The 576,716-nt window shown below is 47.1% G+C and overlaps 1 protein-coding gene across 4 annotated transcripts; it reads left to right on the top strand.

Moving 5' to 3' along the window:
- Positions 1-191,721: 191,721 nt before the first annotated feature.
- TENM4 (teneurin transmembrane protein 4) lies at positions 191,722-548,250 on the top strand. Of its 4 annotated transcripts, none has more exons than XM_040963947.1 (30): positions 191,722-192,010; positions 194,344-194,613; positions 333,457-333,721; positions 341,611-341,709; positions 342,921-343,156; positions 364,325-364,495; positions 371,036-371,250; positions 372,907-373,117; positions 409,120-409,221; positions 411,016-411,210; positions 416,797-416,997; positions 434,562-434,747; positions 442,064-442,090; positions 447,473-447,619; positions 461,568-461,784; positions 479,179-479,298; positions 483,650-483,911; positions 487,072-487,339; positions 489,609-489,752; positions 492,022-492,271; positions 493,854-493,874; positions 500,558-500,790; positions 504,668-504,822; positions 509,612-510,489; positions 526,829-527,001; positions 531,441-531,676; positions 535,923-536,219; positions 537,178-538,792; positions 544,014-544,156; positions 546,756-547,792. In XM_040963947.1, the coding sequence occupies exons 1-30, from the start codon at positions 191,788-191,790 to the stop codon at positions 547,512-547,514; spliced, it is 8,319 nt and encodes a 2,772-aa protein (XP_040819881.1). In that variant the 5' UTR covers positions 191,722-191,787; the 3' UTR covers positions 547,515-547,792. The 4 variants fall into 4 exon arrangements, with proteins under 4 accessions (XP_040819881.1, XP_040819882.1, XP_040819879.1 ...); XM_040963948.1 differs by lacking the exon at positions 341,611-341,709 and adding an exon at positions 284,531-284,740 and having other exon boundaries at positions 191,740-192,010; XM_040963945.1 differs by lacking the exons at positions 442,064-442,090; positions 493,854-493,874 and adding an exon at positions 284,531-284,740 and having other exon boundaries at positions 191,788-192,010; positions 546,756-548,250.
- The last annotated feature ends 28,466 nt before the right edge of the window (positions 548,251-576,716 follow it).

Below are 576,716 nucleotides of genomic sequence, written 5' to 3'. Positions count from 1 at the left end.
TTACCTGGCATTTCTGTCTGCAAACACACACTTTCTATACCAAAGCTTTCTAGACATAGCTTAGAAATATAAATGATATTAAATATATATATATTAAAAGCTACAGTACGTTCCATTCTCTCCTATGTACTCCATGGCTATAGTTAACATGGCTTTGTATTTTTCTTTTCATCTGAACTTGATTTCTTTTCTTAGAACGCAGCAGGCACACTCCCTCCTAAGCCCCTAGGTCCATGTCTGTGGCAGGGCCTAGGTAAAGGTGGAGAAATAGTTTTACTCCAAGCTCCACCCTCTTCTGCACTGTGATTAGGGTGGGCCAAGGTTTGGAACTGGTGGCCTGAGAGCCACCCAGCACTTTCCAAGGGGCAGCTTGCATCAAGAACTGTGGGATTATATCAGTCCCACCTCTGATCTACCCTTGCTGCTGCATGTGAGTTATTTAGCCTGTGGATGTCACTTTGTTCCTTGCATACCTAGCAGGGTTAACCTACCTTCTTCAAAGGCTTGTGGGGATTCCATGTGCGCAAGTATGTCACGCGTAGGATTCAGCATCCCTTGGAGGCTGTCATCGCAACTCCGTTCCTTGCTTGCTGGAGCCTTGATGGTCAAGGTCCTTCGTTCATCTTGGACTTGGGAAGTTAACTTGATATCAAGGTGATGTTTAGTGAGGTTTCCCTTGGCAGTTGTCACACACAAACCCCTATGCCACTTCAAAAGGTAACAGGTGTCACAGAGATCACTGCTTCATTCAGCATCTGTTCTTAGAGTCCTCCCTCATGGCAGAGCCCTTACTAGGTTCCAAGTGACACAGACTCTGACAACAATTGCTCTGTTTGGCACGTGCTGCAACTGATAGAGGTCTAAGGTACAGGGTCTATGTCATGGTCACATCTGACCCTTCTGGAAAGACTCAAGGCAGGCTCCACAGGCTGATTCAGGCTCATCTTTTTTTTTAAAGATTTATTTATTTTTATTGGAAAGGCAAATATACAGAGAGGAGAAACAGAGAAGATCTTCCGTCCGATGTTTCACTCCCCAAGTGACCGAAATGGCCGATGCTGCGCTGATCTGAAGCCAGGAACCTCCTCCGGATCTTCCACGTGGGTGCAGGGTCCCAAAGTCTTGGGCCATCCTCAACTGCTTTCTGAGGCCACCAGCAGGGAGCTGGGTGGGAAGCGGGGCTTCCAAACTGGCACTCATATGGAATCCTGGCGTGTTCAAGGCGAGGACCTTAACCGCTATGCTATCGCACCGGGCCTGATTCAGGCTCATCTTAAAGGTCAAGTCTGGGTACCAGATAAAGGAGGAGATGCCCTATGTAGCAGCTTTGGGCTTGAGAGGACAGTACACTTTTAGAGAACCGTAGGTGACTTTCCCCATCTTCCATCTGAGTGTGCCTTGCAGCTAGCAGAGTTATCCAAGAGTCTGAGTCTGTGTTTCCCAGCCTCTAGAGCATGATGAGGCATGCTGGGAGCTCTGACTATTTATCTTCTCTTCCTATTTATAATTGGGAACGTGTTTCTTCATCTGTTAGAATTGCCTGCATTACACTCCCTGGAACTGTCTCTGTTTACCTTGATATGTGTGAGCACAATCCAAGGCTATTAATAAAACCAGGCAACCTCCCAGCCAATAGGGACGAGAGCATGCACATGCCCAGCTGACTCCGTTGAGGGGCCTTGGTTCTATAGGCCACCCTGCACAGCATTTTCTGACCCCCAGGGCCTGAATGGGAAAGTCTGACTTGTTTCCTTTTTTCTCCCTCTGACTGTGGGACTCCCCTTCCTGTCTATCCCCAGAGCCAGTGATGTGATGGCCTATGGCTATCGCTCACTCACACTTTCTGTTTTAAATGTCAAGTAATTTAAGACAGAAGCCAATACATTGTGCCAAAATTTAAATTTGCATTACTGTTAGAATGTCACATTTACAGAGCTGACACTGAAGCATAGTGAGTTAAAGTCTTCACCTGCAATGTCAGCATCCCCTGTGGGTATTGGGTTGAGTCCTGATTGCTCCACTTCCAATCAAGCTTCTTGCAAATGTGCGCAACAAAGCATTAGAAGATGGGTCAAGTGCTTTGGATTCTGCACCGATGTGGGAGACCTGGAAGAAACTCCTGGCTCTTGGCTCCTGGCTTCAGACTGGCCCTACTTCAGCCATTTCAGATATTTGAGTGAATCAGTGAATAGAGTGTCTCTCTGTATCTGTCTGTATCTCTTCTCCTCTCTCCAGAACTCTGCTTTTCACTAAGTAAGTCTTTCTTTCTAAGTGTACTTTGCCAGCATTAGGTTCCTCTTTCTATGGGTGCCATCCATAGCACTCAGTGCTGGCTGCCCCTTTCAGAAGGATGTGAGGCCCTAAGTTTGCTGCAGTCCCCACTCCTCTTAGTATCTCACCCTGAAAGCACTGGGTCTGCCATCCTGGGCCCTTGTATCATTTGCTTTGTCATAGAGAAGTGCATAGTAATCACTCAATTCCTGATAGAGGCAACCTTCCACATGTGATACACTGATAGGAATTTTTTTGAATTTGCAGTGGTATGAAGGAGATACATTCTGTCAAAACCAAACATGGGATTTGAATTTTGATGATTGCTCAGGCTAGTTTTATGTAGTGGAACAGTCTCAGGGTGGTTGCTGGTGCTGCTGGTTGCAGCAGTGAGCCATAACTTCCAGTCAGCTATGTGGTCCAGAAGGCGACCCCCATATTGCCAGTGTCTGCATCACCAAGCTGTGATGGATGGCAGGGCAGGTGCAGGCAGTGCTTTTTCCACTGGAGGACAACTCATGAGGTCAGGACCCCACTGTAAGTGCAAGGATGTCATCTATGAAACTATAAAACACTCTTTAAATCAGTACTGCTTCTCATGTCCATTGCCCAGTCTGTCCTCACTGCAGCCTGCAGAGGTGGAAGGGTCAGGAAGCCCAGGATCAGAGAGTCATTGGACTGACACATGTCAGAGCATCTTGGGGGTGGTGTGTAGAGCAGGAACAGAGTGGCCTGGGAGGCAGCAGGGCCTGCATAGACCTCTGGTTTTCATTCCAACCAGCCCTAAATTCTTGCCCCTTCAGGGACTCCAGTTTCCATCTGCATAAAGTCAGGTTGCTGCACTGGCACAGAGGTCCAGCACATGAGCATGTGGCTGGGGAGAAGCTGGAAGCCAGTGTCATATCCCATTGGAAAAATGGGCCACAAAACATGATAGCACAAGCTGGCTTTGGGCCTTAGTTCACAGGAGGACTCAGATATTTGTGTGTCCTGTCATTATAGTTATGGGAGACACTTAACATGGGCTACCTCGGGGTTATAACCACTAGACCACCACTATGACTTAGGACATAAAAACGGGACTGGCACACATTCCTATAATTGATTCCTTTTGTCATTGTATCAAGTTTTGTTGTAAGCATATGGAAACACTGTTTAGAGAAAAGGTCTAGGTTTTATGAGAGTGCTAAAGGAGCCCATGGAACAAAGTAACTAAGGCATTTGTCCCAGCCACCTCTGGGTTGTGGGGACCTTGAGGACTCCATGAGAGTTAGTTCCATGGTCACTCATTCAGTAGCCCAATCCAGCATCTGGTGCTGCTTCCCAACCTGCTCTACTCCCACATCTGGAGCAGAAATTCCCTAGTTCCTTGCACCCCAGCTGGTACTCAATTACGCCATACCAGTGTCTTCCAGCATGCTGGTGCCTGGATCTGTCAGCAAGGTTTAGAATGAGATGGAAGGACAGGGCCTGCCCATAGGCCCCCACTCCCCTAGAGTTCCCCTGAACTGAGAGCACTCTGCTGCTTAGATCTTGAGAACGTTAAATTCTGTTTCCATCTCCCAAACTTCAGGTCTTTTCAGAAGATCCTGGCATGGGCATCTCAGATGGGAAGGACACGAGCCATTCTTCTACAGGGAGGGAAGCTGAAGTTCAAGGAGAATGAAAGCCTGAGGTCACACAGACAGTGTTGGCTGAGGACAGGAAGATATAATAGGGAACAGGCAGAGCTTCCATCAAGGACCAGGCCATTCAGTGCGTCATGTCTGGTGTAGTAGTTGCATCTTCCATGAGCATCAGGCACAGAGAGACACATGGGAGGCTGCTGAGAAAACTCAAGTGACAAATGACGGCAGCTTAGACCTAGTGCTGTGGAACAGACGTGGTGAGAAGCAGGCAGGAGTAGGAGAGAGTAAGAACTTGCAACCAGCAGGATGCAATGATGAGTTAGTATAGAGAGGAACTTAGGTTTCTCGCGTGTGCCACTGGTGGCAAGGAGTGACATGAGACAAAAGGCTAGAGCTATTGACATGCTAAATTTTGGGGGAGCAAGGAGGTGGAGCCTTGCAACAACTGTTGCTCATTCCTGCATGCTATTTGGAGCAAACCACACCACCTCTCTGAGGCTCCCTGTCCTTAGAGGCAGACCCTCCGGTGTGGTTGTGGTGATGACTGGGCATAGCTTGGAAGTTCCTTGCATGCAGTCAGAAGTTCAGGACTCACACATCCTCAGGGGTCTTACGTGATCCTGATAAACAGAGATGCCATTTTGTACATTCTCTCTGTTGGGACACAGAATTGAGTCCATGCCAGTGGTGTGCTGGTTGTAAGTTGTCTCATTTTTGTGAACAAAGCATGCACATTTGTCTCTGCCATAGTGTGAGCCTGCCGTACAGGGTAGAGATGGCTGGCCTGGAGTTCAGCATGTTGGACACCATCTCTGCCTCTGTGGCTGTGGGCAGGCTTGAGTTTCTTCAGTTGTAAAATGGGGGCAGTTGTGAGCTCTGCTTCCTGGGATGCTTCTAGAACTCTCACAAAATGAATCCATGTGCAGTTCATGTAATACATGTTACCAGGCACCCAAGAAGTACCTGATCAAAGTCACTTCTTGGCACTATCTTATGTGACTCTTGTCCTGTGCCTTAGGGAGGAAAGTACAAAATGACAGTATGACCTCAGCATACCATTTCTACTCTGGTCCATCATCGCCTCCTCCTTTCCAGGGTGCCAGGTGCAGCAGGCAGCATAGCTTTCTCTGCCCATGTTGTCTCTCAGTATAGTGTCCTTCTCCCAGCCTCTGATTACATGGTAAGAGTCACTTCTCCCAGGAGGCTTTGTTGGTGCTGCCAGGAGAATCCAATGCCTTTTCTTTTGTCCCTGCCACTTGGCCTTGTGTTGAATACATGCCAGCACTTAGCTTTGGATTACAGCACAGCTCCTGTCTCCTTCCCCAGAAAGCTCTTGGGCCCATGACCTTGTCTGTTTCCATCTCATACTACCCTCGCATCTGAGCACAACATCCCCATACAGAAATCATTTTGCTGAATGGAATTGGATTAATTTGATGGGCACAGGCCAGGACAGCAGCTCAGTCACCCTGTGTGTGACTCCAGGCAAAGACTCTGAGATGACACAGGGACTGACAGGCCTACTGCCACTGCAGGGGACACCCTGCCCCCACTGAGCCAGAAAGGACTGGCTTGCGGATGATCCTGTAGTTGATATCAGAGAGGAGGTTTCTTGGGGCAACTTCACAAAAGCCAAGCCAGAGGCCCTGCAGCCAGGTACCTGCCAGGAGCTGAGCAGGGGTGTCCAGAAGCCTCATGAATGAAAGCAAACACCCTCTCCTTAGGCTGAATCCACTGTGATTCAATGGCTCTGTCTGCCCTGGCCTCCCCACCCCAGCTCATCCCCACTGTAGCCAGAATGATGATGTCAATTTCAGCCCTGGCCCTATGTTTTCCAGCTTTTCACCCTGGGACTGACCAGGCATAGCATTGCTATACCCTGACCCCCTGAGCCCAGCATCTGCCATGCCCTGTGCCTGGTCAAGAGTTCCTCTCCATATGCTATTGCCTGCCACAGGGCTCTTGGTTGTGCAGTAACTGTGCTCAGCTGCATTGCTGAAGCCTGTCTTGGCCGTTCCCATCCTGGCCCATTGTCACTGTAGGTCATGATCTCTTCCCTTCAAGTGTAGGGAGTGCATCTTCCTGAGTTTGCTTAGCAGTGCAATGTTCAAAGTGGGATGTGCTCCTTGGGATCCATCTGCAGCCAGGGTGCTGGAAGAGCACTATGTGTATTTCTCACTGTAGCCCTGCAGGGCTGAGGGAAGCATCTCCATGTGTAGGTCAGGACACCAAGGAGCGAGGGAGTTTTCTCAGGGACGTGTGGAACCAGGATGTGAACATGGATCAGGCCTAGCCTCTGTTCACCCACACTGGATTTAGTTCAGTCTGGATCTGACGGAGCCAGCAAGGGGGTGTTAAGAGGATGAGAGTGAGGTTGCCTATGCAGAAGCTGATCTTCCAAGACAAGCTGACTTTCCTGGTGTTTTGAAATTAAAAAGGCTCTCTCTTGTGGTTCCATGGACTTGGAGGAAAAGAAATGGTATTATCATGCAGCATCTTGGCCTGTACACTAACGTGGGTAAATAACAAGACGGTTGTCACTGCTGTACAACACAGAACTGTGTCTGCCTGAGAACAGCTTGCTGTGGGCTTCCCAGCTAGGATGCATCTGCAGATGTGGCAAAGGCAATCAGAGTGCCCAGAGGAGCATGTGCTGGCTTTCAGAAGATGAAGGGTCATTGTGGTTTCACTCTTGGCCTTGCCAACACCCAGTAAGTTGTTGGGTGCTTGAGCCCAAGACCCTGTGGCTGCAGTACAATTTACTCTTGCTCAGTTATTTTCCACCAGCCCAGTGGCACACACAAGATGGACTCTAACTCAGAGGGAGTGGGAGAAGGCAGAATATTTGACCTTGAAATATCTAGGGAAAGCACAAATGAATGTATGTTGAGGACCTAATGAGCAGTCCAAGTCCAGGAGAGAACAGCCCAGCAGCAAGCTTGATGAAGCCAGCAGTTATGGACCATGATCCTCAGGGGAAAACTACTTCTCAGATATTTGATGGCAATATGAGCAGATCACAATATTAGCTTGGATCAACAGAGTTTCCTGAAATCAGATCCACATTTGAAGAGTAGTTGCTGAGAGCCCAAGAGACATCTATGAACCCCAGATTCCTTGGAACCTCCCAAGCAAGAGAAACAGAGGCTTCTAGAGAAGGGACCCTTGCTGGTGCTCCCTCCAGCCTGACTTTGCTAAGACACCAAGAGCCCCATGGTTGCATGACCTGATGCATGTCAGTGCTGTGGAAGGCTGGCTAGAAGCATCCAGTTTTGCTAGTTGGTCATGGAAGTTCAGATGCTCCTAATTCAGTCCACAAGGTACTCAGGACTGACCATGACCATCCTGTCATCCAGCCACACCCCTACCCTGTTGGCAGACACACAGCTTTGGGCTTCTCTTGTGGTATCCTTGTTTGAGTCCCTGATTGCCACCTGGAATGACAGGCGCTTGACTGACTCCCAAATATCCTGCCAGCCTAAACCAATATGCCCATGCATCTAAGCGCCTGGTGGCTTATATGCATAGGCTAGCCACCTGTCACTCATAATAGTGGAGTGAATAGAGGAGCCAGTGCTGTGACCTAACAGGTAGAGCAACTGCCTAGGGCACCAGCATTCCAAATGGGGTCCAGTTTGAGTTCCGGGTGCTACTCCACTTCTGATCATTCTCTCTGCTAATGGACCTGGGAAAGATGTTTCTGGAAAGCAGAAGATGACCCAAGTGCTTGCCACTCTGCATCTTCGTGGGCGATCTGGAAGAAGCTCCTGGTTCCTGGCTTCAGATTGTCCCAGCTTTGGCCATTGCACCCATATAGGAAATGAATAAGCACATGGAAGATCTCTCCCTGTTTCTGCAAATCTGCCTTTCAAATACATTTAAAAAATCTGTAAAAAGTGGATAGTAATTATGAATAACTAAAATAATGGTAATGTATGATATCATTGTGGGGTTGGTTAAAATTCTGGTGGTTTAGAGCAATGACCTCTGGAGCCAAACTGCTAGGGTTAGGAATCCTGGTTCTACCAATTATCATGAGACTCTGGGCTGTTTTGTTAGCCCTTTGCTACTCTAGTTTCTGTCACTGGGATGAAGAATTTAGTGGTACCTACCTCACAGAATTGTTTGAGGGTTAAATGAATGCATATTAATTAAGTAATTAGGACAGTGTCTGGCAAGAGTATGTACTACAGAGTTAACTAAGATGATTATAGTAGTCGTTATAATAATATTTATCAACATGTGTTGGTCCTTTGCTAGGTGACAAGAACAGTGTTACTGAAACATCCCAAGGAATGGGTGCACTCACTGTCCTCAGGTTTCAGATAAAAATGCAGAGGCTTGAAGGGGTTGGTTATGCACTATACCCAAGGTTACCCCACTAGGATGTAGCAGTAGTAAGGTCAAACTCACGCTCAGATTCTAGAGCCAGCTGCCTCTTAACATTTAATAAAGATATACAGAGCACACAGTTACCCCAGTCACTCTTCCTTGCACATCCAGATGGAGAAGGGTTTTCCAGATAAAGGGATATTTAGAGAAAAGAAAAGGCATTTCAAGACAGCAACTAGAACAGTAGGCAGGGGTGAGGCTACATTAGCTCCTCATGTGCAACCAGTTATTTTATCCAAGGTGGCACTCTAGAATTCGCTTGAGAAGAGGTCAAAAGAAGCCAAGAAAATGGTGACTCCACACCCTGGCCTAGCCTGGCCTGGTCTGACCCGATGGTCTTTGCCTTCCATTTCAGAAACCCTAAAGGGAAAGATAGAGTGCTGTTTCATTACCTGCAGTATATGGAGTGCTGCATGGAGGACAAGGGAAACTTGTATCAGGTATTAGATGCAACTAGAGGAGATCTGAACCACACTGAACTGTAGTCCAAACTGTCTGTGTTAATTCAGGAAGATAACCTAAGAGGAAATATTTATAAATACAGGTATTGATCTATAGTAGGAAAAACCATCAAGTCAATAATGGCAGTGGTGCAAATTTAGTTTAAAATGCCAGACACAAGAACAGCAGTGAATTAGATATAATTACCGCAGAACTTGACATTAAATCCACTTGGGTGACATTCATTGAATGTGGGCAAAACAAAGTAGAGAGATCTGGATTACCACCAAAAAGCCCAAGGCAGGGCTTTGCCTTGAGTTAGCTCTGCGCTGTTTCCGTAGGCTTTGAACTCTATGCATGGGAAGAGATGTGACAGTCCCTCATGATTTGTTTTATTCAGAGCCTGAGCCTTGGAAGGAAGGCCTGGTTTGTCATATCTCCTTTCTGTGTAAAGACCCACATTGATTTATTATTGAAACCTAGAGTTGATTGCTTGGTATTTGGAATATATCAGTTTCTTAAAAATTTTTTTTTGTCTAATAAAATGTATCAGTGACTCTTTGCTGAGTGACTAGTAAGCATGAGGCACCATGCTGTGTTCTGAGTAGATGGTGGTAGGTAAACAAGGAACAAGCTTTTGCCCTCCTTGGAGCTTGCCATCTGAAGGTCATTAAACCAAGCAGACCAAGGGTGCTATATTGCTGTAGAGGTCTAGTCCACAAAGCCAACTCCACTAGACGGCCAGAGAAGTATACATAGGCTGGAAACCCAGGGCGTCTCTGGACACGGTTAAGCTGAGAGGCCTGTAAGATGAGTTTGGATTAGTCATGCAAAGAGGAGCACAAACCACCTTCAAGGAAGCGGGGACAGCCTTGAATTGGGAAGAAGGGTTACTCAATTGAGAATCAGATTGGAAGCCAGTGTGGCTCACGGATAAAGTTGGAGGGGGAAGTGAAAGAGCCTGCAACTCCCTAGCAGTGGAGACCCAGCTTCTAGAAGTAGCCTCACAAGGCTCCAGGACACATCGAGGACCTTGGATTTTATCTTCAGTAGAACAGGAAATAGTCAAAAGCTTTTCTGCAGGGGGAGATTTATTTTCTACAGATCCCTCGGGCTTCTGACGTTCAGAGCATCAGAGGAGAGAATGCTGGGGGTTGGGGGGGGGGGTGCGGAGGCAGGGACCAGTTAGGAATCTGTGATGATGAAGTCCAGGTGAGAGACGATAGGCAGCTGGAGAGGGAGAGGAATGAACAGACTGAAGCTGCACACAGGAGGCAGCACGGAAAGGACTTGGTGATTGATTGGCCATGTGGTACTGTGCAGAGATACATTAGGATAGAAACCCAGATTTCTGGTGGTAGCAAATAGTAGATGGTAGTGTCCAGCTAAAGACATGAGGGAAAAGACAAATGAGAAACCCTTATATATCAACGAGGAGATGAATGCCCTCCCTAGAAATGGGTAAAGGAGAGTGAACATGCAATTTCCAGAAGTGTAATGGCCAAGAAGCACATGCAAAGCAATGTAACTGTCACTCAAGAGATGCAGATTAAATAACGAGACACCATTTGCCTGCCACACTGATGAAGACAGAAAGGCACACTAATGCTGAGGGCTGGTGCCAGTAAGAGGAATTGCTTGTGCCCATGTGGTGCGGGCCAAAATGAAGAGTGAGATCTGGTGGAGGGTCAATTACAAAGCGTTTGTAAATGTTAACCAGTATAGTCTATGTACATCATGAAACTGTAATGCGAGTAATGTAGACAAATAGAGGATTTACATGGTGGAAAGTTTAGGAGAATCTGTATGTCCACCAGGAGGGGAGTGATTTTCCCATTTAGCCATTGAAGAGCACATGCAATTACTATTTCTGCTTAGCTTACAACACATTAAAAATCCATGTGTATAGGATGATGTTATTTTCTAAGGTTTCTAAATGTGCTTTATCTTTAATCTTTAAAACTTAAAATGAATGTGTGCTAATATCCATACAAAAAAAAAAAAGCTTGGGGAGAAACATCTGAACTCTTGTTAGTGACAGGTTTGATTGGTTTATAATGCAGAGGTACTTCAACAAGTTTGTGGAAACATAAAAGGTAAGTCTATTTTGGTGTAAAACAGTTTTAAAGTCCAAATGCTGTATATGTTTTGTATGACCTGGTTGAAGACCCTCTTATATGTATGAATTCACATTTTTTTGCACCAAATAAACTTACCTTTTCATTTCATTTTCCACAAGCCTTTTGAAGTATCATCATAGTTTGTGTATTTGAATAAATAGAAAAATCGGAACTTTGTAAACGAGAGAACAGGGGCTGGCATTTTGTCACATCAGGTTAAACCTCCACTTGGGACATCTACATCACATTTGAGCGTGTTTGGTTCGTGTCCCAGATATTTAGCTCTTCCTGTAATCCTGTTGCCTAAAAGGCAACAGCAGATGGCCCAAGGTTTTGAATACCTTCCACCCACATGGGAGATTCCAGGCCTGTCCTACCTTGGTTGTTGTGGGCATTTGGGGATTGAGCCAATGGCTGGAAGATTTCTCTGTCTCTCTCTTCCTCCCCTCATTCACTCTCCATTTCTCTGTAATTCTACCTTTCAACTAAATAAAGCTTTTAATTTTTGTTGTTTTTTTAAGTCAAAGTAAGGATGATAGGGAGTGGGAGGGAAGATGGGAAGGAGACAGAGAGAAAGAGACAGATTTTTCATTCTGTGTTCATTCCCCAAATAGCTAAACGGCTTCATCAACTCTGGGCCAGGCTGAAGTCAGGAACCTGAAATTCCAACCAGGTTTCCCACATGGATGCAGGGGCCCAACCACTTGGGCCAACTTTCTCTGCTCTCCCAGGTACATTAGCAGGGAGTTGGATTGGAAGTAGATTGGAAATAGAATAGACAGAACTCAGCCCCATTCCACTATGGAATGCTAGTGTGACAGGCTGCAGCTTAATTGGCTGTGCCACAACACCAATCCCCTCTCTAAATAAATCTTTAAAACTTAAAATTACCAATAGAAAGTAATATATCATTTCAACATAATGAAGACTATAATAAAAGGCAAGGGGAGGGAGCAACCTGGGTTGAAGGGGGAAGGCTTTATGCAGAAGGTGTCAGTGGGTTGGAGATGAATAATCAGGGTCCTTGATATTAGTTTTCCTTTCTCTGCATAGCTCTGCTTCCTGTTTGCTGTGCAGTACTGGAGGACCTGCAGGAAGCATGCCCGAGCCCATTCTCCAGGCTTTTTCAGCCTGCTTGCTCTCTGGTAAAAAAAAAAAAAATCATGCCAATTCATTTTAAACCACATGACAGGAAATGGAAGCTTAGAGCTCTAGGAAGACACTGCACAATGGCTTCAATCACCCTCTATAACAGTTACTTTGCCTTTTGCTCACCTGGCCTGGGATTTGGGCAGGATTTATCCTCACTGGGTGTGGGCAGTAGCTCTCCTGGGGATGGTGGCGTTATCCACTCTGCCTCCTTGACTGCTGTCTCAGTTCTCCACATGAAGAATCTCTTCCAGTTCACCCATTTCTAAACACGATTTTAGGATTTATGCAGTTTCTTACCCAGCTGCCCTTTGGGGGAACTTAAGTATGTCTGGATGGGATCTAGTCACTGTGGAATAGCTGGTGACCCATAGAGCAGAACGGTATGACCCTGCCTTGATTTGGAATTGCAAATTTGAAGTCTGGAACTAGAGGAGCAGAGCACCAGGTTGGAGGTGGACCAGTGGGGGCCCAAGTACCTGTGTCTTTGGTTACCCGCTGTGTGACCTCCAACAACTTCCTAGTGCCCACTCAACATCAAATATTGATGGTGCTGCTGCTGCAGCTTAACAAGGAGTCCAACTTAAGTGTATCTGGGGACCGTGCACCAGGCTTCCCAAAGGATAATAGACACATTCCTGGGAGGTGGATGCTATACAGATGGGCATGTTAAATTTCAGCAGTGATTTATTTTAATGAGTATTAGAAGCACATGCGGGAGCAACACCTGGAGCCTGTGACTTCCTGAGTATTGCTACACAGAATGGCTGTGATTACAAAGTTAGGTTGTTGGCACTCTGCTTGCCATTATGAAATCCATTTTAGTGGCAAGAATGGGGAGAAATAAGGAGCTGTAGAAACCAAATGGAGTCCTTTAAAATAAAGTAAAAAAACCTGAGCTGATGGGGAAGAACCAGTAGCCGTGGAGGCGACACACAGATATACAGAGATTATGAACATGAGGCCAAGGCCATGACCTTGGGCCCAGGTGCTGAGCCTCACTGAGCTGCAGTCTTCCCAGCTGAGAAAAACATCTCCCATGGTGATCTGAACCATCTTGAGATAATGTCCACAGATACTGTTGGCTCAACAGCTGCCACATAGTAGAGACTTCAGTAGATGAGTTTCCTTGCCTTGTCTTTCTAACTTAAAAGATTTGTGAATGGCTGAGCCAGTGGAGGGGAAAACCTGTGCATGGACCACCAAGTGACTTGTTTCTCATCTCCTGAGCTTGGGTGGAGATGGCACCTGCCGGACACTAAGTCATGGGCCTCAGTGTATGTCTGGAAACTGACAAAATGGGTGAGAAGGAAAGCAACTCAATATCCAGGAAAGCAGTTATCCAACACTGAGGGCAAGAAAGGGGGAGTCAGGCTTAGCTGGCTCTGTCTAGGGTGGGGTGTCAGTGTAGTCTTGCTAAAAATGCTAAACCCATCGCGTGGAAGAAACAAAACTGGGACATTTGTCCAAAGTGCTGACAGTGAGTGTGCTGAGCGCTTTTCCTTGCTTCACCTCTCCTCATGTTCTCAGTGGCCTTTTGTATATTGACAATCATGAAAATTAAGAGTATGTGCAAAAATGCTCAGAAGACCCAACTCTGTATTACAACCGTGAGACTGATGGCACACTGCTTGAAACCTAATTGCTAATCATGTGTCATTTTTCTTATTGTCTGACTTTCTTAAATACAACAGAACCCCACAAAATTCAAGAAACATGAAATTAAAAGTTAATTTTGGTGTGAAACTATGAAAGTCATGCACTTTTTAGTGTTATGCATTTTCCATGTACCTTTTAGAAATCTCTTATATGCTTGGATTTCAAAATATTTTGTACCAAAATCAACATGCCTATGGATTTTCTTTTCTGTCAACCCCCAATCATTCCCTTGCTGCCACTGACTGTGAGCAATGTCCCTAGTTACAGGGGCTCATGAAGAGTCAGAAACAATTTTATATATAAAACCAGTGATGCTCTTTACTGCAGTGGCCTCTAAGGGTGAATTAACACTGTCTTCTTGTTTTGCAGATGGCAAAGCTGAGAATCAGAGCGGGCTAGTGATTTCCAGGACACGTGGTCAGTAGGTAAGTGATGCTGTGGACAGCGACCCTGAAGTAGGAGACATGCCCATCTCCATGACTCAACCTTTGCTGGATAGACTCCTTGGTTCCCATCTTATGATTTTTCTGTTTTGTGTAGTTCCAAATCAGGATGTGAGATGCACTGGCCTGAGGCATTTGGGTGTCAGTAGCAGTTGAGGTTTCTGCTTGTACCCACTGTCACATTAGAATGTTTGTTGGGAGAACTGGTGAAGACATCCTAGGAATTGCCTGGCAGCTGTGGGCCTTACCTGCAGATGGCAGAGCTAGTTAAAAACTGATTCATACCCTTTCCCTTAAACAGACCAAACTGTTTTCTGTGTTTGGAACTAAGAGTGCAGGATCAGGGCTTAGGGCCTGAGGTCAAGTCTCATAGGACTTGCTGTGTGACCTGAGTTGCTCACTTTTGCTTGTTTCCTGAAGAGTATGTGATGCTGGCCTGTGTGTCGTGCACTGAGGCAATGAGAGAAAACATTCATGGGCTTTGCTGTCAGGTGTGTTTCAACCTCTAGTTTCCCCTTATGGTCTCAGCCTGAAAACTGCTGACATGTGCTTTGGAGTTTGCTGTCTGTAGGGCACTTTGTGATCACCCACAACTGTAAGATGGAAAGCAGTTAAGAAGGAAACTGTGGCTTGCCCATGGAAGATCTGAGCTGGTCTTGAAAGACAGATTCAAGTACCTGCATTATTTGTTTCTCATGAGATAAACTGGTGCATTGTTGGGGAGCTGGGCACCATAGAAGAACCTTCTCTGGGGGAGGGCTGCTTCTCTTTTTGCATCTCTGATGGGTGCAGAGAGCAATGCCTGCTCTTTCTGGGAGTCAGGGCAGGGGCCCTGGAATCTGATGGCCAGAGGAACACCTACCCCAAACTCAGGGCTGCCTCCTCCCAGTGGCTAGGAGGTAGCGAATCAGAATCCATCCTTCTGGTGGAGTGAACTGTTAAAGGCAGCCTCTTTGCCCCAAAGCTTAGGAACCCCTCACTCTAAAGCAAAAGCCATGGCTTTAGTTTTTGTGAAGTGATTTGGCCTCAGGCAAGGCACTGAGAGGGGCAGGGATTAGAAATGATGCTCTTTGTTTATATGGTGACAATTCCTTGAAAAGTCTGGAATTTCAAAGAGTGCATACGTAGCCTAGGGGCAGACATGTCTGCCATGCCTGAGAGGTGTCAGGTGTGTGGGGAAATTGCAGGGAAGGTCTGAGGAGTGTGGGGTTGGTGTGGAGTGTGCGTGTGTTACACTAGTGTGTGATTGAGCCCAAAGAGATTTTTATCAAAACGACACACAGGTATAACTTTCCAACAGGAACCAGCAACAGGCTTTTAAGCAGCTTCATTAAACTCGGTACAAAAGGGGGCCAATCATTCTTTCATCCTTGCTCTGATCACTCACCCTCCCTTGCTTCCTTCTCCAGGGTCATATAAAAATGCTTGCTTTTTGGATTGATCTCTTCCAAGTGTTTCAGGCCTCTTCCTGCCCTCCACAGCCCCTCTCCCACTGCCCCCCCTCCCATGTGCTTGCCCGATAGCTGCTTGGACTTCGCTGGAGTGTGTGTGTTGACAGTTGATAGCTGTGGTGCCCCTGGAGACAGTGCCCCAGGACTTACCGTGTCCCAGCAGGCAGGAAACTTTAGGGGCTTTGTTGAGGACTTGCTCTGAGAGAAATGTTAGGGCAGGGAGAGTGTCCTTCCTTTCTGGCACAGGCCCTCTCCTCTGCAGATAGGGTTCCCCACCCCACTGCCCCTCTGTCTGACTTGGAAGGAGGTGAGGCCCCGTTGAAAGGCAGGTTTTGCTGCAGATTACCAGGGTCTGCCAGGTCTCCCGAGGAGAGCGGGTTCCCAGAGCGATTATCTTTCCTGACTAGGCAGCCAGGTGCTCTGTAACAGGAAGCCAAGCAGGCTTAGCAACAGACATATCAGTCCACAATGCAAGAATGTTCTCTCGTGTCAACAGGTCTGGGGCTGTACGGTTTCGTTCCTCTGTGTGCACCAGCTCTGTTCTCAGGCTGCCGAGCTGGGGTTTGCACGGCTCCTTTTCAGAGGCTGTGCAATCCCAGGGGTGCACAGTTCTGTCTGCATCATTCATGTCCACCTCCACAGTGGCCTGCCTGTGCCCAGTGTTTTTGTCTGCAGAGGAGCTGTTGGATCCAGGCAGTGATAGCCCCCTGGGGCACTTGTGCCTTGTAGAATAGCACAGGCCTGCATTTGAGCCCTGGTTTGGCCTCTGGCTAAATTGCGTTCAAGAAGTATCCTGCTCAAAGTCAAAGGTGAGTGAAAGCTAAAACCAGCCCTCACTGCACCTGCCAACCCTGTGTGCCTGCGGGGCTGCATCTGCCCAGAGGAAGGGGCATCTGTCTCCAATCCACACCAAGGTAATAAGGGGACTAACAGTGACCTTGTCCCTTTCAGCCTCGGTTTCATCATCCTTTAGGTAATAGGTTGTAGAGGGATGGGGAGAATCCTTAAGCTATCCCTAACAGTAGGAGCCTCTTCAATGATGGCTAGTTGTCATTATAGCAATAGTAGCAATGATTTCAGTCATGAGAATGTCTTGTTTTTCTAGTACTCTCTATTTGTCAAGATTCTGCCATTATGTGGTTCTCTCAGTAATCCTGCGTTAAAGGTAGGGCTAGGGGTGGAGGGAGTGGGAGTTGTGGCGTAGCAAGTAAAACCTCTATCTGTGATGTCAGTGTGGGTACCGGTTTGTGTTCCAGCTGCCCCATTTCTGATCCAGCTCTTTGCTAATGGCCAGGAAAATCAGCACAAGATGGAACAAACATCTGGGCTTCTGTCACCCATGTGGGATATCTGCGTGAAGCTACTGGCTTTGACCTGACCCAGTGCTGGGCATTGTGTCCATCTAGGGAGTAAACCGTGGATGGAAAAGCTCCCTCTCTATAATTCCAACTTTCAAGTAAATAAATCTTAAAAGGAAGACAGAGTTAGGACTACTGTCATGATAGGACAGATTAGGAAATCTGGATAAAGAGGGTGATGGAATGCAGTTCCTGTCGGCCTCTAATGAGCTGACAGAGCAAGGGGCATCTCAGTGAAGAGTTGGGGGATGAAAGATTGGCAGAGGTGGCAGCAGCGGGGCGCGGGCGAAGGCAGGGTTGGGGTAGGTATCCTGAGGAATCCCAGAACATTGTTGCTTACTCCAACACATGAGCCTCTTTCTGCCCACACCTCCTCCCTCATTGTTGTCAGCTCCTCCATCCTAGAGAGCCTGCCCTGTTTGGAACATTCTGCTTGCTTCTTACCAACAACTCCAAACTTTGGCCTAGTGCATCCCAAGCTGGTGTAGGCATTTGAAGAGTGAACTAGTGGATACAAGATCTCTGTTTACTTCTGTTTCTGAAATTAAAATTAAATAAATAAATACTCCAAAATATATCCATTTTTAAAAAGACTTATTTATTTTTATTGGAAAGACAGATATACAAAGAGAAGGAGATACAGAAAGATCTTCTATTCACTGGTTCACACTTTAAGTGGCTGCAATGGCTGGATTTGAACCTATCCAAAGCCAGGAGCCAGGAGTTTCTTCTGGGTTTCCCATGTGGTTGTGGAGTCCTAAGGGTTTGGGGCATCCTCCATTGCTTCCCCAGGTTACAGGCAGGGAGCTGAATAGGAAGTAGAGCAATCAGGACATGAACTGGTGCCTATATGGGATCATGTTGCAACAATTAGCAGGCAGTGTGGCAAGTGCTTTATGAATTGTTTTCTTAAAAAATGGGCATCTTTACCATGACATGGTAGCCTAGTGGCTAAAGTCCTCACCCTGCATGCATGAACAAACATGTCTAGTATTGTTCCTTTTTTAAAAACCTGTATTAATTTTTTATTTGAAAGGCAGATTTACAGAGACAGAGGAAGAGAGAAGGAGACACAGAGAGAGAAAGTCTTCCATCCACTGGTTCACTCCCCAGATGGCTACAATGGCCAGAGTTGAGCTGACCTGAAGCTGGGAGCCAGGTGCCTTTTCAGGGTCTGCCATGTGGATACAGGGGCCCAAAGATGTTGGTCATCCTCTACTGCTTTCCTAGGCCATAAACAGAGAGCTGGATTGGGAGTGGAGCATCTGCAATGTGAACTGGCACCCATATGGAATGCCAGTGCCACAGTGCATAGGATTAGCCTCCGGTGCCAGCCCCAGCGTTTTTCCATTTTTACAGGTGAAGGTACAACAGAATAAGCAACCTTCTAAGTAGTGAATTTCCCAACAATAGGATGGTCTAAGAAAAAACACAGTTCTTGTCACAGTTGTTATGGAGATAGTGACTCTGGATCATTAGATTTCATGTGTTTCCACGATGTTCTTTAGTACTTAATCTAGGATGTAAACACTACCCAGATCCCAGGATCCAGCCACAGTACAAGAGGGTGGGGTGATGAGGACACACCTTGAGCTAAGTCCAATGTTTCAGGGTTCTTTAAAGATCAAGTACTGGACTCTGGGAGAAAAACAGAAGCCACTTGAGCAGTTTTTGCCAGTGCTTGGAATCTATATGATCAAGAGTCCAGAAATCCATATTCTAGTCTTAGTTCTGTGAGAGGTGCACTGTGAGATTTGAGAAACTATGTAAAGTGTTTGAACCTTTTGTTCAAAGGAAATGGTAATGACTTGAAAGTATTGCTGTGCCCATGAAATCCTGGCAGTGGGTCAGTCAGAAATGTCGTGTCAGTGAGGGTCCCCACTATACATTGTTCTTCCTTTTGGTGGCCACCTTTGTCTACAGCGATTCCCCAATGTGGGCTGTGGATGCATGCTTTCTCTTCTAGGATTATAGACAGGGAGTGAAAGGGAGAGTGAGAGGAACAGAGATTACCCTTGGCTTGTATATTAGAGAATCTTCAAATGTGCTCTCATTGACTAACACTGAGCCCGGTTGAGGAATGAATTAACACAAATGCTTAACTATCAGCAGAGCGAAGAGAGTCAAAGTTGCAGGAATGTCAACTGTGTGCTGTGTTGGGTTGTGTCTCTCCTGGATTAGGCTCTAGGACATGGCTCTAAAAGAGATTGCTGCATTATACCCTTAGAATCAAAAACTGTGAGAGAGTAAAGGAAACAAGATAGGTTGAAGGGAGAAGAGGAGCTGCAATGCAGTCACATAAGTAAAAGCACCACTGATCATATTGGGAACTCTGGAGCTGGGATGGCCCTTCAGGTAGCCACACCAAGTCCAGGAGAGTGGGCCTGGCTCCCCACTTCAGTGACGTTCCTGAAGAGGACTTCACTGCAAGCTGTCAGCAGCCATAGTCACAGTCCCTGCTGCTGCCGGAAGTCTGCTCAGTGCCAAAGGGGGGTACTAATGGCACGGCACAGTGTCCCCGTGGTGTGCAGGCTGCCATTGTTCCCATGCATCCTGTTGCTGATAACATGAGTTGAAATAGATCCCTTTACCACTGCTTTCTGATGGGGTCTCAGAAGCTTCCAAACACTATGCTTTAGATAAACATTTATCAATCATCTGGCAACTACTCTGAGAAGAAACCCAAGAAGGAACCCACTTGCTGCTTTTGCCCTCCAGCTCTGTAGAAGACGTTTATTGATGGTGTAAGCATTTCTCAGTGTTAGAATTGCTCTTTCAGGATCAAACAGTTGGCAAAACTTAGGAAATTTTTCTAACGTGTCTACTGGACAATGTGATTTTGTAACATTTTCCCTTATTATGCTGTCTGACCAAGGTCTGTTAGATCTCCGACTAGTTTTGTTTTCCTTTTGCCTACTAAATGCAGTTCCCTCATGACATATTTCTTCTCCCTCTTTTTTTTTCTGATCACACCCTCCTGTTCATCTCACCCATTCTTATTTCTACTATCAGCTCACCTGAGATATTCTTCCTTCAGCACTGCTTCCCATCATCCCTCATCAGCCATTCCTGTCTATCTGATTAGCCCTTTGAGATCTCATAACAGTTAGATGAGAGTGCTTCATAATTTCATGGCAAACAGAATTATACAATAAAATCGCGGGACCAATGTTGCAGTGCAAGATTTGAGCTGCTGCCTGCAGTGCCAGCAATCCATATTGGATCACTGATTTGAGCCTTAGTTGCTCCGCTTCAGATATAGCTACCAGCAACAGAAGATGGCTCAAGTACTTGGGCCCTGTCAACACATGGAAAACTTGAATGGAGATCCAGGCTCCTGACTTGGGGCTTGGGCCACCTGGCCATGGTGGCTATTTGGGAAGTGGGCCTGTGAATGTAAGCTTCTCTCTCTTTGCGGCAAATAACTAAATCAATCTCTCTTTTAAAAATGTTTATTTATTTATTTTTAAGGATTTATCTTATTTTTATTGGAAAGTAATATATACAGGGAGAAGGAGATACAGATAGGAAGGTCTTCAGACATTTGATTCACTCCCCAAGCAGCTGCAACAGCCAGAGCTGAGCTGATCTGAAGCCAGGAATCTCTTCCAGGTCTGCCACATGGATGCAGGGTCCCAAGGCTTTGGGCTGCCTCAGCTACTTTCCCAGGCCACAAGCAGAGAGCTGGATGGGAAGCAGAACTGCTGGGATTAGAACTGGTGCCTATATGGGATTTTGGCTCATGCAAGGCAAGGACTTTAGCTGCTAGGCTACTGCACCAGGTCCAATCTCTTTATTTTAAAATAATTTGTATGATAAACTCATTTTAGTGCAAAAACATTTGAACTCCTTATATATAAGGGACCTCTAAAAGGGGGGAAATCCATGTGTTAATTTTAAAGTGTTTTATACCCAAACACACACCTTTTAATTCCAATTTTCCACTGATTTTATTGATTTCTTGAAGTCCCTGCTTCCATTACATCCGTTTGAGCCAATGGAGGTGAAGATGAGACACCTGCTAAGAGACTGAGCTGGGATTTCCCTAGGGTTTTTGAGATCCTGAAGCCTGTGTTTTTTGCTCTGGGATGTTGGGGTTACCATGTTCTTCTTGTTGAGACTGAAAATCCTCCTGTCTTCTGTTGTGGTCACTTCCTCCCACAGCTCACTGTGAATCAGTGCAGAGCAATGAGGGCTAGCCCACCCCACAAGGTGAGCTCTAACCCCTTCTGCCTTCCCCAAACAGGGTGGGTACGGAGTGCCAGGCACAGCCTGACTCTCGTGCCTGCCAGCTGTCTGCTTTATTTAATTTTGGAGGTGTTCCAGTGGTAAGGAGCTCATGGGATGACAGACTCACTGGCAGAGCCAATGGGTTGGGGCTGATGCTGAAGCCAAGTAATGAACTGGATGTGGCTGTTGATAAATGAGACAGTGGTCAATCCAGCAGTCCAGCTCCTGGAACGCTGGAAGTCTCACTGGAGGCCCACCTGGGTCTCAGTTGACAGATGCCTGGATTGTGCACTGTCATTCTCTCTGATTCATGGAAGATACATTTGGTTAAGAATGGTCTTTTGTTCTTAGTTATAAACTGGTTGCATCAAAGCCAGAGATCAGTTAGGTCATTGTCAAGAGGATCAATTGAGGCACCTTTTTCTGTGCCAGATATTAAGCTAAGCTCTTGAGGATGCAAACAAACAAACAAAAAGCCAGCACCCACTCCTGCCTTAAGGATAGCATTGCTTTTCTGTGTTGTTTGAAAAGCACACGTAGGCCTCATAGTTCCCTAACACCACCTGACTTTTGAGCTCTTATGCTCAGGTTTTGATTCTGCCCTCTGTCCTTGAAACTTTGCTTGGTCTGCTTGGGAAAGAATTTAGAATTCTATGGTGAGTGTGAAGAGAGGCTGACTGGAGTCCTTGTTCTTTTCTCTGCTACAGATTTTTGTGTGATCTTGCATATGTCACTTAACCTCTCTGATCCTTGGCAATGAATCAGTGCTTGTATAGAAAATGAATGTTGTAAGGCCTCGAGCACTCTTCTGTTGGGGAAACAACAGGATACCCTGTAAACAAGGCCAGGTTCCCTTTCCCCACTGCCAACTCATTTCTAGAGCATCTACACTATGCCAGTGCTTCCTGAAGATCTTGTAGAATCACTAGAGAGATGTGTCCTAGATCCTAATGACCTGTTATTTGTAGGATATTCACAAAACCAAAACTACTGTCTGATTTTAGAATGTGTCATCACCCATCAGAACATCCCCACACTCCAGTCTAGGCATGGGAGATATAGAGGACATGGATATTTCCTTAAGCAATGGAGTCGGTCTTTGTTGGATAATCCAGGGCTGAGTGGACCCTAGGGTTTCTGTATGGCTTTTTTCCTTACCAAACCCAGAGGGAGAAAAGACGACATCCTCCAGATCTCGTACCAGTCATAGCTTGCTAACAACACCTGCTCATTTCTGGTCCATCATATCCCCACCAACATTCCTTCCCAGTGGGTGCAGCCAAGATTGCTCAGAAGGGGTATGGAAAAGCAGAAAGGGTGCCCTAGCACTCCATGACTTGGTCTTTTCATTTATGATATGAGGTTATGCACTTTCATTGCTGGCATTCTCTGAGAATGGCATGTGACTATACATGTAAAACATGCCATAGCAGAAAATGTGACAATATAAGGAAACAATATTATGGTCTCCATTTTCCTTCTGTACACTTTCACTTCTTGCAATGCTCCTTCATCAAAAGCTCCCAACACACATTCTGCATTTGGTCTGTGCAGATACTTATCCAACAGGCTGTTTTGTGGACATCTTCAGTATCACCCTTCTTGACGAACCTGTTGTAGTTAGCTAGATGCTGGCCTTCCTTTCTGAACTCCAAGTGTGCTTAGGAACAAGGTCAAGTCTTATAATCCCAACGGTGGCATATGCTACATAATTGTTTGAATAAATAATGAATATGAGATAAAATAAGTCCTTTGGGTACCTGCTACCTTCTGGGTGTGTAAGGCCTCAAATACTCTTCTTGGTGGTCCCTGAAGGTTGGTGTTATTTCCACTGCTGAAAAAAAAAATGAAATGGAGGCCCAGAGAAGAGAAGTCAGCTGCCTCAGAGCTAAGGTCCCCTTCCCTACTGGGCTCACATTCTCTATCTTCTTGGCTATTCACATCACCATCAACAGCAACAGGGGAAGGAAGGGAAACCACCTTCCAGCTCACCACTTCCAGTAACTCGGCTGTTTCCATTTTTCCCCCACAATCTCTATAGTTTCTCTCATGATTCTATTTTTTTTTTTTAATTTTAGTGTTATTCAAATATAATTCAAATGCCATAAAATTCATCCTTGTAAAACATGCAGTTCAGGTGCTTTGGAATATTCACAAGCATCACCACATTCTAATTTTAGAACATTCCATCACCAGCCGAAAGAAACACCACACTCACTAGCAGTCACTCCCATCCCCTGCTTCCCCCTGCCCCTGGCAATCACTAATCTACTTTCTCTCCCCATGGACATTTCTGAGCGTTTTATATAAATAGAATCATACAAGATGTTGCCTTTGTGTCTGGCTCCTTTTATTTAGTCTAATGTCTTTAAGGTTCTTCTGTCTTTAGAGCATGAATCTGTATTCCTCACACACACACACACCCCCCGCATTTTTCTATATTCACTTATTAGTGGATGACATTTGGGATTTTTTTCACTTTTTATTAGTATGAATAATACTCATCTAAACATTCAGGTATAAATTTGGGTATAAATTTATATTTTCAGTTCTTTGGAGCATAAACCTAGGAGTGATATTGCTAGGCTATATGACAACTCTGACATTTTCTTATAGCTGCCAATCTATTTTCAAAAATAGCTATACCATATTATAATCCCACTAGCAATCTATACATTGTTTTCCAAATTTCAGACCTCTGAAGGGTTTGAAGGAATAGCTCACTGCGTCTCTGTTGTGATTTTCCCCAATGGTCTGTTCAGCATCATGTGCATTCTTACTGGCGATTTGTAAACTTTCTTTGGAGAGATGCCTTTTCAGGTTCTTTTCCTACATTTTATTTAGTTGGATGATCTGTCTTTGTTGTTAAGTTATGATGGTTCTTTAAGAATAGTCTGTAAACATTTCACTTATTTATAGAGGACAGGAGATATTTTTATCCTATTTTGTGAGTTACCTTTTTACTTTCTTGACAATGTCCTCTGAAATTTAGAAATGTATAGAAGTTTATGACTTATCATTTCAAAAAATTATAAAATTTATAATTTTTCACATGTGCTTTTGGAGACTCATCTAAAAAATTGCTTAATCCAAAGTAATGAAGATTTATTCCTTTGTCTTCTTAGAGATATATAGTTTAACTCCCCTTATTTCTGTCTGTGATCCATTTTTTGCTTATATTTGTATTTTGTATGAAGTTTTGGTCCATTTTTTCATGTGGCTATCCATTTATTGTAGCATCGTTTATTGAAAATTTTTTTTCCTGCATTGAATTATCGTGGTACTCCTGTCAGAAATCAAGGGTAAATTCTGCTGCATCATTGTGAGTAGCTGTACCAGTGACCATGCCAAACTGCATCAACTACTGTAGCTTCATAAAGAATACTCTGATCATTTGAATTTTTTAAATCTCTATATATGATATTGCATAGTATCCGGTATATGTGTTAAAGTTCTTTTGCTAAATTTATTCTTTTTTAAAGATTTATTTTTATTGCAAAGTCAGATACACAGAGAGGAGGAGAGACAGAGAGGAAGATCTTTCATCTGATGATTCACTCCCCAAGTGAGCACAATAGTCAGACCAGAGCCGATCCGAAGCCAGGAGCCAGGAGCTTCTTCCAGGTCTCCCACGTGGGTACAGGGTGCTCGAGTCCTTGACTGCTTTCCCAGGCCACAAGCAGGGAGCTGGATGGAAAGTGTGGCCACTGGGATTAGAACTGGTGCCCATGTGGGATCCTGGCGCATATAAGGCGAGAACTTTAGCCACTAGACAACCACGCCGGGTCCTGTTAAATTTATTCTTAACTATTCTGTTATTTTCTGATGCTATTATAAATACAATTACTTTCTTAAATGCATTTAGGAAAGGCTCACTGCTAATCTATAAATGTACAGTTGATCTTTGTACATTGATCTTATATTTTGCAACTTTGCCAGTCTTGTTTATTAGTCACAATAGTATTTTGTGGATTCTTCATGATTCTTCTATTTCTGAGACTATTTACAAAAGTTTGTGGAGAATAGACTTAAAAGGATAAGTTTGTTTCCATATAAAACCTTTTTTAAAGCCATGCATGGAATTTTGGTAATATATATTTCCATGAACTTTTTAAAGATTCTTTATTACTGCCCTGAATAGTCTATGAATAGAAATCATTTTATTTCTTTCCCCATGAATGTTTTTATTTCTTTTTCTTGACTGTTTTTCCTTAGAATCTGTAGTGTATTTTTAACACAATATTTTATATATTATTTTTAAGATAGCATTTGTTTGTTTTATATTGTAGCCAAAGGCTTAAAGCTCCACTTAAAGAGTTCAACAAGTAAAAGGCAGAAAGACCTTAGTTCAGTAGGAATGTAGGCAAGAACTAAAAGCCATAATCAGGCCAAATGTATTGAATAGTAGTAAGAGCAGACTTCTTGCTTTGTTTCTGTTCATAAGGGATAAGCTTTCAGTCTTTCTCATTAAGTGCTGTGAATTTTTCACAAATGGTTTTTATCAAGTTGGTCTTTATCCTTCTAATCATTGTTTAGTGTGTTTTGTCTTAAAATAGTGTTGGATTTTTGCAGATACTTGTTCTTTGTTGGTATGATCATATATGTGCTTTTTGTCCTTCATTGCTATAATGTGGTGTATTAAATTATTATTTTAATACAATAATAATACAATATAATAATACAATAATAAGTTATTGTTTATTGTGTATGTTAAACCAACTTTGCATTCCTTGGTAAGTCTTGTTCATGATCTGTAAGCCTTTTTATATGTTCTTGGAGTAAATTCAAATTTTTTTAAAGATTTATTTATTTTTATTACAAAGTCAGATATACAGAGAGGAGGAGAGACAGAGGGGAAGATCTTCCATCTGATGATTCACTCCCCAAGTGACCACAACAGCTGGTGCTGTGCCGATCCAAAGCCAGGAGCCAGAAACTTCCTCCAGGTCTCCCACACGGGTGCAGGGTCCCAAAGCTTTGGGCCGTCCTCAACTGCTTTCCCAGGCCACAAGCAGGGAGCTGGATGGAAAGTGTGGCCACTGGTATTAGAACTGGTGCCCATATGGGATCCCGGGGCGTTCAAGGCGAGGACTTTAGCCGCTAGGCCACTTCACCAGGCCCCCAATTTTTTTTTAATTGAGAATTCCTTGTCTCTGCGTAGGAAGGACATTGTTCTATAATTGTCTTCTTGGGACTGATTTTGGTGATGTCAGAATAATATTGGCCTCATGGAATGAGATGGAAAGGGTCCCTTCCTCTTCTACTTCTTGCACTAATATTTCAAATATTTGTGTTATTGTTACCATTTGTCATGGCATCAAAACTTTGTCAGCTCATGGGCATGTTTCTTCATGTGCTGATGTCAAAAATATTTGTGATCATTAGAAACTTGACACCAGATGAAACATGAAAATCTCCCAATGGCAGGACAGTTCATCTCTTCCTTTTGCCAGGCCAGGTCCTCCATACTAGGGACGAGCATGGACAGAACACCTATGGCTCTTTCTCTTTTTACAATTTTTACCATTTAGTTCAAATGGCTGAATGGATACTCATTTGAAACAAGATTCCATAACAGATGACAGATTGGCCTGTTGACCACATGCTGAACAGAACCAGTGCCCGTGCCATTATCTCCCCTGGAATTCATCCGTATGTACTTAGAAAACCAAAATATCCATCAGTATTAATAGCTCAACATCCAGGAGATTCACTAAAGAGCCTAGTGTTTGCCTTTGTTGCTTTTTAACAAGTAAAAATGAGGACAGAGTATTCCTGACTGAAATTATTAGAACAGAGATGCAGCCTGTGCCCTGAAACGCCATAACTTCACTACAATAAAATAATGATGTCAGTGCCTGTAGATTTATGAAGGAAAGGGGCCTGGAATTATGGCCATTCACTCATTCACCTTGTTCCTTCATTCAGCTGTTCTGTAGGAAGCACCTTCTTGTGTCAATGTTCTACTGAAGGGCCTGATCACATGCACATTGGAATGGCCTGGTGGCTGCCCCAAAGTAACACTCAGAAAGGGGATATTGGACTCTATATCAACAGTTACTATTCAGCATAATCATGCCTGTAACGTGAGCGCAAAAGACAGCTACAGAGATGTGGAGGCCAAAAAAGATTAAGAATAGATGACATCAGAAGAAATGGGGTACACATGGAATTTATAATGCACAGGAGTTTGCCAGGAGTACCTGGGTTCCAGGGACATGCAGAATCAGGAGTTCTGGGAGAGCAGCAGTTCTCTGCACACTCAGAGGTATCCGTACAGGCTTAGAGGCTTGGGGGCACCACTGGAAAATGATTTGGAAGGACCTCAGGAAAGCAGATCTTAAAGGGTCTCTGTGTTTTGCAAAGGAGTCTGGCCTTTATTCTAGAACCCTATATGTTTTTATGATTCTGGACCAGGGTTTCTAAACAGGAGCTGGAGAGCTGAAACTGACATAAGATTCAGTAGCTGAAGCCAGATATAGACCTTGGATCAGTGTCCTTGGCTGGAATGCAGGCCCAGTGTCACCTATCCCACGGCCCTGGTCTTACCTTCTATGGTCCTACCAGGGTCATCCCAGCTAAGCAGAAGGTCAGACTCAGAAATACTGAATTCTAATCTTGATCACTATTTCCAAGCTGGGACAGATAACTGGACCTCACTTTTCTGACTGATAGAACAGAAACAGTGATACCTGATTCCAGGGCTGTTGTGATAGTGGCATGAGAAAGTGATTCTCCAAAGGTTTTCACAACTGTGTATGCCAGCTAGACTAGCGGTGGGTCCTAGTCTGTCATACAAGTAAGATCACTGTCGTTGGTAGTTACACAGCTCTGGGTTCAAATCCTAATTCACCCGCTGGCTGTTTGACACTGAGTAAGACATTTATCTCAAGGCAGGTATTTGGCCTAGCAAGTGACAAACCTCTTGCGATACCAGTATTCCATATGGGAGATCCTGGGTTTGTGTCCTGGCTCCACTTCCAGTTCTGGCTTCCTGCTAGTGCACACATTTGGGAAGCAGCAATTGATGATTCAGGTACTGGGGTCTCTACCACACAGTGGGGAGATCTGGATTAAATTCCTGGCTTCTGGCTTCAGCCTGGCCCAGTTCTACTTTTGGTAGTATTTAGGGAAATAAACCAGCAGTTGGGAGCACCCTCCCCTACTTTTTTGCTTCTGTCTTTCAAATAGGTAAATAATTTCATATCAAGTATCACTTCATTCTGCACGCCTCAATTCCTTCCTCTTTGAAACAGAAGTGATCACAGTGGGCTCCCACTAGGCATTGCTGGGGCAGGGCGTAGAATCAGGATCATGCCCCTGTGCTATCCACATGCAGGTGGAAGTGCTAAATATTTGCTTTTGAACCTAGATGTGAATCAGGAAGCTCTTTTTGCTGTCACCATTTCCACGCACAGAGCCTAGCCACCCAGTTCAGCGTGTAAAGACCGCCAGATGTTTTTGCATTTGAATTTTTTCCTAACTCTCAACCCTTGACTCATGCCAGCTTTTGTCCAGTTGCAAAGATAATTGACTGTGACCTTTCAGAAATCTAAATTGATCAATAAAGTAAAAAAAAAAAAAAGTTTTAAGTCATCTCATCAGAGATACTTATTTTGCTGAGTGTGTTGAGCAGGCGGTAATCCATTCGGGGCTTCCCTAGGGGAGCAGGCGGTGCCCACAGCTCCTGTATCCACTAACCCAGCCTGGCTGCCCCAGATTCTCCACCTGAGAGGTGAACAGTGTGTCTTGTGCGTCGGGACTTGAAAAGTTTCACCTTGGAGAGATGTAACCTGAATGACGTTTCAGACTCAGGGGCCTCCTGAAAAGAGGGCTTCTCTTCTCAGGGATGGTTAAATGGGACAGCAGGCTGCAGGAGCCAGGGGCCTAGGTCATGGATGCGGAGGGACAGTTATCACACCCTTGTTCACGTTCCCAGGTAGGCGTGATGCATGACTACCACAGCCCTAGAAGCAGGTTTATTTAGCATGATCTGTGCCCCTCAATCTCCATCGCATATATGGTCGCTTCTTTCTTCCTCTGTCCTCCACTCTTCCCCCCAATACAAGGAGCAAACAGGGGGACACATGGAGTCCAGATCTAGGCCCTGCTGTTGTGGCATCTGCCTGGCAGAGCCTGCCACCATCACTTACTGAGGGCCAAGCTGTGAGGCTGTTATTACCTGCTGGGGCTGCCCACCAGGGGGGATTTGCCCTGCCAAAAGGAGTGAGGAGGGAGCTTGGGAACCCCTCAGTGTCACAGGAAACTCTGTGGGAGGCACAGATATGGAGGGGAGGAACCTCAAAAGCTGCAGAAAAGAAGGGATACCTAAGCCTGTTGACACTACTGTGACAAAACACCTGAGATGGGTGATTGGTTTCATTTATAAACAGCAGAAATTTCTGAGTATCCTGGAGGTCATTAAGTTCAAGACAGAACTGCCACCAGCAGGTTGTGTTTGGCTTCCTGGATGGTTCCAGTGGGGACCTACACTGTGTCCTCAGATAATAGAAGCAATCGAAGGGTCATCAAAGGGCACTTTGCTAATTTCCTGCAGCCCTCTGATGAGTCACGGAATCCATGAACTAGGGCACAGCTCTCATGACCCAATCACCTCCCCCACCTACAGTGACCATAACTATTGAATTGTATATGAAGTTCCAACATGTGCCAAACCATAGCAAGGGGGAATGTGATGTGTGTCTTGCAACATGAGAGTTGCCTAGTCAGAGCAGAAAGCAAAAGTCACTCCAGACTGATAAAGAAGTTTCCATACAGCATCTTAGACCTGGTGGGCAGCCCGAGTTCTGGGGTACTGCAGAGAAGTTGAAAGCAGAAGCAGTGCGGAAGGGTTGGGACTAGGGAAAGTGTGAGGATAGGAGGTGGGAGGATAGGTTCTGGGCCGGCCAGGAAGGGCCCTGGAGGACACGCTGTAAAGAGCATAGACTTGGCTCTCTAAGTGATGAGGAGGCAAGGCATGGTTGGCTTGGTAGAGCCCTGAGCTGATCTACTGTCTAGATTGCGTTGTCTGCTATGGAGCACTGCAGGATGCTCCAGCCCTACTGAGCTCCAAGGACCCAGCAGTAAAGAAGGCAGGCTTGAACCTGAGGAAGTGTGTACTTCATCTCCCTGCCTCTCTGCTTGTCTCCTGAATGCATCCTGTGTGCCACCCCTCTCATAGGATGTGGAACTCGACAAGGGCTGTGTCACTCATCTTCTGCAGGAAACACTGGCTCCCAGGCTGTGGAGGCAGATGGTGACTCAGATACAGCTTTGAAAATGATGTTAGTGACACCTCAGGGAGTCCTGTTGAGATCATCATATTGCGGGCAACCTCCAAAGCTGATGCCCAGCAAGGGAGTCCCTCACAGGATGGACTTCTGAATTAGGAGCACCATTCCCTCTGGCCCTAATACCAGAGCCACAGGTATGTGCCTGTGTGCTTGGGATCTGGCGGCTAAGCAGGTGTCTAGGTGTGGTTGCATATGGATGTGCCTGTTTTAAGCAAACATGTGTCTGGGCTGGGATGTGCTTGTCACATGTGTCCCCTGTGCTTGTCTGGATGTGCACATTCGCATGTGCCTGTGCAATCTCCCTTCAGGCTCCATTGATTTCCAAAGGAGGGAGAAACCCTACCTCACCTTGAAGCCCATCCCATTGTTTGTGATTCCTCGATGGTGACAGTGTCACCATGCTCGCCTATGTACATATACAGACACATTCCCTGTGCCAATTGCTGCATGCTCAGAAAACTACTGAGTGAATTCTGGGGTCCACTTGAGTGGTCTGCACAAGGACCCCTCTTCTTTTTTTTTGCAGAAATGATCTGGGGAAAGTTTCTGGCAATGACATTTCAGGATCAGTTTCACTTCCATACAATGCAGCAATGATGAAGTGGCCAGGATTTGGCTACTGCATTGGTGGGAAAGCACCTCTGACATATGTAGTCTGGGAAGGAATCCTTCTGAGCCATTATCTGGGGGCTTCCAGCCTCTTGCCCACGGCAAGCCCGCCCTGGCCTTTTGTCCTGATCTGCTAATCCCAGTGCTAGTGATGAGATAGATATCTTTGAAAGGCCCTTTTCAGCAGGTACTGGAGAATCTCAAAGAGCAGGCATCAGTCATGGCGTGGCTGGGCTCCTTTTCCTGGTGGCCACAGCTTATTACCTGCTGTTTCTAGACTGGCTCAGTTGTCTTCATTGCTTCTGCTCCTTGCTTGGTGAATGACATGGCCTGCCTCTTAACATCACCTGCTCTTAAATCCTCCTGCTTTGAAATCCTTGTTGGAACAAGCTAGGAAAGAAAGTAAGCACTGGAGTGAAATCAATGCTGCAGTTTTGCCTGTGTTACTGGTCACTCACTCTGGTTTGCTTTTTTCTTTTCTCTTTTCTAAGTACATCTGAGAAGCCAGGAGGACTTCATTGGTTCCAGGATGCTGCAGGCAGAATTAGCTTTTTTGTTCTTTTGTGCTTTGTAGGGAGGCATTGCAAGACAACCAGCTGAGATCTCAGCAGGAAGGCTGCCTTGGGCCTCCTGGGCAGAACACGTTCTGTTTGCTGTCTGCTGCCTCACTCCTGGTAGGCTACGTGCCTGGACTGGGATGCTGACAACTGTCCATCAAACCAGAGAGGCTCCTCAGGAAACAAGGCAGATTGCAAGAGTGGAGGTGGAAGCGTCTTTGGGGATGTTTGACCCACACCCCAAATTTCCAGATGGAAAAAGCAAGGCTCAGACAAACTCAATCAGGTGAACTCATTCCAAGCTCACCTGGCAGCAGTAGGGGCCCTCGTGTTGCTGACTTTGCAGTCAGCATTTTGCTTCTCCCCTCTTCCTATTGCCCAGGCAGAGGTGACCCACTCGTCATGTTCCAAGGATTCTTCTATTAGTGTTGAATTAGTATTGACTCATGTGGACCTAGCAGCAGGATTCTCTGCCAGGGCTTTGGGGTTGCAAAGATCTGGGTTCCAATCCTGTCTTTGCGTTGGCTGATCATTTATCCTAGGGCAAGTGACTTCCCTGCAGTCAAGCCTCAGTGTTCCCATCTAACATGTGGGTATCATAACCAAACCCTTCTTGCAGAGCTGTTGTAAAAATTCAGTGACTTCCTTGATTATATCTTGGCCTCAGAGTAAACAGTCAACACACATTAGTGTCCCTTCCATTTGGAAGCTGACAAATTCAATTAACCGGAACTGCCAACCCCACCCCCTGCCATTCCCCAAGCCTCCCTGTTCACAGAATCATCCATCTTGCCTCTGAACAGGGGTCATATAAATCACCTAGCATAACCCCCAGTAGGTGGAGGAGAGCTATTGCTAAGATTTGACTTTATGCATTCTCTGGTCTATGCTGGCTCAGCCTGCTGTACTGTAAGTGAAATTCCCACCAGTGTATCAAAAAAAAAAAAAAAGGAATACTGCTGTCAGTGGATTTCACAAAAAGGGCTAAGATTAGCTGGGCAGGAGGCTAGGGCTGCACCTATATTTAGATTCTGTGTCTTCAGCTCTTTCCAAGGCAATTGAAAGTGGAGAGAGAGTAGGGATAGAATCAGAGGTGGTTGCCAGGAGTTAGAGGTACTGCTGGACCAGGACTCCCTTCCTAACTGTTGGGCAACTTCCTCTCTTCTTAGGAAGAGGGGAGCAGAGCAGAAGGGCCCTAGGGATGGAGGGTACTACAAAGCGTACCACCCAAAAGCAGCCAGAAGTTCAACAGTGACAGAGGCCTCCATAGACATACATCAGGATCCCAGGACCACTGCAGCAGGACAAGGGGGTAGCCAGAGGAGCATGATGTGTAACTTTGCACTCCCAAGATGCTCTGCCATTTGTCCCCATGTAGATGCCTGGCATGGAAGCCCAGGTGTCATGGGCATGAAGCTAGGAAAAAGGTCCAGAACCTGCTGATGCTGGCATGTCCCTCACCCATGCATGTCTCATCCCATGCAGAACACCTGTTCTGTGCTTCTCATATTGAAAGCCTCACCTCAGGGCCTTGCCTTCTCAGTGAACACCAATGTGTTCTGCTGTGCAAGGTTCACAGAGATCTCCTTTCCAGTAGGCACAGGCTGGAAGCAGAGCGAAACCTCCAGCACCCATTGGCTGCATCATGGGTTTCCATGTGCAGAGCATGACCTGAACAGGCACACATGGCAGCCCTGACACTCCTTCCCACCAATACTGTGTCCCTGCAAGCCAGTCTCTCACCACAATGCAGAGCCAGAAACCTGTGCCTCTCAGACCCGATGACATGGCCAGAACCCTGAGGTCCAGTTGCTGTGGTATGCAGGTTCTAAGCAGGGTGCTTTCACACCCCAGGGCTCCGTTTCTCCATCCTTTAAAGGCCAGAGTGGAACGTCAGGGAACTGTTCTCAAAGGCCCCTTTCAGCTTCACAGCCCATGTGTCTGCATTGTGAAGATACAATCAGGAAAGCATGTGGACCTTGCTATCCTCCACTTCAAACCCACATGGTCCAAGGAGAAGTAGAAATTGCCTTTGATTGATTCATCATCTGGTGGTTGTCTCAGCTGGGGACCCAGGCTGGACCAGAAGGCCTGTGTGTCCAGGATGCCAAAGATTACCCAGTTTTTCAGCCTCGGCTCCTAATTGCCCTCAGGCTGGGTCTGCAGCTGTGATGCTAGGATGGGCTGGATCTGGAAGCTTTACCCAAGGAGCCTCCGGGAATTTGAGCTTCAAACTAGCAGCCTCTTTTTGGTGCACATTTTCCTGCATTACAGAATGGTTACTGGACCACATGGTCTCTCTTCCTACTTGCATTATAGAGAGCTGTGCAGACATATAAGGTCTTCATGCAGAGAGGGACTATCCCAGGGGACAGTGTCTTCTTGGGGAGAAGGGAAAGCAAAAAGCAAGGCCTTTTGTTTTCATTTTCTAAGGTCAAGGCCATCCTTATAAATGATTCCAAAATAATACAAAGCAGGATATTATACCATAAAAACAAACCCCTAAGGTTGGCATTGTGACACAGCAGGTGAAACCATTGCTTGGGATGTTAAAATCTCATGTTGGAAGTACAGTTTAAGTCCTGTCTCTTCCACTTGCAATCCAGTTTCCAGCTAATATGCCTGGGAAGGCAGTGGAGGATGGCCCCAGTGCATACATCCCTGACACCCATGTGGGAGGCCTGGATAGGGTTTCTGGCTTCTGGTTTCAGCCTGGCCTGGTTTCATCTGTTGAACCCTGTGTGTGTGTGTGTGTGTGTGTGTGTGTGTGTGTGTCCCTCCTTCACACACTACCTCTGTCAACTTTTATCTTTCAAATAAATTTTAGTTAGGAATCAAAGGGAAAGCCTCCTCCATGCCCAGTCTTGCTTCACAGAGCAACTACATTTAGCTGCCTTTGTTTTGAGTTCTTTTCAAAGCAGCTTGCATGTTACCAAATAGCATATACTTAAGCTAAGCTGTGTATTTGTTTTGCACAAGATCAGTTGTGTCCTTTTCTAGGGGACTGCCTGCTCCCAGGATGCCCTTGCAATTTGAGGTCAATGAATGTCACATTTTTAGTTGTACTTTGGGTTGCCTTTGTAGCTCAGAGGTATGGAACTTTTTTTTTTGCCAAGGATGTATGTATGACATTATTCTTGTGATTATTCTTGTGCCCTACTCAAGGATAACCTTAGAAAGTAGACTGCTATAGACTTACTGCAGTTTGAGCCCTGCCTGCTATTGCCTTGGCAGGGTGAAACCAGATAATTTCACAGGCTACATGCAGCCCACAGGCCAGATGTTTTCCACCCCTGTGTCATACACTTAAGTGACAGTGATGTGGCAGGGCCAGTCCTTCCTAGGAATGCATCTCACCACAGCATCTTTTTCAACCACAAATTGTTATGTAACCCCCCTAAAGGTCTTGTTATTATTTTGCTTTGGGAAGCTATCACTCATTCTTCATCCTGTTTTATTCTGTGCAGGTAGTGGTGTAGGGATCAAACTTGAGTTTCCTGCCTCGCTAATGCTTAAACACCAGGGGTGACCCTTGGACCAGAACACACATGTAAAACATGGGATTGTAGCTACAAAGGTTTACTCATCTCCACACTGAAGAAACTGTAGAAAAACTCATTCCATTCTCCTAATCTACAAGAATATCAGGACCTCAGTCAGAATCTAAGAACCCTCATTTTGAAGAAGCCAAGGTATAGGGAGATTAGGCAATCAGGTTAATAAACTGCTTAGTGTTAGAGCAGGGCCTTTCAAATGTGATACTCAAGTCTCACTTTCCCATCTCTGTGAACCTGGAGCTCCAGAACTCTCTCCCTACTACAAAGGAGGCTGATCATGAAATTCAGGATACACAGAAATTGACTTTCTTCCTTAGCTTCAAGTTAACCGGAACTAGATTAATCAAGCTGAAATAGTCGTGGAAGGTTAGCAAAAGTAGCATGGCTTCATATGTTATGTGTGTCAATGAGTGCAGTGTCAAATCACTAATGCTAAGTATACCTGATATGAGAGGAATATATTGTTGTTTTTGGAAGAGAAAAAAAATTCCCTAGCTACTAGAGTATATAAAGCATGCTACTGAGTACTGAGGGGCAATTCAAGAACAGCTAATATTATCATTAGTCTGGTCATTTCAATAAACAATCGCTGCAGGCCAAGGACAGTGCAAGGCTGAGCTGGTACAGAGCCAGCTTCGTTCCTGCCTTCAAGAAGTGCACTCTTCATGAGCAGACAGATGTTTATAGATATAGACCCCACACCACGTGGGGGAAAATGAGAGTGTGGACTTGAGAATCCGGCACATGAACTCTCCCTTAGGTGCTTAGGAGCTGGGTAACCTTGGGGAGTTGTGACCTTGCCGCATGAGTCAGTTTTCTCTGCTATGTGATGTTGCCACCTGCTTCATGCAGAAATAGAAAGCATGAGCTGAAATGAAATTAAGTTGTGGTTCTCCTATTTCCTGAAATAATATAAGTCCCCAAGTCTGAGATCTGCCAAGGGAGGTACAATCCAGGGGTGGTTCTTGTCTCCACCGGAAGATCCTTGGGAGAGCTGTAACTGAACTGGACCTGAGAGTTAGGAGGGGAAGGAAGAGTCTCAGGGAATGGGGCTCTTGGCAGGCAGTGGCCACAGTGTGACTTGTCATGGGAAGTCAAGGTCTTTCACAATGAATTACGCTCCGGTTTATAAGGAATCTTGACACAAAGAGAAGGGAGCTACCTGGGGTCCAGAAAATCACCTGTTTTTAAACCTCTGCTGTAAGGGGACTCCAGAAACCCCGTGGGAAGTGGAACTAGAAACTCAGGCGACTTAGGTGCAAATAGATCTTGAAATAATAAGTGCCAAGTGGTTTCGTAATGCACACTTCCCACGAACTTTCTGAACATCTGTCACAGAGTAGAATGGGTAAGTCTGGCCAAATCTTTGCTTTCAGGCTGATTTGGGCTTGCCTTATCCCTCACTTGCCTTATCCCTTCATCGTGACACAGGTAATAAGAATGTACTACTGGATTTTTAGGCGTATTGCACATGAAACTTTCACAAAATGCCTGAAATGCCACAGGCACTCAGTAAATGCAGTTTTCCCTTTCAAAATCTTTACCTTGCCTTCTTGCCTGAAATGTGTTTCTTCCTCCTGCACTCTTATCTACTGAATAGCCTGTGACCTGGAGGGACTGGACTGTGTCCTATCTATCTGTCCTTGTGCACCCCCCACAGGCTGACATGGATAGTTGTTTCCTGGGATGTGAGTGGTGAGAAGTGAGCATGTGTGTTGGATCCTTGATGGAACACTGTTTAGTAGGGTTGGGCAAGTGGTCTGGGAGGGGTGGTGTCACAAGGATCTGAGTCTGAACAAGTCCCTGTTTTAACATCTATTCTTGAGTCTTGGTTTTGCCATCTAGAAATGGGGTCAGAAAGTTACTACTTCTTAGGTTGATACAGGAAGCAAATGAGAGCACCTGTGTGATCACTTTCTGTAGCTATGACATAGTCCCTTGTATACAGTATGTGCTCACTAGAAGAAATAAGTATGTATTTCCCTTCTCCTTTACTTGGAGGTGTGGAGTTTGGATTGTGGGACTAGAAGGTAAATTTCTTTGACTACATAGCAACCGAGGGAATGGTATCACCAGGGAGTCCTTGTGGGTGGCACATTTCTTGTGTATACATCAGGTACCGAGCACCAGTTGTACTATCAAACTGCAGCAATCCAAACCTGCCCTCTCTATTTCCAGAAACTTCTTGGGAGGAAAGAACCTTCCTAAAGTCACAGAACCACTGAAAAAGGCTCCAGCAAGGTAGCCTGGCCAGAGGGCATGCTGGGACTGACAGAGAGCAATGCTGGGGAGACCAGAGCCAGGGCGCCATGTTCATGAGCCTCTGAGTTTGGGATATGGCTGGACCTGTGCTTCTGCAAGCAGCCCAGAGGCCTGGACAGGCACCTTCTGGGGACAGAAGCAGGGCCAGGGTAGATAGGGGCCAGCAGGATGCCCACAGCCCTGCAGGCAGAGGAGAAAGCCCAGAAGCTGTTAATCCTGCTGGTCGAATTGTTTTTATAAACGACACTCTAAAATCAAATAGATGCAATAAAAACACAGTGGCCTTTTCATCAAACATGCCACACAGGCCCCTTGTTCAGCAGCTATTGTCAATCAGATTGCGGCTATTGTCTCTTTCCCCAGCCCCCTATAATTGGCATCTGTCTGGTAGAGAGCAAATAAAAAATAGGTTGGTATTTTAACTAGGGCAGCAAGGAGCTGGGCATTGCTCCATCAGGCCATACAAGGACCCCAGGGGAAGCCTGTCCTCCTCCAGGCAGGAGCTGAGCCTCAAGGTCCCAGCAGGTGCAGTTGCCTGAAGGCCCTTCTCTGGTTTTAGGCCCAAATCACTGCCCCTGAGGGCACTTCATTTCTGTTGTCTGTCTGCGAACACTCCTGGGAGATATTATGTAGCACATTTGTTTGTTTTTTGTTTTGTTTGTTTTTACTTTTTCCTTCTAGAAGTCATGGAGAAAAGGAAGTGGGCATTGGCTGACCATGGGTGCAACCACTGCCTAACAGTAATGTGGCACTCTTATTTAGTAATACAAGGAAGGTGAATGCAACAGGGTTAATGAACAAGAGCATCTCAGGTTAGGAGCTAAGTGATTGCTAAGTGGCAGTAGCATCACTGAGCTGCTGTTGACGGAGTGTGGTGACACAAACCAGGTTAGCCTCAACTCTGGGCCAAGTGTCCCTAGACAGGTGAATCTTCTCTATACAGGACATGGGAACACTACATCGTGAGTGCTGCCCTGTTTTCCTAGGGAAAGGGCAGGATAAGCCTGTCGCGAGCCTCTGGAGACAGCATGATCCTGTCTACACCATGTGTATGTCTTTCAGCATCCCTTATTTACTAAGTATTCTTCACTGATTTTGAACTCACAGGCAGCAGTTCAATAGCACATGCCCGATTGAAGCCCAAGAGCTTTCTCCCTAATCCACCTCAGAGCCTTCTCACATGTGGGAATGCCAGACAACACCTTAGCTCCAGGCTTGGTGGACATTTTAAAATGCACGTCACCAATAAAAGGCACAAAAATGTGACAGGTGTGGTTTTAAACAGACTGCAAAAGGCCACCTGCTTTTTTTGACCTCAGCTGGGGACTACAGAGTCTCACCTCCCTGCGTACGGGTACCCACAAGAATACTAAACATGGAGTTATGGACATGTGTTAGTAAATGAATTCAAAACTGCAGTATGGGGCCCAGCAAAATAACCTAGTAGCTGAAGTCCTTGCCTTGTGTGGGCCTGGTTAACATATGATTCGTGTCCCAGCTGCTCCACTTCCCTGCTCCATCCAACTCCCTGCTTATGGCCTGGGAAAGCAGTAGAAGATGGCCCAAACCTTGGGACCCCACACCCACATGGGAAATCCAGAAGATGCTCCTGGTTCCTGGCTTCAGACAGGCTTGGTTCCGGCCACTGGGGTCACTTGTAGAGTGAACCGGCGGATGAAAGATCTTTCTCTATTTATCTCATTCTCTCTGTAAATCTGCCTTTCCAATAAAAATAAATATGTCTTTGAAAAAAACGTATAGTGTGATTAGTAGGGGGTGCAGGAATCTGTAAATAATTAATTCATTTTGTTTTTCTTCGATCTCATTTATGCCAACAGCTCTATCATTTTGGTATAGGCAAATAAGGTTCAGACATGAATGGACTTGCTCAGTGTCAGCCAGCTGGAATGTGGGTCCTTGTATTACACCAGGGCTGTCAGCTGCAGCCCTCAGGCCGGCTGCCTTGTTTTCTCAATAGGATTTTATTGGAACTCAGAGACACTGTTCATGCTGTCCAGGCAGCTCTGTACAGTGGCATAGTTGGCTAGTTATAGGGAGATCAGATACTATAGCCTGCATTATTTATGGCCCAGACCTTGAAGGAAAAGATTACCAACTCCTTGATCACCCCAAATTCTCTCTTGGAGTTCAGAGAAAAGAAAACTCGCTTTGATCTCAGTACTAGGATTAGTTTCCTAAACATTTGCTTTTTGCCTCTTGAACATTGGGAATTACGTGGCTGCTTGTATTTCCTTGTTTGCATTGATGAGAGGCTCCAAGCCTGAAAAGTGAGGATTCTGACACTCAGACAGAAGCAGAAAGAATCTTCTGTCTCGGTTATATAGAAGGGGCTCAGATTATCTCAGCACAATCAAACATGCAATCAACTTATAGGTTACACAGGCATCTGAAACTTTCCAGTAATTAAGTGTTATATCTGGGGCAGAATTCAGAGTGTTCCCTGAGGAGACAAAGACCTACTTTCTGTAAGAAAACAAATCTTTCTTTTCAACAAATTATAACTTAAGCTCTTGCGAAGGAGGGTGTTTAGCACAGTGGTTACCGTGACACTGGGATGTCCACATCTCATGAATGGATACTTGGGTTCAAGTCTCATTTCTTGCAGAGGCAGACCTGGGAGGCAGCAGGTGATGGTTCAAGTGGGTGGGTGATGTTAGTATGGTGGACCCATGCTAAGCTCCCCATTCAGCCTGGCCCAGACCTGGGTGTTGCACACATTTGGGAAGTGAACCAGTGATTGGAATTTCTCTTTTATTCTTCCTATCTCCTTGTGTGTGTTTGTGTACCTTTCAAATAAGTAAATAATTTGAAACCATATTATGTGCCACATTCAAAGTTAAATGCGGTACAGATCTTTTATCGTTCTCCATGGTGCATGGGTTGAAAGGGTTTATATCATGGACACAGATATGATTACCTTTTCTTACAGATGAAGAAAGTGAGGACCAGAGATGTTAAGTCATTTGCTCTGGGTCACAAAAAAAGAAAGTGGCATATTTGAAATGGGAAGCCAGGTGTGTCTAATCCCAACTTTAATCCATGATCTGATACAGCTTACCTAGCCTCAAACCTTATCTTTCCAACTCTCAGAACTATGAGCTGAGTACCAAAGCATTTTTGATGCTCAAGTCATGCTAAGATATTTATCTTTCTAAATGTTACTTATCGGGGCCAGCATGTGGCACAACTGGTTAACTGCCATCCTATATGAGACTGGTTTGAGTCCTGGAGCTCTTTTTCTGGTCAAATTCCCTGACAATGTGTCTAGAAAAGTAGTGGAATATGATCCAAGTATTTGAACCCCTGCCACCATGAGGGAGACCTGGCTGAAGCTCCAAGCTCCTGGATTCAGCCCAACCCAGCGTTAGCTGTTACAGCCATTTAGGGAATAAAGCAGTCGATGGAAGCTCTCTCTTTTCTCCCCCACCTCGCTATGTCTCCCTACCCCTTGTGACTCTGCCTTTCAAGTAATGGAATATTGTTTTAAAAATGCATTTATTTATATGAGAGGCAGAAAGAGGTGATATAAGACAGAGAGCGCCCCTCTCCTGACCCATTACTCAAATGCCTGTACGGGCTAGAACTAAACTAGGGTGGAATCCATGAACCTGGGGATTCAGTTCATGTCTCCTACATTCATGGCAGGAGCCCAGCTGTTTAACTCATCACTGCTGCTTCCCAGGGTCTGCACTGGCAGGAACCTGGAATCAGGAGTCAGAGCTGGATGCAGCCCCTCAAATAATGGGCTGCAAGTGTCTCAATAACTACCTATTCCAGGTACATTCCCCCATAGATTTGAGTAGTATGAAGGCTCTGCATGACACCGGGATAGAAATGAGTAAGAAGGTTTTACAGTGGTCAGGCATGTGACGGTGCTGGGCTGAACTCTGATGTTAACCACCATGTAGGTGGAGATAAAAGTACAGGATGGACAGGTGAGCTTGGCAGATGGAACTGTCTTGAGTGTGCATAGTGGAAGGGCAGAGGAAGGTGACATGGATGCCTTTCAGTTTTTGGCTAAGGTGGCCAGATAGATGATGGAGTCACTCTCTGAAACTGGGGAATAAACATTTGTATAAAGAAGATGGATGGACTTGTTTCTCTATGGCTGGAGAAAGGTCTTAAGGCAGATACCAGTCCCAATTCCCACCTGGCTTTTATCGCACAGTGTATGTATGTGTCTATCTCCCCTACAAAACTGAGCCACTGAAGGGAAAAGATCCTTCTGGTTTGTCTTGTTTCTTTGCAAAGGAGAGAGAGAGAGAGAGAGAGAGAGAGAGAGAGAGAGAGAGAGAGAGAGAAGAGATCGATCAATCCATCTGCTGATACGTTCCTTAAATATCAACAGCCTAGGCTGGGCCAGGCCACTGAGAATTCAATCTGTGTCTCCCTTATGGTGGCACGGGTGCAAATACTCAAGCCTTCCACTGTGTGCAGTGGCAGGAAGCTGCACAGGAGTCAGAAGTGGAACTCAAAGCTAAGTACTCCAGTATGGGACACAGGAGTCATGATTGCTGCACCCAGTGCCTATGCTGACCCTTTTGTTTAAGGAGCCTCTGTTTAATTAATTCTGTGGCTTCAATTGTTAATAGTTACTGTTTTCAAAGTCATACCGATCTCTGCAATCACATATGTGCCTCTTAACTTGCTTTCCTTATGAAAGCAAAAGCTGTGCTTTGGTCAAGCTGGAGTCTTCTCCATCTCCATTGAGACTAATAAATGCCTGCTGTCATACTGTTATTGCACCTCCTAAACTCTTTTGTACACAACCTCAGTGGAGGGTTATAAAGACTTGGTTAAAGAAATGAGACCTGCAGGAAGATAAAGGCCCATGCCTTTCAGAAGGATGGGCTGTGGGGCACAGGAGCTCCCAAGGCCCCTCCATCCCTCCTCTCAGCAGCAACAATTGCAGGTACTCTGCCTGGGCCTAGGGTGATGCAAAGCAGCATGCATCTCCATCAGAGAAGGGGTTCCACTAGTTGCAGTATTCCCTGAGCCTCACCTGGGCTTGATATACTTGGTGCAGAACAGGTACTCAGTGAATATTTCAGGAGTTGGGTGTAACATTGGAGTTGCCGCTTGGGATATCCTGCTTCACATCAGAGTCCCTGAGATTCAGTGCCTGCTCAGCTTCAGATCACACTTATTGTTAATTTCCACCCCAGGGAATAGCAGGCGATGATTCAAGTGCTTTAGTTCTTGGCGTTCACATGGGAGACCAGAGATCTGAATTGAGTTCTGAGCCCCCTTTCTTCAGTCTGACCCAGCCATGACTGTTCTGACCATTTGGAGAATGAACAAACAGAAGGAAGAGCGTGTGTGTGTGTGTGTGTGTCTGCATGTGTATATGTTTGCTTTCATATAAATAAATATAGATTTTTCTATAAATCTTGCTTAAAAGATGAAGGAATGATTAAAAGTGATAAGAATTCCTTGGTGAGAAAGATCCATCCATCATCCACATTTACTACGTTTACTTAGATAAGTCAGATCTGGATGAATCAGACATTGGAACCATGCAGAAGGTATACCAGCCCTACATTCAAGAAATTCTAATTATTCTTAACTGACAAGATCAGTTGACTGACTATTCTGAAAGGCACTGTGGCAGAGGGAAGGAGGGAGAGAGGGAAAAAGAAAGAGAGAAATCTTCCATTCATTGGTTCACTCTCCAATTGCCCATATCTGCACAAGCGCCAAGGCTGGGCCAGACTGAAGCCAGGAGCCCAAAATTCATCTTGGTCTCCCATGTGGGTGGCAGGGACCCAAGCATTTGACCCATGATCCTCTGCCCACAAGGCACACTAGTGGGAAGCTGGAGCAAAAGTTCCAAGTAGCTGGGTCTGAAACAGGCACTCTGATGAAGCATGCAGGCATCCTGTGTACAAGTTGCATTCAGGAAGTCTGACCAGTCCAAAGGTCACAGAGCTGCCTGGGAGATGGATGCCAGAGCAGTAGGAGCTGAGCATCTCAAGAGGAAAACAGGAGCATTGCTTACTCCACACGCGGATTAAGGGCATTCCTGAAGTATACAGCTGATGTTATGGGTCCAGAAGGAGAAGGCAGGTAACTTGAATCGAGGGAGGGAGCTGAGAGAGCCACCGCGGTTGTTTAGAAGGAAGCATATCCTAGGCAGCAGGTGGAGGATGGGACTGGGTAGTATATCTTAGCTCACCTCTCAAGGTATTCTATGATCACCTACCAGAGTTGTGTAGAGGAGAGAGTATTTATGTAGAAAGGAAATGTTGGCCCAGAAGGTAGCCTGAAAGGTAGATGGGGAAGTTCAGCTGAGAAGTAAATGAAAGCAAAATGGCTCAGAGCAGCCTGTCCTAATAGAAATAGGTTATCAGAAATTTCCTGCTTGTTGCATCTTAAAATATTAAGTGAAATTAACTTTACCCATTCTGTTTTGTTTAACATGATATATTTAAACTGTTTTAGCATATAAATGATACATAGGTTTACTAGCACAGATATACATTCCTGTTTCAATGTTCAGTGCTTGAAACAAGGCGTGTATTCTTTCTACACTTACAGCAAGTGCCAGTTTGGATCAGCCTTATAGCAAGGACACAGTTCCACTTAAGGACAGTGGTTATTGTGTTGGACAATACGCCTACATTCCTAAACCCATTGTTACAAAATGACATTGAAGATTGAGGAAGCTGGGCCTGGCTTGATGGCTCAGTGTTAAATTCTTACCTTGTAATTGCTAAGATCCTGTATGGACCCCAGCTGCTCCACTTCCCATCCAGCTCCCTGCTTATGGCCTGGGAAAGTAGCCGAGGATGGCCCTAACCCTTGGGACCCTGCACCCACGTGGGAGACCCAGAAGTTCCTGGATCCTGGCTTCAGATTGGCTCAGCTCTGGCCATTGTGACCACTTGGGGAGTAAAACAGCAGATAGAAGATCTTTCTCTCTTTCCTTCTTTCCGTAGATCTTCCTTTCAAGTAAAAATAAATAAATCTTTTTTTTAAAAGGACCTCATAATTGCATAAGCATAAATAGCACTTGCTTTCTCATCATTTACAGAATTGAGGGTTCTTTGACTTACAGATTGATTAGTAATATTCTCATTCCTCCAGAGACAAACTGTAAAAGCCAAAATACAGACCCAGGGCCCCGCTGGTGTGGGGTGAGAGAACAGCTGTTCCAGCTGGGCCGGTGCCTGAGGGAGACAGTGCCCTGATCTTGTGGTCATCAAACACTGATAACTTCAGCAGCTGCAAACACCAGGGAAGTGTTCCCTGCATGTCCTGCTGGTGCACTACAGCGCCCTTTCGGCTTTGATAGGCAGGGTCTCTTCTTTGGAGGCCAATGGTGGCTACTTCTGCTTGGTTACTGCTCATCCTGGGTTAGTAGGGTGACATATAGATGGTGAAAAATGTAAAACAAAGGGCATTTGTGGCTTCCCATTGGCTGCCTACTAGCTCAGAAAGGCCAGCTGAAGGAGTGCTCAGCAAACCCTTCACATAGTAGTGGCAGCGGGCTTTTATTGAGTACGTGCTGTCTACACAAGCACCTCAGCCCTCATCTCGATAAGCTGACTGTGGAGCTCACTTCTGTAAATGGAGCAATGATTTTAGTACCCTGGGAATCCAGCAGCTCATTTTGCATTGTAGGTCCCTGTGCCAGGAGTCACGACCTCCTGCCTGCTGCCACGTCCGAGATGTCACTTTCTGGATTTCAGACTCCTCCTTGCCCTGTGAAGGGAAGCCAGCCAGGCCCAGCTGCTGCCTCTGAGTTGGCTGTAAACTCGGCTTCTGTTTCCTGAGGCTGTCAAAGCCAGAGTCCTGAGCAGGGCCCTGTGGCCACAGACAGCTTTGCGCCATCATGCACTGGCCCAGGGACAAAGGGAGATGGAAGAGCTTTGACCGTCACCTGCCTCCTTGCTGTGGGATCCTTCTAGACAGCAGATGGACACACATGGGCGTTAATGAGCTCTGTGTTCCGGCCAAGTGCTTTCCGTCTTGCTCTTACTGCTGAGCCCACTGGAAAGGAATGTGGAGCTGGGCAGCCAGTCAGGCAGTTACAAGACTGAGCCTCCTCCCTGGGTGGTGACAAGGATGCGAGAGAAGCTGCACCAATTCAGTTCAACTCAACACTCATTCAGCACGTGCAGGGTAGCAGGATTCTATAGTCTCACGCAAGTTACAATTCTAGGAAAGTCGGCCATGTTATTATCTTTACCTGCATTTTGTGGCTGAGAAAGGTAAAAGGTTCAGAAATATTGAGCAGCTTGTCCAGGATCACACAGCCAGCCTCGGACTTCGCTGAACCTCTCTTTAAAGCCAAGCTGGGTCTCCAAGCACTTCTGCCCCTTGTCGAGTTGCATGGTGAAGGTTCATATCCACAGCCTCTATTCCTGCAGATCAGAGGGAAGTGGGATTGGAAAAGGGCCAGTCTTTTTTTTTTTCTTAAGATTTATTTATTTATTCGAAAGTCTGATATACACAGAGGAGGAGAGACAGAGAGGAGGATCTTCCGTCCAATATTACACTCCCCAAGTGAGCGCAATGGCTGATGCTATGCTGATCCGAAGCCAGGATCCAGGAACTTTTTCCAGGTATCCCACACGGGTGCAGGGTCCCAAGGCTTTGGGTTGTCCTCAACTGCTTACCCAGGCCACAAGCAGGGAACTGGATGGGAAGTGGAGCTGCCGGGATTAGAACCAGTGCCCATATGGGATCCTGGTGTGTTCAAGGTGAGGACTTTAGCCGCTACGCCACGCCACCGGGCCCGGAAAAAGGCCAGTCTTTAAAAAGAGTAGGAGAAGTGGCTGGAACAAGCTACTTAGGCTTGGAAACTTTGTCTCTTATTCTCTCCAGGATTAGTGTTAGTGATTTTGTCATCAGGGTTGCTCCCTCTGTGGCACCAGATGTTTTTTGTTGAATCTGGGCATTTGCACAAAAAGATCCAGGTTGTAGGAGTCAGATCCTTGCCTGCCCTCTGTGAACTGGGCTTGCAGATGAGCGAGGCGAGTCCAACCCAGAATCATGGACTCACCTTCTTCTCCCTTGCGGCCCAGTCAGACAGACGTCATGCTCAGACCCATTTTGGGAATGAAAATATTGAGCTGCCGAGGCTTTCCAGTGTCAAGGGAGGAGCTGGGACCGGGACTCAGAAGGTGCCAGCCTGATGCCCTCTCATATGGCTGTCATTCTGCCTGTCTCACTGTCTGTTTTTTGTTTGTTTGTTTGTTTTTGGTTTTTTGCTTTGTTCTGTCTTGCGTGTCTGTCTTCAGAAAAAGTCATCTCTCTTAAAGGTGATTTGAAAAAAACTTTAAGGAAATCCTTGCAGGGCTGTGGACTCCCACTTGTTCACCAGCCCCTGTCAGGTCCCCGCAAGCCACACATGTGCCTCGTTCCCACACATCCAGAGGCTCCCAGGATCAGATGTTGGAGGAGCTTCCAAGCCTTCCCCAGTATTTGTCTGTGGGGTTCAGGGAGGAGCTGCAGAAGGCTGCCGAGGAAACAGGTGCTGGCTTTGTCAAAATCTGTGCCCTTTAGACAGTTTCATCTTCCTGCCCAGGGCACCCCAGTCTCAGAGAGAAAAAGCCCTCTAGCTATGCCAAAGACCAGCTTGTTCTGTTGTGCCCAGAGCTGTCTCTGTGCCTCTATCTGCCTCAGCCCCCACACTCAGTGTAAGGGTTCACTGGTAGGGGATTTCCAGGAACTCTAAGCACTGAGGAAGATGGGTGCTCAGAGCCAAGCAAAGCCAGCCAGTTTTAAGACATTGTCCTTACCCCATGAAGAAACACAGACCCCACCCTCCTAGTGCTTCCTGGCGTTGTAGTATGCATTGGCTTGGAGGATGCATGGGCATAGACTTAGGAAGCCAGGACCAGAGCAGATGCCTGGTTCATTCCATTCTGAAGCCTCTGTGTGTGTGTGACACCAAATTTTCTCAGCTTGCTCTGCAAAGCCAGTTCTGTGCACTCAGCCCAACTCCCCTACAGTTCATTGCCAGGTGTGGTTTGGACTTAAGACAGGCTCTGCCCAGGAGCTTCCTGACATGGCTTAGAGCAGAGATAACGCACAAGCCAGCCTCCTTGTCCACACCTGTCAGATGGAAGCCACAGAAATGCTGGCCTCCAGGGCCTCATGACAAATTGTCATTTAATTATTGTCGCTTTAAAACCCGGGTGACTGCACATTGACCGGGCTGCTTTCTTTAAGCTGCCTCATTTCTTCCCCTGTTCCCTATTCCCCACCTCCCCGCCTTGCCAGCCCTTCTGCTTCTAAGGCGAAGCAAAGTCAAGGTTTAGAAAACCTCATTTTGGTTTGTGCTTAGCTGTCCTTTTGAACAAGGAATTGCCCAAAAGAGAGAGACAGAGCGAGAGCTGAGTGCTCTCTGGGTTTGCAGCCTAAAGGATGCCTCACATCCATCTGTGTCAGGAGCAAGGATGCTGGGAGGGAGCAGGGGGCAACCTCAGTTCCTCTCATGAACAACCAGAGTTAGACTGAGGGCAAAGAAAGGGAGTCTCATCAAAGCCAAGAGTAACCCACTGAATCTACAGCCCAGTACCTGCTAGATGAGGCCCTACATCAGACACTGAAACTCCCAGAAAGAACAAGGCAGAGCTCTGCCCTTGAGGGGGGACTTCGGTCAGAAGACGGGCCGACTTGGTTGCACGATCACATGATGACTCTTTGTGGCCTTACCTAAGTCATACACCCTCCTATTCTTCAGTATGCACTCCTGTAAAATGGGGCATCTACCTGTTTGTAGGGTGAGTATTTAAGCAGAGCGAGGTAGTGTTTACCAGCCATGTTTGCACGTGTGCAAGTACAGAAGCTGTGTGCATCAAAGGGCTGCTGAGGTTACCCTGCTGGCTATGTTGAGGTACGAGAGTGAAATGTATAGGCATCCTCATAGGTTGTGTCACTATAAAGCCAATACTCAAGAGTGAGGGCCTCCTAAAATCTTCATCATTGGAGCTTCCTGAACCTTACTCTCATCAGGACTAATGTTACACAATGATTCAAAATTACCCTCCTTCCATTCCCTGATGCCCTGAAGAGAAGTTATATTTTGTTGCAACAATAGTATCTCTTTTCACTGAGAAATGATTATACTTCTATGTACTGTGTATAATACTCATACAGTCAACAAAAAATTTACAACTTTTCACATAAGGCCACTGGTCCTTCAGCCACCCACTGCCCTCCCATTGGTAATGCCCAGACTCTCACTAATTGGATTGTTAGCTGTTTCCTGTACCACAGAATTTAAATGGTAGGTTTAAACAGTGGGCATAGCAGGGTGGCTCAAGGCCCAGAGATCTTGTCTGTAAACAGTGCATAATGAACCCACCTTGGGGAAACCGCAGTGCATGGCAGTGCTTCCTTTCATTCCTGCCTAGGACTTAGTGCAGCAGTGAGTAAAGAAGGTTTTTAAGAATACTTATTGATTGAATTTGTAGATATACGTGATACAGGCATACAAAGATAGATGGGAGAGTATATGTATGGATAGATGGATGGATAGGAGAGTGGACAAGGGGATAGCTGAGAGTGAATGGATGAATGGATGGATGGATGGATGGATAGGCGAATGGGCTGATGAATTTCACTAGAATGTGAGTTCCAGAAGAGCAAGGATTTGTTGTTGTTTTTATAACATTTTATGACACAGTTTCATAGGCTCTGAGATTCCCCCAGCCCCTCCCCAAACCCTCTCCTCATATTGAATTCTTCCATATTGCTACAGCAGTACAGTTCATAACCAGTCATGATTCCTTCAGAACTGTGAACTCATTCGACACCAAGCACTTGGCTTAGTGCCCTATAGAGGTACATTTGCCTTTGTAGACCAGGAAAGGTTGATCAGCGCCATTTTCAAATGGACCTACGAAGTAAAGAAACCACCCCTGGCCACACAGCTCATAGTGGGTGGAGACAGGACTGAAGCTCATCTTTAGACTGCCCCTTGTGGACTTGTTTCTTGTGAACTTGTCAGAGGAACATGATCGTGATTTGCCTGCAGGACAAGTGGGTGGCTTGCATGAATAAATGGAAGACCCATCATTGTAGCAAGCAGTGGGGGGGTGGGGGAGTGTCTTGTGGAGGAACGCTTGCTTGATAAGAGACAAGCAGCTTTGCTGGAGCCTCGTCAGTTGAAGAAAGCTGCACCTGGCGAAGCCTCCGGCTGTGTCCACATACAAGGATTATGTGCTGTGTCCAGTCATTTATTGGTGTTTCATGGATTCGCTGTCAGTAAAGGTTTCCTGGTGCAAGTAGCTGATAGCATTCAGAAATTCGGGCAGGAAACTGCTAACATTGCGAGACTGGGGGTTTACAAGCCAAGGCCTTTTGCTTACTGTAAACCTGACTCTTCTGAAATACCACCCTATCCTGGTCTTTACTGAGGGAGAGTGAGAGGCCCTGTTAGACTTGCTGAAGGGACCAGCCTTTGGACTTTTAAGGACCTGGGTTCTAGTGGAGCCCCCCCTTGCCTCCTAGCTTGAAGAGATAAGCAAAGGGAAGGGAGTGATGCCTTCTGAGCATGCACTGTGTACCAGGCCACCTGTGCCAGCAGACATGGAAGTGCGTTCACTTCATCCTTTGGTTAGTCCTGCAGCATGCAGGTGTAGCTATCACCATGTTATACATAATGACATCAGGACTCAGAAAGCTTATGCAGCTTGTTCATGATCACGTGATCTGCAGCCAATACAAAAACCTGTTGGATTTCCAGGCTCTTTCTACCTTGGCATGTCACATGCTTTCCAGCCCCCTGCCTCCACCACATACCGCTCACTTTATCTATGCAATGGGAATGATATCAAAATTTCCATTCCACCAAGTTTGTGTCATGGCCTGGGTGGTCCTTCCCCTGCCAGGTGCTAGCAGGATGAAGGCTGGAACCCTCTCACCTGGGCAGCCTCCTACTCCACAGGCTGCTTGCGCCCACCCTGCCGAGGGGTTCTCAAATGACAAAGCCTCTTGAACACATGTCAGTATCTCAACCATTCTCATTAAAACCACATTATCCTTGAGGATGCCTGATGATAGCAGTTGTGGAATTGGGAGGCTCTCCGATCTCAAGTTCACTTTGAAACATTCCCTTCTGAACAGCTCCTGTAGTGGCCTTCATGATGGGGCAGGTAGGGATTCTGTGTAAGCCCTTGTGGTAGCTTATGGATGCTTTTACTTCCAGAAGTTTCTACTTGGGATGGGGAGATATGATCCAACCTGCCCAACAGATGGTTTTGGAGCTCATGCATCAAAAACACATGTCAGTGACTTCTAGGTCATTTCTTTTGTTGTATTAGCTGTGGGCCACTCATCCTCTACCCTTCCGAGGTGCAGATGAGAAGGAACAAGGGTCATTGTTTGTTGTCCGTTTTGCTCTCAGGCTTCAGATCAAGGGATTACCTCTGGCTGGTGTGCCCCTCTCCAGCTGAGGACCTCTGAAACAGGCAGACATGGTGAGCTGTAGGCATTAACACCAACCCTTACCTTGAAGCTGCAGGACACAGAGGAGCTGCATCCTGAGTCATGGGTCTATCAGACTTTGTGGAACTATTCGTTTCACTTCTAAGCAGTTTGTAAAATGCTCATAACTAATTCTCCTAAGGATTGGCATAGCAGGTAGTTGTAGTGCTAGGCTGGCCAGGACCCTCGGCCTCCATCTCATCATGGTGGCCTGGTTCCTCTAGTTTCTTAGCACCCTGAGCAAGGTTACCATGATTTGTGCTTAGATGCTGTCCCATTCTGCTCTTAACACTTGGACACAGATCATGCTCAGATACACAGGCCTCCTGGCCTTCTCTGTGGTTTGTTCAGGTTTACCTGTTTGCCTGGAGAGCCCCTGTCCTCACTCATTGCCCTGTGCCCCATCCTCTACTTGGCTAACTGCTGTTTCTCCTTTAGGATTCAACTCAGTGATTACTTTCTCCAGGAGGCCTTTGTCACTAATCCTGGCTATATCAGGGTCTACCCAGGATGCTCATACTACATCCTCCATAGGGTTTCCTGTCTTGCTCACTTGGGCCACTACTGAGGCCCTGGGACAGAGTGACAGTGCAGATAAGCAGGTGGATGAGCACACAGAGGGCTGGAGAGATACCAGCCTGATACCAGCCCTCTGTGTAACTGGATGTTGACTTAATCCCTAACCCATGACATCTGAACCTTGCCTTCTGGGATGTTCAGCATCCAGGAGCCCCAATTGAAGTAAGACCTTCATAAGTTTGAATCCAAGCGGCAAAGTGACTCCTGTGGCATCCAGGCAACCTGGTCATGGACAGTCTTAAAGGCCCAGTCTGTGAATCCTTTCAACCCTTTCGATCCTTTCAGTCCTTTCAAATGGTTCTTTTGCCATGGGTACCTTCTTTGCAGCTTCTTACCACTTGCTCGGGTTTCCTGCTGGAGTGACCCAGCTGTCAGATCCCCAGGCTTTAGTCCAGGGTCCTCCTGGTTTTGAATTCTGGTTGTGCCAACTCCTAGTGGTGTGAGCTAAGGCATGTCTGTTTTCCTCTTTGAAGTTCTCTGCTTCTCTGGAAAAGGAAGATACTACATGAGACAACCTATGACAAATACGGAAAACTGATGGCACCTCTTTTTTGGAGTAACTGCGAGGAGTTGAAAAGGAGTAGGCAGGGATTCAGGAAGCCAGTATGGATAGCAGAGTATTCCAGGAGTAGCAAAACAGAATCATCACTACTGCCTAGGCCTATGGGTGAAGGCAGGGGAGTGGTCACTGAGAGAGCTGCAGGTATGGGACAAGATGCTGGGTAGCCAAACTGCTACCCTACAACCTAGCAGGAAAGAACTGAGAGAAACAAATACTCTGGCCTCTGTTTTTTCCTATCCTAGGAGACTGGAGCCTCTCCTTGGCTAAACCCAGCTGAAAGTAAAATACCATTAGTACCAACTCCAAAACTCCAGCTTCCTGCTGTGAAAAAAGAACAAGAGCTGGTAGAGAAAGGAGCTGGATAGGCAGGTGTGGATGACCCTGCTTGGCACTATTCTGCCACAGGGCAGGTTCTCAGCAGGCTATTTCTTTCCTTTCCCTTATCAACACAAGGGACCAAAGTGAAGATGAAGTGACTGTGAGCACTCCTTCCTCATGGATCTTCCCAAGTGTTAGGGATGAAGCTGAAATTGTAGGAACAAAGGGTTAGGCCCAGAATGGTGGCCTAGCAGCTAAAGTCCTTGCCTTGAACACACCAGGATCCCAAATGGGCACCAGTTCTAATCCTGGCAGCCCCACTTCCCATCCAGCTTCCTGCTTGTGGCCTGGGAAAGCAGTTGAGGACAACCCAAAGCCTTGGGATCCTGTACCTGTGTGGGAGACCTGGAGGGGCTTCTGGCTCCTAGCTTCAGATTGATACAGCACTGGCCATTGCAGTCATTTGGGGAGTGAATCATCGGATGGAAAATCTTCCTCTCTATCTCTCCTCCTCTCTGTGTATCTGACTTTGCAATAAAAATAAATAAATCTTAAAAAAAAAAAAAGAACAAGGGGCTTCAGTGTTGATTATGTGTGGATTTCTCATTCATGCTCTCTCTCCCTGCCATTAGCTGGGATCTTAGAAATTGCACAGCCTTCCCAAACTATGGCCTTTGCACGTGCCAAGTGCCAGTCCATGATATTTGTGTCAGAGCCTGAATGCCACAGAATTTGGTTAATTCTATATGTACATTTGCTCTCACAGAGTCAGGTAAACCTTTGTGGTGCAGTTAGCTCTGACCTGGTGAAGTAAGTGAGCCTTTGGACTTCCACGCTTGCGTAAGTAACTGCTGTAGCCAACTCTAGGCTCCCAGGGATACCTGGTGGCAGTCAAACAGGGGCCTGTGTCAGCTGAAAGCAAGATGACAGGAGCAGAGAGAAGAGACTGAGCAGATGGGGTCAGCCTGGTTCTCCAAGTAGGCCCTGTCTGTGTGTACTAGGCCCTTCACTGGGGGGTCAGGAAGTGAAAGAGATATGGGTCACTTGTGCTCTGCCACTTGCAATCCCACGGGAGGAGGAACTTGAACATTTGAGATGCCAGAAAGAGCAGGCACCTTGCTTTTCCATCTTTAGTTTGCTTGATTATGAGGGCGTTGACACCACAATCCTCTCCTCCCTTCCCCTGCCCATGGTAGCTTCCAGAACTTTCCTGTCTATCATGGGGGATGCTGTTCATGCTCCTCCCACCCAGCAAGAGTCCTGTCTCTGGACTCCTTGGGCAACCTCCCTGGCATCCTGCTATTTCCTGTCACCTGGCAGATTCACAAGACCCTTCTGGCACCAGGAGGACTTGGTCTCTGTGCCCCTCACAGCCTGTATATAGGGTGCTTAACACACTAGAGTGAATGTAGTTTCATAGTATAGGAAGTTGCCATAATTGTTAGATTTTTTTAACGCATGTCAGTGCAAAGGAAGCAAAAAAAAAAAGTAGCCTTTAATTTCACTGTCTAACTAACTAACTCTCTCTCTCTCTCTCTCTCTCTCTCTCTCTCTCTCTCTCTCACACACACACACACACACACACACACACACGGGCATGGTCAAGCAGTGCCAAGAGGATAGAAAGATACAACCCATCCTGGCTCCCTACCTCTCTGTGAAGGTGAATCCTAGTTATTTGTGAAGGAAAAAAATGAAGGCCATGTTTTCTTTACCCCAAAGTGGCCATTTCCTCTGCACCTGTTGTCTTGCCCTCAGTAGCATCCCTAGGAGATATTTCCCTACCCAGTGCCGGTAAACTAACTCATGTTGCTTGGCGATTGCCTGTTGTTCCATGGTTTCACTGCTCCATAGATTATCAGCCTCCTTCTGGGCTCACAATTTATCATTTTGCTCTTACAGATAACTCTTGAGTGATCTCTGTCTTGGCACATTTGGGGAGGTAGGTCCAATACAGTTGTACTTTCCCAAAAACAAAAAGGAAGAGCCAAAAAGCTGCCAAGTTGTCCTGCAAAAATCTTCCCCTAGGTTGTGTGCCCGATTAGCAATGCACAACAGTGCCCCTTTCCTTCTAGGCAAACCCTGGAAATGATCAAGCTTTTCCATTTTCACCAATGTGATAGGAAAAAAAAATCCTGGTGTTTCTTGGTTGTTTTGATCTGTGCTTGTTTAATTATCTATGAGGCCAAACATCTTTTCATGTGTTTATTAGCTGCTTGTGTTTGTTCTTCCCTGAATAGAGTGTTCTTATCCTTGGTCTGATTTTTTTTTCCCCCTTACTGGATTGGAAATTGGTTTTGAAATGTTTTTATAAATCCAAAGTCTCAGGGATTTAAATTCTGTGATGGATTTGATTTTGGTTGCTTTTTGAGCTGTCAGGTTGGGGGGTGGCAGTGGGAAAGGGAGGGGCCTAGATGTCTTCATTCTCGGCTGTGTGAACAGGGAGCCTCTGTGGCCTCTCAGAACAGTCTGTCGTTCCCACCCCAAGTAGAACAAGGCAATCAATTCTTTAGGCTCCCATTGGTCCAGAGGGGAAGCCGTGCCAATCCAAGCCTGTGCTCCAGCAGCTGCTAAGCACCAGGCACTGAAGACCCGATCAGCTGTGGGACTGTGTGCCTTCCATCTCGATGAGGGCAAGCCGGCTGCCTCTTAGGCGCCTCTGTGGTCACAGCGTTGACACCGTCTGCTGGACCGTGAAGGTCAGCAGCATGCCAAGGAGTCTGACAGGCGGGGATTATTTCCCGCTCCAGTGCAGTGGCTTTTCCCCACCCCGTTATGAAGGGGATTCATTTTGTGGGTAAGCCCTTTGTGCAGCAGATCCCATAAAAGGAAAATGAGGTTCTTCAGGGACATTGATGAGTTGACCCAGGCCTTATGGTGGTCAGACCCTGAGCGTGGGTCAGGGTGAGTGCAGTGGCTGGCTTGGGCCCCAGGGGCTGGGCTGTTATTCATTTGTCCAATGATGCAGCATGCACTGACAGAGAAGCAGTGTGAGCCTTAAAAGTTTAGGCTTTGGAGGTACCCTTAGCCACCATTCTTGACACTGTTGTAATGCTGTGCAAGGAGCATTCATTACGTCTTGGCACCTTTGGGTTTCTTTTAAATGTGAATGTTCCGCTTACACTGTATCACCAAGTCACTGGGAAGTGCAGTGCCTAAAACCATCATTTATTTCCTGTTGAGTGTCTGGGAGCCAGCTGATCTAAATTGGGCTCACCTTAGTTTGTCTCCAATCTGCAAGTTGGATCCAGTTCTCCTCGGCAAGCCTGTCATCCTCCAAGGAGGCAATAGGGGACATATCCTCAGCATGGCAGTGGCACAGGAACAGAGGGTATGTGCCATCGCAAAACCTGGTGTGGGCATTTCTTCACACCACATCTGCTGATGTCCCATAGGCTTGTTCAAAGCCAATGTGAACAGGGTCATAAACTGACTGCAGCGTCAACAGGAAGTAGTGGCCACTCCAGAGCAGAAGGTAGGAGGTAAAGAGTGAAGGACTGGGAGCAAGAATGCCATCACCCGGTAAGGACACTTGATGATCCCTAGTGATTTCTGCAATTTTCTGGTTGTTACACCAGGGAGTAGAACTGCATGATAGTGCCTTCTTCCCAGATGCCTGCTGAGTCTGTTTCTCAGTCTGTAACTGTTCTTTGCGCCTCAATTCTTTAGCTCCCTGAAGATTGATCATCTTTATAAAAAAATGAGAAAAAAACAAAACCTTCAGAAGAGTTACAATTTTGTCATTGCCTTTATTACCGCATAGTTTTATGCCATTTGTGTGCTTTGGAACATGCCCAGGTATTGCGTCTTTCCATATTTCTTCTCCCTTGAACTCTCCTTTTGAAATTTCCCCTCATGGTAAGCTGGGTCTTCAGAGTCTCCCTCCTTTCATTTAGCAAATCTGTCATATTTTCCATCTACTCCCCATGCTGTCTCATGGAAAATGTCTTCAAATCTATTTTGGAGATCCCTAAATCTCCCTATAGCTGTGGTCTATCTGTTGTTTCATTCAATCTCTAAATTTTAATTTTTATAGCTGTGGTTTTTTAAATTTTTCAAGTTTTATTTACTTTTTGAAACATGCCTTTATTTTTCCATAGTTGGAACATAGGCTTGTTCTTTTAATGTGTTTATTCCTTCATTTATCTTAATCATTTAACTACATTTATAATCTGTCATATTATTTTAGTATTTCAGGGATGTTAAGTCTCTTTGTTGTGCCTGCTGCTGAAGTGTTTTCATGAGTGATGTGTGTTTTCTTGGGGGGGGGGGGGCGAGGTCATTTCATTTCCAGGCGATATGTGTTGATTGCTTTGTCTTTTCTTTTTCCAATGGACTTTCTGTGCCTTCGTGGTTGTGGAAGTGTCTTTCAGGATCCAGCTATATTGGACCTGATTTGACCAAACATCCAGAGGTTCCACTGGTCTTGAGCCCATTTTTATATCAATGTGTTACCTTAGGATTTCAGTAACCCATAAGTCATATCAATTCAGGCTTGATGTTTGTATAGTCTTTTTAAAAATATCCTGGGCTAATTTTTCTTTTTCTAGAAGAAACAAATGTTCTTGAGTAGAAGCAAATGTCTTGCTGCCTCTGGAGCAGAATGGCCAGAGATCTCATATATGGAGGAATAAGATATGCCCAAGCTTCAGAGCCTACAGGAGTCTCAGAACACACTTGTCTACTTGCGTCCCATGCCTTGGGCCTGTGTCTTCATTTTCCTGCATAGATGTTAAAATCTTAGCCTCTAACTTCTGAAATATGTGCCTGTACCTCATACACTTCTTGGCCACCACAGCTCCAGCTCTTTACTTAAATCTGTGCTTAAATATTCTTTATTTAGCTACTTTTCCCTATTTTATTTTCTCCCACACTTCTGCAGTAGTTTTGGTAGGCAGGAAAATCCATAAATTCAGTCTCCATCATTGCCAGAACCAGAAATCTAATACGCAGCTACTCAAAACAAAACAAAACACTACAGATTCTTTTTATTTTAAATTTCTTTTCAAGTTATAGCCCTAAGAAATGCATGTCCATACATTAAATAATTGAATAGCCAGACACCTATTGGATTTAAAAAGCAACTGAGGATTTAAGCTTTGCCTCGGAAGTTGCAGTCTAGTGTTGCCTTCTATTGACGACTATAATGACTAGAATTTCAATTATTCATTTTCAATTAGGAGACATGGCATAATGATCATAAATGTCATTAAGAAATTGAATTGTGTCTAATGTGGGATTCATAAAAGGCAGTGTTTCCTATGTTCACTCCTCGCTCTAATGCCTGGAATACAGGCATCCTCTGTTAGAGGACTGAAGGTTGCAGCAGAACTTTAAGTGGCTAACAGGAGTATAGGGTGGCGGGGCTGGCCTCCGATGACCCAAGAATATGTGGCTGTATTCTCCACCGGGGATGAATGCCTACCATCTGCTGGTTCCTGGGTGAAGGGTTGGCAGTCCCAAGAACTGCATTCACATTCTTAACACCCACTACTTCTCTACATAGTTTCCTTGACAGGTAACAGACCAAACCAAACAGCGGCCCTGGAGCAAGAGAAAGGTCTCCAACAGGCAGAATCCATATCATTTGTGGACCTGTCCTGCACCAGACCCCTGGCTTAGCTCCAAGTTTGAATTTTCTCATTGAGTCTCATAAACCACTTTCTGGGCATCATCTCAGTGGAAACTCAGTGCAAAGCACAGTGTGCTGGGAACCACCAGGGCCATGAGTGTTTATGAAGGTAATGAGTGAATCATGTTGCAGCTAGTTCTGGTCGCTCAGGTCTTGCTAGGTATCTGTCACCACGTAGTCACCTGCATTTTCTGATTTAACCCTCCAAACCACCTCCGGAGATTACTTTTAGTTTTAAATACAGGGAAACCAGCGAAGAGGAGTTGGGTGAATTCCCCCAGGGCCACATAGCTAGGAAGAAACTAATCTGGAATCGAAACCCAGATGTCTTGGTTTTAAATGGCCGGCTCATTAACATTGTGTACAGAGAAAGGAAAGAAGTTGGTTTGTATTTCTGAGGCAAACAAAGCATGTGAAGGTTATGTGTGGTTTGGGTGGCTCAGAGGCTTTAGGCATAATTCCTGTTTGTCAGAAGTGTTTCAGATGGCTGAGGCTGCTGCCTACAATGATGTGACATGGGAATCAACACTGTGCCTGGCACGGAGCAGAGATTTCATAAATATTTAGCCACTCAATCTATTCATTAATGATTTGGTTATTAGATGAAGGTTTGTAACAACTTTCCTTCAAAGGTTTGACTAGAGTTATGCTAGACAAATGCATGGGCTAGGTTTGGGGATGTATTCAAATCTTAGTTATTATGCTTTCTGGCTGTGTTCCTGCGAGCAGCTAGATTCTAGCTAAAAAAAAAAAAAAAAAAAAAAAAAGCTGTCAGTTCCTCAATTTTCCTGTCTGTAAAATGGTACACTTAGAGTAGTTCCTGCAGACGGTGCCTGGTAAATAGAAGCCCTTGTATTTGCTGTAAGGCCTGAAGCAAATGGGACTAAGGATAAAGAGTTGCTACCCATCAGCCTTACAAGGGTTCTGTTAGTGATGCTGAATTAAGTATCTATTGAGAATAAAATCATTTTGTGTAAAATTAGCAAAGTACATCTGAATTTCACAGGTAGCTCTAGCAGGTTGAAATTCACAGAAGATTCTTCCTCCTCTTCATGGCTTCCTTGTCCCCAGATTTCTGAAAATCTGTGTCTGCTGACGCAGGGGCTCCTGGTAGAAGTAACACATCCCATGGAATGGGATGGGGGAGGAGGCCTTGTTGTCCCCTGAAATAAATGAAAACAACCCATTATTCAACATCTCTGCTTAAAAGGGGTGGGGAAGGGGAATAGCTGCAGAAAAACTTGACCATCCTCAGCAGAAGATGCTGCAGTTTCCATGGCAATTAATGGTGTTAAGTGCACTTCACAATACAAGGGTCTCCAGTGAAGACGCATGAGTAGAGAGAAGGAAGGTGTATGTGGTTTAGTAAAAATAGTATTTGAAGTTTTGTGCTTTTTCCTTCTCTCTCTGAAAATCCTTTTACTGCCTCTATTGGGCAAGAATTTTATTTTTGAATCTTCGGGAAGATGTGCGAGATGACTTGAGGGATGGAATTATAGCTACAATTGCCATGCCCGAAATAGGCTCTGCCCAAGGCACTGAGGACAATGCTGAAAGAATTTCCATACATTTACTCTGTGCTGCCTGCGAAAGTACCCTTCCCTGGCCCTCCTAGGCCTCCTCTAACCCCAGAGGCCCTGGCCAGCACAGGGAAGCTTCCCTTGTTCTGATGCCCAAAGTGGAGTGAGCACTCGGAGAGCCGGGGCCGGCAGGACCCCTGCTGTAACCACTGAATCCCATAGGCTGTCTGAGCAGCTGGGACTTTGTAAATAAATGACCACTGCACAGCGCAGGTATCACACCTGATTCTGAAGGTGATAGTGTTAGCTCCATGTTAGAGGGCACCGAGCTGCAGGAGAGTATCATAAAGCCCTACAAAGCCACTCAGAAATTGTAGCCCCGTAGGGCAGGCCACCACACACTTCAGGTCATCTTGAGCTTGTCTGTCTGCAACCAGTTAGAATGTTCCACCCTGTGCCTTTCTAAGGGGTCAGAGTCAGGATGAATGGAATTTCAAGCTCTCCTGTGAAGACCCAGCCAAAAGTGTACGCCACTTGGCAGCTGAGCACCCTTTATCCGCTTACCTGCCACAAAGAGGAAGCAGGAACCTGGAGCCTTATAGCCATGTTCCAGTGCTTGGTATGGCATGGTACTGCAGGACGCTCCTGCATCTTAGCAGAACCTGAGGCTAATGGAGGAAGAGTCTGTGACGTGTGATGGAAATGGCCCCCAGACTTCAGCCTGGGACAGACGTGAGTTATCTCCTGGCTTGTTTGCTTCCTGCCTAGGAGTTGAAGAGCATGGGCATGTGTTTCAGCACCATTGTGGTGCTATTGGAAGGATGAAGAGTGATGAATGAATGCACCCACCTTGGGATCTGAACCTGGGGGTCTTCAGGGAGCCAAGGCTGTGGGGATATCACTTTCGGCTGGTGGGGAAGAGACACAGGCCCAGACCATCCCTAACCCTGTAGAGCCTGCTTTCTCCTCCTCCTCATGGGCTGAGCTCTGTTCTGTTCTTTAAGTCTCAGTGTCAAATGTGGGAATATTCTGAGATACCCCCTAAAAGAGAGGCATTGTCTTTTGGTTTGGTTTGGGAATTCTTGACTATCTGTATAGTATCATATCTGCCAAGAAAAGGATCTTGAGCGTGTATTGCCTGCAACAAATTATCACTGAGGGAGCACCACATCACCACCATTGTTGACAGAATCACACCACCACGTTCTCCCTGTCCATCACGTTTTTATCCTTCCATTCACCCAAGCTTGCAGGAACAGCACTGTCTTTTAAAATATTGCATCTCTACCAAAACTGTGCAGACTATTTCTTGTTTCATCCCCTAAACAAAGTAGTACAACAGCTATTAATGCAACATTTCTATCGCATTAGATGCCATGAGAAAATGCAAATGTTACACCATTGTATGTGAGGGTCTTGAACATCTGTGGATCTTGGTATTCAAAAAGGATCTGGAACCAATCCTCAACGATCTTGAGGAATGATCATATTCACAAAGCTTTTTGGGTCCTCTGCTGCCTTGCCCCCATCCACAGACAACCACCTACACTAAGAACCTCAGCTTTCCTTCTCTGTTGTTGTTTTCGCATCTAAGTTCATGTACCGAAGCGTAGGGCTTGGGCACACCTATTGGGGTTGTCACATGAGTGAAATCATGATACACAATTCTTTGAATCTGGACAACATTGCTCAAGGCCACAGTCATACGATTTCACACAAGTCGAGTAAGGTTTAAGTTGGTTCTTTTGTGGTATTCCATTGCACACGTATCCAGAAATGTTGCATCCTACTGTTGAGCAGGCTTTGGATGACTTCCAGTGTTTGTCCCAAAAGGTGGTGCTGTGCTCATTTTTGTCTCTTTCTTTGGGCTGTGCTTCTCAGGGGGGATATCCCTAGAGGTAGAATTGCTGCTTGCTATGCCTAGCATCCTCAGCTTCACTAGACAATGCCAAATTATTTTCTGAAGGTGGCTGATTTTTTGATCATTCAGTTGTATGAGATAGCTTTGCCCATCTTGGACAGGTAGGTCTCAGTTCTCTCTGCTATAAAATCTTAGAAGTGAAAGTCATCTTACTAGGTTGTTAAGGTAGAATCAAGTAGCATTGCATAGCTGCTGTTGAGTAGGGTCTTGGTGATGACTAGCATTGTCTAGACACTCTGTAAAGGCAGTCCATGCATCTGGCCTCCCAGTTACCCGTCCCATTCATGTATCTGTTGATCTGGGCCTGGAATCACACAAGGAACCAACCCTGCATTGTGAACTCTCTTCATCTCCCTTGGGTATAGGATCTCCTTTCTCTGCTTATTACTTGATCTTTTTTTTTTTATTCCTTCATTAAGAGTTATGGGGTTATATGCTTTCCATGTGGCATCTGATTTAATGTCAGCTTCATTATTATCCCTGATCTTCAAGGAAGGAAACTGAGGTGTTGGGCCCTCATTGTGGTGCAGCAGGTTTTAGCAGGTTTAGCTCTCATTTGCAATGCCAGTATCCCATGTTTGGGTGCCAACTTGAATCCTGGCTGCTCCACTTCTGACGCGCCTTAGAAGCCAGGGGGAAATGTCTCAAGTATTTCGGCCCCTGCCACCCTTAGGGAGAGCAGAATGGAAGGATGTATGTATGTATGGATGGATGGATGGATGGAAGGAAAGAAGGAATGGACATGCAGAGATAGCAGTGACAGGTGCCATGGCCCCCAGTTAGTGGTGGGGCTTACCTTCAACTGTCAGGGAGGGGACTCAGCTAGGACTCTGCAAGACTCATTGCATGTAGATGCCAGGTAATGCCTGATGCAGTGGTGGCAGGCTTCTGCCACCCTGCAGGGACATCAGCATGCAGGAGGAAGGCTCTGGAGATGTGTTCAGACAGGCCAGAAGGCACCAGCAGAGTAGTCATGGGTGGCATGTAAGGAGATGGGTTTCTCTACTGAGGGAAGATGAAGAGCCCTCTGAAGAAATCAAGGAAGGCTTCTGGGGGAGGTGACCTCCAGGACTTCTTTTTTGGTGTCTTTTGCTGGTAGGGAGTGCATCCATCATCGAAGAAGCCTTTTTTTCTCCATACAACCTCTCTGGACTCTGCCTTCCAACAGCATGGAGTGCACTGATTGTTGAAGACAGGCTCTGGGCAAAGATTCCTCCCCTTGCCCGACTCTCCTTGTCTGTCCTCCCTCCCCATTGTCCCCACTACTAGTCTGCTGTGGATACAGGCTTCTGAAAGAGATGACTGTTGTTTTATAACAGGAGCACAGCATGATTCATTTCACATTCCCCAAGGACTGCTGTAAAGTTTGAACTGCGTCATAATATATTTTTTTATTAAACTCCAAAACCCAAGCAGCAGGAAGCTGTGTCGGACAACATCCCATAACTGATGGCTGCACAGTGGCATTTTTTTTATGCCCGAGTCCTCTCACATCACTGCCTGGGTCAGGGGAAGATGCACAGGGCTTCAGGGACTTGTCACAACACCCCTGTCCTCACACACACACACACACACACACAGAGTGCATGCTTGCCAATACCACAGCTGAAACCTGGCAGCTTCACGACATGAACGATCTTATCTTCCAGCAGCCCTAAGAACAGGGCGCAGGCAGATACCAAGAGCAAGCAGCCTTTGAGCAGGCTGAGGCAGCACCCGGCCTGCCCTCAGAGCTGGAATGAGGGCCTGCGATTGTCCCTGATCTGTGCTGGTCCCTGATCTGCAGCAGCCACACCATTATGGATGTCCAGAAAAAGCCGTTTCTCGGGCCCCAGTTAGGATCTGCAGGGCCACAAGCCTCAAACACTGGGGATGGGGGTTGTGACTTAAGGAGCTCTCTGGATGTTCGTGATATTTGCTTGAGTTGGAGAACCTGCAGCCTAGAGGCCTTGCTTCTCCAGGTAAGGGCCTGGGCCGATGCAGGAGCCTCCCCTGAGAGCCCAAGGGACTTGCTGACTCAGAACCCCACCCCTAGGCTGCCAGATGGGATCTCAGTGTGCATTTCAACGAGAGGCCCAGTGGAGTGTGGCCCAGGATGAAATTCACATGGGAATTCTGGAAATCCTGCCCCAGGCACCCTGGGTGGGGAACCCAGCTGTCCCTGTACTGAATTCTCACTCTGCCTCTCGGTGCTGAGTGGCCGTCACCTGGCCCAGGACCCTGAAAAGCATTGGGTCATGCAGGAAAGCTGCTGTCCTGGTAGTCCAAAAGCATTGAGAGAATCTCCTCCCCGACAGGGCTACTGCTTACTTCCCCCCTTTTTCTGCCTGCTGCCTGCTGTGACAGGAACCCTGGTTGGTGACAGGCACTCAGTCCAGGCAATAAAATGCCCAGCGGCTTTCCTGTTAGTCCTCCCTTTCTGCTTGTGGGAGGGCTTCCAGGGCGTCTCCTTTGAAGTGCTGGGTTTTTGTTTCAGTCTCCCATTGCCCTCTGATCAGGGGCAGGTCCAGTGACCTCAGAGTGCAAAGGAGAAAGAGTTCCCTCCTGCCACCCAGAAGGGACCTGCAATCTACTATGGGGGGCTGTGTTTGATCACAAACCCCCAGGCGTGCCCACAGTGACCTTCCCACGCACTCTGCCCTCTGGCAGGGGAGAAATTACTGGAGAGTACTAGCAATGACCTCAGATTCCCAGATGTTGCTGCCACCCGCCTTCTCCTGTTTCCCGGCTCTGGGATGGGACAAGGAGCCCACAGAGTACCCTCAGTGCCCCTAGATGAAAGGCAGCAAAGCCAGAAAAAAAAGGGGAGCACCAGACAAGGGGGTATGGTGCTGAAAATGAGCATATAGTTCCTGGAGCCACCGAAGGGGAAGGAGATGCAGACATGAAGACCTCCTAGTGCCAGACCAGCTGTGACTTCCCTGCCCCACGTGCAGGCCTGTGTGGTGCAGAGAGGCCCCTCAAGGTCAGCATAAGGGGCACCTGCCTGGGTACTGGCCAGAAAAGCAGTTTGGTGAAAAGATTCAAGAGCCCCGGAACATGCTGCCTCCTCTGCCTCAGCCTTTCCTGCCACTAGGAATCTGGGCTAGGAAAATAATCTGAAATGCAGACATGAATGTATCCACCTGGGTGTTTAGAGAAGCTGAATTTAGGGGAGCGAGAAATTGGAAACCACTACTTAGTCCACTTTAGGGAATCAGTGAAGCAAACTTAGGGCTCGTCTGTAGAATGGAATATTTTGTGGCCATGAAAAATGATGTTTACGGGGCTTTCAGTGGCAGGGGGAGATACACAGTATATTGTGAGTACAAAAGCAGAATATAAAATCACACACATGAATGATACCAGCCATGTAAAATAATTTTAGAAACATTACAAGGAAGGAAAACACACACAAAAACTAGAAACAGTGGTTGTGTCTGGGAAGCAGGGCTGTGACTGTCCTTTCCCCCTTACTTTTTACCTGTCTGAGGTTTTCTACATTTGGGAACTTGCCATCCATATTAGCGGTTTATTTAAGCTTTCCAAGGGAGGAGAGAAAAAGTTTAGGCCTGGTGAGGGATGTAACAGCCGCCTTCCCCTCCTGAACAGCTATTGCTTTTTAAATCAGAGGGGGGGGGAAAAAATCAAACATTGTTTACCAAATTAAAATTAAATCTGAATAAATCAACAAGGCCTCTGAGGCCCCTGTAGAGGAAAGCCTCCTGTCCCCGAAAGAAGCAGTGGCCTGTTTCCTGCTTATCATATTTTAGGGATCTGGAAAAACCAGCCACTGTGAAATTGTCTTCTAACTGATCTTAATTGAGATGAGGCGCAAATGTAAGAATCAGAAAGGACGTTTGGGTCAGCCGTCCCTTGGCTGGGCTGTTGCTGGGGACCTGCACAATCCCAGGGGAGAGCAGAGTTGGCTGGGGGCACAGTGCAGTTCCTGGTACCCACTACGCCCCTTGCCCTCACCAACACTCCTTCAAGAATGACTGCAAGGTCCTCAGTAGTGGCTGATTGGAGACATCACGCCTGCTTGTGATTGAGCGTTCACTCTTAACTGTCATAGTACCCCCATTCATGCTCACACCCTCACTCACAAGCACATACCCCCACATTCATGCACATACCCCACACTGTCATTCACATGCACCCCCCCGTATCCATGCTCACACCCACTCCCATGCACGCACCCCTACACTCATTCATGCACCTCCACACTCATGCACACACTCTGACATTCATGTACACACCCTCATTCACATGCACATACCCCCACACTCATTCACACACCCAGACACTTAGGTTTACACTCACACCTATTCATGCACTCCCACACTCATGCACACCTTCATGCACATACCCCCACACTCATTCACACATCCAGACACTTAGGTACACACTCTCACACTTATTCTTATGCACTCCCACACTCATGCAGACACCCTTACACTCATGCACATACCCTCACACACATACTGTCACACTCATGCACACCCGACACTCAAGCACATAACTTCATTAACATACACACACCAACACTCATGCTCACACCCCCAAACTCATGCACATACCCTCATATTTATTCACACAGCCGTACTCATACAAGCACACACTCTCAGTCACATTCGTACACACACTGATGCTTTTGTACCACCACACATATGTCTAAATCCTTTGCTGTTTGTTTGTAGCCTCCAGCATGCACAGCCATGTTTAATTCCAAAATGTGCCCCGCTCCCCCAGATTAAGTATTCTCAGGCTTCACTGTAATAGGGAACAGACTCCATTAGACATTCTTTCTTCAACCTGCTGGTGTTGCTCCTGTGGCTTCGGGGGTGAACCGGGTTCCTTCCCTGGGATCTCCAACTCCGGAGTGACTGATTCCCTCTCATGTTAAAAGCCGGAAGTGTGGAGACAGGCCCACAGGCTGGCCTCCAGGTGCCTATGGTGCTCCCCCGTCTCCCTGAGTGTCTTTGGCCAGCTGTTCTGTGCTTGCCACCTCCGATCCTACCTTTTTTTCCTGCGATCTTTAGGTCCCCCAGAAAACCATTCCTGCAGCAGTCTGCTGTGACCTGCCCTACTGTCTCAGATAGAACAATGCATCCCTGCTGTGGCCAATCCCCGCTTCCTCCCTTCCCTTCCCAGGCCTCCCCTTTCCCAGCCACACAGTCTCATTGTGGCGTGCTTTTGCTCTCAAAGCTACAGGCTGATTTCTTGTCAAGTCAGTCAACATCACTGTGGCCAGCATGCTAAGATAATTTTAGATGAGTGTGCCTCTTGTGCTGTTTTGTGCTGTGCTGGAAAGTATCTAACATTAAAATGAGGAAAGAAATATAACTTACGTGATTTAGCATCATATCAGTATGATATGCTACTATGTTCTACACATTTGAAAATCCCTATAAGGGCCCGGCGCGGTGGCGCAAGTGGTTAAAGGTCCTCGCCTTGCACGCCCAGGATCCCACGTGGGCGCCGGTTCTAATCCCGGCAGCCCCGCTTCCCTTCCAGCTCCCTGCCTGTGGCCTGGGAGAGCAGTCGGGGACGGCCCAAGGCTTTGGGAACCTGCACCCGCGTGGGAGACCCGGAAGAGGCTCCTGGCTTCGGATTGGCATAGTATCGGCCCGTTGCGCTCACTTGGGGAGTGAATCATCGGACGGAGGATCTTCCTCTCTGTCTCTCCTCCTCTCTGTATATCCGCCTTTCCAATGAAAAAATAATAAAAATAAAAATCTTTAAAAAAAAAAAAAAGAAAAAGAAAATCCCTATAAGATAGGTGAATTTCTGGGGCACTGAGTATTACTCAAACTGACTTGACTTATAAGAAAAAAGATTATACGAAAAGCATATTAGGAGAGGACTGAATGAAATTATTTTTTTAAAGACCCTAGATTAAGATTATTTAATGCTAACATTTTTTAGGTATTGAGCTACAAAAGATTCCACTGTTGCTTGCATAGCAGATCAGGTTTACCAGCCAAGCCTGAATCGTGGCTTGCCATTTACTTGCTGAATGATCTTTGATGTGTTATTCCATCAAAGTGAGTCTCAGTTTCTCTGGGAATTTGGCCAAGGAAACAGTCCAGGTAAGACAGCATGGTGATGGGGGGTTTTCTGGGAGAAGTGGCCTGTGCTGGGTTTGATCTTACCACCTTTTACCCAGGAGCCGTCTGCTTGCCTGCTGGGACTCATTGCAGTTAAGGGATGGAGGATGAATGTGTAAGATATCTGACCAAAGTTAAAGAGTGTGTCTTGGAGGTGCTGAGGACCCCACAGCCCTGTGACGAATCCTCAGCTGTTGACACTCATATTCTGATCCACCTGCAGTCATCATTTAGTCCTCACAGCCCCCTGTGAGGTCGTGCTGTCGTTGCTCTGTTTTAAAGATGAGAAAGCCACAGCAAAGATCATCACACAGGAAGCCTCCTCCAACGTCACACAACCCTTACTAACAGAGGCAGGCTTTCACGCATTTGGCCACCAGAGCCGTCTGTTTCCTGGCCTTTGGTAATTGACACAGGATGTCTAAGACATCTGTCGATCTGATCCCTACAGGAATCATGTCTTCTCACCTTCACACAGGAGGACGCTGGAGAGCTCTGACGTAGTCCCTTGGCTCTGCGCTTGGCCCTTGCCAGCTTTATGCCTGAGTGCCCAGAGCCACAGATTTCTCTTCCCCAGGATGACGATCATGATGCCTGGTCAAAGGCTGGAGTGCCTACCATGACAAGTCCTGAGCAGATGTCCCCAAGCTGGCTAGAATGCTCACTGCATCATTGTGCTTATTATTTTTAAATCACTGTTGCTTCCCTTTCACCTTCTCAAGCAGAGGGACACATATGTTCCATCGCTCTGTGACTCATGGTTCCTGTTTGTGCACCACCATCCCTAATGGTGTGGGTGGAATGGACATAGCATGGCCCCTGTGTTCTCTGTGTCCAGGTCTCTTCCTAAGCTGGTCCCACACCCTGTGATGAACTGCCTTGAGCCTCAGTTTTTTCATCTGTAAAATGAGGGTGATAGCATCTGTCTCAGCAAATACTTAGGAAGATTGAAGCAAGCAGACAGATTCTGGAAGTGTCTGATTCAGGATAATGAGCAGAAGCAAATATGACTTCCTTTCCTTTTGTTGTTTGTGTTTCTCCTGGGACAGAGTCATGGTTGTGATCAAAAGCAGGCATGCTGCAGGCTTTCTGCTCTGCTCTTTCAGTGGAACTTTTCAAGGCTGGCCTGATGAGAAAGTGTTTATGGGAGCACTTTTATGAGCACAGGGCTGAGTGGGGAATCAGGGGCAGCAGAAAATAAGATCTCACCTGGGGGTACAGAGGGTGTTTTACCAATGGCTGGGAGATCAGATCCTGGTGTGTGCAAAGCTTCCTCTGCAGAGAGAACTTGCCTGACAGCACCTTATATCTGCGGCCTGAATCAGTAGGGTACTGCAGACAAACAGAACGAATAGGAGCTGGTTGGATTGATGGATGGACGAGCAGACAGCTAGGTGGGTAGATTGATGTGTAAGTGGATGGATAGATAGATAGATACATAGAAAGAGAGTATGTGAGATATAGATTGGTAGAGAATGGTTGTGAGGAACTGGCACCACAAATTATGAAGGCTGAGGTATCTTATAACGTGCTAGTTGCCAGGGAGCCCACGAAAGCCGAGAAGTGTCCCATCCAACTCTAAGGCCAGAGGAGCCAGTGGTTCTAAGTCCCATACCAAATGTGTTAGCTCAGGAGCATGTGTGTCTGAGGTCAGGAGGAGGTGTATTGCCCCAACTCCAGCTGGGAGCAGATTTGTTTCTCCCCAGCTGTGGTGATCTATTTAGTCCCACAGGATATCAGAAAGTGTCCACACTCACTCAGTCTTACAAGCTCAATACTATTCCCTTCCAGAAAAACCCTCACTGACATGCCCAGAAAGAATGTATTACTGGCTCTTAGGACATCCCTTAATCTATTCAAGTTGATATAAAATTAACTGTCACAGGTCCATCCCAACACTATGAGTCCCCAAGTCAGACTGCTTTCAAAGAAATGTTCCTTTTTGGTGGAGGCAGCAATATAGTCCCGACATTACTCCCCAACTGTTAGCTGCATATTAATCTGCAGGGACTAATATCATAACATAATTAGTATAGTGGTGCTCCCAGCGTAATTGAAATTGCTGCATAGGAGGGGTGGTTAATGAGAAGTATATGATCTGATGCTTTGGAGCTGTTGAGATTCTGTAGTTTGGTTGTGTAGCAAGGAAGTGTTGGATTTTTTTTCCTTTTATGATTTTCTTGGCACATCTGGACAGGAAGGGGACCGAATGCAGTTACTAGCTCTATGTATGGTTAGAGAACTTTGATTATCTGGAAGTCGCTCTGCTATTTGGAATTCGGCAGAGAGCCAACCCAGCAAGAATTAGAAGGGGCCACAGAACCTGCAATACACATCTCGATTTGTCTGGGCAGCAGTCTTTTTCCATTTCTGACAAGAAATACTCTCAGCTCACATTCACAGCCTAGTTGTTGATGCTTACTTTTATAGCATATTGCAGTAAGTCAGGTGATCTGATTTATGGGACATGAGCAGAACAGCAGGTGGCACAGGCGGCAGTGTTGGGTGGGGCTGTGGAACTGGTCTGGCCACACCCTAATTAGCTTAGGCATTTCCCTGCTCCCCTCACCAGGAGGACTCTGGGAGGTACAGTGTCTGTTTTGGGTACCTGGGAGATAAAAGCATGGCAGAATCCCTGCTTTTAAGGGGCTTAGCATTTCTGGGCAGGCAGATACCGTCTCGGGCAAGGATCTTGGTTTCAGACGAGAGAATCTATCCTGGCTGGTTTGAACAAAAAAAAAAAAAAAAAAAAAAAAGATTTAACAAAGGATATTAGGTGGCTTGAGGCTTTTCAGGACCCAATCTTAGAAGCCAGAGGACCAGGAAAATAGCCCGTGTGGCCTAGGACTGCTTCCCTGGAATCATCTTTGAGCCCACTTCATGAGACCCCAGACTTTGTCCCAGGTTCCCAGCTTCTGTCTGGCCCAGCCAGCTGTTCCAGGGATTGACACAACAGATGGGAGATCTCTCTCCCCACATCTCCTTCCCATTCTCCTACCTTGTCTGACTCAAATTTTTCAGAACATGTTTTTAAAAGTTCATGGAAACTTGTCTTATGAAAATATTGTGCATGGACTTCAACAACTTTGCACCACAAAACACTGAACTTTGAATTTCAGTTTGCCATGAACTTTTTGAAGTCACCTATGTTACAGGGACTGGCAACATAGCCTGTTTCCCCCATTCTCCTTTCCCTTTTTCTAGCCTTCCAGAACTGTCCCACTCTGAGTCCCAATTGATCAGTCATTGCCAAGTCTTGCTTCAGCCTCAATTCTTGTCCTTGGTGATATCGTCAAAGCCCCTGATTCCTGGCCCTGGTGTGTGCAGGCCACAGAGCCGAGGAGGAAAGCAACAAGGAACTTCCTGGGGCTGGGTCTCCACCTGATATCTGTCACTTTGACGTTTATGGCCTGGCCTTGTGAATTGGATCAGAATGCTTGTCAGAGAGATCTTGGTGCTGTGACAAGTCCCAGTTGTATCTCTGAGCAAAATGACTGGTATTAGATCTCTGAACATCTTAGTGCTTCAGCACCATTTCCTTCTTGCCTTGCCAGTCCCCCCCGGGCTAAGGAGAAGGCCCACTGAGTTCTCCCTGGACGGAGGACCAGGCAGAAAGCTCCCTATGTGTCCTCCTCCTCCTTTTCCTATGGGAAGCACAGCTTTAGGAAAGAAACCAGCCCCCAGGGCCACGAGGTGATTATGTGAGCCATTACATTTCCAGCAGGTGTCACAGAAGATGATGAAACCCACAAAGCATTCAGATGAGGAAGCAGAAAAGAATGTCTGAGATCACCTGGGAAAAGTCTTCTCTGCAGTCTCAAGGGACCTAGCCCATCTGCCCACCCCTCATGCTGTCCCTCAGCCTCCTGAAACTGGCAAGAAACAGCCCAGTGCTGCATGCTAGTGGCCTGGGGCCTCTTCGCCAGGGTGTCTCACAGGCCTTGGCCACACCTATGCAAGGGAAGGGCTGCATTTGTAGTCCAGATAGGCAGCCCCTCCCTTGGATGATTCTCTGGCTGGCAGCATACTCAGCACTACACAAATTCAAAGGACTTAGCTTGCTCATAGCAACTTTCTCTCCCTGCTCAAAGAGTGAGTCAAAAGTGTTCAAAAGAAGTAAAGAACAAAGGGACCAAGTTTGCAGCAATTGAGAAGCTTATTTAAGTTGACACACTTGAAAGTGGCCACTGACACCCTCATTTCACGGAGGGAGACAGATTCTTAGGGAGATGAAGAAGAGGATGGGCATCCAGGGGCTTCTTGGCTGATGTATGGCAGATGCACCACCTGAACCCAGGTCTGCCTGACCCCAGAAGCTGCCCCTTTCACTGCCTTGAGCAGTTCACATGGAGCCACAGCTCTGTTGGAGATGAGTGCAAAGATGTCAGGCCCTTCCGTGGGGCCATATGGAAAGAGGCTCTTCCTTCCTGTTCACTAGAAGGCTCCAGGCATTTTTCGAGTCAGAGAAACCCTGTGTTTGGGGCAGTTTAGCCTATGATTGTCTGCTAAAGACCCTGCAAAGAAGGGGGCTGAGAACACAGATGGGAGCCCTGCCAGCTGCCAGCCCTGCTTGCTTGCCAGCCCTGCCCTACTCTCACCTGTGTGCCTCTGTTGCCTGACTGTGTAATACCCCATGGTGCCTGGAGACAGGGCATCAACCACCCACCTGCAGTCTTTCCTGCCTAAGGGCCCAGGAAGTCCCCCTGAAGAACATGGCTCAAATCCCCTGTCAGCTCCTCTGTCATTTTCTTTGCCATCCTCTAAACCAGGGCTGGGGAAAGTTTTGTCTTGCAAGGGCCATTTGGATATTTATTACATTATTCATGGGCCATGCAAAAAGATCAACTTAAAAATTCACCCCCTATAAACGGATTGGATTTTGAGTCCCAACTGCAGTTGCCTTGGCAGGGTCATACCAAATGATTTTTACAGGTTTTCTGCAGACTCTAGGCTAGATGTTCACAACCTCTGTTCTAGACCCTTTCATTTGCCCCTCCCCAGTCATCGTCACAAACTCCTGCCTGTCCCCATCTTCCCTACACTTACGGGGAAGTGAGTGTTGTAAAGCATTCATTTTGTCCCTTCAATCAGCTGCCTTGCTTTCCATCCATCAATACAATTAAGTCCTCATCAAGTATGAGGATTTGCTGTGTCAGTGGGCACATTAGCCTTGGGATACAAACCAAGTGAGAATGCCCAATCTATGGTGCTGAAGAAAGGTAGATAACCAGTGCAGGCGAGGACAGCCCGGTACTTGGTGTTGGGATCAGGCTTCTGGAGGAGCTGGCATGGGACCAGGATCCCTGGGCCCATAACCAAGGCCTGGCCTGCATTACACATCTAGGAACTAGAAAGACCTGGCAGGGTTTGAGGGAAGGGTGTTTGCTTGGGGAGGGGTGGGAGGGGGACAGGGATTGTAAGCATGGAAGGAAAGAGAGACCAAATCACCAGTGCCTTGTTCATGGGGCTGGAATTGCATGGTGTTGGCAGCGGGGTGCCATTGACAGGTTAATCAAGCCAGAGCCACAGGCAGAGGGCTCTCAGCCACTCAGCTCTCAGTGCTCTGGTGCTCCGGCTTCCTGGGGATAATTCATCCAGGCTCTGACTGCAGCAGCTCAGTGCTGAGGCTCTGTTTCTGGCCTGCCACCCCAGATCCCACCTGAACAATGCTTTTATTCTCCAACCACCTGAAGCATGTCCAGAGGCATTTCCCTATGCCTGATCCATGTGTGGAGAGCAGGTGGTCTGAGGATGCATGGAGTGACTTCTGCTCTCCTCCTCTGCCTATCCCTCCAGACTGCCTGCCGGAGGCAGATAATGAACGGACCAGCTTCTGCCTCCTTTTTAGGACTTTTCTAACCATCAAGCATAGAAAAGAAACCTTCACCTGCTGGCACCGCTGATGCTGATGATCCTGGAAATGCCCCCTCCAGGTCTCTCTTAGAGTGCTTTACGTAATCCTGCTTCTGCAGGGAAGCATGGCAGAAGCCCCAAGACCTGGGTCAGAGTCCTTGTTCCTCAAGCCTGGGAAGGAGCGTCACCTCTCTGAGTTTTCCTTCCCATCTTGAATAGTGTGCGGGTTTCATGCTCCCTGCCTTGTGTACGTCTCAGAGCTGAGTGAAGCAAATGTGTTAGCAGATGGGAAGGAGCCTGCTGTCACAGGTGCCCTGGGGGTAGATATCGGGATTCCTGTTTTGCAGATAAGCTGAGAGTTGATAAATAACTTTCCCAGGATCACACAGCTGCGAAGTGGGTGGCCTGCAGGTAGACCACCTGAAGTTCAAGATCATGTTTGTACATATATCCAGTAGGCATGACATTGTGTCTATACAATAGGAGCTAAATAAGTACAGTGGGCCCTCTGCATTCTTGAATCTCAGATCCTCAGACTCAAGAAACCATAGACAAAAAGCATTTGAGAAACAAGTGCCTTGGTGGTAAAAGTCTATAGACTTCTTTCTTTCTTATCATTCCCTGAACTGTATAGTATAATAACTATTAACAGAGTATCTACATTGTATTGGGTATTATTACTAATCTAGAATCAATTTAAGTATGGAAGAAGCTCTTATTGATCATATGCTAGCATCACACCAGTTTCTAGGAGGGATTTTCATATCCAAAAGAGATCCTAGAACTCTAACCCCACAGATATCGAGTGAAGCTTGCACCCTTCAGGGACTGTCCTCAAAGCATCAGGACCTTCCATCTGCATCTCTGGACATTTAAATACTTAGTGCAGAAGTTAAGACACTGCTTGGAGCACCCACATGCCACCTCAGAGTGCCTGGGCACAAGCCCCTGCTACACTCCTGACCCAGCTTCCTGCCAAGGCACACCTTGGGAAATAGTAGCGGATGGCTCAAGATGTTGGGTCTCTGCCACCCATGTGGAAAACCTGGGTTTAGTTCTAGTATCCTGGCCCAGGCAGGATCTGGAGAGTGAAGGATCTGGAGGATCTGGAGAGTGAACTATGAGATAGGAGATTTCTCTTTTCCCCTTCCAAATTAAATGAATATATTAAAATAATTTGAAAAACAAAAAAGGTTACTACCTTAGGTATAATGGTATTTATAATTGTATTTCTTTGATTAGTAGAGAAACTGAACATTTTTCCAGGTGTACATTTACTAGATGCATTCTCAACATAGCTAATACATATCTATTCTCCATTTATCTGTTGGGATCCTGCTGCTTTTTTCATCAGTTTCACCAGCTCTTTATAGAATGGCTATCCCTCTCCTACCTTTGACGTTACAATTTGTTTTCTCCAGTTTGAATTCTCTTTTTCTGTATTTTCTTATGTTACATGAAACCATAAAAACAAAATTACTTTCCATTCAAATTAGGTTGCTTAATTAGCAAACCAAAACTCTAGCCAAAGTTTGAGAGTGATTTCTTCCAAGCCACACATACCTGTTCCCCACCCTGGCCAGTCAGATGTTTTTTTTTTTAAAGCATCCAAAACAGGCTTAAAGGTGAAAGCAGGCCCAGGATTGTGGCCCTAAGCCCACGGGCTTTTACGAGATAGCCAAAGACACATCTGTGCAGTGAATGTGTAATCGGCCTATGTGTACGTGTGTTACTGTGCCCCATCCCAGTCACAGGGACCCTGTGATGTGTGCTTAAAGCTCTTCCTGGTAGCAATCTTTTCCACACAGTGCTAATGTCCTCATGGGGCAATTGCCACAGGGTCAGAAGGCAGGAGGCCCTGGTGAGTCACTGTTGCTGGCAGCTAAATTGCCTTTGGGTGGGCGTTTTTTTTTCTCAAAAGTTTTGCTGTCTGTTTTTCAGGCAGTCCTTGCAGTAATGGTAGCAGCCCTGCAGGCAGTAGCATTATTCCCATCACCTGGAGAGGGAGTGGAGACTCCAAGCAGGTCTCCTCCAGTTTCCCCACATGAGTAACAGGCAGAGCCTAGGGCCTCTCATTGGATATCAGGGTTGTAGGGTAGAAGCCTACAAGCTGAAAGTTCCCTACAGATAGCTGACAAATCCCTGGGAACAGTTCTGGGACTGTCTTGACCATCGGATAATGGAGCATTAGTGATGTGCAGAGACCATAATCCATGTCCAGATAGCAGGGGGAGCTCATTGCTTGGGCTGTGTTTCTAGAGAAGACCTTGCGTAATACAATGTGCATGCTTTCCAGACACCCAGAGATGGTTGTGCAGAGAGGCTGGGATCCTGACAGTAGGTGCCATGGCTAGTGCTGAGTAGTATGTCCTGATGTGGTCCTGGGGCCTGGCTTACTTGCTAACTTCACTGCTAAGCCTTCTCCCAGTAGACAGGACTTGATTCCGCCCCCCCCCCCCAAATTTTGTAGTCTACCTGAAGAAGCAGAAGACATAGCCAAATAGCTATAACCAGTGTGTGAATGGTTCCTAGCTTCCCTTTCATTCATTCATTCATTTCGCAAATACTGAGTACCTTACTGTATGCCAGCACTATCTCATGGAAACCATACACGTAATAGACCAACATCATGAGGCTTCCATCGTGGCAGGCAGGACAAGCAGTAATCTAGGGAAGAACCACATAACTGCAGCTGCTCTTAGATCTAAGGGTGGCTGGGAATGTTCAGGAAGATACAGTACTCTTAGGGAAAGCATTTTGCTTCAAGTGTTTCCTCAGAGAAGGCTCCCTGCAGGAAGGTTTTATGCACCCAGTACCCCCACCTCTAATTGGGACTTGCAGGGAGATAAAGGGATATTGAAGCAAAGGGTCAGTGCATAAGGATAAAGACACTGAAGGTATGACCAGGCTTGGGAAAGTGCAAACAAGTCTGGTACAGCCAGAGAACCGGAAAGGAAGGTACAAGAACTGATACTGGAGAGATTGGTTGTAGCCAGAATGCCTAGGCTCTGTGGTGTCCCAGCGGAGTAGCATCCCAGCACCTGTAACAATTCTTTGGTCACTCCAGAATGTGTCCTCCACAGCTTTTTGCCTGTGTCATTGGCCCAAGCCCAGTAGGGATATAGTCATTGTTGTGATAACTGACAAATGGCAGAAAACAAAGATTCTTCCTCTCAGCAGTCTGTAACTCTATTTTATCATAGTCCCAGTGAAAAAACCATCAGACAAATTCTAACAGCAAAGCATGCTACATAACCTTCCAGTCATGCCCCCAAATTGACAGGGTTTCCAAAAGCAAGGACAGTCTGAGAAATTGCTGCACCCAAGAGGAAGCACACACTCACATGACAGCCATACATAATGAGGTGACCTGCACAGGTCCTAGAATTTACAAAGGCATTAGTAAAAATCCCAGGAGACTTGAGTAGTCCTTGATGTAGCAAATAGTCACATGTCAGTGTTGGTTCACTAACTGTAACAAATGAACTGTCCTAGTACCAGGTATTGGGGAAAATGGGTGCAAGATATAGGGGGAATCTGGATTGTCTGTTCTCATAGTTTTTTTTTAGAAATATGTACATGCTCTAAAAACTTGTTTCAAGTTTTATTTGAGAGAGAGGGAGAGAGAGCAACGAGAAAAAAAAGCAAGTTCTCCTGTCTGCTAGTTCTCTCCCCAAATGCTCACACAGCCAGGGCTGGGCTGGATGAAAGGTAGGAATGGGGAGCCAGGAGCGCCATGCCAGTCCCTCATATGGGTGACAGCACCCCAACTACTTGAGCCATCACTGCTGTTTTTTAGGGGCCACGTTAGCAGAAAGCGTGGAGTCAGGAGCACAGCCATGGATCCCACCCAGCTACCTTGACACAGAACCCAGGCATCTTAACTGATAGTTAAGACGGTAGGCCAAACACACCTGCCACTATTCTAAATATTTTATTATGAAAGTATGAGAGTTATAGCAAAAACAGGCGGGGGCAAATTTGTTGGGAAACATTTACAGCCCCCAGATTTCCTTGGTTTTCCCATCTCTGGAAAGAACTTACTTTCCCATCCCTGTTTGTCTCCCAGCACATATTTTCTGCCTCACTGAGATGGAAGCAGCATGTGGAACCATGTGGGTGGCCATGTGCGGACTTTGGGGCTGCGTGGGATGCTGAGGCTGACACTAGAATCTGGTTTCCTCTCTTGAGAACAGGGACAGGTTTCCAAGGAGGTGAGGCTTGTGGCAGTTCATTAACAGCCCTATTCCACGACTGGTGGTCCTTTCAGTTCCTATGGGGCACATTTATTGGGGACACTTGGGCCAGTCAATAAAAGGCCACCTGTAACAAGGGCCTGAGCAGAACAGAAAGCAAATTTGCATGACATCCAGATGCCCTGCCCTGACTGTGGGAAGTTGACCTCTGCTGTTGAACTTGCTCTCCCTCCCCCTAGGGGCTTCTCAAGTGGAGAGCTTACAAGTCTTTGTCCTTTCACCTCTGTTGGGCTTTTTGATTGCTTTGTCTCTGTCTCAGCCCCAGCTTGCATCCATCCGTTTGTAGAGCCTATTTTTCACCTCCAAGTTTTTCTTTGCCAACAAAGGAAGCCCTGTCTCTCAGCACTCACTACAATGTTCTCCCATGGTATTCCTGCTCCCAGCCTCTTTCGATGAAGGATGACTTTCTCTACTCCCATCCAAATTTGAAAGGTTCAGTGCTAGCCTTTTATAGCTGTGGATGTCACATATGCAAGCAATGTCACATAAGCAAGCAAGCCACATTCCACAGACACGTAGTCTCTTCCAGATCTGCTGAGAGATGCCCTTGTGGCCTGTCTTGCTTTGCTTCAACTCTGGGCTCCCTTGTAGTCCAGACACTGTAACATACCCAAGGATCCCCAAGTTTCACTACTAAACTGGACAGCATTCATTGCATTCATGACTGGCCTTTCTCATATCGGTTTAACAAATGACACCAAGCAAATCACATCCAAACTGAAGAGACTCACATACAACAAAGCCAACATGCTGCCTATGTGTCTCCACCCTGTTCCCTCCAAGGCTGCCACCTCACCCTCCTGGGTGCCTCCTTGGATGTCCCATCTGCCTCTTATTCCCTCTTGGCCTCGACTGCAGTGGTCAATGCTGAGTGGCTTCAGTTTCCTCACCCAAATACAGAATGCTTTTATGTATCACACCTGCCAATTCCTTCTCAGCACCTTTATCATCTAGAGTCCAAGCAGGCAAAATAAATCACTCCAGGTCTTTTCACAGGATTTCTTATAGAGAACTGACTGCACAGCTGTGGAAGCAGCTAAGAAGCTACACATCTAGTTGCGGCAGCCTAGAGATAAGCAGCAACTGGGAGCCACCATCATTCAGAGGCTGGAGGGATAGCAATGGCAGGCGATGGCTCTGATCCAGAAACTGAGCCAACCCAGCAGAAGCTAGAACCATCATATAAGCGGTCTCTCAGAGCCTAAGGCATAGAGTATGTGTGTCCACTGCAAGAGCTAATGTCTGTTTTCTTCTCACTTCCAGTCTTCAACTGGAGTTTTTCATTAGCCAGAGCTGCCCAGAAGCCAAAAAGCAAGACAGCCTAAGAAGTGTAGTCCCCTGAGAAAAGAGAACAAAGCAAGGCAGTGTGGGGAATGGATCTAGGAGCAGATAGACAAATGACAGACACTGTATCCTGTCTTCCCACTGCAGCCCTCCCCTTTGGTACAAGGGTAGGTTGGCCTCTACCCATGCCAGAAAATGCATGCTCTTTTCTAATCCCCTGGTCCAGATAGCTGGCAGCTTGATAAAGGATCTTGTGCTGTACCATCTCCTGATAGAACAGATGAGGCGAACCCAGGGTCATCTATTACTCTGAGTGAAGGCAGTGGACTCTTGTTATACCAGTAGTCACCGCACCTTGCCCATGGGATAATTGCTATCCATTGTCCTTCAGAGAGGAACTCTATTTTATAGAGTCTTCACACTGCAATGGTTCTGCTGCTCATTAAAACAGTGGCAGCACCCCAGACTCAAATCTAGCTGGAATAATTATTTTCTTCTGCACAAAACCATGCCCATCTCCCACACCCTATCCCCGACCATTCCAGCCAAGACCTTCAGGAGTCATTCCAGAGGAGTGGCAGATCTCCTCAGTGGCCTTCAGCTCTGCCTCAGATGGTTTGTCTGTCGGAATCTGCCTTTCTTGGAGCTTGCCTTCCGTCTCCTGGGCTTGCTGCAAGTCATCGCTGCCTGTGTGGGAGCTTGGGACAGAAGTGGATGTGGAATGGAAAAGTCCAGGGAACAGAGCAAGAGAAGCAAAGGCCCCTAAGTTTGTACAGCCAAGACAATAACATACAGCGTGATGAGGGATTGGGGCGGGACTTTCTGGTTTTGTTTTGGAGCATTTCAAAGGGGCCAAGTCTGCAGTTGTGCTTGGATCAGGAAGAAAGGCAAAGGAAAAACTTTTCAAAGTCTATTGGCTGCTACTGGATTAAAGACAACACCAGCAGGATTCTACTCTATACAAAGAAAGGCTGAGCGAGCCAGGCAGGAGGGGCCCTTGCCCTTCCCAGGACATGTTTAGACAGCTTTGGCAGCTGGCTGGGCCATCAGTTCTCAGTCTGGGACACTCAGCATTGCTTGGAGCCCTCGTTAATCTCAATGGCAAGGATAGTAATCACATATTCTTAGTTGTGTTTGTTAGGATTGTTGGTTCAAAGTGCCAGAAACCCCGCAACCCAAAGAAGCACTTGCTGCTGTCTCATAGAACCCAAGAAGCAGTCGAACATGCAGCCAGTCAGAGCCAAGGTGGATGTGTGTGGAACTTGAAGGGGGTCTCAGCTGTATTGTCATCTTGCCACTTGTTGGAACTCAGTCTGCACCTCTGGACTGCTTGCTGGTCTCTCACTGCCTGCAGAACAGCAGGGCCGTGCCCCTCTTAGGCACAGAAGGATCACTCTAGGTCCCTTGTCCTGCCTCCATGTGAGCCTACGAGCCTTCACATAATATTTTCCACTCGTGCATTCTGCTTGTCTTCAGGTTTCCCCTACCCTGGTGACCCTGGAGGAAGCAATGGAAGAACCGAGAAGCATGGCACATGAGAGTGGTGGCTGTATCTCCTGGGGTGTTTGTGGTAGAGTCCGCACATGGGGTTCATAGCTGTTGGCACATGGGAGTGTTGGTTGTGCTGGGACAGTAGATGTGGCTTCGTTAACATGACAGTTTCTGTGCTAACTCCTGAGGGTGGCTGGGAGAGAGTCTAGTGGCCACAGAAAGAGGGTAGGCCCTACAGGCTGAGGACATAGTCATGCAATGGCCCAGAGCCTGAAACGGCTCTGACAGTAGGCAAGAAGGGTAGGGGTTTCCCGCACTTTTACCTTGCAGAATTGTTGATGGTGTTCAAAGGGCTTAATTAAAAAAAATGAAAAGATTTATTTATTTGAAAGTCAGAGAGAGAGAGAGAAAGAGAAAATCTTCCAGCTGCTGGCTCACATCCCAGATAGCCATAATGGCAGGGCCTGGGTTAGACTGAAGACTTCATCTGAGCCTCCCATGTGAGTGCAAGGGTTCAAGGACAGTTTTCATCTTCCACTGATTTCTAAGACACAACAGCAGGGAACTTGATTGGAAGTTCAACCAAGACTTGAACAAGCACCCATACGGGTGGACATTGCTTAGCTAAAAGTGATTAAAAAGCTTCAGAGGCATCAGGGGCATTATCAGGTTGCTTTTGTGTCCTAGGGGCTACTGGAGGATGAGTTCTTCCCTGACAGAGCTTCCTGTAAGGCTATTCCTGTGGGCAGCATCCACACACATTTCATAAACACACACCCTTCTGGTGAGAGCCCGTGATCTTCCCTCTGGCTCTCAGGCAGTTGTACCCTGTTGTACCCACCCAACCTTCTTATAGAATGGATTCCTGGCCATTACCAAGGCAAAGGTACACATGGTTCACATCTCAGCAGCATACCTACCATGGACTCGAGTATCATAGCTGGCTGTGGCTGACACTGAAAGTCACGCGTGTGTCTTGTCCACAGAAAAGACTCTTAGGAGAGACACACAAGCGTCAAACCAGAAGATGCAAATGTGCTCTGGTCAGGCTTCCCTGCCCAGGAGAAATGGGTACATCCTCACCACGACATGTCACAGCAGGCTGCCTCTACCCTACCAAAAAGCTGCGAAAATAATAATAAAAAGCCTTCTATGCCTTCATGAATGGGGACTGCCTGTTGAAAATCCAGAACGGGTTGCACAAAACCATCTGCTGCCTTTTAATTTCCCATTGTGTGCCTTAACAATGCGCACGGCATTCTGCAGTGCACTGTGGGGTTCAGGAGCTGCTTTTGCACACCAAGGGAGAGAGAAGGTGAACCAGGAGAAGCAGGCTAGGTTAGGGCTCTGTCTCAAGAAATCTGGGCATCGTTGCTTTGTGGCGGGGGCTTTGTGAAGGAGGTGCCGATCTGTGTGTGAAGTTGAGGCTCCTGGTGAGTTTGTGTGGCTGTGTATGTGTGTGTGGTTTTCTCTCTAATCTGAAAATTGGTCTTTGAGTCCACCAGCAGCAGCTGCAGCTGCCATAATTAAAATGAAATAACCTGCTTCCTCCAGTCCTCAGGGAAAAAAGCTTACAAAATCCATATTGCAAATGAACTCGGGAATGTGGTGAATCTTCTCTGCCTGTTCACTGGCCATGAGTTGCCTGGTTGGGCTTTTCTCTGTTGTCAGGGGAAAGCAAGGGAGTTAACCTTTACCAAGCATTTATTCTCACCCCAGGTACTGGTCTGGGTTCTCCCAGCTACACCAGAGCTGGTTTGAGTCCAGCTTTGACACTTCATTTCTGTGCCTCCATCACACCCAACCATGAGATCCTGTTGGATCTCCAATCTCTCAACCTGGGTAGGTTCAGTCCTCAGACCTTAGAGGATTGGCCATTATTAAGATGTTATCGAATATGCTGGCACCTATAATTGGCTTGGATTAGAAAGCAAAGCACTTAGCACAGTAACAAGGTAAAGTGTTTTGTGCTAAGGATTTACATGATAATGAGATGGTTTTCTGAGGATTGAGTATTCTCCAAAGGCTTTGCTTAAAGTCACTCTTCAAACCAAGCTGGGCACACAAAATCCTCAAAAAACTGTGGAGGCAGCAGGCTGTTTGGGTTTCAAAATATGGCTGGGAAGCAATGCTGACGGTTCAAGATTCATATCTCCAAGGGGTCCCCTGATTGGTTGTAGACAAAGTCATGAGGACAAGCAATTCTCCAATGCAGGTCATCAGGGCTAGGTCATAGGTATGAATGACTTGCTAGCGTTTGAGTATTTTGCCCTTTTGTGTAATTGGTTACTGTGAGGAGGAGAGAAACTCCCCTATCCTGCCTCCCAAGAAAGCAAGGCCCAGAATGTTGACCAAAGAGGAGCCTGTCCTGCATGATGATGTGTATGCTTGGTGCCTGACTTGGGGTCCTGTCCACCGCGTCCATTCCATTCTAAGAATAAGGAAACAAGCTCAGTGGTTTTCAGAAGGCCACAGAGCTGGTGACTCAGGCAGGTGTGATCAACACACTGCATTTGCTTCCAGACCCTCTGCGCTGGCCACTGCTTTGGGCTTCCTCAATCATCAGGCCAACAGCACAGCTGTCACTATATCCCATGTTTAGAATGAAGACATCTTTTCTTCCCCTCAAAAACACATTTTAATAGCAGGCGTCTTGGTGTGAGTGATGCAGGAGCCCCCCTCCAGGTTTGCAGGTGTTGTGCTGAGTTCTGAGTGTGGCCAAGACCTCAGGACAATCTCCTGCCCCTTCCACACTGTGAAGTCAGCTGCCAGCAGAGACATACTGTATTGATGGATTCCTGAGTGCCCAAAAACATGTCCCCTTGATTTCTGACTCCACTGCTCTTGTTCCCATGGTGGACACTGTTTGGGATCCAGCTCAAGAACTGTTCTACAGGCAGCGAGAGACTAGCAAGCAGTCCAGAGGTGCAGACTGAGTCCCTGGCTTCCTGACTTGTCCAGGATGGCTGCTTCCTGCAGTTGTCTGGCAGGTTAGGTGAGATGGAATTGCCTGACAGCCTGCCCAGTGCTGTACACACAATTAGGAGCTTCCTGCCCCAGGCACCTGCTCTTGCAGTTGATATTACACGTGGCTCGTCAACTTCATTTTTCCTATAGCACATCACCAGGGGTGGCACATCTCCGCTCAGCAGCTCTTGAGGTTTCCCTATTACTCACTGACCAGCAGCTGCCTTCTCCAGTCTGGTGTTTAGGCCCACGTTCCTTGTTTCTCTCCACTCAGGTCACACACTCCCGAAAGCTGAGCCAGGGACTCATCTTGTTCTGCCTCAGAACACCCTGCTCTGTCTCTGGACCAGCCCGTCTCACACAGCCCCAGGTGCAAGGCTGAGATCAAACAACACAAGGCGTATTGAGTCCATTCTGATTTGTCAGCTTACCCTGACCTCTCGAGAAGTTTTCTCTGATCTCTTACAAAGTGACCAGGCATCATTTTCCTTGCAAGCTTCCTGAAGGCTCACATTGCTTCTGAGTCATTCATGTGTTTTGCACAGCACCTGATGCTAAGTGTAAGAATAGATGAGTAAGGTCCCAGCGGTGTGGCCTAGCGGCTAAAGTCCTTGCCTTGAACACGCCGGGATCCCATCTGGGTGCCGGTTCTAATCCTGGCAGCTCCACTTCCCATTCAGCTCCCTGATTGTGGCCTGGGAAAGCAGTTGAGGATGGCCCAAAGCTTTGGGACCCTGCACCCATGTGGGATACCTGGAAGAACTTCCTGGATCCTGGCTTCGGATTGGCATAGCATCGGCTGTTGCGATCACTTGGGGAGTGCAATATTGGACGGAAGATCTTCCTCTCTGTCTCTCCTCCTCTCTGTAAATCTGACTTTCCAATAAATAAATAAATCTTTAAAAAAAAAAGGATAGACGAGTAAGAGAAAAATGAATGTCATAGCCCCTTCCTGACTGAATATCCCCTGAATCAAATGTGAGTTTCATACATTCTCCTAAAACCTTCTAAGCAACGCATGAGTCTTTCAGTTCCGTAACTACTTAGTGAGGTTGCTTTGGCAAAGGGGGTATTCTGGGATGAGAACTTGGAAGTTAATAAAGAGAAAAGAGTTCAGTGGTTGGCAAAATAGAAGGCCTAAGAACAGTTAACGCTAGCTCTGCCGCTTGCTGGAAGGGGCAGACTGGAAACCAAAGCCCCACTTTATCCTGGAGCCATCAGGGCTGTGTGGACTGTCATGGCTTGGCCACAGGAAGGAGTTGGAGAAATATCTGCAGTGTTTTCCTATATGCAGGAAATTTCCAAGCCATTTCATGAGGTCTTAGCAGGCAAAGCTGGCAGCTCCCAGCCCTAAAATCCATGAGATCCCTGGCTTAGACACAGGAGGAAGTGCCTCTGCCTTTGCCCATTGTCAGTGCAGAGCAGGTCAGGCCCTACTCCCTGAGACCTGGAGCATAGGCTGCAATGAACAAGACATAGTAAATAGAATTACAGGGACAACAGCCCTTATGTTGTCCCTGTTATGGCTCTTTTGAGATGCTTAAAGAGAGTGTCCTACCTGCACTGTGCTGCTTAGTTATCTCAATAAGTATAATGTGATTGCTAAGGACTTGGTTTACTGCCTGACTTTGATGAACTCTATTTTAAGCTGCCAGGCCTTCTACACTGGGGGTTCTGGGAACTTAACCAACTACATTAAGGGATGGATGGATGCTTAGCCCCTGACTCCACCCCAGCCCTGGCTCAGAAACTGTGTCTCTTCCGTAGGGTTTCTCTTTGTTAGGAATAGCTGGGTTGACCCATAGGGAAACCTAGGAAATGCAAATGAAACTAGCCAGCCCTCACACTTAGGAGAAATTTGTTTTGAATGGGAATTATCCATCTTAGAATGGACAATGAAGTCTTCTAGCTGGGTTTCTTGGTGTCCTTGGCGATTGTGTCCTCAGGGAAGTTATCAAATGATAGTCCCCTTCAGATATCGCAGATGTGTAAAGTCAACCCTTCTACACTTTCTTCTTGAGCTCATGGGTCTTTTGTAGAAGACGGCATTTGACAGGATGTAGGTGTTTGTAGCAGGACAGCACAGAGGAAAGCTCCGGAACCTTGAGACTGGGAAGGCGTCTATTCAAAGCCGAGATCATTATCTGAAAGTTTTGAGCCCCACCCTCACCCCCATACCCTTCCTTGAACAGGACAGGACTGTTTTTGTTTAAGGTTTTACTCATTTTTATTCTAAAGGCAGATTTACAGAGAGCACAGGAAGATCTTCCATCCATTGGTTCACTCTCCAAATGATCATGGCGGCCAGAGCTGAGCTGATATAAAACTAGGAGCCTCTTCTGGGTCTCCTACAGAGACACAGGAGCCCAAGGACTCAGGGCATCCTCTTCTTGTTTCTCAGGTCATAAACAGGGAGTTGCATAGGAAGTAGAGCTGTTGGGTTGCCAATGGGTATCCATATTGGATGCAGGCGCTTGCAAGTAGAGGATTAGCCTATTGAGCCACTGTGCTAACTCCAGGAGAGGACTGCTTACATTCATTGACCAACCTTTAATTATATAATTGGCTTCTAAGCCCAACACAGTAGCCTAGTGGCTAGAGTCCTCACCTTGCATACGCCAGAATTCCATATGGGCACCAGTTTGTATCCCAGCTGCTCCACTTCCTTCAAGTTCCCTGCTTGTAGCCTGGGAAAGCAGTTGATGATGGCTACCTAACCCCTACACACCTCCCCATGGGAGACCCAGAAGAAGCTCTAGGCTCCTGGCTTCAGATCAGCTCAGCTCTAGCTGTTTGCAGCCACTTGGAGAGTGAACCAGCAGATGGAAGATCTTTCTCTCTCTCCCTCTTTCTGCAAATCTAACTGTCCAATAAAAATAAATATATACATATATTTGGCTCCTTAGTTACCTGAGAGATAGAAGTGGACCTTAATCATTATTGTAGCAATTGGGAGCAGAAAAGACCTCACTGTCACCTCATTCAGAGTCTTTCTCTTGAAGACAAGGAAACTGCAGCTCAAAGAGGGAAAATCTTTGGCCTGCAGTTGCTGCAGTAGACAATAGAACCAGGTCAGAACTCTTGTTGAGAGGACCTCTGGCAGGTGATTATGTCATCCCCACAGGGTATATTACTGGAAGGACTGGCCTGTTTCCTGGGGCAGGATGCTAGGGTTTCATGAAAGAGCCTGCCTGTTTCCCTGATGGCTCCATGACATGACAGCCCCCATCTGTATCACTAAGCATGGACCTGTGCACCAGGCCCTATTCCCCTGTGTCACAGCACACATAGTCAGTGCTTCGGTCCTCACTCAAATTCTGCTCTGCTCCATGCTTCAATGCCTGAGCTGGAGAGATTTGATTCACTCAAGAAAATACCCAAGTGGACAATGATTGCAAGCCAAGGCCATTACCCCATTTGGATAGCACAGAAGTGACAGAACAGAGAGAAGGGCATCTGTGAGCCTCCTGCGCAGGCTGTATAGCAGGAATGTTGGGTGGTGCCTGCAGGGACATTAGGCCCACACCTGCCTCTCCCCCATCCCCCAATGAGGGCTGGGAATGGTTCCATGCCCCAATGGTGTGGGCCTGCAGTGACGGTTGGAGTAAGCTCTGGGAGGGTGGGTTAGAGCACCTTCCTGCTTCGCTCACTCAGGTCTGTGTTCTCTGCTCCCACAGAAAGGATCCTGCCTCATCCTTCAGGACCTGATGTCCTTGACACAAGGACTGCAAGGCCCCTGGATGCTGCGGACTCTTTGAAACTTGCTGACATGGAGCCAGGTGAGTCTCTTGTCTTGCTTGGCTTTGCAGCCCTCAGCTGCCAAACTGTGGTCTTGATGAGAAATGCCATCTTGTAACCTGAAAAGATGTATGCCTTTTGGGCAGAGGTTTTGGCTACTGGGCAGCACTGGCAGTGGGGGGCAGAGTGGAGGTGGCCTTTAACAGAGGCAGAGACTGCTGAAAACTGGCACTGAGCCAGCAACCAGTATAGCAGGAGGGCAAAGTGGACAAGGTCAGGTGTCTAGCAGGTGTGTGCTGAGGGCACTGGCAATGTACAGGTCTGGAACTGCAAGACAGACTGGTGGCCGGTAGGGGCCATTCCAAGGTCCAGGAGACCAGAATGCAGGGCCTGGAGTGTGGTGATTATATCTGGAGTTGAGTGGGAGAGAGATGAGAGACATAATTGAAAATGAAAAGTTGTCACTCCAGGATCTAGGTCCACCTGGCCAGCAGGGCTCTTGGGAAGCTTTTCTTCATATTGCTATACAGAACAGCAACGATCCAAATAGTAGGAAACTCCTGCATTGTGTGGGTCAAGTGGAACAACGTTTTGAGCTGCAGAAGGGCTATGGCACAAAGGAAATTGAGGCTGGTTAGAATACAGGAGGCTGCAGAAGTAGAGGAAGAAGCTGGGGCAGAGGGAGTGAGCCCCTTCTTGAAGACACCCTTTGAACCTTCTTGACGCAGCACAGTGTACCGCCAAGCATCATTAAAGGAGTAGTAGATGTCCTACTGAGCTCACCAGTGCTTCAGCAATAAATGCCCTCCAGAGTCTAGCAAAAGTTTCTTCCTTGCTCATCATGCTCTGCCCTACCTAGTGACTCAAGGACCAGGCTGATGAGAGTCTGACAGATTTCAAGTGTACCCTGTAGCCACCCTGCTCTGCCACAGGGGAAGCAACAGGAAGATACTGACTCTTAAAAGCCTCACTCCAGAAGCAACACTACAATTGGTCCTTCCTGATTTATAGAGCCTTAGCAAATTGTGGGAAACAATTCCATAGTAGGTGGTTATTTCCATCTTACACATCAGTAGTTGGGGCTCAGAGAACTGAATTTTCTTGGGTAAGGTCTTCCAGCTGAGAAACGCTAGAGCTTGGATCTTTTTTAACTTGTGATTCAATCATATCTTGAGTTGTCCAATGAAAACATGTTGAGTACTTACCATAGGCGTAGTATCATGTGATGCTCTGGGGGAGAAAACAAAGAACAAAGCCTAAAGCTAGCCCTTGCTGTCATCCTGCAGATCACATAGCTGCAAGCTGAGGTCAGTGCTCTGCCATGTAGACAGGTAGTACTCTGGGGAGATCCCTGAAAGATCCCTGTTCCTGAAGAGGCACAGGCAAAATGGGTCATACTGATTGAGCCATCGTGCCAAGTATTTCATGTTTGCATCTCGTTTATCTCCCATATCCCTGTGAGGCCATTCTAATGATCCACTAAAAAAATTGTACCTGTTTTTAAAATCTGTATTTATTTTAACTTTGTTTGAAAGGCAGAGAAACAGAGGGACAGCTAGAACATTAGTGAGAGCAAGAGAAAGAATGTATCCATCTGCTGGTTCACTCCCCGAATGCGTCTCAAGAGTCAGGGCTAGGCCAGGAGCCCAGAACCCAGTCCAAGTCTTCCAGGTGCATGGAAAGTCTCCACGTGGGTCTCCCACGTGGGTGGCAGGTCCACGTCCTTGGGCCTCTGCTGGCTCCCTAAGCATATTAGCAAGAAGCTGGATTGGCAGCAGAGAAGCTGAAGCTTGAATGAAGCACTCCAATATGAGATGTGGGTTCCAAGGTTGAAAATGGTCCTGGCACAAGCAGGGCTCAGTTACTGTTTGTTGACCTGAGTTGAGTGGACCAGAGAATCATCTGTATTCGCAGCTCATGTCTCCTTCAGCTGCATGCAAATGGAGGAGGGGCCCTTGTGGCCGACTCAGCCTCCTCCTGCCTTACGGCTACCTTGGAGATCAGAAAGATGTGGTAAATGGGACACTAATGGAATTCAGAGAGAAAACTAAATTGGGAGGTGTTGCAAACACTACAGAGGAGAAGACAGGAAGACGTGATCTAAAAGGCCCTCTTCAGGGTCAGGGAGAGAGTGGGTAGAGGGTATAAAGCACTCTGGAATGAGCTTCATTCTGTCCCTCTCCTGGTGTCTGCAAATGGGTAGATTTTGGAAGTCACCTTAGCTCCAGGAGCTTCACTTTCTGATCCCAAAGCCTTCTGAGCATGCTCCTCCATGAGGCTGAGAGAGAGGCTTGTCTTCCATGGAAGGTTTTCTTAGGATGCCTAGGGCGGCAGGGCAGGGGAAGTGGGGAGTGGGAACGGGAACTGCAGGGCAGGTTGGGAGGAGCCATCTGGGGTCAGCTTCTTCTGGGGCCTCCTATGCAGTAGTGACTGAGAAAGCTACCCAGGAGCCCCCGCACATTCAGTCCACTCCGCAGCCTGCCCTACGGCAGCAGTTGCCAACAACCAGCATTATCAAAGATATCAAAAGCCTTCTCTTTGTGCAGATTACAATTCTTAGTGTTTGCCACTCTAGTAATTACATTAGGGGGAAAAAAGCATGTCAAATGTTACTTATAACTAATGTAAAGTAAAAACAATCAGCTCTTCAATTAACACATACAAAACGTTCTTACAAAATATGATATTTCAAAATAGCTGCAAAAATGGAGAGAGTGCTATTGGTTTATATTTTGGCAAATCTCTTTAATATTTGGTGTAGTGGAAATGTGGCTGCTTCGTCATTTAGCCTGGAAAACTCTGATGGATACTCGGGAGGGGGGGTCAGAATGAAAAGGGATAAATAATGTCATATCATTATTACACATGGCTTTGATCTAACAGACTTCCAGCAAGGGCATCTATGACCCTCAGGGGTCCCCAGGCCTCACTTAGAAAACTGCAAGGATGAGGAATGAGGTCCTTATTATGGATTTCAGCAGGGAGTGGGGATGAAGGCAACTGTGAATCTAGTAAAAAGAGGAAGGGAAGTGAGAAGGGCCTTAGCGGAGAGAGAGCAGGAATTCTGGAATGAAGCCTCGCTGCTCTAGGGAGGCCCCAGGCCTTTGCACAACACATTTGACCTTCTCTTGGCCCAGAATACTTACCTATTGCCTCTGGAAAGCCCTCTCCACCTCCTTAACACCTGCAAGGCAGGGTTAAGCACCGCCCTCCTACAGCCAGACTACCGCTAGGAGGAGCACTTGAGCAGGAGGGTGATTGGAGATGGTTCTCGGAAGACCTTGGGGGCCTCCTGGTGGAAGGCGTGGTCTGCCAAGAAAAGGAGTTAGGACTTCAGGTGATGGTCCTTTAAGAAGCAAGAAGCCGTTGGGTGGTTTTTGTGTAGGCATCTTCTCTGTAGCAAATACATTTGAGTCTACAGGGAGCTGTGGTCATCAATAAGCAGATGAAGTTCATTCACTATTAATCCTAATTCAGATAAAGTCAGTTATCCAGAAGAAAAGGGGAGATGAGAAAAGGAGGAAGAAAGAAACCAGCATGTGCTGAAACAGCTGCTCTGTGCCAGGTGTTTCCCGTGGTCCCCCCACCCCCGTTACCCTGCTAGCAGCATCAGGCGATATTCCCCCAGTTTACAGCTAAATAACCTGAGGCTCTCCTCATCCTGCACACAACCTGCTAGCCAACAAAAGGCAAAGGTGGGCTTCAGCAACCAGACTCCAGTCAGGCTGCCTCCAGCACCTGTGACTGCTCTGCCCTCTCTCCGTCCGCGAACCCCACCTCCACCCACCTCCTCCGGCCTTGGCGCCATTCGTTTGGTCTTCCAGCATTTCCTGTGACACAGCCCTTTAAAAAACGTGTTTCTGTTGCGGGCTTTCCGACACACTTCCTGGGAAGCTGGACAAGCCTACCACTCACACTGCTCCTTTGCCCACCCAGGTGCACAGCAGCAGATCCACAATGCCCCACTCCTGTACTGCTTGCTTCTCATGGGCAGCCTGGCCGCAGTTGTGATGAAAACCTTTAGTGACTGTTCCTGTTACAGGGACTCGGAAGGAGTCAGGCTGCCACAGACCTGCAGCATGCCAAAGGGCTTGGGACACGTGTGTCCTTTCTCTCAGGGCCAGATGGGAGAAACACTCCTCAATGAAACACCCTGGTTCCTGTATAAATATGGAACAAGACCAAGAGGCCTCATGAGGCCAAGCCTGTGTTATCACAGATGGTGCCAATTACAACCATTCAGCAAGGGTAGCTCGGTATTTGTTCTCCTCTCACCAGGGGTTAGCAGCTATGCTAGGCACATTGTTTTATATGAGTCATGAAAACCTCCTCCAAGGGCTTCAACAAGTTCATGGAAAATGTGTAGTATATATTTATATAATATATTGTATATGTATATATATATACACTATACATATATATGCATATATATATAGTGTATATATATATATACTATCTATATACTATATATATAGATAGTATATAGTGTATAGATAGTATATAGATAGTATATATATAATACTAGGCATGAATTTCAATTTTTTGCATCAAAATAAACTTATATTGAATGCTATTTTGCCATGAGCTTTTTTGAAGTTCCTTCATGGTGTTTTGGTTTTAGCTCTAGAAGAGAGGCATATTCTTCATTTTTCCTGGGATCAGACCATGATAAAGAAACTTGTGTTGCTCACAGAGCCTCATAATACTTGTAAAAAATAGAATTCAAATATAAGGCAAATGTTTCATGAACTTCTTGAGCCTATTCACACAAGTGGTAGCTGGTGCAGCTGGGTTGAAGCCCAGCCTTTGTTTGTCCTTTGACCACACTGCTGTCTGGCCCCACAAGCGTGTCAGGCTCTGGCTCCGGAGGTTGGAGCAGGCCTCAGCAGTGCTGTGGTGGCCACCACAAGCTCGTGCTGCTGTCAGGCTCTTTATCCCCAGGCTGTGTCTCTCTGTCTAGGTTGCTTCATCTTCCTGGGGTTTTCTGCTTTAGACTTTGCTCTGAGCCCTCAGAATGTCCTCAATCCAAACCGTTGCAGCTTCATTTTCCAGTTCCTAGTTTAGTAAATGTTCTTGTGCCCAGTGAATGTATGATTGGTCTTAGAAAACAGGAGCAGTTAGCCTAAGATGAAATCCCATGGTGCCAGGGATTGAGCTTGAAACTCAAGAAATTGCTGTGAGAGTACCACCTCCAGTCCCAGCGTCCCATGCTTTGGGAAGCCAGAACCAGGCAACCATGGAAGTAAGTGCGGAATTCTGCCCTTTCCCAGGCCTGCTGAGCTGGGGCATAGGAGAGTGAGTCAGTTACTGCTGTGGGTGTTGCTGCCCTTCCTAGCCTGCCTGCTCAGAGTGGTGTTGGCTACAGACTTGAGCATACGTTCAGAATGATCACAGTGCCATTTGCAAGCCATATTTAGTTCCAAGTGGAAAGGTTTGTGTTCCTATTTTGTCACCAAACCTTGCTGGTCTTGGGAGTTGCTTCCTGTTGCTAACTGTATCTTCAGCTACAGACCTCAGCCAGTTCGGCAGCCAGTTCAGCCAGAGCATCCGAGTTTCCAAGGCTGTGAGCCTCTCCATCCCTCTACTGCCTGGACTTACCCACTGTGAGATGATGGGTGTATTTAGACATCTTCCACCTCCCACTGCTCATGTGAGAGCTGCCCTGGCAGAAAAGAACAACAAATTGACAAAAGGCACCGAGTCTTCTGTCGCTTTGGATTCTAACCGTAGAGGAAAAGCCAAGTGTGCAGAACACACTCCAGGGGTGAGAACAGACATTTGTTGAGTACCTATTAGATGTCAGCCACTGCGCTAGGCATTTCACAGTCCATTTAACCCTCACCACTAGCCGGTGAGGTAAGCATTCACAGATGGGGCTGTGGCTCTGCAAAGGGGGTCAATGAGTTAAAGTCACACGATGGGGTGGTGGGGAGCATGGAACTGAATCAAGGTCAATGCTGCAAAGCCCAGCTTCTCCCCAATGGTTGGAGAGTAATAATGGCACTGGCAAGAACTACCGTTTGTCTCTGCTCACTGTGTACCTGACTTACATTAGCTCACATGATGCTTCCCAACCCAGTGACAGCAGGTGCGGCTAGCACTTCCATTTGACACACCAGGAAACCAGGGCACAGGGAAGTGGTTTCAGGATGAATAATTCCCCAAAAATGGAGGCTCTGAAAGTAAGCCCCATGACTCTGTCACCGTCTGCTGTTCTGTCATAAATAGCTCCAATCTTGGGCAATGTTTACTAATATTTGGTGATTAAACATTAACTTAATGGCATTCTTTTTATAAAAAAAAGGTTTATTTACTTATCTTGAAAGAGAGAGAGAGAGAGAGAGAAATAGAGAAAGAAACCTTCTTTCTGTATCCCAGTTGCCAGATGATCATAGCAGTCAGAGTTGGGCCAGACCGAAGCCAGAAGCTTCATCTGAGTCTCCCACTTGGGGGAGCTGGGGGCCAAACACCTGGGTCCCTTTCCTCTCCTTTTCCCAGGTCATTTGCAGAGAGCTAGATCATTATTTTCTTATACCTGTATCTATAAACCATATTGAATTTGTTTAAAAAAATTAACAAAATTATAAATAAATCCAAATGCAAAATGCTTATAATTATGGATAATATGGGTAATAATAATAAAGGGCACCCAATAGGTATTATTTTATTGTGTGGTAGAATGATAATTGTCTGAATGAGATTTACAAGGGGGATCTGGTTCTTCCTTTCACTTGCAGATGAAGAAGTTGAGGCCCAAAAGACAGGTAGTAATTGATGCAACCTACACAACATTTTAAAAACAATATTTGTCTATTTCAAAGTCAAAACTACAGAGAGAGAGGAGGAGAGACAAGAAAAAGAAGCTTCCAGTTTTGCTCATTCCCCAGAGAGGGCTAGATCAGGTCATAGCCAGGAGCTTTGTCTGATTCCCCCACATGGACACAGGACCCCACACGCTGAGGCCGTCTTCTACTTCATCCCTAAGCCATTAGAAGGGAACTAGACCAGAAATAGAGCAGCCAGAACGTGAACCAGCGCTCAGTTGGGGTTCCAGCCTTGTAGGGAATGGCTTTACCTTGCATGCCACAATGTCAGCCCTTCATGTAGCATTTTAGTTTTCTAGTCTAACACCAAAGCTTGTTCTGACTCTAAAGGCCATGGTTAGGACCACAGCCTTAAGAATAGCACACATACATATCAGCTTCATTGCTGGAAGTTTTCGTTGGTTATCCTTCAATCTGTTTGGACAGTTTATTCTTTGTTTACATGCCCCCCACCTTAATGAATTTTTCTACTTGTTTCCCAGCACCTGTAGCATTTGTAGGTGTGACTTTTGTTGTTCACAGCAGCTTGTTTCCGCTTGTGTTTCTTGACTTTTTTTAAAAAATGTAGATTCAGATTGTTAAAGACCAAGAAATTGGGATTTTGTTGAGTCCTCAGCTGAGACTGTACTGCCCCAACAAGGATCTGCACTTGTTCACTTGTTTCTACCATATGCCCAGAGGAACTTCCAGTGTGGAGTCACTTTAAATTAAATGTACGAGCAAGCACTGTGCTATAGCAAGTTAAGCCTCTGCTTGGCACTTGCTTCCCACAAGGGAGTGCCACTTCGAGTCCTGACTACTCCACTTCTACCCAAGCAGCCTGCTAATGTGCCTGTGAGATGGCAGATAGTGGGTCAAGTGCTGTGGTTCCTGCTGCTTATGTGAGGGCCCCAAGTGGATCTGAGCCCCTGACTTTGGCTTGGCTCAGTCCTGGAGGTTATGAGGACATGAGGAATGAAGCAATGTAAGAAATGTAAAAATGCTCAAGTTGGCCTTTGAGTTTGGCTATCTGTAAGGAAGTATATGTTCAAGTTCTAGACTATTCTGTGGTTGGGTATTCTCAGGGGCTCCTTTTTGATTTTTCTCTATGCTTTGCCCAGGTCCAGGGCCATCTTTTCTTAAGGTCTCTGTGCAGTGGGATTTTGGTGTTTGTTAATGCATCCTTTCATTGAAGCTGTGGATTTGACCTTTCTGCATCCTAACCTAGAGGGAGGCTCTCAGTCTGACTTCCCTCCTTTTGGAAGACTTTAGCTTTTTTCCCTTGTTGACCCTTTAAGACTCAGAACTGCCAGCTCCCAAGGACTGGCAGACACTCTCACAACAGCCAGCCTGGTGGTAACCTTGGTGACTGTGGCTTCATCTGTTCTGTGGTTACTTTGACTTCTGAGGATTTTCTTCTCTTCCTTGTCAGCTCTTCAAGGGAAGTAGGTACCCCAGGCACTTGTCTTCACTTCTCTGCCAAGGGCCTACCCCTCCAGTGAGCCAGAAAAACACAAAGGAAATTTCAGGATTGTAGGCATACCCCTTCACCTCAGTGAAATCATCATTGTTCTTCTAAGATCCTACATATGCCGTCTCAGCTCCACAGGGGCCATGGCCACCAATGTTATCTATAGATGTTGCTAAGTGAAAACTTGGGTCTCGAAGACGCCCAGCTAGTAGCTCATTTGGAAGGCTTACTGTGTGCTGCTGGTAGGATCCATGTAATATCTTATGTGCATTGCCCATCAGTTCACTCTTTCCACAAATACTTACTCAGCACCTGCCTCATACTTTGGCTGTGTTAGGTGCTAGAATATTCTTGATCCTTTGTAGATAAAGGTATTCACATACATAGTGACCATGTAGCAGATCATGGCTTTGACAAAATGAAGCTGGAGGTAATAGGAGACTGTCCTATCATCTAACACAGAGAGCAAGTATGGAAACCAAAAGCTACACATCAGCAGACCCTCAAGAGAAGGCATCACCACAGAATAAGAAAATGCGCAGTCTGCCTGCCTGGCTTAGGCTTGGGCCATGGGTGTGTACCGCCTTCTTCCATGCCAGGAACCAACCTTTGAGAACCATTGCTCTAATTTCATCCAAGTGGATGAAATCCATTCTTGGAGAGTATGGAATTAAAAAAAAATTATTATTGCCCATGGTCTTCCAAAGTGCCATGGTATGCAAAGACATATCCAGGATATTGCAATATTAAAATTTCATAGGAAGCAGCAGAAAGACAGTCGATGCCCGGGGTTGGGAGATTTATAATGAAAAGAAGGGTGGGTAAATGAGCAGTGATGATGGCTCTAGACTCATCCAAGTTCAAATGCTGCCCTCCTCACTGTCAGCCTGTATAGCCTGGGGACATACCGTGTCTGTACCTCAGATCCCTTGTCATTAATGTGGTGTAATAATATCTCCCTGCACAAGCTTGTGGTGGAGCTAAATGAAATAATGCGGTAGGTGAAGCTCCTGGCACGTGGTGGTGAACAGTCAGTGTTGCTGTGTGTGAGTTCCCTCCCCGCACCAGCCCAGCATACACATACTCAGAATACCCAACTGATGAGGCTGGTCCAGGAGCCACTCCTCAGTCCCTCAGTCCATGCTGCCGGCTGTGAGTAGCAGCCACAGGAAAGTCCCCCCCTTGGGACCATTCAAGCAAACTAGGTTCCAGGAGCTCTGGGACTCATCCAAGGGAGGGCTGAGGTGATCCAGTTGAGTCATCAAAGACACTATTGCTCAGTTCTTCCTTTATAGACACACCAATGTTCAACCTGGTGTGGGAGCAATCCACACCAGCGAAGGGAGGAAGTCCAGGTGGTGCTGAAGCTTGTTAGCAGTTATCTTATAAAGAGAGGGAGGATTTAGATTGAAAGCAAAATTGGAAATTGCCTCTGAGGTCTCTGTGACAGCATCTAGGGAAGAACAAGTTGGCCCTGGCCATGGTCCAGGCCAGTATGGCGAAGAGCAGGGGCCTTGGAATGGAGCGTGGGGATGGAGAGGGTTGGCCATCCCTTCTTTGTTGCCTCGAGACACCTGTTACCCTCGCTCTCTACATTATTGTGTGCCCTGGGGAGGGTCCTGCAGTGTTTGCCATCACCTAAATAATGCTTTACATATGCTTTGTGTTCATTACGGGTGGGTAGAATGCTAACAGACTCCGTCCTCCCAGTAACTGCAGATAACATCATTAGAAAATAATGTCCTGTATGTTACTACAGTACCTCTCTGATACTTCAGAGCAGCTCCACTACGATTCTCTTCTTTATTATCATCATGCCCATGTTACAGATGTGGAAAGTGAGGTTGTTGCCCCAGGTGACTTCACTGCAGAGCCAGGGTGAGCACTTTCCCTGTCTGATTTCTACATCCACTCTGAACTTAGATCAACTCAGCCAGGGGCTGCAGGTTGGGTCTGTCCTGAATCTCAGTGCATGGCATGAAGAAGGGAGGAAGAGCCATCCTTGCCAGTCCCATTTGAACCATCATCCTAGGGGTGCTGCCCTCAATGGCTGTCTGACCTGTCTCTGTCAGTTGTGACAGGCAAGGTGCCTCCACCACATCTCAGGCACGTGGAAGATAGAGCCAAAGTCTGAGACTCAGGGAACTGAGTCACATTCCACAGAAACACAGAGGACCCTTCTTTTTGACTCCAGCCTCAGGTCCCATCAGAGGCCACATTCCTTGTCTCCCACCTTCAGCTCAAAGAAATGGGAGGAAATGGCCTTGGATAGCTGCTGGGCCCAGAGCATTGGGCAAAGCCTGGAGAGCCCTAAGAAACACAGGTTTGGAGGAATAACAGCTGTTAGACTTCTCCTCTGCTGTATGTCTCTTCATAGAGACTATGGGGCTGACTCCACCTGAGCCAGCCTCACTCAGCAGGGCAAGCAGAGTGGGGAAATGGAGCAGGGTACTGTGGAGCTCAGTGAATCTGTCATACACCAGAGGAAGTTGTTTCCTGTGCTGGCCTAGAAGCCTCACCAGGTGCCTGCAATTAAAGATGGCTGTTGCCTGATTGTCCAAAACACTCTTAATGTTGGCTCTCCAAGATGTGAGCATGCATAAGAAGGCGGAAACTCAGAAGAAAAGTCCAAAGGGACAACTCCATGGTGCTGGGCCTTCAGAAATGTTGACAACAGGATCTCACCATGGTCTCCCAAACCCTGATCCTATAACACAGATCTGCTCATGCCCTTTTGAGTTGGTGATTTCTAGTGGCTTCTCCCACACATCTCTTTTGCTATGCTGCAAAGGGCATTGACTGTTCCTATTTTTCAGAAGAACTGGCCACAATTGACATGGATTTTAGCCTCTGGATTGGAGCCCTAGATCTCCTACATGCCAGCCATGTCACCCAAAGCAAGTTAGTTAACAACCCTGTGCTTTTGCAGCTGTGAGTGTAAATTGATATGGTGATGATAATAACAAAATGATGTTATTGCTGCAGCCATTAAGTTCAAAGGATACCATGTCTGGGAAGTTCCCAGTACAGACCCTGGGCTGTGGTGAATGCTCTCAGTCAGTGCTAGTTGCGATACTATTGTTACTGTAGCAGCACGTGTGGCTGTGACAGTGGTGGTTCCTGGCCACTGAGTGGGGGCTTCTCAGACTAGGAAGCTCTGTATGCCTTGAACCTGTGAGAATCCTGCTCAACCTTGCAGGCACCCAAGTTTGTGGGCAACCTGACCCTGACCACACAGACCGATTGCCTTGCTCCTGCCTCTCTCCCTCTGTGGTATTCGCAGCACATGTCACTGCTCCCTGAACACACTGGGTGCCTGGGGCATTTCTGGATGTCCTTACTGTGGACTTCTGAGGACAAAGGGGTGTGTGAGTTCCAGGCAAGTGCCCAGTAGATGGGTATAGCATGAATCTGTCACTACCCCATGCTCTGCCCAGAGCTAAGACATTCATAATTTGTGTTTGCAGGGATTTCAGCAAAGAAGGTTAAAGCTGCATGGTGAGGGATGTGGGTGGCAGGCAGGAAGCTGGAGCTCTACCTGTCTTCTCTGCACCTGGCAGCAACAGATAGTATTAGGACCTCATTATATCCCCACTGACAACAGATATCCCAGACAGCTTCAACTTCAACTTGGGAGAAAGCCTCTAGTTCCTTCCAGCTGGCATTTCCATTTCAGCACTGCTCTGAGAGCCACCTGCCTGTGATGGCAGATCTTGCTCAAGGGCCTTCAGGAGATACCAGATCTCAGTTCTGTGTACCTTGGATATCACCCCCTTTCCTCCCACATTCATTGTGATTTTCCCATTGGGGAATAGCCCACCTACCCTCCCTTGCTGCAGACAGGCCTATGCAACTGCAGGGGAATTTCTTTAAACATTTGCCCTGCCAACAGAATGACTTGGGCAAACTTGTTCATCTGTTTAAGGCCTAGAACCATGAAGCCAGAAAGCGCACAAGTCCTTTGTCCTCTACATCAGACCTGTAAATGGTCCAGATCTTTGGTTTCTGTTGTCACTCAAGTCCTATACTCTAGGCTGTCCTCAGTTCCGCACAGTTGGTATAAGAGGCTGGCCCAGTGTGAGTGATATCTATTTCCCCTTCTTTTATTTCAATTAGGAAATATTCTTTATATTAAAATGGCAGGATGAATCATATAGTGCAAATCTGTGTATCTAACACCCAGTTCGAAGAATGAAAATATTATAGGTATGATAATAGCCCAAAACTAGAGTTAACCTGGTTGCCTCTCAGTGAGTTAATGGTGCAACCATCTGCTGGACCACTGATGCACACAATTTGTGTGACTACCCAGGGAGTGATGCTGTGTGAGAAGGTGCCAATCTGAAAACCTGGGATGCTGTATGATTCCATTGATTTTTGACATGACAAAGTTGTATAAGTGGGGAACAGTGGTTGACAGAGTTGAGGGATGGTGCTGGGAGTAGGAGGAGGCATGTGTGATTATAAAAGGGCAATGTGACAGATCTGTGCAGCAAGAAAATGTTCTGCGTCTCAGCTGTGATGATGGATACGTAAACCCAGTCAGGTGATCAAATTATCAAGACTCTAGCATGTACACATATGAATAGTAGTGAAGCTAGGGCTATTGGAATAAGATGGGTGGAGAATATAGCTTTCCAATTTCTGTTTTTTATGGTATTTTCAACTTGTATGAAATGTTGCCAATAGGGAAACTGGAGAAAATATACACAGGGTCCCTTTTTATTACTTCCTATAAGTAGATGCAAATCTGTAGTGATCCCAGTATACAAACCTCAATTTGAAAACAAAAAAGTATTATAAGATGCTCTTTGAAAGTTGGATGTAACTGAAGACCCCAGTGCACCTCCTCATCTCACAGCTCTCCTTCCCTGAGAGGCGGTCAGCATCCAGAACGCGGGATTGATCGTTCCCACATGTTGCTGGACTTTACTAAATAAGCATACAATCATTAGAGGCAGATGGTAATGTTTGGTATATCTTCCAAGTTGGAATAAATTGTATTGTTTTGTCATTTGCCCCCGTGCATGACTCATCGTGGGACTATGCCAGAGTTCGTTTCTCTTCTCTCGTTGTGGATGGGCTTAGTTGGATATTTGCAGTGTTTGTTGTGAACAGCACTGCCATACACGTTCTTGCTGATGCCTGCTTGTGCACACACAGCGGAGTGTCTCTTATCATCCTCTACGAGCTCATGAAGTGGCTCGGCACTGAGTGTGTGCATCCTCGGCTCTACTAGACTCTGCCACATGCCTTGGCAAGCTACACCTACTTACACTTCCTCAAGCAGTGTATCAGCACACCTGATACATCATCCCACCATGACGGTAATCTTGGCCTTCACGTTAGTCTGCTTTTCATTATTTTAAGTAAAACGCCTGGAAAGAGCTTCTTGGGAAAGGAGAGGTTTCTTTCAGCTTACCGTTCGGAAGTTTCCCTCCAAGATCAGGCAGTCCCAGAGACTAACATCTGTGGAAGCTGATCCTGGCTGATGTGGAAGAAGCAGTATGTGATGAAGCAGAGACAGAGCCAAGAAGAACTTGAGCTCAAAAAAGAAACTCTCCTGCCACCACTGCCCTCTGTGTGTACCCCTGTGACCTAAAATCTTTCCTACCTCCCTGCAGTCACAATCAGATCATGTCTGCACTCTTAGCCCATTAACCATTCACATCAAGCTCCGGAGCTTAAACATCTGGATGAGTTTTGAAGAGACAAGCACTACTCAACTCATAACAGACTTTTGGTTTTGTCCCACCAGCAGGTATGGAATGGTATCCACCTGTTTTAATTCCTTCCATTTTTCTACCGTGAGTCATGGGTGCCTATTTCCCATCTTACCTCTCCCAACACACCAGACCTTTCTAACAATCCCTCAAAATTCATGAAAAGCTACAGACTGTTAAAAAAAGTTACATGTAGATTTCAAAACAAAAATCTACATGAAAATGGCTATCTTGTAGCTCCGATTCCTTTGAAGTACTCTTTGAAGTACCTGCATATGTGCCTAGCACATAGCAGAGCTCTTAACATTAGTTGAATGAGTGAAAAAAGATTCTAGACACTTTGTTAGGGTAGGATTATGGTTCAGGTGGTTGTAGCATTTTATATCTCTACCAGCAGAGTGTGTAAAGATCCCAATATCTCCTCATTCTTGCCAACACTTACTATTACCTGTCTTTTTGTATCGTAGCTCCATTCTGAACTTCTGAATCAAACAACCTTGGGTAGATTCTTGATTATGCTGTTTTATGAGCTGTCACATCATAATTAGTCTCTCTATGTTATTATTCTATAAGATTAAATTAATTAGATCTACTTTGCAGGGCAGTTATAAGAATGGATCAAATGCTATAGCGACTATCGGAACCCCTGACACTGTGGAATGCAGTTCTCTCTCCTTGGAACAGAATAGCTGTTGGCATGGGGCTTGTTTCACTCAGGACCTTTTTTTTTCTAGTTGTTCTTCAAGTCTTCTAGAACTTCTATGAGCATCTCCTCTTCCTTGCCTTGGAGCTAAACTGTGTGTGATTGAAATTAACACCCAGATGAGGGTGCCAGAACAGTTCTGCCACCATCTCTCTTCCCAGAGCCTTCAAAGGTCCCCACACACTGTCCCAAACTGACAGCATCTTGCAAGGCACCTGCACACACAGGGAGCCCAGGAGGGCAGAGAACTCCAGCAAGCCCTATGTATGAGGTCTCAAATTGAGTTTGAACATGTTAAGTTTGTTGAAAGTGGGTGTTTTTGTCTCAGATCCGGCAGAAGCCCCACTTTTCGTGCCATCCTTCATCCAACAATCACAAGTATGATTTGTGCACCCAAGCATTATTTAGGAAAAAAGAGGTAATTTGCTTGCTGATTGCTGCTGCTGCTGCTGTTCATGTGGGAGATGACTCTGTGGATGGGACAGACACAGCTGCTTGTTGGAGAGGCAGAGAACAGTGGTGCTCGGTGATGCCAGGGCTAAGCCAAGGAGGATGAAGTGGTGGGGGAGTCCCTCACAGCAAGGGAGACCTGGCAGTCACAAGCAGTGGCTCAAGGGGCAAGGTGTATGTTCTTGGCAGTGGTATGCCAATTTGTGCAGGAGACAGCCAGGACCTGTGTATCCAAGACCCTCAGGCCCATCATGTGCCAACCTACTTCTTCAGCTCTCACCACCTTAGACCAGAAACTTGAGTACCATCTTTATTCTGCCTTCTTCGTCTAACACATGTGCTCAGTCAGCAAGCCTTGTGGATTCCTCCCTGGAGCCTCTCAAATATATCCAGTCTTCTCTGTTGTCTTGGTTGATGATGACTGCAGCCACGTCCTGACTCTATTGCTATCTCTTGCCTCTAGCCTTGCTCTGCCTGTTGATTCATTCTCCAGTTCACACAGCTCTTCCTATGAAGCAAGTAAGATCATATCACTTCTCCTTAAAATCCTACAAGGTTTCTCCTCAGCCTAGGAATGAAGTCAGATGACCTGATGTCACTAGCCCACCCCTTCTTCCTGCTTATGCATGACAGGCATACATGGCTTACCCTGACAGTCCATAACTACACAGACCAGATTAGTGGTTCCTTTCTGTGTCTTCACATTCACTCTAGCTTCCCAAGGTCAAGACTGCTGCCTTATTATTGCCAATGTTCTCAGCATTTTAACAGTGCCTCTGACTCATAGCAGGTGCCCATAAATGTTGGTGCCCTCTTATATTTGAATAGCTTTCATAATTTTCAGGGTTCTTGGCATCATTATTTCTCTTTTTTCATCACTTTGGAGTACACAGCATACAAGCTGTTATTCCCATTGTACAGATAAGAAATCCAAGACTCAGAATAAATCATAGTCTGCGGTTCCTCTACAGCAGGCATATGGCTGAAATGGACCAGTCATAAATCTTCCAAAGAAACTGTCACTAGAAGCCCATCAGAACAGTAATACAGGTTATTATTTCCTGTGGTTCTCAAAGTATGTTTCATGGAGCAGCAGCATCAATGTTACTGTTAAATATACAGATTTGGGATCCCACCCATAAGATGACTGAGTACCAGGTGGCCAAGCCTAAATTTCCCAGTTGCTATCTCTCAGCAAAGTTTGCGTCCTCTGTGTAGTCCAGTGACTAGCTTCTGTTGGTACTCAAACCTTTAATTCCTAATAATGGGCTCTTTCATGCCAGTTGCAACAAAAGTTCCTCTTAATGGGTGTTTAGCCTAGCAGTAAGATGCTTGCATACTTGGGTTTGATGGCCTGTTCTGGCCTCTGCTGCTGATCCCAAAATCCTGCAGTGCAGACCCTGGGATGCAGCAGTAACGGCCCAGTTAACTGGTCCACCCTATTACCTAAATTGGAGACCTGAATTGAGTTTTCAGTTCCTGATTTCATCCCTGACTAAAAGATAGGATCCTGTTCTCTCTCTCTCTCTCTCTCTCTCTCTCTCTCTCTCTCTGTCACACATAAAACACTAATTTTTAAAACCAGTCCTTCTGATCCTCTGTAGCATGGACTCTTGCTATAAGGTCAAAGAACTATATGGGGCATACTGATAATAAGAAAATAATAATGACCCTTTAAGATTCCTCCCTGCCAGAACTGATTAATGATGCCTGACAAGTGTCTCTCCTGACTGACTCTGGGTGTTGAGATGACCAGAATATGAGTCATTTGTATTGCCCAGGGTAAAAATACTTTCCAAGCAGAATAATGCCCTAGTGTGGACAGAAACTACTAGTGACAGGCAAAAAGTTCAGAGGCTGTGTTTGTGCCTGGAGCAACAGCTTTGTCCTCCTTTGCCCCCACCCTGACTTTGAATTGATCAGGCTGGAACTGAAAGGCACCCTGTGCTTGCTGAGTGAAAAAGAGGTGGAATGGAAATAGCAGTTCCTCCAGTGACTTTGATGGGTACCCACGTCCCAGAGGGACCGAAGGCATGGCCACACAGTGATGAGTGAGCGTGGTATGCATGGCCTGTACCTCTCTGCTGCTTGACCCTGGGTGGCCTTTCTCTGATGGTAAATCCCCATGGGCCGTTCTGACACTGATGTGGAACCAATGGCTTGCTTTTAGTGGAAAGGTCACTGACTGTAACATAAGCCTGAAATCTGAATTGTTTCTGAATCACTTTCTCCCAACTTCTCAGATAGGGATCAGTGGGACAAACCCTGATGATCCTGCTTCAACTACATGATCTCTTTAAAGGGCATGTCTCTAAGGACGGCCACATAGCTGGTTAATGAGATAGGGGAGTTAAAGCTTCAATACATGCTTTAGGATGGACACATTTCTACACCCATCAAGCTTATAGGTGAAGCCTGATGAATGATTGTTACTGCAGCATCAGAGCCCACCTTGGGATTATATAGCACAGCTAAAGGATCTAAGTGGGAGAGAGAGGCAGTTTGCTTTCTTAAGAAATTGGACTTGGAGGACACAGTTGCTCTGAATGAAATCAGACTGAGCCTCTGAGGTGATGCCATGTGCCCAGGCATCGGTTTAGGGTAGAGGTATGGGGCACTGTGATTATTACGATCACCTGCATTTACTGAGCAGTTTCAGGAAAGAAGTGCATTTGCTCAGCAACCATGGTACGATGGTACCTATTCCTGGCCCCTTGTTGCACATGCAGAAATAGAGGCTGAATCACTGCCGTGGCCACAGAATCCTTGAGTGACAGAGCCAGTCCTTACAGCCAGCTTTTTCTCCAACAGAGCTGATGAGCAAAACCTCCATGCCAGGCTCAGTGGAAAATCCTAAGGCACGGGGAGGATGGGTGTTGTGGGAAAAGACCTTCAGTGTGCTGCTTCGTAAAAAGCAAGACATAAACTACATGCTTCATCCAAGTTCTATAAATAAAGGTGTGCGTGTGGTGTATACAGAGGGAAGAGATGGAGATTAAACTAAAATTGGTGGTTATTTCTGAATAGAGCATCTTTTGATATTTTCCATAAAACCTCAAATTTTAAAAAAAGCTGCATTTTTTTTAAAGTGGAGTTAGAGCAAGGGATTTGGAAAGAGACAGGCGTGGGTGAGAGTCCCCATGCTGTGTTGACACCCAGCATGGGGCCAGCAGCCTGCCCCTGGGTTCTTTCCTTCCCAAGGACTCTGGGATGGGTGGGGAGGGGCATGGAGTCAGAAAGTACACCTGACAGGGTTCTACTGTGAAATAGTCCTCTGCTGGCTTCCCCAGAGACAGGGCACATCATATCCCTGAATAACCATTGTTGTTTTTTTTTGAGGGTGCAAATTGACCATACCCAGTGAGTAAGGAAGGGGAGTAACTGAGTACTTCTGGAGACCCTGCCAGTCCATGGCTGTGTCCCAGTCTCCCTCAAGGGTGCCTGCCTGGAAGCTTGCTCACCTGCCACTGCAGACTTGGTGGGTGCAGAGAGGCAGCTGCTAGCTCCTATGAGGACAGAGAAACGGGCAAGAGAGGATTACTGACAGAGAGCTAAGTGCCATCATTTCTGGAGGTGGCAGAAATTAATAGAAATTAGGAATGGACAGATCCTATGGAGCGCCCCGCACAGCACCATGCAGAAATATAGGAGGGCCAGTCCCTCTGCGAGAACCCCACCCACTTCCACACATTGGGTCCTTTGCTGGTTTGCTCCTGGAAGTCCCATACCCTCTGCCCAGCGTGCATCATACGTATTGATCAACACTGATGATGGTGTGCTTGTACTGCCCGCCTGCCACACATCAGGTGGTGCTGTCAGTCTTCTACGCATCCATTCTCACTCCATTTGCACAATAGCATTCTGAGTGCATGATTATTCCTATTGTGTGGATTAGGAGACTGAAATACACAATCATAATGATAGCAAATGTTTATAAGGGACCTGCTACATTCCCAGAACTCCTGTAAGTGGCTTACATGAATTCATTTAAGCTTCAACAACAACAACAAATCTTGTAAGTTTGCGGAGGGAAAGAAAATGTCCTCCTTCTGTGAGGTCACTCCCTAACTGCCCATAACTGTGAGGGCTCAGCCAGGCTGAAGCCAGGAGCGGAGAGCACTGCCTAGTTTTTCCACGTGACTCCCAGGGTGCTCACTGGCAGGAAGCTGGAAGTGGAACTACAGTCAGTACTCTAACCCAGGCACTCTGATTGTGGTTACCCCACACAGCATCCTGCCCACTCTCAAACTTTTCACACTTTCTACCACTACCACTACCACTACCAGCAAACTCCCCTGCCTACCCACATTCCCTTTCTTATCCTTTGATTTTATATTTGGGCTGGTCCTTCCAGCTCCCATCACCCAGCGTGAGAGTTCCTGACTGCAGGAGCACGCCGCTTCCCCATCTGCCACATGGCCACAGAGAAAATAGGTCAGCCCAGCTTCTCCCACAGGCAGAGGTATATTTGAGTTGGGCTGTTCACCAAGAGCTCCTGTGCATCCCCAGACACTCTGCAAATTGTGCCTCCTATTGCCTGGTTGCACCAGCCTGAGATGGTTCTGGGGGGTGAGTGATAGAGGGAAACAGGAGGAATCCAGCAGAAATGCTTCACTCTGGCTGAGCAGCAGGTCACTTGGGGAGCCTCAGCCAAGGTCCTGGGAGTCAGAGAGTCAGAAGTCAAACTTCTTGGAGGTGGTTGGACCTGGACATGCATCCTTGTTGCATATCTGGTTTCTGTAGTTTGATCCCCTGAGAGTGTTTTTTTTTTTTGGGGGGGGGGGTGAGTCAAGATGCCCCAGGGGAAGAAGCAGCTCTTCAGCAAAAAAGTGTTGTTTGTTGTCCCCCATTGCCCAATGGGAAGCTCCATGTGAGAGGAAGAGGACAGTGGTGGAATAGCCACCACCTCTCATCTATGGCACTGGCCAGCAATGGTAATTAGTTGCAAGGATACCCTGGCCCTTTCCTACTCCCCCCTGGGGCTATCTGGGTGTACTGCTGTGCCAAGAAGGACCTCCCCAGTGAGGGTCTTCAGGGTGGAGGGCAAAGGGCAGAGGGCAGTTTTGAACGTTGGCTTCTCCCAGCTCCAAGCCTGTGCTGTCTGGGTGAGTCACTGAGCCCGCAGGCAGCAGGTCACACTGCCCTCTCCACTGAGCAGTGTGCAAGTAGCACTTGTGGAGTCACCTCTAACCAGACTGAAGAGAAAGTGCTGATTGGAAGCCTGCTGTATACTGTGCTAGGATATAGGAGAAAGCCAGGTTTCCCCATACCAGGTCCCGCCAGCAAAACAATGCATTTTAAATGGCTTCAAAATTGCTAAGCTATTTCACTGCTTTGGAGGAGAAATAGCTGGAGGGAAGCTATTGGCCCTCTGTGCCCTGAACATCAAAACAAAATGCCAACTGGGAACATGAAATCACAGGAGGCTAGGGAAGTGGGGAGGATGGCGTGGGAAGTGCTTGCTGTCATGTCGTGGGCACGCTGTTGAACCTGGGATTCTGGGTGGATCCATGGGAGGCTCAGCAGCGTGGTGCATAGAGACCCAGGCTGAGGAGTCCGGAGGAGATTATAAGGACAAGGTCAAGTCCCAGTGGGTCTCAGGCTCCCCCACACTGACGTGGCTTTTTCATTTTCTTTTCTTTTTTTTAAAGATTATTTATTTATTTGAAAAATATCTTTGTTTGAAAAACAGAGGCAGGAGAGGAAGGAGAGAGATTTTCTGTCCTTTGGTTTATTCCCCAAATGGCCATAATAGCTGAGGCTGGGTCAGGCCAAAGCCAGAAGCTTCTTCTAAGTCTTCCACATATGTACAGGGGTCCAAGACCTTGGAGCAGCTTCTACTACTTTCCCAGGTACATTAGCAGGGAACTAGATCAGAAGTGGGACAGCTGGGACTTAAGCACACTGCACTACCTGCAATGCCGTTCTTGGGTTTGGAATTAGGAAACCTGAGGCTCAGAGACACACAGTGATTTTCCCAGCATCGTGGAGCTAAGGAGCAGCAGGCTCCGATGGGTGTTGTTTCCCCTCAGTCTGGGCCTGCCATGTACCCTGTGCCTCCCTGGGGTTCCTCGTGGACTATGCTGTTCCAGTCCCTGTACCTCCATCCATCCAGCCTTCTGACTCCCCTTTCCAGTCACTGTTTCTAGCAATAAAACCCTGGGCAGGTTGGGCATCTGCATCCTGGGCAAGCCCTCCTCTTTCAGTTCCCAAGGTCCCTGCAAGAAACTGTGACTGCCCCATGTGGTCGCTGCACTTACAGCTGCTGGCTGATCAGAGGAAAGGTAGAAGCCTGGAGAGGGCTCTACCTGCCCTGTGAGCTGCCCCCAGCTCAGAAGCCCCCGCAGCCCAAGCTCTGAGTCAGTGAAGCAAACCAGCATGTGAGTAGAATCCTGGGGTGGGGACTTGGCGGGGCCACTCCTGAAATGGGCCCGTGGCCAGGAACTGCTTGTCCCACTTTCTGTCCCTTGAAGCTTGAAGCTGCTAACTAGAAAGACTGCAAGCCACCCTAGCAGCATGGAGAAACAGCCAGCCTCCTCCAGGGCGAATCTCCCAGCCTTGTGTGCCTGAACCACTCCAATGCAGGCTCTCTACTGAATCTTTTTTTAACCGGCAATTATAATTAAAACTGTTTGCAACATGCAAAAAAAAAAAAAGCCCCCTCAAATCACACCACCTATTCATATTGATGATTTACATTTTTATGTGATTCCTTCCGCACGGATTCCACCAGAGTTCACATTTCTCTTCATAGTGGCTGTCTACGTGAGGGTCTTCTGAATGCTTCTTGCGGGGGTGGGAGGTAGTGCTACACAGGTTCTAAAAATAAAGACCAACCATCTGCCCTCAGCCAGGCCTTGAAGAGCTTCAAGATGAAGCCGATTTGATCCTACCTTCCCAAGAGGGCAGGAAGAAAAGAAAGATCTTCAGGCATAAAGCTAAGCCTCTTGCCTCCTATGAGGTGGGCACTCCCATGCCCCTTTCACATGTGAGGAAACTGAGGCTCAGGGGTGAAAGGTCAGTGTCAGGGCCATGTCACTGGCAGCTGGCATGAGGCAGGGGTTGACACTTATGCCCATCTAACTGGGCAATGTGACCATTGCCATGCTGCTGGAGAGTCCACCAGGCAAGATACATGAACGACACAGGAACCTACCTTGTGATAAAGGCAGAATGATGGAAATTTTATGTTTTGTTTTTGTTATTTTTTTTTCTGTGAAATTATAGAGCAGGGATGGATCAGTGTAGCTGAGATTGCTGTCTCGGGGCAGCGACCCTGGAGGGCGCTGTTTCATGAGAATGGACATCATTTCTCCCTAAATCCTACTTGATGTGGGAAGCACAGTGGTGGCCCAGTGGTGCCACTGTGCTGTATGACCCTAGTACCAGGAAAAGGACCATGCACCGAGGATGCCCCCGGCAAGTGTCCAAAACCAGGGAGTCTTAGAAACTTCCGTGTGCACATCCCTAGGCCTCTTTTTCCTGCCAACCAGGGAGCCAGTCAATATTAGCTTTGTTTCTTTGTCAAATCAACATCAAATCCAACTTGTAAATATTTATCCAGGCCCTACAGCATCATGCACAGGCACTACTTAGCCAGGGTATGAGAAGATGGTATTAAGAACTTATTTTGAACTTCTCAGGACTCTCACGGTCTAGGAGGGAGATGACAGCTAACTAACATCGTAAAGGCTGGTGCGCACATCCCGGGGGTGCTGGGCTCATTTGCCACTGTGGGATGAGCACCTACTGCATGCCAGCATGGTGCTGCAGCCTGAATGTCAGCAAGAAAAAAGACACAGGTCTTACTCATAGGAAATACAAGTGCTGAGTGTAGGATCAGATGTCAGGCTGTGTGATTGTGATAGGATATTGGTGTGATGGTGAAGGAGACTCCAGGGCACACACCCAGAGGGGTCTAACTACCCCCAGAGAGGGGTTAGGTAGTCGGTTAGCCCCTGTTGACTGCTGAGTTTACTGTCACATCTCCTCATTACTCTCCATGGCATTTTGTTTTTATAAAACACAGGTGTGGTGTGCACTTGAGACTAATAGAGGGAAAATTACTTAAGATTACAAAGTATGAATTCATAAAATTTGTTATTCTATTCCAGAATACATACATATTTGCATTCATAAAAACCAATGTTCTAGATGACTAGCCAAGCCCTCACTCAGGTTTCCACATTCCCTGAAACTCCACAGGAAGGACAGCCCACCAGAGGGGCTATGCCATGATGCCTACATTCAGTCTCCTTACAGTAGGGTCCTGGCCTGGATTCCACCATTCCAGGAGCAAAAGCATTCAAAAGAATAAAATTTCAGAAAGTTCCCAAAAGCAAACTTGAATTGGCTACACAGCAAGCACCACCATGAATGTGTGTAAACAACGTCCCACAATTGCTCTTCCAATTGGAGTTGGTGGGCAAATCAAAGGCCTCCTGACCATAGCCCCACTTTAGGAGTGGCCCTCCACGTTGCCACCCTAGGATTCCACTCATGCTTGCTCACATCACCAACTTGCAGCCTGGGCCTGGGAATGCTGTTGAGCTGGGGAGCAGGTCAATGGGCAGGTGGAGCAGAGGTCTCACCAAGAGGAGGGAGATAGCCTCAATCTGCCCACAGGAGACTGTGTCTCCCATCTCCTTCATGGTCTGTGTGCTGGTGCCCATAGTGGTTGTGTCTGTTCTTGACATGTGCACATTTCTGTTTCTTGTCATTATCCCCTAAGCAATGCAGAGTAACAACTGTTTACATGGCATTTGTATTGTAGTGAGTATTTCAAATAGTCTAGAAGTAGCTGAAGTATCTGGGAGGATGTGTGTAGTGTATAGTTTAGATGCAAATACTACCCTTTTCACACAAGGGACTGGAGCATCTGTGGATTTTGTTGTCCTTGGGGGTCCTAAAATCCATCCCCTGTGGATACCTATACCATAATACCTGAGAATTTCAGTCTAATAATTTCCATGAGCCTTAGGAACTCTTCGGGATTCCTCCTTCACAGTTTCAATGACATATTAAAATATTTATTTTGCATATTTACAGGTAACTATTGTTAACAGTTTTCCATATCAGTACCTGAGAATAATGACTGGCAGTCTGAGATTAAGACTTGGATTTGCACCTGCTGCATTCCATCATCTACTTTAACCCTAGCCTGGGCCAGCTATAAACACACCCTAGCTCTCGCCATCCCCTCATGCCTTCTGCTCTGCGCCTCCATTTTCTATTCCCCTCCTCTGTCCCTCCCTCTTTTTGACTGTTTTTCTTCTTTTCCATCCTCACTCCCATTCAGGTCTCCTCTGTTTCTCTTATTTGCCCCTTCTATCTTTTCTTCTTCCCTGCCTTTGCCTTCCTCTTTCATGATTCCTCTGCCGTCCTACACTGCATCCATCCTCTTTCTTTCTCTCTCTCTCTCTCTCTCTCTCCTGTATGTGTGTGTCCTCCAATATTTCATCTTTGCCAGGTCCTCATTGATGTCCTCTGCACGCAGCTTATCAGCTGGGGGCATATGAATCCCTACAGAGTCTCTCAAAGCATCCAGTTACCCTTGATATTGAATTTGGCATTGTGAATTCATGGGCATGGTTGTTAGCTGAGGAATTTCACAGCTCAGCCAGATTATCTTGGGTTCCTGGATTTGGCCTCACCTGCTTCTGTTCTTAATGCCTAATTCATCTTCCCCAACTTCTTACCACAAGAAGGTTCACAGTTTACTTGTAACTTAATCAAACACTGCTGCTATTGTTGGACACTCTGTAGGGGAAAGCTCATTGATGGGGCAGTAGGGGTCTCCCCGCAGTTGTAAGGATTTCATGAGATCTCGTGTTTGGCATGTTGGCAATGCTTTGTAATGGTTTGTGTCCCTTCATCCCAGTCTCTCTTGAAGCATCTTTGTAGCTGAGCAAAATCCTATGTAGGTTTCTAGGACCACCACCAAAGCCTAGCACAGACCTTGCAGCTCAAAGAGCAGTTATATTTCCCTCCAGTTCTGAATACTTGGGGTCCAAGATCAAGGTGTTGGTAAGATTGATTTCTCCTGAGTGCCTCCCTCCTTGGCTTGTACAGGGTCGCCATCTTCCAGCATCTTCACAGGATCTTCTGGGTGAGTCTCTGTCCTCATCCATCATATGGAGTTTGGACCCACTCATAAGACCTCATGAAGGTATAACCACCTCTCAAAAGGTTGTCTCTAAAATACATCTCCATTCTGAGGTATTGGGGTTTAGGGCTTCAACATTTGAATTGGAATGGGGACTGATGCACTCATCCCATAACAAAGGAATGGAGTCTGTCCCCTGAAATGCTCTTCACTAGTGCCCTGCTCCAGGAGGCACATGGGGGAAGGGGAAGTGGGGAGGGCCCTGCACAAAACCAATCAATGGAAAACGATTGCATTTAGAACTTGGTCTTTATTCAAACCACTATTGACAGGTTATTTAGGAAGCACTTTCTGAGGGAGCAGGCCCAGAATTAATTATTAAGGACCCATTGCTGGGCCAAGCAAGAGCTGCGGACGCCATGGTAGCAGGTAGCAGGTCTACGTGGCTGCCTTGTATTCCTGACAGACAAGAAGATGCTGCATTTCATTTAGATGGGTAGCTATTTTTAGACTTTTCCTGGACTCCTGATGGGAAAGGGGTATTGCATATCTTCTGCCTTGAACCCTCTCATGATTAAACTAACAGATAGGCTGCAGGTTTTTTCCATGATGGTAAAGATCCAGAGCATGATCACAGCATTCAAGCTGAGGTGTTAAACTTAAGTGTCCAGGGAAAAAAAATGGGAGGAAAGGCAGGTAGCAACCCTGGGACTAGCAAGTGTGTTTGAAGGGCCTCTTAGAACTATTCTACTCTCTCATGAGAGCCTGTTAACCAATCCTTCAGCTAATTTCATCTATAGTGTAAACACAGTCTGAGCAGAACCTTTCACCAAAGCTGATGGCCAGAGACTCAGACTCCAAGGGGCTGTCTGAGACACAATGAATTAGAACTGTGTGCTTAATAATATACACTGGGTGCGGGTGAATCAGTGAGCTCAATGCATTCAATTCATGGGTTGGAAATGATTTATTCCAGGAACAATAACCTGAACTATTTATTTGTGTCATTCTAACCAACTTCGGCAATTTCTTCAGAAAATTTGAGAAGGTAAAGGGACTGTCTGCCCTCTTCTTCCCACTCTGTCTCCCAATATTTAATTTCCCAAATTGCCTCATGGATGCTAACCCAATTTAGACTTTCACCACTCTCTGCTTTTCTCTGGAGTGTGGGCTCTGGGTTGCTGCCATGAGCACTGATCTATCAAGAGGCACATTGCCTGCTGTTTTGTTTTGCTATGTTATTTGCTTTTCTGAGCCATCTATAAGATGCAGATAATAGTCCTGCTTTATGGAATTGCTGGAAGGGTAAGAGACAAATCATGTAGAGCCTCCACTACAGTGTGTGGTCTAACAGTTACTTGATAAATAGATGCAATTGTTATTAAAAAGCTCCATGGAGGACTTCAAGAATGAAACAGGTACTCCCTGGATTCTAATCACCTTTTCCTGTGTATGCCAGTGCTCATGATGAGCAGGGTTCCAATGGAAAATTCCATATTGATTGTTCTTTCTGGCACCAAAAGTCAAATGGCACCAGGCCATTAGCCAGTAAGGCAATGTGAAAATTGGCTGGCCATTTAATGGGACCCATTAACCTATTAGGTTCTGCCTCAGATACAAAGCCATAAACTTTTTTGGGTCACTTTTCAAAGTCATGGACGAAGAAGTAATTAACTTTGTAAGTTTTTAATTGTGTTTCTGAACTTGGGGGTTTTATTTCAAAGAAAGCTTTAGTTGTTTTTGACTAGAATGTAAGACAATTTGTGTCTTGGTATGGGATATTTACGATAGTACTTACTTATTTAAATTTTAAAACTGTGGTAATATGCTTGCCTATCGTGGTAGTCTAGTGGCTGAAGACCTTGCTTCACGTGCTCTGGGATCTCATATGAGTGTTAGTTTGTGTCTCAGCTGCCCCACTTCCCATCCAGCTCCCTGCTGTGGCCTGGGAAAGCAGCAGAGGACTTCTCCATGCCTTAGGACCCTGCATCCTCCTGGGAGACCTGGAAGAAGCTCCTGGCTTCATATCGACTCAGCTCTGAGAGTTTTGACTTCCTGGGGGGTGAATCAGCAGATAGAAGATCTTTTTCGCTGTCTTTCCTTCTCTTTGTAAATATTTCCAGTAAAAACAAATAAAATCATTTTAAAAATTATGTGTGTACTTCCATGGTAGTAAATGTACTCATGTTGCATTTAATGCTGCTTGCCCAACTCCTTTCATAGCCTAAACTAAAATGCCACACTATTAGACAGTAACTCCCCCTTCTGCCTTTCTTCTAACCCCAGACCAGCCACATCTCACACTCTGTCTCTAGAAGATTTGCGTGCCCTAGTTCCCTTATACAAGTAGAATCCTGTAGTACTTGTCTTTTAGTGAATGACTTATTTCACTTACGGTGTCTTCCAGGTTCATTCTTGTTCTTAAATGTCAGAAGTATTTCCTTTTTAAGAATAAATAATATTCCATGTGTGTATATACTACATTTTGCTCATTTTTCCATTTGTCAGTGGACACTTGGGTCAGTAGATATTTGCTTCTCATGTGACTGTGTACATGAATAATTGTTCTATTGACATGAGTATACAGCTATATTGAAAGTCCCCGCCTCCAATTCTTTCTGCTGTATACCTAGAAGTGAGATTGTTGGGTCGTGTGATCATCTTTTTCATTTATTTGAGGAATTGTCATATTCTCCTCCACAGTGGCCATACCATTTTACATTCCCACCAGTAAGGCACCAGGGATTGAATGAGTCCATAGCCAGGCCAATACTTCTTATATTCTGTATTCTTGATAACAGCCCATCTTACTGGGCACATGATGTAATAATGAGCTGATTCATTGTTTGGATGATTTGAGTTCTCTTTTGAAAAGTCATGAACTTTTTTTTGTGGGCCAGTTTAGACTCAGAACAAAACTGAGTGGGAAGTACAGAGAACCCTAGACCCATGTGCAGGCACAACTTCACCTACTTATCAACATCCTCCATGAAGCATTGTAATAGCTGATGAACCTGTACTGACACATCATTATCATCCAAAGTCTATATTTACTGTGGGATTTTGTCTTGGGGCAATAGATACTCAAAGTTTTGGCAAATATCTATAACGGCGTATATCCATCATTGAAATATCGTGCAAGTTAGTTTCACTACTCTATACCTACTCTGTGTTCTGCCTGTTTATATCTTGGTCCTCCCAACCCCTGGCCTCCATTGATCTTTTCTGCTGTCTGCACAACTGCCTTTTCCAGAATGTCATATAGTAGAATCATACAGTATGCAGACTTTTTAGCTTGGCTTGTTTCACTTGGCAATAAGCATTTAAGCTTCTTCCATGTTTTTTGAAGACTTGATGGCTCATATCCTTTTACCTCTGAATAATACTGCATCATCTGAATATATCCATGTGTTTATCCAATTCACTTACTGAATAATGTCTTATTGCTTTTAACTTTGGGAAAGTATTAATAAAACTCCTGCAAATTATTTGTTTGAGGGTTTTTGTACAACATACTTTTTAATTTATTGGGTGTAAAGACCAAGAGGTGAAATTACTGGTCATAGTATAAGAATATTTTAATTGCATAAGAAACTATGAGTGTTTCACAGCAGTCATATTATTCTATATCTCCAGGGCACTGAAGGAAAAGTTGTTGCTCTGTACCTTTTTATTTTGTTTCTTTTTAAAAATTTATTTTACTTTCATTTGGAAGTCAGAGTTACAGAGAGAGAGAGATGGAGAGATCTTCTATCCACTGGTTCGCTCCCCAAATGGCCACAATGGCTAGGCTGGTCAGATCCAAAGCCAGGAGCTAGGACCTTCTCCTAGGTCTCTCACATGAATGCCGGGGCCCAAGAACTTGAGTAATCTTTTATGGCTTTCCCAGGTCATAAGTGGGAAGCTGGATCAAAAGTGGATTCTGCAGGACTCAAACCAGCACGCATATGGAATGCTGGCACTGCAGACAGAAGCTTAGCTTGTGATACCCTGGTGCCTGCCCCTGTCACTCCATATCTTTGCTAGCATTTGAGGTTTTCAATGATTTAGGTTTTGGCTATCCTAATGGATGTGTAGTTGTAGCACATTATTGTTTAATTTGGCATTCTCTACTGACATGTGATATTGAACATCTTTTGTTATCCTTCATTGCCATCTGATGTCTTCTTTGGTGAGGTATCTGTTAAGATGTTATGCCTGTTTTTCTTATTGCTAAATTTAAGGAGTTCTCTGTGTATTTCTTATAATAATCCTTTACCAAATAGTCCTTTATGAATGTTTTCTCCCAGGATAGGGCTTATCTTCCTTTTCTCTTGTCCTAGTTTTTGTTAAGGCTGAAGTTTTTACCTGTAGTGAAATCTAGCTTACAAAGTATCTCTCTCATGGATTATGCATTCAGTGTGATGTGTAAAACACCATTGCCATACCCAAGGTCAGCTGGATTTTCTCCTGTTTTTATCCTGTGAAGATTTTACAATTTAGCATGCCACATTACCATCTGGGGCCCATTGTGTGTTAATGATTGGGAAGGATGTGAGTTCGATGCCTGGATTCACCTTTGTCTGTTTGATGTCCACTTGTTCCAGCACTGCTTATTGAAAAGACACTTTTTGGCCCACTGTGTTGTCTGTTCATTTGTCAGAATTCAGTTGACTTTATTTATGTAGGTCTATTTCTAAACTTTTTCTTCCGTTGATTTGTCTTTTCTTCTGCCAATATCACATTGTCTTGGTTGCTGTAGATTTATAGTAAGTCTTGAATTCCAGTAGTGTCCAATTTGTTCTCATCAAAGGCAGTAGTTTACCTGCTTTGCCACAATACTGACCTTGATTTTTTTTATTTGGGGAGCAGAGAGAAGGAAGAGGAGGAGAGGAGAGAGAAAAAGAGACAACAAAGAGAAGAGAGAGAGAAAAAGAGACAGAATCAATATTTTCCCATCTACCAGTTTATATTCTGTGAGCCAGGGGTCAAAATGAGGCTCTGGAATCAGTCTAGATCTCGCAGGTGGAAATAGGATCTAGAGCAATGTGTTAAACCCAGTACCTATGATGCAGGATTCAGGCATCTAAATAGGAGACCAAAACTGGACAGAACTTACATGTTCATAGACTTGATTCTTCCTGACCATAAAAATGGAATGCCTTTTTATGTTTTAGTTCTCTGATACCATCATCAGCATTTTGTGGTTTTCTTTATGTGTATGTTATACGTACTTGCACTTTGTTAAATTTTTGCTTGAGTTGTTTTTTTTTTTTTTAATTTTGGGGTGGTGCTAATGTAAATGCTGATACTTTTAATTGCAAATCCCATGTGTTCATGGCTAGAACATAGGATATATGATACATTAACCTTGTGCCCTGCAACCTTGTTGTTATTTAGTAGCTCCAGGTTTTGTATTGCCTTTGCTGGTCTGATTCACTGGGATTTGTAGTGCATTGTTAAAAAGTAATAGTAAGATGAACATGCTTGCCTGGTTCCGGATTTTTAGTAGAAAAATCTTCAAATTATCACCCTTGAAAGTCATGTTACCTCTAGGGATTTTGTGGATGTTGTTTATCAAATTAAGGACATTCCCTTCTACTCTCAGTTTTTGGCCTACTATGACAAGATATGGAGGATCTCCAAGTGTGTGTTCTTGAAAGAAACCCAAACACTGTTTGATTCCCACCATGTGACATTCCAGAGATAGTGAAAAGAGCAGCGGTTGCTAGGATTCAGAAAGAGGAAGAGAAGACTAGGAAGGACTTCCAGAACTCTTAGGACTGTGAGACTTTCCTGGATAAACTATCTGTAACTGAATGCACAGTTCCAATGCTTCTTCCATGCTCTGCCCAGCCCACCCATTCCATTTTGTTTCTTCCTTACACAAATGCACTTTTAAAATTAAAGTGATAAAGCCACAAGAGCATAAGCAAATCCAAACATCAGTGTATTCCCTTTCCTCATCTCTCTGGTTCCTTGAAATGCCTGTACCTGGACGTGTTTATACAACACTGCACCTCTGAATCCGCCTGGCCCTTGGCAAGCTCAGTCTTTAGCCTTTGGTGGGAGTGGTAGGGGGAGACAGAGGAGAGAAGTCGAAGAGAGAAAGAGAAACAAACAGATGCTGACTCAGCTTCCAGAATTCACTGTATTTTCTCACAGTGGGGCGGGGGCCTGGAGGAGAACTTAGTTTCTTTATCTATAAAATGGAACAGGAATGTAAATACTGATCTATTTCAGGTTTGTTAAGCTAAATGAGAATATATGTGAAGCCCTCAAAGCTGTTGTTAAAATAGATTGGAGGTGCAGGAAACCCTAACATTGTTGCAAACCACTTTAATCACTGTACACCATGCTCTCTGCTGAATCACTTAGTTGGTCTTAGCTATCTCTAAGAACAAAGGGTCTTTGTTTTATTTTTACTATGCAGTCTCAGTATTTGCAACTTTGTTTATGAATTATAACTATGATTCATCCTCAGTTCATAGAGTAAACATTAGGAAAGTATCCTATTTCACTTCACAGTTTGGTAGTGCCTAAATCACTGTATTTTGGTGGCCTCTGGTTTAGCTTATCTATAGTAGGAGTTGGCAAACTTTCTGAAAAGATCTAGGTAGCAAAGGTTTTCGGTTTTACTGCGCTTGGCTTACATCTACTCAGCTCTGCTGATCCAGCTCCAAAGTAGCCATAGACAATCCACAAATGGGAGTAACTGTGTTTCAAAGAGCTTTATTTACTAAAACAAACATTCAGCAATAGTTTGTAGTCCCCTGACTGAAGACAGCTGGCTCAGCTATTTGAATCCCCATTTCCCTAAGGGGAATAATCCAAGGGGGATTATTCAGCAGCACTGGAAGGTCTTTGTGGGGTTGTTGAAAAGAAGGCATCATGATGGAATGCACAGTATGTCATATCAGTATCATCGTTGCTGTTCATAACTTGAAAACATCTTCTCATACATGGGTGAGCCCAGATGCAGATTTGCTTTCTTTGCAGGAGAATTATAGACTCTTGCAAGCAAAGGCAGTCCTCACTGATTCCTTGGAAATAAGATCTAGTCTCTCATTTGATTTCTTCTCCCACCATCTTCCAGTATTCTCACCTCAGCCAGACACATATGTGTTTGAGAGGACTGGGATCTTCTCCATGAAATTGTTGTGTCCCTAGTGGTGGGACCAGCATTGTGTCACAGTGAATTAAGCCACCACCTCCAATTCTGGTGTCCAAATGAGCTTCAGTTTGAATCCAGCATCCTGCTAATGTGCCTAGAAAAGCCACAACGATGGCTCAAGTATTATTTGGAAAGCAACCGTGTGGATGGGATATTTCTCTCTCTCTTCCTCCCTTCTTCCTTTGCTTCTTTCCTGCCTCTTTCTCTGTCCCCTTCCTCTCTCTCCTCTCAGTAACTCTGTCTGCCAAATAAATAAATAAATAAATAAATCTTTTTAAAAGGAGAAAATGGCTCATCCTCTGACAAATTCTTTTCCTGCTGTCTGTTGCGTACTCCGACATGCTAGTCACAAGGGCACAGAAGTGATTGGAAGGACCTCCAGTTAAAAGTTCTCCCTCACCACCTTCCAAGGAACCAGCTGTTGCTAAATCCAGTGTCTGTCACTCTATGACTCAAATTGTCACCGCTTTTGATGGGCTGATTTCACATTCTTTTTGGTGCTTGCATCCTGTTTGCTCGGGCACTCTGCTCGTTCCTGGTGCAGCCTTATGTCACCACCCACTCCTCCTTCTGCTTCTCTTACTAGATCCTCCTTGTCTCAAATCTCTAAGCACAGAGATACTCCACCTCTCTTTCTGTACTCCCAGGGAGGTCACATCCTTGTCATGGTTCAACTCTACCTATCTTAGGTGACTCCCAAACTTACTTCTGTAGCCCAGACCTCTGCCCTGAACTCCAGACTCATCCATCCACCCCAACAAGCAAAGGTTCTGTTCAAGTCTCCCGTGTGCTGAAATTATTCCCTGCCTTCCCTCCTCCTCCTCGCCAATCTTTTCTTTTTCTGGCAACTCTATTCCTTCTTTTGCTCAGGCTTAACAGCTTGGAGATTCCTTGTCCCCTCTCTTTCTCACAGTCCAATCCAGTCCACTAGCAAGTATTATCTATTCTGTCTTCAGACATACCGTGATTCCTTAGCCATGGTTTTGCATCCCACAGTTTCAGTTACTATGTGAATCAACATAAGGCCAAAACTGAAATGGAAAATTCCAGAAATAAAACACTCATAAACTTTAAATTACTGTTGAGGCAGCATGTGATTGTATTGTTCTATTTTGTTTTATTGCTGTTTATTTCTTCCTGTGCCTGATTTACATATTGAACCTTATTATAGGTATGTATTGATAGGACAAAATAAATCCATAAGGTTTTCCTGCCATGGTTTTGGGCATCCATGGAATATCCTGGAACAAATTCCCTGAGAGAAAGGAGAGGCTGCTGTGTATGAAGCACAGAATAGGCACATTCTTCCCTTACCCTGGCCGTTTCTCTCTAGAATTATTCGGTAACCTCCTACTCATTCTTCCTGCTTGCACTTTTCCCCTTCCAGTCTATTGACATCTCTGTTTTGCTAAAATCATTCATGTGTCTCCCCTCAGAGAAAAACCTAAAATGTCAATAACATCCCACGGAGTAGTACACGTCGCACTGGACACTACAGAGTCATCACCTTCTTCTGTCCCCAGCTGATGCCCACCCCAGCATGCCCTTACTCTTCAACCCCAGTCCTTGCACCTGCTGGGACCTTATTCCTCTGGACACTGTAAGGTCTGCTGCCCTGAGACCTCCAGGTCTGTGCTGGACACCATGCTGTCAGAGAGGCCCTTCTTTCCCTAACTCTGTGGACCACAATGCTCCCATCACTCCCTTTACTCCTTACCCTGTGCTGCTTTCCTCCAGAATGATGCTCATCCCCTAACATGTGAAGCATGCATTTGTTTTCTGGCTTCTGCCTAGACTGTAGCATGCCAGAGCAGGGACTTTGTCTGCCCAATGTTTGACCTCCTGAGCCTGGAGCTATAACTGTAGATGTTCAATGAAACTTTGAAAAGAGAGAGGAAGAAAAGAAAAATGGAAAATAGCCTAATGGAAGAACCTAGACCAAATAGTGGTATGCATAGTGAAGAGTGTGCTGGATTTACCAACTCAGGAAAGTCTGAGGGCTGTACCACCTCAACCCTGCTTTGACAAGAGTAGGTCTCTTTATGGTCCCATACAGTATTTTTTTAAAAGATTTATTTAGTTTAATTGAAACGGCAGATATACAGAGAGGAGGAGAGACAGAGAGGAAGATCTTCTGTCCGATGATTCATTCCCCAAGTGACCACAACGGCTGGTGCTACGCCGATCCGAAGCCAGGACCCAGGAACTTTCCTCCAGGTCTTCCATGCAGGTGCAGGATCCCAAGGTTTTGGGCCGTCCTCAACTGCTTTCCCAGGCCACAAGCAGGGAGCTGGATGGGAAGTGGAGCTGCTGGGATTAGAACCGGCGTCCATATGGGATCCTGGCGCGCTTAAGGCGAGGACTTTAGCTGCTAAGCCATGGCGCTGGGCCTACATTACTACTTTTTTAAAAATGTTGAAGCTGTTGGTCAAAAAAATGTTTGTTTTAGGCCATGGGGCAGTCACTTGGTGGTTTGTAGCAGGTGAATGGGATGGCTATGCCTGCATATTATACAAAGTGAGCCTAGCAAGGGTGTGGTTGTTAGCAGAAGGAGTCCAGCGGAGATCACAGATGGTTCAGGACATAGGGATGGATATGGACCTCTGAATCAAAACTCCAAAGGAACTTCCCCGAGGTGCAATTTCTTTCCCTATTCTGGTAAACTGATGCCAGCCCATGCCCCCCTTCCTGGTTGAATACAATAAATGTGATTGGATATGTATGTGCTAAGAACTATGTTGTTATTACTAAATATAGGCTTGCTAACATGTATTATTACATACTAAATACACATATGAGGAACCTGTCTTCACCTATAAATATACATACAACTTTCTGTCAGCTAATTAGCTTTACTGAGTCTTTTGGAAGCAGAGGCGAAGTAAAAAGAGTAAATAATTAGGTGTCAAATAATTAAAAGTGCTGCTGAGAAAGAATGGTTTTTAACTATTTTTTAATTGGGTTTTTAATATGACTGATTTGGAAAGTTTTCTCAGAAGGTGGTGTTGAGTGACAGCCTGTATAGTTATTAATAACATGTAGTCAATCTGCAAGGAATAAATTAAGCATTCAGGAGAGCTCATCTGAAGAGCCTGCTGAGGAATTGGACAGCAGTCTCAGTCCTGGGGACAAGTAGGTGACCATACCCAGAACTGGAGTTGATGATATCTTTAGGAAAATGTTCAGTGGACACAGCGGGCTCTGCTTGTCCCTGTCTGGAAGTGTGTTTGAGATGCCGGGGCATTTCAATGACACCTCTAGTGACAACAGAAGCCATCAGTAAAATGGCTCATCTTGTGGCAGCTTGTTCAGCAAACACTCTGCAGTCAGAGACTCCAGAACTAAAGTTCATTAGTATTTTCTTAAACCAGGCTGGGTAATTTTTTTTCTATCTCTAAAAGTCATTTCATTGTGATATCGTCTCATTAATAAGGTGACACTTATTTATTCTTTAAGAATTTGGCTTCAAAAATTCGACAGCTATAGATAAGCAAATATTCATAGAAGAAGATAATAAGTATGTATTACTCTACCACATCCAAGTAAGCACTATTGTTATTTCTGACCTGTAAGGATACACATACCGGTAAAACAAAAAACTTTAGATGAATTAAATTTAGCAGAGTTTATTTGGGCAAAGAATAATTCATGAGTTGGGCAACATTCAGACCCAAGAGTGGTTCAGAATTTTTCTTCCAGCAATGTGAGCACCAAGATTGCATAAGCCAGCCACAGAAACAGAAAAAAAAAGTCACACACATACACACACACACACTCAGCTACAGCCAGACATGTGTCTTATTTGGGCACAAAATGAGAAGCCACTTGTGTTATTTCTGTCTACTGTGATCTTTGGTTGTGTGTTATTGGCTGAAATCTGCATGTGATGGCCTGAAATGTACTTTTTTTTTCTTTACTACTAAGTTAGTATTCAATTTGTTTGCATTTAAGGCAGATGGCAGTTTGTTCAGTAGGAACTTAAGTATGTAAACAATCTCAGGCTAATGCCCTCCTGCTTGTTTAACTTAAGGATATGTTCATCTTAACTTCTACAAATAGAACCGTACTATACACTGAATTTTGTAGTTCAGTTTTTCATTTAGCAATATATGGTATATATCTTTCCATGTCATTAAACATTTATCTGTAGAATCGTTTTCTATGGCTGCCAGGTAGGCCATCATAGGGAAAGTCAAAGTTCACTGAAATTTCCCCTGCTGGGGCAGGCATTGTGGGTATCCCACATGAGAAGTTTACATCCTGGATGCTCCACTTCTGAGCCAGCTCCCTGCTAACACACATTAGCAAGCAAGTGAGGATGGTCCGAATGTTTGTGCCCCTCCATCCACATGGGAGACCTGCATGGAATTACAGGCTCTGGGCTTCAGCCTGGTCTAGCCGCAGCCAGTGCAGCCATATGTGGCACGAACCAGTAAATGCAAGTGTTCTCTCACTCGCTTTCTCTCTCTCTCCCTCCCTCTCTCTCTCCCCTTCCCCCATACTTCTGAGTTTCAAATAAGTAAATCTTTAAAAACTGAAAAAAAAAGATAAATTTCTCTTGATGGTGGACAGTTCCATTGCTATCTTTTTTTTTTTTTTTTTTTACTTTTGTACTTAACATTACAGTGACTGCCCAGCTCTGCAGTTTAGCCAATTGGCACCAACACAGCAGCCAATCTTTTTTTTTTTTTTCACTTGGACATGCCCCATAAGAGTCATTAAACACGTTTTTTTTTTTTTTTTGGTCATATGTGGCAACATCTTTATACAGATCCTTAGATTTCCTGGGATACTATTTCAAATTATTAGACTGTATGGGTACTAAGAATTGAACATTTACAAAGGGTTTTTTGCTGTTGATGAGTGGGTCCTCAGAAGATGAATACTAGTTAAGAGCAGGTCAGATAGTTCATAAAGTCTTTGTGAATTCAGAGCCTCTACAGTATCTGTTTGAGAAATTTGAGGAAAGAAAAGAATAGGGAAATCTGTCAAGTGAAAAAAAAATGGACATAAACCTAGATATTGACCCAAAGATATGTGAATCACGGTCCCATTAGGAAGCAGGAGCAATGTCAGATGGAGCAACTGAGGAGAGGGTAGCCAGGAGACCCCGCAATACCTTCTGCCAGCAACCCCCTCCCGCCCCTGGCTGGTCGCAGCAGGAGGCTGCCCCTGTGGTCTAGGGGTTCAGTGGCTCCGTGGCTGGGGTGGAGTTGGCCTGGCACATCCGAGACTGTAGCAGGCAGGGCCATCAATGTGGACGCTGACATCAAGTTTTTACATGAAAATCTGAAGACCAAGGGAAGAATAGATTGAAGAAAAGGAAATGAAAGTGAGCAAATGAAACGATCGTTCCAGCTTCTCTTTGCTCTCCACAGTGTGTCTCTGATATAGGCGTGTGTGAGTCAGTACGTCTCTCCCTTGGGAGCTTCATGAACCAAACACCACCTTTGCCAGCCCTTGCCATCTGCTCCCAGCATTGTCTTACAGGCTTTCAGTCACACCTGAGCCAAGAACAGAGGCGGGGAGAAGGGAAAGGGGAAAGGGGAATGCAAGGTGATCTTACATAACTTACCTCCTTATGAAAATTCATTTTGCTTTCATTTTAAGATGTGCTATTTACAAATTCTGGGACGGGGGCTTCAAAAGCATAAGAGATAGGTTTTTGAGGAGACGTCAATAGGAAAATCTCTTGGCTACTGCTGGAAATGGTGCTTTTGGTCTGGCTTTGGGCTTTTCAGAAAGGCCAGCTGTTCTCATCGTGCGCTCACGTGGCTTGGTAGCCACCTTTGCCTTTCTAACCCTCTGCCTCTGCACAACATTCCCTTTGTGAGTCACTCCTCGGGGCTAAAAGCGGCTGTGAAATTGGCGCTTCCATTTTCACTGCGAGTCCCGCGTGATCTCCGCTCAGCCGGCAGCTGCTCCCTTGCAGTTTTGGTTCCCCAGGAGCTCAGGCTGTGCTGCCTACCCTGGATGGGCAGTAACTCTATACACAGGCTTTATGCAACTGTGTTCTTCCATCTCTCAGGGCATATTTGAAGTCTTTAAAGGAGCCCAGCACATAACACCCATCCTTCCACTTGAGTTCTGAGCACACTGAGAAATGAAACCCAAGGCACCCAGATTTCAGGCTCCTGATTGGCTTACATAGGAACCACACAGACTGGATAATTAGACCCAGCATAGGCAGACTGACCCACCTGGTCATGGACAGTGTTGGAAGGAGCAGTGAAAAAATGTTGCCAACTGCCAAAGGGGTGAAGGCTCCATTGAACATGTTTGATTTATTCTTTGTCAGTTTGCCACTGATACAGTATATTCCATTTCCCGTGACTACAGGGGCAAAGAAAGGCGGGGGGAATACAATTGGGGTTCATTTTGTACGAAAAGTCATGCCAGGAGTGTAGATGACATTTTTTCTTAACAGTGACCTTGGTAACACAGAAGCTTTGCGGGAGCCTAGTCTATATACATCTAGTTAGCAAGTACTTGTTGGCTTTGTGTGCTCATTTAACAAATGTTTATTGACCAAAGATGAAAGTAGCAGCTGTGACCAGGAAAAAGACATTATCATATTTACATTTTAGAGAAGTTACTCTTGTCACCTTCTGAAGAATAGATTGTAGGAAGGGCAGGTGTGCAAACGGAGAGATGGGTTAAAAAATTTACTGCCACCCTGCCAAGAGGCAGTGGTGCCTAACATGAGGATGAAATCAGAGATGAGGGACACAGACAGACACATGGGGATGTAACTTGCTCGTAGAGTTGGCAGGTTTGCTAATGGGTTGGAGGGAATGTGAGGAAGGATTGTGAAGGAAAGAAAAATTGGGAGTGACCTCTATATTTATTTCAGCAACTGAATAGATTGAGACAAAGTGGGCAGGGAGGGGCAGGTTTGAGGGATTTGTCGAATTAATGGAGAAGTGAATGAATGATGGTATCTACTCTGGTTAGCCAGTCTCTTTTGGAAGCTGGAGGAGACAGATCATACATCCCTGTCTTCCTGGGAACAGCCTGGGTTTGCACCTGCTGACCCAATGTAATTATTAAGAATGCTTCCTTTCACCTCAAAAGTGACCTGCTTTGGATGACAAAATACTTGATTGCCTGAGCTTAGAAGAATTTTGAGCTTGTAGAGAATTGTTGGAAACATGCTTTGAAATGTTTTTTTTTTTTTTTAAAAATACACTAGGTAAATGGAAAGCATCAATCAGCATTAGCTATGTTAATGAAGGCCTGTCCAAAAGCTGGATCTTCTTTGCTCCTTAACTTACACAATTATTTTAAGTTATGTTCCTCTGCCATCTGATTGTTCTTATGTACCATGTGGCTCCCAATCCTACGATGCACGTTCAATTCCTATAACCACTCTCTCCTCCCCACCCCTCCTCCTCGTCATCTTCCAGGCCTCTTCCGGACATTAATGATTTCTAAGCCCCTATATTTGGGGCTTTATGGGTTCTCTGTGTGAAGAATACCATGGTGGGTCTTATTGATCAGAAGCTTTGTTCCGGTCCCAACCATGTGTGTCCTGCTCCACACCTTTCCATGCTTGGATTTCTCTCAGTACAGGCTCAGGCTTAGGGGACAACCCTCACTTGTTCTGGCTTTCAGTGTAACTCATGATAATGAAGATCCTGTTTGTGACCACCTTCCTTCTTGGGGATGCCTAAAAGTACAGTTGTGCTCATAGAGCTTTAGCATTTCATACACGTGCCCTGGCTCTGTATGATTGCTGACTGATGCTTGGTAATATTTGGGAAAAGGCATTTGTAGAGACCTGGGCTCTCCATCCTCCTGAGGGATGTCAACAAAAATGCTACCCCCACCCTCAGCCTTAGCCCTCGTCTCCTCACCTGCCCAGTAGAGGAGGATGCTGCTCTAGCCCCTGTGATTGCTTCTACCTGGACACTTATGCCATTATGTGATAGGAAAAGGTGATTCATGGTCTAGTTACTTGTGGAGTTAGGGGAACTGTGTCACAGGCCTGTAATTCTCAAGTCAAACTGAAGTAGGCCTTGAGTCTTCACAGACAGAGCAGTGGATTCTTCTTCCCCAACTTGTCTATAATCTTCAAACCTCTTGCCCAATCCATAAATAAGGTTTCTCAGATATCCCTCAGCCCCTGCCTCAAATCCTTTATTACTTAGTGTATTGCCACAAGAAAGCAGCATACGCTCCATAGCATAAGTAACAAAAATCTGTTGTCTGGGGGCTGGAAGACCAAGAGCAAGGTGTTGGCAGGATTGCTTCCTGCTGAGTGCTGTCAGGAATGACCTGTTGATCCTTCTCCCTTAGCTTGTGGGGATTTTCTAACAACCTTTAAAACCTCTTGGCTGGCGGAACCAATCTCAGTCCTCATTGTTGTGTGGCATTCTCCCTATATGCATTTCTATGCCTAGATTTCTCCTCTTTGAATTAGATGACAGTCATACTGGATGTAGGGACTGTCCTACTGTCCTACTGAAATACTTCAACTTGGGATGGAAAGAATTCAATGCATCAACACTGCCTCAATATGGAAAAACTTACTGTGCAATCCACACTGCAGGGACCACCACTTGCCTCACAGGCTATCACTGATCCGTGGTAGTTTGACCAGTGTTGGGTTCCTCCTTGCCAAATCTCCTACCCAAGCCTGCATGACATGACCACTGGAAGGGAAGAGGTCTTTCTGGTTCTATATTTGTACTCTTGAGGCTCCCTCAGAATAGACCCCCAAGTCCAGAACATTCCCTTGGCTCTAATTGCCTCTAAAACCTCGAAGGCATTCAGAGCAGAAGGGCAGCAAAGAGCTCATGGGAGCTTAACAGAGCCAGCCCACTCCTAAGGCACCAGAAACACAAGGCCCAGTCCAATTCTTCCTTACAACAGGGGGAACCCTATATTGCTTCCAAATTTACCAGCCAGAACCCTCTTCTCCTGCCTAAGATGACTAGGCAGACTTTTTCTATCAGCAATAAATTAATGAATATAGCACAAATTCCCTAATGCATTAATAAGTATCTATCCAAAATCCATAAATATGTACTAATCAGATACAATACATTGCATTAGATGCTAGTTATTTTTTAAAAAGATATTTATTTATTTGAAAGTCACAGTTACAAATAGAGGAGAAGAGATGGGGTGGGAGAGAGAGAGAGATACACAATGGCCAGAACAGATTTAAGCCTAACCCTGGAGCCAGGAGCTCCATCTGGGTCTCCCATTTGGTTACAAGGGTTTAAATACTTTCCCAGGCACAATAGCAGGTAGCTGAATTGGAAGTGAAGCAGACAGTGTCCATACAGGATGCCAACATCAAGGACTACTTGCTGTGCCACAACACCAGCACCAGATACTAGATTCTTGTCCTCAAAGAATTTGTAATTAATATGTCCAGTTCATAAGTAACTGCTTGTCACCCAGTGCAGCAGAGGAGGGCGATGGCTTGGCCAAGGTCACACCACTGATAAGTGGCAGTGTTAGACTAAGATTCCTGTTCATGCCCAGCATTTATGTGGATTTCCAACTATGCTGTATCAAGAGCCGAGGTTGTATCAGGAAGTTCTAAACACATTTGTTTTGCTGTTGGATGAGTTTCTGCCTTTGCCGTGATCTCTGTCCACAGTGGCCTTGGTGGTGGCTTGTGGTTAAGTGTTTGTTTCGTCGCTCTTCAGGAGAGGGCTCACATCACAAAGTCTGGCATTGGGTATTGTAAAGAAAAGCATCTCCCAGAGCCCACATGCGACCAGAGGCTTGTTAAATTAACAGTCTCTGGGGAAGCTTGAGCTTGACATGCTAATTGATGATATGTCTTGGTAGAAGAGGACAGACTCAGGGCTGGGTGTGCCGTCCATGCACTGGCCCCAGTGTTGCTGGGTTGGTGACTCAGTCCCCCAGAGTTTCAGTGATTTTCGTCTCCTGACTCACTCAAGACCTTCCTCCAGGAGAGGGCTCGGGCTGGTTTTCTACTTCCAAGAGCCTGCGTTTGACTCCCAAATGTGCCAGTGTATCAGCCATGGTGATATAATACACTACCCCCAATTTGGTGCTTTAAAGCAATCACCAGGTATGATTGCTTTGTTGTCTAGAGGTCAACTGGGCATTTCTGCTGATCTTGCTGAAGCTTGGCTGGGTTCAGTCACAAATTTGAACTGAATCTGTATGACCAGCAGTTTCATTTGCCTAGAACTGAAAAGCCTCCTGGGATGCTATACATTCAATTTGAAAATTAGGAAAGTGCCTTACCAAGGGATGAGCTGTTCACTCTGGGTCAGCTGATGGATCCGCTGAGGGCAGACTGCCACCTGGGAACAGGTTGCGAGGGGCATTAGGCAGTATGTCTCATGTCATGGGGCAGACCGGCCTGGAGCTCATTCACCCAATGGCTGGGCAAAGTTCCAGGAGAACAAGCAGAGGAGAGCAAGGTCTCTCAAGGACTAAACTCTGAAGATACATGGTCTCATTTTGCTTTCTCCTATTGGTCAAAGCAATTTGCAAGGTCGACTCCGGTTTTACAGGTGGGAAAACAGACTCTACTCTTGAGGAAGGAGCTACAGAGCCACTTAAAGGAATGTAGAGCCAAAGAAGGAGGGAGCTGGGTCAGTTTTGCTATTGTCTCTTACCAACACTAGAGTGTTGCTTCCTGTAGCTGTCATTAGCTCATTGGCTATGCACACTAGCTTCAGGCCCCAGGAGCCATGCAAGTGGTAGTGGTGACTCAGGCAGGTTTGGCCCTCCTAGACCCTCCCTGGAGTGCCTTACATTCCTGTACCTCCTCGTGGCCAATGTGTCCTACTATTGAATCCCACTCTCTCTCTGGCCAATTCTGCTTTTTGGCAAGGCCAAGTGGCAATCACTTCCTAAATAAGCCAGCCCTGATCTTTCAGGCATTCAACATCCTTCTATGACCTTGGGCTACCTAAGAATTCTCTGATGTCCCCTATATCCCAGCACTGATCCCTGGGCCACAGCCTCATAGAGCACCTTGACCTCAGAGATGGCCAAAATTGTTCCTGCACCCTTGCATCGCACATAGAGTATGACATATAGTAGGCTCCTAGGAGCTCTTTGAGGAAGGGCTTGAGGTCCAGTTGGCCTGCCATCCCCCACATCTCCGCTCTGTCATTTGCACTTGGGCCCAGAGCCCATGCCCAGACTCTTGCCAGCTCAGACATCAGCAGCCCCTGCTGCCATCTGCCAGGCACATGACAGTGATCTCACTATGGCCCCAGTCTTGCAAATGAGCTGGTGCTTTTTTTGGCCCTGGCACTGACTAGAGTGAGAGTCTGCACCTGAAGTGATGATTGTGATGTGGGTGTTAGACTCTGCTCACCATGGCGGTGCAGCCCTGTTGACAGAGCCCCTGCCTGTGCCCAGAACTGGGTGCCTTGCCACAGCCAATCCTACAGCCTCTGAGGACACAGGAAGAGGTTGATTCCAAGCAGGGAGAACCAAGGTCCTCCACCACCCATCCCTCACCCCCACACCAGTCTCACTCAGTGTTCTGATCCTTCTTTTCTTCTCCTGCCCACTGCTTTTTCACCTACAGCCCCGACCCTTCCTCAGACCTGTCCCCCTTACCAGGAAGCCTCCTGTGGGCTGAGTGCACTTTCTCAAATGCACATAAACATGGTGATCAACAGCAAGACTTGGGAGCCAGGCAGCCCAGTTCCTGGCAACCTGGGCTGGGCAGATGCTGGTCCTTTTCTGAATATCCCTGGGTCTCCTTGCTAGCTTCCTTTGTTGCTGGAGACACTTATAGCACCTGTATCATTAGCTGGTTTTGAGGCTTAACTGGAGGGACAGTGTGTAACGCCTGGAGTTAATGCTCAGTACATGCTAGCCATTGGTTATCTTCCCTGCCCTGCCTTAGACCCATCAACAGTCCCCTACTGACCACAAGATGAAGTTGAAGCATCCAGCACAAAGAACAGGCATTAACCATTCTTCCTGCCTTCTGGCTGTCAGAAAGATCTAATACTTGAAGGTGTGGCAACCACTTTGAAACCAGGAAGAGAAAGCAGAGGTAGAATGTCAGAAGAACCTGGGCACTTTATGCCATGAACTGCTATGCCAGTCAACATTGCTTTTCTCTAGACATTTCATTGTGTGGAACCAATAAACCCCCTGTTGGTTTAATATGAAACCTGTGCCAGGAGCCTCATTTATGAAGTCCCAATCCATCACAAACCACTCCCCAGCTTTGTGTCCTGAACCTTCCAGGGTTACCCTGTAGCTCCTTCATAGCCATCATTCATGCTTTTCTCACTTTTCCTCTTTGTGGAACCTTCTGACATCACTCTCACCTGTGTTCTTCCTGACAAACTCATATTCATTCGACAAAACCCTCCTGTAACACCCACTTCTCTATCAATATGTGAGTGACCTTCCCGCCCCCTTGTTGCTTGCCTGCAAAGTCAAACTAAAACAACTGAAGTGACTCTCACTCCTACCACCACTCACCAGGAACACCAATCTCTCTGTGCCTCAATTGTCCTCATGAATTGAACAGAGAAATGGTTTAATGAAGTTTAAATGAGATATTAAATGAAGTGAGCACCCTGTTAAGTATCGATCACTGCTACCTTCATTATCGTTGACTACAGGCATAGGGGCCCCACTCAACCATGAACCTGTCCATGCCAACACTACCCGATTGCTCTCTGGAAACAAAGTCCCTAGCACAGGGGCTCCCACAGAAAGCATCAGGAAGTTGATCAGGCAATCATTGATTAAAAAATAAATAAATAAATAAAACCTTCTTACAAAGCAGAGTTTGTGGGCGCAGCACATTGGCTCAATGACTAATCCTCTTCCTCACAAGTGCCAGGATCCCATATGGGCATTGGCTTGCATCCTGGCTGCTCTCCTTTCCAACCATTTCTCTGCTAATAACCTGGGAAATCAGTAGAAGATGGGCCAAAGCCTTGGGACCCAGCAACTGTGTGGGAGACCAGGAAAAAGCTCCTGGCTCCTGGCTTTGGACTGTCTCAGCAGCAATCATTTAGGGAGCAAACCAGTAGATGTAGGATCTTTTTCTCTCTCTCTCTTTTCCTCTGAAAATTTGGTATGCCTTTCCAATAAAAATAAATAAATCTTGAAAAAAAGAGAAAGAAATACAGACTGTGTGCCATGCCAAGAGTGTTCCTAGAAATGGAGCTGATGGGGCCCCAAGGAGGATGCAGTCCCATCAGTGGTCAGAGGAGACAGTCAGGGCCCTTCACTGCTGCTCACACTGCTGCTGCTGCCAGCAATGATTGATCACTGAAGTGCATGGTGGAGCCCAGGCTGGACCCTCCCTATTATGAAGGAAGAGGCTGAACCCTCTGCTCCTGTGATATTCAAGATGAAGTTAGGCTACTCTTTTGTGGACACTGGGGATTCTATTTTTTTTTTAAAGATTTATTTTTATTATTTTTCATTGGAAAGGCGGATATACAGAGAGGAGAGACAGAGAGGAAGATCTTCCATCCGATGATTCACTCCCCAAGTGAGCGCAACGGGCCGATACTATGCCGATCCGAAGCCAGGAGCCTCTTCCGGGTCTCCCACGCGGGTGCAGGGTCCCAAAGCTTTGGGCCGTCCTCGACTGCCTTCCCGGGCCACAGGCAGGGAGCTGGAAGGGAAGCAGGGCTGCCGGGATTAGAACCGGCGCCCATATGGGATCCCGGGCGTGCAAGGCGAGGACTTAACCACTTGCGCCACCGCGCCGGGCCCGGGATTCTATTTTTGAGGGAGAGATGGGAAGAAAGGTTACTGAGGATCAACTAACGTAAAGTACAGGAATTACCTGGCACATGCACAGGAGTCAGTAATTGTGATTTTGACTGTCTGCCAGGAAAAGTGTTGATGTTTTCATTGACAGGTGAACATGACTCCCTCATCCAGAGATGGGTTGCCACACCTCTCTCTTCTTCACCTGTCTTCCAACATCTGCAGCTTGCCAGGGTATTGTGGACCTAGACCTTGGATCCTTAAGCACTTGGCCAGGGAGGCTCTGTGAGTGTGCTGAGCTTTGCCTGCCAGGGGCATCAGGTGTCCTACAACCTGAACCTGCAGGTGTTGCATGCCGTGGCCACACTGCGTGGTTGCCTTGCCTTCCCAAATACTGGAGGAGTCTGTGGAAAGAATTTTCTGGCATTCGAGGGTGAAAGTCAAAACAGTAATTAGAAGAACATCTGCTCCTGAGTGGAAATGCGTGTCCCCTGCACACCAGGAGGCATGCCTGCATAGTGCAGCAAGCTGGATACTAGCATAGGAGAGAATGTTCTGGGAGTGAGGACTAATGGACCACACTGTGGGGGAGGCTCTGCTTCCTGGCAGGAGGCTGTGCAGGGGAACTGGGCGGAAGCAGTACAGATGACCAGTGAGAGAAGGAGGGAAGCATGAAGAGGAAGGGCTGAGCAAGTGAGTTCATGAAGATGTCCATAAGCAAAGTGTGACTCAGCGACACACTGTGTCAATGAGGAAATTCTGAGTGAATCAACGAGCCAGCTTGTGGTATTTGTTTTTTTTTTAGTCAGTGAATTAGTGAAAAATTGGGGAAAAAAGAATTTGGATGATGGATTGGGCACCTGGCCTGGTGGTTAAGACACTGTTTGGGATGTCCACACCCCGTGTAGTTGTCCCTTGCTTCCAGTTCCAGCATCTTCCTGCTAGTGTGTACCCTAGGAGCCAGCGTCTCCTGTGCGGGAGACTTAAATTGAGTTTCCAGTGCCTGGCTTCCACCTGGCCCGACCCAGGGCTAAGTGGGGGAGTGACCCATCCTGTGGGAGAACTCTTTTACTGTCTCTCCCTCTCATTGTCTTTCAAATAAGTAAGAGTTAAAAATTAAAGTTAAAAACACAGAATATGAATGAAGGAGTAAATAATTGTAAAGGAGAGAATGTGTGACTCAGTAACTAAAGAGATGACCAATAATAGGGTAAATGGCTGAGTGAATGAGTGAGTGAGCATGCAGCTGAATTATTCTTTGTGGGCAAATCTGATTGACATCAAGAATGCAAATGAGAAGCCATCTGAACTGGCAGGGTCAGCTATGTTCCAGAAGCAGGTACAGTTGGAAGAATTATATAGAGTTTACCAGAGCTCAGGTGTTAGAAGCTTCTGATCCCGACCCATTATACAGATGGGGAAACAAAGGGCAAAAAAAGTGACAGCAAGCACAGAAATAGAACATGTGAAAACAGATGCACTGTGTTATGTTGAACGATTTATTTACCCTTTAAATTTCAGGTTCCATAGCAGTGAAATACGGGGCAAAATTCAGGTTCCATAGCAGCAAAATAACTCATACATGGGGTCAGACACAACAGGATCTCATCTGCAAACCCTTTCTACCCTGGAGCTTGGATTCAGTCTGTAGTTGGAGACCAGGTGCAGTGTCCAAGGTGAACCATGATGAGATACAATGAACTCACTGGGGTTGGCATCACAGTGATCGGTTTGCTCTCTCACTGATAAGGGTCCTACAGCTCTTACCCACACCCTTGGCTCTCTGTAGTCCAGAATGCATGGTTGGTCTCAAGGTCAGCAGGGCAGGGCACGGCAATGTTAGAGGGAATGGGACATGGTCTGTGGCGCTCGCTTTGCTCCTGGATGGGAAGGGTGCATGTGCATTGCGGAGAGCAATGACTGTGGTGAGCAACAGCCATCTCTGCTACGCTAGGCTGTTAAGGACTTGTGAGCCTGAAGAGGTGGGTGAGCAGAAACTCTTCTCTCCACCTGAAGAGCCTTCTCTGTGATCTATCCCCCCTTGAGAACTCAAGGTTTAGAGTGAGAGAACTGGTAAGCCTGCAGAAACCTCCTATCTCCTGGCTGGGTGGTATTGAACAAGTTACTCAGCATCTCTGTCTTGATTGCTCTCTAAGAATAAAGGAGAATCTCATGTATCATCCACCTGCTGTCTGTGAGATCAGCTTCAGAAGTGCAAGGGTATATACCTGCACAGTTCAGTATCTCCAGGGTCTCTGGGACCCCAAAGAGGGAACGGTCAATGTTTTTTTTTAACTGGGGAGGTGGTTTGTGGGGCCATGTAAGGGAGAGAGAATCTTGGAGACAGTAGAGATGGAGCTCCAGGCAGGTGCACAGCAGTAATAGATTCATGGAGGGACAGAAGAGCAATATGCTTCAAAAACATTGCCAGCTCTACAAACAGCACAAGTAAGGAGCAGGTTGGCAGTTCCATGGAGTTCCAGAAGCAAGCCCTGAGCCTTCTTCAACTCTGTGACTGTGGCACATTGATCCCCGAGCAAGCAGAGGGGAAAGAAAGGAGGGAAGATGGAAAGCAAGAGCTCAGAGACTTACTCCTGCTGCAAGGAACTTAGTGGGGCTTGCCAGGGTGTTAGAGATCTGTACAAGGGCAGCAGGTGCAGGGAGCAGTGGTGGGAAGGTGAGTACCACAGATGCATGAATGAAGGGTTGCTCTCAGCCAGTAACTTTTCAAGCTCTGTCTTAGGACAAGGCAAGCAAGGCTGCATTGCACAGTTCCTCAGCCCTTATCTGTAACCATGGTCTTTGGGATATCTGAACTGGAATAACCATGGGTAGTGTTCTGCAATGACTCGTTGATGGGTGAGAAAGTAAGGCTCAGAGAGTGGAAACAACTTGTTGTGTTGCATAGGCAAAGGAATGAGATTCAGAATTTTTCTCCTGTGAGAGAGCCCAAGTTCTCATTCTTGCACTGACACTGACGGGAGACCCTTGCACGCACTCTTCTCTTTGACTTCGGTTTTCCTCATTGGAAATGTGATCTCTAATGTTTATTCAGGTCTTCATTCCAAATCCATATCATTTACTCAGCAAACATTCACCAATTGTTCCCACGTGCCATGTTTGGTCCTGGAGAGATCAGAAAAAGGACCCCTCTTCCCATCTGAACTCTCAACCAGATCCCACAATCACAACGTGAATCCTGTGTTTTTCACATGCTTTTGTGCCTACTCTTCCTCCAGATTCTAACTCCTGAGCGGCATATTGGATCTTCCTGCTTTCTTAAATTCTTCCAGGAATAAAGCTGAGAGTCTATGCATACATTAATTACCATATTGATTCACTTCACCTTTGTCCCTGGGTAGTGCTGGGCTTTCTCTGGAGGCATTTGTCGGCAGCAGTCCCATTGGCAGGCTGTTGCACAGAAATGGGAGTCAGACCAGCAGGAGAAGCCCAGGGCCCATGGGGGCTCCAAAGAGGGGCCTCCGGTCTGGCCTGAGGGTGAGGATGGCTTCCAGGAAGAGGTGACCTTCTACTAAGTCTTCAAGGACAACAGTGAGGCTGCAGAAGGTGAGGGTAAGTGAGACTGAGGAAACAGCCTGTGCAGAGTGCTGGAGGCCAGAGACAGCCTGGCCAAGTTGAGGATTCACAAGTAATTCCTGCAAGCGAATCCCCCGCTCTACCTCTCCCTCTGCCCCTGGGTGCCCAGTGGGGTGTGTATTGCAGACACTTAAGAATAGTTGGCAGCAGAGAGCCAGTGCCAAACTGTCCATACTAGGACCCATGAGGCTCCTACATACAGGACTTCTCTGTGAGTGATGCTGGGGTACCAACATGGGCAGGAGCTAGAATGAGCTGTGTTCTAGGGCCGACTCCAAAGTCACTTGACCAGGTGCTGTGAGTTAAACCCAATGCACCTACACTTATATATGTGCTAAACTCATATTTAAGGGGTTGTGAGTAGAACCACAGGGCAAACCCATGGTACCTTTCAGTCTAGAGTGACCACAGGACAGTGACCAGCACCAAACCTTTCCTCTGGGCACAGGAGCACCCAGAGCTTTTACTTCTACTGGAAAAGGCCTTTCATTGCAGTCTATACCACCTAGGTCACTAACACTCATCTCTGGCTAGGAAGAACAACTAAAAATGACTGTAAGAGTTTACACATGTCTGAAGTTAAATCAGTTCTGTGGTGTACAACAGGAAGGTCAGCTGGGTTGGCTAGGGATGGAGGTGGAGGAGGTGATCAATGGGAAGGAGGGAGGGACTCGGGGGACCTGTTCAGGAGACAAGTTCAGAACGCCAGGCAAGACCCAGATGCTTGTCCGTATGTTTCTATCTCAGACTTCAGGAAGAAAGCTAAGACCAAGATAGACTAGCAAGGGGAAAGAAATGGAGGGAAGTAGGGAGGGAGTAAGAGAAAAGGGAGGGAATAGGAAAGAGGGCAGGAGGGAGGGAGGGAAGGAAGAAGGAAAGAAGGAGGCAAACATGGAGGGAGGGAAGGAAACTATCAAACTCTACTTGGAAACAAGCATCAAGTCTTATTTAAGCATCAAATATTATTAAAGGAGAAAAACAGCCGTTTCCGGAGTGCTTGGGAGCCTGCCTTGATAGGCTGCCATTGCTCTGGGGTTAATATGAGGAAATAGCATTCTGAAGAGCCCATATTAACCTGTCTGTTGTTCTATGGACTGTGACAGCTGCATTTTACATCTTAGCGGCTAACCATTCATTTCATGCCAAAAACAAAATAGAAGCAAGGAATCAGGCTGGTGGCTTTGTCCCAGGGAAAGGTTATACAGCAGGAATCATATGGAGGCCTCCAGTGGGCTCCATGAGAGGACCCTCCTGTATGCCCCTCTCTGATTACCCAGAGCCTCTCTGGTCTTCCCCCTCTAGAACATATGAGCCACTGGCCTGGGAATAACAAAGTGCTGGTAGCAAATAGGGTGCTGTAAAAAGCAATGAGAACTTGGAGAGACAAGAGAAGCGGGCCAAGCTGGATCAAGATACAGGAGGGATGGGAACCAGACTGAAACATCCTCATTCAAGAAGGGTTTACTGAACAGATGCTATGAATGAGGCCTTGAACAGGGAATGGGGCAGATGAGCACCAGTGTCCATTGTGTGCTTGCCTCCTTAGTGGGTAGACAGACATTCACGAGCTCACTCGCAGCCTAGTATGTGCTGAAGGATGGGGAGTAGAGGGAATTGCCCGAGGTGAAAGCCCAGGACACCTTCCCCATGGGGTGATTCTGCATTTAAGCTGGCAGCCAAACTGTGAGGGTAATGCCCTGAGAGGTGACTAATTTGGATGGGCTCCAAGGAGGAAGGGGGATGGATGAGAGGACCCAGTGAACAGAGTAGGTGCTGAATGTTTATTTTAGAAACACGGGAAGCTGTGTAAGGACTGGAGGAGGAGGACACCTGATTGTTCAGCATTTGACATCATTTCCAAAGTTAGCATTGGAAAGCAGTCTTGCTTAAACAGGCGAGTCTGGGGTTCTGGTCTCAACCTAACAGCCGAAAACCCAGAGTTCTTCCAAGGAGTAGGATTCCCCTGTTACCACTGAACACAGGAAGAGCATGAGGTGGGCCCATTGCACCTTGGAGTGAGTAACCAGAGTCCAGTACTCCTTGACCTGACACCCAAATACCTAAGAGTTATACTTAGCTCTCTCTCTCTCCTTCAACTCCTCCGTCTGTCTCCCTTTCTTCAGTGGGCCCACTGCACAAGCATGACCCAACCTCGACCAGTCTTTTTTAATGTACAACAAAGAAGAGTCTCACCATTCAGTAGCCTGTCAGTGTGCCAGGGATCTTACTAACTTCACTATGCACCCTACTACCTAATATCCTTCCTCTGCACCAGAAGATGCACTTCCACAGCCTGAAAGAGCCTGGGAAGATGGAGCTGCAGGTGCCCACGAGAGGAAGGATGTTACCTGACTAGAGAAAAGGGTTGGCAAAATTGACATACCATTTAACAGATATCTCTGATAGAATATTCTCAGATAGAAAGAATGCAGAGACCTTGGTCCTGAGGGAGTTCAGAGTGAATCAGAAAATGAGCTATTCAGATGTAGCTGCAGTTGCTGCCTCTAGCTTGGATGGAAATAGATTATGACAAGGAGTCAGTGTAAGCATGAGCTGTGTTACACTGTTCTTGCTAGTAATTTTGAGTGGTAGATTAATCTAGTCAATGCTGCAATAAATTTGTATACCAGTAATTTTGATAACCTATGATATTAGGAATAATACAGACTCTGTAGTCTGAATGTATTTGAATGACTACCAATTTACTTTAGTTTTTTTTTATTTGACCCATAGAAAAACATTAATGAAGTTCAACTATTCCTTTGTACTACTAGCATGCTTAGTAACTCGTGGAAAAGGAATGTAAATATGTGATATTTTAGCTTGACCGTAACAATTAGGGCAGATGATTAGATATTCTGATTCTTAAATATTGAATTACACAAAGGATAATTTTGTTGTACTGCTTCAAATTATCAGTGACAGATAAATATATGTAGAGAGAAACTTATTAAAATCAACCCCTTTGGGTTATTTAAAAAAATGCCAAAAAGAGTGTGGGTGAAAGTTCAGAGCTTCTTGCCAGGGGCCAGTTGAAGAGGCAGGGAGGAGAGAAGAGGTTTCTGTGTCCTCCAAACTGTGTGAGCAACGGCACAGCATGTTGGGGGTAACTTCTCATGCTCTGGAGGGGAGCTCCTGGGTGACAGGACCCAACACTGCATCTGGCAGGCTAGAGATGACTGAAGAACAACCAGCCTCTCAGCTGGAAGAACCACTGGCCACCTTTGCTTCTATGTCAGTGAGTAATCAGGTGGACCTTGGCCTAGTTTATGGGTTGGGACACACAATGGGGCAATTGTAGGTGCCTCTCCTTACTCGACTTACCATCCCTCTTCCCTAACTCCAGAATGTTCTGCTGGGAGACCTGTGTCTGCTAAGACAGTGTTGGGAAACTCAAGACAGTGTCCTAGGCTTTCTATTGCTTCATCCCAGCCTCTACTAACAAGGTACATGTGGAGTTCAAAAAGTTCGTGGAAAGGGATTGGTACAATGCCTAGTGGGGGAAACTGCCACCTGTGGTCCTGTCATCTGCTTGGTACCAGTTCTTATCCCAGCTGTTCCACTATTGATCCAGCTCTCTGCTAATGCACCTGGGAAAGCAGTGGAAGATGGTCCAAGTGCTTGGGCCTCTACCCACATGGGAGACCTGGAAGAAGCGCCTAGCTCCTGGCTTTGCCTAGCCCAAACCCAGATGTTGCAGTCATTTTGGGGAGTGACCAGCAGGTAGAAGACCTCTTTCTCTGTCTCTACCTCTCTCTGTCACCCTGCCTTTCATATAAACAAATAAATCTTGGAAAAAAAAAAGAAGTTCCTAGGAAATGTGGAGGGAAAAATAGGGTGATTTCTTTTTTGGTGTACACAAAATATGAAATCAATAATAACATTTCCCATGGACTGTCTGAAGACTTCTCATATAATATTCCAGTCCCAAAGGTCCTCATCACAAAGAACTACTTTGGAAATTTATCCACTTTCAGAGAATCCCTAAGACTCACTTATAAAATGCTTTCCCTGCATGTTTCCTGCTGGAGCTCCATCACAGTGTTGGGAGGTGGTTACTCAAAGCCAGCATTTTAGAGTAGGGAGTTGGAGCGCTTGTTATTCATAGCACACAAAGCAAACCAAAGCCGGAACCTGGGCCTCTCTAAACCCAGGCTGGCCTCCCTTAGGTGCATGACAACACCTCCTTTGATATTTCCTGCTCAAAGGCAGCACAGCAAACATATCCCTACAGTAATGGCAATGAAGAATGCCTTTCTAGAAATGTGCTCAGAATCCACAGAGGGGAAGCAGTCCCTGTAGTTGGCCCTCAGGGCATTTCACTCTGTATCCAAGCTGAATTCCTTTGGGACATTCCCCCTGGCCACTCTAAAGGAAATATGAACCCAGGCTATACCCCAGAGCTTAGGGTTGTAGTCCCTTCTCTGTGGCATGTGTCCTGCACCTCAGTGCTAGGGATAGACACTGGGGCACTGGGAGGAGCTAGAGGAATGTGACTGACTCCCAAGCCTTAGTTTCCCAGTCCTCTGGAAGGTCATGTTCATCTGGATTTTTAAACCAAAAATAAATTATTGTAATCCTTTTGCTAATTATACCATGTAGAAGTTCTAGACACTGTAAATTGCAGCCGTGATAAGTCTAGATGTAGTTTCTGGGACTTATTTTTAGCAATGCAGAAAGCTCTCGGTTTCCTACAGCCTTTGTTTGCAAGTCTTAGACAGGACAAGAGAAATGCATCCTCACAGCCCTTTGTGTCCCAGCACTTGAGTCCTTTCCCCCTCTCTGGTCCTCTGCTGAGCAGAGATGGGGATAGCAGCTCAACTTGGATGACTTGTCTTTCTTCAAAGTTCTAGATGGCATTTGTTGAAGATGAATACTAGCATATGTCCTAATATGAGTTTTTGGTACCTGGTTCTTCCCAGAGATTGTTGAAAGCTGTCACACCAACAAGACTGTGAGCCATGGAACAGAGAAACGTTCAGGAACCTGAGCCTGGACGTAGACATTGTCCTAGTTCTCTGAGATTCAGTTTTTTGAAGGGCAGGGAGATGGAAGGATTTCATGTTTAGTTAGCACCTATTATTTGCAAGACACATCTCTTAGTAGTTGCAATTGGAGAGTGGCCTTCTCCATTTACCGTCAGCATCATCTAGTTTTAAGCATTCAGTCACTCCCAGACATCTGTGTGCCAAGCACTGGGTGTGTTTTTGAAAAGATCTAAGGTGAATTGAATGTGACTCCTAGCCCCAAGGAGGCCAGCAGGAAGCACAGAGCATGGAATGAGTATGTTGAAAAGCTTTTGGAGCTGGAGGACTAGAGCAGAGAATGACGACATACCAACAGATAACACAGATGTGGTGTTTGTGGGGTGGGGGGCAGTGCAAGAGAGGAGCTCCAAGAAAGATTTCAAGGGTGAAGAGTTATTTGAGCCAACTCGGTGTATCAACATTTTCTAGGACTTTAAGATGTGGACTTTGGATGAGGTGCATTGGTCAGACCTGGTTTAGTAACCTTGGAAACCACCGTGGGCTGATCACAGGAATGTGTATCCTTAGTCAGTCAGTCATTCGCAAATGTCAAACAGACTATGTTCCTGCCCCAAACACCATGACTTCTAGCAAGTCTTCTTGAGTTTTGACATTTTTTTTCCCAGACAATGAGCATAAAAGGTCATTTGGAGTCAATCCTTCATTTAGATGCCCCTGGTATTTAGATTTGTGGATCAACAACCTTCTACAGCACCTACATACTTCCTGCGCAGAAGATAGATGCCTGAACAGACCCACAATAGATGATGTGGTATTGTTACACAGCTGCCACAATAGGGATGTGGAAGCAGTTGGACGCCTGACCTTGTGAGGAGCTTTGTAATTGAACAACACTGCAAGCAAGTCTTGGACAAGGATTTAGATTTTTTTTTCAACACAAAGTACAGAAAAAGCAAAATAAGACAGGAGCCAAAAATGCATAGCATGGAGGCGGCATGTCGAGTCACAGAGGCCCCGCAGGGGACAAGCAGATAGGAAGAGGGACTGTGATGGCTGAGTGTATGGATTATGAGTCGGACAGATGGCAGTGGCTTGAGTGTCTGTTTTGCACATAGTTGTGAGTTCCTAGGGAAATTATATAACCCAAGCTTCTACTCCCTTGTCTGTAATATTGGAATAGTAATATTCATCATACTTACTTCAGGTGGTTATTGCAAAGATTAAGAGAAGGAAAATACCATTCAGCATGGTGATTGACAGGCACTTATTATGGACTTACTCAGTGATAGGTAATGGGTATTGTTCTGTGGAAACAATTCTAATTGTGAAAGTGCCAATGAAAGGCACAGAATTTCAGGGCGAGGCATCCTTGGAGGAAAGTCATCAGAGGCGATGAAGGTCGAGAGAGGTAGCACTGCAGATGCTGAGGCAGGAGTGTGGTCTCTATCGGCAGGTGGCCCAACAAGGTCCTCACAGACAGAGCAATGATGTAGGCAATGGGCAATGTCAGCATCTTCATGACCTGCAGCAGAGCATCTTTGGGGGGATGAAGAAAGAGATGACTTAAGAAGAGTATGGCAGTGGAGGAAATGATGAACTGGGTGACTCTTAGGAAGATCAGTCCAAGACGGGAGAAAGGATCTTGGGACGACATGGGGACAAGGCCAGGGGAAACGCAGGCACTGGAAGGAAGAGGACATGCATTCACTGAGCTGGGCATGCTTCTCCCTTTCCTCCCTCTGCCACCCCTATGAGCCCCCATGTGAAAAATGGAGCTATTACTCCTTACTCTATGGCAGAGCTCCTGACCCTCTACCACACCGCAGGCCCATTTGAGAACCACACCCGCCCAAAAGACTGTGTCACAATTATCTTCCTGTGGTTGTATTTTAAAACAACTAGAATTTGGTGTCTGTTGGAACAAAGCAGGTAAGAAATAACAGAAACATTTGAGGGAGACGGGGATCATGGGGGTAGATTCGACAGACTGAACTAGGCAGGAACGAGGAGGAGGAGGGAGACACCAAAGCAAAGTCCAGACCTGCTGACATGGAGGATGGAGTGAAGAACCGCAATGACCGGAGAGCTAATGCACATCCCCTCTCTTGGTGACTTCACCTGAATGAAAATTCCAAGTACTGCTTTCTGACCGGGTGGTTGGTTATAAATACTACTCTGGTCCCATTTACATGCCCACTTACAGATGAGAAAGTAGAGGTACAGGGAGGTTTATAAACCAACCAGGATTACCCCCAACAATCAGGCTATGGACTGATATGGAATTCACACACCCACCAACCGTAGCTTAGGCCATTTCAGAAGATCAGGATCCTGAGCACCTCATTCTCCACCACAGTGCAGTGAAGTTAGAAATCAGCAACAGGAAGATGAGTCCTTTAAAGAAGAAAGAAAACAAACCTACATTGAGAGAAATTTACAAAAGAAATGATAATAGAAATTATAAAATGCTTAGAAATGAAGAATGAAGGAAATAGTGAATATCAGAAGTTGTGGAATACAGCCAACACGGCACTTGAAGGGAAAACGTATGGCCTCCATTGTTTATCTTAGTGAAGGTCTGTGAATGCATCCAAGTATGCCCTTGCAGCACAATGATGAACCTAAGTAAACAGGTCTTCCCCGTGGGTTCTGCTGCTCCAGGATTTGGGTGGAGATACCCAGGTCCAAAGCTTGTCTCACTCTGTTACACCACCTCCTTCTCTGTGCCCTTTCCCATCACAGTCCCAGCATGTGGAAATTCTGCTTCTCCCCCAGAGGGCAGAGGCTGCAGGATAACCACCCGCCACCCCCAGCATCCCAGGTGGCCAGCAAAGCTCTCTTATCAATTCATCTGTGTTTTCACTTGTTCACCCACTATTTCCTGAGCATTCACTCTGCCAGGCACTGTGCCACCTGCTACCTTAGTTACCTCCTAACCCTAAATATCCAAAACCTAGCCTGTAGGGTGTGGCCAAGGCTGACACCTCTGTCTCTTGCTGTGGCGGCTCCCGCCCCCAGAGACACTCCCCCTCTGGCTGCCTGCATCTTCCCTGCCACTTGTCAGAATACCAGCCTTGTCAGAAATGACTGATTACTGATTTCTCTCTTGTCTCTTTCAACAGGTAGACTGAAATTACCATGTGTCCAAATTAAAATTGCAGACTTCAAGGATTATTTGAAGGACTATTCTTAGACCCTTTTAAGAAGATTTAAAGAAAAGTGAGTTGATTTTTTTTCTTTTACACTTCAGAGTGTATTCATGATTTCACTTAATGCTGTGGGTGCTTTTTTTCTCTACTTTTAAATGTGCATTAATAGAGAGATTTTTATCTCCAGTTATTTTATAATAAAGGCCTTTTTTTTTTTCCTGTAGAACAATGAGCAAGGAGCTCAGGTTTACCACTTGCCTCCCCAATAAGGTATTCCTGCCTTTTAAGGCTTGCCTGGAGGGGAAAAGGTGGCCGCTGGTCACATGGGTGTTGTGGCCAAACTCACCCATGTGAGTCCCTGACCTGGGCTGGGAAGCCTGAAGGGTTGTTGGTGCCATTTCAGATTTTGATTGCATTCTCCCAGGCTGTGGATGTGCAACATCTTCCTCCTCCCGGCCTGGCATGCCCCTCTCCTCTACCAGACAAGCCCAGCGATAGGTGAGCATTGGAGCATAGCCCTCAATGAGATGTCTCCCTGGTCCTCAGGCTTCTGTCACTCCTTGCGGGTTGCTTTCAGGAGCACTTCCTGCCCAGGGCTGCTTGTCTGCAAGCTAGTAAATACCATCTGCAAAACAGGAGGCAGGATTGTGGGGCAGTGTGTTAAGCCACCACGTGGGACACCCACATTCCGTGTTGAAGTGCTTGGCTCAGGTCTCAGCTGCTTTGGGCTTTCTGACTGGTGCTTCTGATCCAGCTCCCTGCAAATGCTCCTGAAAGGCCAACGAGGTGGCCCAAGTGCCTGAACCCCTACAGTCTATTGGGTGAACCAGGTGGCGTTCTTGGCTCCTGGATTCAGCTTAACCCAACCCTGACTATTATAAGGCATTTAGGGAGTGAATCAGAAAATGAAGATATCACACGCTCTCTTCCCCCACCCCGGCCATCACTCTGCCTTTCAAATAAAAGAAAACAACTCTTTGCATAAAAAGGCAGTAGACCATAACACAGCCAGAGCACTTCTGGAGTCTTCTGTCCCAAAAGAACATGCCCTGATAGCAGGTATGGCCTCTGTCCTGATGCTGCTCTTGCTGTGTGTTCAGAAAGTGACGCCATCACCTTCATCACTGGAGAAACACAGAGGGAGAAGACAGTTCCTGAGGCACCCCTCCATGTGGGGCAGTTGCTGGCAGGGAGCACAGGAGCTGCCATGTCTCCCTCCTGGGTACTGGAGTCCCGTGCGACCCAGGCCAGTCTCCAGCCCAGTGCTGGCCGACTGTGTGAACACTGACATGGTCACGTCTCAGTTCTGAACAACTGTCCCTGTGTTTGTGAAATAATGAGGTAAATACATGCTTGAAGGATATGTGTGAGGATGTACCGGGACAGTGTCCAAAGAGCACAGCTGAGCCGTAGGAAGCAGTCGTTGGTGGTAGTAGTATTGCAGAAAACAATGGGGCTGCTTAGCATTTAGCTAGAGGAGAAGGCAGCAGGCGATAGAGACTCTCATAAGAGGAAAATGGGACAAGCGTGTGTCCTGGTGCTTACGACGCCCACACCCAGTACTGGAATGCCAGGGTTTGAGTTCTGACCTGATTCTGGTTTCCTGCTGCTGCAGACCCTGGGAGACAGTGGAGATGGCTCAGGGATCGGGTTCCCAAGTTGGGGTACCGGGATTGCTTTCCCAACTCTCATTTCAGCTCAGCCCAGTCCTGACCATTGCTACTTCCCCAAATAAATAAATATATTTAAAGTGAAAGCAAAAGATGTGACCATGGTTGTGAAGAGTAGAGAAAGATCCACATCTCATAAACTCTTAAGCAAATGCAGGCCCAACTTGAGAAAATGCATGAGGAAAAAACTCCCTCTCTGAATCAGACAAAAAAGAACCTGTTACTATGGAAATAGCAAGTGAAGCAGGAAGCTTTGAGAGGAGGTCTGAGGAGCTGAACAAATTCTGCCAACCCCCCCGCCAGTTGCTGACACAGCCCTGCCCTGGACAGAGAAGTTGGGTGCTTAGGGGGCCTTGCCAATCACCTGACACACATGTTTAGGTACAGAAGGCTGATAGTGAGCTACAGATAAGAGACGGGCTATGAAGGGTTTGTAAGCCTGCACATCTGTGTGCTTGTAGATTATTCATATGCATGTGGTGTAGACTTTTTGGGAAACCAGAAGTGAGGGCAAGTGTCAGATACATTAAGTGTGTAAGCTGGAGGAGTTCATCCACTGACCCCTGGGGAAAACAGCAGTGTGTGTGTGTGTGTGTGTGTGTATGTGTGTGTGTGTGTCTGCATCTATGTGCACATGCACTGGTGTGAGTGTGTGTGTGACACAATGTGTCTCTGGCCCTTTGGATGTGGTAACCACTCTTTCCCTGGGGACCAACTGCCTTTAGGGACCTTATGCCATGAGGCCAGTCAACCTGCTCTAACCCAGAGAAGAGTAACACCATGCTTGCCTTCCTGGAGTTTAAGGTCTGTGTCTAGGGCTGTTCAAAAGGAGTGGGGAGGACTCTGCATGGAGTGCACACCTCACACTGAGGAAGTGTGGGGTGGCATGCAAGAGCCCCCTCTGAACAAATGAGACAGTAAGTACGTGTGACCTGTGCACATGCCCCCTTGTACAATAAGATCTGCTGCAACTTAAACACCACATAGATAGTTGTCACATCATATTGTTGATGGAGTAATGTCAAGAATTAATGTGTACAGTACAGATGGGAATTCTCTATATGTTTTCCGTGGGTTCACAGTTAAATCCGTGAATGCAGAGCCCAGACATACAGACAGCACCCTATACACTGGAGACACCTGCCTGGTTGTTCATCCTGACAACAAGTGGTCTTGACCTTCATGCTAACACAGGCCTAGAAACAGCACTTGCTCAGTAGCATATGAATTGTATGTATTACCATCCTGAGCCCAGGCCCTGGCATGTTCTTAGTCACCATGGATCCAGCTGAGCACTCGCTGCCATCAACTCCTTCTTGTCTGGTCTGAATTCCTTGTCTGTCCATTTGCCATTGGACTGTAGATACTATTCCTCCTAAATGAGGCTGCCTGCAGTTTGTCAGGCCCCACCACTACCTTGCTGGGCCACTAGGGTTTCTTTCATGCCTGTGGACAGGGCTTCCCTTCCTGGTTATTAGCACTCAGCCCTGCTGCTGGGGAAGTGTTCCCATCAGCAGCTGTTCCCATCAGTCACTTAGTTCTGTAAGTAACTGCTGCACTTTCCATGAACACTTCTGCCTGCAGGTGTTTCTTGGGCTTTGTGGGATTCTTAATGCTTCTCCCATGGCATGGTAGGGATCCTCTCCCCAGAAGAGTACCAATAGTGCTGTGATCAGTGGGCATGGCTGCCTTCAGAAAAGCACCTTGCAGCCTTTCAATTAGCTCTTCAGGCTCTGCCTTCTCTGAGCTGCAGGCCTTGAGGGCAGGACCTATATGCATCTGACTACCAGCATTCAACAAAGCAGCAGCCTCCTCCCTGTAGTGACAGACAAGGGGCCCTCTCCTTTCTTCCCTCCTTCCTGACTGCCTTTCCTCCTTTCTTCTTCCTCCTCTGCCCCCTCCGTCTCTTCCTTCTCCTCCTTCATTTTTCAGAATAAAAAAAAAATTGCCAAGTGCTTTGCTTCTGTTGATATAAACACAAATAAGAGAGAGACGATTCTAATTTTAGAGATCAGAAACTGGTCTCCAGGTAGTTAGGAAACTCATCCATAGTCACACGTCCTGTATCCAGTGAAGCCAGAATGCTTATCCTGGGTTGTTAGACTCTAAACTTTGTCCGCTGACACCTACCACGTCTCAAAGATCAGTCCCCCAACACGCTGGGTTCCTGGATAACTCTATGTGGTATGGATACAGTGGCCAGGGACAAGCTTCTGGGGCTTAATTGTAATGTTTACAGCCCCAGGCAGGGCCTTCATTCCTAGGGTTTCCTAGCCCTGTGGCTGTAAGATACTAATGAGTGAGAAATGAAGTCTGTCTAAACAGGGAAGAGCTGGACCACCGTACCAGGTGGTCTTTTTACACCTAAGAGCAAGCCACTTGAGCTGGGAGCCCAGACTCGCTGTCCCTTCAGCAGAGCCATAAGTTAGTTGTGGTGGAGGTAGTGTTATCATCATCTCCAATCATGAAACCATTCTTTTGTTTACTTAGTGTGTGTCCCACATCTTCCAGAAGTTAGTATTCTTACTCTTTCTGCTTCCATTGGTTGAGAAAATCTGAAATGACAGAAAGCTATTCAGGACTCAATAATGTTTTAACCCCATGTGTATTCAACACAGCATATGTTGTGCAAGACATCGGCTCAGTTACAGATAACACCTGGTGAGACAACATCCGAGTTCCCAAATTTTGCCAGGAAGGATGTGTCTGCCAGTTAGAACCTCGGAGAACAAGTATTACTGTTTCTTCCAGCATAGCTCATGCTCATGGTAGCCACTAAGTTAAATGTTTGAAGAAATGAAACAAACATGGCTGGCTGGGTAGATGGAATGGATAGAATGGACAGAAAAAAGGACAGATGGTTGGGAGGTTAGGTAGATAGATGGATGCATGAGGACAGATGGATGGATAGGTGCGCAGGTGGGTAGATAGATCTGTTTTACATGTGCTTGTTGGCTTAGTTTGAACAGAATACTAAGTGTATGCATGTGTTAATGTGTGTCGATGAACATTTGCAGAGAGAGCCCTAGCTATTTCTGCTGCAGGGAAGTAGATGGTCCTCGTTACATATTTTGCATATTCCCCCATCTGTTAGTCTATAAGGTCATTTTTCACTGGAGTCCTTTCAGCTGTCCAGCGCTGACAATAGATAAGCACTCCGTCTGCCTCTCCCATGCCTCCCTCCTCCAACAATGAGGGCTTTGTGCTGGGAAGATTGCTGTGGAAGCTTCTTTCCCGAGGCCCCAGAGCCTCATCTGGCTTCTGTCAAGGGTCCTGATTTGGGGGAGGGGATCCAAACCCCAGGATTCAGGGAGGAGAGTCTGTGGCGTGGGGCCAACTGCGCCTGTTGAGCTGGGGGAGATAATTTCATGTCTGCTCAGGGACGTGGGCAGCCTTGTTACCTGAGTTGACTATTCTGCTGTTGGCAGCCACCAGCCTGGAAGTCTTCAAGCTCTGGTTTCCCAGAGCTTTTGGCTACAGGCTCGGGAGAAAGTACAGATCCAGAGCAGATGACTGAGAGATGGCAGAGGGAACGGGAAGGCAGCCAGGCAAAGGGTGTGAGGACTCACTCTTCATGGCGGCCAGGGGCAGCCATGGCTCCTGCCTCTTAGGGCCTCAATTCACTAATGAGATGAAAATGCTACAACACACACTTGCTTAGGAACACATTGGCTAGAGCAGCCTAATGAGTGTTAGGAGTCTGAGAAAGGTCTGGGTAGGCGCCTGGCTGATGCCCTGTTGATTAGCATATTAAATGTGCTGCCTTTTGAGAGCCAGCAGCTGCTGGAGGAGTAAACCAATGTCCAGCTTTCCCCTGGCTCCAGATGTTTATAAGGCAGTAAGCACATCTGGAAGGGCTGGGAACACCAAGGACAACACTGTTGGTGATCACAGTGGTTGGGAGTAGCACAGAGTCTGACCCAAGGTGTGTGCCCTCCAAGTATTTCCTTCTTTCCCAGTCCTCTCACCTGCACCTTCACAGCTGAGGGCTTGGTGCCTGTGTTTCCTGTGCAGATGAGGGAAGGGCACTGATGTTTGTCAATAGCTAATTAATGATTTTCCCATTTCACCTCATTTATCCTTGGGAGGTGAAGTTTATGGGTCAAGCAATTGAAGCTTAGGACATTAAATGACTTGCCTAAGAACACATAACAAAGAAAAGTGAGGCTTGTATTGTCACATCTTTCTGAAAAGTTCATGGCTAAAGAAAGTGGCTGCTGTCCAGGGAGAATAAGCAAACAATTGTACTTGCTAGAGGACATTAAGTTCATGCAATAATGGGAAGTTTTCTGGAGGCTCTTCACTGGAGCCCTTAGGGGAAATGGAGCCAGAGAAAGTCAAGGTTGTATGTGGCCCATAAGTTACTCAGCAGGCACCCAGAGCCAGGCCCCCCAGTGACTGTTCCTATCCAAATGACTGTTAAGCAAGGCCCAGTCATGGTCACAGCATCTAAATGACACCCTGGCCTAAGTAACTGGGTGATATGACTACAGACAGGTTCCAAATAAGCCTTGAACATCACTGCCTGCCTTCTTAGACCAAGCAGGAAACACATGTACCTCTCAAGCACAGAGGAAAGCTGATTCCCCTTCATCCAGCAATTGCCTGGCTCTGAGACAGAGCTGGTAAAGGAGAAGGCTAAACAAGGCCGCCAGGACCCCATGGGCATAGTCAATGCTATGATCAATATTAGGAATTGGGTTTTATTACAAATGTATGAATTGAATGGATTAGCTAACTTGGGTAGCTAAATAAAAATGATAATGATGATATAGTAGTGGTAGCAGCAATGATACAAGCGACTTCGATAGTTCATCTAGATAGCAAATTGAATCCCTCCTCCAAATTTTTTTCCCTCCTCCAAATTTAACAATAAAATGCTACTTAACCTATTCAAGATCCATGCTAAGTACTTTTCTCTTTTTTTGTTAAGATTTATTTATTTATTGGAAAGTCAGATATACAGAGAGGAGGAGAGACAAAGATCTTCCGTCCAATGATTCACTCCCCAAGTGAGCGCAACAGCTGATGCTATGCGGATCCGAAGCCAGGATCCAGAAACCTCCTCCGGGTATCCCACATGAGTGCAGGGTCCCAAGGCTTTGGGCCGTCCTCGACTGCTTTCCCAGGCCACAGGCAGGGAGCTGGATGGGAAATGGGGTCGCCAGGATAGAACCAGCGCCCATATGGGATCCTGGCACATTCAAGGAGAGGACTTTAGCTGCTAGGCCATGCCGCCAGGCCCAGATGCTAAGTACTTTTCCTTCACAGTCCTAGGAGATGTCAGGTGACACTTTGCTCCAAGCCCACCTGCCTGGTGTTCATCCAAAACTGGACCCATGGAATCTACCAGGTCTAGTCATTTCTGGGGCCAGGTAGATTTACTATGTTTAGTAAATCAGTCAGAACTGATTACACATTTTCAGGAATAAAGTCATTTCCTTACTTTAGAGGAGCTCTTTAAAAAATGATTCCCACCAAGCATGTTTAACCTGAAACCCCAGTTCTGAGGGTTTAAGGGAGTACATACCCAAGACTGCCCTTCCCATCGGTTTGGCCACAGTGCTATTCCATAGCGCTATCATGGGTGCTGTGTCTTATTTTACCTTAACTCCAACAAAAGCTTACCACTCATTCTGTCTGTGGCAACATCTTTCTTTGGTATCTGTGACTGGTTAAACCAATGGACACTGGTGCCAGGGACCTGCATTTGACTCTCAGCTTTGCCATTAAGAGCCATGTGAGTTTGAGCAAGCTACCTAACCCTTTCTAAGTCTCAATTTCTTCTTAGATATGGACCTGGTAACGGATGTTCATTATACATGGGAATGTTGACTCCTTATCCCTGAATGTCACTGAATGGCTGATGAATGTCAGTCATAATTCACCATGTCCACCCAACACTCCCTTCTGAGGGTTGTCTGGCTTCCTGTGTAGAAAACTATGGTCAGACTCATGTGGAACATTTGGCTTCCCAGTGTCCATTTATCTGTTAACATGCCATCACATGACTCAGTCTCCTGTGAGCTTTTCAAGCGTCCTATGGTGCTACGTAATTAGCACAGGGAATGGTGTTGTATTTCAGTTTCTAGAAAAGCCAAGGTATTATCTTAACCCCAAGATGGAGGAAATTTCTGTGGGTTCTGCTTCTTCCTTCTGGCTGTTCAAGGCCTGGTCAGAGAAGCCTGGTCAGAGAAGCCTGGTACCTGAGAATCAGAGTGGACTTCGTGACTAATACATCAAGGTGCTGTAGGCAAGCAACAGACTGATGGGACACAGAGACACAAATGCTACTTTGCTCCTGAGGCCTATGGCAGCCTGGTTTCTACCTGGCCAAGCCCAGATGTTCAGGATCTTTAGGGAGTGAAATGAAGAGTAAAAATTCTCTCTCTCTCTCTCTCTCTTTCTCAACATATTTGAACTAATTCCTAGCAGTGGAAGTAGAAGTGAAGTCTGTTGATTTGAGAGTTGAGGAAGAGAGACATACTTCAAAGTTGACTGAATTCCCACTCCTGTTCTATCCCCTCCTCCATCCACCCCAGGCCAGGCAAATTGCTTCATATTTATGTTCTCACCAAGTCTGTATCATGGCAGATCTCACAGTGGCTTGTAATGGCCCGTGTAGGTGTCAACATTGCCCGTGTTCCTGTCATCCAAGTACTTATTCATTTCTGCTCGGGTCTTAAATCAGTCTGCATGCCCTGCACTTCAGCCCCCACCGCCCCCTCATCCTGTTCTGCTATTCTTCACAGCACTCCCCATCACAGATATCTGTGTAATATATGTCTTGCTTGGCTAGCACTTAAACTCAGCAGAGCCAAGACAGTCTTGAGCTCTTCACTTCATGTGTAGAGATTCCTAGGGCTTGGTCAGGTGCTTGGGATGTTCAGTCCCCACTGGCTGGGGTCTCTTCCCACACCTGGGCTGAATACCCTTCAGTCATGTGGAGTAGCCTCTGGACCCCACTGGCCACAACCATAGAGATCCTTACCCATATAGAGTTAATCCAAAGTTGTTTGCATTGTTCTGATTTCCTTAGTATAGACACTGGTGAACAGGATAAATTACATAATTGGGAGTTACAGTGCAATATAAAAATGTGCGGCCCATCATTTAAAAGTTGCTGAGAATTCCAAGAGAGGTAGACATTTCAAGTAGCAGTGAAGGCATGGCTCAGGACACCCCTATCCCATATTGGGAAAATGGGTTCTTGTCTCACCCTGCTTCCTGTTCCAATATCCAGCTAATGTGTATCCTAGGAGGCAGCAAGGGATGGCTCCAGTATTGGGTGCCTGCTTCCCATACGGGGAGACTTGAAAGACTGTAATTGAGTTTCCAGCTCTCAGCTTTGGTCTGACTCAGCCCCAGCTGCTGTGAGCAGTCATGATCCATGGCCAAGTGTTCCAGCCGGCAAGGCCACATCTGGGGCAAGCCCTATGTTTGACACAGGTCACGGACCCAAGAAGACAGCCCAGCTGAGGAGCACCATGTCTCAGTATGCTGCAAATACCAGATCCCAGCTTTACATTTGGAAAACAAGGGCGACAGAGAGCCTTTGAGCAGCTCTGACATTTAACGTTGACTTCATTGTTTCCTGACTCTCTGTCGCACTCGTTGTGGGAAGTTTGCTCAAGCACAGACAGGTGTAAGGTCCTGCTAATCTCCTCCTTCTACCCTACCAGACCTTACAGACACCAAATCCAAAAGTAACCCTAAACATTTGGTTAATTTTCTGCTGTGTTAGAGTTTCAGGTTTTTTCCTCCCCATGTGACTTGGTTAAGGCCCTATTTCAGTTCATGCCTAGTTTTCCACTCTATTCTTGCCCACATCAAAAGGGATGGCAAGAAGATGGGTTAAATGTGTGCTCTGGAGTAAGGGCTGGGGTATGAGTGGAGGGATGGAGCTGGACCCACTGTGGTTCAGCAGCCATGTTCTCCCTTCTTCAAGTCCCTCTCACTTCACGACAGCAGCTACAGGTTGCCTGTGTCTTCCAGGATCCCACAGGGAACACAAAGCCCTGGGAGTCATTTCTCCCACACACCTCTTTCACCTCCCTGCTCTGCCCAAGAGATCAGATACTCTATGCTAGTTGGCACACAGGAGCACCCCTTTCCACACACTGCCCCCACTCCTCCTGCCCCACACCGAGCAGACCTGGTGGGAATGAGATTTCTAGTAGCCGCAGCAGACACTCCAGGTTCTTGATCTTCCCATGTTGTGAATAATCCCCAGCTTCTAGGACAGTGAACATTGTCATTGGGTCCTTAATTGTGTGTTTCATGAATTTTCATGCTTCCGCTTGCGAGCTTAGTGCTGCTTTCTCAGTGAATTTTTCTGGATGTGAGCACAAGATGCTTATAATTGCAGAGTGTTGTGGGTTGCAGAAGGTGATTAAAAGGGAGCTCATAAAATCCAAAGTGCCCCTCTCACTTTCTCTCACACGCATACATACACATGGACACATGCACACCCTGGAGGCAGGGAAAGTAACTCAGAATCCCACAGAGAATGGGAAAGCCATGACTCTTCCATGTGCTGTCCTCCCTGTACCCTGGGCATGCTCTGAATCAGGCCTCCACTGCCCTCTCGCTGTCCGCACTGCCCTTCCCAGGAATCTCCCTGACCTCCAGCTGGTGCTGCCTCCCGCCAAGAGACAGGCAGAGTCCACTTGCATATGTGTTCCCAATACTTGTAGCCCAGCCCACCTGCAGATGAAGCAGGAGATGGGTGTCCCCTGAGACTGGGCTGGCACCAGCCAAGTGAGTGATGAGGACAGACCGGTGCCCAGCAGGTCTACTACAGACAGCACAGAGAAGGATATCTAGACTAGGCCTCTGAGATTATCAGGAAACATCAGGCCATGGAAGGGGTAGCAACAACACCAAGAGCTGCACAAGAATCCTTGGAAAGGCTCAGGGGAGAGTGAAATGGAAAGTTTCACTGGGGAAGGTTTCAAATTCATGGTTCGATGCCTGCACCCCATAGCAGGGTGTCTGGGTTCAAGTCCCAGCATAACATACAATTAGCTTCCTGTGAATGTGCACCCTGGGGAGCAGCAGGTGATGGCTCAACTGCAGGGACCAATCACAGTTGAGTTTCAGGTTTCTGGCTCCAGTCTGGCCCCGTCCTAGCTATGATGGACATTTCTGTCTCATTCTCTGCCTTCCTCCCTCTCCATCTGGCTGTGAAGTGAGTAGGAGGTGGGCAAGCTAGGACATCCAACCAAATTTCTTGCTCAATAGCCCTTTCTTGATAAGCACCAAGCTACTGTGGGCTGAATACCTAGTATTTGGAAAGTGTTGGGTCAGGAATTTCCCAAATGTAGACTTGCTAAACAATCTCACACACACCTTAGAAGACCCCAATGCGCATATGCCAGGCAAGGAAACAGCACAGGGGCCTTACTATCTTGCTTAACTCTTTTGGCAGGGCTGGGATTCAAACCCAGCCTGTCTGCCTGTCTGTCTGTCTGCCTGCCTGCCTGCCTGCCTGCCTGCCTGCTTGGCTCCAGAGCATTCTCTGGGCCATGGCATGGGCAGAAACAGGCTTGCAGGTTCCCTCTGCTTCTGCAGCCTTGGCTGGCTGGGGAGAAAGCCTCCTCTCTTGACACCTCCCCGGACACCTTGCAAGGGAAGGCACTGCTCCAGAGACCTGCAGAAAAGAAGCCAGTTCATTTTCAGGTTGGAGGAAACTCACTGCACATGGATGCCTCTGTCCTGGTGGCAATTAGACCCTTGTCACACCAAAGCTGCCAAAGGCACTTCATGAGTGCACAGATTTGGCCAAACTTACTGATAAGCTCTGTTGGTCCTGTTTCAAAAATCGAAAGTGAAATACATCATCAGTGGCAATATCCTGCTTCCATACATCCACCTGCAGCTCTGAAAGGTTTGCTGGCACCTTGCTTCCTTTCGCTGTCACACGTCTCTGCTCAGTGCCATCAGTGTCACCTCCCTCTGGACACAGACCACCAGCTCTGACAGGAGCCTGTAGCCACATGTGTGGTGAGTCACTGAAACTGCTGGCATCAGAACACTGAGGAGATGAAATTACCCAAGACCTGCTGAGGGGACAGAGGGAGTGTTTCCAACTGCAAGTATATGTGTCGGGGGTGGGACAGGGAATAGGGTGGGGAGGAGCCTAGGCTGGAATTCTTGGCTCCTGGCTTCAGCTTGGACCAGCTCTGGCTCTGGTGGACACTGGGGAGTGAACCAGTGAATGGAAGATCTGCTTGTTTTTGTCCTAGTCTTTCAATTTCATTGTCTCTGTCATTCTGCCTTCAAGTAGATGGAAATAAGTTAAATTAAATGCTTCTATTTTTATGGGAAAGAATCAAGGATCTTTTGAAAAGATAAAAAAAAATACAGTCAGCTATACAGTACCACATTTAGTGCAGGTGCAAGGTTCAGAGGTCCCAAGGCTGGTCTGTGGACAACTGAGGAAAAGGGATAGTTCTTTGTGTATTTTTGTGTAATGCTCTTGTCCTCCTGTTGCAAGAAGAATAGTACATAAATGATGCTGTCTCCTTCTCAGAGCAAATCTGTTGGAGACACGTGGGACTCTCATCTCTCATGGTAATGTTGATTTTGATCAGTTGGTTAACACGGCACATCAGTCAGCATTCTCCAGGGAAGTAAAATCAAGAGAATTATGTACCAGGCTACCTCAAAAGTTCATGGAAAGGGGATTAAATGGAACATGCATTTTGGTGTACAGTTTTTAAAATTTGCTCATTGCTTTCTCATCATGCACCTTTTCCATGAACTTCATTAAGACTTTTTAAGGATTGATTCATGATATTTTAGAGCTGTCAAATGAGAAATTTGCAGGGCAGGCCAGCAAGCTGGAACCAGACCAGAACTGACACTGTCTGTCTCAGGAAAGTTTATGCTCTTCAACTGATTGGTTATTGAGCCTCTTCTGCATTGCTTAAATTTTGTTATATATTTTTCTCATTTTATTTGAAAGGTATATATTCTGCTGCTTGGTTTACTCCCCAGATGAGAACAACAGCCAGCTCTCCTGTGTATGGGGGTGGGTAGCAGGCACCCAGGTACTTGAGCTATCATCTACTACCTCCCAGGATATGCCTTAATAGGAAGCTGGGTCAAAAGTGGAACCAGGACTTGTTTCAGGCACTCTGATGCAGAATGCAGACATCCCAAACAGATGTGAAACGCTCTGCCACAGCCCAGCCCTAGCGTCAGTTGAGTGTAGACATTTGCCATGTCTACACAACACTGTCACAGCAACACTTCAGTTAGTGTTTTGTTTAATAACTGAGCTTGATGGCCTTGCCACACTGACTCCAAAGTCAGCATCCCAGATGGCTTGCAGTCCTCTCATTGTAAAAAGTAAGCCTTTTGCAGGGAGACGCTTGGAGATCATGTAATTGCCCTGCTCCCCACCAAGTCACGTGAAGGGGAACCTAGGGGTGACTGTTGCTGAAAGTGAATGACTTCTTGTGCAACAATATGCCAGATCTTCTCCTTGTAAAGAGACTTTGAGGCCATAGTCACAGCTGAGAACCCAGCTGAGAACTTAGGTGACGAGCTGATAAAGGACATAGCCAGGCCTCCAGTCAAGTATTCCCCGGCCCTAAGCATCTTTTTTGCATGAGGCTGGGCTTCCATCATGTGTACTCAACTCAGGGTTGACAAAACAGGGAGTGGGTGAATGAATGAACAGACGGTGCCGTTGCTGCTGTTGTGGGGGAAATTTCTCACCTGTGCCCTCCAGGTCAGTGAGCTGTGAAGCCAGATCCAAGTCAGGATCCTGTGTTTGCGGCTCACCTCTCTGTGGCTTGGGGCTGATGATTTCACACCCTGGGTCTCAGGTTCCTGATCTATAAAAGGAAGATCAGAGTTCTGACTGCTGTGGTGACCTCAAAGAGAGCACTTGGGAACATCAGCAAAGTGACTATAATTTAGATAACTTTTTTTTTATTACTGTGACTTTGTGTTGATTGTATCAATGTGTGGTTCTCAGCTTATGAGATTTCATGGGCAAGTAAAATGTTCAAGTGAATGTGCCAACTTTGCATTTTACTAAGTGCTAAGTCTTCAGAACACAGCTTATATCTCCTAGCTCCACTGATTGGGAATCCCAAGTCGAATCTACCCAGCACTGCCCAGTTCTCATAAGCACCTGACTACACAATGGCTTGGCCTTGCGTGCTGCTGTGTAGTCCGCTCTTTATTTATATGACAGTATCTGACTCGCCAAACTGAATTTTGAGGATTGCTTTAGGGCAGTAGCTTGGGGCTGAACCAAGCCAGGGCAAGACGGAAAGAAAGAAGCACCTACCAGGCCCATTTAGCAGTCCCCTCTAGCTGTGCCCTCAGATAATGGAAAAGACTCTGAGTGTCAGGTGGCATATCTGTTAAATGGACCCACAAATCCTGCTCGGCCAGCCTTCCAAGGCTGTTACAAGGATCAGGAGCAGCAGCAGGTGCATTGTAGTCTGTACTGTGCTGTTTCCATAGGAAAGCTCAGCACCACTCCGGTGTCTGACCTCAGTGAAGGTAGTGGATGGCAGAGCTGGGAGGGGCAGGGAGAACTGGACCTTGATGGTGTCAGCCTTAGGAACTGATAATGTCCTTGTTTCCACACATTCCCTGTTCCTAGGATTCCAGATGGCAGCTTTTAACCCCATGTTGGTCTGGCTTTGTTGCAGGCACAACAGACATGATGTAAATTTCAGCTCCTCTAGAACTGCAAGGAACCAATACGGAAATGGGAGTTCCAAATGAAGCCCAATAGTATTTGTTGGCTTTACACCAGCTATTAAATATGTTGAGAGGAAGAAACTAGTGAATTCACCCTTTTGAACTGTAATTGGGGTTAGCTGGCAGCTCACACCTGTGCTATATTAAGCTGTGGGTGCAGTCAGGCATAATTACAGAATTTAATTATGAATTGCACCTTGCTGGTATATGCATGCAAATATCTATATATTATAAAATCTTCAAGATAGATTCATTTAAAAAAAATAGTTGGCTCTATCTGACGCCTCCTTGGCTGAGCTGCCAGCTCCAGGTGGCTCCTTTTCCTTCTTGTCCTCTTTCTCTCTCTCTCTCTCTCTCTCTCTCTAAGCACAGGCTAAAGCCACGAGCTTCTTATGGGTCTGCAGCATGGGTGTAAGGGCCCAAATAGTCGGGCCATTCTCTGTGTAACTCCTAGGCTATTAGCAGGGAGCTGAATTGCAAGTGTTAGAAATGGAACAACCAGAACATGGACTGCGCCCATATATGGTAACACTGACACAGGCACTATGCCCCAAGGCTGGTTCCATCCAGGAGACTGAGTGGTACTTACAGCCCTGGCCTCAATGCTAGGGTCCCATGGATCATACGAATCTCTCCACTTAGTCATTGTTGCCAACAGATGGAGATGACATATCTCCTCTCTCCTCAGCCTTTTCAGGAACTGACTGAGTCTTCTGTGTACAGAAAACCCATTCTCAACACTTAGGCCATGCCCCAGATCAGCACCATCCCTGTGACCCAATACTGAGTACTGTCCCTTGATTGGTGACAGGCTGCATGGTGCCCTGGCTGGGAACCTGACTCTGGGGCCAGATCCTGTGGCTTTGAATCCTAGCAGCACCGCCTTCTGGTATGGGCAAAGTGTGGCTTTGGTCAAGTTATATAACATCCCAGGTATCAGTTCCCGTTGGCCTAAAACGGGGAAAACATCACAGCTACATCAGAGAGTTCCCACGAGGATGCAATGAGTGAGTATGTGAAAGGCTTAGAATGGTGCAGGGTGTTTGTGCAAAGATTTTCCCTGCATCCCTGTTGGTTCTAATGGAAGGACCAGACCCACCTGTGTCCATCTGTTAGGGCAGGATCCATCTATGAGGCTTGTCCTACAGTGACCTCACATGCCTCCTCTCAAAATGGCAGTGATCAGCTGTAACAGGCATGAGAAAGACACTCACCAGAGACGTATAAACAGAAAAGTCACATCATTAATTTTTTTTAAAAAGTCACTGCATGAGCAGCTGCCAAAGCATGTGCCAAAAGTGTCTGGAAGGATAGCACTACTCCTTGAGGTGCACTGTGATGGGGTCTAAGGTGGAGACATGGCATCTGGATAGTTTCTTGATTCCTTCTTATATTTTCTGCTTTACACACATATGCATGTACACACACACACACACACGCTCCTTGACTAACTGCCCAAGTGTCTTGAAAAGCTTATGACCTTGTTAGGGAAAGACAGATAATTTGATATTTCATTCTAAATGCTGATAAGTGCTAGAAGAGAATGGGTTGGTTGATTCATCTGAGAAATGTGTACTAAGTGAGCAGGGCAGATGAGGCCAACTTCCATGGGATTGGGAAGGGAAGACCACCAGGTGGAGGTAACATTTTACTGAGACCTGACAGATAAGGAGGCACCCAAATGAAGTACAGGACCAGAATATTCTGGAAAGAATGGCCAATGCCAAGACCCTAGTAAGAGACTATGGACTACAATTTTGCACTATTTCTGTAAACAGAAAGAATTCCTTTTATTCACATATCTATTCAATCCACTTGAGAATCGATCAGGAAAAAGGGGGGGAAACAGAAAGAAATCACATGGAACATGTCTGAATCCACCTGCTATAAGACCCAGGCACGGGAGGTTTGGTCTAGGCCACAGTGTGGGCAACCTTCCCTTGGGCGCCCACTCTGGACTCTCCAGGCAGAACCCTATGCTTTGCCTTGCTTTCCCTGTTTAAACCAAGTTCTCCCTTTACATCCTGACCTTTCATAAAGCAGAAAGAGTTTTCTCAGCCAGTGTATACATTTCAAGCCAGGCTATGTCTGCTTTCTTTCCTCAAAGAGGCTATTACTGAGTCAGCAGTGCATCTTACAGCAGCTGGCATCTTGGGACCAATGAGATATAGGCATGTGTGTGAGAGGTGCCTGGAGGACCGGTCTTTGGAGGTGGGGAGAGGGGATGGCTGTGGTACAGGACAGGGCTTCCTCCCCTAGAGAGAATGCTGCAGGTCCCCAGAATGGACTGGGGCTGGCAGATCCCAGTGCTTCCCACAGCATCAGTGGGAATGTGCTTCCAACGTGGCCCTTGCTCCCTCAGGGAGCAAGCATAAAGGGAGACTGCCCCAGTATCCTATCAGGTCCAGCTCTGCTGGAATGACAGCAGGTGCAGGAAAATCTTCCAGGCAACAGGATCCTGAGATATGCTCCCTGACCCTGCCGGGATGGGAGGGTAGAGCCTGAGAAAGCCTTGCGGAACGTTAGGAGGCTGACAAGGTAGGGAGGGCACTGAAAGCGGAAGAGACAAGGCGCCAGCATTGCCACTGAGGGGCAGGGGACTGGGTCACATGGCTGCAGTACACCCGGCACCTGCACGTTGTGATGGGCTTGGGGTGCACACCCAAGGAACTGAACACCCAGAGACATTCAAAGCCAAGAAGTGACATGGCTACACTGAAGCTGTAGAACCGTGCTTCCATGACAGTAGCCAGAGGTGGCCATATTCAAGTTCATTGAATAACTAAGTAGCCCTCGGTGTGCCTGCGTTCTCTGTGCTGTCTGTCCCATCTCACGTGCTTTACAATCACACAGGGCTAGCTGGCCACACAGACAGGGCAGGCACCCTTCTGCTGGGTCTTAGAAGCCAGGGATAGGTTGAGGATCATTTTCCAAGCACAGGCCTAGTTCATTTCTGGTTTCTCCCAGAGCCAGGGGTATAGGACTTGTGGGGCAGGGATGTGTTGGGGCCTCAGCTTTGCAGGAAAAGTTCCCCCTGCACCAGCCCGTATTGGCCCAGAGGTGCTCCTAGGGAGTGCACCATGCCCCTGCTCAGGAAGCTTTCCAAGTGTAACTGGCCTCCTCATACCTGCACACTGCTGTTGGTGCCTAGTTCTCCTAGATCACAATATTTACACTGCACTAATATTAATCACTGCATATGCAGTTGACTGTACCAGGCACCATTCCAAGCCTTTCATGTACTCACTCATTGCATCCTCGTGGGAACTCTCTGCTGTAGCTGTGATGTTTCCCCCGTTTTAGGCCAACGGGAACTGATACCTGGGATGTTATGTAACTTGACCAAAGCCACACTTTGCCCACACCAGAAGGCGGTGCTGCTAGGATTCAAAGCCACAGGATCTGGCCCCAGAGTCAGGTTCCCAGCCAGGGCACCATGCAGCCTGTCACCATCAACTTTCTGCAATAAGACAGCAGCCGCTAAGTGTCTTTTCCACCTGTGTGGGCTGCAGTGGTCCAAGAACTTGATTCTGTCCCAAGAAGCCTTGACTGGAAATTAGACCCGTTCATAGCACAAGTGCCTGACATGTGGGGAACACTCTGTTGTTTTGAGAGGCCTTTCATGCCAGGAGCAGTTAGGGTAGTGGTCATGCTACAATGCACCATGTGTCCTGCTTTACCAAACATCTTCATTTGCTTGCTCTTATTACAGCCCCACACCTGCTGTGAGAGCAGTGCAAGGCAATACACATCCAGAGGAGGAAGCTCTTCCTCCATGCTGGCTTCCATTGGCTCCAGGAAAGCCAGTATAGGCACTGGAAAGCCATGAGCCCGTGTATCAGTCCCGGGGCAAGGCTCGTCCATGCAGAGCGTCCACGAGGCTGCCTTTTTCTCTGTTCCCTCTGCGTTTCCAGAGCAGCTTCCTTTCTGTCACTTTTGGAACATTTGTTATGAGAGGTTTTCCTGGAGAGTTGACCAAGCGCCTGGGGTTTACAGATCCATGACCTTCTTACAGCCCCACCAAGGATTTCCTGTGGTTGTTTCTCATCTGTCTTTCTGGTCCTGGTCTGCCTTTCAGCCATCTCCCAGAGCAGCATGGTCCCCAGCCCAGCTGCACACCTCTCCTACTGCCATGTACACTCCCTGTCTTACTCGGGGCTGACATGACCTTTTCTGTGGATGGGGAGGTGGCCAGAAGAGAGACGCAGAGAGCCCAGGACAGGGAGGAGGGAGGTCAGACATGCCCATGGTGCCCCCCTAAGAGGAGAAGTTCTGGAGTATTACCAGCTGTCACCTGGAACAAGTCCCTTCTCCACCTGGACTTCTAATCTGTAGACTTGCAGACCCTGGGGTCCCCTTGGCTTTCTCAGTTCCTCTCCATGCATTAGCTGAGTACCATGTGTCACAGGTACAGGAGACTGTGTGGTGGGAAACGCAATAGATGCCCTGGCCTCTAGCTGTTTAAGATCTAGGGCAAGTTAGGTGCCTACCCATCATTGGCTCTGAGCCTCCCTCTGTCATTATAACATGCTCACCTCCAAAAGGTGGGGTGACATTTCAGTCAGACTGCTGAGAAAGCTGAGGCACATCCTGGCTGACACCGCTGGCAAAACAAAGTGCATGGCCAAAACGAGTGGGTCCAGCCAGGGACTGGCCTTTGGGTACTCTTGCCTGTCGTCTCCAGATTCTGCCACTAGAGGTCAGTGGTGTGCAGTCAGGGACCCTAGCCAGGCCAGGAAGCACTGTTTGACATGGTTGTGAAAGGTACAAGATAAACTACTTACTGTGTGCAAGACACTGTTCTCAGTAGGTCATAGCTGCTGTGTCCTTTGAGGTTCATACAGACCCAATGATATCCACATACTTATCACCATTTCGCAGATAAGGAAACTGATGCTCAGAGAAGGGGTGGGACAAGAATGGTGAGCGCCCTCAATGGCATCTTGAGGGTACCAGATGGAGACACCTGAAAGGGCCCAGACAACCCTGGTATGCAAGAGTGTTCAGCCAGGCAACTCCTGCTGCTGCATGTGGTCCCACATTGGAGGCAGCGCTTGGCTGCCCACATGCATGAAGACCAGAAAGCTGGGCAGACATTCCAGGCCCTGTAATGTCATGTGGGGCACAGTACACCTCATGAGACAGACAGCTGCAGATTGACAAGAGCCAATCAGGGGCCTCCATACCATGAGACATGCAGGCTACTGGCAGCTTGCCTGTGACATGAGGACGATGAAAAGGTCTCCAGAGACCCAGCCTTGATGAGCCTACAGCTTCCTGAGGTCTCAGCTTAGGAAGAACTCTGGACCAGGACCTTCCTTAGCATCCCCTGAGAAGCTCTACTGGACAACTAAAGGGGTATGCAAGAGAGGGTTCAAGATCAAATTCACTTAGGGAACATCTGCATAGGCTCATTTCATTGGTCTTTTCAACTGGTAGGTCCAATAGTGTATCATCCACCTGCCTGCTTTGTTCCTGGGAGAGTAAGTGTCCCTGGAAGGGGAGTGACTGGTTCAGGGCCCCAGTGGCCAACAGGCCACCAGGTGTCTAACCCCCAATGTCCCCAGGCCTTCAATTAATGACCTAGTGGCATGTCGGGGCACAGGCCGTGGTCTATGCGGTACCATGCCCCACACTGGACTGCATGGTAAATAATGCAAAGCCACTGGGACTAGATGCCTACTGAGAAGAAATCCCAGCAGCACTCTGTCCCATGGAGCCCATGCCAGGAAGGAACCAGATGGTGCCAGAAGCAAATCAGAGACCCTCCTCACCCATCCCAGGAGTGATTGAGCGATGGGGCGGCCCACACTGGATCAGAGAAGGCTCCAAGGTCCTGATGACAGAGTGGTCCTGTGTGACAGCACCAGGAGGCCAGCCGTGGCTCAGGACCACAGGTATGTCCACCTGGACTGATGCAACTGTGTGCAAAGCCACCTTGATGTGTGCTGTCTCATTCCATGCAGTCAACCTTCTTGTCCTCACCGTTTAGATGAGAAGAGTGAAGGGCAGCAAAGGAAGGTTGTCCACTTTCCCAGGTGCTGGCACTGGGATAAGAACCCGGACCTTTTTGCTCTGAAACCATCCAGGTGTGGTGGTTGCTGAGGATGCTCATGGTGTCACTGATTTGGCATTGAGGTGGAGCCGTCAGCCCTGGATTACCAGGGGAGCATGAGTCCCCAAAGGGGATAGTCTCTTGCCCAGCATGTCTTAGCTGCTGACTGGAGAGATGGCATTGTATGCAGCCAGGAGTCTACAGAGCTAGGCCTCCTCAGGAGCAGAGGCCAGCACGTTCTGAGTACCACTGCTCCCTTCCTGGTGGGCTGAGCCCTCTCTGGGTGAGTGAGGCCTCTGCTACCCACCCAGAGTTCTTCAGGAGTGGTGGCAGCCACACACCAGCAGGTGCCTTGCTGGGAGCAAATCCCTGCTCTGTGGGGAGGAGGAGCCAGGGTTAGGGAAGATTTCAGGGGTGCAGAGCTACATGTGTGACTCCCAAGAGAAGAGACACCAAAGAGATAAGCTGAGCTGGCAAGGATGTGATCAAACAGTGCCTTTGAAATAGGACTCTCGGAGCTGAGAGATGTGGCAGGGCCAACACGAGGCAGCTGGAAGCAGGGCAGCATGCCGTCTCCAGGACAGAGGCTCTGCGTTGGGAATGGCCCGTCTGCCTTTCCCAGGATGCCCAGCTCCGCCCTGCCTCCCCAGGCTGTGGGGTACCACTTCCCTTCCTCTCCTTGGGTACCCGGTCTGTGGCCAGCTTAGCTTCTCCTACACAGCCTGACCCTGGATGGGCTGAGTTACCTGTGCATGCGCCCGTCTGTTGCTGTGAATTCCAGTCCAGGTGCTGTTTGTGGATTTGGGCATCTTGCCTGCTTCAGAGTCTGGTTTGGACAGACAAGACCAATGTGCACACAGGCCTGCTGAGGAGTGTGTGAACTCACCAAACAGCCTGGCAGCACAGTCGTATGTCTGTTGTGGTGTACCGGCCTGGAGATGCTACTGTGCAGGTTGATTTTTCTATTCTCAGCTTGTGGGGCAAAATTGCCATGTGCGGCTTTCTTTTCTTCCCCCTTAGTACCTCCCACATTGGAGAAATTTGTACAAGGAGAAGAAATTCCTTTGGCATAATTGGAAGAGGGTCCACCCTGGCTTTTACGTTTTGAAAATGTGTGGAGGGCCCGCCATGGTAGCCTAGTGGCTAAAATCCTCACCTTGCATCTGCCAGGATCCAATATGGGCACTGGCTCATATCCCAGTTGCTCCACTTCCCATCTAGCTCCCTGCTTGTAGCTTGGGAAATCAGATGAGGAAGGCCCAAGGCCCTAACACCCTGCACCTGTGTGAGAGACCCAGGAGAAGCTCCTGGCTCCTGGCTCCTGGCTTCAGATCAGCTGAAATCCAGCCATTGTGGCCACTTGGAGAGTAAATCAGCAAATGGAAGATCTCTCTCTGTGTCCCTCCCGGTAAATCTGTCTTTCCAATAAAAATAAAATAAATCTTTAAAAAAGAAAAGAAAAAAGAACAGGTGGGGAAATGAATTCTGCTGATCTCTGTGCTGTAAGAAGCCTGCCGAGGCCCTGGGCCTGGAAGGCTCCAAGCTGTATTGGAAAGCCGGAAGGGAATGGCCAACGTCCTGACCCTGCAGGGTCACAGGCTCCGGTGGTGAAAAAGACTCCCTCAAAGGTCAAGGAAAACAGCGCCTCCCACTGGAGAAACCAGCACTGTGCAAGGGAGCGACTCCTGGGCGCCTAGGCTCAGAGGTGGCTGGCCCCCCCTGCAGGCTGCCCACCTCCACTTCCTAATCTGTAGAGTGAGGAGCCCTGAACCTTCTCCTCAAGGAGTTTTAGGGATAATGAATAGTACCTTTGGGTTTTACTTATCAGGTAGGAAATAAAACGGACTGCTCCAAGTTCATGGAAAAATGAAATCAAAAGCTTCATTCATTGTGGTGGGGTTTTTTTTCCTAGTATGCATTTCCCATGAGCTGTTTCCCGTAAGATCCTTCCTATGCAGATTTCAAAATGTTTTTGCACCCTAGGAAGTCATCTTTTAATTGCATGAACTTTTTGAACTTCCCTTGTAATCGTGATGGCTGTGATTAGGCTTGAGATCTCAACAGAACATATCCAGGTTCTCCGTTAGGCATCCTGGGGCCCATGTCCCCCGAGAACGTGTACACACACGCCCACGCAGACAGCGGCCTTCCAAAAGAAAGATTTACATGTGTGAGAAAGGAGCAGATTGCTCCCTCAGAGGCTGGGATATCCTGGGAAATTCTCTAGAAGTTGCTGAGGCTGGGGCTCCTCGATGCCAGAACATTCCAGGGAACAGAGGAGGGCTGGCCCAGAGGCCCAGCTGTGGACTTTCCTGGGCCCAGCACCCGCCCCCTGTGTTTGGCTGCGTCCGTCTTTCTGCAGTAGCTGTGCTGGGGAGGGAGGGCAGTGTCCCGGGCTCAGCAGCTGCCGTGGGTCCTTCCAGGCCATGGTTTTGCCTTGCAGTAGGAATGGGGGCTTGGGGAAAGCAGAGCTCCCTAGGGGCTTGAGTTGGTGGGCCCTGCACAGAGGTCTCTCCCTCTGCCAGTGGCATCCTCCTTGTTGCATTCTTCATGGCCTGTGACTGCGGACTTTGGGTCAGGCCCAGGCCGAGCACCAGGAGAGGGGGACAGGACTGTCAGGACAGTGAGCCTTTGTGGCTTGTTTTACCACACACCAGTGTGTGATCCTTTCCACGGTGACTCCCTGGGGTGGAATGTTTTGTAGAACATGAAATGGAGACACGGAAAGCTCAAGTTACATGTGGAAAGTCACACAGCCAATAAGAACACAGCCTTTGAGTCTGGGCCCAGGCTGTGGCTCTGGTTGTTTTCACACATTCCCTCTACCATGTGTTTTGTTGTCCCCGAAGTAAGCCAGTCTCTGGGTGGAGGGACAAGGAGATGGCTTCTGTGTAGCATAGCAAAGACACGGGCTCCCCATGGGTTCACCCCACTGGCCTGCTGCTAGGGGCTAGATCCTGCAGTGGGAGGCTGGTAGGAGCAGAGAACAGTGCCAAGGCTTGCAGCTGAACGCTCAATCACCCTGAGCTTAAACAGTTCAAGTAGAAATACTGTCTTGTCCAGATTCCTGCAGGAACGGCAGAGGGGCCTGGTAGCCCCTGGGCAAGGGTCTCTCCATGGCACCTGGAGTCCATCCCTGCTGACAACTGAGAAACTGATGGCTTCAGTGTGCCCACGGGAGTAGGTACACTCCCTCCATTGGAAGGACAGGCAAGTCGACAGAGGGGCTTCACATCAGAATAGCTCACCAGGTCCCCCACAACAGGTGCAGGCCCAGGTGCTCACCTCACCTTGTAAACTTGCCAGATTTGAACAATGGCATCACCTTGCATTGCCCACTCAGCTTCTGGGAACACATGCTTCCTATTATTGGCATAGGGTCCAACTCTGTGGGGCAGGAAAGGCCTGCTCAGTGGGGCTGCTGCACAAGGAGGTAGGCAACAAGAAGCAGAGGCACAGTGGTTGGACCTGGGTTCGAATCCCACCCTGAACGTGTCATGGACCTCCTGCGCATGTTGCTTGCCCACACTGAGCTTTCACTTCCTCCTATAAACAGGGTCAAGTCCTGCTTGAGAGGTGCTCACGAGGTCTAAAATGGCTGCCCTGTGGGCTGCTTCCAAAGACAGAGCTCCCAGCTGCAGCTTAGAGACCCTCCTCCCTGTCCCACATACTTCCAAGAGTGTTCTAATTCTGTCTCTTCAGCCCCTCCCCCACCAGGTAGAACTGAAAGTTCCCAGACTGACCCAGGAGCTCAATCGGGAAAGGCTGACCGGGAAGCTCGGCCATGGGCACATCTCCCACGAAGCATGCTGACTCCCAGCATGGGAGTCCTTGCAAGGGAAAGGGAACAGACCTGGCCCTGCTGTGGCTCTCACTTCATATCTCTTGACCCAGGCCTCGGAGAAGTCACAGCATGGAGCCAGGGTTGGAGCTGATGCAGGACAGGCTGGAGCCACTGGCCTCATAAATCTGGCCCTGCCTTTGAAGCCCCTGTAGGCTCCCTGAGCAGCTGGATCTTCTTACAGCAAAGAGCCACCCCGCATCCTAGTCGGCAGTCTCCAGGGGTGACCGATGACTGATTTATGGGGGCTCCCACACCAACAGCCTGTCCTGGGATGGGAGGCCTGGGAGGCAATGAGGATGCCCTCTGACCTGCTCCCCCAGGCTGAGGAGACCCCTGCCATCCCAGGGCTGCCAACCCACCTCCCTCGAGGCTTCTGTGGGCAGTGTCTCCCCACCCCACCCCCCTTTGGGATTTGACCTGCTTCCCTCCAAAACTGAGGGAGAAAGGGATGTCCCTCCAATGCTGGCACCTAGACAAAAAACCAGAGTCCCATCTGGCTCCCTGTCCTAGGCTCATGGCCCCCAGATGCTCTCTAAAGATCCCAGAGCCTCGAGGTCTTCACCTATCACAGGGATTTCATAAATGGCCCTGGACTATGGGGACGTGTGGGTGATGGAGGACGCAGGCATGTGGGGACATTCAGGAAACACCATCTCCTTCCAGTCAGTGGCCCCAGCCCCTGTGCTGCATTGGCCATGTGCAGGCCTGTGTCCTTGGGCAGGGCTCTGAGGACCCCTCTCTGACTACCCCAAGCTTTTGGACCAGCATTGTGCCTATGAACTCACCACCATGCAGAAAGAACAGCAGGTATTCTCTGCCCAGCACACTCACCACTGAGTGCATTGGGCTGTTGATGGAAAATCAGCATAACTGAGGAATGCCATGTCTGAGTTACTGCTGATTAGAAATTGATAGGCAACCTGCTACCTGTGGCTGATGGCACAGGTCTGGACTGTGAAGATGACCTGAATCCAAGACAGGGCTCAGGAGGCTGTCCTTGGGCACACCTCAGTACCTGTCTGACCTTGCAGTTTATTCACCTGCTAGGAGGAAGGAAGCAAGCAAAGTACTGCATTCAATATTCATGTGTAGATGCACATATGCAGCCATACTCACACGTTCACGTGCATGTTCCTTGGGATTATTTAGGGCTGACCAAGAGGGAAGAAGGCTCTTGGCTCTGGGGCCAATGAGATTTACACCTGAGATTAAGAGCCTTAGTTGTACATTCTTCCCCTAACTTCAGTTTGTCCCTAGGATGTCTAGAACATTCTTTGCCTCAGGGACTTTCCACACAGAACCATAAATAGCTGTTTCCATGATCAGTGCTCACCTCCCCAACTTGGCCATCTTGGCAGATGGTATGTGGTTTGAGGCCAGAGCTGCCACCTGGAGACTAACAGGCCTGGAATGGAGCAGGTGCCATGGGAATGAGGGGTGTGGGAAGGGGAAGCTGAGCCACTCCACCATCCTTCAAGCTGATTTGTTGTCCTTATTCCTGTCATTTGGTGATCCCAAGGCAGCCACCAGAGCTTACCTGTTCCTGCCACATTGACAGCAAGAACAGAAAGGAAATGAGTGGTGCCAGCCCCAGCCTTCTCAGTCTCTCTCTGACAGTGAGATGCCCTTTTCATCCTATTGGCCAGAATCCAGTCACATGGTCTTGGGAAATTCATTGTCTGATAGAGAGGAGTCTGGGTTGTCTTGATTGTATTAATGACATCATGACTGATTGCCTGGGGTTGAGCATGCTTGTTTCCCAGACAGAATCAGGCCTTTGTTAGCTGGAGAAAGGGCTGAGAAAAGCTCTGGGGTTGACCAGCAGCAGTGCCTGTCTTAGGAGCAAGTTGGTATCGCAGTTCAGAATTCATCAGCTGCTTCTGATCCATGGTTCTGTTTGAGATGCTCCCATTTGTGGGACAATGTAGATAAGGCCCAGGAGGCTCTGAGAGAGAGACATGTTTAGTCCTGAAGCATGGCTCCAGGGTTGGGCCCTGGTACTCCTGACCCTTGAGCTGGGAGACGGACATCAGCTGAAGGCAGCAAGCAGAAGTCATTCATCTTTGTGGTCCCCAAATCTCCCCCAGTGGCCTGATGCAAAGTCAGCTTGGTAAAATGCTTGGTACACCTATTCATTCATGCATTAGTTTTAGTTTATGGACCCCTGAGTCATGCGACAGGAATGAAGGGTGCTGGCTACCTACTCTGTGGGCCTGAGTGACTTGTAAATATTTCATTTCTTGGTACTGCTGTGCACCCTGTAAGTTGGAGAAGGCAGAGGCCTGGTTAAAAAACAAGTCTCTATGGCCAGGAAGTAGAGAGTAGAGCTGGATGTATGCCTCTGTTTCATTCTCCTGAGAACACAGCTCAGAAGCTGGGGGCTGTCTCTTGGAGGACCATGAAAATGTCTGGTAATGGATACCTGAACAGAAGGAGCCCATGGCCATTCAGCCAATGACTCCAGCCTCAGCATCCTGTCCAAGTGCCATCACCCACCTGTGTGGAGAACCTGTCCTTGTACTTGGGCAGCCTCTAAATCCCATCTGACTCTTAGGGCCTGGCAGCACATGGGTTAGCTTGGTGCATAAAGGGAAAAAAAAGCACTTGCCTCCAGGACTCGTTTTTTTTTTTTTTAATAATAGTAGTAACACCTACCTAAATAACAAAACTCCAGAACCCTGAGCTCTCTAATAGATAGCAGAACCCTGGCCTAGGGAAGTGATGGGATGAAGAGGCCACAGAGCTAGGTGGCTGCTGGCAGGGAGGACGGGATCCAAGGAGCCCAGGAGGGTTTGAGTGTGACTTCTGAAGGCAGTGAATTATAGCTGGCAACCATGCGTGGAACGGTGTGTTGCTCAGAGTGTGGTGTGTGCCCGCAGGCTGGGAGTCAGGAGAGAGACAGGTGCACAGACCAGCGATGTATGGAGTGTCATGTATTTAAGGAAGGAGAGTGGAGTTGAGATGGAATAGGGAACAGTGGGTGTCAGGAGGCAATGGGCCAGGTTGGAATACTGTGGTTTATCCTTCCCAGACACCAGTCATATGTGTTACCTCGGAATCCTAGGGCAGATCCTGAATGTGTGGGTCTGAGCTGGGGCTGGAGAAGGCAGGCAGGGTGAAAGACTTTGTTTTCTATTTCTCCAACACCTAGAAGGGAGTCTATCTCGTAACAGATAATCAATAGTTATGTAAAAGGAATAAATTAGCCAGTTCAACTTCTATCCCAGGTTGGGTGAGACAGCCCTTCCACAGGACCGGAGGATGCAGGATTATGTGTTTCTGGCTCATTCCTCCATTATCCAGAACAATGCTGCTGGGGGTGGGGGCAATGAAAACCCCATGCTCAGCACAGGGACCTGGATCAGATGGGGCACCCAGGAAAGGATACTGGGCAGAGGTGGGTAGGTGAGCGAGCAGGTTCCAAGGACAGGGTCTGAGTTCCCAGGATCCTAAGGACATCACCGCTCCCCTTGCATGCAGGGGTTGGAGAGAAGGAGGGCTTCCTTGAGTTCATGAGAAATGGAGTTGAAAGATAAGTGTGGAAATAGAAAATGCATTGTTTATGGAAAGAAAAACTATGCATGGCTTTCAGAATCATTGGGGGCTCAGATCTCAGTCCCAGCATGTATTGGCTGTGCAGCTTGGGGGACATTCTGAACTGCTCTGTGCCTTCCTGCTCCTCAGCGGGAGGTCGGAGGTGGCACAACAAGACCTTGCCCATAGGGATACAATGGGGTAAATGGGGGCTGCAGGAGCCACTGGAGGCAACCAATGCTTGCTCTCTCTCTCTCTCTCTCTCTCTCTCTCTCTCTCTCTCTGTTTAGTTATTTATTTGAAAGACATAGTTACAGAGAAAAAAAGAGAAACAGAGTGACAAAGAATCTAACATCCACTGATTCACTACTGGTTCACTCCCCAAATGGCCAAAAATGGCCAGGACTGGGCCAGGTTGAAGCCAAGCTCCTAGAGCTTTTTCCAGGTCTCCCATGTGGGTGCAGGAGGCCAAGTCCTTGGGCCTTCTTCTGTTGATTTCCCAGGAACATCAGCAGGGGCTGGATTAGAACCACAACAGCCAGGACTCAGACCCACACCCACATGGGATGCCAGCATGGCTTAACTTGTTATACCACCGTGCCAGCCCAAGCAGTGCTTTCTAAGCCAGGCAGCCTTTCTTCTGCATCAAAGTCTGCATCCTGTGTGGAAGCCCACACATCTGTCATGCTGACAAATGTCGGTGCCCCCAAGTGGCATTCCTAACCACTTAGAGGTTTGGCATTTATTCTCAACGGTTCCTTGTTGTACTTTTCAAATAGCCAAGCACTTAAATATCATCAGCCAGATTGCTGCTGCACTGGGGAAATCTTCTCTTCCAGGAGGATGTGACAGACAGCTGCTGTGGCCCAGTGAGGGGACCCTGGCCATCAGAACATGGTGCTCAAGCCCCAGCTCTGTTTCTTATTAGCTGGGTGACCCTTGGCATGTCCTCTCACCTCATGGGCACAGCATCCTTAACAAGAACAGGTTTGAATGTGGAGCCACATCTACCTGGCCATGTGATACCCTCACCTCCTAGATTGGGGATGCCCTCCGTCACCTCTGTGACACAGTTGGAGAGCCAAGGCTCTGCATGGGACTTTGCAAAGTGCAGCAGCTTAGGGCCAAGCCATTGGGTGCTCCGGGCACATGAGCCACCGTCAGTGCCTGTTAGGTATGTTGTTGACATTTGTTGAGGATCACGAAACCAGGTGTTACATTGGTTCCACTAAGCCATACTGCCCACTGCCACCTCACCCCGGATACAAGACCCAGAGACACCTTACCTGCAGTGCTGTGTAAACTGTCAAGCATAAGGTCCAGGGCCAGCCCTGTGGGTCCACAGTGCAGCTGGGCCTCTCCCTCTGGGGAAGCAAATCTGATCACTGGCCAGAGGACGTGAAGTCCATGTAAGCCTGGATCTTCTCTAGATCTTCCCCCAGACCCTCTTCTTGCCTGCTTAGTTCCAGAATTCAGATGAAAATGTCCTTTTGTTGCATGAGTGGGATGGGAGGCTAAGGAAAGCCAGCACTCTCCTTCCTCCCTCCCCGCCATCTCCTTCCCTGCCTCCCCCCCACCCCCACAATCAGGCCCAAGAAGGAAGGCCAAAGCAGAATGCACGAGTTTCCCAGCCATCTGGCCTGTGTGCAGGGCCTAGCCCTCTCAAGAGCTAATCCTGTTTTGTGACGCTCCCTTGGAGCGGGCACCAAGCCTAAGCCAATTATGGTCCTGTCTTTGAAGGCAGTTCAGGTTTCCCATAGAGCACAGGCCTGCCCAGTGACCTGAGGGGATTGCTGCAGCGTGCCTCTCCTCCCCTCCCCTCCCCTCCCCTCCCCTCCCCTCTCCTCCCCTCTCCTCTCCTCTCCTCTCCTCTCCTCTCCCCTCCCCTCCCCTCCCCTCCCTTCCCTTCCCCTCTCCCCTCCCCTTCCCTCCCCTCCCCTTCCTTCCTCTTCCCTCCCTTCTCCTCCCCTGCCCTCTTTTCTCCTCCTCTCCCCTCCTCTTCCCTCCCTCTCCTCTTCCCTCCCCTCTCTCTTCTCTTCCCTCCCCTCCCTCTCCTCTTCCCTCCCTGTTGCCCTGCTGGCCTCAAAGGCAAGTGGCATTTGAAATGCAAAGTTACCTGTCCCTGCAAATTCAGTGCTGGGTGAATCTGGATTACTGCTGACTAGGAGAGGCCAGGCCCGCCCTAGGGTCTCTATCCCTCTGCTTTCAGTTCTGGAAAGAGAAGCACCCTTGTCACTCAACCCTCTCCTAACCCCTACCACATACCTCTGCTTTGCCAGCTGTAGCCTCCAACCTTGGTATAGTTAACAACTGAGATTAAAAACCTTCAAAAGCAGAATTGATGGAGTGATTGGCAGGGTTTCTTAATGAAAACAAATTAAGGGCTGTCATCAGGAGAACAAAGTTAAAGTCTATCCCCCAGAGGTCAGGCTGTCATGACCCACGTGTCACATTGCAGGGGCCAAGGGCCAGAGCTTCCCCATGGAGAGGATAGGTTCAGGGCAAAGGGGCAGCCAAGAGCCACCACCGAGGGAGACTCTGTGCTGGCCCCAGGGATTGCTGAGGTTCATGGGCAGCTGGGAGGTGAAGGACGTCCCTGCAGCTGGCTTCTGCCCAGTGCCTACTGGGAAGGTAGCAGAGCCTTCTCAGCTAAGGCAGGGGTCTCCCTGGGCATTCTGGGTATGACACCTCTGTGCCTTGAGTGGAAGGGAAAGCGGAAATCACAGATTGTGGTACATGTACTCAACGTGGCCCTGGGCATGGGGCAGACTGTCAGCATGCCCATGTGTTCTAGCTGGCTTGATTGGATGGGGGCTCCCTGTAAGGACCCTGGGGCTGAATGGCACAGGGCCACATGGGCCTCGTGCTCACTGGAATCTCTGAACCCAGGCAGTGGGGTTCACTTTAACAGAATGTTCATGCTCCAGCTGAGCCCTTGGTTTGCTCAGAATCTTCTGAAGATGGGGAGTGGCATTCCCAGAACATGTGGAATTCATCCAACCATATTCCCGTCTAACTGTGAGGTAGTTATTCATTTCCTTGTCTGGTTCACCCTTGGGATGCATGGAAAATTGGAGGGCAGACCTTTGCACTTTACATGAAAAGAGCAGAGCCTCATCTGAGCCCCAGTTCCTGCCTCGTGCTCGCTGGGTGATGTGGCATCAAGGGCATTTGCCTCTCTGAACTTCAGGGTTTTTTTTTTTTAAATCTTAGCAAAGCATCATAACACAGCTCCTAAGAGGCGTTTGTTCACATATTCCATTTTTAATTATTATTTATTAAATGCTCATTAGCTGTGAGGTTAGGAGGAGTCCATGATGAATGAGATGGGCATTTTCCAGAGCTATAGCATGTAATTAAGCAACTACTTACATGTAAATATAACTTTGATAGGCATCCAAAGAGACACAGGGTGGTAGATTGAATCACATGAAAATATGGAAGAAGGTCCCAAGCTGTAAATAATTTTGAGACATTAGGCATTATCCTTATGATCCTCATAAAATTTTCTCTTTTTAAGGTACTTTAATGATCTTTGCTACAGCTTTCTTATCTGTAATATGGGAATTACAGTAATACCTACAGCAGTAGGCCTTCACCATGTAACATACTACCCCCAAATATAATGGGTCCAAATGAATGACTCTGAGAATCAGTCATTTGAGCTGGGTGGAGGTAGGTGATTAAGTCAGTGGCCTCTCACCTCACTCACTGGCTGTAATCCACAGGAGGGGTGTTGGGCTCAGTCCTCGGTCTCTAGAATCAAGGGGGCTAACCTAGACCTCTATCCATGATGGCTGTTTTCCAAAAAGAGCAGGAGAGGGCAAGCCCAAGTGTTCATGGGCTGTTCACGCCTCTGATCCAGGTTTGCTAATGTTCCCTTGGTCCATTGGCCCAGTGCAAGTCACATGGTCGACCCCAGAGCCAACATCAGGGACTACACAAGGGTTGGGATCTGGTAAGCTGTGACTCCATTCACAACCTAACTTGCACAGTGGTCCCAAGGACTTGGCAGTAAATGTATGATGCCCTTTTCCTACCTTGTGTATGTACATGTTTCAATAGTGGTATTTGCACAGCATCAATGTGTAAGAATTGGTAGAGAACTGTGAATCTGAGCAGCTTCCTCTTTGTTGGGGAAAAAAAAAAAAAAGACATTTCCCAGGGAACAAGGAGTAGATAGCTGACTGGACAGCGTGACAGTATGCTCTGTGGTGGCTAGAATGCATGAGATGCCGGAATGGCTTCCAATTGTTTCATTGCATCAACAGCTTGATTTTCAACCCTAATGTCTTTAACAGTGGCACTGCATTAATCAACCTTTCATTACCTTAACTGAAGTGCCTGAGAGGAACTTCTTGGAAGTGACAGCTTTCTTTCAACTCACAGTTTGGAGGTTATTGCTCAGGATTGGGTAGTACCATTGTACGGCCTCCACGTGGCTGGTCATGCAGGGTGCAGAGAAACAACCACATGGTGAGCCAGGAGGGTGAGAGAACAGCTAGTCAGGCTTTCAACTCAAATCACCAGCCCTCTTGAGACCCACCTAGAAGAGCACAGCATCAGTGACCCAGAGACCTCCCAGCAGACCCAACTGTCAGCTCCCCCCAAGTCACTGCCCTTGATCCATCAATCACTGACATTAAGACATCAGACTCTAAATATTTGCCTGAGCTGTAGGGAGGCAAGATGGACTCCGCCCATAACAGACACTTACCAAAAGCAGCCATTTCAGAAAGGGCTGGAGACAAAGAGGGTAACAACTGAGTCAGGTCTGAAATATTTATCCAAGGTATTGAAACATCAACTACACCCGCTACTGACTGAGTCCTCTGTATATGCCAAGCTTGGCGGGCAGCCTTTACATGGATGGTCTCATCTCAGCCTCAGGACAACCCTGTCAGGTAGTGGACACTATCTCTGTGTCGTAGCTGAGGAAAGAAACTCAGAGTTCATCTGTTCACAGTTGTGCAAGAAGTACATAGCAGGCTCAACATTCAAATATACTCTTGCTTGACTTGGAAACTTAAAAAAAAAGTTTTAAATTGGAATCTTTTCTCATCTTATTATACTACAGCTGTAAGAAATAATACAGAAATATACTATATACCCTTTGCCTGATTTCCCCTACCAGTAACACTTTGCAGATTTCTAGAATGGAGAGTGGCTATCACAACCAAGATGCTGACATGGGTTTCATGCTTGCATGGTCTACAGATTGTGCATTCTGCTTATTTCATGTGTAGTGTAATACAAACATACTCAGTGAAGGTGGTGGACATTCCCTCAACACAACTCACTCCCATGCTGTCTGTTTATATCCTTATCTCTATCCCTTCCACCCTGTCCCATCTCTGACCACAAGCATCTACTCACTAGTCTGTCCTCCATTTCTGAAGTCTTGCCATTTCACAAATACCCCATAAGAGGAATCATATAGGATACAGCCTTCTCTCAAGGGCTTGTCCCCCATGCAGCATAATTCCCTGGAGGCTCCTTCGTAACATGGGTGTATTCCTTTTTCATTGCTGAGTCGTATTCCCTGGCGTTCACCTCTTGAAGAACATCTGGACCATTTCTGCTCCCTGGCTAAGATGAAGGCTTCTATGGACACTGTTGTGCATGTTATTGTAAGAACACAAGTCATTCTTTCTGAGGGATCAGTTCCCAATTGTAACCGTGCATTTTGCTGTCCAGAAACCCACCCTGCTGCTCTCCAGTGGACTGGCCCTTCCTGGTCCTTCCAGCAGCATCCTAGCGATCCAGTGTCTCTGTGTCCCTTGCTGTCAGAGTTGTTGCAGGTTTGCTGTTTTGCTTTGCTTTTTTTTTTTTAATGTTAGCCCTTTTGATAGGTATGTGGTGGCAGCTGATTGAGGTTTTAATTCACATTTCCCTGCTGACTAATGATGTTGCACATCTTTTCATGGGCTCATTTGCCATCTGTGTATCTTTTTTGGTAAAAAAAATATCTATTCATATCTCTTGGCCAGTTTCTAATTGGATTGTTTATTTGACTGTTGAGTTTGGCAGGGGTGGCAGGGAGGGGGGTCCTTATGGGCTCTAGATGCCAGCCTTGGTGGATAGGCTTGCCAAGCCTGTTTTCCCACTTAGTTTATCTTTTTATCTGCTTTTGCAGGACACAGGTTTTTTTTTTTTGAGTTTTGGAGAGATCCAGTTTGTTGCTTTTTCCTGCGTGGAATGTGCCTTTGCTACCCAGCCCCTCCATGCTTAGTCACTGGGCTCTAATGCTTTGGAGAGCCTGGATCTGGGGAGGAGGGAGCCCACCTGTTTGTGACTCTTACATGTATCCAGCTAGGGTCCCAGTTGTGCTGAGCTAAGGCCAAGCTCAGAGGATGCAATATGTCAGGAGGTACACTCTCAGTCACGGGAGTCCCAGCTGAGACTGGCAGGTGTCCGTGTGGACACAGAGAAGGAATCCAAGCAGATGGGGACTTGGGCAATGCTCTGTTCTCAGTTCCCACAACTCAAAGAATCATGGAGCATGGTTTTAGATTGCCTGCCACCTAAACTGCAGGTTCCAGCACATCTATCCTCCAGAGACCCTCCAGGTCCTGGGTTTAGCCAGATTCCACAGGACATGGCCAGCTGAGACCAGCGGCTTGCAGGTACCTGGCTCCAGGGACAAGGCACAGAGGCCAGACCCTCCCAAGGGCCCTGTGTCAGGGAGGGGTGTGTCCCTGGCCCCCTCCCTGCCTCCCGTCTTGAGGGCCTGCCACACAGCTGCCTGCCCCCATACCCTTTTCCAAAAGCCTCTTCTACTTTGCGACTGCCCTGGAGAATCCTTTCTTCATGGCACTTAGGAGACTTAATTACCGATGGCGAAGTCCTTTGAGGCCAGGGATGAAAGGGATGGAGCAGTGGAAGGCTTGATTAGGCGTGCAGAACTCTAGGCACAATTAGCTCCATGAGAGACGGGCCCTGTCTCAAGCTGACTCCAGTTCTGTGTGACTTACAGCAGCTAATTATTAAAATACAACTTGCCTGGCCACCCAGCTGCTGGAAAGAGGGCTCTAATATCTATTAATTCTGCCTTTAATTATTGGACATGGAGGCAGCTTCAGGCAGTTAGGGCTTTCCCATCATTACAGGTCTTTACTCCACCTCTTTGAGGTGTGGGTACCTGGACGTGCCAATGCCATGCTGCCAAAACCACCAAGTCCCTCCACGTCTTGCATGCCAATCCCAAAGAGGCAGGACCCCTTTTCTCTTTCCATAAGTAAGGGACAGAGAAGTGCTCCTCTAGCATCACATGACACCAGAGGGTCACTGCCCGGATGTGAAGCCCAGTGTGTTTCTGCTTTGCACCTGCCACCTGTTCCATGCTGGCTGCCCTGCGCAGAGGGGACCTCCTCTAATTGTCCCTATTTGGCAATCATGGGCCAAGTCCTTTGTGTGTATTATGCCACTGAAGCCTCTAACAGCTCTCCCTAGGAAGTTCACTGGGCAGCCCAGTTTCACAAATGAGGTTGGTGAGGTCTCAGACCCATGATTATTCACAGCACAGCTGGGATTTGAACCCAAGGATACTCATGCCAGGGCCACCGATTGTTACTGCTGAGCTTTCCTGGGATACAGGAAGCCTGCAGGATGAGCAGCTTTGCAGGACTCACCTGTGTAGCTCCCATCTCCCTGGCTAGGGGCCTCCTTGATAATCCTGCAGCAGAGCATCTTGTCTAGTGAGCCGGGGCCCAAACTGCCCTGGCTAGTGTGTCCACAAATACTTCCTTTCCACAGCACCAGAGCTGCCCAGGGCTCAGCCCAGGCCCTGGCCCAGTAAACACAAAAAAGGGAAGCAGTCCCTTCTTTCCACTCAAGAGCTTCATACTATGAGATCATTCAGATTAAAACAGCCCTGGACCCAGCGCAGTAGCCTAATGGCTAAAGTCCTCTCCTTGCACATGCTGGGATCCCATATGGACACCAGTTTGTATCCCGGTGGCCCCGCTTCCCGTTCAGCTCCCTGTTTGTGGCCTGGGAAAGCATCAAGGCCGACCCAAAGCCTTGGGACCCTGCACCTGAGCGGGAGACCCTGAAAAGGCTCCAGGCTTCTGGCTTCAGATCGGCGCAACACTGTTGCAGCCACTGGGGAGTGAATCATCAGACGGAAGATCTTCCTCTCTGTCTCTCCTACTCTCTATATATCTGCCTTTCCAATCAAAATAAATAAATCTTTTAAAGAATTTATTAAAAAAAAAATAAAAACATTCCTGCAGCACCACCACCCCATCCCTTTACCCCAGCAGAGGCCCATTAGGAAGCCCCAGGCAGTTATGGGTGAATACTTGAATGCCAAGTGCATCAGCCTGCTCTCCCCTGCCTCAGATCCCCTACCAGAGCAAACCTACAGGAAGTCGGTAAGAAGCAAAGTTGTCACGTTGAGTTAACACCCAATAACACATTGAGTTAGCACTGAATGGGTTTGGAGCCGGATCCTAAATGGTATTTTTTTTTTTTTCAGGGAAAAAGATGGAGGGGTCTTTCTATGGGGCTGAGCAGTCAAAGATGTGAGCACTGCCCCAGGGTGTCATTCAGGGACAAATACAGGATCCTTGCAGGTTGGCAGCTAGACCTAAGGTCCTGAGACCTGACTCCTGAGACAGGCACACAGGATAGAGCTGCCCTGGGGAAAACTGCTTCGGGTGCAAGAGGAGCTGCCATGGGGAAGTCATTGAGAGGTTCCCAGCATACCCCAGTCCTCACAATGGGAGAGGCAGCAAGCACCCAGCATACCCCTTCTCTCTGTCTCAACTCCTGCTCAAGTGCCCCCTCCTTCAGGCAGCCTCTGGAGTCCTGTCCTCTAGATTCATATACCCCTTTCCTCTCCCCAGAAAGTCTGTGCCAGTTGCTCTTAGCCATTTTGTGTGCTGTGATCACCTGCCAGACATGTTTGTCCTCCTGACTGGCCCCATCTTCTCCTTAAGCACCGAGCCCAGTCCAGCAGCTTGTCCCTACAACCTCATAAAGCCTGGTTACATGGGAAAGAGGGAGCCACATGGATGAACCTGGGAGAGGATCTCCAGGAGGGCGAAGGCTTGAAAATCACAGGAGAGCTATTGACTGTGATGAGAAGGCTCTAGGGCACACAGACTGGTGCTTCTGTTCTGCAGTTTGTAAGGACTACCACCCAGGCAAAGGTATTCTATTTCCTGGGAGCCCAAGTAGTCAAGATGAGCTGGAGGTGGCAGAATTCAGCTCAATACTAAGAAGCAGAGTCTGGCAGTCAGAGCTGTGTATGGAGGTAGTGAAGCCCCAGCATTGGAGAAGGTATGACCATGTGGTGAGGATGGGGTGGAGGGGGCCTCCACACCTCAGCAGGCATGAAGCAGCTGACCTCTGACCCTACCACATCTTCAGACTCCAAGACGCTGCCATCTGTTAAGGACACTTGTTAGCTAGCAGACACCTTTGGGAGAAGAAACACTGTAGATCAAGGTATGTGGGAAACAGAGCCTGAAGTCTCCTATTGACCGAGGGCGTGCAGAGTCCCAGGTCCTGCACATGTCAAGCCCTCTGATGGCCAGAAGCTCCAGGAAGAGCTCCAGATCAGAGCAGCGGCAGTGTGTGCCCTTTGATACTTGGCCTGCGACAAGGCTACCCACAGAGGAGCAAGATGGCTCCTGTAGGCAGCAGCACCATCTGTTACCTGCCTGGCAGCTGCTGGTGAGAGATGTCTCCACAGCCAGGCCGGGCACATGACCACACTGCACCACATTCCCTGGAAAGTCTTCCGCTCCAATCACACATATGCATTGGAAGCCATGGCCAAGCCCATGACAGAGGTCTGCAGTGTATTCATTGGATGAATGAATGCATTAACAAGCAAAACAAAGGAACAAGTAGAACACTAAATCCAGCTGGAAGAAGGGAGGGCCTGTACAGGAGCAGTGTAAGTGATGATCAAATGCTTGAGCCTGGGAGTGGAACAGACACTGGCCAGTATCCTGGCTCTGCTTTCTAGCTTGGCTGCCTGGGCAAGGTACTGAGATTTTCACATCCTCATCTGTAAAATGGGCATGGCTGGGAGTGTGATCAGGATTTCATGCATATCAACTACAGTCACTACTGTTGTCACGACCTCACTGTTTCAACAGCAAGAGTGACCAGAGTGACAGGACAACACAGAGCCCAGACCCAGAAGCAGACCTCCTGCGTTCCAGTACAGGTGTATTACATGAACTTGAGTACCACTTTGCTACCCTGGGACTCAGTTTGCAAGTCTCTGAGGTGAGGGTAAACATGCATCTTTTGCTGGTTGGCACATAGCCCAACACGGTCCCCAAGGACAACAGTGGGTACCACCATCCCTCAGCCTAGCTTACAATGAGGGTATGTCATACCAAAGGCAGACGACTTAGGAAGGTAACATTCATGATGATTTTACACGTGTCCTGATCCTACCCAGGATGCAGGCTTTGGTGGAGCATGTTTTCACTCTGAAATATTTATGGGCTCTTTTAGACACACAAAGAGCTGAAAATGTCACCCTGTGCTCCTGTGAACGAAAGCCTGTAAAACTTGGGTCCAGCAGGAATTCAGTCAATTTCCTGTTCCTGGGGTCATGAGGTAGTCGGTGGAGGAATAACAGCCGCCGCTCTTCTGCAGGCTTTGGCTGTGGTAGGGGTCCCTGGATCGGCTGCAGGCGTCTCCCAGAGAGTGCTGCTGGTCCCTGCCCTTTGGAACCAGGGCAAGGTGTCCCATGCAGAGGGCCCAGCTACTCTGCTTGAATTTCTCTACAAAGCAAAAGCTTTGTTTCCTGTTTCTCTCCTGTTCCCTGAGACCCACAGCCCCATTCTTAATCCACCCTCATGACAGCCACAGCCAAGAGGGCCCCTAGAAACCACAGTGAGACAGACTGCCTCCCAGTAAGCTCTCCCTGCCTCATGCATTTTACCTTTATTTAAGATTGTTATGGTTCTTCTACCAGGCTCCTAACTCCTCACTTCTCATCAATAGGTTTTGTTATTGTTATTGTTGTGAAAGATTTCTTTATTTGAAAGAGGGAGAAGAAAAGAGAGAGAGAGAAGAGAGATTTTCCATCCATTGATTCACTCCCTAAATAGCTGCAACAGCTAGAGCTAGGCCAGGCCGCAGGCTTGGGTCTCCCGCAGGGATGTGTCCTTGGGCCATCTTCTCAGGTGTGTGAGCAGGAAGCTGGATCAGAAGCAGAGCAGCCAGGACTTGAGCTGGGATCCTCTGCACAGCAATGCCAGCCCTCCCCCTCAGAGTTTGTCTCCAACTTCCTTCCTCCCTCAGCTCAGGTTCCAGGGAGAAACGGGCTTTAGCCTCATCCATTCATGCAGCCTGTGACCTTCAACGGTGTTTCTTCAAACTGTGGGTTGGCAATCCATTGATTACTGGATTTCAGTAAAAGAAAACAGCAGATTCCATGCCTGCAATAATCTATAATTCTGTCAATTTTTGTAAAAACAAAACAGAAAAGCAAAAAACTAAATTTATAGATGAGTATGTGCCCTGAAATGTAATATAAATATATGGGTACTTCAAAAAGTTCACAGAAAATGGAATTTAAAGAAAGATTTATTTTAATACAAAAATTAGATCCGTGTCAGAACTCTGTTCCCTAATACACATGTACTATGAAATAAAGACCCCTCATATTTTTACTATAAAGCAGACAAATTTGGAAGCCATAGGTCTGAACCTATTTCTTTAGAATCATCTGCCTTGGCTCACGTCTTTTACTCTTGGGTGGGTTTTTTGTTTGTTTGTTTGTTTGTTTGGGGGGAGTTAGGATTTATTTAATTTTATTAGAAAGGAAGATCATATTTGTGGAGAGGAAGAGAGAAAGAAAGATCTTTGTCCCTGCTGATTCACTCCCCAAATAGCCCTAACAGCTGGAACTGAGTCAATCCAAAGCCAAGAGCCAGGAGCCTCCTCTTGTTCTCCCACACAGGTGCAGGGTCCCAAGGCTTTTGGGCATTCTAAACTACTCTTCCAGGCCACAAGCAGGGAGCTGGAAGGGAAGTGGAATGGCTGGGATACGAACTGGTGTCCATATGGGATTTCAGTACATGCAAGGTGAGGATTTAGCCATTGAACCATCACACTAGACTCTGGGCTCTTTATTTAGATGTTAGTATTCTCTGTGCTCAGCACTTGTCCGCCTTTGAGTCACCTCAGCCTGGATTTGCAGACACCGTCCTGTCCTGCTGCTCTTTCTGTCTGGCTTGCCAACAGTGAAGAAGCTCCCAGGAGTCTGAAATGCATCTGTCTTGTGCTCCGATGCTTGAAATAAGATGTGACACTGCAGGGAGGAGGGAGTGCTGGGGGTAGGCAGGGAAGGGAGAGGGAAGGAAGGGAAGAAGGAGTCTCTAGTGATGTCTCCAGGAGTTCTTTTCAGTCCATAGGCCAGGAAAGGGACTTGGCAGGTGTTTACCAAAAGGGTTAGCCTGTGGTCCTAGAGAGCAGCATGTCTCTTGAGATGGCTTGAATCTGCCCTCTGACCCTGGAAGCCATGGGATCTGCAGCAAGTCACTCAGTCTCCTTGAGTTCATTATTTTGTGGATAAAATAAGACTAAATGACAGAAAATATAAACTCAGAGATGAACACCTCACTTGTGCAGCCGTTGCAGGGCTTGGGATAGGACATACATGCGGGAGAGTGATCATGATCGCCTTCAGGGGTCTCCCAGACAGCCCCACATTCAGGCACCTGTTCATACCTCCCAGATGCTTGCAAGCCCAGTTCCAGCAGCAACAGCAACAAGCAGTAAACTATGGTTTCAGAGAGTTGGCTTGGAGCGCCAGCCTCATCCTTTTCTTCTGTGCGAACTTCATTGCTCCTTGTTGTCATTTTGCCTGGTTTCTGATGGGAGGAATAACTCAGTGCCCTGCAGGGGATGTGGAAAGCCCTGAACTCCGTGCTCCACACTCTGATTATCCGTGTTCCTCCCTGGGCTTCTTTCCACTCCTGCTCTGTGACAGTTAATGGACGTGAGCTCATCTCTGAAGTCACCTGAAGAGCTTCAGAAAGTAGCTGCTGGTCCTTGCTGGCACTGTCATGTGGGGGCCCACATGCCCTTTGTCACAACTGTAGATTTTTGCTGGAGCCTCTGCAACTTAACTCAAGGTTTGTAGTGATTCAGCTGCTATATTTGTTACTCAGGAGTCTCCAAACATACTCACCAACTGAAGATAAGTCAGTGATTAAAGTAGTTGCTAATTTGTGGGTTAGAAATAACCAGCAAGTGGAGCAAGCATTTGGCATAGCATTGGCTGTACCACCAAAGCCTAGGTCCCAGTGTCCATTCTGTTCTGATGTGAGCTTCCTACTAATGGGCACCTGGGAGGCAGCAGGTCATGGCTCAAGTACTGTCAACCTGGATTGAATTTCAAGCTCCTTCTGGGTGTCTCTGCGGAGTGATCCAGCAGTCAAAGGAAGTCTCTGCCCCTCTCTTTCAGATAAATTAAGTAATTTTTAAGAAAAAAACCCACAAAGCAGTAGTAATGATGATGATATTCATCAGTTCGTAATTTTCTGATCCCATATAACTGTTACTGTGTTGCATTTTTAAAAGTGTCTAATAAATCCAGCCTCTTGAAGTGAAGGCCTTGCCAGGACCGCACAGTGAGTAGGTGGCCAGAACATGACTCACTGCTAACCAAGAGCTCATCTATCATTGTCACTGAAGAGGCTCCTAGGCAGGGATGTCTGGAGTTGGACAGGCAGCTCTTGATTCTCTTGCTGAGCTGTTTGAGGCCAGTTATCTAACTTCTACAAGTCCCAGTTTCTTTGTTAGTGAGTGGGACCAATTCACAGATCTAGGAATGGTGAGAACTGCAGATTATCCAACCAAAGCACATCACCTTTTTGCCCGTGGTAAATCCTGAGCAAGTTGGAGCATTGGTGTTATATGAGCAAGATGATAGTCCCAACAAGGAAAAGAATCCACCCCAAGTGGCTTAGATGAACCGATGTTAATGAAGAGATGGGTGTGGCCTACTCAAAGTGCCCCCTAAAATGAGTATATGTATGGGGTCTACCAGCATTAGGAGACAAGCACACCTGGGCCCAGACAAGTCCAGAAAAGCAAAGGCGTGTAGTACTAGCAGAGCCCAATTCAAGGTGGGGCTATCTGGTAGGTGACAGAATGGATCCTCTAAGGCTAGAGGATGGGCTGGGACCTCTCGCCCACCGTCCTATCTCCAGCTCCTTCTACAGCCTCCCTTAGAGGAGCACAGCAGCCATGCATGGGGAGACTGTGAAGCTGAGGCTGTGAATTTGGGAGAAGCCACCTGGGTGGAGGCTTGTTCTGCGGTGGTGAGAGAAAGCAGGCAGTGATTAGGAAGGACTGGATCCTGAGACCTGGGACCCCTTCAGCATCCCACTTGGTGGAATTGGTAGTGGGGAATCCACAGAGTAGCACATATCTCAGTATGTGTTCTGTGCTACAACAGAATGCCAAAGACCAGGGAATTTAGAAGGAGAGGAATCTGCGCACTCCTCCCATTGCCCTGCCAGGAACCCAGGTCAGCACGCTGGAGTTCCTGGTTCTCCCCACATTGTCATTCCTCCTGCTCCTAATCTCTCCTCCTTTGTCTTCCTGTTAAATGCCCATTTCATTGTGAACCATGACCAGCCTGCTGTCTGTTCAAAACATACAAGTATTTATTGAGTTACCATATTAAGCCTAAAAACACTACCAACATTTTTAAAAGAAGGAGAACAAGATCCTCCCTGCCTCTGGTTTTTGATCAGAAATCTATGAGTCTGGAGGTTGTGCTTTTAGCAGCTACTGTGTAGCCTCTGACCTGAGGCCAACGTTTGAGTCCACAGGCTTACACTCCAGCAGGAGGGAAATGACTCTCCTGTTTAACGGCCTAAGGAGCCTCAGCCTTGTGGAACTTCCCCTTCAAAGATGCGTGCTGCTTCTCCAGTCACACCTGACACCTAGCTGGAGACTTCTAAAGGATGCCTGATGACAATGATTGCTAATATCCCAGGGCACTCAATTCTTGCATCAGGGCTCGTGGGGACCAGGGATATATGTTATCATCTGTCATCCTCAGAACCATCAGAGAGCATTTACAATAGATAAGGAAACGAAGCACAGAGAGGTTTAAGCCTTGCCCAAGGTCACACAGCTGGTCAGTGCAGGATGCATCCTTCAAGCCCAGGCCACCTGTGACATTTAAAAAGAATTCACCTGGACCTAATGGAATAGCCTAGTGGATGAGGTCCTTGCCTTGCACTCGCTAGGATCCCATATGGTGTCCCAGCTGCTTCATTTCCCTTCCAGCTCCCTGCATGTTGTTACCTGAGATTCAGAAGAAGGGATGGAATCCATGCCAAGTGGTTCATTCAGAAGATATTTGGGTGCCAGTCCTGCTTCCAGAAACTGAAATGAAGAGAGAGGTAGAGAGACCACTGGGACTCATGTCTCAGAAAGTGCAATGGCTCAGGCAGTTGGGCCAGAGCTGAAAGTCTTGTTTTTAAACCAAAACACTAGCAATAATCTGCAGACTCAGCAGGGTAGCTAGTAGGGTGTAAATAGGACAGCGGCTTGGCCTGAGCCCTGCCAGTTCATCCAGCACAGCCCACAGAGGCACTAATGCCTAGCAGTTAAATCCATGTGCAAAGTTCAACACCCTAGTCACAATTCTGGCTCCACCAGTCAAGAGCTGTATAACCTTGGGCAAGATGCTTAACCTCACAACTGCTCATCTATAATTTGCAGATAATGTTTAATACCTATATTCAAAGAATTGGCCTGAGGATTAACAACATCATCCCCTATCATAATAGTAAAGGTAAGAATAAGCTGCTAATAATGATCTATTAGCTGGTGTTGTTAATACTATTATTAATACTATTAGGAGTTATGAAAATCTGGTATGAATAGCAGCTAATGTGTGAGTCCTTATTATCACCATCATGATTGTCGCTCAGGGGCTGGAAGGAAAGGGCCTGAGGGCACAGAGGTAGCAGCTGCCATAAATCCTCGTTCAAACCAGACCATAGCAGCACTGTAGTTTGAAAGCCAGTGTTGAGTCACGATATCAATTTAAAGGGTTTAGTCAGCCTCTTAAAAAATGAAAAAGAATGAACTAGGAGATAGAGTGCATTGTTCATCCTACGGTACACATGTGTCAATCTTCCCTTGCTGTTTTATACTTACAAAAACATGCATGCATCCATGGGTCTGTTGGTTCACATTGTGTGATGTATTATCGGCAAGAAAATGTTACCGGCCTTGGAGTAGAAAGTATTGTCCCAGCCTTTCTGTCATACACACTTGGGGACAGTCATCTTGCCAGCACTGTAGGTAAGCTGATTATCTAGGGACACAACCTCTCCTACCCCTGCAGTGGAGCACAGAGCCCTGGATATGGGCCTCTGTCACATGATCTGATTCCTGGATATCCAAGGTCACATTCCTTGCTCCAACATAAATCTTCAGGAATAGTTTAACAATTAGAAAACAAAATGTGTCACTGATCCAGTTTGATTGGCTCTAGGTACAGCTCCAAGACATCCTAGTCTACCTGGTGATGCCAGTTTAGGTCACTATGGGACCTTAGGTAGGGGATGTTAATCACCCTGGATCAGGTGGCTGCATCTACAAAATGGAGATGAAAACAGTTGTCTTATATGCTTCTAGTTATTAAGAAGCCCCAACAAAATCATAGGATTTGTAATCTGAAAAATAGGGAGAATCACATCAGGGCAAGGGGGAAGCATGTGCGTGGTAGGCACACAGGACCCATGCTCAGTCCCACAGAGCACAGTGGTACCAACTCTGGGCTAGGACATTCTGATCTGTCTGACTTGTTCTGGAGAGTTCTTTCCCAGGACAGAGTTGCATGTATAGTTGCTTGTATAGGAGATCTGCCCTCGAGAGGGTCATGGAATCCTTAGGAAGGAAGAAGGGATATTCAGGTAAAAGGCCTATGACCAAAAGTAGAACCTAGAAATCACCAGCCCTCAGGCCACATTTCACCCACCAGTGTCTTATTGGGGGGTCTACGTACTAGTTTGAAATAAAGTAATAGTGGTGGAAAGTATTTTTTTTAAGATTTAATTATTTTTATTGAAAAGTCAGATATACAGAAATGAGGAGAAACAGAGAGGAAGATCTTCCATCCGATGGTTCACTCCCCAAATGGCCAAACAGCTAGAGCTGAGCCAATCTGAAGCCAGGAGCCTGGAGCTTCTTCAAGTCTCCCACAGGAGTGCAGGATCCCAAGGCTTTGGACTATCCTCGACTGCTTTCCAGGCCACAGGCAGGGAGCTGGATGGGAAGCAGGGCTGCTGGGATTAGAACCGGTGCCCACATGGGAACCCGGTACCTTCAAGGTAAGGACTTTAGCTGCTAGGTTATTGTGCCTGGCCCAGTGGAAAACATCTTTAAACCACACATTTTCCATCAAAACCCAACTTTCCAACTTGTTTAAGAATTTTACAAGGCAGGGCTCTACACCATGGCTCAGTGGCTAAATCCTTACCTTGCATGCGCTGGGATCCCATATGGGCACCAGTTCATGTCCCAGCTGCCTCACTTCCCATCCAGCTCCTGGCCTGTGGCCTGGGAAAGCATTAGAGGATGGCTCAAAGCCTTGGGACAGTGCACCCACATAGGAGATCCAGAGGAAGTTCCTTGCTCCTGACTTCAGATCAACTCTGCTCTGGCCATTATGACTACCTAGGAAGTAAACCAGTGGATAGAAGATCTTTCCCTCTGTATCTCCTTCTCTTTGTAAATCTGCCTTTCCAATAATAAACAAACAAACAAACAAACAAACCAGACACCTCCTCCCACCTCCACATGGGCAGGCACTGAGTCCCTGGGACTGCTCCTGGGACAGACCCTTGATGCCCGGACCCAATATTGACTCTGCTGTTTCTCTATCAGGACAGTAAAACAGTGGATACTTTATATACTCCTGTTGCTCTGAGAAATGGAGTAAGTGAAAGGCAGAACTGAACGGATTGCACATTTCAAGATAACCAAGAGACACATGCATCTTTGCAACATACTTTCTGTCCATCTCTTTCCCGGAAGCTACAGGAAGACGGCCTACAACCCACCATGGTGCAGTCAAGGGCAAGAGTCAAGAAGGCAGGAAGATGAGAAAGAGCTTGTGTGGGCAAACTCTGGGCTCTGGTGGTGCTGGTGGAGGCTCTGTTGACATGGATATCTGCAGGAGATGGGCGAGAAGGACTCTTTTACCAGGGGAAAGAGTGGGGGCTGGGTTGGGGGCGGGGAGGCTCAGGGTTCTAGGGAAGCAATGAGAGTCGAAAAAGCTCAGGCTTCAGAACCAGGCAGGTCAGCGTCCCCCAACACTGGGGTGACCTTGAAGGAGTCTTTTAAGCTTCATTTTCTCACCTGCCAAGTGAGGCAAATTAGCTGTTTAGACAAGCAAATTGACCAGGCACCTGCTATTCAACAGACCTGGCTGTAGGTGCCCCCGGTTAGGAGAGAAAGCAGGTATAAGGTGCATGCTCAGAGGAGGCATACATGCTAGAGGGAGGAGACAGACAAGAAGTGAATCATTATATGATCATCTGGGATGACAGGTGGGGGTTGGTTGTACACACATTGGAGAATAGTATCTGGGCACATGTGATCATTTAATCAGAGAATGTGCACACAACACGTATCCCAGTGTTGGCATGGAGTTACTCATTTCCCAAGGAGCCCTCTGGAATTCTGGGTCGGGCCCTGTCTCAGCTGACCTCTGATGGGAATAAAGCAGGTGCTCACCCCAGTGTACTCTGGCCTTGGCATCACTTGTATGACAAGCTCACTGAAGCAGCAACTGAGGCATCTTCGTGGCAGTAAGAGCCCACCGTGAGGCTTAGAACTCCCCGGTTCTCCAATCTTTTACAAACCACAGGGATACTGGTGAATCCAGGAATGCCATTGCCTCGTGAGGCCAGAGCTCATATCCTTTCTTTGTTTCCCCTAACCCCTAGGCCACTGGGCCCTGAGTGCGGCAAGGCCCGTGTTGGATGTGGAGGAACGCAGGCCGGAGGCCATGGACGTGAAGGAGAGGAAGCCCTACCGTTCCCTTACCCGGCGCCGTGATGCTGAGCGTCGTTACACCAGCTCCTCCGCCGATAGCGAGGAGGGCAAAACCCCGCAAAAGTCCTACAGCTCCAGTGAGACCCTGAAGGCCTACGACCAGGAAGCCCGCCTGGCATATGGCAACCGCGTCAAGGACATGGTACCGCAGGAGGCTGAGGAATTCTGCCGTGCAGGTGAGAGTGGGTTCCGGGGCACAGGTGTGCACCTGGGCAGGCACACCCCCTTGGGCTGGAACCAAAGAGCCGAGCCCAGTGTTGAATAAGGCGGCACATTGACCCGGGTCCTAGCTGCTTGGGAAATGGGCCAGTGAGACATAATGTAAGCAGACCCTGAGGACTCTTCCCAGTTGAACTTCCCAGCACCACCAGGTCACTGGAGCTGACCCTTCTCTTGCCTCTCCCTAGTCCAGACAAGTCTCAACACCTTGATTCTGATGCCTAAGGTCTGGCTATTTAAAAGAGTACACAGGGCAGCCGTACGGAAATAGTACTGCCCAGGCTGTTGATAGCAAATCAATTTGATTCCTCACAATGTGGCAGTCATTCCATATAACAAGTGAGGGTTTCTATTAAGAGGGCCGCCCCAACAGTACATAGAGATGGGCTAGGGCCAGGGGAGCAGAACAGGAGGATGGAGTGTCAACCAGAATGGGATGTGTAGTGAGAGGGAAGAACAGTAATTTAGGATTTAGGTTCCAATTTTGAAAGTTTGTTTTAACTTGTGGATTTTATTTTGCTTTGTCCTGTTGTTTCCTTAGAAGGAAAGCAAACTATGAGGGCTTATTGGAGTATGGCAACAGGGATGGGATTGGAAATGTTTCACATCTGGTCTGGCCTAGCCCCTAGCCAATCAGAATGTCTGCCTGACTACTGAACACAACCTACATTCACCTGCTGGGCCAAACTTGCTGACATTAACCTTTTGTTTAGAAAATAGATCAAAAGGGAATTAGGGGAAGGGAGTGTAGGGAAGGTGGGAAGGTGCTGAAATAGCCAAGACAGAGCCTGGTAGGCATTGAGTGTGTAAGGAGGCACTGGGTGGCGGCAGGGGCTGACAGCAGTAACAGTACTCAGCAGCTAGTGTGCAAGTGTCCCACCTCGAATCAAGGCCGTGTCAGCATAAGCCACCCTAGGAGCAGGCTCCACTACCATTGCCTCACTCCATAGTCTGTTACATCAGTACTCTAACTGGTTTCCCTCTTCTGTTATCCATGTTGGAGAGAGATGCACTTACTGAGTATTAGCCCTGCAGCAGGAATGGCAGGTGTTGGCTATTGAGATAAGGTGTGAGGGTGGAGAAATACTGAATAGAGTGAGACTCATTTATACTAGGGTGCCATCCTTGTTATTTTTTCTTGCAACCTCCCTGGCAGTTCCTTTCCACTTCCATAGGCTTCTCGTGTTTGGTCCTGGTCTTGGTCACAGGATACCTTAAAGTATGGGCATCTGCCTCTCTCTGCTCTGTTCCCACACTCACTGTAAGCCAGTAGCCCCTCCTCCTAAGACCCCACCAGACTCCTCACCTTCTGCCTCTGTTCTCGCAGAGACCTCTCCACAGACCTCCTCACTTTGGTCTTTGCCCTCTTAGTCCTGTGTCTGTCGCCCTGGGGGCAGGCACTTTTCTGCTCATAGTGGTGTCTCAGTGTGGGCCCCAGGGCCAGCTGGAGTGGCTGTCACTGTGAACACTACCTGATGACAAGTCCATTTCCCCAGATCTTTGGTGTATTTGGGAATGACCCTTTGTGCCTTCCTATACACCCTATTAGAAATGTGTGAGCACCTGTCTCTGAATAGCCAGTGAATTAACATTCAGGAATCATTCCCCAATAAGGCAGTGTTCTCTTTGTCCCTGAAACACTAATCTTGGGGGAACTTACCTCACCCACATTTTTGCTTGCCTCATTCCCGGGCATTATAAGTGCACCCAAGAGACCTGTTCTGCTGATTGCCCACTGTAGCCCCAACAGGTGTAAGGGAGCAGCAGGCACTTTTCTCATCCACTGGCTCTCTCGGCCAGAAAGGAAGTGCTAGTCCTAGGGGTTCCGTGTAGGACTCTTCAGCAGGCTTGTATGCTGTACTGCTCAGGACTGACAGCCCTTCCTTCCTGGAAGAGGAGACCTGAAGCCCTCCATGCAACTTATTGGACATTTATTGAACTCTTTATGAATATGGAGTTTAGGTTAGGCACAGAGATTAACCAGGCCTCTGAGCCTTCCTCTACAGCATGGCCAAGGTCAGGGAGTGGAAGGAGGGTGAAAGGAAGAAGCAATGAGTTCTACGCAGGTGTAAGCACTGAGGGAGGCTCACAGAGCAGGCGTGTTTGTGCTGGGCGTTAAGGAGGTGCAGGATTGGATCAGGTGTAGAATAGGCCCTGAGTACCCTACACACTGAGGAAATGGCTTGAGCAAAGGTGAGGACACAGAACGCCACGGGAACCCCGGTTCCTCCTGGCGTAGCCCAGGACCTCTGCTGGAGACTGACATGGGTTCCTCTGTGTTTCTGCCCAGGTGCCAACTTCAGCCTACGTGAGCTGGGGCTGGGAGAGGTGACACCTCCTCATGGGACCCTGTACCGGACAGACATCGGCCTTCCTCACTGCGGCTACTCCATGGGGGCGAGCTCAGATGCCGACATGGAGGCTGACACCGTTCTGTCCCCCGAGCACCCAGTGCGGCTGTGGGGCCGAAGCACACGGTCAGGGCGCAGCTCCTGCCTGTCCAGTCGAGCCAACTCCAACCTCACACTCACCGACACAGAGCATGAGAACACAGAGACTGGTGAGTGGTCCGTCTGGCTTGTGTCGGGCACTGAGGTGGTGGGCCAGGGGTCTTGTGGCAGGCACCCTGTTGCTTCGGACCCTGGTGAAGTTGGTGAAAATTTGTTTTACTCTCAGTGGTCAAAAAATCAGAGGAAATATCCCCCTGTGGGTAACATGCCAGGATTGGCCAGGAGGTGTCTAAAGGGCCAGGTGCCTGTGTCTGGGGGAGCAGAGGGGACATGGGACCATAGAAACTGATCCCTCAAAGCTTGTCTTCCACAGAAGGGTTCTGCCTACAGCTTGTGTACTCCAGCCTCAAGATACCCGGTGTTTTGTGTTATGCAGAAGGTGGAGGCCCAACCTAAACTTCTGTTTAAGGGAGATGTTGGTCAAAAGGTCCAAAATATGTTTAGGTGGATTCAGTCTACCAGTTGCACAGCATGGTGACTGTTGTGAAAATGCTGGATTCTTCCTGGTTGCTGTAAGAGTAGACTTTGAATGTTCTCACCACAAAAAAGTGAGGTGATAATACGTTCATTGGCTTGATCGGGTTTTTTAGAACGTATACACATAGGGTGGCTGCCAGCTGATGACTACATGGTGATGCGCTGCCACATTTTTTTTCACTTTCAGTGCTGTATTCAATAAATTACAGAAAATATTCAACTTGATGGTGAAACAGGCAGTATATTAGGTGACTTTGCCTGACTGTCAGCTACTGGAAGTGCTGTGAGCATGGTCAAGGTAGAAAATGCTAAGCTGTGATGTCCAGCATGTTGGGTTATTAAATGTTTTCTTGACAAAGGAGGTTTTAGGCATAGGCTGTTTCCCGTTGACAATGGAGTTTTTGTAGATGGAAATAATCCTCCCTGGAAAGTCAAGAAGCATCTGCATGTCGGGACCACATTATACTCCATTAATCACCAAGATGACTGCTTATAAATTCAAAACCAGGTTGAAAGAATGTGACGATGGCAACACATAGCCATCTTTATATAGAAGAACCTGAGAGTTTGCTCCCATTGCCTCATGACTTCCTGAGTGCTGGCTTCAGATTCCGTACCCCGCCTATGTCCCTGTAGCTGCCCCTTTCCGGGCTGGGAGCTGGGCGGAGAAGCAGGCAACAGCTTGTCCCCATGCCACCTTTGCATGGTGCAGGGAAGGGGTCACGTTGGGGGCTTTCTTCTTTCCTCTTGGGACCCAGTCAGATGCAGCCCTGCTGGAGCGGAGCCCTGGGGAACCTTGCTTTTTAGCCATGCTGTATATGGCACCAGCTCAGGGGCAGCATGGAGGGGTGTCAGGCTAAGGTCCACCTGAGAATTCTGGGTCCCCAGCATGCCCATGACCTCCGTGGGGACTCATCTGTGCTCCTTCGTCCACCTTTCCACCAATGCTCTGGTAGAGCTGCAGCCCTCACGTCTTCCTGTCCTCACCCTGCACTGAACTGGAACATGGAACTGAAGGACAGCACAGGGGCCTGGTACTGAGAAAGAAGGGTCTGGATAATCAGGCAGGAAGCCACAGTTTTGTCCCTGGCCTGGAATGTGGCACTGGGGTAGTTGCATCCTGTTTCTAGGCTCCAACTGCCTCATCTCCAAAATAATGTAAGTGAAAACAAGGTTTCCTCTGTTCTGAGAAGGCTGATGGTTCTTAAATGAAGCAAGGAAAGTGTGGTTTGTGATCAAGTCATAGAGGAGATGCTGAGTCACACAAGTGTCTTTGCTGCAGGACTTCTCAGGACCTTGAGTTGCCAGCACACATGCTGATGGCTCCGTTACCAAAGAGGGATGTATGCAACATCCCCAGACTGGTTGGCCACAGAGCCCTTTATTCCAAGCCTCCGGTGGGCCCCATGATCTGATCAACACTTGGCTCTAGGCACTCTGCAGTTCCTCTGGGCATCCTGGGATTGTCCATGCTTTCATGTGGGAGATGAAACCGGAAATGACCATGAAGGATTCTGGCTGATCAGACCCCAACCTGTTGCCAGCTCTCTGTGACCTCACTTCTTCCTCCTATCAAACACTCAGAAGTTGGTTTCATTGCTCCCACCACCACCCAGAAGGTAGCAGGATAGCTCAGAGAATTTATGAGCCCGGCATGATCACACAGTGAGATGAAGCTGTAGCTTTACCCATTGGATTCTGAATTCTCTATTCCCCATATCCCTGGTTTGAGCATAAAGCACATGGGTTGTTGGGTCTTTGGAAGTCTTCTTGCCATGGTGACAAATGCCCATTCTCCATAAAGTCAAGACAGAGTGAGGCATCTGCTGCCCACTGTACTGTATATTCCCCCCCACAGAGCTGAGTTACAGCTGAATTAGGCCTCTGTTCAATGATAATGACATTGGATGAACCTGAAGAGCTTCAGCCTTGGATAATGAGGACAGGACTCTGCAACCCATGCCCCCCGCCATGCCATCCACTCTTTCTCGCACTGGCCACACAATTCAAGGCCTTATTGTACTCGGCAAAGGCAGTCAGCCTGGAGGGTTTGGTCTGCAGGTAGATAAATCTAACAAAAGGAACCTGGCCTCCTTGTCCCTTCCCTGTCTGGAATCCCTATATTGACACAGGTGCCTACACATCTGTCTACTTGCTCCCAACAGGGAGCCTTCAGGAACAGCTTGGCTGTTACACTTGGGTCTAGATCATAATGGTCAACATAGAAACAGCTCACCTTATTCAGCGATGAAGTTCTTAGTGTCCTCCTTCACGTGGCTCTCGCCCCAGCTCAGAGCTCAAATACCAAGGCACAGGAAGCAGAGTGTGTGCCAGAGGCAGTACCTCTCAGAGTGTCTAGGCCTGCCCTCCATACCCCTCATCCTCCCACACTCCCATCCATGCTCCTGGCCCCAGCTCTTGCTTGTTTTCTTGGAAGAAGGCGCAAAATTCACCATCCGAATGGAGATGGATCACACCTGACATGTTAGCTGACACATTACTCTGTGGCCATATTCCAGGAGTAGAAGGATGCAGCAGCCTCAAGCTACCTTTGTGAGAACTCCTTTATTCACCTGATAACACAGTGGCATTCCATTTGCCAAACTGGGAAAACTGAGACTCCAAAAAGGTCTGCTGACATGACAACCAGCAGATCAGCAAAGCATGGCTACCAGCTCTTGTCTCTCAAATCCTGTGGCTATCTATGTCCCTCAGAGTCCGTGAGCAGATGCTGCACTTTGAGTTGAACCCCCTCTCAAATGTGCCGCTGAGTTCTAGGGAGCCTTACCAGACAAATGGGAAATGCAAAGCATCCTCCCTGCCCCCCAGGAACCTGTAGCCATGGGAGCATCGACTGCATCTCCCCCAGCTTTGCATCAATCAATAGTCCTCATCAACAGTATTGATAGCAGTGAAGGCTTCTGCTGAGGTCACGGTGATGCTGCACACAGCTGCCATCAATAATAACTTTTATGGGGTCCATTAAAGCCAATTTCTACCCCTGAAGGTTATTGTCAGCAGCTTTTATGTCACTGCTTAATATCTAAAATAAATACAGAATTGACTGGGTAATGTAAACACAAATCTTCCACCTCAGGCAGAGCCAGCCCTCAGGCCTGTCCCACTGAGGGGGTTTGGCAGGCTCACAGGCTGGGAGGAGGAGCTGGCACGTCGGGCCCACCTGCAACCTTCAGCACAGGCTTTTTACAAATCAGAGATTGTGGGCTGAGCTCCATTCCCACCCCTGAGTCAGGCTGACATACTGTGTTGTGTCAACTCAACCCTGTCCTGTGCTCTTTTGCAGTGCCAAGATCCTTCAGCAGGCCAGGCATGATTCTAGAATGTAGAATCAGGATGAACCGTGGGGAGATAAAGATGGAATCGCCCTGTGGGGTGTCAGAAGCAATGTCTAGAATAGGCAGTAGGCATGAAGAACCCCAGTTTCAGAGTCCAAAGACATCTGACCTTAAACCCCAGCTGCATGACCTTGGGCGAGTCCTTTCACCTCTTCAGGCCACAGCTGGTTCGTCCTACCAACAAGAAGTCAGTGGTCACCAGGGCTTAGTGGGACAGGAGTAATGGCAGGGTTCAGTGAGCACAGGGCTTCAGTTTAGGACCAAGATAAAGGTCTAGAGATGGATAATAATGATGGCCTGACACTGTGGCCAACATGGTGAATGTCACCAGGCAAAAGAATTAAATCTGATATCATGTAGATATTTTCCCACAAGTGTTTTTAAAAACACAAAACAAGCAAAGCAAAAATGCAGTCTTCCTTCCTTGGAATGCTGCTGTGAGTGGTTCCACAGTTTTTGGGAACCATCTGGCCCACGTGGGTCTTTAACACACGTTATGTTCATACTAATTTTCTAAAGAGCTAGGAGGGGGTGATGGTTAAGAAGCCACTCATTTGGCCCTGAGGGTTCCCAGGCTCATGTGTTCATTCCACTCTGTTGTGCTTCTGAGCTTGAAGGCCTGGTAGGATTTCTCTGAGCATGAAGGGTTCAAGACTGGCATTCCCAACAGAGCCAGTTGCACGGGGCAATGCTTGGAGGCATAAAGAGGCCTAAGCAGCTGGGGTAATGGTGAGAATTTACTGTGTGTTTTAGCCTTAGAGGCAAATTGAGAAATTCCTGAAGAAAATAAACAAAGGAATAGAAGCACAGTCACCTGCCACCGCACACACCACCACTCCCACCCGCCCCACAGCAAATTGTCAAGCAACCCAGTGTCAAAAGGGAAATTATTGGTTAACCTAATTAGGCAGCCAAATTGCTTATTCAGAGCCAGTAGACGAGGTGAGCATCTCCAAGCGTGAGAAAGGAGCTCATTACCAATTTAACTCTGTAGAGTCTACTCTCACTGGGCACTTCCACCCAAGACCTGGCTTTCAATATCTCTAAGAATATGTTGTGAAGTCCCAGAGGAGTCCGAGCACCACAGCAGTCCAGCCCACTGTACAACAGGCCAGCATTGCCAAGATATGGAGCAGACCTCCACAGAGACTGTTCTGCTCCTCAAGAGCCAGCCCACACTCCCTCTCTGGAATGCACAGGTGCCAGATGTCATCATAGGAATGGAATCCCCATGTGCACCAGGGTTCTCTACAAGAACCTGTGTAAACTTTAGGCCCTCAAATTCCAAAAAAGGCCTGGAAGGTTGCAGTTGGAAATCTGTGAGTTGAAGGGACCTTACCAAGCACAAGCCCATTGAGTCTTAGCCTCTCTTTGTTTTCTAGTCTAGGGCACTGGGATTTGGAAAGGTTAAATGATTTGAAATATGTCCCACTTGCCAGGGCAGAGCTGAGGCCTGATCCAGACCTGTCCCTCTCCAGGGCCCATCAGCTTTCTTAACTACAGTATCCACAGTTGGCCTGTTGCATAGGAATCTGTTTTCATTAATTCAGTGCATAAGCAGATGAGGTGTGGAAGATGATGCTAGCTGTATCTGGAACACAGATTTCTTAATGTTAGAAACTTCTAGAAAGGAAACAAAATCTATATGCTCTGGAAGCTGATTAGGAACTTCAGATACAACCAAGTAATTCTCAAATTATGACTTGCCAGGAAAAAACACATTCGGTGTAGGGATTGTAGAGGTTTAAGAGAAAGTTCCAACCAGGAGATATCTGAAATATCATGGAAGAAGTGCCAGTCTCTGGTCGTGAAGAATTGAAAGAGGGGGAAAAGTGGACGTGTGAACAAAGGCATGGAGGTGGCAAGCAGAAAGTGCCTCCCACCCTGACAGGATACAGATGTGATATACTCTTGTCACCAGCCTTTCCATGCCATGCTTGATGTCATGGCACGTGGCTTTGTCATGAATCACATCCCTTGTCCATTCCTCACACCATGTTCCATCCTGCTGCCAATCGCTTTGGTTTTTGACCCTGCTTGTTGACTCTCACTCCAGCCTTGCCTTGGCTTCCCCATGAGACTCTTCCACATGAGACAGTGTCATCTTTTTGTTGTTGTTGTCGTCATCATGATCATCTTGGTTTCCCGTAGCCACAGTCCTAGCTTTTCCTTTCACTCAGTCATGTCTAATTATGTTAGAGAAGTTTGACCAGGCACCTCTTTTCCACAGTTCTCTCTCTTTGGGAATTGTCTCTGTAACCTGGAAGCCAATCTTTGAGAGCTATGAACCTTGTTGTCCTTGAGAGTTGTTTTTCATATATATAAAAATTTACATGTTTATGTAGAAAGCTTACAGAGAGACATAGAGATTAATTAATCTATCCCATGGTTCCCTTCCTAAATGGCCACAATAGCCAGCAATGGACCAGAACTAGGAGCTTCATCTCAGTCTCCCACTTGGGTGGCAAGCACTTAGACCATCTTCTGCTGTTTTTCCCAGGTCATTAGTCAGTAGCTGGATTGGAAGTGGAGCAATTGGGACAGCAAACTGATGGCCATAGGAGATGCTGGTGTCACCTGTGGTAGCTTTACCTATTATGCCACAATATCAACCCTGAACATTTCTTTAAAAGTACCTTGTGATGTCCTGACCCAGGTTAAATGCACCCCACAAACAGTCCCCACTGGCCAGGTCTGTTTAGCCCCTGATGGATGGCAGGTCTCAGCACCCTGCTTCCACAACAGGAAAGAAAGAGAATGGAGACAGGGAGCTTCAAAGATGTGCTAAATTAAGATAGATTGCATTCTGGGAACTCAGTTAAGACCTACTTGGTGTGCAGAGAGGTGCAGCAAACAAGGAATTTTGCTTTTAATTTGAGTCAACATGACTTTCAATTTCAGTGGAAGCAACGATGTGCACAATGACAAAATTCCTACTGAAAGATTTGTTGGAGGGGCATTTTTTCCCCATCAGTAAGCTCAACTTTATTCAAGAAGAATGGTTTGTGAGCTTGCTCGAACCAAATGCAACCCAGCATGACTTGAGGGAAAACTAATGAAAGGCAAAGAATCTCCTGCCTACAGGAGCCTGGTTCTGGTGCTGGGAGTGTGCACTTCAGAGATGAGTCTGCTTGCAACTTTAGACTGTGTCATCAATGTGACCTCGTACAAGTCACTTCTCTTTGAGCATTTGTTTCCTCACTGGTCAAATAGGGTTTTTGGAATTGCAAGCAATGAGATTACATGGAGGGAGAGTGGAGTTTGGGATTAAATTCAGAAGCCCAGTTTACCGCTTAGGGATTGGGTGATTTTGTGCAAATGGATGAATCTGGGTGTCTTCATCTGCAACATAGGAATGAACGAATGCCTAGACTAAGGTTGCTGTGAGGATTCCAAGTGCTTTTGCACATGAAAGATCATAGGGTTTTGCAAACTGCAGGAAATAAACAATTGAAAAATAAATTCAGTGGTCCCAACCCCATCACTTAAAATCATTATGCTGCATAGAAGATAGATGAAAAAGTAAGAAACCCTACATGTGGTGTCAACAGTATTATTTTGTAAATTTTGTGTTTCAATTACACTTCATATGTAATGCATGAACTAGGTTATACAAGATACATGTGTGACTATGAATGTGAAAAAACCTCAAAGACACCAACTCAGCTATAGCTGTATACCTCAAAGTTTCATTTCCTTCCTTCAGGGACCTCTCAGCTTGAAAATTCCTTGTTCTGTGTTAGAAGAGCCTTGATCAAAAACTGGTATCCTGGTGTCTTGGGAACTCTACCAGCAATGAGTGTGTATCTGGGCAGAGCTTCATAATTCAACTAGAAGAATGTGGTATTTGGGAGCAGACAGACCTGTCCAAGGTCACAAGGCAAATAAATGATAATGCTCAGTGATGCTGTACTACTTGGTTTGTGCAATGATAGGGCTTGAACCCTTGGTTTGTAGAACTTACCCTTCTTCCTCTCCTAGTCTCCTTTTGAGTGAGTGGCCAATGGGTGACTCCTGGGCCCTGAAGTGGCTATGGGCTATGAACACAACAGGAAAAATCTCCCCACAACATGCACACAAGAAGAGCTGACTCAGGAGGTGACAGGGCCAAAGCCAGGCTCATACCACTTGGCCCCAAAGCAGCTGGAGGAGACACGGGGCAGATAAACCTGAGTGCAATAAGCCATCATAGCATATGAGCTCTGGCTTCTCCCAACCCTTGGGTCCTTCCCACAGATTCAATTTTATGCTCATCAACCCAGGCAGATGGCCTAGCATACAGAATTGGCTGTCTCTCCTTTGACCTTAGCCTGGGGGGAAGCAGAGCATGGGAAGTAAAGGAGGGGGTGATATGGGCTTGATGTGTGAAATACAGTCCAAAGAGGATGGCGGTAGTGACCCACAATATCTGTGGAACTAGGCTCAGTGCAAAGCCCACTAAATACCTCTTTAAAGAGTAGTCTCAGAAAGGACCAGACCTTCCCCCCAAACTCCTCCAAAAAATCCGAGTGTGACTTCACCTTATTTCCAGAAACACTGGACCCGCAGGCACAGAACTCGGGTCTGACTGCTGCTTGACAGACTATTTAGAAAACAACAGAGGTTTGCTGTGGCTGAAGCTTGTGAATGTGAAGAAGAGATAAAGATGCAGAGAAAGCCAGAGCTCTATTGTGGCAGGGGATGGTTGTGATTTACTTTCTCCTGAAGGGAGACTAGGAGCCTCTGAAAAGTTTGCAGCAAGTAGAGGTGACAAGCACCTTCCTGGACTCAAGTGAAGACAGGCATCAGGGAGATCTTGCTCTTGAGAAGACTAGGTCAACAAGGTCTCATTGGACCTGCATTCAGAATGCAGTTGCCCTATACTATGAACCATAAACTTGACTTACCAATATCTGCAAGTCCTGAGTCTGCTAGATTTGGACTCTGAGGAGCCTTCAAAGCATATACATCTAGATATTGGTAAATGTAAACCATTTGCCTATCATTCCTGTCCTCTTAATAACTGATATAGTTTGCATTTCCTAGAAAACAGAACTTGGAGTAAGTGTAAGTGCTTTATGTGAGAGGTACAATCTGTGAGCACTGAGGAAAGAGTGAGACCCTGCCAGCCGGGGCTCCATCACGAGTGGCCAGTCCTGGTCTGTAAAGCAGACCCCAACCCCAGAAGGCTGTCAGGCATGCTGTACAGGGGCATCATGCCTTCCCAACAGTATTTGGGAAGACTGTGTGAAAAGCCTGTTGCAGTCTCTGAGCAGCAACACTCTATAGGCCCCAGAAAGATCGACTGGTTACAGTGACAGGTGCATCAGTGGGCTGAAGGTTCAGCAAATGGTAACCCCAAGAAAGTCAGAAAGGATGAGAAATCCAGGGCAAATGTCCCATTCAGTACTTCTTTCCCTCCCTGTTGCCTTTCTTTGCCCCTCCCCTTCTCACTATATCTTTTGATATAGTAATATAGATAGATATAGTGATATATATCTACATCAATAAATGTGAATGCTATCAATAATTATAAAAACAATGCTTTACTTTTTATTATATACTTACAATAAACTAGATAGTCTACACACATTTTTTGATTTTCCTGCTGCAATCAGTCTGTAAAGTAGGGTTTACTTTTTTTTAAAGATATATTTATTTTTATTGGAAAGGCAGATATACAGAGAAGAGGAGAAACAAAGATCTTGCATCTGCTGGTTCACTCCCCAAATGCCAAATGGCTTCGACAGCCAGAGCTAAGCCAGTCCAAAGCTAAGAGTCAGGAACTTCTGGGTCTCACACACAGGTGTGCAGGGTCCCAATGCTTTGGGCCATCCTCTACTGCTTCCCCAGGCCATGAGCATTGGGAGCTGGATGGGAAGTTCAGCAGCCGGGACATAATGCCCATATGGGATTTTAGTGTGTGCAAGGCAAGGGTTTCACCACTGAGCCATCACACTGGGCCCTCCCACTCTGTTTTCCTTCAAATATAATCTGTTTCTATTTTATTTGAAGAGAAAGTAAGAGAGAGACAGACAAGGCCTTTCTTCCTCTGGTTCACTCTCCAAATGGTAGTAACACCCAGGACTGGGCCAAGCCAAAGCCAGGAGCTTAGAAATCTATTGCATTCTCCCATGTGGGTTTTAAAGAACCACACCCTCAGGCCATTTTCTGCTGCCTTCCCAAATGCATTAGCAAGGAGCTGGATCTGAGGAACTCAAACAGGTGTTCATGGAATGCCAACATTGCGGACAGCAGCTTATTTTTTTTTTGCCATAATTCTGACCTTGCTGGTTCCATTTTACAGATACTGAAATTGAGGCTCAAGAGTCACTTGCCAGCCTAGAAAACAAAGCAGGTACCTAGCTAGCCCAAGCCTGTCTACATTCAGAGTTCTTGTCCCTGACAGTGCTGTCTGATGGAGATGGGCAGACAAATATATTTGTGGACTAAGAAGCTTGCAGTGCACCAGACCCACCTCTCCCTCCAGATAACAATGAATGATTCACATACACTGACTGTAGGGTCTGACTGCCTGTACTGGCTGTGCTGCTCCAGGCAACTGTCTTAGTCATTCTGTGCCTTGTTCTCCTCTGGGAATTGGAGACAATTTTAGTAACTGCTTCAAAGTGAATGTAAGGATTGAGTGAGTTAAGTGTTTAGTGCCTGGCACATAGAAAGTGCTATAAAAATGCTTACTCCTGTTGCTACTATCGCACAGTACTTCATGATGAGTAGGGGGTTTTCATATTTGTCTGACAGTCCAGACCTCATTTGAAAGTGCTCTTAGATCCCGTAGCTGGGGCCCGGCGCCGTGGCGCAAGTGGTTAAGGTCCTCGCCTTGCATGCCCTGGATCCCATATGGGCGCCGGTTCAATCTCGGCAGCCCCGCTTCCCTTCCAGCTCCCTGCCTGTGGCCCGGGAAAGCAGTCAAGGACAGCCCAAAGCTCTGGGACCCTGCACCCGCGTGGGAGACCTGGAAGAGTCTCCTGGCTTCGGATCGGCATAGCATCGGCCGTTGCGCTCACTTAGGGAGTGAATCATCGGATGGAAGATCTTCCTCTCTGTCTCTCCTCTCTGTATATCCGCCTTTCCAATAAAAAAAAATAATAAAAATAAATCTTTAAAAAAAAATAGATCCCGTAGCTGTAATGTGGCAGGATTTGACCCTAGGTCTGTGCGCCTCCATACTGATGCACAGATGTTTATAACTCTGGCAGCTGGTCTATATGACACTCCCTACCACAGAGGACTCTTGGGCACCACAGCCAAGGGTGAAAGGCTCTAGCAAACCTGATGTTCCTTTGGCTGTTTCCTCCCAGTCTGCTGTTGCTTCCCCTTTGAATAAACACCTAAACTTTGTCTGTCCCAAACCCTGGCAAGGAGCTTCCTTCCCAGCAACACTCAGCAGCCTGGCCCCTGGGTGAGTCTGCTCTCCTCTGATTTGTGGTGCCCTTCACCGCAGAGCCGTTTGCTTTTCTGAACGTGCCTCCAGGAAGGAAAGAACTACAGAGAATATACCAGACTCAAGGCATGGCAGTAAGACCAGGAAATGGTTTGCAATTCTAGCTGCTTGTGGAGATGGGAGAAGGAGGCGAGATGTTCCTGGGTATGAAATGGGATGGGAACATTCATAAGGAAGGAGTTTCCTCCAGTAGGAAGTAGAGTGAAAGCAGGCATCTGTCCCACTCTGTGGGTTTACCTGATAGCAGGAAAAGGGAAACTGTTGGGGCCCCAGGAATTCTCCCTTGCATCTGTCTGCACAGCCTTAGGTGATGTGTCCCCTCAACACCAGAGCTAGCAGTGCAATGAGATAAACTATTTTTGGAGAAAATACTGTATGCTATTCTTTTTCCTAGTCAACTTTGCAAAATTATTCAGCCCCGACTTAATGGAGTACTCATAGTAGCTCATAACCTTTTAGTATAGGATCCATTCTGACATCAGCTCTTCAGTCCACACCTGGCATGGAACTCTGATAGTGAACCTTTCACTTGGAGCCTGAGGCAGGGCATGGTCAAGATTCCATGACTTGCTGAGGACCCCCTTGCCCAGCACATAGTGGGACTCACAACTGAGATGCATATGGCACCGGGATACAGGGAAAAATCAGCAAAGGGAACAGATGTGTGGGCCCAACAGCAGAGCCAAGTCCAGCCTTCTGAGGGTCCTCTTGGAATAGAGCCATGCAAGATGGGCTTCCCGGGATGGTTCATGAGCGCACCAACTGCAAGACTAGAGCCCAAGAATTTGCCCTGGGAGTTGGTCACACAGGTTCTCTTGGCCTCACTTGCACCAAATTCCAGCATCACAGCTCTGAGATAAGCCTGAATATGTTCAGAGACAGACAGTTATGTAAAATCCCAGGCCCTGGCAGAATCAGGTGGTTGCTGGGAGCTATGCCTCAGCACCAACACACTGAGCCAGTGCCACATCCCTAGAGAGCAGGAGTAGACTTGATCTATGCTGTCTTCCTGCACAGCTGGCTAATTAGTATGAAAATGAGCTGCCCCTTATCGATTAGCTTTGTGTTCTACCACAACAACGATGTCTTCATGAAGCTCAGTCTCTGGAGCTTTTTCAAAGACTGGGTGGAAATCTCTAAAGTGAGAGCAGTGACTCGCTCTGCTGTCCCTTCGCAGCTTCATGCCATTGAATGGGAATGGCCCACTTAGTATTTCCATTGAAACCTTTGCAAAGGTCTGTGCAGATAGGTGGGACCTGGTACCTGGGATTGTGTAAATGCATACAGATTAGATGGATTGTCATTGTATCCTGATGAACCATTGCTCCCATTGTTCAGAACACTAGACTGAGGCCAGGAAGGAAGAGATACTGGAGCATAAGTTCCCCAGAGCTGCTGTTAACAGATTATCACCTGTGAGTGTCTCAAACAGCAATAGTGTGTCACTTCCAAGTTACAATTCACAGGAGAGCTTCACCTGCCTTGTTCTTGCTATTGGCGGTTAGATGGCCAACTTTGACATTCTGTGCCTTGTAGTCTTATCACTCCCTTCTTTGCCACCACTGGAACCTGGCACCCTCCCTGTGTGTCACTGTTTTCCAATAAGGACATCAGTGAAATTGAGTAGGGGCCTATAGTCTCCCAACTCAATATGACCTCATCTTGGCTAATTACATCTGTAGTGACCCATTCCAACGTTAGGTCTTCAATGCATCTTTTGGGGAGAGAAACCAGTTATTCTCATAGGAGATGCCAGTTGGTGCCAGGCACTGTATACAGTACTTTGAAACTCTCACCAGTCATAAGCCTGGCTTTTAAGTGGGTTGACAGAATCTTAGTGCCCAGGATGTGGAAGAGGAGAAGCCTTTTCTATCTTAATGACAGTTCCATAACCACATTCCCTGCTGGACTGTAGGACCCGTGGAGGCCTGGCTGCAGCTCTTTCTCCCACTCTCGCAGCTTACAACATCCCTATGGCTGAACAAACTAGATCAGGGCATCCAATCCTGGACCTTTTATAAGTTAATCAGCTCCTTTCCTGGTAGCAATGCTACAGAGATTCCCAACATCACATAGGTGACCCCAGGCTCTATGTTGTCAGTACAACAGGAGTGTGAGTGTGTATGGAGGAGGGGGAGAGCCATGTTGGAGTAGGAATGCATGTGTGTGATGGCAGGTGATAGATGTAGGTGCACTTGGCAGTGTGTGTGTATGTATGCATGTGCAACAGTGTCAGCATGACTGTTACATGTGAACAAACATGTGACAGACACTGAACACATGTGTGTGGTCTTGACCCATCTGTGAAGATGTGATGTGTGCTTCTGAGCATAAATGAAAAAGTACATGGAGACTTGAGCCAAATACCTGTTGAGTTTTATAATTGGCCAGCAAAGTAAGCAACGGTGTTATCTTTCTTCCCATTTAGGTACAGAAAAAGGGCTTTAGAGGTTATTTTTTAAAACTGTTACAGAAAAGATAGCAGCAGCAGCAGCAGCATGCAGTTAGAGGTTGTTAATTAGGGACAGATCCCAAGGAAGCCACTGCCTAGGCAGCACCAATAAATCACTCATTAACTGTCTGTAGCTGTCTGCCTCCAAGTCAGGCTGCTCTGCAGCTGGAGCTCCAGTGGCAGCCTGGCCAGGCTGATGGTCCGCCTGCCAGTAAGGGGGCAGGGTGCAGGTGTGTGTGTATACATCTCCTCCTGACAGCATGCTTAGGCCACACTCAGCAACAGCGGAAGTGCTGGACCTCCATCTGCTATTGTATGAACTTAAGTCCAAGTACCTGCATTGAGGGACTCCCTCATTAGCCCCTTCTGACCTCATTGGCCATCATCTGCCTTGATACGGTTTCAACTCTGCTTTGCACAGGCCTCAGAGAGCTGACTACACCCCCCCTCTGCCTTCCACAGCAGTGAAGAATGCTGGGGCACTTGGGAAATCAGCTCTTGCCCAAATAGTCCATGCTGACTCTCACTAAAGCCATATCCTTCAGCAGTGTGTTAAAGCCTTGATTTTGGCTAAAATCACTGTAGGCAAGGGACTATCAGAAAGGGAATAGATGCTTAGTCAGTACAGGACTTTGCTGGGGTGTTGATGATAGGAGTGTTCTAGAACTAGATAGTGGTATTGATCACACAGCATTAACAATGTCCTAAATGCCACTGGATTGCACTCTTCAAAATGGCTAAGATGGAGGCAGCATTTGGCCTACTACTTAAGATACCAGTCAAGGCCTTGCAACTGTTTCAGAGCACTTCCAAGTTCAGACTCCAGCTCCCTGCCACTGCAGACCCTGGTAGGCAATGATGATGGCTCAGGTGATTGGTTCAGATCCAGGCATCCATGTAAGAGACCTGGATTAAGATTCAAGCTCCCAATTTGGCCACACCCAAGTTTTTGTGAGCATTTAGAGAATCAGCACATCGAGGTTCATTTCTCTCTCTCTCTATGCCTTTTTGCCTCTCAAATAAATTGCTTAAGATCAGATTATTAAAATGGTGACTCTTATGTTTTGTACAAGTATTTATACTCAGAAATACTTTTAAGAACCTATCCAGAGCACCCTATTTTTCACCCTTCAACACACATGTAGGAATTACATCCATAGGATCTGGTAGTGTTGGGGATACACAAATGCAGACCAGCCTGCTGTAGATGCATACTTACAATGTTCACACAAGGACCCTGTGTACGCCTCAAACCACTGGGGGATGGCTCTGTTGGCCCTTGATTTATATCTGACAAAACTACCAATCAGAAAATGGGAGACTTGCCCAAAGTGTAGCAGTTCTAAAGGGAGTAATATGGTATAAACTTGAATCTATCTATAGATGTGCTTCCTCCTGGTTTCTGAACCAGTCCTTGCTCACTCATTTAAGCACAGCACAGCAAAGCTAGAGATGGAAGCCACTGCATGTATAGCAAAGCAGACAATGAATGGCCAATGTAGGTTCTGGGCCTCCTTGGGTAGAGGCACCTGCCAGGCCTATGACCCAGCCTCCCTGCCTGCCACTCAGCTCAACACCAACCCCTTTCATTACTGCCAGCTGCCAGCCCAGTGATCTTTCCAACCTGATTAGCTGATGCTCCCTGTGAGGCATTTTTTTTTTTCTTAGTGCCCTCATCTTCTTGCTAAGCAGTAATCTCAGGGACTTTGACTTTGAAATGATATTCTTTATGTTGGCATTTCTTTTTGTAAACATGTAGGATCAATTTGAAACTTTAGGCTAGGCTTTTGTGCTTCACTGAAGTGCCTGCTAAGACTGCAGAGATAATTGCTGAAGATTTTTGCCACATATACGAAGAGATGTGGTTTAGAGAGGCCACTCCTTAACTGTATATGCATGTATGTGTCGGAGGTTGAGGGAGAGCTATGAGAATGGAAAGCCTTTGGTTCTGGGAGCTCAGGAATCTCCATCCTTGTGACCAAGTCCAAATGTAACCCTGAAAACATGAAGTTCAGAGTCGGTGGAATTATGGGTTGTTGGAAAACTGACAAAAATATGTCATCCGTACCCTTCCTCCGCACACTGAGGCACACACCAAGGTCTGCATGTAGTTTTGGTTGGCGTCCGTACAGAGGGGCTTTATAGAGAGAGAAATCAGAAGGTTAAACCTTGCCTCTTGGGTCACATGCAGCTAAAATAGCACAGAATGGCAAAGGAAGATGCTGGAGTGATTATTTCAGGCTGTTTTCTTTTGACTCCAGACTGGTTGGGTTTTTTTTTTTTTAAGACATATTTGTTCATTCTTCTATTTCTGCATTTGTCCACTTATTCACCAGATGTTCATGGAGAATTTGATATTTCCAGGATCTGTCTTAGTGATTGCAGACTGAAACAACATTTCCTCATTAATTGATGCATGTCGATGGCTAAATGGTTAACTCCTATTACACCCACTGCAGCTAGAATGGCCTTCAAAAATATTTATCTTTCTTTAAGGTTTATTTATTTCTATTGGAAACTCAGACTTACAGAGAGAAAGGAGACACGGAGAGAAAGATCTTGCATCTGCTGGTTCACTCCCCAAATGGCTGTAATGACCGGAGCTTATCTAATCCAAAGCCAAGACCTTCTTCTGGGTCTCCCTCGCAGGTGCAGGATTGCAAAGCTTTGAGCCATTCTTTACTACTTTTCCAGACCACAAGCAAGGAGCTGGCTGGACAGTGGAGCAGCCAATACACAAACCGGAGCCCATGTAGACTCCTGGCATGTACAAGGCAAGGATTCGGCCACTAGGCCATTGCGCCAAGCCCCAGAATTGCTTTTAAAATTGTGTCTGCCTGGGGGTTTCCAAGATGAACTCATTTCTTGTTTGTTGCCTTGCTCAGCACATCTCTCCCTGGGGGACACCCCCACTACTGTCTGGGCCCCCGCAGATCCCCTGGTGGTGAACCCAGCTACAGTCCTTGCCCAGAACCTGAGCTCCCCCAGGGCTCAATCTGAGTCCTCAGCCCTGGCACCCAGGTGCTCAGAATGTTTCTTGAACAAATGAATAAATTAATGACAAACAGCTCAAAAGTGTGGAGTCCCCTGTGAGAACATAAGCAGGACTTCCATTTTCCAAATGCCTTTAATAAATTATAGCTCACCAAATTAAAATAAATATTTGTGTTAGCTTCCCCCCAGTGAGTCTCTAGAGGATTTGACACCTTTTCATCTTCAAAGCGCTTTCAACACAGAAGTTAGCTTCCCCCAGAGGCCTCTCTTTGCAAACAGATACACAGATGTGTTCCCAGGCAGGACCAAACATGCCTCCGGCCAGGTTTCAAGAGAACCTTCTCCAGTAAGGAAGAGTAAATTACTTCTACCATGTTTCTAGTGCCTTTTCTGTGCCAAGAGTTGTGTTCAGGGCTTTCTGTCTGTTCTGTTGTTGTCCCCAGGGTTCTGTGAGCTGAGTGTTGTTGTTCCTACTTCAGAGAAAGGAAATGTGACTTGCCCAAGGACAGGTAGCAGGGGAGAGACAACCAAGAACTGATCTGAAATGTTTTGAACTCTTGAATTTCTTTTTTCATTTTATTTATTTATTGAGAGGCAGAGAGAAATCTCCCATTTACTGATGTGCCTGGCAAATACCCACAATAGTCAGAACTGGACCAGCTCAAAACCTGAAGCCAGGTACTCAATTCAGGCTTGCCACTTGGAGGGCAGGGTGCAAGTACTTAAGCTATCACCTGTTGCCTCACAGAATCTTCATCACAAAGAAGCTCCAGTTTGGAGTGGAGTTGGGATCCCAACCCAGGCATTCAGATCGGGAACGTGGGCAACCCTGGCAGCACGTTAGCCAGTAGGCCAAATGCCTGCCTCTAATTGCCCTATTCCTGGCCTTTCATTTGCATCATCGTCTCTGGACATTTGGTTTGCAGATCACTCTCATGAGCCACATGCAAGGTATAAATTCCAGGACCCAAACCCCAGATTTACTGGGTGAAACTTGAGAGTAGCTTACAGTTCTGGAATTTAAATAAACATCCCAGGTGCTTCCTATGCACAGTTAGATTTGACAATCTACACTTTATGCTTTAAAAAGCCTTTTGTCCAAAAAGAGAGAAGAAACTCGGGGGAATGGCCATGCTCTGAGCCTGGCGCACTTCTGGCTGAGCTTGACTCATCTGATTGTGTGCAGACCGGGAGGCATCATCTCCCCGTCCCTGCCTCTGCAGGCTGTGCTGGCCAAGATGGAAAGCTTCCTCTGTTGCCTGGCCTTCATGGCAAGCTTAGGTTGATGTTTTCTCTCCGCTCCATATGGATTTTACAATTAACTCACTAGAAAAGTAAATCACAGGGTGCCTGGAATAATAAGTGCAGTGAGCACCAAGCCTCAGCCAAGTTGACTGGGAGTAGATCCAGAGCATGACGAAGGTCACTGGGCTGACGCAGGAGAAAGCCCCAGGGCTGGCAGCTGCTGGAGGCTGGACAAAGACTGTAGATGACGAAGAGGGAAAGGGAACCAGCAGTGAAAACTCAACCCTCTGGACCAGCATGGTAACTTACTGGCTGAAGTCCTCACCTTGTATGTGCCAGGATCTCATATGGGCGCCGATTCATGTGCTGGCAGCCCCACTTCCCATCCTGCTCCCTGCGTATGGCCTGGGAAACCAGTCAGGGATGGTCCAAAGCCTTGGGACCCTGAACCTGTGTGAGAGACCCAGAAGAGGCTTCGGGCTCCTGGCTTTAGATTGGCTCAGCTCTGGCTATTGTGGCCGTTTGAGGAATGAATCAGCTGATGGAAGATTTTCCTCTCTGTCTCTCCTCCTCTTTGTATAGCCAACTTTCCAATAAAAATAAATCAGTGTTAAAAAGAGAAAAAACGGATTGAGCCCTCTCGGACTTTGTGCAGCCTCACTCAGAGTTTCATGTGCTTCATCTTATCAATCCCAATCAGCAGCTCTTTTAGGTCTCTGTTATTGTTCCCATTTTACAGAGAAACTGATCCTCTAAGAGAGAGGATCCTAGATATTCTGGGAAGTCTTCGCTGCTCTCTCCCATTCTGCTGTGGCTTTTCCTGTCTCTTGGCCACTGGTATAGGCTGAACTGCTTACAGAGTCAGGGGATGGTGAGAGTTGGGGAATTTGGCTGCTCATCCAAGAGCTGGATGGTGGCTGCCATTGAGTGGCAGGACTTTCTTGTGTGCCTCACATGCTGCCTGGCACATCACAAGCACTTGGAACCTACTCTCCTTTATATTCACCTTGCTGGCTCTCAAAGTTTCCTGCCACCCACTGAGTGACTCTTCTTCCCAAGGTAAAACTCCTTTGGGTTACACGAGAAACAAGGGTACATCAAAGGTGGCACACAGAAGTGGATCCATGGGAGGGTTACATTTAACATGGAAAAGTGATTGGCATGGAAATCAAGAACAGTTCCCAACCCCATTAGTCCTCCTGGAGGTTCCAGACACAGGGCTGGAGGCAAGTCTTCACTGAGGACACCACTACATGTTTTATTGTCCTCTTAGTGGGTCTTTGGCTGCTTCCAATTTTAACTTCTAAGAGAAAAAATATGATTGTCTGAAGCCATTGTTCATCATCATACCATTGTGCAGGTGGGGCTTAGCAGGCCAGAGTCACATGACATAGAACTGGGATGCCTGGGTCGTGTTTCAGCAGCAGCGTGGGCCATGGTACCTGCTTCTGAGGGAACTATGGGTAGATACATACAAGGTGGTCTTTTTGTCCCAATTACACACATGTAAGCTTTTCTTTCACTGCATAAGGAAAGAGATTTGGGATGGGCATTTAATGCAGAAGTTGCTAGTTAGGATCCACACATCGAAGTACCTGGATGGAATTCCTGATTTGCTTTCTGCTAATGCAGATTCTAAAATGCAGCGGTGATGACTGCAGCTGTTGATTCCTGTCGCACGTGTGGGAAACCTGGCTGTTGTGTGCAATTTCAGAGGTGAAGCATCAGATGGGAGGATGTGTGCTCTCCATCTCTCCAAGAAGTTTTTTTGTTTGTTTTTTTCCTTTGTTGGGTTTTGTTTGTTTGTTTTTGGTAATAAAAATGCAGTCTTGTCCATGCTTTAACCCTCTCCCACCAGCTCTGCATTCAGTCTTTGGCAAAGGCCTATGGGGTGGGGAGAACAAAGACAGAAGAGAGAGGTTTTGTTTGTGCTAGGAGGCTGTGGGCTTGTTAGAGAAGCCAGGACTAAAACAGCGGGTACTTGCCTCTCCCTTTGAGGCTGTGCTGCCCACCTGCTGTTCCACAGGGCGCTTTTCTTGCCTTATACAGGTCCTAAGCAGCATCCATGTCCAAATACTTTTCGTTTACAAGCCAAAAGATGTTTTCTCTTCCTCCCTCCAGAGCCTAAAACCCAAACTGATTACTTTCTGCTTCTCACAGCTTTCTGAGCAATAGAGATGATGAAATCTGAGTAGGGCTGACAGTCATGTTGATGGATACAAAATGCAGGGCTGGGATTGGTCCTTTGTTGATGGCATTCAATCTGCTGTCACTGTGGCATCCAGGCACATGGCCATGACTCAGCAGAGCTCTAAGAACAGACCCAAGATTCAGAAATCACACAGACTGTTGCCAGGGTTGCATGGCTCTTCGTTTGTCTTACCAGAAAGTGGAGCCAAGGAAAGGACTAAAGAACTAGGCGCAGTTCTCTTGATGCTGGAGAGGTGCAGGCCTAGTTCTTCCACACTTGTGCTGTGCAATGAAACTTTCTGTAAGGATGGGCAGGGTCTCTAACTGCACTGTGCTCTACAGTAGCTGCCATTCACATATGATTATCATTACTTCACATGCAACTAGGTCCACTGAAAAAATGATGTTTTAAGTTTAATTTTTATTTATTTATTTGAAAGACAGAACAAGTCTTCCATCTTCTGCTTTCCTACCAGATGCCTGCAACAGCTAGGGTGGGAGCATGCCAAAGCTGGGAATCAGAAAGTTCAGTCAGTCTCCCATGGAGTGACACAGACCCAACTATTTGAACTATCATTTATGGACTACTCAGAATACACACTGGTAGGAAGCTGGATTAAAAGTGAAGGAAAAGTGAAATTGGGTACTCAGATAGGGGATCCAGGCATCCCAAGTAGCGTCAATACCTAGACCAAAAATGAAGTTTTAAATTTGAATGTAAACTTAAATAACTGCATGTGGTTAGTAGCTAACATTGTCTCCTGGGCAGGGTTTTTTTTTCCACCTCTATAAGGAGAGGGAACATGTCTTATGCCCCACCTCCCCAATGCCTAACACAAAGGCTTCTTGTAGGTTCAGGTGAGATGGGGACAGTGTCATAGAAGCTTAGTAAGAGTTGGCCCGACTTGTGTATATGTCCTTTCTCTGACCTTACCTCTGTGATTATGGGAACATTTCTAATGCCTGTAAACCCTTCCTGGCCATGAAATAGCCACAGTGTCTAATCGCAGAGTGATTAATACAGTGCCTGAAGAGTCCCAGTGTTGAGCAAATTGGGATGTTCTCAACAGACAGAAGCAGAAGTCTGAACAAGGCATAAGCAAAACTTAAATGACCATATGCAGGGCATAAATGTGGCCAATGTGTGGCCAGTAAAATCCACCCAACGTCTACCTCTTTGACTACCCTTCCCTATTAGAATGATTGCCTCTGCTTTACCTACTGCAAACTCTAGCCCTACTTTAATTTTCCGCAGATAGAAAAAAAAATGGTGTCATGCATTTAATTGCTCCCACCTCCACAGCGTATCCAGCCCCATGCATCCAGTACATCCAGCATTCCTTGCTCTCTTTGAAATCATCCAACACAAGCCCAAACTTGTTTAGAGGCTCCCCAGACACTTGAGGTCCCACTCAGGTGCATTCCCCCTTGCTTTAGCCAAGTAAGTGCCCTTTGCTTCTCTGAGATTATAGATGTTATGCTGGTGGTCTTTGAGTTGGATCTTGAATATATCAGGAAACTTGGCCATGAATTTCAAACCTTACTTTTCATGGTGACACCTGAAAGGAGAGTTGTCACAATAAAGTGTTTTCCTTTTGCCAACTCGTCTTCTGAGGCTGGGCTGCCTAATGTCCAAGTGCCAACCTAATGTACCTTCTCAATTAAAAGATAACTTTCTCCTGAACCAACATTTGAGTTTATGCCAGAGCTCTCAGCCTAGTCTGCTTTCCCAAAATAGTGTTCCCTTTTGTTCTACCTAGAAAGGCAACAGAGAAGGATGAGATGCAAGGGTAGCAGGACTTTTTTCTTAAGCAAAGTGCTTCTAAGAAAAATATTTGAGAGGCAGACAGGAATTCCATCTGCTGGTTCATCCCTCAAATGTCTACAGCCCCTAGAGCCAGGCTGAGGCCAAAGCTGGGAGACAGGAATTTGCTCCAGATCTTCTACATGGGCCTTCCACATTGGACCCAGCCACATGGGCCATCACCTGCTGACCCCAGGATGTACTTCACCACATCAAGAGGTGGAGGTGGGCATTGAACTGAGGTAACCCGGTGTGAGGCACAGATGTCCTAACTCCAGCATAACCAGCAGGCCAAATACTCACCCTGGAAGAAAGAGTTTCTGGCCTTCAGAGTGATGTGTTTGGTTCAGCTTCCCTTTCCAGTTTTCATCAACCCCATAGAGCACCTCAGACACTCATCAGTGATTCAATGGAAAGAATTCCAAAGAGGAAGGGTGAATGAGAAGCATTCAGGAAAGGCACTGGAAACGAGACACCAAGTATACTGTGAGTTTGTAGGTGAAAAGATGAGGCAGGGAAGTCCAGATGGTTTAAAGGTGGAGGAGAAATTCCAGGGCCCCAAAGGAACAGTTTGCAGGGCCTGGGGCTGGTGTTTGATGAGTTGAATTTTACATGTGATGAGCTAGAACCATCTGGGAGGAGTTTAAGTAGAAATAACTACAGGCACCTGGAGCTAAATATGAGCTCCTGGAGAAGCTGATGTCAAAGAGAAGGTTCTCTCATCTCATGTGTCTCATCATTCTCTTTTTCAGGGGGAACGTGTGCAGCCCTGCTCTAGACAGGCCCTCCACTTTGTGCTAGGATGTAGTGATGAACCAGACAGATGCCTCAGGCTTTGGCTTTGCAGGACCTCTGGCTGAGATGGTCTCTCCCTGAGCCCCTGATTTAATTTCCCTATAGTGTTCCACTAAAAGACATGCCATGTTGAAGCTGTCTGCCAAATACTGGATCATAAGTGTGAACACTTGGCTTTATTCTACCATGGGAGTCTCTTCTTAGTGCTGTTGTTCCCATCAGATTGAGAAAAGACAATTGCCTTTCTCATGGTTCTCCCATGGATCAAGTTCATGAAAGGTTTACCAGAAATAGAATCTTGGTCCCCTTACCCGTGACTTCTTGGCTTTGGTTATCCCTGTGAATTTGTAGGGAAGCTGTGCCAATTGGTGTCTGCTGCTTTCCTTGGGCAGGTTTCAGTGACCTGAATGAAATTTATAGAATAGTCAAGGACAAAAGTTTCTGGCAAATCAGTAAGGACAATTGGAGGTGTGGTGATCTATGAGCAAGGTATTTTTTCTAAAGTGTTCAGATTTCAACCAACTGTTGAATTGTCCAATAACAATCAACTTTAAAAGGCAAAGAAAGGACCTGGCACAATGGCTCAGTGCCTGAATCCTCACCTTACACATGCCAGGATGCCATGTGGGCACTGATTTGTGTTTTGGCTGTTATACTTCTCATACAGCTCTCTTCTTGTGGCCTGGGAAAACAGTACAGGATGGCCAAAAGCCTTGAGACTCTATATATACGGGAGATCCAGAAGCTTCTGGATCTCCCGGCTTTGGATGGGCTTTGGATGGGCTCAGCTCCCGCCATTGTGGCTTTTGGGGAAGTGAAACGGCTGATAAAAAAATCTTTCTCTATCTCTCTTTCTGTCTGCAAATCTGGCTTTCCAGTATAAATAAATAAATCTTTTTTAAAAAGCAAGCAAAATGAAACATGGTGTGCTTAGTCATGGAAACTGTGTGGACGGTATTCTGCAGGCTCCTGTTGTCTGTCACTAACTGGTCCAAAACCCCAGATCTTTGAAAGGGATGCAGAGAAATTCCATTTTGATTTATGATCAGTCTGATCATCTGATTAGCTACTTAAGTACAGTCCCTGCACATATCCAATCCTAAATGTACTGTGAGGTTCCGAGAGGCTGTGGTTTTAGACTACACTTGGTGAAACTGACCATGGTAATTCCATTACGGCAGCTGATGGCAGGGGAACCTCCTAGAGGAACCCCACTTGAGCATAGAGAAGCAGTTATCTGGATTTCCCTGCTGTACTCCCTCTTGGCCTGGGTGCACAGCCCTATCCAACATGGTCCTTGTGTCTGAGATGATGTAGGTAGAGATCACTGCCCCCTTCCCACCAGCTCCTCATCTTTGTATCCTAGGTCAAGAAGTATCTTGAGTGCCTGTTCTTTCATTACCTACCGTAATGCTCCACCCATCATCTCAACTTAGTATCAGAAACATGCCCACCCAAGTCCACTAAAGCAGGTGTCTAATCTTCGCATGTTGCATTTTTGGACTTCTTTCTGTTTTCAGGCTAAAGCCTGTTCAGTAGTACTTCCCTTGACATCTGACCAAGCACTCCAGGCCTCATCTTGGCAATGGTGCCTTCTATCCTTCTGATTGTTACTCACTTGGGCTTCTCTTTCACCTTGGAACCCCAAACCCTGGAGAACTCCATACCAGTGGTTACTCCAAATCTTGATGAAGATTTGTACGTTGAGCTTAATTCTGGCCAGTGTGGGGAAGCTTTGGATGCAGTTGTGTGGGATACATATGGACAGTGGTTAGTGTGGAGCTGAGATGGATGCCTTACATGGGCATTCCAAAGAGCACCCATGGGGCTGGGGCATAAGCTGATAAGAACTGCAGAATCCTAAGCTCACTGCAGATTTTCTGTTTCAGAGTCTACCATTGCACAAGCTCCCCAGGTGGCTCAGACACACAGTGGGGTTCAGCAGGTCATCTCTAGACCCTAAAAAGAGTTGGTTTCAGAACAGTAAGTTTGGCTTGAAGGCCAAGCACTTTGAAAAAGAGGATTCAACAGGCTTCAGAAATAAAACAATGGGTTTAGGACCACCTCTTGGAGTTTTGAAGTATGAACCTAGTTGGAACAGTTCTAAATACAATGTTGGATGACAGCTTCCTCAAATGAGTGAGGTGAGAGGGTCATGAGGGGAAGGAGGCCTTGAATTGAGGGTGAGCTTGTTACAGTGTAACGTGAATTCAATTGAGTGCATAAGTTGGAATTTGAAAATGAAACATATGCAAAATAAGTTTTGAAAGAATAATGGGAGAGTGTAGTAAATGTATGTTTAGCCAGGCAGCTATACCCGTGTTTCTCCGATGAGCTTACCTAGAAAATGAACAAATTTCTGTGTGAACAGCATGGCTCTGAGTGATGGCATCAAAGGAAATTTTCTTTTGGTTCAGTTTTCTTTTTTTCTTTAACTCGTCTGCATTTTCAAAATCAACAGTGAATGTGTATCACTTACAGAATAAGAAACAAGGACCCAAAATGTTTCAAGGAGGAAGCATCAAAGCAGGATGGGGAGACATTGGTAAACATGGGTATGGTAGAGTGACACGGAGCTGTGGAATGCAAATTGTTACCACAATGGGGAGCTGAGAATCTAAAATAAGGTAAAAACTGCAGTTGAGTATCGAGTATTGAGCCTCCTCTGTGTGCCTGCTGCATGTCTACACATAGCCTGTAAGATGAGCTCCAAGACCGGCTGGAGTATCCAGTATCCAGGGAGCAGAGCCCAAGAGAAGCCAAGGAACTTGGCCGTGGTCAAGGAGAGGCAAACTCGTGACTGGGCTCAGAGCAGTGAAGTCAGCCTTGCCGTCTGAAGATTAACACACAAGACCTTACATTGGCATGTGGTCTGGAGCAGTGCCTTTCTAACTCTCTAGGCCCTGGCTCTGCACCTTGAGGCTAGCCCTCTGGGCTCTGCAGGCTTCTCCCAGGAGCTCTGAGATGCTGCTGCAGAGCCCAGTGTGAACACCAGGTTCAGAACAAAGATCCCAAAGATCCCAGGTAAGCCTGGCTCCTTCCCACTCCCACATGTCCCCTGGTCTGTTTGACCACAAGAGACTTTTCTACATCTGCACATTAATATCTCACAGACACAGCATCCCAAATAGGGCCTCTTTAAAAAGAAAAATGTATCTATTTACAAGGTAGATAGAGATCCACCCACTTGCTGGTTTATTCTCCAGCTGCCTATGACAGGGCTGAGCCAGGCTGAAGCTTCCCATGGTGGCAGCTGAGACCCAGCCTCTTAAGACATCCCTTGCTGCCTGCCAGGAAAATGAACTCAGAGGTGTGACTTGAACCCAGGCAATCAGACTTGGGAGGTAGCCATCCCAGCTGACATCTGAACCTCTGAGCCAAATGACACTCCCCTCCTACGGAGAAAGTGTTTGAGATGCTTCCTTAGGCTTCATTAAGACCTCCCTTTTTAAAAGATTTTTTTTTTAAATTAAGCTTCCACAAAATTTTCTACTTGATGTCTTCAGATTTCTTCAGAACATTGTGGCCTTTGAAAACCAAATTCTGGAGAGCTAAAAATGTCTAATTATCCCCACTGAGAGCTGAAAGTCTTCAGGGTGTTCCATTGTAAGCTGGGGGTTAACAAGAATTCTACCTTCTTAGGGCACCAGAAGAGCAGCTGTGGGTCCAGTTACTACACTACAAATTACAGGGTCCTCTCTGCCTGACGTGCAGTGGCCAAGGAAAGACATCTGAGCTCCAACACTGACATCTGTCCGTGAGTGAGCCTACCCTGGCACACTATTCAAGGTGGTAGCTGCTCCTGTTAGGTTTGTCTATGTTCGTCGTTAAAGTTCCTTTGAAATCAAGTGCTCCAAACCAGGCGTCAGATGCCGGAACTTCAGCACAGAACGAGAGCTGCTGCCTCAGCAGCACTTTGCAGTTTACAAAAAGACTTCCCAGCCTATGGCCTCAGAACAGGCACAAGTGGTTAGCCCCATTTTACAGATGAGGAAATGCCAGGATTGTGGCCCTGCTCTGTTCTTCCCGCTTCCCACCCTATGTTGTTGTTTCTACTTGCTGAGTGGTCTGTGGGGAGTCACCATGGCAAATCCCAATTTGCTAGAGTGGACCTAATTTCAGGGGATTTTAAAATAGAAGTCATGGTATTAATTGCCTTGTTGAATATAGTCTGTATCTTCATAGGACCCTTCAAATAAGCAACTTCACAAATCAAATCTAAATTATGTGTTTATTTTTACTTGGGAAATTGACTTCTAATACTACTGACAGTGGAAAGAGCTGCTATAATTAACTTCTTGTGTTAAATATAAAAGCAGGAATGGACAGTGACTTTGCTATGACTGAGTTCTACTTTTCCAACCCCACATCATCAGAACTTTATGGAAGCAATGGAAATACATTATTTAGTGAGAAAGACACTGTTTGATGACTATGAAACCTTGTACTTTAGTGTCATATAATCCAAACTCTGAGTATTCATTTCCTTATCAGAGTACTGGGGACTATAATATAGATGGTCTCCAACTTATGGTGGCTCTGTGTACAATATTTCCACTTTATGGTAGTGAGAAAGCATACCAGTGCAACCATTCTGTTTTTCAGTTTCAGAACAGTATCCAGTAAATCACATGGGATATTCAGCACTTTGTTTATAGTAAGCTTGTGTTACATGACTTTGCCCAATTGTAGGCTAATGTTCTGAGGTTAGACTGAATTATGATATTCAGTAGTCTGGGTGCAATAAATGTATCTTTGCTCATATTTTCAAATAATGACTTTATCAGGCTGTAATCCCTCAACAGTATAGAAACATTAGTACTTTGTCAGGACGATTAACCTTCAACCCTAAATGCCTTGTGCAGGGCAGGGGACCAGGAAATGTTAACATTCTTTCTTGGGTACAGTGAAGACATGAGAGCAACATTTAATCCTCAGTGTCCAACACATGGACCCCATGCCTCCTCTGCTGTGCACCTTCTCACCTTGAGCATCACTACTCCCTCCTTCTAGAAACAGAACTTGGAAAAATCAACAAGCATTTCTTGAGCACCTGCTGAATATATATCCCCATGCCCCCCATACCGGGGGGCAAATCTCGTAATCTAGCAAGGGAGAGAGAGGAAATTCAACAAATTGATAACCTAGTCCGAAGCTGATATGGATGTATCTAAGGCCTAGAGAATCACTCAGAGGGGCGAGTTTAGTTCTTCCTTGTGTCAGGGAGTTAGGAACGGAGAAGAGCAAGTGGATGGAGAATGAAGCTGAGGAGCTGTCACTGCTCTGTGGCTTGTCAAGCGCTCGCCCTTGGCTGAGCTTTAGTTTTCACTCCAAATAAGCCCTAGTCACTGGTGTGTTTTTCCTGGGCAAGGAAAACCAGGCTTTCTTACCATCAAAATAAGTCTCTGCGGCCTAGGGAACTGTGGGAATATCAATGCCTATTTATGATGCTAATCTTGTTACTACCCAGCAAAGCCTGTTAGATGGTTGGGATGCCCCAGGAATGGCCAGGAACATCTTCAAGCGGGACTCATTCCTGTAACCCACCTGAAGGTCCCATCCAGGCTCGGTGTTTACTCCACTCATCACTTTTTCCTTTTACTGACATAGTCCTAAACCCATCACTTTGACCCTCCCACCCTCCAGCAGACTTGTGCTGCGTGCTCCTCACTTGTCTGGGTTGAGGATAGAGATGCTGAAAATGTAGTGGCTTCTTCCTGCTTTTACCAGGGGTTGCTGTACATACTTCTCTCTTACCCTCTAAATTGGCTGCCTGCACCTGGCTTCCAGGTAGCTGAACAAAGCCTCCTTCCTATTGGTTCTCCACCTGCTTCTAAAGTCCTGGGCCTAGGCCCCAGCCTGGGTTTTTCAGGTAGGGAAAAAATATTAGTCCTGGGTCCTCAGAACTCATTTCTCCTGTTGGATTTATTGTTTCTCTGTCCTAGAAATAGATCTCTTCCCCAATCTTGAAACTAATCTCTGGGTATAGATATTGCTGAACTCCACCTCAGGATGAGGGTTTGTATTCTCCGTACTCTTGCATCTTTTTAAATTGTGTTGGGAAAATACTTAGGCCTGTTCCCTCCATGTCAAGGCACTGTATGGGTGGTTAAGGGCATAAGACAGGGCAAAACAATATATGGTCCCTGCAGTAGGGGGGAAAGGTCAATTTTCCTGTATTATTCACCCTCCATCATCTTTTCTGTCTGCATTCTCTCTCTCCAATGTCCTCTCTACTCCTTTTTGCCTCTGCCTCAAGTATCTCTCCATCCTTCACCCACATCCTTATCCAGCAGGCTCCTTTGCTGTGGCCACTGAGAGAAGACTCAGGGGATGTCAGACCTCACTGAGACTCCTGTCTGACCCCCTCCCTGGAGAGAATCATTGTTGTCTTTGAGGTCTAGTAGGGCTTTTTGACAGCAGTGGACTGGACGATAGGACATAAGGCTGTGAGGCCATAGCTCACCTTCATCTTCATTGCTCCAGGTGGGGGAAGGTCCTAAAAGTAAAAAGAGATCAACAGCTCAAGAAGGACAGGCTGCCAGATACCCAGGGTGGGATCCCCCTGGCCTGAATTAAAATGACCATGGGTCTCAGTGGTAGCCTGCCTGGCAGGATGGAGTTGTTTATCTTCTTGAAAACAACACAACATCCCTGTAGAATTAGACCATGTGGCTCAGAACCTAGCATCTCAGCCATAGCCATAGGAAAGGGGAGAACTTGGAACCCCTGTCTGGGCTCTTCTTATTCTCAGGTGAACTTTAGCAGGTCTCTTCGCTTCTTTGAAGCTGAATCTCCCCTAATGTAAAATGGAATGGTATCAGAAGCTACATGATCCCAAGATAAGCCAACTAGATTGTTCTCATGGCTCAGCACAGAACTTGGTGCAAGTAGTACTCAGTCAACCTCCACTCTGGCCCCCAGGTTGTCATCACCTTCCTATTTCTTCCTCTGATTACATGCTTGATTGCTGAATGCTGAATACGCACGAATCTTGCTTTGAACCCTGAGTAGATTCTGATTATCTCCTGTTATAAGAAGCTAAGATTTGGTCTGTTCCTTTGCTTAAATTCTTCCAAGGCCCTAAACCCCCTTTTCCCTCAGTCTAATGTGTAACAGCTGTTAATTTACTCTGTTCAGCAGATCAGGTTCATTGTCAGGTGATACGATTTCTCCCTATAAAGTGTTGGGGATTTCTCATCATGAAGCTGTTGCCAAAGTGACTAGGGTTATTAATAGGGCTTCCTGGGAAAGAACCCATCTGGATAGAGCAAGCCACTTGTCAAAAATCCGGAATCATTCATGTCCCACTTGACACTGCGCTGCTCCTTTCCTTTGCCCTCTGAGGTCTCAGGTACTTCCTGACTTAAGCTTCCCACAGTGAAGGCCCCTCTGGGAATGGGCCTGAGAAAAGTTAGAGGAGTTCTAAGTCACTCACTCATTTGAGGCTTCTAGTTCCCCCTCCCCTGACCTGCCAGAGACTGTTGAGTTTCCAAAACAGGCAAATATTTACCCTGCTGTATGTGAACAAGGACAATTCTGTGATCCAGAAAGTACAGCACATGAGCAGGGGAGCAACTAAAATCATCCCCTGGTTCTCAGAAAGAAGCTGATAGAGGGGGGCAAGGTGGCAGTCTCGGGCAAAACAGACTGCTAACCCGATGAGAGCATGGGTTATCCACTCCACACCACCCCCACAAAAAAATTGCAAGGAGATGAATCCCAGAGGCAGACAGAGGAGGCCAGGGGAAGGTTATGGAGGACACCTGTATATTCACTTCAGGCTGCATTCTGAGATTCCTGAGGGCATGACTGAGCTGATATGTTTGTATGCCTAGCAGGTAGAAAAGTTACAAAGAGAGGCAGCCAGGCATTCCATGCTGGGAACAGGTGTCCATTCAACTGTCTTTGGACAGAGAGCAAAAATGCATTTTTAAAAGTATATGTTTGTTTTCATCTACTTGGAATGCAGAGAGAATGACACAATACTCAGAGCTGGCCAGGCCAAAGCTGGAAATCCAGAGCTCCATCCAGTCTCCTGGATTTCACGGGCCCACTTGAATTATTACCTGTTTCTTCCCAGGAAACATTCATCTGGCAAGGGTGGGAACATCTGGCCTGAAGACCGTAGAAAGCCCACAAAATCCTTTGGCCTGGCCCTGTCAAGGCAACCAGGCAGGGCTTGAAATTCAGTGTATCTATACCAGGCTAATTTTTAAGCTGATAATGGTGTATGGGCCACAGATGATGTTATAAATATCCAAGGCCCTCAGCAGGGAAAGAAATGTTCCCCAGCCTGCATTAACAGGAAACAGATCAGAAGCAGAGCAGCCAGGACTTGAGCCAGCACACCGCTATGGAATGCAGGCATCCTAAACAGAGGCTTAGTCTGCTGCCCCACCCACCCAAATATTTTTTGCATTAAAATACATGTGGATATAGAAGATACAAAATGGTAGCGAAAATTCCTAAAATTCAATATAAGAATTTAATGAAATGACAACTTTAAGCCAAGTTCTCAACTATTTGGAACATTGATAATGCAACTTTAGGGTGCACCTGTGGTGCCTGCTAAGCTTGGAAAATACTGTGCTCTGATTATGACTGATAATGCAGTAGTTCTCAAGTGGGACTCAGGAAACTACACGTAAACTGGTTTCCCCCAACAGCATGTATACAACTACATCACACTAGCGCTGCCTAGTGAGAGATAAAAGCCTACATGTTTGCTATTAGAGATTGAACTCAATGCCAGGGTATGCCATCTGGATGCCCCTCAAGATCAAGGCAGGCATTGCTTCAGATGCTAGGAGTGTGGTCAGCTTCCAGCTGCTGCCTTCTTCAGGGATGGTCTTCCCTTAAAAAGTGCTGCACAGCCATCCTGGCCCAAGGGCATGACACCTCCCTGGAGACAGCCTGTGTCCAGTGACTCCAACAGAGACAAGTGGGGCTGGATGTAAGGACCAGACATAGGCTCTGCCTCCTGGCCCCAATTTCAGACAACCTTGGAAGGCGAGCTCGGCTTCAGAACCCTCATTGAGATTGGCTGAGGCCTGTGCTCAATGCTGTTGCAATACATTGCAGTTCAAATTTTCCCACAGATTAGTCTTGCTTCTTTTCTTCACCCCTTACATGGGCTGCAAAGGAAGCCCTAGCCAGCAAATCTCCATCTCAGTGAACTTAACCTATGATGAGCATACTGCAGACATGTTGAAGCAGCATTAGATCTTGGAAAACCTAGTCTTCAGAACTACACAACTGGAGGTATTAGGATAAAATAATAATAGCAATACCTAGTTTACACCCCGATTTACAAACAGAAAATTTTAAGGCACAGGAAAACTAAGCAACTTGCCCAGGATCACAAAGCTGTTAAGTGGCAGAGCTGGAGTTGAAAACCATGAAGTCTGAACCTCGCAGACTTTAAACCTCTGTAACCCAAGACTTGTCACAATCAGATCAAGGTTCTTCCCTGAGCTGGAAAGGATGCTGTTGTAACCCCAATGGGTTCAGTTTCTAATCTGTTAATATGGGGCTGAACTGTGGCTCAATCAGTGCTGATCACCTAACACAAGCCAGGATCTAAGAAGGAGCAAGGTACATTAATAGTACGAATAGAACTAGTGATGGTGGAGCCTTGTCAGGTCTGTGTAAACTGTTCTCAGTGGCTGCAGGAAGCAAGTGGACTGTCCAGAGGTTCAAAGATGGTCAGAGAAAGTGGCCAAGGGAAGAAGAGGTTTGGGGACAAGAGATGACTGGGTGGAGCAAGACTGAACAAAGGGGGAACTGATTGCACCAGTGCATGAATCTGCAGTGTGACATCAATTTAGGCAACTGAGGATGGCTGCAAGTTCCAATTCCTGGGACATAATGTGGACGAGCCAGGAGCATCTGGTGGCATCTGGGCACTGCAGCCACCAAAGCTGCTTGAGTCCTCAGCCAAAAACTATGAGGCTTTAACTTAAAAAGATTTACTTGCAGTGGTTGGTTTTGTCACAGAGGAGCCATGTGACCCATGCCTGGAAGAGCCAATCTTCCCTGATCATGAACTTATTTGGAAATGCAAGTGGGCACCAGGACTTAACAGCCTCTGAGATGGTGCTAGGTCAGAATCTTGGTGACTCCACGAGTCTTAGCTTAATTTGGAGAGAATTGCTAGTGCTTTGCGGTTTGTGGAGGGAAACCACAAACCACAAACCTGCAATTAGAACCACGTCCTGCCCTAACCTCTTCCTCTGAATTTCGTAAGGTGCCTCTTAGAACTTTCATGTCTGGGAGCGGTGTTTGGCACAGTAGTTAGGCCAAATTGAACCTAGTTCAAGTCCTGGCTCCCCTGTTCCCAAACCAACTTCTTGCTAATGCATGCCCTGGGAGATAGCGGGTGATGGCTCAGCTGGCTGGGTCCCCACCTCCCACATGAGAAACCTCATTCATTTTCTAGGCTCCTGCACACCATGTGGCCACAACAGAACTTAAAGACTGAACTAGGAAGTGGAAGATCAGCTTCTCTCTTCTTTTAATGTTAAGTTTTATAAAATGAACTTCTGTGTCTTTTTCACCACAAGTTTATATCTCTTTGTTGAGCATATATTCACCTCCTCTCACTGCTTACCCCATTTTATATTTACAAGGGATCATCTTGGAGCATCTTCCAGGACAGGGGCTTAATTCTTCATCCTATTTCTGTGTCAGTTTTTCTTTTGAAAATAACACTAAGGAGGATACCTTATCATGTAGTGTATCAGAACAGCCAGAATACTGGCTTCCAGATTTTCTGCCACCTTGGATGGCTGGCTCCAGCTCACTCTGTCTCCCCTCTGTCCTGTGCATGCACGCGCACGCACACACACACACACACACACACACACACACACACACCCCTACATTATCTTTATACAGAGGCACCAGACTATATAGAGTGACCAGCTTTGCATACATCTTTTTGCATGGGTGACTCCCAAGAAATTCCATTGTCTTTGCTTTTCTCAAAGTCTTATAAGCTCTCTGCCTCTTCTTCATAGTCACCTTGCTTAATCTATTTGTCTAGGAAGTCATTCTGTGCACTCAGGATCAGCTTCTATTCATCTTAATGAGAAATCACTGAATCCCTTCTGTACTCAGCCACAATAGTAACATTTCTTTTCTTGGTTGTTGTGAAGATTAGATGAAATAATTCATGGGAATAACCCAGCAGTGCCTGACCCAAAGGCACTTTAGGACTACCTATAAAAAACCATTGGTTGGGTTTGGTATAGGTGAAATCCATTTGATCTTGGAGGATGAGGAGAAGTCCCCCTTGCCCAATTCCTTATCCTAACAGACCTTTGTGGTTGAAAACAATTCCACAGACTGTTCCCATGGTGATCTTTATTAACTATGCTTGCACCCTTGGATGGTGGTCGTTACTCCCTGCTTATTTCAGAGATGTCTGAATCTGTTTGCAAACATCTGTCCTTGCTCCTCCACAGCACCAGTTGGGATAACCTTCTTAGGTTGCTTTTGCTGTAGTTACCGTTAGATTTTTAATTCTTTCTGATCTCTCACACACAATCACACAGGGCTGGGAGAATGTTACCCAAAATAAAAGTAAAATGCACTTCTTAAAATCCATCTGAGCACCAGGACACTTGCCTTCCCGTTTGTGCCTAGTCAGGTGCTCCTCTGCATCCTGATCATTCCCACTGGGACCGCTAGCATCACTGCCTGTGTTGGAACACAGGAAACTAAAGCTTGTAGCATTCAGAACCAGTTGAGAAATAAGGCCTGAATTGGTTGATTGTGTTTTTGCCTCAGAGAAGACAAGAAAATACACACATGCACACAACACAGAGCCAGCCATGCAATGCACATGGAAACTTGTGTTTATTGTAGCAGGAAGGTCAATTTTGGAGATAAGGTTTGTATCTGGTACTCCTGTGAAATTCTCTAGCCTCCATTCAACTGAAGGAGCTGTCAGCCTGACAGCATGCCATGAAGACGTCCAACTCTAAACCTCAGGAATGTTGATCCAGCTAGGATGAGCCCCAAGTTGAAAGTGCTCAGGCAGCCAGCCAGATCAGTCTGGCTTTACATTGAGATACTCCTTGTGTGATGTTAAGCATATTACTTTCTGGGGCTTTAGTTTTTTCATCTGAAGAGAGGTGGGTGGTATCACAGTAGCCCTTGTAAAAGAGCATGCCTGCCATCGTCAAGGACCTGATTGAACAATTTCTAGCCAAGGACTAGACACAATCTCAATGTGCACAGCTACTTTATGCAGCCTTGAGCAAACCCCCCAAACTAAAATGATAGCCTGATCCTGCAGGATTGTTTTCTAAACTTCCCACAATGAGGACATGTTGATTAAAGTGGAGAATGTTTCAAGTCCTGGAGAACCCAATTGCTATTGGAAACCATCTTGATGTCCCCAACTGGTTGAATCATTCATTCATTCATTCTTTCTGGTGTTAGGCTAAATCTTCCTGGCTCTCTGTGACAAGGAAATACTTGAATTAAATCCAAAGGAGCTTTCAGGCTAGTGTGATGGCAGAGGGACATTTAACCAAACTTTAGAGGACAAAGTGGATGGGTGTCCTGTGAACAGGAGTAAGTACCAGAAGTCCTCCCCTCACTGTCCTGACCCTTTGTCCTCCAGGGACCTCAAGGGAGCCACAGCAAACTCTAAAATGCCTTCTCCAACAGATTTCTCCTAAGACTGCTTCCATCTCTAGAAGAGAAAATATCTGGTATCCTCATGTCTTCTGAGCAAGGAATGTGTGCCTTTGAAAGGGGGTGACAATAGCCCTGACCTGAAAAATAGGAAGCTGAGGACAGCCCCAGCTCCCCTGCTTCCTGGTGCGTGGTTCTTGACCAAGCAGTTTTGACTTCTCTGCATTCCAGTTTCCTTCTGTAAAATGTGAAGGTGTCTCAGTGTTGCCACACCAAGTGCAAAAGCATTTATTTCTATAGTAACTCAAGCAAGGACATCTGTCAGTCCTTCCCCTGTACAAGGCTGTCCTTGCTTCTACAGAGAAATGCACAAGAAGCAGACGATGTGGTCCCTGCCCTCAATCATTCACTCCTTGGTAGGAAGAGAAACTGACATAGGTGATGTCGGCAGGGAGTAAGAGAAGGGATAGTGCTATCTCTCCTTTTAGGGAGTAAGCCAGTTTTGTGTAGATCAAGCCTGACTTCTCCATTGAGTTAACTGTTTGCTCTGGAGATGTATTTTATTGGATGTAAATTACTTTAGAGTACCATAACTCTGAAAGCTATAGACGCTTTCTCTCTTTCTCTCTCTCTCTGTCTCTGTCTCTCAGTCTCTTTCTCTCTCAGTCATTGTTATGATCAGATGAACTACAGCACAGTTGACCAGTCTAGAACCCAGGGACCCACAAGTCCAGGGAAGCTAGAAGGGACCAGAGAAAGCCCCTGGAACAGCTGTTTCCTATTCCACCTAGAGGTCCCATTTCTATGTTTCTGTAACAAAACACCAAAGATCCTGGAGATTTTGTGGATAAGTAGAAATGGGACCGGCACAATGGCCTAGTAGCTGAAGTCCTCAACTTGGATATGCCGAGATCACATGTGGGTGCTTGTCCATATCCAAGCTGTTCCACTTACCATCCATCTCCCTGCCTGTGGCCTGGGAAAGCAGTACAAGATGGCTCAGAACCTTGGGACCCTACACCTGTGTGGGAGACCCGGAGGAAATTCCTGACCCCTGGCTTCAGATTGGCTTAGCTCTGGCCATTGCAGCCACTTGGGGAATGAATCAGTGGAGGGAAGATCCTTTTGTATCTCCTTCTCTCTGTATATCTGACTTTCAAATAAAAATAAATATTTTTTTAAAAAATAAGAAAAGAAAAATATGCTCCTCACAGCAATGGAGATAGAGAAGTCTGTGATCAAGGTGCTAGTGTCTGTAGGACAGCACTGCTCTCTGCTTCCAAGACAGCACGTTAAACATCATGTCCTCCCGTGACAGTGAACAGAATTATAAGAAAAAGCCAACTGTAGGGCTCCTTCATGTTAGCCTTGATATCCATGATGGGGGACCCTACAGAGCCTGAACACTTCCCAAGAGTCCCACCTCCCCGGATGGTTGTATTAGCAATGAAGTGTCCAACAGGTGAATTTGGAGATACACTTTCAGATCAAATGAGATCTGAAGGCCTAGAGGACAGGGTATGACAGGCAGGTGAATGGTCTAAGTTGGAGATAGAACCAGCTCTAAAAGCCTGATCTCCTATACCCACTGGGATCACCTCTAAGACCTTCATTGGTTTTGTCCTCACTAATACATAGAAGATGGAAAGGATAGCTCTAATTTATGGCAACTGTTTAGGAAAACTTGCAAACTTCATCAGCAGATACAGTCATTTTAATTCTGCCACTGAATGACCTCATCAAAGTCATTTCATGTCTCTGAACAATAAGGATGTTATGATGCTTAATGCTGGGCTGATATTGTGATGTAGCAGGCAAAGCTACACCTACTATGCTAGCATCTCTGTGTGCTAGTTTGTGTTCCGGCTGCTCCACTTCCTGTCCATCTCCTTGTTAATGTCACTAGCAGAAGAAACGGAGGGTGTCCAGAGTTCTCAGGACTCTGCTGCCCATGTGAGAGACCCAGAAGAAGCTCATGACTCCTGGTTCCAGCCTGACCAAGCCTCTGTTGTAGGAGCCATTTAGGAAGTAAACTGGTTGGGAAATCTTTTTTCTGCCTCTTCAATTCTAATTTTCAAATACAAATAATAATATCAATAGTCATTAATACTAGTTTCATAATAACTCCTGTGTAGGTTCACTACACGGCAGTGGCATTCAGTCAGTGTTAGAGGAGGAAGCCCACCCTTACACATCATGCCAGCCTGAGGTACGTCCCAGCAGTAAGCACTGCCCAAATCTCCAGCTGTCTTAGTCCTGCTGGTGTCTGCCCAGCAGTCTGAGCCCTCAATACCCCACACAGGTGGTATCACCTGTCCTGGTGCATTGGAACTGTCTAGGGCCCAGGCTTCAGTGAAAACCCAGGTGACCCCTCTCCTGGCAGCCAATTACTGAGCAGCTTTCTACTACTGCATCAATTAACAGCAAAGCAAATAATTGGCATTAGCTTAGAGGAACTGAAGAAATCATTAATAGTTCTTTTCACACTAATTGTAGGGATATTCACTGTGATAGATCTTGACTTGAATGTAATTCAACCTCATTTTCTTTACCCCAAATAAGATAGAGACCCTTTCTTGACAAATGGGGATTAGAAGACTCTAACAGCTATAGTAGGTATATCTAAGGCTAAGTAAATATTTTTTGAATAAATGAACAGATGAAGTAGATGAAGGAAGCAGTTAGTTCGGTGATGATGGACACAAATTCTAGCAGTGATCTTCATGTATCACTTTCCATCCCCAGGGTTGTGATCATGGGCAGCTTACTTCTCCAAACTTCAGTTTCTCATGTATTAAGTAAACATGCTTATCTTTATCTGACAGTTACTGTGGTGATCAGAGATGATGTACATCACATGCCTACCATAGTCCCGGCTCGCTTAAGTATTCAGGAAACAATGGTTTCTCTGCCTTTATCATCTTCCCCATTGTCTCCACTATCACCACCATTGCAATGTACTCATTGGTACCATCACCCTCTTCATCCATCATTAGTGTCGCCACCATCTTCATCTTCATAAGCCTTATGTTTTACAAAGACTTATGGGCTTGACTGAAAGCAAACTCATCTTGGTCACTGCATGGGGTTACCAACTTTAGAAGAACACAATGCCACCTTTTGTGCATCTTGGGAATGTTTCATTTTAAAATTGTTGCAGTGCTAGACAGTACTCTTTATTCTGCCACCTGTAGAGTAATTGCTGTGGCCACAGCAGCAGCAAAGTCTATCAAGGCCATGAGAATGGAAGCATATGCAAGGAGGCCTGTGCTCCCCTAGCTTCCCCGACCCCACCACACCTGGTGATCTTGCTTGCCCTTACTCACAAATCGGCACAAGCATCTTTTGTCAGGGTTCTTGGCTGGCTAGCTAAACTCAGGGCCACAGCCTCAGAGGGGATGTGGATGAACAGCTGGTTAGCAGGGAACCCTATGACCAAAGAAGGAGGAATAGGTTCACAGCCCCATCTTGATTTTGCATTTATTACTGGGCCACCCTAAGCCTGAGCTTCCTTTACAGATTTTTTTAGCACTTTTCAAGGGTTACTATGACGAGGGAGTAATATAAGTTAATGTGCATGTAGAGTACAGCATGGTGCCTGATGCAAAATAGGTGACTGGTAAAACATCAGCTGATGTGGTGGAGGCCGGCCTGGCAAGTTAGCCTCTTCACACTTCCTTCCAGGATGCTGGCTCATCCAGATCCTTCATGGACGGTCCTCATGTTTGAGTCCCTCCATCTCTCTACAGATCTTGTGTCAGACACATATTCTTACCCAATCCAAAGAACAAATGATTCTGTGCAGAGGATGGCTTGTGCTTTAAAAGGCAATGGGACATTTGGAATCAAAGTATTCTAGAATATTAATACCATAAAATCCTGATATCCTCTAGTTCTAATCTCTAGATTCATAGAACCAGCTGTGTAGGTGAGGGAAGCGACAGCCATGTCATGACATGTTCACAGTGGCTGCATTGGGTGTCACATTTGCACCACTTCATCATTATCTCAGGGCAACTAACTGTCAACTCTTCCTTTCCTGGGAATTGTGGGACTGTGGAGGCAGCTTTGCCACACAGGGGGTAGATCCGAAGTGACAGAAATGAGGCCCCTCTGAAAGCTGCCTTCCACTGATGACTGATGGCTGTCGGTATTAAATGTTCCAGTCCCTCTCTCCTGACGTGGACTAATCCTGCTCCTCCCCACTCCTTTACCAGTGTTTATGTGACTCTCGGATATTGTTGCATCTGAATCTTTTCTTGGGGTTTGCTCTTGGGGGAACCCCAATGATTGAACACTCATCTTGGAAACAACAGGGCCAGAGGATGCATGGTTCTTGCTTCAGTATAAGTTGGCTGAGGGTCCACAAGTGGGTCATAACCAATTGCAACGTTCAGACTGTTTCAGATTGTGTTCTCAGGAGAAGACTTGGGCACAGTCAAGTGGAGTGCAGGGAGGACTCTGTAGAACAGAGGATGCCACTGGGCTACTATGGGGACTGAAAGAAATAAAAATGTGCATGAAGTTCAGGTGATTCATTCACACTCAGCAGACATTTACTAAGTGTCCACTGCGTACTAGGCTGTCAGCTGACCCTGCGAGAGTGCAAAGATGGGTAAGTCACTTTCTCTATCCTGTAGAGATACATGCTGTATCTTGGAGAGTCAGGGAAAAGTCATTTGAACACCATACAGCTTGTAAGCGGAGTGCTGCTGCCAAGGGGGTATGAAAGGAGCTCCCAGGAGCAAGGAGTCTGCTCAGTGCTGGTGGTTTCTCTGTCCCCGTGGAATTACCTGTAGGGCCTTAGATCAAATTCAGGGCTCCACATAGAGTAGGCACTCAGTAATACAGGCTGAAATGAAAAGAGCAGTTTGGGGTGGGGGATGAAGGGACTCTGGCCCCATGATGTTTTATACTTTTCCCCTTAGATCATTCATCTTGAAGGAGAAATAAGACCCATGTGGTTTGAACATCATTAGTAACAGTAGAAAACAGGGCCAAAAATTACAAGATTTTTTTTTGTCTTTTTTTACATCAGGGGAAAAAGAAAGGCTTACATTTATATTCAAAGATTTAAAAGCTTTCCAGAGTGGGTGGGGAGCAGGAATCAGCGCTGCAAGCCATTGTTCATGCCTGACTGCTGTCTAATCCGTTTGTTGGATTGTAATTGAGACTGCAGCTCCAGCGACACACCACTTCGAACGACCCAGTCGAAGTCACTGAGCCTTCCCAGTTATTTATCTTAGAGTAAAGCTCACCTTTCCATTATTGAAATATAATTGCCAAATGAGAGAGTTAATATTCCAACAGAATTAGCTGCACTGGCTCAAAATTCGGAAAGTTCCTGTCATGCTTTTTTTTAATTTTTCTTTTTTTTTTTTTTCGCCTGTAGAATTAGTATTTGGTATTGGTCTCACTGTAGCTTTAGTTGATGGCCAGGGGGGCTTCTCTTGGATCCTTTGTGTCTGTAGTAGCATATGATGTTTGTGCCTGGAAGACAGGAAGCTTTGTGGGACCTTAAGTGAGGATTGTGGTTGATCTTATTTAGCGAAAAGGGCTTGAGTTGTGGGGAAGGGAGAGAGGCTGGCACTGGGGGTGAGGGGAAGGGTGTGGTGGATGAAACAATACATGAGTCATGACAGTCCCACATAGCTGAAAGGCTGGCATGGTGGACGGGTGCTGAGATGAGTCATGGCAGAATAACAGTGCACTAGTCCTGTGCATCTGTCTTTACCCTTGACCTTGGTCCCTCACCGCCAGTCGCCCCGGGTTCACTTTCAGTATATAGCTCAAATCTCGCTTCTTCTGGAACTCTGGGTTTGAGGGGTTTCCTCACTCTCCTAACTTCTAATGGGATATGTCTGCCTCTACCAGCTCCAGCCACTTTGCCAACAGCTAGGGACCTGAGGATGCTCGAAGTATTCTCCCCTTGTCCCCATGTTCCCAACTCCCAACACAGAGCCTGTACTCGGTGGGAAAAATAGCACCTGGCCGGCCGGCAGGCAGGCAGCATCCACTGAGACAACGGGAGGAAGGAATGAGAGGAATACTCTCCACAGGTCTTCTAGGAGAGGAACATTCAAACAGCAGCTTGAAAGACAGGGACAGGGCCTGGCGGCGTGGCCTAGCCGCTAAAGTCCTTGCCTTGAATGCACCGGGATCCCGTATGGGTGCCGGTTCTAATCCCAGCAGCTCCACTTCCCTTCCAGCTCCCTGCTTGTGGCCTGGGAAAGCAGTTAAGGATGGTCCAAAGGTTTGGGACCCTGCACCCGTGTGGGAGACCAGGAAGAAGTTCCTGGATCCTGGCTTTGGATCGGCATAGCTTCAGCCATTAAGCTCACTTGGGGTGAATCATCAGATGGAAGATCTTTCTCTCTGTCTCCTCCTCCTCTCTGTATATCTGACTTTCCAATAAATAAATAAATCTTAAAAAAAAAAAAAAAAGAAAGACAGGGACAGAAGCCTGCCTGTTACTTTGGAGTCAGTTGATCCAGTTACCTGTGTGGGGCTTGGGTCCCTGGACTGTTTTAGCAACACAGAATTGAGCTTTGATTAGGACAAACTCCTCTGCCAATAGCCCTTTTTCCTGCCACCGTTACTCAAAAATATGAGGGAACGAAGCTTCTGTGTGACACTTGCGGAGCCCAACTCCTTGTTGCCTACCTTTGTAGACTGCCTGCTCTAGCCGTAGTGATGGGTCTGCCCCTTCAGAAGTTCAGGCTTCTGCACAAGCAGGTGACTTGAATGGCCTTCCCTGAGACACAGGAGTGGGCAAGAGACATAAGTAGTCCTATGAGTGACACCAAGCGACTGCCAGAGGAAATCCAAGGCGTAGGAGTCCCAGGGTGTTTGCCGGGGCTCCTGGCTCTAAGACCCGGAGGAAGCCATTTCCCCCTGTGGGCCTTGGCTTTCTCTGCCCAAGGAGATTGTGGCGATTCCATCGCCAGTATTATCTTAATCATCTCCACCAGCCTCGTGATTTCAAGACTGTTCATTTGAAAGTCTGGCTGAAAAATGTCAGTGGATAACATGTGGATCAGCTTGGTTGGAGTGAATTACCTCCGTTCACCGCTCCTTGCCTGGTTCAAATCACATTTCACATATTAAAGCCATTCTGAAAACAAGGGGAGGAGGCAAGTCTCCGGGAAGCAAGTAAACCTATTCCGGGTAATCTCTCTCTGGCCCTCTTTCCTCCGGAGACAGAGATAAGCACATTGTTTCAATCAGACCCCAGTTCCATTTCCTTATCTTAAAACTATCTTCTGTCACATTATAAATAATCAGCTTACTGGTGAACTAGGCCAAGCACTCATGCATATGTGTGTGTGTGCGTGCATGTATGAGTGCCTGGGGAAAGTAAGTAGTGACCAGCACTACCATTATCAGCACAAATGAATGAAGTCTCCCTATCCCAATAGACCAGGTGGCTGACTATTGGCAAAAGAGCCCTAACTTATTGGTGTAATTGGTTGTCCACACTGGGATACTTCTCAGACTGGTTAGGATCACTAAGTAATGACACTTGGACCACAAGCAGCTGCAGACAACTGGAGAGCTGATGAGGCTGGTGTTAGGAGGCACCAGCACTTGTCAGGTAACACGATTTTATTTTAGCTGGCTGTTTCCATTGCCAGACTTCACAGCGCCTCATAGCTTCAATCAAGTCTGACCCCAGCTCACAGTCCCCAAGACTGGATGCCACTTTTCCTCTGGGCGGCATCTGCTCCATCATCTGCACCACCCAGTGCAAGATGGAAACACAGGGCTCCATGGACAAGGATAATTGATATTCCAAGAGGGAGTGGTCCAGGATATCATTAAGTCAACTGTGAATAGCTTCTGAGCCCTGAGTCCTGCACAAGCAAGGTGAACAGTGCCCATGATGTTGTCCCATCTCCTCCCCAGGTCTTGTAGGGAGTTTGAAGAATTTTGACCCTGGGTGGGCTTTCCCTCCTGCTTGTTTTCTTGCTTGTATCTTTCAGTTATTTTTTAATTGAGTGTCTTAAATGTGTAGTATGTTCACTTGATTCTAAAGTCAACAACAAAGTCAAATACTATGACATTTTACATACCACTTACCACTTCCTTGGTTTGTTCTTCCCGTATGAAAGCAGAGACCAGTCCTCCACCTCCACCTCCAGCCTCAGCTTCTTTTATCCAAATTGTTGCTACAGGCTCTCCTCGCAGAGTGTGTTGCCCGGCTGCCCTTGGTGGTCTGTGATCTCCTGGGTGTGTGAATCCTGAATAATTCCACCAGTCCACCAGGGGTGATTTGCCTAGCTCAGGGGTAGAAAGAAGTGTACCCTCCCCCATCTTTCTCATTACCTGATTTCTGCACACCAGCTTAATGATACTGACTATTTGCTTGGAAATGTCCTCTGTGCCAGGAACCACACTGTCCACCTGCAGCTAGCACATCTACCCTAGGGGCAACTGTGTAAGAGAAGCCTCATAACCACTGCTTGCCCAAGGAGGGGCCAGAAGCCCACTGACCCACAACAACTTAGGGAAGGTTGCCCAGCAAATATTGGCCTGGCCAACTCCAAACTTCAAGCTTGGCCTGGCCAACTCCAAACCATGCTCTTGATCAGTGTAGTCCCAGCTCTCCTCCTGGTCACCATGGGGGTCCTCTGGTGAACCGTTGTGGGACTGACAGCTGAATGTGATGCCCTGAAGACTCCATCAACATGGGACACTCACCGTGAAAGTCTATTCATCTAGTTTTTCTGGGCATGTTGACTCTTTCATTGTCCTGTCCTTTCACTATCCCTTCCTTGATTGTAACAGTGTTCTCGTTATTTCCAGAGCTTTAAATCTTAACCAAATTTATATCTTTGAGCCAAAATTTCCTCCAAACACCAAACTTTCATCTCCAACTATCTGTTGACGTCTTTCCTTGAGTGGGTGAATGTCACTAAAGAAGAACTTGTAATCATGACACACAGCCCCACCAATCCTGGATTTTACTACCCTTGGACACATCAAGGTTGTCTTCGCCTCTGACCTTGATGCACATATTTTCTCTTTATGAGTTCTCTTCCATCTACTGGCATTGTCATTCTCATTTATCTGGTCTTGAGAAGTCTGACAGCATTATCTGAAGTTGTGCCTTGGCATCTGCTCTCAACTTGCCCAGTTTATTTGCATGTATCCTAACCCTGACTAACGTTCCTTTTTGGACACTGTCTTTGTTTCTGTTGCATTTACTGTCATCAGACTGAAAGCTTCACAAAGACAAGGGCCAAGTCTCTCTTGTAATACCTTCCAGCAGCAGTGCAATGCCAGGTAGAAAGCATGCTCTCAAATATTGGAGAGTTCTTTCCAGGTTTTTCCTCTTTGTAGACCTCATTTGAAAGCTGTTGTGTAGTTTCTACTGCCTGTAGTTGTCACTGAATAGATTTTTTCACCATGGAAACTTGCACAATAAGTATGCCTCTTGAAATACACGTATATATACACATGCACACGCACGATAGCATTTTCCTTGTAAGATGAGCGGTCTCCATCCACTAGTGACCTATAGTATAGAAAGAAGTGGCCATTAGCATTGTGCATGTCTCAGGAGCCAGCAGTGCCATTTGGTAAGAATGGCTCCAGGTACCACACAGCACAGGGTTGACAGTGGCTCGCTGCATGCATTGGGAGCCACAAAGATTAAGTTCAAATCCTCACTCTACCTCAATTCTGCATCTCTGTTGTGGGTTGATAAAAATAGTACCTAGCTCCTATGGAGCCTCCGAGGAACTGTGTGCCTTCAGACAGTGCCTGGCAGGCAGGCAGGCAATGCTAAGTGTTAGTGTTCATTGGTGTCATTGCCGTGAGTATAAAGGTCACAGTCCATGACCAAAGCCATGGACATGATGGAGGCTTTCTTGCCTCCTTTACCTGTCCTCTTGTCTCCCAGGGCTCCATTTCTCAGAGATTGGAAGTGGGAATGCAAATGGCAAGCAGAAGACATCACCCACCCCCCCAACAGAGTATTGTTCACTCATCACCCAGGCCTTTGCACGGCTGCCTCTCTCAGCCAGAGAGCCAGGTGGCCACTGTGCAATTAGGCTGTTTGGGGCCTAATGAAGTGAAAAGGCATTTGCCTGCCCTGGACCCGGGAGTGCAACGGTTACTGGCTGCTGAAGGCAGACATTAAAGAGAACTGTTTTAATTGATTAGAATGTGCGCATATGCTGTATTGGTTTAGTTCGAGGGCATTTTGGAACAAATAGCGCTGTCATTGTGGGCCTTAATTAGATAATAAATTAATAGATAAATGGATTCTAATGTTCCGGTGGCCGCCCCCGCCGCCTGCCAGCAGCAGTACAGTCAGCTGTACAGGCTTCCTCCTGACTCGCTCATGCTCCGTGGGGAGGGCTGGGAGCTGGGTGGCTGGGCGTGGCCAGGCAGACTCTCTGGGCTCAATCAGTAAGCAGAATGCCCCTTAAGCCACAGGCAGGCAGAGGGCAGCTGGCATTCCTGTGGAAATGGCTTGGAGCCCAAGTCCCAGACTTGCTCACTCTTTGGCTGTCAAGCCTTTTATTTAGCAACTATTTGTGAGCAGCCAACTATAGGTCAAAGATTACAGTAGGCCCCCAGCGGGGGAAGAAAAAATCCTCACACTCATGCCCACATACATACCCATGTATGGTGTTTAGTGGGTGGTTTTATAAAAACTGGCAGAGAAAAATGAAAAAAAAAAACCAGAAATATTGAGCAAGCATAACAGTTGTTGTTAGGAAAGTGCCAGAGGGGTGACGGTTAGAAGAATGAAAGGCAGTGAGGAGGTGAGTCTTTTGGGAGAAGAGTGTAACCTGTACAGAGTCCCTTTGGCAGGAGATGGATGCAGGAGTCTGAGGATGAACAAAGCCAGGAACCTCAGAAGATTGTCTGGTGGACTCAGGAGCAGCCTGAGGAAGGCCATGCACGAAATGACCTGAATAGACACCAAGGCCAAACAGGCTTGGAGACCTGGACTCGGGGACTCCCCCATAAGAGCTTTGTCAGCAGAACAAATGTCACCCAATGGGACATGCTCAGTGCTGTGAGTCTAACCCAAAGAGAGGTTCAGGGGCTCAGGAGAGCAAGAGTGAGTTTGTGTCTACTGGAAGACAACAGTGAGGGCCCAGAGGGGATCTCCTTTGAGCTGCACCATGGACAGAGCCTAGGGGTTTTAAACAGAGACAATTAATTGAAGCTTGAGAAAGGTGGATCACAGGAACATACCTGACGTGGGCTGGCCATTCCACCAGGTGCTTTGTTCTCATGGACACACCCATAACTGGGCACCCAGACCTTAAGGCTGGAGAGGGAAATAGCTCACCCAAGGACCTTCCATGGCAAGTGGGTTGTGCCTGCCTCTAAAACATGCATTCTGTCTCCCAAACTACTCAGGACAGGTGCTAAAGTGGAAGTCTTTCAATAAAATTTATTATGTATGTACTTCAAAGCAGAATGATGGAGAGAGTGAGCCACAAAGAGAAAGATCGTTCACTTGCTCATTCACTCCCCAAGTGCCAACACATGTCCAGGGTGCTCCAGGCTAAAACCAGGAGCCTGGTACTCTGTCTGCATCTCCTGCATGGATGGTAAGGACTCAAGCTCCTGGGCCATTATCTGCTGCTTCCCTGGTGTGTCAGCAGGAAGCTGGGTTGGAAGCAAAGTAGCCAGGACTTGAGCAGGAACTCTGATATGGGATACAGGCATCCCAAGTGACAGCTTTTTCGTGCTGTTGTCAGCCCCTAGCATGGAATATTCTGCTGAGATCTTTATTCTGGCCATTTCTCTGGCATTGAGAAATGACCTCAGGGCAAAGTAAGCCAAATGAAGGTCTCTTTAAGGCCCACGGCCAGACAAATTTCACTGCTTATCCACCTGGGAGATGTAAAATAAGCACCCAACTCCTGGCTTACTCTGATCCTTCCACAGCCCCTTGTCCCACACTGTGAGTTCCTATGGTGAGAACTATGTTTTTAACTCTGTGCCTTGGCACTTGAAACATAAAGGCATCATGTAAAGGCCAGCAGGTGGGTCAGAAGGAGTTGGCAAAGGCCATCAGGAAGAAAGTGAGGTTCTCAACCAAAGGCCTACCCCAGGAAGCAGGAGGTTGGGGGTCCAGACCAGTACTGTCACCAACCCTCCATAAGAGCTCTAATGACTCCCGGCCCTCTCTGGGCCTCAATGTGTATACCTGAAAAATAGGGAGGAAGGAGGCTGGCGACTACAGGCCATCATGCCAGCACAGGTGTGTCCTGTGGCCTGAGAATCGAGGCTCTCAAGCCCGAGGACTAATCATAAGGCACTGCAGGTTCTCAGATCTGGACTCTTAGGTGCTGGGCCACACCCTTAACCAAGGGTGTTTATTGTCCCCTTCCTTGAGCCCTGGGCATAAATGGACTTGTTTTACTTCTTAGTAGGCTGCAAATTCCTTGAAGGGTTAGGTCTTGCCTTTCTATTTCCAGGTTCTGGATATACAGGGACAGGCTTGTGAGAACATGAGGATCCTTCAGGAAGTTCATGGAAAAATGGAATTAAAAGATGTTTATGTGAGGGCTGGCACAGTGGATCAATAGGCTAATCCTCTACCTGTGAGTTCCAGCATCCTATATGGGTACCAGTTCATGTCCAGGCTGCTCTGCTTCCTATCTAACTACCAGATTACAGCCTGGGAAAGCAGTGGAGGATGGTCCAAGTCCTTGGGACCATGTACCCACATGAAGGGTCTGAAAGTGACTCCTGGTTCCTGGCTTCAGATTGGCTCAGCTCTGGCCATTGTAGCCATTTGGGGAGTGAACTAGCAGATGGAAGATTTTTCACTGTCTGTCACTCGTTTTTGTAAATCTGCCTTTCAAATAAAAATTTAAAAAATCTTTTTAAAAAAAGATGTTTAAATTGGTCCAGAAAAAAATTTTAACCCAACATGTGAAAATTCTTCAACAAGTTCTTATGGGGTCAAGTATTTGATTCAGCAGTTAAAATGCCATTTGGGACGCCCTCATTCCATATTGCAATGCCTGGGTTCAAGTATCAGATCAAGACTCAAATACTTGAGTCTCTGCTGCCCACATAGGAGACCAGGATTAAATATCCAACTCCTGGCATTGGGCTGGATGTTGCAAGCATTGAAGGATGCAGCAGGTGGGAATATTTTCTCTCTCTCAAGTAGATAATTTTTTACAGATTTTTCAGTACATATTATTAAAAAACTACACATGGATTTCAAGAGGGGTTTTTTTCCATCAAAATAAACTTATCTATTAATTCTGTTTTTCCTCAAACAACTTGAAGTCGTGGATAAGGGGGCCTGCAGGTGAACTTGAGCCCTGCCTAGACAGCTTATATCTCTTGCCAAAGCCTTCACACCAAATTCCTACCACCCAAAGATGGCGTCTGGGACATCCTCGGAGCAATGACTGTTTAGCTAAAGCAGAAGTGAGTGGACACTCTGGTTGTCCAGCATGGGTTGAGCTTGAGACATTTTCTAGGAATAGTAACGTTGTTAAAATATTTTTGTAACAAATGTGGCAAGCAATCCTTTCTATAGTAAACAGGAAAACACTAAGACACCAATAGAAAGGGGAAAATGCAAACAGATGACACAGAAATGAACAAAACATATAACTTAGGCATTCATTTAAAAACACAAAGTAAAATGGAGAAGTGGCATTTGGTAGTTATCAAAGGAGTTGGCTATGTTGAAAGTCAAAGATCTCAGTGTTGGCCCCCAGGGGTATGGTCATACAGGCCTATTCATGTAAGGGGATGCAAGTGTAAGCTGCATGGAAGCCAAGTTGGCAGTACACAACAGAACATTCTGAGATACAGCCATCCTTTGGCCCAGTAATTTGGCTTCTAGAAATGCATTCCAAGAAGAAAGTCAAATATAAGCAAAGATTTATATTTCCAGATGTCCATGATGTCATTATTTATAGTCACACTACCACACCACCACTACTCTTAACCCCTCCCCTCCACCACAACCCTGCCTTAAAAAAAAAGGTTCAGGAACCAGTCTGTGTCCAACATGATGGAAAGTAGTACTACCACCTTCTGGTGTCTCAACCTCAGGCAGTATCACAAAGTTACTTAAAATGAGGTTTACAAAGAGATTCTCCTGAGTTTAAAATGTTTCCCATGAAATGTGAGCCAGAAGTTGTAAAACTCTATCACTGCAGTGTCCAAAATATGTGCTTAAGTATTACATAATGTTAGTCATCGCAGTGTGTGAATGATGTCATTACAGTTCGGGATTTTTTTTTTCATCTTTTTAAAAATTTTATCTTAAAATATATGTGCATTTAAGGCAAGAAAGGGTAGAGATGACTGCTGGTAAGCAGAGTGTGGTGGTGGGGAGGTAGAACCTGTTTGCAGCTGCCAGGGACCGCCTGCTGAGGAGCCCGTTAAACCCAGGGCAGCAGAGCCACAGGGCCGCAATCACTCTGTCTCTGGAGAATATTTTTTTTCTTTACTGAGGAAATTGCTTTCCATAAAACCAGCTCCCTGACACCTCGGAGTACCAGGGAACCATGCAAGCCCGCTTTCCTGGGGACATTTTCTAATAGGGAACTCCATCACGTTCCAGCTCGGTGCTTCCAACAAATCCTAGCCAGCCATAAACATTTTTAGCACCCCGTATGCAAGACTGGCTGCAGCAGCCTCATAAAACTCCCATTCACCGATCACGAGCTATGAGTCTGAAGCTCTTGGGTCCCCTGCTGTTTTAAACCCAGTGGCATGGTGTATTGCTAAGTGATGCCTGGTAGAACTCCACACAGCAGGGCACAACTGGGATCTGGGGCAGATCTAGTGCAGGGGGAAAAAAAAAAAAGGAAAAAAATTGGCCTGTGTAGGGTATATAGTCAATGATCAAAACTACCTTTTTGTTGCTCTTTTGGGCAAAGTAACTGGATTTGGCCAAACAAGTGAGAGAACTTGGGGAAGTCAGTTGTTCTGCTGTGAGGGGAGCAGAAAGAGGAGCCAGGCATGGGCCGTCCAGCCCTTGTCCTCACCATGCTTACTTGGGATGCGATATTCTTTCCTTTCCATCCCTGAATGGGGTGTAGGAGGCACAGGCTACTCAATGTGCCACCATCCTCCAGGGCAGGGGTTCCCTTACTCCCCATTCAGTCCTTCTACTAGCAGCCTTGCAACCAAGATCCCTGCACAAAACTGTTTCCCTCCCTGCTGGCTGGGCTCCAAGAGGCCTGGAACCCAGACTGTCTTTTCCCCAGCTAGGGAGGTCCCCTCCATGGTCTGTGTCCCAGTTCCAGTTTGGCATCTGTACAATGAGGATCATAAATGCCTATCTCTCATCCAACCCCTCCTCCCCCCCCCATTAACCTGATACATTAAAATATCATCAAATGTCTCAACACTTCAGCCAAGCCAACTCATTCAAAAGTCATTTGATCACAGAGGGTACAGATAGGATGTCTGAAAAGAGGCAAAGAGATTTAAGCAGTAGGCTCGTGGGATTTAGGAAGCCAGCAAGTCCCAAAAACTGCATGGTAGACTATCAAGGCTATAAGCATGGGAGCCAGGATGGGCTGAGGTCTTAGTTCAAGGCGAAAGCCATCTAGTTGCATGTAGGGAGATGGGAGGGGGCAGGTGGGCAGCAGGGAGGAGACCTGTGTTGTGGCTTTCCTGGTAAGGCATCCTGTATGGCTACTTGTTTGTGTTTGGGCTCTTCCACTTTTGGTCCAGCTCCCTGCTAATTGTCCTAGAAAAATAGCAGACAATGGCCAAGTGTTTGGGACCCTGCCATTCACTTGTGAGACCCAGGTGAAGCTTCTGGCTCCTGGCAGTAGCCTGACCTAATCCTGGCCCTTATGGCCAACTGGGGAGTGATCTTTCTGACTGATTCTTGTCCTTCCCTACCCACCCTATAACTCTGACTTTGAAAATAGAGAAATCCACCCCCCCTAAAAAAAACCACCTTTTGTAAACATCCAGGATAATGTTAATGTTTGATGAAATATCTGGCCATTGGCCACTGGTCTCAGCTTCTAAAACTTCTGAGCTCATGTTTCTTTGCTTTCAGAGTTCTCAGAATCAAGAGAGTGGAGGTTCTCTGTAACATGCTACAATGCTTGTGTCTGATGGCTAAATTCACTGGGCTCGGGTTCTAGGCCTGATACATCCTGCATTGATTTGAGTGATGTCACTTGTGTGTGTATCAGTTTTCTCACTTGTGAAGTGAAAGGGTTATGCCTATCGCCTTGAGTTTGAGTGAAGAGTCAGATAACCAATTAAAGTACCTCATGTACTACTTGACCCAAAGACTTGTCACAGGGACAAAAGACATGTTTTAACAAATCCCTGGGTCAAGTTATTACATGGCTCGACAAGTCAAATACTTGACTCAATGGTGACCCTGTCTTGCACTTGCCTGAGTCTAAGTTTGACTTCTCTGTATTGGTCAGCACACACACAAACATGTAACTCTGTGTGTATTAAAACTTCCCTGTGAGTTAAGAGAAATATAAAGGAATATTCTTCTGTGCTCACACTAACCATGAACCAACTTAAAGGCCTCGCTGCAGGTATGGTGCCACCTAGTTTATTAAGATTGCAATTACTTGTTAAGCATTTAAAGGGAGGTATTGATTAGAGAGGGAAAAGAGGAGTGGTGAGGACCACCTTCTGTCTGCCTGAACTATCTCATCAGTACACTCCTCCCAGGAGATTGACAGCCACCTGTTGTCTGGCTGCTGTGCACCTCATCGGATGAACCAGGAGAAGCCCCAAGTTTTTGTTGTAATTTCTTTTATAGATATATCTGTTTGTTTATTTGAAAAACAGAGAGGAAGAGAAATCTCCCAGGGTTGTCCAGGCCAGAGTCCAGAGCTGCTTCTGGGTCTCAGACATGGGTATAGGGTCCCAAAATAGGGTATAGGCCCCCAAGATAGTGTAGTCCATCTTCCACTGCCTTCCCAGGTTGTAAGCAGGGAACTAGATTGGAAATGGAGCAGCTGGGTCTCAAATTTAGGCCCACATGGGATGCCAGTACCACAGGTGGTAGCTTAACCCATTATGACACATTGACTCCTCCTTTTAAAAAAATAATTATTTACTTGAATGGCAGAGTTACAGAGAGAAAAGGAGGGACAGAGAAAGAGAGTGAAGAAAAATCTTGTACCCTTTGGTACATTTATAAAATGGCCACAAAGATGAGGGCTAGGTCAAGCCATAGTCAAGATCCAGGTGCTGGTTTTACATGTGGAGTGCTTGGCTCCATGGCTTTCCCAGGTATATGATTAGAGATCTGGATTACAAGCAGAGCAGTAGAGACTCGAACGAGCACCTGTTTAGGATGTCAGTGTGCCAGGCAGTAGCTTTACTCACCACACCACAGTACCAACTGCTAGTGCTTTCTGATAGAACTGTTGTGGTAACAAAATACACATTGTGTGATTTTAGTCCTTTTAGATATGTTGATGTTTGTCTTGGGCTCTGGCGTATGCTCTGTCTACAGGATGTTCTACCCTCTCTTGACATGTGTCCTGCAATGCTTGTTCTCTTGGATGTCAGTTAGGTTCAGTAGGTTGTAGCATGGGTCAGCTCTTCTACATCGTTACCACTTTTCTGTCTAGTTTTTCTGTTCATTACTAGTGAGTGAAATATTGAAATCACCAAATTATTGCTGAGTTGTTTTAACTCTGTTAGCTTAGTTTTAGTTGCTAAGTACACATTTATAGTTGTCATATTTTCCTTTACACTGGTCCTTATATTATTATGAAATTTCTCCTTTTTTGTTTCCTGGGATATTTCTTGTCCTAGGTCTGCTTTGTCTGATGTTTATTGTAGTCACTCTATCACTCTTAGAGCTACTGTTTGTATATTTCATTCTATGTTCAACTTGTCTGTGTCTTGCAATCTAATGTAAGTCTCCTGGGGACAGCATCTCAGTGGGTTTGCCTTTTTATGCAGCCTTTCAATGTTGTCCTTTTGATTGGCCCATTTCACATTTCATATCATTATTCATATGATTACATGTACGTTTGCTATCTCCCCATTTGTTTTAATGTGTCTCCTATCTTTTTTATTGCTGTGTTTCTATTATACTGCCTTTGGTGTGTTGAGGACTTATTAGCATAGCACTTTCAATCACTTGTTGATTTATTTACAACTTTTAAAGATTGCTCATGTGGTTGCTCTAGGGATTACAATATGCATCTTAATTTATCTCAGTTTACTTCAACTTAATACTAACAATTCCACTAGAAACTTTGCTCCAAGAGGGCTCTGTTCTGTTCTTTTTTATACTAATCTTTCCACCTATATATATGTATGTTCATGTTATAAACCTAACAGTTCAGTGTTTGATTAATGTTGTACTTATTCATGTATTCTTAAAAGATGTCAGGAGAAAAAAAATGGGGAAATTTCTGTTGATAGGTAATTTGTATTAACCCACATGTTTCTTCATTTATTCCTGTTGATATGAATGCCTCCCAGTATCATTTCCTTTTGGCTTAAAAGACTTGATTTAGACACATAAAGCAGGTCTCCCAGCAGTAAAATCTCTCCATTGTTGTTTATCCAAAAATGTCTTGATTTTGCCTTCACTTTTTCAGGGTAGTTTTTCTGGGCATGCAATTTATATTTTAAAGAACTGTGTATTTATTTAGAAGGCAAAATTATAGTGGGAGACACAGAGGGAGATTTTCCACCCACCCATCCATTCCCCCACATGGTCTCAGTGGCCAGGACTGGGCCAGGTGAAAGCCAGGAACCATGAGCTTCTTATGAGTCTTCCATGTGGATGCAGGGACCTGGTACCATTACAATGGCTGAACCAGAGTTCTGGCATTTTTTTCTTCTGTCTTACATAATAGAGCCTGGATGGGGCTCCATTGGGCCTTAAGCAAGGAAGCAATTAGTAACCTCAGGTAGCTATAACAAAGTATCAGGTGCTAGGGGCCCAGACAATGGACATATAAGTATATAAAAGCTACTTCAAAAAGGTCATGGAGAGTGCATATCATGAAAATACTGTGCATAGATTAAGCAATTGCTTACCTACAAGCTAAACTGATCATTTCATTCCACTTTCTTAATGAACTTTTTAAAGTACTTTTACTCCTCAGACTCCTGGAGGCTGCCAAGTCCAACTAAACAGAGAGCTGACCCAAGCTGTGGCTGCTGAAGCTCAGCCTTGCCACTAAGGGACCACTGGATAGTGGGATTTCTGTGTTTCACTTGGGGGGTAGTCCTCTGGAATATAAGCACAGCACACATTTTACCAGTATTTCAGTTGCAACAATCATTTTCCTCTCTCATCTAAGTGGTCCAGAAAAGAAAGTTATGTTTGATTTAACAGCCAGAGTCTCCTGGTTTCCGGATCAGAGGAATATTGCCTGTGCACAAGCAAGGACCTACATATGCAACCCTGGAGGTTGACTGGATTGGCCAGAGTTACTAGAGAATATTCTTGAGTTCTGCTGCCTCCAAAACAACTCCAGGGCAGCTGGCAGCACCTCTGGGAGAAAAGCTGCTGGGCTGCTCTGCAGAGAAGGGCCCCTTTCCTAATTGTCACTCATTAGATGCTTGTGTGCACATGTGAGCATAGGCCTCACCAGGATGTAGCTGCACTGATGGTGGGGAGTCAGCTGCCCTGCATCCCCACCCCAATGACATGGACACAGGCCTTCTGGAAGTCTCCAGGGACCTCACAAATGTCCCTGAAGAAGTCTGCACTAGGACCCTGACATCTGTTTTCTGGTTAAGGCTTTCTCTTCCTGAAAGCCCCTGGGAATATATAATCATCTTTAATCTAGCAATCTGGGTATTTTTTTTTAAATCCTTGCAATTTGTAGATGAAAAAACTGAAACTCAACAGAGCTTGAAGTGGTTTACTCAAGGGCATGGTTTGTTTTTTTATTATTATTATTAATAACATTGTATTATGTGACACAGTTTTATAGGTACTGGGATTCCTCCCACTCTTCCCATAACCCTCCCCCCATGGTGGATTCCTCCACCTTGTTGCATAACCACAGTTCAAGTTCAGTTGAGATTCCTTCATTGTAAGCATATAGCAAGCATAGAGTCCAGCATCTTATTGTCCAGATAAGTTCAACAGCTTCTTGGGGAGACCTTCTCTAGTCTGAAGGTAGAGCCAATAGAGTAAAATCCTGATCAATCAAAAGCCCCAACATAATATCAGCAACAATATACAATGTTATGGTACTGATTGACATAGTATTGAGTAAACAATATGTTGTTAAAAATAATGCAAGTTCTTAACCACATCCTGTGACTACTCCATTGACATTTCAACAATTGAGGTGCATAATAGTTATAGGAGGAGTGTGCAGAGAAATCTTCAATACCTTGGTGATGAGTACTTGCTCTGTGTCCTACCTAGTAAAGTATGTGTGAGTCCATGCTGACCAAGCTTTCCTTGTTGTTCTCTGCCTATTTATTCTAATTTGTGTTTGTGTGGGGGTGTGTGTGTGTGTGTGTGTGTGTGTGTGTGTGTTTGGAGGGGTAGGCTCTGGAGCAACCCTGATGGTCATTGCAGAGAGGGTGGAGGCCCAAAGTTGGAACTAAGTAAGGACCAGAGAAAGCTCCTCTGAGAAAGCTCCTCTCCCTAGTCCCAAAGGAAGTTTACTGTTCTTCTGATTCTGAGGACTGCTCTGGGTTCCTGGCTGTTGTTCCAATGATCTTTGATCCTACGAGGAAGAATTCGGGCTTCTTTCATCCCATGTGGTAGATTCAAAGAGGGGGAGATGCCCTCTGAGTTCTAGGACTCCGAAGGCGTTCCAGTTCCCCATGGTCTCTCTGGCAGTTGAGATGTAGTCCTTGGTGCCCGTACTGATAGTCCTTAGTGGGGATTCAGGCAGGAGTCTCCAGGTTTGGGATACAAGCCTCTTCCTATCCTCCTGCTCCACTCTGGGGTCTACCCCTGCTCTGTGCATATGACCTCCTGTGGTTGTTAGGATTGCTCTTGGTTCCCCCTGTATGTCTTTGTAGTTTAACTATTGTCTAATGCTGTTTTGAATCTATTACCAATAAGCTAACTGTTATTTTTCTGATAGGTTACACTACACATCTTCCTCACACATTCTAAGGAGATGGAAGATTTCTTTGCTCTCCCACCCCATTTCTGATTAGCATAACATTTTGAAAGTATAGTAGGTTTTACAATTTTTCAAAACACATGGGTTGAGACAGTATTAATTACAGGTTTATCTGAGGAAGATTTACTGTCCTTGGGAGTCTTTAGGATTAATTCACATCCCCAAAGCACTGAGGGTTCAATATGGAGCTATCTAAGCAGCATATCAGAGAATGAAAATCTCAGAGCTCCCTGGCCAGGCAGCCAGCAGACAGAGCCTAGCGCCAAATGGCGCAATGGCCGCCCGGTGGCCACTCACCATGTGGACGTAGTTGCGCCTCGTATGAAGTGGGCATGAGGCAGCCGTCTTGTCCAGCAGCCTCCGCAGCCAAGCTGGCGGAGGTTCAGCTCGCTGGACTCCCGGGTCTACCCCCTCCCAGTTCCTACCCCAGCTCAGCCAAAAAGAGCAGTAGGCGGGGCCAGACTTACCTAACAAAGCAAGGAGGCTCCCTCCTGAGAGGTTAGCTCCTGTGGCTTTGTCAGGTATGAAGGGCATGGTCTGTAAATGGCCAGGCCTGGACACAAGGGTAAGCTTAACTCCAAAGCCAGCCTCCTTTTGCCACCATCTGTGACTCAGCTCTCTTGGCTCAGGTGCCCTCACCATCACATTAACTGGAATAGAAGGTGCAGTGATGTAGGAGGGCCATTTGAACTCTGAGATGGTCTCTGTTCCCCACTTAGCACTTTCCTGAAAAAGCCCTCCTTCACCTGCAGCACTGGCCACTACTTTGTGCCTCTTGCGATGAAATCCTTAGGATTTCATTATTCAGTGTCTGTTTCCTCTTTGTAAAAATCCAAGTGGCTTTTAAGAAGAAGTCCTTCACATTCTTAATAAAAGACAATTAACTGCTAGGGCCGGTGCAATTGGATATTCCTCCACCCTGAAGTGCTGGCATCCCTTATGGATACTGGTTCATGTCCCAGCTATTTTACTTCCCATCCAGCTCCCTGCTTGTGACCTGGGAAAGCAGTTGAGGATGACCCAAAGCCTTGGGATCCTGCATACACATGGGAGACCTGGAAGAAATCCCTGGCTCCTGGCTTCAGATCAGTTCAACTCTGACCATTGTGGTCATCTGTTGAGTGCACCAGCAGATGGAAGATGTTTCTCTGTCTCCTTCTCTCTGTAATAAAAATAAAAATAAATCTTTTACAAATGATTCTAACAGGTACTCTTTTCCAGCCCCTTAAAGGTCTTCTTTCTGGATATTCAGGACTTCTCCTACCAGCTGGAAGAGGTCAAGCACAGGTTTCAGGAACTCACCATCCCAACCCTCACCCCCACTTTAAAGCTCTGCATGGCACCTGCATGGCCCTCAGGATAAAATCTAAACAGTGTGCAGAGCCCCTTCAGAGCTGGGATACTTAGAGTGTCCTTCGGATTCCTGGTGTGTCTGTGCCTTTGCTCATCTTACTGCAATAATCTGGAAGTTGTACTCCACCTCTCCCCTGTCCCACTGTGAAATACCTCCTTTTTCTTAGGAAATCAGTGCATTTATCAAGGGGGAAGTGAGGCCCACAAGCCTACCACTCACTACTTTAGGAGGAAACTTTTGACATGACTGTCTCCAACAAGCTACCTGAGACTGGAATTGTGTCTTTCTCTTCTTTATAACACCACTTCCTGCACCCACACAATCTCTTGTGCTAAGCAAAGAATGGCTGAAATCAGATCAGAACAAGTCATGAGCTCCACTGTGGCTAGTTTCCATTTGTCTTATTCATCACAAAATCCCCAGTTGTTCACAGGCACTCCATAAATATTTGCTGCTCTTGGTGAAATGAACCTGCTCATTTATTGCCTTATATTAAGTCCTATGTCTTCTTGCAACAGTGATTTTCAGTTCTCTGATTCCACAATACCCCATGTGACTGTGATGGAGAGACTAGCATTGGACTGGCCCTGCTACTAGAACAATAGTTAAAATGGACCCATGATATGAAATGGCTCATAGTGAACAAAGGCAGCATGAGAGTATGACTTACAGACACTGGAAGCAAACCGTATGAGCTGAATGCTTGTCCCAACTTTCAGGTAAGAGGAACTTAGGCAAGTCCAGGAAGGGAAGAAGGCAAGTAAAATACAGCCAACCTACTGGCTAATGGCTACTCACAGCAGTTCTGGAAATTGTGGAATAGGAACCTAAAGAGAAAGGGCTCCAACAATCTGCAAGAGATCCTTTTGAAAGTCTTTGATCAAACATTAAACTTCGCATGTATAGGAAGAGGCTCCATGTGGCTGGGCAAAAGGCTGCTAACAGGGAAAGAACAATGGCAAGGGAAGAAAACAGTGAGCAAGCAGCTGTGTGCTGGAGCTGCCACAAGTCTTTGAGAAGTCTAAGTTCCGACCACACAGAGTAGAAAGACGTTGCTGGGCACTGTTTCCAGTAGACTTCCGAAGAGCTAAGTGTTAGGTATAGGATTCCTCTAACCATAAAATATGGGCTGCTTTGAGCTTTTAGCTCTTATATGGAAGACCCCAAACATCCTAGCATCTTATTACATGCCATGGGCAATCAAACATTACCATGTAAGCAGAGGATGTTGATGGGCCTATAACAAAGAGAAAAGTCAGATAGTAGAAACAGATCCCAGAGGAGATGGAGTTATCAGAAGGGGACTAAAAAAAAATAGCTCCTGTAAATATGTTGAAGGCATTAAAATACATAAAATGAAACAAGTAGAAATTCTTGGATTAAAAAATGCAACACAGCATCTGCAATGAAAATTTCCCTGATGGATTTAATAATTGATTATACACTATGGGATAAAAGATCTATGAATTTTAATACAAAGTAATAAGAATGTCCATACTGAACTGGGGAGAGGGAAGAAGTCTGAAAAATGAACAGAGCATCTATGACCCTGGGGCAATATCAAGTGGTTTGCCATGGAATTAGAGTCCTGTAAAGGTTGCATATGCAAGTCCTTGTTTAGACAAGAAAGAGGATAATAAAAATGTTTTATTAAGTGGAAGTCCAAAAATGTTCTAACTTTAATGTAAACAAAACTCGTAGATGCAGAGGAAGTAAAAGTGCAACAGATTGTAAGAATAAATGCAAGGAAAAATCATAATTTACAAAAAGGTTGAAGGTAAATGAAAAGAGAAAATTGTAAAAAATGTAGAAAGATCCAGATTCCTGATTTTACCTTCTGTAATGCTCTCTCATCTTCTAGCTTCTTTTATTAACTGACCTTTCACTTGATTGGTTAATTGGTTGGTTGGTTGATTGATTGATTGATTGATTTGCAAGAGAGAGCTTCCATCCACTGATTCACTCCCCAAATGGCCACAATAGCCAGGGCTGGTCCAGACTGATGTTAGAAGCCAATAACTTTATCCAGATTTCTCTTGTGGATGGCATGAACCAAAGTACTTAGACCATCATGTGCCTTCCCAGGGACATTAGCAAGAAGCTAGATCAGAAGTATAACAGCCATGTTTGAACAGGGAATTTCAAAATGGACTGAAATGAAATTCCACTCCAAAATGGAATGCCAGCATTGAAAAGCGGTGGTTTAACCTGTTTAGCTCCCTTTTTCACTCTGCGTTTATCATAACTTTGTGTCTATGCCTTCGCTCTCCTATGAGATTTCAAACTGTGTTTGGTGGCTGGGAATTCGTTTTGCCTTAGGCATTCACAGAATATGGCAGCATTTTGATAATAGCTGCTCAATGAATTACATAATGAATGACGATTAAAAATAGCACAGGTCGATTATCAAAGTCTTGACTATCTAGACAAACAGTTCCTCAGAATGGAGGGAGACCCAGATCATTCCACACGAGAATAACACCTCCCTTTCCGGATAATAAAAACCACAGTTTATTGAGTGATTACTGAATGCCTGGAATTGTGATCAGTCATTTATATGCACCTAATTAAAATCTTATCATTAGAAAGCCAGGGCAAACAATAAGCAAAGCTGCTGACTCATTCAAGATTGATTTTAAAAGTTGGGCTTTTAGCTACTTTGTTCTGTCCTCAACTTTGCTCCCTCCCATACTCGGATCCCTTCCTTAACCACATATTCCCATATCTGCAGGCTTTTGCCCAGGCCATTCCTTCTCCTTGTATTGTCCATACTCTCCTCCACCTGGTGAAGTCCAGTTCTTCATTGAGACCCATACTAAACATTACCTTTGGCATGAAAAATACCAAGTTGACCATGCTGAAATGCATGAGATCCTTTTTTGTGTCCTAAAGAAACACATGGACCCATCAGAGAAGGAGACCCATGACAGATGGCAGACACTGCTGGACACTGGAGTGCTATGAAACAGCCTGGAATGGACATGGAGGGCTTCTTGGAAGAGGTCACATCTGAAATATGTCTTAAGGATGTGAAGACTGACCACAGTATAACATACTACAGGAACAAAACACTGATTGTACCTGGATGAGAAGCTGCAATGCAGAGAAGCCAGGGCTGGTGGCACAGTCGGCAAACAATCTTCCTCGGCTCTTCCAGTCTCCTCACTGTCTCTCCCTGGAGGATTTTTCTAGGTCTGGCTTCCTGTGCTTTTCCTAAAAGAAATCTTCAGTATTTCTACCTCCAGCTCACCTCATGGCACAGAAACTAAATTCTTTTTGAATGGATCTACCTTAAAAGTGAGACATTAATGGCTCCCAATTTTTCACATTTAGGGGAAATCCATAGTAGCTCCAGATTTATAGCTTAGTATTATTAGAGAACCAAACAATTTTTTTTCAAAATAGGGTTGACTTTCTCTGCCCTATCGCCTACCCTTTCCAGCTTCCTTTACAGACACTGGCAGTGGGAGGAGGAGCTGGTGCTGAGCCTGGGCCCTGGGGCCCACACTGCTCTTTTCATTCTAGACTGTGTAATTGGCCTGTGCAGACAGAGGTTAATTTCCTACCGTGCATTCCCTCCCAAAGTAGCATGGGTCCTGGGGGGAATCCAGGGAAGAAATTGCTTCCAGGTGACACCTGCGTGGCAATGAGGGAAGCCACATGGGAAGAGCACAGATCAGGGTTTGAGCTGAGCCCTTTGCAGGCCGCCCAGTACCCGAGGCCAGTGGTCCAAACCGGGAGCTTCAGCATACTCATCTGTAAAACAGAGGTATTAGCAGTCCAGTAGCTGTCAGGAGACATGTCACAGGTACAGCCCAGCCCTGACTTGAGCAAGCAGTTGACCAGGCCCTTGCCTGGTGCTGGCTGGGTGTGACCCTGCCACTTTCTTCCCCTTTGCTTCTCAGGGAATTTGTCCTTTTCTGGGGTCTAACCCAGACATTTCCTCAGTAGCCATAGGAAGCAATTAGGAATACTCTGTTTTATGTTATGCCAATCTCAGAGGGTACATGAAGTTCAAATGAAAACTCCATTTTAAAAACTCCTTTAAAGATCTTCCCAATGCTTCTTAGCAAGGACCCTCTGACATTTGGGCTGGACACTGAGAGTATCCCTGACTGCGCCGTCATGATTGCGCCGTGGTAGTTGCCTTGGCAGTTTCCTGGATTTGTTATGTCAGCCAAAAATCAGAACACGTGCCTGTGTGTCTGCACCGAATGTGTGCACTGTCAGCCCCATTTGAGAAATCCTCCCCTGGTGCCCACAGTCTCATCTCACCTTGGCAGCAGGTGTCACCTCTCTGCCCTCCATCTTGTAAGTGGTGCCATATAACAGGCACTCCTATTCAGATGCAGAGCATTGTTGTCACACTATTTGTTTTTTATATCTTTGCCCAAATTACACCTGTCATGCTTGATGTTGAAACAGTCAAACAATAGGTTAAAAAAAAAGTCCTCTGAAATAGCATTTTAAATATCTTTACCGCTTTTTATTGTAAAGGTAAGAAAATCACAAGGTTAAAAAATACAGACATTGCTGAAGTGTATAAAATGCCAAGATTTTTAGTATCAACTCCATCTTGTCATTGGCAGGGTTTTCTTTTTAAGATATATTATTTATTTATTTGAAAGGCAATGTGTCAGAGAAGGAAAGTTGGTTCATTCCCAGATAGCCCCAACAACCAGGTCTGGACCAGGCTGAAACCAGGAATTTTGTCCTATTCTCTCATATGGGTGGCAAGCGCCCAAGCACTTGGGTCATCATCTGCTCCCTTTCCAGGTACATTGGCAGGAAGCTGGATGGGAAGCAGAGCTGCCAGGAGTGGAACCAGCCCTCTGCTAAGGGGTGCTGGTGTTACAAACACTGGCTTGGCCTGGTGCGCCACAGTGCTAACCTCCTGTCATTGACAGTTTTAGCTGTTCATTTCTGGAAATTTCTACGCAGACTCTATACACATACACATCCTTTTCAAATATAAATGAAATCCTATTTTTTTCTTGTTCTGCAAGATTTTTGTTCACTGAGTACTAATTCTTGCTGATTACTCTTTACCATCATTAATAGCTCTTCCTTATTTTATTTCATGACTTAAAGACGTTTCCCATATCTTACAAACAATGCTGCTGTGGTGATTATAGTCTTGCCCTACCGTTGTCGGTGATGACAGACACCAGACATTCAGCCCAGGTGGGAGGGATCTCAGGCTGACCAGGACAGGAGGTTGGGCTCCTTGGGTTCCGAGGTGTCAAGGTTACTGGGGAATCTAGCAGTCCTCTTTGGGTTCTGGCTTCTTCAGCTATGAAATTAGGGGATAGGAACATTTATTCTTTTTTAAGATTTATTTTTAAAATTTTTATTGGAAAGGCAGATTTACAGAGAGAAGGAAAGATATGGAGAAAGATTTTTCCATCTCCTAGCTCACCGCTCAAATGGCTACAACAGCCAGATCAAAGATGATCCAAAGCCAGGTGCCTTGTCCAGGTCTCCCATGAGGGTGCAGGGCCCCAAGGCTTTGGGCCATCCTTGACTGCTTTCTCAGGCCACAAGCAGGGAGCTGGATGGAAAGCAGGGCCACTGGGTTTAGAACTGGTGCCTATATGAGATCCTAGTGCTTAAAAGGCAGAGGCTTAGCCAACTGAACCATCATGCCAAGCCTGTCATATTTGTAAGAACAAGTGCTAAGAAGTTTGTTTGGAGTAATCCTTTCTGTTCATGGAGAATAATTAAATATGGTTTTTAATTAATTAATTTTGAAAGGCAGAGTTACAGAGGAGGGAGGAAGGAAGAAAGAGAGAACTCTACCATTTTTTAGTTCACTCCCCAAATGACTGTCACGGCTGGGGCTATGTCAGGCTGAAGCCAGGAGCTCAGCAATGCCTCCAGGTCTCCCACATGGATGCAAGGGTACAAGTATTTGGGCCCTCCACTGCTTCCCAGGGGCATTCGCAGGTTGCTGAATGGGAAATGGAGCAGCCAGAACTTGAAATGGTGACCGTATGGAATGGTACACCACAACACTGCCCCACAAGGAAGCTCTTCAGTGATCCTGCAATGTAGTGAAGCAGGGGAAGTACAAAATCATCATTTTTGTACTCAATGCTGTGCCATTGTTGCACTCATTACATTATGCAGCCTCAAAGAACAGAAGCAATTGGGAGGGCCTGAGTGGGACAAAAAGAAAGGAAAAACCCCTGTGAGGTTAGTTCAGAGGAACTGAAGCTGTTTAACCTGAGGATGAGAAGACAGAACTGTGATTTAATTACTCTCCAAGAACAGACGAAGGGTTTCTCCAAAGAGACTTCTTAACACTTGTTCTTCGTGTTCCCAGAAAGGGAGTTGAAAGCCAGAGCAATGTGCGTGAGGCAGAAAGACATGTATTTGATTATTAGGATTGAACAAAAAGTAGAAAGCAGGAGTTGCCAGCAAGGGATGTCGTGTGGGTCTCTCCCTCTGGGCAAATTAGAACATCATGAAGACATCTGCCTGGGGACGTAAGGTCTGAGCCAGGGCTTCCCCACGTCCTGTCCTGTGATCACTGTCTCAATGCTAGGTTCAGACCAAAGTGTAACCTCTGCTGAGTGTCACTACAGTCAGGCCAATGCTGACCCTGATGATGAACCCTAATGCAGATAGCTCACATCCAACATATCTGGATGGCTGTTACACTGGTTCCTCAATGAGCTTATTTATTGGTAAACAAATTGCAAGTAAACAAGTTTCTTTCTTGTAAAAATTGGTATTATTCAGGCCTGTAGGGTTAAGGTTGAGAGGATGTAGCTATTTCACTGGCTGAGGTCCAGGTTTTGGTTATATGGGTACAGACCCCCCAAATAAGAATGAAGGGAATCATAAAGACCAGGAAGACTCTGTTGACCTTGGAAATGAGAAAGCAGCCACCCGAGGAACAGCAGTTACCTGCTTTGTGGTTCCCTTAAGATGAAAGCTCATCAGCAAGCATTTCTCCATCATTTCATCCAAGTAGTCCTTCCCTTGTATGTTAGTTCCCAAATGGTTGGTAATAAATTACCCCCAAAATTTATCTCTGTAAATCAGCACTGATTACGGTACAGCTTCTGAGCGTCAGGAATTCACAAGGAGCTTTGCTGGGTGGTCTGCCTCAGGATCTCAGGCAGGCATGCCACTGGGTGGAGGCTGGCCCCAGGGCTGGTGGAAGCCCTTCCCCTGGTCAGATGCCAGCTGTGGGCTAGAGGCCTCGCACTATCTGGAGCTGCTTGAGTGTCCTCACAGCATGGTGGCTGGTCTAGTCCAGGGTAGGTGAGTTGAGTAAACCCCAGAGGAATACTCCCCACTTTGTCTTCTCTGACTCAGCCTCCCTCGTCACACTCTGTATTTGCAGGACTAGAGGTCAGCTCTGCTGAGGAAGAGGGAGTTACAGAAGAGCATGAAGACTGGCAAGGGCAGATCATGGGTACTATGGCTGCACCTTACACACTGTAGGGATTGGTCCAATTCTGTGTGGATGAGTGGCCTGGGGCTAAGAACAGAGCCTGTGTCACCTTCAGTTCCTTTTTTCTAAGTAGAATAGTGCAGTGTTATGTGCACCTGTTGTGCAGCTTCTATGGCTATCAACTCGATTGTTTTTCATGTTAAAAATTTGTTTATTTTAATTATGTGAAAGCATTACATGCAAAGAGAGACAGAGACAGAGAGAAGAGAGATCTTCCATCTGCTAGTTCACTCCTTACATGGCTGCAATGGCCAGAGCTGGGCCAGTCCAAATCTAGGAACTTGTTGCTGGTCTCCCACATGGGTGCAGGAGCCCAGGCACTTGGTCCTTCTTTTGCTACTTTTCCAGATACATAATCAGGGAGCTGAATTAGATGTGGAGCAGCCAGGACTCAACTCAGTGCCTATATAGGATACCAGCACTGCAGGTGGCAGCTCTACTCACTATCACCTAATGCCAGCCTCCACCCTCAGTTTTTTAACCATCTAATAGAAACAAAGTTGTTGCAAAGATCAGACATAAAGTAGATGAAGTTCTCTAGCTGACCAGTAAAAAACTAGTCAGGATGAATACTATCCATTACCAGGAGCTTGGCTGGAAAGAGCGTGAACAGAGGTACCCTCCTCTCGTTAGCAGTTGCTGCAGCAAGCTTCAACAATGTGCCCACAGACCTTGATGATGTCAGTCTCAATTTTAAGGAGGATTCAACCTGAAAGTTCTGTATAAGTGTCATAATTTAAATAGTTTGACAGATATTAATGTCTATGATATCCATACTATTTACTTGTACTTGGCTATGAATTAGGTTTTCGAATTTTTCTAAGGACTTGCTAAAACTCAGATCTCTAGCTCTCTTTATTGGTGGTTGGAGATTGTGGTAAATTATTATCTCTCTCCCACCCAACTCTCATATTACTGTAAAATATAACCAACAATTGGTCTAGGTACCTGATGCTTATTCCATCAGTAATAATTCTGTGAACAACCGAGATAAACTATGTAACAACATTTTTTAGCAGATAATTATTTTACTTCTTAAAAATACAACAAAAAAATTTTTTTAAAGTTAATGGAAAATAAAATTAAAGATAACACAAGGGCCGGGCGTGGTGACTTATCAGCTAAAGTCCTTGCCTTGAATGCACCAGGGACCCATATGGGTGCCAACTGTAATTGCAGCGGCCCCGCTTCCCATCCAGCTCCCTGCTGATGGCCTGGGAAAGCAGTCGAGGACGGCCCAAAGCCTAGGGACCCTGAACCCATGTGTGAGTGCCAGAAGAAACTCCTGGCTTCTGATCACCTCAGCTCTGACAGATGAGGCCGCTTGAGATGTGAACCAGTGGATGGAAGATCTTCCTCTCTGTCTCACCTCCTATCTATATATCTGACTTTAATAAAAATAAATCTTAAGAAAAAAGATAACACAGAAGTGTATACCTGGTCTGGTGGTTGGCACCTGTGTCCCAGGTCACATACAGTTTTCTAGTTCTAGTCTGAGCTCCACTCCTGACTCTAGTTTCTTGCTAATGTGGTTCCTAGAAGACAGCAAGTGATGGCTCAGGTAGCTAGAGCTTTGCCCAGGCCAATGTGGGCATCTGAGGAGTGAAGCAGAAGGTTGGGAGCTCTTTCATGCTCTCTTACATGTTAAAAAAAATGATAGTACAGACCATAAGCAGGGAGCTGGATGGGAAATGAAACAGCCAGGGTAGCCATCTGGGGAGTAAACCAGCAGATTGAAGGTTGTTCTCTCCATTTCTCCTTCTCTCCTTAAATCTGATCTCCCTTCCAATAAAAATAAAACTTTTTAAAAAATGAAAAAAAAAATAGATGAAGTGCTTCACATTGTGCCTGCTGTGTGGAAAGTGGTCTACAGTAATAACCATAACTTTTATCTTTATCTGCCCTCCCATACATAGCCTTTTGAAGAATAATGTGTATTTATAATCAAGGTGTATAAAATATACTTAGGTTGGTCCAGCCTAGTGATGTTGTGCCCTATATTTGTGCCTGGAGCTATAACCCAGATCATGATAGAAAACTTTCCCAACAAAATCACAAACTTCCCCCTCATACACCTGCTGGCCCTGAGACAACACTGTTCTTACTTCTACACAGCTCTTAATTTTGCTTGCTCTTGAATTCAGCAGGAAAAGAGTCATACAATATATTCTCATATACTTGACTTCTTTCATTTAACATGAATGGATCTGGAAAATTTATCCAGTGCTCTTTTTAATTGCTCTGGAATTTTACATGGCATACATGAACTATAATTTAACAGTTCACCTGTGGATGGGCATCTGGCTTGTCCCTCAAACATTATGAATAAAGCTGCCACGAACATCAGCAGCATGCAAAGCTCCTGGGCAAAATGGCTGCGTCACTGGGAGAAGGAAATATTATGATGAGCAAGATACTATAAACAGTTGTTCCTGCTGTTTTGCTTAAAATTTATGAAACTTTTCCTGTGGGCCAGACATCAGTCTGTACACTTTCTATTCCTTTTTCTGTTGCACACTCATGGAATCCACAAGAGGAAACGTCACTGTGATCCTTCGACGGCGGAGGAACCCGAGCTCAGAGTCACTGGCTAAAGATTAAATTGACAGAATGCAGGTGTTCAGCGCAGTGAGAGAGAAACTACTTCAGATGCCTGATTTCTGTATTGCAGTGCCTGGGTTCCAGTCCTGGATCTGCTTCCACAAATGTGCAGCCTGGGAGGCAGTGGGGAATTTGGGTACCTGCCACCCATGAGGGAGACCCAGTTTGAGTTGTCAGCTCCTGGCTTATGCTGGGTTCAGCCACCCCTGGCTGTTAATGGCATGGAGAATGAACCAGTGGATGGAACATCTCTCTTAGTGTGCTCTGTGTATGCATGTTGGTGGGGGATGCAGTGGTATTTCTATGTGTCTACCATTCCAGTAAGTAATTTTAAAAGATGAAGTTAGAAGAATCCTAGAGCTCAGATAATATGTACCAGTTTGGGTCCAGTGCCTCTCACCCCTTTGCCAGAAGTCAGCAGACCTAGGCCCGCATCCCCTCTCCCACTTGCAGGATGACAGGTCCCCATGGACCCTCCATGAGCCACAGTCCATTCCTGTGAGGATGAGAATGTTCTGACCTAGAACCAGAGAGGAGTGAGACTGTTTGAGATTAAGAGGCAGAATCTCTTAACTCAGGGTCTGAAATACAGCGTGGATTTGATTAAGATCAGATTTCTTCCCTCTGAAAAATTGAAATGCTTAATGTTAGAGGTGTTTATTGAAGTCATAAAGAAATCTTGATTCACTCCTCCAGCCCACACGTGAATTCAAATTTCCTAGGAAGCTACAGATTCTCCTCCCTTTTGGGAGGAGAGAGAAGAGTTCAAGAAAGAGGAATTGACCCCTGTAAGATCCAGAAGAAGGGCACATGACTAAAGGGACTGGGCTCCTTCTGTGCTATGAAGGGGGCCCAGAGACTTGGAAAAAAAGTGAAAACTCTGACAGATGCAGAAGGCCTCCTGGGTGCACCTGGGGGAGCCTGGGGCATTGCCCCTATTTGATATGTGCCTGTCTTTCTTCCACCTTCAGACCAAGAAGAAGCCTAAGCCAATAACAGGGAACAGTTCTGGAGGCTAGCTGACCATCACTGAATCCAGAAGCCACAAAGAATAAAAACGAAAAAATACAAGTACAGGTATATATATATATATAGGGTCTGAGTGAAGTCACTGCCTGAGACATCAGCATCCCATATGGACACCAGTTTGAGTCCTGGTTCCTTCTCTTCTGATCAAGCCTCCTGCTGATGCACTTGGGAACTTAATAGAAGAAGGCCCAAACCTTTGGGCCCCTGCACTCATGTGGGACCAAAAGAAATCTGTGGTTCCTGACTTTGGACCCACCCAGCTCTGACAGGTGTGGCCATCTGGGGAGTGAACCAGCAAATGAAAAACTCTCTCTATCACCCCCTCTTTCTCTTTCTCTTTCTCTTTCTCTCTGTTTTTTCTCCTTCTCTCTCTCTCTCCTCCCTTTTTCCCTCCCTCGCTCTCAAACTCTACCTTTCAAACAAATTAAATAAATATTTTTAAAGAAAGAACAAAAACATGTGTAATATCAGGAGAACCTGGAAAAAATATTTGCAGTATGAGTCCACTAAATATAAATTTCTACAACAGATAGAAAGCTCTACAAATCAATAGAAAGCAAAGTGACCCATAAGAAGAAAATGTGCAAAGACTAGTATAGCCATTCACACATAAGTTGATCTAAATATCTGATGGAAATAGGATAATGTTCAGCCTCACTAATAGTTCATGAATTTCAAAATGCCTTTATGATCCTGTCCATCTGTCCTCCAAGCCCAGATTTAAAGGCTAAGTATGTCCAGGATTGCTCAGGCTGGGGAGTACTATTCATTGTGAGAGTATAAAGTCTGTATATTATCTTTTGGAAGATAATTCAGCATTATCTTTTTAGAATGTTAAATATTTATGTTCTTTAAGCCCAGCAGTTTATCTTTTCACTTGTAAAATATGTCTCACTCCAATGTCGACAAAAGCATGTCTGCATTTCTCTTGTTCATCAGTAGGTTAGTGCAGAGAAGGCACAGCATGGTTTTCACTAAGAGGTAAATGTTTATAAGGCCAGCCCTGCTCTTTAGGCTTTACCTGTATTAGGTCATTTCATTCTTATAAAAACCCTTTTGAGGCAGGCACCATTTTTAATCCCCATTTCACAGATGTGGAAAATGAGACACAGAGCATACCAATAACTTGAAAAAGTTGGCACATATAGCGAGCAGCAGAGCCAGAGTCCCACTTCTGACCATTAGGCCCTAGAGCAGCACCCTCTGGCACTGGATAAGCCCAGACAATGGTGCTCCATGAGCACAGACAAGCCACTAAGTGCCTTAAAGGGGGCTGGTGTGCCCAAGGAACTGACTCCCTTATCTCATTTGTTAAGATTAATTTATTAGAAAGGCAGGATTACATAGCTATATTTCCCACGCTCTAGTTCACTCCCAAAATGGCCACAAAAGTTGAGACTGGAGCCTGGCATTCCATCTGGGTCTCCCACGTGGGTGGCAGGGATCCAAACACTTGGGCCACCTTCTGCTGCCTGCCCCAGGCACGTTGGCAAGGAGCTGGATCAGAAGCAGAACAGCCTGGGATTAAAACTGCCATTCTGAAATGGGATTCAGATGTAGCAAGAGGTACTTCAACTCACTGTGCCATGACACTGCTCCTCCTTTGAATCTTATTTTAACTAGTTCAGTCCAAATTAAAAATGACTGCCATGTTGAGCAGCACAGCTCTGAAGTCTGTGTTCTGAATTGCTCTGTTGCACTGGCTGTGATTATAGCACTGGTAATGGTAGAAACAATAATAGTAGCAGCAGGAAAAACTGTGTGACAGAGCTAAATGAGGTGGGAGGAGGCCACCTCTGGAGTAGGTGGCAAATTCTTTACATGTCTGCACCAATGGGTTCCAGCATCAGATTTGGGAGCAGAAAGGGGTTGTTGACATTTAAGGTCCAGAGGCAAATGCAGTCCCCACCTTTCTTTCCCTACTGCCACCTTGTACCAGTAAGCCTTGTACGAGTACAAGAGGAACGATTGTCTCAGAGAAAGTTAAGCTGCCACTGTACCACCAGCCTCACTTACTGAAGTGCTGGCTCAGGTCCCAACTCCTCTGCTTCTGGTCCAGCTTCCTGCCAATATACCTGGGAAGGCAGCAGGGATCTGGATCAGAAGTGGAAAAGCTAGGACATGAACTGCCACTCGTATAGAAAGCTGCTGTTACAGGCAGCTCTTTGCCCACTATGTATCTCAAGTGGGAAACCGGGTTGTCAAGAATTCTCTGGAGTATCTGCCTCTGGGTGGAGGGGAAATCAGCATCTCCTGGGTAGCTACTGTAGGCCCAATACTGTACCCAGCTTCATCTATCATAATGTAAGCCTTGTACCAGTACAAGAGGGACAATTGTCCCAAAGAAAGTTAAGCTGCCACTGTACCACCAGCTTCACTCACTGAAGTACTGGCTCAGGTCCCGACTCCTCTGCTTCTGGTCCAGCTTCCTGCCAATATACCTGGGAAGGCAGCAGAAAATGACTCTAGTACTTGGACCCCTTCCACCCACATAGGAGGTTTACATGGAATTCCTTGTTCAGGACCAGCTAATACCTGGCCATTGTAGTCACTTGAGTGAGTCAGCAGATGGAAAACTTCTCTCAGTTTCTCCCTTTCTTTCTCTTTCTATCTGCTTTTTAAATTAAAAAAAAAAAAGTTGAGATGGCACTCTTTTCTTTTAAGTGACAGGAAGAGAGAGAGAGAGATCTTCATCTACTGGTTTACTCTCCCAGGTGACTGCAACAACCAGGACTTGGCCAGGCTGGAGCCAAGAGCCTAGACTTCTACCTGGGTCTCCCATGTGAGTGGCAAGGCACTGCCCACGTACTTGAGTCATCTTCTGCTGCTTCCCCAAGCACATAAGCAGGGAACTGGATCAGAAGTGGAAAAGCTAGGACATGAACTGCCAGTCGTATAGGAAGCTGGTGTTACAGGCAGCTCTTTGCCCACTATACCACAATGCAGGACCCTACATAAATTTTCCCTTAAAGGGAGAAAGGTGTTATAAACTTGCATTATGCGTTGGAGGAAACTAAGGCCCAGAGAGATTAGCTTGCAAGAGACCACAAAGAAACAGACAGAGATAGGATTTAAGCTTGCGTCAGCCTGGTCCCCTCACTTTTCAGACAAGAAACTCAGAGGGTCTGAAGTCTTTGTGCTAAACTACCTCCTCCTCCTGGTACTGGAATCTCCTGCACATGTCCCTGACAAACCGAAGCTCTCTAGAACAGTTCCTGTGGCCTTCTGTTTTATAGCTGAACAAACCAATTCCTGAATAGGGTGTTTAGATTTGCTCAAGGCCGTAGAGAAAGCAAACAGTTGAGATGTCAGGATTCCTTGTCCTGTGCTGTCCCTGTCCTGTGCTGCCACCCACTGCCCATGCCATACCCTTGGCTCCTGCCCCACCTCCTACCCAACAAACATAGGAAATGGTCCTGGAGAGATGTCCTGTGGCCTAGGTCTTAAAGCAGGGGTGGTCAACTCCAGGGGCTGTTTGCCAAGCCTTGGGACCCATGTCTTAGGTGGAACATAGTACCAAGCAAGCTGTTCCCTGCTGGCAGGTATGGTATAAGCCAGACCTGGCCTCTTTTTGACCCCCTATTCTCACTGCGGCCTACACCATGCTACACTCATCGTTTTCTCACCAGAATTCCTATTTAGACAGTGAACTCCCTGAGGGCAGAGCTGTGGCTCCTCCATCTGCATCTCCAACACCAAGGCTGAGCCTGGGGCACAATGGGACTCAGGAACATGCTGTTGAATGGATGGTGAAAGAAGAGCAGAGAGGAGGGGAAAAGGGTCCTGAGGTTGCCACAGGTTCAGTATGAAAAAATACACTCAAGGTGTTAGACTCAACAGGAGTGTTCCACTAATCTGTAGGTTCCCTGGGGACAGTGTTGCAGGCCAAGCCCCGAAGGACTAGAGGCAGGCATGTCTTTGAATCAATACTTGTTGGATGAAGGAGAGAGTGATCTGACAAATAAATATGAATAGGCTGTGAGATTTGGGGAACTTGGTATACACTAGATACTTTAAAATGCCCAGGAATGAGGCATTTAAACCAGGCCATCAAGAATGGGTATGGAAAAGGGTTGCATAGGGACAAGGAACAGCTCCACCAAAGACCAGAAGCCAAGAAGGGTTCCAAGGCTCATTTCTCAGACCACTGTGAGTATAGAGTGAGTAACTAACTGGGTGGTAGCCCTGGATACCTACACAGCAGACTGGCAAGGAACCACCCTCAGTGGCTTTGGCCAGAACACCTCTGTGAACAGCAACTTCCCACAGAGCAGGAGAGGCAGAGCTCGTATACCAGTGGACACCACAGGGTCTGCCATCTTTCAGCAAGGCATCAGGAAATCGTGGATGACGTGGAGGCCATCTGTTGCACTCCCTCAGTCCAGACCTTGGCTGGATTATTGGGCATTGCTGCGGAGGGAGAGTTGACTGTACAAACAGAAACAGTCTCTGAGGAGTGTGAATGCAGGCCGAGGCTACAGGCCCCAGTAGGGGGTGGGAGGAGGGCTAGGTGGTAGGTACCATGCAAGCTGGCCCCTGGCAACCCTGTGAGAGGAAGATACGACTTGCACTTGTTAATCACAAAAGCGGACAGGAAATGGGAACCTGAGGGGTAGAACTAGAGACTCTGAGTCCCAGCCACTGTCTTCAGTAGAGACCCTTTGTGGACTAACATAAGACAGGCATGGTTTCCTTGTTAGATAAGAAGCAGCTGAAGAGCTTGGTGGCTTGTACCAGCTGATAGATCCTCACCAGCAAGCAGCAATTAGGTTTAGTGTTGGTTGTGAGATGGCATTTCCTTGGGGAGAGACTCAAGGTACCATTCTCTCCCTGCCCCTACAACCAGTGTGCAAGTTAGGGGCCATTACCCCATGTAAGACCCCAGGAGTGGCCTCAGGATCACCATGCAACCAAGCTCATCAGGCTTCTTGCAGGTGACTTCCTTTGTGCCTATCCTCCAGGACATCCTGGTCCGGGCACAAGCACTGGACATGCAGGAGATGCTCAGGTGGGTTCCTAGGGTACCCCAGAAACGGAACTGGCTTTTACTGGCAATGGAATGAGAGCAGCAGTGTCATACTTACACAATTGGTGGCCTAGTTACTGGCCAGAGATACAGAAAGGGTGAGTGGATTGTAGGACATCTGTCTGTAGCAAGGGAGCGTATTCTGCAATGCCTTATTCAAGATCCCAAGTCAAATTAGCTTTGACAGTGTTTGTTCACTTCTTTGTTCATTGGCCATTCCAAGCATGTTCATCTAGTCCCAGGCTACAATGGCTGCAGTCCCTGACTTTGTATCTACACAGCTCAACGTCCAAGGACTCCCATTTGGCTCTACACTCTTGGTCAAGCTGAATGACTGTTGGGAATCTTTGACATGGAGTAATGGAATTCCCTGCCTGATAAGACTCTTCTGAGGGTTAAAAATGGATGTGTTCCTCTCTGGTACGATGTCTGGCAGTGAGAACATGCCCCCATCAATAATAGCTGTAATTGTCACTGTTGTTACTAACGAATCATCTTTGTGGTCCCTGCATAAAATTCCTCAAGAGACAAAGACTCAGTCGTTTATATAGAAACTGGAAGGCCTCTTCTTTCTGAAAACCTTAGGCTTACAGAATGTACTCATATAACCTTCCTGAACTTCGCTCCTCAAATCTACTACATGGAGCTGATCAGAGGACTAAGTGGAATAGCACAAACCAGTCTTCTAGATTTACTATTAGAAGTGAAGGAAAATCTGAGAGACAATCCTTGTAACCACATTAGTGTTCAGCTGAAGAACTTTGGTGACTCCTCCATGCAGGTGCTTAGTAATGCTGGGTAAGGAGTCCAGGGTCCAAATGCTACAGAAAGTTTGTATCTAGGGTCTGCCCCTGTCTCTTTCTCTCAACTCCTCTCTCTACCTTCGTACCTTCACTCCAGATGTGCTCAGCTGTTGGGATCCTCATTCTCTGCACTCTTTCTTCCCTTTGAGCACATGAAGGTTCTCTCTGCTTACAAGGTTCCCAGCAGCCCACTCCTGTTCACATGTCTACATGGCTGCAGTGCCTCCCAGACCAGGGCAACTCCTGGGTCACTATGGCACATCACTTCCTCCAGGAAAGTGCCACCGAGCCCCTGGGCTACCTTAATTAAGGACCTGCTCTTTGGACTTCCCACTCAGAGAGTGTCAGGAGGCAACTGTCTATCCTCAGGCACTAGGCTGGAAAGTTCTCAAAGGTAGGCAGGGAACCCCGCCTGGTTTTCCTCCACGACTCCTTTGCAGTAATAATGAGATTCCTGAGAATGGTATGAGCAGGATCTAGATGTCAGGACACATCAGAAGGAGCTGGCATTCCTCTCTATAACTTGCTGAAGGACCTGCAACAAATTCCATAGCATAAGCCACCCCTCCCAGCCTTGCAGACAGTTGGAATCCATGGACTTGGCATGCAAGAACATCCAAAGTGCATTTCCTACCCTGCAGGTGCCTCCCTCCCCGCATCCTCCTGAGCATGTGAGATCCAAGACAAATGTAGTCTGATTGTGTCAACAACTCAAGTCACGGGGATTGTGCTTCTCTGGAGTAGCCCAAGAAATAACCAGAAACTTCACCCATGCTCCCCTCCTTCAGTGGACAAGAAATCCTGTCCTGCTAGTGACTATTAGACTGTGCTAACCAAGGACCGGGGTTACATGTGGATGCTGGGTTTGGTGTGTGGAGTCTTATAGCCTGTGCAGGACAAATTTTCTTTGCTCCAGATGAGCCTGTTTCTGTTAGAGGAAACAAAACCAGATAAACTCTTATGTCTTTGCCAACCCAGTGCCCACATTTGTGGTGACTCGTCTCTCTTGAGGCCTTGGGAATGCATGCAGCTGTTCTATTAGCTGGTCGTGTTAATTTCTGCCTCCGTTTCTGGTGTCTGGTTCTCCCTGACACTTTCCTGCCTGTTGCACTGCCATAACTTCCCTGATGAGGCTGTAGCAAAAGCGCAAGTCAAGAGTGCCCCCCTTGGACTGGTTCTTTTCCTCTTCTCGTTCTTTTCCTCTTCTGTCTCCCACAAACTCTTTTTCTGTAGCAGTAAATGAGAATGCTAATACACAGCTCACAGAGCCATCATGAGAACCAAGTGCAATGCCATGTGTACAGTTCGTCTTATGTAAATGGCCTCTGGCTGAACAAACACTGAGCAAGACAGAGGGGTAGGACAAAGAGAATCTGGGTTCTGGAGCCAGACCTAGATTTTCAATTTACTACCTGTAGATCTTGAGTAAGTCCCTTTGCCTCTCTGTGCTGCAACTTACCCATCTGAAAAGGGGGATTATTATACTGTACTCTCCACAAGGGCAGTGTGAAGAGATGAATTGGGCACCTCCCCAACCACCCCAAAAGAGTGTTTTGAGGTCTTCATCTCTAGTACCTGAGAATGTGATTGTGTTTGGAAATCAGGTTGTTGTAGCAATATTTAGCCCAGATAATGTCATAATGACATAGAGTGGGAAACTAATGTGATACAACTGGCATCCATAGACACAGACACACAGAGAAAATACCATGTGATGACAAAGGCAGAAGTGAAGCAGCACAGCTCCCCAGGCCTTCAACCAGCAGCCAGCAACCCATCAGACATGAAAAAAAAAAAAAAAAAAGCAAGGATTTCTCTATCAAAGGCAGTGTGATCAACATCTTGGTTTTTGAACTCACAGAACAGAGATAATACATTTATTTCATTTATGAAATGTCAGTTAATGCTTGTCGAGTGGGAGAATAAGTGTGTAAAGGCTATATTGGAAAGCACAAGTCAAGTACTTAGTCCACTACCTGGCACACACAAGTCATTTGGTCAATGTCTGTTTCTTTCCTATCTCATATGGTATAGCTTAGGATAAAAAGAAGGTCTTATTTTCTTCTGACGTGGGGTTAGAGCCTCATCAGTGGTCCCTGCTTTGTGAAAACCCTGTGGGGAGGTGCCGGAGACCAGCTCCAGCTGACTGAGAGCTTGCAAAGGATGCGTGGATCGGCGAGATGATAGGAAGAGATAAGACACGGACCACTATGACTTGATGCTCATAATGGACAACTCAGAAAAGTTGCCTTCTTTATTTATACATAAATCATCACAAGTTTTTTCACAACATCCAATTGTTTCATTTTTCATTACATCATGGTTATGAAAATGCAAGAAGCAATCCTAAAAAATATTTTTCTATTTCAAAGAAAACATTCTTAACAAACCATTACTCATTGAAACCTGCAATCACCTGGCTGAAGCCAGGAACTCCACGGTTGGCAGAGCATGCAGTTACATAGTGACAAGTAGTTTACTTATACTCAAAATCAACTTTTACTAAACACAAACTAATATTGATTAAAATATTAAGAATACAGAATTAAAAGATCATAAGTAAAAGGATTTTATAAAAACATATAACATAGATTCTTTGCTAAATTTTATAATCAAATCATGCATTAATTACGGTCACCATCACCTAGTGCTGATTCAATTGTTTTTTATTCTTTTGTTAAAGGGCAGTGAAAGGGATCAAGGCAATTCAGCTAATCTACAAACAGAGGGCCTCTTACAAGAAACTTCCTTTAACTATTTTCTTCCCTAAATATAAGTGCCAATAAATAAAGATTTTATAAACTGTTTTCTTTCCCTAAATATAAGTGCCAATATAAGATTGAGATTTTAAGCCAATTTGACGGGGTTCACATTTATTTCCTTATAAGAGATGCCCCATATACTTTTGCTTTCTGTGGTAAGAAACTAAAATGCGTCATATCATGTGTTGTAACAGTTCGAGGTGCATGGTAAACAAACTCTTTGTACCTCCATGATTGCCATCTGTTGCAAGATATTATCAAGCCATTTCTTAAGGAAAACATTACTTATACTAGGGCAAACTTTAGGACAAAAGTGGGCACATAACAGGATGTTTGGAAAGATAGTGGGCTCAATTGTATTATAGTATACTTTTAACTGTGTGTCATAGCCTTACGTTACTACAGGTGTTTTTATCATAACATGATAGATCAATTTGAGGTGTCACACCAGTTACAGGAATCACTTCACATTAGCAGAAAAGCAACAACAACACCCTCAGAAGAATTCTATGAAACATCAGAGAGGTGATTGAGTTCCATACAATGGGTGAGGCAGCAATGAGGTGACCAGAGACATTCTGCCGGGCCTTGCCACGCAGCCAGAAACTCCTCGCAGCCTTGCTAACTGAGGAGCGGTGCTCATCACACACCCATGCCATCCGACCCAACTGCACAGCTCCCCACAGGGAGGCTCTCAGCTTGGGCCAGACCCACTCGCTCAGGCACTCCCCGATGCCACCTTCCCTCTTGCCCCCACCATGTTCCTTGATTCTGTTAAATTTCCTGGAGTAAGAGTAGAGGCATTTCTGGAACTTTTGGCCCTTATTGTGTTTGTGTTTTTCTCCCCCAAAAAGTTTCAAGAAGCTTTATAGACATCTAATGGGATCAAGAGGGCTTGGCACAGCAAGCAGGCTCAGGGAAAGCTGTTTTGAATCAGCCTTGACCAAGGAAAATTTGTTGGAGGGAAATGCCTCTTACTCTATGCTGACATTCACACCACATGACTTTCTGCTACTTTTTAAGGCTCCTTATTGGAATGTAACAGATATTCCAAAAACTCTATAAATGATCCATATGCAGCTCTGGATGAACGTGGAGTGGGTCATTGGTTATGCTAATCCTTGACTCACTCTCAGAGTCTTGGAACAGCAGTGAGAGTCCCTGGAAAGAATGCCAGCTATGGGCTTAGGTGCCTGGCAGGGTGTGGAGCCCAGCTCCACACTTCACCTGTGAGAGTGAGAGTCTTGACTTTGAACATCTTTGCCCCTTGCCATTCTAATGAAAGATCACAGAAGTTCCTGAAATACAACAAACTTACAATGAACACAGCTATGTTTATTGGTTGTGAAGTCAGGTTATTTAGTGGGAAGAGTATATATAGGTTTAGCACTTAACACCAACTGAGTGACCTTGAGCACACTCTCTTAGAGGCTCCAGTTCTGCCTCTGGCAGCTGGAGATATGCTGACCACTTGCAGACAGTGTGAGGGTGGATGACTTGTGAAAAGGCCCTTCCAAGGTGATGGACACATAGTAGATACCCAGTTACTAGTATCCTTCCCGTGTCGTGTCCCAGCCCGGCTCCTTTCCCTGTTCCTTGCCTTCCCACCATGTCAAACACTTTCATCTTGTCTCCTATATCTGAGTAGAAGCAGGGCTGACAATCAGATTCTTTCCCTTGGTCTTGGGGGCCTAGGACGCTGCAACTGAGTGAATTGGCAGCAGGAGTCAGGGGCAAGAAATACAGGAGGGTGGCTCATTATGTTCATGGAAAATAGGATGAAAAGATCATATCCATCCATATCCCCAGGAAGTAATAAATGACTTTAAACAGTTATTTGGAAGCACTTTCTTCATCAACTCTCAGGGCAAAAGTGCAAAGCCACAGCGTCTCCTGCCGAAGAGCGCACTCTGTGACCGCAGATCCTTGCAGGCGTGCCATAAATTTCCATGGTTAACAGGCTCGCATTTGCCAGGAAATGTTGATGGTCAGAAACAATCCAGCTTGCTTCTTGCCTTCACTTCCCCCCGCCCCATGTGTCTCTCCATCCAGCCCAGCTCAGGCCTCCAGTGCCTGGCTGGAGCATCCTAACCCTTTTGGCCGCAGTTCCTGGGAAAAGTGAAAGCATCGTACAAGAAGCCTGCACTTGCAGCTCCCACTCACAGCCCTGCTCCCTATCACTCTTCTATTCTTCTCTCTCTTTGGAATGCCATGTTTCTAGAGCCTTCCCTGTGAGCAGACTGGGTGTCCTGCCAGGGTAAGGACTAATCTTTACTGTGTATGTCTAGGACCTGCTCAGGGCCTCACACAGCTTGGTGTACAGCTGGACTTGGGAATAAAGTGGAGAAAGCAGACTGCTTCTGCTGTTGAATACCTGCTATTTGCCAAGTGCACAGTGGGTCAGATGTTCAGGCACTCACTGAGTAGTCTTCTGGGAGGCAGGCCAAATCTTGAGGCTCCTGGAGAGCCGTACAAGGTGAAGCTGCATGTCCAGAATCACCAGGATCTGTTGCAGTCTAGATCTTACCTGTGGCCTCCCTTAGTCTCCTTTTGCCGCTTTCCCATTGTACACCCTTGCATAGGTCAAGTCATCTCAGTTTTTCTATCTGTGCACTGAAGATGAAGCCCAATTGTACTGATAGACTCTCATTGAGATGTTGCCAGGATTAGACACTGTAGATGTGAAAATCTCATGTGAATACCAATACCTTCCACATGTGCATGGGATTTTTCTTAGACACTTAACAAAATAAAGATGTGATACTCAGGTGGAGTAGGTCCCCATGGCAGGTGAAATCCAGGCATGGGCTATGGGCACAGGGAGAAGGATGAGATCAAAGCATGCCTACATGGAATGGGCTGATGACAACACACAGTGGCAGTGTTTATACACCTGCAACTTGGCTCCCAGCAGAACCTCCAGGCTTACATCCTGGTACTTTCCTCTTGTCCTGCCCCTTCCTCTTTCCCCTTTTCCTTGTTAGCATCTCTGTTGTCCCTTATACAAACTCGGTCCTGTTGCAGAGGCTTTATGCTTGGCGGATCCTCTGCCTGGGAAGTTCTTTCCTTCTTCTTTGCCTATTTGAGGCCTTCCCTGGCCACCCTATGGCTCCTGGTCCCTTGCTGTGCTGAACCTTTCTTCATAGCCTTTATCATCCCTTGGTCTGGGGTTGTAAGTATGGATAGCTGCTTGCTGGTCTATTGGTTTTCTCCTCTTCCAGAATGTGGACTTCCCAGGGAGGGGCCTCTGTCCTCCTCACCTACCCTGATGCTTGGACGAGTGCCTAGTGGAACAGGCATGAAAGAAATATCAATCCTGCAACTATGTAATAAAAAGATAAATGAATACATTTTTAAATCAGACCATCTCTGTGTAGACACTTCTTCTTTCAAATGGTCAACAGGAACTTTAATGCTCATTAGCAGTCAGAGAATTGTGAAGGAAGCCACACCCACAAAGGTGCAGCTAATAGCTAGTGTTGGCAAGCAGGTAGGGAAACTGAAATCCTCACACCCACTATTTGGGTGGGTATCTAAAATGGCACAGCTGCTTTGGGGAGCAGCCTGGTTCCTGAAAAGGTTGTACTTAGACTTACCATAGATCCCCCAGCCACCCCACAAAATTAAAATCTACTCATACACACACACACACACACACACACACACACACACACACACACACACTGTGCACAGATATTTGTGGCAGTGTCATGGATAATCAAGCAGAACTGTTCAAATTTGATTGGTGGAGAGGCAGAATGGGGCCTATCCATACAATGCAGTATTATTTGGCAATGACATGCAATGAAGTCCTGGATCGTGCTTCAACATGAATGAACCTTGACAATGTTGAGTGACAGAAGCTACTCACAAGGGCACACATTGGATGATAGCATATGTATGAGATTTTTTTTTTCCAAAATTCATAGACAGAGAAGCTTAGTGACTGCCCTCCCTGGAGCATGAGAGCAACTGCTAAGGAACTTGGGGTGATGGTTGTACTGTGTGAATATACTGAAACTTACTGGGTGGTACGCTTTCTTGGTGTTACTAACTTATTTTGGAAGTCAGGGAACCAGTCCCATCTGCTGGTTCACTGCCCCGGATGCCCACGACTAAGGCTAAGGTCAGGCCAAAGTCAGAGAGCCCAGGACTCCGTGTACATCTTACACATCAGTGACAATAATCACCTGCTTCTCCCACAGGGTGTGCGGTAGCAGGAAGCTGGAATAAAGAGCAGAGACTGAACTTGAACCTGGGCATCTCAGTGTGTGATGCACACATTTCTGCAGGCACTTCAAGTGGTGTCCACCCAGAATAGCATCCTTTAAATGAGTGACTTGTATTTATGTGTATTATATCTCAATAAAACCTACCTAACAATTTAAAAAAAGGCAACAAACACCCTCATTGAAACTACCCATATTAGACAAGCACCTAGCCTTTCGTGAAGACAGAGAGATCTGAATACCTCTCGTCTCCATGGCTCGGAAAAAGGTGCACCAGGCCTCTGGTACAGGGCTCACTGATTGATTACTTCCCAGGCGGGCAGAGGACAGCAGAGCTCCATTCCCTACGAGATTTCCCAAGAGAAAAGTGTGTTTCTCAAGTCCTTGAGAAACCTGTGAGGAGACTCCGGGAAATCAAATGTCCTGAGCCTGAGAAATGGAACGCATCCTGCTTTCCAGAGAGCATTTTCCTGGCCTAAGTCACGGAGGGCCTGGAACCGGCTTCCGAGAACAAGCACTGCTGAGGAGAGCTGACTTCTAGGGGCTGTAGGGGAGTAGAACCCAGAGGACTTAACAGGCTGGACAGCAAGCTAGCATGCGCCCCTGGGGGGGTGTGATTCTGCCCCTGCTCCAGCTGTCCCTCAGGGTCCAGGGACATAAGCGACCATTGTGGCTGACTTTCCCACTGTGTGTTTTTCTCTTTAAAGTGACTTTTACCATTTGTTACAAATGTCATTTTATTTGTCACTTTGGGGGAAGAAAAGAAACCTAGAAAGCTATAAAGAAGAAAATGGATTCTTAATTCTATTATCCAGTGGTAACTACTGCAAACACCTTTGTACCAGCTACACACACACACGTGCATACCTGCTACACAAGAATCCATGCATGCACACAAGTGCTTATAGGGCTCAACATAAGTGGGATTTCTTTTTACAAAGATTTATATCATGAGCTTTTTGTGTCCTGTTTCCCAAGTCACTATTTTTAAAAAGATGGCTTGTAATGTCTGATATTATCATTTTCTTGATGTGCCCTCATTTACATAATGAGACACTTACTTGTTAACGTTAAGGAGGTTTTTCCTTTTTAACTTTTTTTTTTTTTAAGTTTGCCTTTTGCTATTACAAACTATGTTGTGATGACTATCATTGTGAGTAAATCTTTGGAAAAGCCGTGGTGGGAGGTAGGTTGCCAGAGGTGGAATTACTGAGCTTCTGATGCGAAACTGAATCTGTACTTTATTGCCCTCTAATAGGGTGGCCATGTAATTAGTCATCCAGTTCAAGGCATTTTTTACAGTAAAGGGGGCACCATGGTTAATTAGCACAGGATGCACAGGTAAATTGAGGCTGTCGCTGGGCCAGCTCACTGCCTTGAACAGTCCCTGGCCGCTGTTGGGACAACGTATTCTTGAAGGATCGAGATGAACAGAGAGCACTGGAATGAAAAGCAGAGTAGAAAAGCCCCAGCCTTTGCCTAGAACTGAGTATGATTTTACTTATTCAGCAAAGCAGCTGGATGGCCTGGCATGGCACATGAGAAGAGGAGGAATGTGTTTGAGGGAAAGGGAGTGAAGTGTTTCTAGAAAGGAGACGGAGATAAAAGGAGGAACCCATCAAGGTCATGTCCACTGAGATGCAGAGCCGGGGTAGGTCTCGGGATTTGGTTTGATTTGTGTGCTTCTGGATGTCATTTATTGAGTGATGGCTGTGCACGAGGCTAAGCATTTTGTACACAGACTTCTAAATTACAGGCTGTGGGTTAAAAGGTTATTAGGAAACACTTCCAATAATCCAGGGAATTGTCTGGGAAGGAAATGTGTTCCCTGCCGCTCACATCCAGAGTTTGTGCTTTACAGATGGGACTCACACTCTCCCAGTGTGTAAGCCCACTGCGAATTTCCCTACCACAGACAGCATGGATGGGGTTTTCACATAGATCGATATACGATTCTGTGCAGGCATTCAGATGGATTTCTTAGACTGCTGAGCAAAGTGCTAAAAAGTACCTTTTGTTAATGGCCTTTCTTTCCCTGACAGAGTAATCAGCTTGTTTGTCAGCTAGCTCTTCACACTTTCAGCCCTCTGGCGTATTTCAAAGACCACTCAGAGCCAGAGCTTGGGAAGTGTCTCCTTGGAGAACTGGCTGACTCTTAACTGCGGGCTAGACTTCAGACTACTGAGGAAAGCTACCATCTGTGCACACAACGATGTGAGCAGCGGACATGCTCCCCGCACATCTCGAGATGCTCCATCCCACATCTTATGTTTTCTCCGGTGTTGACACTGTCAGGTCACAAGTTCTAGGAGTAGTGTCACTGAGGGCTTGCAGAGCTGCTGTTGCTTCTTCCTGAAACCTCTCTGCTCTCTCTATGCCAAAGCTACACTGGAGGGATGGCAATAGTGAAGCAGCTAACAGTGCTTGAATCTCTGCCAAAAGCTCCTTGCAAACATACCATCTTCTCAGCCCGTTTTTGTAGTGAGTACTACCACTCTGTTCTCCAATGATGAAAACTGGGGCTAGAAGTTAAGGGGCTTATCCAAAGTGACACCAAAGTGAAAGTGGGCTTTGGCTTCCAGTTCACCCAGTAGTATCTTCCTGGTCTTTGCACCTTACTGTACTTCCCTGATGGATAATACTCATCCTTTCCCTACACCTAGTGGAGGACTCTAGCCAGGGCTAATAAATGCTGATTCTTGCCAATCAGTCAAATCAAGATTGCACTTAACAAGTTTCCTGCATGGTCCCCAATTACTTCATTTCTTGACCTTGAAAATCAGGATATGTTTTCCTGCACATGGGGTTATTGTGAGGAAAATATCTTGTAAATCCTCCACCCTCCAAGAGGAGCTCTGCAAATACCTGGCCCCATCCAGCCGGCTATGCAGGTGCATGCATTCTCTGCATGGGTGTCCTCCATCCTCCATCCTCACCTGCTGGGAGCCTAGCCCCCCTTTAAGACACTTAGATGCCTGCTCCTGCACTGTTCCCATAATAGTGGCAAGGGCAGTTAGCAGAGTCATTCTAGTCATCCATCTCATTTTACCACAGCACCATGGAAGTGTTTACAATACCAGGTTCCCCCGTAACCAGGATTCATGGGAAACACCCCTGGTCCCTTTGCCCCATGGAATGAGAAATCCTGATCTGCTTTATCAGGTACTCCACACCCAGACAAAGGAAAGCTCAGACCCTATGGATTTTTAGTATCCAGAGTTAAGTCAGTGTAAAAGGAGATCTGGGAGACAGAAGAAGCATTCCATTTGAAGAGCGGATCTTCCTATAGCACAGTCCTAATATTGTCACCGTCCTGCCTTAAAACCTCTCATGACTTTTCTTTAAGATCTGGTTTCCTTTTCTAGTCTTAGGCCTAAGCCTACAGTTCATTTTTTCACTGCCAACTCATTTCTCAGTACTGTCTCCACACAGACCTGTGCCACAGTTGAGGTATTCCCCTTCCATTCCTGCTCTCCTCCCAACCTGTCCTCATGTAACAATTATTTTCTAGGGCTTTCTGTGTGCAACACACAAGGCTACACTGTGAGACAAACAAGAACATTTTGAAAATGACGTGGGAAATGACATTAAGAGAGAATGTATACTCTCCACACGCTTTCCAAAGATTTCTCTATGATAACAGATAAGCCAGGCAGGCCGGTGCGTGGACACAGATAAGCAAACCCTGCAGGATCAGAAACATTATGGCAGAGAGCTGTCAGAATTCCCGGAAGAGTTATTCAACCAAACCCGGGTGGAGGCATCAGGGAAGCCTTCCTGGAGAAGGTAGCCACAGAGCTGAACCTTTAAGATGAGAAGGGGTTTGTAAGACATATGAGGTTGTAGCAATGAGGAGAGGGAGAAAAGGCAATTCTTCAGGGGGTGGGAACAGCATGTGCAAAACTCAGAGGCTAAACTTGGCAAGTTGTACCAGGGGCAGGGTGTCATTCCCATAGATTGCCTGCACACAGCGCCCTGGCATCCTGCCACTTGGCAAATCTGTGGGAAGAGGATGCAGTGGGTCTGTGGGAATGAGAGCAGACTGGCATGTCTTCACAGGGCTCAGCAGATTGGCCGAGAAGTTAAGGGAGATGTGAGAGGTAAGAGGGTGGGGTGGCGGATTGTATAGGACAGCTCCTGTGACGCCGTGTCTCTCATGGTGACCCCTCACCTTCAAACCTAACCAGGTGTGAAGGAAGCATTCATGAACGGAGTGGTGCTCATCATGCTGTCACGGTCACACACCGCTGTCAGAAGATGAAGTCAGTGTCCCCTCACTTTCTACACATACATGCATAACAATGTTGAGAAATTTTCTTGTTTGCTGGCTGCCAACTGTTCTCAACGTGACACTTGTTTCAATCCCTTTAATCCTCAGAGTATCCCTACAACACAAACAGGCACCGTGGCTGGACAGATGCATGTACACACACATACATGCAAGAACCTCCATTGTAAAGATGTGAGATTGAGGTGGAGATTGAGGTGAGGGGATGGATCCCTGAGCTTGCAAGCACTGGAACTGGATATCAATTGCTTGCCAGTTAGCTCCAGAGCCCACACTCTCACTCTGACCCTACCCTGTCCCTATATGCTGAATTGGGGCAGTGTAGTGCATTTTAGTGCTTGTATTTCAGGCATGTCTGCTATGTGTTTAGTATAAATCATAGATTAAAATAAAGGAATTTGTGGAAAATTACCCTATCTTAGACACTACTTTAAAACTGCCTGTGAGTAACAGGAAGGAGCTAGCCTGTTTCCTATAGAAATTTTATCACCTGCTACAGGCCCAGCACCTTGTTCAGGGCTTCACATGTTGGGACTATGTACAAGAGCCTCAGCAGAGGGAGTGAGACTGGGTGGAAAGCAAAGGGGGCAGGCATGAGGCCCAGGCCATTGCGATGCTGCTTTCAGGGTCTCTGATGTTAGTGATGGACCAGCACATTTGGTTCCAGAATGGTTGATTCCCTGTCGCCTGAAGGGTCCACTCAGGAAGAAGCCATAAGGAGGCCCTGGGCTGACAGATCATGTTTCATAACTTTTGTGTGCCATACCACCCACTCAGCAGGGCATGGCACTGATTTCCAGCTCATCACAAGCTCCAATTGGAGATTATACAATGACTTTGATTAATAAAGGATGAGGGAATGAATGTATATTTGCCTAATAAGCGCAACTTGGTAGACAAGAATTTTCCAAACCTATGACCACAGCGGGGGGAAAGTCAAAAATGGGATTCTTGGTGGAGTGATTTCCTCCAGTTTAATAAACATTTTCTGAATACTGACCACGGGCTCCTAGGTACTCATACTTATTGCGTGCTAGTATATGTCATCTCTTTATTAAGATTTATTTATTTGTCTGGAAAGCAAAATAATGAGGGCGAATATCTATCTGCTATACCACTCCCCCAGTGCCCAGATAGCTAAGTCTGGGCCAGGCTGAAGCCAGGAGCCAGGAACTCCTCAGGGTCTCCCATGTGGGTAGCAAGGACCTACACACGTTGATAATTACCCACTACCACCCAAGGACATCAGCTGGAAGCTGGCTAGGAAGCAAAGTGACTGGGACTTAAAGCAGCACTCCAGTATGGGGTGCAGGTGTCCCAAGCAGTTAAACCTGATGCGTCACAACACTTGCCGCCTCACATAGAACATCTTTATTCTCACAGCAATTACTTTAAAGGTGGAAGGAGGGACAGATGTTGTGGTACAGCATGTTAAGCCACCCTTGGATACTCACATTCCACATCAGAGTGCTGGTTCCCTTGCTAGTCACTCTGCTTCCCATCCTGTTTCCTGATAACATACCTGGGAATACAGCACATAATGGCTCAAGTACTTGGGTCCCTGCCACCCATGTGGGAGATCCAGAGGGAGTCTTTGGCTTCTGACGTTAGCTGCTATCAGCATCTGGGGAGTGACGCAACAGATGGAATCTCTCTCTCTCTCTGTAATAAATAAATCTTTTAAAGAGGTTGTGGCAGGAGTGGGAAACAGTGGTGGAGCAGGATGTGGCGCGATAGAATAGTGGTTAAGGTCCTCGCCTTGAATGCGCCAAGATCCCATATGGGCGCCGGCTCTAATGCTGGCTGCCCTGCTTCCCATCCAGCTCCCTGCTTGTGACCTGGGAAAGCAGTCGAGGATGGCCCAAAGCCTTGAGACCCTGCACCCACGTGGGAGACCCGGAAAGAAGTTCCTGGCTCCTGGCTTCAAATTGGCGCAGCACCAGCCATTGTGCTCACCTGGGGAGTGAATCATCGGACGGAAGATCTTCTTCTCTGTCTCTCCTCCTCTCTGTACATCTGCCTTTCCAATAAAAATAAATAAATCTTTAAAAAAAAAAAAGAGAGTGGTGGGGCAGACAGTTTACAGATGCGGAACTGGAAATAATATCCCCTAAGATCATGCAGTTAGTAGGCAGCTAGGCTATGACGCACACCCTAATTCTGTTGAACTCCAGAGCTCATTCTCAATGCACACTGTACCGAGAATGTCCAGTGTGCCTTTATGTGGAAGACAGAGATAACTGCAAATAAGAGGGTCTTCAGAGAGTTCACTGAAGATGTACATTATGGGGGAAAATTGTGCAGTTTTTTTGCACCAAAATGAGATTCTCCTTTCATTCCATTTTCCATGAACTCTTTGAAGTACCATCCTACAGTAGAGCAAATGTTATATGAGACCTGCAGACAAAGGCACATTGCAGAGAGGAATGCTCAATACTGAGCTGGTAAGTGGTGTCAGAGAATGCTCTCCCAGTGAATTGGGAATACTGGCTTGGGTACTCAAAAGATGGACCACAGTCTGAATTTTTCAATTAAAAAAAATGCAGACTATATTGGGAGAAGTCACTCAGAAATTGTTTGGTCACAGATCCTTGATGCTTCCATTTTGCTTACTGAATTTCTAAAATGAACCAGCCAGATGGCATATGCTGCAGCTCCATGTTGCCATGCATGGTTAAGATCAGGGTTTGATACACAGAGACATGGAGCTTGCAAACTCCTGTGAGGTGTAGTGGTGGCAAACTGAGTGGTCTCTGGTATGTGGACATTGTTTTCCTCCCTATCCACAGTGGTCTGAATCACTGCCTTGCTAGTGCCCTGCCAGATCTTACCATGACCTGTCTGGGATACATTTTGCTTCTAGTTGAGTCTCTTAGAAAAAAACAAAAAAACTGGATGGTACGGTTCTTCTCTAGGAATCAAAGCAGGAGGAAGCGAGCAGCCTTGCTGTGCACTGGAGACAGACTGTCTTGTATTGTATACTTTTATATGTCTGTGCTTATGTTGCCCTCTTGTAGACGATGTGCTGCACATGTTGGAAAGTCATCACAGAGAAGACTACAAAGCATGAGAGCTCAGAGCTCCAGTCCCAGACCATCGCCAGCTCCTTCTGAAGAGCCTGGCTTTGCAGACAGGACCAAGACAGCTGCCACTTTAGCACTCTGATAGGGTAGACACTTGGAGTCAGACCTGCCGACTTTCTGTATCTTGGGGCTCCCAGAATGTTAGCATCCAAGAAGGACAGAGTGTTCTCACCTGCAACTATCGGAGCCTACGATGTTAGCTCCCTAGAATACGCTTGTTCAGTGAATAGGGTTCTGGGTTCTGGAGTTCAAGACGGGACTGAGACTTCCAAGGGTCTCATTTCCAGGGAGGTTACAGACAGTGTGAGATGGGTTCTCAGAGGAGTAAAAGCATGAGCATGTTGAAACTTCAGAATGCCAAAGGTGGCAGAGAGTTCTGGGTGGTTTTCTGCCTGTAGTTTTGTCTACCTGTGGTGAGCTCAGAGCCAAGTCCAAGCAGGTGAGATGAGAACCTCATTGACAGGAACATCATTTCAGTTCAGCGACCTCACAGCTTGCAGGGGCCCAGGACTCGCTAGAGGAGCTCAGAGGAGGGCAGCTGTTGGATGGTGAGCATAGCCCAGCCAGGGATAGAGGACAGACAGTCAGGAAGGCTCGCTAGTTGCTCTCTGCCAGCAGAGCCCACTTCTGCAACCAGGCCAGCCCTTCCGAAGGAGTTCAAACCAACTTTTTCTGTGGAGGTTTCACTCCGGCCTGTGGACCCACGTGTGCAGTAGATTGTCCAGTGTTGGGGGTCTCCCCATACCCTACCCCTGACAATACGTGTTTTATTTTACCCCTTCCCTCTCTGTGTCCCTGAAAATCAATTTTCATTTTTTTTTTCTGTCTGTGTTTGTCTTTGTGGTTCGCAGGTGCTCCCTTGCATTGTTCGTCTGCTTCATCAACCCCTATTGAGCAGTCCCCCTCCCCGCCCCCCTCCCCTCCGGCCAATGAGAGCCAGAGGCGGTTGCTAGGCAACGGTGTGGCCCAGCCAACCCCGGACTCAGACTCTGAGGAAGAGTTTGTCCCTAATTCATTCTTAGTTAAAAGTGGCTCCGCCAGCCTGGGGGTCGCAACGAACGGTAAGTCCCTCTCTCTTTTTCTAACTTTTGGCATTTGCTGTGCATTTCCTGTCCGGCCGCTGGGAAGGGAAGAGGGGCTCCGGCCGAGGCAGGTCCGTGGAGCAATCTGGGGACTGCACCACCACCCCTGCCGCGCGCCCCCCAGGGTATGTGTGTCGGGGGAGGGCAGGGGAGGCTGCTTCTCTCTGCAGCCGCCAAGAGTGACCAGGTTGCAGGCAGGTGCAAGCACCAAGGGAGGTGCTCTGACAGACCTGAAAGGGAGCAACAAGTGGAGACCAAGAAAGGCAAAGGTAGAGACAAAGTTCGTACGGGAAAGAATAAAATCAGACCTGGATGCGGTTACCCCAGTGGCCACTCTCTGTGCCGGGCACTGTCACTTGTGGCTTGCCTGGCACTTCCTCACAGCCCTGTCCGTCTGTCCAGCCTTGCAGTCCCCTGTTAGCAGGGACAGAGCCTGCCTGAGATCCGGTACACGACCTGGAGACCCAAGTCCCAGACAGAAAGGTCTGCCGTAACACAGACAGCCCTAGGTTTCAACCTGGATCTGCCAGAACAAGCTTTCTGCTGCTGGGTTCTGCCCCAGCTTTCTAAGCACGGGGTTGGGGGGAGGCAGATGATGGTGGAAGAGCTCCTGGAAGGCAGCCCGTGCTGTTAGACCCACGCCAGGGGCTTGCCCTCTGGTTAGGAAGGGGTTTGGGTCTGGAGGATGGGGGAGGTGTCTGGTGTGGACTGGGTAACCTGGGATCCCCGAGACAGCCCCTTGATTCCTGATTAGGAGGGAGGAAGTGAAACTGCTTTCCTGCAAATTACACTGTACATTCATGTGACGTTCATTTAATTGAAAGTGCCTGTGCTGTGTGAAATTCTAGGCTGAGGTCTGGTGAGAAGGAAGGTTGCAAGGAGGCAGGAGTGAGAATCTGTGGGCTGGAGGTAAATGGAAGCTGGAATGCCATGGACTGGGACAAGCCTCGCTGTTCCTCTGGGTGTAAGGCAGGCAGCCCACTTGGTGCCTGCAACAGGAGAGTTTAGCAAAATGTTAAGTCATTGCCGGGTTCCCTGTACCTCTCAGGTGAGTGTTCAGAGAGTTTGTGTGAAAGCTGCTAGCACCTCGTTTGATGCCTGGGTATGGTGGGAGCAGATCCCGGGGCATTACTAAGGGAGTGCTGGCTGGACCTGAAGGAAGATGTCAGGGAGCTGACCTAGGGCATTCACCAACCAGGACATCCTGCTCAGAGATGGGGGAGGGAGCAGAGGAGTCAGCTCAGGTCCTTTATACCTGGGAGCCTTGGAGGGCCCTGTGAGTTGGTACTGAGTGTCCCCCTTGCTCCCTGCCTCAAGGGACCTCTCCTTCACATCCAGAACCTCTTGCTGGCTTTGTGTTTCTCTACCAACAGGACTTTAGGTCGGCCATCTCCAGAACTCCAGTCTTTCCTTCCAGCTCCCTGCAGGGAGGGGGGAGATGATGGGGGGGGGGGGATGCAGCAACTCAAGCCTTGAAGGGGGAAGAGAATACATACATACACAGGCAGCACATATATATGATAATAGTCTTTGTTCATTTGTTCTTTTCTGAGCAAATAAGCCTTTTGGGCAAAAGAAAAGGCAGGAGATTAAAGTCCTTAATCTCTCCCTTTGCTAATTAACTGAACAAGAGCAATCGCTTTGTTGCAAGTTCTGGGGCGAGCCAATGGGGCTATTGCATTACTGATGTGCAGTGGCCACAGGGGCACTTTGTCCGCCCCCCCCCCCCCAGCCTCCCTCCCCTGCCTGCCTGTCTGCTCACTCCTGATGCTGTGTGCTACACACACACACACACCCCTACTCTGGCGGGTCAGGGGGTGGTGGCTGAGACACTCTAGAGGCTTCCTTGGGGCTTTGTTGAGAGTGTCATTGTAAGGGTTGGTGATAAATGGGCCCCAGGCCTGAAGCAGGGAGAGACTGCATCCTTGCTCCTCTGCTGTTGAGTTTGTTAGAAGCCTTGTGATTCTCATTCCATAGCTGGATCCTGCCTGCCTTCCTCCTGTCCCCAGAAATCCCAAAACAAGGGGTCTTCTGTGACCCACAGGCTCTGCTGGAACTGGCACAGACCTAATAGCAGCTAGTGAGGATGAGTGAACCCTACTAGCTCCCAGGTCCAATAATCATTTGTAGTTTCCTTTGATGCTTATTTAAAAAAAAAAAACTTGGGAAAATATTTTTACTGTGATGGTGTTTCTTGCTTTTGCTAATTATAAAAGTGGCGATATTTGTTTGCATTCATATACTTCTAAAGGGTAAAATATGAGGTTATCTTGTCCTCACTCTCCATCTCTAAGATAACCACTTTTTACATTTGGTACATGGTCCTCCACTATTAATTTTGTTTTCAGTGAGTGAGTGAATAATGCAAACTGCTTGAGGGTCATGGTGTGGAAGAGATTTCAAAGGTGGACGCACATGAAAGTAGGTCCTAGAGGTGCATCCTGGGCAAGGTGCCTAACCAGTCTGATCATCTGTGACCCCATCTGTGGAATGGGAAAACTTCCCAAGGTTCTTAGGGAGCTGTAAGGTGAGAAAATTGGGGCCAGCCTTGGGTCTAGCCCAGGAGATGCCTGAATCCCACACCCAGATGTGTAGGTTTCATTCCTACCTCAAGCTCTGGCCTCCAGCTTCCTGCTAATGCATACCCTGCCTGGGAGGCAGAGGGTGATGGGTCAACCCAAATGGCATCCACCCATCTTTGGCATTTGGGGAGTGAACTAGGAGAGCATTCTTTCTACCTCTAGAATTATTAATTTCAAGAACAACAAAGCTGGTAAACATCCCTATCTCCACACCTCCATCCCCCCTCCAGCAGTTTAGGAATTAGAGACCACTACCACTAGATCAAATGCTTTAGGGCCGTTTCCCCTGCCCCTTAATTGGGAACCTCTTTTAAAAGACAAAGGGCATTGCTCAGTCTCTCCCAGGTGAGGAGAAGTGGTTTCCTGGGGTTTCCAAAGCCTGAACCAGCTTCCCCAGGCATTGGGACTAAGCTCACTACACTCCCCACAGCTCCCCAAGAGACCCTGAGCTCACAGCTGTGTCAATTCCAGCCACTTTCACCCTGGAAGTGGTGGTGGTGCTGCTGCTGCCATCTCAAATCCTCCAGGCCTCAGAACTACCCCAGGAAAATCCCCATGTAAAGGGCAGAGTGTGCTTGCAGGGAGAAAAAAAAACAGGGCAAGGAGCAAATCCTGCACACCAAGGGTTAGCCTCCAGAAATCACTGATGCACACAAAGGAAAAGTTGACTGAAATATCAAGGGTCTGGGCTGAAGAGCTAGGGAAGTGGTTAGGATGAAGTATGCCCTTGACCCCACCCCCTAGAAACTCTGCAGAAGAAATGGTGACTGTTTCATGGATCGCTGTCTTCGGAAGAGACTTTCCAGACTGGTGGCGGGGGGGCGGGGGGGTATGTAATGTTCCAGAAGGCCTAGGGACAAAGAGCTGCCACGAGGCTGTGGGTTTCTCTAAGCCTAGGTGTCATGGGGGTGTGCACAGGAGTTTCCCCTTCATTGCACCTAAACCTTTTTGCTGTCTCATTTGAGTGGTTTCACTGGCACCATTTTACTGTCTAGGAAACTGAGGCCATCTGCATTGCAGTGGCTTGCCCAGCTCTTCTCTTTGTTGTTGTTGTGGAGTTTTTATCTTCACTTTATTTGAAAGGCAGAACGCCAGAGTTCCCATCCCATTCCTCCAGGGCCTATACTAGCCAGGGCTGGCTCAGACCAAAGCCAGGAGCCCACACTTCCACCCAGGTTTCCCATGTGGCAGACAAGGGTCTTTGACCCTTACCTGTTGCCTCCTGGGATGAACCCGAGTGTGAAGTGCAGCCAGGACACAAACCCAGGCACTCTGATGTGAGATGAAGGATCCCAGGTGGAACCTTGATCTCTGCCCCACCCAAGGGTCCCAACACTCTTAAAAAAGTATACAGTACCAAGGTGGCGTGGTAGGATTGCGATGCAGCCACCGGTGGCACTGACATCCCATATGGGTGAAGGTTCAGGCCCCAGTTCCTCCATTTTTTATTTAGCTCCAAGCTGATATGCCTGAGAAAGCAGCAAAAGATGGCCCAAATCCTTGAGTCCCTTCACTGATGTGGAAGACCTAGATGAAGCTCATGGCTTTGACCTGGTCCAGCCCTGGCCATTATGGTCATTTGTGGAATAATCCACAGATGGAAGATTCCTGTCTCTCTCTCTATAACTCTGCCTTTCAAATAATTAAGCTTTTTTTTTTTAATTAAAAGAGTGGGGAAGACAGGTAAAAGCCCAAGCTTAACCTTAGAATCCCTGTATTGCTTCTTTTTCTTTCTTTCTTTCTTTCTTTTTTTTTTTTTTTTTTTTTTGTTTTGCTTCCAATTATGGCTTGTGTCACTTCTGTCTCTTACCTAGGAGGCTGGAAAGGATGGGAGGAAGTCTAAAGGAGCAGGGGGATCAGCAGGATTCCTGTCCCGCACCCCAGTTTTTCATGGAGCGTCCCTCTCAGGAGAGGCGCTGCATCTCATGGGCTCCCTGGTTCTGCTTCTCTGTCCTGTGACTTGGCTCAGAAAGGTTCCCAGCTTCCTCTGCAGCACAGAGTGGAATAGCCAGCCCTACAACATGCACTCTCTCCCTTGTGCTTTTGTGAGGCCTGTAAGGACTCTCAAGGATGAAGTACAGTAGAAAACTCAAACATTAAGTTGTGTTGTAGCTTCCTCAGAGGCAAGCCCTGGCCGTCCTCACCCCGTCCCCATCCTCCACCCCCACCCCTGTGCTCTGCTTGCCTGGCCTTAGAGAAGTATTGCATGGATCAGCATCCTGGGGCTTGGCTGTTTCCTTGGCTTTCTCAGGTCTGGAGCAGCTGGGATTATTTTGCTTTGACTAGCAACCCAATGGAGGAGTGTTTGTTTGTCTTTCTAAATGGGAAGCTTTGCTGTGTATGCAAGCTCCTGCTGCAAGGGCTCACTTACAACCAAGAATTCAGCTTCAGTTAAGACCTGTCCCCAAGTCTCCCTTCCCCACCCCCCAGGCCTGCTGGAGAAATTTATGAGATGTTGGGTCTTGCTCTGTGGAATCGCTGTGGCTCTTCACCAGTTGCAGTTCCAGGGAATTGCCTGGTGCCAGGGTTCTGTGGGGGGATGAGACTGGGTTGTTCATGCTGCTTCTCAACTCTCATGCACCAAAAAGCCAAAGTGGTGAATACTTTCTCACTATGACAGCATAGGAAGATGGTCATTCCTAGCTTCCGGGAATAAAACCAATGGATTTCTTCCTCCTTCCTTCAGGGTGGCTGTGGGTATTCAAAGGAGAGTGACCCTGTCCAATAGGTCACACTAGTGAGAGTCATAATTCCTTAAACAAATCCCTTGGGACCAGGTGCAATTCAAAATTTGGAAACATTCAGATATAAGAAAGAAAGGGAGAGAGGGAGAAGAAGAGGGAGAGGGAGGGAGAGAGGGAGAAAGGGAGAGAGAGAGAGAGAGAGAGAGAGAGAGAGAGATCTCCATCTTCTGCTTCACTTCCCAAATAGCTGTAAGCTGAAGCCAAGAGCCAGAACACCTACCCACATGCAGGGCAGGGGCTAATCGCTTGAGCCATCACCTGCTTCCTCCCAGGGCTTAAGGAGAAAGGCTACAATCAGAAGCAGAACCAGGAATTGAACCCATGTTTTCCAATATGGTATATGGTATATGGGTATATGGGTATCCCAAGCAGCCGCTTACTATACTCATTTTAATTATTTTTTTAGTTGAAAGATATGGGAAAGGAACAGATCTTTTCTGTCCACTGGTTCATTCCCCCTAAAATTCCTGCAGCAGCTGTGGCTGAACAAAGCCAAATCCAGGTACCAGGAGCCAGGAACTCCATCCAGGCCTCCCACATAGGTGGCAAGAACCCAAGTACTTGGGCCAGCATCTGCTGCCTCCCAGGTGCATTAACAGGAAGTGAAGTTGGAATCAGAGTTAGCCCTCCATCCCAAAGACTCCAGTATAGGATACAGGCATCCCAAGGGACAGCTTAACAGTCTCAACCACAAAACCCTCCCCTGAGCTTTATAAAAATGAGGGTACCAGGACTCAGAAAGGTTTGAAAATTTGCACATGTGGGTCAAGAGGTAGCTAGATAACTGGAAAACGAAAAGACATGCTTCAGGAGCAAGTGCAGCCTGGCAAGCGCTACAGAGATACTTGTCTGCAACTCCTGCTTCGGAAGGCTCCTCTCCCTTACCCAGCTGCTGTATGCAGGTGTGCTCAGAGGGCAGCACCTGCTTGCTTGCTAACTCTTAAGACCTTGGATCTCAGGAGGAGAAAGGCCAAGTGGTCAGTTCTCCCGAGTCTAGAACTTAGTACCTCTGAGAGCCTAAGGGTGCTTTCCTGACAGATCCTTTATGTAGGACCCCCCCCCCTTTCTGTGACACCCAGCTGCCTTCCCTGCAGACACCATCCTCATTGGTTATGCACAGCCCTGGTTTCCACCTTCCACCCTAAGTTCCAGGGGACAGACCTTGTCTGCGCTGTCTCCAATGCTATGCACAGGGTCTGGCAGCAAAATGGAAAAGAAAATTGCATTTCTTACTTCCTCCTGTGCACCAGCACCACCCCCCGCCCCCACATACATCAGTCCTCACCGTACCCAAAACCTGAAGGGTACATCGAAGCACAGGCAGGCTCCAGCTGTGGAGATTCACAGAGGTGAAGCCATTTGCCCAAGGTGCAGATTCAAGATTCAGAGCATGGCCCCAGACTGCACTCCGCCAGGTGCATCCTCCACATACCTAGCCCAGCCCGCCTCTGTGACCCCACACAGGTCACGCAGCCTTTCTACAGTTTACACAGCCCTTCTCATTGTTACCACACAGATTCTAGCAACTTTTTCTGACTTCATAGGCAGCAGGGCTTCTCCCTGACCTGCCATATTCAATGGCCACATTTTGAATTCATGTAACCCATTGTCGGTCAAGAATGGGGCCCTCTAATTAGTCACTCCCACGACCCAGTGGTAGACTCAAGGCAATGCCTCTTCTACTAAGTTCCCCAAGTACCACTGCATTCATTCAAAGATGCACAAATCACATTGGAGTGTACGGCTGGGATGAGTCTAGAAACCCCAGGACCACTCTCCGAGAAAGATGTGCAGGATTTTTTTCCATCCAGAAGCTGAGCCTGGTTTGTTTTGCCACTGAAAGGCTGGTGGCCTGCTCTGTGGAGCCCTGGGGACGCCAGACCATGTCTGAAAGCGTCTCCTGACACTTCGGGACCGAGCATTGCAGGCGGCTGGAAGGAGGCCAAGGGGTGTTAGGGAGATTAGCGTCACTAATATTTGTGTAGCCCTCGCCTTCCCAGAGCTTGTTTCCATCCGTCGCCTCACTGGCTGCTCAGGACAGTCCTGGGGATGGGGGTGGGAGTAGGGGAAGGCATTAGCTAGCAGTGTAGTGCTGAGCATACCATGGCCATGGAAGTAAACATGCTCCAATCAGGCAGCAGCTGAGCACAGAGCTGCCCCTGCTCTCCCAGCTTGGAGCCCATGTGGCTTTGTTCAAACATGGTCAGTCAGCCTATGAAGGCCCCTGCTGGGCATGTCAGCTCTGCTTGGGGTTATAGATCCTCACTCAGAGGAGCTTCCTTATCCCCTTACCCCCCTGGCTCCTGGAGAGGAGCCCTGACTTCTGCTCCAACCTTGTCAAGACAGCCTTGTGCTTTGGTTCCCCAGCTTTCTAGTCTGAGCAGCAAGAATGGGATTGCCTGCCATTTCCCAAACCTCACCCATCCGGGTCTTACTGGTAGAGTCTGGCCTTAGCAGGGTGTCCCACCTACCTTGTTGTTTATGCTCCTTTAAGCTGCCCCCTTTCTCAAGCTTTTCTCGCAGAAGTGGTTTTATTTATTTTAGCAGGAAATTGTGTATTACTGCCGTAATTCACTTGCCATATGGCAAGTGTATGCTTTGCCATAAATAGAAGGTAACTGTCAAAATAAATGCAGGAGAAAGCAGGTTATCACATTCTGTGGAGAGTATGCTGCTCAAGGACACAGAGCAGGGCTTGCTTCTCTGTGCTGAGCGGGGAACTGGGGGGTGAGATGCTGCTCCACACAGCCTGGGGCCAAAGTGACACCTGCCACCCATCCTCATCCATCGTCCTGAGGGCTGACGGCAAGTGGGAGCTGTCCTGCCTGCCACATGGAGTCCTCTCTCATTGGAGCACTGAAAGCACATCTGGAAGACACACTACTCTGTAGCTCTTTCTATAGTGCCCCTGTGTCTGTAATGCTCCTCACCTCCCACCTCCACCCTCCCCCTGCCAAGCCTGCTCACCTTGGGAATAACCAAATCTTGCTGCTCCCAGAGCCCACTCTCCTTCCCTTCCCTAAATGTGGTCTTACCTAAGCCATCTGTTCCTGCCTCTTCGCCCCTGTCAGCGGCTTGGAGCAGGGTGCTTTGAGCTCAGCTGGATGCCCCATTACTGTGGTTAATGGCTCCCAGTTTAGGTCAGGGAACCATGTGACTTCCTCCTGGCCCTGCCTATCACTCCTGCTTTCCTTCTTCCCTGTCCCTGTGAACTGTTTATATAGGTGTTTGAGATTAGAACAACTGAAAGAGAGCAAGAGAGAGAGTGAAGCACACCTGCTCTACAAGGCCTACAAGGACCAATGCCAGAAGAAAGCAAGAACGGTATGATGTGAAACCATGATCGGGAAAGACCAGATGAAGGCACAGGTCCTTACTGGTCTGTGTAACCGAGGGCAAGTTGCTTAACCTCTCTGGGCTGCCACTTGCTCCACTATAAAGTAAAGATCATTTGCAATAGGACAACCCAAAATTGATCTGTAAATGAGGAAGTATGGACAAGGCTTTTAGCCCCATAGTTGCTACAGTTATAGGTGCCCACTGATGCTTAGTTTCCTGATTTCTCTTGTGGAACCCGGTGGATTTGATGGTAGGTGTGTCGGGAAGGCAGGCTGATTCCTCCTGTATCCTCTGAGCTGGGAGGAGCCATGGCAGTGAAAGTTCTGCTTGTGAGCCCAGGGCTTTAATCACCCCCACCCCGCCCCCAGCTGGGTGATGGCCAACAGCTCGGGATGAGTCCCAGAGTGAGGCAGCAGCTAAGCAAACACATCAAGAGGTCTTGGACCTCCTCTCCAGAGCCTCTGCGCAGCTCCCACCGCCTGGGGTTCCCGCCAACTGTGAATGTTTGGGACCTGACGCTGCTGCACTCTGATGCTTTTTCCTTCTGGTCAGCTGCCCCTCCCCACCACCACCAGAGTTGAAAGGAGAGGAAAATGACTGCTAATTCATTTATGCTGCTCTCCGTTCCTCCTGGTGGATCGTGTTTCTGTGAGTAACCCTGGGAAGCAGCCGCACCAGCTTGCAACAACAGCACGTGTGTTTATACTGCTGCAACCTCTCTTGGAGGCTCTGCGGAGACACACACCTGCTGAGAACCCCTTGGTCCTCCCCAAGGCCTGGGAGACCTCGCTGAGTCAACCTCTCACACCCAGGGCCCACCTGGGAGGCATCAGAGCAGAAACATGGAGGTTCTTCCAGAGTTCAAACAAGGTGACCCCGGCCTTGCAGTCATGCTGGGGTTCGTTGGTATGTCCCGTCTGTCCCAAACTTGCTCAGTGGAGGGAAATGGTTGATATGCACTGAAATCAGGCTCACCTGTCTGCCATGATGCTGGGAAAGAGCAAAAGTGGCAAGGGAAACATCACTGACTTGATTAGGTCAGGCAAAGGCCGCTGCCCTAAGCCACAGTGCTTCTGGCTGTTTCTTCTCCCTCCTCCCCTCAGGCCCCTGTAGGAACATCCCACTCTTGGTCCCGCTAGCCCATGGTGAGCTTGCAAAGGGTCAGTTCCCTATCACCACAGCCCAGCCAGTGCCTCTGCATGGTACCACTGTTGGCATCTTCGTGCTCACACCCTTCCCCTAGTTCCCACTGCTCACTGGAGCACAGACCTAACCCAGTACCCTGGGAGCCAGAGAACATTGCTCTGTTGACAATGGGTAACTTTGGGAGCCCACAGTCAAACTACATTACTTTAGAGTGAGGACAGGGCAGCTCTTTCTGATTGGGAAGTTTGCCCTCTAGAACTACTTGTGTTCATTCAGTTGGAAATAAGCTCCTGCGACACTCCCAGAAGATGGTAAGTAAAAGGCAATCCACTCACTCCTTGGCTGTGGGGGAAGCAGACACACAAGACAAGCCTCCCTGCCCTATAGCAGGCATCACTGAGGGCAACAAGGTAGGAAATGCGCCAGGGTGTGTAGGGCTGCTGAAATGTGACATGAACTATGCCCCTAGTGAACTGTAGCCTGAAAGTGCCCAGGCCTTTCCTGGAGAAAGGAGGTGACTGCTGAGGGATGCAGGGAAATTGTTGCCTACAGGCTCCAGCCAGAACTGAGCTCTGGTTTGGTGGTGATGGTGGGGGGCGGTGGTTCTAGAACCACAGGCTATTCTAAACCAAACTGAGTCCCACCAATTCCTATGTTTAAGTCCTAATAGACCCCTCTCCCCAAGTGACTATGTATGAGATAGGGCCTTGAATGAGGTGAGTAATGAGGTGAGACCAGAGCTCTCCCTTGCTCTGCTCCATGTGAGAACACAATAGAAGCTGGCTGTCTACAAGCCAGCAAGAAAGCCCTCACCAGGAACCAACACCTGTCACAACCTTGATCTTGAGTGCTGGTGTTATGGCACTAAAGGTTAAGCCTCTGTGTATGTGACTTCAGAATCCCATATCTGAATGGAATCCCAGCTGCTCTTCTTCCAATCCAGCTCCATGCTAATGTATTTGGAAATACAGCTGAGAGGATGGTCCAAGTGCTAGGGCCACTGCCACAAATATGGAAGACCAGGTTGGCGTTCCTGGCTGAGCCAAGGCTGTTGTGGCCACCAACTCTCTTCCTGTTCTTAGGGAGCAGTCCTTTGACACAGCCCATTTTCCTGAGGTTGGATGTGCGGATAAAATACCCAGCTTGCTGCCTCAGCACACTGCAAGGGGCCTGTGCACACCCAGGGATTGTAACAGAGGAGTACGTTCTGCTACTGAGCGCCTCCATGGGGCAAGGGGCTGTGCTAGAGACTGCACTTTTCCCACCTGTTGTACCTGCACAGCCAGGACCTGGCCAAAGACGGAAGAGCTGGGAGTGTAGATTTGCGTTTGGGCAGCACCCAAGCTAGCTATGTTCTTCAGCAAATAGTTTAACTCCTGAGTTTCCGTGTTTATCCTTATGCATAAAATGAGGATAAAGGTAATATTTGCCATTCTTACTTTGCAAATGTCTTTAGAATTCAGTATGAAATAGCATATGTAGAGAACTTAGCTCAGTGCTCGGTTGTCATAAAGTCATCACAGAAATTTCCATTATTGTCATCATTCTGGTGGTTGTGTTAATGAACTGAGCCTCAGAAAGGAACAATAACTTGCCTGAAGACTCAATGCTAGTGGCATTACTGGCATTTAGCACCCTTAGCATATCTGCCAATTCCACCCAACTTCCTGTCACATCACTAGGCTGCCTTCTCTTGTCTGCTTTCCCTTGTCCATGGAGTCTGGGGAGCCCTCGCAGCTCACCCTGCTGTGCTGAGAATAAAGCCAGTGTGTGTATGTTTGGGCTGTGGCTGCCAACCCCTGGCCAGAAGCCCCCTGAATGGAAACTGCTGAGTTGCGCTGCGGCTTTCGGCTCTTTTGAGACAACTCTGTCAGCCCCTGTGTGGGTGACAGGATGATGCATGAGGTCTGGCTAAGCAGCTTATTTGTCTGAGCTGGTGATGGTCTTTGTCCGGAGGTGGGTTAACGGTAAGGAGCAGTGGCCCTTTAAGACCTGAACAATGGGCAGGCTTCTCAGGTCATGAAATCACTCGTGGAAGAGCTCGAAGAGTGGTGGGACCCTCAGAGCACAGGAGGCCTCTGCCCTCTACTCCCAGTTACCCCTCCTCATCAGCCAAGCTGGGTTCTCCACAAAGCCAGGAGGATCCCTCCCTCCAATAAGAATGAAAAAAGATCAAAGGGCATTAGAATGACAAAGGACTTGAGAGGACACTAAGAATTGCTGACTTCCTCCTAGACCTGGGCTGGGAAATCTTTTTTTTTTTTTTTTTTTTTCTGCTAAGGGCCCTTTGGATATTTAGAACATCATTCACCGGCCATACACGATGATCAACTTAAAAATCAGCCTACTGTCGATTTATTGGATTTCGAGTCCAGCCTGTGATTTCCTTAGCGAGGCCAGATAAATGGTTTTTTAGATCATACATGGCCTTAGCAGTTCCCTACTCCTGCGGGACCATACTACCATCCTACACCACGTTTTTCTTCTCTCTGCTTGCATCAGGTGCATCTGTGACCAGAATCACTGTCACAGCAGCTCCTCTCACTGCTGCAACCCAGAGCTGCCTGTAACAGTTCTAGCTCAGCACCTTTCCACCACCACCCATTCCTTGCTACCTATTGTGCTACATCACTCCCTCCCAAGGCCCCCACCTCAGAGAGGCACATCATTTGGCCTTCACTTTCCTGCTGCTCCTCTTATTCATGTCTTCTACTTAGCTTTGGAAGAAAATCCACTTTGAAAAACATTTCCAGTATTAGAATTTCATTTTTCACCTAAAGAAGGAAAACCACTGATTTAAATAAACTGTTTTGTTAGCCAGGCCTCCTCGCTCCCAATCCTGATTATCTCTCACTGTGTGCCTTTTCAATGATGAATCCTACAAAGACTTCTAGAACACCAACCATGTGCCAAACATAGAGTTAGTTCCTAGGAGTGCTAACATGGGCAGGCCAAAAATCTTGTCCTCAAGGAAGGGCCTGAGAATTAGCAGCCAGTACCATGGGGGGAGGGAGGGGGCGCTCTGTGTCTGTGGACTTGAGCATCTGGTTGGCTATTGGTGACCTCAATAACAGCATTCCCAGAGTGTGGAGGCTAAAACTAGACAAGGATGGATGAGATGTGAGAGAACTAAGGCAGTTCAGAAAATTGACTCAAAGCCATTGGACCTGGAGTCACAAGCTACTTCCTAATCACACAGGGAAAAGGGTCCCTTTATGGTGAGGAGTTTAGGATCACTGCCTTAGCCACCACCAATCTTAGCTCCATTAGCCATCCTGGTAAGAATGCAGTAGGAAATGTATTTCTTCACATACAAGATGTGCTTGCCAAAAACATTGAACCTGAATCTGATCATGAGGCAACAGGCACCTGCAGAATGTGGACTATCCAAAAAGGTCAACTTAGAAAAAGGGGACAGGAGCTGTTTGTGTAGTTGGGGGCTCCTCTAGACTCACAAAAGGCAGCCACCATATGCAGTTCTTGAATACTGATTGGGTCTCCATTTCTTTTGAAGCTATAAAAAAGATACTTGGGAAAAATTAGGGAAGATTGGAGTGCAGTGAGTGTTAGGTGAGATGTGGAATAATTGTGGTTGTAAAAAAGAGTGTCTTTATTCTTAGATATGTCCTCATTTAAAATGCACTCCTATCTGCAACTTGCTTCCAAATAGTTCAGAGATAGGACTGCATATAGATATAAAGCAGTGTAACAGCATCCTTGTATTTGACAGATTTAAGCGAAGCATGTACCAGTCTTTCAACTTTCCTATCGGTAGAAGTTTAAGATACAAAGTGGAAGAGATTGTGCTTGGATGGGAGAGAGATTAGATAATGGCAACTGGGTTTTTGGAAAAAGTTTCCTGGAACCCTTGCATCCCGGCCCTTTCTGTAACAAGAACTAAGCCTTGCAACCGCCCCCCTCCCAGAAACACAGGACCCCTCGGAGTCTTTCAAGAAAATGGATAGCTTGGCAGCTGTGATAAAGCAGACCCTGCCTGGGCACAGCAAGGAATTGGGCAAAGTGTGGAGCTGGTAATGGGAACCACATTGGAAGGAGCATGGGGAGCCCCACCTGAGCCATGGCCCTGCTGCGCCGAGGCAGCACAACTGGAAGGAATTATGTGCATTCATACTTGTTAAGCTGCCTTGGCACCAGAAGCCACACTTGGAACTTGAGCTTTCCCGCAGCACGGCAGGCCAGTTGTAGCTCCCTGCTCTGTCAGAGGGTTTCAGCTAAAGCAGAGAACAATCCAGCACAAGCTGAGACCAAGGAATGCCTCCAGATGGTGAAGACAAACTTTGCTGTTCAAAGTTTGCTAGGAAGGGAGCATTTGGGAAGAAAATATTTTCTGTCTCCTTCTGCTTTTGCAGCCTTCCACCAGGCCCCCAGACACCCCACTCCCAGCATAGACCACAATCCAATCAAATACAGAAGCTGCTACATTCTGTGGTCATAGGGCTTGTTACAGCCGGAGCCCTGTTTCTAAGTCTTAACCCTGAAGCTATGTGGCCTTGGTCAAGTTGCTTTCCATCTCTGGGCCGCAGCCTGCTGGTTATTGTTGGACCCAGTCAGGTGTAAGGATGCCTACGCCCAGCCTGGTGTGTGGTCTTTGAGTGCATGGGAACTAGGCACATAGTGGGCCCTTTCTAGACATTGATTCTCCTATCATGTATTAAATACATAGAGCTCTACAGAGAATGGCTGTCATGGTCATGGATAAAAGATTATCCAAAGTACTAAGAGAACTAAGAATTAAGTACTTCTAGAGTACTAAGAAGGAGCCAAAATACAGTTTTTGGTGGAAGAGAAATCCCATGGAAGGTAGCAGGGAAAGAAGATTTCCTTTCTAAGAGTCTAAGATTTTCTCTTTTCATTAGATGTTTTTGGTACAGAGGGGAGAGGCTTGGAAGTCAGACAGACCTGGATTCAAATCCTAGCATTGCCATGTCCTGGCAAGTTTCCAGGACCCCTGAGTAATTGCTTGAGAGCTGCCTTGGCATTGACTTCATTTGCGAAATTGAGGACAGTAACTCCAGGCCAGCAGCGCCAAGTGAGAAAGCAAGGGACTGTGTGAGAAGCTTTTAACCCAGTACCTAGCAAGCCGTGGGTCATGAGCAGGGCTGCCATTAGCACTGAACCAGAGAAGAACAGGAAGCTGCCTGCCATACAGATCTAGCTCTCAAGTGTAGCTCCTGGGCCCAGGAGGACAAGGCAAGTGAAGCCAGCTATCATCAAAGGCCCTGCCCTGCAGACCCTCAAATGCATGGTAAAAATGCACTGTGATCTCAGCTCTTTTGAGGCTGCTTTCCCAGGGCCCAGCCCTTTAAGCTCCCTGGGTCTAATGGCCTGGGAGGACACTGACAAGAGAGAGCATCCATTTGTTAGACCCAGGCTGTCTCTCCCTGGAGGACAAACACTCTGGTGCAGGGCTTGGGTTCTCAGGCATGGGGCCGTGCCAGGGAGACCATCTTCATTTGGAAACCATGGTAAGAATAGGTAAGAATCAGGTTCCTTGTCTGCTGCTGCCTGAATCAGTGCTAAGAGCCTCAGGACGCTTTTGCCCTGGCATTTAAATCTGACTCACTACATTATCTCCCATTTCACCCCAGACTGGGTTTCCTTGAGATCCCAGATTCAGCCCCTACCAGCCAGGTAACCCCAGGCTGCCTCATTGGCCTACCTTTCCTTATCTCTGGAAGAAAAAGAATAGCATCTACTCTGTTGGCCCCTCCATCCTATAACTTGGTTTCTGGCAGGTGAAAGCATGAGTGCCTAAAAGGATAGAAAGACAACCCCCAAGAGTGTGCCTTGCAGTGAGACAGGTGCCCAAGACACAGGCACAACTTTGTGCTACAGGTACGTCCCTTCCTCAAAAACTATCCTTAAATTGATTGTGTTCCAGTAAGTGGAATATTTAATAAGTAGGAGGATTTTTAAGGATAAGGTAGGAGATACCGAAAGCTGTATTTACTTGCCATCTGTTTACCTTATCTTACTTTGGTCTGGCATCTAGATTCTTCGATGCATGTATATGTGCCTTCAAGTAGTATGCCTGGATTGTCAAGATTTCCAAACTATTCTACAATCTCACTAAAGATCTAGGTATGATTTCCTACTAGGGGAAAAATGGTTTTTAAATATGCCTTGGAAACCACCATCCCTCTGGACAGATGAGAATTTATAGCTGGCAATTAAACGATGTGTATTTGCTGAATGTGAGTTTCTCCTGGTGCAACAGAGGAAGTCATCTATAAAGGCAGACAGAAAAGGGGAGGCAGGCGCAGGACTTGGTTCCTGCTCATTTACAGGGCAGCTTGAACATTTGCAGTCTCTGCATTCCTTGGTCATCTCCCAAGGTCTCATCCTAGTCCCAGGGTTTCCTTTCCTTTGTTGTCCCCCTTCTATCAAGAATTGAGAGCGTTCTTGGGACATACCTCATGCCTCTTCCAGGCTGCAGGGGTTCCCACGTGTCCTAATGTTGAAATCACCCCTTTCATCATGGTTCTAGGCTGCAGCCTGGAGGCTGCTGGTGTAGCCTCAAAATTCCCAGCATGTGTTATCTGAAGGGGCACAGTCATCAGGGACTGTGAGCTGAAGTCCCCTTCTTTGAGGCTAAGGGTAGGTGAAAATTTCTGAACCAATAAAAAGAGTCTACCCCAAAGTGCCCCTCCAGTCTTTGGACTGACCCTTGCAAATATCACGGACTTAGGAGTGATCTGAGCTGACAATGCACTGGGAAGCTGCAGGCACTTCTGCTGGCCATGAAGTCAGCCAGAACCACCGTCAGGTCCCCACTTCTCCAAACCGTGCCCACATGGCATTGGATGCTCTCTCTCTCCCTTGCCAAGTTGCCTTTCAGCCTTGCAAAACATGAGTAGTAATTCTTAGCTGGGCAGAAGGAGAAGGAGCAGTTGGTGAGGCTGATGAAGTAGTATTTGTGCAAAGATGAACAGCGAGCTGGAACAGAGAAGGCACGAGAATGAGCAGTTCTCTCATAAATTTTCTCTGTACCATAAAGACAGCCTCCACTTTGTACTTTGCATGGGGCCTGTGCTTAGCAGCAACCCTGAATTCTGAGCAATGAGGAAGTGGGCCAACCTCTGTGCTAGGAGAATACCCTGGGCTACCCCAGCAGCAGGTGCCTACAGAGTGTCGCCAGTGTGCCTAATGCTAAGTTTAGAAGACTTTGTCCCTAAGTGTCCCCGTTGCTGGAGGATGGGAATGAATGCTGTGTAGGATTGCCGGGGAAGAGAAGGGGCGAGGGGTAGGACTTGAGGGGAGAGTCCAATGAGACCCTGGGTACAAAGGCATGAAGCACAGTGCCTGACACATAGTAGTTGTTCAGGAAATACCAGATCTCACAGAAACACCATCTGCTTAAAGCCAGGTCAGAGAATGCAATCTGGGTTCTGTCATTCAGCTTGCTTCCCACATCGGGGACAGCTTTGTGAGGTGACAGTGAGTCAGGGCAGCCTGCCCTGGGCTGTGTGACACACTGGGGTGGGTGCCAAGGGCTGAGTGTTCCATGTTCCCACATCCAGCCTGCCCCGGCACCTGTTGCTAATGGGGTCCCTTCTGGCACCCTGCCAGGGTCTGCGTCCCTGCAGAAGGCCAGATACGGCCAGTATAGCCTTTCCCTGTTTGGGTCACCCCTGCCCCATCGCCCTCCCTCACAGCCTGGCCAGAGGGCCCACCTGCCAGTCCCCCAGGTACTACTTTTTGTTCCTCAAACACACGTGGCTCTTTCACATCTCTGCCATCCGCCAGGGGAAGACACGTGTGGACTCAGAACAGCAAAGTCTTTGGCTTCCTTTACTCTTTGTGGCCATTCTGGGAAACTCGCTCCCCAGAACTGCTCCCCTTTCCCAGGGCAGCCTACCCAGGCCAACCACACAGGGTCAGGCAGCCGGTGAAAAGCCAGGCACACAACGGGCCCCCAGTGAGGCTCCAGGACCTCAGCAGCACTTCCACCCCATCCAGTCCTCAGAAGACCGGACTTCTGTTCTCTCTTGTACTCAACAAAGTGAGATAATTTGTCAGGCTCTTTGGGTGACTCTGTTAGACAGAGGGGCTCCAGGGCAGACAGATGGCTTGGGGCTTTCCTGAAGGATGGTTTGAGGATGCTTGTAGGGCCAGGACCAAGGGAGAAGAGAAAAGGCAGAGCAGCTGGAGAGATTGGGGTAAGTGCCTGACTTGTGAGAAAGATAATCTCCCCACACCTGTGCCCTGGAAACACAATCCAGGGCACTTTCATCTGTCACCAGGGTGTCCCCAGGGTGACCTGTCCAGGCTGGTGGGGTTCAGGTTACAGGGCGCTAGAGTCCCAACAATGCCTGTTTGTCCTGTCATCTCCCAGGAGGAATGTTAATGGGCCTGGGGAAGCGGGGCTGGGAGGGAGAAGAGGCCCCTGTGGGTCTGAACCCACTCTGCTGTCAGCCCCTTGAGATAGCTCACTCAGGAGTGCCTACTGATCTTCCCAGGAGACACCTCAGGCATGCCTGGGAAAGGGGGTTCATCCTCCACTCCTCCTAGTCAGGGTGGGGCTCCCCTGTCTGATCTAGGACCTAGGCCACCCTCTTGGCAATTCAGCTCAACACTGTGTTCAGTGATCAGAAGTTAGTAAGGTAGTATTTTCTTGTCCACGTGCTGAAAATTTAAGTCACCATAAACATCATATTTCTAAGTCATGTCTAAAGATGTCAGAAACTTGTAGTTTAAGGTACAGATGAAATTGGGTGGAAACTACACATCCTATGAACCCTATTTCAGAAATATGTGCTCACATAGGTATTTGAATAAGAAAAGATTGAAAAGAAATACACTATTATCAGTGGTTGTTACTGAGTGTCTTGGCTGATAGGAATTTGGGATTTTTTTTTTCTTTTAACTTTTCTCGTGTGTGTGTGTGAGAGAGAGAGGAGAGATTATTCTAGAACTAAAATAAAATTAACTTTAGAACAATTAATTTGTTTGACTTGTATGTAACTGACAATATGCTAGTTTACTATGCTGCAGGTAAGACATTTTGAAGAATTGAATCCCTGTTCATTATAAGCTTGTAGCCTAAGAGAGCATTAAAAAGTACAAACGGAGGCTGGTGTTTTTGTACCACAGTGCAGCAGGTTTGATGCACTTGCCGTCTGTGATGCTGACATCCCGTATTGGAGGCTGGTTCAAGTCCTTGGGGCTTTGCTTGTGATCCAGCTTCCTGATAATGCCCCTGGGAAGGCAGTGGGTGATGGCCCAAATGCCTGGTCCCCTGCCACCTATGTGAAAGACCAAGATACAGTTCTTGGATTTAGCCTGGCCATGGTGGCTATGTGAGGAGTAATCTAGGAGATGAAAGACCTCTCTCACACATGTGATCTTTCTCTTGTTCCCTTCCTCCCCGCCCCTCTCACTCTTTCCTTCTCCCTCCTTCATGTCCAAACCAGAAACACAATCAATAATTAGTGTTGGTTTTGAAATCTTCCTTCCCTCTTTCTGTCTCCTTTTCTCCCCTCTCCTCTCTCCTTCTCCTTCTTTCCTCTCTTCTGTCTGCCTCCCCTCTCACTCTCCCTCTCTCTCCCTTCATCCCTCTGCTTCTTTCTCTCTTTCCCTCTTTCCCTCCCTCTCTTTCTCACTCCTTATGACTTTTAAATAAATAAGTAAAATCTTAATGCAAGCAAGTAACAACAACTGTTGATTACACAGACACCAGCTAAATGCTAGGGATTGTTCCAGATGCACCAATCGTGTATCTGCAGTTAAGCCTTATAACTATGCGAAGCTGGCAGACATTAACCTATTTGACAGTTTGTAGAGGCTTGTCTCATGACACAGAGGGCAGAGGTGAATTTTCTGTGGGGTCAGGATGGTGGTGGCCAAGAAGTGGCACTTTTGCTGATTCTTACAGTGTAGGTATGAGTTGTCTGGGCAGAGGGAGCAAGGACCAGCTTTCAGGTGCGTGGAATATCATGAACAAAGCGCCCATGGGATGCAAATGCTGATCACATGCTCCTTCCCCACCATAGAGGTGCTAGAAGAGCCTTGATGTGTCACTATAAACTGAGCATGGCTCTGTTGGGCAGCAGCATGTCCTCAAGTTCTGCCCTGGGAAGTTCTGCACTTGGAGAATGATTATTCTGGGCTTCTTAAACTCAGGAGAGGCTCAGCTGCATGTGGAGAGAGCAGTGTTCCTCTGGTGACTGCAAGTTGGAAGGAAATGCATCTTTGTCCCAGCCAAACTGGCAGGAAAAAAATGAGAAAGGACATAGCAGGAAGCCATAGACACTTGTGACTTCTGTTTTCCCTTATCTGCTCTCAGAAAGTATCTGCAGCCATGGGAGCCTGGCTCAGGTGGCAGTTGTGCATGCACTCAGGCTATAAAGGGGTATCCCATGGAAGATACACTGGGCCATTCCAGTTGGAGACAATCTCTGTGTTGAGTCAGTCCAACTCACATCTGCTCTTACCAAAGGAGCAAGGGAAAGTCTTGTGTGTGGTGATGCCATTGGTACCTGGGTCCTACACTTGCTTGGCGCTGCGTTTGTCATACCAATCTCCAACCCCTCACTTTAACCCTGAGGTAAGAAGTTGCTGTGCTCCTTCTGAGTTCCTTTGGCCGTGGCTTGAGCCCACCAGATGACAGTCGGCAGCATGTGACCCTCTGCTTGTGACAACTGAGGCAAGCAGAATGATGTAAGCAGTCCATCAGGTCTGTATCCTTTTCTTACACTGTCTTTCTGTTAACATACCCCCTGATCAATGAAGTCACAGCAAGTGAAAGGCAAGTTTTCTTCTGTTGTTTGGATTCTCAATTGTTTTAAAATGTTAATGCAAAACGCAGAAGTCAAGGAGCCACCAAGCATGCCTTCATGATGTATTTGTAGTGCCACGATCTAGGAGAGGTATAAAGATGAATCAGACCTGGTCATGGCCCCTGAGGAGAGAAACTCATGTATGCCAATCCAAGATGGGTATGTTTCAGAAAAGGCTAAGTGTTACCACTGGGAGACCCTAAGTCAAAGGTGCACGGGACATCTTCATACTATTCTTGCAACTTATCAGAGAATTTTAAATAATTTCAAAATAAAAATTCAAAAGCTGCCTACAGAGGGTAGAATATAGAATGGAGTGGTTTGGAGGAAATAGGCTTTTGAAGCTGTGCTTGGGAGAATCTCGGCTGTTAGGCAGAACAGATTGCGCTACATTCTGTAGCTGGCATGGGGCTATGAAAAAGGTTTGAGTGAATGGGAAAGCATGACCAGCTTTCCTAGGAGAAAGGTCACTCAGTGTTCAAGTTCAGGAGAAATAGAGAAGTGAGCCTGGGACAGTTGCTAGAGCCCAGATGTGAGAGAGTGATCTTGAAAATATCCCCAGCTCTGAAGGATGCTCATAGTAGCTACTGGAAGTAGAGGTCCATGGACAGATACTTTGGGAAATGTTCAGGATAAAAGGTTCTTTGCTGAAGGGATTCTCGGGGCAGTAATCCAAGGCAGATGTTTGGTGCAGCAGTAAGATGCTTTTTGAGACATGTGCATTCCATGTCAGAGTGAGTTGAACTCCACTTCTGATTCAGCTTCCTACTAAAGCACAACCTGGAGGTGGCAGGTGGTGGCTCAAATACTGGGGTTCCTGCTACCAATGTTGGAGACCTGGAGTGAGTTCTAGGCTCAACAAGCAGATGGATAATATCTTTTTCTCCCTCTTCCTCTGTGTTTATCTACCTTTCAAAAAAAAGTAAAGCTTTAAAATTTTTCTTGAAAACTCGTTAGATAATGAACCTTGGGGTTCTCTAAGCAGGGGAGTTGATGGGCAGTGTTTCTGCACTGATGCTGACCATAGGGACCTCTTAGGAGTTTTTCGCAGGGCTTGTATTCTGAACACACTCTGAGAAACGCTGGCTGCCCCTGAACTTAAGAGGAGCAGGTCTTTGGAGCACAATACTATCTTCTCTAGTCTGCCCATTCTTCGAACTTTGAAGAACCTTGGTCCTGCTACACTGGGATCCCTGTGCACAGGAGCAGCTGGTCCCCACCATATCCCCTTCTGCTTCCCCACCTCGCTGAGCCCACAAGCTAGACAGGCCTGGGGTCATTGCCATGCCCCCTGTGTGGATGGCTCTGCTGTGGGGTTATCAGCAGCAAGGGAACAATCCCATCACAGATGCCTAGGATACATTTGCAACCCAAGTTTTAAAAATTGTCATATTGAGAAATAATTTGTTTCCCTTAGGAGGAAAACGTTGAAGAATTCTTTAAATGTTATTTTCCAGTTGAACAAGTTCCTTAATTAACCTCTTTTTGCATGTGAAGGAAAATAGACTGTAGTTTCTGAAGCTCTTCTCACTTCTAAGTGAACTCTACCTTGATTTTGACCCGTGTGCTATAATCAGTGAGGGTGGCTTCTCTTACTTCTCTGCCCATCTTCTCACAGTTACACACTAAATTATTTTAAAAATGTGTTTATTTCTACTTTATTCAAAAGGCAGAAAAAGAATCTTCTCTCTGGCCCATTCCCCAAATGCCCACAATAGCCAGGCTAAAGTTATAAACCCAGAACTCAGTTCAGGGTCTCCAACATGGATGGCAGGGACTCTGGTACTTGGTCTGTGACTTGCTGCCTCCCAGGGTACCTTTTAGGAGGAAGTTCGAAGTGGAACCAAGACTCAAACTCAGACCCTCTGAAATGGAATGTAGGTATGCCAAAGCACCCCTGTGCCAAATGCCTATCCCTCCAACCCCATCCCCAGAGTGATTTTTGGAAAGAGCATATATTTATTCAGCATTTTAATTTTATGTCATTAAACCCTCTGATTTTTATCAAATCTACTAGCCTCTCACAGTTTTTTGCCTTTCAGAAAGTTATTTCATCTCTTGAAACACTGCTTCTATTCATTGTGGGAACAACAGGTCCTATCTCCCACAGCTAGTGAAGAAAAGTACTAGGCACTCAGTGCAGTTGGGAAGTTAATAAATGTTCTTTCTGATGGTCTCTTTCCAATAATTGGCACTGTACTCTGCCTATTCCAATACCTTAAAAATGTTGAGTGAATGTAGGGATATACACACAGCTGCTCTAAGCCTAATAAAGATTTTAACTAACCAGTTAATTGTACCTTTTAAGATCTTTATTGCTTGTCTTTTGCCTTCCTTTCCATTAAAAACACTTGACAATAATAATAAGCTATAAACAACCCTATGAGGTAGATGTTATTACTCCCAGTTTATATATGCCAAGAACCAGGTTCAGAGACAAGCTATATTAAAATTCAGATCTTTCTTATTCCCAGGCTCATGTCCTTTATTACTGTACTAGGAATGATAAGATCCATTCCCTCTCTCACCCTTGCAGTCAACTGACAATTAGTGACATTTGCTGGGTGTCAGATATAAAATGCATTCCAGTCTTCCACTTCCACTTAGAGGTGGTAGAACGACCAAAGCAGCCCTCTGACACCTCATTGATCCCTCACTAGGGAATGGGCCGCTACCTTCAGTAGGTTTTACAGATGGAGTCAGGACTTCAACTCCTAGAGACCTCATTGCCCTATCATTTTAAGGGGAAGAAATGCTGACTCAAGGACAGTGTGTGACCTGCCCGAGATGGTTCTTATACAAATATTACAGAGTCAAGACTAGCATCCAGCTCCTCAAATGTCTTGTCTAGGAATTGAAAAATCTGTCTGCCATTTTCTTAAAGCAGAGTACATGCTTCTTTGGGATTTGTGTCATGTGATCGGTCCCCATCTTCAATGTTGCCGAGTGTCTCCATCTCATAACCCCGTGCTGAGTCACCTCTGTCCCTTTGCATCTTCTTGGGTGTAGATAGGAAGGTTTGTTCTGTTTTCTTTTACCCAGACATCTGCCTTTTACTTAAGCTCATTACGTCATTTCCAACCCTTAGAATCATTTTTCAGGTTTTTTTTTTATACTGGCAAACACTTATAAAATTGAACAAACCATGGGAACTGTACAATTAAATGGACTGATTTGACTGACTAACTTTGGTCCAATTAAACTTCATTTCTCTGAGCCCATTTCCTCACCTGTAAACTGGGCAGAGGAGAGTAACCCATCTCGCAGTGTTGTCCTTCAAGGAGGGAAAGGCACCTGAAATTTAATAGGTATTGAACTCCCTTCTCCCCCTACCTTTTGCAAAGTGTTCAAGAAACTCTTTAAGATTGCACACTTTCACTCCCAAAATGCATAGAACGAAGTAGAACCAAAAATCAGTGTTGGTCATGAAACCCAGCCCCCTTCTACATAATAAATCGAAAGTTCCCCCTCCCCCAACCCCCACATATAGGATGTCTAGTTTCTTCCTCCCAGGAGAATAAGGAAGGCTTTAACACAGAACATAATTCATATCATCTCCAGATCCTGGCCATAGCACCTCATGAAAACTATTAACACATCTCCCACCGCCTACTTTATGAACTCGTATAAAAGCAAATCAGGTGAGCTTGCTCTAGGTAATGGCTGGATCCCTGAAGTCAATGAAATCTGACCTTCTGTGAAACAATTGTTTGACATGCACTCTGGAAGGGGAGGACCCCGTCTCTGTAATGTGTGTGAGCATGGCAAAGGCCTGGGAGTGCATTGCACAGGCTCAGAGCGTCAAGACTTGATTCTGGAGTCAAGTGACCAGTCCTCTAATGTAGCCCCTAAAAGATAAAACTCTGGCCCGGAAAACCCCCAAGATGTCCCCAAACCAGAGGCTGGGACAGAACAAGCTGGTGCATGTGTTCCTGAAACTCTTCATGCAGCAAAACAATGCAGGGGCAATAACTAGGTTCCTTTTATAGGTTTTGCATGTGACTGAGTGTTAGACTATGGTTTACTGCTGTAAAGTGAGCATGTCAGCTTCAGTTGTCTCAGATTCTGTAGGTTCGTGAGAGATGAATGATTGGATCTGTGGTGAACAGAGCCTGGATCAAGCCCCTATGTCATGCTCACACACCTCTACCCCCATCCTTGGGCAGGATTCTCCTTGGCAGTGTCTCATTGGGCCCTGCTTTCTTGACCTTCATTCGCTCTAACTGGACCCATTCAAGGAACCCTGGCTTCCCTGTACTCACATTCCCCTTTGTAGCACAAATGATGGGTATTCTGACATTCCCAGCATATCTCAACAGAAGTAAGGACTCTGTATATTCTTGCTCTGGAAGCCACGTGAAAGCATCTCGTCCACTCTCCTCCCCAGGAAGATATTTTTACTTTGCAACTGCAATTGGCAGACGGAAATAGCTAACCTAAGTCCCTAAGCTCTTTGCAAAACACAGAAGGGGTGTGGGGAGCTCACATCTATGGCGCGCCTGCCAGCAGTAACACATGTTCTGCCTTATCCTGAGGCAGGTACACTTGCCTTTTTTTCCTACACAATGTGGAAGGAGATACCAGCTTCCATGAGGCACCGTGAGGTCCAGTGTGGGGTTATATGCCTTCTACCCCTGCCTGCCTCGCGCTGGCATCCTGAAGCCCCTGAGAGTTTCACTGCACAAATCTGCAGCAGAAGTGTTCTCTGGGTTTCGATGTTGCAAAATCTCTTTGGCTTTTCACGTGTCCGTGTGTTTGAGGGTATTTTTATGTCTTGCCTGGGGCCTGCATCAAAGTTATTAGCAGCACAGAAGACCAAACCAAGAAAGAGAAGGTGGGCAGCTAACCTTGTAACCTGGGCTCATCTTTAATTATGCCATAATTGAGGACCTGTGAAATGGATCTAGGAAGAGGAATAATCATATGTTGTGTTTATACAGTGTTTTAATGTCCCTAACTCTTTCCCCATGTGTTAAAATAGTTAGAATAATCACTGCCATTTCCTGAACCCCCTGCTGGGTGCCAGGGTCTAAGGTGAAGTTTTTTGTTGTATCTCCTTTTCTTTTTTTTCTGCTTGTTCCTGTAAGGGAAGTGTCATCCACTTCTTCCTATTGAAGAAGCCCAACCTTACTGGGCTAGAGGAGAAACTGTGGGTACCCCTTCAGCCCAGGCATAGTCATGGGCCCCCTATAGGCACAGGAGGCCAAAGCCTAGGATCAGCTCCAGCTCCTGGTTGACAGGTGGTGCTGCCTGTGGAGCTTGGCCCCTGGAAGATGAGGAGGTGGCAGGGGAGTGAGGGGAGTGCTGGCAACCCTCCCAGCCCTTCAGGGTGCATCACTCACTGTCCCTTTTGGATGAGCTCAGTGGTAAGGATGTCAGTTTACCCTGTATGGTCACTGTCACCTCCTTCGCTTATACAGCTCCATAGAGATGTTTGGAACTTAGCAACACCAGCTGCCCAGCAGTAATGTGATTCTAGAGGGTGTCCAACCCTTTCTCCTTCGCCCTGTTACACCTTGCTATTCCCCCATCAGAGGACCGGTGGGAGGCCGCTGCAACATCCAGCCTGGTGATTGTGTGTACTATTCTTTGATCAGATATAAAGAACTCTCACTGGGCCTAACCAGGCCCAGTATCTCACAGGACTGGAGGCCTACAACCTCGGGTATGTGTGTATGTGTTGCAGGGGAGTTGGTGGGGTTGTGTTTAGGTTTTGTTTACTACTTGTGTCATATTGCCAAGACCTGGAGCGTTGACAGGCATTGCAAGCTGGCTGGAGACCTGCATTGAGATCACCATCCAGCACAGCTGTGTGATTAGTTGCCACATTGCAGTAGTGACAACGAGGGCTAGCATTGACATTGCTTGCTGTGTGCCAGGCAGGTCACAGAGTGCTTCATGTGCATTCTTCCTGTAAGACCTCCTGCGATCCCATGGGGTCATTATTACATAGGTTCAACAATATTTCAATATTTGAGCATCTCAAGGGTGTTCAAAAAAGGGGGATTTGAGAGTGTTTGGCATTTTTAAGATTATGGATGTGCAGTTTGGTAAAATGCATTCCAAAATCCAACAACAAAAAAATAGAATTCCTAAATCTGAAAAACTTCTGGTCCCAAGCATTTTAGATAAAGGATATGCAGCCTGCATTGTCATTGCCATCTGTAAATGAAGCAATGAGAGAACACACAGGTTCCTGAGCTGGATCAAGGCCGCCTAGCTCGTCAGAGGTAATGTTCACACCCAACCTGGGCTAAAATAGGCATGTCTGACTTTATCCTTCCCCATCCAATACCAAGACTTTGCCCCTCACCAGCAAGCCAACCAGAACACTCCAACAGACACTCTGTGGTAGGAACAAAGCTGCTTGCCACCCTAGGTGTTGGGACAAGCTCAGATAAAATGACCTTTTGCCAAGTGTTGGGGCTGCCCTCAGGAATGGGAGGTGTCATGACTTTAAACAATAGTAGCATTTGGGGGCTGCAGGGGAGGAACCTTGCCCAGCACACCAGAAGGGATGGAAGAGAGGTGTGGGCAAGGCCCCTGTCCCTAACCCATTTCCTAATTCTCTCTGTGAGCAGAGAGGATCCATGAGTAGCTAGTAAGTTTGGGCTGCTCTAAAAAGTGCCCTCACCTCTCTAAGCTGGGGGATGGGTAGTGGGAAGGGCGGGGAAGCAACAGGCCAGCAAAGTGGGGTGAGGGGAGGCTGGCGATCGTGAAAATGACAAAGTGAAATTTGGAATTACAGGAGATGTTTGCCTAAGAAACAGCAGATGAGGCCCTGTGGATTCTCAAAGCCCCTTGGCAAGCTGCAAAATGAAAGGATAACGATCTGGAGCCCTCCTCCCCTTCTCCCCACCGTGAAGTCGGGCGGGAAGATGACCTTTCTGTGATAGCTTCCTGCCTCAGAAGGGTTAGAGTGTGTCGAATTTTTCTTTGCTGAAGGCCTGGTTTTAATCACCGCCACTGTCAGCAGAAAGGCCTCTGCCTCACACAGTTCCCTTTGTACAATTTCTGGGCTGTTCTTTGAGTTTGCAAGCAAGATGCATGGGGTAAAATTCCTCTCCTTTACAGGGTGATCTTCAGTGCAGCCTTTATCACACATAGACCACTTGCCAAGGGACCACGTGAACTTCATCTTCCCAAAGAATTTGGTACCTGTGACTTCGCCATGTTCTTGTTTTAGAGATAAAGGGATCAGGCTTGGCTCAGAGAGGTGAAGTCATTGTTAAAACCACACAGAGCAGATGGTTGAGAAACAGCTCTGTGGAGAGGGATGCAAAAGTTGAAGCATCCCTGACTCTGTGTGAAAGGCTAGCTCTAAAGTCCATTGCCATTCTGATGTCACTGCAGCTCATTGCCTAATTGGGGGAGATCTGGTTGTATATATTGGGTCACAGGGAGCTACAGAATGTGAGTAGGGAAATGACATGAACAAAGCTTTGGGGACACTGCTTAGTTAGCTTCTCTTTGTTCTGGAGTCTTTCATGATTGATTATTGTAGTATTACTCCATCATATTAAAATCAGGTAAACCCCGCCCCCGAGCAGGTATGCACAATGAGACCTCAAAATGGCACATAAGTTGCCAAGATGATTGGTCCAGCAAAGCTGAGATGGGACACCAAGAACTCATACAAGGTCCCCCTAGAGCCGTCCCCTGTGGACTGGCCAGCTCAGCCCAGCTCACCTGAGTGACATTAAATTTACCAGCAACAGGTGCACAGTTGCTCTGTCCACCGTAGGTTGTTCATTTCTTCTGTCACCATCCTTACACTAGCCAAGGATTCTGTTCTGTCTGGACGGAAAACTTAATTAATCTTCAAAGAGACTTTTGCTGGTAAAATAGGTTCCCAGCCGTGAGGCCTCAATTTTCAATGTAAGGTGACTAAAGAAAAAAAGATGGGGGGTGGCGCACATTTCACACCACAATGACAGATTCAGGGGCAGTGAACTTTTGACACAGGAAAATAAAACCTTCCAGAGAAAATCTACAGCCACCTGAAGCTTTGCTTGCCTTCATTTATGCAAATAGGCTGCAGCAGGATATTAGGAGCTATTATAGCCCAGCCCCCTCCATGCCACCTCCCTTAGGAGCCCAGATCCAGGCTTAAGTCTTGGATTTCCATAATAAAGGCCACCAGCTCCCATTTCAGTACTTACTCCCCAGGAATCATTTGCAGGCCCACCAGTCTACTGTGGGAGGATTCCCCTGAGCCCCCTTCTCCAGCCCCCTGCTCTGGCCCTCTCCTGAACCTCTGGATTTTTCCAAAGAAGAGATTAAATCAGTTGCAAAGAGCTGTTTAATTAAACTTCCCCCCTCCCATCTCCGAAGTTGCTGGAGACTTCTTTTGACTTCTCCTTGGCGATGCCTAATCACTGTAATTTAGCAGATTCTGTAATTACCTACTGCACACGGAAGCGGTTTGATTGCTGTTTCTTTGTCCTGCCTGTTTCAACCTCAGCCCAGTTTATCCTCCATGAATGTCTGGGACGTCCGGGTGGGAGGCAGCATGAAGTGACTCACAAGGCAATTTTGAGAGTCCAGAGGTGCAGGCGACTAGAGCCAGAGGCATGAGGGTGAGACTTCTCCCCTCTGTATGGTGGCCGTACACTGGCAAGGGCAAGGATAGAGTAGCTTTGGGTGCCTGATGCTGCCACTATCGGGGTCATAGTTACTCTCTACTCACCACCAGTGACCCCCACCAGTGAATTTTTCCTGAGTGCAAAAACAGAAAGCCTCCATGCCAGCCAACTGAGATCCTCGCATCGTGGCTTTCATTTTACGGATGAGGAAGGTGTGGTGAGACAGGTGAATGGTAGCACCTGTCTCACTTTAAGCCCGTTCCTCCTCCATCAGTGCCAGTGGCAGCAGGGGTGGGGGGGTTGTGCATCTCCTCCCATCCTCACTTAACTCTTCCAACAATGATTTGTTGTGTAATTACAGACTAGGTGTCCTGATTTCCTTTAATTATGAGGAAGATAGAATCCAGAAAGTGATGCAGTGTGTGAAGCCTCACAGCCAGCAGATGGAAGAGGCTGAATCGGCACCTGTGTGGATCTGATTGCTAGGCCCACACTTGGAGCTGCCTCTCTTGCCCCCTGCTTTTGCCAGATCCTTCTCAAGGCTGTGGAATCTAATCTGCCCAGCCCCCTGAACACTTCTGAGCTGTTCCCATGTCTTTGGGAGTCTTAGCTTCTCCTGAGAGTGATTGCAGTAGATAGCGGAATGCTGGTTTTCTTCCTGGGTTTTTTCTTAGATCTCTTGTGTTTAAACTGTGGGGGGCACCTTTCTGTGTCACATTGCCCTCCATGGCAGGCAGTAGTGAACAGCCTCTGCTAAGGGTGTCCTTCCTCCCTGGATATCCAGACCCCTTCAGAAAGCTGTTGTTGGCCAGGTGACTTCAGCCCCATAAGACTAGGGTGTACAGAGTGGAGCTGTGAGTAGATCTGAGAACTCTGGCCCTTCACTTGCTGGAGCAGTGTGAATGTGGGTGGTGATGATGGTGACAGCCTCAGAGAAGACTGTGACCCTGCCACTGCACCATCCATAGAAGGCAGGAACCAGCAGGCAATGAGGAATATGTGGTTTCTAGTGCTCTCCACAAGGAGGGGCCTCAGGGATAATGGTGAGACCCAGCTGAAAAGCGCAGTTTATCCCAGTAGGTGCCAGAAGGCTCGAAATGCAAGTTTGGACTCTCACCAAAGAAGGTTGCTTTGACTCAAGTGTGGTGGAGAGGGAGAGGAGGGGAGGGGAGGAACGGAAAGGAAAGGAGAGAGGACTTTCTTCCTTCAGGGATGGAGGGAGAGAGCTGAGCCTAGTTAGTGCCAGCTCTGAGAAAACCCACGCTTGATGTTGGTCCCTGATTTGAGGGATGTCTTCACTCAGCAGACAGAAAGTTTTATACCTGCCTTCTAATTTGGCTGTCTAAGGTCTAAGCCCTGAAAGAAAGGCACCTGTGCCTTTAACACATGAGTACATGAGCATCAGTCCTGATGGGTTGAGTTCACTGAACATTTTGGAATGCAGCCAACCTGATTTTGAGCAAGGGGTGGAGAGGACCCTGAAACCCCTGTGCCTAGCCATCTTAGCCACTATTCAGATCCTAGCATTCCTTCCCCAAGATACCTCTTTTATTACTTTGTGTCTGCATTAACTTTCACATCCTTTTACATCCTTTCATTGACCACATTCTAATGTTCCCTGTCACCAGCTGGAATTTCCTGTCTAAAAAACTGAAGAGGAGTGAGATAGAGCCTGCTACTCCCCTTACAAATATTACCAAAGTAATACATCGTTGGTTCTTTTCTTTGAAAATAAAATGGAATAAATTGTTATACAGTCCATGTAGATAAAGCAAATGCATCAGTAAAAAATGGCACACAGCAGCAAGCTGTGTAACTACCTTAACATTAAATCAGTTCCTATGCCAGTAGCCAAAATACATGCACACAAATAATTCTTCAGAACTGAGCTCCAAGCGTGCAGCAACGCAATCTGGATGTAGGAATCCTAACCTCGTGTTCATGCGCAGACTGCAAGCAAAGAGCTCATTGCATATCAGTGCACAGCCAGCAAAGAAAAAAAAAGTATCGGTGCCTTAGAGCAAGCAGTAGAAATGTACAATATCATAAAGATTTTAATCTTTAGCCCCCAAACCTAGAAAATTATCATCTGCAAAGCTAGGTAAATAATCATTTCCAAAGCCTTCAAAAGTCCATGTCACTGATGGCTTCCAGATGATTCTGCTAATCACTGGTGTTCACTGCATTAGAAAGCCAGTTATCTTGATCTGGAAAATACCACCCTGCAGCTCTGTTTACTGTGTCCTTTCTTAAAGTGTCTGTAACATTAACATCAAACCCCATGTTAAAGCTGTGCCTCTCCAGCTTTCAGAACAACCTTTTATTTGTAATTATTGTTAATGAAAGTGGTATGTGCACCAAAGCTTAGTGGTCAGATTTTAGTGAAAGGTTTGTAATAGCAAAATAGCAGGCCCTTGCCCCAGCCTCCTGCATTCCCGGGGCTCCCACCCCAGAAGACTTTGCTGTTCCTAGCAGTTTCCCTGCTGCTTACCTTGGAGGGTATAAATATGTGCAAAGACTGCTGTTTTTTCATTTGTCGATTTCAGACATTGTTGACTTTGTGCAGTACGAGAAAATCTTGCATCCTCCCTCCATTATTGTCTCCCTCTCTCATGGTGCTAGTATGAGTGTCACAGCCATTTTGTATTAAATATGTTCTAAATATAAAATATTAAATATGTTATGAATATGTATAATGATGGTGTTTTAGGGACGTGTGTGTGTGTGTGTGTGTCTTGCTCTTCTAGCTCCTGAACTAAGTATTACACTATGAAGACTCTCCAAAAAGTTTATGGAAAATGCACATTATCAAGACACTATGCATGATTTCAAAAGAAATTTTGAGGCTTACCAAAACAAGATTCATCTTTTCATTTTTTTTCCCCACAAACTTTTGAAGTCCTTTTGTGTAACTATCACTCCTTCCTGTACATGCCTTCCCTTCTTTTGGAGTTGCCAATGGCCTTTTTAGAAATGGTTGATTTTCAGTGTGGCTCAGATAGAATCCTTAACAGAAGAGATGTGCTGACAGACCAGGCTGTGAGAGGGACCGAGTCTTTCTAAATCTTCAATACCAGGCTGAGGAACTTGAACTTGAGGCTATAGAGGTGCTGGTGAAGGGCTTCAGGCAGGGAAAGGACCTTCTGAATGGGGCTTCTGCTGTGAAGAGACCATATGGTAAAACTGTTAAGACCTGAGCAGAAGTGGGTGTGACAGCGGCTGCATTTTAGGAAACTCCCACACTTGGCTGAGTAGCCTTAAAGTTGCTAACAGACCCTGGTGCCTGGCACTTTCTTTCCCTGTAAGGATATATTTTAAGGATGGGTAAAAATTACCTCCATGATATATGCTCAACTGGAATTTTCCAAGATTCTCTTGAAATCATTTTGTCATAAAGTGATCAAGATTAGGGTGACAAATATGGAATTCTGGACTCCTGGTTCCAGCCTGTCCTAGACCTGGCTATTGCAGTGTTTGGGGAGTCAACCAGCAAATGGATGTGTGTGGGGGTGGGGGGGGAAGGAGAGAGGAAGAGAGGAGGGAATTCTTTGGAATAAAATAACAAAAGAATGGATGCTGTCAAATGCTCTCTCTAGCTGTTGAAATGTTCCTATACTTAAATGGAATGTCAAGATGGGGATGGTGCATGGCTCAAATTTGTTGTTCTCTGGGTATGGGACCTGGGTGACTGATGAGGTTACAGATTCTGAACATTCATTGCTCTCCCATTCATCCAAGAGCAGAGCCCCAAACTCTTACCCTGGTGTCCTCTCTGCTGCTGTCACTGTCTGCCACGACCTAGGGGATCTAAGAACAAGGTCCTGGAGAGAGGACTGGCTCCTCGGGCTGGGGAGTGGCTGTGTGGTGGAAATGGTGCTGAGGGTGTTATGCTGCAATACACTGTGCCACTGGATTCTCCATCTCCCCAGTGACCTGCCTCAGTGCAGCTGTTTGTACCCAATGCTTGCACATCAGTTTTTGTTGAATTTGCTTTCCCAATATCTCTCATTCCACCTGCCTTGGAGCCATAATAACTGCTAAACTCTGCTCCTTCACTTTCACCAGGATGTCTATGCTATTGATTCATTTACTTCTCCGTTTTACTATGTGAAGAATCTTCTTTCTTATATTCAAACTATTGTTGGATAAGATATGCAGAAATGGGATTAACTCTTGAGCCAGCCTCAGGTACCATCATCCTCATTTTGTAACATCTGAGTCAGCAGAGCATTGTGTGAACTTTCAAGGGAAAGGGAGACTTGAGGAAGTTTGGGGCCACATTGGCCTCTTTGGGGACACAGACAACATTCAGTAATAAGAACTGTTATCATGCATTGTGAGAGCAAGGCCGAATTAACTGAATCACCTTTGAATGGTCCAACTGCCCCCCCCCAAATCCCTTTATTTTCCTCCTGCTTGCTTTTGCTCACACTGTCCCTGTATATTTTATACATTGTCCCTAGCATTTTATCCCACCCATCCTGCAAAATCTCCAGTGGTAACTCCAAACACCTGGAATGGCAATGTTCTACAGGATGCCTGCAGCACAGTGGCACCTACTAGCCATGTACTGCCTCCTCCTGGGTGCCCTCTGTCAACTCCACAACAGAACACTGTCCCTTGCAGTCCTGTCTTATTCAGTGTACACCCTGGACACCTGCAGTTTCTGTACAGTATTCTATAAACCCTTTTTCCAGAGTGTCTCACCTGACACAGGATGGCATTCATGCCACCCCTCCTTATTCTGGGCCTTTTACATGGCCTCGTACAGAGTACATACAATACAAGTGTGTTGATTTGAGGTGAGTGTTGTAGGGCTATGGGTTAAGCTGCTGCTTGCAACACCTGTATCCCACATCAGAGTTCCTGAGATCAATGCCCACCTCAGCCTCCTACCAATAGGAGGCAGCAGGTAATGGTCCAACCACCCATGTGGGATACCTGCATAGAATTTCTGGATCCTGGCTTCAGCCTGGCACAGCCCTGGCTGTTGTGGACATTTGGGGATTAAATAAGTAAATGAAAGATCACTCTTGATCTCTCCTTTTCCCTTTCCCTCAGCCTTGGGGGTAGGGAGAATGTATTGATTGGACTCTGTGCTCCAGGGTCACAGAAGGAAGATGGCATCAGGGGCTTCTCCGTGCTCTGCAGGCAATGTCTAAAATCACAAGTGAACAGACAGTGTGATTATAGCCAAGCAATGGGCCTCTGGCAAGAGTGGCTTTGAGCTATCACCCAGACAGGAGCTGCCTAACAACAGCACCCCCTCCTTGCCTTGGCCCAGTGCCTTCCCTCTCGATCCATGTATATAGGGAAGTAGCCTTCCCTTGGGAGCAAACCTATAGTGCTGACCTGTGTCACTGACAGCCCTGTGATGCGTCCCACATGGGCACAGACAGGGAAAACAGGGACGGCAACAGCAGAAATATCTGTCTGTAGCTATGTTTGTGGAAGTGGGTGTGAAAGGGACAGCCAGACCCCTTCTAAATGTCAGAAGCTTCTAAATGTCTAAAAACATCCTGACATATCACAGCTGAATTCTAAAGGTGGACAGGCAGAGGTGCTTGGGCCATTCTGTAGTTCCTTGGGCACACTGCACTTGATTACGCAGTTGCTGTGCCACAATATTCCTTGCCTAGACTCAGCTTCCAGGATACGATACCAGGGTGCCTGCCCTGTTCCCTTCTCAGCCTATGCAATACCTGGATGTAGGTGGGACTCAGCACATTGAATAAACTCTAGCCTGCTCAGGACTGTCTGTCCCCACCACATTGGGTCTAACCATCAAAGGGAGGCAGTGTGGAGAGGGCAGCAGAGTCAAGCTGCCTCCAGCTGTTACTCCATTGCTTGCTGGATATCTTCAGGTAAATTCTATTCTTCCCAAAGTCCCAGTTTGCTCATCTGTGAAATGGGATGATGGTATGAAAATGTCACAGTGCTGATACCAGCCAGGAGAAGGCAGATTTCAAGTCCCTAATAGTTCCCAGCGCCTAGAAGTCTGTGTATATGCTGAACAAGATGGAACAACCCATGCCCAGGTGGGTGTGCTCTCTACCTCACCCGACCTGGGCATGGACCAAGCCAACAGCCACGGCCTCACCCTGATGTCCCTTATTTGGAATTGTTCTGCCTGATTTACATGGGCAGTTAGGAGAAGGAGGGTGTTAAGAGGATTTTGTTTGTTGTTTGTTTGTTTGTTTGTTTTTGCAATATGTTTGATGTCTCCCTTGTTGAGGTGATGCCTAACATCTATCAGATGTCTGTTTTCACCTAATTCCAGTCATTAGAATAAGGATGGGTGAGATAGTTCACCCTTGGGGAGAAAAAACTTCAATATGAGTGAGTGAAATTAGTAACAGTGAGTGTGAGGGATGCAACCAAGCCTGCTGCACCTGGCTCTGCATTGCCTCCAGGCTTAGCAGTAAATACAAGGCATGACCAGTCCACCTGAAAGTGAACATGCTCTTTTGTGATTGAGTAGCCACTGCTCATGGCAGGACATTCCTTACCCATTAGTCCTGGTGCCTGTGGGAGGGCAGTGACTGTGAATTATCTCAGGGAGTTCCCAGATCAGTGGCAGGTGCGTGAATGCATCTGAGTGTGGCAACTGTGCAGGTACCTTGTGGATTTTAAGAACAAGGGATGGTGTGGTCAAGTCTGTCTGAATAGCGTGAGGCATTCATGCAGTGCGTCTGTCTTGGAGTTGAACTTCAGCCTCATGGATGGTAACTTCCTGTCTTAGAAAAAACAACAGTGAACTTCAGCCAAAAGATGCCTCCAAGGGGGCAGAGGCATGATGGGCAGGATCAGCCGGGACAAGCTGTGTGCTGCAGCTCTTCCCAACATGGGAGACTAAGTGGATACAACTTGCTTTGTTCTCTCTGCTGTCCATGGAGGCCTTGGTGGCATCAACATAAGCAGAGGCAGGCTCTCACAGCCCCTTACACTGCATCCCAAACTGCCATTTCCATGTCTGGTTCTGTGTCCAGCCCCACTGGCTCCCTCTCTCCTCTCTTAGCAGCTGTGTGATCTTGGTCAAGTCTCCTAGTTTCTCAGAGCCTCGATTATCTCACAGTGGGAAAGAGGAAAAGTAGTGATGCTTTAGGGATGGGGTTTATATTTATTTCTGCCAGGGGCCACTGGGAAACTTATAATGCTATTCACAGGCTATACAAAATCATCAACTTAAAAATGAACCAGTTTTAAATTGGTTGAATCTCACATCCCACCTGTAGTTACCTTGGTAGGACTGACTTTTATGGTGCATGGGTTGAATACTGCCTCCCCACCCCCTGCATAGGGTTGCTTTTAGGATAAAGTAAGTTTGTACATGTCCAGAACTTAGCATGATCCCTGGCAGTCAGTAATCACCCTGTAAGCAATAGCTGTTGGTTTAGACAATCAGCATTGCACGTATAATAAGGTAAGTGCTTGTCACTGGAAATAGAAAGTCCAAGTCTGAAAGGAAACTTGCTGTTCTTCATTTAACTGATAGGTATGACCACCTCTGGTGGCATATGTCAGAGGGGTGAAGAAAATGTGCCCAGCTCACATGGCAAGCAAGTGGAAGGGTCAGGGTTGCAAGCCCTATCCAGCCGACTCTGCAAGCACTCATCTTCTCAGGTCGTTCAGATGTGTGCCCTTTGTACAATTCCTTCCAAGAGGCAAACACGCACAGATTTAGTCAGTTTTTCCCAAGTCCTTACCATAAAACAAGGAAATGTGGCATGGCTTCTAGGCATGTGTAGAGCTCCTGCATCCAATCCCTTCTGTTTCAGATTTCTCAAGATGCCAGCCCCGGAGATGTGCCCCCATCCAGCAGTGCCAATACTCCCCTGCATAGTCTACTGTATTGCCAGTAGACAATTTCTCCATGAGGCCCCGGACTGGGTACAATCTGCAGTGTGGCCATAGTGTTGGTTGCTTATGAATATAACTATTTGATTAAGGTTCTATGCTGCCTGCATTATTTGTTCCTCAAACTTGAGCTAGGCTGATTGGATTTCTTTGTATGCCTTTTTTTAAAACCATAAATAGATTGTGAAATTGGAAAAATAAAATATTCCACAGCTGAAAAGAAAAGAATGAGCTTGGGGAATGGAGCCCAGGTGGTGCCCGCAGAATGCACACTTTCTACCTGGAAATAATAAAGTGAACAGCATCTGGACCTGCCCCCGAAGTGCCGCTTAACACAGCGATAGAGGAGGGGCAGGCACGGGGAATCAGGAGCCTCGGGAGGGGTTGAAGCACTGCAGACAGCACTCTCATACAGAAATAGAAATATTTATAAGAGTAGTGATGGTGAGGATGCCATTTAGGGGGCACCTACTGAATGCCACATGCAGGGAACAGACAGGTCATACAGAAAGGATGGCACTCACAGTAAGGGGTTTGAAGCCAGAAGTACTTGGATGACAAACTAACCCAGGACATGGGCAGATTCCTTCTCCAAGCCTGTGCTTTTTCCTCTGGAAGATAGACCATTACTCGTCGTGCACCCTGCAAGTTCTCATGTCATTACATAAATCCCCACCACTACCACTGCACAGTAGCGCTCTCTCTACCTCGAGTCAGGAAACTGGGCACAGGAGATCTGAGTAGCTGGTGCCATGCTGCGCAGCGAGGAAGTGGGCAAGACAGAACTCAAAGTCTGGGCTGCCCTCCTGCCGCCATAGCATGGGCTTCCTCTTGGCCCTGCCCCACAGGACTCATGGGAAGATGGCATGAAGCAAAATATGTAAGAACAGCTTCCCAGAGCTGGCAAGCAGCCTAGCAAGCCTGCAGTACCACAAGCCACAGTTAGTGTCACCGTCGCTTTCCTGGACAATGGGCTGGACACTCTGCAAAGGACTTGAGGAAGACATGATTTATATTGTATGACTTGGTGTTGAGACAGTGTAGGATAGATTCCTTGCCCCAGTTCTCCTGAAGTTCTGGTAAAAATAAATCCATCTATAGATAGAGGAGCATTCAAATCCACCTCTTGAGGGTCTTGGGAGGGTCCCCAAAGCATTCCATCCCTATAGCTGTTGTGACTGTGATTTGATCATAATAAGACTGAGAAGTTTTTTTTTTTTAAATGTCTAATGCATATAGCATAATTACTTCTGCTTGTAGCAGTCATCAATAGAAGAAGGGACTTATGTGAGAATCGTGGCTTTTGTCATCCTTACCAGGGTGAATATGAGCAGACTTACCATTTTGTGCGTTGTTGAGTTTTTAAATCAGGGTGTCCCATTTAGTAAAATTGTCCCAAGTGTTAGAGCCAGAGATATCCCTTTGTCTTTAAAAAAAAAATTGGAAAAGCTTCATAAACAAAGGTGTGAACAGATTTCTGAGACTCAGTGTTCTTATCTGCAAAACACAGAAATTCAGAACTACCTTGTGGCATCGCTCTGAAAAGAAGAGAAAGAAGCCATTGTGAGCACTTGGCTCCCAGACACCTGTCAGGGAATATTCATTCTCTTCCTTCTTGACCACCTCCCAAAGCCCAACACCAGAGACCCTGCATGCATAACACACGTTTTCCTAATGACCATCTTCCTAATAGGAAGGTGACAAAAGATGTAAGGATGACCAAGAGCTAGAAAAGACAGAATCTCTGCCTCTATCAGCCCAGGGGAAAGGGATTAGTTGTAATTCCAAGGCACTGCCCTCAGATTCCTACGCTGAATCCTGTAACAGCACGAAGACAGAGGTGGTACCATGAGCCCCATGATGCAGATAAAGAAATCAAAGCTTTCAAAGGTTATATATCCTCAAACCACTAAGCAAGTCAGTGGTGGAGCCTGGCTCCAGACCCATCCTGTCTTACTCAGCACTGACTACCCACTGTTTGGATGAGGTTCATTGCATGAGCTTCGAGTCCAGAAAATGGATGCATTGTGGCCAGTATGTATGTACACAGGGGAGGTTGGATTTGAGCTCAAGGCAACTTGAACCTGAGCCATGGCACTTGCGGTCATGCAATGCTGCTCTGTGGGCTCTAGCAGCCGTTTTGCTAACCATTGCTTTCACCAAAGGATGTCAGAATCTTTTCCAAGAATGCTGAAGGATGTAAAGAGGATGGAGGGAGTGTGTGAGCATAATGGGTGAGAAATCACCTCTCCCTCTGCTGCTCTGTAACCCGTACATACAGTGTAGACACAGGAGTGGGGTGACCTGGGGATAGTGCAGAATTAGGAGAACTACCTGATAAACTGCCCCAACCTTCAGTGCTAGGATCAGTTTCAGTGAGGCAGGCTATTCCCTGCAGGAGAAACTGTCTTGATTTCTTCTTCATGACATCTTCAACTGCTGATAAGAAATATGCAAAGTGTATGCCTTCTTCAATGGTGAGCTATCTTCATTGTGCATTTTGGGAACCATCAGGTCAAGTTTAAAGAGAAAGATGAGGAACCAGTTTTATGGCATAGTGGATAAGTCCACTGCCTGCAATGTTGGCATCACATGTGGGTGCTGGTTCATGTTCCAACTGCTCTACTTCCGATCTGGCACACTGCTAATGGCCAGGGAAAAGTAGAGAAAGATGGCCAGGATACTTGAGCCCCTGCCACCCATCTGGGAAACCTGGATAAAACTCCTAGCTCCTGACTTTAGCCTGGCCCAGTACTGACTATTGTAGCTATACGGGAAGTGAACCAATAAATGGAAGATCTGACCCTCTCTCTCTGTAATTCTGACTTTCAAAATAAATAAAAGATGAAGAGAGAAAGATGATAGAACCCTGAGTGTTCAAATCACCGCCATGCCTCCTAAAAATCAACGACAGTGCCAGGGTGAATGTGCCCACAGGCAGGGCCCTGCCCCTTAGCCCAGAGGGAGGAGTCCTCTCCTGTCATCACAGCCTATTATACATTAAGGTAGGATCTCTGGGGGCTGACATTTGGCCAATAAGTTAAGACACTGATTAAGATGCATCTATCTTCCATCAGGGTCACTGGGTTCAATTTTCAGGCATGGCTCCTGACTTCCAGCCTCCTCTAATGCAGACCCTGAAGACAGTAGTGATCACTGAAGCAGTGCACATGGTTTGCAATTGTCATTACTCTCACAAGCCCATCTTGTGAGACTGGTATCTTCCTAGATTTCAGAGTTGCGCAGGTCTCCCACCAACTCCTCTCCCTGATTTTCAACTAAGGGAACTGGAATCTGGGTTCAGTGCCTCGCCCAAGGTCATACAGATAGGAAGATGCACAAGTATGAAGTCTGAGTGGAATAATTATAATTTGGGGTTCAAGCAGTGACTCAGCCAAGATATTCATATGTCACACTTACAAAAGATATTTTTGTGGATAACTTGAAAGGCAAAGTAACAGAGACAAGGACAGAAAAGGGAAGGGAAGGGGGGGGGGAGGGATGGAGGGCAGGAAAGAGGGAGAAAGAGAGAGAGAGAGAATGAGAATGTCCTCTGGTTCACTCCCCTACTTCCTGCATACAGGATCTGGGACCAGGAGCCAGAAAGTACCACATGGGTGGCAGGAAGTCAAGAACTTGAACCAACAGCTGCTTTCCAGGTACAATAAACGAAAGCTGGATCAGAAGCAAAATAGCCAGGACTGGAATGGGCACTCGAATACCTGATGTGGGCATCCCAAGCGAGAGCTTCACCTTCTGATTCCCAGTGCCCACTCTGGAAAAGCAGTCTTAATACTCTTGGCTCAGTTTATAAACAACTGTGGCCCTGGAAGCTATGTGGATTCCACCTTCTCTGAGGGAGGCTCTGAGCTCTGGCTGCTCCCTCAGCTGTCTGGATAGGGGCACAGGATCCTTCATCACATACTCTACACCCCAGGGAGCCTTCCTCACTGGATGAGAAACTTCGGGGCACTTCAATGTGCCTGAACGTTCAGCCTTGTTTTAATTACTACTCGAGTTACTACTCTTGCCTCTTAAAATTAACAGAAGTCAGGGTGAGCCCTCTGGCCCCCGGCCCATCTTCTGCTGTGGCCCCTCCTCAGCTCTCTGGCTCAGGTGTTCCCACACCATTGCGCTGCCCTGTGGGGCTTTAGCTTTCAGCCCATAGGTTTCTGCTTATGCCACCATCACCACTACCATTACCCAGAATGCCTTTTCACTGCCCTGAAATACACCTCATCTATCATGCCTCTACTTCGGTAGCCTCTGTCCTTGTTCTTTCAGAAGCTTCTGCAGATCATGGTATCTGTGCATAGTTGCAGTTGTGTGGGAACCGCCTGAGGCAAAGAGCAGAAATAGGGCTGCAGTGTGATGGGTGATGAGGAAGGGGCTACCTCAGTCCCACTCTCCTCTCCTCACCACAAACAGCCAACCTTATCTGGAAGGCAAGGGCCAGAGGCCAAGGTGATGCAATCATTAGGGGTCAGCTTCTCCTGCTGGAGATGTAAGTGGAAGAGTCAAGCCCCACAGTACTGTAAGCTGCTAGGGTTGCCGAGGTCCCCGAATCACGTTCATTGTATGAGACTGACTTCCCTGTCCTCCTCTCACTAGATGGGTGCTCACCAGCCATGGTGACAACCACAGTTCTGCGTGCCCCTCCCTATTTGAGATCCATCATATCCAATAATAAGGCTTCTGAATACATGGACCCCCTTGGTCCCATTTCTAAAATGCAATGTATTCAGTTCTGCTCACACTAAACACAACAAGAGGCCAGAGAGGGTTTTTCAGGTGCTGCTTCTAACTCCTCCTCAAGAATACAGGAAAGGTGGCCTTGGGAAGCCCACCCCACCTTTGCTGTCCCACCCCCTGTAGTCCTGTCCTTCTTTCAGAATGCATCTGGGGACATTTAGAAGCCCTTGCACAGTGGTCATGATATTCAAGGACTTCAGTGTACATCAACAGAAGATAGTAGTTCAGGTAGAGAAGGAACAGGTGAAGAAACACACACACACACACACACACACACACACACACACACACTCCACTTTGACTTTGTGCTCAGATCCATGGTTACAATTTGAGTTTCACTTATTTTTAACAATTCACTTAGGTTAGATAATAACAACAGTGTTAATTTTCTCTGACTCTTGCATGGGGGTTTTGCAATTGTCAAGATGCCATCCTGGACCACTGACAGGTGCTGGTAGGTTAACTAAATTGTCTGAGACTGCAGCTTGAAGGAGGCAGGACTGAGAGGAAACGTCGGGCCATCAGATGCTGGTTGCCTGCTGTAGTGACAGAGAGCTTTCTGGCCTCTCTAAATTGGTCTTGTAGGCCAAGGTTCGTTAGCTCAGCTCTCAGCACTGCTACATCACCAGCCCGCGTCAGTGGCAGTCGATGGCATTTTAATGGAAGCTGAATAACTCTTTCTGCTGGCATTCACAAGCAGCTGAAGTTGTGGCTTTATGATAATTAAATACTGTCATCTTTCGAACATGATTATATTGAGGGCCCGATTAATGACTGCAGTGCACACTGGGGTCATCATTAGCTCTGAAGCAAGGAGACCTTGAGGCACCTGTCTGCGATTTGCAGGGCTGGATATGGGCACTCAGCCTGGCATCATTTCTTGGAGATGACACTGGCCTTAGATCACAGGGCTTTTGACACGCTTGAGTTTTTGGCCAGAGCCAAAGTTCCAGAAGTTTTACACATTTTTCTCAGGATTGTGATCTTACAAAGAACCGTGATGTATACCATTGGATTCAATATGGGGCATCCTTGTAGCCTGGCCCTCCTGGTTCATCTGGTCATGTGGACACCAGGAATCTTGATCAAATGTTCCTGGGATCATGCCACTCCATCTCGCCCTGCCAATGAAGGCCACGTTCTTTAGCCTAGAACTTCCAAACAACTACCACCTGCACCTGCTCCTGCCCCCTCACTTCTTGTAAAACTCACCCGGCAGAAGATCTTCCTCTCTGTCTCTCCTCCTCTGTGTATATCTGACTTTTCAATAAAAATCAGTAAATCTTTAAAACACACACACACACACACACACACACACACACTCTGAGTGACCAGCATTATGACATAGTGTGTTAAGCTTCTACCTGTGTTACTCAACCCCATATACGCACTGGCTTGCCTCTCAGTGGCTCTGCTTCCAAGCTAGCTGTCTGCTAATGTACTTGGGAAAGCAGCAGCTTTCCAGGTGCTTAGGCCACTGCCACCCACATGGAAGACCAGGATAGAATTCTAAGCTCTTGGCCTTGACCTAGCCCAGCCTTGGCTATTGTGGACCATTTAGGGAGTGATCCTGCAAAAAGGTCTCTGTCTCAATCTCTGTGTGTATGTGTGTTTGTGTCACTCTGCCTTTCAAACAAATAATGAATTAAATCTTTGAAAAAAACAATTAGTGTTCCCAGCTTGCCTCGCTCTTTGTTTCCAGGACCTCCTTAGGTCTTAGAAACTGATCATGATCACCTCTCATGCAGCCTTCCCTGACCTCAACAGCCAAGTTCTGGTAGCTGGCCCTGTGCTGCACAGTGCTCCACGAGACTGCAGTGCCAGCTGACGGGGTTCACAGCCAGCAGCACTGTAGGATGTTCAGTAGGTGCTGGGAATAAGCCCCATACCCATATTATCACACTTAGGCTAGCAAAGTAGAATGCCTCAAAGTGCAGCTCTAGAGCCAGGCTGCCTGTTGCAGATTCTGCTGCCCGCCCGGCTGATTTTCTGATGTGGTGCAAATTACTCAGGGGTCGTGTGTCTCCATTGTCTCCTCTACAGAAAGGGGGTGCAACGACATCACCTTCTTAACAAGGTCCCACAGGGCCTACATAAAGCAGTTAGGAAGCTTATGGCATACAGTGGGTGCCCAATAAATGTTAACTGTGGTACTTGGTGATATACAACCCCCTGGTAATGACCAATTTGCACATGAAGGGCCTTCAAAATATTCATGGCACATTTCATGAAACAGCCATGCATGGTTTCCAATGTTTTTGGCACCACATAAATTCAATTTTCTTTTCTTTGAACTTTTGAGAGTATACTTGGAGTTTCTGGGCATCTATTTTCTCTACTAGACTGCAAGCATCCTAAAGTTGAGGGTAATATCTATTTTATTTCTAAATTTCTGAAAATTGAATCCATAATAACCCATATTCCTTCTCTTCCCCCCCCCCCTTTATTTTCTGCAACTATTATCTACACTTCTTATTCATGGATTGTAGAAACTCAGAGGAATTGATGGACTTGTCCCAAATCACACAGCTTAGACAGCTAAGACTGAGCCTGGTTCTAGGAGACTTGTACATTTTATTGTTACCTGTCCCCACATTCTGGCTACTTTTCAAGGCCAGACCTCAACCTTATTTTATAATCTACCAGATCCCTATATATAACAAAGGGCTGTTTGCTGTTGTTGATGGGTCCAAGATCCGGGGTCATTTTCTGGTGGCTCACCTTCAACCCAGGCCAGAGAACCAAGGATCTGGGAGGCACTTCCTGGTTCCCTTGTACCTGCCTTTCCCATGTGGAAATAACTCTTCCTCTCTGAATGCGTGAATGCCCCAAGTGCCTGGTGGTGTTCTGAGGGCCAGGCCCGCCGCCATCCTTCCCTGCCTCTGATGTACATCCCCCTGAGACCAGGGCCCTGGGAGCTGGTGGGTCTGCAGAGCAGGACTCAGCTGCACCAAAAGAAGCTCATGCTTCCTTTGTTTTCCCTCCTCTTGCTCAAGGTTTGTCACTTTGTTGTAAATGCCGAGGAATGATCACCATGGTGACAATATAGTGCTCTCTGACTTACCAAACAGGCCTTATTGCACTTGTGGAATTAAGAGTTCCCATGTTTTAGAATTATTATATTGCAACCTAAACACCTTACATCTCATCTAATTCTCATTCCAACTCTAGAAGGGGAACTTTATCTCCCTGTAGTGATAAGAATCCTGAAGCTCTGGGGAAGATAACTGAATTGACCAAGGTCACACAGCTTACAAAGACAGAAGGTGAACCCAGAGCCTCCCAACACTAACACCAACACCAACGTCTTGTCCCTTTCTCTTATCCCTCTGCTCTTCTTCCCTACCATCTCATTCTTTGCACTCTGTGGAGGAGCTCCGATGTGATGTTGGGCAATGAGAGCATGCCAGGAGGCTGTGCTGCTCAGGATTTTTGTGCATATAAAAATGAAAGTGGGCACCAGGAGCTACGAATATATCTGAAAACTTGTAGGTAACAAAAAAAAAAAAAATACCTTCCTGGAAAACCAAACTTGCAGAACTCAGATAAGCAAGTGGCCTTTACTGAGAGCCCCACATAGAAATAACAGTGAAATGACTCACATTTGGGCTTAATTCAGAGATCTGCTTGGTAGCTGTTGCTGTAGCTGTGAGACAAGGGTGTAAATTGGCATTTACAGCACAGCGTTGTGCACAGACCGATGCTTACTCCCAGCAAGCAGGATAGATGTAGCCACTCGTGTGGACATGTCCAGTGGGCCTAGCTAGGCTCTGCCACAAAGCTCATGGACTATGCCTCAGGGCTCAGTTGAGCCTGCTGTGTGTTTGGTTCTTGAGCACAAGATTCCCCACCTTCCAGGAAGAAAGAGAGGGAATCGCCTTTGACAAATGCACCCAGCAAGGAGGGGAAGTGAGCTGCTGGAGGTCACCCAGCAGTAAACAGAAACCAGAAGAGCACTGCTTCCTAAACCACACCCCTCTCCTGAGAGGTCTCATTCCCAGAGCCTGGTTTACAAGACCTGGCACGGAGCAGGCACTCTGTAACTGCAGCACGAGAACATTGGAGATCCGCACGAGAACATTGGAGATCCGCACAAGAGGGGAGTGCATGCTGGGGCTTCCAAGCAGCTTTTCTGCTCTGTGGTTCTCCCCCAGCCCAGCCCCTACTGGGAAGCAGTTTGCCAGCCAAGGTGAGCAGTGGTGTGATGGGAGGCTCCCACTGCTGGGTTGCCCATGCAGAGCTCTTCCCTCGGGAACCTGGGGAGCACCAAGGGGCCCTTTCTGAGGGTGCTCAGGTTGGAACAGGGTAAGGGAGGCAAGCACCTGCACCTTCTGTGTCTCCACGGGGAAGGTGAAGTAAGGATCTCCTTCAAGAAGTTATAGATCTCTGACAAGGGATCTTGTACTGAACATCACACCATTCCAGTGCTCTCAACAGTGCCTCCTAGCCAGCCAGCCAGCCTGAGCCTGGTGTCCGCCCCCCTCAGTCACAGAGCAAACATCTGCAGGTTGCAGCTGGGACAGCAGGTGCTGTTCACTGGGTGTCCTTTGACCACCCTGGGCTACCGACTGAGACAGTGCAGTACCAGGGTCTGTGTTGGGTAGACAGATGTCACTGCTCACTATCCGTTGCGTGCCTCAGCTTTCCCATCTGTAAAATGGGAAGGATACCAACACTCACCTGCAGGGGCTGTTGTGAGGGTCAGAGAAGCTGAGGCTATGAAAGCACACACACAGTAGGTGTTCCAGTAGGTGGGTACAGGGCAGCAACTACTGAGACCCAAGAAGCAAAATACCACATGGAGGTTCACACCTGGGGTGGGGCAGAAGCAATGACTACATCATCCTTCTTTGCTGACCTCTTAACAACCATGGGCAGGAGGCGTTCACTCACTCCTCTCCGTGCCCTGGGCCCCTGCGCTCCAGCTGGCATCAGGGCAGGTTAAGGGCGGGCAGGGACTACTGCCTTCTGCCTCTGGCTCCGTCTCCATTCACGTGCTGCCCAAGAATGACTCAGGGAATGCTGGACCCTGTACCTTGCCCCTGGCCCAAGGCCATCTGTTTCTGGGCAAGAACCTCTGCCTGGACAGGCTACATCAAGTGTCCCCTCCACCAGCAGTTCCCTTCTGGGCCACAGCCTATCTTCAAATGGCACTGTTCCCATTGTGTGGCCTTCCTGGGGGTTGTGGGGGGACCCTCATCAGAATGGCACAGGGAGGCGGGAGGGATTCAGCCCCTTGAACTGTCTGAGCAGCTCCCCGGCCCCCGGTTGGGAAGAGAGAGGAAAGGGTGCCAGGAGTGGACGGAGTAGAATTGGAGAGCAGTGAGGTGGGCTGCCTGCGGATCGGATTCCAGAGAGCTTTGTGGGCCCAGTGTGTGCCTTGAGCTGGGAAGTAGCAGCTCGTAACAAGGACTTGAGCTGCTCACAGGGTTTCTATTTCTCTCTCTGCCACCCCCACTTCCCCTTCCTCCTCGAATCCTCTGCCAGATCTGCTCTGTAGCACTTTGGCATAAAAAGATCGGATTACCTAAAAAGCAGAGTGGTACATCTCCCACTAACAATCCCGGCAGCACTGATAGTGCCTCACTCGTGGCTGTGCGTGATGGTTTCCAGAAAGCTGTCTCTTGACGGCAGGAAGAGCACCACGTCTACCTCTGTCTGAATGCCATCCCCCCCGACTCTCCTTTTCACAATGCTCGGTTTTCGGCAGAGCGAAGGAAGCCAGATGCTTTATAAGCCGGGCGCCTCAGCAAAGTCTCCTGCGTGATGGCCTGTTTTGTTTCACCGTGGCCCTGTGATCCCCATCCCAAACTGTCCTGCCATAGAGCTTAGAAACTTGGGGTGACGCAGCTTGTCCGCCATCACCTGGTGCTTAGGAGGCAGAATCTGGCCCTGCATCTTGTTTCTGGGCTTTCTTACCTGTGGAAGATTCAGCTTTGAAAGACCCAGCCCTCTACAACAGAGCCTAGGGGATGGGATAGTGAGGAGAACGGGAGCTAAGGCAACATCTCTGGGCTCACCTCCTCATGGTCATCACCAGAAACTGTATTTTGTTTACTTCTCTGTAGCAAACACCCGCTTTAGCCACATACCCTCAGCATATTTGTCTTAATGCTGCAGCCCCAAATCGGTGACAATGATGCCTGTTGCTTCAAGTAACTGAAGAAGTAAATACGGCACTTATCTCAGTCTTTGCATCTGTAAAACAGCGCCTGCCTGTAGAATGCTGAAGAACATTCAGCCTAGAGCAGATGCTCAGCAAATGCCATCAGTGGCTTTTAAACACCCAGGCACCGCCAAAGCTTATGGTACTCACGGGGTATCAGCTCTGAGACAGTCACTGCCCCACATCCACAGGCCACCATCCCTGTCCTGCTTTCCCATGTTCTTAGATGGCTCACCATCACAGGAAACCATTCCTTACTTTGTGTGCGTCACTCCACTTGCGCCATTGTACCTAGTCAAATATTCCCCAGTGATCCCCTAGAGGGTTTGGGAAAAGGGGCGACTGGGTCCCACCCCAGGTCTTTGATCCAGCAGCTCTGAGGCACAGTTCCGCAAGTCCCCTGGTGACATGGAAAATGCTGCTGTGGGGCCACCCTGGAAAACCCACGGCCTCCAAGTAGGAAAGAAACAAAGTGAAGTTGGCCCAGCTTCTTCATGGAATGCTTTCTTGGAGAAGGGAATGTCTGTGTTTTGCTCTTAGATGCAGCTCCAGCTCCCAACGGAAGCAGTGCTGGGTCGCCTGCTGCATAAGCACTACGCACCCACCTGGCTGGGTACTCTTTACAAAACCTGAAGAGCCGCACTCCATCCAGCATGGTCTTGCTCAGACCCTTGGAGTCTGCTTCTCCAGCCCAGGGATAATGACCATGCCTGTTTGTGCCCTAGATCACCCTGGCGGCCTGCAGAACCACCCACGGCTCCGGACACCACCACCTCCACTCTCGCACGCCCACACCCCCAACCAGCACCACGCGGCCTCCATCAATTCCCTGAACCGGGGCAACTTCACTCCCAGGAGCAACCCCAGCCCAGCTCCCACGGACCACTCGCTCTCTGGAGAGCCCCCAACCAGCGGTGGGGCCCCGCCAGAGCCACCGGCACATGCTCAGGACAACTGGCTACTCAACAGCAACATCCCCCTGGAGACCAGGTGCGGGCCATATGTGAGACTGCGGGGAGGGGATGGGGAGCAGCAGGGGCAGGGGGTGGAGGTGGCTGAGCTGTCTGCAACTGGGCCCCAGGCACAGGGGCTGGGATATACAGGGAAGGGGATTGTGGGGTGGGTGCTGAAACAGCAGTCTTTGGAACCCCAAAGTGCATTGCTAGTCAGCTGCCAGCCTAAGGTAGGACCTTGGTCTGGGTGTCCCCTGGAGCCTTCAGGGCCTCCTTCCCTGGTATACACAGAGCAATGCTGCTAGGTGCCTAGGGGTGAGGTTAAATAGATAAGAGCTGGTGTGTGAGGGTATTTGGCAGAGCAGGCTCCTGCAGATGGCCTCAGGTAGGGCCATCAGCTCTGCCTTTCTCTGAGATGGTTGTGCACCCTGGGCTGGTGGCCAGTTCTTAGCAGGCTCCCTTCTCTTCCCCTTCTCCCCCTCCCTTCCACTCCTCTTCTCTCCCCTCCCATACTCCTTCCAAAGCCCACACCACCCTTAGCACTTGGTTCACATCAGCATTCGGTTCCAGTGTCACATTCTTTAACCCTCACACCTTCATGGGGTAGATTTTATTACTGTGATCCTCGGCTGGAAGTATGGAAGCTGAGAGTCAAAATGAGGTCAAATGAGTGGGTGATGCATAGCTGGGATTTACACCTCAGTTGCCTAACACCCTTGCATCCCTGTGTTCCTTGGTCCACATGACATCTCCTCACCATCTCCTTCCACCCTGCCCTTTCTCCCTGCCTCGCTCATAATAAGTGTTCTAGAGCAACTTTCCCTCTGTTTAGCCACTGTTTTTCCAAAAGTGGAGTTCTTTTCTTTTTAATAATGATTGGAAAATATGCAGAAAAACATGAAGACAACAAGGAGGTTTGCCCATCAACTTGGCTACTGGTGTGAAATAAATAGTAGGTCTTAGAAGGGGCAAAGCTTCGCCTCACCTTCTCTAGACTGAAGATAGCCTGTCACAGGCTGGTGCACATGGAACTACTTCTTTCTTAGAGCAGAAGGCAGCCTAGCTGAGAACAAAAGTCAGTCCACATTTGAGAAAGCAAAGTTGATCTGTAGGTGGGAGGTGGACACACCTGACTCTGCCTGAACTGTGATTATACAGTTTCCATGTCAACCGTGAGTAGTCCAGCTAGAGAACTTTGTGCCACCTTATTCCTGGAGATGCGTTTTTCCAAAAAGCAAATTTTTGAGAGGCGTAATCCCATCAGTGCCCCTGTTCCCATGTCTCCCGGTTAACATTGCTCCTGCCAGCATGATTTAGAATTGGTGCCTTTTGGTGGGCATCAACCACAGAGCCACTTAATTGTCAGTCATCCATCCCAGGGTAACTTACTGGGGTCTGCTTATTCCCAATGTGCTCAGTGAGTGGTGTGGGGCTGCAGAAGCCTACCTGTCTCAGTCTTGGCATGGCCGTGGCCTCCAAGCCCTCTGTCAGATGTTCCTTTTCCTCCCTTGGAAGGAAAGTAGTGCCTCCTGCTGGATGCATCATCCAAGTTTGCCTAGGGAAGGAGACATTCAGGCAGGCAGTGGGAAGGGGTCCCACATAGTGGGTTTGCAAAGCAGCCACTGCTCACCTCTCGCTTCCACTCCACAGACCCCATAAGACTGCATTCTGTTTTTCCTCGTGTGTGACTACTCAAGTAATACATGCTCATCATAGAATAGGTAGAAATGCAATAATAAAAAATCCACCAGACAGGGTAACTATTGTGAATGCATATACACAGATACACCATTTTATATGTATCCATGCACAAATGTAATTGTACATTTAACATTTAGTGTATGAATGGGTGTATATCAACATTTCCTGGAATCCCTGGCCCCTTGGGACTCTGTGCCTTTGGGCGGATTCTTATACACCTCTCATGGAGCTGCCTACCTCCTCAGGCCTTGATCTGGCCATGTTCTACGTACTCTTGAAGCCCCAGCTGAAACATTCAAGAAAACCTTAACTGTGACCCTAATGCTCTGTGCACTGAGAGGATGGCCTGAAATTCAGACAGGTGGCCAATTTAGCCAAAAATACAATCAGAAGTCTGAATCTTAATACTGCCTTACCTGATTCATGGCACAAAGCTCCCCTGGTACAATCGAAGAGGGATCAAAGTGAAGTCTGTCAGATGGACTCATCAGCTGTCCGGAGTGGCAAAGTGGAAGGAATGTGGCCTCTAAGGGCAGGTACCTCTTCCATCCCACCTGGCTTTAGCACATAGTCACTGGGCAAGTTCGTCAACATCCCTGAATGTTGATTCTCAATGTTTGCATTGGAATTAGACTCTGTACGTCACCAAATCAGGAGGCAGCAGATGAGAGACCCTGTAGGGATTCACACAACACAGTGCCTGTTTGATATCTAGATGCTGCAATATTTTTTTAAGTGTTTTCCTGTTTGTTTTTCACCTGCTATACTTCCCACATCAGCCCTGTGAGAAAATTCATTCAGAAATATGTTTGAAGCCCCTGTTTACCAGAGGAGTTGAGAGAAGGGATAGCAGGTTTTACTTCTCCTTCCTATAGCCCTGATATTCCAGGACTTAGCAACTAATACAGTCACCTGGGAGTAGCTCAAAGCCCAGGTGTCAGGGCCAGGGTCACCCTTTTTTATTTTTAAGATTTATTTTATTTTTATTAGAAAGTCAGATAAACCGAGAAGAGGAGAGACAGAGAGAAAGATCTTCCATCTGTTGATTCATTCCTCAAATAGCTACCATGGCTGAAGCTGCGCTGACCTAAAGCCAGGAGCCTAGAGCCTCCTCTGAGTCTCCCACATGGGCGCAGGGTCTCAAGGCCTTGAGCCGTCCTCAGTTGCCTTCCCAGACCATAAGCAAGGAGCTGGATGGGAAGTGGGGCCCCCGGGATTAGAACTGGCACACATATGGGATCCTGGCTCGTGCAAGGCAAGGACTTTAGCCACTAGACCACTGTGCCAGGCTACCACACCCTATGTTCAATCCCCTACTTGGTTTCTTACCAGCCATGACCTTGAATGTCTTCACTGCTGAGATCAAGACAGTGCAAGTGATTTCCTGTTTAAATTATCTGTTCAAATTTCCTATTTTCTTGGAAAGCATCCAAGTGAGTAAGCTTCACACTGAGTTAGGAGTTCAGGGTGGACCTGCTGGGTTGTGCTCATGCTCCCCATGGTCACTCTCTCTCCTGGGGTCAGTCCATGGCATTCAGTAGGAACATGGACAAGTCTGAAGATGCCAACATAGCTTTGTGCATATGCCTGACAACCTGGGGTGAGGGGCTGAAAGGCAGGCTCATTGGAGGTCTTCCCCCTGGAGTCCCAGGGCCTTTCCACACAGCCATCCTCTCATAGGCTGGCTGAACTTCCAGAGCTCAGAGCTCCAGGCACTGAGACAGAAGTCATCGAGTCTCCTCAAGGTCTGACATGCAGCTGTGTCACATCCCCCATATTCTGTTGGTTGGTACCATCATGGACCAGTCACCTTCAAGGGGACAGGAAGCCCTACTTCTTCAGGAGAGAGGTCTCAAATGATGTGAGCCATCTTTAACCCACCACACGGCCATGTAAGGCTAATGTGCAGTTACATTATTATAGTATCTACATACAATTGGTACTACTTATCATGTAGTACTAGTTATTAAGTGATTATTCGCCTAACAGGTAAAGCATTTCAGAGAACAGGTATTTGCAAAGGATAGACACTGTGAGAGAGTTCATAGCAGATGAGCCTAGTCTTCATTGCCATTGTCACAGCATGGGACAGACCACTGATGGCTGTGTGATACATGGTAGCATGCAGATAGAAACATATGAGTGGTAGACTAAATGAATGGAAGAATGAGGCTCCCCTGGGACTTGAGTGGGGGAGGTGGGAATGCTTCCCAGGAGCTGCCATCCCTCTGTGATGTGGAGTTGAAGAGCAAGCTGGAGAATCCCAGGTAGAGCAGGAGAGGATGGGAGGATTCGAGATGGGCACCATCCCAGCAAAGCCCTGGAAGTCAATGGAGCAAGACTGTCTTGGTGTTTTCCTGAACAGCTTTGGGACAAACCCCACAGAACAAGGCCTGCTGGTGCCAGAGAAAGTCACAAGTCCTTCCCTAACTGTCCATGTTGTTTCCCAAGTAAATAGCTGAGCAGATACCACCATGGCTAGTGGAATGACCAGGAGGGATTTTGAGTTTCCACTGGCAGGAATAGATAGGCTAGCAGAAGGTCCAAAGACAATGAAGACTTTGTTAAACACACTCTGTACTCCTTTCTCTGAACTGACTGTACCCCTGTCAGTTCTCAGGGTTAACTGAGCTTCCTCTCTCCCCTTCTCCCAGGGACCAGCCTGGGCCTTGCTGTGCTCCCTGGAGCTGAGCTAAGGTGTTACTTTAAGCCCAACAGATGCATCTGTGATCTACTGTAGTCAGAGCCATGTGCTCAGGGCCTCCTATACCCTAATCGACTTTTCCTGTACTCTGCAAGCATCAGATGCATAATTGATTTCATAGGGACTATCTAATTAATAACCTGCCCACCTCCTGTGGAAGGGAGTGAAAGACAAGGCCAGGGCTGCCAGCCCTCTCTCCTGGCTCATCTCATCTCAAATCAAGCCTGGATGGAAGCCAGAGGCCCGTGTGTCCTCACATTGAGTATGGAGAATAGTCCTGCCCATCCTCAAGGGGAGGGCTCACTTGGTGGTGTCTAGACTAGCCCTGGTGTGATTCCCAGAATGGCCCACAGCGCAGAGTTGGGGTGGGCAGCCTTGTTGTCAGTAGGGGATTCTGCCCCAAACCTGTGTAAGGCAGAGCACACTGCCCTCCCCCAGTGCCCAGGACCCGTTAAGGGAGATAGGCCAATAAATTAGTGAAGGCAGGCATTGCAGTCAATGTTCACACAGAGGGAATGCTGGGGCAGAAAGCAGGGTGTAACAACTATAGCAAGCATTCTAGAACCTTCAGTGGGTCAGCCAGGTGCTGCACTTGTATTTACCCCTTCATCCTCACAACTCTGCCTTAAGACAATGTGCTCAGGGTCCACACTGATGGGCTAAAAGACTTCCCAGGCTCCGCACGTAGCCATGCTCTTGGTTTATTATGGCGAATGGGTACAACAAAAATTAGCAAAGGGAAGAGAAAAGGGGTACAAAGAGAAAATCAGCAAAGGACTAAATCCAGGGGCAAGAAAACCTTCAAATGAGACATAAGCTTCCAGAATTCTTTCTTAGGGAGTCACAGAGGAGGCATCAAACTCCCCATGTGCTAAATTGTGACAACCCATGGGACATGGTGCCCATCAGGGCTGCTCGTGACAGCCTCCAGGCCCAGGCACACAAACACTTTCTGGCAAATACTCAAATGCCAGGCATGCAGAAGAAAAACACAGCCAAATGCTTTGTGCCAGTGGGATAGGCACCCTTCATGACTCCCAGATGCCAGCCACGGGTAGGCTGTGTTAGCAGGCCTCTCAAATGATCATGGTCAGGCTGCCAGCAGTGTATAGATCTTTCTGAGCCTCAGTCTCCTCTCCAGTCAAATGAGGCCAGCTCATCTGAGCCAGATCAAAGTTTCACAAGTCAAGGGCAAGTCTTTGAGGCAGAGGTAGCATCCTGCATAGCCAACCCCCTCAGCAAGTGCTCACATCAGCTCCTCTTCTCAGGTGACCTAAAGGGTAAACACTAGAGCAAAACCACATTCAACAAGAATGTCCTTTCTTGCAGGAGATAAGACACCTAACACTCTAGGAATCTTTTTTCCCCCTGATATTTATTTTATTTGAAAGTCAGTTAAGGAGAAAAAAGAAGTGGCAGAAAGAGAGCTATCTTCCATCAGCTGATTCATTCTCCAAATGACCGAAACAGGGCTGGGTCAGGAGCCAGAGGCTTCTACAGGTCTCTCACATGGAGGCAGGGATCCAACTACTTAGATCATCTTATACTGCTTTCCAGGCCATCAGCAGGAAGCTAGAACAGAAGTGGAGCAGTCAAGATTCTAAGCAGCACCTATATGGGATGCTAGCACTGCATGCAACTGCTTTACTCATTATGCCACAACATCGGCCCCTGCTTTAGTCTATTTTCATTGCTTCCTCCCTTATTCTAACAGAGTTGTACTTTCAGAAGATGATAGTCAACTTTCACCCTTTTTTAAAATAACTGCTTCTTTTCAAATTAACAAAACTCAAATAAGAATCACTCTGGAGGGCCCGACATGGTAGCCTAGTGGCTAAAGTCCTTGTCTTGCATGTGCTGAGATCCCATATGGGTATTGGTTTGAATCCCAGCTGCTCCACTTCCCATCCAGCTCCCTGTCTGCAGCCTGGGAAAGCAATAAAGGATGTCCCCAAAGCCTTGGGCCCCTGCACCCATATGGGAGACCCAAAAAAAGCTCTTGACTCCTTCGGATCTGCTCAGCTCCAGCCATTGTGGACATTTGGAGAGCAAATCAGTGAATGGAAGATCTTTGTCTCTCCTCTCTGTAAATGTGACTTTCCAATAAAAATAAGTAAATCTTAGAAAAAAGAAAAAGGATCACTCTGGAGTCAGGCATGGTTAGCAATTTGATTTTTTTTTCTTTATTTTGTCTTTTATCGATGAATGTTTCTGACAGTTTCAGGGGTTAACTCTGACTTTCTGATGCAGACCACGCTTCCGTGTGTGCTGGGGGCTGTGTCGGCCTCAGGACTCGGGGAGGCATCTAGAGATCTTAGGTCAGCTCACCCTCGTTGGACTGGCTGTGGGGGAGCCTGATGTTCCCTCCTGAAGTGGAAGAGCAGAGGGGATGCAGAGGTAACAGGAAACATCACCTGCTGCCCTCTTCAATTAAGCACTGACCGTGTGCCTGCTATACCCAACAACCTGAGCTTAGACATAGAAGGCAACACCTTGTGGGCCAAGTTGGGACTTCAGTTTTATTCTAAAAGCTTGTGTCAAGAGCACAGATGTGATCAGATTCAAGTGGTACTTTAGGTTTTGCCAGGTGAGCATTCATTGCCTCTTAGGGAAGCTCTAAGACTGGTTTACCCATGAATGGTGAATGTGGGACCTAAAGCCACATCATTCTGGTTTCTGAGCTATTTGTCTCTGGCTGAGCCACCAGGCCTGACTTCAGCAGGGTTACCTGCCTAAAGATACAAATGAAGGCCCTGCAGCTCCGCCCATGCACCCTGGGAGGTCTTGGGGCTCAGAATAGGCTGCTGGGCCCAGGTGGCACTGGATGACTCTCCCAGTAGCATTTCATGGCTGCTTCATGGCCGCAGCCTCTAATCTGCAATGCCTTTTCCCCTCACTGTCCCCTGGGATGCTTGCAGAGTAAAGCTCTCAGGGAAGAGCTGGCAGCCCACACTGCACAGCCCGCCTGGGGTATCCTGGAGCCAACTCCAGTAGGAGGCCCATTGCTGTGGAAGGCAACTGCCAGAACTACTTGGCTTCCTTGCTCTTCAGACCATGAAAGGGAGTGTCTGTAGGTGCTGTCTGCACATCAAGTAGAGAGCGTACCAGCTTTAACAACTGGACAAATCCGAGCTCAGATTCCTGCCAGGCACCTGGCTGGCTGGTGGCCTTGTCAAGTCCTGTTTCCTCTTTTTTCATCTGTAGAATAGGGTGGTGGTGTTGGTAACTTGGACCTATTGTGAAGATTTGAGAGAAATGGTGTAATGTACCTAATTCAGTGCCAGACTGATGTCACACACAACTGCCAATCCCTCGGGTTCATATAGCGGATGTTCCTTCTGGCTGCTCAGTGCCAGGTGGACCCCTTGCACATGTGGCTTGCACACTGACCCATCGCCTCAAAACTGTGTCCCGCCAGCCTCACGCACGGCTGCACCAAGCAGCCACTTGGTGTGTTTCTCTATACCCCCCTTCATCGATGCATGACTCATTGCTTCATTCATGTCTCCATGTGTGTGTAGAAACCTAGGCAAGCAGCCATTCCTAGGGACATTGCAGGACAACCTCATTGAGATGGACATTCTCAGCGCCTCCCGCCATGATGGGGCTTACAGTGACGGGTAGGTGCCATCCCCCATGCTCCTCTCCTCTGTGTGTCCTCTCCCCCAACCTCTGCACTTGCATGTGGACCCTCTCTCCTTGGCCCTCCTGGGGAAGGTGATGCGCTATTGCATGCTAATCCCCAAGTCCATGTTCAACTTGGAGTATCCTATGCCCCAGCATATTAAACAGCATTCTGGTTAATATGCAGCTCTTGGCATCTCATTGGCTGCTTTCACCATTCTAAAACCATCTCATGTAACAGTTATTTTGTGGCTCTGTATTATGTGTATTCTGTGACCCAAGGCATCTTGTATCCCAACAGGGGTGGGTGTACCCTAAGCAGGGATACAGCCCACTTTCTAGGCCATGCGTAAGTTCTCCCATGGCCGTGGTAAGGGCCAAGCTCCAGAGGATTTCCTGACGTCTAGTTTGGCCACAACCATGTGCTTTGTCCGTGCCCTGCTGCCCTGGGCACTTGAGCTAGGCCATGGGATACAGCAGCCCATCTGCCCTTGCATGGGCTTCCTTCCACCTGGGGCTTGGCGTGCATCAGCCCCTTCACAGCTGTCAGCTGTCTAATAGCCACCAGGAACCTCTTGACTATGACCAGAACTTAGTGGTCAACCTTACTTCAACCCCAAACAAGCACCCTCTAGCAAGAAGGTTATTCCAGTCCCCAACCAAGAGAAACTGGCAATGTAGGTTTTAGAGGAAAAGGAAAAAACTTACGTCCCCTTATGCCCAGGGGTAACAGAAGATTTTAGACACTTTCCAAGCAGCTTTAATGATTTTACAGGAAGGAACTTGTTCCCTAGGGCATGGCATCCCACACCCCACTGTTCCCAGAAAGAGGATGCCACTGCTGCCAGAGTCTATGGAGCAGGCTACACTTTTTGTCTCCACCTGGGCTGGTGGGGCTTCCCATTTTGGGTGGGTTTTCCCACGGATAGGGCTGTCCCATCCGTGTCTGTGGCAACATGTCTTCGTGAGCCCTGTTTTGTGATCTGGTCCGCGGTTCTCCTTTTACTCGCCCCTGCCATATTCTCTGTAGTGATATCTCTCTCTCTCCCTTTCTCTCCCTTTCTCTCTCTCTCTCTCTCTCTCTCTCTCTCTCTCTCTCTCTCTCTCTCGGTTCTTATGCATGCTTCTTAACTACTGCCTTCATCTTCCAGGTGGAATCTGGTCATTTGGCAGAACCTGATGCCCTCTGGCTTTTCTCCCTCCACAGACACTTCCTCTTCAAGCCTGGAGGCACCTCCCCACTCTTCTGCACCACGTCGCCAGGGTACCCCCTGACATCCAGCACAGTGTACTCACCCCCGCCCCGCCCCCTGCCCCGCAGCACCTTTGCCCGGCCAGCCTTCAACCTCAAGAAGCCCTCCAAGTACTGCAACTGGAAGTGTGCGGCCCTGAGTGCCATTATCATCTCAGCCACACTGGTCATTCTCCTGGCATACTTTGTGGGTAAGCATCCCTCACTCCGGCTACCCTTGGCTGCCCTCTGTCCCAGTTGGGGGGCACCTAAGCCCCTCACTAGCACAGCTGTGGGAATACACAGAGGTTGGACCATGCAGCCCTGGAGAGCTGGCTTGGCCCACACTCCACACTGTCAAAGCCAGCTCTTTGGAGCCCTCTTCCTTTCCCTTGGCAATTTACCCAAAGAAGGAAGCTTTCAACTTGTGCTTTTTGTGTTGGATGCCTGATGTCGAATGTATGTGCTCAGCGAGACTGGCCCTTAAGTGTCATGTATGGATGTCACAACACATGAACTGATAAACTAGCAAGGCAGGACAGCAGACAAGCTTCTCTACTCAGCTCCACATGGCTTTGGGGAGGAGCAGGGAGCAGGTGGGGGTGTGCTGTGTTTGGAGAGAAATTGCCATAAAAGCATATTTGAAGGGGAGGGTCTGGCTAGGTGGTCTGAAGGTATAGCGGGACCCAAAATCAGGAAGAGGGAAGGCTCATCAGAGTGGAAGTGGGTCCCTGTGAAGAACCGCAGCTGGCTGGGGGAAGAGAGACCCAAAGTGTCATTGACTGAGTACCTCTGACCTGATCTCAGGTCCTGTACAAGCACAGGGCATGCTTCTCCTGACCCTCTGCCTGCCAGGCTGTAACAGTGTGTCTCCCACCATGTAGTTCTTCTGGAGTGTTTTATAGCGATTTGCTTTCCTGCTTCTGACCCCAACCTTTGGTCTCCTTCCAGGCAAGCTGCTGACCTGGGGAGATCTGTGGGTGCTGTGTAAAGTCAGTTGCCCTATGTAAATCAACCTGCTAGAAAAGGCATCCATAAGGAGGTTGGCTTTATTTTTTTTGTCCTTTGCAGCCCTCCCCTTCTACACTTCTAAGACTTAAGGTGGGCAGGGCCAGCTTGAGAGGGCCTCAAGCTCATGCTGAGGCATTCTGTGATATTTCTGTAAGTGAGAAGAATTCCCGCAGGACAAGTCCAGTAAATCATAAGAGAAATCACAGACAAAGGTCAAGAGTGCTACCATTGTGAAGGAGAACTTGGTAATAAGCAAAGCCATCATGCAAGAAGAAAGAGGCTGTCCTGAGAGTTAGTAAGTGCTGTCACCAAGAATGATTGATACAGCAGGAGCCACCCCCGGTTCAGGATGTAGAAAAGAAATTCAGGCATGGATAGGGATTGGGGTGATGTAAGCTCTAGAATCACTTCCCTCATGAGATTCCCAAATTTCATAAAAATGACACATCGAGAAGATGGCACCCCTGCACACAGGGAGACTTTTGTTTGTGTCACCAGTTGTACTAAGCCTCCTCTGGTATGTGGTCCCTTTGCCTCTTACAGGGATTGGGTTAGAGGCTGTCATGGCCCCAACACCTGGATGGCACACAGGTCTCATCTCCTCTTCTGTGATTGCTTAACTGCTGTTGAAAAGGACCCTGAGGACCTGATGTGGTATCCAGATTTGATGGAATAGAATCCATGTAATTGATTAACGATGGCTGTCATGGCCTCAGGGTTGGATATATGGACAATTTACAAGGTATTTTCCATTCCTGCTGTGGGTTATTGAATAAAAGAAACAGCCGAACGGGGAGCGATGAGGGCCCATTCAGGCTCTGAGAGGTGACCATCGATGTAGGTATGGTGAGGTTCATAGAGTTCTTGCACCATCACCTGGCATGAAATTTTCCTGTAACATCACTGATATCCTGTCCTCTGCTGTCACTGACACAGCTCTTGCTTTTTACTGATGCCCTCATTCCCGAGTGAATGGGCTTTTGGACAAGGAGTATCACTGTTGAAGACACGGTACCACTGGACATTGACTTATTTTGCCTTGGAGTCTTGAAGCTTATGCTGGGTAGCCTACTTCAGAGAGAAAGAATGAATACGAGTGTGATTAAACTCTCCTCTTCTGCTTCATGGGACATCTCCCCCTCGTACTGAATGAAAATGCATGACCAGCCTTCAACCTAAAGACAGTGAGCTCCCTGTGAGAGGAAGGATAAAAAGAGGACTCAACAACCACTTAGCAAGAATAAGATTTAAGAAATGTCTGAGAGTTTTCACTCTAGTATATTCTTTTTAAGTATTTCTTTTTGTTTATTTGAAAGGATTACAGAAAGGGAGAGATTGATCTTCCATCTGCTGGTTTACTCCCTAAATTGCCACAATAGTTAGAGCTGGGCCAGTTTAAGTCTAGGAGCAAGAGGCTTCTTCCACATATCCCACATAGGCATAGAAGCCCAGGGTTTTGGACCATTCCTTATTGCTTTCCCAGGCTCATTAGCAGAGAGCTGGATAGGAAACACAACAGCCTGAGCTTGAGCTGGCACCTGTTTAGGATGCTGACATAGCTGGCAGCAGCAGCTTCACCTATTACACAAGAATGCTGGCCTTTGTATGTTTCTCATTATTCTTCCAACATTGGTAGTGCTTGAATCTGTGACTTTTGAGTTTTATTTTTCATCCAGCAAACCCTATGGAGCACTAATTACTAGGGTTAAAGCGGTGATCCCTGACCCTTAGGGTGTGTGTAGTTGAAAGGAGGGATCCACATTAGCAGGTAACTGAAACAGGAATTTGTCTGCACTGTGGTTCTGGATGCCCCATCCAGGAGGACAAGGGAAGGCCCCTTGGGTAACTGATGCTTGCACTGAATGTCTAAGTAGAAGTTCACTGGAAATAGACACACAAGAAGGGCATTTCAGACTGAGGAAACTATAATGACCAAAAAAGAAAAATCTATTGCAAACATTTGAATGATATGAGAGCCACATGTATCCAATTAGGAAGAGGAACTTGGAGGTCTCATTGCAGATAAATAAATAAATAATAGATAATTATTATTATCTATGATAATAGATAGATAAGTAAAGATGGACACAGCAAGCAGCAGAAGGCAGATCTAACAGAAAATTGTCATTCACCAGTCCAGGAAAGCTGATGGCTTTGTCAACTGATACTGTGACACTATGGGTGGGCGCATGGGGACTCAAGGCTGACTCATGTTCAGAGTGGACAGATCACTAGGTCAATGTCCTTGCTGAGAATAAGCATGACCTCTCAGAAAATGCTGTCTTTGTGGACACATCCATCCTGGGCCTACACCTACCTAGCCAGGAGTCAGGCGAGACAGGCAGACCGGAAGCCTCCCATCCGTCCGTTACCTGGAGACTCAGCCAGGTGTTGGGGAAGAGCTTCGATGCAGCACCCAGCCATGCTGCCTTCCCCTCCCAACCCTGTCATACAGCGCAAGCAAAAGCACCACCCCTACCTGCAAAGGCTGGCTATCTGCTGAGAGGAAGTGAAAGCGAAGGAAGACCTTGCAGATATGCAGGTGTGAGGGCCACCTCCACCTGTCTGCCAGGCCTGGGGCAGGGGTGGGGACAACCCTTGCTGAGCTCCTCCCACATGGGGCTGGTGAGGAAAGTGACAGGCTGTGATGACCAAGTGGGGAGGACCCATCAATTACTAAAACTCAAATTAATTGTCTCAGCTGAACGCAGATATCCTTAACAAAGACGACTTTTTTTTTTTCCCAGGGGACCGACTGATGTAATCAGCAGGCACAAGCACAGATATTTAATTAGATTTTTGATGAAAAATTGTGCTTAATTTCAAGTATAATCAATTATTAATTACCGTAATGAGTGAGTCTGACTGGGTTTACTAATTAACTCATTTAAAAATTATGAATAACCTTTTCATTTGTAATTATTTGCTTCGTCCTATCAAGTTCCAGATAAGAACGGCATCAGCTGCCCGCAGAGGGGGGAGGCCAGAACAGAGCAGTAAAAATATTTTTCTCTTTTGCCAGTGTCTGCCCAGAGCAGCTGCTGTATCCACACCATGGTCCTAACACATCCATCTGGTGTCCAGTCTTAGCTGGGAAGTGTCTTGAGAAGCCAGCATCGGTGACCTTTGAGTGATGAAGACATTTGCTGGCATTTTCATGGGAAGCTAGAGAAATTACAGTTAGCACTTTACACCCACGGCCCTGGCAGCACCTCGGGCCTTGCCTTCCGGCCGTGTCCCCCTATCCAGGAGCGTTGCTTGGCTGCGCTGGCCCGGATGGGAGTCTGAGGAGGAACCTCCCCCTCTCCACACACACACACCCAGCAACAGCTACAACTCAGAGAAGAACTGTGCCTTTCTGTCCCCAGAGGACGGTTGTCCTCTCTGAGCAGCAGTTGCTGAAGCTGAATTCACTTGCATTTGACTCTTGCCTGCCCCTGTGGAGGTCTGAGGTCCCTTCAGGTCCTTGCACACCCTGGTTTTTCTTCTTGGGAAAATCTGTCTGCCGAACAGCACCAGGGGAGTGTGATAAGACAAGATTGGTCCCTGATCAGACCATGAAGCTGGTGTTTCAGTTGTTAGTCTTTAATAATTTTTGAAATAGTTTCTTTAACAGAAGGTGTAGTGCTGAGTGTCACCAGCAAAGCTTGGTGGATTCTTTACTTGGCTTAGCGTGAATATAAAAAGCAAAGAAACAAGTGCAAGTATAATAAAATATTTTTTCAAAACAAAGTGATAGGAAAGCAGTGCCCCACAAAGAAGTAGGGAAGTAGAGTGTCCGACTGGACGCTGGCTTTAGGGAAATTGGCTTGGGCTTTAGAAATATTTTTTTTCTCACAGTCCTGAACATAGGGAGAGGATGTGGGCACCCAGGTGTATGAGCTGATAGAGAGGTGTCTTGCATGAGAATATTCAAGTGACTCAAGTGACTATTTTGTCACTTTGTGACTCAAGTGACTATTCTGGGAGCACAGCCTGCACCTTCCCACTCCCTAGGTCTGAGTAGAGAAGATGAAGGAAAACTGTCTTCTCCTTGGGAAACCCAGTGAGCTTAGGGAAGGGATCCACTGTCGTGTCACATGTTGGGGGCTCAGGCACTAGGACTCTTGAACTGGTGCTTTTTCATTTTTTCCCCACTGTTTTGAGCAATGTGCTTGACCCATTACACAGTAACTTTCCCATTGTAACTGTGTGTGTGTGTGTGTGTGTGTGTGTGTGTGTACATACGCACCAAGTACTGGACCTAGCCTATTCTGTGTATCCTCTCTCTGGACCCTCCCAACAGTTCTGTAGCATGACTTATATTCTGCATCTTCTAAATCTAGTCTAGATTCTGTTTGTATGGATGTCATCGTTGGCAGATTAGCCTTCACAGATCAAGGAGCTTTTTTTTAATAACTGTTGAGTGAGGACCTTGACCAAGCCCATCTCTTTGCAGTATCTCTGGATTCCCAGACCCGCATGGGTCACAAGGGCAGCTGAGAGAACAAGCAGAGGAGCTGTTGGAATGCATTTGTAGGGACTGCTCACTCTTCCAGAGAAGTGGCTGCAGGAGAAACCTCTGCCTAGGACGTCATTTCTTTAACTAGGACAGAAGTTGGTTTTGCTTCACCGACAGTCATCTCTTTCCAGATCAAGCTGACAGCCTCCCATGAATTTTGAGTGTGTGAAAAGCCCACGCTGAGTGTCCCAGAAGAGCTGTGGATTAGTCCTCTGGAGAGCTCTTCAAACACCTGTGTGGCCAGATAGACCCTTGAAATAGGAGACAACACAGACGTGTTAATAGGGAAAACCAGCAATGCCTTTACATTTTTAATAAGCACCCCAGATCAGCTCCAGAATGATATTTCTTCCAGCCCCAGCCCACGTTGGACCAGAATGCCAGGCGCCTGGAAATAGATAAGGCAGCACAGTGTTGTTACTGGGAAAGAAGACAGATCTGGAGTGGGACATGCGTGGTGCTGCCACTCTCCAGCTGTGCTACCACAGGAGTCTTCCTCTCCTCATCTGCCTCTGCAAGACAGGAAGAACTGTGCCCCCTTCAGAAAGATGCTGTATAGGTGAAATGAGAGGTGGCTAAAAAAACCCAGACCTAGAGCAAGGAGCTGGTCCTCACTGGACGTCATTACCACTCCCCTAGTTAGCTCCACTTAGAATATGCTGGGGGTGGGTGATCCTACAGGGTCCATCCTGGTCTGGAGACAAAAGCTAGAGTCCCAAATAGGAGCTGGATAGCTCCCGGGAAGCCTCCCAACATGCCCAGCATCCATGAGGGATCCTCTGCATAGGTCACGTTTTCCACCTCTCCTGGAAGTTGATCAGGATTTGGAAAAAAAAAATAACCTTTGCTTGAAGTGGTGGTTATTTAATTTACAGGTGGGAATGTTGTCAAACTGAGTTGCTGCCCTTCAAAAGGCAGCTATTAGAGAGCTTTGCTTGTTGGAATACTGCTGCAGTTCTTGGTTTGGAAGAACCTGTCCCGCTCTCCCACCCCCGTTCTTGAGGCCCTCTGGAAATGTTGGTAAACATTAGCTTGGATATTGAGTGTAATCTGCATAGAAATGGGCTGACTCTCTCAAGACCTCTCACATCTTCTCATGTTAACTGGATGTCCGAGTGGCATAGATCCAGTCAGAGGAACTCACAGACTTCCTGGCCCTTGAGGTATGGAGGGTCATTCCCCTGCCCCATGTCTTCCTCTCTGCATCATGCCCAGTCCCTAGCATGAAGCTGGGCACAGGGTAGCTATGCTCAGAAAGGTTTGGTTGAAGAAGAGACCTTATGAGATGCCCTGGATAGTCCAGGCAGAAGAATGAGATGGCCCAAAGTATGGTTGCAATGTCCATCCTGGACTGGGGTAGAAAGGAAATATACTTGAGATGAGTAAAATGTTAGAAATAGAGGCAGGGTGACTATACACAACCCCTTCTTGCCTGTCCCTCCACTCTGAGTCAGTTCATTTAATATCAGAATCACAGATGACTTTTGCTTCTGAAGCAATGACTCATCGCACTTGGAGATGGGTGTTATCAGTGAGAAATAAGTATCATTTTCTGTCCTTTCTTTCCAACCTCACATGAGGCCTTTTGGATGGAAGCCATAGACTTTGCTTTATAGCTCAAACAATGCGAAGTGGAGATGATTGAACTTGGTCTTTTAGGAGAAGGAAGAAGTGATAAAGATATGGGACTTATATTAGCACCTTTTTTCCCCAAGATTGACTCTGTCATGTTGCTTTATGGGAATTGCTAATACGCAGATGGATAGAGAGATGGATGAACAGATGGATGGAAGGAAAGATGGATAGATTCATAGGTAGATAGATGTCTGTGTAACACACCCCAAACAAATATTATCCATCTCTCCAAAAGGAGGACTTAAGGCCAGCATTGCTGTTGGTAGTTGTCTAAAGTGCTGCCTTTGGGAAAAGATAAGACTTGCTTTAAAATGATGCAGGGGACACAGCCAGGCCCCAGGATGAAAAATGAGAGGATTGTCTTTTATTTTAACCAGAGAGCTGTCCCTGTGGAGTAGGCAGTCTCGGGAAGACAATGTACAAAAAGGAGCAGAGGATTGCGTCCATGCACAGTTTTGAGTATAGCATCCTTCTGCCAGGACCAGCCCTGCCACCTGACCAAAGGCTTCCCCTCCTCTAACTGTAGCTTCCTCGTCAGTGAGATAATATAAAAAACCAAGGAGCAGAAGACAGAATGAAATTATTAGACCACTCAGCGCATTTCAGCTCGGCATGAAGACAGTCTTTCCAGTTTGGCAATGATCTTCCTGGTAGTAGAAGTGTTCAATCATTGCATTGTTGGGTTGGCTTGCTTGCCAAGTGCATTTGTTTTTAATTGGAGGAGAGTTGACTAAAGAGGCTAATTTTAAAAACTAGGACAGTCTTTCAAGGATCAGCATTTCCCTGGGCTAACAACATCAGGAGGCTCTTACTGTACTACAGACCCGATAGAGCAAGTGAACAGGTGGTGCTGACCAGAGGCTGTAGAAGGTAGCTGCTAGAAAGGGCTGCTTGGCAGAAGCTGTTGTGCTCAGGAGACCCATGATAGTGATTGCGTCAGGAAAGAGATATCTCAGCCTCACTCTCTTCTCTCACCCTCTCCAAACTCCTTCCATGGGTGGGACCCAACCAGCAACCAGCAGCAGTAGGCTGTGTGAGTGAGCCTCACAGGCCCCAGAGCAGGATGCAGAAGGCTAGAGAGATCCGGAGGGCAGGCGGGTGACATCAGCCTCCCCACTCTTCACAGTTCCTTTCCTTGATGCTGTACAGAGCATCACCTGTATCCCCAGGGGTCTCCTGCTAGGATGGGGCCTCACACCGCCTCTGCCCTCAGGCGCCAGGCCTTGACCTGGACCTTCCTTTATATTTATCTATTATTTTTTCTTAAGACAAAGGCAGAGAGAGAGAGAGACAAAGACAGAGACAGAGACAACAGTGAGGCAGAGATAGACTGGGGTCTTCATTCTCTGATTCACTCTGCAAATACTTGCAATAGCTGAAACTCGACCAGTCTAAATCTAGCAGCCCCAAACTCAAGCTGTCTCCCACGGGGGTAGTGGGGACTCAAGTACTTAAGCCAATATCTACTACCTCTCATGGCACACATTGTCAGGATGCTACAGTAATAAGCTGTGCCAGGATTGAACCCAGTCAGTCTGTTATGGGATTCACATGTCCCTGAGGGCATTTTAGCTGCTGGGAAAGATGTCCACCACAACTTCCCCAGATCTTGCTTTTAAAATCAGATTCACTCAGATATAATAATTTACCTACAAAAATTAGTATAACCTAGGTATGCTATTCTATAGTCAGATGGATAGAAGTTTGTGACTGCCACTGTAATCAAAATACAAAATACTGGGACCAGTATTGGGGCATATAGTGGGTAGAGCCACCACCTGCCATACCAGCATACCATTTGGCTGCTGGTGCTGGTGCATGTCCTGGCTGCCCCAGTTCCAAAATGGATCTTTGATAATATGCCTGAGAAAGCAGCAAAAGATGACCTAAGTACTTGGGCCCCTGATACCCATGTGGGAAACCTAGAAGAAGCTCCTGGCTCCTGCCTTCAGCCTTGTCTAGCTTTACCCTCAGTGGCCAACTGGAGAGTTAACCATCAGATGAAAAATTCATGTTCTCTCTTTCTCTTTCTTTCTCTCTCACTCTTTTCCCTGTCCTTCATTCTCCCTCTTCCTCTCCCTCCCACTCCCTTCCTCTCCCTCTTTCCTCCCTCCCTTTCTTCTCTCCCCCTCTCTCTTTCTCTCTCCCTTTCTCTCTTCCCCCCTCCCTTTCCCTCTTCCTGTCCTTCTCTCCCTCCCTCTTGCTTTCTCTTTCTGTAACTTTGACTTTAAAATCATGTTAAACAAAAAACAGAACGTTTTCATTGCCCGTAAATGTCTTACCATCTCCTTTCATGCAGTTCTCTATTCTGTCTCTATAGTTAAAGCTCTCCTCTGAAGAATAATAGTAAAGCAGTGATTTCTCTACTGGGTTAAAAATCAGGGTGTTACCTAAAATAACCTCCACACTGTTAAGACAGCTGAGTGTTGTTGAGGAAAATGTCAAGATCCAATTCAGAGTTTAAGATAGCAGGGCAAGCCATGGAGACATCCCAGGGTTTTCTGTGCATCTTGAGCTTAGCCCTAAAGGACAGCAGCAAAGCCTCACTGCAGCCCATGCCAGTGCACAGGTGTGGGCCCGCCTGCCTTTCCCATGGGTTGTTTTCTCACCTGCTGACGCAGTTCCCATTCTTGTCAAGTTGAAAAGCTCTGTTGTATCTGTACATCAGTGTATCCATGTCGCTTCCAGTTGTTTGCTAGTATAAATAGATGTCCCAGGAACATCTTCGTACCTCTGCTGTTTTCCTCTCTAGGTTATTTTGGGCAAGGAGCATCCCCTAGAGCAGGGATCAAAAGGTTAGAACCCTCAAATGCTCTCATTACTCACTACCAGGACCTCTTCTGAATCATAGGGCCCCTACTCAGGGGCCCAAGATCCCCACTGTGCTGCCACACTGCGTCTGACTGCCCTTGTGTTGGATCTGAGCTCAGCCAGCTTCCTTGATGGGAGATGAGGAGGCTCACAAGTGGCTATGAAACCCTGGAAGAAAACCCTGTCACGTCATGCCTTCTTCCACCAATTTTTTTAAGAGCATTGCTCCAGTGTCAGTAGTTCAGAAGCCCCCCTGACTGTCTCCTGCTCAGCCAGGAACCTGGTGTTGAGCCTTACTAGTGCTGCGGGTGTTCACTGTTGCACTTGGATGACCATAAGATTGATTGTTCAGTATCTGTACCCATGGCAAGGGAAAGGAACCATTCCTGACACAATCAGCACTGTAACTGTGGCTTTGCAGCCTGGCATAGCAGGTGTTCAGCAAAAGTTTGTTGAGGACAGAAAAAAGAAAGGGATACTAGTTCCTGGAGCTAATATATTACAAGGCATGAGTGGGTAAAAGAAAGCAAAGGGCAGAGGCTTCATGCTGTGAAGAGATCAAGGCTCCTGGCATCACAACAACCACAGAGTTGTGGGTTGATTTCTGGCAGCTAAGGAGAGGGAAAACCAGAAAGTGGTCACAAGGGACCCAGACCTGGCCTTGCACCCTCCTTAAGCAAGACCCTTCCCCTTACTCAGCCTCAGTGTCCTGAATGATGGGGACCAGGTGATAAGCAGGTGCTTCATGCTTGTTAGAGTCACCATGGGGAAGAAATCTACCTTCCTCATGCACTGGCCAATAGAGATGCTATCTCCTTGGGGATTCTTTCCAAACCCCTTTGGAGGCAACACCTGTTTCAGTGGGCTAGGCGGTAACCCAACTATACCTCTAGTGCTCCTCTTCACCCAAGGAATGTAATAAAGGCAGCAGTTTTACAGATTTTCCTCCAAATCTTAGGTTTCTCCCAGACCAGTGGCTGTAAAAGAACATCATTTAATTGCACTTGAGTGCAGAGGAGACAGGTCTTCCTGATGATGGCCCTGCCCCTTTATAGATTCCCAGCACTGCGGTGGAGCTGTTGGTGCTGGAGGCCACCCTCAGGGCTGCCAGTAGGCCAGGGCCAGAGAGGAGCAGTAAGTAGCACTGGTCCTGGCACAGGAGACAGCAGAGAGAGGGAGGGGAGAAGGAAGAGGAGGAGAGGCAGCTGTCAGAAAGAGTGTTTTGTCTCTATACCCAGTGCTCCCTCCTATCAGCAGAACAGCAAAACCATAACTAAATGACTCCATCCTTCTACAGCCATGAGCTAGCAGCAAGAACACAGACTTTGGGCCAAGTGAGAAGCGCATTCCAACCCCTGCTCCAATGAGTTTTTAATTATGCCTGTGCCATGGTTTCTTCATTGGTAAAATGTCACTCTCAAAGTGCTGTGCTGGTGTTCTGAGCATTAAGTGAGAGACATCAAAGAAGTCTGTGATTGGCTGGTTGGAGTGAGGACAAAAGGTAGGACTCACCTGCCAGGCAGCTGGGTCCCCTGCAGGTGTTAAATTTTCCCAGGCTCCACTGCCAAAGGCCATTCAGAGTGGGGACTTTAGGTAGTTAGGGACAATGTGGAGGAAGCCTTTTCAAGCTCAAGTTTAAAATGACAGGGAGCTTTCTTGGAGCCTGTCCAGGGCTGAGAGGGACAACAGAGCCAGGGAACCTGGTCTTCTGTCGCAGTCTTGGTGTCATATAGGATTATAGTCTCGAGTCCCACACACAGAAACGGGGGCCTGTTCCTGCTCAGAGCTGAGCCTAAAAACCAGATGGATGTGCTGATCCCAAATCGTATGTAGACAATGCTATTTCTGAGAGCCTTCCTTTGACATCTCAAGGATCTAAGCCCTTGAAGGGGGATCTGTGATCCTGCTTGGCACTCCCTGCTGCCGCTGCTCCTAGCCCTGTGTGGCTGCCACGGCAACAGCAACTCATACCAGTTGAGAACTTACCAAGTGGCAGCCAGGCACTGGGGTGGCATTGTGGTTATCATCTCAAAGATCTTACTACCAAGGAAGTGTTTGTCAAGCACTGATCCTGTGCTGGGGCACCAGATGATTATTACATCCTTCTGAAGAGCTGAGTAGCTGAGGCCCAAGAAAGCTAAGTTGTCTGTCCAGAGCCATGTCACGAGCAAGGGACAGGCCTGGATATACTCCCAGAGCGTGACTTCTAACCATAGCTTGGGCCAGAAGGATCCTGCAGTTCTCCCCTCTGGACTGCCAGAGCAGATTCAGGGAGCAGTTCTACGCAAAAGAGAAAGGTCATTTTTCATGCACAATTATTTTCTCTTGTGCCAGCTGGCCACATACCAGTGCATTCAACAGGGGTGGACTAGCACCGAAAGTGCTCCCAGATTAGAGACCCAAGGATGTCATGAGATCCAGAGACACACAGCTAAGGGGGCTCCAGGATCTTGTAGCATCTACTCCTGCTATTCTCCTGGCTTCCTTTGCTGGAATGCAGGCATCGTCATCAGCAAGGCATTTCACTTTGGAGTAATCCCCTCCTGCTGGCATGTGGCAGTCAGCTTGACTTCTCCTGCCCCCCAGCCAGCAGTTAGTTTGTTCACAGCCTCCAGTGGGGAAGGAGAAGAGATGCCAGTAGCATCAGCTGAACACTGTGGCATCTATGTCATCAGTCTGAGGTTTTTCTGCTTGTGGGTAAGCGTTCTGCAAGACATGTGTCCAGGGTGTCTCAGTGCAGGGGTGACTCTGAGAAAGGGAGCACACACAGGAATCTGCCCAACCAGCTGCTAGAAAGGGTCTTTGAGGGGAGATGCGGTACAAAAAGGGCAGGAGAGCTTTAGAGAAACATTCAGAATGAATAGTATCTTCCCTTTCCTGAAAGCTGGAGACTGTTCCCTCATGTAGCTTCCATCTCCTAACTTGTCTGTAAGACAGTCAGTTGAGCAGTAATCTGCATACCTGTACCATTGAAGCTCTGAAGCTGTTAGTTGCTTTGCATGCAAGATCTTGCATCAGTCTAGGTGTGAACTACCAACTGTTAATTAGAATATTTAGGTGCTCTTCCATTCATTGACTGTTGGACAATAAAACAATAAGGCCTCCTATTTCACTATACTTTATATTAAAATCTTAAATAAGCTTAATCCTTACAAGAACCTGTAAGACAGGTTTTTTTAAGAGTTATTTATTTTTACTGGAAAGACAGATTTACAGAGAGAAGGAGAGGTTGAGAGAGGGAAAGATCTTCCATCTGCTAGTTTACTCCCCTAGTGGCTGCAACAGCTGGAGCCGACCTAATCTGAAGCCAGGAGCAAGGTGCTTCTTCTGGGTCCTTCACATTGGTGCAGGGTCCCAAGGCTTTGCGCCATCCTCTACTGCTCTTCCAGACCACAGGCAGGGAGCTGGGAGGGAAATGGAGCAGCCCGGATTCAAACCAATACTCATATGGGATCCCGGCACATGCAAGGCAATGTGTGTGTGTGAAAGAGAGTGCACTCTTCCATCTACTAGTTCACTGGGGGATGAACCAGTTCTCTATTATTTGCATTTCCATGAAAAAGGCAAGTGTTAAAATGGTTGAAGTAGCTTATCAGTTGAGGCACAGTTGGTAAGGGCTAGAGCAGGGAACCTGGGACTCTCTACAGGTCATATGCATCAAGTTGCAAGTCTAGTGGAGAATTTAGCAAGGGATGAAATGTGAAGGTATGTACCCCACCAGGACAGCAGGTGCAGAGATAATAGGAGCCCGGGGCAAAGAGCAGAGGTGACTTTGGCAGTCACCATATTTAGCAGTAATATGGAAAGCCTCACAGAAGAGATAGTATTTGAGGTAGGCCTTGAAAGATTAGGGGATTTTTTTTTTTTTTTTTTGGTGAGTAGAAAAGAGTTTAGCCATTCTGGGCAGAAGGTTTCCTACCTGCAAAAGCGTGGAGGCTGATCAAGCAAGTGTTCAAGAGACAGAGAACTCTGAACCAAACAGTGAAGAGAAGTCAGGTAGACCACCAAATACAATGTAATACTATGTTCAGCAAGCACTTAAAATGCTCGTGTTAAATCATTTCTCTTCTGCAGAGCTATTGCTTCAAGTTTCTATTGTTGGGGAAATATTGCCAACAACATTTGATCCTAAGAAAGAGCCACTGACTCTTTTCTTCCCCACTTCTGCCATTCTTATGGTTGTACATCTAATAAAAAAATCTGTGGAAGAGAGCAACTAGGAACAGGTTGGGTGTGTGGCTTTTACTCAGATCTGGATTCAGTCTCAACCTTTTAAGGAATGGCAACCTTGAGCAAGTTACTCAACCCCTTTGCGCCTCACTTCCCTCAGTCTCGAAATGAGCACATTGGTAATGCTTGCAAATAAGGTGGCAGTAATAATGCTGGGGCTTTGTGATGATTGGAGCATTCAGCACAGTGCTTAATACAGTAGCACGGACAGGTAATGACAGTGGCTGTTGTTAGCATCATCATCTTCAGCATCAACTTCTTGATCGTGATCATTGTGTCTACAATGCCACACTACCTTGAACTTCCTATTCCAAGGATTGCATCAAACCAGGGCTCCAAGAATGAAAGGGGGGAGCTCATGGGTGTTGAGGGCCTCACTCTGTGCAGACAAGGGCAGAGAGCCAAAAAAACATGATCCGGTCCCAAAGAGCTAGCATACACACAAGAGGACAGAGGCTGGGAAGCCATAGGAAGTAACAAAAGAACACCAGGCATCCTATGAGATTTGAAAGTGCTCTCATTATAAGGAAATAGTACCCCAAGTTCCAAATCCAGGTGGCGGGCACCACACTACACTGTCTGCCCCGGTTCCCTCATGGAGATGAATACTCTGGAGGGAAAGACCAGTCCTAATAATATGTACACAAATTAAAACTCCATTGGAGGTACAGTGGGGACCACCTCCTAATTGACTTTGATCTTGGAAAAATAATCAGCTACGTGGTTGACATGCCAAAGGCAGTCAGGAAGTGGAAGGGTTGCTCTGTGGGGCTGAGGTATGCCTTCTAGCAGCGGCTAAAAGCGAGCAGTGTCAAGGCATGTTCTCCCTGCATGATCGCCCAAGGACAAGTGAGTGCACAATTTTCTTTGGCCTCGTTGGAGCTTCAGCACAGGTAGAGGAAGGAATGGTGCAGAATGCACAAGAAGCTGGTTCTGGGTGTGGGGTAAGGAGGAGTGCTTTCTTGCAGAGATGCTGATGTAGATAGCTTGTAATTAGCATGGACACTGGGATGCTAGCTGCCCAAAGGGAGGTTGCTAACTGCCACAGCATGCCATACCAGGTCTCAGGAAACAATAGGGCTGTCCCAGACTGGGCCTTGTTGTGTTGCTGCACTACCTGAAGTATGATCCTGGCTGCTCTCCCCTCCCTGCAGAGCAGTTTGAATCCTAGCTTCCTGAAACTTGAGTGTGACCTTGAGTACAAAGGACAGACCATGGGTCTTGGCAGAGTTGAAGCACCTGCTCTATGTGGAGTCACTTCTTCAGATGTGTGCTCTGCTGACAGAAGCTGCATTTTTTTCTGATTGGGGCTTAAATGGAAGACTGTCTGGTGCTTCCTTAGTGCCAGTGTGAAAAGTGGTTGGGATCTTGGAGTCACAAGGACCTGGTTTTGATCTTCTTGTTGTTACAAGGTATGGTGCCATTACAGATGATCCAGATGCAAAATCAGATTAACAATAAAATAGATTAAATTGTCTGTTTTGTAGCTCTGCTTGGAGATGCCTAATCTATAAAAATAGGGTTTGTACTGATACCTGTCTTAAAGGCTTGCGAGTTGAAATGTTATACTGAATATGACTGTTCCAGCACTGTGTGATGCATAGGATAAACTTTCAGTGTGAGAGAGCTGTTTTTTTTGTTTGTTTGTTATTCCGTTTTAATTCCAGGCATTGTTTTAATTTCAGGCATTGTGTGACTCATTGAGTCGTGAAACTCCAATTCCTTCATTTGCAAAACTAACTTCCCAGGGTTGATGTCAGGACTAAAGGAGATGGGCTGTGCTGCCCCTTGCCTAGTGTCTCAGCAGTGGCCCATTCTCAAGGTTAGGGTTAGGGTTTGTTCCACACAAAAACAATACATCAGTGCACTTGGAAACCAGAGAAGAAAATGTATCCATAGTCCTGCCACAGTAAATTCAAAGCCTGATGTTGATTTTACGTATTTCTTGACAAAATGATTTTTCATATACATACCTGATTTTGCAGAGAAAAATGTGAAGTTCTGTATCCTGCTTTCTCTTTTGCCCCCTCACCATTATATGTTAAGCATTTTCTCTCAGTGCAGGTTGTTGTAGTTATTTTTTTATAATGATTGCCTTGTATTGCATCCTGCACCTATAGCTTAATTTAGCTAAGTCAGTCTCCTATTTTTAGACATCTCGGCTGCTTCTGGTTGTTTTCCTATTGCACTTCTGTGTACATTTCTGTATCTGTAGTTTCTTGGTTGAGAGCTATAAAATGCCACAACTTTCTATCAAAGCCAGGAATGTGAGACGGTTGCTGTTGTTTTTCTGTTTTTCCCACTAGAAGACCACAAGTCAAAGAATTCTGGTGACTTCGTTTTGATAGAAATGACCTTATTTAGAGCAAACCCCAAAAGCCAAAAGCTAAAGTACTAATATAAAACAAACAAAATGGGTGGCCAGGTGGATGATCTAATTCTCACTGTCCTTTAAGAACAAACGTGTCCCTTACGTCCTCAGTCCTTGTGCTTATCACCAGCCCTAGTCCCTCTCTGGAAGTGCTGAGATGCAGATGCAAGCAAGTGGCTCTGTGCATGGTGACAGAGGTGACTCCCCTGCCCTTACCTTGGCTGCCCCCGTGTGATGATGTTGCCCGTTGTCTCCTCTTGGCCGGATGCTGGGGAGAGCCTTCAGGTCTGAAAATGTTAAGATGGGGCTACCACTTGCCGAGTCATCTCTCTCATTTTGCTGTGCAGAAAGAAGGTGATGGGAAAATGTCAGCCTGGCATCAGATTGGCCAGAGCCAAGGGAATCAGAATCTCTCTGTGCCCTGCTCTTGGCTTTCAGAAATCATTAACATTTCCATGTGGGTGAGCCTATGACGCCACCACCTTTTCACGGCCTCTCTCTGAATTCTTAGCATCTTTTCAGCTCTTCACTGAATCACAGACAATCTCCTTTCTTACACAGACCACATTCAGTTTATTTGAGAGCTTTCTGTACAATAGTTAAGAATCCATGCCAAAAGATGCCATTTAGATAATTCTGGGATATATGTGGGTAGAGGATGATCATCATTAATTCCTTAGGAAATAGGGAATACAGTAACTAATATTTACAGCTTCAGTAATCTGATCCTTCCTTCACAGGCTTTCAAAAATATTTCCTAACTTTTTTTTACAGTAACTGTGATACATATATTGCTTTAATAATCTGGTCTATTCTTACCAAGCTTTTAAAACTATTTCTTAGTTTTTTTTTTAATCCATACTTCCAATTGGGCTAACATGCATTTAGTGCCATATATAGATTTTAAAAAATATTTATTTCATTTATTTAAAAGGCAGAGTCACAGGAAGAGAGACAGATCTTCTACTCCCTTGGAGGAAAGGTCTCTTGGATCACTTCCCAAGTGGCAGCAACAGCAGTAGATGGGCCAGGCCAAAAGCAGAAGACTGGGACCCCATCCAGATCTCCCATGTAGGTGACAGGGACCTAAAGTATTTGAGACATCTTCTTGTTATTTTTCAGGGAATGTGTCAGAAGTATGGAAACTGGGACTTGAACCAGCATTCATATGGGTTCTTAGGATCTCAGGTAGTCATTTAAGCTGCTGTGCCACAAGGCTGACCTTCATACACAGGTTTTAAGTGGGGATTACAGTGAGCCCTAGGAAAGTTTATCAACGGGCACTGCCAGACATTTATTTTCAGCCATTGTACTGCTTGTGGCTTTATGGTTACGCAGATTTCATCTTGTTTCAAGGAAACGTGGAAACTCAGAAGTTTGGTTTGGGAATACAGGCTTCTGAGCATGCAGCTGGCCTGAAATGCTCTGGGGTCTTAGGTAACTTAGTTCCCTGGATGGTAATCACTTTGGCTCCAGTTCTACTGCAGTTCCCTTATGGTCCCTCTCCAGTAATGTTTTCTCAAACTACCTTTATGTGAGGATGAAACTGAATAGCATAAGAAAGCATCTGTAGGCATTGCATGTGCGGATGATTCCCATGGTGTGTGTCACCACTAATATTTTGATGACTGTAAGATAAAGCAGAGTGTTGTGCAGAGTTCCCATTTTCCAGGCTCATCTCTGGCCTGGCCCAGCACATACTGTGTCCATCAGAAAGAAGAGAACAAAGCTCCCATTCCATCTCCCTTCCCCTCCTATCTCCCTTCCCCTCCTCACCACCCAGCACTGAAAAAATCAACAGCAGCAAACAATGCCGTAATGAAAGTGAGGCTCACTTGCCTCATTAGTATTGCAATATCCTGAATCACAGAGAAAAGGTCTCTGTTCTTTAGACTTTGAGACAACATTCATATCTCTGCATCTTTGCCTCGTCTTGCTCCTGCTCGGAAGTCTCACCTTCCAGCTAGCTACAGCTCCTCCCAGTCTTGGTGAGCCTGGGTTCACCTTCCCTCTCCCCAGTCTCTTAAATCATTTCCTAAGAACATCCCCATAAGTAGGGGTTAGATACAGAACTCTGTTAGGTGCTTTTCAGGTGTACTTCTTCCCCAGGGCCTCTGGCTGGCCTCAAGGCTGTGTGGCCCCTATGATTACAGGGGCCTAGACCAGAGAAGAGGGGCTGCCAACATCCACCCTGTCACCTCCCTCACCCAGCTGTAGGCTGTCCTGCTCCAGCACCCAGACCTGCAGTGTTTTAGCTCGTGGCCTCTCCTCCTCCCCCACACCAGTGTATTTTTTTTAATGCAAGGACTGACTTATATCTTGTTAAAAAAATAAGAGGAAGCTTTGACAATAAAAAATGTCTCTTCAGAAAGCAGTGAGAGTTTTATTCATTCTGGAATTCGTTAATTCTCATGACCTTTTAACAAGACAGCGCTTTTGCACATTTAGATGAGATAATTGATTCTAATGGGGAAGAAGCTCATTTAAACTGCCTGTGCCTGAGTTGTCTGCAGTTCAAACCATTTCTCCATTACCTGTGCAGATGCCAATACATACACTGAAACAATGAGAAGGTAAGCAGGAATATGAGCTAATTCAGATTTGCAAATCACAGAGTATTCATTGCTTCCAGGCAAGCAAGTGCTCTGATTATGATTGACAGCTTCAAAGAGACAGCAGAGAGCAGAGTAAAGCACCGCCCTTAGTACCTGGTGCCTATAAAGGTGCTTGGTAATCATCACCTCCCTCTGTCATCATTACTCTCCATAACAGGAGTAAATGTGTAGCTTCCGTCAAGTATGGAAGTCACATGTGAAGATGCACAACTTACTGCATCTTGGGAAATCTTTTTATTCCCATTTCTCAGGCAAGAATGCGGCAGCCAGGAGGGGACAGTTTGGGTTCAAGATCAGTTTTCTTACCTCTGCTTAAGTACAGCTTCCCTGGCATGACAGTCACCAAGGAGAAAGGAGAAAGCAGAGGGTCACTTCTGGTGAATGTGACCCAAGTTCAACCTCCCAAACTGTTTTCCACACGGCCTGCTGTAGGACTTGAAGTCAGAGCATGTACTCCACAGGGCAGTCACCCCTGCAGATTGAAGTAACGTGGGCCTTCAAAGCTGCCAGCAGGAACACCTTCCAGAAACTTCCTCTGTCACGGGACTCTATATCACTGCCAACAAGTAGGCTTAAGAACCTTGGAGGTTTTTGGTGAGTCGAAGGGAGTGTCTCCCATAGACCAGCCAGGTACAGCTGGAGAGAGGCTGTGTGACTGAGAAGGCGGTGTGGGGCCTGTGGAGACAAAAGCTGAAAGGTGTGGGTTTTCAGAGTTTGAGCAATCCTGGACTCTAACTCTCTGCCTCTTGCTAGCCATCAAGCTTTGCGTATTGTAGTCTTTTGTGTGGCACTGTGTTTGAAAATAGGACTATGGATGTTCATTATTTAGGGTTGCTTGTGAAATTTAGAGAATATGTTCATTTTTGATACCTTCAGTGCACAGTAAGCATTTAGTAACTGGTCATTTGTAATTGTCAGTGCTTGACTCAGGATGTGGGAAATTGATGTCAGTAACCCTGAGGAGGTGAGTCTAGACCCCTGGCAGGTCCATGGCATGGAAACAAACATTTGCTCTAGCAGCAGAAAACTTTTGGCAGACCCGCTGGCTTCCATGTTTTCTCCAGTATTATGTATCTTAAGGGATGGAAGGTCCCATCTTTGGAGTCTTCTAGACTGTTATACAAGGCTATTTCACAGTGACTACCTTAGAAAAACAGAACAGAAATACATGCAATGGCACAAAAATGAAAATGCGCAAAAAATATGGCAAGCAAGTTCCTCTTACCTCTGATTTGTTGCGTCTCTTTCCATAACAGAACATAGCTGCTGTTTGGGGTAACTTGTGTGTCTCTGGGACTAATGCTATTCAAACCAAGGATGTGAATGAGACACCCTCTTTTGCATGTATAGTTTTTGCTCCAGAAAAATCTAGAAAGTGCCTGTTCATTCTTTCCTGTGGTTCTCTACAGCCTTGTCCTGCGACTTATCTGTCTAGCCTCTTTTTCAGTGAACCAGTGCCTAGTGTTCAGCTGTTAGCAGCTGAGCTTCAGTGAGTAACCTTGTGCATGCATCATTTAATACATGTGTGAGGATATCTGAAGGAAATTTCTAGAATTGGGAACTTCAATTCCTGGGTATAGCCTAAATAGCTTTTTATCAAATACCAGCTTATGCTGTCACCAACAAAACTTGCTTCCTGTCTCTGCCGATAGAGCAAATTCTCACCCCTTTGTATCTGTGCCAAATTGTATGTGACAAGTAGTACTTCCAAATCTGACTTGCATTTCTTTCCCCACGCATAATGTCAAGACTCTTTTCATGTGATGAAGAAGCCGTTTGTATTTCTTACTCTGCACACCGCTCAGATCCTTGCTGACCTTCCTCTCATGTTATTGGACCTTGCTTATTATTTGTAGAAGTTATTTTTGCAATAAGGAAATTAGCTGTGACACAAATACTCATGTCCCTTGTCTAAACTGCCATTTATTTTTTAAGTGGTCAAGGCCTCCTCTAAGCTCCCCTATCCCACTCCTCTCCCAGTTTCACCTGTCTGTGAGCTCCTGGAGGGCAAGGTCCAAGATTCAGTCACCTCTCTTCCCCCCTTGCTATGCAGGGCCTGGCACAACAGGAGCTCTCTTTGGGGGCAGTTTGTGGAACTGAACTGAATGTCTGTGTCTCCCTACCCTACCCACTCTTTCCCCGTTCCTTGGGAGTTCCATTTCCCCCTCCAGCAGAAAAAGATGACTTTTCTCATTGCTCACCACAGCCATGCACCTGTTTGGCCTAAACTGGCACCTGCAGCCGATGGAGGGGCAGATGTATGAGATCACGGAGGATACAGCCAGCAGTTGGCCTGTGCCAACGGACGTCTCCCTATATCCCTCAGGGGGCACTGGCTTAGAGACCCCTGACAGGAAAGGCAAAGGAGCCACAGAAGGTACGGTTGCTGCGTTGTGCGTGTTGTGAGTCCTCTGTGTCTGCCTTTGAAGCAAGGAGGCCTCCATCGTGGGCATCCTGTGCCTGGCTCACAGCTCCATGCTCTGGCGCTTCCTCCATCCCGTCACATACTTCTCACCAGCTGCCAATTCACCTGTCTTCATTGCAGTTCTGTGTCACTGTGAGCCCTTGTGGGGCTCTGGCAGGGCTCATGGTGCTCCGCAGTGTATCATCCCATGCCTCAAGGGAAACATTTGGCTTTCACACTGCTGGGGTGGCCATCTTTGGGTGGGGTTGAGAAGAGCCCTTTTGGGAAGCCTTCAAGAATTGAAAAAATGGGTGTGGGAGTGGGGTGGTGTGCCCTGATGGAAATGTTCTGGGATCCTTGTGGTTTAATGGGAAGACCAGGTCTAGTATTTACCAACCACGTTGCCTTGAGCAAGACACTTAGTTTCTCTAAGCATCAGTTTCCTCATCTGCTATGACAGTAGTCGTTAGAGTCTGCACATGTTCATCCCAGAACTGTTTGTCAAGAGGATTTTATTTCACATATAATCCTCACAAAGACCCTGTGAACCAAGTTTAATTATTGCTGCCCATTTTAAATGTAAAGAGAAAGGATCACATTCATTGACTTGGACGAAGTCACCCCAGCAAGTCCATGGTGGAGTCGGACATGAACCTACATCTGTGATGCCAGGGCTGTTGCTGTCCCCCTGGCTTCCCTAGCTGACCCACCCAAGGAAAGAGATGTGCATGTGAAACCCTACAGTGTAGTGATGCTCAGATGTTCCTGTCAGTGACAGGAGTGGCACTGGCTGCATTTGGAGTTCATGGTTCCCAGGTGGGATATCCGAAGACCCATGTTATGTATTTCTTAGGAGATTTTTGAACATTTCATAGATAAGTATTCTTTCTACTATCTACTTAAAGTGGTACACTTATAAAAACTGGCACCAGCAGAGATGTCTGAGCTAACAAGCCAGCCTGGTTGTCATTCTAGGCATTGTGGCAGCCACATTTTCTGCGTCTGCTGTGACTTACTTTATCTGTCTGGGGTTTCTACAGTCTGCCTCCAACCTTTGTTGCTTCCACATTCTTCTCTCATCTCTGTTAAATTTGGGGTTGCTGCTGAGCTTCACTGTCCTTCTGAGAATTTTCCTCTCAGCCATCTTTTTTTTTTTTTCTTTTGTAAGGTGCCATAAGCTTGCTGTAGTATCTATTCATGACCATTGGACGTCTCAACTAAGTTTAAGGGGATATGAGAACTTTAGACATTTCCAGAAAGCCAAACCAAAACCCCAACCCATTGTTTTAAGAAACAAATCTAGTCCTCTCATTTGCAAATATTTTAAGACAAAATATTCAGCAATTATACTTTCTTTTCCCCCTATAGGATAAGGAGATTAAGGAGGGATGGAACATGGATAGGACCAGGGAAAAGCTCAGGCAAGGGACCAGGAGCCCTGAATTCAAGTCCAGCTATGGCCCCTGAGCTTTGTTGTGACCTTAAGCAAATCTCTTGAACAGAAATTCAGGGTGAGTTTCATTACTCTACAAAGGGACAATATTGAGCTGGATTATTTCTAAGGTATATTCTAATTAGCAAGTTCTTGGGGTGAAATTGGTAACAGAGTCATATGCCTAACACATGGGGAAGTTTGCCTTGTCATGGTCCTGCCTGTGGCCTAGTAATGCCCACGTAAGATTATACTGTCAATTGCCATAGGTTAAATACCATAAAACAAAAGCCATCTTTAGACCACCATGTCCAAATGCAGATCAAAAATATGGTTGGCCTTCAAGAAATCAGTACAGGGTTTCATTTAGCTGAATGTGTTTCCTCCCCCCACCCCACCTCCGTGATCCTTATCAAACGTTCTTTCAACAGGAGTTATATCTCTTTAAAATCTCCCACTCTAATGAAATTAGTTTGTGGGTTGTTTAGGCTTTGTTTAGCTTTTCCCAAGGAGCAGAAGGTGCAGATAAGAGACAAAATAAAATTGCACCAGCTTATTGGTTTATTTTAATTGGAGTATTTTTGCTTAAAGGGATTATCTGTCATTACTGATGCAAATGGAAATCCTGTTTACAAAACTCTTAAATGCAGTGCAGTACAGGAAAGTGGTCAGCATCACAAGCAATTACTGTGACAAAAAAATACATCAGTCTGGAAAAAACAGGACAAACCTTCTTGCATAGTTTAGGTGAGACCACATGATTAATTTTTTTTTTACTCTGCTCAAACAAATGCCTACTAAGTTTATGTTTCAAATTGTAGTGTTAAAAATCTAGTTCTTTAAACGTTTCTTAAAAGGAAAATTCTTTAATCCTGGGTGCTTATTGCTTGGCCGGTCTGAAGGGGTCAGAGAGAAATCCCAGAATGTTGACGATCCTACTCCACAATGATAGTGTGGGGTATAGAAAGAGGCTCCATGGGCTTGTGGCAGATAGTTCAGAATGTAATTCCTGAGCCCTCCTTTTATTGGCCTCTATAAATTCATATCAGTTATTCAATCCCCTTTGGCTGTAATTTCCTCTTCAGTGGAACAAAAATGAGAATACCATCCTTTCAAAGCCTAGTGATGAAGAGGCACTCAGCCGTCGTTAGCTCCCTTCTTCGCAGCCACTCAAATCCCAAGCTTTTTCATATCAGTTATTAAACTCCTAGAAATCAAGCTCATTAACATCAATCCTCACAGATCGTTGGATGTTTTTTTAACAGTTTTGAAGGATCTGTATTTTTTTTTAATTCTACAACTTAAATCTATGATAATCCCAGCCTTGTAAATATCCATCATGTTTTGAGCATAACGTTAAACTGCAATGCATGCCATGTTTTTTAAGTGGATGTAACCATTTTGGGTTGTTATGGGGCAGAAACCAAATGCAGCAGCTTTTCAAAGTAAAGCCACAGAACTTATGTTATGCATTAATGGGGAAGGGGGAAAAGCACTGAATAAACAATCATTTCTGATGGTTGAATTGGTGGGCTAGGGATAGCATTTTCTTTTTTCTGCAGTGAAATCAAAATTGCCCATCGGTTTGAACCATGCAAATCACTGCACGCAGGCTCAGCTGGGCTCTCCAAAATGGAACAGCTTATTTTGATAACCAAGTAAATTTCAAACAGTTGCTAAGGAAACTAAAGGATTCTTTGTGCAAGTTAGTGCATTGAAAAGAACTGAAAAAAAATGGAGGGAGGGGGAGAGTGTTCGTTGACAAGGAATTTAGAGCCTACGTGGATAGGTATTGGTTCAGGCAAGTAACAGCTATGATTGGGGAGCACATGGAATTTCAGTTCTTCCAAATCTTCTTGTATGATGGAGCCATCAAATCATTGCAGCAGTTTGTGCAGATATTTCTTTTATGGACATGATTGCATATTTTCACAGCATTGCTATAGGGAACCTAAATCTGTCTAGTGTTACAAAGAACAGGGCTGTTACCAGTGGTATCTTCCCTCTGAGATGCCATCATGTCACTGGGGGCCTCTCTTTCTGAGCTAAGTTCTTGGGAGCCTCTGGGGCACCCATGATGGGAATGGTGTTCTGCCCTGTGAGTATCTGAAGACCCTGCCTGTTGCCTTTTAACTTCAGTTTTCTAACTCATAAAAATAAATCTCAAAAATGACCAACTTCATGCCAGGAGCTTCTTCAGTGGATCTTGGATATACCCTAAACTAGGGTTGATATTTAGCCTGCTGAGGCTATGAATTCAACTGAGTCCTTGCTTTCTGAGAAAGCCAGTGCACCCTGCCACCACTGAAAGTGTCTTTGTGGAGTTATAGTGAATCTTTTATCCATTTAAGCCTCTGAGAAGCCATATTCTAATAAGCAAAGAAGGACCCCCAAATGGCTTCCTCTCAAAATGGCTTGTTAAGCCTGATAAGCCTCCAATATGTAGATTTTATCCCTGTTGTGAGAATTAACTGAATTAATGAAGATGCCTGCTAACATACTTGGAGTTCTTTAAATGGTAGCTGCTCCTACTGGCCATGCTACTCTCTCTATCTTTACTACTGTTTCTGCTACTAAAAGTTACTATGATTGTTCTCCAGATTGTAGATAGAGAAAATTTGATAAACAGAACTTTTTCCTTCCACTCTACTCCTCTCTCATTACTTCACCACTGGTAGGTCTTGCTCTATGGTGGGGTATTGATATCCTGGTTCTTGCCCCTTTATGCTTAAAATATGTAGAAGGAGAAAGGCAGTGAGGGTTTCTAATGGGCAAGAGAGCCTGCCTTCAGCCCAGCCAGTCTCCTGCCTCTTTCCCATCCACAGTGTCTGCAGGCAACAAGCCATGGTCCCATTCCCACAGTTGGTTCAAGTGGAGCTCACTGGGGACAGAAACCCTCACAGAGTCATGCCCTGGTAGGGGTTATGCTCTGGACATAATTTTTATTTCATTGTGTATACTCCAAAGAAGATTTTACACTCCTAGGGAAAATACTAGAATGGTGGAGAGGCCTCCTTTGTCACCCTGTCTAGGATAGGAGCCAACTTGCTTGTGCTCCTAGGCTGCTGAATCCCCAGGGACATCTGGACCTGACCTCTGACCTGCTGGGCTACAGAGCCAGCAGAGACTGACACTCTATCCCAAAACTCTGCTCAGCGGAGGAGAAAGCGAACTGAGCAGCAAGCATCTCCAGCCATGTGCTGAAACCCAGAGAAGTTTTCCATTATTTTTAGCCATAGAAATTACCTGAATGCAGACAATCCTCAAATCTCATCATCTCTGACTTTCATCTGCTGACACAGGAAATGAGTCCTTGGAATTAGCAGTGCTAGGCTGCCAGCTTTGCAGTGTCTAGGAGCAAAAGTTCCAGAGAGCATGCCGCTTTTATTTCCCACTGCTCTTGGTTCTCCTCCATCGTGGAGCTGAAAACTGAGGGGGTGCAATAGCACAGGGCTGTGGTAGTGGGAACCCACAAATCACACAAGGAGACTGAACACTTCTTAATGGCTCATGAATCTGACTTCTGTCTTTGAACTTTGTGACTCACAGAGTGGTGGTTCGCATGTCTCTGTTTCCAAGGTAAGAGTCTGGGACACATTTCTCCCATGGAGCAATGAGATGCAAACTCTTTCCCATGCTAATGACGGAACACTACTGGGACTTTTATTGATGGCATGCATTTTAACTTTTTTTTTTGTTGGCACATTTTTAATTAAAATAACATTTAAACGGTTTGAAGCTAAAAACCTGATGTTTCTGCCTAGAATTTTATAAGGGAATGATAACATATGGAGAAGTTTAACATTTAAATTGAATTTTATTATTTAAAACAGTAAAATATTTTATGACTACAATACCCTGCCAAGCTCCATTTCAGCATCAAATGTGCTTTGTAAGGGGTCTTACAGAGCTAGGGAAGGAAAAAAAAAGACATTTTAATTCCTTATTCTCCAAATGCTTTTGTAAAAAGCCCCACAAATGCATTTTCTTCACAAATGAATTCTTGTTCTCTAAGGGGATTCCTAGAACATCTCTAATGACAGAAAGAACCACAGAACTGGGACATCTAGGGGGTCTTCTCTAAGAACCCACAAAGATAGTCTGTTGGTGTGATTTGGGCCTTTTCAGTCTTAAGGGTGGTCTTCTAATGCCCCTGCAGTATCCCGTTCCCTCCCCACTCAGAAGGCCGCTGTGAGACAAGAAGTTCGAATATGTGCAGTTAATATGGAAAATGAAATAGGCACCCCTCCTGACACCTGTGATGCCCCCAAGAAAGTTGTCACTCTTGTGACTGGGACAGGTGTGGGCAAGAGACCCACCCCCCTTCTGACCCTTCGGATGGATTTGGGTTCAGGGTTGGGAGCCTGGGTCGAATATCCTAGGATGATATAGACTCTGTGAATGAACTTGGGAAATTCTCCCAGCTTCACCCACAGTTGTGTACAAAGAAGCATTTTTTCCCCAAGAGACATTCCTGCCATTTGGAACCCCCTCTTCCTGCCTCTCTCCCAAGCTGTCACCCTACTCCTGAGCAGAATTTTATTTCCCATTTATACCCAGACTGGTTAACTTTCTAAATGCTTTGCCCCACCCAAGGAGTGGTTCTCAGTTGTAAATTTCCTAACACCATCTATTTTCTCTGTCCTTTTGGTTTCATCATGCAATCTTTTACACATCCACCCACCCACACACACACACGCACACAATTACAGATACTGTCATATAACTGCAAATGATTATTTTTAGGATCAAAATATATCTTCACATGCTGTGGAAATATGCAGTAAACATATGGCCCTCAGGGAGGACTTATCCTGCTTTGGAAGAACACATATTTGCAGCAGAACAGTTGAACATCAGTGTTGTGGGGGAGGGGGATGGTGGTGAGTTCTGGACCTGGACCTTCTCACACCTCTCCAGGGGGCTGAGTAGGGAAAATGGGCATCCAGAGAGCGGGCAGCAGAGCATCTTGGAGGAGTGAGGCTGAGCAGAAGCTGGACATGAAGATGCTCTGCTGCCCAGATTTGCACATGGCTAACCCAGATGCTGTTGTCTCCCCTTCCTTCCCTGTGTCTTGGTAGGAAAGCCCAGTAGCTCCTTTTCAGAGGACAGTTTTATAGACTCTGGAGAAATCGACGTTGGGAGACGGGCCTCACAGAAGATTCCTCCTGGCACTTTCTGGAGATCTCAGGTGTTCATTGACCATCCTGTGCACCTGAAATTCAACGTGTCTCTGGGGAAGGCAGCCCTGGTTGGCATTTACGGCAGGAAAGGCCTCCCTCCTTCACACACGCAGGTAACGAGAACCCCGACAGTCAGGGCCCCGACTGGCTCCACCAGTCAGTCAAGGGTTCCCACCTCAAATTATCACCGCTTGTCAAGAAGTCCAACACACCTCCTTGAGCCTAAAGGGAGCTGGGAATTCCATATATCTCGTAGCCTGCATTCACCCTCTGGCACCTCTCAGACCTGCCTTTCAGAAGACTGAAGTTAATCCATAGAGTTTTTTAAAGGAAGGAATTCTGTGAAACTCTCAATGGACTTTTTGCTGTTACTCAGTCTCTGAAGTTAAATTATCCAAGAAATGTGATCTAGAGGGGAAAGAAAATGCATGTGCTTTGAAATCACACAGAAGAGAATTTGAATTCTGTTGTTATCAGCTGTGTAACCTTGGGCCCATGACCAATCCTCTCAGAGCAGGTTTCCTAAGCTATAAAATAGTGATAACAGCCCCCACTTGGCAGGGTTGTTGTGAAGAATAACAAATAACATTTACAAGGCGGCCAGTGCGGGGCCTGGCTGAGAATGCCTGAGATTTCCTGAGTCATGCATTTCTTCTCGCCTTCAGGATTACACATTTGCTTAGACACATGCACACCAGAAAACCTGCAGAAACTTGGCCAGGATGATTAACGCGTCACCAGTCATGGCTGTTGGAGAGAGAGAATGATGCAGGGCCTCCCAGTTCTGCAGTGGAGTAGAATGTCAATCTGAGGCTTTTATCAGACATCCCCAATTCAAACATTGTCTCCACAGTCCCTTAGTCATCAGTGGTTTTCAGTTCAAGGACAAAAAGAGACACACTTGCTCAAGATGAAGCTAGGAAGTAACAGAGGGAGCCTGTGGCCTGTGACTTGGTATAAGTGGTACTCTCAGTCCTGGGTGTGGATATCCAGTTTCACCTGAGATAGAATCGATAACTGCCTTTTGTTTGTTTTTCAAAATCTAGACAGACAGAGAACTACTCAATTTGCTTGCTATTCAGTCCATAGGACTTAACCACCTACCCGTTGTTAACAGTGTATGGCTGGCTCCCCTGGCGAGTCACACTAGTAGGCCAAGATCAATTGGCAATTGTATTTGACACGGTCTGCAATTATTGACAGCCTTCTGAGCTAATCCGGTTTAGTCCCCGCTAAAATTGCTCCTTGGAACTGGAGTTTTTAGAAAGAACTGTTGGAAAAAGGAGAGCAGACAGGAGTGAAATTTTCTTTTGCACGGGACTGACATTCAGGTCACATCCAGTGTGCTCCAGGCCCATTGCTAGACCCCTCACTTCCCTGCCCATGCAGATGCCCAACACTGCTTGTGTGTACTTCAAATGGTCGTGAGAAGGCTGCGTTTCTACTCACTAACCCCATGGTGACAAACCACGATTGTCCTGGTGCAACGTCAACCAGGTGAAGAGTCACACACACACACACACGACACACATTCAAAGTGGAAACTAAAAATACAATCCACTAATTATGACACACTCACAGGAGAGAACATTGGTGTGAAACCAAACAAAATAAAAATGGTCCCTGGGGAGAAGCCCTAGTTAGCTTGCAGCCTTCTAGCAGTTCTGCCTCTCTCAGCTTCTGCTTCCTGGGTCTGCTCCAGGAGAAGCCCAGAGAGGGAACCGTGCTGCAGCAGGTCTGATGTTAATTGCACTCTCTTTGCGCTGTAGTTTGACTTTGTGGAACTACTGGATGGAAGAAGGCTGCTGACCCAGGAAGCACGGAGCCTGGAGGGACCCCAGCGCCAGTCTCGGGGCGTTGTACCCCCCTCCAGCCATGAGACAGGCTTCATCCAGTACCTGGACTCGGGAATCTGGCACCTGGCTTTTTACAACGACGGGAAGGAGTCTGAAGTGGTTTCTTTTCTCACCACGGCAATTGGTAAGAGCTCCGCCCTCCAGGTTCCTTTGGATGGGGGAGGTTTGGGGACTTTGGAGGCTGACCCTGACAAGAACACATGTCTTGCCCAGAACACTGGGCACCACCTGTTGTCTGGCAGGAGGTCATCTTCATTGGGCTTGCCGGACATGGAAGAGGCTTGGGTACAAGTAGGGATTATAGGAGGGGCTGGCATTGGAGCCCAGTGCAATTGCTCACCGCCTTTGTTGTGCTGTATGGAGGGTGCAGTGTGGACCAGTAGCTACATTTCAAGATTAGAGGGTGCCTGAAGGACAGGAACTGCAGTGGAGCCTTCCTGCCCCCCCCAGCACTCACCTGAGCCCCAAGGTGTGCTGATTTTTTGTCCCAGGTGTTCTTGGGAGTTAGTGTGGAAAGTGTGCTCTGCTGTGAATCGCTACCTGTAGCTGAGGTTCTGACCTTGCTCACTTACGATTTCCAACTGTGTTTCACAAGGTTCTGCAATTCCTGGCTCCTGTTTACTGGTGATGGCCATGTAGAGGCTAAGGGTGTACACGTGGCATGGGGGGAGGTCTGGTTCTGGCATGAAGCTGTCATTTGGCAGGGTTACTGGGCATCCTTTCTCTTTCTGGACATGGCAGGAACATACCCACCAAGTTGCTGTTGGTGCCTGAGTTGCAACCTGTTGGTCCCAGTCTCATTTCTCTGAGGTATAACTTGCCAGGAGTGTGGCGCTTGCACAGAAGCAAGAGCCTTCACAGTAAGAATGCTTCTATTTTTTTATTAACTGAGCATAAATAGGGAAGGATATTAATATAACCTCCAAAGAAAGCTACTTTTAATTAGGATGTGCATCTTAAAGAAATAAAGCGTAGGTCTGTGGTGAGATCCCTTTGCCAATTCATGGCTTGTCAGAGCTTGCTAACCTATTTTGTCATAATTAGGGAGATGGTCTTGCTCTTCCTGCCAGTTCCTCTGTTTTCACTAAATAATGAAACCCAACTTTGCGTTCCCTTAACCCTGTAGTGTCTTTTTGTAAGGCAAAGCAACACGAGGACAGAAACAGAGAAAACTTCCATCTGTCAGTTCACTTCACAAATGCTTGTAAAAACCAGGGCTTGGCCAGACTGATGCCAAGAGCCTGGAACTCCGCTTAGGTCCCCTACATGGGTGGCTTGAACTCAAGTCTTTGAACCAGAACCTGCCACCTCCTCCCAGGGTCTACGGTGTCAGGCAGTTGCATTGGAAGTAGAGCAGGATCTCAGACTCAGGTCCTAGATGCATGCAGCCAAATGCCTGCCCCTCTAACATCTTGTGGCCCCTTCAGGCTCAGTTTGGAAAGTACTTATGGGCCACCCAGGGGTCTTATTCAAATGCAGACTATGTTTCAGCAACTGTGCCAGTGACACTGGTGTTGCCACACATTGAAGTGCCTTGTGGGTGACTCTTAGGCCCTGCTGAACAGAGTTGTCACTTCAGGATGCTGAGTGAATGTCCAGGTTTCTGGAGCCTGTCTCCAGAAACAGTGACTTGGTGACCTGAAACAGGGCCCGGGTATTCCTGAACCTAAGAATATGTCAACCTAGCTTTGAAAACCACATTCCAGTCCTGCCTTTCTGAGCCTCCCTGAGCCTCATTTTAACTTTCTGGAAAATGGAAAAATAATAGCACTTTGCAGTCCACATTATGAAGATTATTAAGTGCCTTGGCCGCCCAAAGCACTCGATAACTGGAAGGCACTCATGTTCTGTCTGGTCTTCCTCTTGCTTTCCACATTCCTCTTGCTGCCTCTCTGACCTGTCTCCCCTCCAGCTACAGTGATTGTTTAATGAATATTGGGTCCCCCCCCCAATACAAAAACAGACCAATTCTGAAGTTGCTATTAATCCCTCTTTCCCCAAGGGTCCCTGGCGTTGAGTTTCAGCTGTCTGTGATCGTTACCTGTGAGCTGTGAGCTGTAATTTGTCTTGGCAGGTTAATTAAAAGTTTAGGTCTTGTTTTAGTGAAGTCATTATGGTCCCAATATACAACTGTAACTCTTGCCTTTGCTTAACGCACCGATTGCAATATGACTCTCCCTCTGTTACATGCCAAAATGCAGATCCAAAATTTAAGAAGATCTGAGATGTCAGAATCCAGAATATTTATATCTGTTTGTAATTAAATAACAGGAGAAATAATTGTGTTTAATTTAACAAATGGCTATACTGTGTACATTTTTTTTCTTTTCCTTCTATTTAATGCAATCCAGTTGACAACTTTAAACGAGTTTATCTTTTGCCATGAAAAAAAACAAACCTTAAGGCACTTTACAATCTGCATTCATAGATGTGTTCACCCTGAGAGCTAATGTTTGCAGAACTCCCATTTATTCATTCCCCTCCACTCCCCCCACTCCCCAATAGGCACCCAGGCGCACAGGCATGCCACTGGGACCACGCAAGTTTGGGACTAGAACATGGCTACTCTTTGCAGAGACACCATCTTGGCTCCCTTACATGTGAAGAGCCAGAATCAGAAGGTCCCAGCTCTACTCCTGCCCCACTGGAGAGCTAGGTAGCCCTGCTGACCCCAGGAACTAACCTCAGAGGACATAGTGGGGACACCTCTTCCCTGCCAAGGGCCCCTTGAATGTTTATAACAGTATTTGCAAGCCAAGATTGTCAGCCTAAATTTAGCCTGCTGGCGATGTATTAAGTTTTGAGTTCTACCACGTGCAGTTGCCTTGGCAGGGTTGGATCAAATGATTTGGTGGGCCTTATGTAGCCTATGGGCCAGACATACTCCACCCCTGAAGTAGGAGCATGCACCACTAGCTAAAATAGAATTTACCCATTATGGTTTTAAAGGTTTCAACAGAATTGTGGAAGGTTTATCATAGCTCTGCTGATTGTTTGAATTTATGTTACCACACTCCTATTGGAGATAGGAAATTAATGATCAAGGACAGTAAAAAAAAAAAATCTAGGATATAAGTCTCACTCCAATGTTAATCCTTTTTTTTTTTTTTTTTTTTGCAATTTGCCTAGGAACAAGCTCTGTCTTTGTTTTTGATAATGTACTTTTTTTGCCCCATCTGTTGATTCATTCAACAAGCATTTAAACAATGTTTGTTGGGAAAACTGGGTGTTCTCTTCTATATGTGATTCAACCCTGGACAGTAGATGATTTTGATTCTAATACTATAGGTGAGGAAACTGAAGCTCAGAATTTAGCTCACTTGCCTAAACTGAAAGGCAAAGCCCAGCTAGAACTTGGACTCCAAATTCCAAGTGTTGTTCTCACTATGCCACAGCATCTCACTATTTGTCAAGTTACTGTTATGTATTTTATTTATTTATCCATTTATCTGGTATGCCATAGAGTTTCTCCCTTGTTAACTTCCAATCAAAAGTAGCCATTTTTGTATCTATCCTGGAGGCTTTTTTGAAAAGACATTTAAAAAAAAAATCATAAAATCTCACAGCACCTAAAACTTCTTCACATGCATTGTTTGCAGCCCCAACACCCAACAAAATAGTTGTGCAGTGTTTGGGGTCTCTGGGATAGCCCCTTGTCTTTTTGTTTTGGCTGACACTAAAGCATAAAAGGACAAATCAATCTGACATTCTGACAGTGTGAGCCAAGCTGGAGAGCAACAGAGGTGCCCCACAATGGATTTGGAAACCTGGAGAAATGCAATGAGAATCGTGAGAAAACATAGAGATGGGGAATTTTTATGAGAAGCATGCCCTGCTCTTCCCAATGCTAATTGAAAAGGAGAGCCCCTTTGTGTCTACCCAGGCAGCCATGGGAAATCGATCTGTTCTCTGTTCAGGAGCTTGATATGGAGTGAGCTCCCTCCTTCCTCCTTTCCTCCCATTCTCCACAAATACCACGTCCCTGCCGTTTTCCCAAGTAGGGGCACAGAAGTGTGATGTGATTTGAGGGGAAAGTAGCTTATGGAGAGAGGATGTATATACCAAGTTCTTCTCAGCCATGGGAAAACACCAGAAAGGCCCAAGTGCTGTGAATGGACTCCTCCAGCTGGGTAGGTTGGAGAAGCTTCCTGAAGGAAATTCTGTTGGCTCAGCCCCTTACAGGATGGGTGGAACTTTCACATCTAAAGAAGGACAGTGAGAGGGCAGGTGCTAAGGAAATTACTCCAGGGAGTGAGAACATTGTGAATATAGAAGAATAGACAGAAGGCACAGAGCTGGCATGAGGAGGCAGCAGTTCTCTTGACCACAGAGCAGAACCTATAAACAGCTCCCAGGTGAGAGGTTTATTATGTTGGCAATAGGCTCCATGTTAGGTTCAGGAACAGGGTGATGAAATGATGGGAGCCATGGGTGCTGTCATAGGAGGCCCAGGATAAGAGCTTGGGTGGTTGAGTCAAATCACTGGGCTTGAGTTTCATACCTTCATGGGAAAGGGAGGCAGGAAGACAGAGGACTTGTCTGGCAGTGTGAATGGAGTGTCTTGTGGCTTGTCCTGTAGCCCAGTCCTTTTTTCCCCCAGCATGCCTGGATACCTTCATCAAAGTTTTATGTCTTCCAACGATCATTGGCATTGCATCCCTTATGATTTTCTAAAACCACTGCCTCTACCATTTCATGCCCTTGCTTTGGGCGCTGTCCTCCATGTGCACCTGCAAGGATCTGAGGAGAGAATATCCTAGTGTTAGAGGTACACTGTAAATAATACAGAGGCCTGCAGCAGCAACAAGCAGACAATGAGACAAGGGATAGAGGAGTGGCATTGCATGCATTGGAAGCACCTCTCCACCTCTCCCCACATCACCATCCTCACTATAAGACAGAAATATGGCAGTGGGGAAGGAAGGTCTCTTGGTAACGAATTAACCTTCTTGTAGATGACTCCAGCAGCACTTGGCATGAAATTTCTAATGGAAACACTTCTTTGGAAAAGTGCCCGCGCATTCACCATGCCCTGATACAATGATTTATTCCGAGCAATCTGGTCTAAGTAGGATGAGATTGTAGGCTCAGGGAAAACTCAGGTCAGCACATTGGAGACAGACTATAGCCAAAACTCTGTCCAGGGGAGAACAGCAAGGAATAGGGGAGTCCAGGCATGCCAGCAGCTGTCTGTGTCACATAAGGGCAGAATTACCCTCTGTGCCTACCTCCTCTGCTGCCCCTGGCATCCTCACTGTGGCTGCTGAACCTTTTGAATTCTCTATCTGGAACTTCCTGGACAGGGAAGAAGATGACATTGTTCAAACACACCATTAGGCCAAGAAACCAAAGCTCTTCTTTACTATGGGAAGTACTTGGATATGTTTAGTGTTGCAGAACTTCAATCCCTGTCTGAGAACACTGTACATGGAGTGTTGGTGTCCTCTTACACATCCCTGGCCTCCAATGTGTCCATTTAGGGCCAGGGCAGCTGTTCAGTAGGAGCATAAGGGGACAGGCTCTTTTTACTCTGTGCTCTGTCTTCCATGGCCCAGACTATGGGACTCTCATGCCTGCCACCTCATGTTCATACAATGGCTGCTGCAGCTCTGGGACCCATGCTTTCATGAAAAGGACAGGGATCACAGCTTACATTGCTTCAACAGGCCTGTGTCTCTTGGACACTAGGAGCTGGAAGAAAGCCTGAGGAAGTATTTTTCAGCTCACTACACTGGCACTCTGAACAACACGGGGGTTTTCAGGAAGAAAGGAGCTGAGTATGAGGCAGGCAAACAGAAGTGTCTTCACAGGCTTCATCCGGTCTGTTTAGTTTATGCCATGTTTGAGAACCTTCTTGTACTAGACCTTGGACTGAGCTTAAGGGACAACAGCCATGGAGCAGACATGGTGCCCATCCTTGAGGCTCTCATGAGCTAGTGGGTTAGCCAAATTGAAGCTGAGCAAATGGAGCAACTGCCCATGTAATTGAGGAAGAGGGTATGTGGCTTGGTCTAATCTCGCAACATCCTGGGAACCAAGGACTTGGTTTAAGTAAGCTTTGAAGCCCTTCGTATAACTATTTAAGCAGGATGGATGGGAGAAGCAAGTCCAGTCATGAACACCAGGCTAAGCCCAGGTATCTTGTATTCACTCATTCATTCAGCCAGGCATTTGGTGGCAGTACTCACAATACTCCCTGCCCATGTCATCAATATGGACATGCTGCAGACCAAGTCTCCAATTCCCATGTAATCATCAAAGCCACTTAATCCTCAGTGGTGTATATGACAATCTAGCATGGGAAGAGGCACTCTGGGAAGGTGGATGAGAGGTCCAACTCAGACTGCTGGGGCTGGAGTATGAATGGAAGTTCTGCTGCAGGCTTACAGAAAGAATACCCGGGCAGAGAGAAGAGCACATGGCAAGGTCCTGGGTTATGGAAGCCCTGGGAACATAAAGCCCTGTAAGATAGTTCATCTGTTGAATGGCAACCCAAGGGTTGCATAGATTAAGTGTGGCTGCAGTGGGAGCTGGTAGCCAAGTTGTACAGGGTGTATTTACCGGGATGTATCAAGACGTCTTTTGTGTTTTCTCTTTTACCAGGAAGCCATTACTAGATGTTGGGTCATTTGATCTGATGTGTATGTCTAGGAAGTTTCCTCCAGTTGAAAGAGCTGGGAAACCAGTTAGAAGCCTCCTAACTAGTCTAGGCAGAGCTGAGGCTAGCCTGGTCCTTAGACAAGGACATGAATCAAGCTAGATACTTACCCTGGATTCTTGGCCAGCCCCTGGAGTTAAGATGGCATTTCCTCAAGGAAGAGACAGATGCAGGAAGAGGGGAGACTGGGGGAGGACTAGTCAGTATTAGAGGGTGAATGAAGACATGCAGCTGGCAGAGCAGACTTGGAGAGCCCAGAGGGAGGGACCGGAGACCCACAGGAAAACTCAGGAGAGAGTGCAGATGCCATGGAACTCCTCCACAGCCGTTTGTTTCTGTCTGCTCCACAGCCCTTGGGAGCCAGCCTGCCTTGCATGGCAGTTGGTGTGTTTGCCATGTGGAGCTGCAACATGCCAGGCATCTTTCCCAAGCTTTTGTTCATTTCTCACAGTTTCAGAGATGAGCGAGCAGAGATTCAGAGAAGTGGCAATATTACCCAGGCCTCCCCAGCCACCAGGGCCCTCCTCCCACTGTCTGTCATCAGAGTTAATACTGGGAGCCATCTCGAGTACCCACTCAGCTCCCAAACAGCCTGGGGCTTAGGTGACACAGGAAAGAGATGGAGAGATGGAGACTGAGGAGATGGAATGTTGCTGGCCAAGTCTCCTGAGGGACAGAATTAGGATTGCAGTGCAAGTGTGGGCTCTTGCTCCTAGAGCCCAGCGATCAGGTCCAATTCCAGGATTCAGGTGCAATGCCCTCTGTGTGCATCCTGCTGCACTATACAAGGATTCCACAGCCAGAGAGCACCAATGGGATCCCAGCCATCACAGCACCTCTGCTCACTGTGCACTGGCAGTATGCCTGCCATCAGTTCTGTGTAAGACTCATCTACCTCAGTCCTAGGGACACCTGTGACCTGCTCAAGAGATTCCCGCTTGCCTCCCCACCCCTGTCCCTCCATCCTCCTTAACAGTGGAGTTGCAGGAGAAGATATTTGAACAGCAATGGCTTCACTTGTACAATGGATGATGGGATCTGCCACCTGCAGAACAGCAGCTCTGAGAATGTTCCCACACCGCGCTGCGTTCTGCCCTTCCCTATTTAACACCCCTGACATGCACAATGAGATTCCTTGTGTGGCCTGTGTGCTGTAGCACCTTTGAGGCCCTAGTTGAGCTAACGTGAATCACAACTGGCACTGGCATTAGTGGCACAGCATTGAGACTGTTAGAGGCAGGAATACAGTTGAGGCCAGAGGGGCAGTGTGGTCCAAAGAAAGGACAAAGACCTTTTTAAGGTTTTATTTATTTATTAAGAAGGTGGAATAAGAGTAAGTGAAATAAAAAGAGAGCTTCCATCTGCTAATTCATTTCTTCAATACCCATCATACCTTGGGTTGGCTAGGACAAAACCAGGAGTCAGGAACTCCATGTGGGCCCCCCATGCAGTTGGCAAGAATCCAAGTAATTGGACCATCATCTGCTGTCTCCCAAGTGTTAGCAGGAGGCATGATCAGAAATGGAGATGGGACTTGATCCCAGCAGCTTAACCTGTTACGCCAGAGTGCACAGCCAGAGATGAAGCTTTTGGTGCCAACCAGACTTGGGCTTGAAGTCTAAGGGTTAGTGGGCTTCTCGTTGCACAATGTATGGGTTGTGGGATTTCAGAGAAGTCTTAATCTCATCCAGCTCGCCTATAATTAGGAATCAAACCTGAGTCCAGGTTTGGTAATGTAAAAGCATGCTTCATGGTAGGTAGTCAGCATATTTTAGGTATCTCTCAGTTATCCAACATTTGCTTTGCTAAGGGCAGGTGGTTGAACAGTGAGTTAAACAGGAGCCTTGCCCTCACAGAACCTGCTATCAGTAGGAAGAACTGACCTTTTCATGAATAGTTCCCATTGGCTATGGTTTGCGCCCACAGAAAGGTCCACTCAGACAGGGAGGAGGGCCACCACCACTGCCAGTTATGCAGGAGAAGAACAAAGGACTCCCTGCAAGACCAGTACCAAGGACTGGAAGGCAGTAGGCAGGCATTTTTAGCCAGCTGGGCCAGATCTAACATGGGAATCCTGGAAGTAAATAGGAGTTGTTCTCCTTGGCCTGTCAGGGTACATTGCAGTGCATGCCTGTACCTGCAAAAAGCACTGAACCCTGTATACATCCTGTCTTTCCCCATATGCACAAAACTATGATAAAGTTTGTTAGCACAGTAAGAGATTAACAGAAATAACTTAAACATTGAACCAATATGAGGTATATGGTATATAAAATATATAAAAAGTATACAGTAATCAAAATTAGGTGAATGTGATCTGTCTCACACACACAAAATATATTTTTGTAACTTACACTGATGATAGTTGACTGAGGAATAACTGAGGCCATGGAAAATGAAACTGCAGATAAGGGGGGACTATTGTAGAAGGAGAGAGATGCTACAACAAAGGAATGAGAAGTGTATTAGCCTGTTAAGGCCACCACAGTACAATATCCCAGACTGGTAGACCTAAATTTCTTTCTCACACTTCTGATGATTAGCCCTTTTGCAGATCAAGTGTCAGGCAGGGCCCTTCTCTGGGTTGTGGACAGCTGTCTCGTCGCTCTATGTTCACATGGCCTTCCCACTGTGCGTGCATGAAGGGAGAATGTACTGTAATACCTCTTCCTCTTCTTGCATGGACACTAGCCCTATCAGATTAAGACACCCCCTCCCCCAGCATGATCTCACCTAACCTTCATTGCCAAATCCTAGGTCCTGTCTCTAAACACAGTCATACTGGTTATTAGGTCTTTAATACCCCAGTTTGGTTAAGGGGACACAATGCAGTTCCCAACAAAGAGAATGCAGGAAACGATAAGCTGGAACCAGCTCTGCTGAGCCATACTGATGAGCCGGCTGAGACAGAGCACGGTTTGTGTTTCAGAGGGCAGGAAGCCGTCTGTGACATTAGCCCACCCAGGACACATAGCCAGATCTTTCCAACTCCAGCCACTGCCCCTGGAATCCAGTGGCCTGACAGGACTATGAACATGACAGATCCTCAGGAGAGGGTCAGTCATGCTCCCTGTATCCTAGAGCCTTCTGCCATAGGCATGGCTTTACAGGACAGTGTGCACAGCTGCCAGTTCAGGACACTAACTGGCTGACTGTGGACTGTGTTTTCTGCCTGGGGGATAGGGAAGGGAAGGGGCTTGTAGGTTCCAAACCTCCTAGAGATGAACCACTCTGAAGCTGCTCAGATCTTATAATCTATTTTTGCTAGTACTGCTAAGAAATATAAATTCCAGGACATTCCAGGGCACTGTTATGTTTCTTTTAATTGTGGTCCCTTTCAGATTCATACAGAACTTCTTCTCAAATGGCCCAATTGGTTTCAGGGTTTTTTTTAAATCTTTACAAATTCTTCCCAGAATTTCAATGAGCAAAATCCATGATGTTAATAGTCACAGTTTAGTCATCATGTACCATATCTAAGTATTGTCCTAAATGTTCTACTTCAATCAGATTGATTTATTTTTTGAAAGTCAAAGTAATATTTCTTCCTTTCCCTAGTTCATTTCCCAAATGGCCACAATAGCCAGGGCTGGGCCAGGCTGAATACAGGAGCTAGGAACTCCAACTGAGTCTCCTAATATAGGTGGCCCAAGCACTTGGACCATCTTCTTCTCCATTCCCAGGCATATTAACACGGAGCTGCATCAGAAGCAGAATAGCTGAGGCTCAAACCAGCACTCCAGTATGGGTTAGCAGCATCACCAAGCAGCAGTTTCACTTGCTATATCACAACACAGACTTTACTTAAACCATTATAACCCCTGACTACAGGCTTACAAAGTCAGCACCTTTCCCCCAGAGAAAGGTGAAGTTCATCATACGTATATGTTTAGGCCTCAGTCTCACACCAAGGCAGTGAAAGAACTGGAATTGGAATCCAGACCCATCTGGTTTGATAGCTACTTGTCTTCCTTGTTCTTTCCCATTTAAGTCTGTGTGATGACGTATCTGCAGAATGCTCATAAAGAAAGCATAGGAGGGGATTGGTGCCCAAAGAATGCCTAGACAGAGAGGTTAGGGCTGTGCGAGCCAGCTTGGGTGTCTCATTCTGGATGCAGTTTTCAATACAGGCACATTTGTAACAGGAGTTGGGTTTGGACACATCTCTTTAGAAGCAATATGGTTGATGAGTTGATTTCTCCCCCTAGGCACGGAGACCAGGGGGAAAACTCTGTAGGGAGCAGAGTTAGGAGAGAGTCTTAAGAGCCTGAAGTGGGGCTCAATGTGACTGCTTTTGTAGAAATGAGAGGGCATTCAGGCTGGTCTTTTTCACTACTGCATTTTAGATGGGAGAGGTATGATGTTTCGGCCTGAAAAGTGGATGAATGGTGATGTCCTAAATTACAGTAGGAATTAAGGAGGGCAAGTTGGCTTGTTGGGAGAGAGAGGGAGGGAAAATGCAAATTCCCATTAGGTTTGAACTGAAAACAATTTCCAAGTGGACATTGGTTGCTGGCACTCACCACAGGGCAGGAGGGTCAGTCTTGACTTGGGAGTAGCTCTGAGCTGGAGACATAAGAGGGTGTCAAGAGCATAGAGGACTTAAGGAGATGTTGTCTAACCTGAGAGTCAGGTAGGATGGCCCCCCAACATTGAGAGAGCAGGTTGGGGAAGACGGGGTGGAGGAATCGGTCCTTGGGAGGTCACCTGCCCCCTCTAGGGAGAACAGCCTGCTCCTTCCCAGCACAGGCGGAAGCAGGGTCAACACAAGTTCAGGAGTGAGTGAGAGGCAGAGAGTGGAAGCAATTTCTTCTAGACAGAGCAGACAGGGAGACAGATGGGAGTAACCTGAGGAGGAGGCAGGTTCAAGAGAAGGTTTATATAAGGTGGGAGAGCCTTGGACGTGTTGTCAGCTGTGGGAAAGGAGCCAGGGGAGGAGACTGGAGGCCCAGGGGAGAGGGAGGTTGTGATGAGTGGAAGGAGGTGGGAGGTGCAGTGAGGGGAGTAGAGGATGAGCCCTGGGAAAGGAAGGGAGGGGCTCAGGGAAGAGGGGTGTGAAGGTGCAGGAGCTGAAAGTTAGAGGGAAGCAGGGTTCAGGGTAGACCTTTCTAGAAGGTAAGCCCCCATGGCCTGCATGGCACATGTTGGTCTGTAGGTAGAGGCAGCCTCAGTACAGCATCAGGTCACATGCTGTGCAACCTAGCAAGGATGAGGGAAAGTGTGGTTGAGTGGTGATGAGATCTGTCTGAAGCCAGATGATTTGGGACTTGGTTCACATGCTATCTCTGCCTTTAGCGGATCAGCCTTGAACAAAAGAGATGCTCCATCAATGCCTCAGTTTGCTCATCTATGAAATGACAGTAATCCTAGGACTTGACTCCTGGGAGGAAGGCAGAAGGCCAGAGAAATTAGCATTTGTAAGTCCCCGGTCAACAGCCCTGGCACATCATCGGTGCTGTGCACACATTTGCAATTATTCTACTGGAGTGGCTGTCTCAACCATCTCTGAGTGTTTCCAGCATCTCAGGAGGTACTAAGAGTTACACACATGTGACACAACTAACAGACTGTAGTAGTCTCAGGGATGCAAGAGTGATTAGCACTTCCCTGGTACAAATGAAGAACTTGACTTTTGCCCACAGTTTCCAGGAGTGCAGACAGAGATGGAACTGATATCCAGGGCATTCCTGCTGGCATCAATGTCTTTTCTGCTCTGGTTTTCACTCCTGAGCCCTTGCCAAGCCAGTGTGCCCATTTCCATAATGCCCTGAGCTTGCCTATCACACTATGGAGGCAAGTTATTCTAACAGTGCCCTGCAGATGCTGCCTGGCCTGAGCCTTGGCCCTCCCTGGGCAGGCTCCTTAATAATTAAGCAGAGGGTTAGGTATCGTGAACTTGACAGAGGTTTCAGCATGGTTCTAACTGTTCCTTACACAGAGCAGGGGACCCTCTGTGGAAGTGACAGGACAGTGAGTGTTAGAGGAAGGGTTATAAAACACTGGGAGCCAGAAACCACTGAACATGTGGTTTCAGTTTGAGTTGCGGCTAGTTCCTGCCTTTATCTGAGCAGCACTCATGTGCTGGGCTCAACTGGTTTCATTCCCGGTTCATATTACATGTCAGCCAGCCAGATTTCTTACCTTCATGTGCCATAGGCCAAAAGGGGTCCACACAGGGGTACAAGGGATGGACTGTGCATTAGGGAAAGCTAAGAAAAGCCCTAGGATCGAGTGGTGGTATTGGCAAAATCAAGGGTACTTCGTGGAGTTTGTAGGAAGTGGAAATAAAAGGCAAGTTTATATCAGGTGCAAAAAAAGATGTCACAATTATGCTCATGTGGGTTCTTCAGAAAGTTCATTTAAAAGGCCTGTTATGCAAAACTTACACACAAATTTTGAAGTGCCCTTGTGGTGTTAGGGTTTGTTCAAGCCTGTGGAGAGCTTGTTTTGGAAGATTGTGTTTCCACTTTTTCTCTTTAAGTGGGAGAGAAGGAAAATGAAAGCTTCTAAGCTTTTCCTAGATTCCAAGCACTGGGCTAGACACTGCTTACACACAGTGGCTTACTTGAATCTCATAACCAATTTGAGTGGTTGTAATGATTATGTGTATTTGCCAGAGAAGTAGAAAGTTGAGCATCTCTGGAAAGCACAGCTTGGGCCCAAATATGTGTCAAGTTCACACTTACATTACAAGCTTTCAACACACTAAAAAAAATGTACTTGCTTACTTTATTTGTGTTTGAAAAGCAGAGGGAGAGAGAAAGTGCTCCATCCACTGATTCATTTCCCAAGTGTCTGCAACAGCCAGGGCTGAGCCATGTAGAAATTAGGGGGCCCTAGACTCCCATGGGGGTGACAGGGTTCCATCTACTTGAGCCATCACAGCTGTCTCTAAGGGTGCACCTTCCCAGCAGGGAGCTGGAATCAAAAGCAGAGGTGGCACTGGAACTCAAGCACTCAGTGGGTGATGTGGGTGTCCCCATCTGCATGGTAACTGCTGCCTTAAATGCCTCTTCCCCAAAGCTTGTTGACTGTATTGTGCCCTGTGCCAAGGAGAACTCTTATGTCCCATAATTAATGAAAACTCCTCTTATGACAAAATTAAGTCATAATGAGACTGGAAGCAAAAGATGAAAGAGAAATAGCATGGTAGAGAACATTAATTTCTATTCAAAAGCCAACATTACACTTTCTGATTAAATATTAGAAGACCTTTAAAATCACTAATAAGATACATTTATTAGTTAACATCATTTTAAAGGTTTTGGTCTCAAACACACTGGACTGAGACAGAATTATCTATATTTTTGAAGGATGTGTTTGTATTCCTAGAGAACACAAAAACTTTAATTGAAAAACCATTTTATGTAATAAGAATTCAGGACTTGTAACTGGGTACAAGATAGCTTTCCAAAGCTTAATAGATTTTTCCATATATCTACACTTAGAAAATATAATGAACACTGTCCAAGTCCAAAAAAAATCAATAAAAATTAAAATATCATCTTAATGAGAACTGTATGTGACCTGTGTGACAACATCTGCAAAATTTTATTAGGAGTGATAAAACAGGACATGAATAATTAGGAAATGTAACGGGTTCCTCGATGGGAAGGCAAACCGCTCTAACGATGTCAATGTATAGGCTTAATGGAATGTCAGACAGCATCCTACAGGGAATGGAGGAGAGTTGATGGGAAGGTTTAAGGCTTCACATGGAATAATAAACAGATGAAAGTATGAGGGAAATTCTAAACAGAAGGGTAATGAAAAGGTACATGTCGTAAATCTGTAATAATTAGAATAGGAGTTAAGCAGATTAGGGAAATCATGTTGCCTAGAAATATTACCCATATTTAGATGTAAAAAGTTTACATGTGTGAAAGAGGAGGAATCACAAAGGCAGGGAGACGAGGAAGCTTAGTAAGTGCTGTTGGATCACCCTGGAAAAGCATGAGCTTCAACCAAGCACCAGGTGCTGTGGGCATTGGATAGGAAGGATGTGGTCTGGAGGTCCAGAAAATAAACCTACACAAGGTTTATTTTATTTATGTAAAAGGAAAAGGGGGAATACTTCATCTGCTGGTTCATTTTCCAAATAGCTGTAATGGCCATAGTTATGCCAGACCTAAGCCAGGAGCTTCTTCCAGGTCACCCATGTGGGTACAGGGGCTCAAGGACTTGTACCATCTTTTGCTGCTTTCACAGGCCATTGTCAGCTGATCAAAAGTGAAGTAGCTGAGACCCAAACTGGTTCCCACATGGGATGCCACTGTCACAAGCAGCTTTACTTGCTATGCCACAGCACCAGGCCCCCAGAGAAGGCTTTCAGCCTACAGTGCAGCCCACTGTTTCAGTAAGGGGTAGTTTCTCATGTAATGAAAGATTTGTGCCTTCCCTTAAAATAAATGAAAAGTCTTCGATTCCTACAAAAGAAGTCCCTGCCTCCTGTGTGTAGAGTCTGTGTTTCGGTCTGCCCAATTCTACTCATTCCGTTTTTTCTTTTTTTTTTTTAAGATTTATTTATGGGAAAGTCAGATATACAGAGAGGAGGAAAGACAGAGAGATCTTCTGTCCAATGATTCACTCCCGAAGTGACCACAACCGCTGGAACCGAGCTGATCCACAGAGTCTTTTCTGGGTTACCCAGGTGGGTGCAGGATCCCAAGGCTTTGGGGCATCTTTTATTGCTTTCCCAGGCCACAAGCAGGGAGCTGGGAGGGAAATGGAGCAGCTGAGACATGAACTCGCACCCATACAGGATCCTGGCACATGCAAGGCAAGGACTTTAGCCGCTAGCCACCATGCCGGGCCCTCACTTTCCTTAGGCCTGGCCTGCTGTAGTACTTTTAACTCACTTGATTGGCCCCTGCAGAGTTTTACTTTTCACTCTGATTCAGACTGCACCTTGTATACTAGCCCCAAATAATTCCTAATTATTTAAGAGGTAAATATTTAGAAACTAGTAGAGTGATGCCTCAGGCTCATCCTCTGCTTACAGTGCTGGATTCCCAAACAGGTGCCAGTTTGTGTCCTGGCTGCTCCACTTCTGACCCAGCTCTCTGCTTGTGGCCTGGGAAAACAGCAGATGATGGCCCATGGACTTGGGCCCCTGCACACGTGGGAGACCCGAAGGAAGCTCTTAGTTCCCAGCTTCAGATCAACTCAGCTCCGGTTGTTGATACCATTTGGAGAGTGAGGCAGCAGATGGAAGATCTCTCTTGCTGTCTCTCCTTATGTCTGCAAAAATTTGCCTTTCACATAATAAAAAAAAAAAAATTTTAAGGTAGATATTTGTGAGTCAAACTAAAGAAGGTCAAACACAGTATTTGTGTTATCTGTGGCTTGACTTTAATATTAAAAGTCATTGAAGAACTCCCAAAAGGATACCTATGTCAATATGTAAATTTTCTATCTTATAAACTTGTCAAAATAAGAAAAAATGGATAGCTTGGATATCTGGAGTGATAGTGATATATAATGTGTATTTTAAAAATTTTTCTTTATTTGAAAGATGGTTACAGAGAGAGCTTCCACCTGCTGGTTTACTCCTGAAATGATCACAATGGCTAGAATGAGGCCAGATTGAAGCCAGGAGCCAGGAGCTTCATTTTGGTCTCCCTCAAGGCTGCAGGGGCCCAGGGAGTTGGGCCATCTTCCACTGCTTTCCTGGTGCACTAGCAGGGAACTGGATCAAAAGTAGAACAGACAGTACTCAAACTGACACCCATATGGGATGCTGGCGTTATAGGCAGTGGCTTTATCCACTGTACCACAGCATCAGCCCCAATATATATTTTAGATTATAATTTGCTTGCTTGAGAAAAAGAAATTCTGATCTTGTAGGCAAATGGCTAATGCTCCTGAGTAGGAAAGCTTCCAAAAATCCTTACAATGCTATAAACATGCACATGTTTAGCTTCACTGGTAATAGAAGTACAAACTAAAACAATGGTGTATCTTTTTAAAAATACGGCAAAATGGAATTCCCTAAATTAATGCCCTGTGCACTTAGTCAGGGATTGAACTGTACACACAAAACAACCTGGCATTTTCTATCAAACCACAAAACTGCTCGACTTCTGAAAAGCTCTCGTAAGTAAATGTACTGATACCCACAAAAGGCTGCATTCTAGTCACTACGTTGCTTGTAGTTGTTAAATTCTGGAAACAATTTTGATATCCAATAATTAAGCACATAAGCTAATTATGAAATATCTACTTAATATTATTCAGGCATTAAAATGATTTTTAAGGGCCTGGTACAGTAGCCTAGTGGCTAAAGTCCTCACTTTGCATGCTCCAGGAGCCCATATGGACACCAGTTCATGTCTCAGCTGTTCAACTTCCATGCAGCTCCCTGCTTGTGGTCTGGAAATAGAGAATAGCCCAAAGCCTTGTGGTCCTGTACCCATGTGACAAACCTTGAAGAAACTCCTGGCTCCTGGCTCCTGGCTCCCAGCTTCAGTTCAGCTCAGTTCTGGCTGTTGCAGCCACCTGGGGAATGAACCAGTGGACAGGAGATCTTTCTTTCTCTCCTTTTCTCTGTAGATCTGTCTTTCCAAAGAAAAATAAGTAAATCTTTAAAAAAAAAAAAAGACTTTGAAAAGCATGCAATCTGAGGAAACGCTTGTAATTTTCATTCATAAGAGTAGTTAGACACAGAAGGTGTATTTACAATGTAAACTCATCGTTAATAACTATCCACATCGTTTGGAGGTAAAATTTGAGCTTGAACTCGAGTCATTCAAATTCTGGAAACCACTGCTTCTTCCACCTGCCTACTTCCTTCTTATTGTGGAAGCCCAGGCATCTTTGAAGAGTAAGATCAGGAGTGAGCATGTCACACTGACCCTCTTCCAAGCTGAGCCTAACTTGGGGCTTCATTCATTCTGACTGGTGGGGCATGTGAAAGATGAAATTTTGGTCAGCCCTGTAACTTGCAGTTGCTGAGGTTTTTCCTAATGTGCCTTTTCCTCCCCCTTTGGGCACACATAGGAAAATGGGCAAGTCCCAAGTACTGCAGAGACCCCTGTGTGTGTTCTCAGTTCTTTATTACACACCTGTATTTGTGTATCTTGAAGACTCCCATTAACATGGACTTTTGTTTTTATAAGAACTGTATTATGTTCAAACTTTGAACCATGGAAGCACACTCTGGTTTCTAAAGCAGGTAGGTTTGGGGTAAAAGACAAGTCTCCTGAAAGTCTTAATGTGAGCAGATAGAGGAGGTTCAGTGCAGATCCACTCTAAGAAAGTCAGCACATTTCAAGAAATCCAGAGATGTGAAAACCTGAGCCTTCTGTTCCTGTGTCTACCATGACAGTAACAATCCCTTACCCTTTGTAGGAGCTTTATCTTACAGGGTACAAAGACATGCAGTTTTCTCACTTTTAATCCTTACAATCCAGTAAGAAAGGATGTGCTAGCCTTGTTTTCCCTAGTTGTAGGAGTGGAAGCTGTAGCCCAGAAAAGTTAAGGCTGTCTTCTACGTTCAAGATCTCACAACAAGAACACTAAGAAGCCTGGGTTTCATTGCAATTATCTTTATTGAATTCATTCATTCTCTCATGTATTCTTACAAGGATGCATTCATGCAGCACCCATTTCCTTGGTAATTTACACATGCATTGGCCTCCACTCAGGCTGCAGTTGCTCAGTCAAAGCAGAGACACAGCCTTAGCAGGTCTCAGAATTTGTCCAGGGAAAAGCATGGTGGTTAGTGTGGACATGATTGTGATGAGCTATAGAGGAAAAGCATGCGGTCTAGGGAATGCACAGTCAGGACTGCTAAACCCCATTTGGAATTGGGGGTGCCGAGGAAACTTTGAGTGATATATGAAATGGAACCTGAAACACTTGACGAGGAAGAGCAGGTGACTGGTAAGAGAGAGAAGGAAAGAGGGTGAACAGTCAACATCATGGGCTAAGTGAAGGCAGGACCAGAAGTGGAGGAATGTGACAGAGGTGGAGATGTTGAAATGCATGCTGAAGGGAGAGAGAGTCTTGGGGAAAAAGACACTAGAAAATCCGGGCAGAAGCTCCAAGAAGGAGCCTCTGGTTGGCTGCTAGATTTAGCTCCCCATTGGAGTCACAGTATGTTAAGAGCCCTGGCTTTAGAACAAGCAAGCAAGGAATAAACCCTCAAGGTCAGAAAGAGCAAATGACAACAGGCAACCAGAGATGTCAGCTGACTTTGTAACCATACAGTGGCTAGAGTTGTCAGCAGGGAGCAAGCAGGATGCAGAGCACTCACTGACAGGGTGTCAAGCAGAAGGGAGTCCCAGTAATTGGGAAGTGGAGGCACTGGACAGGCAAGACAGGGAGAGGCATAAGCTGGAAACATGAAGGTTGCCAAGTCTCTGTAAGGATGGTTCCAGCTGGAAGGTTCCAGAAGGCACCAGACATAGGAGATACACCATACTGAAAACAAGAATCAGCATGACCCACATGTTGAAGAAGACATTGCTAGACCCCATTATGTCAGCCATATGCATTACATGGCTTTTGTGAAGAAGGAGATTAGGAAAACAAATTCTGTGGACCCACTAAAAATTTGATAGACTATGGTGTGTGACTTCTTCACAAAATGCCTGAGCCCATCTTACAGTGATGACTGGCAGTTGTCATCACTGAGCTGTTTGGCCCTCCTTCCAATATGAACAAACAGGATCATGAGACATCTGAGCAAACCTTCCAGTAACTGAGAAAAGACCAAAAAAACAGAAAGCAGCAAAAAACGAAAGATCTTAGAAGAAGTAAGAACAAGGCCGCCCGCAGGGGGATGCTTCAAAGAAAATGACCTTTGAATCCACCACCCTCTTAGAGATGTCTTACTATCTCTGTAAAATGAGAACCTATACACAGATGTGAATACATCAGAACATAAGAAGGACCTCTTGGATGCTAGAAGTAGGAAAGTCAAAAAATGTACATACATTAAGGAAGCTTGTAAAGATGAATCAGAGAAGAGAGAGAAGGGAAACGGAGGGATCAATTCAGCAGGTTTCCAAATCTGACCAATAGGAGAGCAGAGACAGGTACAGCAAGCACACCACCTCAGAACTGAGGGCTGCAGCTCTCTGAGTTACTAGTGGCTAACCCTGGTAGTGTTGAAAAAGTCACTCCTCTTCCTATGAGGAGTAAAGAACAGATGACATGCAAAATGCCAGGGAGCCAGGGTCAGCAGACTTCCCAGGAGCAATTAGAAACCTGAGGGAACATTATTTTCCACTTAAAATTATGTAGCTAAATTGTCATCAAAATGTTATAAGAGAATAGGGCTGTTTCTAGCCAGGCGAAGCTCTCAAGTCATATTTTTTATTAACCGTTTCTCAGAAAGCTATTGGAAAATGCATCCTTCCAAACCAGTAAAAGCAAGCAAGGAGAGGGTAGGGTCAGGTCTAGGACACAACAGACTCAGTAAACAAGCAAAGGGAAGCCTCAGGTGATGGATGTGGAGCAGGCCACAGCAGGGCAAAGGGGCAGAAGACTCTAGCTGGGCCAGCTCCAGGCAAAGGACAACAGCCAACCATATGGATTACCTGGTGTGTCTGGCTAAGTGGAAAATTGTATTTTAGAGGGATTTTATAGCTCAGTTGGATGGTTTAGGTAGAGTTACTAGTGGAAACATAGGGAAAGATTTAGGTAGAGTTATTAATGGAAACACAGGGAAATAAATAAGCAAAAGCTAGTTCTTTTCCATTAGATTATGCTGGGAAGAAGTAATAGGTAATATCAAATATCAGTCGAAAAAAATCTGTGTATAAACACATTATTTAGAAATACAGATGGTCCCCAGCTTAAGATGGTTCAATTTATAGTTTGTTGACCTCACAGTGGTGCAAAAACAGTATGTATTTAATAAAGTCTCACGGCTGGCAACATGTCCCCTCTTGTGATTCTGGGCATTGGCAGTGAGCACTGTTCCCAGGCAGCCACGTATTCACAAAGGGCATGATCCATTCTCCCCAGTGTGGTGTGGTTCTAAGCTTGGGTGGTCAGTAGGCAAATGCTTCCCACTGCAAGTCAGCTTAGGGTGAGCTGATAAAAATATGACCTCATCCTATGTCAAAGAACATCTGTACTGAAGTAAATTCTAGAAGCAAGAGCCAGGGAGGGTAGTAGCACTGAGTTGAATGGCAAGGCAGGGAACTACTCCATTTCATGCTAAGCTTTGTATCATCTTTGTCTTCTTCAACGAAGTGCTTTGATAAGGAGGAAAGTTATTGGTGCTGCGGATGTTCCAGAAAGGATGGTGAAAAGTGTTCGTAGCAGCAGTGAGAGTGCCAGTGGGGCCTGATGCCTTCTTTCTGCATTCCTCGCTTAGCCCTGCTGAGAGGATGGCTCCTTTAAGGGGAAGTTCCACATCCAGCATTCCACCTAAACAGGTATAAGAGTCTGTGCTTTCTCAGCCTTTGCTATCCACATTAATCCAAGATAAAAACACCCCAGTGATTAGAGTGTAGCAACAACCCAGCAGCCTTTCTGTACATTGTTGTCATGGTACAGGCAATGAGTCATGGAGCCTGAGTATGCAGGCTTGTGTTCTGATGCAACCTCATGTCAGCCGTGTCTCCTTGGAATGACACAGCCAAGACAGATCAGGTAATGGAGGTGCAGGCCTGGTCCTGGCTGTGAGGCTGCATGAGCTAACACCTTCATACATGGGAGGCAGACTCCCCACTAAGTGTGCAATGAGGATCAGTGAGATTGCTGCTCCAGATCATCTTTAATATTTGTTTCACATGTTTGTGACAGTCACATGATAGTGACTTTCAACATAAATTCAGATAACAAATTATTTTTTTTCCTTCTTATGCCCAACTCAGCCAGTTCTGATAAAAAGTAAATAATCTTAAAAACTCATATTGGTTGCAAGCATAGATACATACACATATGTGAATGTATATATGTGTGTGTGTTTCTGTATATATATGTATACACATACATGCATACTCACTTGTGTATGGAGCCCACTTTGGCCTTGCAGGTGTCTCTGAGTAGCTCAGTGGAGTAGACAGGCTTGGAGATTTTTGCCTCCAGTGCAGTTTCACTGAGCTGCTTTGAGAATTGGCCAGGTGATATATCAGAGAAGGAAGCAGCCCAATCACCTGGCACATAGAAAGTTTATAGCAGCTAGTTGGTTGTGAGACCTGACAGTTTTTTGCCTTGCCATTTGGAGCAAACCATTTCACTTCTCTGGGCCCCTGTTTTCTCATCTGAAACAAATATAATTTTGATAAGCATTTTTTAATGCAGGGGCAAGAGTTAAGTGAGATCATAATGTGTGGCATTGGTGTGAGTGTTACAGTGCCCAGCACACTAGCTGTTAGAATTATTGCTTCATTTACACCCTACATTTGTTACTTGATTATTAACTTGCATCCATTCTAGAAACCAAAGAAGGCAAAGCAAGAGGCCAAATACCTTAGCTCTCTTCTGACTTGCAAAAGATGTTCTTGGAAATATCCCCTGCCCGTAGTCCTTCTTTTTATTTACTGCACTGACTGGCAACTGGGTGTGATGGTTGGGTTCCCCACCCCTCACCCCAAGCCTAGGAGAGAAGAGAGGTTACAGTCAGCCATCCTCATTTAAAGCTGTTCTGCCCAATACCTCCAAAAGCTGGAGCCTGGCAGCCCATCAGCTGATCCGAGCAGCAGCCACCTCAGCAGGACTGCTGAGCAGAGACTGTGCACCTGTGTCCTCCAGAATGCTGGCCAGCCGCCAGGGAGGGCTAAGCCAAGAGACAGGATGTCTGGGAACCAATAATGCCAGAGAAGATGCTGTCTCTGCAGGTGCCAGGCCAGGATCAGGGGCTCGGCAGGGGGAGTCTGATCCCTTGCAGGGTGCTGATCTGATTTTCCTGCCTTCTCTTACATCTATGAGAAGTCTCAAGTCCCTGCAAGCTTAGGTTCAGCCCCCTCCTGCCCTTAGTTCTACAGTAAACAATGAGCGGGTCTCAGTACCTGTGGGTATGCATGCATCTAGCAGGGCGCCCACAGCCTGGTGGGAGTAGGGTCCCAGGCCCACCCATTAAAGCAGCCTCCTTTGTCACAGGCACCACCATGGTGTGCAGGAGGAACAGAAACTGAGGAAAGGGTCTAGTTGACTGGTATGAAGGGAATGCCTGGGAAATGTCCCAAGGGGTTTCCAGCAGTGGGCTGGGCCCTTCAAACTCACCATTCATTAAAAGGAGCGATGTCTATGAAATGTTTGTCCGTGCCTTGCTGGCATGAGCTGAATGGAAGGAAGAATAACTCCCCACGTGGAGGCTGCACACTTGTGGGGGATTGTGGATTGTGCTAGTGTGTCCTGAAGGTGGAAGCAATAGAACCTCACAGGCACTCAGCTGTATATTAATGAGAGAAGCCAGCACTGAGCACAGGTCATGTGGGAGCATTAATTGCTGCTTTCACAGGCTAGAAGCCAGAGAGCCCCTCTTTTCCTGCTGTAAAGTGCTCACACACTAACACCCACCCACTCACCCGCGCAAACTGCCAGAGTCCCAGTAGAAGAGTGAGCTGAGGAAGTCAGAAAACAGAGATGGAAAGCCACCCTCCAGAGGAGAGTCCACAAGCCCCTGTTCACCGTCTGTCAACTGTCAAGACTACAGCACCCACTGCATATTGCTCACTCACTCTCTACAGACAAGGAAACTGAGGCACCATAGTCTAATATGACTTGCTCAAGATGCTACAGAAGATAGCAGAGTGGGATGAGAATCCCAGGGTCTCACTCAAAAGCCTGTGCTCATTCTGTTAGACCACACTGCCAGGCGTGGCAGATGGCTCATGCAGGAGAGACAGGCACCCACCAGGCAGGCAGCCCACAGCCCTGCCCAGGAACGGAGTAATGTTTCATTGATCAAGGGGGTAAGGAGGTGGCCGCTGGAGGCCAATCCCAGGCAGGGGCCTACCACTTGCACTACAGTCCAGTATGATCTTTCATTGATCAAGAGGGTAAGGAGGTGGCCCCTGGAGGTCAGTCCTAGGCAAGGGCCTATCATTTGCATTATGGCCCAGTATAATCTTTCATTGATCAAGGGAGTAAGGATATGGCCCCCAGAGGCCAGTTCCAGGGAGGGGTCTACATTTGTGTTATGGCCCAGTACAATGGTAGCTTGCAGTTCTGCTGCTGCCAGGAAGGCAGAAGGACCAGAAGGTTCTATAAACTATTCTCAGCAGCAACTATTTCTCAGCTCCTTATAAGATATGTAGCTACGAAAAAAAATGTAACTACGACTGTGCCACTAGTTTCTGCCTAGAGGCCAAAGGGAGTGATCTATCTAGGTGGCCAGAGCAGCTATAAAATATTTAACTTGAGCATATAATTATATTACTATGATCTCTAATAGAATTTGGTGTCAAGCAGAAGTCCAACTTGGCCTCTGGCCCAAGGATATAGACCCAAGTTATTATGTAGAGTGTTACCTAGTAGATAAATAAGGAAGAAAGATTGCTCAAATCACAGTGCAACTGACCAACAAGCATTATAATTGTTGTAAAGAAAAATCCACCAGGGCCTGAGCACTTCTCCATCTTGCTAATCAATTTATTGTGTTATGTCTTGATAGAAGTAATTTGAACACATAATTCACAGAGCTATCTTGGCAGCTATTGTGGGAGAAAGGAATTGGGGCCCTATAAAACACCTTTATTGCTTGCTGCCCCAACATGTAACAAGTGCTATTTGGGGAGCAAGGAGCCCAATTTGGGGTCTAGCTAAATGTCACAGGTCCAGACAGAAGAGAAGTAAGGTCTGAAAAAACTAAATTTGAGAGGCAAGCCTTGTAACACAGTAGGTTAAGCTGCAGTATGAGATGTTTTCACAGTGCCTGGACTAGAGCCCTGCAGGTATATTGTCTGGGAGGCCACAGATTAAGAGTACTGGAGTCCTTGTCCCCAACACAGGGATCCCTGCTGGAGTTCCTGCCTCCTGGCTTTCGTCTAGGCCAATTCCTGCTGTTGTGGACATTTGGGGAGGTGAAACAATAAAAGAGGGGGATCTGTGTATGTGTGTGTGTGTAGGTACTTGCACATATGTGCATGTATTTGCACTGTGTGTGTCATTCAGCCTTTCAAATAAATAAACTTTTTTTTAAAAAAATGAAGGTAGAAAAAGAAGAAAGCAGTTAAGAAGTAAGCAGTCCATGGCACAGAGAAGGAGCCCAGCCCTAGGCCCAGAAGCCAAGCCACCAGAAAACATAACATCAAGCAAGAATTGCCCTTTAAAAAACAACCAAAAAAAGAAAAGAAAAGAAAGATGAAGGAAGGAAGGAAGGAGAAAGAAAAGGAAAAAGAAAAAGAGAAGATATTGGCCTTTTAGGATTGACATTACTGTTGACCTAGTGGCTACTTAAGACAAAGCCATGTGCTAGTTCCTGGGCTGGCATAGATGAGAGAAAGAGACTTGGGTATTAATCCATTTCTCTCAGGGAATCTGCAGGCTCCATGAAGGGAACAGAAAGACTCGTGCATCACCAGTCAGCAAAGTAGAAGGCAGTAGGTGTTAAGGGAAAATGGAAGGGCACTGCCATTCCTTAGGATTCAGAGGAGACATATATCCTGCCAGGAGGAAGTGAGAAGCTTTCTTCAGTGGGGCCTTGAAGGAGGAAAGGGCTTGGACATGCACAGAACGGGGCACGAGAGACTTTAAGGAAAAGTGGGCAGCCCTGGATCAGGTGGGAAGTTGAAAAGAGGGTGCTGCTGCAGGTGGAGGAGGTGGATGCAACTAGATGGCAGCAGGAAGAGGACATGAGATAGACCTTTGTGCCAAAGAAGGCCATTCAGAAAGGGCAGTGGGAGCCTCAGCCTCCTGGGCGAGAAGTGTGTGCTTTCTCCTCTTCATTGTTTTCTCAAGTACACTCCTTGAGATGATTCTAAATTATACATAGGCAGGCTCTAGTTCAAAAATTATATGTTTGCTTTAGTAAACTGGGAAAATATAATTAGATATATCAATTTCATTATCTCATAGTGTTATTGAATTTGATTGAAATAAATTCAAGAAAATAAATGAGTCCAGCAAGTGCTAAGTGGATACGACAGATGGCTTGTGAATGTGGCAACAGCATAAAGGCTGTACCTACCAGTGACGTCTGGAAAATATTGCTCCAGGACCAGGTGTGCATTCAGATGCCTCAGCACCAGGCAGGTGGTGTCAGTGCCAGCAGCAGCAGACAGGATCTGGAGTCTGCATCTTCCCTGAATCAGAGGCAGTTGTCATCACAGATCTTCTGAAGTGACCATAGGGTCCTGTTTATTGCATCTGCACCAGAGGCTAAAGCACAGTGACCTTAGCAGCATCCTGGACAGACACCAGTCCAGGATGGCAGCTGGCCTACAGGTGCAGGACAGACAAAAAGGGACAGGACTGGGGATGGATGTCCCAGAGAATACAGATACAGAGGTTATGTTACCTGGACATGAACATTTTCCAGGCAAAGTCCGGGTCAGTGTGTGAGGTTTTTGCACCTGCGGGTCATCTGTACCTAGTTTTGTGTAAATTCAGACTTGATTAGGCTGATTGAAAAGGCAAGAGAGGTGACTTGGCTTTCTGTGTGACTTGTAAGCACTAAGGAGCCCGGTGACAAGCCTGGATAAATGATTGGAAAATAATTAGCTGCCTGCCGTGCCACCCTCCTCCGAGCCTGTTTCTGTTCCTGCTTGTCTGTCATTACAGAAGCATTCAGCACAAAGTGATGCTCATTACGTGGAACTCTCTAGCCAGCAGCTGAGGGGAGCTTTAAAAAAAAAAAAGATTTCTTAAGTAATTTGTCCCAAAGACAGACTTGACATGACGCTGGAATGATGATTAGCAGGTCACTGCGTGGGAGCAGCAAAAATGATTATTCTGGATCTGGCTCTTACCCGACCCCAGTCTTGCCCAGAACTGCTTTGCATTTCAAAAGGCTGCCTGTTCTTTAAGAGCTATTCAAATACCACCTCCTGGAGGACCCAACCCTCCTCTTTGGAACTGGGCCACTGGTTCCTTTGCATTCTTGCATATTTGAGATCTTTCTGCCCCTCCTCCCCCCACCTTGTTTTTATGGACTTTCTTCCAGACTTGTGCTTCCCCAAGTGTATCAAACACAGAGAATTGGCGTCAACTAGAACCCTGCCCCAGACCTATGGAAACAGGAATCCTGGGGAGAACCCATGGTTTAACAAAATGTCAGGTGCCAGACCTACAATCACTGATGTTACATGGGAGTCAGTAGTATTTGCTAAGCATCTTCTAGGTACCAGGGACATATAAAGTATATGTTGAGGTTTTGGGGAGTAATTTTCACAAAAGTATGACAAGTGATTTTCTCATTTCACTGATAAACTCACTGAGACTTGGGTGTAATGATTTTCGGTAAGTCTCACCTGCAGAAATAACCATGTTAGGATTCAGACCCTGGCTCTGCCTGACTCGGGTCTGAAGCCTCTTCACTGCTTCCTGAGAGCCAGGATCATCCTTTTGGTCACTCTGGCAGCCAGTCAAAACACACCTGGATGAATGAATGATCAGTGCTTAGATACATGAATGCCATTGTCCAGGCATGATGATGATGAGCAGCCAGAGCTACATTTTGATTTTGAAAGAGTTGTAGGCAATGATACATTTAGGAGTAGCCAGAGAGAGAGTTGTAGGTAGTAAGCCTATAATAATTAAATTTCAGTTAACAAAGCCATAGTTGGTGCTGATTGGGATGTAGTGGTCCTGGCAGTATCCTCTATGTAGTCCTGACTCTGAGTGGATGCTAAAGACAAAAGGAGTGGAATCAGAGTGCTGTCTATCAGTTCTGTCACTGATGAACTATGCAAACTCGCACCAGCTCTCTGCATGCCTTGTGTTCCATTCTACAAATAAGGAAAAGCAACCCATCTTCCCACATCCGAGTGCAAAGAATGGGTCCTTCTGTCCTTTGTAAAGGAGTAAGAGCCTTTATGTATGAAGATAAAGTAAAACTGTGTGACAGTACTTTAAGATCAGTAGGTGCTGCAGCAACCCATGAGCACCAAAGCCTAAAACAAAAATCAGGCAGATGGGTGCACTACTGTCTTTTTCCATTGGAAAAAGCAAAACCGCAGTCAGGCAACACCCAGGACAGATTGGTGTGACAGCCAAATCTTTTAAGGTTGAAGGTGGCACTGAACTGTCTCTGGAAATCCAAGCAACTTCTAGTTTTCATTTGTTCTCTCCCAGATAACCTTGGCCTCTTGCTCCAGGATCCCCTGCTCTCCCTTAGCTTCTATTGGGTGCACTGTTTGCTGCACTGGCCAGTCTCTACCCCTCACTCAGGCCTGCTTCTCTTCATTTAGCCATTAGTATACCTCACAAGCCTATTTCCTGCCATTGTGTCCTTAGGCTCACTCTCCTACCATGGATTGTCATGTTCTTAGGTAGTTGTTGGTTCAAACACTGGAGTCCAACTTTGACCCAGAACCTCTGAGCACCAGGCCACACCCAGAGCACTGTTCATCCAATGAATGGACTCTCCTTGGGTCAGGTGTTCCTTCTGATCCCTTCAGCTTCAGGCAGCAAGCAGGGCAGTGTCATGTGGCGCAACCATGGCCACCCCTCACATGGGAATTGGATGGAGCCTTGGAGGGCATCTTGAATCATGGATCACTGAAGCCCTTGCCCCTTGTTTGGAAGCCTTATTCTACTGTTTAGTCTCATCCCATTTCTGTTGTAAGTGGCCACTCCTGCTCAGAAGGCCTGGCAAGAAAGGGCTTGAGCCATGTGCCCTAGGAATGGCCTTAGAATGTATGTCAGCAGTTCCAGGACAGGGGGCTGGCTGCATCTTCCAGCCAGCGACTGACCTTCTTATTCCTGGCCTGGTGACTTGCCTTTTCCGGGGTGGATCATTGCATGATGTGAGAGTCAGCTGTGAAACCAGCCTGCCTTTTTCACCCCCTCAGGCCGAGATCATGATGATGTTTCTCTCCGCTCTTTGATTTGTTTATGTAGTTTTCTAAGTACCAAGAATTTGGTTGGATTCAGGAGATCACAGGCTGTTAGAGCAGATGGATCATTTAAACCAGCCACTCCTCTAGCACACCCCCTGAGCCAAAGTAGATGCTGGGTAAGCATTTGCTGACTAAATTTCATGAATTTTGTCAATGAGAGGAAGCACCCACAGAGAGGAAGGGACACGGCCAGCGTCAGCTCACACTTTGACAGCAGGAGTATGACGAGGACCCCAGGATTTGGCATCATCTATGTACATTGCTCTGACCATGACTCAGAGTCACAAGAACCCAAGCTTGGAAGGGGCAGTGCACAATATCTTTAGTTCCCCCTGCAATATCCTCACCTTGTCAGTATACGCTGAATATATCCACAGGCTGAAAGTACTAGACTTTGTAGATCACTCAGTACGTTCATAGTTAACTGACAATACATGCTTTGAGTCAAGGAGCATGCTATTTAATGGAGATTTAGAGATGGTTCACACATTACCAGCCTTCCAGGAGATTATGTATCAAGGGATTATTACCCAGGATAGTTGGTGGTGTTCTGTTTTGACTCTTAAAAATTTTTTCTTCTTTTGAACTAGTGCATGTCTTAAGTATTATGGTCTTTAATCACTGAGCCTATGTCAACCTATCATAGACACAAAATAAAGTTCAACCCTAATTCACATGATAGACAGATTAGAACAGAAATTGGATCAGTTGTTGTAGTGCTACAAGTTAAGCTGCCCTCTGTTACAACAGAATCCTACATGAGCACCAGTTTGTGTCCCAGTTGCTTTGCTTCCAATCCAACTCCCTGCTAAACAGCCTGGGAAAACAGCAGAAGATGGCCCAAGTTCCTGGACCCCTGTTACCCTCACAAGAGAATGGATAAAGTTCCTGGCTGCTAGAGTTGGCCTAGCCCAACCCCAACCATTATACCCGTTTGGGGAATGAACCAGCAGCTAGAAGATCCCTGTATTTCTCTCTCCCCTGCTCTTCTCCTCTCTTTTTTCTTTCCATGTCTCTGTTGCTCTGCCTTTCAAATATAAACAAATCTTTGAAAAACTCCAAAGATGACACAATGATGTCTAATAAACTCAATTATCATTTCCTTCAAGAAGTCTTTGACTTCTCTTTCTGGTTTCCCAGTGAATGTGTTTTAGTTGATCTTAAACACATTTCTCAAGTTGGCATCCACATATGAGCAGTTGAACTCCAGATTTGGTCTAAGAGCATAGCATACAGTAGAGCTTCCCACCTCCCCTCTCCAGTGTAGGTATTGTCCATCTAAAAATAAAGGACAAGGGAGCAGTAGCTTTACTGGCCACCAGACAGTTCTGTTGATAGTGAGGGTTGTGTCATACCAGTTTCTGTGGTCTCTCTCTTCTCTTTCCTCTTGTATTCCTGCTAGTTCATCAACACAATCAACACGGAATACTAGATTTATGTTTAGCCTACAGCAAACTCTTGGGAGACAAGATGCCTGTCATCAAGGGGCTCTCAGTCTTGCTGATAAAATTTGACTTTTCCCCAAAGAAAACTTAATAAAGAATCCATACTGAATGTAATCAAGGGACCAATCTTTTCTTTGACCCTTCCTTAAAACTGCTCTTAATAGTGGTCGGTAGACTTTTGGATGATTGAAAACAGATCTCCCAATTCAAATGCCAGTGTGGAGCTGGCTTCCAGCCCAGGCTGTCAGAAGTTTTGTCAAATTTTTGTCATTGTGTTGACCTAGATGGTTGCAGACTGAAGACCTTTGAATTTCATCATCTGAAAAAAAAATCTGGGGTGCCTACAGGGACTGACACCTCACAAGCTGTGCAACAGATTTCCAGCAACTGGCACCTGCCCAGTGCTCATCTAGAGTGCCACAGGGAGAAAAGTTCTTCAAGATGTTGGCATGTGTCTGCCTGTGTTTGGGCATCAGGGAGACAGCAGGTTTAATTTGCTTTGACAGTGCTTTCTCCCAAGTGAAAATTTACCCAGATAACTTGCCCTCTTCACATTCAAGAACATTGCTTGTTTGCTTTCCCCCTCTTACCACAGGGAGCTTCTGTGGGTTTTGTATGTGTGATGAGGGGGTGTGTTGGCCGCCAGTAGTCCAATTTCTCTTCTTGGATTCATTAGGCCAAGTTAGAGTGTTGTTTGAGTTCACAGGGGAAAGCCTTTGAGAGCCCTCCTTGAAACCCAAAGAGCAACTTGGCTACTCCAGGGTCAGGCTCTTGACATGTACAGCATTATTCTATTTGCTCTTCAGAATGGCTCTCTGAGGTGGGAGCTGTTGTTAACCCCATTTCACAGATGAAGAAGATGTTATGGAGATACAGCCCAATGGAGACAGCTTGACTACAGAGCCCATTCTCTATTCCAGCCCATTTAACCCAAACTATCTCCAGCTAGGACAAGTTTCACCTCCCAGAGTTACCCCTTCAGCTGGGTGACCTGGAGAAAGTGACTGTAGCTCTCAGTCTCATCTGAGACCATAAAATGGTGACAAAGGCACCCCGTCTCCTAATTGTTATATGTATTTAAACAATATGTAATTATGTCAATCACAGTTCCATGTGAGTAAGTTAGAAAGTTTCTATTACAGTCTTCCCTCCAGCTTGAGTCGCTATTGAGTTAAATCCAAGCTGTGCTATCCAGTTGGTTTCCAGCTCTTCATTGGGTTGCTGGTAATAAACCCAGCCCTTCTGTTTCAAGAACAAAGGGGTTGCCAGTCTTGCAACCAAGAACATGAGTCTCACTACCCATTATTCAGGTGATGCATCCAGTCATCCAGTTGGCCCTGTGGGCCCCAACTCTGTCTTTGCTGTAGCCTTCACCTCCATCTCCTGCAGAGCAGCCAGGAAGAAATTCAGAAAGTAGATCTCTGTTGTGCAGCAGGTGGATCTTGCTGCTTCAACCAAGTGCCCCAAAGAGCACCTGAAGTGCCATCTTATAGCGTAAGGAGAGACAGCAAACAGAGGGGCATCAGTGGTAAGCACAGCCTTCTTTGAGGTTGCACATGTCACAGGGGCACGCAACAAAGGAGACTCTGGGAGAGGGGGCCGGATAAGAGGTGAGCTGACTGCAAGGACTTCAGATGGTGAGCAGACTCTGGTCTTGCTCCTACAATTATTGCCTCTGTCTTAGGTCCTGGGGTTTAGAGTCAAGTGTCTGTAGACATAGAGGTTTTGCCTGCTTAGACCAGGGCCACAGGCAGGAGTAGCCAGGTCACAGGGGGCAGAGAGAAAAGCCACCATTGCTTTGCCAGTGTTACTGCCTCCATGTGAGCAAAATGTGGTAGGCACTGGGGCTACCTGATAGCCTCTTCTCCAAGCAGGAGCTTCCTCTTTGCCAGCTGCTTATTTCTTTCAGAAGAAGGTGTCAGGATTTCAAAAACGAAAAGGCAAGAAGTAGCAAGTAAAGGCAGCCTGTCCCAGGCATCCACTCTAGACTGAAGGGGACTTAGGCACCAGCTGTGATCACCTTTCACCTTGACACAGGAATGCTGATGACTTGTTTATGATAAAGAGGAAGCAACAGACAAAATGGGCACTGCCGAGGATCCCCCATGGTCTCCATGGCTTCATGACTCCTGTGTCTCTCCAAGGAAGGGCATGGCCTACTTTCTTCCTTTTGCAGCTGTCCCTCCGTATTTTGAGCACTCACTTACCACACATGTCCAGCAAATGAGCTGAGGCAGCATGCAAGATCTGCATTCCAATTTGGATTTCAGAAAAATAAGTTCCCAAAAATCAGATGTCCTACCAGATCCCACTGCTATGACAAAAAAAAAAAAATCTGGCCCCTGGGGGATGGGAGCCCCTCTGATTGCCAACATACCTTACACCTCATTATGAAAATCAGCTCCTAGGCAGCTGAATGTCTAATACAGATCCACACAGTTCCAGAGGTACATAGACTTCCTGCTAAATGGAAGCAGGTGCGGTGTGAATGTGAGCAAAGCAGGAGGCATGTGGGAGCCACTCCCCAGGTCCTAATTGGGAACATACAGCGTGTTTCTGCAGTGAAGCCCACATTTGTCCCAAGCCCATGAACAGCACTCCTGTTGCCCCAGGGATGAACACAGAGGTATCTGGTCGGGAGAGACTAATTACTTACGGAACCCCAAGGGGACACCAAGTTGTCTAAATCACTCTGAGTGGAAGAAATGCTACACATGTAAAAATTTCACCCAGAGTGAGGCTTCTCCAAATGTCTCCCTTCCATTTCCATGTTGGCATCTTCAAATGATTTCATGTCTCCTGAAACTTCTGCCTCCTTACCAGCAGCCTGGAGCAAAGTTTTGTAGCAAACAGGCTTCAATTCTGTCAGGTTTAGCCACAAACACTGCACTCAGTCACAATGCAGTGTTTTGCTCACCTTTTCCCATGGAAGACTTTTTTGGCAGATGATAACATGTTTGTATCTTGAAGACCTCAAAAAGCAGAATCTGGATTAGTCTGCAGTTGATCCAGTTAAGAATGCAGCTGATAACTGTCATAATTTTTTAGGGGTCATTTTATACCATTGGATTTGAGAGGGCCTAAGCCGGGGACTTTTCACCCGGGGATAGGCTGAGAAATCACTGAGATAATGGAGTTGGATTCCTTTCATGATCACAGGAAATAGTCATTGAGATTCTCCTGTGGATTGGAAACCAGGGCACATCCATAAATGAATAAGCTCGGTTTCTATTCCCTAGGAGTCCTCAGTCAACAGGTAGATGACTCGCAACGTTAATAAGGCTGAGGGGGAAAGAATCCTGGCAGTAACATAGCCTGTTACCAATCTCAGGAAGGCTTCTCAAGGGAGGTGGCATTTGAACTGGATTTTAAAACAGGAATGGAAGTTACCAAGCAAATTGGTACTGCAGGAGCAGGTGCAATAACAAGGAAGCTGTTGCAGAAACATCAAGTCATACAGCGGAAGCTCCACAGCCATTTGGTGGCAGAGCTGGCCTGCAAGAGCCCGGCCTTCTGCCCTCTCTGTCTTGTCCACAACCCTGCAGTTAGTACCTCCCCTTCAGTTGTTCAGTTAGCCAGCAGCTTCTTGTGAAAACAGTACTGCCTGAGCTTTGCTTGGAGTTCTCATTTTTGAAAGGAATATTCCACATGAAACTTCCTAAGTAGCCCTCTGCAAAGACAGGGTTAGGGAGGCACTGTGTGTTGTAAACATCTTGGGAACAAGGATGCTTCCTAATCAAGTCAGTGGAGGACAGGTATCTTGAAGCTATCTGTGAACCTCAATACCCCCAACCCCAACCACTGTACCAGGAATGAGGCCTTCTGTTAAATTAGACCCTCTGATTCTTAAGTTAGTGTTAGTGTAAAACTCCGCCTGTGTTAGCAGAGACACAACAGCCAGTATGTGGAATTGTCTGTTCACCAGGAGACCCACACATTTGGGCCATTTTCTCAAACCTTGCAAACAGAGTCCAAATTAATCTGGAAATCCTTGGGGAAAGACTTGCCTTGGCAGTGCACTGAGTTACAAATGCTGCTGATCCCCCCTCACTCCCTCCCCCTATCCCTCAGCAATCCCACTTCCTTCAGGAAGATTTCCTTCTACTGATGTGGCTCCATTCCAGCTGTTTGTGTGCTATACCTGCAACCCCACCCCTACCCTCTGCAGCCAGAGCTGTGCTGCATATAAGTCTCATGGTAGCCTAGCAGCTAAAGTCCTCACCTTGAAGGCCCTGGGATCCCATATGGGTGCCAGTTCTAATCCTGGCAGCCCTGCTTCCCATCTAGCTCCCTGTTTGTGGCCTGGGAAAGCAGTCAAGGATGACCCAAAGTCTTGGGACCCAGCACCCGTGTGGGAAACCCAGAAGAGGCTCCTGGCTCCTGGCTCCTGGCTGCAGATTGTCTCAGCTCCAGCTATCACAGCTGCTTGAGGGTATAAGTCTCAGTGCCCTTGTCTGAGAGGACCAAAGGTGGTCATGCCATCAATTATAGACATGGAAATAGCTCTTGGGAGTCACCTCCATCATCCCTTGCATTTTTACCTGTGACGCAGGTAGAGCACAGAAGGGGAAGGATAATGCTCTATGTCACAGAGCTTGTACTCAGTCTCCTGCTGCTGCCAGCAGAGGCTGTGACTTTCCCATTGGCAAGGCTTGTCCCTTACAGGGTGACATCTGACCTAACCAAACCCTTCATTTGGGCTTCATGACACATTCCACAGCTCTGCATGCCTGCCTTTTTCTCAGCTTTCAATTCTGACAAGCCACAGCCCTGGTGTGGGCTCTCAGTTGTCTTAAGTGAGAGAAAGTGGATGGATCAGGTTTCTCAGACCCCATCAAACTCCAGAAGTTCTAGAACTCTGTAGCTTCCCACACAATTCTCTGCTGCTCTCAATGTCTCACAGCTCTTCCTTGCTCATTCCTCTGACCTCTTCTATGGAAGACAGTCCTGCAAGATCCAGATAGCACAAGACCTAACCTGGAGTCCAAAGGCCTGAGTTCAAATCCAGCCTCCATGATTTAGGGCCTATGGCCTTAAGCAAGCCACTCTGTTCCTAGCTTAGCTGCTTCCTCTGTTAACTCCTTCTTTTGTGATAACAGCAAATTCAGATACATGGTATAAAGAAAGCATTTTTTATATAGCTCCTTTTTAACTTTATTCCATATTCAGCATTGTTGAGAAACGAGTTGTTTCAAATAAGCATATTATCTAGAGTCAAACATGTCTGTTAGCTAGAGCACCAAACATTGCCTATTTTTTTGATGAAAAACTTTGGGAAATGGGTTCACTATTTCCTTGATGCATCATACCTAGGGTCACATGCAGAGATGTTAGGGTGGTGAGAGCAAGTTACACCCCTGCCAAAAGTGAGTGACAGCAGATTCTGGGGGCACAGGGACAGTATAGGAAATGGGAGAGAAAATTTCAATGGCTTTGAGTTTCCCAGCTCTGCAAACCAGAACCGCTGAAGGGTCCCAGGCAGGAGGGGGACAGTACTAGGATTGTTGCCAGGAGATCCACTCAGACTGCTGGCTGGTGTGAGTCCAGAGCAGGAGGGAAGAAAACAGAGGGGGACGTTGGCATTTTGGCAGCCCCGATGAGACATGGTGGGCCCCAATCCAACAAGCAAAACATCAGAGGTAGGAAGAGACAGATCTGTGAGTGCCCAGTAACTTTATGGAAAAAATAAAGATCAATGGACTGTCAGTTCCTTATGATAACAATGTAAAGCACAGAGAAATAGAAACAGGCATCATCCGGCACCTACCCTCTCCCATCCTGGTCATAATCACTGTGAACACGTTAAGCCACTTCTCCCAAAGCTTCTGGGTTGAAGAACTCCTACTGCACTTGTAGATACAAGCTTGATTTATAGAGCTGTGGTTCAGGCAGACATTGCCCAGAACACATCTCATGGTATCCTCCAAGCTAGAAATCAGTAAGAGTGAAAATAACAGGATGTTAACTCCTCCTGGTGACTGAGCCACCCAAGCCACTGGGTGCGTCCTAGCCAGCAATGAGTTGAGTGCCATTCTCACTCTATCGTCATCTTTTTCTGCAGAGTCGGTGGAGAGCTGTCCCAGCAACTGCTATGGCAACGGTGACTGCATCTCCGGCACCTGCCACTGCTTCCTGGGTTTTCTGGGTCCAGACTGCGGCCGAGGTGAGACTGCCCATGGATCCTGGAAGCTTGAGTTTCACTTCCAGAGTCATGAGCCAGGGCAGGGAGGTGGCAGAGGTCCTTCTTTAGAACCCTTCAAGGGTGGTCTGTATGCAGAGCCCATGCCCTGTCAGCTCGGTACCCATATGTATATGATGGGACAGCTGTCACAGGACCAGCCATGGTGAACTTCATGTGCCTGGCACAGACAGGCTGAGTAGTTGTGGACCTCCACTTAGAGGAGTGATAGTCCTTGCCAAGCTTCTTTGAAGTTCATCTCCACACTGGGGGGGATTTCTGTCTGGCCCAAGGATGGGCAAAGGCTGGGGGACTACGGAGCTGTCCATTTGCTGCCTCTGAGGCCCCTGAGAGAGGGACTTCTCCACTGGGAGCCCTTACGCTGCCTGACGCTTTGCACAGCCTGTGCTGAGTTAGTCTAAAAGGGTGCCCATGCTCTAGCCTGTGGTTCTGCTCCTCAGGGCTGCCAGGAAGAATGAGCTCAGCCTATGCCCAAGGAGCTCCCTACTCTGGAGAGTGCAGCACTCTCCTGGGGAAACTACAGGGTCCCCTTCTTTTGATTCTCCTGTCTCTATTCATTCAGTAATGGCTTCAGAGCCATGCAGGCCCCTTGTCCATCCGGGGCTGAGTCCCACAAAGCAGAGCTGAGCAAGACTTCTCCCTCCCCCAGGGAGTCTCTGTGTGCTCTGGGGATGGGTATACAAGAAACAGTTGGCTGCAAAGCCGTCCTACAGTGAGAAAAAGGCACTGTACAGAAGACAAAAGGCAGAGCCTCCATCAGAACACAGGGGGCCTGACTTAATGTGGAGAGGAACCCCCGTGGAGGGGATCCTGGGCCTGCACCCTAGGTCTAAGAAGTTGTCCAGTGGTGGAAGGATCGATGGTTTCCACACTGGGGACACAGTGCTGAGCCATGACATTGTTTGGGGGTTCTGCATATTCTGCCTGAAGACAAACAGGCACGGATTTTGAGGCCGCACCGCTGAGAAGCACACGGCTTACTTGTTGAGTGGTTTAAAGGGGAAGGAGCCAGGTGGGGGCCCCAGCAAGCTGGTGCAGATGGGAATGAGTCATTCCTTCTAACAAGAATCACTGCCTCGTCCTGCAGGCACTGAAGAGTCACGTATAAAGCAGCCTTACTGTGTCTCGGTGAGACTGGCGACTACTTACAGCACAGTGCAGCATAATTTATTTTTTATATAATGGTGTCCGACATAGCAATGATCACAAAAGCCTTTACACTAAGGAGCAGAATGGAAAGATAATGCTTTAAAGAGTTAGGTTGGGTTCAGCTCTTCTCTTAAAGGGACAGTGGTGTCTGGGGCTTGGAGTAGAGACCTACAAGGCAAAAGAAGCTGAAATTGGCTAGGTTATAGGTGACAGTGAGTGGTGCTGCATGTCGGGTGCCAGGAATAGAAGTGGGGTGCTGCTAGAAGTGGTGCTGGGGCCAACTGGGGCAGGTAGGAGACCACTGTCTTTACCAGCCAGACCAAGGACCAGTCTGATGCTTCCTGTGTGAGGTTCCTGGCAGGCACAGTACCCAAAGGAGATGGGGTAAGCAGCATTCAGTGGTCCCCAGCTCTGCCAGGTCTTGCACCATGCCCTGTTCTCCTATAATTTTACCTGAGTAAAGCCGGAATAAAATGAACAAGAGAAGCAGACCATTGAATACAGATGTTTGTGGCAAAGCCAGTGAGGGCCCTGAAGACCGAGGCAGCTGGAGGGAGTGAGTGATGCTGGATGTTGGTTTACACTATTGTCCTGGTGCTTTCTCCCCAGCCTCCTGCCCAGTGCTGTGTAGCGGGAATGGCCAGTACATGAAGGGCAGGTGCTTGTGCCACAGCGGTTGGAAGGGTGCCGAGTGCGATGTTCCCACCAACCAGTGTATCGACGTGGCCTGCAGCAACCATGGCACCTGCATCATGGGCACCTGCATTTGCAACCCTGGCTACAAGGGCGAGAGCTGTGAGGAAGGTAAGACTCGTGGATAGCAATGCTGGTACTGTCCCCAGGGACAGAGGCCTGTACACAGAGCAGGAGGGCAGCCAGAGACCCCAGGAAGCCTGTACAGCCTCCTCTTGGTGTTGCCACAACCCACCCACCCCCAGGACAGCGTCCAGCACCAATGATGACACACCTGAAGGAAGAGGGCAGGCACGTCATGGCCCTGGCTGGGGAAGGGGAAGAGAGCCCTGACCACATGCCAGGTTCTGTGCCAGGGGCCGCTGTCATTGAGCTTCAGGCTGTTCAAGGGGTGGATGGGGGGAAATGTGGAATCGTCATCTCTCCTTTGTCCTGGGAGAGTTGAGTGACTTACCCAGGGCCTCACGGCTGCTGCTTGGCTTGAGCCCAGTCTCTCTGGCTTCGTCTGCCAAGTTATCTGACCTGTGCTTTACATGCCTCTGCTCGGCCTCTGCCTCCATTTCTGAAGTGTGATTCTGTCCTGGACCTCCAGACTGCCTGCTGTTGTTACACACTGTGTGTGGGAGTGTGTGTGAATATGAGTGTGGGTGAGAATATGTGTGTGACTGTGAGTATATGGGTATTATGTGAGTGTTGTGTGTGTGAGTGATTGAAAATGTGAATGTGCGTGTATGAGTGTGTAAGAGCATATGTGTATAAGTGCGTGAGTATATGCATGTGTGTATATATGAGTGTGTGAGTGTGCATATAAGGGTGTCTGAGAGCGCATGTCTGTGTGTGAGTGTATGTGTGCATGTGTCTGAATGTGTATGTGTGTTTCTGAGTATAAGAAAGTGAGAGTGTGTAAGAGGGACAGTGGGAATGTATAAGTGTGAGTATGAATATATAAGTGTATGTGATTGTGCATAACTGTGAGCATGTTTGTTTCCAAATATTAGAGTGTGTGTGTGTGTGTGTGTGTGTATCTCCAAGTGTATGTGTAAGAGTGGGAGTGTGAGAGTGAGTGTGTTTCCTGTGCCTGGGAGCCTCTCTCTCAGGAAGTGGGTTTCAGACTGTGCTGAATGATGCTAGGGGGTGAGCTGCTGATGGAACAGTGCCATCCACCCTTACTTGTAAAATCTAACCAGGCCAAGGTCAAGGAGCATTTCGGTTTCACGAATGAAGAGACTGAGGCCTAGGGAAAGGCAGTGCGTTCCTGGGGACATGGGGCCCACGCATGGCAGGGCTGGGAGTCTCCTTTCTCTTCCTGTCCTGCCTCCCACTGCCTTCCCCATGTCAGAGCAGCCTTGAAGAGCTCACACTGCAATGGAGGACAGGTGTGAGTCCTGGCCCCTCCGCTGGGCAGCCTCAGTCCCCTCATCTGTCACACAGCGTTCCTTCAAGAGCCACTGGAGTTGAAAGAGCTGTGCAGAGCCCCTGCTCAGTGCACAGTGTCTGGCCCATCAGGACTGCTCCATCAATGTCGATGTTCTGTTGGTAACGCATTTCCCACTCTGCCTCTCTCAAGGTCTCCTGCAGCGGGTGGACTCTGCTCTTGGCAGTTGTGGGATGCCAGGCACATGGCCGCTACCTCCCATTCACCACTGTCCAGCACCCTGGTACCCTCCCCAGCACTGGCTGGAAGGAGCTGCCAGGAGAGCTGGTCCTCTAATCCCAGGTGGTACCTCACAGAGTCCCTGTCTCAAGACATCAATTTCTCTATGACATTAAAAAAAAAAAAGAATTTTGCCAGATCCCATTTGCAAAGAGTGGACATGGGAAGAGGTTGAAGTGTCTGACAAGCAGGCCCCTTCTGAGCCATGCTGTCCAAGTGTGGCTGGAGCCCTGATGTGGATGGATCTGGTGGCCATGGTGGGGCCTCATCTGTGTTCTTTGTGAGAAGAGGGGCGCCAGCTCCCCCAGCCAGCCAGGAACTGTGTCCTTTGTCTACTTCCTATCCTCTTCACAGCCCCTGGAGGTGAAGACCCCGAGACAGCAGGAGCGATTGCTCTGGACATTGTGGGCTGCCCCCACCCTCCAGCCCAGTGCCCTGGAGCCCTATGGGCTATTTACCAAAGAGAGAAAAATGTTGTTTAGAACTTTGATTTACGTTATCATTTGAAAAGCTGTGTTTTTACTCCTACTTTCTTTTGAGACGCACCATCTGGTTCTGATTCCTTTTATTATTTCTGTCTCTCCTACAGCGCGCCAGTATGCAGCCCTTGTGTTTATAACGGGGTTTCTGGAACCTTCCTCCTCCTCCTCTTGCCCCTCCCCCATGCTCCCACCCCACTCTGTGCTAACCAGCTTCAGTGTGTTTATAAAACATCAGCTAACAAGCTGACTTCTTTCTCTCTCTTCCTTCTTCTGAGGTTTACTGCCATATATGTGTGTGTGTGTGTATTTTTTTAATGCTTGAACCAAGCCAACAGGAGGCTTGGAGGACAATGAGGGAGAGCCAGAAGAGACTAAACTAGGACCTTGTGCAGAGAGAGAGTGGTGAGCCTGTGGCTTGGGGACTGAAGAATGGCCAGGGGTGCCAGGGGTCCCTGGGCATGGAGCACTGCAGCAAAGGGTTGCATCTGCAGTTGAGTATGCAGGCCTCCTGGCTTCATTCATTGGCTGAGCTTCTTGCAGAAGTCTTGGCATGCCTGGCAAGCTCCATGGAGGAGGCGTTCCACCTGGCACATCTTCTGAGATGCTAGAATTATGTTCACTTCTAAATGCAATTCAGCCCGCATCGCTCTCCACTTCTCCCCTCCTCCTCTGCTCCCCTCCTGTGCCCCCTCCCTAGGCTGGCAGAATTCAGCTCCCTGGGATTCCCTGGTGGTGAGATGGGCTGGGGAGAAGGGGAAGGAGGCAGTTTGGATGCCATGCAAGAGTTTCTGCCACCAGGAGACCTCAGAAGGGGCACAGGTCCAAACCTTCTTAGCTAAGAAGCAGTATGACACAGGTTAGGGCCCTGGGCCTAGGGAGGTAGAGCGTGGGGCCACAGTCCTTCCAGGTGAGAACCTTGGCCCAGTTCCTGGAGCTGCCCTTCCTCTTTGCAGGAGCCATGCTCTGGGGAACTCTGCATTCCGCTGGCAGGGCCAGTGTCAGAAGTGACCAGGAGTTGCCCAGAGAAGGCCTATCATCCTGATCTTGGTTCTCCAGCTGGAAGCCAAGGCATGTGGCTCCCGGGCCCCATTACACTTACTGCATCTGAGGACAGAGCGGGGCTGGGGCGCCAAGGGCCTCTCGCTGAACTTGGCACTTCTCTGCCTGTTTGCTCACACTGCAGATTTATAGCTTCAACCTCAGGGGTGCCCAGGGATTCTCACAGTCACTTTCAGCCCAGAGTTGGGGCTCAGGCACTCACAGAACGGGAAATACCTCCAGAAGCCTTGGGACAGGAATTGCTGAGCTGTTTCCTGTCCACATGGAAAGCTCTCTGGATCTGGGCACTTCCCCGAGGCACCTAATGGGCCCGTGCGATCCTGCTGAGCTCTGCGGCAGCCCCTGAGAATTTATCACCGTTATTTTTACTGTGGTTAATTGTTAGAAATTGTGACGGGTCATGCTTTAACCTTTAGCGAGCTGCGTCTGGAGGCAGCCTCAGAGGACACGTTTGGCCTTCATTTGCCCTTGTTCATACTCGACATGGCTGTGGGCCTTTTGTGTGTTATATTTTGTTTTGATTTCTATTTTTACATCACAGTGTGACTTTATGTAAGTATATACACACACATGCAATGTTAAGTCAGTGAGGTCGTAAGAGGAAATCGCCAGAGGTCCAGGCCAAGAGTGATTCGAATTTAAAAAGTCCTGCACTGGTGTACTGTGTGATCTTGGGCAAGTTATCCTGCCCCTCTGTGCTTTCAGCTTCCTTGCCTGTAAAGGAAGATAAGAATGGTAGTCAATTGGGGCCTGGTGCAGTAGCCTAGTGGCTGAATCCTCACCTTGCATGTGCCAGGATCCCATAGGGCACCAGTTCATGTCCTGGCTGCTCCACTTTCCATGCAGCTCCCTGCTTATGGTCTGGGAAAGCTGTAGAGGATGTCCCAAAACCTTGGGACCCTGGACCTGTAAGGGAGACCCAGAAGAGGCTCCTAGCACCTGGCTCCTGGCTTTGAATTGACTTAGCTGTGGCCATTGCAACCACTTCAGGAATGAACCAGTGGATAGAATGTCTTTATCTCTGTCTTTCTCTCTGTAAATCTGCCTGTCCAATAAAAATCAGTAATCTTAAAAAAAAAAATACTAGCCAAGTTATCCTTATATTTTTAGGGTTCAGAGGCAGAATATGCTTGAGATGCTTAGTAAGAAAATGTGAGCCAGAGAAGAGGCCAGACTCGTGCTGTTTGCCGCGATCCTTGCTGTTCGGGTTTTCACTAGTGGCCGCTCACAACGTCTCATGTTCTCAGTTGTCACCGAGCTGAGTCCTTACTGCTCCTCACCTGTTCCAAAACGTTGCCCTTTGTACAGTCCCTACCCTTCAGTGGCTGTGGTTCTTAAATACCCAGGCTGCCTTTCCCAGGCTTTTGTGCATATACGGGACTATAAAATACAATTAATAAAAAGTTAAAAGGATATCTGAAGCTCTGACAGCAGTTGGCCCACGTCATGTTGCTAGATGTCCTGACTGGATGGGAAAATGAGTTACAGCTTATGCTCTGCTTTCAAATCCTCGATGTCATTTGCTTCTCATAGCACCCTTGGAGTGAGTATACATTTTTTTAAAAAGATTTCTTTTGCTTTTATTTGAAAAGCAGAGTTACACAAAGAGAAGGAGAGATCAAAAGAGAACTCTCCCATCCCATTCTGGTTCATTTCCCCTAAAGGACTACAATGGCGAGAGCTGAGCTGATCCAAAGCCAGGAGCCCAGAGTCTCTTCCTGGTCTCCCACGTGGGTGCAGGGTCCCAAGGCTCTGGACCGTCCTTGACTGTTTTCTCAGGTCACAAGAGCAGGGAGCTGGATGGGAAATGGGGCTGGTGAGATTAGAACCAGCAACCATATGGAATCCTGGCGCATGCAAGGCAAGGACTTTAACTGCTAGGCTACTGTGCTGCGCCCCAGCACAAGTCATTTTGAATAGTGAATGAAATCTTTGTCTTTGTACTAGTGAAGTTTAGAAGTTCAGATCAATCCCAAGACTTGGGGATGGTGATGAAATCTAATGATGTCTCACTGCAAAATAATCTTTTTTTTTTTTTTAAATTTAATGAAGGAATCTCCTCACTTGGTCTCTTGCTCACATACAGACAACTTTATGTAACATGGTAAACGATGGTCTTGTTGAATAGGTTCCACATGCCGAGCTTGTTCTAGGAGGTGGAGATGCTGGGGTGAGCAGCACAGTATTGCTGTGGTTACAGATGAGAGCAGGTATCAGCTGCTTTGTTGCTGGAGGTATGCCTTTGTGCTCTGTTCACCCCACTGCCACAAGGGAAGAATTCATGTCCATGTTTTACAGGCTAGAGTCCTGGGACTCAGGTACCAACAAGTCTACCCTTACTAAGGTGTCACTCATCTCTGTGCCGTTTGGCCTCCCCCCGGAAGTCTGGGTCCTCCTTTCAGAATACGGGGAGCCCCTGCCTGAGCAGGTTTAATGTTACTGAAAGAAACCTTGCCAGGGCTGGCCCGCTGCTCACTGTGTCCTCTGTCCTCTGTGTCGCAGTGGACTGCATGGACCCTACCTGCTCCGGCCGGGGTGTCTGCGTGCGAGGCGAGTGTCACTGCTCCGTGGGATGGGGAGGCACCAACTGTGAAACGCCCAGGGCCACGTGCTTGGACCAGTGTTCAGGCCACGGGACCTTCCTCCCAGACACCGGGCTTTGCAGCTGTGACCCAAGCTGGACTGGACACGACTGTTCTATCGGTAAGTACAGACAGAAGATGCATGGATGGTGGTATGGGTGCTTCCACTGGGACATGTTAACTGGTTCTGGCTGGGGCGGTGGCCCTGTTCTCAGTCACACAGCAGCAGACTGCCCCATCCCTGAGTGCTTTTCTCCTTTGTGGGAACAGCAGCCTTCTGCTCCTCCTGTTTTGGCTGGGTAGAAGGCTCAGACCTTAAATCTTCACATCATTCCCTCCATGGTATGGCCTTGAGATTTGAAACAGTACCCTCCCTTAAGAGCATTTCCTAAAATCACAGATATATTTCATGACATTGTTGTCACTCACATTAAAGGGCTATCCCTGGAGGCAAAGGTTCCCAGACGAGATCCGTGGGAATGCGGCTCTATAGGATGGCTGGTCCAGTTACTGAACTCTTCAGTTTCATCCATTCCTCAAATAGAAGGCCTAACTCAGTGTGCTGTTTATGGTTCTCTACAATTAAGCTTCCATGTGCCCCTATGGCCAGATGCTATGCTAGGTTGTAAGCTACAAACTTCATTCCTTTGTATAGCCTCAGAATTCAGCAGGTACCTGATCCATAGCAATTGCACAATAAAGGTGGATGGATGAATGGGACATGCATGGAGGGAGGGAGGGAAAGATGAAGGGTGAATGATGAATGAACAAACATGTAATTGAGTATATTTTTAAATGTTATATTTGGGTTGCTGCTGTATTTACACATATGTTATTCAAAGAATAATTATATCGGCCTTCTTTGGTTTGTAAACATTTTAGGATTTATAGATCCTCTTAAAGTAAGGAGCAATTGAAAACATGGATGACTTACCTAGTGCAGTATTATATAATAGGTTCTATAGCATATAATTGATCATGTCCCCATCTGATGTCTCATTTAGTCCACACAGAATGCCCATGAGAAAGCTGTCATCATCCCTCTGTAACTGATTTAAATAGCACTTTATCCACTGAATTGTCACTGAGCACCTACAGTCGACTAGGCATTCCTGAAGTCAGGGTTAATGGGGACAAGAAGGTCACTGCATTTGTAAAGCTTGAATTCTGGGAAGAGGGGATGGGAGATAGCGAATAAACAAATTAAGATTAAAGAAATAAAACCCCCACAGAGAGGACAGATTTAGGAGCTGCTCAAGCAGTGCTGTGCAGGGACACACACTTTATAAAAAAAGAGAAACTTCTCCAATCTATTTTCTTTCTTTTACTGTAAATATTTATTTGCTTGTTTATTTTGAAAGAGTTACCAAGAGAAAGGGAGAGAGAGAGAGAGCTTGCATCTGCTGCTTGACTCCCCAGATGGCTGCAGTGGCCAGCACTGGGCCAGCCCAAAGCCAAGAGTCAGGAGCTTCATCCAGATGTGCCACATGGGTGCAGGGGCCCAAACACTTGGGCCATCTTCCAGTGCTTTCCCCAGGTGCATTACCTGCAGGCTGAATCAGAAATGGAACAGTTGGTACCTGATTTGGCCCCCATTATTGGGCACCAGCATCACCAGCAAAATCTTTACCTACTTCCTCACGACACCAACCTCTCCAACAACATTTTCAACCCAAATCACTTTCCTCATCACTACACACTGTTTAAGCAAAATGAAGCTCAAATTATCCTGTTGCGTTGTGTATTAACAGTTACGGTTATAATCACAAAAGTTGATTGAAACCTTTAACAAAAACGAGATCCACGTGATATTCATGCCTTTGGAATTCTTTAATTGTACCTTTCCCTGTTGAGTGGTGAATTGATATTCGGTGCAGTCAAAGTCGTACTTTTATCCTTGTTTTCAAAGCTCACATGAGCTTTACATAAAGACATGGTTGTGAGCAGAAAGGAACAGAGTCTCAGGAATCACTGTTTTTATGTAATTTTGTTGACAGATCATAGATGGTTTTCTTACAGCTACACCAACTTGTCTTGTTCATTACCTGGCCAGGTGACTTGACAGGTGTGTGCCCTGATGCAACTCAGCAGCCCTTGCAAACATTGATAGAATTTTGAGTAGGGTCCCTAGACACACTTACTTTTTGAGGATTTACTTATTTTATATTGGAAAGACAGACTTACAGAGACAAGGAGAGACAGAGAAAAAGAGCTTCCATCTACTAGTTCATTCCCCAAAAGGCTGCAACGGCCAGAGCTACGCCAATCCAAAGCCAGGAGCCAGGAGCTTCTTCTTCTAGGTCTCCTACATGGGTGGAGGGTCCCAAGACTCTGGGTCATTCTCCACTGCTTTCCCAGTGGGAAGCTGGATGAGAAGTGAAGGAGATGGGATGCCATATGGGATGCCAGGGCTTGTAGGTACAGAATTAGGCATTTAAGCCATCACACCAGCCCCCATTGGATACTCTTCTGCTGACCCTGTGAGAGCAACCATCAGCTCCATTGAAAGGGATATTGATTAGTTGTGGAATTTCTTTTCAATCCCAGGTGCCTCAGTCTCCTTTACCTGGATCAAACACATTCTTACATGTGACCTCCTGGGTGAAGGCAAAGGAGAAGCATGGTGAGGAGACCACCTGAGTCTGACACACCTGGGTTCAGTTCCTGTCCCTGTTACTTCCCAGTGTAACTCAGGGCAAGTGACTTCACCCCTGTAAGCTATAAAATGGAGATAAGGACTGTCCCTACCTTCCAGGGTTATTGGTGGGTAGTGATGCTCAGGACATTGCAATGATTTGCCCATGGCCTGCTGGGGCACAAGGACGCTGGAAGTCAGACCCCAACCTGTGGATGCAGCTGCACCTGCTACTCACCGCCCACTGCTTGTGCTCAGCTCTTGCTGTCCCTCTGCCATCCCCCTTCCAAGGACATATTCACTGAGTGAAGCTGCTTCCAACCTGTTGAGTTTTACACTGGAGCTAGGCAAGAGATGCTGCATTGCCTTTCTCCACCTCAGCTGGGAAACCGATTTTATGGTGAAGGACTGAGCTACAGGGCATAGGAACCGGCTTGATTTCAGAAGCTTTGCCTCCTACTGCTCAAACAGCTTCAGCAAGTGGCTTGACCTCAACCTTCCTATGTCCTCTTAGGTAGAAATACCTTAAGGCAGGAGTGGAGGATGAGAGGAGAGTGCACAGGTAAAGCGTTCATTACCATGTCGGGCATGGCCCAGACGCTGGGCAAGCAGGCGGTCTCTTTCTGTTATTTCTACTGTCTGCTGCCTGGCTGGGCAGGGCTAGCACAGACACTGCCCAGAGCATGGCCGTCAGGGGCTACAGGCCAACAGGCGCGTCCCCTGTGGTCCTCATACCATGGATGTTGGCCCTGGACTATTGGGTTGGCAGAGCTAGACCCCCTCTACCCGCTGCCTGCTAGGAGGAAAGACTGTGTCTTCCTGTGATGAGTATCTGGCTGTTTGGCACCAAAAACAGGATTTAATGAAAGCAGCTTAAATCAACACAGCCCTGCACTCAACAACCAGCCCCATAATGAAATGTGAGCTGACAAGCTTCCCCAGCACTGTGGTGAAGTCTGTGGAAACAGTGAAATCAGATGGTGTCTAAGTGTTTACTGAGGCCCCTAGATTCCCAGCAGCTTCCCCTCCAGTCTCATCTCAGAAATCCAGTCCCCACCCAGTCCCAGCCTCATATCACATCACCTGCTTCCATGAGAAACCACAAAGGAGGCTGTCTGAGCAGATTCCTATGGCCTGGCTGAGCACAGGAGTTATGTCTCAGTCTGTACCCCCAACACACTTCTGTCCTCAGCTCTGGGCACAGGAGATTGTCACCTGCACAGTCATTCAGATGATATTGATGATGGTGATGATGAAGGGTTAGAAGGCGATGACCACCACTGCTGTGTTACAGACAGGAAACAGCTGGAGGGGGAAGTGAGCTGCCCAAAGGGATTTCGCTAACTGATGGCAGAGCTTGAATTAAACCCAGGTCTCTGTTCTCAGGGCTTCAGCTCCTGCCTCAAGTCCCCTTTCCCACACACAGAGGTTTCCTTGCCTATGGAAACCTTGTGTTTCTACCATGTTGCATGGCAGAATGTCAGTGGAGGAGCAATCGTTTCTTTATATTTTCCATCCACCAGGTACCACACTGTGCTTTACACCCTTATCTTGGTTAGGGTTCGTAAGATCTCTGAAAAGCTACCATTACTAGCGTTATGTTTCACATGAGGAAGCTGAAGTATGAAAAGATTAAACGGCTTGCAAGCACCAGCCACTGTGCTCACACACACATATACACACGCCGTTAATTAGCGGTCAGGCTGGGATTCCAGCCATGAGGTCTCTCCTGAGCTGCACGCTGCAGTCACGCCTCCCTGCCCAAGCCCGGAGCCATGCAGTGGATTCTCGTACTTGTTGCATGAATGACTCAAACTATGAAAGGTCAAACTGCGAGAAACAGGGCCCCCCTAGGAACATGAAGGCAGCCCAGGGTACAGCTGAAGGCTTTGCCCTGAGAGCATCCCTGCACATTCCCCAGCACACAGCTCCCCTTCACTCAAAGCTGCACCTTCCTCCCACAGTTCCCTTCCCTCACACCCACACACGCTCTGCAGGGCTGAAACCCAGTCCCTGGACTCCTTCTCTATCACTTTCCAGACCTAGCTCATGTTTATTTTCTATGCAGGGCCAGGAAATGAACCCAGCAGCTGGCAGCATCTCACGCCCCTGCAAGCCATCTTCCCTAGTGAGTGGCTCTCCTATATCCAGTACCCCCTTGGCCTCTGCATAGAGTGGCCATGCCTGGTGCCCTGGCAAGCACAAGAGCCCCTCCCTCCCTCCTTGCAAGTGCCTTAGTTGGCTCAGAGCTACCATAGCCAAGGCCAGGGATTTAGTGACTCTGAGATGATCCTTTCCAAATGGGAAATGCTTCCTTTCCTTCCCAAACATAATGACATCTAAAGAAGATCCCAGCTCAGGCATTGTCCAGGGGACAGCTTCAAAGGCCAGCCCTTGCATGTCTCCCCAGCCCCTTGCTCACTTCTCCTTTGTGTCTTCCTGCCCCAGCTCTTGTCCCAGACTCTCAGTTTCTTCCTCACACCAATGCTCTGCAAGCCCTCTCCCACCTTCTCCATAGTGACTTTCATTTGAGAGGCTCCCTCTCTATATCCTTTTCCTTGGGGTGCTGGCTGCTAGAAGCAGCACCCAGCAGAGAGCCCCCCTATGAAGCACACATTATGGTGGTTTGTGATTCTGACCATTTTATCGCAGAAGCGTGTTCTAGAGTAACAGATAGGGCTGTGTTAGAGACCCACTGGCCCCAGTTGGGAGGTAACATGTGCGACCAGTGAGAATCACATGGGGGCTACACTGGGACCAGGTTGGAGTTGTCAGAGCTCAGCTTGTTCTGAGAACGTGGCTAACAGTGCCTGTCGGGCAGCATGCTCTTTTCCAAGTTATGCTTAATGTGTATCCATACAATGCCTAGTGTGGTCTCAGGCATGAAGTATGCACTCAGTAAATGAAGTGTTAGTGTATGTTTTAAATACGTGATTGGGTCTGAGCTGGCTGAACAGTCCTTAGGCTCTGACACATTTCATTGTGGAGACCATTTCTGCAGTTTAGGTGTGGACCCAGAAGACCTGGCTGCTGCAAAGTGCAAGAGAGATCACACTGGACCCAAGAGCAGAATGTTAAGAGGAGTGTATATTTCCCAAACTTTATGACAGCAACTCCTGCTACTCTCCAGGAGCCACTGCACCGAGCTGCCAAAGTCAGGGGATTTTAAGTTCTCATCCTCCAATCAGATTGACAGCCCCACAGTACAAAGTTTCAGGCAGTAAGTTGCCAAAGTCCAAAGTTTTCCTGTAGTTACCCTAATCTAGTACACTAGGAGGCAGGAGGAGCCGGGTGCACAGAGCCTCCGGAGTAATTTCCATGCTGTCAGTTGTGAATGGTGCAGAGCACAGGAGGGACAGAGTGTGCTTTTCCCACCATCTATTAACTTGCATGGTGCGAGAGGAGGTAGGAAGGGCGGAGGGTAGAAACTCCGTCTCCGTGCCCTGTCCACTGAAAATTTAACCTCACAAGCAATGTGTGCTATCAATGGTGGCACCACATTACATTGACTCTGAGCTGTCTATCTCTCTCTCTCTCAGAGGCTGCATTTCCTGGTTGTTTCTGAGTTTCTCTCCTGTCCCCTTCCCCGGCCACCCAGGCTGGCATCAATGTGCCAACACATTTATCCCCAAACAGGAGGCCAGAGTCAGCATCCAGTCCCTGAGTACATAATGAGCTCCATTGCAGGGAGGAGCTTGAGCTCCACGGAGCAAGTCTCTAGACCCACATCCATCCCAGCAGGAGCACACGTTCAGTTAGGTCCTTCACGGACCAGTTCATTCACTGTTCTTGCTGGCGTGCTGGAGACTGTTCCAGCTGCCGCCGAGGATCAGCTAGTCCTGCTGTCAGCTCAGCAAATGAGTTGCTGACTCTTGCACACAGCGAGAACTCTGGCTCATGTGGTGCTGTAGGGGTTGGGAGCACAAGGGCGGAAATCGTGAACTGGGCCAGGGTGAGGGGGTAGGATAGAAACCTGGGGAAGTCCTCACCAAGAAGGAGACCTGCAATCCAGACCATGCAGCTTCCTGAAGGTAGCTATGGGGAGGAAGGCAATGCAGGCACAGGGAAGAGGGAGCAGGGCTGGAGCGTGAGCTCTTGGTGAAGGCATCCCTCAGTCGGACTAGCGTAGCAGTCCAGGAAGAAATACCAGGAGGCAGGCAGGGCCCAACTGGGGCCCCCTCTGAGTACTTTGCTGTGAGTCTTAGAGTCAAAATATTTTCAGGCAGCATTGCAGATCTCTCTTTGAGATTTCGCGTCAAGACTCTTGTGGTCCCTTGGCTCAAACTGGAGTCAATTCTGCCTTGACATAAGGAGACCTTTCGGAATCCAAACTCTGCTCCTCCAAGCCTCTATCAGCTCTTCTCCCCCCACTAAAAAGAAAAGAAAATCACAGAGCTCAAATAATCACTTTAATGACTGGTTAGATAGGGAGCTAAAAAGCTCTGTTATCAAATTAAGTCACGATTGACAGCACAATAAACCCGGTGTCTAAAACCAATAAGCTGAAAGTAGCAACAGGGTTTTAAAAAAAAAATTAAAGTCCCAACCATAGCAGTAGCATTAGGGCTAAATTTTGAAAATGGTAATTCAATTTTATTTACAAGGCAAAATATAATTACATTTAAATTTGAGGGAATAGAATTTAATTCTTATTAATGACAGAAAGACTGAGTGAGATGCTTTAATGCCAGAGAAATTGTCTTAGGTGCATGGATGGGAGAGAAAATTAGATTCAGCGAGGAGCATTCTCCCCTGTTACAAGTCTCGTTTGTGTCGCCGGAATTGTTTCCTCTCTGAGCAGCATCAGCTTTTCAGTCCAGAAAGCACAGCACTGACATCCAATTAAACATCAAAAGGAAGCCATGTGTCTGGGCTGTTTCCATATAGGTATGCTGGAGGAAGTGAAGGAAACTCAAGGTTAGAGTTCCACTCTAGAAAATGCTTTCCGAGGGGACTTGACATTTCCTGTGGGCCTCCCTCATGGCAAGTGACAGCCTGATATCAAAGTTCCGAATAATCAACGTCTGAGAGGGGAACTCTGCCACAGAGAAGGGAGGCGAGTGCTGGAGGAGGGTAAGAAAGAGCCCACCGGTGGCCTCGCGAGTGGTGTGGATGCTAAAACATAACGTGATGGTCCATTCCTACCACTGATTCAAAGAATGGAAAAGCAAGCCCTGACAGACATGAGCTAAATGCTGCTAAAATGAAAGGTTGATGAAGCGGGAGCTGGCAGTTTGGTTGTTTAGTAGCATTGGACTCCACCACCACCACCTCTGCCACCCTCCAGCAGCCTGGAACATATACCTACACGGTTGAAGCTTTTCCATATGTGAACAGAAGCTGTCTTGAAACCGGGCTTCAGAACCTTGGTTCTATTCTGGTGCCCACATCGATGCCATGCACCCAATCTCTGCTTGCTAACCTTGTTCTCTGAACGGATGTTTTAGAGAGCCCCCTCATGGATGTGCTTATGATTCATTCAAACAACAAATTGAACAAGCCTCTAAATGTGGCAGGTGGTAGTGGTGGTCCAGGAAATCAGCATCCAGAGAACTTGAAGGATTTACTCAGAGATGCTTTGGGAAAACAAAGCTTTCATTCCACGCCTCTGTGGCTTCACAGCTGCTGCCGTTAGCTATTGTCAAAGTTTATGCTGGGACTGCCCATGAGTCAGGTATTAGGTTTGTAAGGTTCCACTTAGCGTAGTCACTAAGTAGCACTGTCAGGAGCAGTTCTGAAAGTTCAAGACTTGAATCATGGGCAACATGGCCAGATGGGGCAGTTTGTTGGAGAGATCAATAGTTCAGAGGCTTAGCCTGGGATATTTGCGGCAATAGTGAAGGGAGAAGGGATGAGGAAAATCAGCAAGTCACCTCAGCACGTAATTGGCCTTCAAGGAATCCAGCTTTGATATGTCACTGGCAGCCACTGGAGACTAAGCAGAGAGAGGTGTGACAGGGCCAGGTTTGGTTTTAGAAAGCTTGCTCTAGCATCAGCATAGTGTTTGAGGTGTCCAGGGACATCCACAGGTAAGTATCTGTGAAGAACTTACATAGATGAGCCTCCGACTGAATGGAGACACAGCCCTTTTACAGAAGTCATCAGGGTCAGAGGGCTGTGGAAATCGAGCTCTTTCCATGGGTTTGGTGGTGTTCCAACCCTGGTTTCCAAAATACCCACCCCAGCCAGCATCTGTGTCCACTTGCCTCCCCAGCCTTTCCCTGGCTTGTTTTCCTTCTGCACAGTCGGTCCTTATTTGGAAGCTTCAGCAAGCCAGGTTTGAACTCATCACACCAGGAGGCCAGCTGCCTTCCAATTAAGATGAATGGCAGCAACCTGCTACTTCCTGCAATAGGCACTTTGTAAAGGCTTGAAATTCTCATCCCCCGGGGATAGGTGCGGAGACTAGGGGACCCGCTTTGCAGCGGCGCGCTGCAATGCACTTCACTGCTCAGTTTGCACACTCTCCCAGCCCTTCAAATGAGGTGAGAGGCCGTGTGCTTTCCAAGGCTCATTAGCTTTGTACCACCCCCATCTGTGGAGCAGGCCATGGCTTGGAGCAGCTCTGTCTTCAGGGCAATTTGGGGAAGGAAGTTGAAAGCACAGGAGAGCCATAGGTTTTGGCCTCAGTGACTGGAGGAGACTAATTACTGTGAGGAAGTCAGCAGCACCTTTCCTGAACCTTCTTCCCCTTCTGGCATCTTCCTGAAATCTGCACTGAGACTTGAAAAGCCACCTGCCCAAATTAGTGAGAGAGGGAAAGAAGGGGGTGCTGTACTTAGACAGTGATGGCCTGTTCAAAATGTGGGGAGATGTGGCCTGTGTGAGAAGCAGGCAACTTGTCATTAGCCTGCTACATGCTGGGTCTGTTGTATGGCCACATATTCATTTGCATGTGTAGGTCAACTTAAATTCCATGTGAGAGAAGTGATTTCATACTATGTCTGTGACCCCAGCCTCTCGGAAATTTTGGCACACAGTAGGCACTCAATGTTTGTTGAAAATAAAGTTCTAGCTGTTGAGTCTCATTATTCCATTTTTTAAATGACAAAGATAAAGATTCAGGGGTGCATGGTTGTTTATTTTTTAATATTCTGGGGGATAGCAAAGAGCAGAGCCAGCTTTTGAGCCCAGCTTGCCTAATTCTGGATCTCTACTCTATGCAAAATTACAGTACTTTAAAGAGTTCTCTGGAACACCGGGCATGCGCCAGACTTGTGGAATCCAGCAACAAGCAGAGGCAGTCAGGAGACAGTGTTTGCTATGTGAGGCTTGCTGGGGGAGGCAGCGATTCATCTAACAATGGCAGGGCCTTTGAGGAAATCCAAGTAGACCAACTGTCCCGAGACATCAAAGGGCTTTGGGAAGGCAGACAAAGGTCAATCCCATGCCAGCTGGGACACTGAGGGTACTTCAAGGAGCCAGAGGTGAAAGCACACTTGGACTTAACTGTGTGGGTTCAGGAGATCTTAGAGCTCAGATGCAGTGCCACAGAAGCCCAAAGGAGGAGCCAAGCAGTGTGGGGGACACCCCGTTGGAGCCGTTTGTCTCCCTCATCCCTTCCATGGCTGGTCCTCAAGGTACCGATCAAGTTCTCAGGCACAGAATGCATGCCCCTGTTTGGCCTGGACAAGGCCCTTTGTCTCAGCCCTCACTGTAGAATGGCTACAGTGTTGGCTGAGACAAACTGTACAATCCCTGAGGTGTTGTCTCCTGGTCTCAGGGCCATAAAGCCTGCTCCCTTCCATTCTCTTTTTCTTATGTGATCCTACCAAAAGATCCCCTCCCCAGCATCTGCTCATTCTCACCTCCCATCCTTCACTTTCTGCCACAGTTCCTCATGTCCACCCATCTCCCTTTGTCACTCACAGCTCCTTTGTCTCTCTTCCTTTCTTCCCAAACACCTTGCAAAATCCAGGAACATTTTCTAGCTGTTGACCACATCTGATTTTTCTGCTGGGCTTCTTGGCCCTGCTAAGCCAAGTCACATCTTGATCATGATCCTTGGCCTCCTCTGCCCACCCCCTTCCCACAGCTGCTCTTGTACTTTGTGAATTCTCTTACTGCCCATAGGGACTTGATCATATCTATTCACCAGCCCCTTGCTCAGCCTAGAGTCTGCCTCCTTCTGCACTGATATAACCCTGTGGCCATTGGTCTAGTACTTATACATGATCCAGACCAGTTCTCTGCAATCTGTGTCCTCCCCAGGAGAGGAACTGCCCACTTAGCCTGTCCTTGGAATGATGCAGGCCTCTCCAGATGTTTAAAGATTCCTCAGTTGCACACCATTCCCTTGCTCCCACCATATCTTCAAGCAATCTTTTGCCCCTCTCGCTCTTTCTAGCACAAACCCATGATGTAATTGCATATAGTAGACATTCACTCCATGAAAGATAGGTACAACACCAGATGTGTAGCATCATGTTCATGTAGCCTCCCAGCAAGATTGAGATCTGTAACACCATCTTTCAGATGGGAACTTGTTAAGGACCTAAGAGGTGGAGTTGCCCAAGTCATAAGGCAAAGTGAATAGATGCCGACTGGGCAGCTGGTGAAAAGATGTTTTCCTGGGTGGACAGATAAGTAGACTGATGGATGAGCAGATATATAGGCTAGCAGGTAAACAGACAGACAAATAAAAGGCAAAGTACTTGATCTGAGTTAGGATGAGGAAGGACAATGATTCCCTGATTCACAGATCCCTGTAGTCTAATCCTGCTGGGATAATATCAATACATGGTCCGCACCCAGGAACTGTCTGAGGTGGTTCCTACACCTGACCCCACAGTTCACAGACTCAGGAGCTCTGCCCATCATAGTCACCATTCATTCTAGGTAAGGACATCACCACCCCCACTACCACCGCCGCCATCACCACCACAACCACACACACACACACACACACACACACACGAGTCATTTCCTCAGCTACCACAGGCAGCTATAAGCATTCCTAAGTTCGTGATGGTGGTTTGTCACCAACAAGGTTGGACATACTCTCCAGTGTTGAGTGTTTCACTTTGACTTTAAGTGTGCCAGGAATTTACAGAAATCCTCCATGTTGCACTACAATTAGTATGAACTGGTGACGAAACAGAACATCCTAGCAGGAATCATCTTAAATGATGAGCTCCTCTATTAAGACTTCTTAAGAAGACTCTCCCAAACCTCAGGTTCTATGCAAAAGAGATCTATTTTACCTGCTTCTGTGCTAAACACAGACTTACAGAATGACTTTCCAGATTGTCACATGGGGCCCAGAGTCTTCCACATCCTTGGAATTTGTAAAGGCAGCATCGCTGGCATCTGTTCCTGCTCAACGGAAGAGCGTGGCATTCCCTGTGTGAGGTTCCTCTACTCCATACTTGTGTCAATTTTGAGCGTCTTTCCAAGTCAAAGAAATTTTATGGGAAAATTATGCATAAGTCTCTCCCGTTAGGGGGAAGACATGGCTTTCCCCTACCAGCAGTTTTAATGAACAGGATTGTAAAGTAAGTCCCGACAAATTAAAACGTAGCTGTGATAGGTCCCAGGCCTCATCTGGGCTTGTAGGGGGATTAACATTTAATGAGGGGAGCCTGGAGCAGCATGTTTCCCTTACGTATACACTTTTTGGCATAATTAACTAACAGCCAAACCTTGCATCTTTTCCCTGCCCTTTTTACCTCTTACTCATGCATTCCCTCCTTCCAAATCATAGAGGGAGAGCAGATGTGTCTGGAAGCATGAAGACTAAGATATGTCTTAAAAGAACCGAATTCACAAGCAGAGATTAGTGAAGATAGCTTAGGAAAAGCTTGGGCACAAAGGACGCTGAGCCTGTACATAACTATTTCTGGTAAAGTGACATTTGCACTGTGTGGCATTGAGATAGAAGACTGCAGGCAACTAACATACACCTATTCCGTCAGCATTTTTTGGTCACTATAAGGCATCTGTTCTTTTGATGAATGTTTTGTTGAAAGCTGTTCTGTGCCATGCCTACCTCTAGCATCAGGAAACCATGATGGCAGAGACCTATTTCCTGCCATCCGATGGGTTTGGGAGCCTAAAGAGAACAGGAAGAATGCACAAGTGAGCAGGGAAGAGGTGAGCTGGGCAACAGAAAGTGCTGCAGGTCTGACTTTCTGCAGGAGAAGAGCTCATGTGTTCTTGGACCTGACTGGGTTCGTCGCCAAGGCCCTGCGGAGTTCAGAGAAGAACTTGACAACGTTCAGAATGAGGGTGTTAGGAGGGTTGGACATTTTTACCAGATTTTAAGAGGAATCCCCAGCTACAACCACCAATGACTTCTACCTAGTTTGATTATCATGGCTGATGGCGCCATGCCAGGGGATGCCCAAAATTTAAGTCTGGTTTTCACAAAGCAAGTACTTTACTCTTCAGAAAAGTGTTTCCCTCCTGCAACTTGGAATTATGTAGCTCCTCTTCCATCTTGTGTAGCTACAACATAGAGCTTTTCATCTATACTATTTCCTTCAGGTGTCACCACCCACCCTGCAGGGCAGGGCTGGGGCATGTCAATGTGTGCTATAGAAAGCCTATGAAATCATTTGGTCTGGCCCCGCCAGCACAACCATAGGTGGTACTCAAAATGCAATGCATCTATTGTAAGCTAATTTAAGTTAATAGTTGTGTTTGGGCTGCGAAGGAGGTAAATATCCAAATGGACCCTGGTAGGGAAAAAAGAAACGGTTTCCTACCCCTGCAGGATCATTTTAGGAGTAAAGCATTACAGCTCAGAGAGATTTAGTGATTTCCCCAGGGACCCACAGCTGGAAAGCGGAGGTTAGGGGTCATAATCTGCAGTCTATTCTGCTCTATGGCTTGTAAACCCCATAGTGTATCAACACATTCCTCCCAATATGCCCGAGCCCTCCAGCATTCAGTCAGAGAGCTCTAATTTTGATCCTTTGCAAGTCAATGAGCATTTATCAAATGCTGCCTTGTGTCAGGTGTGTTGCAGATGTCAGAATTCATGTCTGGGGTAGGCATTTGGCACAGCGATTAAAACGTCATTAGGGACATCTGCATCCCATATTGGAGTGCCAGAGCTCCAGTTCTGGCTCTGCTCCCAATCCCAGCTTCCTGCTAACACACACCCTGGGAGGCAGCAGATGATGGCGTAAGTACCTGGGTCTCTGCCACCTACTGTAAGCCCCAGACTGAGTTCAGTACTCCAGGATTTGGTCTGGACTGGCACTAGCTACTGTGGGTATCTAGAGAGTAAATCACCAGATATTAGATAGCTTTCTGCTTCTTTCTCTTCATTGCTCTTTCCCCCTCTCCCTCTCTCTCTTTAAAAAATAATTCCATCTGATCTTGACTTTAGTGTATTTGTCATTACATCTCATTTTATGTTTTATGAAAATCTGTGTCATTTATTATATCCTGACTTGCCCCAGGCACTGTGATAGAAGCTTCACTTTCATTAGTGCGTTTTCTTTGAGTATAATAATGTAATAGACTTGAGTTTTATCCACATGCTGTGCTGGAGTTGAAACTCCTTGAGGTCAGAAAAAGAACTGTCTGTGTGGTCATGACCTTGAGTCCTCGGCATCCACTGCAAGACTTAGGTATAGTGTGCACCTATAGAATGGGCCAAACAGAAGCCATTGCCACAGCTCCCCTTTAGAGCAGACAACGTCATCCTCAGCTTACGCAGGTGGAAGTAGGGACTCGGAAAGGAGCAGTGACCCAAATTTTATAAAGGACCATTTACATTATTTATGTAAGAGGCGCGTGAGCCGTCAAAGAGCTCTCTGGAACATCTCCTGTTTGGTTCATGCCACCCACACTGGCCAGTTAAATCTGTTTTAATGTCAGTGTAGAATCGGAGAAGGAAAAATGAAGCTGTGCCTTTTATCTCGAGCAGGGAGGAAAGTGAGCTGTTTGAAAAACCGAAACTAGGCCAAATGATAAAATGGCATATCGGGTTCGCCACTATAATGGGTGGCTTCTTCCATTCAATCAGACAGCCCCTCTACAGGGAAGAACTTGAGTGCTCCCAGATTATGTGCCCCATAAACATCCAGGTCACTGTGTTCAGGGTCCTCCCATTAAAAAGGGAGGCCCACACCCAAGTTTGTAAAGGCTAGTAGAGAGGTACCCAGGCCATAGCTGCTATAGCTTTGTGTCTAGAGTGAACTGTCAAAGAACCAGGCTCTAGGATGCACATCCACTGTCTCCAGGGTACAGAGTAATACGAGGTGTCTGGATAATTGCATAGAGGATCTCATTTCATTGCACATGTATTGAGGATCTGATAAGGAGGCACCATAAGAGAAACTGGGGTCCAGGAATGATGGCAGGGCTTTTTCTGGAATAACTTGGGTTTCCCCAGAGGAAATCCTGCTTTGGAACATGATTGGTCCTGGCCTGCTCTGAGGTTCCATTTCCTTTCGAAAATCTTGCAGTATTGTCCCAACAGTATAGTCACAACAAGCAAAAACTTCTTGGTGCCCATGTGACCCTGATCTCTGTACCTCTGGCCATAGGCACAATCTCAGACATGTAGCAACCACATGTGGAAGATTATTCAAATAATAAATGACTTGGTAGGGATCTATGGACACTGCTGCATCAGAGGCTGCTGCCTCCTGAAGCAGGTACTGCCATCACCCCGATCATAGAGAACAACAGTGGTGCAGACCTGTTGAGTAGGTCTCATGGCTGGCCAACCTGAGATTTGGAATTGCATCTGGTTCCAAGACTTACTCTCCTGTGCCCATATTGCCTCCAAGTTATTTAACAATAGAGCAAGGTACACATTAGCTGTGCATGTAACTGGACAGTTACATGCAAGGAGAAGCCTGACTCTTCTGCTCTTGTCCCTGATGAACTCCAGGTGTGCTACTGCCAGCAGTCCAGCACCCTCCCACTTCACACCTCAGTCAATAGAAGTGCTGTTTGCTGTTGACTTTCACACCATAAACTGCCACCTGGAGAAAGTGCTAAGTAAACTCCAGCAAATACCTAGTGCTCAAGCTCATCTTCTCTGCTAGGGTTCCTGGGGTTTGGGGAGAGCTCTACCCCGAACCCAGGCCTGGCCAGCCTCCAGAGCCATCAAGAGGTCAGTGCCCTCACCATGGCTGTGCCTAGGATGGCTCGAGACCCAGAGGCTGTCATTTGCTGTCTTAAGGAGCCAGCCTCCAGAGCCATCAGGAGGCTGTCATTTACTGTCTTAAGGAATCCAAGGCACTGGGTCAGCCAGAATGGAAGGCACCTTGAGCCAAGTGCTGAAGGGCTGGTGAATGCAGTGTTACTTGGATCCATAGTCCCACCTTCATGCCACAAGAGAGAAACTGACAGATGGGCACGGATGGATTTGTGGCCAAGCTTGGCAGAGGGGTGCGTGGAGGGTGCTGTGTGCACATCGTTTTCCATTCTCAGATACTCCAGCCCTGGGCACATGCTGATCCTCCAGCAGAGCTTCATAATGGGTTTTGTGCCAGAATGTGTGCTGAGGACCTGGGAAGGGGGAGCTGGGAAATCAGAGGCATGAGACCCGGCCTCAAGTTATTCCTCACTTGATGCAAGGACAGACACAAAGACAGGCTCCTATGATGTAATATGGGAAGGAAGAGAGCAAATGCATGACCACAAGGTGTATCTCCGTGGACTTGTCAGAGAAGGCACCATGTTTGAATGAAAACCATGAGGGTACTTCATCATGCTCCCACAGCTGCCCTGCCCTGGCCTCCAGACCTGGAACTGTGGCTCCGTGAAACTACACAGCTCACAAGTTCCTGAACATAGCATAGAACCCAGGGCCCCAGCTCTGCATCAGAGATGTCTGCCTCTGTTTTCCGGCAGCTGCTGCCTCTTCTGGGCAGCTGGAACAGTCTCTTGTGTTACTGCAGGTAGCAAATACCTTCCTTTTGAGGACATGTGCTCAGCTGGGTGTCTGGTCAAGCAGCATACTACAAATGAAAGCTTCCACCACGTTTTTACATTTTCAACCATTTTATCCACTGTCTTCCAGCCTGCCAGGAAAGATCTGAGCCTCTGAGACCTACTTTTGTTTGCTTTCCTCCCCCGTCCTCCCTATCCACCAACCCCCACCAAGTAGCTGGAATGGTAGCCTCTCCTAAACCAGGAGAGCGGCTTGGAAAGGAATGAAAGGCAAAGGCAGCCTGACGTGGGTGCCAGTTAAGCTGGCTTGGATGAAATGAACAATGCTGGGATTCTCATAAGGCATCTGAAGACTTGCTGGGCCAAGTGGTGGAAGAACCAAGTCAGGACTTCCAGCACGCTTCCTGGCTGCATCAGCCGCAGACATGTCCTATGGAGCAGCTGCCTGATGTCTCCTGCCCAGCCACTGCCTGCAGCCAGCCTGAAGCAGTCTCTGGCCTGGCGCCCACCTGAAGGGCTTGTGAATTGGGCACTGTGTGCTGTGCGCCATGGCACAGACTGGCCTTTGTGAGGGGCTAGCCAACCCCACTCCGGCTATGAAGTGCTCCCCCTTCCCAGCTGTTTGCTTTGGATCCACAAGCCCATTTTGATGGTGTTGAGCGTGAAGAAGCAATGAGCCGGAGCCGAGAGAACCAGCCCAGTGAAAGCACAGCACAAGCTGCGGGCTGGGGACGGCAGCCCAGGGCATCACCACCGGGGAGGAGGGGCTGGCCATCTCCCACCTCCGCCTGTCAGGACACACAGGCCCCAGCCAGACCCAGGAGCACTCCACTTGACTGTGGGGACACCTCCTCCCCCTGTTTTCACACATAACCAGTTTTTAATTAAATTTGACTTCTCTCCTATGCTTGGAAGCCAGGTCCCCTTTGGAAGTGACAAGCACAGAAGTGCAGACAAGCTGGCAGCAGGGATGAGCAAGCCGAGCAGAGCTCCTCCATCCCTTCTGTTTGGGTTGCACGTGGACGCAAAGGCCAGGCTTCTGCCCAGAGATTTGTCCTTGACCGAGGGCCATTGTCCCAAGCCTCTGGAATGCTGACTGCTCCCAGAAGTCTCTGAAGGTAGCTGAGTGGTACTGTCCATACCAGTAATCTGCTCAATGTTTGCTTTTTCTTGTCTTCCCTCTTTCCCTACAGAGATCTGTGCTGCTGACTGTGGGGGCCATGGTGTGTGCGTGGGGGGCACGTGCCGCTGTGAGGATGGCTGGATGGGGGCAGCGTGCGACCAGCGGGCCTGCCACCCACGCTGCGCTGAGCATGGGACCTGCCGTGACGGCAAGTGCGAGTGTAGCCCCGGCTGGAATGGCGAGCACTGCACCATCGGTATGGTGGGCCAAGGCCCTGGGGTGTCCCTCCTCTGGTCTGCAGGATACTTGGCTTCCTCCCACCCCCACCCCATCCTGGGCATCTCTGGGCTGGCCTGCATCCGCATGACTTGAAGAAATGGGAACCAATGTCCTTTCATCTGGTCACATTAAGTCTAGCTTGTCCTCATTATCCGTGGCATTTAAACTTACAATTTGGCATTTTCAAACTTCTTGCTCCCAGTTTGTATTTCCCAGGTAGCAGTTGACCCACTGCCAGGTTTGCTTGCGTATTAGCACATCAGCTGTCCCTTCCCTGACTCCATGCCCTTCAGCTTCCTGGTAAGAAGCTCTGTGTCCAGGAAAGAAAAGCCATGTCCCATTGCTCCTCTGAGTTCAGCTTCATCCCAGTGACGGGAGTCGTCATGTGTGGAGAGCTTACCACAGGCTAGCTCCTGTTGGCAGAGTCAGGACAAGTAGCCATTGTTAATGCTTGCTTGTTGATCTAGCTGGGATGATACCGGCCTAGCCCCCAACTTTCCACTTGCACTGACCTCCTGGGCCAGAGCTCCCAAGAGGCCTAGAATGTTAAGAGAAGTTCCTCCTCTGACTCCAAGGCCCCATCCACCGCCAGGCCTGGACAAAACGCCTGTCTCCTGTGTCTCCTTCCCCCTCTTCTGGGGGCTCCTCACCTACAGCCCCCGCTGAAGCAGCACCGCTGGCAGCCTTCAAAACAAGCTGATCACTTTGTTCCCTTCTTGCTGCCATTCCTGCTGCTTTTGTTGATTTTAAACACAGCCAGACGTTTTGCTTGGTTTATTATCCTGAAATGAACACTCCCCAAAAGCTCTTTATTGAATCAGCTGGCTTATGTATGTGTGTTTTTAACTTCTTCCCCTTCCTTTTTTTTTTTTTTTTTAAGCAGGGCTGTGATCAGATGGTGAGCACATGGCTGGCTGTAGAAAGCAGGGAATCTGGGTGCTGCTCCAGCTGGCACAAGCTACTTCTTAGGTCTTATAGGAACTGGAAGACAAGTCCTGAAGCTATTGAGGACAAAGGAGCTTTAGGCAAACAGACCTGCCTCTTATTTGCCAAGAGAGTTTTTTGTTTGTTTGTTTGTTTTTTGGTTTTGGGTTTTTTTTTTTCATTCTTTTCATCTTGCAGCCTGCCATTAGGTTCTATCCTGGGTGCCTGCACAACCTATAGCATGGCTGTGTAAACCCTGACTTTGGTTGACATTAATAATGATGGGGGCTTCCATTCCCTGAGTCTTTGCAACATGTGAAACAACAGGTTAAAGCCTCTTCCTCGACAGCCCATGAAAGCCTACAAGTTAATTCCTCTCTTTGAGAGACCTGAGGTCCTGTCTGCTTTAGAGAGGAGGAACAGGAAGTTGAGGCTCCATTTTCTCCTTGCTAGCTACTTACTCTGTGGCTTTGCCCAGCCAGGGCGAGGTCTTCTCCGGAGGCATTGGCTGCTGTCCCCAGAGGCTATGTCTGGTTCCTCTGGTCACACTCCAGGATCCTCACCCACTTGGCTCTGGCCCACACTCACCCTGCCTTGTCATTTCCCCATGACAGAACACCGCGGTCACTGTACCTGCCCCCCAGCTACCTTATGTTTGCATCACAGCACCTTAGGACTGTCCCAAAGCCCCCTAATGAGACCCAGGCCTGGTTCCTGGGAGATTATCTTTGATCCAGTGGTAGGTGACTCATGTCAGGGTCAAGAGTGGGCTGCCTTCCGGTTCTGTCCTATGCATGCTCATCGGCCTGGCTCATAGCAGGATCCCTTGCATTGTCATGCCAGGAAACCCAGGTGTCCTCTCCTGCACACACTGTGGCCCCTAAGAACACAGTCCTTGTTGAGGTGCACAAACTCTTTGCACTGCAGGTTAGAAATGAGACAGGGTTACTGTGCATGCTATGACAGGAAGAATGGCAGTCCTAATACCAGAAAAAATGCCACAGGACAGTGGAGAGATAGCGGAGCAGCAGTAATGGCTCAGATGAAAGGATTTGGGCCCGGCAATCCATCACGTTTCATTGTGTGTTGAGCATTTTCTTTGTCTTTGTCTAATTTCCCCGCATGGTTCCCTTCCCCCCATGGGTCTCTGCTTGTGGCCAGTTACATCCCTATGAGAAACTAAACCCCTTGGTGCTACCAGGCATTGCAGTAACCTTGTAGGATGTAGGGTGTCCAAAGTGGAGATTGCCAATTAGAGGAACCTCCATGGATGCTTTCTTTTCCTTACTAATAGCAATGAGAAGAAATCCCCTTGTAATCTTTGATGGTAATAAGAAGCATTTTGTTAAGTTTCTAGGGAACTTTACTCCCTGTGAGGGTCATTTAGGAGAGGAAAAAAAAATCTGTTGATGGGAAAAGTTGAACACTTGGAGTGTTACATTTTTTCCTGTATCACCTTGCATTATTGTACAATAAGTCATGATTGTGCAGCTAGCACCTCTGCTGCCACAAGGACACTATTCCCCATAGCAAAAGGAACTGATCTCCATGGTGTTGATTCAGGGAACTCCGTGTGGAGGAGGTGGAAGAGAAGACAGCCTGTTTGTTTACACACTACCGCCCTCCAGAAACAGAAATGACTTGGTCACCCTAGAAGAGGAGCTCAAAATTTTTAAAAGATGGGAGCTGTCAGTTCCTGTGTCCAAGTCCCCAGAATAAGAAACTTTTGATTCCCCTGATGTTTCCAAGAGCTCTGTTGTAACAGGAATTAAATACCTTCTCTGAGAGACTCTAGCCCACCTTGTCTTTTCTGGAAGCCATCCCCTTCTCTCTGAAAAGTTGGTTTTCATAATACCAAGGAATTTGACAGTGGCACCCCCTGTAGTGATAGTATTTTTATTGAACAGTGAGCACACTATACTTTGAATCCTGAGTCCTTACGTGAGGAATTACTTGTTTCTGCATCTTGAAGGAAGGCCTTTGGGGAAAGCCCCGCGGGGAAGATGACCCTGTGGCTATTTGGGGACTCTGTTTCTCTGTGAATCATAGCATGGTTTGGCTGGATGAGGTCCCAATGGGTGACATAATTCCAGCCCTCTCCTGCCCTGCATACAGGAATGCACACCCATCAGCTCATAATGGAGTCACCTGCCCCTAAAGCAACCCCACCAAGAGAAAGGAGTTCTTTGTTCTTGCTCTTGTTTGCTTGACACTGTATCCCCATCTGTGTAAAGAGAACCCAGCTTTCCTAGTGCATCATTTGGGTGTCTTCTCAAGTATATTGTCAGCCTTGTACCATCAAAAACATGTTTTTAGATGTGCTTCCGAAATTTTATCTGTCCCTTAACGCTGGGACTTGAACTCTGATGTCTTTAGAGGACACAGAGAGGCATAGTTAGATTTAAGAAGATGTCTAATTGTTTCCTATTTCTGCCAAAACACTGCTAACATTTTGGACCAATTCTATGATTTTTTTTTTGGCCTTAATGCCCCTTGTCTACAAAGTCTCAAAACACTTGTGGGAAATGCCAGCTTCTGATTGCATTTGTAAAATTCCGACTTCCACCTCAAATCTGATTGTTTAAAATGCTAGGTACACAAAATTACTAGAGTTCAAGAAAGTTGTCTGATTGTATCAATCCCAGTTCTTACACAGAAGCTGCCTGTGGAAGTAAAGATCAAAACAATGTTCTGACAATATAATTACTCGAGTGAACAAGTCCAAACTTCATGATGAAGAGAAATGATCAGGAAAAGCCACAGAATCTTCTAGAGTGCTGGGTCTACGTAGCTGGGTGCTGCGTAGCCACTCTCAGGTTTCGGTCTCATAATCAGCCAGTCCTTAATGAAGAGCACCCAGGTCATCCATGAGGCGGCAGCACCACGGGATAACCTTATGACCTAGCCCTCCCCAAAAGCATCTCTCCCAACAGGACCTGCAATGTAATAGGACAAATGTTGACAAGGAGAGAACAGGGCATGCCAGAGTCTACTTCACTGCAGGAACCAGAGTTGGCTTCACTGATGGTTGTGGGAGATTTCAGCCCATAGTCGGTTGAGCTGAGAACTGGAGGAAAACTCCTGGGCTGTGTGAGCACCCGTCCAGATGAATACCAGCTGATTCACCAGCTATTTCTCCAAAGAGAGAAGAGCATGAGTGTATCCACAGTCTCAGAATATCTCCTTGAGGGTTTGTCAGCTGAGAGAAGTTCAGATGGTTTTAAGCCCTCATGCCTGTGAACCTTGGCTAATCCTAACGTGGCCTATGTGAACAGTTGAGCTGAGACTCCTAGAGAAGAATGGGAAGCCTCATGTCATTTTCTCCATAACTTCGGGTAGGAAGTTCATGTGCTTCTGGAGAAGATGCTGAGAGAAGCTTCTTGGGAGCTCTGTTTGGTGCAAGTACATCAAGGAAAGGCATTTTCATGGAGGCGATCATAGAAACACCCAAGAGACTGAGACCTCACAGGTCAACCTCATGCCCAAGGCTCAGAATCAGTATCATCAACAGCCAGGTGCCACCACTGCCTTCACTTCTTGCATAGTGAGGATTTCAAAATTTCATGGAAAATTAGAAGATAAACTCATTTTGATTAAAAATAACATGTTGAAGTCCATGCATAGTTGCTTTCATGGCACACACTTTCCATGTTTTTTTTAACAACTCTAATATATTAAGAGTCCAAGAAATATTTCTGAAATGTCTGAAGAGTGAATGTGACCCGAGTGGCAAGATGGCTTCGCTGCTATCATCTGGGGAGGAAGACTGAGGGATTTTACAAAGTCTTTAATCTACCTTCCACAACATAAACTTACAGATCTTACCTTGTCCTTTCCAGTGGTAGTACTTGAAAATCAGGGAATTTTAAAACACTGCACTTGAGAGTAAGCACATGTGACAAGATTTTCAAACAGTAAGAACAACAACCGTGTAGCCTTTGGCATGTGCCTTTTATGAGTGAATGCCATTGGTCTACGTAAGACCTGCGTGTCACTTCCATTTTGAATAACAGACAAGCCAGCTGTGCTTCTGAGAAGACTCCTGGACTTGGTATTGATTGGCTGATATCAGTTTTTTAATTCCTAGGAGAACTTGAGGTTTCTTCATAGCAAAGGAATTCCTATTGATTTTTGGGGCCAAGATTTGAAGTTTTGAATGCCCACACTCGACTTCAGAAAACTACAGTGTCACCTGCCCCAGTCACCTGCGCTGGCTTTTCCTATCTGCAATCTGCAGAAATTAATAAGCCTTTTTAAAGGTCTTGAAACATATTGACATTTAATAGAGATCGTTATTACAGTATTGGGATTGAAAATTAAATGGCACTGGAAGATAGAAGGGTCTCTGTTGTAGCCCCTGGGTTTGTGAAGATTGTTCTGTGGAATGGATGCAGTCTTCACTAACCACAGTCAGTCACTATCATTTAATCACTATCATTTAAGACACGATCCAGATAGGCTGTGCCATCAGACAACCCCCTCAGTGTGAGTGCTGCACAATGGCAAAACCATTGGAATCTCTGTCTGGGCATCCATCCAACCTGACAATGCCCAGGAAACCAATTTAGGATCACCCTGCTGCCTCTTCTGTTCACTGGGTCGAGAGTTATCCTCAGAACTTGGGGTGAGGATTGTCCAAAAACTCAACAGATCTGAAAGCTCAGGAAACTCCCTATGCCAGGAAGTCTGCTTTCTTGCTCTTTGATGGCATAGCCCAACAGATGAAGTCTAAGAAATGCTAGCTAGATCTCTTCACAAGACTGGATGAAGAAGTTTGACCAAGGCTGTTCTGAACAGATGAAACCAGAAACAAGACAGTCATCCCCTTAAGTCAGAGGTGGTCCTATGGACTGTTGCTGTGTTTGGCCTTCCACAGCTTTATTGATTTATTCCTGCTTAACAAGCCACTCTCCTTAATGCTCCCTCACACAACCTATCTCCTGAGCTTCACAGCATGAAGGGTAGCATGCAGGCCAAGTTAAAAAAAATTTTTTTCTTCCCAATTTTCCACTTGGCTGTGCACCCTCCAGAAGCACATTCTGTCTTAACACAGATGGGCACCTGAACTACGAACTCAGCCTCTCATCCACCAGTCTTTTGAGACAAATGTATATTGCTAGACACCCATGTCTGTCCTTTCCAGAAGAGTAAGAATACAAAATTTTTATTTTTTAATGAAGAGAACAAAAATGTTTTTACAGAACTCCTGGGCTTCCAGATAAAACCGTGTCATTATCATCCAGCCCTGGTTCATGGACTTGGGATTCATGAAGTTGAACTGAGGACCAGGCATCAGGTCCTTCAGGAGAATTCCTCCACCTGGTCTGGCTTTTCTGAGAACACAAGAGCAGGGTGTAAGGTCACAAGGTGAAGGAGGCTCCCCAAACAGCCCTGACTACAACCTAGTGGGGAAGGGGAAATGATATTCCTGATCTGGGCAGGAAGTGAAAAGCCTGCCTTGCTCTGAACTCACAGTCAGGTATCCCTCCCCTGCACTGGGCAGGGAGGAGAGAGGGACATGAAAGAAGAGGGAAGGTTGGGAAGAGATACTTCAGAGCATCAGATAATCAGAAGCTTGCATTGCCGAATAACAAGGCTGGGACACAACCCCTGTTTTGGAAAACAAAGCATGCCTCTATCTTTTGTGTTACTAAGTAAGCCCTGAGAAGGAGTGAGGTTTTCTTTTCCCTCTTTTGCTTTGCTCAGTAACACCCATTCCATGTAGGATGCACAAAGGAGGGCTGTGTCTTACTTAAAACACCGAGCATTCTGCATCTGGGTGGATGTGAGCACAGGTGTATGTGGAACAGTCATGAATGGCCACCAGATAACCCAATGGTATATCTGACCTAAACTCAACCCACTTCCCAGAAACATTTCAGAGATGATTCACATTGTGTATATTTCTGAATCCTACTTCTTGGGAGCACAGACAGGATACACTTATTCTTGACATAGCTACTTCCCCTGGAGAGGGACTGGATGTAACCCTGGGGAGACAAAAGGGGACAGGTTCTAGTCTTCCAGAAAGCTGGACAGGCCTGATGGAATAGGAATGTGGCTACCTCTGCAGTGTCCCATCCTCCTCCCACTTTCCTTATCCATGTGTCTTCTTGTTGATTTGGTCATGTTTCCATCAGCCTGAGTCACACAGTGAGTCGAAGCCCCATTTTGCCCTTCCTGGAAAATGTGCCTGCTCTCCTTCCTTCCCTATGTTGTCCTAGCTTTGACCCTGTCATCCTCACCATGGCAGTGGCCTGCCCCAAGCATAGAGCACATTCCCCTCCATCTCCTTAGTACCCAGCATGGTGCAGGAAATGCTACACTTACTTGGTCCTACCCTAAATATCCTGTCTTTTATCTCCTAAGCTCACTATCTGGATAGGGTAGTTAAAGGTATGATCTTCCTTCCTCTATTTTTCCTGGTGTGTGTGTGTGTGTGTGTGTGTGTGTGTGTGTATGAACATAAAAGAAACATGTATATAGCAGCATATGTGTATCCCACAAGCATAATGTCTACACACTGCCACATCCCTAGCTATGTTACAGCAGTCACTGGCCAAGAGGGCCAGTTTTGCATCCTGAGTGGCTGATTGTTTAGATCTGTCTGTGGCATCTCATGCTGTTGTCCCTCTCTCTGTCCCACACATGCATACATCCCTTCATCTTTTCCATCCCATCTCATATCATTCAGCCCCTCTCATATGGCCCATGGTCCATCAAATTAAAATGCTAGGCACCGAAGTGGGTGACCTAAGAGAGGAAGAAATCCAAGAGCAAGCTAAGAAATCTTAAGGATACATTCTGTCTCTGCTGTGTTCATTCATCCAACAGCCACCTGTGGAGCACCCACTGTGGACTAGGTACAGGTGCCAGACTCTGGAGACCAGGGGAGAAACAAACCCCTGGCCTCTAAGAGTGGATGATCCTGTTTGTTTCCTTTTCAGAGAAGGCCTGACCTTGGTAAGTTTTGCCTTTGAAGAATATCCTGTGAAGATGGTCATCCCTTCCCTTTTAAACATTTTTGTGTTCATGAGACAGCTTCTAGTTTTTGACATAGGTCTCATTACCCTAAGAATAAGTGTCAGAAGGGTCAGGTTTGTGTGCTGGTAAAAGGCTCCCTGAGGAGATGCCATTACATACTCACTCATTTCTTAAGCTCATGCCCTCAAACCTGTGAACCAAACTTGTGCTCAATGCTTAGGGGCACACCCTCTGAAGTTGCACTGCCTGGGTTCACATCCCACATCCTTGTCACACTGAGTTACCTTTGGTTTTTTGCCTCCTATGTAGATCTTCCAGGATAGCATTCTCATGTTTTGTCTCAAACTACCTGTACTGCTCTAGGTTGGATTTTGTTAATGCATCATAGGTTGCTTTGAAAGACAAATGTTTCTTGGCAAAATCTAGGTGTAAATCAAGCTGCTGTACCACACAAGTTCAGAGCTTGTCAGAGGAGACTATGTATTTTGTACTTCAAAGACAAGCCAGCTTTTGTTCTTTGCTTTCCATTTTCCACTTGCCTTGGCAGAGGCTAAATAAACAATATTCACTCAACAAATACAGTCAGCTCCTTAACGGCCAACGGAAATGGCCCATGCTCTGGGAGTACAAGCAGTCTAGCAAGGAAGGCACTAAACCGTTCCCACAGTGTGTGATGAAAGTGATGACAGAGGGGGATCTGGGGGTCACTTACCAAGAAGACTCCCTCCTCCTGCAAGTAAGAACCTTGTAGACTAGAATTTAGCATAGGGTATAAGAGAGGCACTGACTTTACTGTTGCAACGCAAGATGACTTGACCACAGTTGTTCTTTGGAAGACTCAACCTGGCAGAATTGTGAAAGAACAATTAGGAAGAAATACTAGGGACAGGAAAAACCAATACTGTTGCAATCTCCTAGGGGAGAAATGTTGGTGACCCTGTCCAGGGGAGTGAATGTAAACGTAAAGAAAGAGGTACAGCAGTGCTTGAAAGAGACTCAGAAAGATAGGAGGCAGTGGATAGATGGCCAGGGAATTGCCATTAGTGAAGCACAGTGTACTGCTTAACTAGAAAACCAGTGTCAAAAATGCAGACACCCACAAGGCTCCCAAAAGCCGCCTCATCACACCTGATGCTCAAGGGGTACTTCTTCACTGGTTTTAGCAAAGTCCTAAACAGAAAGCAGCTGGAGGGTATCCTTTCTTCTGAAAAGATGGCCCTTGTCTAAAGCTCAGAATTACTTACTTTGGTTCTAGCATATTCCTGGTGTGAATACTTCCAGAGGGGATTGTCACTTGGGCTCTCAGACCTGTTGAGTTTCAGAGGAGGTGGGATAAACGAGCTCCAGTGATGGGCAAGAATCGAGCATGCTGTTCTAAGGGTCAGCAAGTCTTACTGGAGGAGGCTCCTTATGCTGCCTACTGGGAATGTGGCTACCCACAAGCAACTGCCTTCATGATAGCAAAACTGCCTCCTACTCTTAGGCATTCAAAGTACCTCTGAGACCAAGGAGACACTGCAGATCCTCATGGTGTATCCAGGGTACTTGGGAGAAACTGACTGTGGCCAGTGTGCCCCTGTGATCCCAAATGTAGAGTTTACTCCCCTAAGGATACCAGTTCCTTCAGGTGACCTCAGCATGGTACCACAATTGTGCACAGGGCACCCTGTACCCAGAGCTGCTTTCCCCAGGGTTCCTCATGGAATGGAGGATTACAAGGGTAATGGGAGAATGAAAAGATCCTGAGGTCAAATTAGAAAATACTCTCTAATGATAAAATAGGCACGTTATATTATTATAGAACCTCTTAGAACCTTTAATGTATTCATTATCAGTGTGACACTGCAAGACTGTAAATATAGGATGCAATGTCTTTTGGAGCCCACTAAGTGTTTTACATAGTTCACCTTGAACAGTATCATTTGAGATTATTAGACCCACTTTTTAAAGTCCTTCCTGGAACAAAGCAAGTTATATTAGTGGTAGTTACTGTGACAAGCAAATGGAATATGTTGCCTCATTTCATCTTTCTTAAATTAGGACATTACCACCATTTTACAATTGGAAAAATAAACAAAGCTTATAGGCAAACAGTTTGCCCAGCTTCACGGGGAGTACATGAAGTGGTGGTAGGAAGGGAACTCAAATCTCTTCAGTCCAGGGTCTCTGCTCAGTCACTCAGTCTGTGGAAGTCGGCATTGTCATCACTGTCTATTTTGTATGAATAAAGTTTTATTGGAATACAGACAGGCTCGCTCATTTGCCAGTTGTACATGTCTGCTTTCAATGCAGTGGCAGAGTCGAGTCATTGCAGCAGAACTCACCTATTTACTGTCTGGACCTTTCTAGAACATATTTGCTGGCTCTGACCTAGATAACTGCCCCAGTTTCTTATTTTGTCTTTCTTTGAGCCCAGGTACAATTGACAGTATTATATGCCCTCTGCCCAAAACAGAGAGAAGGTAAAAATGAATAGAAAATTTAGCTACTGTATTTGAACTGATTGCCAGTTTTGTGCATCATGCACACAGTATCTTATTTAACCTCTTATTGTATACGTAAGACTAGGCTCAAAGAAACTCAGTTTTGTGCCCAACTCATCCAGACACCAAAGACTAAATCCAAATACAAATGAGACATGGTTCACAGCAAGTCCCAACCAGATAGATAAAAATTTAAATGATACTAACTGGGGAAAAGCTGTGATAGTTTAGGTTCCTAAGGGTGGCTCATGTCATCCTGCATAAATGCCTGTGGAGCTACCTATGTGTCACAACACTGCTCCTGGGGACTACTATGACAGTTTCTTTCTTGATAGTTTTTGGAGGCAGCCATGCTGGTGGGTGTCCATATTTCCTCAAAACCTTCTACTTCTAAACTTCTGGAGGAATCCCTTCTCAACTTGGTGTACACTTTTGAGAAATATTGCTGCCTTTGGTTTGAAAACCCAGTGGCAGGCGCAGCGCAATGGCGTAGTGGTAGAAGTCCTCGCCTTGCACGCACCAGGATCCCATATGGTTGCCGGTTCTAATCCTGGCAGCTCCACTTCCCATCCAGCTCCCTGCTCTTGTGACCTGGGAAAGCAGTGAAGGACAGCCCAAAGCCTTGGAACCCTGCACCCACATGGGAGACCCAGAAGAGAATCTGGGCTCCTGGCTTTGGATTGGCTCAGCTCCAGCTGTTGCAGCTGCTTGGAGAGTGAACCATCGGACAGAAGATCTTGCTCTCTGTCTCTACTCCTCTCTGTATATCTGCCTTTCCGATAAAAATAAATAAATCTTTAAAAAAAAAAAAAAGAAAACCCAATGGCCAGATTGATTGGTTGCTGTGTTAAACATCTCAAGTGGAAATGGACATGTTTTTTTCTTTCCCTTTGGAGTAGCAATCAAGGATCAAAAGTCCTTGATACACGAAAATTTGTAGATTGTGATTGATCAGCCACTTAGTGAATGACTACCTTGGGCCCTGTCTGGTACTGCATGACTTCCTTCCCACTTGTTGTCCCATTGAAGAATAAAGGGTCAATTTTTTTTGCTGTTGGTAGGCATCTTTGGGGTAGTTTGCCATTCATGCTAGTAAAGCACGTTAAGCTTTTCAGCCAACAGAGTGTTAGGGGTAGCAGGGGCAGAGAAGAAATGAAAGGTGTGCCTGTGATTTTCCTTATAGTCCCTCAGACCAGGGCATTGACAAATTGGTTAGAATGAGGCCTTATGGAAAACCATCTGACAGAGGATGAGACAAGCTCTATAACTTATTCTCAGAAAGAGATTTCTGAGCCACAGACTCAGGGGTTTGAAAAAGTGATCATCAGAAACCTGTGAATCTATATCCACAGTAAGGAAGACCCTGTACCTTATGATACAGTCAAAGCAAAGCCCAGGCAGAGTCTACATGTCACCCCACTCTCCTAGCCGCCTTATCTCCAGAGCTCTCCAATGAGCTTTTGTGTCTTTAGGACACCTGCCAGTAGCATTATTAGTATAGACAAACTTGTCCCCTCTGGTGAGCTGCATGCTGCTCCAGGATAAGGACCAGGTCTTACTTAGTGATATCCCTCCAACAATGTCTGTCCATAGAAGGTGCTGCATAGATGGTGGGGAGCAGATAGATGTAGGATGCACAAAAAGGAAGCAGAGTGGCCTGCCTGGAGCTGTATTTGCATTTACACACAGCCCTATCTCTTTTATGACAGTCATGGGGGTTGCCCTGGGTATATAACGTCTTCAAAGTGTATTTGTAGACAAGGTGGTAAGAAAAAGAACCCGGCTGTCTCACTCAGTGCAAAGGCACTTGTTTGGAATCAAAGAAGACAAAACACATGAAAAGACTAACATCCAATACAGTTGACCAAGTAACCAGAGTTGAAGAGAGTACAGTCCTTTGGAGTGACATGCAAAAGCACAGAGAGACATAAGAATAAGTAAGGAGGTGTTTTCTTGGTTCCAAAAAGCTCTCAGAGACAGGGGAAATGCAGGAGAGTGAGCAAGAAGCAAGGGCCAAAGCTCTACCTGCCAGAGTCTAACAGGTCTACCTCTGCTAACTGCAGCTCTAGCCAGTCACTTTGGCAAGAAGGGGTTGCACAAGTTGTAGGTTTCAGGCCTCTTTCTGCACCTGTGATTGTGCCACCTTAGGCAATCTTCCCTATAGAGTGGGAGTTGCTGGTGAGACTTACCTCATTGGCCAGCTGTGGGCATCCCTGCATTGATGGATGTGACAGCTGGTCAGGTGTGCATGTGTGTGACTGCAGCCAGCTCAGCATGAGCAGACCTGGACTCCATGTGCTTTGTCTTACAGAGGGTTGCCCTGGGCTGTGCAATGGGAATGGCAGATGTACCTTGGACCTCAATGGGTGGCACTGTGTCTGTCAGCTGGGCTGGAGAGGAGCTGGCTGTGACACTTCCATGGAAACCGCCTGTGGTGACAGCAAAGATAATGATGGAGGTAAGAAGGGTTTGGGCATAGGGTGGGAAGTGGCATTGCTTAGTTAACAGGCTACCAAGGTACCAACTGTCCAGCTGGGTGCCCATAGGGCAAGTAGAAAGCTGAACATGTGGCTTAAGGCATGAGAGCACATGGCTAATTGTTCCATTTGAATTAATTAAAAATGAACAAATGTAAATGAAATCTATTGCCATTCTGTGGCTAGTAGAGAGGAGAGGCATATGGAGAAGCTTTTCAGCCAACTCAGTGGTGGAACGACGAAGTTATGACATGCTCCTTGCTGGAGCAGCAGCCGTCACGGAGGTTTCAGGGGGGTGTTTGTCCAGGGCACAGGGCTGGAGTTTCCTTTGGTCGAGTGTTCCTCTTTGATTCTTGTGGTAACCTTCACCAAGTTTAGCAGGGGATGCCTTTGCCCCCTCTGTCCCTGTGAGTGTGAGTCTGTGATAGAATTGGCCTTGACTTTGAATTTTTTTTCTAAAGTGGTAGACAGCCAAAACCTGAGGAAAGTTTGTCTCATGCAGTGTTGGTGAGTGGAGAGTCTGCAGGTCTGAACTCCAGTTTTTACGTTGATTCTCTGTGCATCCTTAGGCAAGCCATTTGCTGGCTCTGGGCCTCACTCTCCCCATTTATAACATGAGGTAGCTGGATGGTGAGGCTCTCCGTACTCTTTATATTAGCCATAGACTCAGTTTTCATTATTCTGTTGTATGTGCTCTGTTTTTTCACCTGGAAAACTGAATACTTCCTGATTCTGACAATTTCAGGAGGTGATTAAGACAATAAAAAGGTAGGAATATGAAAAAAAAATCTGAACAGTTAGCCAGTTCTTGCTCATTTTGGCCTCACAATCAGCCTAGTCCATGTGTATTTATACAGCTGCCTTATATTTGTACCAAGGGAGTTTCTAATGTACTGTGCAAAATAGGAAATGAACCAGCCAGAAACTGAACATCTCAATCTTTAGTCACTGTCTACTCAGAGTGAGTCTAAATTTATAAAGCACTGTAAGAATTAAAAGATGGCTAATTCTGCTGCTTTTGCCTCATTTGCCCTGAGTTGGCTCTGGCAGCCCAGAAAAGGCAGTTTGGGACCACTGCTTTTTGTCTGAACCAACTTTTCAAGCCTTCTGCCTGCTGCCTGAGCCCAGCAAGCAGTTGGGTCCAGGCAGCCAGGTCTGGGCCCCATGGTATAACTGTCAACACAGAGCTCACAGGCTCAATGTTGGTCACCAAGCAGAGATAGGAAGCCTATCACCTCTTCCTGGGATTTGGCATGGCTCAGAGTTCCTTTGCTGGATCAGAAGCCATGGTAGTCAGTCATTCCTGTGCCCCATAAGCATCCTGAATTCTAAGCATGGACCCAGACCTGGAACAAGCTAGGCACAGAGCTGACTGAGCCTTGTCTCTGCACTCCAGGAACACAAATGGGGAGAAACCGTGAGCTGAGTGCAGATGGCCTGTGGGAATAGGAAAACACTCTAAGAAAATGACATTGAGTGGCTGGACTTTCCTGAAAGGAAAGGGCTTCTGTGTTCTCAGAGGTCTTGTGGGCTAAGGCAGAGCAAAACAGGGAGAGGGACCAGGTTTCCTTGATTTGGGGCAAGATAAAGAACAAGCATGCTTGGCTCTTCATGGGAAAGATACATCAGCCTAAGTTATCGGTCTGACTTCCTCCGCATCCCTCTCCCCCTTGCCATGTAGGATCAGTTCCAAGGACTGACATTAACCTTCATATAAAAGAAGAGAGGGGGAGAGGAATCACACCATGAAGTCATTCCTTACTCAAGAGCCCAGGGCCTTGGCCATAGTCCCCCAACAGCTGTTGAACATCTGGATAGCAAAAGAATTGAGTGTCGCTGGGAAATGGAAGTGCATCTCCTCCCCCCACCCCCAAACACACTCACAAGAATAGGCTAGAGAACAGGTTCAGTTATGCCTTCACATAAAACACAACACAAATACATCCTGTTTGCTGTATTTCCAACCATGGGACTTGCTGCTTTCTGCATGATGCCTGAGCACACAAGAGCTACCACCCTGCAACTTTGGTGGGATCAGAGCTCCTTGTCATAGGAAATGGGGTGATTCAGACCCCATTGGGAAACAGATATCCTACAGCTGTTCCAGAGACAAGCCAGAAGGAAAGAAAGAAAAAAAAAACCAGATAATCCTCCCTTGCAAGAGAATATCTCTCTTGTCTTTTAAGAAGCATGTCATGGGCTGAACTGAGCTTTTCCATAGTACTTGGCAAAGCTCTATGATAGCACCATAATGTGAGTTCCCCCAGCTCATTCAACAAATGACCACTGGGTGTCCACACTGCCCCAAACCCTGGTCAGAAATCTGGGACTTTGGAAATAAATGAGATACCATTCCTATGCTTGCAAAGTCCACAGAAGAGGAGACGACAGCAGATAAAGGCAGTGCAGGGGGATCATTGTTGTGAAAAAGCAATCAACTGATATTTATTTATCTAGTCATTGGATGTTCCCTGTGCGTGAGCATCCTGCTGGGAGCTATGAGCATCCTGCATGGGGCTTCCAGGCCAATCCTCATAGTACATGAGGATTGGAAGTATAATCAGCTTGGAGGCTAGATTGTTGAGGGTCTTGCATTCTCAACTCGTGAGATGAGGAATCGTGCCACCGTGGGACCCTGTCATGTGAGCTCTCCACACGTTGAGGAAACAGAGGGCTCTTGCTTCTCAGTGGCATGGGACAGACTACTTTAGGCCATTGACTGTGCCCAGGTGCCAGAGGGGGCAGTCCTCAAACACTGCCCCTTTGTCATTCTGGGTCCTGGCCAAAAGGGAGATGGTTTTAGCAGAAGGAGACACAGGGCAGGCTATGTAAGGAGCACCATTTGAGCTGTACTTAGGACTGAGCTATTTTGAGATCTCTCAAGCATGCTTTATTGGTCTCCTGCTGTCTGCGAAGCAGGTGCCACGTTCCTTTCTGAGGGGTTATGAGGACCAGCAAGGCAGGCCCAGTCTTCTCTCCTGAGGAGTTTGCATTCGTCTGGAAGAAATTGTCATCTGATGACTAAATGTAACAGAGGCAGAGGAAGCAAATGCTTTATTCCATCCGTGATAGGGGATGCAGGATAATCCCAGATAAATAATTCAAGGTGGAAGGATATAATGTTCAGATCTCACTAAGTGGTGGTTTTGAACAGCAGGACCCAGGAGCTTGGAGAAGGAATTTGCAGAGATTAAAGCTTAGCACAGGACTGAGAAGTCCATCAGAGCCCATGGACTTGAACTCCTGGCTTTGAGTCCCCTGCATATTAGACAGGGAAACCAGAGTCCAAAGAGAGGATGTGACATCCTACATGTGATTGGCATGTGGGGAGTCAGGAATGCAGCCTGGAGTGGCAGGACTTGATTCTTGAGTCACTCTACATTTCTTTCTGGACTTCAAGTACCTGTTACTTTCCTCTCCTGAGTGGCTTTCTCTCTAGAAAAAGTTGCAGAGGGCTGCCTCAGATGTAAGTAGATTGTGAAGCATTGGCCCAATGATGATAAATGACTGTAATACCTTGCAAGATTGCTAGCGTGAGTACTGGTTATGTATTTAAAGTACATCAGGAGGGAAAAAACACAGTGATTCCAAATCAGGATCTGTGCCCAGATTATACAGGTTGAAGTCCTGACTCCCCCATTTGCTGGCTGCAGGACCTGGCATGAGATTCTCAGCTTCCCTTAGACTTAGTCTATCCTCTAATGATGGCAGTTTTTTCTCCTGTTCCTCTCCGCCTGTAATCCCAGGAGCATGATATTTATTTAAAAAAAAGATATGTTCATATATTATTTTTGATTAGATTTATGTTCTCTATATTATTTTACATTCTAGTTAGAATTGTGTGCCCTTACTTTTTCCATTTCCTTTATTAAAATATGTGCTCTGAACTGTTACTTAAGGATCTGAACTTTTCATTGCTAGAATGAAAATGAAGACTCATATATACATACAATCGAAAACTAACATCCAATCAGGGAATCTTTCTAAGTTCCAAACACTGTGCCAGAGGCTGTGTGTGTGACCTCCAACCACCATGTGCACACACTCCCTGTGTGTAACCTCCACCCTCCATGTGCACACACTCCCTGTGTGACCTCCACCCTGCACGTGCACACACTCCCTGTGTGACCTCCACCCTCCATGTGCACACACTCCCTGTGTGTGACCTCCACCCTCCATGTGCACACACTCCCTGTGTGACCTCCACCCTCCATGTGCACACACTCCCTGTGTGACCTCCACCCTCCATGTGTACACACTCCCTGTGTGACCTCCACCCTCCCTGTGCACACACTCCCTGTGTGACCTCCACCCTCCATGTGTACACACTCCCTGTGTGACCTACACCCTCCATGTGCACACACTCCCTGTGTGTGACCTCCACCCTTCATGTGCACACCCTCCCTCTGTGTAATCTCCACCCTCCATGTGTACACACTCCCTGTGTGACCTCCACCCTCCATGTACACACTCCCTGTGTGTGACCTCCACCCTCCATGTGCACACACTCCCTGTGTGACCTCCACCCTCCCATGCACACACTCCCTGTGTGACCTCCACCCTCCATGTGTACACACTCCCTGTGTGACCTCCACCCTCCATGTGCACACCCTCCCTCTGTGTAATCTCCACCCTCCCATGCACACACTCCCTGTGCATGGTGTCCCTGTGTCTTCTGTTAGAAGACAGACATTTACATGCAAGGAAACTAAGGTTCAGTGAACTGAAATGATTTCCCCACAGTCACACTGTGGATCAGTGGGAGAGCAAGAAATAGATTGAAACTTGCATTTAAAAAGAGAAAGCTAGGATAAAAAAAAAAAAACCTCGACTGGAATTTAAACTACCAGATCTCATTTGATAAAGGATCCTTAAGCCACTTCAAGTTATGATAATCTCTTTAGGTGTTCTTGACCCCATGAAAAACAATCATGGGTTTCCTTTCAGGTAGCAGAAAGATGCACCCTAGAAGGAGGCATTTCAGGAAAACTGAGAAGCAAGGCTCTCTGCTCCTGCTCCCTGTCTGCCCTTGCTGGAGTTCACAGAAAGCCGCAGCATTGCTCACCCTTCACATTGTGTCTAAGCCTTGTTTCTCATGATAAGCGACAAGAGAGGAATTGACCTTTTAAAATCTTGTGCTCCAAGGAGTAGATAAAGATCTTGCAAGTTTTTTTTTTTCGGGGAAAAAAAAAATAAGAAGGCACGGGGTTTATTCTAACAAATGACAAAAACTTCTCCCAGATGCTTCCAGAATGGAAAGCATATCCATCCTCTCCCCACACCCCACCTCCCCGGGGACTGTGTACAGCCTAATGCCACACAGTCCTGTGGATACCAAATGGCAGTTGATGAGTGGGGGCTGGCCGGTGCACCGTGGAGCCAGAAGGAGCTTTGGGGGCAGACAGATCCACAGGCTGGGTATCCGCTGTTGGCAGACAGACCTGCAGGCTGGGCGTCCACTGTCTGGGAGCTCTCCAGTTTAAGGAACCCTGAAAACAATGCTGGGCCTGAAAGTTTGCCAGGCCACAGTATTCTGAAACCTGCCACAGCTCATGCATCCATTCTCCTTTGGGCTTTTTCTGTGCTAAGCTTTCTATCATCCAGAAAAGCACCTTTGGGCCCCCACAGTTCCCTGGGTCTCCTTCCTGCCTGGTACCCTGTTGATTCTCTCTGTCCCTTCCCTGCCCATGCAGTCCTTTATAGGTGTCACTCTATTAGTCCTATGTGCCTGAAACAGCCATAACAGGTTCATGCCGCTGTGCTCCTTAGGGAGAGGGATGAGTGCCTCCTGCAGGAGACTGCTCCCATCACACCCCACAATCCTCACCCGGCCCTGGCCAAATCAATTGAGCTGTTAGATTAGGGATCCTCACATAATCACATATGCATTTATGCAACCAGTAAGATGCTCGCTGAGCACTGTGCATCTGAGATGCATAAAGAAATGAGGCTGACACTGCTCCTCGGAGGGAGGGAGGGGAAAGACTAGGGGAGTGAGAATAGCCAAGACTCTGCTGTGAAGAGCTGCAAATGCTGAGGTTGGGTCTGCCAGCCAGATGTGCAGAGAGCTGCAGGACTAGAACCCCAGCTCGGCTATTCGCTAGCAGTGGTGGCAGGCAGAAGGCTCTGCCTCCTAGGGCCCTGCACAGGGCTGCAGAGGTCCAGAAAGAGCCATCAGTGTGAGGGGTCCAGCACAGGTCTGCCGTTGACTTCCTCTGCAGCCCAGGAACCTGCCAGTGATGCTGAAAACAGGCAGTGCTTGTTCTCCTGGTTTTGTGACAGCAACTTGCAAACTGCTTAGGCATAGGAGAGATGTGCCTGAGGCCTTCTAGGCAGAGAATGACAATCCACAGGAAGGAACCAGTCTCTGGGCTTTGCAGCCTGCATTTCCTTCTCCCGTCCACCTCCTCTTCCTTCCTGGTGCTGCAAGTCAATGGACAGCCACCTGCAGGCAGATGCTGAGAAGAGATGCGAAAAGAAATCGCATGGCCCTTGTCCACCCATTGAGTGTGGAGATGAAACACAGTCAGAAACCAGAGCTCCATGCACCTGCAGCCTCTGTGCCTGGGGGCTCCAAGTCCGAGCCTAGGAGTACAGAGCCTCTTTGAAATGTTTCACTCAGGGCTCCAGACACCGAACCTTTTCTTCATTTTTGTCATCTCTGTTCTGATTTTATCTTGACCATTCCTTCTTCCCTTTCCTTACTTTGCCTTCCACTCCCCACCAGAGGCCACTTCTGGGGGTGCAGCAGCCCTCAAACCACCACCTTCAGGAGTCTGAACAGTCTTTTAACATCTTCCTCTACCTTTTTGGACTTTTATACAATAGCTAGCATCTTTCGGCACTAGATAATTTTTATTTTAAAAGCGTTCCTTCTCCCCAAAAGTTGAGGTTTATGGTTTAGGAAAGTTATACTGAAAATTTAAAGAAAATAGAGAGGGAAAGTCTCACTATTTTCCTGATTTTTTGAAAGGTCCAATAAATACGGGTTTGATGATAATGATAGCAAATTCAGTTACGCACCGCATCTTGCTGATTCAGCCAGCTGTGCATCACAAGTACAGCAATGACCCCTTAGAGTATATGGTCTGGTGATGTCGGAACTGTGTTCATTTGTGCAACTGTGATATGCACATAGTGAAACTGCTGAACAGCGTGTTTCTCAGAACTCGTTCTTGCTGTTAGGCAGCTGATAGCTGCATATGAGCCTGGACAGCTTGTAAGGCCACCCGCCAGTGTGCAGCATGCAGACAGAGTAGGAAGTGCCTGGAAATGCAAATGCTCCCAACCAGAGACTCCCCAAAGCTGTTTACGGATGTTTTCTCATCAACCTCCAAATTTACTTTTCTTCAAAATGTGTCATCTGTGCTTACATCGATGAACTTGAGATAGCCTCTCCCTCCCGGAGAGAAGCCACATGCTCTGTGTCAGACAGCCAGGACTTTGTTTGAAAACCAAAAGACAGTTTCACACAAAAGCTGCTCTGGCGAATCACAGCCTTTAAGAAAAGCTCTGTGGGCCCTTCGTATTTGAAACACATATATTATTTAAATATGATTATCTGCTGGTGGAAGTCTTGTGCACATTTACAACTGAACAAATATTGTGTAAATGGATAATCAGGAGGTGTCCGCATAGAAAGGCATAAGCCAAGTACATTCTTGACCTGCCATCAATCAGTGTAGCCTGCAAAGCATGCCATGGTTGGCTCCACAGTCCCCAAGTCTCTCCTACCACGTTTGTATGACAGCTCCATTTAAGAGGCTCCAAGTCCCCAGATGTCTGCAGTCTATGCCACCCTAGGTTACAGGGATGTTGCTATGGTTATGTTTATTTCAGTATACTTCAATTTGCATTCTGAGCAGTGTGCAGAGGGAAGGGCCAGGGCATGGCCCAGTGGCAAATCTGCAACCAAGATATCAGTTCAGGGGAGACACTTGGCCAGAAGCAGATAGCAAATGTCACTTACCCGGCACCTACTTAGATGCTGGGAATCATGCTAGGTGTTTCCCACCTATAATCACACACTCCTCACAGCATCTCTGTGAAGGAGTTGGGCGATTCGTTTTACAGACGGGAGAACTAAAACTCAGAGTTCTTGCTGGAATTTTTGTTTCCAGCAAATTGATCAAGTAGGTCATCACAGAAACCCTCCAACCACAAAGTACATTGACTTGTTTTAAGAATTTAGCAAAGAAGAAGAAGCTGGGTGGAGATGGTGGTGGGGGAGGGGGATGAGGAGCACTGAATGCCAGAAACAAGTTAAAGCCAGAGCAGTAGCACAGGAGCTGTGATGCATTCGAAGTCCAAGGACAAAGCTGCATACTACATTAAAGCGGGGCCACTTGAAGGCTGCAACTCATGAGAATAGGGCAGAAACACAGGCCGCTGGGCTACATAGATGGCACTGAGGCATTTCCCTGCTGTGGCTGCAGAGTGTGGGGATGAGAGGTCTGCTGTGGGACGTATAGCTCATGTCATGCTTCAATTCATGTTGAGATTTAAGCTTAAATACCAGAGTGGGGACAGAAATTTAGCCTACTACATGAGATATAAGTTTTATATACTCAACTCCAGCTCCTGGTTCCAGCTGTCTGCTAATACAGACTCTTTGAAGCAGCAGTGATGGCTTGAGTCATCTGGGTTCCTGCCATTCATGTGGAAGGCCTGGTTTGAGTTTCTGCATCCTTGCTGTGGCCTCCCACCCAGCCTCAACCATTTAGACATTGGGAAAATGAGCCAGTAAACAGGTCTTCCAAATAAATAAATAGAATGGTCCTAGAATTCTAAGCTAAGAAATCAACCTGAAAAATGGTCTTAAACTAAGAGTACCCCTAGGGAAAGAAACAGAACTAACCAGAAAACCACTATGAAGGGTGAGTTCAGTCACACAAGAGCTGACCATCAGAATCATAGAACCCACATCAATGATTAGTCACACACTATCAATCACTACAGCTTCCAAGGGGATTACCACTCCCAAAAACTTAACTGGCTGAAACAGGCTATAAACTCAATGTTTTAAAATGATGTCAGACAAGATGAAGTAGAAAGCCATAAGGATGGAACACTGTCAAGAAAGAAGCATGTGGATTTCTGAAAATTCAAAACTGATTATCTAGAAATTATAGCGTGTGGCATTTTAAGTTACCAGCCCAAACAAAACATTCAATAGCAGATCAGAAACACACATGAAGGAAGAATAAGTGAAGTAAAAACTAGGTCTGAGGAAGTAAACTAAGATGAAAGACAGATAAGAGATACCCATCAAAAAACATGAACTGTGGTAGAAGACCTTTAAAGTGTTTACAAGTATTGCTAAAGAAAGGTCTAGAGAGAAAGGGAAGCAGGAAGCAGTATCCAAAGAACTTAGGGCAAAACTTTCTAGCGCTAATGAGAGAAACAAATCTGAATTAAAAGGCCCTGGTGTGACATATCACAGTGCAGAGGCATGCACCCATGTCCGATCCCATATTGGAGACAATCTCAGCCTAAAGTCCTCCCCTGGAATGTCTTTGTCTAATTCCAAAGGAAGCATCATCTATCACACCTGGCTGTAAGAAACTGGTTGGTGAGGCTAAGGAGTTGATCATTATTGTTATGCCTCTTGAGACTGTAAGGAACCTGAGGTTGAGAGAGGCTAACCCACTCTTATGAGACCCCCAGCACACATGGAAATTAGGGTTGGTTGGACTCCAGGCACTGTGTCTCAAGGGACTGCTCTCATAAACACCATGGTTTCTGCCATGATCCCAGAGGGCAAGGCTCCTTCCATCTCCAGGATCCCAGGATGCTGAGCCTCCCTCAGTGGAGCAGCCCTGGCCTGGGTCAGCCCTTCATTCATTCCTCAGACCAGAGGGAAGGACAGGCTCTGTTGTTCTAGTCCCTGGGATGTTGAGCTGAATCCCACAGCCACTGATCCTCGGAACTTTCAGGGATAGAGAAAGAGAGACAACTGACATCTCTATGGCAGGGCTAGGAGTGCTGCGATGGAGACTGCCAGGATGCTGGACAAGACAGGTGTGCTTTGGTGGGCTTCACAGGTATGGGCTCTCCTCCCCAGAAGAAGTTCCTAGAGGCCTCCCAGGGCTCAAGGACCACGTCAGATGTTAGGTGGCACTGAGGTCACATTCTGAGCCAGTTCCTCTACTCATTGACTGTGAGCTTCCAAACTCTGCCTTAACACCTTGCACTTCTGGTTCCTTCTCTCTGCCATGAGGGTGATGACAGGGGCCACTTCAAGGCAGATTTAATGACTCATTCCTTATCAAGCATTTAGCATCATGCCTAGCACTTGAATAATACTGTGCTTTAGTTCCCTCTTTCTTATCATCATTTAATATGGATTTTAATAATAACAAGTCCATACTTCTTGCCCAGCCTTCCCCACAAGGGGTGCAGAACTGACACCTCCTGCTCCAACAGGCAGCTGTTCTTCTCAGGTGCCACCAAGAAGGGTGTTTATAAAGAGGCAAAAGACTGGTTTCCAGGGACTGCTTCGGTGGTAAACAAGAGCAGGCAAGAGCTAATAAAATTTCAAATTAGCCATGACTTTTCACGGCTCTTCAATTGTGCTGGCTGATTTAACGGTCAGCATCACTGCTCACTGGGACTGAATAATAGGGCATTTCTGCAGAGTTATGGATGTGGCTGCTGAATCTGTCATGTGAACATCAATAGCAGAATGCAAATAACCTTCCGCCTGGGCTTTAATTATGTGTGTAAGCAATGGCTGACAGGGCAGCCCAGAGAGTACCATGGAGCGTGCTGGCCATGGGGAAGGCAGGTGCTGTGCCAGGTAGTCATGTCTGGGACCTGGAACAGTGCTGGGGTGAAGTGAGACCTTCCGCCAACATCTCAGAGTGAAGCTGGCAGGGTAGAATAGAACAAATGAGTCTAGGTTCCAGGTCAGGGAGGGGAACTACCGCTTACTAAGCACTTGCTGTGTGTCCACTAGCTATGCTAGATGTGAAGGCATGATTGGCGTTATTTATATAACAAACATTTATCTATATAGCAAACAAATATAAGTGTGTGGCACATACACTTACTATCCCTTTTTTCTTGCTAATATCAGAATTTTAATAGCTACATTAAGTCCCATATTGGTCAGTTATAAATTTAGAATAAAAATCAGTTGGTTCTATTTGTATCTCATTATGCTCTGTAAATGGCTATGTATTTTTTTATTTAGTCTCTTCAAAACATTTTCTTCCTCATTAAATTTTTCAATGACTCATAGATCATACAGTAGCATCATTTTCACTTGATCTTAGCCAAAAGGCCAAGAAGCAATACTAACATCATTTTCTTCAAGAAGATTCTTAATTTTTTCATTTCTTCAGTGACACATTAGTCATTCACTAGCATGTTATTTAACTTCGTGGCGTTTTTAATTTATTTTTTCTTCCTGTTGTTGGTTCTGTTTTTCACTTAAGGGAATGTACAATAACTATGTAATGGAGACTGTCATATCCAGTACCATGTATTTAACTTCAAGACATTGTAAATTTCTATTTTTCTTCCTGTTACTGATTTTGTCTTGTGACTTATCATTTAAGGGGATGTAGAGTAGCTGTATAGTAGAGACTATCATATCCAGATATGAGGGTACTGTCCTTTTTAAGAGATATGGAAAATAGACCAAAAATTTGAAGTAACTTGCCCAAGGTCACAAAGTATGAGTTTCAGAGTCAGGTTTTGGCCCCAGGGTGTCTGGAGCTGGAATCTATGTTCTTTATCCCTGTGCTGCCTTCAAGGATATTACAACTCCTGGGCACCAGGACAAAATGGGAGAGGAAACTAAGGGATTTTTGTCCGTCAGGTATTAAGGAAAAGGCTAGATTCCAGAGCAGTCAGTCAGCTTGCCTGAGGCCACACAGCTAGCAAGGAGGATCAGGGTACTGAGTCCAGGCAATGCATAATCAGAACTCTCATGGGTGGCAATAAATTCCACGAAGACAAAAGTGTGATGGCCATAGCAGTGCTACTCCCATGTTACTGATGAGTAGACCAGAGTCAGAGAGACCTAGTACAGCAGTTTGTCTAGGGTTACTGGTAAGGCAGCATGAAAACTTGAACCAGGGACGGCCTCCCCAAGAAGCCGTTAAATGTTATCAGGACAATAAGATGCTGGACTCAATGCTGGGTATATGCTTGCAATGAAAGAATCTCAACTGAACTTGAGCAGTGGTTATGCACCATGGGGGGAGGGTTGTGGGAGGAGCGGGGGAAATCCAAGCACCTATAAAACTGTATCACATAATACAATGTTATTAACAATAAAAAAAAAAAAGAAAAAAGAAAACTTGAAGTTCAATCCCACCATACCAATTACTTAGTTGGATTGAATTAACGTATGTTTTTTTTTGTTTGTTTGTTTTTGCTTTTGTGGCATTTGGTCTCTTATCTTGCTTCATTTGTTCATTGATTCATCCAGTTTCCACTCATTTGTATAGCAGTCATGTTTTAAACACATCTATGAGATGTGTTTTGTGTATGGTTAAAATGTCATTTGGGATGTCCACATCCCATATGTTGAAGTGTGTGGGTTCGAGTCCTGGAACTGCTTCTGATTCCAGTTTCTTGCTAATGTGCATCCCAGGAGTCAGGCTTCTGGTTCACTCACTGCTCCCCTGTGAGAGCCCTGGATTGAGCTTCTTGCTCCTGATATTGGCCAGACCCAATGGTGGAGAGATCTTTCACTTCTTCCCTATATCTCTATCTCCCTTCCAGATAAATAAAACAAATTTTTAAAAAATTATCTAAAACTAAAACTCCTACAGTTGGTTCCAAGAATATGAAGGACATGACCGGAACAGACACGTGCCCCAATAGTGATGCAGTTTGCCCAAAATCCCAGAGTTCTCAACTGGCCGTTTGAAATTTGAGCCCAGGCAGGAGTCCGTTCTGCTGTGTTCTACTTACAGCGCACACAGATGTAGACCTGGGCTTTTCCTGCCCCCCTGGATTTGTTACCCATTTGAGCTATTCTATTGGGTGCCTGTAAAAGCACTTTGGAATGATACCAAAAATCTGTGCTCTTATAGAATTTCATTCTTGGCACTTTAGGAGAATAGTCAAGCTGTAATATGATTTTGAGCCCTAAGGAAACCCATGCGTGTGGCAAAGAGAATTCCCTGTAAATGATAACAAAGAGAAGGCCAGACTGGGCCTGCAAAGGGCTGGGGACAGAATCTTGAGCTACAAAGGCATATAGCAGCCAGGAGAGATGCTAGGCATTGTGGGACCCCTACACCAACTCTGCCTCTTCCTCACCACCAAAGCCAAGCAGTTTCCAGACATTTCTCAGAACCACCTGCTTCCCTCCATGTGCACCATACTGCCTTAGTTTAAACAACCTTTATTGTCCCACCTGTGCAAACTCAGCACCTTCCCCCTCTCCTGACTAGCACAACTTCCTCTTGGGGCCTCCTCCAATTTCACAATGCACATCAGAGGCAGCCACCCTTTGCTTAAGACCTTCCAGTGCCCACTACAATCCTGATATTGAAAGGCAAACTCCCTCACGGGGTTTTCAAGTCTCCACAACCATCCCAGCAGCCTCCCCTTAGCTGTTCCTCTCTGCTCTGAGCAGCAACATGGGACTTTAGTTATTCAGAAATCTCTGTATTCTCATATTGTTTCACCTCTACGATCCCAATGGTATTTCTCTTATCTCTTTGGGAGGAGAAAAAACCTGCAGGACAAACACTAGACACTTATCTGTCTCTCCTACTGGACAGATACACTAGGACCAGGTCTGAAGTGCCTGGTTCTCCTTGGTGCTTCACAAAGACCTTGGCTTATATCAGCACTTAATGAAGCTTTTCAGTGACTTGGATCTGGAGAAGAAATGAATGGCTGCATTCTAGAAGCCATGGCTAATGGAACTAGCAATATAAACTATGTGCTCTGTCACCCCTACAGATGGCTTGGTGGACTGCATGGACCCTGACTGCTGCCTCCAGCCGCTCTGTCACATCAACCCCCTGTGTCTGGGCTCCCCTGACCCACTGGACATCATCCAGGAGACCCAGGCCCCTGTGTCCCAGCAGAACCTCCATTCCTTCTATGACCGCATCAAGTTCCTCGTGGGCAAGGACAGCACACATGTCATCCCTGGGGAGAACCCCTTTGATGGAGGGTGAGTCTACAAGCTGCAGCCCCAGCCAGGGCTTTCTGGAGGAGAACTAAGCCATCCTCTAGGGCCAGGCTGGGGTGGGGGTGAGGCGATAGGAGGAGGCCAGGAAGTGGGCATTGAAGGTTTCTGGTAGAGTGATGGGGGGAGCAGAGAAGCAACCTTCGGGTATCCTCAGATGCCAACCAAGGCATTTGGAATTTTTTCCTGTGAAATTGTGTTGCCCCTGCTGAATGATAGATGGAAAGAGTGAGAAATCAAAGGTCCAAGGGGAATCTCAGATCAATACCCACTTTGCAGTCAGTTCTTCCTGATCTTGAAGTCTTTCGATGAGGCTTGACAACATTCTCCCTGAACACAGATGTCCAGAAGGCTGTGCTAGGCTCTGGTGGAGGAGAGGGTGTCTGCTGGCATCCCAGGCTACACTGCCTCTGTGCCCTGCATCCTTGCCATTGTGACATTCACTGGGCATTGCTTAATTGAAGGCTTTTCTGTACAAGAGGGCATCCTGGGATCACAGAGATGAGCAGAGCATGGTCCTTACCTGTTGATCATGTCAGTCCTCTAGGGGACAGTTATGATGTGCAAGGCCAGAAATATGTTCTCACGGTACTAGAGCACAGAGGAGCTACTCCTGGGCAGGAGGAAGACCACAACTTGAAAAATAAGTCATGAAGATGAGAAATCATTTGCCAGACTAAAGGAGCAAGTGTTCCCAGCATAGGGAAAAGCTGGTACAATGTCACAGAAGAATGAAAGAGCGTGGGGGCTAATAAATGATAATTCCATCCACGAAAGACAGGTGCATTGTCAGGCAGTTGCATCTGGGAGCAGGGACAGTGGAGTGGAAAGGGAGACCATCCAGGCTTGATGTTTGAGAGTTGTGAGGAATGCTGGACAAGGGGGATGGGAGAGGGGTGCCTCCTATGCAGATGCCTGGGTGAATGTCAGCACTCTCCGCAGGAGGAGGACCTGGGAACAGACAAAGGTTTGGAAGGCAGGTGCTAACCTATACATTGAAGAAGAAACACTCCCTGGTCGGACATCCAAAAAGAAAGTCTGTTTGTGCTTAGCAAGTCATCTAGAATTCACACAGAGATTAGATTCATGTAGAGTTCTCCACTTGGGAAGCCTACAACAGGCAGCAGTTGAAATCATGAGCACACAAATGCTTGTTCCAGGAGCATATATAAGTGGAGAAGAATGAGGCCTGAAGAAGAGAGCTATGAGGACATCTACACGAAACAGCTCTTATCATTACAGAGTGTAACTGGTGGCAAAGGGGGAGGCGCATGTACATGAGGGAGCCACACCTTGAGTTCTTTTCATCAGTTGGAGGTCCCTACAGTGTTGCTTGCTCAGCCTTTCTTGGTTGGCCCCATCTTGGGACATGTTTATGGCTGTGTTTTGCTGGATGCCAAGGACTATTCTGATTTTCTGAGAGGAACCCATCAGGGCTAGACCCTGACATGCCTGCACTGGACCCAGTGGACCCCTTGGCAGTGAGGATGGTAGAGGACTGGAGTCAGGCTAAACTGGGCTTCAGATCTCAGCTATGCCATTCCTAGATACAGAACTTTAGGCTCACACAGTGTGTGTTAGGCATGTCTTCCAGCTTCTCAGTACAGAGTCCACAGGGAAAGCATTGTGCCTTACTCATTATGCCACTTAGTAGTTCCCTAAACACACACAGGGTCTTTAAAATGTTCATTGAAAACATGTTATGAAATAACTGTGCCTAGACTTCAAAAATGTTTGCCCTTAAATAAACCCATCTTCTAATTTTGCCTTTCCATGGAGTTTTTGAAGTACAAAGAATGGATGAAGGAGGTGAGTGGGAAATGGATACAGTATCTGTTCTCTTAATTCCATCTCAGGATTCAGAGTGCAGGGAGACTCAGTCACTCACCTGCTACAAACCCCGTTAGGGATGAAAAGCAGAAGCAGACATGGAAGTAAGTTCCCAAACTATAGTTTAGACATCTGCCACCTTCAGTTAAATTAAACACCCTGCAAAAGCAGGAGGTATTCATCTCTCCAAACCGCTAATACTGTGGGCATGGCCCAGAGCAGAGTATTTGCTCTACAGATGAATAGATAATGGAAGCTTCCAAACTGTTATTATAGAAATTCCTCACCACAGTCATTATGCTCCTCCTCCATGGTGAGCCAGATGGAGAAGAAACAGCTATCACAACAGATCCCTGAACAGATTCGCAGAAAGAAGTCTTCCAGATGGCTAAGTCACCTAGCAGTGTGAGGATGTGAACACTTTGGGTTAGACTACCTACTTGGATTTCCATTCGCCTAGCCTGGGCTGGAAGCACAATGCTCATTTGTGCAGGTGGGATGAAGTAAGTGACTGGTGACTGTGTTTGAGTCATTACTGGCTCTCCTCTCCTATGAGGAAGAGAGAGAAGGCAGGGGATGGGGCTTGGGGAGTACCAGAGTAGATATGGCATCTGCCTGGATTGGAAGGCCAGGGCACCCACTTTCTTGCTACATGACCTTGGAAAAACTTTCTAATTTAACTGACTTCTGATTTCCTCTGCTGTAAGACTGGGGTGATCGTGTGTCTGTCACAGAATTGCCCTGAGGATTAAATGGGAACAAAAAGTACATGAAGTCTCAGGCTAGTGCCTGCCATCCAAAAAGATGCTTACTAAATTACATGAAAGTGGTGAGGATGAAAGAGATGGTGATAATGATAAAAAGCGCTCTGGGTACATATTTAATACAACAGTTTGTATGCCTCTTGGAGCACTCACATTGCATAGCAGTATCCGATTCAAATCCTGGTTGTCCTATGTCCAATGCAGCTTTATGCTAATGTGTGCCCTCAGAGGCAGCAGGTGATAGCTGACGTGCTTAGGGTCCCTGCCACCCTCACAGGGAGACCCCAGTGAGGTTCAGCACTCCCAGCTTTAGTTGGGCCAGCTCTATCTAACCAGTATAGGCATTTGGGAAGTGAGCCAATAGATGGACGATTGCTCTGTCTCTCCATCGCCATCTTTCTGCCTTTCAAGTAAAGTAAAATATATATTTTTTTTTAGAAAACAAAAGAATGGCTTTCAGTTTCACTTCCTTAATTGGCAATGGAATTTGAAAGTGTCTGCCCTCCAGGAAAGTCCAGAAGCTATACAGAGAGGAGCAAGACTTGGGTTGTTGCGTCACTATTGGAGGAAAGGAAGACAACACCTTCTTGCCAGCCAGCTGTCAGCCAGGATCCTTATTAGAGATGAAGCCAGTGACCCCTGTCCAAAGAGTAGAACATCTGATGGGCAGACAGACCAGACTCAGTGCCTGTGTATATAATAACAAGGCCTGTGTCTCCAGCACTCCATATGCTGCACCGACCTCCAGGAGGCAGGCTCCTACCCAAAACCTCAGCAGCATTGCTTAGACCAGCAGGCGACATAGGCCTCAGTGGTATTGCTCCTATATGCTGCAGTTTCCCAACTGCTAATCAAGCCCAGCAAGCCTTAAGCAGCAGGCATGCCGGGACCTCTGCCACTGGGATAGGAGGAAGGGGATGAGGGGAGTTCAAGGCCAGTACTTTGAATTGACTTGACTGTCCTTGAGTGGTAGAAGCAAGTCAGCCAGTCCTGGACACTGAGTACCCTCCCCAGAGCTCCGCCTGATCCCATACCTGGACAAAGGGAGCAAGTCAGCCAGTCCTGGGCACTCAGCACCCTCCATAGAGCTCCACCTGATCCCATGCCTGGACAGAGGGAGCAGGAGGCTCCCTGGAGTTGCACAGGGGTGCCCCATGCTGTCATACAGCACCCCAGCTGGTGCCACAGGTACTGGAGCAGAGACAGCCCAATCAAGGATAAGGAAGCGGCAGTTCCCTAGATGGGAGGGCCTCAGCCAAGCAGAGCTGACTCAGGACTGAGGCAGAAGTACTGCCAGGTGGACTTAGAGTGAGGAAGGCCCCCCTCAGGAATTCTCACACACTCTGCTGTGTGCTCAGAACCCAACATCTGCCTATCCTGGAGCAAATTTACTGAATACAGTAACCCTATCTGACATTCTGCTCCCAACTCCACAGAAAAGGATACGATCTCCCTGAACTGATGCAAAGTAGAGGGGCATAGGTTAGGTGGTGCATATACCATCCTTCTCCCCTACCTGCTATACACCTGTCTTCCACCTGGAACGGTGAAGAGAATACAATGAAGGGTGCTTGATATGGAGACTTGCAGGGTGGGTACTGAGGTCTATAGGTGACTCTCACACACTCGACAATGAAGAAAATCATGATGTGGCCAGGGAAAATATTTTTCAAATCAGAAATTGAGAGACAAGCTGTGACATTTGAAACCCACATGCTCTTGGGATAGATACATGGGGCATGTGATGGTGTGTGCAAAGAGCTTATGGGAGAAGGAAGAAGACAGGGCAAGAGAAAGCTGGGCATGTGGATAAGGAACAAAAAAGGGAAAGAGCTAGATCCTCTGCTGTTCACAAACTGAGCAGGAGTGTCTCATCTCAGGCAGGACTGAAAGACGGCCTTGCATGGAGGACAAGTAGCCCTAACACACACGTCACAGTGTCCAGGCTTTGTGAAAGCAGGCGCTGGCAAGCACGGTGGTGGCAAGGCAGGAGGGATGATTCTAGAAGTACCATCTTCCTTATCCCACCACAGATCTGGGATGCTAGAGCAAGGAGGGGACAGAGCAGCTCTGTTAGCACATTTGCTCCTATTCCTGCACCCCGCCCTAGGCCTGAGCCAGCCCTCAGGGAGCTCTCTGAGATACCAGCAGTGGAGACTATCTAATGGACTTCAAATAAACACCAACTTCCTGACAGCTGGCCTCTGAGCAAATTTATTATTGAATTATACTCACGCATTTTCAGAACAAGCTGAGCTGACAGGCTACCCCATCAGGTTTTTAAAAAAAGGAAAGAAAGAAAGACAATGATAAATTACCTGATGGGAGATGGAGGAAGGCAAGGATCCTGCTTCTGCCAAAATCTCAGCCATCATATATTATTCATGTTGCTTTTCTAAAAGCCCCTCCCCACATGGAAGCAAATGTTTATAATGCTAAAGCAACTAGGTGCATTCAATTCAGATGCAGGCAGCAACTTCTCACATCATCCTGATGAGCAGCTAACAACTCCTCTGCCACTTGATCATCCCTTTATTGATTTCAAAACCGAGTTACCGGCTCTGTTTGCTTTATAGTGAAGCTTGTTCCCCCTAGCTGTCCATCACAGGAAGCCTCAGCAGAAGCTGGCTCTGCGAAGCCAGGGGGACTCAGGGTGGCAAGGAAGAGGGCCTGTTGTGGGCAAAGGGAGAGCAGGTGACCTTGGACAAGTGAGGCTCAGCTCCCTCCCCTGCAACATGGATCTGACCACTTTGCCGGGTTGTTGTGAAGACTGAATGAGGTAACACACTCAGAATCCTGATGGCTGGTACATAGCATGCTTGGATAATAACCTCTGAAATGGGGCAATATTCTACAAATGAGGCATTTTTTTAAATGTCCTGTTGTGATATATGTAGTAACAACTGTGAATTTCTCCCAGACTGGTTGACATGAAGACTTGACCACCCTTGGTTTGTGGCTGTAAAAGGTGAGGCACAGTGAAAGAGAGTAGCCTGGCATCATGTGCTGATTTCCCCCTTGAGACCACCTGAGTCAGCTGTGTGAGTCAGCTTCTATGTTAGGGACCTTATGTTCCAGCTCAGTCATCTGCACAGGGCGGTGCCTCCAGTTCCCTACAACCCCCGCTGGCCCAGACTTTTCCTTTGCTCCTGTGCAATGTTTTTTCCTTTATTTTTTAAAGATGTGCTTCTTTGTTTTGAAGGAGTTCTATATATAGAGGGAGACACACACATACAGAAAGAATGATCTTCTACCTGCTGCTTCACTCCCAAAATGGTCACAATGGCCAACACTGGGCCAGGCCAAAGCTAGGAGGTAGGATCCCACATGGGTGGCAGAGGCCCAAACCTTTGCACCATCTTTCATTGTTTTTCCCAGACCACTATCAGAACTGGGTTGAAACTGGAACAGCTAGGATAGGAACTGACATCCATAGGGGATGTCAGCATCTCAAGTGGTGGCTTTACCTATTATGCTACATTCTGGCCCAATAGTATAATTTGTAAAAAAAAAAAAAAAAAAAAAAAATCAATATGCAGTAAGGCGTGGGGCTGAAGATGACTGGCCTAAGAGGTGGATGGCCAAGACTTAAAGCCCAGCCCCACTGTTCAATGACTGTGTGACCTGGGACCTGTCTCAATCTCTCTGTGTCTCACTTGGCCCCTCTGTCCTGTGAGAATAATAATCCACTCCGTGTGGAGATACTGTGAGAACTAAACAAGATGTGGAGCGCTTAGGTGTCGGGCAGTGTCAGAGCCCATGCTCACTCACAGCAGTAGTGTTAGCATCACCGTTAGCAATGGTGGTACTATTCTTATGAGACGTTGTGCCTCTGTAAGAACTGGGATAAAGCCAGAGCATCACACTGCATTATCAGTGTTGCTGTGCAACTGAGGCAGCCATCCTAACACGACGGTGCTCAGAGCTCAATGGCTCTCTGCAGTCATCAGCCCCTTGTGACAGAAGAAGGAACTTCAAGACCAGAGAGAGCCTGTGGCTGGGCAGGTCAGGAACTGAGCCTGAGATTTGGAGAATGTATGTCAGTGAGGAGCCCTGCATCCCAAACAGGAATTCCTGTGCTGTAAGGCAGGGGGGTTCTGCTTTTCCATGTTGGCAAAAGAGAAGATAATTTTTTATTCTTACTTTTATTAATACAGTTTTGTAAGTAAGTTTTGTAAGAGCTTCTTCCTTTTCCCTCCCTTCTCCATCTCCTCTCCCCATTGTACCCTCTGTTTTGTAATAATACAGTCCTTTAGCTGTAATCACAACTCCAGATATATCCAAAAGAAATAATGCCTACATATGAAAATGCAACCTGCCTCCGTATATTTGTAGCAGCACAATCCACAATAGTAAAGACATGGAAACAACCTAGATGCCCATCAAAGGGGGACTGAATAAAGAAACTGTGGTATAGCCACTCTATGGAATACTACTTAGCCATTAAAAGGAATGAAGCACTATCATTTGCAACAAAGTGGTCCCAACTAGAAATCATTATGCTCACAGAAGCTACAAATATTTAGAGAGCCAGGCTTCACATTATCAGGATTGGCATCAATAGAGAAAACAGAATCAGGACTCACATCTCTATGGGAGCCTAACTAGCCCTGCAGGCAAATCTCAGAGGCCCCAGGAGCTGACTCTGAATCCCCAGTGAGGATTAGTAACATGGAGCTATGCAAACTCTGAGAGAGAGCACCTTTCCCCTGCCTCTGCCCCTTCTCCCACTGCAGTGGGGGGTGTGAACATCTATCCAGAGGGTTGAACCCTGCAGATTTCTCAGGCCAGCACCAACCTGAACAGAGCACTCCCAGCCACATACCCAGCCACTCAACCTTATTTCCTTCTGGCCATGTGTCTATCTGGCCCATGGCTTGTCAGCTCTGCCAGGTGGGCTTCTGACTTGTTCCCAATCCCAGCCTGGTCTTCTGTGCCTGAGCTCCTGATAGAAGGAGCCTAGTGCCCCTGGATCCCCCGAGGACTCAAGCCTCGCCTTCTCTCTCCAGGCTCCCAACCTCCATATCCGGATGTAGAGCTCTACCCCTGCTCTGCCTGGGGCCCTGGATGTTAATAGCTGGAGGCTCACAGGATGTCCTTGTCCAGTGACACCTGTTGCTCTGTTAGGACCTCCTCCCTCTCCCTACTGCCTTTTTGTTGTTGTTGTTGCTGCTGATGCTGTTAGGATTTATTTATTTTTATGGGAAAGGCAGATTTACAGAGTGCAGGAGATACAGGGAAAGGAAGATCTTCCATCTGCTGACTCACTCCCCAAATGTCCACAGCAGGCAGAGCTGAGCTGATTGGAAGCCAGGAGGTTCATCTGGGCCTCCCACATGGGTACAGCATACCAAGGACTTGAGCATGCCTCTGCTGCTTCCCCAGGTCATAAATAGGGAGCTGGATGGGAAGTGGAGCAGCTGAGATACAAACTGGCACCCATTTGGTGCTGAGCTGTACCTCCTCCTGGCCCCTTGAGTTGAGCTGTGCCTCTGCCCAGTGTCAGCCCAACTCCAGCTTCCCCTTTCCTGGGGAAATCTGCTCTGCCCTGTGCTCTAACTGAAAGGCAGAGTGTACGAAAATAGGATGACCTTGTCCACCAAGACATTGTGCCTGGAGTAACATTTTAGCTGCTTCACATTTTTCTAACAGCGCACACCATCTGCTGAATTTTCTTAGAGACAGGCCCCTGGCTGTGCAGCCTCCCAGACAGGCACCACACATCCCATCTCTCCAGTGCACCAACAGTGCTTCGGAACTGTGTGCATACGTGGCCATCCTGCTCACTCCAGGCAGGGTCCCTGTCCTCTGCTGATCAGCCTTCCTCCATGCTGTTTCCTGCCACCCCCAGGCAGCACCCTTCTCTGGAAACAAGTAAGCGTGTGTTATGTACAGCTGAGAGCCCTATTCTTTGCCAGTCAATGGGCAGTATTCCAGAAGATTGCAAGGGAGTAGATTCAGTCAGCATCAGCATTCAGCAGCTGGGCTGTCCACAGATGTAGGCTTTTTGAGTTGCAAGCTTATGGAAGCTCATGCTCCCTCAATGATTGAAGAAGGAGCTTGGCCACCAAGAAGCTGAAGGCCCCAGAGCTGGAGATCCAGCCTCAGGTCCCAAAACACCGGTGGTCACTGACCCATATGGTCCTTGGGTGGTTGGTCCAAGTGGTGTCAGGGCTCCAAGCAGAGGTGGTGATGGAAAGTGAGCTTTGCCTACCTCCAGAGCTCACTCACCTGTAATCGAACAGCTGGCACTCAGCTGCTCTACAGAGCTTTCCAGCGTACAGGCTCAGCTCCTCCAGCCAATCTGGAAGAGTTCATGGGTTCTCCTGACACATCCATTGGGTTGTCCAAGAAAAAGGAACAGAGAGTATTTCTCTCTCTCTCTCTCTCTCTCTCATTTCTTTTTCCTTTTCTTTCTCCTTTTTTCCTCTCTGTTTACATGCTCAGCAAGTAATCTGGAAGCTTCCAGTGGTGCCTGTTCCAAATAGAATGACAAAAGTAAGGTGGGAAGCCAGGCAGAGTCTGGCATTGCATCCTGACTGTGGGATGCCCTTGCTGCAGATCATGCTGCCATGACCTGGGGATGACCCCGTGTTTTGTTCTTAAATAGCTTCAACATCCAAGGATTTCTTACCAGTTGAAGTGTGCTCGAGAATGCGAGTTCTTCAGCTGCGGGAACCATGCCTAAATTTTCAATTTGCCACCTCACAAGTGTTTTGTGAGCAACCATGCTTAGAAAATAGTGGAAACAGAATCATTGTAGGGTTGCTGCTCTCCCGTAGTTCTGAGTAAATGAATGAGGAAGTCAGAGAATAAACACCTTCCCTACTCCCATCTAGCGCACGGTGCTCTGTTAAGGTTCTATAGCTGAACCCCCACCCCTTCCCCAGGTCTTTGTCTCAGCTTCTCTTCTCTCAGTTCCTGTATCTTTTCTTTTAATTTGGACTATCTGAAACAATGGTAGTCATATCTCTTTCTCACGTCATCTTCCTTCATGTGCTTATATTCCGTACCAACACTCCGAGACACACATTACCGGCACTTGCAGAGGGGGAAAAGATGTGGTTGGTGCCCTCCAAGAGCTCAAGCTGTAACAGAGATAATCCTTGTGGATGAGCAATACTCTGGGGGGACAGGACCAGGGCATTGTGTTTTGCAAGGGAGGGAATGACTTCTGTGTGTTGGGGAAATCCAGAAGAACTTCACTGAGAAGGAGAGGCCTTCCAAGATAGATTAGTACAAACAGGGAGGAAGAGCAACTGGGTTACCATAGACCACACAGGGGGTCTGCAGTATAATACATGCCAAAGCAAAATGGCAATCGCCATGGCTAGAGCACAGGGCCCAGAACTGACAGCCAGGATGAGTGTGAAAACAAAGCAGGTGGCAGACTGGAGAGCTTGGACCCCTTATGGAAATAATGTGCTATGAATCAGGATTGGGAGCATCATCCCTCCCACAAACCTTATAAGGCCCACAAAAATCACTGGGTCAGATTCTACCAAGGTAGCCACGGGAGGGACTCAATATTCCATAAGTCAATAGGAGGCTCATTTTTCAGTTGATCATTTTGTATGGCTTTGAATGTTTGTAAATATCCCAATGGCCTGTGGAGAAGGCCCCCATCCCTGCTACAGAGGGGGAGCTACATGCCACAGAGCTACTGATGATGTGGTTAAAAGCAGGAACAGCAATGAGATTGACTGAGTGGGGGATTCCACTTGCAAGGTACCTCAAGAGGAGGTCCACTCTAACTCCCCACCCTCTGATAAGTCTGGAACATTACAAGTTAAGTGATCAGATCAAGCTCCATTGGTTTTAGCCTAAGGCTATTGAAAGGAAAACACAGGAATAGCTTTGAATTAAGTTATAAAGGCTGATGCACACAAGATGACTTTCTAATAAATTTTTTTAAATATTTATTTATTTTTATTGGAAAGGCAGACATACAGACAGGAGGAGAGACAGAGAGGAAGATCTTCCATCCAATGGTTCACTCCCCAAGTGGCCACAATGACTGGAGCTGAGCCAATCTGAAGTCAGGAGGCAAGAGCTTCTTCCAGGTCTCCCAAGCAGTGCAGGATCCCAATGCTTTGGGCCATCCTCGACTGCTTTCCCAGGCCACAAGCAGAGAGCTGGATGGGAAGTGGGGCTGCCAGGAATCGAACCAGTGCTCATATGGGACCCTGGAGCGTACAAGGCAAGGGTTTTAGCCGCTAGGCTATCACGCTGGGCCCTCTAATAGAATTTTCACACATTTGAACTTATTTTTTATAAAAGAATGGACTATCCACATGCCATTATAACTCTGAGACAAGATGGTCCCCCAAGGTGATCCATGAGATACACAAAGAAAATATTAGCATCTGTACTCTTTTCTTTAAAAAGTCGGGGCAGTGTTTACAATGCATTCCATATCAAGTGCCTGGGTTTGAACCGCAGCTCCACTGCACACTCCTGCTTCCTGCTCATGCACACTCTTGGAGGCAGCAGCTGATCGTTCAAGTACTTTGGTCCTTTGCAAAGTTTCAGGCTCCTGGATTCTGCCTGGTCCAGCCTCAGCCATTGCAGGCATTTGAGGAATCACCCAGGCGATGGGCGACCTTGCCTTTCTCTGCCTTTACTGTTTCTTTCAAGCAAGTAAACAAAGAATGTTTGGATAAGAAAGCAAGGCACCAGTGTTGAGTTGCAGCATGTTAGGCCACTGCATGCTGTGCCAGCCAGATGGGAATGCTGGTTTCAGTCCCTACTGCTCCACTTTCAATCCAGCTCCCTAATAATGCACCTGGGAGGATGGTGAGTAATGACCCAAGAATGTGGGCCCTCTCCTCCAGGAGAGAGAATGGAGTTCCTGGATCCTGCCTTCGGCCTAGCTTAGCCCAGGGTTTTGTAGCCATCTGAGGGGTGAACCAGAGGATACAGAATCTCCCCACCCACCCACCACTTGCTGTCTCCCCCTCTCTCTATCATTCTACCTTTCAAATAAATAATGTTGCAAAACAGAGTAAGAAGGTAAGACTTCTTTATTCCAGTGGATTTCCTCTAGTTTCCTCCTTTGTTCCTGTGTTAGCTGGTTGCATGCGTGCACCAGCTTGTAAGCCCTGTGAGGGAGACCAGGCAGGACCTGCCGCTCTGAGAGGGCAATGGGTCCACAGCAGCTTATTCCACCGTGTTACACCATGGTGGGAAGAGGGGTAACATCTCAATTAGACTTGTTCGTGGGATGGTCAAGTTAGGCAAGATTTCTGCAAAATGACAACAACAGAAGGAAACCCCAACCATGCAGCATAAATCAATGAGAACTCGCAGGAGACCGCTTCCCACTCCTGCTGCTGTCTGCCTCACCCCACAGGAAGGAAGATAAACTCTCCCTATATAACAAAAAATCCACAGCAAATCCAAAATGACCCAGAGGCCTTTGAAACGTGAGTTTGCATCCATTAGACCTTGAACTAAAGGTATGGGACGCCTGCTAATATTGAGTAATAGAGACTGTGTTAAAGATGCATAAAAGAGCCTGTGTAGATATCCACACAAAGGTTGTGCAGCCACAGTCTCAAGAGCCCTGCTCCAATTGTGCTGATGCTGCATTCTGAGGAAACCTGCACCAAGTAAGATTTCCAGAGAGGGAGGTTTCTGGAGTGGCTTCAAGTTCTCCAGGCTGATGTAGGGTGAGTTCTCTTTGCATCCAGGCTCCCAACCCTGTCTGGGCTTTATTTTCTCATGCCAAGCAAGATAAATTTATAAAGGATGATAGGGAAGTTTCGTTATGAATCTTATAATAAGTAGGTGGGCAGTTGTAGGGATGTGTATTTAGGAAGAAGTCAGACTAGGAAAAGCTGACTGAGGAAGCTGAGGAAGAGCATCCAGTAGAGTAGGATCAGAGAGCTGTGCTCCAGTTCACCTGCAGGGGGAGCTGGGGAGTTGGTCTTGGAGCATTAAAGTGGATGATCCTGGGTTTGATTGGAGCTTTTCCATGATGGTTATTTGGCAGGCTGTGAAATGACGTTTCTCAGGCGATCATCTTACCTTGAACCTGCTGTAGTAGATGCTAGAAAGATCTCCATTCAATCCAGCAGGATTTGCGGGGGGGGGGGGGGGGGCAGTTTAAGAGTTTTACCAGTCAGACACATAATGTATTTAAATGCGTTTAAAGTGTATAATGCCCAAAAGTGGTTTACATAACCAACAATGACAGAGAGGAGCAAATGGTTTAAAGCAGAGAAAGGCTGCAGTTGTTATTTTCCACCTAGCTCTTGAGATCAGGCGCGTTCAGGGTGGTATGGCTGTAGACGACAATGCATCCACCTAGCTCTCAAATGGTTACTCAGTCCTCTGATCGCAAGCTTAATTAGCGATTTTCATCTCATAACAGCAACAGCTAAGAGCTCTGCAGTTCTTTATTTACATTCTGTTGTCTGCATGTGTGGCATACGGTGACTAGTAAGTCTAACTTAATCTCTGGCAGTTTTTTGCTGAAGTTTTCTGAACTGGGATAAGAGGCTGCAGGATGGGATGGGTAGGGCTGCAAGCCGTGGCCAAGTGAAATACCCCCACCATCCCAGAGGAAAGGTCTGGAGCTCTGGGAAGTAGTTATCACAGGCCAATGGGAAGGCCCAACCCTTCAGGTTAGATTCTCTCATCATTTCCCTGTCAAGGTCAAGTAGCTCCACGTTCTCTGATGGTACCCTTTCCTTAAGGAACGGGAGTACATTGGCTCCATTCACTCAGTAAATTTTCTTCCCACACCCCACTCTGTGCCCTGCTTCCAGTTCCAGGGAAAGCACCTGTTTCAATGGAACTTCTGACTTTGAACTCAGCCATGCTCAGTGCCAGCGGGTACAGCAGTGTGGGAAATATGGTCAGTCCTTGTCATCAAGGAGCTCCTGATCTGCTTGAGGACAAAGATGATCCCAAAAGTGTGAGAGTAGAGTTTATGAAGGGGCGGGAAGACAGCTTCAGCTGGGTCCTGAAAAGTGAGCAAGTGAGCAGATTCAGTGGAAGGTTACGGAAACCAGAGGCACTTCAGGGTCAAGCATCAGCACTGAAGTCGCGTTTAGTAGGGCCACTTGGGCTGCATTGCAAGGCAACAAATGAAAACAATTACAATTTGTAAGCCTGTGTGGAATTCCGTGTTATGCCATGTTGAGAAAAACTTCAGCATGCATTTGGCAGGTAAGACGGCAGGTGACTCTCCAGGGACCTACAGAAAGTTACAGGTATCTGACCTGGGACCAGAGCTCTTTTCCTGCCACTACCCCTCCGCCGGGAGTGACCAGAGAGGCTTGTCTCTTGATGGCTCAATTCTATGTCATGCTGGTATTGTCTCTCCATCAGACTCCTCTCTCAACCCCAGCCCTGCTCATCATCTTCTGAGAGCAGCTGGGCAGATCCTGCTCCCTGGCACCTGCAGCGTCTCCTCAGTCAGGTCCCAAGCATGCAGTTGGACTAATGCCGAAGTGTTTGACACGCCCCTCTTGGCCTGGCACAAGTGCTACCTCCTGGCAGAGTTCACTCAGCCTAATTGCTTATTTGTGTCCCAGCTGCCTTTCATGTGCCAAGCCTGTCTGGTGTCAGAGATGACTACACTGAGACATTTGTTCTTATGAGCTCTGGCACTTAACCAGGGACTGTGTTTCATGTCTTTACACACACACACCTCACACACACAGTGCCTAGCTCCACGTAGGTGCCTCTCGTATTTGTGAAGTTTGGCAACTGGGCGGGGCGAGTATGGGACACTGCTAAGGATCAGGATTTAGACATCAGAAGTCCAGCTTAAGTGTCAACTCATCCAGTGGTATTCTTTCCTAGATGGTCTCAAGCAAGTTTGGTTGGGGTTTTTTTGTTTGCTTGCTTGCTTGCTTGCTTCTCTCTCTCTCAATTTTAGTGTCTTGAATGTTTTTCATCTAACAAGTGCTCAGGGAGGCAACATCCATCCTGACGATGTGGTACCCACCCTTGCTCACATGAATACCTATAAGACAGCTTTGAGAATGTGAATCATGTAATCATCTGATAGTCCTGATCATGGAGGGATATGTATGAGGGTTAGAGGACTCCAGAGGAAGAGGTCGTTCATTGTACTGGGAAGGGTTAAGCAAACGACAGCCTTATGAGATGGCCATGATGGCTGAGATAGAACTCTAAACCTGAGTAGAAAATGATACTGCACAACTCCTTTATGCCAAAGCAATGACCCAGAGAAAGCCAAATGCCTCAAATAAAGGACTGGAGATACAGCTCAGATGTGAGTCATAGCTAGCAAGACACAGACGTGACAACAACTTGCTCCCCTTGTCAGTGGCTTCTCACTAAGGTGGTCTCCCACTGTAGAGTCTCACCTTCAGAAGAGCAGTGATATCTCAACCACAGCCACAGCACAGAGCAAGCCCTTAGCACAGGGCCCGTGTGTCAGGATGCTCAGAAACCAGCTCATGTCAACTCACAAGAACTGATGATTAAATGTGCAGGGATTTCTGTGTGCTGATTGTTAGAGCTTTTGTTAGAAAGTCAGTGATGTAAAATTCTTTACAAAACAAAGATAAAAGTGATTTTAAATGATTCCTTATGAAGGATTATACCACTGTAGTAAAATGGGAAAAATCTGTCGGGGATGGGAGTTTGGGGGAAAATTTCAGTCTATACGAAATTGTACCACATAATTGAAAAATTCAAAATAAGAAAATCAGTGACATAAAATTCTTTACAAAACAAAGATAAAAGTGACATTTTAAATGCATCATTTCCTCCATGTGTTCCTGACATTCCATGGGCCGTTATGTCTGTCTGCAGGAAATGCTACATCATGATGCCCTACTGTATACCTCCCCTAAGCCCTGCATGCAGGTGCGTCTTACTGGAAGCTGGAAATCAGACAGGGTGGGAAGATGGACTATACAGAAATGGGCAACTGCTGCAAATCAAAGCTGGTTTCTTTCCAATGATTGATCGAAAACTGTCATAGACTAACAAGTACCCATGAGTGAAGATGGGAAGCACTGGTAAACTCAGGACTTGTATCTTTCAAACTTCCTGGACAGAAGCCTGTGGCATGAAACACAGCCCTCCCAGGACAGACATCCTCATCTCTTTGGCTGTAGGAAAGATTTATGTTAAACTGGGCCTTCTTGACAACAGAAGATCATGGTATAGGAGAAGGGGGATGGAAGTGTTTTTTTCTCTAAGACTCAACTCTTAAGGCAATTGTCTCTTCTGGCAAGAGGCCTCTAGTGCCTACAGGGGAGTCAGCCTAATCTTCCCCAGAATCCAACAGCAATCCACAGGAGCCTGAGCTAAAATCCCTTGTGCTCTGGGTTGCCTAACTGAAGGCTACATGGGAGCCACCTGATGCTGATCTGACAGCTCCCAATTATCAGGAAATCCCCAGAGAGATCAGTCCAAAGAGGCTGGCTGTGTGTGTGTGTGAGGGGTGGCCGGCGGGGCAGCCCCCAGAAGAAATCCTTCTCCAGAGGGCCAGTGATTGTCCAGGAAGAATCCAGAGACACATGGGGCAGGAGGAAGTTGGAGGGGGAGCCAGCATCTGCAGACAAGCTCTGGTAGCCCAGCCTTGGGGAGGACAAACCTGCAGCAACCAGAAATTCAATTGTGTTCCATTAAAGAAAGCCTCGCTCAGTTCACACAGAATACAGTTGATGAAAATCAATCTTCCCCACTCGTCAAAAGAGAATTTCACAGAGATAGGCTGGGAGATGTTCGAAGCGGGAGTGGAAATCTTTGCCGAGCTTCACCCTCTTTGCCATTTAATTGTATTTAGACCCAGAGCCTTGGAAGGAAACCACTGACTGAATTAGCATTAACCAGATTGTGTGGCGAGAGGTGGGCGGGGCAGGGTGCATTGTGGGTAACTGCTGTTGTCTTCAGAAAGGACAGGCTGGCACTGGTGAGACCAGCTGCTCACTAGCCTGGTGTTAATTGCTTTTCTCATCAAACAGAGAAAAGGTTATCACTCTAGGAAGGTAGGCATGTGGGCACCTCATAAAGCAGGAACATTTGAGATCTTACACCAACACCCAGGAGGTCCCTTTCCTAAGACCAGACCAAAAAGAAAACCAAAGCCTACTGAACTCAAGTGTGGTGGGGAAAGTTCCGTGGACAGCAGCACCTGCCTCAGATCTGTCTCGTCTGCGAGAACTGCCTCCCCGGTGTCCAGACCCCTTAGGTCACTCACACCAGCCGGCGCCTCCACTTCTAACCCTTGCCTGTGGAAATCAGGCTGATCTGGAGCTGGACTCAGCATGGTGAAGTCCAAAGTCAAGGCCTGACTCTGCCACTGCCTTCCTGTGTAGCTTGGGGCAAATAATATAACCAGAAATGTCACATACCTGCACAGTTCCAGAGAGCTGGGTGGTGACAGAGCTGGGATTTGCATCCAGGTCACCTAACTCCGAATCTGTACATGTCACTACATCGGTAATGCTATGGCATCAGCTTTATCTCCTTAGAACCTGTTGTACTGTCCACAAAAATAGTCTCCTGGGGAGATAGCTGAAGGTACCTTGCAGTGGCAGTTCTTGCCAGAACACTTTGATGCCTGCAACCACAGTGATGTGTTTAAAAGTTGCTGCTTCCCAGGAACCTATGCCATGAGCCTCCGGGTACAAGATGTGTCTGCGCACAACTGGCTTCCTGCTGCCTGAATTTGGGGCTCGGCCTGCTGGCCAGGGCTGCAACCAGGTGGCTGGCTGGTCCTTGTGGATCAAAAGTCCCCACCTGCCCTGCACACCTTTTAAGATATATCCTGTTCTTGTTTCTCTTCGCACAGGCACACGTGTGTCATTCGTGGCCAAGTGATGACATCAGATGGGACCCCCCTGGTTGGTGTGAACATCAGTTTCGTCAATAACCCTCTCTTCGGGTACACAATCAGCAGGCAGGATGGCAGGTAGGTCACCGCCAGTGGGCCTGGGAAAGTGACAACCCTGTTCTTGTGGGTCTTGCCACACAGCTGTCACTGGGCCAACCATGAGGGGAAGGGTCAGGGCTTGGCTTCAGAGGGCCCAGACCCAAATGCCATAACTGTTGCCTATAGGTTGTATCACATCATGTGTGCCTCTGGCCTTGGTCCTTTTGGCCACAGATGAAGCAGCTTCTTTTCATTTGATTCTCAAAGTGTATGATATCTTGTCCATGTGATCTTGCTCCCTGCCTTCAGACGAAATATACTTCCTACAACCCAAGAAGTTCTGGAAGGCTCTGGAAGCCATTTGGATCATACAGTTCTGACCTTGATAGTCCTGCAGTTGCCATCAAAAGAACAAAGGGAAGCTTCCTGAACAGCCCTAACACTCCCACCTTCCAGCTGTGTACCCTTGGCTTCTGGCTTCTCTAAGCCTCAGCTTACTTGTCTGGTGAATGGTCCTCCAGATATCATCCAGCTCATGTGCTGGCTGTGAGAATCTGTGGCAGACAGTAGCACCCAGCACATAGTAGGTGCTTCATAAATCTTGGTCCCCTGTCCCTTTAGCTCATTGTAGTATTTCCAGTATCTGGCACATAGGAAGTATATGGGAAATATTTGCTGGTTTCCTAAAATTACAAATTACTGACAGAAGCAGATGATGACAAGACAGGCAATGAGGACATTTTGGAGAAAAGGCAAGAAGAAGGAAAATGGAATATGTAAGCTGTCAGTGGTGATGAGTCCTCTATTTTTAATGAAATCAGGTGGTAGCAGTCCATCTGGCTAAGTGTGGGCCCATAAGGTTTTCACTCGGTGTTGGAAACTGTGCTGCAGCCTGATTGCTTTTAGCACCTCTTTAATCCAATATCAGATGTGAGCATGTCCCGGCCGAGGCGATAATGAAGTCGAGGTTCGTCTGTCTGTGGACATGTGCACCTCTTAGATGAGTATGGTGAGCTCGGTGTGGGGAACCCTTGCCCCCACTCCATGTGAGTGGGAAATAGCACAGCCTCTAAAGGTTGGTGGCTGGCTGGTCCTTGCAGGTCAGAAGTCCCCACCTGCCCTGCACACCTTCCGAGCCAGGACTCTGTAGGCTCCATCCTGATGCCTTCCCACTCAGGGCTGCCAGCTCTGAAAAGAGTAGTTGCATACAGCCCAGGCAACAGGTATTGTGACCACATTGTCACCTGCTGTGGGTCATCCATCACAAAGGCGCCTTGGAGAACTGCTCTGTCTTTACTATAAAACCTGCCAGTCAAACATGCAAGAGGACACATTGCCAGTCCCCAGAAGCCCAGCTGTATTCAGGAGGGGCTGCCCACAAATACCCTGAAGCCAGGCATTGGTTTGCTCTCTGACTCACCCGCACTCCAGGTTTGCACTGCTCCCACTGTGCTCCCTCTGTCATGTCCCACCTTGAGAAGCACAGGGGCCAGGGACAGCACACATCACCCACATGTCCCGTATCCACCTCTAACATATCTCTGCAGCTCTGGTGGCTGCGTCTTGGACCTGAAGCTTCACACTGACTCTCACCCATGTGCTGTGGGGCTTCCCTGCTCTTCCCGACGTAGAGCCAGCACAGTGCATGGGAAACTCAGAGCTTGTTCTCCTCATAACTGAAACTCCATCTGTTGCATGACGACAGGAAGCCTCTTGCCCATTTCCTATCTTGCCTTCTTGGAGCTACCTCCTTTCATACCTCTCACGCAGAAGTTGCAGGGTGCACAAGAGGCCTGATGGTCCAGGGACCATCGTTGTGTTCAGCTCCCAGGCAGCACCTCAATACTTACTGTCCTATACCTCCCTCAATCCATACACACACACACACACACACACACACACACACACACACACACTTGCTGAAACACCAGATTTGCAGTCTTCCCAGGTGCTCAGAAACAAAACATAGCGAAGCAGGTAGCCAAAGGACTCATCTCAAAAGATGGAAATCTCAAAAGACAAGAGCAGACAAAAGGGATAGCTGAGGCTCGCTGAGTTTGAAACCCAGAATTATACAGAGGATGGTAGCTGGGGAATCTGTGCCCTCCGCTCCACATACACATATCCTGTCCTTCCATTAGTCCATCTAAGTAAAGCTCTGCCCAGTGGATGTGAGCACCCTCCTTGTTCCACAGAAGAGGAGAGGGGAACTGGGTTAGGTAACACCACTGGCCTGTAGTGTTAAGTAGCCGTCTGTAGACTGGCCCTGAGCAGCTGGGGGCCTCCCCTGGGAATGACGCCTCGCTGCGGGACCAGATCCACGTTCACAGCCACGCTGAGGTTCCCCCTGCAGTTAGGCAGGCCTGGCTCCCCGCCCATCACACTCAGTTCTTGGCAAGACCAACCGCTCCCAGCTTGCTGACAGCCTTGAGACTATGTCTTTTCATGCTGTCACCCTTCCCCAACGCCTCAGCCCCTGCGCTGTCAGGCAGGGAGCAGGAAAGCCTGGCCAAAAATCCATTTGATGATTAAAAGGGTTCTGTCCAAGTACAAATGCCACTCAGTGCTGTGACAGAGAAGCTGTTCTCAGGGTGTTTCCCCCGAGCTGTGGATGTTCTCTGCAGAACTGCAACCTGCCATCAAAATGCCTTCCCTCATGTTTGTTCCCTCATGTCTTATGGAAGGATGGTGGCACCTGACCTCCTGTGCCTGAGTAGGGGTCCCAAAGGGAGGAGTGGAGGATAGGGAAAGTGGGTAGCAAGTTCCTGCATAGGACAGACTAATCGGCCTTCAGAGCCTGGGGACTCAGGTCTAGCAAAATGCACCATCCAGCAAGAGCAGGATTTAAGATGGAGCAGTTAAATGTAAAAACTGTGCAACTTGGAGGGAGGAAAGCGCGACAGACCTAATCCTACAGATGCATATATCAGGCTTCAGGGAGGCTCTGCCCTGGGTGGGATGTGGGGAGAGGTGCTTGTCAAAAACCTGCTGCAAAGGTGAATATTATGTTGATTTGCAAAAAAAAAAAAAAAAGAAGGGACTTGGGTGTTCAGGAGATCCAGGGACAAGTCTGTTCATAGGTTAACAGTGCTACACATGTATTCCTTCTGTCAACTTCTAACCACCAAGCATTGGAAAGACAAGAATTGATGTCCATGGGCCAGACAGCTGAACAACATGTTGTGGTCTGTGGTTTGGGCTCCACAGAGCAGAGCACATGGGGCAGGGGGACATAAAGAGGAAGCAGGAAGTCTGAACAGATAAGATGACACCGGGTCTTGAAGATACAACATAAAAGTAGTAGCTGATAGAACTGCCTCCAAAGAGACCCTGATGCCGGGGAATGGCACCGGGGACGGGATTGCCATTGCCCAGCCCTGAACATGGTCGTTGCAAGGTCATGCAGGCCCAGGGAATAGGAATTTAAGGAAGATGATTTGGGCTCAATTCGCCACAATAAAAAGTCCTAAGGGAATGAACTGAAGATGGGGATTCCCTCCTGGATGTACAGCTGAACGTGCGTGCCCATGGATGCAGGGAGGGCCCTGATCGGGATACAGCAGGGTCCTCATTGCTGGAAGTGCCCATGGAGGCAGTGACAGCCCTGACCGGAATACAGCAGGGTCCTCATTGCTGGAAGTGCCCATGAAAGCACTGAGGGCCCTGAGCATGACTCTAGACTAACATGTCTCACAGGGGCAGGGAAGCTAGCTGGATCAGGTGAGCATTGAGTTCAGTTTTCTTTAATTTTAAGTGTCCTGGTTTAGGAAGGGTGAAGACGGGGTTCCGGGGCCTTCAGTAGCAGCCAAGCACTCTGCATGGCTAAGCGAGCTCACTTGTAAGGTGCTGTGATTCCAAGCCTGCCCACTGTGGGCTGCCTCACTGCTCTGTAATGGCAGACTTTGGCTGTGTGACCTATCACAATCGGAGCTTAGTGACTTGAGGGTCATCCATTTGAGCCTGGGCATTTGACAGATGGGAAAAACTAAGGCTCCAGAAGGCTAAGTATTTTGCCTACAGTGCATAGCAGAACCAGGGCAAGGCTTGGGGTCAGGGCTTCTTTCATTTTAATCTGCTCGCTTATAGGCTTGGTACCAGGTACTTGGACAGGGAGTCTGGCAGCAGGCCAGGACTCTGGAAAATGTCCTTCTGGAGCAGTGATTTTGGCAGATTCTCGATGGTGAATCATTTTACCCCCAAAAAGTAAATAAATAAAAGGCAAGAGGAAGTGCCTTCTGGAGTTAGTGTCACTGTAGCTACAATGAAGTCAGGTGCCAGAATCTTGTTCACCAAATGTTAAGACCCTACAGTGTCATTCTGTGTTCTCTCCTCTTCCTGCTCCCATTTCCTGTTTTGCGGACCCACTCCTTCTCAACCTGCCCCCAAACAGCTTTGACCTGGTCACCCACGGAGGCATTTCCATCGTCCTGCGCTTCGAGCGTGCACCGTTCATCACCCAAGAGCACACCCTCTGGCTCCCGTGGGATCGCTTCTTCGTCATGGAAACCATCACCATGCGCCACGAGGAAAATGAGATTCCCAGCTGTGACCTGAGCAGCTTTGCCCGCCCCCACCCCGTCGTCTCTCCCTCCCCGCTGACGTCCTTCGCCAGCTCCTGTGCAGAGAAAGGCCCCATTGTGCCAGAAATTCAGGTACCCAGCTGCCCTACGTGTATGTTGGCGGGCTTCTGTGTCATCTGAGGTGGGCAGGAGTGGGGACAGGGATGGAAGAGGTGCTTAGCAGGTGAAGTGGGGCACAGCACATGACGCAGTATCCCACATCATCGGGCCTGGGATGGAGTCCCTGCTCAGCTCCCAATGCCAGCTTCCTGCTCATGCACACCATGGGAGACAGCAGGAGATAGTCAAGATACTTGGGTCCCAGACACACATGTGGGAGACTTGGATGGAGTTCCTGGTCCCTGGCTTTGCCCTGGCACACCTGTGGCTGCTGTAGACATTTGGGGAGTGAACCAGTGAATGGGTGTTCTCTCTCCCCCTCTCTTTTTCCCTCTGTCTCCCTCTCCGCATCTCCCTCTTGCTCTTTCCTGCTCTTTCCCTCCCTCTTTCTCTCTCCCCCTTTCCTCCCAACCTCCCTTCTTTTTCCCTCTCCCTACCAACCTTCAAATGAGTAAGAAAAAGAAACAAAAAATGGAGAAAGAAAAGGCCCACCGTGGGGCCTAGGGTCTGGGTCATCAACACGGTCCCCTACCATGTACCACCCACCCTGCTCACAGGGAGCCAAGGAGCACCTACACACAGCCTGGCACATCTTCCCTGCACACTCTGCCCTTCACCACACTCCTCCTTCTCTTTCTGCAACCTCCAGGATCCCCAGCCTCATGATTTTTGTTAAAAAACAAAAAATAATTATGAAGATAGATGCTACTAAGAGGAATCAGCCAGAGGATCCCCAACAGAAAGCACTGTAACAAAAGATTAAATGAAAACAATGTACCCCAGATACTTAGCCCAATGTCTGGCACCTAGTAAGTGCTCAATAAATTGTAGCTATCATGATTATCAAGATTATTTAACACACACAGCTTTTATGCCAATTAAGGATTGCTTTGGCTCAAATCTGTACACACAAGTGCTTTCCATAATTATCATTAAAGAGAAGCAATCAGGAAAAAAATGCATGTTAATCTGATGGAAATCAAGATAGATTCTTCACCTCCCAAAGCTCTGCTGAGCTGAATTTCCTTCGCTTGCCCACCCTACTGGGATTTCTGAGGGCAGAAACAAAAGCTAGGTGCAAAGGAGAAATATCAATGCAAGAGCCCCAGAGAGACCTGGCCACCCTACTATCTCACGAGCAATAGACCCCTGTTCAGATCCTTGCTTTGGATGGCACTGGTGGAGCAGGGAGCCAGGCATTCACATGGTGCATATTTCATGGCTGCATGGGCAAATGTGTCTCTCTGCATGTGTTGCACCCTGAGGCTCCCAGCAGCCGCCCACAAGTAGAAAATGGGCTCATTGTACCATCCTCGTTGCACTGGCACAATGAACCCTCACTGCCTCCCAGAGTCATGGTGCCTGCCTCAGGTGTATGCTACCAGGCTGACCTTTTGTGTTAAATGATTGCCAGTGGACACAGAGCTGGCCAGGAAAGTGATATGTTGCTTACCTTGGCTGAACTCTAGCTAGACACTGTTTCCCAGCAGCAAGAACTTCAGAACACATGAGGTTAAAGGTTGGACCCTATATACTGTCCCTGAGCTGGGAGGTCTCCATACCCACATAGGGCATAAGCCTTGCTTCTTTTCACTTTTGTGGCATATGAGATGACAAACTTGCAGATTGTGCCAGGGCTGGGGGATATGCCTTTCCAAGGGCACATTAACAAAGGGAGATGTGGGTGAGGACATCAGTCCAGAGTACAGTGCCTGCTTTGCTTGTAAACTGCAGTGTGGGCAGTTGTGTTGCATTAAGCTGAGTCCCTATAGTGGCCTGTGTTTGTGCATGTGGGTGGTGAGTGCTCACAGCCTCCTATGCAGGGAGTGATGGGGAAAAAAACAGGTCCTCTGTGAACACAAGGTAAGCATGGAGTTGCTAGCCTACACTGCTTGAATGTTCCATTCCTGAAAGAGACTTCAAAGCATCAAGCTGATAAAACTTCCCTTACTTTTGCTATGGGCCCCCGCACCCCAGCCTACCTAGAATGGAGCCCACAGCACAGAGCATGGACAATGCTATCCTCCACACTTCTCACTTCCTCTAATGGGAACTGCCCTCTGAGTACCCCCTTTCCAATGTGCACTTGCAACTTCACATGACCAGTGCCTCCTCCCTCTGTGGATGGCCTGGGGTGTCAGCCGCAAGTCTTGGCCAGACTATTCCCAGCTATGCACAGCTGTCTGCTGGGCCAGCATCTCCTGGTTTCTATTGGCTTTCCTAGCATTCCAAGCCATTTGTACCAGACCTGGGAGAAGCTGTGCTTGCTTCAATAGCCACCTGTCACTGTTGGTCTAAGGACAAGGTCTTCCAGTTCTCCTGATTGCTATTGTTGCTGTGAGAAAACACCAGAGGCTGTATATCCTTATAGAGAAAAGAGGATTTTTGGCTGATGGTTCTGGAGGTTCAGGGGCTGCTGCTGGTACCACCACAGCTCCCATGGGAGAGACAAGGAACTGGCATCCTAGCAGAAGCACAGGAGGGAGGAGAGACCACGTGGTAAGAAAAGAGGACAGAGAGTGAGAAGGCACTGGCTTCCTCTTTTGGCAGCCCTCTTTGAAGACTTACCAGGCACTTACCAGAGCTATATAATCCAGTCCAAGGGCAGTGCCCACTAACCCCCTTACCTCCCATGAGGTCCCTGCAGTCCCACATCACCTCCCAGTAGTGCCATACCAAAGACAAAGCTTCCAGGACATGTACTCTTTGAGAAATAAATCTCAGCCAAGCCACAGTGCTCCTGCTCCCAACCCCACCAATCCCTACAGCCCCATTGTCGTACCTCCCAACACCTTACCTAGAGGTCCTTACTGATGCTGCTTGCCAGCCAAGTGAGGGAACTCAGACTCACGTGGGCTCTCAGGGTGGCACAGGGAGGCAGTCAGAGGTGCAGAGTGTTTTATCCTATGTGCTCCTCTCAATCGTGCAAGACAGAAGTACGACTACCAATGCTACACAGAGGACAGAACAGGCTCCCTGGGGAAAGGCGACCAATTTCTTTCTCCTCTTCTCTCTCCCCTTCCCATCTCCTCCTGTTCCACCTCCATGGCTCTATTTGAGCCTCAGGGGCTGTGGGGCTGTGGCCTGCCTCACTCATGGTGACCGTGGCTTCTGCCTTCCTCTCACCCCACAGGCTCTGCAAGAGGAGATCGCCATCTCAGGCTGCAAGATGCGGCTGAGCTACCTGAGCAGCCGCACCGCTGGCTACAAGTCCGTGTTGAGGATCAGCCTCACCCACCCCACCATCCCCTTCAACCTCATGAAGGTCCACCTCATGGTGGCTGTGGAGGGCCGCCTCTTCAGGAAGTGGTTTGCTGCTGCCCCAGACCTGTCCTACTATTTTATCTGGGACAAGACGGACGTCTACAACCAGAAGGTGTTTGGACTCTCAGAAGCTTTCGGTAAGTGCCGCTGCCATGGGCCTCGGCGCTCTGCTCATAGGAGGAGAAGCACCAGAAGTCCTGGGGCTGAGCTGGGCTTTAAGACTTTTTTAGTCTTAGTAGTAACAGAATGTACTGAATGGTTTAAATGTGAAGGATTTGGCCGTGAAAAAAAAAAAAGACTTACAAATCTCAAACCAGGGGTGGAATATTTGGCAGAGTGGTTAAGCCACCACTTGGGATGCCCATGGCCCATATTGGAGTGGCAGATTCATTAGTCACAGAAGGAAGAAGCAACAAAGTGAGGTTGTGTTTAGAAGGAAGAAGCAGCAAAGTGAGGTTGTGTTTAGAAAGGAGAGGGGAAGAGAGAGAGACTGGGGGTAGGCAATAAGAGAACATCCATTGTGCACTTGCTGTGGGCAGTGTGTTCCTCTGTACCTTAGTAGTTCAGTTAATCCCGCTACTACCCTGCAAGTCCAGAATTGTCATCCCCCAGAGCTGCAGGGGGAAAGCCGAGGTCAGAGAAGTGAGGTGACTTCCCAAAGATGCATAGAGAGGAGAGAACAAAGCTGGGTTTATCCTAAATCTTCGCTATAGAATTGCATGCTCACCCAAACCTCTGCCAAGGGCACATTGTGAAGGAAGATACTATCTCTCACCAATCATAATCTCTTCTGTGCACGAAGCTATTTTTCTCATTCCTTCTGAACAGATGAAAGCTTTGTAACCTCTTCAGATAAGATGAGCAAATGTAGTGCCCACCAGTCAGTCATAAAGTGGAGGGGGACAGGCATTGGGTTACAGTGCTGAAGGGGAATGCCTGTAGTCCCCACCGGCAGGTCTGGTTCATGTCGCATGGCCCAGCTCCACTTCCAATTCCAGCTTCCTGTGAATGTGCACGCAGAAAGGCAGCACAGAGAGGATCCCTGGTGCCCTTGTGAGAAACCCAGATTGTGTTCCAGCTCCCAGCTTTGGTCTAGCCAAGCCTTGGCTGCTGCAGGCATTTGAGGAGCAAACCAGCTAATGGAAAACATTTTATCTATCTATCTATCTATCTATCTCCTTCTCACCCTCTCTCTCAAGTAAATGAATTTTAAATGTTTGTTCAGTAAAAATACCACAACCAAACTCTATTTGTATTTATTTATTGTAAATGATAGTAGATGTCTTCTTTATTTTAAAAGTACCATGTTCATTAGTAAAAACTTGAGAAATAAGAATAGAAAAAAAAACCATATGTCATGCTATAAACAATATAAACTACTTGTTAACCTTTTTATCTTGTAAGATTTATTTAATTTTATTGGAAAAGCAGGTTTACAGAGAGAAGAAAAGACAGAGAGAAAGATTTTCTACCTACTGGTTCACTCCCCAAAGGACTGCAATGGCTGGGGCTAAGTAGATCTGAAGCCAGGAGTCAGGGTCCTCCTCCAGATCTCCCACAAAAATACAGGGTGCCAAGGCTCTAGGTCATTCTCCACTACTTTCCTAGACCTCAGACAGACAGATTGCTGTAGATGAGCAGTCTTTTCAATTGAATACTAATACTGTGTATCACATCAGCCTCTTAACCATAAGCTCCTCTGGCTGAGTAGCATCCTTTAGCTTTACTCAGCCACTCCCCTTTTTGAACTTTTAGATCCCTTCTAAGTGTCCAGTGTTAGACGTATGTTACAGGGAACAATTCTGCACATGAGGTATTTTCTGTGCTTAAGATGATCCCTTAAATCAGGGGATCCTTGTGAAGTATAGGACCCTGTGCAGGACTTTTCCCAACAATACACCCTTGTGCTCTTCTGGATTAATGTTGCACACAGGGTCTGGCACGATGGCTCAATTAGCTAATCCTCACCTTGCATGGGCCAAGATCCCATATGGGCGCCAGTTCGTGTCCCAGCTGCTCCACTTACCATTCCACTCCCTGCTTGAAGCCTGGGAAAGCCGTAGAGGATGGCCCAATGCCTTGGGACTTGAATCCATGTGGAAGATGTAGAGTAAGCTCTTGGCTCTTGGCTTCAGACCGGCTCAGCTCCAGCCATTGCAGCCCTTTGGGGAGTGAACCAGCAGGTGGAAGATCTTTCTGTCTCTCTTCCTCTCTTGTAAATCTGACTTTCCAGTAAAAGTAAATAAATCTTAAAAAAAAAAACGTTGCACATAATTCTAGATCCCATGTAGAAATAGAATGCTTTTCCTTCATCCTGCAAATGACAAGTATGTGGCCTGACCTGCAGGTCTAAAGCCAAAAGGAAGCTTTGCTGACCTGAGCATTTGCTCTTTTTGTCACCATCAGTTTCCGTGGGTTATGAGTATGAATCCTGCCCAGACCTGATCCTGTGGGAAAAAAGAACAGCCATGCTGCAGGGATATGAAATCGATGCATCCAAGCTGGGGGGCTGGAGCCTGGACAAGCATCATGCCCTCAACATCCAAAGTGGTGAGTGCACTCGTGGACTGCCTGGAGCGCCAGGCTGGAGTGTGATCTAGCCTCAGAACCCTGGGCGCTGTCAAAAATGTACACCTGTGTTTCACATGGATGCCTGCACAATCAGATCAAACGGAGGGTACCTGCTGCAAGCCTACCACTCTCCCAGGCATGGAAGATACACTCGGGAGAGGCCTTAAGACTTGAGCAGGCGAACACTCCCCAGGCAGCTTCAGTGCTGAGCCATGGAGCATGGGACTGCCGGGACACGCAAGAGCAGCAGCTTACTCAGCACCCTGGTATATCAGGCATCCTCGTCAGAGAAATCTCACTGCTCACTGCTTAAAAGACTCTCAGATTAGTCCTGGGTGTCAAGGAGGGAGAGCATGCTAGGCTGATGGTACGATATGTACCAAAGTGTTAAAGCCCAAAAGAGTAACTGGAGAGTGGGTTCCCTGTGAAGTTGGATCCAAGCATGAGATGAGGAGAGGAGCAGGTGCCACACTGGAGCTTGAGCTGCTGAAACGCAGAGTAAGACCTCACCTTCATCCAGAGGCCAGGGTCAAGCCTCTGGCAGATAGAAGTGTGTGCATGTGTGTGTCTCAGAAAACTCCCTCTGACTGTGTTTTGGGATTGAGACAACTGAATGTGGTCATGAGACCAGACAACTCTTGGGGTCACGCAGGCACACAGGTTATACCTCTTAGAGCCACAGCATGTTCTGGGAGGGAAGCTGGTAATTTCTAAACTTTAGGATGGAATAAAGAGGCATAAGTAGCAAAGGCAGTCATTAAGAGAAAAAAGATTCATAAGGTAATAAGGTGCCTTCACACACCCATGATATCAAAAATGGTGTGATGTTAGCTTAGGTCGTCAGAGTGTCAGAGAAGCCAAAATAGGAGAACTGCATACAAGTGAAAGTTTGTTTCTCCCTCACTTCTAAGACTGGAGGTAAACAGACACCCACATAAGTCAGTAAGTCACCACGGAGCACAGGCTCAGAAGTCCGGGCTGCTCCTCCCACCTCCTTCCTCTGCCCATGCTTTCCTTTTCAGGTCACGGTCCAAGGTGAGCAGGCTGGCTACAACGCTCACCTTTACCTGCCATCCCATGAAAAGAAGGAGAAGAATGCAGGGCAAGCCCCCTGCATTGCAAGAATACCTCATGACAGCTGCCCATTGCACTAATACTTAGCACACTACCAGTGGAAGTCACTCGAGGAGGTTAGGAGTCAAGGAGAACAGTCTGGCCTGGGTCATCCCCAGCAAGGTGGCAGGTGTTGCATAACTGTAGGAAGGGAGGATGTCCGTGAGTTCTAGACTGCCTCTGCTACACACCATGCTTGCGTGGGAACTAGATGCACAGTAGCCCTGGCATCACACTAGATGCGTACTTTTGGCACTGGTGATAGGAAAATTGGCTTACTCCATGTAGAAAAATGGTATACATTCCCACTTCACACAGTTTACAAAATACATGTGTTTTTCTTAAACATCTTGAAGTGAAAGATAACACTTGAAAATTAATGGAAAACAGCAACTAGACTTCCTAGAGTCTAACACAGCACAAACCTTCATGTGGAACCATCCTTATTTAAACTGCATGGGAAGTAAAGTTACCTGTTCCCTAAAGCAGAGCGTAGACAGACTTAGAGACAAGAAACAGCTGGAGCAAAGCCAAGGGTGTGCAGACTTCAGGGCAGGAGGCAGGTTGGAGGCTGCAAAAGAAGCTTACAGGTTACTGACTCATCCCCTCGGTTTTTGTGGGTGAAGAAACAGGCCTAAGGACTGCCAAGAAACCTATGCATACTCTGGGCACAGCCCCTTGTGGCAAAATAAAGAGAAAAAACAAGTGTCTTGGCTCTTCCTTGATGAGAAGCATCTGGGAGTGTCACTTAGTCGTGTCTGTAACCCCGTGTATGTTGGATTCTGCAGTAGGCACCGGGGACTTGGGAGGTGGTGTCAGCTGACAGGAAGGAGTGCAGCAAGCACAGCTTAGCATCCAGGCAGCAATGGAGTCTGCACTGGGTCTCTGAGGTGTGCATGGCCACTCTTAAGGCAGCATGGCTGGATGGTCCAGATCCACCTGAGACTTCTTCCAGCCACCATCCGTGTGACCCCTTCCTGCTGGAAGGCTCACCTGGCAGGACATGCTGGGAAGTCACAATGGGGGTGAGGCAGAGAGAGATGCTACAGAGTCAAAGTGTCCCTGGGATTGTCCACAGGAAGAGAGCACCACTGCCCGCTCCATAGGTGATTCTGTCTTTTTGTCTTTGGCCCAGGAATCCTGCACAAAGGAAACGGGGAGAACCAGTTTGTGTCCCAGCAGCCCCCTGTCATTGGAAGCATCATGGGCAATGGGCGCCGGAGGAGCATTTCCTGTCCCAGCTGCAACGGCCTCGCTGATGGCAACAAGCTCCTGGCTCCCGTGGCTCTCACCTGCAGCTCTGATGGGAGCCTCTATGTGGGTGACTTCAACTACATCCGCAGGATCTTCCCTTCCGGAAATGTCACCAACATCCTGGAGCTAAGGTATGAGAGGAGACCCCTGGCTGATGCTGAGCTCAGGCCAAAAGGCTTATCCAGGCAGTGCCCCTCTCCCTCTGCGCGGCTAAGGCAGCCCTTTTCCTGCCCGCCTCATAGCCGGCAGTGGCACATGGTCACAGTGAGCCCATGGGAAGGCTGCGGTGTGTTGGATTAGTTTATGTGCCTCTGGAAGCCAGGTAGTTTTGGGAGCCAGAGCGTAAGCACAGGGTGGGCTCTGAGGTTACAGAGAAACTGTGCCCCGTGACGGGAGCATGCCTTGCTCGCCTTCAAGAGAAATTGTTCCAAGAGCTTCCCTCGCAACTGTGGTAAGGAGGGACTGGCTTCTCCCCAGGGCCTGGGTTCACGCAGGCAGGTCTCCCCCAGTCCACCAGCTGGAAAACAGGCCCCAGAGAGGAGACAAGCATGTGCCCAGTTCCCATGGTGGTGTATCAGCTCTGGAAGGTGTTGGCAATCATCCCTCTTTGCTACACGAGGGGGTCCGAGGGATTTACAGAACTGGTCCCGTGCCTCAGAGGTCAGCCTCGCCAAAGAAATTGGTACTTGGCTCAGTGAAAGCCATCCTGACTTCATGCCTTGCAGCACTGGGTACTCCCTGCAGGTGTGGGAGAAGGGCCGGGCCGGTTGGCTGCGCTGGGAGCTGGGGTCACCCTCAGGGCAAGTGATGGCCTGTACTGGGGGCTGGGTGAGGACAGCTCATATACTGTGCAGTCTCCCAGGAAGCTGGATCACTTCCAGGTGGTCCACCAGGCATATGCACCCCACCTTTCCCCTCTCTATTATAAGTCAGACTGGCAGAGACATCTGTCATCATGAAGTAATCCTGGTATGAATCTAGATGTCCTAGAATGGGAAGAGCCTTGGACTGGGGGTATCCTCGTATCTTCACTGTGGCAGACAAGCTGTGCAGCTCAGGATAAGTGGCTTAACCTCTCTGGGCCTCTCTTTTCAGATCTTTCAGCTGAGAGATGCTGTTTTCCCTGTCTCTCTCCTGTGCAACTGTCAGGAAGGGAGGCAGTAGGTAGGGAATGGAAGAATATGTGAAATTTGGAAAGAACTATGCCTACATCTGAGTATTAGCATCTTAACCTTTCTCCTTCCTCACCCTCCCCTCTAATTACAGTCTCTGTCCAGTGCTGTGCCCCATTATGAGTAGGAGCTTGGTGTGTTTCCTGGTGTTAATTGCCCGTGGTAGGGAAGTGTGCCTGCAGATGGAGATACAGGGTAGTGCGTGTGTGTGCGTGTGTGTGCGTGTGCACTCACACACGTGCACCCAGAGAAGAGCCTTCACTATTCCCCGTGTCTGACCTTGCCCCTGTGAACGCATCAGAATGTGCCAGCCCAGTTCTCTGCCCCCAAAGGGAGTGGCAGTGGTGCCGGGGAAGCCACTTGTAAGTGACGAGTCATATCCAACAGGAAATCTATCAGTGTCATAGCTGCTAAGTCTGTGTTCATGATAGCGTTGCTCGGTACCATTGCTGTCAAGTTGGTGGACTACTAATAATGCTTCTAACCCTGCTGCTAACACCTCATTCTTTCTTCTATTCCCTGCTCTCCTGTCTTCTGTCAGAAATAAAGATTTCAGACATAGGTAAGCCACTGGTGGAGAATTTCCTGTCCCTCCCCCTGTCTTGTTGCATGCGGTGTGGTAAGCTGCGTGTGTCAATTTCAGATGGCTCCATGGCACGGGAACCCTGGGTGATTAGAACTGATTGTGGGTACTCAGCTGTGCCAAGAGGAAGTCACTAATAATGGGGGGCGGGAGATGGAGCCGTGGACTCCCTGAGTGTGTGACAATGAGGCAGTCACTCTGCTTGTCTGGGGCTGTGACAGGCTGAAGTAATGGGAGAAAGCATTTAAACCTTGACTGGCAGAGTCTGCTTTATCCTTAAAATAAATGAGGACATCGTGCTAAGGGTGTTGAGTGACTCTGCTGGCTGTACTGGGACACCTGAGAACACCTGATCAGGTGAGGAATCTCCAAGTTAGGATCCAGGTCTGTCCTTCCACAGGCATCCCAGGTGTCTTGGCATGGGGGCTGCTGACTAACCCCATCAACAGGTGCACCATCAAAAATGGAACAGACCCCAGGGATGGCCTGCAAAGAATTGTCCCAATGTAGACATTTGCCACATAGCAGATGTGACTCACAGTGACACTGCAGCTGACAGGAGCTGCAGTGGTCAGACACATGAGACATGCCCACCTGTCGTCGGTATAACTTGTCATGGTGAGATCCACCTGGTTCAGTCTCCTGAACCCACCCCCTCCCATACACACACACAAGGTGGTGGTTTGAAGTGAAGCTGTGACAGATACAGCTGTGGCTTCCTTTATCCACCTGGGCTCAGTTATGTCACCTGTGGTATGTGGCCTGGTGCTGAGCCGGAATCAAAGTCTTGGGTGGAAGAAGAGTCAGGCAGACCCCAAACTCAGGATTGATTCTCTATACTCCTGTATAGATAGATTCTGTATACTCCTGTATAGATAGATTGTATAAAATCATAGATCCTAAAATAACCATTAGCATGTACAGAGCTAATGTATTAGCTAATGTATTCTGTATATGAGAGAGGCTACATCATTTACATAAATGTCAGCATTGTATCCTCAAACTTCTCTGAGGTGATGCCCGTTCTACAGAGAGGAAAACTGGTTTCCCCAGGTGTGTAGCCTCGAGAAACTTCCTTCTCTCTGAGCTTTGAGTCCAGCTGGCATTTCCCTTAGCAGGTTGTAAAGTTCCCAGGTTGTTGTGACATGGTCACAGGCTCATAGAGAAATTCCAGAAGTAGCAGTGCTAATCACAGGAGCAAACACATGCTATTTGTATTATTAATTGTGATTATGATATATCCTCATCAAAACATTGTATGATGGTAGTGGTGATAGTGGTTCTATTTTCCCAAAAAGGAATGGAGTCCAGCAAATTAAATGGAAATTGGGAACAAAAGGCAAAAGAAGGAAAGGGCCTAAGTGATTGTCCAGCAAATTAGACTAAGCTTCTTGGCAGGCAGAGTTCCTAAGCAAAACGGAATCAATCTCATAGCTCCCATGGTTGGAGATGGGAAATATGCCCAGTTCGCAGAGAACTTTATCCTGACACTACAGAGATGTTGAGTGTGGTCTGCTACCCTGGGGGTCCTCAGCTCTGTTTTACAAATCGCGCAGGAGCTCATGGCTCCTGCAGCTCCTCCCTGGAAAGTGGGCATTTCTTAGGGCATCAGTCCATTGGTGGTGGTGACTGGGCACAACTTCCATGCAGGAGGACATGGCTTGGAGGACTCAGGAGGCCAGTGTGTTTGGCCAGTGCCCCTGGATACTTGGTGTGGCCTTAGCTCTCTCACCCTGCTCTCCTGGCCCCTCATCACCTCTAAGCAGAAACAGGTTTGGATTGTTTGTTCCAGGTGCATGATTTCAAAGTGAGCTTCCTGTCCACTCAAATCATTCCTTGTTCTAGTGCTACGAACTGCTTCTTAAGTAAACCATGATAGAAGGGAAAGAAGGCATTACTTTCTGTCTTTCAGTTTTCGTTTTCTTTTTCTTTTTCACAGATTGGTTTTATTTATTTGAAAGGCAGAGGGGTGAGGGGAAGATGGAGAGAGAAAGAGAGAAGGAGAGATAGAAATCTTCCATCCACTGGTTTGTTCATTCTCCAAGTAGTCTCAACACTGGGGATGGACCACACCAAAACCAGCAGTCTGGGACTCCATCTGAGTCTCCCATGTGGGTGGCAGGGGCCCAGGCAGTGCACCGTCTTTTGCTGCTTTTCCAGGTGCATCAGCAGGAAGCTGGATCAGAAGTGGAGCAGCTGGGACTTAAACCTATGTTCATAGAGGATGCCAGCATCACAGGTGTTGGCTTAACTCGTTTAGCCACAATGCTGGACCTCATTCCAATTTCCTAAAGACATTCAGGAGACAGAAACCTGTGCTCTACTTCTCTGCTTAGGTAGCAGAGCTCTTCCTCTCTCTGGGCCTCAGGATCTGTACTAGTCAGTGTTGGAGGTGGATTAGAGCAATCCTGGAATGCTGTCCTCTGTGTGCCTGAACTGAAACAGCTGCTCTCAGGAAGTGCTTGGCTGCACAGTGGTAACCCTAACCTATGTACATGTTCCCCTGCAGCAGGTTCTTCTCTGCCTTTGGCTTTTCAGTCTTTTCTTTAAAAAAAATGTTTTATTTGAAAGACAGAGTTACATAGAGAAGGAGAAGCAAAAAAAGAAAGACTTTCTTTCTGCCCATTCACTCCCCAAGTGGCCACATGGCTCGGGCTGTGCCAAGCCAAAGCAAAATACCTGGCATGTCTTTCGGGTCTCCCACATGTGTGTAGGGCTCATGCATTTGGGCCACCTGCTGCTGCTTCCCAGGGACAATATCAAGGAGCTGGGCTGGAAGTCGAGTAGCTAGGGCTTGACCTAATGCCCATAGGGGTTGCTAGCATTGCAGGGGGGTGACTTACCATGATATGTCACAGCATTGGCTCTTACCCTTGGCCTTCTTGTGCTCATCACCAGACACCCCATCTCGGGGTCAGCCCAGACAGCCCATCCTTTGGCAGCTCTGTGGACACCTTCAGAGAACCAGTGAACTCACCTCTTTCTTCCCAGATTTCCCTGGACCATACAGGGGCAATTTTTTAAAAAAATTTATTTATTTTCATTGGAACGTCAGATATACAGAGAGGAGACACAGAGAGGGAGATCTTTCATCTGTTTTCACTCCCCAAGTGGCCTCGACGGACAGAGTTGAGCCAATCCAAAGCTAGGAGCCAAGAACCTCTTCTGGGTTCTCCCGCACAGGTGCAGGGTCTCAAGGATTTGGACCATCCTCCATTGCCTTCCCAGGCCACAAGTAGGGAGCTGGATGGGAAGTGGGGCTGCTCAGCTTAGAACTGACACTCCCATATGGGATCCTGGCGCATTCAAGGTGAGGACTTTAGCCACTAGGCTACTGTACCAGCCCCTCAAACAGGGACATTTAAACGTGTTCTTCAGTACCTTGGAATTCAAATCACCATCCAGTCCAGCTACACACAGTCATTCGGCAGAGCCCTTAACCATGTGAGACAGTGAGCTGCCCAGGACCCCATGGAGCCCAGTGTGTTTCACTTGCCATTATGCACCAGCAGCAAAATGCGAAAGGTCTCTCAATGTCACCAAGTACACTTAAAAGCTCCCAATTATTGGGTGCTTCAATTTTTAGTGGTACAGGATCTATGCTTAAAGACTAGCATTCCTCGCACAATATTGTCCTCAAAATCACTTTGAAGTAGATATGATTATCACCATTTCTCACATGGAAAAAAAAAGCTGGCTCAAAGTAATGAAGTGATTTGCCTGAGGCCGCTTACATATTGAAAGTGGTGTTTGACCCCACATCTGTACAACTCCTGCGCTCCAGCTCTTCCTGCTGAGGCTGAGAGCACAGATGAGGCCCTGGGCATGAGAAAGGACTGCCACAGCTTGTGCAGACCCCAAGGCACTACTGTCACTGCCACCCTCTCCTGGGATCACCGAGCTAAGAACTGCTGGGGTTGGGCAGGAGGTATGAGGGTAGAAAGTTGGGGAACTAATCCGAGTGCACCGGAGCCCCATCATAGTCCCTCAGGGACTGTTCTCTGCCAAGGGAAATAACACCAGGATAACATGAGTGGCACACATGAAAATGGAATCATCCGTATGCCTCACAGCCATCATCAGAAAAACAGAAAAATAAGGCTATCCTGGTTTTGCAGAGGGATACTAAATCTATGCCACTTGACAGGATAAGTCACCGGGGACATTTCAAGATCAACAGGACATCTGACCAGCTAGCACCACCCCATAAGAGAAGTAACATCTAAGTTGTTTCAATGGAAAATGCTACCCAAATACAGCAAAAACAGAGATGCCACGTACTTACAGCAAGTGGCTAGCCTGAGTCAAAAGGCAACCAAGCAGAACACTGGAAAGGCCAAAATGAATGAAATCCAGTCTCTTCCCTTCCAATATTGACAAGTCAGCCTTGGGAGACACACACGAGTAAATCGCCCCAGCATTTTGTACGTGTCCCGTAATCTAGATGTGAACAGATAGAAGTTTCAGCACATAGAGAAGAAAGGTGGGTGAGGGTTGCCAGAAAAGGTGCCCCTGGATCGACACCTAAGGAATGAATGGAGAAAGGAAGGGGTCAGGCCATACCATAGAGCTAGAGCAGCAGGTACAAATGGGCCCAAAGTCACACTTGAGGGACATTTTATCATGGTATGAGGTTTACACAGGCTGTTTGTGAGGGCCAAGCTGCTGAGCTGGCTCAGCAGGAAAGCTTTGCATACTGTCCCAGGAGCCTGCCTTGAACTCTGGGGGAGTTGAGTGCTAGAAGAGGGGAGCATTGCAGTAACAAATTAGGACCCAAGTTAGTTTAGGAGGAATGACTTGAAGCAGGCACAAGCTGGAGGTCAGAGATTTGAAAAGAATGTGTTGTGAAAGTACTTTCCAAAGCAAGGGACCTTTAGAAAGGCAACGTTCAGGGCCAAATCAAGATCCTCAGTGACCTAGACCCTGGAAATTATGTGGTATCAAATTTGATAGGAAATCCAATTCAGAAATCTGTAAAAATAGAGTTTTATTTTTCCAAAGGACAGAAAAATGTCCCTGCATGACAAATACTAAGTAGCTGCTTTCTAGACTTGGCTGATTCTCTTGCTTGCGTCTTAGAGGGGTATGCTGTGTGTCCTGCCTTGCTGGTGCTCCGTCTCCTCTAACCCCATCACATTCTGTACCCTGTTGTACAGTGAAGAGGGCCACTGCTGGGCAGTCCATACTGAATGAGTAACAAGAGCTTCCTTTGAACCCAAAGATGTGCCCAAGGCTGAGAAAGACTGCAAATTGGGAAATGAAACCTACAGCCCTGACTGACTAATGAGGCTGTGCACAAGAACTGGAAAGTGGCTTCCCAGCAGTAGTGCATCCCACCCAGTGTGCCCTAAACTCGGAAAGCATTGTCATTTCAGTTCTCTGGGATAGCAAGATTCAGGCTTAATAAGAGACACCATCTATTCTGTAATCATCACCAAATGTAAAAATAGGTGCAATCACTGGTAATTACAATGCTAATTATTACATACCTCCTATGTCCCGGACTCTGTTAAATGCTTTGCATGGATGACTTTTTGCAATGTTCCCAATGCAATAGCAAGGTAGCCCCAAGTTCCAAAATACAGAAAATTTGATGCTTAGGAGGCTGGGTAACTCACCCAGTGTCAGAAGAAGAGATTACAGAGCTAGACTGGGAACACAGGCTGACCTGATTGCAAATCCCATGTTTTGTATCTCTCCTGCAGCCAGAGAAGGAGCCCTGTCTGTGTCCCTCTCCCATCTACCTCTCTTTTCTCTCTTTCAGAATCCAGTCTTTAGGACTGATTTTCATAAACAGACCATCGGCAGCCAAGCTGCTGCCTTTGGTTTATTCTTTCCTTGACTATTGCTGCAAATTACAGAGTAATCCTGAAGTTGGCTTCTAGCTTCTCTCAATAAGGCCTTGGAAAGCAGAAGAGGATGGCCCAAAGCCTTGTTACCCTGCACCTGTGTGGGAGACCTAGAGGAAGCTCATGGCTCCTGCCTTCAGATCAGCTCAGCTCTGGCTATTGCAGCCACTTGGGGAGTGAACCAATGGACAAAAGATCTTTCTCTATGTAAATCTCCCTTTTCCATAAAAATAAATCTCTCTTTTAAAAAGTCTCCTGGTAAGAGTAATGTGAGGACCAACAACAGGCAGTGTTGGAATGTCCCAGGAGTTAGGTCTTGCTAAGGTCTCATCTATCAAGCTTAAGATGGAGATAGGAAGATGCAATGTAGAAATCCAGCAGGAAAGTGTGTGTGTGTGTGTGTGTGTGTGTGTGTGTGTGTGTGTGTGTGTGTGTACGCCCTGAACTCTGCAAGTGTTTCTCAAAGTCAGCCTCCATGATGCTAGCTTGGATTAACAAGCTACCTCTGGTAAGCCTCACTGTTCATCTTTTCAAGAAAGGCTGCATCAGGTGCCTGAGGGGACCACAGTAGTGCTCTCCCAAGAGGGTTCTGTATTGGTACGTGCAGGGAGGGCTAGGGAAGCCAGTCATTGAAGTCAGAGAAGTCGGGAAACTGCCACAACAGGGGCATTATCCTGTAAGACCGCCTTGCTGATGCTTGAAAGGTGGGGGGGGCGGGGCGGGGCGTGGTGGGAGGGATATTTGCGTTGTGTGTTTCTAGCTGCCTGATTGGACTTAGGAAGTGCTCACTTATGGTGTGTCTCTGTTCCGTAGCCACAGTCCAGCCCATAAATACTATCTGACCACGGACCCCATGAGTGGGGCTGTCTTCCTGTCCGACACCAACAGCCGGCGCGTCTTTAAGATCAAGTCCACCACAGTGGTGAAGGACCTTGTCAAGAATGCAGAGGTGGTGGCAGGCACAGGAGACCAATGCCTTCCCTTCGATGACACGCGTTGCGGAGATGGCGGCAAGGCCACAGAAGCCACACTCACCAACCCCAGGGGTAAGTCCTGACCCTTTAAGACACCATCAGTATCCTTTATTGGGCATTTCCCATACCCCAAATACAAACAAGTTTATTATTGCAAGCATTTGGGGAAAATACCAAGAAATACATGGAAGGAAAGTTGAAATTGTGATCATTCTCCCTGCCAGAAATACTCCCAGTTCATATTTCCTATCTTTCTTTCTAGTCTTGTGCCCAAATCTGTGTGTGTATGTGATAGTCATTAAAAAGCAGGAACAAGATGAGATGCCTTGAGCGGAGTGCTGTAGCCTGTTGCTTTTCTCCCCACCTGACCTGTCATGGAGGTTTCTCCGTGTCCTTGGCCTTCTGAGTGCTTTGTTTATATGACTGTCCAGCCTTTCATCACGTGGCTGTCCCATTGCTCACCCTTCCTGGTGACTGCTGATGCTCTCATCTCATCCATGTGGTCAGGGCGACCCTGACCCCTTATAGGACAAGCTGTCATTCTCAACATACTCCCTCATGTGGAGCATGCCCTGTGTGGCCAGCCTGCCAGCCTGTGATTTAGCATGTCTACACCTCAGGGCCGTTGACAGTAGAATAGGGCCAGCAGTGCTAGGATCTTTCTATGGGTCAAATGAATAGCTTTCAGAAAAGACCTAATGCCATGGTTGTCAGTGATTGTCAGTGATTAGATTACTATATACTGACAGATTTCAGCACCTGGTTTCAAAGCAAAGCAATAGAATCTAGTGAAATTACTCAAATTCAGGATTTTGCATTTAGTAACTGTGTGACTTTGGGCAAGTTGCTTAACTTCTCTGAGCCTTATTTTTCTCATCTGTGCTCTAGGGATGCAGGGCATAGCTGTAGTATACAGTAAATACAATCAGAAATGTCAGCACTTAGTACAATGGTTCCAGGCATGTGGGGAACACCCTGTGACTATGTCCTAATAGACAGCATCCCATCCCATCCTATATCATCCTGTGTTATCAGTCATGCTCTGGATAAATACCCTGTCTTCCTTGTTGAGTGGCTCTCCTCATTGTAAAACCGTGGTACTGAGAGATCAGCCCAGTGTGAGAAGAACACTGGCCTTGTGCTTAGGGATCTGGTGTTCTGATTTTCCTCTGCACGTGGCTGTCCCTAGAACCTCCATCTCTAGGGCTCTGTTTCCCCTTTTGTAAACAGGCAGGCTGGGCTGAAAGCCCTCCCCCACTGCCCCGCCAAGACCTCCTCCAGCTGCAGTGTCCTACTCTGCTAGAACACAAACCACTTGGCCCGAGGATGTTCTTCACCCCAGGCCTCTCTCATGTACATTCTCTGCCCACCCTCCCTCCCGTGCTTACACAAACAGTAGCAGTACAGTTTCCCAAAAGGCTCTCATTAACCCAGAGAGACATGACAGGGGTACCAGAATATGTGGGCACTTTGGAGCAGTCAGGAGAAAAGATGTCCATGTCTTTAGCACAACAAAAGAAGGAAATAAAATGAAGTCATTAATCAGGGGACAGATCACTTCTCTTATGCTGTGCAGCCAGCTATGTAAACAAGCGTGGCAATTGTTGCAGGAGTGCTCCTCGGTCCCAGCAGATGGGAGAGAACAGCACATAGGCACGCAGACAACAGCATGTCTGTCTCAGTGCATCCAGAAGGAATTCAGTTTACATTCTGGGCAGAGCCACATGGGATGCTGTCCTGCCCTAGGCAGCCTGGTGCTCCATGGAAACTCTCCACTACCCACCAAGCCACCTAAGAAGGTGGCAAGGGACAAACAACCTGTGCTCCAATGAGTCCTCACCTGGTGGAGGCCCTCTTCCCCACCCAGCTGGCCAGCCAGAGCCCCACAGGCTCCCAGACCTCGAAACCCAAGAAGTGCTGACCCCCTCTTAGGATTATAGTAGTCATTAATAGTGATTGAGGCCCAGCTGTTACTGTTTCCTTATTAATCAGTGAGGATACTGAGACTTAGAACTGAAGTAATTTGCCAAAGCTAATACAAGGAAACGTCAACATTTTTATCAAGAATGAATGATAATTTTGTTTTGGCACCAAAAAAATTTTTGAAATCTATTCATGGTTTTATTTCTGTTTTGTATTGTTTTCATAATACAGGTTTTTTCATGAACATGTTCAAGTGCCCTTATGTAACTAGAGAGCAAGAGGCAGAAAAACAGAAAGCAGAGCTCCCATCCACTAGTTTGCTCTCTAATGCTCATAGCATTTGCAGCTGAATTTGGGGGCTGGAAATATAACAGAGATCTTTCGCATGAGTGGCAGGTGCTCAGTCTCTTGAGGCATCATGGCGGGCTCCCGAGGTCTGCATTAGCAGGCTGCTGGGGTCAGGAGCCAGAGACAAGATTTGAACCCAGATACCCCAATACTGCAGTGTGGGACACAGGCATCCTCACTGCTGGGCCAAACCCTTGCCACCAGAGAGCTGATTTATAACTCAAGTGCCTCTTTCTGGATGAGACCATCAGGACCTGCCCAAGAGGAAAGGGAACAGAACCAGAGTGACCACAGTGTCCTCTGTTTCCCCATGACTCTCTGCACTCTGTCACTTCCTACAGCATACCTCATGGGTCTGACTCATTCCTGGACTTCTCCACCTGGACCAAGCGCTCCTCAGGGCTGGCTACCCCTGCTTTCGTACTTACAGGAGTGAGGCCAGGCAGGTGTATGTTGGAAAAGCTCTCCAAGTGATTCCGACAGACATCACTGCTAAGTAAGTCTGTGCAGTGGCTGCAGACTGTTGTGTGTGTCCTTATCACCCAAAGTGCTTGTGAGAAAAACAAACAGCTGCCAAGGCCCCCACTTGGGATGTCCTCAAGCTGCTACGTGGGAGTGCATTTCTGCCAGCTCCATCGGTGATAGCCACATACATCCATGAGTGAGAAGCGCAGATTTACAACAACTCCTTTATTTTTCAGCACAGAAAACAAATGCAGAGATGTCCAATGATTTGCCTACAGTCCCCCAAGTTGGGACAGGGAGGAAATGAACTGACTTAAAGTCTAACAAATAGATCAGGTGATGCTGAATAAGAGGCCAGCCTCCTCTCTTCAGTGTGCCTTCAGTGTGGTGGGTTTAGAGGTTAAGATGCTGCTTGGGACACTAGGATCTCAAATTGAAGGGCCTGGATTTAAGTCCCAGTTCCACTTCCAGCTTTAGCTCCCTGCCCTTTGTACTGTGGGAGTCAACAAGAAATGGTTCAAGTAGTTGGTCCCTGATTCCTACATAGGAGATGTAGATTGAATTCCTGGCTCAGTACCCAGCTAATACAGGCAGGTGGGAAGTGAGCCAACAGGTGGGGGCACTCATTCATTCTCTCCCTCTCCCTCTCCCTCTCCTTCTCCCTCCCCCTCCCTCCCCCCCCCATTGTCTCTCTCTGTATCTCAAATTAAATGTTTATACATATATAGTCTACACCAATCCATAGGATTCTTTTCAAAGTCTACACTTTTGTAAAGACCAATGAAATAATGATAGAAATATGTAAAGTATGATTCTCTTGCAAAGAAAGAAAAATGGTTACCAACAGAGGCGTTTGGTTATTATAACCACAGGGCTTCAAAAGTAGGCTGCTTGAAATAACTCACAAAGTAGGTAATGAAAAGCCCCTAGTGTTTCCACAAATCCCCAGAAGTTAGGGGTCCTGTTTTGGTGGTTGCTAAGATGATAGGTGGACAGAGGTAGCAAGGTTGGAGGACCAGAGCCTCAGAGAATTTGCTTGAAACAAGTCACCCAGAGCCTCCATGCCCCCTCTCCTCATGGGGAAAGGCCAGTGAAGTGTGGGAGAAACTCAACTGAGCTCACAGGGGCAAGTTCTGCCAACTTAAGAGGCTCCCACGTGTGTGTTGTGATATTCACCAACTCTGAGCTCCCTGTTGGTCTTCCCCACCTCCAGGCATCACAGTGGACAAGTTCGGGCTGATTTACTTTGTGGACGGCACCATGATCAGACGAATCGACCAGAATGGGATCATCTCCACTCTGCTGGGCTCCAATGACCTCACGTCAGCCCGACCGCTCAGCTGTGATTCTGTCATGGATATCTCTCAGGTAGGGAGGGGGCTTTGTCTGCTGGGGCCCTGAGTCTGCATGCTCCCCATCGATCACTTGCCAGCTCACTAGCCCTTCATTTTTGCTCTCAACAAGGCTTGCAAGGGCACCCAATTGGTGTTGGGCCAGTGAGCAGTACCAAGGACCCAGAGATGAGTAAGACATCGTGCTGGGCTCTGGCATTCACAGTCAAAGTGACAAGCGTGAGCCTGGCCCTGGGAAGCCTCAGAGGCAACAGAACAAGACAGATGGACTTGACACAGTGTGACTCCACAGCCACCTGTTCTTCCTCTTCCGTAACGCTTTCCAGTACTTGTATACTGTCTATCAACTCCTTCTATACCACAAGCTACCTGGGAATAGCCATCTGTCCATCGTCTCTTCTGCTGCATCCAGGATACTAGAAGTACAATCCATACATGTTGACTGATTAACTGCTCTGTTAATGGGCTCCTAGCTCAGCCACTCCCTAGCACATTTACATGCCAGTGAAATGGAAATGGTTCACATGAGTCTGGCAAGATCACCTTGAGAATACCCGGGGTGAGGCATGTTCAATTCCTGGTGCTACTTGGCATCTGAAAGCTAATGAACTCCAGTACTCACCTGCACAAAGGTCAGGTTTTGGAAACTGAATAGGGCTCTCTCTGGGTGTCAAGGAAAAGGAGACATTTGACACACGCACACACACAGTGATGGCATGTGCAAAGGCACAGTAATTAGTGATCTGGGCGCCTTCAAAGAGCACTGGAGAATGGAATGCCAGAGCACAGGGTACATGGAAAACATAGCAGGAGCTGCAGTGGCATGCATGACTTGGATCCATGCTTATCATAGCACTCCAGAAAGTTTTCTGAACCTTGACACAGGGGCACCTGGAACTCAGGGCAGAGCAGAGGGATCAACGTGACTGGTTGTCTAGCACATCCTTAATACATGCTGCAAAGACTTGGCAAGAAGGTGACTGTCATTGCTAGGACTTTGGCATGCCTGGTCTGTCAACGAAACTGCTTCTTGCCAACATGACCGAAATCTGAGAAATAAGGATGCTTACTTCAGGTCAAATGGCAGATCGTCTTCAGACCCAACTACACCTGGTTATTCAGACCTCCCAGGGAAGTCCTTTGCAGTGACGGGGATCTTACTGGTGATGTCAGCCTCTGTTACTGCTTGTGTGGCTGAGTCCTTTCTGGAGTTGAATGGCTGCTCCCACCCCTCCCATGGCACACCTGTCAGATGCCCATGCGCTTTTCCTCTGCACCAGCTAAGAATGGGCTTGTCACCCTTCAGAATGGCATCTGTCCTGTGCCATTCCTCTTTGTGGCTTGGTGGGCTTCCCCTGACAGGCCAGAGTCTCCCTGTCTACTCCATATGTAAGCCTGAATCCCCCACCAGAAGTAGCCGCAGCCAAAGGATGCACATCTGAGTTCAAGATTTCCAATCTTGAACCACTCAGCAGGACTGGGAACAGAAAAGTGTCAATCTACACATTGGGAAGTTGTTTAACTTCACAGAGAGGCGCTGCCAAACAGTCAAATGAAGGCTGGGAAGACAGCTAAATTAAACACAACAGAAAGTCACATTTGAACTCAGCAGCCCTGGGCTGAGATCTCTGCAGCCCTGGTCATCACTACCTTCATCTGAATCTCAGTGTATGTGATGGCAGGGAGGGGGTTGCTCTTTGGGGAGAGAGAGTGGGATGGTTAGCCAAACTTTCCACTGTAAGCACACACAGGCAGGAATACCTGCTCTCCTTCCCATGCCTCTGTGAGAAGTTTTCCTTGAACCATCTCCTCCTAGACAAAAATCACACCTAAAGAAGCAACTAGAGGACTCACACAACAGAAAGTCACATAACAGAGGGGCAGGGAATGTTGCAACCTGGGCAGATGTTAGACCTAGAGGTTGAGGTGGCAGTTAAGACATGCACATCCCACTATGGAGAATCTGGGTACAATTCCCAGCTCCGCCGTCAACTCCTGCTTCCTGCTAATGCAGACCCTAAGAGGCAGAACTAATGGCTCAAGGAGTCGGCTTCCTGCCACCTGCGAGGGTGACCACAGCTTCGTCTTGCTGCAGTCCCTGGCATTGTAGATGTACAGGGAACGAGCCAGGAGATAGGAGTTCTTGCTGCCTATGACTGTCTCTCTTCCTCTCAGATTATTATTTAACATAATGAGATGGAATGAGAAAGAAACTGTTGCACCATGTTAAAAACTTGAGGCTCATTCTCCACCCAGCGTGGCTGCCCAAAGCAGAGGGAGACTGCACATAGGGCTCAGAAGGCGGCTTAAGCGCCAGGGGCTCTGAGCAGTCAGGATAAAGAGATGTGTGTGATTTTTCTTCTTTGTTTTGTTTTGTTTTCATATGATTTTACTTACTTAGCTCTCATAATAATAATACCTACTCCCCACTTTATGGATAAGCCTTGGTGAAAGAAAATGTGTTTGTCAATGTGGAGCCCCACATTAGGTCCCGTCAGGGGCGTGGCAATGAGTGTTTTAATCAATTCATGTACATGCAGCACCTAACATGGGCATGGCCACTGGGTACTAGACGTAAATATTAATTCCCTTCATCATCTACAAAGAACTCCCATGTACATTGTCTCATTTTTTGATCCTTGCAATGGACCTATGTAATATTTATTAGCCCCTTTTACATGTAAAGGAAAGAAGCTCCTTGTCTTACAAACATGAATCAGATGGCACGTTTGGTAACTGCAGCCCTGACGTAGGACATGGAATGTTCTGGTGCCAACCCTTTGCTGTCTCCATGCCGTTATCTGGTTATTCACTGATTCACAATTCTGGAAACTCACCTGTCAGCAACAATGACTTGCAAGTGCTGGAATATTCTGGAAGATGAATGAATGGGTGTTCCATTCCACACTGGGGCAAGCAGGTGGGGGCCGAAGGCTCTGGGAGTCATGACATATATAACATGATGATACTGGGGAGTGAAAGCTTGACAGGATCACGCCGAAGGATATAAGCAAGAGGTGTAGTCCAGAGCATCATGCAAGGACCAACTCCAGAGGAAACCCCTTCTGCTTCTCCAGGCGCTCTGCATGCACACCTAAGAGGAGAGAGTGTGAAGCACTCATTGTGACGCATTCCTCCCTCTCTTTCCCCTCCCTTCTTCCTCCCCCAACTCCCTCTTCCTCCCTCCCCAACAACCTTTGGGAACCATCTTTTCATCATAATGACAGGCAGAAAGGTCTGTGCAGGCAGATCCCAAGGTGCTGCAGGACTAGAGGGCATGAAATATTTAGCGGCCAGTGTTGACAAGAAATGGGTTTTAGGAAATTGAAAATTCTGCTGTCACTTTCAAGTAAACTGTGTTCTTGATGCATCTGAAGGCTGGCAGGAAGGTGCTCCAGAGAAAGCAGTGAAGCCATGTGAGACGGCCACACTAGCTGCTGGCCCTGCAGCCTCCCTCACTCTGTGGGGACAGAAGGACGGGGACTGGGAATAAGGGTGCAAGGAGGCCTGAGGACAGTGCCAGAGACCTCAGGCACAAGGCCCCCACCCTGAGAATGACCCTGAGCTGAAGGGGAAATGTGGGGAGAAAAACCAACAGGTGGAAGCACTTGTCTGCACTTGGTGCCCATGGGCAGCATGGCTGGGCCTCTGTGGGTCATAAATGGCAAAGGGCCACTCCCAGTGGCAGCGCCTTCTGAGTGATTTATTTAACAGTCCCTTGAACAGAACATTCCTCACAGACCCTGCTGGCTGCAATCTCCCACACACCTGTGGAAGATGCAGTGTGATTCCTGTCCTATTCCAGCAGAAGAGGCTCTGTGTGGGGCTCTGGCCTCCAAAGCCCTGGTTCCCACAGTCAGCCTCATCCATCTCTCCTAGGAGCCCTAGAGAGCAGGTGTCATCCATCTTCATTGTGCGGATATGCCCCCATTGGGCAGCAACTGACCTAGTCAGAGAGGGTAAACCCAGACCAGCCACTCTGCCTGGTTATGGATCTGATCAGCCTGATTTAAAGAACACAGATCTAGCTGCCAACCCCCCTCTACCCCTGGCCAACTGAGAATCACCCAGGATGTTTTCTGAAAGGGTACCCCCAAGGCCCAAACCCCACACACCAGGATCTCATTTAACTGAGCCACAGTGAGGTTTAAGCATCAACATTTTCCAAAACCTTCCTGAGGAATTAGAATATAGGGTCAGTTTTGAGAGTCACCAGTCTAGATCTAGGTCAAATGGAAGCCATTGCTATTGTATGTCCATCTCCAGCACCTAGCCATATGTTAATCTATGAACTCAAAAACCTGAGTAATTGTTTTCATACACATGTCGTCTCAACTTTTCATCAAGAATCTTCCTTAATCCTCTGAAGAGTTCCTCCTCCAGATGCCATCTGACTTCTCATCTCGACAATAGCGGGTGCCATTGTTGGAGCATTTATTTAGGTCAGGTATTATACACCATTGTCATTTGTGCCATTTGTATATGACCTGTTGATGCTCAGAGGGGCAAGTGACTTGCTTGTGGTCACAAGTGATGAAGCCAAGAGCTGAGCCCAAGCCCATGTGACTCCCAAATCTGTCCTCTTGCTACCTAGTTTTCATGGCTGCTACCTCCCTCTGTGTTTTTGGCTGATGGAAACTATCATGTATCTCTTGGGCAGCTGCTGTGTGGGCTCTCTGAGACCATGTTACTGACAGGCTGTGTGACGATCAGGCCCTCTGCAGGCTGTTCTGAGCCATATGAGGTCTGGGACGATGAGTGGTGAATGTCACCAGCCAACTGAGTGTCTGTGTCTCAATCATCAGGTTCGCCTGGAATGGCCCACAGATTTGGCCGTCAATCCAATGGACAACTCTCTCTACGTCCTCGACAACAATGTGGTCCTGCAAATCTCTGAGAACCACCAGGTGCGCATCGTGGCTGGGAGGCCCATGCACTGCCAGGTCCCCGGCATCGACCACTTCCTGCTGAGTAAGGTGGCCATCCATGCAACCCTGGAGTCAGCCACTGCACTGGCTGTATCACACAATGGGGTCCTGTACATCGCTGAGACAGATGAGAAAAAGATCCACCGCATCAGGCAGGTAACCACAAGTGGCGAGATATCACTTGTTGCTGGGGCGCCCAGTGGCTGTGACTGTAAAAATGATGCCAACTGTGACTGTTTCTCTGGAGATGACGGGTATGCCAAGGATGCCAAGCTGAATACCCCGTCTTCCTTGGCTGTGTGTGCTGATGGGGAGCTCTACGTGGCAGACCTCGGGAATATTCGAATTCGGTTTATCCGCAAGAACAAGCCCTTCCTGAATACCCAGAATATGTATGAACTGTCCTCACCCATTGACCAGGAACTCTACCTTTTTGATACCAGTGGCAAACATCTATATACCCAGAGCCTGCCCACGGGAGACTTCCTGTACAACTTCACCTACACTGGCGACGGTGACGTCACGCTCATCACAGACAACAACGGCAACATGGTGAACGTGCGCCGGGACTCCACTGGGATGCCCCTCTGGCTGGTGGTCCCAGATGGCCAGGTGTACTGGGTGACCATGGGGACCAACAGCGCACTCAAGAGCGTGACCACACAAGGACACGAGTTGGCTATGATGACCTACCATGGCAATTCTGGCCTTCTGGCAACCAAAAGCAATGAGAATGGATGGACAACGTTTTATGAGTAAGTACCAAGACAAGGTTTTTTGATACTTTTTGTTTCATTAGAAACATTGTAGGTACATCTAGAGGTGAATTGATATAGCATTGATCTGGGGATATATTTCATTGTAATTCAGGATTTGAGATGCCAATCATTATTTATAGTATGTAACAGGCATTCATGTTCCAGATAATCTTTCCATGAAAGAAATTATATAGTACAGAAGGTGTGAACTTTGCGATTAGAGGAATTAGGCTTTTGCTCTATGTCTACCATGGACTTAATCTCTCTAAGCCTCAGTTTCTACATCTATAAAATGGACACCTTCCCAGAGAGAGGGTTTAGTTGAGAAATACTTAATAAATGCTTTATATAGCCACCCATGCAGAAATAGATGTGAGAGAAGGAACAGTTAGTTCCACATGGATGAATTTTTCACACAAGTGATGCTCATGTGTTCTAAAAAGATGTTTTCACTTTAACCATATGAATGAAACTATATGGTTAAAAAATATGTGTTTTTGGGCCCAGCGCAATGGTGCAGTGGTTAACGTCCTTGCCTTGCACGCCCTGGATCCCATATGGGAGCCGGTTCTAATCCCGGCTGCCCCGCTTCCCTTCCAGCTCCCTGCCTGTGGTCCGGGAAAGCAGTCGAGGACGGCCCAAAGCTTTGGGACCCTGCACCCGTGTGGGAGACCCGGAAGAGGCTCCTGGCTTCAGATTGGCATAGCATCAGCCATTGCACTCACTTAGGGAGTGAATCATGGGACGGAAAATCTTCCTCTCTGTCTCTCTGTATATCCGCCTTTCCGAAAAAAATAAAAAATCTAAAAAATATATGTATGTATTTTTTAATTTAAATTTTTTTTTGAAAAAATATGTATTTATTTTTACTGGAAAGGTAGATTTACAAAGAGAAGGAGAAATAGAATAAGATCTTGCATCCACTGGTTCACTCCCCAAATGGCCACAATGGCCAGAGCTGAGCCAATATGAAGCCAGGAGCAAGAAACTTCTTCCAGGTCTCTCACATGGGTGCAGGGGCCCAAGGTCTTGAGCCATTCTCTGCTGCTTTCCCAGGCCATAAACAGAGAACTAGACTGGAAGTGGATCAGCAACACAAACTGACACCCATATGGAATGTCAGTGCTTGATGGTAGAGGGTTAAACTGTTGAGCCACTGGGCTGGCCCCAGAATGGAACTTCTTATGAAGTGAATTGCATGCCTCCTTTCTCAAATGCGTTATGTAAACACAGTGACGATCTTCAAAATATCAGCATCATTAATAATAAACAGCAATTGCATATTTTGTTGCACTACAAAAATCGCTTCCAGGAAGTGAGTAAATGAGGAGATAAAACCCTAGGCCCTGCCTAAAATATTTTCCAGCTATTCTTTTTTTTTTTAAGATTTATTTTTAGTTTTTTTTATTGGAAAGGCGGATATACAGAGAGGAGAGACAGAGAGGAAGATCTTCCATCTGATGATTCACTCCCCAAGTGAGTGCAATGGCTGATGCTATGCTGATCCAAAGCCAGGAGCCTCTTCTGGGTCTCCCACACGGGTGCAGGGTCCCAAGGCTTTGGGCTGTCCGACTGCTTTCCTGGGCCACAGGCAGGGAGCTGGAAGGGAAGCGGGGCTGCCAGGATAGAACCGGCACCCATATGGGATCCAGGGCGTGCAAGGCAAGGACCTTAACCACTGCGCCATCACGCTGGGCCCCAAGCTATTCTTTTATTGGCTGCCGTCTCATGGGTAGAGCTGTTACTGCTTTCTCCCTTCGTGTGACAGGGATGATCATGTCACTGTTTACTAACAGTGCCCGTGTCACGCAGCTAGCTTCCCTGTCCATCCCAAATGGGCCTTCTGTTCTTCTTTATCTAATGCAGGGTTTTAGTTGGTTATTTAGTGGAGAGGCAGAGAGGGCTAGAACTGCTGGTTCATTCCCAAATGCCTGCAATGCCTTTATATCCCTGTTGGGGGCAGAAGTGGGAGCTTAGGACTCAATTCCCATTCACCAGGTGGGTTGCAGAGCCCCAAGCACCTGAGCAGTTACCTGAAGCCTCCAAGAGTGTATGTTGGCAGGAATACAGTGAGAACTCAAACCCAGCACTCTCATGCGGATGTCTTAACCTCTAGCTCAAATACCCACCCTAGAATAGGGCTGCTTAAGTGGTGTGATCAGAGAACCACAATTATGGCTTATTAGAGTCATCCCTAGCCAAAATGTAGTATATGCATCAGAAGTACTCCTCCATAAGATATCTTACCGAATGGACTTTGTAATGGCTTCTGCACTTGAAATTTTTAAAAGCTTTTTTTGAGTTGTTTGGCGTGTTCTGGAAAACTGAGACAGCTGAATAAGCACCACTAGACCAGTATGCAGGAGGTGGGTCCAGAAGTGGCCTTGTTGTCCACCAGCTGTGTGCTAGGAACCACTTCGTGGCTCTGGGGTCTCCCAGCAGCTCCAGCAGGTGGGACATAGTGCCCATTTCACAGAAATAGAAGCTGAGGCTCAGAATGACACGTGGGAAACGTGGCAGAATAGGAGTCACAACCTAAAACTGGCTGCTGGACAGCTCACACTTCTGCCACATCAGAGAGCCCTGCCTTCCCCTCCCCTCCCTGCCGAGTTAATCCCAAAAGAACTCCTATCCTTGAGCCCTGGAGTTTTTCTCAAGCTTGATCAAGCATCCGTTTCTCACAGTCCAAGAATCCAGAGGAGAAAGATCTGTAATTGACTTTTAAATGTAATTTTTCACAAAAACTGTCACAGCAGTTTGTACAAAGTTCACTGCCTAAATTCCTCTCTCCCAACAAGGTCCCTGTTAATTACGAAGAAAAGACCAAGATTCAGGAAAACAGCAATTATCTTGATTAACTCATTGAGATGGAAATACGCTAAATAATTCAATTTTCCTCATTGCCCCGGTGGAATCTTGTATACATTATTTAGCCAATACAGAGGTTTCTTTGCAAGAGCAAGTCTGTGCACTCAATTAGTTTCCAAGGTCATTGCTTCAGATCCCAGACCAATTGCTTACACTTCACTGCAACCGTTACCTTCCTCCGCCCGAGACCTACCACCGCTCCCCAACCCTCTACCAGAAAGCCTTTTCACTCGCTTCCTTGTTGAAATATTTGGCCATGGTTGGTGTTTCATGATAAAGAAAAAAATTAAGATTTTTTTGTTTATTTATTTGTTTATTTGAAAGGCATACTTAGAGAAAGGGAGAGACAGAGAAAGAAGAGAGATCTTCCATCTACTGATCACACCCCATATGGCTGGAACAGCCAGCACTGAGCCAGGCTGAATACAGGAGACTACAACTCCATCTGAACCTCCTACGTGGGTGCAGGGGCCCAAACACTCTGGCTATCTTCTGTGGGCTTTCCCAGGTCATTAGCAGGGAGCTGGATCAGAAGTGCAGCAACCAGGACTTGAACCAGCATCCAGAAGGGACACCAACATGGCAGGCAGCAGCTTTTCCCTCTTCAACATAATTCGGCCCCAAGAAAGCGTCTGTGTGATCACTACACCAGTACATTTAGAATTCCAGAAATTTACTTCCTGATAGAACCCAGGAGAAATTCCATTTCCCATTTAAGCTTCACAGAAAGTAGCAGGAATTTTCATCCATGTTTTTGTTGTTGTTGTTTGTTTGTTTGTTTTTGCTTTTGCTTTTATTTCCATGATAATGAAAAATGAGCTTAATAAGCTTCAGACCCCCTTGTAAGCACGCAGCAGAACTGTACCACACACCCATGTTCTTTCTGCTGCACTGGCATGGGTCCCTCTGTTCTCTGTGAGTTACCTGTATTGTAGGCAACTGCTTGAGAGGCACAAGGACAAGTGCACCTTTCTGACTCAGCTCACGTGTTTAAAAGGAAACTGTCTCTGCCATTGTTATTTCAACACTGGTAGTGTCAATACCAGGAACAGCAGCCACATTGTTTGGGTGTGGAAGGTAAGCTCATCAAAGGAGCAGAAATAAGTTTGCCTTGAATAGGTAGGACTCTGTGGCTAGAGAGAAGTCTGGAAATAGGGACCAAGGCCAAGAGAGCCAGAAAAGAAGCTAGATCCCTGAAAATATCCAGGATAGGCTGGCAAATGGCTTGCAGAGTGGGCCAAGGTCAAGTGGCGCAACGTAGATTGGGAACAAAAGGGAAAGTGCCACGCATCTATCTTCAGTGTATGATAGCATGGACTCCAGGCTTGGGATTGGGTGAGCTGCTCCCCACACACTTGCTACCTACACTCTTGTGAGGACGCAGAAAACTGAATGAACACTGCAAGTAGAAATGCTTACAAAATCCCATGCAGGTTCGGAAACTGACTTGCTGGGTGGCCCTGAACCACTAGTTTCCCTTGGCATGGGGGGAGGTGGCTCTGGCCCCCTGTGGTGCCCAGTGACAATCCATTAGAATTATGCTCACATAACTACTGAGAGGCCCTTACTAATTTATTTCTGTATCAAGCTGAGGGATTGCCACTTTGTAGGTGCTCAGTAAATATTTTATGAATGAAATGTAAATTCAGGAAGGAAGGGAGATAAGGAGGGGAGGGAAAAGTGTGCTACAGTGGGAATGCTAGATTGAAATCCAAGCCCCAACACTATGAGTGTTCCAGGCACCAATTAGAATTCAGATGCAGTAGTTCAAATGGAGAGAGTTGGCTTCTGACTCTTGCTTGGACATAGAAGGAAAACCATCCCAACCTTATGCTGAAAGTTAGTCAGACAAAGGAAAAACCCATGGGTTCTCCATAAATGCCTTCCCTGGGGTCCTTGGACAATTGACAGACCCAAACCCAAGGAAAAATGGCTCCTGCAGAAAGAGACAAGGTATGAACAGGGCTTCTGCTAGCAGACCCATATGGATACTGGTCAAAGACTTCAGCCAGCCAAATTGGTAGATATGTGAAGGCTGATAGGAAGCTAGGAAGTCCTTGGAAGCTACAGAAACAGGGAAAGTCTACATCCTCTTCAGCATGTATTTCCCCAAATGTAACCAGGAGCTTCCCCACAGAAAGAGTATTTCAGAAAGTGTCCTGCGTGTTGGACCTAAGAGCAGGATCACCATCTCCTGAGAGGGTGGCAAGGGGCCAGCATGCTCTGTCTCTAGCAGCGTCTCACCTTAGTGCCTGTGAATAAAGCTTTGATCCATTAAGAGGACAGCTCACACTGTCTTGCTTAGACACTGGGGAACCCCTATTCTATGAAATAAAGGTTGGAAAGTAGGAGGAACTACTGTTGGGAGGACAGCAGAAATAGCCACAGGCTCAGAACAGCTCTCCGAGAAGGGACAGGAGTCTGGAAGTGACCACACACGGGTGCCTAAGATAGAGGCTTCTTCAGAACCACTGAGAACTCTCCTGTCACCATCACCACAGCCTGTTGCTGAGAAGACAGGGGTTCAGAGCATGGGAAGAGACCCAGAGAGGCTCTAAAGCTGAGAATGGAGTGGACGTTGGGAAAACCAGCAGTGAAAACCTTCTGGCAAACCACTCCCACACCCTCAATGCTAGCAACACTAGAAAAAGAGAAAGCCTGCATTAAGGTTTCACATAGAAGCCTCAAAGTCAACCCTAATCCTAATTAAATGAACTCAGACCCCCTCCACCTAATCCTAACAGAAGGAAACTCAAACCTATTTCTAGGCGTGCATCTGTTCTTCAGTCTCTGCTGGGCTGCCCAAGATGTCACACTCTCAACTAAACATAAAAAGGGCAAGAAAAAGTAACACATTTCTGGGTGACAAAAGAATTGTCAGAACTCCATTCAGCTATCACACAGATACTGAAACTGTCTTTCAGGGAATTTAAAATAGCTCTAATTATATTAAAGGCTGTAATGGAAAAAAATGAACAATGGATGAGATCAGATGGATAATTTCAGCAAAGAAATGGAAGCCATGAGAAAGAATCATGTGGCAATAATAGAAATAAAAAAACACCGATAGATCAAGCATGTCCTTGATGGGCTCATCACTCTGATGACACAGCTTGACACAGCACAAGAAAGACAGGTCCATGAAAGTTGCCCAAACTAAAACAAAAAGAGAAAAGGGGAAAAAATATAGAACAGAGCTATATTCAAGAGCCATGGAATACTATAAAGCACTATAATATACATGTAATTAGAATTACAGGAAGAGAGGGAACATGGGATAGAAGAGACATTTGAGGAAATTATAGCTGAGAATTACCCATAATTAATAATGGACATCAAGCCACATAACTAGAAAGCTTAGAAAACACCAAATGGAATAAACACACACACACACACACACACCCCTTTAGGTATATCAAATTTAAACCACTAAGTAGAAAGGAAGACAAACATTATAAAACATAATAAAAAGAGGGACAAATTACAATGTATTTCTCATCAGATGCCAAGCAAGTTGGAAAAGTGCTGAAAGGACCCAATGCAGTGGCCTAGAGGCTAAAGTCCTCACCTTGAACACACTGGAATCCCATATGGGCGCCGGTTCTAATCCTGGCGGCTCTGCCTCCTGCTTGTGGCCTGGGAAAGCAGTTGAGGATGGCCCAAAGCCTTGGGTCCCTGCACCCATGTGGGAGACCTGGAAGAAGTTTCTGGGTCCTGGCTTCGGATCGGCACAGCACCAGCTGTTGCGGTCACTTGGGAAGTGAATCAGCGGACAAAAGGTCTTTCTCTCTGTCTCTCTTCCTATCTCTCTTCTCCTCTCTTTATATCTGACTTCTCAATAAAAATAAAATAAATCTTTTAAAAAAAAAAGGGCCGGCACGATGGCGCAGTGGTTAACGTCCTAGCCTTGCATGCCCGGGATCCCATATGGGCGCCGGTTCTAATCCCGGCAGCCCCACTTCCCATCCAGTTCCCTGCCTGTGGCCCAGGAAAGCAGTCGAGGATGGCCCAAAGCTTTGGGACCCTGCACCCGTGTGGGAGACCTGGAAGAGGCCCCTGGCTTTGGATTGGCTCCAGCCATTGCAGCCGCCTGGGGAGTGAGTCATCATCGGACAAAAGATCTTCCTCTCTGTCTCTCTTCTCTGTATATCCACCTTTCCAATAAAAATAAATCTTTAAAAAAAAAGGAAAGAAAAGCACTGAAAGAAACAAGAAAACTGGGCACTCAGACATTAAACTCAGCAAAGATATCTCTCAAATGAAGCCATGTGAAGGATGTAAGACATGGATGTAGAAACTGAGAAAGCATGTTCATTAACTTGATGTTGATGAAAGTGTACTGTTTTTGTCCCCGTTGTGGACTGTATACACTGACTCCATATTTAAGGGAATAAACAATGGAAGTATATCAGAAACTGGTATGTTCAGAGGTGGAGACAGGGAGCGGTATGTTTCTATGCATACAGAACAAGGATGGACTCCCAGTGAAATGGCTGAAGATGTCCTGACAATAGAAAGTTGGACTCTCTGACATTGTCCATTGTCAGGAGATGCTTCAGTGGCAGCATGATGGACTTATGAATGCTCATGAAAGACACCCATTGTAAAACTAGAGGGGAAATCAGTGGGGAAAGGACTGGGATGGGAGATGTCAGTAAACTGTGTCATAAAACAAAAATTTAAAAAGCAGTAATACATTAAAAAAAAAAACTGAGAAACAAGGCTGAGGCACCCAGGAACTAAAAAAAAAAGTGAGTAGCCATCACCAGGCTCAAGGGCAAGGCAGGGAGGAGGAGGGTGTTGTGGCTGAAGCCCAGGAGGAGCTGTAATGGTGAGGGAGAACCACCTGTTGGGAGCTGCTATCATATGTGGATACAGCTGTTGCAGGGATTGTGACACTAAGGGACAAATGATGTGAAAGAAACCTCTCCTCATTGCCCATCATTGCTGCCAAGAGCCTTCATTGGTTTAACCCAACCATAAGCAAGCCAACAAGTATTCCCAGGTGATGCAGCCTCTGGGGGCCAGCCTGTCTGGAAAGCAGCAAGGACAGGGAGTAGATGTAAATGGGGAAGGAGAGAAGAACCAGCCCAGAGACTGGCTGACCATGTAAGTGGTAGGGCCAGAATTCAATCCCAGATTTGCCAGATGTGCAGTCATATTGGAAAGGTTAGGCCTACAGTGGCCACATGGACCAGCTCCTGGGAATTTAGTAGGCTAGAAATTAGAACTTAATTTTACAGTAACTGGACAGCAAGGATAAGGCTTCAAGGCAGAAGCAAAGAAGTGCCCTGGCTTAGCCATGGTTTTGAAATGGCTAAGGATGTAATGATGTCGTCCATCACAGTTGACCTGAGGCCAAGAGGGCAATTGGTGCGTGGGCTGGGAGTTCTAATATTCACATATGATGCAGTGTCCAGTTCCCCTTGCGGATGACGGTCTTGTTTGAAACAATCACAGATCAAAGTCATCAAAATCAGACCTTTTATTTTCCAACTTCAGGTCAGCAAAAGTTTAGCAGCAGAGATGGCAATTTGGCATTTTCCTCTTCAGCTGTACATAGAAAGTGGCTCAAGATGAACTGGCAGGGGTGAAGTAAAAAACCTTGACATATGTGCAAAGATACCCTTTAACAGTCCTCTTCTGAGAGCCAAGTTCACAGCAGCTGTATGAATCTTTTATGTACTTTCTTTCACTGTGCTCCAAAGATGCTTTGGGAAAATGGAGTAAAGAAGTCAGTGGAAGGAGATTATGAAAAGCTACTCATCTGGCCCTCTCTATCAAAGCCCCCAAAACCACGGTTGGGGTTGGGAAGAGGCATTTTCACAGGAGGTTACAGCAGAAGCAAAGCAGAGCATCTGGCAGAGAAAGTTGCCAATCTTCTTGAAACCTTTGCAACTTTATTTTTAGATTTATTTTTCTTATCTGAAAGGCCGTTTCAGCGAGAGAGGTCTTCCATCTACTGGTTCACTCCCCAAAGGGCCACAACAGTCAGGGCTGGGCCACACCCACGTGGATGCAGGGCCCAAGCACTTGGACCATCTTCTGCTGCTTTCTCAAGTGCATTACCAAAGAACTAGATCAGTAACAGAGCAGCCAGGACTTGAACCAGAGCCTATATGGGATGCCAGTACTGCGGGTGGTAGCTTTACCCACAAAGCCACAATGTCAGTCCCATCCCTTGAAACTTTTAAACACCCTTTCTTTTCTGTCACAATAAAGAACATGAAGACTCGGATTTACATTAGCATCATTTTATGTGTAGGCTAATCAAAGAGTGCATTAAGGTCAGACATACATGAATTTTCAGTATTACTCCTCTGCTAGGTGTGTGAATTTAGGCAAGCTGTTTACATTCTTTAAACCTTCTCTTTACCATATGTGAAATGTTGACAATAATGCCCACCTTGGAGGATGGTGCTAAGCCTGGTGCCAGGTTACATAAGGTACTCTGTCAATTACTGAGTGTTCTCTTCCATATCTGGAGGGAGGAAGGTCAAACAGGTGAAGTTCATAGTTGCTCTTCATCTAAATCTTTTAAAAAATTAGTAGTAGTATCTGCTATTTAGTTGTATTGTTAGTCCATTTGTTTAACAAATATGTACTAAATAACTAAATATTTCTACATGCTGGATATGGAATTCAGGAAAGGTCCCTCCCCTCCTGGAGCAGCAAGAGACAGACAACAAACAGGTGATCATATGAGCAAGCACTAAGTACATGGAAGCTGTGTAAGGAGATGGGAGGGCCTGGCTGCCTTAGAAACATTGGGTCACGGAAGGTCGCACAGGGAAGTGACACATGAACTGACCTGGAACATAGATGATGAAAAGAATCAGCCATGTCAGTGCCAGAGGAGGGAGTGCTCTTTGCAAAGGCACAGCAGGCGTGAGCACCCCTGGTGTGGTTGGAGCTCAGTGTGTCTGGGGGACAGGAACAGATGTGGTAGAACTCGGAAAAACTGCAGGAGTAAAGTTCAAGGGGAAATCACATAGGCAGGGAGGAGCTGGCCAAGCAGTCATGGCTCAGACCCAATCCTGAGCATGCCGCTGCCAAGCATACTCAGTTCTGGGGTGTAAGCACGAAGCCAGTGGCCTGGGCCCTGAAGGCTCTGGGAGAAGCATGCATTGGTTCCCTCCTTTGGTGTTCCCTGTGTCCCTGAGTTAGGTGTGATTATCCCCACTTAGGGAAAGCAGACGCTTCCAGAAGCCATACCCTATAACCTGCCTTCCTTCACGCCCCTTGTGGCAGAGGAGAAAAACAGAACTGAGACCGTTGCCAGCAAGTACAGAGCTTGGACTCAAAGCGGAGACTGGCTGCCTCCAAAGGCCTTCCACAGCAACTGCTCCCTGCACTCCTCTTGGCCAGAGACAGGAAATTTGCCAGTGCTTTGTGCATTTCCCCAATTAAAGCTGTGACAAACATAATTAAACCGTTGTCTAGCAGTCACCAGTCCTAGGACCAGCCACTTAATGCAGAGAACTGAAAGCTGCTAGCAGCCCTCTGCACTCTGCAGGCCTTCGGCTGCTCCGTGGCAGAGCAGAGAACCCCCTGCCCCACTGCCCAGTTCCCCACCAACCCCCACACCCCCCACACACACTCACACACACACATAGACTCATGTCTGGTGAGACTGCACATACTGACCAAGCAGCAGAGGGAGCTCGTGGCAGTTCTCAAAGCTCTGGAAGGTCCTGAAATGAATGAGTAGGAGACAAAGTCATACAAATTGGTTGTTCTATTTGATGTTCATTTAATTAAGACATTCAGCCCTTCTAATGGAAAACGTGAGGAATGGAATTTACTGGTTTTGGTCGTCTCATATGAAATGAAAACCAGATCTCAAAGGCGTGGGGCCTTTTCATTGTATCTTCTACAGGCTCGATTTAATTATACATCACAGGCTACCTCCAATAGTAATTAACAATTGCCAGCCTCCATCCGAAATCCTCTTTCTGTCCTAGGGACTGAAACTCCAGGGAGATGCCCAAGGGAGATTGGTGAGTGGAATAAGCTGGGTCCGGATCAGTGCATTCCATGCGTGTTTTTCCCACGCCTACTGTGTATCTGCCTACTGCCAGCTGGTGACCGAGAGCCAGTCCTCCAGGGACACACTGCTGGCACTGCTGGTAGACAGCGATGGCAGACTCCAGGTGGTGTGGATCAAGATTCCCAGCCAGGTGATCTGACCCACACACATGTCCTGATCGTGGGTGCCCACTGACCTGGGAGGAAGATAACTTGCACCATGGCTCTGCAGCCCAGGGGAGGAGTTCTAGAACAGAGCCACGTGCTGAGTGCCCTGGGGAGATTGACAGGAGAAGTCAGCAGGGCTTTAGGAGGTGGCATTGGTGCAAGACCTGGTGAAGGGTGATATTCAGGTGACACTGGACCCTCATTAGTAAACCTCACTTCAAGTCTGACCTGTAAGACTCCAAGACCACACTGAAAGGACCTTGCGTGTTATAATTAAATAAAACTCTTAAGTCATGGTCTTATGATAAAAAGTATGTACCAAGGCAACAGGGGCTCAAGAAATCAGACTAGCACACATGCCCAGCCCATGAGATTCAGACTGAAATGGATCTTCCTGTTGCCTTAAAAGATGGCTTGGGTAACTGGTATTATGGTAGTGTGGGTTAAGCACCCACTTGAGGCACTTATATCCCATATAGGAGTGCCTGAGTTGAGTCTGGGTTCCTCCTCTCCCATCTGGCTTCCTGAGAATGTGCCTGGGAAAGCAGCAGTCAATGGCTCAAGTGCATGGGGACCTGCCACCCACCTGGGAGACCTGGATAGAAGTCCAGGCTCTTGGCTTCAACCCTGGCCCAGCTGTTGAAAGTGTCTGGTGAATGAATCCCTGGATGTGTGGGATCCCTCCCTCTGCCTCTCCCCTGCCCTGTGTCACTCTACCTTCCAAATAAGTAAACCTCTTTTTTTAAAAAAAGGTTGATTCAGAATCTGACAGGACTCTTAAGTAATCATGAACCACAGATTTAGTGAAGATGACCAGGGCAAAATTGGTCTCTAAGATCCTGCTGTTTAACTTAGAAACTAGAAGTGCTCTAATAATATTTTGCTGGAAAGGCCTGGAAATGTGACTGACAGCTTATACTATAAGCAGAACTTGCCTGTAAATGCCAATATGAAAGAGTCTGTCTCCCTCTCCCCCTTTCTCTCTCTCTCTCTCTCGCTCTCTCTCTCTCAACCTCCCTCCCTCTTTCCTCTCTCCCTCCCTTTCCCTTCTCCCTCCTTCTCCCCTCCACCTCCCTCTTTTCCTCCCTCCATTCCTTTCTCTCTCCCTCCCTCGATTTCTCTCCCTCTTCCCCCCCCATCCTCCCTCTCTCCTTCTTCATCCCTCCCTCCACCTCCCTCTCTTCCCCCCTCCTTCCTTTCTCATCTCTCCATGAGTTACAGATCTATGGCTCACTCCCCATATGGTTCCACTGGCAGGGACTGTGCCAGGCCAAAGCCAGGAACCAAGAGCTTCTTCCAGGTCTCCCACATGGTTTCAGGAGCCCAGGCACTGGAATCATTCTCTTCTACTTTCCCAGGTGCATTAGCAGGGAGCTAGATCAGAAGCAGAGCAGCCGGAACAACAAACTGGCTCCCTTCTGGGATGCTAGCATTGCAAGTGATAGCTTTTTACTTCCTGTGCTACTTTTGCTGACCCAATAAAATAAATCTGAAAAACAAAAGACCTCTGCACAACATGACTTTAGTTATTACAGACCCCTGCTCACTAAGAAAAGCATACTCATTTAGTGCAGAAAATCATGGAAATAGAAAATAGAGGTTAAATAAGCAGTTAAAAATCACCTGTAACCCTGGCTACCAGAGAAAGCCACTGTAAACATTTTTGTTGATTTCCTGCCTATTCTGGTGTCCTGTGCCATAAGGTCATAGAGAACATGCCCAGCCTCTCTCAGGGCTGAGCGGGGAATGCTCTGAGAATCTCCAGGTGATGGGGTTCTATGCAGAACCCCTCCATCTTCACCACAGGACCCACCATCCCTGCCAGCTGCTGCCTCTCAGAACTAGCCCTGTACCTTGCCTCAAAGGACCTCCAAACCTTGGGCTGGAGCAACCTTATCCTAGAAGACCCAGATTTGGCACCTATGAAAGAGAAAGGAGAAACCACGACTGTAGATGGGTTTCTGCAATGCCCTGTGCCCACAGCCTCTGGGAGAGCCCCTGTTCCAGGGCTGCAGACAGCTGCACCAAATCCTGGCCTATGACATGGAATAGAGACCACTGTGCCATGGGCCATCCTGGGAAGGGCCACTGATTCTCTATCTCAGGCCTCAGCAGTAGAGACTCAACTTTCCATTGTCCTTTGGCCGTCCTGTAGAAGTAGTCTTAAAGCAAAACCTGTGGTGTTGCATTCAAAAGACCTTTACAGGAGCAGGCATTTAATTTAATGGTTCAGAAGCTACTTGGGGGATTGGCATGGTAACCTAGTGGCTCAGTTCCTCACCCTGCCCACACTAGGATCCCATGTAGGCACCAGTTCTAATCCTGGTGGCCACATTTCCCATCCAGCTTCCTGCTTGTGGCTGGGGAAAGCAGTTGAGGATGACCCAAAGCCTTGGGACACTGCACCCACATGGGAGACCCCAAGGAAGCTTCTGGCTCCTGGTTTCAGATCGGCTCAGCTCCAGTCATTGTAGCCACTTGGGAAGTAAATCAACAGACAGAGGATCTTTCTGTCTCTCCTCCTGTCTGTATATCTGGCTTTCCAATGCAAATAGATAAATCTTTAAAAAAAAAAAAAAGATGCCACTTGGGATACCTACATCCCAGATCAAAGTTCCTGGATTCAAGTCCTCGCTCTGTTCCAATTCCAACTTCCTTCTGATGCACACTCTGGGAAGAAGCAAGTGGTGACTCAAGTGCTTGGGTTCCTGCCACTCAAGGTAGGAGACCTGGATTGAGTTCCTAGCTCCTGGCTTTGGCCTGGCCCAGGCCGATCTGTTTCTGGTTAACTGGAGAATAAACCACTGAATGGAAGAGCTCTTCGTTACTACTCCAATTGTTCCTTCCAAATGCAATAAATCCATAAGTAATAATTCTTTAAAAAAAAAAAAAGCAGTTAGCACCTCGATTGCAGCAAGAATGGTTAGGCTGAGGATCGTGCCAGTCAATGCATGTCAGTCAAACGTGCTGGCACCACATCTTGCCTTGCACAGGAAACTGCTCAACAGAACTTCAAGTCTCCCCTCCTAGGTCTCTCCCTGAAGGCCTCAAAGCTACAGAATTAGGAGTCCCAGCAAGAAGCCAGGCCCAGCAGAAGGAGCGAAAAGAACCAGGGTGGACCTGAGTTGTCTCACTCTGGATTATCCCTTTGTGAAAGCTGCCTAGGGACCCACATGCCAGCTTTGTCCCAGAAACAAAAACAGAGCCCAATAGGGAGGACACAGGTGGGAGTACGCCAAGAATCACCACAACATGAAAAGAAAAGATGTTTATTTTGGTGCAAGGAGCATTTGAAATCCATGCTTAGTTTTTCATGCTTTTCATAACATGAACTTTGTATTTCTCATGAACTTTGCATGTGTGAGTTTCAAAGTTTTTTACACCAAAATCTTTTATTTCCAACTTGCCATGAGCCTTTGTAAATTCTCTCACATGTGGCTCACCCCATGCTACAACCTCACACATGAACAGACATAAGAAATATGTAGACAAATTTTTTCCCATTTATACACAAGTACAAAAAGGCTATGTAAGCTCTTGGCACTTTGGGCTCACCTAATTAATGAGGGTAATTTAAATGCTATTAACCCATTTCATGCCATGCCCCAACCACACCTACCACAGGGAAAAATGCATGCAATGGATTCTTGCTAAAAGATGGAGCAGAAATATACCATCCTTTGGACACAGAAGCTGGTGGCCATAGGGAAGCAAATAGATCTGAGTTTGGATTTTGATTCTAGCACCCTTACCAGCTTCATGACTTTGAACAAGTGACTTCACTCTTCCTAATTTCTGACACTCTCCCTAAAAGAAAGTAAAAGTCATCCCTTGTCATCCACTGGATCCACCCGAGAGGTATCAAATCCGTAAACTCTCCAGTCCCATACCTAAAATGGTGTAGTATTTGCATATATGTAACACCCATCCTCTCCTATACTGTGTCATCTTTAGAGTAGCTACACCTCCCAAGACAATGCAATTCATTGTTACATTGTAAGGAGTTAGGAAGTAAGGCCAAGAGAAGAAGTCTGTACACGGAATTCAGGCACAGTATTTCCTAAGAATTTTCCATCTGCAGTTGGTTGAGCCTCAGTACAACGAAGCAGCAGATGTGGAGGGTCAGCTATGCATACCTTTTAGACTAGGAATAAGTGAAGATGAAATGGGAAAACTGTGTTAAGTGAAAATTACATGAAAAGATGTATGAAAGCAACTAGTCCTACTATCATCATGCACCAACAGTGTGCCGGGAGGGTGCTAAAGAGACTCAAGAATGGGTTAGGATGCTTTAGAAACACTATGTCCCACTAAAGCTGTGAATGTTGGGAGCCACTGGTGTATAGGCAGTTGGTGAGGAGGGGATCACAAGACTCCACCTGTTTAGTGCTGACTTGGATTCAGAGGCTCCTTTGCCCAGGATCTATAGTATCCTGCAAAATCTCTGGGGAAAGCTTCCAATCAATAGTGGTTTTTAAGAAAAGTCTCTATTGGGCCCAGCACAGTAGCTTAGTGGCTAAAGTCCCTTGCATGTGCCAGGATCCCATATGGGCACAGGTTCCTATACCAGCATCCCCATTTCCCATGCAGCTCCCTGCTTGTGTCCTGGAAAAACAGTAAAGGATGGCCCAAAGCATTGGGACACTGCACCCACATGGGAGACCTGGAAAAAGCTCCTGGCTTCAGACTGGCTCAGCTCCAATCATTGTTACCACTGAGGAGTGAATCAGTGGATGGGAAATCTTCCTCTCTGTCTCTCCTCCTGTCTGTATATCTGCCTTTCCAAAAAAAAAATAAATAAATAAATCTTTAAAACAGAAAGAAATAAATAAAAACCTCTATCAGAAGTTCTGAGGGAGTTTTCAGAATATTGAAGTTTGAATATATAACTTCTGGGGAGACCCACCTTCAGCCCCTCACACAGAGGTTCTGGGTGGGTGGTCTCATCATACATCACTGCCCTCTCACTCCCTCTCCTCCCCTTGCTCCAGGGGAATCCTCAAGTGCAGACACGGGACCCCTTCACAGGCTTCTTACAATAATCCAGTCTGGAAGGACTACCAGGGGTGAACCGTGTTCCTGCTGTGGGGATTCAGCAGGTGAGTCAGACTCTGCAAACTCTGTGTGCCACCCATGCGGGTGATACAGGAGACAGGGAGTAAGAACCCGACCAGGAAAGAGTCGAGCACACCAATCCAGAGCAGAATGTGCCGGGATCCTGCCATGGCACCTTTCCATTGCAGTCACTCAGTGCTCCCCTCTTGATTTCCAGGTACGACAGCTTTGGCCGCTTGACAAATGTGACCTTCCCTACTGGCCAGGTGAGCAGTTTCCGAAGCGATACAGACAGCTCTGTGCACGTCCAAGTCGAAACTTCCAGCAAGGATGACATCACCATCACTACCAACCTGTCAGCCTCAGGGGCCTTCTACACGCTGCTGCAAGGTAAGGCACATGGGCCCTTGAAGGTGGGGACCAAGGGTAGGGGAGGTGGAGGGACACCTGTGGAGGAGGATAGCCCTGGAAGCCAGCAGCCTCAGGGGCTGCCCAAGAACAGACAGGCGTTACACCTGCTTTTGCTCTGTTTTACAACACATGCCAGCCTGTTTCAAGAAGTTCTTTCTAGAAGTTTTAGTGCAATACTTCATTGTCCTGTCCCATTATCATAAGGACAAAGGAGAGAGAATCCTTGGCTGCTAAGCCAGATGATCCTGCCATTCTAAAGGCTGAGTGTGCATGCTAGGATAGGGCCTGGCAAAGAGGAAGGACGGGGCCCTCCTGTCGCCCTCCCTCCCGCCGTGGATTCCAGAGAAGGCGTGCTCTCTTCTTCCACATCATCCCTGCTACGAGTAGCTCTTTCAACACTGGGTCAATCATTGTGATGGCATCTTACTATAAACTGTCTGCCTCCGTTGTCCTTCGGGGACATAGCAAGATCGAACAGGCGGATTCAGTAACCTAGGACAAAGTCATCACCACTGCCTGATGTTTCCCATTCTCCAGGTGGCTCCTTGCACTCCCGAAGGCTTTGGCCCAGAATAGTCAGTGCAGGAGATGGGGCTGGGAACCAGCATGCCCAGTTCTAGTTCTGACTCTGCCACCACAGCACCCAGCATGGCTCCCAATTTCCTCCCATGAGGGGACTTACTAACTCTTCTTCTCCAGGAAAAAAAAAAGCAAACGGAAGCTGTGGGAAACTGTGCGGGCAGTGTGAAGAGCAGGGAGCTGGGTAGAGAGCCCTGGGACTTCTCTGGCACAGGTTCCTCCCAGGGAGTGCCTTGTGTGGAGCCACTCCTCTTTTCCTCTACCTCAGTTTCTACATCTGCAAAATGGGGCTGATTCCACACAGATTCCAGCAACCACAGACAGAAAACCCTCAAAGAGTGCCTGTACTGAATATGTGCAGACATTTCTTTCCTGTCATTATTCCCTAAACAATACAGTATAGCAATCATGAGGAAGCTTCAAAATGTAAGTGTACGCTGGTGCAAAAAGGCTTGAAACTCATGCAGTTTTCATCTGTTGATTTTTCCATGAACTTTTTGAACATCCTACCTCTGCCCACCATAGTTCTGCCTCCACACAATGTTCAGGTCATCTGATTGGCCCACACAGGTAAAGAGACCAGCATGGGCCAGGCCCATAAGGCTGCTCGATATGTACTTGTCAGCTTAACCAGCAAGCTGTTTGATTTGCCATAAGAAACAAATGTACATTTTTACCTACCACCACTTGTATACCCTTATGTGGTCCTCTGCCTTCCAGATTACTCAAAGAATAATGGGGTTCCCAGGAAAAGAACCTCAGTCCTGGGGTACCTTCCCCACCAGGCACATTCAGGAGTAGACTGGGACATGCTTCAGAAATCTGGGGGTCTTTGCCAAACCCAAGTGCCAGTTCCCAGGCAGTAGGGTCCTGCCTGACCAAGGACAGCAGTGTCATCCATTTCCCTGCTTTCTTCCCTGGGGTTCAAGAACATCTTCACCTGTGCACTCCACTGATTGCAAGCCTTCCTCTCAAAAGTTGCTGCAGGCTGTCCTATTCAGACAGCATTTTTTTTTAACCCCAAAGGACAACATCCCTCCGTTTTAGAGCGTGCTGTCAGTTTAATAACAGCTTTTCAAATAGTGGGAAAAAGACAGAGTACTTGAAACACACCCATGGATTGTCAGACACCAGCCAATTTCATAACCATTAAGAAATGAAAAAGGTAAAGGCCATCTTAGAGCCAGCAAGCACAGGAGCTGCTCTCCCCCTCCACCACCTGGTACCTCTGCCAAGCTCCCTTATCTTCTCATATACCAGGCCTGGATGCTGAGTCCTGCAGCCACCTCGGCAGAGTCTTTGGAGAAAGCTCTTTGGCTTCATCTTAGGGCTAAACCATGGGAAGTCATAAGGAGTGACTGCTAATAAGTGGCGCCCATGGAAAGTCACAGATCACATTAAACAGGTGCCATTAGGCATGCGGTTCTGCCAACACTGCTGTGCCCACAAGCCCTGGTAATGAATACATGTGGATTCAGCGAGGAGCGACTCAGAGAAAGAAAGTGACCCAGGCTCTTTCTTCAAAAGAAGCAAAAGAGATTGTTGGTGAATAATGCATAGCAGGTTTGAAGCAGATTTTAGAGTTCAGTGTATATGCACAAGGTGGGGAGGTAGAAAGAGACAGAGGGGAGGGAAGAATGAGAGAGGAGCTAGGTTGAACCATTTGAGCAGGGAAGGTTTGGTGAGCATTTCTCAGAAAGCTACTACCTTACTGTGTAGTGTAACCTGAGCGTATCTAGTTCAATCCAGCAAATATTTGCTGAACACATGCAATTATAGCAACAGTAATCACTAATATTTGGGGACACTTACTAACTGTAAAGTGTATGCTTAGCATCTTACATTCATGCACAGATTGAATTGTCACAGCAAGCCTATGAGACCAGGGTTGTTCCTATATCTGTTTCCCACATGAGGGCAATGCAGGGTCAGGAGCATGTCCCAAGTCACAACTAAAGGGATTTGGGGTCTGAATAGGTTCTGTGACCCACTCTTTGAACTGCTAATCTAAGGAAATGAGGATATTGCCATGTTAGAAGACTACGATGGGTACTGGAAAGGCTCTAGGCAGCAGGTGTGTAGACTGGGGAGGCAGGCAGAAGAGTCACAGTGAGAAGCACGTGTGACAGCAGCTAGCATGGTGCCAAGCACATGGAACTAGTGTGAGCTAACTTTGACATCACGTTTCCTGTGAGCCAAGCAATGCTGGCAACTCTGGGTTTCTATTTTCCCACTCGAGTCTCGGGCATCCCTATAGGAAGTCATTGTGCAGAAGCACAGCTGTGATTCCCCAGTGCACAGCTGAAGCGGCAGAGGCAGACAGGACAAAAACATGGCCATGGTCTGAGCACCAGGACCTGAGCCCACAGAACCTGGCCCCCGCAGCTGTCATTTGGATCCCTGTGCAGTCAGCATTCACATATCTGAGAATGTGTTCATTCATGCGTATCACTACAAGGCCACTAGTGAGACCCCTGTTACAGCTCGGGAGCAGACAGGGCAGCCTGTTCTTCGCCCAGAGGAACAGAGAAACATCTAGAAAGGGGTGATATTTAAACCAGGCCTCAGAGGAAGGACCTGAGTGAGGGGCAGTGCAGACAAAGGGAGTGATGAGGAAGCATGGTAGAAGAGATCAGAGGCAAACATAGAGACTCCAGAAGAGGACTCCATGGACACTTTACAGGTGGAATTCACTTTGGTCCCCAGTAGTCTCTTCTGGGTAAAGACACAATTGAAATATTTAAAACACTTTAAAATTATACATATTTTGAAAAGTATTTATGTATATATGTTTATATACACATATATAGGGTGATGATCATATATACAGAAAGATTACGATTTTATATATATATATATGTATATATATATATATGATTCTTTGATTTTATATGGGAGGCATTCTGCCAATGATTACAAATGGGGCTATTTTTGTGCCTTTGTTACCCTAGAATCTATTTACAGCTTTAAAATCATTCAGTCCTTGACTCTGATAATCCTACTCTCACAGGTCTATTTTGGTTAAATAATCCAAAATGCAAATATTAACTTTTTAAAACTATTTGAATTTAGATATATTCACACACTATACTGCTCAATGACTTTTTGTATGTTTACCAAGTTGTACAGCCAGCACCACTGCCTCATGCTGGACCCTTTGTATGACCCCAGGACGGAATTCCACACCAGCCCTCCACATCCCCCTTGCACTTGGCAGCCAGTAATCTACTTTCTGTCTCTGTAAATTGGCCTGTTCTTGACACATCATGTAAATGGACTCGTAAAACAGGTGGTCTGTGTGGCTGATTCTCTCACTTAGTGTATTTATCTGTACTGTTGGTTGTGAATGTGAAAAACTAGAAACTGAGTAATCTATTTGCTTAAATATAGTATATACGGTTATGAAAATGCATTTTATGCAAAATATTTAATGAGGCGCTAAAATACAATGACCAGTGGGATACTCCATAAACAACTGCATTAAGCTAGAACTGCACTGGGAAATATCCTATAATCTATAAATTAAAAAAGAGAAAACACTTCCAAGAAATTTGCCAGTACTGAGGTTATAGATAACCTCCAGTTACAAGGGATCATCAAACAGTTCATGGAAAATGTGTCTTATGGGGAAAAAAAAAAGGCATGGGTCTGAATTGATGCATCCAAATCCACTTGTCCTATAAATCTTTTTCTACAAACTTTGGGAATTACCTTTGGACTTTCCTAGTCTTCTTCGGGGGTAGTGATTTGCTTCCATAGTTGGAATGGACAACACTTCAGTCCATCCGTGTCTCCATCCCTGTACCTCCTGAGCAGCATATGCCTCTCCTGTCCCCCAGACCAAGTGCGTAACAGCTACTACATCGGGGCGGATGGCTCCCTGCGGCTGCTGTTGGCCAATGGCATGGAGGTGGCACTGCAGACGGAGCCCCACCTGCTGGCGGGCACCGTGAACCCCACCGTGGGCAAGAGGAACGTCACCCTGCCCATTGACAATGGTCTCAACCTCGTGGAGTGGCGGCAGCGCAAGGAGCAGGCTCGGGGCCAGGTCACTGTCTTTGGGCGCCGGCTGCGGGTAAGCAGATCTCCTGGGGGCGACTGCATCCTGGGGTGGTGGGGGAGGGCCAGGAGAAATGAGCTCTGCTTCCCAGCCTCTGCCTGGGGTCTCCGTGTCCTCTAGAGAAGTGGGTCCCTGAAGCTCAGGCCATGACAGCCTGGGCAAATCATTGTAGTTTTCATCTCTGAAAACATTGCTGGCTCCTAGGTCAGCCAAGTCTGAGCCAAATATCCTCATGTTCCTCGTCATCCCGGAGGGAACTTGGGCAAGTCAGCCATCTTCAAGCCCCACTTCACTGACCATAAAACAGGAAGAACAGCCCAGTGCCAGCAGGTTGCTACCAGGACAAGGAAGACATAAAGCCTCCCTCACTGCAAGCCTGTGTGCAGGTGCTGTGGTTGGCGGAGTGCTGCCCTGCTGCCCGAGGCTAAGCTGCCCCAGCCTCCAGCTGAGCTACCTGGGCCCTGAGCCCTGCCTGGGTCTGGCCCTCTAGCCCTGCCTGAAACAGCACCTCCTCTGCCTCATTGCTCATGTTTCTATGGACAGTGGCCTCTGCCCTTGGACCTGCTGCCCAGACTCTTTTCTAGTAATTTAAATTTTTTTAAGGTGTTTTTTTTTTCTAAGGCAAAGTTACAGAGAAGAGATCTTCCATCCACTGGGTCACTTCCCATATGGTCACAATGGCTGGGACTGGGCCAAGCCTAAACCAAGAACCTGGAACTCTATCCAGGAACCCCACATGGGTGCAGGGACCCAAGCACTTGGACCATCTGGATATTTAGCAGGGAACTGGATCCGAAGTAGAACATCCATATGGGACGTGGGTGCTACAAATGGCAGCTTAACAAGCACACCACAATGTCCGACCCTATGCCCTGCTTCCTTTGCCTCCAGCTACGAAAGGACAGGTGACAGGAGGAGTAAATACCGTGCCTAATGATGCCAGATCCTGCAGACGTCAGGTGCCCAGTGGGCCGTCACTGAGCTGAGAGACAACATGGAACTGAGTCAGATCACAGCCGCAGAAATGCCCTCACAGCAGCACAGCCGGCTCCCTGGAGTTCTTTCCCCTTCCACATAGAATTCATATAAGCTCCTGCTTTACATACAAGGCAACCCAAGTCCAGAAAAGATAATGCTAATCAGTGTAGAAGACAAGGAAATAGATCCACTACAGGCAAAAACACAGGAAGCATCTTATCCGATGCCACACAACTAGAACCTGGAAAACCAGGCTGGCTATGTTTGCTGAACAGCCATGGACATTGCCAAACACTCTGGTGACTAGAGTTTGGGAAACAGCCTCCCTTGAGCTTCCAGGGGAAGGGCTGGCCGTCTCTGTCCTTGGTGGCCTTGCTAAATGCCCTGTCTAGATTCTCCATGCTCCAGAAGGCAGGGTGCTCACTGGGAGCTGGCAACTGGCTTGCACTCGTGCTGAGCCACGTGTGTAGCCTTGAGCGCCTTCTCTGAGCCTCAGGCACCCTTACAGAAACCTCATAAACCCTTTGGAGCACCTTTCCTGGTACTGTCAGCTGCAGGTGCCCAGCAGTCGATACCCAGAGGATGATGGAGGATTCCCGCTCTGCCAGGTGCATCAGACCCCGAGTTTCCCAGACTTTAATTGGTCCCTGTCCTGGCTCCCCAAGATGGATGGGGTGCTAGTTGGCTGGCCACATCTCCACGTCCTCCCAAAATAAATGGCCACCCACGGTGGCAGTGTGTGGAATTAGAACGTTAGCTGAGTATGCCTCCCACTAATGGAGCTCATTTTTTATACGGCTAGGAACTTTTTTTTTGTTTTAATAAAGAAAGATGTAAAATAATCTCATTGCCGCCACTGCCAAACACAGGAAGCATTAGGCGAGTCCCCAGTGAGCTGCTTAATTCAATTTTATTAATTTTTGCCGCAGAGGGTACACCAGAGGGGCAGCAGGCGCCACCCTCAGGGGAGGTATCAGGGGACCTGAAGGCACTGTACCAAGACCCCTGGTACTATATAGTTAGTGCAGCCCTGGCTCCCCCTTTGCCCTTGTCTGCAGACAACGCAGCTTCAGGCTGCCACGGCTCTGAGTTTTCACGAGAATTATCTGCCACATGCTGTTTGTGCTTCTGCAGTTGTGTTTGATTACCCGAGGGAAGACAACCTGATTATAACAGGCCAACGTCATCTCAGCACCGTCATTAGAAATCCTCATTTTCAAGGCCTCAGAGAGAGCCCGGGGAGCAGGGGGGAAGACACGCGTCCCTCGCTGCCTCCAGGAATGAACTTGATCGCTGACTGCCGTTTAAAGGCACTGATTGCAGTCATTGATCCGGGACCTTCTCCGGGCCCAGTCCCCTGCCATGTAAAGCATTTCAGTTTCTCAGGCGCTTACAATTCTATCACTTTCCAGAGGAGGAAGATGAGGCTCTGAGAAAGAGGGGCGCTACCCAAGGTCACCAAGGACAGTCACTCAGAGAGCCTGAATCCCTGGGCCTGGACCCTTTTGTTCTTGCTAACCACACAGGGCCCCAGAAGGCCTTCCATTACTTCCAGCTTCACATGCCGTTCTGCATCACATGACTTTAATTCTCTGCTTACCTCGTGGACCTTCTTTACTGCTTGTCACATTTAACCACTGGGTATCAGCATTGTGGTAAAACTACCACCTGTACTACCAGCATTGCATACAGGCAGCAGTTTGTGTCCCAGCTGCTGTACTTCCAACCCAGCTCCTTGTTAATGTGCCTGGGCAAAGTGGAGGAGGATGACCCAAGTCCTTTGGGAACCATGCTGCTCACATGGGAGACCTGAAAGAAGCTCCTGGCTCCTGGCTTTTCCATGGCACAGAAGTGCAGACCATTACAGTCATCTGAAGAATAAACCAACAGATGGAAGATAGCCCTCTCTAGCTGTGGCTTTCAAAATAAATAAAGAAATAGTTTTTAAAATTACAATTTTTAGGGCCCAGTGCAGTGACCTAGTGGCTAAAGTCCTCACCTTGAACGCACCAGGATCCCATATGGGACTCAGGCTTAATCCCAGCTGCCCCACTTCCCATCCAGCTCCCTGCTTGTAGCCTGAAAAAGCAGCCGAAGATGGCTCAAAGCCTTGGGACCCTGCACCTGTGTGGGAGACCTGGAAGAGCTCCAGGCTCCTGGCTTCAGATTGGCTCAGTTCCAGCCGTATGGCTGCTTGGGGAGTGAACCATCAGATGGAAGATCTTCCTCTTTGTCTCTCCTTCTCTCTGTATATCTGCCTTTCCAATAAAAAATAAACCTTTTTTAAAAAAATTACAACTTTTAGCCAGTGGGTAGTGGAAGATAATATGCCTTCATCCCCCTCAAAAGGCACCAATGAGAGAAGATCCGTGTTTTTGCTTGAGGGTAGCAGGCAGTTTTTGCCAGCTGCTAGTGCCAAGGGGCAGCACTGAACACAACAACAGGCCCCTGAGTTGTATTTCCATATTGAAATGTGACAGCCCTGGCTTCCTGCTGGCCTGTAGAAACCTGTCATTTTGAATTGCAAAGAAATTAAGTTGTGTCCTGACCTAGCAGCGCAGGTAGAGGCTCCTCAAAGAGCTGTCCATCCTGGAGGTGGGAACAAGGTCCCCCAAAACCAGCAGTTAACCCCACAGCCAGAGCAGCCACCCCAGACTGCAGTGCCCCTGACCCCTACCCTGCCTCACTGCCTAGAACCTCTGGGAAAAGGAAGAAGATGTTCCAAGAGTAGAGGGAGGCAGAAGAGCATCCCAGGGCAGAGAAAGTCCAGAACCCCCAGAAATGCGTGGCTGGCCCTGAGGACCCCTGGGTGTTGGCCTGTTGCCATCATGAGCTCCAAGGCCAGCCTTGGTCACACAACAACCAGAAGACCCAGAGTAAATACCTTCTTGTCCTTGGGTTTGGTCTCCCTGGTGTCAAGTCTTCACAGTGTCTGTCTCAGAATAGGTGCGTGAGTCAGGTGCCGAGCAGGTGAGCCAGCATCTGCCTTCTTGTCTGTGTTATTGCAAGAAGGATCCCACAGCTGGATCACACAGACCCTCTTGAGTCTCAGCTACGATTTGCTTGCACAACATTTGCATTGCCAGTGTCCTCCTCACAGCCGTGTATGAATGGTATTACTCTTCCCACCTGACAGATGACGCAGCTGACAAATGACAGAGCCAGAACTCAAACCCCTGTCAGGGGTGCTGGGTTCAGCTGAGAGCCACACAAGCCATTCAACTCAGAATGCACAACATTGTACAAACGAATTTTCTCCTTCTTCCCTTATTGCTCTCTCCAGGTTCACAACCGGAACCTCCTGTCCCTGGACTTCGACCGTGTGACACGCACAGAGAAGATCTATGATGACCACCGCAAGTTCACGCTTCGGATCCTGTATGACCAGGCAGGGCGGCCCAGCCTTTGGTCGCCAAGCAGCAGGTTGAATGGTGTCAATGTCACATACTCCCCTGGGGGCCACATTGCCGGCATCCAACGGGGCATCATGTCGGAGAGAATGGAATATGACCAGGCGGGCCGCATCACATCCAGAATCTTTGCCGATGGGAAGACATGGAGCTACACATACTTAGAGAAGGCAAGTGGCCATCTCCCTCCATCGCTTGCCTTGCCACACAGGTTCATCATGGTGACTCAACCCATGGCTGGGGCCAGGCCACCTCAGTAGAGTGGATCTGATCTGTGTTTTCCCCAGCTGAAATGTTCTAGAAAATCTGCCTTGGAGGGCCCAGGGTTTCCAGGCAGCCATCTGAATGAGCCTTGGTGATGGTGTGGCAGGTGGCACAATAGTCCTGCCTGTTAGGATGGAGATGATATCAGGCCTAAATACAACCAAACTTGCAGAACAGGACTTGGAGTCCAGAGATTGGTACTTATGAGGGGAGGTGCTTAACCCTGAGCCTGCAGTGTGGGGTGTGGGCTTAGTGCATCCCTTCTTCAGGACAGGGTTAATTTCATCTCAGAAACTGGGAAAGCTGAGGATCAGAGACAACCTCAAACCACAGGTCAACCCCAGACAGCAGCAAATGGTACTTGGAGGCCTGATGCCCCAAGGTTTGGTCTCTGCTGACTTGCATCTGGGCACCTGCCCAGGACCCAGGCTCTGTTTGCTGTGTATAGGTCTCCCCTCCCTTGTGCTGGGTAAGGCTCTTGGAGAGTGATGTTCTGTGGTGGTGCTGAGACAAGAAGAGAGAGAGGAAGGGAAAGAGAAAGAGAGGAAGGAGAGGAAAGAGAGACCCTGGAGGTCATCCAGCACTATGCATAACCAAACTCAGGGAGAGAAAGCACCTTCCCAGGGCCATGCAATGAACCCTTTGTTATAAACCAGGCTTTCCCACTCCTGTCATCACAATGTTTCCCACCCCAGGGCTGGCACAGGGCCTCAGTGGTCCAATGCCAAGGAGAGAGCAGACCTCCTCCTGGCCCCATTGGCAGCCTCCTGTGGTGCCCTGGTGTGGGAAGCTCTGGCTGGGACATGACTTAGACACATAGGCCCTTTCTCCCTCACTCACCTCATGCTTCTCCTCGCCCTGCAGTCCATGGTGCTGCTGCTGCACAGCCAGCGACAGTATATCTTCGAGTTTGACAAGAATGACCGCCTGTCATCCGTGACAATGCCCAATGTGGCCCGGCAGACACTGGAGACCATCCGCTCTGTGGGTTACTACAGGAACATCTACCAGCCCCCCGAGGGCAATGCTTCGGTCATCCAGGACTTCACGGAGGATGGGCACCTGCTCCACACCTTCTACCTGGGCACCGGCCGCAGGGTGATCTACAAGTATGGGAAGCTGTCAAAGCTGGCTGAGACCCTATACGACACCACCAAGGTGAGCTTCACCTATGATGAGACAGCGGGCATGCTGAAGACCATCAACCTGCAGAACGAAGGCTTCACCTGCACCATCCGCTACCGACAGATCGGGCCCCTGATTGACCGGCAGATCTTCCGCTTCACCGAGGAGGGTATGGTCAATGCCCGCTTCGACTACAACTATGACAACAGCTTCCGGGTGACAAGCATGCAGGCTGTGATCAATGAGACACCACTGCCCATCGACCTCTACCGCTATGATGATGTGTCCGGCAAGACAGAGCAGTTTGGGAAATTCGGCGTCATCTACTATGACATCAACCAGATCATCACCACAGCAGTTATGACCCACACAAAACACTTCGATGCTTATGGCCGGATGAAGGAGGTGCAGTATGAGATCTTCCGCTCACTCATGTACTGGATGACTGTCCAGTATGACAACATGGGGCGGGTGGTGAAGAAGGAGCTAAAGGTGGGACCCTACGCAAACACCACCCGCTACTCCTACGAGTATGATGCCGATGGGCAGCTGCAGACGGTCTCCATCAATGACAAACCACTCTGGCGCTACAGCTATGACCTCAACGGAAACCTGCACCTGCTGAGCCCGGGCAACAGTGCCCGACTCACCCCACTGCGGTATGACCTCCGGGATCGCATCACCAGGCTAGGTGATGTGCAGTACAAGATGGATGAAGATGGCTTCCTGAGGCAGCGGGGTGGCGATGTCTTCGAGTACAATTCAGCAGGTCTGCTCATGAAGGCCTACAATCGGGCCAGTGGCTGGAGCGTCAGGTACCGCTACGATGGCCTGGGCCGCCGGGTGTCCAGCAAGAGCAGCCACAGCCACCATCTGCAGTTCTTCTATGCAGACCTGACGAACCCCACCAAGGTCACCCACCTCTACAACCACTCCAGCTCAGAGATCACCTCACTCTACTATGACCTACAGGGCCACCTCTTTGCCATGGAGCTGAGCAGTGGCGATGAGTTTTATATTGCTTGCGACAACATTGGCACGCCCCTTGCAGTCTTCAGCGGCACGGGACTGATGATCAAGCAGATCCTGTACACAGCCTATGGGGAGATCTACATGGACACCAACCCCCACTTCCAGATCATCATCGGCTACCACGGTGGTCTCTACGATCCACTCACCAAGCTCGTGCACATGGGCCGCCGGGACTACGACGTGCTGGCTGGACGCTGGACCAGCCCGGACCACGAGCTCTGGAAGCACCTGAGCAGCAGCAACATCATGCCCTTCAACCTCTACATGTTCAAAAACAACAACCCTATCAGCAATTCCCAGGACATCAAGTGCTTTATGACAGGTGAGCAGGAGTGGGTCACCCTCAGGACTGGGGGGTAGGGAGAGCTACCCCATGGCTCCAGCTGTCTGATGGGATCTCTGCCTGGAGAAAGGTGGTTTGGGGTGTTGGGAAACATCAACCTCTCCCAAGAACAGAATTCTCCAGTATGTGTTTGAAAAATCATGGATTCAGCAAATAGTCCAGGAGGAGAAAAAAAAATGACTCTGGCAAGAAATGTATTTGATAGGGCTGTTGTTACCATTTCTAAATTTTTACAAAGCATTTCAGTTTCTGGAAGGCTCTGAGAAGTCCTATAATAACAAGAACTATTTGCTATATTTACTATTTCTAAGACTTACTAGACTAACTTTCATTTTTTCACCATGAAGTTGTAATACCTCCCTTTAGCAGTTCCTGACCATAGAGATTGAACTGGCCATGAACTCCTGAAAAGTTGGGTTAAGACACAGACCAAATAGATAAATCAAAGTGATGGTTTGTGATGATTGGAAATTCAGACACTGGTGTCAGGACAGAAGGAAGGATCCACTAATTCTAAGATATGATGTTACACTCATTATTCAATTGTCCCAAATTCCAGTTCCTGATCTTAAAATTCAGAATCCCACCTTGACTCTGATACATGAAATATGCGTATTAGAAGCCCTAGAGCAACCCCTAAAATACAAAAAACAAAAACCTGGAGACAAGTGCATAGCTGAGAAGTCAAGAGCTGAGATACAATGGGAGACCAAAACAATATTCAGTCCAAAGAGGACAGGGAGTGGCTTGGCAGAGCCAAGAAGTGATGTGACAAAGAGGAACAAGTGCCAGGTCAGCAGGGTGGTGGCAGGAATGAGGATGGGGATTCAGAGGCCTCCAGTAAGAAGCCCAGCATGGTGCCTGCTCCTGGGGGCTCCCTGTCCCTTAGCCCTGTGGTTTAAGAAGCAAGCTTTGCCTTCCCCTTCTGTAAAACTACCCGGAATATAAAGTGCCCCTTAGGTGCCATAAGCAGGGAAGTCTCTAACAGTCCAGGTCCTCCCAGCCAACAGCTATTCCCAGGTTAGCCACAGAGGAATTCTGGAGAGGAGGAGATGTGAATGTCTGGCACAATATTGACATCACTGTTTAGGGACACGTTTGTCCCAGGTAAGAGTCACTCGTTTGAGGCCTGGGTTGGTCTGCTTTTGATCCAGCTTCCTGATAATGTACACCCTGAGAACAGCAGGAAATGTCTGGGGTACCTGGGTTCCTGCCATCTGCATGGGAGATTGGATGGAATGCTGGACTCCTGGCTTCAGCTTGGTGCAGCCCCAGGTGGTACAGGCATTCAGGATATAAACCAGCAGAAGAAATCTCTCTCCATGTGTCTCTCCGCCTGTCTGTCTCTTTTTCTCTTTGCCTTTTGAATAAAATGAAAAAAAAAGTAAGAACCACAATCTATTTTTAGAGAGTGAGAGTGGCTAGGGGCCTTTTTACATACGAGCATTTATGGCAGGTGCCTGGCTGCTTCCATGTTCATGTGCCCTATGACACAGTCCTCCTGCCACCCGTTCAGTGTCAGACCTCTTCTTTTCCCCAAGGGCCTCCTCTGTGCAGCCATGTTCGGAGGCAGTGGGGAGAGAAAGCTGAGCCATCTCCTCCAGGACTTCCAGGTGCAAGAGCAGGGACCGGCCGACACTGTCCAGAATGAGTGGGATCGCATGGCTTGGCACAGCCAGGCCTTAGGCACTAAGACTCTGTCCAGGGGTTTCTGGGATGGCATCTCTGAGCAGCTGACCATAGGCCACCCATTAGCAATAGTCATCCAGTGGCAAGAGTAAGGCATGACGGTGAGTGGGAACAGCGCATGCACAAGCCCGGAGCCAGCAGCGTATGTCACTCAAAGGAGTACCTTCTTGGCCGTGGCTTTGTGAGTCGCAAGCTGTGTGGGCCTGTGTGTGCTGGCAGCAATAGGACGATTCTTGTTCAGGGAAGAATTCCAGGTTGTCAAACATGAGGAGCAGGGGACTGAAGCATGGGGGAGAAGGGAGAACAAGGTGGTGGTGCTCAGGTGTGATGGAAACATACTCAGGCCGAGAGGTAAACATGAAGACGGTGACGATGTTTCACAGTGTCTGCCGAGCTCGGCTTGGCTGCTAGCTCCAGAAAAACCCGACAGATTGAGATGACATTTCCATTACGTCTGTCTGCCTTAAGTACGCCCCCTGCCTCACTCTTCAGTGAGTTTCCTGTGAGATGCCTTGGCAGGTGACTGCAGCTGAAAAAAAAAAAAAAAGATGCAGTGGGAAATGTACTTTTATACCAAAAAAAAAAAAAAAAAAAAAAGTTGCAGCTTGCCAAAATATTATTACTCCCTCCCCACTTTTTTTCACTTCCCACTGTGGACATATGGTCTCCCTGCAGAATAGCACTGCCATGCGTGACTCAACACACTGTGCCAGGCACTTGGCAGACGGGGTTGCATCGAAACTTAGCAACAGCCCTGAGACATCATCATCTTCGTTCTAGAGGCAGCTGTGGAACCTCCTACCTGTGAGGGGTGTGCCCAGTGTCACACAAATGAGACTTTGGAGCAGACGCCAAGCCAGGGCTCTCGGGTGCCAGTTTTTCACAAAGCGCCCGCAGGTCTCCGTGCCATTTGAGTTCTATGTTCTCATCGGTTAAATCCAGCAAATAGTGAATTATTCTCTGCCTCTGCAGGCCAACCCCAGGCTGAGGATATATAGGGCAGTCAGGCAGGGGGTTCACACCCCAAGACAGCTTTTCCCACATTTCTTTAATGATGACCCCCATCATCACAATAAAATTGGGGCGCTGGCATTGTAGCATAGTAAGTTACTGGCAAAGGCATACCAGAGTACTATTTTGTGTCCTGTCGGCTCTGCTTCCAAACACCCAGCTGGAATCCAGGGTTCCTGGCTTAAACTTGAATCAGCCCCAGCCATTGTGCCCATCTGGGGAGTGAGCCAGTGGATGGAAGATCTCTTTCCCTCTTTGTCTCTGCCTCTCAAATACATAAAAATAAATTTTATAAAAGAATTCTTAAAAATGATTTTTCCATCACTAAAGTAAGACTGTAAAACAAAAGATTAGCAAGAAATACTTACATGTGACACACTCATGTGAGGGCACTATAAAACAAAATGAAAGGAAATGGAATTAAGAGAAATTTAGGGGTATAGTAGTTAAGACACTGTGTGGGATGCCACCTCCCTATCAGAGGGCCTGAATGCAAGTCCTGGCTTTGCTGCCAGTTCTAGCCTCCTGCTAATGTGTATCCTGAGAGGCAGCAGGTGATGGCTGAAGAACTTGGGCCGCAGCCACCCAGGTGGGAGATCAGAATGGAACACCTGGCTCCTGGCTTCGGCTTGGCCCAGCCCTGGCTATTGTGAAGTGAACCAAAAGATGGAAAATTCTCTCTCTCTCTCTCTCTCTCTCTCTCTCTCTGTGTCATTTTCTCTTCTCTGTTTCAACAGCATTTTAAAAGAAACAGAAAGAAGTTCTTTTTGGTACAAACATCGTGAAAGCAGTACAATGAGGGCTTCAAAAAGATTAAAGAAAACTTTCATGACTTAAAAAAACGTGGATTTCAAAAGTATACCAAAATGAATTTATCTTTTAATTCTATTTCTTTGCAAATGTTCTGAGGTAACTTCTTATTTCCTTAGTGCAATTTCAATAAAAATGCTACTCATAGCAGAAAGTCAGTTGACTGCACAGTAGATTATACCCCACTGTTTGAAAAGCTGTAATGTGGAAAACAGAGATTTTTGTATGAATAGTCAAGTTGTAACATAAAAGATTTGAATCTCTATTAAGAAACCTCTAGACCACCATACCAGCTATCTTCTGTGTAGGCTGCATGCAGCCTCATTCACATCAAACAATAGCAGTGAAAATAAAATAAAAAACAAAATCTTACCTTGTAAAAATGTATTCAAGTGTTCTGAGACATATGCAGCTGGATTGGCACAGGTCACATGGAGCAATCACGAGGGCTGGGAGGTAGACTGCAGATTGGCTGGACCTAGGTCACATGATCCAGATGGAGTCAGCTAAAATTACATGAGTACAAAGGGAAGACAGAATTGAGTGCTGGAAAGGTAGCCAAAAAAATTCTGCACAGCTGCAGTGTGTACACTATTGGCCCTTTTTTTCAAAATGTATTAATATTTTTTTTTTTATGTAACAGAGAGGGAGAGACAGGGAAAGGGATCTTCTGACCACTGATTCACTCCTCAAAAGATTGCAATGGCCAGGTCTGAGGCAGGTCCAAGCCAGGAGCCAGGAACTCCATCTTGGTCTCCCATATGGATGGCAGGGGCCCCAGGATTGGAGCCATCTTCTTCTTCTCAGGCACATTGACAGAAAGCTAGATGCGCAGTAGAGCAGCCAGGACTCAACCTGACATGGAATGTTCTGATATGGCATGCTGTCCTCAAACATGACAACTGAACCCATTCTGCCATAGTACCAGCTCCAGAGATTGGTTTGTTTGTTTGAATAAGGGACCAGTATTGTGGAGTACCAGGTTAAGCCATACAGTCCCACCATCCCCTTTGGGAGGTGGGGAAATGAAGTGTGTTACTTCTTCTTTTTCTTGAAATGATTGATTTATTTCATTGTTTAGTTATTTGAAAGATTTACATAAAAGCAGAGAGGAGAGAGCTCTTCTATATACTGATTCACTCCCAAGAGGGCCTCACTGGCCAGAGCTGGACCAGGCCAAAGTCAGGAGCTTCTTCCAGGTCTTCCACATGGGTGCAAGGTTCCAAGCACTTCCAATTTCCACTGCTTTCCCAGGTGTACTGGCAGGGAGACAGATGGAAAGTGGAGGAGCCATGCCCATATGGAATGCCAGAATCCCAGGCAATGGCAGTGGCTTTCTCTACTATGTCAGGGAAGTTTGTATTTAGGTAAAGTCAGTCACTGACTATCCTTTCTCCCCTATTGATAATGGGGGCAGAAGTGGCTGGAGGACCAGGGGATGGCATAAGACAGGAAGAGGAGGCAAGAAGGCCAGGATCTCGTGTTTCCTGTCCATCAGGTATATCCCCAGGCAGGGGTTCCTAGGTCCCAGGGCCATAGGAACAGCATGTGGCCATCTTGCAAAGTGCCTGTCCCACCAGCAGCTATCCTCACACTCACTGCAGCCTACCTCTGGCTGCTCCCACGGGCCAGACACATCAAGGGCCACACACTCACTCTAGGGTTGTCTTTCTGCTTCTCCACTGCCCAGATGTCAACAGCTGGCTGCTCACCTTTGGATTCCAGCTGCACAACGTGATCCCTGGCTATCCACCGCCAGACACAGACGCCATGGAGCCATCCTACGAGCTCGTCCACACACAGATGAAAACACAGGAGTGGGACAACAGCAAGGTACATTCTACCCCGGGAAGAGGGGGCGGTTCAGACATCCTTGGAGGGGGTGGCCCCAGCTTTTGGGGAACACTCAAGCCCTATAGTCCTCTAGCATGTTGGCCAGAGGCTGTTGCACAGTTGCTCAGTTGTTCTCCATATTAGATTTTCCATCATGTAGTTCACAAATATTTCCCCATGATCTTACTGCTCCCATTTCACAGATTAAGTGCCAGAGGTGTTCATAGTGTTATGTAACAAGGCAAGGCTAGAGTCGCCCGTCTAACCCTGTCATTAGTATTGTCTTGCAAAGTCTGGTAACTGGCCTGCTGTAGGTGCTCGGAAAGAAGTTACTTTCTCTCAGCCTCCCTTAATGCAAAAACTTGGTATCATCTAGCTGAAAAGGTCCTTAAAAACAATCTCAGCTCACCTGCTCAGTTGTAGCCATTGTTCATGAATTGCTGCCTCCCCTGCCCCCATTCCATTAACAAATTCTGCCAGAGGAACTGACTCTGGGCTAGACCCTGAGCAGTGCCTAGGGAACCAGGGATGCATCAGGCAGAGAGACCAGCTCTGAGCCAGCAGGCTGAGCAGGAGAGTAGGTGACAAGCTGCTGGTGATCCTCACTCCAGACCGATTCCCAAAGCCCTCAGCCTGCCTGACTTTCTCCCACCCAGGCCCTAGAGCGGGGGGTTGTGTCTGACTCTGCCAGAGCCATCCCCTTACTGTATTCTACCCATTGCCTTGCCTTTCTCTCCACTGGAGGATGTGCCCCCAGACATTGAGTCCTGGGTTTCCACTCATACCAGCTAGCACACAGGTGCAGGGAAAAATAGCCACTGATGAGCTAGGTGCCTCTTCCCCTCCTCCCTACACACACATACCCACCCAACCACCTTATTCAAAAGGAGATCACTGCCCCTAGGCTACAAAATAACAAAAGGTACCCAAGCCTGCAAGATCACACAGTGGCTCCTCTTTCCAACACACCCCAGCCCCCACCCCAGGGCCTGCCCCAGAACTGCCAGCATCCTCCCTCCGTGCAAGGGCTGCTGCTGCTGCTGCTAACAGTGCAGCTCCTCCTCCCCGCCCCCAGGCTCCCTTCTCCTGCTCTCCCACACAGCCCCATCTCAGCCTGCCTGTTTGCCAGTCTCGCCTGTCAATGAATTATTGATTTCTGCCCTTGGCAAGCATCGGAGATCTTTGTTGTTGAGCACTCCAGCTTTTGTGAAACTCTAGGAAATAATTGTTCACAGACAGGGTTCTATTAATTATAAAGAGGACTTAATTTCAGCGAGAAGCCGATCGGTCTGTTTCTAAAGCCAGTTCTCTGAGTTGCTGATAAGGTCCTGGAGCCTGGTGGAGCACCCTCAGCCCTGAGAAGGACCTGGTGAATAGAAGACCAAGGCCCCAGGGGGCACAGTGGGGCAAAGACCCTCTTAGAAAAGCAGGTGTATACACAGTGGGGCTCAGTAGAACAGGGTGAGAGGGCTTCTAAAAGGGGGTGAAGTCCATGCAAACACACTTTAAAGGTAGATTTCAGGATGGATGTGTGGCAAAGCAGGGAAGTCGCTGCTTGGGACTCCCACGGTCTAGGTCACAGTGCCTGGGGTCTGCTCCCAGTCACACCCTTCCTGTAAGTGCCCACTCTGGAAGGCATGAGCCAGATAGGTCCCTGCCAGCTGTATGGGACACGCAGATGGAGCTCCTGGCTTCTGACATCAGCCTGGCCCAGCCCCCACCACTGTGCGCCTTTGGGGAATGAACCAGTACATGGAAGATTCTTCCCTCTTCCTCCCTCCCAACCTCCTTGCCAGTGTACCTTTCAAATAAATAAGCTTCTTAAAATATTTAATTTGATACAGAAGTTTCTTTTATTACAAAAATATCTTGATTCGTGCAGTTTTTCTGTGACTTTTCCACGGACTTTGTTAGGTCCCCTTGTATAAATGACCACTCTTTGTCTCATGTCGCCTTCTTGCTCAAAGGGCATCTTGCCATTCCTCCCTCTGCATCACACCCCTCTTGGTCCTCCTGATCCCAGGTCAAGCACAAGCCTGTACTCAAGTCCCACCCTCCCCACCCCTCTCCTTTACTTCTGGGCGGAGCTTCCTCCTTGACCTTGAGCATCCGGAACAGCCCACCAGACCTGGGTTGACTTGTTAGCAGCTGTGCGGGGGCCAGGGACATCTTTGAGCATTAGTCTCTGCAGAAGTGCACCTGTCATCTAATGTTATTGTGACGATCCAACAAGATAAATGACAAGATATACAAGTGAGAGCCACTGCTGTCACCTCTCTCAGACCACCGGCGATCACGCTGGATGGCAATTGCTGTCATCCTCTCTAACTTGCCCTGCTAAGTGCTGAGTTCTTTGAGAGCAAGGATAATAGTCGGGTTCATCATTATATCCCTGGCGAGTTCAGAAAAGGACCTGGCACAGAGGAAGATGGTCCCCAGATAATGTCTAAAGAGAGGGCGAGGAGGGGGTAAGTGGGCAGCCGGTGGTCAGCACTAGAGCTACCAGTAAAGAACTGAGTGAAGAGCTGATCTGGCATCTCAGCTGATTCTCAGGGTTTCTTCCTTTTTGTCTCATTCTGTCTCTCTCCTCCCTCATCAGTCTATCCTCGGAGTACAGTGTGAAGTGCAAAAGCAACTCAAGGCCTTCGTCACCTTAGAACGCTTTGACCAGCTGTATGGCTCTAGCATCACCAGCTGCCAGCAGGGCCCCAAGACCAAGAGATTTGCTTCCAGCGGCTCAGTCTTTGGCAAGGGGGTCAAGTTTGCCCTGAAGGATGGCCGAGTGACCACAGATATCATCAGCGTGGCCAACGAAGATGGGCGGAGGGTGGCTGCCATCCTGAACAATGCCCACTACCTGGAGAACCTGCACTTCACCATCGGCGGTGTGGACACCCACTACTTTGTGAAAACGGGGCCTTCTGAAGGCGACCTGGCCATCCTGGGCCTCAGCGGGGGGCAGCGAACCCTGGAGAACGGGGTCAATGTCACCGTGTCCCAGATCAACACAATGCTCAACGGTAGGACTAGACGCTACACAGACATCCAGCTCCAGTACGGGGCACTGTGCCTGAACACCCGCTATGGGACGACAGTGGACGAGGAGAAGGCGCGGGTGCTGGAGCTGGCGCGGCAGAGGGCTGTGCGCCAGGCCTGGGCCCGTGAGCAGCAGCGACTGCGGGAAGGGGAGGAAGGCCTACGGGCCTGGACCGAGGGGGAGAAGCAGCAGGTGCTGAACACGGGGCGGGTACAGGGCTACGACGGTTTCTTCGTCATCTCCGTCGAACAGTACCCAGAACTGTCCGACAGCGCCAACAACATCCACTTCATGAGACAGAGCGAGATGGGCCGAAGGTGACAGAGAGGGCCAAGGCCTGGACTTCTTGCCAAAGACAGCTACTCTTTTGTGGCCACGTACCTGACTGTGTTGTACTCAGAAAAACAAAACAAAAACATTTTTTTAACAAGTGCAGAAAACGGAGAAAAAAAAAGATACTGGTTGCATTGTAATTCATGCAACATCCTTTTTTTTAAAGAAAAAAAAAACACAAATTTGGCCTTCACACATTTTTTTGCAAAGAACAGAAGGTATTTTTTTCTGTAGTGTGATCGCAATGAAAACTCTATTGTCTTTTGTCCCCCTTTTTCCTTGAGGAATTCTTCCTTGTTGTTTGGGGTCCATCTCCAGGGGAAGGGGGTGTCCCTCGTATGTCCCGAGGTCCCGCATGTTATGTGGGACTTGAAAGTCTGTGCTGACTCGTCTTGTGTGCAGCCCTTTCTGCTTCGTTTGGGCAGGAGTGCAGGGTGTGGAAACCTGTGGGCCAATGCCGCACCCCTTCTGAGGGGAACAGGCCCTAAGGACCCAGGGCCCTTGGACAAGGCTCTGGCAGACAAAAGGTGGATTTGTATTTCCGGGTGCTGTACCTCCAAAGGACTCTAGGGGAGTCTCATGATGTCATCCATCAAGCTACCCCCACCTCCTGCCCAAGCTTTCTGTGTTGATGCTCAGTGAGACCCCTGCCCCTTCTGCAAATCCTGTGTCATTGTCGGTGCCACTCTCATGCTGGGATAGACAAAGTGTTTCCTGGGTCCTTCCAGACACCCACCCAACCCCTCCACACCCTGCCCCACATCCTGTGATTGAACCTCCTGGGGCTAGGAGCCCCACCGTCCCCAGGACATCCATGATTGAATAATCCTTCATGCTGTGCCCTGTTCCTCACCTCCTCTCTCCCAAAGCCAGAAGTGAGAACCAGCTCTGGGCACCCTGTCCAGGGCTGGAAACGCTACTGTGGCAAAGGATGGCAGTAGTGGCAGATGCCAGCCTGCTTTAACAGGGGAAGCCCTGTCCCCATGGCTTTGGGTGTCTCCCTCCATTGCAAAGGGGCCACTGCTGAGAAAACAGGGGTACAGGGCTAGAGAGAGAGGTGCCCGGTGGCCTTTGATTCTGAAAAGATGCATAAGGTAGAAAGTCAGCCAAAGAGAGGAAGGGGTGTGCCAAGCCACCTTCTGAGCAACTCTGACATCTCTGGGAGCCTGCCTATGCAGGGGGCAGCAGCAGAAGGTAGGGGAGCGTGCAGAACATCCTCTCTCTGCAGTGTCTCCAAGCAGCTCCCCCCAGAGAAGTCTCCTTCCCCCTCCTGCCTACATGTCTGGAAGGCTTGGGAGAAAGGAAAAAACCAACGTGACACACCCTGGCAGGGTTGGGCAGTTCCAGGAGGCCAGGCCAGGCCACCGCTGTCTCTGTCACTGGACAAACCTGGAGGGCGTGCCCAGGGCAAGGCCACATCAGTAACTGGGGTAGTTTTGGGGACAGGGGTGAGCCACAACAAGGCCGAGGAGCTCCTTGTGTGAGAGTTCTGGTCCGGGGTTATCCACCTGTTGGCCATCATCATCCCCACTCACAGGAGGCTCTGGGAGACATGGGTAGAAGCCAAATGCTTCCTCTGGAGCTGAGCTTCTTAGAAAATGGAACTTTTATGGGTTACATTTACATTAAGTGTGGAAAATGAATTCCAAGTCTGAGCTATTCCCCGTGGAAACCTTGTTGGACTGATAAGCTCATGGCACCTTTATAGCCTTATTCACGGAGTCTTCAGAATATTACACGAGTTAATGAAACCAAGAAGGTCTCTCACTGCATGAGAATGGAGCAGCATGTAGTCTGGGTTCTGCCTGTCAGAGGGAGGCCACCAAAGCTCCCCCAGGGGAGAGGAGATTTCGCCTTATGTCATCCCACTGGGATTAGAGGATGTGTTTCGCTAAGTGCTCTTCCTGTTTCCAAAAAATAAAAATAAATAAATAAAAAGTCACACTGCCACAACAGTGTGCCTTGGCCTGTGTGTCCACTGGTGGCCCAGGACGCCTGGATCAAATGCTATTCTGGGCAGGACACCGTGCCTCTCGTGTCCACTGTGCACAGCACGAGCTGCACACAGTGCTTCCACCTGGCATGACCAAAGGCTCTTGGATGAGAAGGAAAACATTCTGGCCCGAAGAACACAAGCGGTTTTTGTTTTTGTTTTTTGAAATCCAAAAATGACTTAAGCTTTTCAAAATGTTCTCTTGATATACAGGACTCTTGGGTAAGTCCTTCTCCTGTCTGCTGGCCTAGTTGACCAGCCTCATCCAGGCCACCTGCCATAGGTCAAGACTCACTAGGGAATGTCTACTGGGAGGTCAAAGACGGCATGTAGTCCCAAGGGGACCATCTTGCTGCACCTTCCCCCAGGCCCTCCATTCCCAGTCCCCAAAGGATTAGCGGTGATCTGCCAAGAAACAAAAACACAAAGAATTGTTGGGCACCAGCGAGGATCTCAGGTTTCTCCTAGGCTACAGAACACCAATGACACCCAGCTATGGTGGGCGGCAGTTCAAGCATCCCCAAGCCTTAAAGAAGGGGTTTCAATGTGGGGCAGACTGCACCATGCACCTGAGCTTAGCATTGCCTCTGTTGTCCTAGAGCTGGTCTGACTTTGGTCCTCTTGAGTGGCTTTTCACTAGGAATGGCAGGTGACCCGGGCCCTCCCTTCCGTCTAGTCTCTTATTGAAGTCAACAGCCCCAGTTCTGGGAGGGTGAGTCGGAGTTCCTTTCATCTGCCATGATGGCCCTGGTCCCTCTAGACACACACCAAGCTCAAACCTGTGCATTTATCAGAATGGCCAGCCCTCTCTAATTGGCCCCAGGCTCATAATTCTGCAGGATATTTGGTTTCTGTCCCTAGAAAGAGATTTCTTTTAGAACAGTTTCTGCCTTCTCCCCCTCTACCACCTGCTACCCTCCACAGCTGCCAGATGGGGCCCTCACCTCAGCCCCTTTGCCACCACCTAGGACAGAACATTGGGGATCTTCAACTTTGTGTCTTATGGGATGTGCTCTTGGAAGGAAGGGTGGAACAACCACAACAGAAGGGTGGGGAGGGATGCCAAGGCAGCCCCATGCAGCCAGCCCCTGACCCTCATCTCAGAGTTGGTCCCTGAGAACTAGCCCAAGGACCACACCAGTGCCTGATTTCCTTGTGGGGAGGGAGGACTTGAAGCAGCCCCTCAGAAAGCATCCAGTAGGTGAGAATGGCATGGGAGTGTGTGTGTGTTCCAACAATGCTTATAGCATGCGGCTTGGGGCTAGCCTGCAACTTGGGCAGTGTTTTATGAGCACACAACAGAGAATCATAATTTAAAAAAAAAAATCAAGGACCTTTGCAGCTGTGACTTTTATGTATCCCCATTCTAGTTGGCAGGGATTTCCTTTATGCAAAGAGAAAGTTTTCAAGGTGAACCAATAGAATGCAGCCTTGTGCCTACGGCCAGCAGTGAGCCTGCTGGCCCGCCGCAGGGACCTCTGCTTTGGGGCTGTCAATCACCCACTGTCCACAGCCAAGTCTATTCTCCTTCCTTCACAGCAGCCGCTAGCCTAGGAGGTGGCTTCTCCTCCTGGCCAGGGACCTGCCTCCTGAGGGGTGCCGGAGAGAAGCCACTATCTCCTCCTTCAGTGTAGAGCCCCTGGACCCTCCTGCCCTCAGTCCTCTGTCCATGACAGGCACCGCCTTCCCAGCCAAGTTTATACACTTGTCTATATTTTATTGGAGGGGAAGGGATTTAAAAAGAACTTAACTTTGTAGTCTGGGGTGGGGTGGGCCCTTGCGTTTAACCTTCCAAAAACAGCAAACTCATTTTAAAGACTCATTGCTCAGGTGACGGAGAGGCCAGAGCCTCAATCCTCTCCAACCTTTACATTCTCAAAACCAGCCTCTTGTCCCGGGCTGCCCCAGCCGGCTGCGGCGAGCTCTTCAGCTGCAACAGGAATGTGGAAGATCTCCCCATCCCTGGGGAGTGGGAGACCTGCCTAGGGGCCCATTTGCATTTTTTGATCCTTGTGGAATGCCAAAGGCAAGAGACTGGGTGACTTCCTGGTCCCAAGACAATGTGATTTCTTCTGAGGGTGAACTGCCAAGGGAGGAGCGACCCTGAGCAGGCTGCGGCTCCCCTGGCACAAGTGGAGTGGAAGGAACCTGGCAGCGGCCCCATGTTCACCCAGCACTGGAATCCCATGTGTCCACACCTGCCCGTTGTTCTGAGAACTTCAGAGCCCGCGGCCTGGGCAGCAAGCTGCCTCGGGACCAGCCACCCTGGGGACTCTGGCCTTACCACGTGGAAATCGTTTTCCTGAAGTCTGGAACTAATTTTGAGAAGTTTTTTTTCTCAACATTTTTGCGTTTCTAACACTGTATTCTTGACTGTGTAAATACCAACACGGCTGTAAATAAATGCAGATGTAGATACCTTCTAGAAAAAGAAACAAAAAAAAAAAAAAAGAAAAAACCAGAAGTGACCCCGTGTAGCCTTCGTTGACAAATAAAAGGATATTTTGTGTTTAAATGTGTCTAGCTGCTTTTGTTTGGAACAGCTTCCCCCTGCCTGACCCAGCTAGAGCTATGCCCCAGGTTTACACTGCCTGGTGCTGGACTCACAGCAAGAGGGCCTGGCAGCCAAGTTCATGCCAGGCCCCAGCTGTCTTACGGAGGGATTCCAGAGGACGTGAAGACCTGCAGGGTCACTGTGGCTGGATGCGCCAGTGACATCACAGCCTGTCCCTGCCGTTGGCCTCGCTGACATGGGAGACAGATGCCATGGGGAGAGACGGTTCCATGATGCCACTGCCTTCCACAAGGGGTGTAACTAACCAGTCCCACTCTGAAAATAAATGCTTGTGTCTCGGCTTACAGATTATTAGAACAAAAGGAAGAAAATGTGCTTGGCCTTTGGTTTCCTTCCCTTATGTTCTTAGTGGACTCTTTTTTTCCCCCCTCAAGTGGTTGCAGTCACATTGTGCAGGCCATTTTTCTCACCCTTCTTTTCCCATTTAACCTAGCAGCCCTCGGAGTCAGAGGCGACAGCTGGTCTCTTGGGAAAGGACATTCGCTAAGCTGGGATCCCAGGTGTGATGGCGAACCTTATGAAAATGCAATTAATTGCCTCTAAAGACAGAAGTAATTGCAGAAGGCTCCTCCCTCCCCTAGCTTAGGCATGGAGGCACCACCAGTGCCCTGGCTTCTACCCTTGGCCACCAGGGGCTCTCCAAACATGGCTGCCAACTATGAGGTGCAACCAGGAGGTAACAGCAGTGGTAAAGGGGAAAGGTGCTTTAGATGTCAAGCCAGATTGGAAGCAGAAACTGGTACTGACATGTACCATGTGAGCAATCTTCCAGACAGCCTTTGCACCCCTCCCCGGCCTCAAGCCATGGGGCTTCCATCTACAATGAAGATACCCCTATGATACACTCCGTGGGGACTGTCCTGGTCGCTTCCGAGAGAGGGTGCCATGGAGCCCGTGGTTCCACAATCAACCCCTCCTTTCCCTCCTCCCAGTCCCACCCAACCCCAACCCTCTGAAGTCCAGGGCTCTTCACACCACCCTCAAGTGTTGGCCTGCGTCTCAGTCATCCCAGAATTCACCAAAACCCACAAGGGGGCCAGCACTGTGTCCTGTGGCACAGCACGAAAAGCCACTGTCTGCATTGCTGGCATCCCATAGGAGCACCAGTCAACATCCCATTTCTGCTCCAGTTTCCTGATAGCATGCCTGGGAAGGGGAAACCCCAGAAGCAGCTTCCTGCTCTGCCTGGCCCAGCACCAGCCATTGTGGCCATTGGGGGATGAGCCAGCAGATGAAAGATCTTTCTGTCTTTCCCTTGCTCTTTCTCTTTCCTTTGCTCCTCTCTCTGCGGCACAACTGCCCTCAGGTGTGCCTCAGGCTCTTAGGCCTGCGTGCCTTCTCCCGTGTGCAGCCTCAGGCCCAGCTGAAGGCACTCTCCCCGCCTCCCGGGCTCATGCCCCTCTCGCACACCTGCCGCCCATCAGGTCCTTGTCCACATGAAGAGTTAGTTTCAGAAGTAAGCTGCCTAGGGCATGCGAGGCTGTGTCCGCCCTTCTCTGCGTCTCCAGTGCCTAGAAGTGTGGTTCGCCATGCATCACCCAAGGTCAGCTTTTCCTCACCCTAAGGATCCTCTCCCTTGTGGCCTTTTATCCTGGCTGCTCTGGCTGGGTCTGGGGGCTGGGGGTGTGAAGAGCAGGGGCCAGCTTCTTCCCGGCTTACCCTCACTTCCTCCCGCTACAGTCAGCCCTCCAGGCTGTGCAGTTGATTTCCGCTTCCTGATCCATCAGAGGCCGAGGCGAAGAGAACAACACACAAAGGAAAGGCTGTGACCGTGAGTACCGCAGTGTCTTTTCTAACTTCTTACGGCGTCTCCCAGCTGTGGGATCCTGGTCGGCCCGACTCCATCTCTGCAAGCTTCTCCTCCCAAACCACACATGAGCGCGCTCTTTCCACCCCATCAGGAGATCAGCATTCATGTCTCAGGCCAGAATTCATCAGGGTGGGATGCGCCTGGGGCAAAAGCCAGCGCCACCCTCTGGCTGCTGCCTGTGCAAGGACCTGTGGGCAGTAGGAGCTGCAATGTCCTCCCCCTTTAAGGATGCCAACATTCGTCTGTGGAGAGATGCGCGCCCCTGGTCAGGGTGAACACGAGCCTTCAGAGAGGACAGTTCTCCCCCAGTTAGGGAGAGCAGAGTGATTTCCTTCCCCGCGCCCGCCCCCCGGGGTGTGGAAGCCAGTCCTGCATATTAGCTAGTCCATGGCCAGCACCATATGTCCAGCTTGCCAAACAGGCCCATTCCCAGGACTTAGAGACCTGAGGCATGTCCCAGGAGAAGTTCTGAAGTTCCCTCTGATGAATATTGAACGTGTTTGGGTAGTGATCTGCGATGTGGGAGCTTTCCTCAAAGGCCATTGTTGTTTTCAGAATTCAGATACTTTTAATGGGAATGAGAGGATGGAAGGATGGAAGAGACTGGATGAGGCGCAGGCAAACGCATACTGTGCCCAGGCCCTTGGTGATTCCTGGAGGAAGCAGCACCTCTCAGTAGCGTCTAGAAGGGTTCAGAAACAGACCCCATAATACAGAGGTACACATTCAATGCCACAGCTCCAGAAGCTTGGGCAGCCAGGCTCGGGGGAACCTAGAAATCCGGTAGAGGTGGCCCATGACTAGGGCCCAAGGTGACATGCATTAAGCCCAGGCCCCCAAGGGAGTGAGAGCTGCCAGTTTTATAGCAAAAGTAGGAGAAGGCTTCACAGTGTGTCATGATGTAAACTGAGAATGCCATCCAGTCCTGAGGGGCGGTGTCTGGGTCCAGGCAGGTAGAAGAGCAAGCAACGCCAAGTTCCCAAGCTGCAGGTGAGCCGGGCAGGCAGATGCGCTGGTGTCCACAGTCGGCTGACATGGGCATGGCTGTAGGAAGAACCAAGCTCTGAGGATTTGAGTTCACCTGCTGCTCATGCCCACAATCCCATTACAGCAGAACAAGCCTCAGCTGGCTCTCCACCTTCTGCTATGGCTAAGGCCCCATACTGTGCACCTGCATGATCAGCCTGTGGCTCTGGCTGTGAACTCAGACTCCAGCCAGCTGGGGGCAGGGGGAACACTCAAGTACTGAGAAAGTGAGTCCAATAAAAGCCACAGAGTGGGGAGAAAGGCGATGGGGACATTTCCTGGGACAGGTGGGTTTGGCAAGAAGGGATCGGGCAGGATCAGCAAATCTCTGTGAGAAAGTGAGCCGTTCCTGTGGCTCTCCAAGCCTCACGCCCGGGAGCCCAGGCCAGAGCGACAGGAAGACAGAACACCCAGGGCTCTCATCCAGCATGCTTATCTCTTTTCTCGCAGCAAGATGGGCTGTGCTCACAATTTGGACCTACTGCCATGGTGTACCTACATCTGGCATAATGTGGGCGAACATTACAGGCATTCCCAGCTCGCGGGAAAACTGCCTCCACCTCTCCCTGCTCTCGTGGCCAGCGATGGAGGGTGAACGGGCTACAGGGTGATGCTGAATGTACTGTAATTTATTATGAAAGTCATTAATTTGCAAAGCGATGCTTGGTTGTTAGTCCTCACACTTTGCATCACTGTGTCCGGTAGCAGTGTGAACACTGGGACAGTTTGTTGTTCCTTTCTGCTTTCCCGTCTTTCCATCCATCTCCTTCTTGCTTTTCTTTCTTTTTTGAAAGATTTCTTTATTGGAAAGGTAGAGTTATAGTGAGAGACGGGGAAACAGAGAGAGGGATTTTTCACCCACTGTTTCACTGCCCAGATGGTCTCAACGGCCAAGGCTGAGCCAGGCGAAAGCCAGGAGCTTTCTGTGGGACCCGCTTGGATTCATGGACCTAAGTGCTTGGGCAATCATCCGCTACTTTCTTAGGCACATTGGCAGGGAGCTGGGTTGGAAATGGAGCAGCCCGGACTTGAACCTATGCACATGTGGAATGCTGACACCACAGGTAGTGACTTAATGCATGATGCCACAGTATCAACCATGCTTTTCTTTATTTCAGTCAAACCCTGTCCATAGTTTGAGGTGAAAATTTATCAAAGTAATTGACTAGAAAGTGGTCCCAGAAATGACAGGTTCATGAAGTGGGAGGAGGGGCAGAAGAAAGAAGCCAACCAAGTAAAGCCCCAGCAAGCAGCCTGGGTGCATGTCATGGGGAAGCTGCGAAAACAGTCACACCTGAGAGCTGTGCACCTCATCCTGATGTGAGCTGGAGTGTTCACACCTGTGCACCTGTCAGCCATCCATGGAGGGATGCCCCTGGGACTTGATCCTGATGGGGCCTGGGGCGTTCACACCTATGCACCTGGCACCATCTGTGGAGGGCTGCCCCAGGACTTAATCCTGATGGGGACTGGGGCATTCACACCTGTGCACCTGTTGGCCATCCATGGAAGGATGCCCCTGGGACTTGGTTTCCCAGCACTGTGGTACTCCAGTGGCCCATGGTCAGCCCACCTATAATGACTCACTTGTGCCTGCTGTTAGAAAGGAAAGCACACGTCTTTCCTTCCTTCTGACCCAAGGAAGCAGGTGGAACCGCCTGGCATTCATTATAGTCCTTGTCCTGCCTCCTTGTAGGCTCCTAGTAAATGCTGCTTGCCCTTGAGCTGGGTAGCAACCTAACCGAGAGGGCAGGACCTGGTAATTCCGAGTGTCAAGCCAGCTAGAGCCAGGCCCCACCTGCGTTGTTCCTCATTGTGTGCCTGGGACCTGGGACAGGAAGTATGCATACATGACTATTAAATGCAACTTGCACGGGGGGTTCTGTGTGGTTCTCCATGTCCCCCTTGCCTTGCCTGGCTCCCCTACTGCTGCCAAAGCCCACGGGGCATTCAGGAGCTACCCTCTTGCCCTCACCACTCATGGTCCTCTTTGCTGAGCAAGCCCCGCCCAGCGTCTGTACCTGCTCACTCCCATGGGATCCTCAGAGAACAAGCCATGTGGCTCAGTGGGGAGAGCTTGGGGACCATAGTAGCTGTGGGCTCCAGATCTGGTGCTTTCTGCATGAGATCTCTTGAGCTCCCATCTCACGGGAGGATTCTTCATCTCTCATTTAACAGATAAACTGTGTGAGGCCTGGAAAGGTTGGTGGCTTCTGTGAAATGATGGAATCAAAGTTAAAATCCTGGCTTCCCTAGCTCCAAGTCCAAGGCTAGTTATCTCATGTCTTCACACCAGGAAGTAAGGCAACTTGTGACATAAGGGCTTCGAACACTGGGAAGTCTGAAGATGGACAGCTGCCTCTGCAGCAGGCAGCAGGACCCAGGGACGGAGGTGGGATTCACCCAAGACCACTCCATACTCGGGTCTGCTTCAGGGGCATGTCACCTGTGCTACCAGCTCAGACAGCCCTGCCCCGCTACCGCGTCCTCGAAAACCTTCACTTCTGAGCAAGGGATCTTGTGTTTTTATTTTACACTTGGTTGTGCAAATGATGCAGCCCGTCCCGACTATACCGTTTCCCTAGTGTGGGCGAAGTGCCCACATTCTCAAGGCCCTTAGGGGTCCTGGAGCTCCCAGGAGGGTGAGACTGGATAGAACCAGCTGAGAGCTTCCCTCCACAGCCACACCAGGGGACTGCCACTCAGTGCAAAACAACCAAGTCCACTAAAGCAGCGGAGACTTTGGGGCGGGGGAGGGGGTGGTGCAGAGGCATTGGATCCCAAAGAAAGGCTGAGTCAGTTCCACTTGGGTCAGGGGGTGGAGGTCAGGAGGTTTCTGGGGAGGCCGTGAGAAAAAGGAGCAGGCCAGATGTCAGTGTAGCCGTTAAGATGTTGCTTGGGAAGCCCACATCCCAACTGGTGCTTTGATTCAAGTCCTGGCTCTGCTTCTCATCCAACTTGCTGCTCATGCACATCCCGGGGAGTGGATCCAAGTACTGAGCCCCTGTCACTGGAGACCCAGATGCAGTTCCTGGCTCCTGGCTTTGGACTGGGACAACCTTGGCTTTTGCAGGCACTGGGGTAGAAAATCAGCAGATGAAAGAACACTCTCTGTCTCTCTCTTTTTCTGTTTCTCTCTCACACACACACACACCCTCACTCTTTCAAGTAAATAAAATTTAAGAAACTATGAGTGTTTTTTTTCGTGAGGAAGGAATGAAAAAGGGCATTCGGAAGCAGGTGATAGGTAAAAGCCCCGAGCCCCAGCAAGGTGGCTGGCGCATCCCTGGGCTGTGGCAGAGCAGGGGGACGTCAGGAGTCGGGGCTGAACGCGCACAGAAGCATTGTTAAGTCGGAGCCTTCACATTTCTGCGAACACACTGTGTACAATCTCCTTGCAGTCTCTGTTTCCACCCAAAGCATCCCAGCTGTCTGGGATGTGTCTTGATTTTCTCCAGATAGAGGTTTATCTGCTCCTCTGTGTCCGATCCCGGGCAGGAGACTCTTGGGCAGCTAGCAGTTTCTTCATGTTAATAGCATCACCTAGTGGTCACCCGTCTCACTCTCCCCTCTGCAGGCTGAAAGTGTGGGTGAGGTCACTTGCACCGTGCCTGATCCCCTGCCCTGCTCCTGCACCTTGCAGGACTCACATAGCCTTCACACAGGAACACTCTGGCCTGAAAAACATCCCAAAGTTGAGCTGCATCACTTGCAAGACGCTCCCAATTCAGCATACACTCCAGAAAGAAAAAGGAAAGGTATAAGGGGCAGATTTCCCTAAAAGGAAAAATAGCTCTGGAGATCTCTCCTCCCCTATTTCATTTGTTTAAGATTATTATTTTTTTATTTGGAAGGCACAGAGAGAGGGTTTCCATCTGCTGCCCCACTCCCCAAACGGCCACAACAGGCAGAGCTGGGCTGGTCTGAAGCCAGGAGCCAGGAGGATCACTAACAGGGACCTGGACAGGAGGTGGAGCAGCCAGGACTCAACCCAGCACCTCTGTGGAATGCTGGGGATACTGGTACCACAGGCAAAGGATAGACAGTCTCATCTCTGCATCATTTTTAAATTTTTATTTTATTTAAAAAGCATAAGGAGGGAAAAAGAGATCATCTACCTGCTGGTTCATCCCTGAATGCCTAGAATGGACCAGGCTGAAATCAGAAGCCACATATCTCTCATCCGGGTCTCCCTCACAGGAGACAGGGACCCAGTATGGAGCTGTCGTCTGTTGCCTCCCGGGGTACACATTAACAGGGAGCTGGATTGGAAGGGGAGTGGGCACTTGAACCCAGGACCCTGGGTCAGATAAGGAATGCTGGTGTCACCAGCGGCAGCTTGGCTCAGTGCACCACAGTGCTGGCCCCAGCCAGGCACATTTCTAAGCACTTACTGTATATTTTGTCATTGTCAGTGTAAGGGAGATACTATAATGAACTCTGTTCTTCACATGGGGAAACTGTCCTGGACATGCATCTTATGACTGGAGGAACCAAGGCTTGAACCTAAGCCATCCCTTTGGCCAGGGGACCTCTTAGGTCCAAAGACAAAGGGGAATATGTGTTTTTATCTGCTAGACATTTGTTCAAACAGCATGCTTTTCCTAATACAGCCAGGACCCCACGCGTGGGTGGGTGCATAGGTGTAAATTGTCATCCCTCCCACTCCCCGCCCCAGGCTTTCAGGGAGCAAAAACTGAGCCTGGTTGGACCTGCGTGCAGATGGTTCAGCGTGGAGCGGGAGGCAGTGGAACTCAGGACAGGAAGCAGAGCTCAGGCCCAGGAGGTGTGTGAATCCTGGGAGCCAGGATCAGAGGAGTACCTCACTGCCCAACGGACGACAAATTCTCTGCAAACTGCTGACCTTTACAGCTAAAGAGTGCCGTCACTCTGTGTTTTCAGCTTCGTGCCTCCTACCCAGAAAGAGAAGGGGAACACCTACTGGTGGGTGGTCATGCAGGACTCAGCTTTTTACAGCAAAGGAACCATTAACCTGCTGCCAAAGCTAGCCTCCAGATAGGCGGGCCTGGGCTGCCATCTACCGGCCACCTGGGCACATTGCAGCAGATCTTGCCAGAGTGCTGCCTAAGTAGGCTTGGAAGGGAGGCTGCCATCTCCTGCCAAGCGAAGGGGAAACTGGGATTCGGAAGTGACGGGAGGAAATAGATTTCATTTATCATTTCCTTGTTAACGTAAAGGACTTCTGCTACTTCAAAAAGCTCATGGAAAATTAATTTAGGTGTTTTCTTTTTAAATTTTTTCTTTGTTATTATTATCCTTTTATGATACAGCTCCATAGGCCCTGGGATTTCCCTTACTCCAACCCCAAGCCCCTTCCCCCTCACTGAGTTTCCCTAAATCATTACTATATTATAGTTCTTCATACACAGTCATATGTCCATCATTGCGGGCATGGACAATGGCAGAGTCCAGCATCCTATTGTCAAGATATAGTAAACAGTTTCATTGGGGTCCATCTTTGTCTGGAAGTAGAGATGCATCCTGCATTGCATCCTCACATCTGGATATGATAGTTTCCATTACACAGTTATTATACATCCCCTTAAATGAAGAGCCACAATACAAAATCAACAGCAGAAAGAAAAATAGAAATTTACAATGTTTTGTGACTTCATTTGTGGGGATGTATGGTAGCCATGTAATGGAGACTATCATATCTAGCAGCGTGTTGTTTAACTTTATGGCGTCGTAGATGTTTTGTTTTGGTGCAAAATGAGATTCGGGATGCATGCATAGCTCGTTCATAATATACATTTTCATGTACTTTTAAATATTCATTTTATGTCCCAAAACAGACTTGCCTTTTAAATCTGTGTTTCATGTGTGTTTTTTTTAAATCTCATATATTTATTTTCATCTACCTGAAGGGCAAAGAAAGATAGAAGTCGATCTTCCTTCGATCTACTGGTTTACTCCCCAAATGCGTGCAAGAACCATCCTGGGCAAGGCCAAAGCCAGGAGCTAGGAACTTTCAAGTCCCTTGTTCAACGCAGACCGTCCAGGATGCAGTGCCCAGTGAGACAGAGCAGTGCTAGAAGCCGGTAGAATGTGTGGGGCATCTACAGGGGAACACTGGGAAGCAGGTAGCAGTGGCCACACTGGGGAAGAAATTCAAACATTAGCAGCCTCTTCCTGGGATCCCCCAGCCTTAGCTGACAGCAGTCAGAAGCCCAGAAGCGGCCCTGTGGGAGACACCTGCGTGCCAGGCTCAAGGAGCTGGAGAGAACCCTCCTGATTCTGGGCAGCAGGTGTCCACGGGCACTTCCAGCTGGAGGAGCAGGAGTCTCATGTTATGGGTGACTCCTCACTCCATGCCCTCCGTCTCCCCAGCTCCTAGTGCACTATGCAGGTGCAGTAACTATAGGAAGTGCCTGTCAGAGGTGGGTACACGAACCCCAGCTTTCTAGCTGGAAAACTAAGCAGAGAAGCCTCAGGGAAGGGGGAATGTGGGAGGGGCCTGGGATGGCGAGCATGCACAGGTGTCTGTGAGAGCATTGTATGCACAGGTCCAAGCCTTCAGACTCAGAGAACTGAACTAAAAATCAGCATTTTGCTAGACATACACATGCAGAACTGCTCCAAACTGGAAAACCCACAGCGTTGACACTACCGCCTACAGGAGAAGGGTCTGAACTAGTGGCCTGAACCCACCCTGGTCACTGCTCACTTAAAATGTTCTCCCTAGAATTTAAATAAGATCTAGTATTTTAAGAATATTCAAAAAAGTCAGGCAACCAGCACTGAATTTATTGTTTTGGCTTGACTGACTAACCCTCCACCTTTACATGCTGTGTTCCTGTATGGGTGCTGATTCGTGTCCCAGAAGCTCCATTTCCCATCCAGCTCCCTGTTTGTGGCCTGAGAGTAGAGGATGCCCCAAAACGTTGGGACCCTACACCCACATGGGAGACCCAGAAGAAGTTCCTGACTCCTGGCTTTGGATTGGCTCAGCTCCAGCCGAAGTGATCACTTGAGGGGTGGACCAGTAGGCAGAAGATCTTTCTTTCTGTCTCCTTCTCTCTATATATGTGCCTTTCCAATAAAAAGAAAGAAACCTTTAAAAAATGAGGCAACCAGCATTGTGGCACTGTGAGCAAAGCTGCTACCTGCAGAGCTAGCATCCCAGGTCGGAGTGGTGACTGGAGTCCCAGATACTGTGCTTCTAGTCCAGCTCCCAGATGGCATTCCTTGAAGGGCAGCAGAGGTTGGCCCATGTGTTTGGGCCCCCGTTGCCCACATGGGAGGCCCAGATGGAGTTCTGGGCAATTTCATGGATGTGAATCAATTCCTTGTAAACCATGAACTCAGTACGGATGTGGCTGGCACTGTGGTGCGGTGGATTAAGCTGCCAACTGTGATGCCAACACCAGTATCCCACATCAAAGTGCCACTCCAGTCCTGGGTCCTCCACTTCCAACCTGCTCCTGTTCCCGCACTTGAGAAAACAACAGACGCTAGACCAAGTGCTTGGGCCGTGCCGTCCTCCCGAGGAACTCAGATGGTATGCCAGGCTCTTGGATTTGGTCTGGCCATCACAGTCATTTGGAGGGTAAGATGGAAGATCTATCTTTTTGCCCATCTGCCTTTGAAATAAACACGGTACATTGCTTAAAAGAAAGATGAAGTAGATAACTTCAGTTCCGATGGAGTGTCTTCTCCAAAATGTTTGGGATCAGAAATAGTTCAGTTTTTTTTTTTTCGGGTATCATATTTCTGTATATATGTAACAAGATAGCTTGAGGGTGAAGCCCCAGTCTAAGCATGAAAGTCACTTATGTTTCATATATACTTTATGCATGCAGGCTGAAGGTCACTCCTTCCGCTGTCTTCCCTGCAACTACATTTTTACTGCAGCCTATTACTTGAGGGGAGGTGTGGAATTTTCTTGTGGTGTCATGTTGGAGCTCAGAAGGTGTCAGATTCTGAAGCATTTTAATTCCAGACATTTGGCTGAGGGATACTCAACCAAAAGTGCTATAGTAATTCCATTCGAGCTGTGATAAAGGACTGCCCAGGCCCTGAGGAAGTCTCTGATGAATTCTACCAAACATCTAAAAAAATGACCTCCACCCTAAAAAACCTTCCAGCTAACAGAAGAGGGAGTGCCTTCCAGTTTGCTTGATACAGAACATTACTTTGAGATCAAAACATAAAAAAGTATCAGAAAACTGCAGACTCACTAACATACGCACAAAAACTCTCAACACAGATTAGCAAGTGGAATTTTGTAAGAACAAAAATCAAACACAGTTCGCCAAGATTTATCCCCACTAAAGGATGCAAGACTGGTTCAGAACACAAAAATGAATCAACATAACGGTATATTCACAATCTAAAGTTGAAAATGACATGATTATATCAATTGGTATAGAAAAAAATTTTGATAAAAGTCAACATCAGCCATGATTTAAAAAAAAAAAAAAAAAAAAAAAAAAAGCTAAGGGCCCAGCACAATAGTGTAGCACCTAGAATCCTTGCCTTGAATGCACCGGGATCCCGTGTGGGCCCAGCAGCCCCACTTCCCATCCAGCTCCCTACTTGTGCACTAGGAAAGTTAGTCGAGGATGGCCCAAGACCTTTGGACCATGTGGGAGACCTCAAAGAGGTTCCTGGCTCCTGGCTTCAGATTGGCTTGGCTCCAGCCATTGTGGCTGCTTGGGGAGTGAACCATCAGCCGGAAGATCTTCATCTCTGTATACCTGACTTTCCAGTAAGAATAAATAAATCTATTACTTAAAAAAAAAAAAACTCAGCTAAGAATAAAAGGAAATTGTCTCAAGGTGTTATGGGATATCTCAAAACTTCTAGTGAGAATTATTATAAAATCTTTTAAAAGATTTATTTTTATTTGAAAGAAAAATTTGATAGAGAAGGTCTTTTACCTGCTAGTTCACTCTCCAAATAGCTGCAGCAGCCCGTGCTGAGCTGACCTGAAACCAGGAGCCAGGAACCTCTTCCAAGTCTCCCACATGGATGCAGGGTCCCAAGGACTTGAGCCATCTTCTGCTGCTTACCTAGGTTGTAAGCAGAGAGCTGGACCACAAGTGGAACAGGCAGGACATGAGCTGGCACCCAAATGGGTGCTGGAGCCACAGGGTAGAGGATTAGCCTGATGCACCTCCATGCTGGCCCCAGGTAAATTCTTCTTGAGGTCAGTAAAAAATAAAAAGTGTTGTCTGCTCCTAATATTTTATTCAGCATCATGTGGGAAGTTTCAATCAGTACAATCAGGAAGAAAAATAAATATGTGCAGATAACCTGGTTATCTATGTAGAAAATTCTCAGGAATCTATTTTCTTAAGTGCCTAAAACCAGTAATTGAGGTTAGCAAGGTTGTAGAATCAATAGACAAAGGAATTTTATTTCTTTTTAATATCAGTAAACTATTGAAAACAAAAACCATTTATAATAGGTAAAAAAGTAGATGAAAATTTATAAACTATGTGCAGAACCTATGTTAAAAACTGCAAAAACACTATTGAAATATACAGAAAATCTAAATAAATGGAGATGTCTACCACATTGATTTATCAGCCTCAAGTTCTAAGGAACAATGTTTTCCAAGCTATTCTAAAGCTTAATACAATTCCAATAAAATATACAGTAGAATATTTTGCAGCTTTAGATAAGCTGCTTCTAAATTTATAGAGAAAGCAAGGGAGCTTAAAAGCCCAAATAATGTTTAAAAAGAAAGAGTTGGAAAAATAAAGTAATTTTAATATGTAACTTTATTGAACTGTAGCTATACAAGTGTAAAACTGAATGTATTTTTGGTAAATTGACTAACTCATGCAACAATAGGCTATCTACATTTTAGCCCGCTTATAAACCCACAGTTACCAAGACTGAGTGGTGTGTGTCAGCGAAAGGGCAGACACTGAGACTGATGCGACACAGCAAAGAGGCCGGAAATAAGCCCACAGAGCTTTAATAACGGTGCCAAGGAAATTTCTTCATCAGGGATAACCTTTTCAACAAATTGTGTTGAAACAACTGGACATTTGACTTTTCCAAAAAAAAAAAAAAAGCTTCACATCTGACACAACAATGAATGCAGAATGAGTTTTAGATCTACGTTATAGCATGGAAATAACTATACAGCTTTTAGAAAACAGATCTTTGTAACCTGGGATTAGGCAAAGAATCTACACACAGGATACTGAAGGACAAATCCATGAAGAAAAACAGAAGAAATGATAAATTGAGCTTCTAAAAGATGACATTCTTGACTGTTAAATGAAGATGAACCTATAAACGGCAAAGGGATCCACTGACAGCTGGTGCCCAAAGCCCTGTGCCAGAACGCAGAGCCCCCAACGCTAAGAGCAAAACAAGAGGCCAGCTTTCCTTAACCGGGAACCTCATTTGAACAAAACTAAAACTAAGATGATTTATGGATGGAAAATACACACATTAAAGGAGCAATAGGCCTTTCACTACTGTTTTTGCTACATCTCATGGGATTTGATATTATTGTTTTTATTTTCACTCAAAAAAAGTTTTTTATTAATTTCCTCACTCACAGGTCACCTAATAGCATCATTTGCTTCAAGAAGGGTATCGATTTTTGTTTCTTCAACGACACATTGGTCATTTTTGTGCCCTGGCTCTGAGCTCAAGCCCCAACATTAGGAATGTGTTCCCAGCTCCAAACTTTTTTTTAAAAGATTTATTTTTTTTTATTTTTTATTGCAAATTCAGATATACAGAGAAGAGAGACAGAGAGGAAGATCTTCCGTCTGATGGTTCATTCCCCACGTGATCGCAGCAGCCAGTGCTGAGCTGACCTGAAACCAGGAGCCAGGAACTTCTTCCAGGTCTCCCAGAGGGGTGCAGGGTTCCAAGGCTTTGGGCCATCCTCAACTGCTTTCCCAGGCCACAAGCAGTGGCTGGGAAGTGGGGCTGCTGGGATTAGAATCAGCACCCATATGGGATCCTGGTGCATTCAGGGTGAGAACTTTAGCCACTAGGCCACGCTGCTAGGCCCCTCCTCCCAGCTCCAAACTTAGATCTGCCTTCTCCCTGTGTATTGTGGGCATCTGGGATATAAAGCAACAGGTGTGATCTCTCAGTCTCTCCTTCCTTCCCTTCCTCTCTCAAATTAAATTTTTAAAAGGTTACAAGAAAGCTAAAGAAATTCCATATACAACAGCATTTTTTCTTTTTGCTTTAATTCATATTTTTCATGATACCATTCCATAGGCTCAGGGGTTTCCCTTCCCCCCCCCCCCATGGTTCCTCCTTATACTGTTTTCCACTGTTTTATAACAGTAGTATAGTCCTTCAGCAAGAATCAGAAGTTAATCATTCCTCTATCATAACATTGTAGGTGCAGACATCTTATTAAGTCCAGCATCTTATTGTCAAGATATATTTAAGTTTCATTGGGAGTCCTTCTTTTATTTGGAAGTAGAGATGCATACTGCACTATACCTTGACTTCTTAGTATGTGAGGGATCCATGTACTTGAACCCCCATCATCTGCTGCCTCCTAAGGTGTGCATTAGAAGGAAACTGGAATCAAGACAGGAGCTGGGGGATAGGGCAATTGGAGTTGCATAGTGGGTAAAGCCACTGCCTACACTGACAGCTTCCCATGTAGGTGCCAGTTCAAGTCCCAGCTGCCCCACTTCCAATCCCACTCCCTTCTAAAAATGTGCCTGTGAAAGCAGTAAAGAAGGACCAGGTGGAAGACCAAAGTGAAGTTCCTGGCTTCCACCTGGCCCATCTCCAACCATTACAACCATGTGAGGAGTGAGCAAATGGAAGATCTATCTCTCCCCCTTTGCCTCTTTGTAACTCTGCCTTTCAAGCAAATAAATCTTAGGAAAGACAGAAGCAGGGACTTGTGCCCAGGTACTCAGAATGGAATGCAGTCATCCCAAGCAGCATCTTAACCACTGTACCGTCCACCTGCCTCCTCCTGCAACCACATTGCATTATGCAGATTTCTGGTTTCTGATAGTGTGAGGTGGTCCAGTTCCACCGTCTGCATCTCACGCAGCGGATTGGAATCGATCATTTCTCACAGGATTCCTGGTTCCCTTACTGAGACATTGTGTTTAGACACTGCAGTGCAGAAGATGGGGGCACCTCCTGTTTCGGGATTGCTGTGGCTTCTAGAACTTTTCAGTGAAACGAACTTGAAAGTGTGCATTTTTAAATGTGGGAGAAAATGATAATACTTCCTGTGTTTCTGACTTAATTGTAGTTAGGTGGCTTATTCTTGCCATTATTCATTTCACAATTTTACTTTGTAAGTTGAAAGTCTTGATTTCATAACATAATTCACATTCATAATTTACTAATACAGTTATTTTACCTGGCAAGAAGCCTGTGAGAGCTCCAAGACGGCAATAGCAACAGGAATACTGAATGTGGGTTAAGATTTCTTTGCGGTGGTCTTTGTGCTTCAGTGTTCTGTGCAGGTCAAGGAATTCTTTTCTCAGTGTGCCTATGGCATGCCTTGTTACAGTTTGATTCATTTGTTCCACGTTTCTTATTTTTTTTAAACTGTGTAAAACAATTGACATGGTTTCAGTCAAGACTCTCTAACAACCTAAATCAACAGGAATTTCACTCCCACTGCTAGCTTCCCCTCACTCTTCCTTCCCTCCTTTCCGATATATCCATTGAATAATCAGTTGCACATGTCTTTTTTCTTTTGTATTTTGCAAAGATCACCCTCGCCCCTGTTGCATGCTCTTAATTGAACACAGTCTCCTAGAAATCACTCCGTTTCCACAGACGTTGACCTGGTCATCAAGTCTGAGAGCTTCCTTGTACTCCACTGTGTGGGTCAGTCCAACTAGTCCCATGCTGCTGGCCATCCGTGCTCTCTCCGGTCATTTGTTATTACAAACCAAACCACGGTGTTGTGCCTAAATCACCTGAGTTCTATTTTTGTTGGTGTATCTTTGGATCACATTGCTACAAGTGGGATTGCCGACGCCACAGTTTTGATAATATGTTACCAAATTCCCTTCCCATGTCATGGTATTATTTGCATTTGCACCTGAAATATGTCAGAATTGCAGAGTGTCTATTTCCCTTACAGCATCCGCAAGAAATTATGTTGTCAAAATTTTGTGCTAGATTGTTTTTACTGGCCTGAGAAATGCAAATCAGCTCAGATTTAACTTGCGTATCTTATTAAGACTGAGCCTAAGCATCTTTTCACATCTACAATAGCCTTTTCTCTCTCTGTGAAATGTATGTTTCTGTCTTTTGCCCATTTTTATAAACAATTGTTGGCAGTCTTTTCTCTCAACCTTTAAGTTACTTAGGTCTTTGAGACATGAGTGTTAAGTCTTTTCCTAATTATCATTTATCATTTAGCTTTTCTGGTGATTAATTTTGCTATGCACTCAGATTTGCCAGTACTTTCTCTGTTTTTTTAATTTTTTTTTAATCGGAAAGTCAGATTTACAGAGAGAAGAAGAGACATAGAGAAAGATCTTCCACCCACTGATTCACTCCCTAAGATCCTGCATAGGCTGGAGCTGAGCCCATTCAAAGCCAGGAGCCAGGAACTTCTTCCAGGTCTCCCACATGGGTGCAGGGTTCCCAGGCTTTGGGCTGTCCTTGATTGCTTTCCCAGGCCACAGGCAGGGAGCTGGATGGGAAGTGGATTAGTAAGGATACAAACCGACGCCCATTTGGGATCCCAGTACATGCAAGGAGAGGATTTAGCCTCTAGGCTATCACGCAGAACCCAACCAGCATTGTGTACACAGATTTGCCAGTTTTTTGTTTTATTGTTTTACTGTTTCTGTGTCTTGAATCATAGGGAAGTTTTCCTTCACACAGATTGTTCATGTGGTAGGAAGCTTCACGAAGTAATCAGTGAATTTCTCAAGGCTCAGTTGGTGAGTGATAAAGCTAAAAACTCTGGGGCACAATGTTTGAGATGCCCCCACGCTTTGACGAGTTTTCCATTCAGGGATCAGGCCAGGTTCTCACCTAAGGATCAGAGGAAATCTCTTCACGCTTCCAGTAGAGGAAGGGAAAAAATCACCATGAAATACACTTACAACCTGCTGTTCTCCTTAACCAAAACCTGCCCTCCAGGGAAAGCATTCTATCGGAGTGTGAATGCTTAGTTTCAACTTACTTTTTATCCTACTTTGGAGGGTTAAAAATATACTGTAAACCTCTAGTGAATGTTATCATGGGAGGGCGGGGGCGGGGTACAGGCTCTCTCACGAACTAAGACCCAGTCAGAGATCAACACTGCTTCCCCTCAGCACTTAGCCTCCTTTCAGCCAGGCCCCTACAGGAGACACAGGGAGAGGAGCTAAAGGCTCAGACTTGGTTTGTAAGGAGTAATCAAGGACAACAGGGGAGACAAAACTAAGGACACCGAGGGAAACAGCCTCTCATAGCTACTGATCGCTGTGCCGATAGCCAACCCACGTCAGCTAAACCCAACGCCTCCCCCTCAATGCCTATTGAATTCAGCCCCTTTCACCTAACACATCATGTTCTAGCTTTCAACAAAAACAGATAAAGCATGCTAAAAGGCACAAAGTGGAGTTCTCTCTTAAGGAAAACAAGCAGCAGAGCCAAGCTCAGAAATGGCAGCCAGTTTGGAACTATCGGGTCCGGAATCTAAAATAGCTATGATTAATAGACCAAATGCCTGACTGAAAAATGTAAAATACATGTAAGACAGATGAGTGATGTAAGCAGAGAAATGGGGACTCTAACAACAAAAAGCAGAGGGAAATTGTAGGGATTTTTCTAAAAGTATAACTGATAAATTCAGCAGACTTAAAGATTCAAATCAACACACAGAAGTCCGTTGATTCTTTTTTTTTTTTTTTTTGTACATCTGGATACATAGGAAGGGTAGGATCTTGGCTATAGAGTATGCAGAAGAAGCGAGAGGAATCAGAAGTATCAAAGACGAAAAGCTGTGGCTACACAGCATGAATAAATCTAGATTGAATTACATCATGAGGAGTGTAGTATTGTATATGTATATGTATATTTACCCCAAAAAAATGTTGTAGAGAAGTTTAGGGTATGCTTATACACACCAAGCAGTGACTATGTGAGAGGTAGATATGGAAATCTTTAAAAAAATAATTTTTAAGAAAATTATTTATTTGAAAGTCACAGAGACTGAGGACAAGAGAGAAGGAGAGGGTATCTTAACCTGGCCTTGTCTGGGCTGCTTCTTTTCTTGGTTCTTGCATATACCTGCAGGGACTGTGTACCAACAGAGGAGTTGCCAAGGTCCTCCATCAGAGCCTCTTCTGATTCCAGATCTTACACACACAGGTGAGTCCATGGCTCAGCCCTACTTAGTCTACCTCTTGTCCTAGCCAGAACAGTGGCCTTTCCTGACTGGCTCTCACCCATTTCGGTTCTTACTGTTGGGTGCTACAGCCCAGCCAAGCCTGAGCCATACCAGATACAGCTCACGTCTGGCTTAGCCCATCCTATACCCACCCTGGTTCTCACGAGCTACAATGGGTGCTGGAGTCTAACCCAGTCTTGCATGTCCCAGACTCAGTCCACACCCATGCCAAGAGAAACTACATCCATGTCCAGACCAGACCCCACTCTGACCCCTGTGCTCATCAGTGGGGCCCACAACCCAGCCATGGCACCCCCTTAGCTCCCCAACCAGAACTGATCCCAGCCATAGATCATCTCATGCATACCAGTGGTTGCTGTGACCTAGCTTGGCATAGCCCCTTCTCGTCTTGGCCTTTGCCTTAGGATGCTGCAGCCTTGCCTGACCTAGCCAGCCAACATTCCCAGCTCTCGTTGGTCAGTGCTGCAATGTGGCTTGCTCTGTCTGCTCTCATCCCTGGTTCATGCAAACCAGTAGGTGTGACAGCCTAGCCCAGCATGACCAATATTCCATTCTGGTTTCTGCACTTGCCAATGGGCTATGGTTTGCTCAGCCCTGCCCAGTCTGCCCCCTTCTAAAACCAACTCACATACTTGCCAACAGATGGAGCTACCCTGCTAAGCTTGCCTAACACCCAGGCCTGGACCACATGTTCATCAGTGGTAGCTATGACCCACTAGTGAAGTTTCCCAGGTACCTCCACTCAGGCCACTCCCAGATCCAGATCTCACACATGCCAGCAGGCACTTGGCCCTTACCAGACATGGCCAGCCCCATCTGTCACAGCCTTTGTATGGGCTGGTGCAGCCCAGCCTGCCCCACATCCTGTTTTAGGGTGCTCATACAGGTGCTGCAGCCTAGACCTGCCCTGCTTGTTTCCAGCCCCAGCAACTGTGAGCATTGGTGAGTTCCATGGTCACACCTAGCTCAGCCCATCACCACCCCAATTCTCGAGCTAACCAGTGGGACTTGTAGTTCCATAGGGTTGGGCTCACATATCCCCCACAGAATCCAACCCCAGACCTATTTTTCTTGCATGCTGTTTGGTGTCATGGCATGTTTTTATTGCTCCATTTTTCTGCTTATATGGATCAAGCAAGCATTTACTAGGTTTCTCTCTCACTCCATGATTAACTCACTAGTACATGAGTTATGCTATTCTTTGGTTGTGCTGTTCATAAGGCTAACCACTGATATTTGCCTTTGGTGGCTGGGTGCCACCACTTGGCCCCTGCCACTCCAACATAAACCTTTTTGTGTATTATAGCATTACCATCCACTTTTAGCCTAATCCAATTCAACATTACTTGAGTATCTACCTTGGCTAGGCAAGTTACTTATGAACAACTTACCAGAAAGCTAAATACTAAAACCTGAAGACTAAACCCAAAACAGAATGCTCTTATCAACAACAGATGCTGTCAGTATGTTCTCATGCAGGTTTTCCTCTCCTTCAGGGGTTATTCAGGTCCATCTGAGGATCTCAGCAGATCAGCCTTCTGATTTGCTAACATCTTACTCCTAGACCACTCAGAAATGTTCCAAGCCTCAGCTAAGCTTCTGACATTCCTATTGTTGCTTTCTTACCATATTATGAACTGAAGTCTCACAATATGGTAGATGCTATTCGCTCCAATTTTGTACTCTAACTTTCCTCCCACCTCGTGCTTCCTCTTCCATTTGATGTTCTACAAAACAGAAGGGAACTGGAAGGACCAGACTCTTTACATTCAGAACTCCTTTTACAGTGTCAATATTTTAAAAATTTTGAAATGAACAGGACAAATCAAGCAACTTTAGAGATTAGGATCTTTGCAGTATGTTACAGTTTAAATGTCAAACTGGATAATGTCAACCTTAATGAAAATGGCCAGCTAAGAATTAGAATGGTGCAAGAATAATTTGAGATCCTAACATCTAGGAGGTAATATTGTGTGAGCAGATGTCAAAGTTAACAATGCTAGCCAACTAAATAAGGAAATTGGTAAGAATATGCTGAAAGTTAGCTGATCAACACTGATATTAATCATGCTTTGGACAATAGACAGACAATCTATAAACACTCAGTTTACATCATGGGAAAAAACACCCTGATTTTATTTTCTTCCTTCACTATTGAAACTCCAACCATATTTCTTGTCACACTTGAGATATGTTCATTGGCTACCTTCCCTCTAACCTTGTGAATCCTACGGTTAAGATTCACTGCTGTCTATTGTAATTATTTGTTTATCTATCAGTCTCTGATAGTAGCCTACAAGTTTGTTGAATGTCTACAAACCTATAAGGAAATAATCAGGCAATTTGGAGGTTTTTTTTTTTTTTAAAAAAAGACCTTGATTTAAATCCTGGCCCCAGAACTTACTGCATCATCCCAGGCATGTGGCTTAGCTTCCCTGAGCCTGGGAGTATTGTGGGGGTGCTTGATACCTGACTGTGCTTGTTCCAAGTTCTTGTCTCCACATGAGAAGAGAATTCAAGGAGGAGTTGTAAAAATGTTCAGGAAAGCCAGATTTATTGAAGTGGACAAGATACACTCATATGTGGCTGCAAGAAATCTCTCTTCCCAAGAGGAAGAAAGAACAGCTACCCAGACAAATTGGGGTCATTCTTTTATAGAACAGGGGGTGGTTCCTGGATTAGGACTTCATAGAACAAGGAAAATAGATTGTGAAGAAGTCTTGAGGACCACTCCCATAGATGTCTGCTTTCTGGGGAGTTTCAAGCTGTCTTGGTGTCTTCCCATAGGGCTGGCACATGCATGTGGTCATCTCTAGGAAAGTGTCATTGCATTTCATGCATAATGGGAGGTGAAGCTCAAGTGCATAATGGGGAATGAGCATGCCCAATCTGCAGTCATATTGGATATTTGCAACCAACAGGCATGGAAGGGGATGGGTTTGGAGTGAACGTGTGCTGGCAGCCTTCTGCTTCTCCTCCATCAGGGAAGCTTGCCTGTTGGCATCAATAGTGTTGATTTGTGAAGATAGGCTTTTAAACCCTCCTAGAGAAGTTAAGATGTAATGATATCGTTATTCTTACAAAATAGAAGAAGAGGATGGCGAGCATGAAAGCAGAAAGCCCTGAGCCTAAGGAAATATATCATGAAAAATAAAGAATTAATAATACTAATAAATAATAAAGAAAATCAAAATTATGTCATCACAAAAGAAAAGAAAAGCAGAGAGTATAACGAAAGGAAGGAGGAAAGTATCATATTCTTGGAATCATGTTTACGAAATTCATGAAATCTTCTATGTATTAATGAAGACATTTCAATTTTTTAAAATCTAAAACAGCACAAACAAATACACAAACAAAAGGCCTGCCACAATAGCCTAGTGGCTACAGTCCTTGCCTTGCATGCACTGCCCGGGATCCCATATGGGTGCCAGTTCGTGTCCCAGCTGCTCTACTTCCCATCCTGCTCCCTGCCTGTGGCTTGGGAAAGTAGTAGAAGAAGGACCAAAACCTTGAGATCCTACACCCACGTGGGAGACCAAAAGAAGCTCCTGGCATCTGGCTTCAGATCAGCTCAGCTTCAGCCATTGTGGCCATTTGGGAGTAAGCCAACAAACAAAAGATCTTTCTCTCTATACTTCCTTCTCTCTGTAAATCTGCCTTTCCGATAAAAATAAAATAAAGTAAATCTTTTTTAAAATCTTTAAAAATGATACCACTTACCAAATAGAAAGATCCTTGATTTTAATCAATAGAAGGAAACTATGTGATTAGATTTCTTTGATGATAAGTGATAGGCTAATGAGGAAAAAAGACATAGCAATTAAATGCAGTATATAATCTGGGGTTGGATTGTGAATTGGGAAGGAAAGTTGCTATAAAAAAATTATTGGGACAATTAGCATAACATGAGAAGTAGGCCTTATTTTATACAATAGTTCATCTTAGATTTTATTAATTTGATCGCAATATTTGAAAGAATCTCCCCAGACCCAGCATGGTATCACAGCAAGATAAGTTGTCACATGCCAGTTTCAGTCCCAACTACTCTGCTTCTTATCCAGTTTCCTTCTAACATACCTAAAAAGGTAGCAGAGGATGAATCAAATATTTGTGCTCGTGCCATCCATGTGGGACACCAGGATGGAATTGCCGACTCCCAGCTTCGGTCCAGCTCAGTCCTGGTTGTTGTGGCACTTGAGGCATGTACCAGTAGATGAAATCTTAGCTTGATACACTGCCATGGCTGCCCACCATTTATCTATTTATCGTTTGGCTGCCTATGGTTTTAGGGTCAAATTCAGAAAGTCCTTGCTGAAACCAGCATCCAGAAGCATGTCCCCTGAGTTTGGCTTAGCAGCATATTGCACTAAAATAGGAAAAAGCATCCCCCCATGCTTCCACTTAGTTGTACAGTTTCAAATCTTCACTATCTTGAGCTGTTTTTATTGTTGTTCTTGTTGGGGTAATCTGTCTTCATCCCTCTACATGTGGGTATCCAGTTTTCTCAGCACCATTAGCTGAAGAGACTATCTTTTCCCCATTGTGTGTTTTGGGCAACTTTATCAAAAATAAATTGACTCTAAACACATGGATTTATTTCTGGGCTCTCGATTCTGTTCCATTGACATTTATCCTTTTAAAGGGCTATAAAAACAGATTTAAACTTAAGAAACAAAGAAGATTATGCCTAAAATAGTTACTATCTGGTTCTTTACAGAATAAGTTTACATGCCTCCATTCTAGATGCTTCATCAAATTTAAGTTCATTTATTTGCTTTTATTTGCAAGAATACTTCACACAGTATTCTAGATACACTTTTTCCTACAATGTCATTTTAGGAAATGCATAATATCTCCTTGTCACACTTTCAGTGCTTAAGATCTCACCTGATCTATTCCTTATAAAATTTTCTATCAATATGTATTTGAATGATTATCATTCATAACTATTGTACAATGTTTCACTAAAACTTATAAAATGATTTTCCATTTTCATTATACTTTTTGCATTAGTTGGAATTAACTATTTGGTTACTTCAAGACAGAGTTCCAGAAAGGCAAACAAGTGCTTATTTCTTTGTTATTTACTGTTTGAAGACTAATAAAGTCATGTCCTAATAATCCCTATAGTGGCCCACAAGTATTTTAAATTTTTTCAAAATATTTGCTTTTTTTATTGCATTTCATTTTATGACATCATTTCGTAGGCTCTGAGGTGGCCCCCAACCCCTCCCAGTACCCTCTCCCCATGGTGGATTACTCTACCTTATTGCGGTATTACAGTTCAAATCCAGCCATGCTTCTTACATTGTAAGCATGTATCATGCATAGAGTCCAACATCTTATTGTCCAGATCAATTCAACAGTTTCTTGGGGAGACCCTCTCTGGTCTAAAAGCAGAGCTGGCAGAATATCATTCCAACCTATTAACAGCCATGACATAACGTCAACAACAGTTTACAACATTATGGAGTTAATTGACATGGTATTGAGTGACTGATATGCTAGAAAATGCAAGTTCTTAACCACATCCTGTGGCTACTTCACTGACATTTCGTTTTTAATTTATATATAATTGGCTTCTACCCTCCTTAAGATGGCTATAGGATACTATTCAGTTGTCTTGTGTCTATTTTCATTTTTGTATTTAGCAGTTTATTGTATTGAAGCATCATTTTTACTGAACTTGGCAGATTTTAGGATAGTCCAAACTGGCTTATAACTTTAAAAAGGCGTATGTCAACAGTTGAGGCACAAAACAGTTTTAGGAGGGGTGTGCAGAGAAACATTCAATATCCCAGTGAGGAGTAACTTATTTTCGTGTCCCACCTAATAAGGTATATGTGAGTCCCTGCTGACTGTTTCCTGTCTGGTTCTAAGCTTTCCTTGTTGTTCTCTATCTATTCTAATTTTGTTATTGTAAAATATTTGCTTTTTAGGTATATAATATTTATGATTTCTTAGAGGCTTATGTATTTGAAATTTGCAAAGTGCATATATTTTAAAAATCTATTTGGGCATGGCAAGCTAATCTGCCCTTTATAGCACCAGTTTCCCATATGAGCACTGATTCTAGCCCCAGCTGCTCTACTTTCAATCCAGCTCCCTAATAATGGTCTGGAAAAGCAGTGAAGAATGGACTGAGACCCTGGGCTACCCTTCAAGGTGGGCCTTTGGCCTAGTGTGATGGATGTGCCCCATACTGGCGTGTGTAGGTTCAAGTCCTGCCTTTAGATCCTCAGTCCAGCTTTCTGCTGGTGCAGACTCTGGGAGGCACCAGGAAACAGCACAAATAATTGCATCCTTGTCACCAATATAGGTCTAGATTGAGTTTCACTCTTCCAGCTTTGGTCCTGATGCAAATAAATAAATATTATTTACTTCTAAAATTTACTCGAAATCTGGGTTGCATGGTAAGAGAGAGAGATCTCCTAATC

Source organism: Ochotona curzoniae, unplaced genomic scaffold (assembly GCF_017591425.1).
Source record: "Ochotona curzoniae isolate NIBS_2020 unplaced genomic scaffold, NIBS_Ocur_1.0 scaffold_3223, whole genome shotgun sequence".
In the NCBI taxonomy this organism is placed as follows: domain Eukaryota; kingdom Metazoa; phylum Chordata; class Mammalia; order Lagomorpha; family Ochotonidae; genus Ochotona; species Ochotona curzoniae.
The sequence above is the reverse complement of the archived record's forward strand: the minus strand, read 5'-3'. Positions and strand labels throughout refer to the sequence as shown.

Excerpts from the sequence above, each read along its gene's own strand:
- TENM4 (XM_040963945.1), top strand. The coding sequence starts at position 191,788 with ATGGACGTGAAGGAGAGGAAGCCCTACCGTTCCCTTACCCGGCGCCGT. Across the intron at positions 416,998-434,561 it reads TGGACACGACTGTTCTATCG|AGATCTGTGCTGCTGACTGT; the intron begins GTAAGTACAGAC and ends CTTTCCCTACAG. Across the intron at positions 483,912-487,071 it reads CCATTGTGCCAGAAATTCAG|GCTCTGCAAGAGGAGATCGC; the intron begins GTACCCAGCTGC and ends CTCACCCCACAG.